Source organism: Strigops habroptila, chromosome 7, assembly GCF_004027225.2.
Source record: "Strigops habroptila isolate Jane chromosome 7, bStrHab1.2.pri, whole genome shotgun sequence".
Lineage (NCBI taxonomy): Eukaryota > Metazoa > Chordata > Aves > Psittaciformes > Psittacidae > Strigops > Strigops habroptila.
The window spans coordinates 26934086-27463746 of record NC_044283.2 but is presented as its reverse complement, the minus strand read 5'-3'; the positions used below and the strand labels follow the sequence as shown (position 1 = coordinate 27463746).

The window sequence follows — 529661 nt, the reverse complement described above, 5'->3', positions numbered from 1 at the left end:
CAAACCTGGACACAAGACTCCAGGTGTGACCTCACCAATACTGAGTTGAGGGGAAGGATCACCTCCATTGACCTGCTGGCAATACTTTTTCTAACAGACCAGGATACCATTCACCTTCTTTGCAGTTTGGACATGTTGCTGACTCACGTTCAACTTGCATCCACCAGGAACCCCAGTTCCTTTTCTGTCAAGCTTGTTTCCAGCTGGGTGGCCCCCAGCATATGCTGGTGCAGGGGGTTGATCCTCCCCAGATGCAGAACTTTGCATTTGTCTTTGCTGAAGCTCATGAGGCTCCTGTCAGTCCATTTCTCCAGGCTGTCGAGGTCCCTCCGGGTGGCAGCACGACCCTCTGGTGTATCAGCCACTCCTCCCAGTTTTGTGTCATCAGCAAACATGCTGAGGGAACACTCTGCCCCATCATCCAGCTCATCAATGAAGTTGAACAGGACTGGACCCAGCACTGACCCCTGGGGTACAGTGCTAGTTACTGGCCTCCAACTAGGCTTTGCTGACCACCAGCCTTTGGGTCCAGATCACTGCAGGCACCTCACATAATACTTGAATATTCACACTAGGTTCATCGACATGGTATCTGAGTATCTTCCACAGCTTTAAGATCTTTTACTCCTTACATTTTTTTTCATATCTGCATGTGCAGTTCATTAGCAAATGCAAATTCAGATCTGTCATGGAGTTAGCGACCAGTATTTCATGTTTATCAATCACTTGGAAATAACTTAATTGCTCCTTAGAAAACTGCTGAGCTCAACATACTTAAAATGCTGTGGTGAGACTGAAGTGACTCAGAACACTGGGAAAGGATTTTCTGTTGCCAAGAGGATTCATGATTTATGTTCATTTCCAGACTGCAGTGATTTCATTCACTTGGGTAACACTGAGTGAAACCTTATATGTATGTCTCCACCCTTATGAAGCAATCTTCTGCTCTAACATAAAAAAACCAAAAAGTTTCTAAATTTACTGAGATCTCTCCTGGCAATGCTGGAAGGAAGAAGATTTCGTTGTGCTCAAGAAGCTTTTTAAAAAGATTTCCCTATGCACTTTTTTTACCAGAAAAAAGCACCAAATGTACCTTTCAGAATGCAAAATAATTGAAAAGTGAGCAACTTCCAAACATGTTGGAAGTTTGGAATGCTGTAGTTACATGCATGCTGGAAAAGCTTGTATGTTTTAATCATCTTTTTGGTTAGATTTTAATGCGGATTTGTAACTGAAGGGCGGAGGCAGTGTATACAGAGATTGTAGACCAAATACGGCTATTTTGCAGTGTACAGAAGGTATCCGTCGCCATCTAGTGACACGACGGTGTGCCTGAGTCGGAATCGGGCACTTAAGATGAGCATTCCCAGGGAGAAGGTTGTGCACAAGGGCTCTTGCCAGCCTTTTCCAGAGGAACCGAGGTCAATAGACCTCGGTCACAGCTATGGTGAACGAGGGCTCACTCCTGAGGAGTACCTCCCAGGTCTGTACCACCCAGACATGGTACAAAGGTGTGTGGAGAGTTTGTGGTGGCACAGCTCTTGCCATACCTGTGCTGTGCTGTGCTGTGGGGAGGTAGTACAAGTATGTGCATGCTCTGGCCTCTGTGCTGGCAATTCCCTGCCCAGAGTTTGAGAGCACTAGGCGAGGAACTCCTGCTCATTCCATGGTGGAAGAAATTCCTTGTATTTGGAGGGTGCCATGCAGTAAATCTTACAGTGTAACTGGTTCCAAAACCTACTGATCTTCTCTTCAACATCAGTATTGCTATTTATCACAGTGTCATGATTTTTTTTCATTCTGATTTTTTGTATAGTAATTCAAAAAAATATCTCAAATGAGGCCTGATTTTACCCAACAGTGGTAAAACAACAAATAATGCGTAGGATCGACCAAAACATTCCTGCTTATATTTCTGCTTTTTCTAGTGCCATTCACTCCGTGGTCTCCTGCTGCTCAACTAAACTAGGTAACTCCAGGGAGGAGCTGAGGTAGCCACTGCGGCCTGTCAACAAGGATGAGCAAAAGGAAAGGCCCTGCGGGGAAATTAAAGAAAATTCAAATTCATTTGTTTCCCAGAGCATGTTTCTCAGTGCCTAATTAAGCTCATACCTTCTTGCTGAAGTCCACAAGAAGAACCATCATTAGATTTCCCACTGCGAGAATATTATAGGGTTTGTGAATGAGAGGCAAATTGGAAAAACATTGTTTAGAAACCACAATGGATTACAAGAGCAGGCTGTGCAGGGAGGGTGGGCAAGAGGTCCCCTGGAAGGGGTTGCAGGCAAATGGCCCTCTCGTGGTGGCTCTCAGCGAAGTCAGAGGAAAATACTCTGTTATTGGAATGGCAGGTCACTCCCTATAAGTCTGTGATTTATAGTCAGTGTGAGCACATATTGAGCCAGCATAGTTCAGCCAGATAGCTGTGGAAGGCACCTAGAGTTCCTTTAAGCCAGTGCTCCAGAACTTATCTTATGTATCCTAAAGGGAAAAAATTACAGGAAATAACTCCATTCACAATTAACTGAGAAACCCTTAATACTATGTGTAAAGAGAGAGCCTACAAGGAACAGATAGAATTCTATATAGGCATATTTCTACATGCTAGAAGGCATATAGAAAGGTGAAAATGTCAAAAATCAAGCTTTGGTAGAGGCTGCAAAAGAAATTCAAGCAAATAGTAAAAGCTACTTTGGCCATATAAACAATAGAAAAGAAGTGGATACCTTATAGAACATAGATGTGGTTGCACTTAAAGATAATGTAGGTCCCGCCCCAAACTGCCTGGGTGTTTGGCTCAGCATCAGTAATGGTAATGCCACAGTACACAGAGGCAAACCCAAGGATGTTCATGAGAATGGGTGTGGAAAGAGAAATTGTCATGTGCTAGGTGAAACCAAAGGGCAAAGAGCTCAGCTCTCAAGGAGGCCCAGTAACTGAGGTAATAAAGCCAGTGGTAAAAGTTTTAAGACATGTACTGAAACAGATGGCAATACCAAATAATTAAAAAAAAAAAAAAAAAGTAGTGATCTTAAATGAGAAAATGAATCCACTTCTGAGGATCAATTTTCACTATGATTCTAAGCATATTAGGATGATCTCAATTGCCTACAAGGACTCAACAGTTTGTAAAAGCAATACATGAAAATGAGAGAAATAGTTACCAAAGATAGATTGTGCCAAATTAACTTGGTATTTTTCTTTGCTAAGATGCACAATGATATTAGAGAATGGAATTGCAATAAAGCAAATCCTAATAGATTTCAGAAAAGTCACTGACATGGTGTTATGTGGAAGTCAGTGTGATGATGCAGGAAAATCAGAGGGAAGAAAGCCACTGAAGAGCAACAGCAGTGACTGTACTTACAGGAGACTGCTCAGGCTATAGAGAGATGAGTTGTGTAACTGTGGATTAGGGATTGACTGCATTTATAATTTTTGTTAATGATTATGTCCAAAGAATAGAAACAATTAATGAAATACACTGGCGACAGAAAGAAGATATCTGGCATGCAGAGTAGGACGGAACTGCCATAAAGCAAGGGCTCGATTAACAGAAGTCTGATGCAACAAAGGCAAGGGACTTGGAGACTAGGAAGAATTTCTTCAGTACATGTCCATCAGCTGCTGACAAAAGATGAAGAGAAAGGCCTGTCTGGTTTAGCCAATTGTCTATCACAGGATGTCTAAAGACCATTACAGCAACACCATCATGAAAACTGAAAACACATCTAAAGATCTATATAAGTGCTGCATTTCAAGTAGGTTAGAGGGAAATATGTACACAACCATAGAAGCTGATACCTTATGCAGAGTACTTAGAACAACTCTGTCACAGTGAAACAAGATTAATACGTACTGGATGAAGTTCAGGAAAGAGGACCTTAAAATGGCCAAGGAAATACCAATACTTTCAGTATAGGCCAGAAAGTGTCTTGTTTAGCTCAACCAGATGTAGTTTCAGAGGGTAACAAGGGGAGGGAGTAACTGGGGAGGGAAAACTATGCAAGTCAAAGGATACTACCTTGAGAACAAACAAATATAAACTAGCTACCACTGAGTCTAAACTGATGATAGACTCATCACTACAAGTTCATTAGTAATAATTATTATATAATACTAATTATTATTAGTAATTGTTAATTATTGAGGGGGGTGGAGACAAACAGCTGTCTTCCATCTGGAGTTTGCTACCCTTGTTTGTGGCCTGTGCTTGTGAGTTTGCTGTGGTAACAGAGGTGGGAAGGATTTGAGTTCCTAGTCCCATGTTTTCCAGCTTCCTCCACATTCAAATTGCAGTTCTACGCAGTCTGAACATTCCCAGTACAAGTCATACATTAATGTGCAATACATTGGTGCACATGCTTAACTTTAAACACAGGATTAGTCCCACCTGGTCTTCAGATTTCAGGGGAAAACCTGAACCATGAGTAAAGAGTGATGTGTAATGGAACTTCTCACTTAAATTCAAGCAAGGCAACCCATACAAGCTTAACAGAAGGAAAAGATTTTGCTGCTGTCCTGGTTTCAACTGTAACAGTTATTTTTCGCCTTAGTAGCTGGTGCAATGCTCTGTTTCTAGCAGTGTGGCTTGTTTCCTGCTGTGAATGAAATTCTTATGTTGGTGTTCTTAATGGTGTCAGTTGATTTAAAAATTTAACTCACTATAGCGTAAATACTTCAGTGCATAAAGATAAAATATATGTACTATAACAAAAAACTGACCTCAATTTACTCCCTATTAAATCAGTGGGAATTAAAAGCTTGCAGCATCAGGATCCCTCAGGTCTGTTTGTAATTCAGGTAAGTTGCAAGCTTACAGATTCAGCATTGGCTTTGTTAATGCATGTGATAATTATGAGTGTGCCAGTATGTATAATGTGTTGCAGGTGTCCACTGACATATATACTTTTATATATATTTAATACACATATTTTAATATATATATATATTTGACTTCAATCAAAATGCTAAACTGAGGTATTATAGTCAGTAACATAGCAACAGAAATATTCTACCTCATTGCCAGGTAGAATATAAAATTTATAATCCTTTCAAACAGTGATATTCCTCTACCAAAATTGAAATAAAGGAATAATATCTGAACATGTAGATACCGTGATGGAAAATCCCTTTACTGAGAGCTTGACAATAACAAACTCAACACAACATGTACATTTTAGTAGAAGCTACCTTCTGTATGAACCCTTTTCTGTAAATATCCTTGGCCCCTTGTAGTATTGTACTTTGTACACACGCAATTTAACTGATTTTATCATTTGCCACTTGAAACAAACTTTGGAGTGTGCCAGTGAGCTGTGACCTTCTAAATGTCTTTGTGGCTTGGTGGAAAGGCTGAGTCACTCATTGTGGGGGATTGTGGAGGATGGAAACTCAAAAGAATAGATGGGACAGATTCAGCCCAGGTGTGGCTGCAGTGAGTGGTGCTCTAGAGCTAAATCTGAACCAAGATTAGGCTTCCTCCAGGGGAAGGAAGCTGCCTTGGGCTAAGGCACCTGTGCTAACAGTCTTGCCCCTATCACATCCAAGCTCCCATGTTAGGGTGTGGTAGGATGCTGGTGTGGCATCTGGTGCAGTAAGACACATTTTGCACTGCCTTTATTAACAGGTCTGAGCCTGTTCCAGTGCTACACAATTCTTTAAGAACAGAAAGCCTTACATAAAAGCTAAGCTATATTCAGACTTCAAAAGATGTGCCAAAATGACAAAAGTCAACCCTTGGTGGAAAGTACAGAGTAGAGAGAAAATTCAAAGGCTTCTTATTTTTAACCAAGAATGTAGCAGTTTGTCTCAATTTCCCAGCTCAAACAATGTGGCAGGCTGGCGAGAGTGAGATATTTTCTATGGGCTCAGTTCCTACTATTGTTTACAAGCCAAATGTGAAGCTAGATAGTAATGGGTCAGCCCACTCGTAGTCATGGCACAGGCATCTCTTACTAGTGACATGCCTGTGTATTAGAACAAAGAAACACGTGAAGGCAAGGGACTTACAGTCTTCTTCATTTCTCATAAGCATTTTGGCAAGAAAATTTTGAGAAAAACGTAAGGGTTTCTCCAGAGAATTTTATAATAATTTTTAAAAAATGCTTTTAGTGCTCATCACAATTGATTTTTTTCCCAAGAGTTAAGCATCTAAGCAGTGATAGCTAAATAGTTCTCTGAAAATACTGGATTTATGACAGAATCCAATGAAGCATAAGGGGGGTACTAGTTTGGCAAGAGTAGGATTATTGTCTGTTGTTCATATTGTGTTGTTTCTGCAGTTCAAAGTGATGAACCAAACTGTTTAAACTTGTCTTTCAATATTCAATCGTGTGTGTGTGCATGCATGCATGTGCCTATGTCTCTGTGGTTATACATGCGCATACATACACACATACATCTGTTAAGCACTATATTTGCAGACCCATGTTGGATCTGAAAAGCTATTAGAAAGCTGGTCTTCAAACAGAACAAGATCAAGCTTAGTCTTGAATTAAAGGAGATTGCAAGAAAGCAGGAATGAAGCATGAAGTAGAAATGCCCTCTTTATATCATTTGAGGCTCCCTAACTGCCCCTATACTTCAATGTTAAGATTGTTTAGGAACAGCGAAGGCGTAGAATTGCTTTCAGGAAGACCATAGCTGTGGACATGACATTGCAAAGGATGCAACATTCATCACCACTCAGCTTTGCTCACAGCAATGGAATTCGTGGGTGTTAAACTAGACCGAAAAAAAAAAAAAAGCTATATTTTAACTGGTAAATATTACTTGGAAAGGGAACATCGGTTAAATAAAACCTTCTAACATGAAGTTACTAGTTCTCTAATAACAAAACAAATACTATTTGCTGCAACTCTTTTGAAAGTATATAACATTAATGGCTGCCAATGAAGATGGGAAAAGTAGTTTTTAGGGTGGGTGCAGGATGTCGAGTTCATTGTAGAATAAATTCAGGTAGGTAATTATCACAGTGGATTTACTCTGGATTGTCATTAATGGGGTGCCAGCCTGATAAATCAAGGTCATGTGGCAAAATGCTTGGACTGAAGACTGCTATCATACTACTGATTGCTTTTCTTGGAGTAGTCTTACAAAGTCAACCAGATGCATAATATATTTCATTCTCTGGTTTGCAATTGTGTTAGGGAATCCCAAATACACTAAAGCTCCATAGGCAAAGCCACAGTCTGACCTATGTGTAAATTCAAAACAATTTTACTGGGAATGTATATACATTTTGGTGTGTTTTGGCGTGATATATATATACATGGTATATACGGTTTTGGCGTGATAACCTTCTAATAAAAGTGGTTCAGCATCTTCTTCTAACAAAATCAGCATAACATGGTTATGCTGTAGTAACACAATCATACAAACATCTTATAAATGGACGGATAATCTTGTCTCCCGAGGAAGAAAAGCTATGTTTACACTTTTGCTTTGTGTTCTAAGCCTACACAGAGTCTCGCATGAGACTTTATGTGAAAGCTAAAATTACACATTGACCACCTCCTTTTCAGTAGTATATTCTAGCTAAACAGACCACATCCTGACACATCTCCTTTCAGTGCTTTTTCTATCAATTTGGTGTAACTTCACGCTAAAGTCAGCTGTGAAATTCCAGTTTTGTTGAGCTCAGAATCTGTTCACTGTAGCATCCATGCCCATTGATTACATTTTGCCCTGACACCTGTATTTGAAGGCTAAACTTGCTTTTGGATCCTAAGAGTTGCCTCTTCAAGCAGGATTGCTGTCTGGTTAGCAGCTGCACATGTGGCTTCTAAACCACACGTGGTGCTACCACCGTGTCTGAGGCTGCCCTGTGGTGTCACCTAGCCACCATTTTTGTTTGGGGCACCTGTGGGCAGCTGCAGGGTGCAGACAGCCCACACTGCCTTCACACCACTCATAAGCTGGCAGGGCAGTAGTTTTCAGGTCTAAGGCTCCTTAGAGATAAGATGCTACTGAATGAAGTGTGGCCCTTCTAGGCTACCTCCTGTGGGTCCTCTGAGAAGTATCTAGAGGCCCAGGGATCAAAAGCTGAAAACCGTCAGAGCTAAGCTACCCAGCACCCTAGTCCACATCCTTGCCTTTTTAGATAGCTATTCTTTGTACTAGCAAGTAATTTCAATGTGCTCCCCAGTGCTACTGTGCTGACGCTGTATGTGAGGTACAATCTGCAAATAAATGAAGACTTTACATTCACTTCCAGATTATATACACACATTGCTTCCTGTCATCTTATTACATGAGCACATCAAGCCATGACTCAAACCAGGCTGCACTGTACTGAAGGTAGGGACCTGTTTTTAATAACTAACTCCCTGGGGTATAGTAAGTTACACTGGAGTGTTATACAGTAACAGAGAGAAAGCAGAAAGAATGAATTGGCAAATGTTTTTGGTTATATGTTTTTACTAAACATTGTGGTCAAGCAGGCCCATCACTTATTAATGAAGTTTTTAATTCAGCCTGATATACATGTCTTTTACCTTTTAGTTCTTAAATCACTAACTGTTTTAATGTTTCTTCTAGAGTCTTGTGAATTTTACTTGTAGTATATCAATCACCTGAATGTTCAATAATGTACCTTCCCAGTTTCTTTTTCCTATGTGGAATTAGAATTCATTGCTTTATCACTCCTGCCTAGACTGTGGATATGAAAATCCCAAATCTTGGGTGGCATAACTGTGCATTCCGAAGGAAAATCTGGCATCAACTGACAACAGTTAGCACTGAAAGGATAAAAAGTCATCATGGTGAAAATCATCTGGAATCCACAAGAAGGTTAATCCCAGCTGGATCAGTGGGGATTATCATCATGGTAGGTCATGGCCCTCCCCAGAGTCCCAGCAGAGGCAGCTGAGACCTCCCACTTGGAGAAGCTGGCTGCCTAGTCCAGAAGACCTGCCCACAGCAAGTGTGAGAAGAGAAATGAACAGAGGAAATGCTCAGTGACTGAACTCCCACAAGCCTCTGAGCAATGAAAAGGGCTGAATAGGGGAAGAGTGTTTAACAGGCACAAAAAGGAAACAGAGGAAGAGCCTTGCTGTGACCAGGGGACTGGCAGATATGCTTCCTTCTGACCAGAAAGATTGCAGAGAAGAGGCTTTTTGGACTTAAAGAACCAAGTGTCTCCAAAGACAGAACAGACATGGACCATGAGATGATGAAGCATAAATAGGTGAATAACTGCTGGAAAAGGTGGTCTATCAAAGTTGCTGTCCAACTTGTATATTTTTCTTTCTCTCTTCTATTTAACAAGAGTGAAGGCATGCAGACCATGAGAAGCCAAAATTGTGCAGCAGAAATCCAAATGCACGCTGCTGCCCTGCTCACTAAGCCATGAGAAGCTACATGGAATGATGGGCAATGCTTTTTCCCTAGGCTTTTGGAGAACTTTCCCAAAGTTTTTCCCAAAGCTTTTGAGAGCATTTGAGCCTCTCCTCAATGCATGTGCTCAACATATATCTAAGGGAGAGTTTCTCAAAGGCTGCTAAGCACATCCTCCTCTTTCACCACCCAGCCTTTGCAGAGCTCTTTTCCTTGCTCTCACCACTGCCATCCAGCCCAGTGCAGTTACAATTCTACGCAAGCACAGCTAGTCAGAGCCGAGCCTTCAGGCAGTGACCAACCCTCTTCAGTCCCTCAGAAGCATAACCCTGCCCTCAGAAGCAGTGTCACCCTGAAGTTGCTTTGATCCCACTGTCTTGCTGATGTCTTTGTCTGCCATTGGGGTAGAAGAAGGTGGGAAGGGAAGAGAGAACATTTTTAGGACTGAGAACTGGCAAGCTTAATAAGGCTTGCAAAAAAACCTTGTGATCCACACCTCCACCAAAAATGCTTTGTTGGTTGACTGATCGATATCAAGTGGTTAACTCCTGGTCAGTAGTTGTAGGAAGGGGATACCTTCAGCACAGCAATAGCCACGTGCTTTGGACCGTGGAGGTGTGCTCTGCTGTCCCTTTGCTGCTGCTGCTGCAGCAATGTAGCTGCTGCTGGTCAAGCCGCATTGCAGCATAACCACTCTCTGTGAGATGACACTTCTTTCTGGAGCTCAGAAATGGCACCTTATGGGGTAAAGCTATTTCAAGTCCTTCCTCAAACAACTGTTCAGTTTTATTGTCCTTTCCTCCTGCCACAGCAGCAGCAGAGTGGGGAAAGCTGCAGCTGCTTTTGCTTGAAAAATGGAGCAGAAGTTGCCTGCTTTGCAAAACTGACCTAATCATGGGTAATGACGGCTGTGTGGACACCTGAGTGTGTGCTACTACAAATGAGGGGATGGAGTGGAGGAAGGGTGGTGAGGGTAGGTTGGTGGGACAAGTCATCATGAAGTGGCTGCATGGAGACTGCTCATGTGTTCACAGTGGAGATGCCCTATGCAGTAGGGATGCAGCCCTGTGACTCCCAGTAGTGGGCTCAGCAGTATTGTGACAGGCATGGGAGACTTGGCAACAGTGCCAAAAGCGCAAGTTGGAGGAAATCCCCCAAGTGAAAACAAAGACTTTGTAACTCATTTCCTCCAAGCTGAACAGAAAGACATCTGTGTTGATCCAGCTATTACACACTAGTCACAACAAAACAATTTGCTTGCAAGCAGCACTGACCCTGCTTGCTTTCTCTAGACTGACATTTAGAAACATGAGAGATGTATTTCCACTGAACTTTACAAGCTCTTTTTCTCTCAAAGAGGTTTTGCAGGTTGACAGTTTCTGTAGGTAAGGTTTTGCTAAGAGAAGGAGATAAAGAACAGAGCCAGCACATCACACTACAGCTGAGCCAGACATCTCACTACAGACCCTTAAGTTCAACATGGACTCCTGATGGGTGCAAAAAGACACCTTCATTTATTCCAAATGTAGATGAGTGTCCGAGCTCTGGGGTGGCTTGATGTGACCATTACACACGGTTAAGCATGAGGAAGACACTGCAACCCTGAGGGCCACCTGGACATGAGCAGATCTGGATGGACATTATACAGGAACAGCCTCAGGTTGTCCAGCCTGCTCAGGACAAGGAGCACCAAAACCACCCCTTCCCCATACCCCTGTGAGTGCTCAGTCTTCACCGCGGTTTGGAACGAGAAACACCTGAACCAAAGCAGTGGTTACACCCAGTTTAAAGCCAGCTGGTGCCAAGCCCTGGGGTGCAGCCAGATCTTGGAAAAGAGTTTACATCCTGCTCCGAGTTGTATAATGTGCCTTTTCTTTTGCTTCACCGACGCGTTTCCCGGCAGCTCTTGCCAGGTCTGTTTGGTGTGGGTCACCCTTCTCCTTCAGCTCTTCACCTGCCCCGAGCACAGAGGGCGCCCAGAACCCTGCTGCCGCCCCGCGGCGGGACGGGACGGGGCGGGGCGGGGCGGGGCGGGGCGGAAGGGGGCGGGGGCAGGGACGGGACGGGGCGGGGAGGGAGCGGAGCGGGCTCCGCACTGCGGCCGCCCCGCTGTTTCTTCCATTGCTGCCCCGCGGGGAGCTGTGCTCGGCGGGCGGCGGGTGGAGGAAGCGGAGGTTCCGCGACCGCCGCCTCCCCGGACTGGAGCGGGGCACTGCGCTGCCTTCCTGCCTCCCCCCGCGCCGCCGGCAGCCGAGACACCCAGGTAAGGCAGAGCCGGGGCTGGTATGCAGCGGGGCCGTCCCCGCGAACGGAGCGGGAGGAGTTCATGTCACCGCGCGGCCAGCTGGGGCTGCCCCGAGCGCAGCAGCCGCGCCGGGCTCCCGCTGTGTGGCTCCCGGTGGGAGCCGGCAGGGCTGGTGGAGCGCACCCTGTAGCAGCCGCTGTCTGCAGTCTCATGGGTGCGCGACACCCCAAGAGTCGAGGCGTTCCTTCCTCGGTGTGTGACAGGCGGGTTTGTAAGCGGGAGCTATGACAAAAGGCGCATTTTAAGCCTTTGCTTAAAACTGCCGTAACTTGTGTAATACAAGGGGTTGTAGCCCAGACTGACAAATACATTTTAAAGCAAACATTTCCTTGTTGATGCGACTTTCTTCTTGAGTCTTTCCTTATATCCGTGTAGCTGCTGTGCTTTATTGAGACTGTTCCACCTTGTCTCAAGGCACAATTTGCCTTGTGTGTGAGTTTAGTCCTGGTAATAATCCCCCTGCTATCTGTTCCACAGGGTGTTTATCCTTTCTTGTTGGTGAGTACTCTCGTGTAGCTTGGTGCTGGGACATAGTGTAACTGAAGCTCATGTAGTGGGTGACTAGAGTTGCATGGTCCTTTTCCACAGGCTTCCCTTTTGCGTCCCTATAAGTTGGAACTGATAATTATTTGAGCTGTAAACTGAGCTGTTAGTGTAGGCATGGCCATGAGCTCTCTGCTTGGGATGACAGATGAGTACCTTACTGTGACACACGCTAATCTGAAATACTTAGTGGTGTTTTATGAGTCAAGTAAGTGAGTTTGTAGTTTTCATAGATGGAAAAACAGACCGTAGCAGAAATGCAGATAAAAAGGTGTCTTGCAGGTACTTGCTTCTGGAGCATTTGTTTTCATTTTAGAGTAAATGTTGTTCCCTCAGAGGGGTTTTGCACATACTCCTCTTTCCTTTCAGTGCACGAGCTGTGCTGCTTGGCTCACATCACCTGCAGAAGAGCCCCTTTAGGCATCCTGGTCTTGTTTCCTGGGTACTGCTCTTGTAGGTGGGGAGGGAGCTCCCGGGCAGGATGCTCCTGGTGGCCTTTTGATGGTTATGGTTTGTAAGGCAGGAGAGAACCTATTTGGTCTCAGAGGCTCCTCATGATGGGTCTCTCGTTTTTATTTTGTGTTTTATTTATTGAGAAATAATACATTTTTATTCTGCATTTAGTTCTCAGTGAAAGGGTGCTTTACATGTTCAGCTAAATTTCTAAATGAACATTACAAGCATTTTGAACCACATGATTTCTGCGTGAGCTTGCCTGCTGAAACCACTGAGAGTGGAGCAGTGGGGTTATATTTGGCACCTGGTTACTCCCCCTTATTTATTTAATAGGAGAATCTCATAGGTGTGAAAACCAAACCCAAAGATTTGGAATTCATGAAGTTAAAACATACTGCCAGTTAGACCTCCATCCTGAAGTAATGCTAGTTCTTAGCTGTCAGACCTGACTTTGTTAGCACTTCAAAGTTTGTAGGAGTACCACTGCCGGGTTTTGGGATGTTAACGTAGAATTTTTACCATCTCAAGTCTCTTAAAACCACTGTGAGGCAGCTAGAATTATGTGCTAAGTAAAGTTTCATTTTAATTCTTAGCTGTGGGCTGAGTATTGTGGATGTGGCATTGCAATGTATCCAGTAACCTGGCTGCCTGCCTACAATGGCTAAAAAGAGAGAAAAATAAAATAGAGCTGATAACAATATCAGCTCTGTATTGTTTCATCTTGCCCTGAAACAACATTGTATTCAGAAATGCCGTGATAGTGTGGTATCCTGTAATTAAAGTTAAAATAACTGGGGAGTGATTACTTTCACAGTAATTGCTTGGAAGCATCAAGAAAAGTCTTCCCCTCTACCAAGTGTAATTGCAGCCTGTTGTAGATTTAATTGCCTCTGTGTTGTGTCAGCTTATAAACTGGATACACAAGATAAGGTGCATAATGGTGTAAGTTTCATACAAATATTTATATCTCAAATATGCAAAACATTTTCTGTTTCTTAGACAATAGAAGTCCGTGCTTCCTGCTGTTGATGCAAAGATCATGGAAAAACTGTCTTTAGCCCCTGTTAACCATTGACCTCTAAGATGTTTTTCTACTTGTTTTGACTTTTTTCAGTAACCTGTTACCTTTTCACTGCTGAACTTGGAACTGTGCTTTAAAAAAAGGCAAGTTTGCATATGCCTAAGAATCAGTTGTAGCATTCTGCAATCACTCTTCTACAGAAATAGGATAAGAAAAATACCAGTATAAAAATCAAAAGATATGGAAAGCAGTACTCGGACAGAGTGGGGTAAAGGTTGGCTTGGAGAAGGAGGCTTGAGGTGGTGGGTCTTTTATAGTTCAAAGAACATATGTGCTTCTGAAGGACATCTGTCATATTTCTCGATTTGTGGTACGGTTATTTTTATTATTACGTAGCTGCATCTATTTGTACAGAATTACCAATACCTTGGCTAAAAAGTAACAGTAATGGTCAGTCAGTGGTTGCACCGTGGAAGTTAGAGTGATGTTGTTCATTAAATGACCTGCTAGTACCCATAGCTTCCTCTGTTACACAAAATGCGAGGGAAGGACTCCTGTTACACTGACTTCAGCCTGACAGATCTTCTCACTGCATTGGCCTAGTTTACCTGTTTTCCTGGCCAGGGCCTTATGCTAGCGCTAGGCATTAGAGATATCGCTGATAGAATGGTGCACAACTCTTCAGAAACCAGTGAAATTGCACCTGCATTTTAACAAATGGTCAGTCAGGTCTCAAGAAACATATTTTTGTTAATGGAGAGTGTTCCTTCTAAAGGCAACTCCCCAGTTTCCTCTGCTGGCCCTCAGGCAGAGGAGCATTCTGCTCTCCTGCTTCTGATTGTGTTTTCTAAGTGTATCTTCTGAAGGAAAAAGCATTAGGAAAGAAAGCAGTGTGTAGGTGAGGGAAGCCAGTGTTCCCTCATAGGACTCATAATACCCTTTGTCTGGTGTGGCAGAAGGGGAACTGGGGAGTGGAGGCTTGTGATTGACCGCTGCCCCTTGGCCATTACAGCTCCGGCAGTTTTCAGTCATCTGTCCCAGCTCAGCCACACAGACAATGATTCAGAGTCAGGGAAAATACCATGTGAGATAAAACCGTGAAAACAGATTGACTTCTTTTTACATGTGGTGAGATGTGTCTCACTGTAGGAGGTGCTTTGCAAGGAGGAGAGCAGGTTTTTATATTTCTCCTGGGAGTAGGTGTGTCCATCATGGGCAGGGTTTACCCTTCTTAGGTAAAGACCTAGGAGAAGTCTTTGGTTTTGACAATACCCAAACATTTAGGAGGAAAATGACATTGCTGAGAAGGTGCAACTTGGTTGGATGACTCTGTCCTGTATTCTGGGCAGTTCAGTAAAGCTGGTGCCTAGCTTGGTGTTGTCCAGCCTTTGTACTGTGGGCAGGAGAGATGGTTTTGCGGAGCTTGCCGCAGAGAGAAGAGTTTCTCTGGGAGAGCCTGAGGCTGGCCGATGGCTGAGGTGTGAGACCTGTTACCCATCTGCTAAGGGCAGCAACGGGATTCAGCTCTTGGTGGGAAGGAGAAGTGTTTGGCCACATTTGTAGGCACAGCCCCTTTTCTGAGGCAAAGCAACAGGCTACTGGGCTGCCCTGTTTCAGCTGTTAAGGTAAAAATCCTATGTGAAAAATCCTATGTGACATTGAACAAAAGCAGGAAAAAGGGAAAAAAAAAATAATAAATTGCAATGTGCTGAGGTATGTGGTACCTGGGCAAACACTTTCTTCGCACTCCTTTTCCTCATTCATGTTTCTCTTATCAGCAGATGTGTGAATGGGTACCGCTTTGTCACATGTAGGGTATAACTTCATGTATACTCAAGTAGGTCACAGCTGAGTTTCCTGTCAGGAGGCATTTTGTTCAGCCCTGTGCCTATTACAAGCTGGCATCTGATTAAATCATAAGAACACTTGTTCTTGCTTCCACTTGAACGTGGGGTAGAAAACCCTGGCTTTAGGTGGCACAGGGAATGGGGTTCTTCCTCCCGAACCAGAGCCCGGGCAGGACACTGGGCCATGCCCTGCAGGAAAAAACACTATCCCCTTTACATTAGACTGGGACCAGTTCCAGACCATTTATGCTTATTAAATAAAAAAAAAGACCTTCTCCCCTTTTGTGGATCTCTTGAACATGAATATCCCTTTTCTGGATGTCATTACTTTTCTGGCTCTCTTGAACTGAAAGTAACTCTGAAAGTCAGTGTGAAGCAGGCACTCCACATGAAAACTGGGGACCTAGCCGTAAAGGAGTATCTTATCTTACCTTTGCAGTCTCTTAACTTTACTCATTGTAATTTTGACCTCAATGGGACTGGATTGTGGCAGCCCAACTTCTGGTGATGGCCCTTCAGTAATATCCTTATACCTCACCATAAATAATCAGAGTGGAGTAAGATAGTATAAAGCATTAATGACTATTGCATGATGTCTCAAAGAAAGTTTAAGCTGAATGCTGTTTCTTAAGATGATAAATGCCTTGTGACACCTGACAGGTGCTCTTATTCCCTGTGTAGCTTGCAACAGTTGAAATACCTCAACATCTGAGAACTGACGTCAAGGAGAACAGAGAGAACAAGCTGCTTTGCTAGAGATTCTTACTACCTTGCAGGAGTGAGAGGAAAGGGAAAGCACAAGACCACAGCACTGCCTCAGTTGTGTTTATTTTCAGATTCAGTGAGATTTTTTTTCTCTGAATTAATACTCATATTTTGACATTTGACAAAGTCCTTTGGTATTCCTTGTTGCTTAGGCTGTGCTGTAAGTGAAGAAGAAATTCTTCAAGGTCATAGCCTGGAGTTTTAGTCCTGTATGTGGAGACTTTATTAGTAAGTGGCTGAAATGCAAGTAAAAGCTTACCAATTTAACAGAGCTCTACAAATAATTCTAGGGAATAACTTGGTGTGCTCTGCCTCAATAACTTCAGGAAAATAGGTCTCACTCTTCCAAGTGTCTTTCCAGACAGTACTCAGCAGCGTGGATTCTACTTAAGTCTTTGCTTTTTAATTTTTAATCCCTATCATAACATATATGTGGTTCAAGCACAGAGTAAAACAGAAACTGAAAGGCTTTGTTAGCTGATTAAAGAAAATAAAAGCTGCTGTAAGTACAGTCCTTCAAGTGGTATGTCAGCTAAACCTACACACAGTGTGAGAACATGAAATTGGGTCTGGTAGCATTACTTCTACAATTTTGAGTGCAGTCAAGTGGTAATTCTGTGACCAAGAGTCATGTTGTGCCATCTCGGTGAAGTGAGGACATGGTATGATGAGGAGGGCATTTTGATTTTCTTTTTTTGTGAAATTTTCCATGTAACCTATCCAACATAACAGGGTAAGAGAGTCTGGGATCAGAAGATAAGAACGCTGACCTTGCTAACGCCACCACTTTGGTATGTGTAGCCCTGAATTGCCAGATGTGGGAACAGTAGTACGAGTTCTCGAACGAAATGTAGATGGTCATTCATTTTCGGACCAGTCTCTTGTGCTTTCTTTGTAGCAGAGGGGATGTATCCTGGTGAAAATGATGCAGGGGAAACTTGACGAACAGGAACTTGCAGTATTTCCTGTCCCCCACTTGCTGCCTTGGGTTTTTCCTCATACACAGGAGGCAGTTCTGACTTGGAATGTTAGACATATTGCGCTCTCTGTATGATAGAGTTTTGGGGCTAGTCAGTCATTCAGTAGGAGAAAAAAGCAACAAAGTGGCATTATAATACTCCCTGAAAATAAAGACTTTGAGGGGCAATAGATTAGTCAACACAGGAGTTGCAGCCAGTAGTTAATAATCTGAGTCAACTTCACAGCTTTGTCTTCAGGTGAAATTCCCCTATTTTACTGAAGTATTTCTTCGTGTGTAGCTTCCACATAGTCTAACAGGTGCTTGCTTCTGTCCCTGTTTAAAACCAGTCATTAATATAAGTGTATATTTTTCTTATTAATGTACTTATTAATGAATGTGTTTAAACATGGTGCAGTTTCATAGAATAGAATCGTAAGGGTTGGAAAGGACCTTAAGATCATCTAGTTCCAACCCCCCTGCCATGGGCAGGGACACCTTGCCCTAAACCATGTGGCTCAAGGCTCTGTCCAACCTGGCCTTGAACACTGCCAGGGATGAAGCATCCACAACCTCCCTGGGCAACCCATTCCAGTGCTTCACCACCCTCACTGTAAAGAACTTCTTCCTTATATCTAATCTAAACTTCCTCTGTTTAAGTTTGAACCCATTACCCCTTGTCCTACCACTACAGTCCCTAAGGAAGAGTCCCTCCCCAGCATCCTTGTAGACCCCCTTCAGATACTGGAAGGCTGCTATGAGGTCACCACGCAGCCTTTTCTTCTCCAGGCTGAACAGCCCCAACTTCCTCAGCCTGTCTTCATATGGGAGGTGCTCCAGCCCTCTTATCATCCTCGTGGCCCTCCTCTGGACTCTCTCCAACAGCTCCATGTCCTTTTTATGTTGAGGACACCAGAACTGTACGCAGTACTCCAAGTGGGGTCTCACAAGAGCAGAGTAGAGGGGCAGGATCACCTCCTTCGACCTGCTGGTCACGCTTCTTTTGATGCAGCCCAGGATACGGTTGGCTTTCTGGGCTGCAAGTGCACACTGCCGGCTCATGTTAAGCTTTTCGTCAACCAACAGCCCCAAGTCCTTTTCTGCAGGGCTGCTCTGAATCTCTTCTCTGCCCAGCCTGTAGCAGTGCCTGGGGTTGCCCCGACCCAGGCAATATTTCTGGTATATTTGGTTTGAATTAAGCAGTTATTATAATGGAGGAAAAAAAAGGCACATTCTGTAAACTTTTAGTATATATTGCTAGCATCTTACCACACAGCATATGGTTACCTGGGTTATGTCTTTTGCATACCTAATTTTTTTAAAAGCCTAATACTGGTGTACAGATGTCGGAATTGCTCCTGGTGGAGAGTACAGGGCATGCAGGAGCCATGCTTAATCTCTTTGCTCACAAACCTGTTTAACCGTTGCCTCAGATAACCTAACTAGTCAGTGAAACATCAATATTACAGCTTTTTGCTAAGATATTCTTCATAGACCATCTGAAGAGCAACTAAAGGCTAACTAAAAAGAGGATATGATTTTATTAAGCTTATTCCCTTTGAGAGGGAGAACAGTGGGGCTGTTAGCAGCTGTTTCTATGGAGCAGACATAAACTTGGCTCATGCCTACTCCCCTTGAATGACCTAGAAGGGTGGATGCTTGATAAAAGATGAAAAGAAGGTCATGATTTTAGCAATGTGGAGAGTAGACTGTGGTCTTCAACAACTCAGGAAAACAGTAGCAGTACATCCCTGGAGCTGGTTCAGGGCCATCTCATCTGGCTCTGTTAAATTGGTGTTAATATTAAATAAGAACAATACAGCAGGCATCGCTTCTTTCTAACCTAGTGCTTATCCAGATGTAGGTTTCTCTCGCGCAAACCACATGCCTGAGAGTCCCCCAAATTCCCTGAAAGCTAACTACTTTTTTGCAAGTTTTCCCTGACCTCAGGATTGCTTACAGCTTCTCCCAACCATATGCTTGTTTTATGACCATGTGATCTTTAGCTGGGATGTAGCCAATTTGTTACAGATGGGCCTGGACTACTTTTTCCACAAGTCATCCCTTTGCACTGAGGCTAAAGGATGTGTGTATAGCTGTCATTTTGTAGATACTAAAGCACTCAGCTGGCTTTTATGTTGCAGGTGCTACAAGTTTTATCCATTTTGGGGAAGCAATATAGTTTCTGTATTGCCGTGAAGGGGGAAAAAAGAGTATCTTGAGGAGCACTGCAGAAGTGATAAAAGGATACCTGAGTTCTGATGAGACTCTTCCATCCGACTAAAGAATACTTGATTGGAATGATGGAAATAATCTTAGAAGACAGATAAGGAGCTAGAGCCTGCTATAAATTTGGGATATGGCAAGATTACTGAAAAAGTAAAGAGTTCTTTTACATTATTCATGAATAAAATGTAAGTGCAAAAAGCAGGTGACAAGTTGCTCAGTATATAGGTTGCTTCCGTAGCAATAAACAGCAGATACATAGCTGGTGTTTGCAGGGCGTCCTAAAACCAAATACTGTTTTGATTGAATTCAATTTTGAGGCACTTCTCCCAATCATAGAATGGTTTGGGTTGGAAGGGACCTTAAAGATGATCTAGTTCCAACCCCCTGACCATGGGCAGGGACACTGTCCTTTAAACCAGGTTGCTCAAATAAGCTCATCTGACTAATAGTACTGCTGGCTGGCACATTGCAAGGGTGAATTGCTACCTTTTTAAGTAGCTGGGAGATCATTACATGTGTTCTAGCAGGGCTGCTATGGACTGCATAGTCTGAGCTTTTGTAACTAAAGGTTGGGTTTTGAAGATGAATTTCAAACCCTGTGCATCCATATCACTGGATTTCCTCCAGGCATTGAGGAAATTTATAAGTGCTTCATGACCCACTGTATTTCTACATATGTAAGGCATATCAGGTCATTGAAGGGTAGCCTGAGACAGAGAGTGGTTGAAGTGAAATCATAGTTGATGCCTGCTTCTCCTTCATGTGAGATGTACCTACGGACCACTTCTACATAAGTCTTGAGAGACACGGAGAATATATTTTTAATTCATAAAGCCTTCATCAAATTTAAAACCAATCTAGTTCATAACATTCTTTGAAAACTGTATGTGAACCCAGGAATGAGTGACTCCAGATGTTCATCCTTAGGCTCATCTGTGGTTTTTTCCATGGAGTTCGGGTGAGAAAAGCTAGCAACAAGCTGGCTAGGATCACAGGCAGGTGCAGCAGAATCTGCACCGGAATGAGTAATTCCAGAGTAGTGTTTAGTGGTGCAAGTGCCAGGTAGTGCTGGTACTGCTTTACTGCCATCAGGAGCGAAGCCAGGATTTCTGTGGCTTCAGCTGTGCTGTATAGATGTACATGGCAGTCCTTCAGTGTGGAGAACAGACAGCTTCCTTAGGAGTTATTTCAGGTTTGCTTATTGCTGGCAAAATACGTTTAAGCCAGAAAAACTTTCCTTCAGCCACTGGTTGAGTTTTCTTGGTAGCTTTTAAGATGATCACACATAATGATCTAGAAGGCTGGTTGTTGCTTTTAGGTATGGAAATATTATTGTTGGTTCTAGCTCCAGAATGAATGGGCTTGGGAACCAGAGGAGAGGTGGTCCTAAGTGGTTAATAGGTGACTTATTTCTACCATTCTCCACTTTAAAAGGTATGTCAGCCCAATGGTACAAAACAAAACCATGCTCATGTTCAAGTTGGTGCAAAGTTAGGTTCATTGTATTGATATCAGTTACTTGGCATGTATGCTGACAGAACAGAAAGAGTTAACTTTTAGTTAACTTTTAATAGTTGGAGAAGAAGTAGTTGTTTAGGGGAAAAGTTCATCTAAGTGTTTAGAAAGAGAAGTAACTGAGGAAATATTAGTCATTCGCTGTGCATAAAGCAAGTCATAATTTGTATGTATTACAGTATTTTGGTTGCACAATGTCAAAAGAGTGTCTTGAATACTGAAATAAATTGACTTTATTTTTCTGTAATATGTCGTGTACTCACCTGAGATTGTATAACATTTAAAAAAACTCAAATTGTGAAGAAAGGGAATTAAACTGACTCCTTTGCTGGCATTAAGAAGAAGGGTTGCTTCAGGCACTGTTGACCTGTCTTCGTTTTTTTAAACTTTCTTCCCCATAGATTTTATTTGCTTTTCTTAGATTTTCAGGTTTGTGTACAATAGCAGTTGACATTCTACTTAATGGTGAGCTTTAAGATTCCTAAATAGAATTACGTTCAACCTCTGATTTAACAGAATGTTTTACCAACCTTCTAAATCTCCAGCTTCCTGGAGAAGTAGGAAAAGCTTTTGAGAAGCATTGCCCATTTCTTTTGCCAGTCTCCTCTTTGTCTGTTTCTTTAGTAAGTGGGTGTTACTGTTTCTCTTCCCTTCTTGTCAGCAGGGGACTTTTAGGAACAAGGCTGAGGCAGCAACTCTGCTCTACTGAATGTCTGCCCAGCACTGCAGGGCCAGGGAGGGACTGGTGGAGTAGCCTCAGTCTATGTAGAAGTGAAATAAATAGACTCTGCACTCTCTGAGCTTCTGCTCCTCCAAACCAATGCCATGATGATTTGGAGATAGTTCTTCCATTTTCCTCTCTTAACATTACTTTGAAGATACTTTCCAGAACTGTGAGGACTGTATCCTTTCGAAGGTACATACACAGGTAAGAAGGACCAATATACCACCTACCTCCTCCTAGTTCCAACCCTAATCTTCGCTTTTAGTTCATGCTTATTCTCTTCTTCTCTGTCAGCTGAGGACCAGTTATATCTGTGCAAGTAAACCAAACTAATATTCTTCACCAGAACTTTATACTGCATAAGTAAAGAAACAAATCTCTTTATGCTCTGCCTTATTGGGCCAGCTGCAGTCAAAACTCCTTGCAGCATCTTGAAGTCCAGGTGATGCCACCACACCGGGTAAGAGCTACTGTGTGTCAGGAGAAAAAAAAAGTTTACCATTTTCACCACACTTTGTGTGGTATTTAGAAATAAAAATAAACCTGAGCAACAAAGTTCAGACCCGGGAAAACCTGCTACCTCCCTTCTAAGGGTTAATATCAAATATCAGTACATAAAAATGTTAGTCAGGCTTGGATTTGGTCCTTGCATGAGCAATGTGGATTAGGCATCATGGAAATGGCAACGTGTGCCATACCAGGCAACATATATAGTTAACAACAGCATCCTTAGTCAGCTGTTTAAATTCATCACTGTGATAGCACTGCTTCCCTCATTCAAAAATTGGAAATCTACTCTCAGAAAGAAGTCTTTAAAAAGAAAGTGAAGTTGCTTTATTTATTACCTTCTCTAATTTTAATTTTTTTTTGCTTGACTCAAATGTGTGATAATTAAAATATACCTATTTTTCTCGCATGTGATTTTGGTGGCTGTTGCAGGAGGTTTTGTCAGAAGGCCCAGCTGGGGATAAATTTATCTTGTAAAAGTTTGGTCTGCCTATGTGCTAAGGTCACGCAATATGTAAAGATCTCACCTGGAAGCTGTGTGAATGCAGTTAACCTTGCTGATAGACAGGATGTTTTAGTTTGTCAGACAACATATGGCTTCTGGTGAGCCCAAACCCAGATTCTCAGTGGAAGAGGTCAGTTCTGTCTGCAGAAGATTTGAAATTGGGTTTCTTCTGTGGGAAGCACTGTTCGGTTGTGGCAGGCCACTTTGAAAGCTTTTAAAAAAACGAGGTAACTTTGGATGCTACTAGCATTATTATGGAAATAATAGCAACAATTAACTGCTGTATGTGGGTTGAAGAGAGGGTAATGCCACATTATGTATGTGGTTACAGAAGTATCTAAAATTCTCAGGCCTAAAAAGACTAGACTGGCAGAGTATTTGAGATTCTCTTGCTGTTGAAGGGTTTCTGCATGTGGTTTTGCGTACACTTTTGATTACCTTTCCCATGAATATGATGAATTACAGCTACCCTCTATATGTGCATACACGTGTAAAGACCTTTTCCCCCTGACAACATAAACCATCAGTTTTTCATGTCATATTCTTAATCTGTGTGAAAAAAGGGGGTGGATGAAGGTAGAGGTTAAACTTTATATAGATGATGGTGAAGAACAACAAGGACTTTTCACAAATGTTGAAAGAGTGACGGAAACACAGGCTTGGAGATGTTAAAGCCATACCAACATCACTTTGCAGGCACTAAATACGGTAGGGGAACAAGTTCATGTTCAGGAAGATTTGCAACATTTCAGCAGTGGGTTTTGCTTATCTTTAGTAGCAAAATGAAGATGACTTTCTAGTCCTTGATGAAATCGCAAGATGAACTCATAATACCTTGTGACTAACAAAACAAATATGGGAAGTTGGGGACAGCATACAGTGGAAGAGTTGACTATCTGCTCTGTCCCCAGTATTATTTCTTGAGACAGTGACACATTCAAAAGCTTTTTATCTTTAGAAAGGACAGGTGGCTGAGCATGCAGAAGGTCAGTAAGCTGAGAAAACGTTTGGTTTGTGCTCCTTTAACTGATGTTTCAAAGTCTTCTTTTGTGCCTTGCTTTCCTGTGTCCCAAACTAAGTTTCAGCTGTATTTTCTTCCAGCAGAGAACATTATACATGCTAGAGAGGTTTTTGATCTGAATAAACTGAAGGCAGAATAGTCAGTGCAAGTTTACAGGTAGTGCACAGCTTTTATGTGGAACAAATAAGAAACACTACAAATAGTCAGCTGTAGAGGAATGAATAAAAATACAAGAAGTTATTGAGGACAGCGAAAATTGATCAGTCCATCCTTTGTGTGGTATCCCATAGTGTTCCTAACTCAAAGTTAGCGGTAAATCATTGAAATTAAAAAATGCCCATGTCAACATGTTTTCTACATCACAGATGGTAATAATGTAATTTTTGTTTCATAAAGTGGAGGTTCCTTTCTTGAAAAAGTATTCATGAGGGAATTGAAGAAGGTGCACTATAAAGCTGTGAAAGGCTAACTAGATAACTTAGTCATTGAGTTGTACTGCTTACAGGGGGTCACAATAGAGAGCAATAGCTGAGTTTACAAATAATTTGCAGACATGCACACGTCATTCTCCTAAATCTGAACTCCTCATTGTAAGGAGAAAGAAACTCTTTTGCTGCTTTTACCATTTTTTACCAGCTGTTCTGTACACTTTGGCTCTAGTTCTATTTTGTGATGGTTGGTAAGTCGATGGTCCAGTTTGGTGTGACAAACCACCTTGATGCCAGCTGACCCCGTCAAAGAGGGACCATAATTTTTTCAGTATTGTTTACTTCATTTATCCCACCTACCAAAGGTGTTATGCCAAAAAGAGACAGATGCTTGTGTGTTGTAAAATGTAGTGAGCCTGTTTCTGAGGAATTTTGTAAAACCTGTGGTGGCTGCAATGAAATTCTCCTCCTGTGTGTGTGTATGTGAGTATCTTGCAGTTGAACAAAGGATATTTTGCAACATCACATGCTTATCTCGGAATCTTCAGTCAAAGTTGTCACCGAGTTACTCCTTAGTCTGTTTACTTTTTAACCTAAACTTCATGCAGGCAAATCTGAATTTTATTTTCAAAGGGTCTGATTATGTATCAAATTAGCCAGTTATCCTTTGGCTTACTTTCAAACAGAGACTAAGCTGTTGCAAACCTTTGGGTATAACTTTGAAATCTATTCAAAAGTAGCCCACCCAATTGCATTTCTCAGTTTAAAAAACCCAATGTAATTTTCATATGATAGGAGTAGTTTCTGAGGCTGCTGTTTAAAAAAAAAAAAAAAAAAAAAAAAAAAAAAAAGAATAGAAGGAAATCCAAGTATTTTTTTTACTCCTCCTTTTTTCTGGCATATGATACATTTCAGATGTTATTACAGTATTTTTTCCTCTCAATTATAATTTAAAATATGACAGATTATGCTAAAGCATATTTATTTGTATGTCTGTGAAATTTACCATTTGAACAGGGATTAGTAACAGTTCTCTTTTATTCAGTTGTATTTTAATTTTTGGAGTTTGGGTCTGCAACCTTAGAAGTGGGGCAAAAAGCCTTTTCTACCATATGAAACATGAGCAGATTTTGCAATCCTTGCCTGCACTGAGTAGTAATTATTCAAATAAGCCTGTGCTGGATACTCATGTAAGTAACTACTCACATGTAATTCAGTTTGTTGTTTCATGGTAAAGCAACCATGTTTTCCTTCAGCAGAAAACCAGGATAAGGAGTTCTCCTTTTATTCTTCCTTCTGCACTGTTTCTGCATTCTACCCAGAGCTGCAGTGTGCTGCCTTTTCGCTTAACCCACTACAGCTGTTTTCAGGGACACATTATGAACTTGATCAGCAAATTGCTATGAATTAGTTAAAAAAAGGAGAAAAAAAATATTCTGGAAGAGTTAGACTTGAGTCAAGTACACAGATGGTACCTTGAATTCTAAAATTGACATTTTGATTTCTTTTTTAAATTGAGTTAGTGAATATTACATAATTTGAATTAATATAATGCACTAGGTGTTATGTTTTTAATATTAAATATGCAGACTTGGAATTGCTACCAATTTGGATTGATGGGCCCAAAATCTGAAAAAGAGCAGTTGTGCAGGATGCATGATGAAACCCAAGTCAGAAACCTGAGGATGCTGATTTCTTAGAGGGACTCTGTCTTGAATGGTTGCCCATCACCTTAGCTTTAAGACTTTGCACTGAAGAACCCAGATTCTTAGGTAAATGTTACCGTGACTAAGGAGGTGTCAAGACTTGGAAGACAGAGTTCCAGCTTGATTTTGTCTTTTTCAGCCACAGACAAATGTTTTCTATTGGTGTTCATTTTATGACTGTTGCATATAAGCGTGTTTTTTCAGAATGCCTATTTTTTATTTCTTAACCACTCCATGACTACGTGTGATGTAAAAAGTGAAAATGCATTTGGATCAGAGAAGCCCTGATCAGACTGGGATGCACTTTCCCTTCTCTACTCACTAGAACTTCCACTGGGACTTCCATATATTTACTGTTCGAATGTTCATGTGCTTAATGACCGGTTTATGGTGACTAATTGTTTCAATAAACAAATACAATCCAGGAGCTGGGAGTGAGAACCAGGAGATATATGGGTAGTGTTGCAACTGCTGGAGTTACCTCATCACTTAGTGCCTCACTTTTCCCCAGTGAAAACTGGGAAAGGTGGCTTGCATAAGAAGCTTTGTTTACAAGTAAAAACTTACTTTGTACATGTTGACCAATATTGACATAGTAGGTTTATCTTAACAGTTGTTTTCGTTTGTTTTGAGGAAGGTGTGTGGTGACTTCATGCCATGCAGGGGAATTATTTGTATGATGTGCAGATGGATAGTGCAAGCTGATGCAGACTTTTTGATACTTGAAGGTGAGAATGTTTTCCCACCTTAAAGAAAGATGAGAATCTGTAACTCTTATTTTGGGATAAATCATAATTCTGTCATAATTCTGAGTACTCGGCATCTCTGCAAATTAGATCATATTTGTTACTGTGTAACTAAGCTTGGCAGGGAACCAGGCAAGTCCTCGGCAGGAGTGATGATCTGAAAAGTTTAGATGGGTGGCAGCATGAACCTCCCACCGCTATTTATAACAAGATAACAATGTGTCATGCAAACAGCCTCCTGCTCTGAGTGATTGTCTGGGAACAGTGGAATGTTCGGGGGGGGGGGAGGAAGGGAAAAGTGCGGAAAACTTCTAAAGCTGTACTGAAGAAAAAGTAGTGGTGTATGGGTTTGGTAGGAGGTGAGGGTGGCTGTTATAGGTGCTTCTCAATGAAATAATACTGCAATTTTGGGAAAGGAACTTTCAGAATAATAGGTGAAGGTTCAGTTATCCTGAGCCTTATTTATGGAAATAGGAATGTGGTTAGAGCCACTGGCTTGGAAAAAACCCCAAACAAATACAACAGGTTTCTGTGACCGAATGCAAATTCAAAGTCTGATCTTCTGACCTGGGAAACTGGTTCTAATCTGCAGAGATCTCCATAGCAGAGATAATTCAGTGTAGCAACAAGGTGCAGACATGGACCAATTACATTATTGATGGCTTTATTTTTTAATGCTGATTTTTGTCAAAAGGATTTTTGTTTTGTTTCTTGTATAATGTTAATGTGACAAAAGAGGGCTGTTAGGGAAATGAAATATTTTAGCATTATCAGCATTGAGATTTGAAATCATAGTTAATTTTGAATCCTTCTCATGCTCTCTAACGTAGCAATCTTGGGATCTCTGAGATCATAGTTTCTAAGACGGGAAATAATTATGTTTTTCTGAACTGCCAACAGAGACTTTATAGTATGGAGAACAGAAGGATTGTTTTGAGAGGGAGAGCCTGTGATGGCAAGTTAATACTGACTTTTAATTCAATTAAATACTGACTCAAAATTCACTTTAATACAATGTTTGCATTTTCAGTTCATGGTAGTACCCTTTCCTCTGCAATTACCTTTAAGATTGCCAATTTATTTTTAGAAGTGCAATAAAACAGAATCAAACAGCTTCAGTAATAAAAAAATGAACTGGAAACATTTACTAATTAAAAATATCTATCTTCCCAGAAATGGAGTGTGACAGATAAACAGCAAAATGTATACATGTATGTGCATCAGAGGAAGACAAAAACCAAAAAGAGATTATTCACAATAATCACCATTTTCAATCCTATTATAGTCTTTTAATTATGCATCCTAACCTGGTCTCATTTTGTAGTTCTGTGTAGTCAACAGACTAATTTTTTAGCATATGCAGAGATATACCTTGAAAAGAAAAGAATATTTTTAAATCAGTGAACAACTGCATCCAGCTGTGTGAAATGGCAGGAGTGTGGGATGTGAAAGCTCATTTGGCCAAAACAGGGAGATAAACACAGTATCAGGACTAGACTGGAGAGCAAAGAGTGTCACTTCATGTACTGCCACAGCAAATAATGACATGTTTAGGCACAAAGCAGAAGGAAAGGCACTAAAGTGAATTTGTTTACATTTAATTTTCTTTAAATTTTACTTTTGTAAGGTAGTGTTGCGTGGAGGCCTGCGGTTTTTCTAACTTCTCTGCACAATGCTGTGTAATGCAGTTGTTTTGTCCATGCTGAAGTTGTGTTGCCTACATTTGCCCAGTGAATTTGGGAATATTTTAAGTAGTAATTAGGTGCATAAATTAATCCCTGTGAGAAATGAAAAGTGTTTGGGTTTTATTGTTGTTATTTTTTGTTTGTTTGTTTGGTGTTTTTTTGTTTGGGTTTTGGTTTTTGGTTTTTTGTTTTTTAATAGGTTGGAGGGAAATTTCCTGGTGGTACAGAGATCATAGAATAGTTTGAGTTGGAAGGGACCGTCAAAGGTCATCTAGTCCCACCCCCCGACAATGAGCAGGGACATCTTCAACTATAATAGGTTGCTCAGAACCACATCCAGCCTGGCTTGGAATCTCTCTAGGGATGGTGCATCTGCCACCTCTCTGGGCAACCTGTTCCAGGTATGCAGTGATTATCTAGGGCTTTGGCTTGGGTTATGCCCCCATCCACTCCACACATACACACTCTTGAGAAGATAGTTGTAGTCACTGGTGCTTCAGCAGTTGCTGCTGTTCCTTCTTCAAGCTATGGCTTCAGTCTACAGCTGTGCTGCTCTAGCCTGAGCTGTGGTACAGGTCTGTGCCAGCAGCATGTCCCAGCTTTGGAGCACTGCTTGAGGTGGGGGCTGGCAGGTCTAGCAGAAAGAGAGCAAGGGGAAAGGTGATGGGAAAAAGGTTTCTGGAAGAGCTTCCACATCACTTCTCCCACATCTTTCATTCCTGTCTCTGTGCCACCTCATGCAGGCAGCCATCTGTGCTGCATGATGAAACGTCTAGTTGGATCCCTTCCCTATGCCCTGCTTTCCAGCCCAACAGGAGGAACACTTGCACCCACACAAGGCAGAGTAGCAGAGCGGCAGTGAACATATGAGTAGGAGGTCAGCTGTGTTTAAGCTGGCATCATTGCAAAGAACAGAGATTGCCTGACAATGTCTTTGGCAGGACGCTGGAGCCAGATTTGCAAGCAAAGTAACTGTGGGTGCATTTATTTTATGTACTCCTGTCTGTCCTACAGGTATGAATCACGGTGTAAAACTTTAAAGCAGCTTGATGTTACTCAGCAACCAGAACCGTCAGAAGTAAGTTACTTAGATTGTCGATGGTCAGCATGAAGTCTTTCTAAATAGAAGGTGGAGGACATATACTAGCACTTTCTGAAAAATAAACTTTAATTCTCTGTTTTCAAATTGACATCTTCTAAACAACTACATCTGAAAATTTTCATTAATATATTTGGAGTGAATTTTCAAAATTGCTTTTACTCTGTTCAATTTTGTATATGGAACTGTGTTGCAAATAGCATTTGTATATGCACAGACCTTAACATTTAAAACTTTGAGACATGGTAGGACTTAGTGATGAGGAGTTGTACACTGCTGTTTGCCCAGAGAACACATCAGACTTCTCACCTGTATTTTCTGTGATGTAGGCTGCAGTGTCCCTTACTTCATGCCAGTCAGGTGCAGCTTTTGGCTTCCTGGGAATGTGCCAGTGCAGCCCTCAGCTGGGCAAAGCCTGAGTTTTCTTGTCTGATAATTAATTTCTGTAAACTTCCAACTGCTTAGGGTCAGCTCCAGCTTTCTGTATATTCAAGTAGTTTCATTTATAACTAGAAGCTCTTTTTACTACAGAAATCTCCAGCTCTGTGATCCTCCAAAGATATCGTAATGATTTATTCCTCTCGTCTTCACAGGAACTGATATTCAATGGCTAGAAACAGAGCTGACAAGTGGCTGAAATGAATACGACTACTATCCTACAAGAGATTTTGATTAAAAGATCACAGCAGAAGAAGAGGACTTCTCCCTTAAACTACAAAGAGAGGCTTTTTGTACTTACAAAGTCTATGCTAACATACTACGAAGGTCGAGCGGAGGTAGGAGACACAGATTTATACTGTAGAGTGACTTTTGTTCCTTTTTGGTTTTGTATGCTATTGGCTTTTTGCCTACTGTGTATCATAGTCAGGAGCAGATGGGTGGAATGGCCATGGGTCGCAATGAACATGAGCTACAATTTCTTTTTCCTCTTATTTATAATGCAGATTGACAGATGTGTATATGACTTACCTGGTAGTCAATGTCATAGAATCATAGAATAGTTAGGGTTGGAATGTCAACTGGTTCGTAATCAGAGCAGTATATAGCCAGGATGCCAGAAATAAGATTAAACAGCTTTTATAGCTGGTCATCAAAACTAATTGCTTTCTTTTTGCAGAGACATAAGAGATCACAAAGTGGGAAAAAGGTAGAAAAACTTAAAATTGTAGTTGCTTGTGGCTATGTTTACTGTGAAGGCCATTATTTTCACATCTAGGAATTAACTGAATTCAAACAGGAGAGTATTTGATAGGAGCTGTGCATTGCAGAACAAGGCACTAGAGATGAGATCCATTAGAGTGGGTCATGCAACCTAGTGACTGAAATGAAGCTGGAAGCAGTTTATCTTTGACAGCTCAAGCAGCTTGTCCCTGTTACCACTTCCTGTTAAGTTCAGTTACACCAGAAGTCAATAGCATAAACTAGCAAATCCTCAGACCAGCATGTTTTTCAAATGAGCTCCAGACTGGGTCTCATCAAGATCACCTGCCAGCAGAGTGCCCTGTCAGATCTTTAGTGATGAGGTGGGATTTTCCACTTAACTGAGGCTAGTTTCCAGATTTGTCATGATGCTGAAGGGGATTAAAATGGCCACAGCAAAGCCGTTCCACAAATAAAACTTAATGGAGACAGCTCTGCAACCTCCTGTGTCTGTTGTCTTGCCTCTGGTAAAAGAAGGGTGTATGGGAGAGGTAATGCTTGCTAAGTATGGTTCTCTGCCAGACCTTGCTCTTGCAGCAGAATCGAGCTCACTTACCATGCACCAAGACCACAGCAGTCGGCTGTAGCTGCTGTTCTCTGAATATAGCTTGGACACAGTCAGGGATTAAGAACAAGGTCACAGACTGGCTGAGGTTGAAAGGCATCTCTGGAAGTCATCTAGTCCAACCCTCTGCTCAAAAAGGGCCATCTAGAGCTAGTTGCCCAGGACCACAGAGGGCTTTTGAGTATCTCCAAGGGTGGAGACTCCACAACCTCCCTGGGCAACCTGTGCCAGTGCTCAGTCACCCTCACAGTCAAAAGTGCTTCCTGATGTTCAGGGCGAGTGTCCTGTGTTTCCCTTTGTGCCCACTGCCCCTTCTCTTGTCACTGGTCACCACTGACAATAGCATAGTCCTTACGCCCTCCCTTCAGGCATTTATATGTATTAATAAGATTTCCCCTGTACATACACCAGTCTAAACAGTCACATCTCTCAGCCTTTCCTCATAGGAGAGGTGGTTTCTTCATCATCTTTGTGGCCTTTCATTGGACTCTCCAGTAGTCCCAGGTCTCTCTTTTACTTGGTAGTCCACCTCACTAGTGCTGAGCAGAGGGGAAGGATCACCACTCTCAGCCTGCTGGCAATGCTTTGTCTAACACAGACCAGGATACCATTCACCTTCTATGTGGCAAGGGTAGGTTGCTTCTTCAACTTGTGTCCACCAGGAACCCCATTTTCTGTCAAGCTGCTTTCCAGCCGGGTGGCCCCCAGCATATGCTGGTGCAGGGGGTTGATCCTCCCCAGATTCAGAACTTTGTCTTTGCTGTAGTTCATGAAGCTCACATCAGTCCATTTCTCCAGCCTGTCGAGGTCCCTCTGGATGGCAGCACGACCCTCTGGTGTATCAGCCACTCCGCCCAGTTTCGTGTTATCAGCAAACATGCTGAGGGTACACTCTGCCCCATCATCCAGGTTATAATGATGATGTTGAACAGGACTGGACCCAGCATTGACTCCTGGAGTAAGCGCTAGTTACTGGCCTCCAGCTAGACTTTGTGGCACTGACCACCAGCCTTTGTGTCCAGCTGTTCAACCAGTTTCCAGTCCACCTCAGAATATGAATTTGTGTATTTTTACTGACCGTGGAGTTAAAATATGTATTTATTTTAGAATGCTGGAGGTTTGGGGTTTTTTTTCGGTTTCGGTTTCCTTTAATGCTTTTCACCCCCAGAAAATAAACAGGTGGGGGCTAAGAAGGCATCTGAAACATGTCTGGCATGCTTATTCTGTGTCACTTTACATTCAGGTCAAATAGAAATGTAACAAACAGGTTTTGCAAGTCTACTTGTCAGCATTTAAGAAGTTACTGCTTCCACCTTACCTGCAGGGAAAGATAAAGCTGGAAGGGGAAATGTCCTCTGGCTAAAATATTCTTCCAGGAGATTAAGTGGTTTATCTGTCTGAGGGGGGGCTTAAAATATCAGTTTTATTAGCACTGAGATGGGGCAATGCTGCCCATAGTACGTTTACTTCTTAAAGTGTTCCAGCCTAAGGTAAGGACAGTTGGAGTGAAAATACACATTACACCTATGCTAGCCCAGCAGTTTGCTGCTGAAACAGGCGGGTCTGTCTCTTCCGTGTCCTAGCCTTGTGGGCCTCTGCATCCACTTACATTGGTTCTGGCACTTGGAGTCCATACTGTTCCAAAAAAAAAAACTTGCTAATCAGCAGAAAGATCGGGTTTTGTTTTGGCTGGATTAGTGTTCTGCTGGAATAGCAAGCTATGTAGCTTGATGCAGGATCTAACAAGCACTGGAGCCGGTGCCAGGTGGTGGAGGAGGAGGACAGGATGCTCTGACTGTTGACAGCAGAAGGTTGTTAGAGTGGCTCCAACCTCAAACTCTTCTCATGTTCACTGTTCCTCCCGCTTCAGATTCTTTTAAACATTAATCAGCATTCTAGATTATTAACAATATTGTCTGAAAATAATGAGTTTTGGTCTTAGGGGGGCACACTGCATATTTCTGCCAGCAATACTGGGTTACTATTTGGAAAAAAAAAGTACTGTGTGACTAAGATCTCTGTGACACAGATGTAGTTATTCCTTTGTGTCACTGGGCAACTGAAATGGAAAAAGTTTGGGGGTTTTATCAGTTATTTGGTTATTATTTGGTTGGCTGGTTTTTTTTTTTAAGCAAGTGATGGTGGCTGTGAGTTTGTATTTGCAGTAAGACAGTTGTCTATTCTAGATAAAGTAATTTATATAAAAAGAAAAATTATTAGGGATTAAAATAATTCTGGCCCCTTTGGATAGTTGGTTTATTGCTGAAATAACTATGACTACTGTGTATGTTGATTGAATTTAAATATGTGACAGATGAAAGGATAGGCATGGACTGATCTTATTTCAGGTTTGGCGATATTTAAAGTCCAGATTGGTAAGATAAGCATGGAAATCCCAAGCCAAGCGATCCCACACCCTCATATTAACCACATAACTGCAGTGGTAGCAGTCTGCCAAGGGCGGCTGAGTTCTGCTCCTCTAAGCAAGTGTATGATTCCCAGTGTGGTTGTTGGCCAAACTGGAGTCTTGTCGTCTTGTGGTTTTTTTCCATTTTAGCTTCAATGGGAATGCCATAGAGAGAGTTCAAGAAGAACACAGGGCTTGTGATCACGTGAACAGTCATGCCTCTTCTTTTTAAAAACAAGGTTAAATTAAATCTCGTTAACCAGATTAGTCAGTTCTCAAAGTGTGGGCAAGTCAGGATTGTAAATAAGGCAACAGAATTAGATACTTGGTATGTCTGGTGACAGAAGTGGAACATTTATAACAACAGAAAGCAGTCAACCATAGAAAGTGTTGTTCTTGTAATATCTGCTGAGAGATGTAATTGACCCTGCACTGTGCAGCTGGTGGTGGGGGATCACTTGCTCTTTGTCCAGAAACTGCACATTGTAGAAGTCCTTTTCTCTATATTTTTTCTGTCCTGTCTTGACAAAGTGCCATATACTTACTTGGAGCATTAAACAATTATCTCATAAACATGACTACCAGCAACAGAATAAAATCTTGTTTAAACTTGCTTATAACCTGTTTAAATATTTTTATATGTGCTTTCAAGCAGCTCAGGCACCCTGTCATGGTGCAGAGTGCCTACACCAAAGTTGGTGCTGCACTGCTGCCATGAGAAGGAGAAACGTAGCTTCTTCACTTAGAAATATTGCTGGACTGTACGTCATGGAGGAGGTGTGCGATCTGCCAAAGCAGCATACTACAGAAGCAGTAAGGAGGCTCAATTTTAAGACTGGTTTCAAAGCATAGAAATTTCAGGAAGGAGAGTCCTGGTTTAGGTCACCTGTGCAAAGTTCTATAATTATGAGTAATGTCACTGGAAACTTATTTTGTGTGGGAAGCCAATAGGACCTTGGATTTTATGAGGAAACTCTAGCATGAAATATTTCATTAGGAAACTTCTTTCCAATTTTGTGTGGTTTGAAAGCTCAGCATGCTCAGGTACGCTTCTGTTCATTTTTCTGAACTATTTTCTTCTAAGAAATAAAAAGAATATTAATCTATAGGAAATTAATAAGCAAAGTTAAGCAATTTTGAAGTAAACCTGCTTGTCTGAAAATCAAATGTTTAATGCAGTAATAATAATAAAAATACCCAACTCACTTGGAGTGGTTTTTTGTATTTTTGACCAGCAAAAATTTAGCTAAAATTTTAGTATGACTTTTTCCAAATTACTGATTTTTATCCTGGAAGGAGCACAGGTTTGAAATCCAACGAGGAAATACCTAGGGCCATGTATATGTGAAGTTACATTTGGCCATTTTCTGTCAAAAGTGGCCTTGTATCTTGCATAGTCAACTTAAAATGCTCTGGAGTTTATTTTCAAACACATGGTGCATTCATGCATTTAGCTGACTCTGTTTTGGAAAAACAAACCTTAGTGTTTATCTAGGAGTCCACCTTATCACTGAAATTGGAAATACTTCAGTAAATGTCAGCTGAGCAGTTGTAATGGAAAGGAATACTCACTTTACAGCTCTACCAGTATGACTGGTGTCCCATGGTGCAAGTGCCACACACGCTCCTTTTGCAGAGTGGTTTAGCACTTCTGTTCAGCATCTCTTACTCCTCTTGGGTTAGCCAACAGGACAAACCACACAGAAATAGCATTCAAGCTACTGCAACCACCAGAGTGGTCCACCAGGTATTGGTTTATCTTGTTCTTGTGTGGCACTAACTTTTACTCTTGTGAATTCTTTCTCGATGCATAGTCAGATGTCTCTGAACTGGGAGGAGATACTAGGGCAGTCTGGCACTGACTGGAACAGGCTTACTGCTGTGTTGCAGAATAGCTCTGATAGCAGGTAATGTACTTCACACAGGTTTCAGTTAGCTCATGCTGACAGAGCATTTCACCTGAACTAAAAAATGTCATCAGACTAGAGGGTTTTTGCTCTAGATGGCATTTTAGGCAAGGGAAATTCTTTGAGATGAAGGCAAGATAATAAATGTAGGTGTTAAAGTGCTTCTCATCACTGGAGTACTTGAAAGGAGCTAGTTTGCGCAAGTGAGATGTCCTGTTAGGTTGTTGGTTTGAAAAATTCCACATTGATGTTTCTCATGAACGTGGGGCTCCTACAAAGCTAGCGCAGATCTGGTCATAATTGTATAAATTGTTGTCAATGTGTGGACTGTTAGCATCCTCCTATCTGTTGGAACTGTGGAATGTTCCCTTTCACTGTGGTATTTCTCTCTTTGTCTTAATTTTCTTAACAGAGACACTCCTTAGAAAGCGTGCTGATGTGTGTGGTTTGGTTACTGTCCTCCCACACACGGCACAGCACGCTCCCATAAACCTTTCCAGCCCACAGCAGCTTGAACTGACCTGGAGTATGAAGCTGACTTGTAAGCTTATGAACGTGAAATTGCTTTAAGTTTTAGCATCTTTATTGTTTGCTTACGTTCACTGTATTGATCATCATTTACAGCAATAAATGGTTTATATTGGTTGTTGCGTTTTCAAAAGGTATAGGCCTAATCCTGATCCTCATGGTTACCCTGCATATGCTTGGGTGAATGGGGGTCTGGAGTGTTAGAGGGAGGACAAAATGGGGGGGAGAGTCTGTGCTGCGATACCTGTTAGCTCTGGAGGAGCCTCTCAGGGGATATTGGGGTAAGCACAGCACTTGCCTATTTATTAGTATGCCATTTGCTTCTACAAAGGCAGCAAAAAAATAGCCCCAGAGCGAAAATGTTTAAGAGTTTTAATTGGAAGGATGCTTTTGTGGAGTCAAGTAGAAGGCACTTTCCCATGAGCTGATCTTGGGAGGTGCAGAGTGCTCTTGTCTTCACTGGCAGTAGTGGTATTTGCCATCAGGATCAGACTTGTGTGAAAACGGTCTTGCGTAAACAGAAGAACTGTTAGAACTAACAAAACCCAACCAGGATATAGATGAAAAAAGCAGAATAAAAACTTGAGTTTTCTTGCGGGTTGCAAATTTTGAAAGTGTCTTCCTAAGGAAAAAAGGTTCTTCTGCAAGAGTTCTATTCAGTTCTTATAATTTGAATAGAGGGGCGACAGAAGCTACTGAAATTACCGTGGTGATATTTTAAGGAAGGAAAAATAACTTTAAAAACTCTGGGGCCTACTCTAAAGCTGCAAGTTTCAGGGTAAAATTGTGTAGCTTCTTTGCAACACTAATCTTGTGCAAATACTTCCTTTGGAGCATAACAACATCATAGAGTTCCAAAAAGCTATGCTAGTTACTTTTCTTTTTCAACAGAAGATTAATGTGTATGGATTCTGCTGTTGTTTATTCATATAGCTTATGAAACGAGTAGATCGGCAGAGCCTTTTTTGTTCAAAGTCATAGGGAGCAATGATAGGGCTTTCTTAAAATACTTGCACATTTGCACAATAACTTTATCTGGCTAGACCTGGAAGACGACAGTGAGTTGGCTGCTGTTTCTCCTCTAGGAAATCAAAGTGGATATATACTTCTACATGGATCATGTAGAAGTCCGTAGCCGTAGTTACGGGGACATAGCATCACAATTGTGTCTGTAAGAGAGGTTATGGCTTTAGGTAGATAGATTCCATGCCACACTCCCGCCCCCCCCCGCCCCCCAGCTCTTACTGTTTAAGAATTTTCAATGGAATTAAACACACATACCCTTTCCCCCTCCCCCCCAGCACTGTCAAAAAAGAATAAGTATTTTGAAGTGCAGTCAGGATAGATGGATTGTTTAAAACACAGAGATGCTTTTGTATATATTTTTATATATATGAAATTAAAGATGTAGTAATTAACTTGCAACAGTGATTTTTGGCATAAGTTATATCACTGAGCAAGTACAATGATGTATTTACAAGTTATCCTGCCTAGAATGATGCCTGTCACATCAATCTGGATAGAAAATATTGTTTGTACCTCTTATGAGAAACTGAAGAGTAAAAATACATGCAGGAATAGAGGGTTTTTCAAACTTCAAGATTTATACTTAAATGCTAACTCAGAATATGAATATCCACCTTTTCTAATTGTGTAATACCTCTATAATGGCTACAGCCGTTGTTTCTATAGATTAGCTGCATTAATAGTTAATTCTAACTTCTTTGTATTTGATTACATAGAATTCAAGACAGAATTAGCAAATGACTTGGTAATCTGCAGATGACTGACCAATGGATACTCTTCAGGTTATAATTTGTCAAGCAAACTTAGACATCTTTGTTGATATAACACCACCAGCATTGTTATTCTTATAGGAATAACTGCAGTCTTATTCCTAGATACAGATCTCTCTGCTCAGCTAGAGTAATGGAATTGTGAGAGATCCACCTCTGATGAGAAAAAGCAAGACTGAGCTTCCTACATTGCTCTAAGTAAATACACAGTGTAAAAACTACATAAGCTGTGTTGTATTTATATTGATTTAATTATTTTGTGATAGCTGCAAGTCCCTCCTCTTCCCCCCCAACCCCCCATCCTGTAGCAGTGTATGTTTAGAGCAAAACCCCAGCACTTCTGAGGAGCTGCTTATGAAAGCACAAAATGCACCAACGAGTAAGTAGAGACATGTTGCAAAGCATTGATGAGATGCTACAATAGCCAGGAAAAGTTTTACGGCGGATTAATTGCCTATACCTCTTCTGTATGGTAGTCTGGGAAGAGGAGGGTTGATCTAGGTCTGTAGCTAGCCACTGCTCAGAGCCAATATAGTAAGGAATCAGTTTTGGTTTAGGTAGATCAAACAATAGGAATTAATTGTCCAAAATTCAGCTGCATATAAAGCTGGTCAGCATTTTGAGCTATTGAAGTGGTTGAAAGAGAAGACCCTGTTCTGTAGCAAAGCCCTAGAAGCCTTGTGGGAGGAGCAAAAATTAGTCAGGAGTAAAGCAGCTGAGACATTCTATAAGGAAAAATCTCACAGAGAGGGTCTGGTTAGAAAGTCTACTAAAAAGCAGTAGATGTTGTCATTGGCGACCATGATGCTCCATCCTTTCTGGCTGGTTTGTTCCTGTTCTTCTCCTCCTCCCAGCTTCAGGAACATAATTTCTTAAAATATTTTATTTTTAGATGGCAATAAGCACAGCTGGGGAAATTTTGAGTGGGTGCAAGTGAGAGCTGTTCAAATTGGAGAAATAAAGCTGTGCATGTGAATGGAGGCAGCTTAATAGATGCTCACTTGAAAAGAGCAGTCAAAGAAATTTAAATTATAAACGAAGTTGGATATGTTGCAGAAATTATTCCCTGTTCTTTATAACACGTACCAAAAGAAAAGCTTGATGTGAAATGAGGATCTGCCGTAATTATCTTTCTAGAAGAATTTTCATGTTTGAGATGGAGCAAAGTAGACATAGTTGAAGTTGAAAAGTGTATTAAAAATAATTGCGATTCTGGAAGGCTAGAGAAGGCCTAGTTTTAAAAGAGTGCAAAGAAGCTGAGAAACTGTAAGCTATGAAGATAATTTCCAGAAAGTGCTAGAAAAAATCCCAGGCTTGTTGAAAGTACCTGGAAGATACCCAAATTGAACATCAGCCAACAAAAATTTGTCAAGAACAAAAATTTGCCAAACAAACAAAAAACCAAAACCCAACAACAACAAAAAATAATCTCAGACTTACCTATGTTATCTATGTTCTTTCCGCCACAAGGTAACAAGGTTTGTGGGTAGCAGAGAAGTGGCAGATATCCTGTGTTTTCATTCCAGTAAGAGTTTTTTGACATTGCTGTTTGTGACATTTTCAGGTGTTGGTGTTAGAAATGACCTATATAAACCTTTTGTAAATCTGATTGCAGAACATATGGGAAACTGGTACAGTGTGCAGGAGGCATTGGTGGCTTGTTTTCAGATTGAAAGACTGTCTTCAATGGCATGTCCTGTCCTGCATTTCAGTGTTTTAACTACTGATACTGTTGCTGAAATAGAAGCTTGTTGAATTCTCAGGTGACATAAAACTTGAAGGAGCTGCAAGCATTTTGGAAAAGAAGTCTAGAGATCAAAATGGTATATTGGGATTAGGTGTGTGGTGGGTTTAGTTGTTAGTTTTGGTTTTGTTTGGTTTTTTTTTTTTTTTTATTTTGTAGAATATGATTCCAGGTGGACAAGTGCAAAAGCTAAAAGTTTAGGCAGGAATGCTGAAATGTTCAAATATGGAATAGGAGTAAGCAGCTAAGCATCAGGCTGTCCCCAGCAGGACCTGGGTGACAGGATAGTGAATCATAAGCTGGATATGCATTAATAATGCCTTGTTGATGTGAAAAAGGCAAATGTTACATTAGGATGAAAAAATGGGACTCTGAATCCTTACAATCTGGTGATAAGGCATCATCTGCAGTGTGGCATCTGGTTTAGGATAGTAAGTTTCAAGGAAGATGTGGACCTGCCTGCAAGATTTGGGGCTGGAAGGATGAGGTTCCCAAAAGCCTGGACTATGGTGAAGGGCTGGGTGACCAGCAAGTGTTTAAAGTGGAGAGATGGATTGCTGATGGACAGGAATCTTCAAAGAGTTAAAAATCCTCAGCTTTGTAGTTGTAGACTCCATCATCTGAACCTTGAAAGAGTAGGTAAAGCAGCTGGTACCTTGGCTTGGTGACTGCTCAGGTCCTGTACTGGGGCTCTGGTCACTTGCCTGTGGATTTGGGGCTCTCCCTTCTTGGCTTGAGTTGTCAAGAGTCTAGTGTTCAGACAGCACGAGGGATGGCTGAATGAAAGGTGTCACTCATCCTGCGGACAGTGTGATGGCCCGGAGAGGGGAGAAAACAGTGCAGAAATGCTAAACTGGGTTGGGCAGCCTTGGAATTTTTACAGAAAACGTGGAAGAGGAGATGTGTTTGAAAGAGCCTGAAGCTATGTGTCAGTTATTTTGGAAGCTGAAGGGTTGTAGGTGATTTAGGGCCTGATATGGATGGAGGCCAGCTGATCTGTTTTGTGTCCTTTATTCTTACTTATTTTGCTGCCTTATGTGATGTATCATAACTGTAATTGTGTACATTTGACTGACTGCCTCTCAATTGCAGGCGAAAAGTAAATTACAGATAATGTGGTGTAGTCATGGTTTGGAAGATGCGTGAGTGGTACTATGGAGAGTTTCTTTTTATGCTCTTTGGTCTCTCCAGTGCTGATGGTTGACATCTGTGGAGCAGCCAGGCTATGCTAAAAGATTCTTGGTTTTCTATTTTGCAGGATGGAGTTTAAAACTTTCTCCTTCTCACTTCTGTTTGTATTCACTTTTCCCCTTGAAATTCTTCCCAAGAGCCAGATCTTGGATCAGATCAGACTAGATCAGAATAGTAATCACCTCTTGCTTTTTATCTTGATTCTAGCCATTTTGGAAAGGTGAAAGAAATGCTTGATACTTTCTTTCCTTAGAATAATAATTTTAAAAAATTGAAAGGAGGCAGGGCATTCTCCAGCTTATCTGACACACTGGAAAATAAGGGAATGGAAAATATGGTCATCTGATGCCCAGCTGCAGTAATTATATTTGCATAATCAGTAATTGCTTGACTGAAAATGGTTCAAGAGGGGGAACTGCAGCAATATCAGTGCTGCTTGTTGCAAAATGGCAATGCTATTTAAAAAACAGAACAAAACCGAAAGTGAAAACGTGCTTACATTTGGCTCAGGAGCATATTCTACCAAAGGAGTTCTCTACAGGGGATATTGGATTAGCCAGGCCTTTCTGAGGCTTTAAATTGCAGAGCACCTCCATAAAAGGAGATGTCACTAACGCTGAGACCTTCTATACTTTTGAGAATGCAAGTTCCATTGGTCACATGCTGATGACTTCAAGATTTCCTACATGGGGATAAGCATAGGAGAAAGAAATAGCATGAACAGTAAAGAGAGAGACAGACAGCATGGAAAGACAAGATCTAGGTATTTCTTGTCAGCCAGGCTGTCTTCTACATGCTTTTATTGAGGTGGTTTTTCTGAATGGAAAAAAAATATTGTTTAACCCCCCCCAAACCCCACTTTTCTGAGGATAAGCAGAACAATATTTTCATCAGCAAAGAGGAAAAACACTGAAGAAATTTTACCTGATAGTTGGAATATGGGTTTCTTAAGCCGTAAAGCAACTATATTCAGTAGAGGAGTAATTCCAAGTAGTGAGAGGACGAGCTGTTTGATTGTATACTTATCTAACACTTACATACTTCTTGTCTTCCTGTATTCTAAGATTATTCTTTTTTTAAGAAATTGTGTAATCATCTATTTGTTCTGTATCTGACAATGTAGGTCTAGTGTTGTAACTTCTTGATATTACTGCCTTCTATGTTAAATAATAGGAATAGCTTATTATTTTTGCATTGGATGGAAACAAGACTTCCTGCCTGGACTGGCTATCCTCATTGTGAGTAAGGAGCAAGGTTTCTAAAATGGTAAATCAAGTTTTTTAAGCATTGGAAAGTATGAAATACATGTGGCATTTTGTATTTTGAGAAGCTTTGTACAGTAGTTTCTGTATAGTCATTTTCAGAATGACTTTATTTTCAGCAAGCAGATACATTAAAAAAACAAACAAAAAACCCCACAAAACAACAAAACCCAACCTTTAGCATGACTTTGAAGTACATATTTTTATCTGTTATCCTTATTGGCATATTGCATTTTTATGCTTTTATTGCTGTTCAAACAATGTTTCCTTCTACAGGCCTCCCTCTGGAGGCATTTTATCTTCAGAAAAGGGTGGACCAGCTTTAATAGGCGCCCTGGGTTCACTGGCCTATGATTTTTTTCCAAATCATCTGTGTATACTTGTGTCCAGCTCGGAAAGCATCAATGAATGTGCTGATGAAATACTACTAGTTCTGCAGTGAATCTAACCTTTTTCTATTAGGCATCTTCCATCTCCAAAAACAACCACGAAAAATGTTCCTCTGCCTCCTATGGTTTGACATATTAGTCATAATTAGTCATTGTACTAATTTTGTCTCTTTGTAGCAGAGGTCATTTGTTGGAAAGAGTGGTTATGGGTGGATTTCCCATGGCTGGCTCGTGCCTGCACCTGTTTTTCCCAACTCCTTCAGGGCTTGAGCTCTTCCTTGATTCTGCATTTCATATATGCTGTATGCCTGGGTCTAGAGCAAGCCGTTTGGCTTGTAGAATAAATGGAACACAGTGGTGGTGTGCAAGAACTCCTCTTATAAAGGGAAATAATTTAAGTAGGGAGGAGAGAGGAATTACAGTGGTCTTTTTAGTATTTTTCTTGAGTCATTCCTGCTCCTGCACCCTATGGTTTAATAGTGAGAAATGCTGAGCTAAAACCCAGCTGCACACGTGACAGTTTGAAGGCTGCTGGCTGTTAACAACTGTTGCTTCTGATGCAATCTGAAATATGTCTGGAGCAATACATTTGTATGTAACTTCTTAATCTGTAAAATATCCAAAAATAAAAGAATCCTCTCTGACATTACGATGAATTTGCTGGATTGAGTTGTAAAGAGGGTCAAATTTGAGTTGGCTTAATTTAGCATCTCAGGGTGAAGCAAACTAAGCCACATTTAACAATGAAAGTGTACAAAGGGACAACTTAGGAAATGCGATTGCTAGGATGACATGCTGTATATCAGGAGGTTTGCTTTATTATTTTTTTTTTCCCAAAAAAATGTTAGTTGTTTATCGTGCTGGATTCCTGTCCTTTGTTCTCCTGGCAGATATATCCTTCTTCTCAGTGAGCACTCACTGAATGTCAGAATTAGCTTGAAAATCCTGAGTTTTGGAGAAGAGATTCAGAGAAAGTAATAAAGCGTGTTCCTCTAAGGAATTTCTGTCATTCTGGATAAAAACCCCAATGCATATAATCTCTCTGTCCCACAACCTCAGTTAAACAGCAGATGGGATCCAAGTAATATATGAGTACTCTACTGGACACAGAAATCTGGGTAGATAAGTTACAGCAGTGGCAAATGTTTCTTCTTCTTTGTATGTTGTGCAGGAAAAAAAAAGATCTGGAGAGGTTTCTTCAACACAGTTATGTTGAGGGTTGAATTCTGTGCTTCATGAAAAAGCCCATCTTGTTTGTATCTTTCTCTTCTGCCTTGGCTAATCTGGCAGTCCTGAAGCTGCCAGCCCTGCCACACAGGGGCAGGGAGAGAGAAGCAGTACCTGCTACTGCACCAAGTGTTGCAGACTTCAGTAACTCAATTTTAGGCATTTGCATGAAGGTATGTTTTATTTTAGGAAGTCAATGTACAAGTAAGTGGATACCATAAAATAAACGGAAGACTTAAAGTGGTTTTTGATCAAAAAATCCAAGGTTGCCTACTTGGTGCAAATTATTTTTCAGCATAACATGATACAGCTTTGTAATGCAGCTCATTAAGATGCCTAATTTTTTTTCTTGCCACCCGTTTCCTCCCCCCCCTTAAAAAAGATCCTTTTTTGTGCTGCTTTTTTTGTGAGGGGGTGGCTTTTTCTGTTGTTAAGTAAGTTACAGCTTTATCTGAACTTAGTTCCTGACACTCTTCCTGATGCCAACCATGACATGCATGAATTCTTTGTTTTCTGTGCCTGTTTTCATAGCAATATACATAAGAGACAGAGTGATAAATGTACTTTAAATGCTGATGAAACTTGTGTGTTTTCCATGGGTAGTAACTATTGTGTTTCTAGGGTGGTGGAATCATGACACCTATATTTGTTCTGCTTCTGTTTGTAAGACTGTGTTTTCAGCTGCTTGCGATTGTGCCAGACGTCTGCTATTTGGGTTGAAATTTCCATCCTGAGGAGAGAAGAGGGCAACCAAGTTAGGACTGGAGTATCTTAAGTTATTCACCAATTACTACTTATTTCCGCACTGTGCGAAAAGTGTCCATCTTTCATAAGCTGTAGTCTGGACTGGGTGTGTTCTATGTGCTTGGCGAGTCAAAATGTTTGACCTGGATTAGTTCAGGTCTAGCCATGAGCTGCTGCCTATTTTGTTTTGTTCTGGATTCTAGTAGGAAGTTCCTCTCCTATTAGAGAGTTGGTTCTCCCAAAAGTGAGAGGGTGGCCCTATACAGTCTCTGTAGATCCATCGCAATTTTGTGCTGAGAATTGAATCTTTCAGGTGTTTCCCTTTGCAATGTAGTACAGAATATTGTAAATTTCTGTGCTGGGCTTTCATTTTTAGCCTCTGTGGCTTCAGGTAAAGGAAAATGGTTTTGATCAATTCCTTCAGAACAGAAAATTCCCTAAAAAGGTCTGCTTGTGTGCAGGCTTCACTGCCATTACCTGTTGCTTTCACATCTAGAGTAAAGCCCAGTGCACTCTAACTCCAGTTATTGGCTGTCCTTCCAAGGAGTTTCCTCTCTAGTATTGAACTACACAGTATTTCCATTCAGTGTTCGTGTGGGCAGCACCTGCTGAGCACCATGGGGACTCCTTGCCTTCTTTAAAATCTGCATAGTTATTAATTTAGGTGAGCCAAACCTTCTCAGAAGTCTGTGCTCTTGACCTTGCTTTTTCTGGGTTTCTGTTAGCCTTGGTCAAAGAAGTTCCCTCAATGCGGACACCAGCTTGGCCCAGGGATGGGTTTCACCCCACCTTCTGCTTCCTGCATCTGCAGGAACTTGTATTGCCTGTGCAGCATCCCAGTTTCTCTGGAAACATGGCAAAACATGGCAAAATGGTGGAAGGACTTCAGCAACAGAGTGAAGGGAGCGCATGAGATGATGCATTGGAACCTATTTCCTTCACCAGCTTTAATCATAATTTAAAATCAGCAAAGGGGAAGCCTTCTTTCATCTGTACTCAAGTTCTTTTTTGTAAAGAAGAGTAGATTAAACCTGTGATTACAACTGATTGGAAACTTTCTATAGAAAGAAGTGGTATTTCTTACTAAGCAATTTGACTGTACTCTGCACTTTCACCAGTGTAGATCTTTATTCTCTTTCTCTCTTCCTCCCCTTCTCCCCCCATATATTTTTCAATTAATTTCTACAGTTAAAGTAACATCAATATCATGATTGTAAAAGAAAGCAAGAAGTACCTGCAGGAAAAGAAAAAAAAAAGATAAATGGGTTATATTTTACATCATGTTTTGCTTTTTCTCTTACAGAAAAAGTACAGAAAAGGATCTGTGGATATTTCAAGGATTAAATGTGTAGAAGTTGTAAAAAGTGATGGTATTATTCCCTGTCAAAATAAATATCCATTTCAGGTATGTTCCTTTAATATAAAATAGATAAATTGCAGTGCTTTTGTCAGCAGCACCAAGGCATTTGAATATAACCTGCTTGAAATTACTGCCACTTTGAAATACTGAGCCCGTTCTCTGGCACGGTGGTTCAGGCTCAATGATTAAAACCCATCCCCAGCAAGCTCTACTCCCTCTGCAGTACTCCTTGGGAGTTGTGCCCCACACACTTGGTCTTTTTCCCCCACACTCTCTGCTTGGGTTTTGACTGGAAAGTGCTTTTGTCTGGTCTTCCTCCACAATGGGTTAGCTGGCATCCTGTTTTCCCTGTCACCATTCTTCTACATTAAATTACCATTAAATTATATAGGAATAAGAAAAATCAAGATAAAACTTGTGGCATTTTCTTCCGTTGTGAACTGAATGGATATAAACACAGAAAACAAAGCGCTTAGAGGAGAGAAAAACTGTATTGAGAGTCTGATGCTGTGTCTGCTTACGATTGAGGGAACAGTCAGAGGGAGGGTGAATTCTGCTGCCAGAGAGGCGACTCTGGCCCCTTTCTCTCAGGGCAATACTTGCTTCCCACCAATACAAGCAATGAAGAAATAAAAGGCAAAAATCACCGCAGAGCAGTACAGAATAACAAGAAGTTACAAAATGGCCAGGAACAAAGGATGTCTGATTATGAAATAGCTTTAGCAATAAAATTGAACTGTTTCTAGAAAACACATGGTGAAGAATGAACAAAGTAAAGTGTGAAGCAAACATTTTAAGGAATTCTCTCAAAATAATATACCATTACAAAATACTTATTCTACTGAAAGCATCATATAAGAATAGTAAACCCTAATAACCTTTTTCCAGTTTCTTCATTTTGTGCCCAAGGACACTAATTTTGCCAAATGTACCAGTCATTTGTTCTGTTTCCTGCAGAATAAATAAATACTACCAGATTAATGTATTTTGATTATTGCTTTCCCCTCCTACAGGTTGTATATGATGCTAATACGCTTTATATTTTTGCACCAAGTGCACAAAGCCGGGATCAGTGGGTGAGGAACCTGAAAGAAGGTAATGTAAAATGCTCATACTTAACATCTGACATACATAGATACCTTACTTGAGCGGTCTGGCTGGGTTGGAGTTACCTTGGTGCCATGTTTTGGATTCATAGCCAAAACAATGTTGAAAACACACCAGTGTTCTAGTTGGTGCTGAGCAGTGCTTGCACAGCCTGGAGGCTTTGCTCTTTTGCCTCTCTGGCCATGCAATGAGTAGGCTGGGAGGGGACACAGCCAGGACAGAGGACCTGGACTGACCAAAGGGATGTTCCAGGACATGTAACCTTGTGCTCAGCAATAAAAACTGGGGTAGAGGAAGAGGGGGGTTGGGGTTTTTTGGCATCTATGTTGGCCATTGTTCAGAGACTGATTGGGCATTGATCTGCTTGTGGGAGATGGTGAATGATTGCTTTTACATTACTTGGGGTTTTTTTTCTCCTTTCTTTTGGTTATTAAACTGTCTCTATCTCAAGCCACAAGTTTTTTCCTCTTCGTCTTTATATTGTCTTCCCTGCTGGGTGGGGGAAGTGGGTGAGAGGCTGTGTGGGTGCTCAGCTGGTGGCCAGTGTCAACACACAACAAGCTAGAAAAATAAAATTGTAGAGCTTCTGTTGCATATATCCACTGGTTTTTATTTATTTATTGGGCCAGCTAATCGTTTGCATACACAGTGTATGATAACTGGTACTGGGAGTATCAAACACCCAGACTGATTTAATTTGGTTTTTGAAGTCCAGAATTTGACACTTTGCCTTTGCACAATGTATAAATCATCAAAAAGGCTATCCAAGCTGGTTAATGGCATCACTCAAAAGTTTTATTTGGATGTAGATAGACAACATTGAGGCCCTTAAACTGATGTAAAATGTCAGGAGGCATCTCCATTGAGATGCAGTCTGATAAGTGCTATCACAGTGAGTAAGGATAATTTTTTTTCCAAGAGCCTCTTAATGCTTTCTGCCACCATCAAATGCTCACATTAATTGAAGGTGCTCTGTAAAGTAATAAGAAATAATTTCTGGGCTGGGGACCACAGGGCAAGGAATAACCTCTGTAACTCATCCAGAATGGGGGAAATGAGCCTTTCAGACCAAACTCAAGCATTGTGTCGTGGAATAGCCATAAATGTCAGCTGTCTTTCCCCTCAGAACATTATTTGTAGAGGAAATTGAGTCATTTGAAGCAGTAATAAAAACAAAAGGGGCAGGCAGAGCCCTCAGGGCCTTCACAGCTGCCTGACTGGTTTGCACAGTGCAGGTGGTTGCATGGGTCTCCTTTCATGGATGTATCAAACCCCTGCTGAGATGGCTGGTTTAGGCAGGGAGTATAGCACTCTTTTCTGCCATTAAGTCATGTGTTATCCTAAAAATGTCATCTGCTATCATTGTATGACCTCCATGTAAACTTCCAAGAAGGTCTAGAAAAGAAGCAATGCTAAAGTAAGGACAAGGGAAGATTATGCCTCATTTCAAAGATACTGTAATATTTATTAAGAATAGTCCTCTTGCCATTTCGTTTGTGGCTTTTTTTATCTTTCAATATATGCTCTTTTTATTCTTGCAGAAATAAAGAACAACAGCAATATAATGATAAAATATCATCCCAAATTCTGGACAGAGGGAATTTATCAGTGCTGCAGGCAGACGGAAAAACTAGCACCCGGCTGTGAAAAATACAATCTTTTTGAAAACAGTAAGTACATATGTTTTCATGTGAAGTTGTTTTGGCATATTTTTCTGCGTTTTTATATGATCCCATCACCACACCTGTATGCCCTAAGTATTAGGCAAATTTACAGAGCAGAGTGAATCACTAATACTGTGCCTCAAGTAAAACAAACGTAAACTATCCTTGCAAAAATGTTTATAGAAAACTGAAAGGATTAATTGAGGTTGCTGAATTTCACTTGGTTTGTTTTTCTAATGTGAAACTTATTTGACAAAATGTTTACCTCGGACTGAGGATAAAACCTGATGATGAAAAAGATTGAGCTAGAAATCCTTGTCAGCTCCTCAGTTGTAATAAATAACTTGCACATACTCATGTAAAAGAATAACAATTGTGTTACTACATGGTGTTGCTACTCAGTGTTACTACACCAGTGTAAAAATGATACAAGAAGGCTTAATGTATTTACAGACTGATGACTGAATTTTCTTAGAGGTTTGTAAATGTCCATATGCTGAACCTTGATGCGCCTGTGGAAGTCATGGTTCATGCATTTTTCAGCACCCAAATCAAAGTTCGGCTTGTTCAGCAGCGGATGCTGTAGCATGTAGCGTGACCCTCACTGGCAGTATTGTCCTACATAAGGATAAAGTAATTATTCAGTCCTAATTTAAGGAAAATTCCATAATAGGAAAAGAAGTTGAGCCATTGCTTACCTCCCAGTGAAATCAGCGATGCCCAGATGATTTCCTGTGTCAGCAGCTTAAATGGCAATGATGCAGACCTGTGGATTTAGTTGCATTAAAAGACTCAAAGAATAAACAGTGGCTCATGGCTGGCCTTATTCAGCAAGACATAAAATATGACATATAGGTTAACGTCTTAAGTGTGGAGAGAAAAAGCAGCGCAGGAGAAAAAAATTCTTTTGGATCTGAGAGAAGTAATAAAAATATAGATACAACTTTTATGCCTTATTTAGCAAAGCAAGGATCAGGAGAGTATTATTTTTAGAAGAGCAGATGTATAGACCTTTAGATTATCATGGTGACAAGAACACTGCTTCCTTTTTATATACCTTTTTTTATCTCTATTTCTTTTTTATTTCTCATATATTTCTGCATCTGAGGGTTGGTTCAGGGATCTCTGTGTGGAACATTCTGGGGTGGCACAGACATTGCAAAATATGTGGTAAATGTAGCCTGCTGGCTGATTTAAGATGTTTTCTCAAGAATATTTAATCAGTGTTTTCCCAAAGCTTAATTGGAAGTTTATTTGCTTTCTGACTTACTAAGCTATCCTGAAGGCTAGATAAGTTATTAAAACCTTATCTGAAATTTACACCTTTTTTTTTTTTTTTTTTTTTTTTTTTTATTTATAGCTAAATGGACAAATCCTTTCCTGTGCTTTGTTTCTAGGTGTGATGAGATTGCCCTCTCCAGTGCCAGAAAAAAGCATGGTAGGTAGAATCTTCAAAATGTTGACTAGATAATTGCTGCTTTTTGAGATGGTGTTTAAATTTCCCGAGATTCTTTCCATATCCTGGAGCGAAGGTCTATTTCTGCATATGTCAATGGGCATCATGTTCCATCTCAGGGCGGAAAAATTCCCACTGAAATTTAGCTGCACCTATTAGCTGTACCTGTACTGCTGGTAGGAGAGGTGGTCAAAAAGCAAATGCCAGCTGGTGTTGCCCTTCACTGGCAGCTGTGGGGCTTCAGCGTGAGGCAGCCCCATGGATGGCACCCAGGTGATTGTCTGCTGGTTTGCACTGGTTTGATGGTAGGGGTGTTGGAGTGGAATAATGGAGCCAAGTGAGATGATAACAGTGTTGGGTTGTTTTCAGCGAAGGCCTCCACCACCTGTTCCTCCAGAAGAAAATGGGAATGAAGAGGAGGAGATAGTGGTAGCAATATATGACTTTGAGCCTACAGAACATCATGATTTAAGATTAGAGAAAGGTGAAGAATATACAGTGATTGAGAAGAATGACCTTCACTGGTGGAAGGCAAGAGACAAATATGGGTAAACATAAGTTCCTTATTTTTCATTATGGAGTTTATAAGGCTATTTCCACGTTGTAGTTTTTGTTGGCACGTAGTCAATATAGAACAGTATTATACCCCACTTGAGACCCCAGCCCTGAAATCTCATTCATATCTTTATTCCCACATAGAAACCAATTTAAAATAGTGTGGTTCTTGAAAGATTAGAGGGCCTGTGTGCAAAGGCTATTGCAGACCTGAAAGCTTTTCCCATTATATTTCCTGTCAGGCTTTATGGTTTCCCACGTAAAGCATTAGCCAGCCTGCAAAACCTTGCTAGGCTAGGATAGTACTCTCACTTCCCAGCGGAACGGCTCATTAGGGAGCAATATGGTTAACACTCAGCTCAGCAGGCTCCAACTTCCAGACTTGTATAATCATCATCTTATTTAATAGCTGGATCATTAGAGGAATCTTTAAATGAGTTGATAGAGAGTTATAGTGAGATGCCTTAATTACTACAACTTTACATTCCCTAGATTAAGATTTTTTTCCTGTGGTTTTAAAGGTGGAAGCTTCAATATTTATCAGGTCCCTGTTACATGTTAGGGGTAATTGCAAGTTACCAGGCTGTGGCAGGCTCCAAACATATTCCCAGTGACTGACGGGGACTTTTAGGCACAGAAGTGACAGAGCAGCAGAGAGTTACTCTCTTTCACCTCTTTTGCTAAGTTTTCTTGGACACTTCTGCTGCCTCTAGGAACACTGAAAGTTAATGTGGAAATGTTGATGCAGAGAATTAGTTTCTGTATAATCAGCAGTAGAGTGGGTGGATCAGTAATGAATTACAGCAAGAGACCTCTGCACGTCATGCGATTTTATATGTTTTCACTCAGATTATATATATATTTATTTTATTTATTTATTTTTAGAAAACAAGGATATATTCCAAGCAACTATGTAACAGGAAAGAAGTCCAATAATCTTGATCAATATGAGTAAGTGAATACTTGAATTAAAATCTGGAAGATCGTAAAATGGAATCTGTGCTTTAAGAATGACAATGTATTTTTGAAGTTTTGAAAGCAATTATTTACATACGACAGCAATTTTCTCAGATACAAAACTTAACTATTTGAAATGGGCATATGTATTTGTTCTGATTCTTCTCACTGATTTTGCTGTGATTTGTAATGTAGAGACAAGTGAGATGGCCATCAGGCATGTAGGTTTTGGGCTATCACTGTTAAAGTGAAAAAAAACCTCTCCTAATTCTCTGATAGACAAAGGGAAACTTCAAACGAAATTTAACCATTAAATGTGCTGAATGTTGGGTTTTTTTTATATTAAAGTGATATGTTAAGCCCAAGTGTGTGGCAGTAAGATAGTAGAGTAGAAAACAGTGGAAATCATTCAAAGAAAACATAACATATCAGAGATTTTGGAAGGCAGTTCCAGTTTTCAAGGAAAGGTATCACTTGGTGCATTTTAAGACTCAGTGTATGTGTGCATATAACTTATCAGTTATAAAAAATAGCTTTTTTTAAAAAAATGCTTTTTCCAGTTGATGTTTAATTATGGCGTAGTTATTAATTTAACACTGTAGTCTCCAAGTCTGTTCTTGATATTCAAATTTCAGTACAGCGTAGATTGTTGTGCCTGAGAGCTTAGAACGTATTTCATGACTTAGATAAAATGAAAATGGAGCCGTGAGGAAATAATAATTAAAACCAGTTTACAAACCCACATTAGTAGCTCCAAAACTCTACTCTCATCCATGTATGGCTCCTACTGCTGTGTTTTGATAGAAGTTAGAATTTCATCTGGGATTTTGCCCCTCAGCTTTACTAGAGGGAATTCCTTGTTCTTTGTTGCTTTCTCATCTTAGAGGCTCTGGCTAAGAGCCCTGCCCTGCTCTGGGCTGAGCTGCAGGGCTGGCAGAAAGGGAAGGGAGGAAGGAAGGAAGGAAGGAAGGAAGGAAGGAAGGAACGAACTGGGTTGCCTTTTCTGGTCCAGCCACTTTGTGCTTACCACCTTGAGACTGTAATTCTAAGTCACTGCACAGTCCAGGGGGCATTACTGCAGGTTATCTACCAACTGCAAGAAACCACTAGCTCTGGAAGAGCAGAACTTGATTAGAGTGCTGTGCCACTTCCCTGCTTGGTTACCACCGTGACAGCATAGCCCAAAACCATTGCGTCACACCATTTGCAAGCAGTGTTTGTTTTTCCTTTTTATATTATTCGCTGCAGCTGGCTGAAACGTCAGTGCTTCTGTGGCTGCTTTAACCTGCCCATACAGCACAGAGCTCAGGGATGTCCAGCTGTGACATTTAATTCACTTTTGACCTTCTCTTAGGTAGGTGGTTGTCCCTGAAGAACCAGAACCATGAAGTTATTGAATGTAGTAGGAGTCTAGCAGGCAGCTCTGCAAGTGGCTCAACTGGTGTGCAGGCAGCTGCTTCCCTGAGGCTGCCAGCCTGCCCTTGGGCTGCTGTTCAGAGCAACTACTGCCATCAGTCTGCATGGGTTTGAGAAGTTCTTGCCAATTACCTGAGCTTTATTGCCTTCTTTGGGCTCTCACTGGATTTGTTTCAGGGCATTTTTATGGGATAACTGCACAGTGTAATAGAGACTGATCCTTTTGCACATTAACAAAGGAACAAAGTTCAGTTCTAGACCTTCACTTATCATAAAACTATTGAATCTGTTGCTTTGTAATACTTTGCTTCGAGCATTTTGGGTAAATCATGCACCTTAAGAAGTTTTGGTTACTGATGTTGCGTTTCAGGTGGTACAGCAGAAACCTGAACAGAAGCAAAGCAGAGCAGCTCCTCAGAAACGAGGTGAGCTCAACAGCCTTGCATGAAATTCACAATAAAGTGGCTTCTCTTATTAAAGCAGAGGCTTATTTTGGCATGTGCAAATCACAGAATGAGTTGAAGAGACATGCAGCTTAACACCACTTGTACAAAACTGCCTGTGCTTGCATTTTAGGATAAAGAAGGTGGTTTTGTGGTGAGAGACTCAAGTCAGCCTGGCCTGTATACAGTTTCCCTTTATACAAAATTTGGAGGGTGAGTTTCTGTGGCTGCTCTGTGCACCTTATCTTGTCTGAATCCATTTGCATCTGTATTCAAATCCATGGGCTGGGGGTAAAGCCCTGGAGAGAGCTCAATAAAGAAACAAGGGCTGCTGTGATAGAAATGATGGGTAACTAGAATGAACTTCATTCCACGATTAGATCATGTTGGGTTTAATCCAATGTAGACCTGAACCTCCACCCAAAGAAGGTCTTGCTCTCCCACCCTGTACGGTCTCTTCCTTCCTGCCAGCCCACGTGTTTGCATTGGCATGTGGTGAGCTTGATCAGGGAGCTTGCTGGGCTGAAAATGAACCTTTTCCAGGTTAATGTTCAACTTTGAGCACTGAGATGAAGGCGAGTCACCAGAGCTTGGGATCTTTGATATTCAGCTGTTCCTGAAGCATGTGTCATTGGGCACCCATGCTGGCCCTTGTGGTTTCCTGTTCCTAGTCAATGCGCTTCTCTTAAATTCTCAACAAATAGCATTGTGTTGTTGCTAATTGTTGTTATTGTTGTTGCTGTTTTTCCAGAGAAGGTTCATCTGGAATAAGACACTACCACATAAAAGAAACAGTGACGTCACCAAAGCAGTACTACCTCGCAGAAAAACATCTCTTTAACTCCATTCCAGAAATAATTGATTATCATAAACATAACGCAGCAGGTAATGACTTGGATTTTTTTTCTGTCGCTTAGGGTTGACTTGAAAAGGAGTGTGAGATGTTTTAGGTTTTTAATGGAATAAAACCCTAAAACTGGTTTTTATAGATACTTCTTTGTCAGGAAGGTCATGGGACACTGCATTTTCACACTTTTTTCAATATAGGCAGTAATTTGAAAGGTTTCGTGTGTGTGTGTGTGTGTATAAATAAATGTATAAGTATGTTACTGTCCCCAGAGTAACAGAAGAATAGCTGTATCAAGTCAAGGAAAAATCATTCATTTAGCTCCATGTAGTGTCTCTATCAGCTGCCAGTAATCCACAGCAGATGGAAAGGGATGGTACTTCCCTAGAATATGCTCCACTGATACGTGCTGCTGATCACCACTGCTTAGAATCATCTAACCTTCCCACTTCCCAAATAGATGAGGAGAACAGTAATGTAGTGTTCAGGAAATCAGTAGAGATGAGTCTTTGTAAAGGTTAGACTCTTCAGATCTATAGCTGATGGCTGATGCTGGTGTCCATCTGCTGTACGATGGGATGGGAAGAATTTAGGAATCAGGTTCAAGGCACAGATACTAATAGAGTATATTTTTTTTCAAGTCCAATCTGTACATAAATTTCCTTTATGAGCTGTGGTTTCCAGATGTTTGTATCAAATTCGGATCACCCAGCATTTCCTGTTGATATTCTGGGAAAAAACCCCTCTCATAGCAACTTTGAATAGTCAACATAATAGCAGAAAATATGGCCAAAGCTGTATATAATAAGCTTATTGTTAATCAGTGTTGAACTTTGCAGTGAGCAAGGGGCTGATTCGCTGCCTAGTGCTATTTCAGAAGTTAATTCTTGAATTGTCATTGAATCTCAGGTCTCGTTACCAGGCTGCGTTACCCAGTGACCCCAAAGAAGACGACAGCACCAACAACGGCAGGATTCAGCTATGGTAATGGCATGTTATATTCATCTACATGTATATTTTTCTAATGATTTTCTGTATGTTAGGATGCTACAGTACTTTCTAAAAATTTTTAAAGACTTTTGTACTGTGATTGTCTATGCTACTTCACATGGGTCCAAGTTGTACCTCTGAGACCCTTGCAAAGAGGATTGGCATGCCAAGGCATCATGGCTGGTGGTAGGCATGTGGTGCCAAGGGCACAAGTGAGGAGAGGCAGAACATGTCACTGGTGCTTCACAGGAATTTAGCATCTTCCCCCATGCTTTTTATGGGCACATTGAGCTCTGCCTTTGGCTCCTTCGTAAGTCTTCAGACTTCTGACTCAACCTTGGCCCTTTGATCTTTGTGGAGGGGTTACTTTTTTCTATACATAAATTTGGAATAACCTGTTTTAAGCATGGCCCATCAGGTGATGTGAGCAGCTTCTATGCATTAGCGCAACTTTCTATGATGGCAGCTTGTTGAAGTCAAGTCTAATAATACCAGTACGTAATTACTGGCCTCAGGAAGACTTGAGTTTTGCCTTCTGTGTTGGTCAGAAGCTGCTTAAAGGTCATGTCTACCTAGAAGTTTGTTTGATTTTTTGAAGTATAGAAGTGTTTAGTTTTCAAGTTAATTCTAGACATTTTCTCCCTAAATTCCCTAGTTTGCTAGTAATCCAGTTTCCCTTTCTTCTTTCTTATCACCTACCAGTTCAGTAGGTTCCTTAATACAGGAGTCATGGGCTGTCATTTGTTTTGTTTTACAGAAAAATGGGAAATTAATCCCTCAGAACTGACGTTCATGAGAGAACTGGGGAGCGGTCTGTTTGGTGTGGTGCGCCTGGGGAAGTGGAGGGCACAGTATAAAGTGGCCATCAAAGCAATTCGGGAAGGTGCGATGTATGAAGAGGATTTCATTGAAGAAGCTAAAGTAATGATGTGAGTTGTGTGCTTGGCACTTCTATTTGCAGTTCTAGGCTTCTGATACCATATACTGATTATAAATAAAACACTTTGGGCAGGTGATATTCTTGCAGTTTTGTGGGGTGGAGAACTGGGTGGAGGAAATAATGTCAACATGATCTCAATCTTTTCAGGAAGCTAACGCATCCTAAATTAGTTCAGCTGTATGGCGTGTGCACGCAACAGAGACCTATTTACATCGTGACAGAGTTCATGGAGCACGGCTGCCTTCTCAATTACCTGAGGAAAAAACGGGGAGTTTTGAGTAAAGACGTCCTGCTCACTATGTGCCAAGATGTATGTGAGGGAATGGAGTACCTGGAGAGAAACAGCTTTATCCACAGAGACCTGGTAACATCCCATTAGGCAGTACAATCCTTTGAAATTTTTATTTTTGAACTTTGCCATTCCTTTTTTGAAACAGCCTGTTTGTAAATAACTGCTTTTGTTCTTGCAGAAATCTATATGTAGTTGAAGTTGGCTCTTCAGAATCTAATCAAGTCTCTAAAACTGCTGTGTACAGACAATGATAAGAGGTTTCTTTCTCCCAAGAAAATGGAATAAATTCTCTTTGAAATTTTTCTAAACAGTTAATGGCTATTTCCACTGATATAATAGCATATCTCTGTTATGTATAGGTACCATTTTCACCACTCATGAATCCCTTGATGATAATTTTTTCTGGTGATATTTTTACAAAATGGTTTAGTTGTCAAAACAGTACTATCACCTTTTATGATGAGAATACAGCATTGAACTTGGTAAAATAATGAACTTGCTAAGCAATGAGGACAAAGTCCTTATTAGACTGTTGTAATTTGTCTGCAAGAGACTGCAAGTTTTTCATCCAACTCTAATGATTCCACTTGCAGGCTGCCAGGAACTGCTTGGTGAGTGACTCAGGAGTGGTCAAAGTATCAGATTTTGGAATGACAAGGTATGGCTGGATGTGTGCAAACACACTTGTGGGGGTTTGGGAAATGTACTTAGCCATGAGGCAACACATGCCCAGCAAAATTACATGCAAAAGTTACCTTTTTTGACCTCCCTAAGGAGCATCCTTTGGTCACATTTTCCAAGTGCCTTTAAAGCCCGTTTGTTCTATTGTCATGTGTCAATTTCCTTACTAATTTTAATTCTTGAAAATCAAGACTATGTCAGTTTGTTCTCTACGAGAAATAAGTGTGTCTAGTGCTTACCATGGAGAGGCCTGGCTTTGAACTCACTCCATGGTCTGATTGGTCTTCTATTAGCAACTTTCTATTAGCATCTGTGAAAATCTTACAAATATTAATCTTGTAGTGATGCAGAAAGCGTATTAGAGCTTGTTTCTTGGACAGCAGAGCTCATGCTGCAGTGATAAGAGTTGTTAATCTGTATTTTGGTAAAAAAATGATAGAAAAAGGCTGCTTGATGAGTTTGGTGTCCTCTTGGGGTAGACGGTTCAGAGTTGCATCTTGCTAGCCAAAGTGCTGGGAGGTGCTGAGACCTAGTGAGGGGTTAATTTTCTGCCCTTGGTAGCACCACAGGGTGCTGCATCAGGGATGAGGCAGGGAGTGGGGAGCAGTGCTTACAAAGAAGGTGTTGGTCACCATGGTTTGAGCATGCTCAAAGAAGCTTCTGGGCTTCTGCCACCTTTCTGTGCTACTGAGTTTGCATGTCCTCTGACATCTGAATTCAGACTAGCCAGTGAGAAGCAGAGCAAGAAATTAATGCTTTTGCATCATTTTCTCTTGTAATACAGACATTCAACTTGCAGGTGGCCTGTGTTGTATAGCTAATAATCAAGAGGGAAGACTCTGAGATCATAAGAAAAATGAACTGGGTCTTGACTGAAACCTTAGTCCTGCCCCAGAGAAGCTATTTTTGTTGTGGGATGGAAACAGTCATGGCCAGTAGGTGGCAATAGGAGCTTCTAATATCCAAATCTAAATAACAATTTGCAGGCTTGGAGGCCGACTGAAGGATATTTATTTATTTATTTATTTCCTCAGGTATGTCCTTGATGATCAATATACAAGTTCCTCAGGGGCTAAATTTCCTGTGAAATGGTGCCCCCCAGAAGTCTTTAATTACAGCCGATTCAGCAGCAAATCAGATGTGTGGTCATTCGGTAAGACATTCATCATTGAAAGAAAGCACTATTTTTACATTTTATCAGTAGCAGTTAAGCTCCAGTTATTGGGAAGAATTCAGGCAGCTGAGAAGAAGCTCAGAGAAACCCTTTGCCATGGTTTTATGCTTGCATGAAGTTCCGCAGAGACCTTTAGAACTGTTATTTATTAAAATCCATGCTGCTAGAATAAGATTTTTTTTTTTTCAGTGATGATACATGTGAACACTTTCTAGATTATGTATTTCAAACTATTTATCTATTAGAAATCCTGAGCCCTGAGCTCAAAACAAACATATATTTTTAAGAAGTTATTTACTTATTGCCTTACTTTTTATTTTCCTTTTTTTAGGTGTTTTAATGTGGGAAGTATTTACAGAAGGAAAAATGCCCTTTGAAAAAAGCTCCAACTATGAAGTAGTAACAATGGTTAGCCAAGGACATCGTTTGTATCGGCCTAAACTAGCCTGTAAGCAGGTGTATGAAATTATGATGATGTGCTGGCAGGAGGTACATACTTCTTATTTGTCTTTGAATTGGAAAAGGATCAATCTAACAAGAAAAATTAATCTCTATTGCAGCATTCTGATGGTGTTCATGCTCGCTCAGCTATTCATGTGTATGTTGATAAGACAAAGATCTTCTCCTGGTTTGCAACTGAACTAGAGCTGCAATAAGAAAAACAAGGAAATTCATATGAAATAAATGGACTGTCAGGTTAAGTGTGCAAAGGCATTTAGTAACAAAATGAAATAATTGCTAAATCTGTGCTAGTCATGATTATACCTGCATATGAATGCCGCTAGCAAAAAAATTCAGTCAGAACAGCCCAGAGTTGGTGAATCTGATTTTATATTGCTTTAGTTTATTAATCATTACAGATACATGCCAGAATGACTGAAAATATTTTCAAAGGAATACTTCGTTACTTGATCATAAATTATATAGGAAATAGACAGACTTGCAGTTGACTCTAAATACAAATCCCCAAATTTATAAAGAAAGATAAATATATACTGTACTGTTAATCCTCCTAACCCAGAATGATACTCACTGTACAGTTTTCAGAGGTCAGAGGGGCAGCAAAACGAAATTTAATACTTGATCAACTAAATCAGTATAAAATAATTTTTGTGGTATTAAAGCAAAGGGTGTCTAAGGATAGGTGCATTTGATGAGGTGCCTTTACTTTTGAGAGAGCAGTCGAGGAAACCAAGAATGGAAAGAGCTACATGATTTATTTCTAGTTAGTCTTTGTCAGAGGGGTGCTGGGGAAAAACTGCTCTTTTCCTGTAGTAAAGATGACATAGTGTCTGACGCTTGTCTTCTCCTCAAAGGTGCTGAAACAGAGAGCAATTAGTCATCAAACCAACTGGCGAAGATCTCAAACTTACAAACCAGTTAGTTTATGCAGCAAAAATTATGTTAAAACCAACAGTGCCCCTGGAGGGCCACGGAATAACAATATCTGTAGTTCAAAAAAGATATTCACAGGAGACAGGAAACTACAGATCATCAGATTAATTTTTTTTTTTTTTTTTTTTTTTGTACTTGGTAACCAGCTTGAAATGGCCATTAAAATGGAATAATAAATTATTTGAAAGATAATGATAAGTTATTAATAATCTTTGAATATTAAAATGTATTTATAGGACTTGTATGAACATAGAATCATGGAATCATAGAATGGTTTGGGTTGGAAAAGATCTTAAGATCATCTAGTTCCAACCCCCCTGCCATGGGCAGGGACACCTCACACTAGACCATGTTGCCCAAGGCTCTGTCCAACCTGGCCTTGAACACTACCAGGGGTGGAGCATTTACCGCTTCTTTGGACAACCTGTTCCAGTGCCTCACCACCTTCACAGTAAAGAACTTCTTCCTTATATCTAACCTGAACTTACCGTGTTTAAATTTCAACCAATTACCCCTTGTCCTATTGCTACAGTCCCTGAGGAAGAGTCCCTCTCCAGCATCCTTGTAGGCCCCCTTCAGACACTGGAAGGCTGCTATGAGGTCTCCATGCAGCCTTCTCTTCTCCAGGCTGAACAGCCCCAACTTTCTCAGCCTGTCTTCATACGGGAGGTGCTCCAGCCCCTTTAACATCCTTATGACCCTCCTCTGGACTTGCTCCAATAGCTCCATGTCCTTCTTATGTTAAGGACACCAGAACTGCACACAGTACTCCAAGTGGGGTCTCATGAGAGCAGAGTAGAGGGGCAGGAGCACCTCCTTTGACCTGCTGGTCACGCTTCTTTTGATGCAGCCCAGGATACAGTTGGTTTCTGGGCTGTGAGTGCACACTGAAGCCGGCTCGTGTTCAGTTTCTCATCAACCAACACCCCCAAGTCCTTTTCTGCAGGGCTGCTCTGAATCTCTTCTCTGCCCAACCTGTAGCTGTGCCTGGGATCGCCCTGACTCAGGTGTAGGACCTTGCACTTGTCTTGGTTGAACTTCATGAGGTTGGCATTGGCCACCTTTCAAGCGTGTCAAAGTCCCTCTGGATGGCATCCCTTCCCTCCATCATGTCAACCAAACCACACAGCCTAGTGTCATTGGCAGTCTAAATCTAAATCTAAAGTAGTCATCACAGGGGAGAGAAAGAATCTTTGTGAATCACAAACAGGATACAAGTAATGGCAATATGTCAATCTTTGTCGTAAAATATTATTAACTAGGTACATCCGTCCTCATTTAACAAACTTATTAATGTAGAGGGAAGTGAATACTGAGGCTGCAAAATTCAGCAGGTGATACAAACCTAAAGATGTTGATAAATGGAGGAAAAGTGCAAGTTACCTGGATATTCAGAAAATAAATGAACTGTTTCAGCAAGGTCAGCAAAGAGACTAAGTCAGTGTATTGCTGTAATTAAACAAAACAAACAGGATGTTATAACAAATAAGGAACTCTATGGAAAATGAAGTAGATGAAGGATGCTGTTGTGTAAGTTTATTACACAGTTTCATTTCAGAGTCAAAAAAAGAATGTTGAAGTAAAAGAGGCTTCAGAGAATGACACTCAAAATCCTTAGGAGCACGAACAGCTTGCATGGTGAAAGACTGGAGCAATTCATTGGGGGAGGTGGGTATAGGGAAGAAAAATGCAAAAGTATTGCCCTATGCAAAATGATGAATTATGTGAAGAGTGCAGACCAGCAACACTTACTTATGCTTTTTCAAAGCATAAAAAAAAAAGGTGACACTTACTGAGATAGTGACACATCTATAATCCACACAAGGAAATATTTTTGCGTGTCACATTTAGTGAACAGTAAATTAATTGCCACAGAATGATATGAAGACCAATAATTTAGCAAAATCAACACAATTTTATTGCTTTGTGATCACAGTTGTGCATGCTTTTTATTTTCAGAAACCAGAAGGACGCCCAACTTTTGAAGAGTTGCTTCACACGATCATTGACATTGCAGAGGGTGAAGATGCTTTCTGAAAAAATACAGCGGCAGCACAAGTACAGGAAAGCAGCTACTTTCCAGAGATGTGGCTTCACCATTTCTTTCTGAAAGCTTGATCTTGTCTGCTGCTGAGTGCTGCTGAATAGTGTGGAGAACCTCCAACATCTGATCTACTCCAGTACAATGAGAGTTTTTTACGTGATGTTGGGAAATAAGCAAAGTATCTTCAGCAATAGTAGCAGTCTCTGAATTTTCTCTGGGAAGCCAGCATAGCTGGGAAGTTGAGCTCTTTATGGAGGAAGAGAGAGAATGTGGCCAAAGCCCAGGAGCCTAATTTGCATTTAGTGGGTTGGGTTTGTGTACATACAGTCCACGTTTCTGAGTTTCTCTTTACACAGGCAGTAGTATTAATAGTGATTTGCATGCTTAAAAATTGAAAGTATCTATAAATGGCTATTTACTGACATTGAAATGTTTCCAGAGATTCTCCAGAAATGTTTTTCTCAGTTGATGGGTGGCTTATGTCACATCAAGAACACAAAATGTGCCTCTTTCATTTGCACAGTAGGTTGTTAAAAGCATAGTCTTCAGTTTAGTCTAACACTCAAAAGAACTTTGCTCCAGAATGGAGCTGTGATGTGCCTCACGCCATTCTAGGCTGTTTGGTTAACCAGAGACCTCCCATGGTTAGTCGTCTTGTTACTAATGAAAAATAAGTCCAAGATTCAGCACAACTGGCTGTCAGTGTACCATAATACCTTGTTTTACATTAATTATAAAATAATTTACATGCTGTATGTATTGTAAATATATAAATTCCATGCCTTTATTTATGTAAAGTGTGTTTTTTCTCTTGAAATTTTCAAGCACAAGTTTGTCCTACCTTCATTAACATACGAACTATATACGTGAGGTTGTAAATGAAAGAAAGTAAACTCTCAACTGTATTTAAGAAGGGCTCTTCTTTCTGTCTGCCATGTACATACAGTGGTCTTTCTGTTCTTAACAGAAAATGTCATACTACACGTGTATATAAATAAAATGAATGTTTGGAACCAACTAATGTGCTGCCAATCATTTGCTGTTAGTGCATCATAAGCCAAACTCATTGTTCATGTGAATATGGTGTTGGGATAGTCTGTTTATATCTATGTGTATACACACTCTATATTAAATACATATGTAGTAGTACGAGTATATATTTAAATTAATTTGGTCGTGATGAAGTGTTCAGTGCAGAAATGCCTGAACTCTCTGTAGAAGTTACATGCCCTGTTCCGTCTGCTGGAGGCTAATGCTTCTACAGTCTTGCTGAAGCCTGCTTCAATTAATCTAAGTTTGTACCAGGGGATATGAGGAGTAGTTGCACTTCAATTTTGCTGCAGCCATCTCCTGAGTAGGTTTATTACATATATTCTTTTTCTTTTGTTAGTTGTGCTGTTGTGCCATGTGTAATAGAAATAGATTGCACAAAACCATGTTTTGAGGGGTTTTTTGGTTTTCTTGTGCAAGTAGGCAGAGAGAAGCATGGTGAAGTTTGCTTGCAGTCAAATTATTAAAGGTAACTAGAGTTAGCTTAATACATTCCATCAGAATTGCACTTGAGTATTTCTATAGTCAGTTTTGGAAATTTGGAGAACCAAATGCAGTGACTTACATCTGCTGTATTTCCAACCCCCCCCCCCTTTTTTTAAAAAGTGATACTTAGCCCTACTGATTTACAGTTTAATAACTTCATTTTGTAAAATGTGCTGAACACCAGAAAGCAGACACTTTTTTCACATTCTAGTCTGGAGCTCTTTTTTTTTTTTCTCAAATAAAAGATAAGTAGGCGGGGTCAAGCAGTATTTGTGGTTTACCATGTTTTATATCAGAGCGAGAAGCTCAGGGCTGTCTTACTGGCACAGCTGGTGAAGAGAGGTTTGCATTTTCATTTGAATATAAGTGGACAACCAAACATGATTCTTTCTACCTGTAAGTAAACTGGGCCATGTATTTTGTTTTTTGCAGTTTTGTTTCGTGTAACAGCAGTGTACTTAGCAAGTAAGCTTTTTAAATACTCCCATAAAAGTACCAACCGGCTTTCTCTTTGCTGCTCAGGTGATCTCTGTTCAGACTTCTTGTCTTTCAGAATTATTGCACAAATATGAATCTATTGTATGATACTTTTACATACAGAGAGGGAGAGAGTCCTATGTACTGTCCTTAAAAGCCTGTACAGCATAGACATAAAATGTTTGGTAGAACTAGAGCTGTCTTTTCTCCAGAGCAGAATAAGCTCACAGGGAGGACAGTAAGCCTTAGCTTAGACATGGAAAAATCTGAAAGCTTGTTTTTTCAAGTATGTTTAGAAGCAAACTATAGTATGGCTTTCTAGTACATTATTGTTTTTCCTAGTGCTGTTGAAAACTGACAGACGTACAAGATTAGGAAGCATACGATGTATTACAGTAAAGATCTGGGCTTTATTGGTGAAGCTGAGTTTGCAGTGTTGAACACAGTCAACTTGCTGCCCCACTGCAAGAGCAAGAACTTCTTGCAAAAACACTCTAGAAGACTGCGAATCTTAGACATGGACTACAGTGCTTTCAAAATTAGTAGTGCCTTGAGAAAAGGTGAATCGGAAAACAAAATCAAGCCAAGAAACCTATGAAATAATAAAATGAGAAAATGCAAATTATTAAAATTAATTTTGAACAACTTGCTTTTAACTTTGGTATTATTTCCCCAAGGCTGCAAATTAGAGTGAGTTAAAACTGAAGATAGGAGGAAGATTGCACATGTAAAGGTGTGTGAATTGGCCACCTATACAGACAAACTTATCAAACGAAAGCTTGTTGCTGGGTGTTGTGGAACTGTATCAGGCCAGTTATTGTCAGCAGTGGACCATCTCAAAGGACTTGAGTGTTTTCGCTATGTTGTCTTTGTTTTTGTGGGACTATCTTTCAGCTTCTCAAGCAAATGGCTGTTCTTGACAGCTAAACAATCTTTTGCTTCTTCCTCTAGCATCCCATCTGCTCCGTTGTACACAGATAAATTTGTTTTCAGGCCTTAAGTTGGTTATCAAAATGTCAGTTGCAAATTTTTAGGCTGAGTATTCATCAGGCTAGCTTGAACACGTATTTCCTAGTATTTCCACTTCATCCACATGCTTCTCTTCCCCTGATCTCTTGTTTCAAAACTGTGCATGATAAAAGGTCTGATTTTTGGACATCATACTTAACTAGGGCCTTGTGCTAGTGTTGGGATTCATATTTGTTAACCTGTAACCAGGGAGATAACATGACACTGTTTTAAAAACAAGTGTCTTCCTCCTAATATAGTCATTTCCAGAAAGACAGACATGAGCAGTGAAATGGACTGGTTTTTGTTCCTGTGTTAACTTATTTGTAGAATTGGCTGAACTCTGTCTGAGGTTGCAAGCTTTCATCAGAAATTGGAGAAATTATATTCTCCATGCAGCTGAAGAAGGAAGATTTGTTAAATTCTAGATTCAGCAGCTCAAATACTCATGTTGTTTGATTTAAACCTAGGTTATAAGCTACTAACTTTAATTGCATCATGATTACTTACCCTGGGGATCAAAGTGAAACGTGTAGCTTATGTTTTGATAGAACTCAGGGAAACGTGGCCTGAAAGGTTTAGTGGGGCTGTGGATGCTGGAGAAACCTACCTTTTTGTGGATTTTAAAGAATCAAGATATGAATTTTTGTGAAAATCTTTTGTTAGGTAGGAATCAGAAAAGCGGGACTTGAAAATAACCACAGGTCCGTAAGTACTTTATTTTAATGGACTTCAAAAGGATTTTACTGTTAAAAATTATGGAACAGTTCTTTCTGTTCGCCTGTATTTCTTTCCTGTGTCCTGTCCAAATGGTCTATTATTCATAACGTGGTAAATCTTATTGGTGTCTCTGTTCTCTTCGAGATACAGAATCCAAAATGCGATTTCCTTGCTGTAGCACAAATTTCACTGATACCATCACTGATTAATTTTTAATTCATGAACTCTTCAGTGTGGTTACTTGAATTAGGGTCAAGGCCTGCTAATACTGTATGTGAATCTAACACCCTTTGACAAATCCAGAGTGTTTTGCTTAAGAAAAGGTCCTTGGTCCAAAATTGAAGGAAATCAGATAGAATAGTTCCATTTATTTCAGTCCTTAGAGTTAGGGTGTAGCAGAAAGGAAAATCAAGAAGCAATATTTAAACCAACAAGTAAATTCTAAGAATCTATTTTCAATTATTTATTTGCACTTTAAAATATTGTGGGTTTTGTATTAAAATACAAATTAATATTATTATTTCTTAGCTCATCTGATGGCTGTTGAATAGAAGAAAAGAGAAAGGAAGGAAGAGCCCAAGTCACAGGAAGGGTGTGTGTAGCTGCGAGAGGCTTCAGGCAGGAAATGCAGGTTTCCTGTAGCGCTGCAGTGAGCATTACTGTGGCACCTGGAGTCAGCCCTCCGTGTAGGCATCTTCCTCGGCTGCTAGAAGAAGGTCAAGATGCAAGCCAGTTTAATCAAATTATTCATTCAGTGTATCAAAGCTTTCACTATTTGTAGCATTGGCCAAATCTTTCTGAAACAGCATCACAGAGCAGCTTTGGGTCTTTCTGTAGTGACTATGTATTTAATATTGGGATATTTTTAAAAGCATCACACATGTTTGTTTATTGCTCCTTCCTTTTAGCACAGTAAAGTGGGGGTCAAACATGAAAAGTGTCCATTAATGGAGCAAGTCTCAAATTCACTGAAGGCAGAAAGGATTCCTGAGCTTACGCTATACATTTATTCAAATTGCTGGACTCATAAAGAAAAGCAAGATAGAATTACATATCCATAACACTGGTCTGAACTTTCATGGTAACAGCCACATCTTTAAATTCTTATTAGAAGACCATTTTAGCATTACATTGAAACTCTGCAGTGCTGCTTTTAATATTTCTGCTAAGTGTTCTATCAGGAGAGCAAATTATCTAGTGAGAAATAAGATAGACTAGATGGTTTAATTGGAAGAAACAGACAAGCTTTCAAATGTCATATTCTTTTCACCATTCGTCATATTCCAGATCACTAACTACTTTATAAACATCAATTAAACTTCCTGGCACTGGCTCAAGTAAAAGAAACCCAAGAATTTTTTCATTCTTGAACAGTGAACATGGTGTTCACTGTTTATGAAACAGTTTTAAATAAGTGAGGAACAGTTCAATGTACCCTGGAAAATCATGCAGCAAATAAATTGCATTGTCCATACATTTTTAGCCTTGTTTCTTTAAAGAAAAATGTCAGTGTCAGCTGGCTTAGGTGTTTGTAATTGCTACGTTTTGCATAGCCATCAGTGGAAACTTTTATCAAACAGTTGATAGTGTCTTCTGATTACTATAGGCTCACCAGCTTCCCACACACTAGATGTAACAGTCTAAGGGAGATTGCCCCACGACTCTCAAGATAAATAGTCTAACCAAAACCCTCATGAGACAGGTCTCTTCCTCTTCCAACTATGAACTAGTTTTGGTCTTATCATTCTGGTATTTGACATTCTCCTTCCTTTTATTAGCACAAAATTTGCTAATTTATGTACCTTGATAGAGAAAATAACTACGTTTTCATCATGTAGTAAGGTTGCTTACTACAATGCATACTTGCAGCACACTTGGCTGAAACACCAGGAGCAGGCATTGGCAAAAATTCTCACCGGACACCACAACGGGCATCCAATTTATTCCAGACTGGTCTAGGTCATTAGGATCAAAAAGCCAAACACACAATTGAGGGAAAACCAAATAAAGTGGAAGGGACTGGTGGGACCCTACAAAGAAATACCATGTGAAATACAAAGCAGCAAAATGCTGAGATGTTGGGATATTTCATACAACTTCTGGGGGCTCTTCTCATACTCTGACCTCTGTGCCAGAGAAAAATAGGACATACTGGAGTGGGATATAAAGTTTATTTTCTGTTGTGCAGCTGCATATGAGGAGAGCCTTGCCTATACATGCCTGGTTCTCATGCTTCCTAGGAGACTGTACACAGCACCTGAGAGCCCAAGCCCATCCCCCTGGTGCTGCTGCCCTCCCCCCCACCCACCAGTGATGCAGGACAGAGAAGATGGTTCAGGGAGCCGACCCAGCAGAGAGGGATTCTCTGCCATTTTAGCATCCCATCTTGGTCAGTTGGAGATGAGATGAACAACAGTACAGAGGGAAAGGGCACAGGACCGTAGCTGCCACAGCTAGGCTCAAACTGCTGTGGGAACACAAACTGGGGAAAGTAGGTCTCAGCCTGAGTAGAAATGTACTACAGTGGATGTCAGCCATTTATTTGCCTCCTTTGAATCTTCTTAATGCCTTCTGACCTATTTAATACCATACCCACTCTGCTCCTCATACAAGATATGTTGGATTGATTTTTCTCTAAATGTATGATGTATGTGATGATGTGTCCAGTGGATTTTTCTCAGGATTATCAACCACTTGGCACATAAGTGTAAAGCACATCTTTTGTTGGCACTCTGAGCCTGGGCTAATGCATATATTATACTGATAGCTGCAACAGAAATGGGAAAAAACTTAGTAATTCAAAGAACTGAATGTAATGTGTCTCCTTTAATCAACCTCACAATAAGAAAAAGCTTGTCATGCATGTTTGGTTTTGTATTTAGCTTGAATGCTCTAAAAATTATTTCAGTACTGAAAGGGACAGTTCTCCACCTCCTTTCCCTGATGATGTTCTCATCCCCTTCACTGTACTGGTTAGAGCTTATATGGGCTGGTGTGATCAGTCAGATCAATACTGGTCTGGCTGACTAGGTCTCTTACCTTTTCTGATTTAGTGAGCTGATTTAACTCATCACATGGCCTCATAATTGTGAAGGCATTGTAAGGGAGACAGTGGGAACAGATAAGTAGGGTGGGTAGGAAGGCTCTGCTGTCTTCAGTGGCTGCAAATTCAGCCTTAATGATTTGCTAGGTATTTCACAGCAAGACAGAGCTAATAATGGGGCTAACCACATACCATAGTCCTTAAGACTGTAAGTTTTGTAAAAAAACAAAAACAAAAAAACAAACCAACAAAAACCCAGGAAAACTTCAAATGTGGAAAATGTTCTTGTTCACAGATCACACCATCCAGTCTGTTTTCTGCTGCTGCTGCTGCTGCACAGTACAAAAAAGGTATGTGAAATGCTTTAGCTTTTCAGCAACCAGGATGATAAAAATACCTACGCATAAAGAATTTCTTAAAAATTCCTCTGTTTTCAGTAGAACTGCTAATTATACTGAACTTTAAAGACACTCTACCCTGCATATCCCTAATGAAGGCATATATGTCCATGAATATTTTTATGTGAACATTTATAGACACGTGTTCACACAAATGCTTCATGTTTTTCAAAATCAGAGCAATGAGAACAAAAATGAACCTGGACCCTGATAATGGCCTGGTGACCCAGTACTCAGCCTCACAACCAGACGTTTCCTATGCATCTACTTGGAAGTGCAGGGTAAGTAACATTTTGGCAGGTGAAAATAGAGAATTGAGGTGATGTGCCATATGGTGGCTTAGCACCAGAACAAGCAGACCAGTAACTAACTCTTGAGCATGTAAGGTTCTTTGTTGCATAGAAATTATAGAGTAAAGGTATCTGATGATTCGTACTGATGTAAATACAGGGTCACAGTGATGTTTCTTAAGCAAGCTGCCACAGACAAGGTGGTTCCTTCTCTTGCTTTTGGGTTTGGGTGATGGAGATGGGAGAAGTGGGACGTCCCTGTTGGGCAGATGTAAGATCACCTTGCTCAGCTGGCATGTGAAATATCCGCCTCAGTTTTACTAAATCTAAATTGAATTAAGCTGAGTTTTCCAAGCAAAACTAAATGCAAAGCTAGAACCTAACGTGGTGCAAAAGAAAAATATGATGTTCATGCTGATTTGCTAAGAAAGTCTACAATGTCGTCTGTATTAATTCTCTAGATAAATGACCCAATTTCCAGACATTGTAACTCCACTGATTTCAATGCTGTTCTGCTTTTACACCAACTGAGGAGCTGTCCTAGCATTCATACCATGTAGAAGTCACCCAGTTAGGTAGATGGCTTGTTTAGTTTATTAATAACCAGACTTTCCATTGTCATTTTGGCTTCTACACCAAACTACTCAAACGTAAGTCTTGTTTTACGAGTGATGAGGTGATAGGGCTTTACAAGGGGAAGTAATAACCATAGCGAGCCCTTTTAGTTACTGAGACAGTATAATAGCAGGGGAATTAAGCAAGCAATAGTTGGGAGAAAAGAATAATTGAGAAAGATACTTCTTTTTCACTAGCGTAAGAGGCAATTGCAGTTAAAAAAAAAGCCGTTACCTCCTCTACCTGCTGAGTCCTTGGAAGACTACACAGAAAAACCCAGGGTTATTGCACTCTATGACTTTTTTGCTAGAGGACGCTCAGATTTGCCGCTCAAGAAGTCAGAAGAATACATTATCCTTGAACAGTATGACCCCCACTGGTGGAAGGCAAGAGACAAACATGGGTAAGAGAGTGGATATCTATTTCAATTTCCCTACAAAGGAAGAAGAAAACTTAAAACACTTCCTGCAAAAGCAAGAAGATAGAATGAGACGTGTGATAGTTTGGGGGCAGGTTTTAACACGTTCAGCTATGTATGAGGCACATGGATTGACCAGGCAGACTTTCAGCAATGTTTGGTGCCCCAGAAATGGGTAGGGAATCTAGAATCTGTTGGGAATTCAGAGTAAAGTCCTAGACTCAGTAATTTCCTGAGCAACATAAGGGCATTTGAGGACCATGTGAATCACTGGGCTCTGAGCCATGTGCAAATCCAGCTTTCCATAATTCAAGTGCTTTACAATGCAGTGTATATATATAAACACTTCTTAAAGACCAGAGAGATTATTAAGACACGTGCCTAAAACAAAATCCCTGATCCAAAATTCCTGGATGCTTTAGAGAGCCAGATAACTTCAGTTAGGATCCTTTCCATGTTTATGTTTGTTTCATGTCATTCCCGTTTCTCCTTTGCACGCTTTTCAGCGTATCCTGTGCTATGATGTTGGGAATACTACTCTCAGCACCTGTCCTAGGTGACTAGGTGACTTTTTCCTTTCAGTAGCCATCCACAGTTGTGGGGCAGAAAGTTTGTGCCTAGGATGAAAGGACTCAGACTTCAATTCCCATGCTGGGATTCTGTGTCTAACAGCATAGCCAATAGCATAAGGAACGTTTGTAATTTAACAAAAGGAAAATGTATATCTTAAGCCTATTAATGTTTTAGACCATACCGTAACATTATCCCCCAATATCTTGTTTCAGAAATGAAGGTCTAATTCCCAGCAACTATGTTACTGAGAACAAGAAAAGTAATTTAGAAACATATGAGTGAGTACCCTTAAAAATGATATTTATGCTTTCTTTTCTAAAAATGGATTGCAGCAATATATTTTAGTGCTTGATCCCTCAATCTTTATTAGACATGAACAGGCGTTTATCAAAAGCTTTTTTTGGTTACAAAACATTACTCTTAGAATGAATTAACGATTTTGATTTGGAACTATTTGCTCAGAGAGTGTAATGTGAAGTTACAAACACTGAGCAGTTCAGTAACATTCATTTTCATAAATCATAATGTCAGAATACAGATGTTTACTATTTCTGTAGGCTCGCTACATAATGTTTCTATATTCTGATCTTTCTGTTGTGAACATGTAATTAATTGACTAGAAGAAAATTCCAGTTATTTCAACCTCATTTACTGGAGAGAAGAGTAAAATTCTGCAAAATTCTAGAGAAGAGAGGCTTGATGCAGCATCCAGGACTGTAAATTTCATCACGGATTGGCGTAACTATTTCCTAGGCTTTCTTTTGTTTGAGCTCATATTTAATCACAGTGAATGGAGAAAAAAGTTGTCACATTTACAATGGTCTCATAAGGTCATTCCAAATTAAGAGATATTTATATACAACAATAGTTCTGTTCAGGTTTTTGGACTGGGAGTAGTGGAGCTATTAAGATGGATTATTTTTGTGAAACAGAGCAAACGTTCATTTTTATTGGCTGAGATTATCTTCTTGTTGCAGGTGGTATTGCAAATACATAAACAGAAGCCAGGCAGAACTTCTTTTGCGCCAGAAGGTAACTGAGCTTATACAGAGAGCTAACGATATCTAGAAAGATCTATCAGCAGAAGCATCAAGAGCATTACCACAGTCAAATCCAAATCTGCTTGATGTGCAGTAAGAGAGAAAGTACTTTAAAATAAAAAGGCTTTCTGGGTTAAGTATATGGTGCAGATTACCCAGACTTCACAGAGATTTAAGTTGTAGCCCCAGCAAATTCTGTGTAGATTTTCCATGCTAGATAAATTGAATTACATGCAGTTTACTGTGCTTGTCTTTTGTATGAAATATTGAAGACTGAAATTCATGTAGTAAGTAAATTAGTGAGGTTAGCAGAGCTTAAAAAACCCCTTGTGTCCATTTTGCCTTCTACTCCCTATCGGTTACCAAAGTGCCTAACTAGTTAAACTCCTTAGGACTTTGTTCAAGGACTAACACAGGGCTTAGACAAAACAGACCAGAGAAGAACATCTCAGATAGAATTGTTTCACAGTATTACAGATTTTTTTAATAAATCAAGGTATTTTCACTAGTTCACACTGAAAAGTATAATTCAAATTATTTTTTAATAATTTATTTAAATTATTTAACCTTATTCACCTAAATTATTTAATAATTCACCTAAATTAAATAATATAATTATTTAATTGCCTGGCACTTACTATTTTCCCTTGGATAATTTTGTTCTGCTATGTACCTCCTATGTTCAATTCCCATTGTCCACTGCTTTATTCCACTCCCAAATAGTCATAAGTATTCCACAGAATTTGGTAATCAGCTGCAAGTCCTATCTCAAGGGAGGATTATTCATGCTCAAAAGCAGAAAATAACTCTACTTGGATTACTTTTCAGTCCAAAGAAGGTGCATTTGTTGTTAGAGATTCAAGCCAACAGGGACTTCTTACGCTGTCCATGTATTCACGGGCTAAAGGGTGAGTTGCTCTGAATGGTTAAAATTTGAATCAAGAGGTGGTGGAAGAGTTTCCCCAAACTTGTTAGGATAAGTGGGCAGGTTGGACACGCAGTGCACAGCAGCAGAGAACCACTGGGGTGCTGTTCATGCAGAGTTAATTACCCTATGTGCAGAAAAGATGACAGTGGGCAGTGGCTCTGGGAGTCAGGGTGCAAATGTCCTGCCAAGACAAGATTAACTGCACTCATTGAAATCCTCAAATAATCTGCTGTGAAAGCCGTGCACCCCAACCACATAATGCAGGCAATAAGACCTTACATTTGCATCTTCCTGCCTCTTTTTCTACATGAAGCATCACGAATACCACACCACACTGCCGCAGCCTTTGGCTGCTGCACTGAACTGCTTCTGTTCTCCACAGGCTCTGTGCACTGTAAATTCATCCCAGACTCTGCTGTCCCCAAACTTCTGGGTTTTTTCCTAAAATAACCTCACGTCCTCACTGTGCAGTCTTACTTCTTCTTTTGCCAGAGGACTGCCAAAGGACTCGGGGGGGGGGGGGGGAGATAAAAATATATGTATACGTATATATATATGTATATATGAATATGTTTTTAACTTTTGGGGGGAAACTCAGGTAATGAGTATATTAATTTTAAAAGCTTAGATTCAAATAAGTACTGAATTGGGAGGAACACTATGGCTATTTCTTGTGGATGCAACAATACAGGGGTAAATACTTGTGCAATAAAAATCATTGTGCAATATCTCACAAAGCTGGGAGAGAGATCATTGAAGGAGGCTTTGGGGTTTTTTTCCTGAAAGTGTCCCAGATACACACAGCCATTTTAAGTCAGGAATTCTACCCCAAGTTTTCAGATTTTTCTGTGCTTTTTTTCAAAGTGAATTTTAATCAGATTTATAGTATAAATTATTGTTACTGAAAATTATAATCCTTTGTTGATTTCAGAAGTCATAGCGAAGATATTCGACATTATCAAATTAAGAAAAACCACTTGGGACAATATTATGTAGCCGAAAAATATCTCTTTTCATCTGTTCCTGAACTCATAGAGTATCATCAACACAATGCTGCAGGTAATGCATACAAGCTGATAAGGTTTTACAACTGATGATTTGAAGCTCCTCAGGACTTTGAGAGATTGGAAATCACTCTTCTTCTGACACTTTCCTTATAAAAAGAGACCCAAGTTTTTCTGTTGCTAATTAATACAGATAAGCCATGATCCTTTCTGCCAAAGTCATAGCTGTGGTGTGCACATACCATGGGGGAAGTGAAACTACCAAACTCATCTACATGTATTAAACGAATTTTACAAAGCTAGAAGCCTAATCTATTTACCTGCTCTGTATTCTCTTGGTTCATATTTGACTGAGCGGGACTTGTCTGAAATTCGATCATAATTCTTGACTTGTCTGCAACAAGCACTTGCATGTATGCAAGCAGGAGTTAAACTGTGCATCACCAGGGAGAATTCAACTGATTTAAGCAAAAACCCAACCCCACCCCAGCAATAATTAAAGGCAGAATTAGGGAGCACAAGGACTCTAACACTGCTTTGCAGCCTACCAGAGTTACCACCTCTAATTGTTGGCTGATGGCAGCCTTTTAACATTAAAAAATACCCTTTATCTTGGTTCTGCCCATCATTTCAATACAATATAAAATGTTTTTACCCTAAATGAGTGGAGATGGGAAAGCACATAGAGATTCCTTGCACTAGTGCGGAAGGAAGATATGGGAATAGTCACAGCCTTTTGCTGGATGGAAGAGGATTGTAGGAAGCACGTGAAGCAGAAAAGGACCTGAAAGTAACACTGGGAAGAATGAATGAACGCAGGGAGTCCTTGGTGAGTCCACTGGTACTGTTGGCTCATGAGTTCAAAGAAAATGAATGACAGACACAAAAATATTTCTTGCAATGGGGAAACAATCCTGAGAAATCTTGCTGGAAGAGACCACTTAAGTGGCTGATATAGTATTGTAGTACTCATTTATTCAAGATCACTAGAATCAGACAAACAAGCAAGAGTATCAGTTGTATGAAGGTATAGATATTTTTGTAGCCAGGGCCCTACTGAATAGTCTTCCTCCATTTCTTCTCACTGTAGTGTTTTATCCAAACAAGCTGTAAGGAAAAGTAACCTCAATAAATGTACATCAGATTCCAAATATTTTTGTTTGAGAAGAAGTACGATACAGTGTACTTTAAAATGGAGTAATTGGTCATCAGAATATTGTTGCTTTGTCCCCTACAGGTCTTATCACTCGTCTTCGACATCCAGTTGGATCAGCTGGATGCTTTTCACCAGCAACAGCAGGACAGAATTATGGTAAATATTTTATCTTCTTTTGGTGGAGATTTAGATATTTGCCTAGGCAAGAATTTAGATTGCATTCACCTAGCTAATAATTAAGTCATATCTGTGAAATTTCCTGGTAACAGGAAACACGTAAACAGCTGTGTATTCACCAGAAATGGACACTCATTTCCTCATAAGGTGTCAGTACCAAATGAGACAACTGAAATGAGTAGTCCTGTTCGGTGACTGTTGTGCTTCTGTTACAACCACCACTGCATTTCAGAGCTATCTGGACTTTTCTAAGCAGGCCTAAGACTCAAGTATACATTTTAATAGCTTTTCAAAGGCTATTTGATTTATTTAAATGCTTAGGAAATTGAAATTCATATTATTTATGAGGACTTTCATTGTAAGCTCTGCAAGTTTTAGAAATAAGAACAAAGTCTTATATAAAATTATAATAAACAAGCAATAAATGCCAGTTTTGTATATATAGCTCAGGCATTTCATACCATCTGACTCATAATAGGAACCTCCAAAACTGAGTGCCTTTCATGTTCCCATGAATCTCAAGGCTTAATATTTCTGAAGGGTGAAACTATTGTGGTTATTACAATAGGGGCATCCAGTAACTACTTCTGTAGCTATACTACCCATCCAGAACTGGTTCAGTTAAAAACGTCACATAGGATAATGCTAAAAAAGTTCTTGTATGTAATCAAAGCTGAACACTTGGCTTATCTTCAAGCCTCTGACATTCCTACATTAAGCAATTTAAACACTAATCACATTTTACAAGCTGTAAAGTAACATTCATATATAAACGCATGTGGAAGTTTTCAGATTATTTAAAACTCATGCTAGAGCCAATGAACAATTGTGATGTTTCGTTGTGTGCATTAACTGCAAATAGCAAGGCATGTCTCCTGCAGCATGGTTCAGGAAAGATGGCCTGATTATTGTAACATATTGCATTGCTTTTATAGAGGAGTGGGAGTTAAACCCATCCGAACTGAAGTTCATGAAAGAGCTTGGGCGTGGGCAGTTCGGAGTCGTTCAGCTTGGTAAATGGAAAGCAACCATCAAGGTTGCCATCAAGACAATCAATGAAGGAGCAATGTCTGAAGATGATTTCATCGAGGAGGCCAAAGTGATGATGTGAGTACAAAAGCTATTATATCTGGCAGCTGACATTGAGATGATCAATAATGGTGGATGTGCAGGTGTCGTGATTTAAGCCCAGCTGGCAACTAAGCCCCACACAGCTGTTTGGTCATTCCCCTGCCCTAGTGGGATGGAGGAGAGAATCAGAAGAGTAAAAGAGAAAACTCATGAGTTGAGATGAAGACAGTTTAATAGGGAAAGCAAAAGCCACGCATGCAAGCAAAGCAAAGAATTCATTCACCACTTCCCATCGCAGGCAAGTGTTCAGACATCTCCAGGACAGGAGGGCTCCGTGATGAGTAACAGTTACTCAGGAAGACAAACACCATCGCTCTGAACATTCTCCCACCTCCTCCTTCTTCCCTCAGTTTTTTATGCTGAGCATGATGACATATTGTATGGAAGATCCCTGTGGTCAGCTGGGGTCAGCTGTCCCAACTTCTTGTGCACCCCGAGCCTACTCGCTGTGGTGTGTGGGGTGAGGAGCAGAAAATGCCTTGTCCCTATGTAAGCACTGCTCAGCAGTAACTAAAACATCACTGTGTTATCAATGCTGTTTCCAGCACAAATCCAAAACACAGCCCCATACCAGCTACTAAGAAGAAAATTAACTCCATCCCAGCCAAAACCAGCACAGCAGGACAGAAAGGCTGATATAAAGGTCTGAATTGTACTGACGCAGATGTTCACAGTGCCGGTTGCCAGACGCTTTTGTTAGAGCATGCAGTGCTTTGTGCTGTGGAGCTCAATGGGGAGTGAATGTAATGGCAAATAAATGTACTTCTAATACTATTGTTTCATCTATAATTCAGCGCTTCTAGGACCACTGGCAGAGTTCATACCTAACTAAAGCTTTTGAGAAACTATATTACCATTTCTCCTAATTTTGCAAATTAGGGAAGTATTCAGACCAGGTCTTGGCACAGCCTGGAAGAGAAGAACCGTTGCAGCATCACATCCCCTGCCTGGAAGCCAGGCACACCTAGACCTTTCCATTTCACATCATCCAAAGCAAGCTTTGCATTCACTGCATTTATGTAACTAGTGAACAATTATGAATTCAAAGAATTAACTTTTTGGAGGAAATTGTATGCAGGAATGTGTTAGTGAGTGGGACAGCTCTGAGGCCAGTTGAATTGAATACTGTTTATCAAGCACTGCAAGTATTTTTCAGAACCATCATGAGAATCAAAGGTCTAGTTACCTGCCAAGGATAAATGCTAGACTGTCTAAAATTCACTTTTAAACAGGAAACTCTCCCACCCGAAGCTGGTCCAGCTTTACGGAGTGTGCACACATCGCAAGCCTCTCTACGTTGTGACTGAGTTCATGGAAAATGGCTGCCTGCTCAATTACCTCCGGCAAAGACGAGGGAAACTTGGCAGAGACATGCTGCTGAGCATGTGCCAGGATGTCTGTGAAGGGATGGAATACCTGGAAAGAAATAGTTTTATTCACCGTGATTTAGTAAGTGCAACAGGTTTTCTGAGGTTCTTGACAAATATCGGCAGTACAGAATGTGCCACTGCATTTGGTGGGACACTGATGTGACCTCTAAGACTTCTAGGATTTAACAAGCCAGCGGTGTTTTCCTGGCTAACCAAAACCTTTCAGCTGTTCTTTTGTCCATGGACAGCTGGAAAAATGACTTGAGAGATCAGAGAAAATTAGGGTATTAGCATGGAGCAGGCTGTTGTTAGGACATCCCAATGCAAGAGTATTATGCAGTGATCACAACACAACCAAAATCACAGCAGTACAAAAGGTCAGCAACAATGAGGATTTTTCTTTTTTGACAAAATCTTTTTCTATCTGTGTTTTTTTCTGCTCCCTGCTACCTCACCTTGATGCTGGGACGTATGGGTGGCTTTTCTACCCTACCCCTCGTAGACAGGGAATCATAAGAGAAGAGCTTGTTTCTTTACTCTCTGCTTTCTTTTCAATGCTGTCATTTGGATGCAGAGAGGAAATCTTCCTGTGCTCCTCCCTAGCTGCCTAAAGAAATAGAAAATCTTGAAAATTTCCAAGGAGTTCCTAATTTCTGTATTGAAAAAGTCACAAAACAGTTTTTAAAAGCTCACATTGAGTGTCCTAATGCTAGTGTCCAGGAAAATATCACCTTGGATAACTAGACTCTGCAGCCTAAAATTTATTTTACTGTGCAAAAATATTGCAACTCATACTACAAGCATTTAAGCAGATTATATGCTATGTACATATAACTACACAGTAGTGAAATATGTTCGCTGACTCAGAGCCTGAAATTCACTTATATTTTTGAGCAAGACACTCATCTCCTTTCAGAGTATAAACAGTATAAGCTGAAACAAAAGTAGTCATCTGATGTATTTGTCTTAAAATGCTTTAGCACACATTTCAGATATGTTTTTCTCATTTTTCCCAGGCTGCAAGAAACTGTTTAGTCAGTGCGGAGCACATCGTTAAAGTATCTGACTTTGGCATGGCGAGGTATGAGGCTATTGACTCAGGCTTCATGAGTACCTGTTCTCAGTCAGCTGCTTGTTTTGCTGATTTGGGGAATCCCACTGTGGTCAATTTTTGAATTTTGGTGAAAATTATAATGTCGTTAAGCTGTTGCACTGTAAACCCAACATAGCGTCTTCCTCTTGCTATTGCTGAGTTTAAGACAGGCAAACAAAGTGCCAGATAAACTTCAGAAGTATTTATGGACAGAGAAATGCCCATGGTGCACAGGGCTGCTAGAAACAGGTTCTCCAACTTTTCTCAGCACTGGGGAGGACAGAAGGTCCCTAGGGACAGATCTGGGTGCTGGTGCTGACCTGTAGAGGCTGCCGTGTTGAGTAGATCAGGCAGGAGGCAGGCAGGACCAGCAAGATGGGCAGGAAGTGTGATATGTGCTGCTCTAGCAGGGAAGTGGTTTTTCTGCTTTATGAGAGGACCAGCCAAAAAGGGGAAAGACAGCACGACACACTCTTACAAGCACACAATGGAGTAACTTAGCTTTGCCCTTACAGGCTTCCCTCACAGGATGTGCTATATTTTACAGCTGAGCTGACTGAACGAATGACTGCTACCCAAAGGGGTTGTCTCACTCTTTCCTTCTTTCCCTTTGCAAGCCCTGCACAAAGCTCTCCACTTCTGTGTTTTACTGGCTGGTTTTTGTTCTGGATTAGTAGACTGAATTGGCTCACTTTGGAGGCAGATAATCTTGATAATCAGGCAGTGGGTAGCTCTGAGCAGGATGTGGTGGTGACATTCACCTTGTGCTGCTTACCTTCCCCTTTGGTTTTGCCTCCTATTTCTAACCTAAGGTTACAACACCCTAGCAGTTCATAACTAAATACTTGATTTCTGTCAATGTGATCTCCTTTAAAAGGGGCTTTAAAAGATGCCAATGCATTATGTCTTCCATGAGAACAAATGTGTAGCGCACATCTGCTGTCTGCTCAGGAACATTAATACTGAGAAACTGTGCATACTAGCCTTTTAAAAAGCTGCCCTATAAATGCCTGTATTAGGCACTTCTTATCTGGGAGGTCAGCTCCTATAAGTTTGTGCAAAGAATCATAGAATCATAGAATACCAGTTTGAAAAGCACCTTACAGATCATCTGGTCCAACCTTTCTAGGCAAGACATGACCTAGATTAGATGTCTCACCACGCTGTCCAGCTGTGTCAAATGTTGGAGAGTCGACCACTTCCTTGGGGAGGTTATTCCAATGGCTAATGGCTCTCATTGTGGTCACCAGGGACAAACAGGGTCTAGGGCAAAGGAAATTACTTTTCCAGTGCACCAGAGCTGTTGCCTTGTATGTGATGAATGTTTCTTTCTGTGATGCTTCTGTAACAATGTGCCAGGTATTACATCTGTGAGGTTTGGTAGTGATGAAATGTAGTCCTCTACCAGTACTGTTTGGGTGCAACAAGTAGTGTTACAGTGATAGCATTTACTTGATTTTAAATTGACACTGTAATTTTATGAGATTATAAGCCATCTATGGAGATGTCACTGGAATTGCTTGCACTTCAACTATCATTCAACCATGTGCTGTCTCCTGTTATTTTTTAGGTATGTCATTGATGATGAATATATCAGCTCTTCAGGTGCCAAGTTTCCAGTCAAATGGTCATCTCCTGAAGTCTTTCATTTCAAAAAATACAGCAGCAAATCAGATGTCTGGTCATTTGGTGAGTTGACTAGGTGAATGTACAACATACCGTGCTTCCCTAAAACTACTGATGTGATTTATGAAAGTGTAACTTCTTACTCATGCTTCCAATCTTAAGCTTTAGTTATTCCCATTTTTCAAGTCTTGCCTATATTGGACAAGTATGTTTCTCAATGGAAAGGCTCTATGCCTAAAAATTAGATTCTGACTGAAATGTGCATTCTTGTTAAGTCCCCATTAGCCAAAATGTATATTCATCTCAGTTTCATGGACCACCCTTGGCTGACTTAAAAGAGAGCAGGATTATATTAGTTGAAAATGGTTTTAGTTGCTCTCTTCATTCAGTTCAGGTTGCCCATATTTTCAGGCATTTTTCAATACACAAAAAATCAAGAGTGGTTTTTGTTCTTCTGGTGTTGTTAAATAGCTTGTGGGTTTGGGGTTTTTGTTTTGTCCTAAATATTTTGGTTCACTTCTAGGTGTACTGATGTGGGAAGTTTTCACAGAAGGCAAAATGCCTTTTGAAAGTAAGTCAAATTCTGAAGTCGTCCGTGAGATTTCTCAGGGTCACCGACTTTATCGACCACACTTGGCATCACATGCCGTGTACAGAGTCATGTACAGCTGCTGGCATGAGGTTTGTTGCCCTTTTTTCCTGTGGTATTACTTTATTACTAATTTGTAATGTGGGTCTAAAAGCAATCTTAAAAAAATGGGGCATTAAATCCTTATTTCACATCTGTGGCATCCTTAGTATCTCTTCCTGTGTTTTCACAAATCACACCTAGGCTTACAAGCCTCTATTTCTTTTGACTGTTGCATCTAATAGACATGAAGCACATCATCAGTACAATTGGTCTAGACCACCCCTTGTTTTGAATATGCCACAATCATCTTGCTTCTCTGCTGCATCAAATGTAATACCTTTTCCACACCTCTTTATCATGCTTTGCTTTTTCTAGCTCTGGTATAAATGATAAGCTTAATACATTCATACACAAAGTGAGCATGCCCACTAAATGTGGATTTTAAACCCCACTTTTCAGGTGTACATCAGTACCCTGTACATCACTACAGCTCCCAGACTGTGCCTCCTTCACCCTCTCCACTCTGATTTAGTATTTGATGTTCTGTCTCCAGTTCTCCAGCACCTATTTCTTTCTATATTGGTATCAAAACACTGATCTCATCAACTTCTCTATCAGAGCAGTCCTTTAAGGTCCCTCCTCCTCTAGTGTCTACCGGACATCTTTAATTAAAATCTTTAAAATCTTTAATTTTAAATAAAAAGCACTTTCAGAAAAGCTTTGTGTGCAATGCTTTCATGTAAACAGGCAGGCGTACACTTAGAGTAGCCAAGGAACCTTGTTGCTATCATTATCTACTTTATTCTCTCTCTCCTTTCTTGCCCATCTTTTAGCTCTATATAAAATTTGTAGACCTTGAGTAAAAAAAGCTTAAGAGGCTGAAATCTAAACTGCATCTAACTTGCAAGCAATCAAACTGCAAACATGAATGCCAGCCAGCAGAGGATGGGGAAGAAGTTCTCTCTTCTGTCTGCCATTAGCCAGGGCTTTGTTCCATGCTGAGCTTCAGTACATCAAATGATAAAGCAGAGACGACCCTTTTGCAACAACCCAGGAAACATTCCTGAGTATCTTGGTTTCCTGAGAGGTAGGGCTTTCCAGTGACCTGTTGCAGGGGTGAAGTCCTAAAGGAATTCTGGTCCAGAACTGATATAAATATAAAGAAATTTTAGGAATGCTTGGAAAAGTGGCTGTGCTCATGCTGCTGGTATCCTGAAGGAGAGATGATTTTTTTCCCCTCAAATCATAAACTTGATCTTTTCTTCTGTATTAATAAAAGAAAATGTAATTTTTAAGTGGTAGCCCATATGTGCTTGTAACCATCTTCTAAAGTCTGATACTATAATTGCGCAATCTGCTAATATAAATTTATCCTATGCTTTTCTTTTCAGAAACCTGAAGGACGTCCTCCTTTTGCAGAGTTAAGAGAGACCCTCACAGATATAAGAGAGATGAGATAATCAGAGATTTTACACCCATATATTTACTGAAAGGCTAGCATTAAGCATGTCAATAATGTATCTGGTACAGAAAACATCAGCCTTTTACAGCAGTCTCTACCTAAATCACCAGCATCCTATATATTGAAGTAGCTGTTTGGGCTTGGCCTTAGTTTTTACTTATTTGAGAGATATCTCAGGAGACTGGTTCGGGACTCTCAAGGCTTTGTTTTCATGATCACAGAGAAAAACCTCCTGTCTGAAAGAAGTAACCAAGCTAACTCACCTTATAGGCCTTTTTATTTATTCTTTTGGACAGAGCTACACTAATTCCTGTAACAAATTATTTGGTACTTTATATGACTCCTGCGCTAGGGAATACTGATTGGCAGCAGAAAAAGGGATGGAAGAACCTTTGATAAAGCTCTAGCTAGGTCGTGGTTAAAGGCAAGCCCTTTCACGCTGCAAAGCATCCAGCACTGAAGAAATAGAGCAGTGTTTCAGAGGGGGCAGCAAGCTAACTGACCAACTGCCAGAGCAGCATCCACGTGTGTGCCCATACCCACTGCTGAAGATAAAGGCAGGCAAAGGGAGCACAGGAAGCAGTCATCATTTAGCAGCTCCCACGACACATCTGAGCAGCTGGAAAGATGGAGCATCCCTGAAGCATTTCAAGGTGTCTTCTCTACCAATTCTGTATAAAAGGAGGAGAGTAAGGATTATTTTATCCAAATCTCTCCCACAGTTTTCCAGTAGTGTCTCCTATTCCTTGCCTGCTGCTGCCTACTCACATACCCACGCTTGCCTTAGTCCTTCCCTTGCAAGTGCCCAGAATGGTTAAGAGACAAGTTAAAGCTGGAACCTGACAGTAAAATGCTTTGAATTAGTCTAGCTCAGATGGATTCTGTGATACCTGACGTGGACAATGTCTGTAACCCTACTTCTCCATTATTAATCACTTTTAATTTTAAATCTTAATTGTGGTCGATAAAAATATAGAGAAGAAAAGGCAGATGAAGTTCATAATTGTTTAATATAAAATAGTCAGACCATTACAAATAAATAGGTTCTTCAAAATGTGATTGAATTTTTAATTATTTATAGGCAAATACATCATAATATTTAGTTTTATAGTACTTTGTAGACAAAATATGTAAAACACTAGCTAAAAAATGACCGAGTTCTGCACCATTTAATTTTTCATGTCCAAATTAAAAAAATAACTGTAACAACAAAATGAACTATATCAAACATCCTAAATTTTGAATTTCCAGAAGATGATGGCATTTCTTGGTCAAATTCACTCCTGGCATTAATCATTCATCTTTACTGCAATAGTATTATGACAGGTATCATCCTTTGGGAAAGGAAGTTGTTATTCCTGTTGTTTGAACAATTGGGAGAACCTTCAAACACACTTCTAAGGCATTTCTACTTTGAGCGAAGCATGATATACCTATTGTTTCATATAACAGAAAAATTGCCACCAACTGATGTCACTGTTTACTCTTATAAGCGACTTATTTACGAGCATTCAATTCCTTATCAGGCTTATGACTAAATACAGATCTATACAACACAGTACAAACAACAAGCTCACCACAATTTATGCCCAGGCCACAGAAGTACAAGGCTTTTCAGCAGATGATACACTACAACTGCAAAACTCTAATCGTTTCTGCCATATAAAAGTACATGGAGAATTTGAATAATGTATGAGGCATCTTTTTTAATAGCTCTTGTACAACTGGTTTTGCCACATGTATTGCTACAAGTTAATATGTAATACACTACGGTATTGTGCAGTAAAAAGCAGCTTCATTAGGTTTATGTACCCAAAACACCCCTCTCATGCTCGTTTCACTGAGTTGTCCCATGGTGAATATGCATCCATCCTTGAAATGTCTTGGTCTAATACACACTTGTCTGTCAGGCTTCAGCTTCTCAATATCTAATCTTTCTGTAGGCTGCTTTATGAAAATTATGAGTAGTCTGTTATTACCGCTCTGATGCAGATAAATTTAACAGCTGCTATCATCAGGCTGACAGTAAATAAATGAAAAAGCACTGGAACACGCTTCAGAGTCAGTGAAACCAGTGCTCAACCTGCTTAATCAGCAACAAGAAAGGTCTACAGAGCAAAGGTCAGGTATCTACAGAGTTATTTACTTACCAGAACAGCTACACCCATGGCTGAAGACTAAGTAGGCCACCTTAGCCCTCATGGTGTCTCTGCGCTTAACTCAAACTCTAACTACATTCAAAAAGACAAAAACGAAAAGTGCTTATGCAGGTGAACAGTGAATGCCACCCATGTCATGGACCATAAAGAGGCATGTGTGGGCAAACAGATGCCTGTTGCCTGTTTAAAAGAGAGACCTGGAAGAGCAGCAAAGGTTTGAAGGAGACACTGTAACACCTTCATTGGCCAAAGGCTGCCTGCTTGCTCAGCATTTGTAAAATTCAGCTGATGGTTCCTGATCAAACATCAGAACACTTGCAGCAAGTCGGTATTGTGGATGGGTGGAAAAAAGGCAGAATTCCCAGTTTCTGTGTGCCAGCCACTTAAGGTAACTCTCTTTTCTATTAAAAAAAAAAAACCCCAACCCAAAACAAACAAAAAAAAACCCTCAAAACACCCAAAAGAAAAAGCAAACAAAGAAAAAAAAAAAAAACCAAACACCCACATTGTTGACAAGCTGGAATGTATTTTCAGAAAGTGAAATGACTTCTCTTGTCAAAAGCACACCTGACGGGCAATGCAAATCATCCACTTGTGCGTACAGGTCTGGTGACATTTATCTCCCGTGCCATTTGGTTTTCAGACCAACTTTCAGCCTCCCCAGATTTCACAAATAGGGAGGCCCTGCAGGCACGCTAACATGCATCATCACCACCACTCCTCCCTCATGTACCACCAGCCTGGCTCCCACTGCCAGGAAGGAGTCAGCTATGGAAAATCTGCTCTACTAAAAGAGTATAATCTAACATACTTGCCAGTTTTATTTTGCTGGAATTTAAACAGCAAGAGAATGGCGCTTGCTGGAAGTATATAATTCCCCATATGGCTCCAGGATGCAAACATGATGAGTAAAGAATGTTGAATGAGTAAAGAAGTTGAAGTTTTGAATCAGTACTTTTGGGGATGAAGATTTTTTATAGCATGGATGTTTTAGGTGTGGCTGGGAAGGTAGTTTCTACAGAAAATAATAACACATGTACTTCCTTTTAAACTCCCAGATTATTTAACCTATCCAAGTCTTCTTGACCTGCCTACATTTAGTCAGTGCAGCTATGTAATGAATTTAGTTGCCCATTAATTTGTCCTGAGGTACATTGTAATGAATAGCTGCCAAGATATGTTTTCTATCAGCATTTAAAGCCATAATTTGGTTAGCAATATATTGCCTCTGAGGTTTTCTTAGTTCTAGTTCTTAACCATTCGCCCTACTTTCCAAAACACTTCAGATTACTTTAGATAATACCCTTCATTTAATTGCCTGGAAAACCTGACAGAAAGTGGAAGCAAGGACAGGTAGCCTGGGAGGAATACAGAGAAATTGTCTGAACAACCAGGGATCAGGTTAGGAAAGCTAAAGTCCTTGGATGGATGGTCACACTCAAAGAGTTGTGCTCAAGGGCTTGATGTCCAAGCGGAGACCAGTAACAAATGGTGTTCCTCAGGGGTCTGTATTGTGACCAGCGCTGTTTAACATCTTTGTCAATGACATGGACAGTGGAATTGAGTGCACCCTCAGCAAGTTTGCCAAGGACACCAACCTGTGCAATGCAGTTGACATGCTGGAGGGAAGGCATGCCATCCAGAGGGACCTTGACAAGCTTGAGAGGTGGGCCTGTGCCAAACTTGCTGAAGCTCAACAATGCCAAGTGCAAGGCACTACACCTGGGTCGGGGCAATCCCAGGTTGGGCAAAGAGACTCAGAGCAGCCCTGCGGAGAAGGACTTAGGGGTGCTGGTGGCCGAGAAGCTCAACATGAGCTGGCTTCAGTGTGCACTCACAGCCCAGAAACCAACCGTATCCTGGGCTGCATCAAATGGAGTGTGACAAGCAGGTCGAAGGAGGTGATCGTGCCCCTCTACTCTGCTCTCGGGAGACCGCACCTGGAATACTGCGTTCAATTCTGGAGTCCCCAACTTCAGAGTGATGCAGACCTGCTGGAGGGAGTCCAGAGGAGGCCATGAATATGATCAGAGGCTGGAGCACCTCTCCGATGAAGACAGACTGAGATTGTTGGGCTTGTTCAGACTGGAGAAGAGAAGGCTCTTAGAGCAGCCTTCCAGTACCTAAAGGAGGCTACAAGAAATCTGAAGAAGGACTTTCTACAAGGGCAGGTAGGGATAGGACAAGGGGGAAGGGCTTTAAACTGAAAGAGGGTAGGTTTAGCTTAGATGTAAGGAAGAAGTTTTTTTACTGTGAGGGTGGTGAGACACAGGAACAGGTTGCCCAAAGAAGTGGTAAATGCCCCATGCCTGACAGTGTTCAAGGCCAGGTTGGACAGGGCTTTGAGCCACTTGGTGTAGTGGAAGGTGTCCCTGCTCATGGCAGGTGGGTTGGAACTAGATGAGCTTTAAGGTCCCTTCTAAGCCAAACCATTCAGTGATTCTATGACATCAGCCAGACTTTCTTCCTCTAGAATCCACTTACATGTGCATAGGACCAGCTGCTAAAATCAAGATTATTCTCTTTGGATGTATCAGATATATAGTGTTTAAATGTTTACCAGAAACATGAATTACACTCCTTTTTATCCCTTGTTTTAAAAACATGAATCATTTTAGTACGTAATCCATGAATAATTTATTACAAGAGAAACGTTATCATAATTTCACTATAAAGTTACTCCAAATTAATGACTAAATGTAAACTTTTTCAAAAATAACATCTCTTATAGGAAATTTTTTTATACAAAAGGATAATCAATAATTTACTTCTTAACATGATAGACTTCCTGTACACCATGAGAAATAAGCATTAGCTTGGTTTTCTGACATTGCAAGAAAATAACTATTTTCCTAGTATATTTTGTGTATGTATAAAAGCAGATACACAGGACCAGTAGAAAATACAGAAATTTTGCTTGGTACAAGTTGATGACTGCCAGGAACTGTTACAAAAAAAGCCCAGACTTGGTATAAAAAGAGACCAGACTCTTCCCAAAGAATTACTACATACCTTAAAAAAATGCCAACACACATCCATTCAAGAATTGGACTGGTTGCTTTTTTGTACAAATAACCCATTCGGCCACGCCACAGTGATGACTATATAAGCAAATAGAGGTGCTGTGAGCTATGCAGATGAGCTATGCGGACTTCTTTTTCTGTTTTCAGGGTTAATCAATATTTTCTTCAGTTATTCTTTAAATTATAGGAGAATTTCACAGTGAAAAGTAATGTAAGTTTTTGTTAGAAGGCAAATTGAAAAGAAAACTCGATCTTTAGTCTTTTTATTATTTGTATTACCTATTTTTAACTATAAAGATTTTGTAGCTTGACTCTGGCCAATAATGCCAAAGTATCCTCTACATTAACTAAGAAGTAATGAAAACCCATTTTATAGATTTTCTTTGAAGCCTTTTTAACACATGCATTTTATCAGCAAAGAATTGCTGCAACTCTCATCACCTGGGAAGCTGAAAAAAAGCTGTATACATTGTCGTTATGTTTTAAAGGCAAGTACATTTGTTGCGAAAATGTCCCTATTGCTGGGGTAACATTGCTGCCACCTCCTGCACTGTTGAATGTACTTCTCAAATTAGGCAATCACAGCTGATAACCTGAATATCCATTGCTTAACTACATCTTCTGGTCTTCTTTTTACATCGGCAAGATTACCTCCAATATTTTATAAAGTACTGTGAGCAGAAGAACCAGACACGCTTTTCAGTCTCGCATTTTTCAGATATGCTCTTCATTGTAAAAATGAGGGTTTAGAAATAGGTGCAGGTGATTTGATACAGTTTCTACCTCTTCCTATAGGTACGTCAAACTACAAACCTAGCCAAGTGAGAAAACAAAAAAGGAGCTTGGAGTTTAACTTTAAGCTAGTATGCATAGCATTACTTTCCAGTTTTTGGTAGCTTCTAAGGCATCATTAAAAATAATTAACAAATGAGATGTTTCATGAATGTCTTTCAAAAAGGAAGTACTGAAACTCTGCACAACACAAACATAGATGAGATTATCAGCAGCAACTCTTGTTCTTAGAGCTAAAGTATGAGCTTTCTTTTGCGGAACATTCGCTATCAATCTAAAGTGTCTGCTTTTACTATGCTCTTTGAACATTAGAGACTATACAGGCTGCTTCATGAGGAGGTTCTGCTTGGCATATAGATGTCAGCTGATTAAAATCAGTTTTTAATTGCTGAAATGCTAGCATCCTCTGGCAAATGTTCTGGACTCAAAATCCAAGAATTGGAAATACTACCTTTCTGATGAGCTCATCATGACCCACACATCTGACTGCTGAAGCTACTTTCTTGCTCACAAAGTGGCAACAAAGCACATTGTAATGAGTAAACCATGGACTGTGTAAGTTGGGTTTTGTGAGGTAAAGATCAGTGACCACAACTGAGGATCATACTGTGGTAAAGATACTAACCTTCAAGGCCTACAGTGGATTAATAGCTAAAATATGTAATAGAAGAGAATACTTGTTTTTAAAAAAGATGAGAAGGCCAAACTAAACCAAAAGATGTTTTGATGTTTCTCACCCCTCATTTATAGCCCTTCCTTTACCCAGTATTTTTAGAAATAGGGCATGGATTCGAAAATGGATTTTGCTTTTATAATGGAATATAAAATAACAAACAAGACTGATTTGCTATTAAGAATGAGAAAAAAATATGAAAAGCTTAAATGGGTTTTGATTAATAGATGGCAGTATTAGGAAGAAGTATGTAAACAAGGGAAGTCCCTTCTTAAGCCTCAAAGTAGTGTAAAATAGACTGGAAATATTTAATTGCACATTTTGGTTTTCTTCCTCTTATTCTTCAATCTTATGTTTTTTTCTTAAGCCAATAGAAACTGTTTTCAGGTCTCTAATGAATTTGCTTTTTCTTAAAATGAAACTTGGCTATAGTTTTGAAATAAAAAGGTATTCAGGGATTTCCAAACCATTCAGGATTCCTGAAGTAGAAGGGCTAAAACTTTGCTGGTAAAAAATGGATTTTGAAGGAGGCTAGTTACCGAGAACCATATTTCATCAATTTTTTTGGTGACGTCTATTCAAGGTTCATTGATAGGTGATCAAAAGTGAAAAAATCTTGCATAAAATTGTATAATCAAAGCTGAAAGAGTTAAACACTGTTTTCTTCATATTGTACCTCCAATGAATATTCTTCATGTAGAATATCTACAAGTTTGCTTGGCAATAAAGTACAAAAATATAAAGAAAGCCTGAAATATTAAGGCCATAGCAGAGTGCTTGTCACTTCAGCACAGATTATCTTTTATCATGATGGGAAAATTGCACTTTGTAAACATAGATTACAAAGACCATCCTTTTCTGATAAAATTCTCCAATAGGAGATGCTGCACAAAAAAAAGGACAAGGTTTTTCATTGCCTAATATACAATCACCATCAGGTTTCTGTCACGTTAATTACTGAACATTTGTATTCATTACTACCAACAGTGGGCACACAGAGGAGTGGCCCACACTTAAGTGGCCTTACAGATGGTTTTCCAGAGGATTGTAGAAAAGAGCAGCATTCCGGTAGACACAGGTGGGCTGAGTCTGCAATTCATGATACTTTAATGATGAACACTGCTAGAGAGTTTCATTGGCTGAATAAAATGTTGTCCTCTTCATATGCCAAAGCAGGGTCTTCCATGCTCTCCAGTAAGGTGTGACAGGTTTCGTTCTCTCGGTGTGGTAATGATGGTTCTTTGGCAACAGTGGACATCAACTGACTCCAGCTGATGTTAGTATTTTTGAAGGCATGCAGTAGAAAAATGCCAATGAGGATAGTGCAGAAACCACTCAGGGTTCCAATGATATCACCCAGGTCCATACTACTCCACTCCTTGAACAGGATGATGGAGCATGTCACAACCGTTGTGGTGAAACACACATAATAAATAGGTGTCACTAAAGATGTATTGAACACATCCAATGCTTTGTTGAGATAGTTGATCTGAGTGCTGACTGAAAGCACTAAGACACTCACCAAAATGTAAACCAATGGATGCCGATAAACTGGCTTCTGCTCCAGCATTTGTTTAATGGCAATGCCCAGGCCTTTCACAGACGAGACAGAGAAGGCACCAATGAGTGAGCAAATTAAAATGTAGATCAGGATATTTGTCTGGCCTCTCTTTGGAGCCACGATAAAAATCAGCATGAGGGCAACAACTGTTAGTAGAACAGCAAATGTAACAAATGCTGTAAGAAAGAGCAAAGGGAAGAAGAGTAATGTGTATGAGAGAAAATACCAGACTACGTCCAAGCACACGCTAAATTTATTCAGCATCCTGAACACTTCTCTATGAACTGTAGCACACGTTCACTGCAATTGCATACAGACCTGGATCTTGCAGCTTTCTTTCCATCTCATCTAGTGAGGTGACCTCCTCCTCTTCGGGGGCATGAATAACCATGACTGTTGACCCCAGAATGCTCAGTACGCAGCCCAGCTTTCCATGAATATTCAGCTTCTCATTTAAAAAACAGGATGACAATACAGCACTGTTCAGCAAAACACAAATAAAAGGTTCAGCTCCAACAGCCACGTGAGACATTCAAAATCTGTTTGTGCAACGTAAGAGTAGTTCAAAACCTCTTCTGAATTTGGATATTTGGGAAACCAGCCTGAAACAATAAAATTTTAAGGAGTTTTGCAAGAAGGTTGATCGGGATCCAGAAGGTCAGGTTTTAGGAGGGTTAACTACCCTCCCCTCCAGATTGTTAAGGGTCCAAATTGCTCAAGGAACTTCTCATTACTGATTGTCTGAGTAAGGGGTATGCACTCTCACACACCTCCTAATAACGGGAACTGTTATTTTCTTCCAAAAATAGTTTAAAGCACTTGAACTGCCATTAGAACCAATGCACTCACGTTTTGGAAACTTCCTGATCTGTCCCCAGCCTCTCCCACCCAGGCATTATTTCTGCCTGGTTTGCCAGGACTCCCCTAAAAACACAGAGAAGGCACACCTCCTCCTTTGAAGAGGACTGACCCCAGGCTCTCCAACGTGTTCAAGATTTAACCTAAGGATAGTAACATGGCCCAGATGAGGCCACCTCACAGGGCACATGATTAGCCAGCTAGAGCACAACTTTACGGACAGACACAGGCTTAACGGTGTGTGGTTGTGCTCACAAATTGTTTTTCGACCCACTGATCAAATTAAAGCCATTTTTTCACACAAGGGTAGCAAGCTCACTGACACAAAGTTCTCATGACCTCTCTGTTTAGTGAAAACTGGAAAGATTGCTACCCACATCAAAGAAGAGGGGTGCTAAACTCGGGCTGTTTTGCAAAGCAGCCGCCAGGCAGCCAGTTAGTCTGCATCTACCTACGCACTCATCCCAGCACATCTATAAATGATGAAGTTACACAGGTTTTGCTATGACAGAATGGCTGCATTTTTAGCAGTTAAATTACTGTAAGCTTCTCTAAAAAAAAACCCAAGTCAAAACAAAAAATCATGGCCCAGGTTAGTTTTAAACACAATGTTTCATCTAAGTATACTCAGGTCCTAACAATTAGTTTTACATTTAAAATGCAATAAATCCATTTCTCTAATAACTTATTTCCCAGAAAATTTGTTGTACGCATAATTCATGTCTTTTCTGCTTCTGTGCTAGCCATATTAATGTATGTGCTTAAACATCTGGAAGTTATTTGTTTCTTCATACATAGCAAATAATGATTGTTTGAACAGTACTCATATTTCAAAAGAACCACAGATTTTAACTGCTGATATTAAACGAGCTAAGATTTTCTTTGCCTGCTTTCCAGAAGGACTTGGAAAAGACCAAACAAACCCAAAATGTTTACTAAGTGTGCCTTAATATGAAATTATGCTCCTATAAAAGAGAAATGGTTTTGAAAACATTTTAGTGGGGAAACACTGTATTTTCTCATAAAGTACCATTGCAACTGAAGAACAGGATATGACTTTTTAAGAAAGCTTCAGTTCTCTAGGAAGAGATAAATTGCAGCTTTCTACCACTGTGCATCAGCAGCATACCCAGTACACAGTGGTAAGAAATAGTTTATAATATAGGTGGAAGGCTGTTGGGAAAGCATATAGTGGTCTTTTTGGAACAAGACTTCTCACCCCTCTACCCAGAAAATTCAGTTCTAAATAATCAAGGGATCTTTCCACCAATGAACAAAAAGCGCTTTTTTGTTCATATATTGCTTTTCAGTTTTCCTATTAAAATTCTCTACTTTCAGCCAAAGACAGTATTTTTCCCTCACACAGCGAATGGTTCATTTGTCAAGGTTTGCTTCCAGTTTGTACTAACCTTATGAGAACGCTCAGCGCACCCAAGGGAGTAACTAAGGTTGCAGGTGCAAAGGCATAGGCAGCAAAGTTTACAGCTTCTCCTAATCCCACTGCAGAAGAAAGAACATTTGGATCAGGTTGAAGGGTAGGGATAAAAGGCATAATATTATAAATATTTCGTATGATAGCAAATACAAACCAAAATCTTTTTCCACACTATATATGCAAATTTTCCTTTCCAAATTATCTGCATAACCTCCTCTGGACATAATACAGGCTGAAGAAAGTTAAATACTTTTCCCCTGAGTACTCTTAGAAGCTGGACAGTTTCAATCCCATTGCTTTTGATGGGATATTAAAGAAAAGGTTGTTATTCTGCGAAGAGCTACAAAGAGCAAACACAGATTTGAGAGATGGGATATCAGAACAGCTTCTATCATAGAGGTGATTGCAAAGACATTTCTTTTAAGTGAAAAGAGTGAAAAATCAGGGAATAAATCTATTTAAAACAATCTGCTTTATGTATCATTTACACATAGGTTGAGAGAAGTGACTTACTTGATAGCAATCCTGCCCACCAAAGCCATTCCTTTAAGTAAGAATATCCGCCTTGGCCTGAAAGCAGAAAAATAATCTCATTCTCGAAGAAAGAGAACACCTTATCATAACAAACAAAACTACAGCTTCACATTTCCATCTAGTCCTAGAAAGTACAGAAAGAGCATGTCATCTGGATGTGACATGAAGAATATTTTGATTTTGACTGACATTTTCATTAATCACTTTACTGCTTTGTGAATTGGACTTCTGAAAAATTATATTTCACTAAATATATACGGAGGGAAAGTTCCAAGTAGAAGTAAAATGTTCATGAAGATTGTTTGTGAGCTAAGAAATGCTTCAAAGTGCTTTCCCAGGTCAGAGCCAATATATTCATACACAGTCAGCTGCAGTTTGACTCTGCTTATACTTTAAATTGAGAGAAATTAGAAAGAAAAATGACACTGCATGCATTCATTTTTTTTTTTCACATAAAATATAAGTATGTTAAATATGCAGTTTTTTCAAAAAACAAGTACCAGTTTTTTCAAATAACTAAATTCTCTGGAACAGTACATTACAATAAACACAATAAGCAAAAGGAAAACTGCTAATGCTATACATTTAAATCCATACAAAGGGAATTTTGAGATTAGTTCAATAGGCCTTTTTCTAGCTCTTCATCTGTTGACTGATAAAAGAATAGTTGTACTAACTGTAGAAACTTTTGTAACAAGTACCCTTTCTAGAGCTTTCCACAAAACCTAAACCTAGTTATCATCTTAAGACTTTCAAATGTCTCAAATGAGAAGGAAAAATACGATGGAAAAAAGAGAAAGGCGTTTTGAAGGGTAAGATGAATGGAGACTTCTATGTGGTATCTAACTGCAGTCAGGGAGGAAATAACACTAAATTTAATACCCACTATTGCTCTCATAGTTCTAGGAGTTCTGAAATCCCAGTCCCTGTAATCACACACAGATAAATAATACTGCATCTCCATCCGTAGCCAAGACAGGACTTCTGATCACCGTTAAAGTATGTCAGCTTTCAACTACAACAGATTTAAACATGTGACCTGTGACTCAAACCTTGATTTTGCCAAATTATAAGAGGCGTTTGTGTTCCAGGAGGAGCAAGGCAACACCATCGCTTACCAGCTCGGGGGACTCCTTTGTCTGCCAGTTTCAGAAGTCCTTTCTTCTTCAGTATGAAACTAGAACCAATAAAGGTACTGGAGCCTATTGCCAGAGCCAAGCCAATGTAGAGACGATATCTGCTTCCAGCAAGCATGGAAATGTATTGGTTTGTTTCATTAACAGTCCCGTCCATAGAGGTGAGGAGAGAAGAATGTGATTCAGACACGTTGATGATCTGGCACCATGCTAGGCAGGAGTTATGACAAGCAAGAGAGAGCACAGCACCTGGGAGGAGAAAAAAGAAGGACAAGTGATCCATGAGCCAGGTACAGCTCTGGAGGAGTCCCATCCTCGCTCTGCTCGCTCCTTTCCATGTCTTCCCTGATCACTTGTGATTTCTGACCATTCAAATAACTCACAAAACACAGATAACATACACAATGCTGCCCCAGGCCATTACCCACTTTGGTAATTCACAGGTACCTACATTACTTTTTATATATATTTCCACTACATTGGCTCAGTCAAGCAATTAGAGTAATACCAAGGAATGCAACAACAGAATATTATCTTTGATGTAAAATTCAACTTAAAATCTTAAAAGCTAACCTGAAACCTCAAGATGAAAGGGTTCTTTCGTGTTGTGCAGAGACTACATCCCCAAAATGCAAACATACAGCCAAATCCATGATTTCAGACTTCGCCTGCTAGAGTAAGCCTGCTGTTATTCCAGGCTTCTGCAGCTTTTACATTTGTAGCTGAGGTTTGGAAACAACAAATAAAAAAGAGAAGGACAATCTATATAGGGAGCAAACTCTTGCTGCATATGAGTGCTAATGCTTTTCATTATAATTCAGTGTCTACTGGGTGAGACAGATCTTCTTTAACCACTCGTAAAATTTTGAGGTGGAGGCCTCGTTACACCTCACAACCATTTTCACCTAACCTCAACAACCCCTAGCTGGAGGAAGACCACAGTCTGCAACGGACAGTCCCCCTGGCTATCCCTGCCACACAACTGCAGAGCTGGCTGATCCTTAGCTAAGGCTGAAGCTACACACACTCAGCCAGCAAAGCCTGACCAGCATCAATACAATGACAGCCTGTGGGAATGACATCATTGCAATCAGCCTAGACATGTTTTTTAAAGGAAGAAGAGGTATTGCATTTCCAAGAATAAAAGGAGTCATTGTTTTGCGTGAGGAAGCAGGGGACAGGCAGCAATGCTGCAACAGGGCTTACAGCATCCTAGGCTCGTGCTTCACAGTTTCTCACAGTAAACTGCATCATGAAAACAGCGTGGATCAGACAACCTAGTCTGGAACAACCTTTTTGGAGAGAAAGGTTTTATTGGGAAGACCTGTTAACATATGAAACAGCTGATGCAGAAGTACAAAAGCTCAGTCCATTGTGATTCATACAAAGTGTTGGATGCAACAATTAATTTTGCTTTCCATGTTTCCCCTGTAATTAAAATGACACATGAAAGATTCATCCTGCTGAGTGACACCATCAGTAATATACTCACTTCTTTCTTTCAACTGAAAAAACACTTAGAGACTTGGTAGAAAAGGATGTGTCTCTGTGTCTGTTCATACTTAAACTCTGGAAATATGAATATTCTGACTTCATTGAACAATTATAAGCAGCCTTGGATAATTCATGTAATACTGTTTAGGAAGGAGTATTTAAAATACCGAGAGTATTAAAACCAGTATGAAATTTGACAGCATATCTTCATTTGCAGCTGACAATGCTGATATTAATAATGGGAGATAATACCCTTTATGAGTAAAGAACTAGAACAAGTATCTGCTCCCAGTTTTCCTGTGCCATACTGCACAACAAACATACTAAAGGAAGTTAACATTCGATTTTCAGGCTGCGCAGTCACATTTCCTTGTTTGCTAAGAGAGTTTCTATATAAACAGGAGTTGGTTTGTATTGCCAGACTTTGCAAAAATGGTCCCACAAGATCGGTACATCCATATCCTGCAGCCGAAGACTAAAATCTTAAAGAATTTAACATCTACATGAAATTACTTTTGCATAGGATGTAGGGTAGAAGTATTCTGCCATCTTGTTATTACTAGAAGCTGCAGTTGGATAATGTAAAAGAAATGGAATTTGCATCTGAAAGTATTTTCAAATCCTAAAATATTAGCAATGCCTTACAAGAAGAAAATTTTGCATATACTTAATTTTTTACATAATCATTAAAGATTAAATTAGAAAGAAAATTACAGAGAAGTCCTTTAAGCATAGATGTTTTTCTTAGCTAACATGTATCAGGGCCAGACAAAAAAAATGGAGAGGTTGCAGTGAATTAAATCCCTTAGTTCTCAATACCTTATAATGATGCTAAACTGGACTGGTGATGGTTGTACCACCACCACTCAGCTACTACAGGCTTTATGTGAGAAGCAGCGCAATTATTTTCTTTAATTAAAAGAAAGCATGAAACAAAAAACTCCTGGTAATTATGGTCTTTTAGCTACCTGTAGTGGTAGGTGGTAAGGCAGCTTTCTATCAGCATGTTGGGTTTCTACAGTGAAGAAAATAACACTCTTCTCCCTTTTTTTGTGAATGGTGTACTTTCATTTAGCTGGAGGGGAATGGCAGGCTTATTCCCTTCCATATGACACTACTACTACTTTTTTGACTGACTTTTAAGTTTTTCATTCCCCAGCAGACTTTATGACACCGAATAATGAAAATTTAATCATGCCATCTGTAGTAAGTCACTCAGTGACTGCCACTGGATGTTTCTCTCCTTTCTGAAATACAGTCTTTGCTCACATTTACAGAGAGAGGGTGGCTCTTCCGCCTGTTCTGTCTGCCAGCTGAGAAGTGTCATTCTGAATGGTTGTGATCTCTGTTTATTGTGCTGAGAAGCCTTCTCTAGTTCTAAAAAGCGTGTCTTTTGTTCCACTTGCATGTTAAGTGGTATGTCACTCCACTGATCAAAGAACCACCTGAGAGCTGGGAAGAGGTGGCTGATCCAGGAATTACTATTACTTTATTGCCCACTGTAAACAATCTGAAGATACCTGGAAACACTGAGGAAGGTGACAAATCTCTGAGGCCACCTGGCTTGCTCAGCACACAGTTTCTGTAGCTAAGCTAGTTTCACCTCCCACTTCCAATGTCGACAAACATGAACCGGTCAGCAAAACCCCTCCTTGCAGAAATAAACTCTCCCAGCTCTGACTCAAGCCTGATAGCAACAGGAAGCCAGCCTGAGTTCAGGCAGCCACTGTTGTAACTTCTGAAGTGTTTTTATGATTCTGAAAATTATATTTCTCATTTTCAGAATCAAACACCTTATTTTCTCAGACACCTAAATAGTCTCTGAGTCGGACGCATTGTCCAGCCTGATACTACATGCTTTTTGTAGCAAGTTTAACTTGCTGTTGTTCTGCAGTCCTGCAAAAGCCCAGGACTAACGTACCCTGTGGTTTGCTAGTGAGAGCCAGCTTGGCTTATATCTTGCTACTGAAGATACTAGTCCTAAGTCATCTGGAAAATTATTTGCTTGTAATTTGACATGTAATTTGACCATTTTATTGCACTCAGGAGTCAGCTCACACCTGGTAGGCACATGAAAAGCCTTTCTCGATCACCCAGGAAATACCAAGCCCAGTTTCCCCAAGGCCCAGCTACTGGGGCTGAAAGTGGGTGTATGGAGAAGCAGCAAGGATTTGTTCCCCGGCAAGCCTTCATTCACAAAAATGCACAAAGGATGCTGAGAGGAGGGTCTAGACACAAGCCTTGGGAGAAGCAGAGCAGGAGCCTCCCCAGCACCAGCAGCACCACACTCATAGAACCATAGAATCCTAGGATGGTTCAGGTTGGAAAGTACCTTAAGATCATCCAGCTCCAACACCCTGCCATGGGCAGGGACACCTCCCATACACCAGGTTGCTCAAAGCTCTGTCCAACCTGGCCTTGAACACTGCCAGGGATGGGGCAGCCACAGCTCCTCTGGGCAACCTGTACCAGCGCCTCAGCACCCTCACAGTAAAGACAACAACAGTGATGTCACGGCGAGCAGTGTTACGCAGGAGCCGTGACTGCCGCTCCCGTGGTGCGGGCGCAGGACAGCGAGGAGCTCCGCCGGGCACCGCTCCCCCATGGCCACCCGCAGCCCCGCGTCCCCAGCACGCCCTCCCCCAGCGCCGCGCCCCCCCGCACACCCCGCGCCCCCGTGTCCCGCAGCGCGCCCGCGCAGGCACTGACCCGTGCGGCAAGCCGGGCGGGCGGGCAGCGCCTCTCCCTGCCCCATGGCTGCGGGGCGCCCCGTCCGCGGGCTCCGCAGCGGCGCGGGCGGCGGCGGCGGCGGCTCCGCCCGCCCGAGCCCGGGCCGCACCTGGGCGCGCCCCGCTCCCCGCCCCGCGGCCCCCGGCGCGGCAGCCGGAGGTGGGGGTGGCATCCCCGGCGCGCCTGTGGGCGCGTCTAGGCGGGACACGGGCACGCAGGGCTGCGGGAGTGACTCCGAATGGGCTTTGGTTTGTATAAAGCCTCGTAAGGTCCCAGCTCTCATCTGGGGACTTCCGCAACCCCACCTGAATGCTGAATCCAAAGGAACGCGCTCTATCCTGGGGTATTGAGTCAGTACTTGAGTCTACTGGAAGTTTCTATGGATTTAATTTTCCTCCCCTTCACATCTGGGAGAAGAGGTGAGCAGTTGTAGCGTGCAGCCCCATCCGTGTGCAATGGGCTGCCTGCTCTAGCCTTGACTGCTGACCCTGCAGGCAGGCAGGGGGACCCTTGGCCAGTTTGGCCCAGCTCTGCAGAACCCTGAGATAGCTCCCTGTCGTTGAACAGGCTCCACGGTGTCAAACAATTATCTTTATTACCCAATCAATAGTTTCAAGGTAGAAGTCTAAGCCCTTGTTTTTAGCATGCTTAAGTGAAATACACGTACAAAATATATAGCTTAATAAACCCAGTAAACTTCCTGGGATAGTATGAGGACCTTTGGCACACACAAGAGCGTCCCAAACTGAAGTCAAACTGAGCTGCAGATCTAACACACCTCCACATTGCACCACAGGGCCAAGCTGTCTTGGGGTTAGCAGAGCTGTAACCATGCTTTGCAGTGCAGCGCCTAAATTAATCATTTTTGTTTCTGAAAAGTTTTAGCTCTGGTGCAGACTGGTGAAATATGCTGACAGTGTCAGCAGAATAACTTTGAGTTTCCCTGCCATAGGCATCCTTGACTTTGCAGTCCTGGGGTTAAACCAAGAGCTCTTGCTGACCTTCTGGTCAGGGCTTCACTGCCATGTAGTACCCAGAAAACCAGTACAGAGAGACAACACAGTTAACACTTCTGCAGGTCTGCCTCTGTAAGACCAACTTGTTTAGCAGACATGGGCATCAAAGTATTTTTAATTAATGAATAAAATATTAATGAAAGATAGAGATTGGTAGACAGCTGGCTGAATATGAGCATTGGAACAGGCTGCCTGGGGAACTGGTGGAGTCACCATCATCCCTGGAGGTGTTTAAAAGACATGTATATGTGGTGCTTAGGGACATGGTTTAGTGGTGGACTGGGCAGTGCTAGGTTAATGGTTGGGCTCAATGATCTTAAGGGTCTTTTCCAACCTAAATGACTCTATACACGTACTTGTTTCTTGGTTGAAAATCTTTATCTTGTACTTCATGTTTCTAAATCTGCAATAAACTGTGAAAACATTATGAAACTCTTCTTTCTCTGAAAAAAAAATATGAAATCACAAAAACCTTGTAGCTAACAATCCAAGTCAACGGACCAACATAAAGAACGTGCAAGCTATAATATAATTACAGAAAGGAGTGGGTATACTTCATGTGTACTTTATTGATGAATAGTACTTTGCATACTCAACTCGTTTTAAAGAACTTTGAGACAATGCTAGGAAAAATAAAACTACATAAAAGTAATTTATCAACATTGATATCTTTTTCTTTAATTTGGATGATATGTACAGGACGAATGGGAAAGAAAATAAAGACTTGATATACAGTCTTACCATCTGACTGTAAGACAAAAGGATGCTAGTTTACCATTCAAAACAGCAGCTCTGACTGGTTTTGAGCAATGTCTGAATCATCAGCTAATGCAAATCAGCACAGCTCCACTTATTTCAGGAGAGCCATGCCAGCTACGGCTAAGCACAGATCATCCTTTTTGTGTATGAAGTAACAATATGCATGTACTAACAGTCATAGCAATTTTGTGACAGTTCCCATTTCTCCAAAAAAGAAATAAGGATGTTATGAAACCCTGCTATACCTATTTTCTTATTGTAGTATTTTTTTTTCCACCAAATGTATGGAAAATGCAAGAGATATGTTATAATTCTGTTACTCGTGCAATGAATGAAAGATCTGCTGAAATTGACTGTTAAGCAAGCACTGACTTTAGTTGTTGGTTTTCAACAACAGAAGCACTGAATACCTAGCCAACTTTATATTTTTACATTGATATATAGAATAGTAATTGGAAACCACATTTTTATGCCTTAATAAAACCCATCTTGCCTCTGTGATAGCCATGAATGACTTAAAGTTTGTGTGACTTCTTGGCTTTGTAATAAATTCTTTAATTTGGGGGAGATTTTTTCTTCTCGTATATATATACATTGAGTTCTTTGTATCTTATGCAGTATTTAATAATATAATTTTAAATACCAACGAGGATGACAACAGGTTTCACCACAGTGAGAAAAACTTCACCATGCAGCTAGTGCACACGCAGACATGAAGAAAGATCTATCATTTTATTATTTAGGAAAGGCGCTTACGGCATTCTGAAGTCCTGTCACCATTGCTTGGCTTCCCTGTTCTGCATTACTCTGCCTGCAGTCCCTGTTACCTGACAGGGTCTAAACATGAACTCCATTCAATAGGACAGCTACAGATGGGTTTATTACCTGTGCTGGCATGCAGCCACACAAAAATTACTGAGCTAGATTTGAGAGTGCAGCTCTGACCGTGGGAACTCCACCTGCCCCAAATGCTGGTGATTTCGTGTAGACCTGCAGTAGCAACTGAGATAAAAAGGGGTGCCTTTAGATTACAGTTCATTATTATTAGACTGCTGTACTCTCTATGAAGAGATCAATCCTAAACATTTTGCCTTAAAAATGCCCAGATAGTGCCACCTTAACTCCTACTTTACTTCGATGAATGAAGGACAAGCAAGGCTAGATATATCAAACCTATTTTAACTACGGTGCATTTTCTACCACTGTTATCAGTGACAATATCATGTATTGATGAATTTCTTTTTAGTAGAATTAATCTCAGTTGAAACACCTTTGTATGCATAAACATTTTAGCACCATTATTGTGTGCAACCAACTCAGATTTCCTATGTTATTTTAGCTTGAAATAAAATTCTGCTAAACAGAAATCCTAACTGTTCAGAACTATTGGCACTCCAGCAGGGTCACCACAATTATTCTTTATTCCCAATTATATTATTGAATGAAGTTCCAGTTTTTTTCCAGAGAGTTTTCTGGTGCGCCAGTCCCCCTGTTCCTTGTAGGTTCCAGGTTAGGAGGAGAAGAGACATCTGAAGCTACCCCAATCTGGGTAGTACAAGGACAGCCTCATTGCCAGTTCAGCTCAGGACACACAGGTAACTGCTGGTCATGGCCAGACACAGCAGTTGTCCTGCCCATGGGCACTTCAGAAGTGCTAATCCCTGTTCAGAGTAGTCATGCAAAAACTAGGGTCTGGACTTGGAAGATGCTGGTTAAACGCTTTGACATAGTCTTTTAGCACACCGCGTGATGCTGTACTGTGTGCCTGATAGCACTCATGACCAGAGAAGGCTTGAAGTTTATCCAGTCTGTCTGATTCCAGCCTTGGCTGCATATGGGAAACTAGCACACCAACACACATCTTGAATTGCTTCTACTTCTTCCCTCTCCATCAAGCACCCATTTTACAATACAGACATAGTGTTCCCCCTAATTCAGTACTTATTTGAATCTGAGCTTTTAAAATTAATACGCTCATTACCTGAGTTAAATACATATTCATATATAGTGTGATATTTTTTGTACAGCTTCACATTTCCATCTAGTCCTATAAAGTAAAGGAAGAGCATGTTATCTGGATGTGATATGAAGAATATTTTGATTTTGACATTTTCATTAATCACTTTACTGCTTTGTGAATTGGACTTCTGAAAAATTATATTTCACTGAATATACATGGAGGAAAAGTTCCAAGCAAAAGTAAAATGTCCATGAAGATTGTTGGTGAGCTTAAGAAATGCTTCAAAGTGCTTTCCCAGGTCAGATCCATTTTACAATAAAGTAAAAATACAGTACCACCTACTGGTGGAGATACTGTTTGCACTGATGGTTTTCCAGTCACCAGGCCTCATCGGGGCCGATTGCACTTCATGACACTAAATTCCCTGTAACACCAGTCTACACAAAAGCCAGAAGCTCTGGAGCCTTCCCAGCTACAGCACTTCCGACATGGCATTCACTGCAGAAATCGCATCAGCACTAGAAAAGACAGAATAGTTTGCAGAAAATAAGCCTGTCAAAACTGTCGCCCCAATCCAAACACTCATCTGTGTACACAGCTACAACACAGTAAGCTGAAAGGCAATGTTGAAACATTAAAACCTGCTTATTTATAAATAAATACGTATGTATAATGTATCTGGTGGTTTTGTTATGGGTGTCTGAAACTAAAGGTACCTTTAATAGGATTGAGAAGAATTACAGATGATGACAAAGCAAGATACAGAAATAGATTAAAGTTGGCCTAGTAAACAATAATCCACTAGGGCAGTCATTCTCCCATCAGTCAAGGTTACTCCACTGAAATATGGAATGACAGGAAAAACATCCGTGAAAAAGATATTGATGCTAAACTAATGTAATTATCAGTGAAGTCAATGGCAACTATGTAACTGCCTTTTAAAGAAGGGCAGAATTAAGACTGCTGTGTTGAGCTCACACAGAATTTGTCCGGCAAACTTCTTGCAAGTAAGTGAGATCCTGGCCACTGTCAGACAAGGAACTGGTTCCGGCCCAGTAGGACTTGTCTTCCTCTGTTTGAGAACTCCTTTGAAAAAATTCCTAGTAAATCAAATAACAAAAAATAACTTGAGTTGCTTTACAGGCTGGTTTATTTTAAAGGAAAACTGACTGTTCTCCACCAGAGTCAAGAGGTGTATCATCTCCTTTATAGTTCATACTGGGTTGAGAGACACAACATAGACTTGCCTGGCTTGGTTGGTCATCTAAAGCTTTCGGACAAAGGTATCCACCAAATCCAGGAGTTTAAGACTGCAAACCAGGCAAAAATCCATGAGAGTGACAGAAGTAAAACTGATTTTGATTCAATACAAGCTGGATGCAGTGACCTTCCAAGCTTCCTTCCATATCTGTGATTCTAGGATGGAAGCTGTATTTCAGCCCTTCAAAGACAACAGTGAAACCATATGCCAGGATTTAGATTATTCACTTCTTTGTCTATTTGTTATGTTGGATACCTTAGTGTACATTTGTATACCTGGCTTCCACTGGGTATAATGTTCTGCATTTCCTCATTGCCCATTACTTTATGTTTCAAATGTGTATTTTATTTCCTAGAAAATTAACTGACTGTCTTCAAGGTTGGAAAGTTGTAGCAGCAGATGTGTCTAATTTGTTTCTCTGGTTAGGAGGCTGACCTGTGATACTGAACATCACTTTGGGTTTGTGATTAAATCCACGTGTCAATCCACTTATGAATGACCACGCAGTCACCTGGGATGCAAGATTTAAGTTGGTTCATATGAATACTAATGACATTGCTTTTGGTTACCTAAACAAACGTGTCTTGATCCTTGGGTCCCAGGGACTGGACTGCTTTCCTGGATTCTGCCTGTTGTGAATCAAAGATAAAAAAATACTTCAGTAATTTTAGCTATGTCTCAGTTGTGACAAAAATACGATTTGAAATTTGAACATTCACTCCTTTTGCTGCTTGAAATTTTTAGTTACTGGATTTCATCCTCAGCATTGCATTTTTTATTTTTTTTTTAATTCCAAAATGGGCCATGTAAAACCTGCAAGATTAAAAAATCAGTCACTCAAGCTCCTGAGAACTTAATTTTCCTCATTCTTACGTTATCCAGAAGTGAAATGAGAAAGCTGAGGTATGCAAATACCTGAACATCTTCTCTTTCAAAATACACTAGGATCCTCTCAGGGGCCTTTTTGATTGTGTGGCCAGACAGATGAACCCTTGCACATTTCTAATGCAGGAGGACTACAGCTACTTTGCAAACCATTTTGCAAAGTCATAATCCATACCAAACTTGAAGATTAGTGCAGTGTCTTAAAACTTGTTCTGCATGGCATTTTCCACTAAATACATATTCACAATTCATGGGCTTTTTAAAGCATCAAAATAGTAATGTAAAAGTTATGTTAAATTACTTAAGAACTTTCAGTAGTTTTAAGATGGTATTTCCTGTTGTTCATAAATATGATAAATGCATTAAAATAAACAGAAAATTTCCATTTATGGTGTTTTATCTATTCTAGTAAAGGCCTGTTATTACAATAAAAAAGCATCTGCAATATTAAGAAAATGGGCCAGCAAACAATACTGAATATATAGTCATTTACAACAATTTTTTTTTTTTTTTTTTAGTTTTAAGACAGTTTAAGACAGAGTGTGTTTAAATATTTGTCACTTTTTGTGCATGTTGATAGGGCTAGTAAGCTTCTGCTCCAGTGAGAGATAATACTGACTGCCACTGTCACTTTCATCTCCCTCTAAATCTCAAAATCCATCACTAGGTCGAGGAAATCTTCCTCTAATAGCCATGTCCTTCCTTGGAATAATTGAGAGAACTGCACATGGGACTGGCTATTTGAGAAATCCATCAATAAGGGATTTATTTATGAAATGTTGATTATATATAGCTTTTCGTGGTGGCTCTGCTTATGTAGTAAGGAAACTCGGCTGATTTAAAGGACTGAAATTGCTGTTAGAAGCAAGAGATTACATTCCCAAGGTAAGTATGCACACTGATGAAGCTGCTTATTGCAGAACTGCTAAGGACACTTTGCATGTTAGGAAGAGAGATTTTGCTGTAACACACTGCAGATTTTAATGTTAATTAAGATTTTTTGCTGCTTTTTGTGAAGAAAAATGTAGTTCTTTATATGGTGCAAAATGTTGTTCTTGGATATCCTTATTAAAAGCATTTTCTCTCCAGAAATCTTACAGATTTATTTCTCTTACTTCTGTAAGAAGTAAGAAAGTGAGAAATAGCTAAGATAAAAGAGAGGAAGAGATGGAAGCTGATCTTCCATTCACTACAGCCCTGTAAAAGGATAATACTGCTTTCATTTTTTGCAGCCCTAAAGATTTTCATGTATAGTAATTAATATAATTTGGTTTTAGGTCATAATGTTTGAAAACTCAGTTGTTTGTCATAGTAGTCACATTTAAAAATCCAAGATAGTAAAAACGAACTGTGTGTGATGATATAATGAAAACAATATGTTAAAAATCTAAAATACCTCTAAAGCAAGCATTTATTTTTATAACCTTTCAAACTTACTATCTAAATATGATAATGTGAAAATGAGCATTGAACTATTACAATAAAAGCAGTGTAACAATGTAAGAAAAACGTGTGACTACAGAATAGGAAACACGGTAGTGATCCAATTTAGAAAAAGAAAATCCGAAATGTTGTTTGAAAACCTTCTATAATAGAATTCAAAAATGCATTAAGGTGAGTTCTGGACCCACTGAGTTTAACAGGACATTTTGTACTGTTCTCAGTGTCAGGGTTTTGTCACACAAAGGCTGTAACAAGGTAACCGCAGTCCCCAAACCAGCAGCAAATACTGTGTATGCTGCATCAGGCACATGCCGCATTCACATTTCTCTGTCTTAGACTCAAGAATTTCTAAACTCTTCACAATTTGCTTTGAGACTAACGGAATTTGAAGATATTCTTGTGCTGCATATCCTGACTGACTGACAAGGGAAACAGCCTGGTGCAGCAGTCACCTGAGCCTGACATTAAGATTTAGTATTTTGAGAACCACAGGGTAGTAAATACTTCCAATTTCTGTTCCACTTGATGCTTGCAGTGCCTCAGTAAAATGGAGTCTCCAGGCCTGCCCCAAATGGCATCTCCTCTTTCCCAGCAAGTCTTAAACGGACAGCTAAAAAGACAGCCTCCACAGCTCCATCAGCCTAACACAAAGCATCCCACTGTTATTCCACTTGCAACAGACACAGACGGAGCCAGGAGAATCTGTTTGCAAAAACGCACAGAAACTCCTCTTTGCCTGAAGAACAGGACAATGTAGAGGATAAAGTTTCTTTTCCCTAGCCTCCAGGCTACATACTCTGGATGGGTGTGGATTTTTGGACATGTCCTGTTTTACCATACTTCTCATCATCTTTAACGTCTAGTACCTCTGCAAATCACTGTGTCTGGATAGCACAAAGTCAAAGATTTTTTTAAGGGCTTTTTTTTTTTTTTTTTTTTCTCTTGAAACTAAAGACTCAAAGAGCAAAGATAAACATGAAAAATGAGTGCTTATGTAGAAATAATGGTACTGGGAGTCCTAATGTGAACTAACTGGTTTAGAGCCTACTCTGCTGGAGGAATGATTTCCCTTGAGATTAATGCATTTAATTTGTCTGGTGCTGAGTGATTGGAAGTGGCTGGATGCAGCTTTATTTTGCACCATTATTCATGAGCTCTGCAGACTCCAGTGTGTCTCTGTGGAGGATATGGCCTAAAGCAGGATGGAATTTTGTGTACCAGCATTAGCAAAGCTTTCAGAACACCTGTAAGCAGATATAAAGCTGCTTAATTCAACCTGCCATACTTTAAGTCTCCACACTTTCAAACACAGTTTATCCTTTGTGTAAGTCTGTGGAAACCCTGTTACAGCTTTTAGACTCCTGGTGAATCTAACCTAGTGTTTACTGTCTTATAAATTTAGAATCTTTTTATGCAACATTTTAAACCTGCTCCTTGCTCTTAAGCATTTAAAGACTAGCAATTCTGGAGTACATTTAGGCCTATTTGTGGAAAAACACATCTTCAATCTTTATCTTTCTGTTTTGTAGAATGTTGTATAGTATCACAGAATCATAGAATGGTTTGGTTTGGAAGGGACCTTAAAGATCATCTAGTTCCAACTCCCCTGCCATGGGGAGGGATACCTTCCACTAGATGAGGTTGCTCAAAGCCCCATCCCACCTGGCTTTGAACACTGCCAGGGTGGGGACATCCATCATTCATAACAGATGGCTGCTGGATGACTGCTGGAAACATGGGTTTCCTCTCCTATTCCTGTATAGGAATATTTTTGGTTTCATTGACTAATAAGGAAAAGTCAGGTAAGTCTGGCAGTAATGTGGCAGCTGTATCATCCTGCTTCTCTTTTGCAGTGTGCTTGACCACAGAATGTAAGTACCTTCTTTAAGGCTGATTCATTCTATGGCGTTTGACTTCACTTATCAGTGGTACAGCCACTCATTTGACAGTTTGTGGGTTACATACATCCTATACTCTGATTTCACATGCAGAGGGATATTGTTACTACAATAGATAGCATCTGTTTTATGATCCTATCTAAATGGCCCTCTCAAGAGCAAATCACACTTGTAGACACAATTCATGCCTACAGAGTTGACAGTCTCATTGATGACAACATATAACTGACAAAACTGTAAGAAGAGTACTGAAAAGGGAGAACAGAATTTAATTACTCCATTGATGGAAAGACTTTGCATTAGAATGTACTACATTAGTTATGTACTCTACAACATTTTCAAGTTTGGAATATTGAGATGAACAAACCAGGCATAAACAGCCACTAGCATTTCTCTTTAGGTGTTCATATAGTATGTGCTTTATGAGTAAGGAGACTCTACTACACAAGTCAACTTCCTAGTTACAGAATGTACTCTTTCCTCTCAAGAGTATAACTCTCAGGTATCAGATATACTGAGGTTTGTTTGGACATAAAACCAGTGGATGTTTCCTAGTCTGGTTTTCAGGATGTCACCTCTGCATTAATCTGTTTATCCATCTTGATACAGTAAGTGTTGAACTTCTGGTTCAAAATCAAATGAAATGGCAGTAAATGTTTCAAACACAGTTGTTTAAATATTTTCAAAGTATGTGATCAAGCTAAGGAGAAAGACTTAAATGAATGCTTCCTCTAAGAGAAAGATGTGTTTCACATTCTCTTTAGCAGTAGTTGCTTCAATACACTGAAGCACACAGTGCCCTTTCTTGTCTTTTGGGAATGTTATGGGAGAAAGAAAATCGAAAATACTGTTGCTGGATTTGGGGGAAGCAAGGATATAAAGGATTCATCTATAAGAAAAAAGTGGCTTGTTACTTTTACTAGTTGTGAAATTACTTGATTCTTTATTTTTTAAATCAGTCTTCTTCAATTACCCAAGGTAAGGCAAACTTCACCATGAGGGTAGGAGTGATTGAGACCCATCGCTCCCATACAATCATTCCCAGTGTGGTAGTGCAAGACACCAGTGAGGATGCTGGATTGATGGACAAAAGGGAAAACAGGTATGTTAAATGTACTATTTTGTGTCTGTTCGGGTTTTATTCTGTGGTAATTTGCATAGGATTAACTAAGCACAGGAACTTGCCATTATCCAATTTTCTTCACCCTCTAAGATTTTAAGATTGTGATATATTACTTATCGTAAATATTTAAGAGATTAAAATCTGGGCTCTTTCAATTTCCTTACATACCTTACCCATGATTAAAATGGTTTGAAATAGTCTGTGACAATATTGATTAAATGTGGGTTTTTTGTATTTCAGCAGATATCATATAACTGTATTGTTTTGCTATTCCCCAGGCAACGCTATCTACCCAGTGCATTTGCACAGTACAATATTAACAACAATAGTAATAAAGGCGAGTAAGTATCTTTGCCATTTCATAAAATGAGAGTACTGCAATATTGTTTGTTTAAGGAGCAATGAAGAAGATATTGATATATATATGATTTTTTTGTAAACAGTTATGACATTCAAGTAATCCCCAAAGAGACTGCATGTACATTTTAACTTCATGCACATCAGTTATGATCATAATTCTCAATACTAAAGTTATTGGTATTACATCTATTAATTTAAAATAAAAGTAGTGCTACGTGAATACAATAAGCAAAACAGTTTTGAAGGCCAAACACCTAAGTATAATGTTATCCTTACTGAATTCAGATGACTCTAATAAATAGATGTGGAAGCAAGGGGTATGTGCATTCCATGACCCTATCATATTTTTCTTTTCCTTAGGGAGGAGAAGAAAAAGAAAAAAGAAAAGAAAAGGTAAGACAAAGAGTAATACTACTACTATTTCTAAGATATTTAATCTCTTCCCAAATATGTTTTAACTTAGTCTGTAACAACTGAAAATGTAAATCTATTTCTTAGCAAGTCAGAAAGAAAAAAGGATGGAGAAACACAAAAGAACAAGGACAAAAAGGAGAAAAACAAAAAAAAAGATAAGTCCAAGAACAAAGAAAATAAAGAGTAAGTATTTTTCATTTCAGTCCTCCTGTTAGTCTAATAAAATTGCTTTTTATGTAAAATCAAATCCGTTCATGCACATCCTGTGAACAAGGTGAATTCACTCTAGTGAATGAGTGTACAGACTCCTATTCTCCCTAGAGTAGAGCTGTTTTGATTTAACTTTATATGTGGACAACAGAAATACGCATGCATGGAATTGATCTGAAAAAAAAAAAAAATCAAGAAATTCTCTTTTGTATTGTGATTATCAAATATTTTTTGGATAATACCCTGAAGCAAAAGATGTACCAGCGTAAAGCAATTTCTTCCACACATAAGGGTATCTATATCAATTAAACTCTTGCTTTATCTTTTGTTTGGTAAATTCATAATTTTCTGGCCAAGGAAAAGAAACTTAAAATAATGCAGTAGGAACTTGTGTTGTATGATTTCATGTTCTTTGGTTTCTTTATGTAAACTATGCCGATTTTTCATCTCTCTCAGAGCTAGACTTTTTCCAATGAGAAAGTCATGATTTTTCTCACTTCTTTAAACATTAGTAGGCACATAATCCTTTTATTTTTTGAAAGATGATCAAATCAATTATCAGACAAGACAGTTAACTGGGTAGGAAACCAATATAAGTAATTTTGAAAGATTGAAATTACATACGTCACTGTAAACTGAAGTGTGACTGTCAAGATGATTTTGCTTAGCTAAATTTAGGTTCTAAAGCTTGCATCCCAAGTCACAGCAGCTTCATGTTCTCCATGTATTCATGCAAGGAAGCTTAAATTTAATAAAGACTGTTTATTTTACAACAACAATTTCTGGAATGCTTCATTCCTCAAAAATTGTTATGTGTATTTTAAGTCTCACATTACATTTCCTTTTTTTTCCCTTACTATCACTTAGGGTGAAGAAAGAGATTTTCATTATTGATCCAGCAGGAAATATGTATTACAATTGGTTGTTTTGCATCACAATGCCTGTCATGTACAACTGGACCATGATTATTGCTAGGTGATGTACTCCTTTGATGACTATATAAAACTTCTGGCAAATCGTAATATCCCTAAATAGATTAAAAAATATTTTACCCATCAATGATTTCATGCAAGTATTTAATTTTCATGTCATGTGAATTTACTCTTGTCTTTTCCTATTCAGAGCCTGTTTTGATGAGCTTCAGCATGACTACTTAGCGGTATGGTTTATTATTGATTATGTTTCTGATGTCATCTATATTGCTGACATGTTCGTACGGACAAGAACAGGTAAGTATACTCAATGATTAATTATTCCTCTTCACATATTTATGCCAGGTGGGTTCAAATATTCAGAATACTACTACTCTTACTATCTGGGTACCCTTGAGGAGGTGTGATAGTGAAAAAGATATTGAGAGACATCTCTGAAAGATGATGCCTGTAGTCTGTGACCTGTAAAAATAGGAGAAACTCTGATGTATTTCTCAAAGAATACATAAAGCCTGAGGTAAGCTAGGCATGAGGTAAGCTACGTACAAGCTCTTCTGCCTGCAGCTGCCTCAATAAGACAAAATTAACATGTGATGAAGCCAAGTGAGAATCAAGGGTTCTGAAAAATTAGCACCTAAATCTGGATTCTGTATTTAAGGAGATTCAAGTATTTTCTTGATTTACAAGACCACTCTGCAAACAAGACAGCCAATTAACTTCAGCTGCAACTGTTTCTTTTAAAATCTTATCCTACATCCAGAGCTACTGAGTAGATATACTCAATATGGAACTGAAATTCCCATGTTCAAATTCTTTCCCTGTAGAGTTTTTTGGAGGGTTGGGTTTTTCTTTTTCAGATGTTCACCACAATGGAAAAGTGGAGGGTAAAAATCAGTGCTAGAAATTATTAACTTTCAAAACTATAGTTTAGCTCAAGCTGAACCATATAGCACTAAATTGAATATTTGGAAATAAGAAATTGTTTATTAAAAAGTAAGAGGAGTTATGTACCATCTGAAATTTGTACCCAAAGTATTTTTTGAAGTAGATTTGGATTGACATTAAACACAACACAGTTGAAGTTGTAACATTTTTTATTACTTACAATTTGATCTTAGGTTACCTGGAGCAAGGTCTTCTGGTGAAAGAAGAACAAAAGCTTCGAGAGAAATATAAGGCATCTTTTCAATTCAAATTAGATTTTCTGTCAGTCATACCAACCGACATCTTATACTTTAAGTTAGGACTGAATTACCCAGAATTAAGAATAAATAGGCTACTCAGAGTAGCTCGGATGTTTGAATTCTTCCAGCGAACAGAAACAAGGACAAACTACCCAAATATCTTCAGGATCTCTAACCTTGTCATGTACATTGTGATTATTATTCACTGGAATGCCTGTGTGTACTACTCAATCTCAAAAGCCATTGGATTTGGAGCTGACACATGGGTCTACCCCAACACCTCTGATCCTGAATTTGCCCGTCTGATTAGAAAGTACGTTTACAGTCTCTACTGGTCAACGCTGACCCTGACTACTATCGGTGAAACACCCCCTCCTGTACAAGATTCTGAGTATTTCTTTGTGGTTGTCGACTTCTTGGTTGGAGTATTGATTTTTGCTACCATTGTCGGTAATGTGGGCTCCATGATCTCCAACATGAATGCTGCCAGGGCAGAGTTTCAAGCAAGGATTGATGCTATCAAGCAGTATATGCACTTTCGGAATGTGAGTAAAGACATGGAAAAAAGAGTTATAAAGTGGTTTGACTACCTGTGGACAAACAAAAAGGCTGTGGATGAAAGGGAAGTCTTGAAGTATCTGCCAGATAAACTAAGAGCAGAGATTGCAATCAATGTTCACCTGGAAACACTAAAAAAAGTTCGGATTTTTGCAGACTGTGAAGCTGGTCTGTTGGTTGAACTGGTTTTGAAACTCCAGCCACAGGTATACAGTCCTGGAGATTATATTTGCAGAAAAGGAGATATTGGGCGAGAGATGTACATTATCAAAGAAGGCAAGCTGGCAGTAGTTGCTGATGATGGAATTACCCAATTTGTGGTCCTAAGTGATGGCAGCTATTTTGGAGAAATCAGCATTCTTAATATCAAAGGTAGCAAAGCTGGCAACCAAAGAACAGCCAATATTAAAAGTATTGGATACTCTGACTTGTTTTGTCTGTCTAAAGACGATCTCATGGAGGCTTTAACAGAGTACCCAGATGCAAAGGCTATGCTGGAAGAAAAAGGAAAGCAAATCCTAATGAAAGATGGGTTGCTGGACATTGACATTGCAAATTTAGGAAGTGATCCTAAAGATCTGGAAGAGAAGATCACCTACATGGAAGGTGCGATGGACAGGTTACAAACAAAGTTTGCCAGGTTGTTGGCTGAGTACGATGCTGCACAACAGAAACTGAAAAAAAGACTTACACAAATCGAGAAAATACTGAAGCCAGTTATAGAGCAAGAATTTGCAGACTTGGATCTGCAAGAAGCAGATCCACCCACAGAGAAGCCTGGATTGTCAAAAGCAGAATAAAACACTGGAGGTTGCCAATAAGACTTAGGGTCAAATCCTGCATGGGGCTGAATACTTTCATTTCTAGTCTTTATAGCACCTGACTGTTAATTAGGAAAAAATATTTTTTGAGGTAATGTCACTAATTTCCTACAAACAGCACATATTTGGAGGGTTTTGGGAAGAAAAAGAAGAATTGAGAACGAGAATGTAAGGTAACACTTTGGTATCGCATGAACAGGTAGTATTATTTCCTAATGCGTTATGTACACTTTATGTAACTGCTCTCCAGCAAATGCATTCAATCTATGTACAGTCATATCCTGGCAATATTGTAAGTTTTGCTGACTATTTTAAAATAATTTCTTTATGTCTACTTATGGAAAGAAGGAAAAGTTTGCTAACTACTACGTAATTTGAAGTCAGTATAAGCATGAACTATGATATGAAATTTGTGTATAAACAAACACATTTTAATATGTATTGACATAAGATGAATTAAGTATGGGACATACGAGTACTGAACGGTATAAGATTTGGAAATGATTTCTTGAAATGTAAGTGGGCAGTTTTAAATGGTCCTTTTTTTGGGATAATATATGCAAAGGCTGGAATAGAAAGGAGAGAAAATATAACTTCTTGTAAGCATCGGTATGAAAAATATGGGTGGCTCAAAATCTAGCTGTTCCTTCCACAATAATAACAAATCCATAATACTGAAGGCTGTTTCCTGTAATCATATGGCTGCTGAACATGGACTATCAAGTTTTTAAGATCTATGCTTAAAAACTTTTATGTCTCTAGCGTAGCAGTTGTGGACACTGGCAGAGTGCAAGGGGCAGACATGACAGAAAGAGGCCAAACTCTCCCTATGTCTTCTGTAGCTGCTGTGGGGAAAGAACATGACTAAATAGGTAATTTTTTCTATTTATAGGCTATTTCTTTCTTCATAACTACTACTAACATAGTAAAATATACTGTTTCATATGCCAGATCGGTTTTCAACTGCTTTAAAAGCATTATGTCCTAGGATTTTTTTCCCTGGTTTATGTATTTTTTCAGTGGCAGAAATTGGCTTTCTTAGTTGTGGTCTCAGCTGGCTATTTTCAGTTGGGCATTTTCAGTAGACTTTGATCATAGCCACTTAATGTTGGAAAAGTTTGATGACAGGGAGTGAAGAAAGTATTGCAAGGGATAATTCTGTGTTTAGGGCAATTTGGTTATCCTGGGCAACTGGACTGCCACTTTTAATAAATACATATGTAAATGTTACTATTATATATAAGTATACTGTACTTGATAATATCTCTATACTTTCATTCTTCTCCTTAATAACATGGAGATATTATAAATTGGAATTTTGGTACAGTGAATTCTTTGCCATCATTTCATTAAAGACTCTACCTGTGCACACCAGAATAATTGCTATGCTGGCATTTAACTGTACTGTGAATGTTGGAGTTTGCAATAAGCATTCTTCCAGTTCAGGTCTTGAACATAATTTGCAATCTGTATGGCAGCAGCATAATTTGCAATCTGTATGGCAGCCGTAGGGCTGTGTCATATTTCACTAGGCACTTAGGAAGCACTTTTCTCCTCTGTTGAAGTTTAAGACTTTGTATTAGAGAAATATGTGATAAGTTTTAACTAAAAAAGGCAGAGATCTACTGTTCATATTTTTTCTTTTATTGATCCTTCAGTCTAACATGAATTGTAATCACTAGCTGCCTCTTTCTTGAGAATAAAAATTATTCTAAACACCTCAAAATAAAACAGAAAACCAGAATTGAGCTCCAGTAGTTTACTTACTATTTTCAGACTCTTTATGATAGGAAATCTTTTATTACTTAACTTGCATAAGCATATATTTGCTGAAAAAAAACCCCACGCCACCAACCCTCCCCCCCCAAACCCTGCTAAATGCAGTTTCCTCCTAGCACAAGGCAGAAGTGCTTTATAAGTGTTATATTTATATTTGTATTTATTATTTATGTTCTATAAAATTTTAAGTATTTCAACTTGCCCCTACTTGTCAGATCTCTTCAAGGAGGCACACAGGTACCTCAATATATATCTTCGTGTAGTAAAACCTGGATATGCTTCAGTGGGGTTTCTACACATGCTTTGTGGCTGATTTTAACTCTCATGCTCTGAAGAAGGGCTGTGACCAAAACACGTGCAGGAGCGGCACCCTGCAGACATAGGTGCCAGAAATTTACTCTGGAGACAAGGAGGCTTAGGGGAGACCTCACTGCTCTCTACAACCACCTGAAAGGATGCTGTAGTGAGGTGGGGGTCTGTCTCTTCTCCCAAGTAACAAGTGATAGGACAAGAGTAAATGGACTGAAGTTGTGCCAGGGGAGGCTTAGAGTGGATATTAAATTCTTCACCAGAAGGGTTGTCAAGCATTGGAACAGGCTGCCCAGGGAGGTGGTGGAGTCACCATCGCTGGAGGTATTTAAAACATACACAGATGTGCTTAGAGACATGGTTTAGCAGTGGGCTTGGCAGCGCTGGGCTGGACTCGATCTTAAAGGTCTTTTCCAACCTAAACAATTCAGTGACAGACAGCTGAAGCCATTGCTTCTGCGGCCAGAGAAGCAAGCAAAGAGAAACCCAAACACCAGACAAGAGAGGCCGGCAGCCCGGGCGCTACCGCACACGCACCGGTCACCCGCCGCGCCCTGAGAGCCGCCCGCCCAGGCGACTCCGAGCTCCGGCCCGGGAAGGCCTGCGGCCGCGTGGCACCCCTCGGCACGCTGGGTGTTGGAGTCCCCCCGCCCCGGCCGCGCGGTGCACGCTGGGAGTTGTAGTCACGGTGCCGCGGCGCTCACGGGGTCCGTACCGCCTCTGCTGCCGCACCCGCACGGAGGGGCTGGGCTGCAGAGCTCGCCTCGGGGCGGCTTCAGCCGCGGGTGTGCGGAGGGCTCGGCTTCCCTCCGCCCTCCCTCGCTCACTGGAGGGGGAGAGATGGAGGCGCCCTGGCGGCAGGGCGGCCGGGGCCGCGGCCGTGCCAGGCCCGGGGACGGGTTCGCTGCCCGTGCAGGGGCGGCTGCCCGGTCCCCGGTCCCCAGAGCCCGTGGCGGTGCCTGCGCTACGGCCGCGGGGAGTAGCGGTGAGGCGGCCAGCGGTGAGTGTCGTGTCCTCTCCCTTACCCGCGTCCGCCTGGGGGTTGTGGGGCGCCGGGCTGGGGAGCGGCTGTGGCCCGGAGCCCAGACGGGCCTCGGGAGCCCCCGCGGATGCCCAGGTCGGGGCTCTCCCCGGCGTCGTGCGGGGGGCGCTCGTGTGGCCGGCAGGCCCGGCCCCGCTCCTTGCCGCTCGGCGGCAGCGAGCCGGTGTTCGCCATGTGCTGCCACTGCCTGGGGGCACCGCCGGGGGAAACGCGGGGCCCGGGCAGCGGCGGGGACGTGTCCTCCCCGCGTGCAGGGTTAGGGCCCTTCTTGCTGAAGAGCAAGTGTAAAGTAATAGATGGAGCAGCTGTTTTTCAGTGCGGTTGGAAATACTCGGGAGAGTGCTGCCCACTAGGGACAACCATAAGGTACTCTGGTCAGTGACAGACACAGTGCCCCGGTGCGGGAGCAGCCCGGGCTGCGTTGTGCGCGGGCGTGGTGTGAGTGCGGGTTAGTACTTCGCGGGTGGAGAAGTGCCAAATAGTGAGCTCTTTTAAGTGGCATCGCAGTTTCTTAAAGACAACCCTAAAACTAGACTTGACGTAACCCCTGTAAATGTATTGAGTGCAGTAGTCTAATACGGAAAACTAAGAGGTACTCAAGTCCTGTGATCTTCTGAAGACCTTTATATCTCTGTGATAGGTTATCTTAAAGGCACTTTGGTTTATTATGAACTCTGTTAAGTTACATATTTTTTTCTTCATGTGAGAATCTTCCTCTATGTCACATGCAGTATCTTCAGCAAAAGCTAGTAATACCCTGTCACTTTTAATGTTACCATCTGCAAAGTACTGTGAACCCACTATTGCATTAAAGACTTGTTGGGTGGAGGAAGATCAATAACAGTAATAATTTAAAAAATCCCAAATGCTGGGAGAGGTACCTGTAGGCAAATTATAACAATTGCTTTTGTCAAGAATTGCCTGGGGCCTTTTTTGTGTGTGTGTTTGTTTGCGGAGGTTTTTTTTTGTTTCTTCAGGTTTTTTTTCTTCCTCATACTATGAAAGCTGTGTCTGTGTGAGATGTGTGTTGTGGGGTTTTTTAAGTATCCCTTTCATAAAGCAGCATTATAGATGCATATATTCTAGTCTGTCTGGTTGGATTTGTCAGCAGTAATTGACAGGTAATAATTCCTCCTGTGAATTTTATGGATAATGCACATTAAAGAAGAAAATACAATTTATCTCTTCTTGTGTGGTATTGAAAATGCAGCAACTTAGTGCTCTTAAAAGCCTAAAATCATCAAACTCTTGAAAGAAAAGGACAGTTGAAAGCATGTAGACCTGAATGTGGTGTCATGATTATCTGTCATGGTATTAATCTGTTCTCTTAATAGAATTATCTTCACAGAAGAAATTTGATGAAATTAAGAAAGCTAATCAGGCTGCAGCAAAAAAGCTAGTCGAAGACCAGTTTAGCTCCTCATCTGAAGAGGATGATGAAGATGCTGAAGTAAAACAAGGAAAGATTTTGGCCAAAACATTTACCATTTACACCAGTCAAACTGGTAAATTTTTTTCATTTATTGACTTTTCTTTCAGTATGAAAACATAAACAATACTGTATTATTGGCTGTATATTAAAATTTTTCCATAATTGGAGGGGAAGCACTTTATTCTGATGTCTTGTATTAAAAGTACTTGTTCCCAGCAATGCATGCTGGCAGTACTTCTTGCCTTCTTATGCAGAATCAATGGGATAGTTTTGAAACTGTCGTAAGTACTTCTAATAATGTAGTTTTTTGATAGTATATGACTGGCTTCTGTTCAGAGAAAAAAAATACATTTTTACAGCAGTCTCAACATGTATAGAATAGCAGATCAAACATTACTGATTGCTTTAAAAATCTTTGTACATTAAAGATGGAGATGCAAGTGAACTGGAACGTACAAGACAGTACGTGAATGAAGCTTTTCAGTCAGGGGCTATGACATGTCTGATCTGCATTGCCTCAGTTAAAAGGAACCAAGCTGTAAGTATTTTTCAGTAGTCTTTTAGAATAAAGCAGATAAAACTGTCTGAATAACTTGTGTTTAATTATATTACTAAGGTGATTCTTGGGATTGATGTTTTTAAATTGGTAGAGTACTGAATGCAACATTCAGCATCTTTGGATTTTTCAAACGTGTGAAGAAATATGTGCTTAAATATATATAGCTTGTAATCAGAATGTGGATGTTTTGACATATGTTTGTTATCCCAATGTAGAATAGTTATTTTTAAATTACAGAGAGTAGCAGATGAAAAAAGCGAAGTGCTTGAAGGCTGATATTTGCAATGATATCTTCAGTAAGCTAGGTTGTAGCAAACACCAAGGCAAGAAATGGGAAGCTAGGAAAAACTATTGCTGGATTTATAGCAGGGGACCCGAGATAAACTTTGCTGCTCCAAATGCTAATCAGGTGAAAGAGAATGGCGGCACATCTGAGAAGACTTATTTAATATAGCTACATTTTTCATGGCAGAGATTTCAGGACAAATTTTTTTCACTTTTATTGTTATATGTCAACGTCCCTTTGATGTTCAGAGGCTCAACCCTGTTCCTGTTAGTTACTTGAATCAAATATGTTTGCAGCTATATGTTTGACATTAAAAAAAAAATAAATTGAGAAAATCTTTAACTTCTTATGCTAGATGTTCATGGACTACAAGTATCCAATGAAAATGTAGTAATTAACTTCTTTTTTTTAAGAAAGCAATACAATGTTTTGTATGAATTTTAAACATACTTAATCTGTATTTCTTCAGACCTTAACATATACGTTTAACTTGATTTCTAAGTTCTGTGTCTCTTGAGAGTTAATCTCATCTCAGCAGAAGTGAGCTGATTTTGTAATTAAGTGGTTTGTTAGTTAGCTTGAATCTATAACATTTCAGTCAAGTGTGTGTGTTTTCTTAATGTCTCCTGTTTAGCTTTAGTTTTGGGGAGTTAGTTATTGTACTTTTACAAACTTACGTCATTGCCTTTGTCCTCTATAAGTTATGGAGAAATTCTGCTTGTTTTCACAATATAATTTATACTGTGAAATATACATAACAATGTCATAAGTTATTCAAAGATAAAGAAATGAAACTGAATTTTTCTGTTGCATTCCTCTTACCAAATATCAATATGTGAAAAGTTCCCAAGTCGTAAAACTGCATTTTTGTTATTTAAATAGCTTTTCAGCAGCAGGCTGATATGGAAGGGTGGTGATTTCACTCTAGAACTGACAAAGAGGTACACTGGGAACAACAACTTAAATGCTTAGTGATGGATGCAGGATACTGGCAAAATCAACTCTCTCTGAAGCAGATTTGCTTTTAATTCTGTTCCATTTTATACCTCTCTTGCTCTTTGAACAAAAGATACTAGGCTGAAAGCCACGCTTCCAATCAGATCTTATTTTTACCAGCATTGTATATAAATCCCAAAGTTTGAAAGAGGGAAAAAATCTTGTTAGTACTTCTGCTACCAAGATGTTTAGAGACCTAGAGTATGGGACAGGAAGAGCTGAGCTTGTTTAGTCTGGCAGAGAGGAGGCTGAGGGATGTTGCCCAAGGATGTTGTGAATGCTCCATCCCTGGCAGTGTTCAAGGCCAGGCTGGATGGAGTCTTGGGTGACATGGTTTAGTGTGTGGTGTCCCTGCCCGTGGCAGGGAGGTTGGAACGAGATGATCTTAAGGTCCTTTCCAGCCCAAACTATTCTGTGATTCTATGATACAGTTGCAGCCTCTGTTTAGTTGGAGTTGTGAAGGTGGCTAGAGCCAAAGTCATCTTTGTGGTGACAGGAGTGTAATAAGGGACAGTGGTGCAAAGTGGGGCTTGGGAGGTGCAGACTGGGTGCTAGGAAGGCAGCGTGACATTTGGAGTAAGTTGCCCAGGATGATGGTTGGTTGGGGAATCCCCATCCTTCAGGATTTTCCAACTGTGCTAGGCAAAGCTGTGGGTAAGCTGAGTTAAGTTGGCAATAGCCCTGCTTTGGGCACGAGGTTGTGCTACATGATCACCAACAGTGTGTTTAAATCAATATTTCTATGATCGTATGAGTCTTTTGGGCTCCGTATGCCTAGGCAAGAATTTCCTACAGGAGCAGGAAAACAGATTATAGATATGAATCAGTAACAGTAAAACTACCTGTATTAATCTAACAATAGGTATAATCTATCTTTGGAAACCCATTTTTTAAATGGAAAAATAGCAGTCTTGTCTTTGTTTAGATACTGCAGATGTTCATCAACAGAAACAGAAAGAATATAAAGCAATTGACACTTATATCTGCTCTTTAGGTCTGGAGCTGTTGTGGATGCTTTTGTATATTTCACCTGGTGTGTATCCAGAAGTGGGCCAAGGACAGCCTGTTCCTTGTGTCTTCTGTGACAGATGATGATTTTGGGAAGAAAGATTATCCCTGGCCATGGTGAGCTCTTCCTGGTACACTTGAAAAGATACTTCCCTTAGACTGACTTTGCTTTTTTTTTAATTATTTTTAAGTTTTCATTAACATGATTCAGGAATATTTCACAGACATATTAAAAACCTGCTGCATCAAATTTGTTTCTGAGAAGATAACTTATTTCGCATGTATCTCAGCTTCTAATATTTGTTTCTGAATTGCTTTCCATATTTGTCTGTTATTTTTAAAGTTGGCACTGTGAAGTAAATAAATAAACCAAACAAAAACAAAAAAACCCCAACAGTTCTAAAATAGGAAGGTTTAGACATTTATTATTTTTTTAGTCTCTGTATAACTCAAGCACTAAAGCCAATCTTGCAGTTTTATGTGGGATTGTATAAAGAAGAAGGTAGTATTGTTGCTGCATGAATAATGAAGTTTGCTTTTTCAGTAGTTTTGTGTCTGAAAGTTCGGTCAAGGTTTCTCTGTCCATGTTCGTTCTATGCTTTATTTGTCCACTTACTTTCATGTGGAAACTTGTAATATCTGAGACAGAGTCCTCTGTCATATTGGTTGCAAATGCTTGGTGGATTCAAAAGCTCTGTTAATGTGGGATCTCAGAGAACAGGAAAAAGGTATAAGATTGTTGGCTGGCAGTGTGTCAAGTTGATAACGCCTATTTTGCTACAATTCTACTACTAGCTTTGTGTTTAAGCAAAATGTTTATAATGAAAACAGTTTCAAGCAAATGGTATTTTATTTAACTTTTAAGCACATGATAAAACTGTGCAGTCGCTATGGATAAATGCTGTATGGCCTGTAATGTATTCTATAGGGGCAAATTGACATTCTATTTGATAAAAATGAGTACATAGGCCTTTCAAAGCTTCTATTCTTCTCTGAGGAGGAGCTCCTTGTCTGTTGTCCTTTCCTACTGTAGTCAGAAAGGGGAGGGACTTTGTTTCTTCTTCCTTGTGTTGCCTCCCTTGTCCATGGCTTCCACCAGAAAGCCTTTAAAACCTGTGGCACTAACAAGTTCTAGATTTTGGGAATCTATCTACTTTTAGGAATAGTGTATTTTTTACTAAGTGACACCTTCAAGGATAACAAATAAAGGTGTGCATCTTATGATATCTAAGATGCTGAACTGGTACAATCTGAAATCTTTTAAATAAAATTTTAAATATTATGCATAGCTCAGTTATCATCATTAGCTCTTGTTTTACATAGCTTGTAAATTGCCACTGGTAAAACCCTGGGGTTTAATCTTTTTTTTTTTTTTTTCTTTTGATTGGTTCCATTTAAGTAGGTTAACTCTTTGTTACATACATTCTTTTGGTATTACTTGACGTAAAAATTGTTTTGTATGCTTGCTATGCTGATTTTGATTTTTTTTTTAATGTAAATTCTTAGAGAAAAAGGGTTGCAGTGATATGACAATTCCTGAGACATTCTAATGAATGTATTGTAAAATCTGACATGTAGCAAGACCCTTATTGTATATGACAAATTTAGTTATGTTGTTATTGGTTACATTAGTTGTAAAAATGTTAATTAGTAGCCTGGTAACAATCTTGGGAAACTGAAATGATAAAAACTGCTTTTCTTTTAAAAAAATTCTTAAAAAAATTGCTTTTCTTTTTACTCCCTTTTCCCCTTGTTGTAGTCCAAAATGTAGGTTTGAATACAAACGATCTGAAACTCCCAGTAGGTATTACTGTTACTGTGGAAAAGTGGAGAATCCAACACTGGACCCATGGCTGGTACCTCACTCCTGTGGTCAGATATGTGAGAGGGAATTCAAACCTCCTTGTGGTCATAAATGTTTGCTGCTTTGTCATCCAGGTAAATCCATTGAGTCTCTTGGTTATGTGACCTGTATTTCTGTAGCTATTACATAGTTTTATGTGAGATCTGCTAACTACATTTAAAATTCCCAGAGTAAACCAGATGCATTCAAGGCTGCATTTACTGAATAGCCATTAGTGAGGTGTTCTTTTTCCTGTACTTAGGACCCTGTCCACCTTGCCCAAAGATGGTCACAACAACCTGTCACTGTAAGAAAGCTAAACCAGTGCCCCAAAGGTGCAGTGCCAAGGAATGGTCGTGTCGCCTGCTGTGTGGACGAACATTGCTGTGTGGACAGCACACCTGCGAGAATCCCTGTCATGCAGGTAGACCTGCCCTCTTAAACTCCAGAGAAGTAGTTGTTTGAATTGTTAAGATACGTCATTCTTTTGCAATTCCTACTCTCAATGTCACTTTGCAATTACACACAGGAGATTGTCAGCCTTGTCCACGAGTCAGTAAACAACGGTGCATCTGTGGAAGACAGACAGGAGAGAGACTTTGTGCAAGTCCTCAGTGGCAGTGTGATCAGGTGTGTTGAAGCTGTCCTTTTAAGCTTATTTCTCATCTTTATGTAAAATTTTGTTACTCAGTGTATTGAGGATTGGAAAAACTCATTCAGTAAGAAAATAAAGTTCATTTTTTAGATTTTGACAGTGAAGCCAGAAATGTAGCAGCATTGTTTGAGAATGGATCTGCTTGGTGGCCAGATTAATTTCTGACAGTAGTTTAAATGTCGCTGTTCTAGAATTGTGCTTGTAGCACTGAATTTGACCTTGTATATTCTGTTTTCTTGTATTTGAGGGTGAAATTTCAGTTGCTGTCTCGAAAAATAAGCATGAAACCGCAGCTTTGTAGAGTTTCATGCTTCTAGTTACCGTAACAGAATGAAAGCTTTGATTCATTCTTTGAAGTGTATTTACAACTCATTCTTAGGACCAAGGCTATGGATTCACAGACAAAAAAATAATTTAAAAAAGAAATTAAGTGGCAGGGGTGAGGTTGCACGAGGAGATACTTGGTCATTACAATCCCAGTAAGAAAGGCACTCAGCCTCTGTAAAGTATCAATTAAAATGCAATTTATTTCAGCTAATGCTGTAGGGAGAGGGAGTATAATATAAATACTAGTATGGGAACTGGGAACCCTAAGCTGTTTAGCATTGACTGGGCATCTGATCCACATGGAGCATGCAATGCAGACCCCATCTGTAGAATGGATTACCCCATTTTGGTCATTGGAGCTATTGTAGGATTTTGTTAGAAGAAAGCAACTCTGTCATTTCTGCTGTCAGAAGGGATGTTCAGATGAGAACTTCTTGCTGCACTTTTTAGATAAGGATGAGGACATGCAGATGGTATAATCTCTGCTAACAAGTGGGAGCTGCCTCCAATCTCCCTTTGCTCCAAGAAGTTTATCCTGTGGCCAAGGAAAATGTGCAGCACAACACAGGCCTGAAGGCCAAGCTATATGTGCAGCACAGCACAGGCATGGGACTACTCAGGTTAACTGTTGTGTGAACGACTAACTCGTCAGTATACAGTGGTCTTCCAGTCAGGGTCACTTCAGAGGTGATCAGTTTTATTTGATGAACTCAGGGAATATAAGATTTGTTAACAAAATTAAGAAAAAGGCATCTCTCACCCCTAGTTTTTCCCCTTGGGTTGTGTTGTCTTGGTATGTAATTTTGTTACGTTGCATTCACTTGATTTCTCTGAGTTTTCCAGGTGTGTGGGAAACGTTTGCCTTGTGGTAATCATACATGTGAACAAGTTTGTCATGCTGGTCCCTGTGGAGACTGTCCTCGTTCTGGAAAAAGGTCCTGTCCTTGTGGAAAATCAAGTGAGCTGCTCTTTTATTTTTATTTTTATATATTTGTTTTCCTTCTCCTTTAAAAAGTCAAAATAAGAAAACAAAAGTCATGCGGTCTTCGGCAGTGAGTAGTTTAAATTAATTGTGCAGGGCATGATTCATAAAAAGTTTTTACGAAGAGTGAACTCTGACAGCTTTGATTAACTCTTTTGCTTAATTCTTTCAAAGCTTTATTTAGTACCACGGGTTTAATTGATGATGTGAATAATTGGGTAATTCTAGAGAAGCTTTTAAAAAAAAGTGAGAGAATCGGCATTTGAACTCATACTACACAGTGCATTTTTTTTTTCTAAATATTTTGGCTTTTTTTTCTAAATGTTTGCTTGTACTTCTCTCTCTTCATCTAGAGTTTACATTGCCTTGTACAGAAGATGTGCCCACCTGCGGCGATAGTTGTGACAAAGTTCTGGAATGTGGCATCCATAAGTGTTCGCAGCGCTGTCATCGAGGTCCCTGTGAAATATGCAGACAGGTTAGTTTTACCCTAACAGGTTCACATTTTGCTGGGGTTTTTAAACAGTATATGCCTGGAACAATGCAAGTCTCCTGAGGAAAATGAAATCATGTCTATCACAAAGTCTATGACTTTCTGTTCATTAAAAGCAACACTTTTTTTTTTTTCCTTACTCCCCTCCTGCCCCAACACAATTCTGAATTAATAGTTCAGTTTTATGTATCTGAATTAAGGCATGGATAAGGTTTTTATTGTTTTGGCTTGGATTTTTTGGGTGGGTTTTTTTTTTCTATTAATCATGGTCTATTAGTAGGAAAATACTATTTTATTGTGCTCTAAGTAACTATGGAGCTTCTGTGGTCTGGCCTATAAAGCTGTTGCGCTCTCTGCTCTCGGTTGTCTCTTCCTGAGCCAGCTTTGCTACAAAGTCTATGGTGAATGTAGTTAGCCCATGATAGCTGGGGTAAAGGTTAGATAAAACTGGTCACCTACTTCTTAAATTATTTGTATACACAATGGATGAATCTATTTTAATATGCAGGAAAGGTACTTTTTTGTATTTTTTTCTGCATTTATGCTTGTCATCTTGCACTACGCACTTGAGTAGTTCTCTTGAAGTGGCTTTCCCCTCAGTGAGACCAAAGCCACAGTGAGGTGCTGTCTAGAGCACAGTGTTGGCAATACTGACACAAGGTCCCCAAGTAGTTATTTCACAGAGAGGTTATCTGCTCAGAGCAGTTGATATACTTCCTGTTGTGATAAAGCATTGTAATGTTTTGTTCCCATGAAATTTTCTTTACAGCTGGTAGAAGACCAGGTTTTTTTGGTTTAAAATACCCTGCTTTTTCCCCTTATCTTGCTGCCCAGGAAGTTGAAAAACAGTGCCGCTGTGGGAAGCACACTAAACGCATGCCATGTCATAAGCCATATCTGTGTGAAACAAAGTGTACTAAAATTCGTGATTGCCAAAAGCACCAATGTAGGAGAAAGGTAAGTGTCCAGAGATGATCTTTCTCAAATGTATTGTTTAGGTAACTTTGTTTTTCTTTAGATACAGTATTTTATATTATGTATAAAGCACATCAATCTGTTGTTCCACCTCATGTTATTGTATAGAGAAAAGAGGTTTCTTCAACATCATTCAAATTAGTTTGCAGTGTACCAGAATCCTGAACAGCTTGTCACCAGGGAAAACTGAGTGGCCTCAAAAACTGAGAGGGGATTTTGACAACTTCCCTGTTCCAGAAGGCAGTTTTACTTTCAGATACTGTTACCGTAGAAGTCAGTCAGAGAAACAATCAAGACTCAATTTGGAGTTTTAGAGAGCAGGCATTCTTTATTGCAGTGCTGGGCGCACATACCAATCATTTTGCAAAGGTGAGCGTGCTTGTCACTTGCTGACAGCAGCTATATATTTAGCATACTCATGCATATTCATAGCTTTTACAGGAACTGATTATAATATTTGCATTCTAATTAAGCATGTGCTTTCTTGCTGGGTGGGGGTCTCTGGTGGTCGCCTCTTCCTCCCTGTGTTTACTGAATGATCTTGCACATGCTCACAAGGACCTAGTGCTGAGTTAGCAGTTGGTATGTTCTTGCTTCTGTTCTCTTCCAGTCTTGCTCCATGTTGGGCGCCACTCTGCTATCTTGAAGGCTGGCATCCTTGGTCTTACTGTTTCCTTAGTTGTTATCAATCCTGTGATATTCCTTCCCCTGTCAGCCGAACATTGCTTTCTCTCTACGTGTTATCAAGTTACAACAGTTTGCTGTATTCTACTATGTTAAAGACGTGCACACTATTGTTAGTTTAAGCCTACAATTTAAGCCTACAATACTTCAGTAGTTACTGATGCTTTATGCATTCTGGAGTAGTTAAATCAATTTATTTCATTATGTTGTAGGAAGAGCTGGGAATCTCTCATAACTTCGTAAGGGACATACTCTAATTTTTAACAACCCAGTATTCCACAGCAGCTTCTAACATGCATTGCTGCAAGCAGCAGTGGTCTGACAATTTGGAATTTGAGTTTTGTTTCCCTTCTCATTTGAAATCATAGGGGTGATTGATAGCTCAGATCCATCTTTTCAGTTTATTGATTCAAGAAGGCCTGAAAGTTGTCTGCTAAGTGTTAATTAAGACATTACAGAAGTTGGACTTCTTACCACAAAGAGGCATGAAAAAGTACAGGTTTATTCTTAGATATTTTTGAGTGGTAGCATTATTATTACTACAGTGAATTTACTTTATGTGAATAGGCAACAGAAGAAGTAAATGCAATCTTGACATCTTCAATTTATGCTAAAAAATCCAGGTTTCTCTTCCTAGTTGCCATCCTTCCTTATAGAGTTTGGAAGATGGGTACCTTTCAAGTTAATAGAAAAGATGGGGTTTTCTGCTGGCATTCACCAAATGATGATGGTGATGGTGGTGTGATGTGTTCTTCCACATTACTATTTTGTATAAGAACAGAAAGTAGATAACTGATCCTGAAGTTATTTGACCTTTGCTACAAAGTTAAAAGGTGTTTAGCAACATTTTTGTGCCAGCGTCAATACAGTATAAAGGGGAAGAAATCGTAGAGTAATGGGGCAAGCTGTTGGATATCCTACATGTAATTTTTTTAAATTATTTTGGATGAAAGTATTATAAGAATTTGAACTTTTAAAATGTTTTTATGCTTTTTAGAAGCCCTCTGCCTTTTTAGTGTGTTGCAATGATGATTTCAAATGTGTGTTTTCTGATATTTTATAATTTGAATTGTTTAAAACAACTTTGCAGATGGCCTCTCTTCTTTACCTGCCAAGAATTTGAGGAGACTTGATTAAATTGCATGAAATTTTTTTTAAGAAGTATTGAAAAAGTGAGATAGGAGAAGGCAGCGAATTTGTACCAGAAATAATACAAGTTTTCAGTTACATAAAGTATATTTATTTTCTTGACTAGTGCTGTTCTGGAAACTGTCCACCTTGTGATCAAGTCTGCGGGCGGACTCTAGGCTGCAGAAATCACAAATGTCCTTCAGGCTGCCACAGAGGTAAGAATAAGTGAAGGATCCCCATAGTGATGGAATGTTGTTTATTTTTGCCACACTTCATCCTTACATGACTCCATGTGGTGCTTAATGAGTTCTCTCCCTTGTTTCATGTGGGCTTTTTGTGGGGGCAGTGTGTTTGAAAGGTTTTTAGTGCTGGTTAAAGCTTATGGACTTACATAATGACAACCTAAGGTTTTACCTGGTAATTTTGCTTAGCATTGTTCCTCTGAAAATGTTCTGTCCCCTTTCCAGCTGCTTAATTCAAAATCCATAGCTTGACTTTTTCCCAAATAATTCTATTCACTGAATATGCATAACAAAGTCCAGCTACGTATAGAAATGAGTGTGCTGGTCGAGTCTGCATGCTTTTTAAAAAATCCTAGAATAAAACATGATACAAGTGGGCTTAAAATAAAATAATAATAATAAGTTGATGGAATTTAAATGTATGTCAGTATCTTACTGGTAAAAGAGAAAATGAGAACTTGTTACTGACTATATGAAGGATAACAAGAAAGTTTACTTCTGCATCCAGTGACCTTAGTTAAAAAGATGCTGAAAACAGTCAAAATTAGCTGGCAGTTTTTATCCTGGCCAATTGCTTTGACATTCACTTGATAGGGGATTAAATTGGAATGACTGAAAAAGCGGCTGCCCTCTCAGCAATTTTCTCCACAGAGGCTGCTGCCCTGCTGAAACAGCAGCTGAGTAGCCTGTGTAATTTCCATTGGTATTCTGAGCTATATAAGTTGCAACAACTCAGGAAATAATTCACAACTTGTTCAGCCAATCTTACTTTTGAGGCAGCAATTCTTAAGAGCACAGGGCTGGTAAATGTGGTAGTTGTCCCAGTCAGCCCGCTATTAAATCTGTCACTGCAAACTAGTAGTTTGTTTTTGCCTCTGTTAACTGGGCCCCTTCTCTTCTTTCCCTTGCCTTCTTCTCCCTTCCCCCAAAATCCTGGAAATACATGTTGGGGTTTTTTGTACCCCAACAGTTCGAAGAAAACTGGTAGCATTGTTTTTCTGCATTAGCTTGGTTGGTAACAAAATCATAGAATATACTTTAAAGTGTATGTAATATATCAAAACAGTACAATTGTCAATATTTAGGTGCCAAAAGTTGAATCTAATGAAGCTAGTAAGTAAGATATCAGACGGTAAATTTAGAAAATAACCTCTGTGTGCTTTAACAAATTAGTCTAGTACAATCTGTAATATCTTGTCAGAATGTTTGAAAATATTCCAGAGGAAAGCAATGATTTTCATTTCAGAAGATTTTTGTTCCCATGTTTTTCCTTATACACCAGTATTTTAAGAGCTGTGATTTGATTGATTGATGATTTCATCTTTAGTATGTCATACTAGGTTAGGTTAACTTTGCAATGAGCTGCTGGGTCTTGGTGACCACTGATTTTAAAGGAAATAGTATTCCTCCTAGAAAAGAACTTGCTAGATCAGGTGCTTTAAAAGTTACTTGATCTCAGTATTATTAGAGGTTGCTGATAATAAGCACTTGGCGTTTAGCAGGGTTCCCTGTAAAATGGTAACTTAACCTATTCTGTTCATGATTTGATTTTTACCTATCTTTTTAATTAAGTAATCATGCTTGCTGAAATTTACAATGTGTTGCCAGGGAATAGAAACATTTTGTTTCCTACAAGCATTGTATCTAACACTTGATTTGAGAACAGTGTGCACTCACTTTAACTTTAAGCTTATATGTGATCTCTGCCCTTTCATCTTTTTGAGAATGTAGACAGTTGTCTTCGTTAATAAAATATTTAAGTAAATTGTACACATATTGGCCACTCTGGGCAGTACAGCTTTAGACCTCCAATTTAGTTTTTAAAAGTAGCTGTGCTGATAATGTATTATAATTTAATTTACTTTGCAATATAGAGACCGTATCCTTCCATCCTTTTCTTCAGCAGCCTTTTGTCATTGAGACATCTGCTTCTCAGATCCTGCTAACAAGTCAGAATTGCTTAAAAAGTTGTGCTGTTGTTAACGCTTTCAAAGCATTGCTTTCTGTACTGTCTCAGATTAGTAAGCCAAAATCTCATGTCTAAATTTGCTTTTTTAGAAGATACATATTCTTACTGTTAGTTACTCAATAATAAAACTTAGCAGTTAGTACTTCATGAAGAAATAGTGTGGGAGAGCTATAAATTAAAACATTTCACAGATTTTTACAGATCTCTAAAAAATCTGTAGTAGGTTAGTAGCAAGAGGAACTTTATAAAGGAGGGCAGGATCTTTTCAAAAAAGCATTAATTGTACACATGCTGAACATTTCTTTAATATTGTACAAAATCTGCAAAACTTTATTGTACCAGTTTTTCAATGTCTCTCTTTTATCTTTTGAATATAGATGAAAGATGACATGTCTTCATATGTTTATAAGGCTGAAATATAAATAGCAAATATTTAAGTGTTGCATGATCCAAATGGCTGGGCTTTAATAATTCTGACTTCTTTTTAAAATGTGAGAGAGGGATTGTTTATAACTTCATACCAGTCAACATCTGTAGAATAACCTAGATTATTACTGTTCTGTAAGAATGGTGAAATTCTCTTGCCCAGGAGGGAATTGAAAGCAGTCAGAAATAAAAAATTAACAGCCATCTATTATTTAGATCAAACAGAATAGGCCAATTATACCATGTGCATATTCAGAGGTAAGTCGGTTACCATTTTTTATAATCAGTAGTTTATTCAGATTATCATATTACTAATGTATTTATTTTTAGGTAGCTGTAATCCATGTCCAGAGACTGTAGATGTGAAATGCAATTGTGGAAAAACTGTCATTAAAGTGCCCTGTGGCAGAGAGCGCACCATCAAACCTCCCAAATGCAAACAGCTGTGCAGGTCAGTATAGAAAGTGTGTGTGTTTCCAGTTCTTCAGTGTCCTGAAAGAAAACAGTAAATTATAACATTAAATGGCAAAAATTATTCCTTTAGTTGATTACAGATATTACTTCTCAGTCTTCTGTATTCTCGACTATGCAGATGGAGGTTAGCAGTAATCCTTCCTATCAGACACCTCTTTGATGCTGTGATTTCATGAGCAGCTTGCTGCTGTCAGGGGTGAGGTTCTGTCCCACCAAGCACTTCTAACTCTGTAGTCCCACTCACTTCTTCAAGTCATCTCTGGTACATTTTGAAGTACCTCCGTGAGATGGTTTGCCTAGAAAACTTGGCTAGCAAAAGGGAAAAGAATACTTTCTTCTGGGGTGTAGCAAGATTACTTACCGCAGAGTAGAAGTAGGGTTGAAATAGCTATTTGAATAGGCAAACCCAACGTTGATTTTAACTTAATTTAGAACTGCCGTATAATTTTACTGTAATATCAACCACTGCTGAAGGTGATAAGTAAATTAATTTTAAAAACAATAACTTGTTCGTCTCAATTCTTTTTATTTTGAGCTTAATTGTCCAGTGTCTGTAACTTTGTATTTCTTGCTGTCGTATTGATTGATTCTTGGATTTACTTCAGTCGACCACCTACCTGTCACCACCCTACCCAGGAGAAACACTACTGTCACTTTGGTCGGTGTCCTCCATGTCGTCAGTCTTGCCAAAAAACATTGACGTGTGGCCATTTGTGCCCTGTTTCCTGTCATGATGAAGCACTTGTGAAGCAAACTGGTTCAGTAAGTAAACAGTGAAAAATGATGTGTTATTTGTGCTCTAAAGCATGAGCAACAGTTGTTTGACCTTAATCTTATGTTTGAGGCTATTGGAGTGCAGAGTAAATAAATAATTAAGCACAGAGGTACGCATACTGCTTAACTGGGAAACTAAGTGATTCCAGCTCCTTTGTTGCAATCTAATTGATTTTGTAATATATATAATTGAATGTGGAGTTTTCAGCAATTATAGTTACTCAAGAACTGATTTTTGTTAAGAGTTGTGTTACAAGTGTTAATTTCAAATGTAAGCAATTACTTTAAACATAAGAGCAAAAAATCAATTTTAACTCTCTTCTAAATGATGAAAATCTGCATGAGTTACAAGCGAGACATTGGCATCAATAAACATGATGTATGCACTGCATGATGATAATTGAACTTGTTTAGTAATTTAATATTTCTATATTTTTACTTCTATTAAGCACTTAGAATTGTTTTGCTGGGTGGTTTTTTTTTTTTGTTTGGCTTTATGTTTGATTTTTAGCTGCAGGACCACAGGCCTTTGTTTTCCTATCCTTAACCATGCTAAGGATGAAATTATAATTTCATAGGCAAAATTATAATTTTGTGTATGTAGATTTGTTGGAACTGGGATTTCTTCAGATGACAGGTTTATTTATGGTCAAGCAGATAGTTCCATTTGTGTTTTGTATTCAACTACTGTTGTCTTTTGCTCTCAGCATCAGTCTGCAGGTCCTTGGGAGCAGCCATCTGAGCCAGCTTTTATTCAAACTGCATTGCCATGCCCTCCCTGTGAGGTTCCTATACCAGTGTAAGTATCAGAAAGAAGACAAATAAAAGAAAGTTTTTGTATGGAAAGATATTTTTCTCTTTTTATACTGTTGTAGAGGCGGACAAGAAAATAACCGTATTTTCCTCTTCAGATGCAAAAAGCCTATGTGAATGCCATTCTCATAAAACTGGGAGCACTGGTGGTTGTTTAATAGACATTCCTGTAGCATGTGCTCACTGTATGAAGGGACTGATAGCATCCAGCCAGTTTTTCATGCATCTAGTAGTTCATCTGACACCGTTACATCTCAACTTGAATGCAAAGTTGCTATGGTAAATCTCATCCATAGATTTACTAGTTACATGGCAGAAGGCAGTCAGGCTGAGTGAACAGTTTCCCCTTGCAGAGGACCAGAAACATTCTACAATGGCATGCAGAGGTCCTAGAAGCCAAATTAGCTTGGATATAGGAAGATTACCTTGGAAAGCTAATTCGGCTGTGTAGAATGAAGAACAGGCTCCTGAGTAAATGTACGAACTAGATAGTTCTAGTTCTGACCCAAAGGAGAATATATTTGGAAGCAATTCAGGCAATTTTCTAAAATAAAAATTATTAAATTTATATACAACTATAATTAATCTGCACATGAAACACTGTTTAGGGATTGCCATCATGCAGTAATCCAAACACCTTTTGAGAACGATAAGGCATTGATTTGCATAGATAGATGCTTTTCTCTTAGTTTGCACTTTTTAAAAATAGATTGCATTATTTTTGTGTGAAAAGCACTGTCACTGTTTTAAGTCTCTTATTAAAGATATACGTGTTTCGTAAATCTCTGATTTTTCTCTCTTCAACAGGGAGTGTCTTGGGCAGCATGAGGTGAGTCACAGAAACGGCCTTTTAAAAGGGAATATGAGGGATATCTCTGTCAGTTTGCAAAAAAAGTCTTAAAGAGAAATACATGCTTTTTTAATATTTTAAAACCAATGAAGTACCTTATCACAAGGGCTTACATATGAGACGGTATTTTAGTTGCTTTTTGGAGAACATGTAACTACTTGACTTTTTGAGCTCTTGGACAGAAATTTAAACTCGAGATTTATGAAGTTCTTTGTGTATTCTTGCAGTTTTTAAATAGTTTAAGTAGTGGTGTTTTTTTTTTTTTTTTTGAGAGCTCTTTTCATTCTATACTTCTGTTTGGGGGTTTTCTCTTCATTCTGTAGTTATTATTCTCTCCCTGTAATGCACTTCCCTCAGTTCTAGAAACTGCTGTGTTTATTTTAAAAGGATAAGGAATGTAGCGTGGTAAAGGAAAATTCTCATGTGACTTGGACCTAAGCATGCATGGATGAAATCAGACCATGTAGTGTAAACTTCTTTAATGTTGCTTATTAGGTTGTCTTGTTGGTGTGCAGCCTTCTCCAGTTTTGCATGAAGGCATTGTCTATTTTGGCTTACATAAGAAGAAAATCTAAGTGACACTTGAAGCTAAATATCATCATTATTCACAGTAATTTCTAAAAGCTATGAAATTTAATACCAACTCAATTTTTCTCTGTTTTTAAAACATGACTGTTAAACTAATCTTTAAAAAAATCCCTAGTGCTATTATCGCTTTGTCTACTAGTAAGTCTGTCATAAAATCACTATCAAAGTGTAGCTAATAGTACTGTAACAAACCTAATTGCATTTAAGCTAGTAAAAATTCTAGAAAACAGTAAACACTTAAAAATATTTAAAGACACCCTCCCCTTTTTTATTTGACCTTCTTTAATATCTCTTTGTATGTGTTGCAATGGTGGCTCAATTGTGTGGTGGCAACATCTACAGATGCTGTTAACAGAGTGTATGTATCCATAGTCTGTTTGTACAGCACATTTATTAATCCAGCAAAGCTGTGAATACAGCTTCCATAGAGCTATTTTGCACCTTGCTGGTTGCTAAAGGAGAATGTGCACTCAAAATGGATGACAAGAGCAAGCATGCCTATTTGTTGTTGGAACAGCTGGGGTTTGGGTTTTTTTTTCCATGGTAAAACTTGCAGGTGTATCGGCCAGTGTTTTATCAAGTCAGTGACATGTTTTGTGACAGGACATAATCGAATCTCACCCTAACTCCCATGAATTTGTGTATAAACAAAATATAGGCTGTGGTCAGTTGACCCAATATATAAATTACTCTACACAATGTTACTGGTTTGGGTACTTTTCAGTTGTATGTTGTTGTGAAGTTTATGTCCCTCCCCATAATAGAGGACAGTATGGTGGTTCTTATTAGAGAAAATGGCTCCAGTTACTACATATTTATAACTACTTATTTCAGAATTAAAAAAAAAAAGGTCCCTTCTCAGTTGCATGCTAGTCTTAGCAGGATCAATCAATGGGTTTGGGTCATGTTTTCTTTATGGTTTAGTATAGAAAATAAGGAAAAATCCCTTAGTCTATGCCTAACTTTAGTTATTTAAATGTATTGATGCTATATGATATTCTAGATTAAATGCTCCTTCTCTTGGCCACAAGAGTGCAGTGCTTCCTTCCTGCTGAAGTTTAGCAGTTTCTGGCATAGAATTAAGTGTGCTAATATTTGAGATTTTGCGGGCAGTCAACAGAAAGAATTATTTGTTAATGTGTGTGTGAGGGAGTGTTTACAGTGTATATTATGTGCATTGTACCTTTTTATGTTGTTCTGAGATCTCTGAAACAAAAAAAAATCTTTGTCTATTCAGTGTTTTACAGCTACATTGGCTTTTACAAGTGATCTTGCCTCAAACTAATTTACTTTTGTTAATAGGAGAAAACACTTGTATATATTTATGAACACTTCCCTCCTATAGTAGGTTCCAGCCCCTGAGGGGGTTTTCACTGGGAAATGTGAACTTTTCACAAGTGATGAAAGTAGTAATTTTCTCAAGCAAGGTTTTGCTGTGAAGAGGGGCTGATTGCTGTACTATGTTACTACTTATATTGGACTGTTGTTATATCTCATATAACGGAGGAGGTATAAAAGTAAGACCTAGGAACGAAACAAGTTATAAAGTCACCTTGTATTTTACCAGGATGTCTGCAGGTGATGAGTAGAAGAGAGAATAAAAGCAAATCCTTCATGACTTTTATAAGTAGCAATTTTACTGTGTTTATATTTTTACTTGAACAGTGATTTTAATTGTGTAGGCATTAGAGCTGGTTGTTTTGTTGGGATCTTTGTGTTTTGTTGGGTTTTGTTGGTTTTCTGGTTTTTTTGGTTTGTGGGTTTTTTTTAATTTCAGTTTGGCATTTAGTTTATTTTTAGGGGATTGATTTAATTTGAGCTCTTACATGTCTTTGGGTATTTAGAACAAGCAATTTATCACTTGAAACAGCAGACTTAAAACCACTTTTCAGATTATATAATTGTATAAAATCTGTGTTCAGTAGAAGTATGATTCTACATGATGTTTAACTTAAAATAAGGTTTCTTTTAGCTACAGTGTACAGCCACCTCTTAAATGATTTTTCTGTGTAAGTTTTGGATGTTTTTACATATATTTAGAAAAATTAGTAATTATTCATTCTTGGATTTGTAGGTGCATAAAAGTAGCTCTCAATTTTGTTTCAGGTTGTCAGTCAGAAAAATCACCTATCATCAACAGTTGCTGCCATCCCAAAATGAAAACTTGATGTTTTACTTTGAACTACTACAAGCATTGGCATTTCATAGCAGTAGCATACGTGTGCTCTTTTAAAATTGTAAGAGCTAAAGTTTATGTTCAAAATCTGGTTTTATGGGAAAACATTAATTAAATCCCATACAAGGTAAATGAAGACAAACAGGGAAATCTTAACTGGAGATGGTATTAGTTCATCTGCTGTATTTAATTATCTTGTAGTTGCTTCATTTCATTAACGTTGTAGGGGAAGGGAAATGTTCTGGTTTTGTTTCCTTGATGACTATTTTGAGTATCCTGTAATATCAGTCTTGCTGTTCCCTGGCACATAGAACTCTTTCTTCTTGGTTTTTCCTTTTTTTTGAGGCGTGGTGGTGGGTGGGATTTGTTTGTTTGGGGGTTTTTGGGTAGGAATTTGGTGCTGGTTTATAGGTTTTTGCTAAGTTTTTTTATTTTAGTGTTTCATTTATAGGAGGAAGACCATTACTCTGTCTCTAGGTAAAATATTATGTAAAACTTGATGAGATTAATCTTTATGGCTAAATACCTTACAGATGTTTCCAAAATTACCCTGCCCCACTGTGCTTTATTTTTATTTTCATATTCTGGTTGATGTATCTGTTTGTTGCGTTTAAGCATCTGGGAGGTGTGCTGGAAAGCTTCCGAAAGTTTTCTTGTCCTTCTTTCTTGCCTGCCTTTCCTTACCCTGTAGAAGACCTGTGTTCTGAAGATGATGCCTCCTTATTTAATTTCTTTTTCCAGTCAGATTTTATAAAATACGTCTAGCTGTCATCTGCATTTTTGTTACTCGTCAGCTCATCAGCCTCCTGGAGCTTGTGGCTTCTGTGATATTTGTCTCTGTAGGAAGAGTAGTGACCTCCATTTAGCCATTTCAGAAATGCATTCCAAAACCTTTTTTCTGCAGTTAAGGCTGTAGATTTGGAAGAGAGAGAGAAAAGGAAGGGGTACAGTGCAAATCTGTTCTGTCAGCCTAAGCTGTAATGCAAAATCACACCCTTAGTCTAGTCACAGTGAGTTATGTCACGTTAGCCTGTTGTGTAATAACATCATAAATAATTTCTGGTCTTGTCTGTAAAATTATCATGATAGAAATTTTTTTTTTTTTTACAGCATCACGAAAATGATTTTTTTCATATGAATATTATGTAATGGTTGGAAAATGGGAACAGCGAGTTTCCTCTACTACTCGTGATATGGAGGGACTTGTTCAACTTTAGGGAAGTAACCTAGTTAACCAAGTTAGGAGTTTTCACTCTGTTTCAGTAGCAATGAAGATTAAAGGCTTCTAAATAGATACTCCAAATAGTACTGCAAAGCTCTGTTAACTGGAACGTTAACCTCAAATTAAAAAGTACAAATATATCATAACACATAAATCCTAGTCCTGTCATAGAGCCATTTCTTCTTCCCCTGCCCACTCCGGGAGTCATATTTGATATAGTCGGTATTTGGCTTATAGAATTCCTTGCTTTCAGGTTGTTTTCTGTTTATAGAATTGTAAAATGTTTTGGGTTTATGATGACCATAACACAATTAGCTCTGTGAAAGCCCTGTGTGTGTATATATGTGTATCTCACATGGTACACATGTGCCGTGTGTGTGTGTGTGTATATATATATAGTCAATAGAAATGTATTTTTTTTATATTTATTTTTAACTTCTAGGTTAGTCCATTACCATGTCACTCAGCAAATCCCTACTCATGTAAAAGGTTTTGTGGGCAGCTTCTGGCTTGTCAGAATCATACCTGTATGAAAGAATGTCATCACGTTACTAAATTGAACAGTAGTGCAGATGGAAAGAAGGTAGGTTAGTTTCCTTTTTGCTTTTGTTTTTGTGTGTTTTATAAATTGTTTTCAGTTTTAACTGGAAAATAAATAAGCTGGAAGGCACAGGATCTATTCCAGATTCCAGTGGGAGACTTGCCTGTGTTCTGTTCCCATTGGTGCTGTGACATACAGCTAATCTGTACTTCTTTAGACTATAAAACTGAGACGATATTATATATTTTGCTAATGCTACACCTCTTTTGGTTTATGTTGACATACATTACTTTGTTTTCACCAAAACCTTATTTAACGCCCTTGACGAGTCTTTCTAAAGTTGTTTTTTTGACTGTCAAGATTAATCAAATGACCGATAATGCCTATAGACAAAAGCAATCTACTGGGGAAACTGTTTACTGAGGAGAGCTTTAAATGGTCTGAGGAGGCTAGCAAATCTTTAGAAGAGCAGTTTGAAAATGTTGCAGAATAGTGAAGACTTAAAGCACTGGGGTGATATATTCATGTTTATCAGTGTCTACTAGGAAGTGTCATTTATGCAATTGAGATGATATAGATGTTAGTTGCTGAAGATAATGTGAAACAAGAAAAAGAAGTAAGTTCAAAGCTGAAAATTGTTTTAGTTTTGAGCATTCAAAAAGCATATAGATTGTGGTTTGAGAGAGTCATGGTTTGGAGGAAAAGAGCTTTTTAAGTTTTTAAAGCATTACTTGAAGAAAAAGTTGCAAGTCTCTAGGCACTTAGAAAACTGAGCAAGCATTCAGTTAGGTACACAACAAATGTTGTATTTTAACTTACTGTTATATTTTTAACTTAAATAGGATGATATCCCTGTGGAATCCAATCCTAGAAGTAGTATTGTCATCTAATAACTGTATATATTGTAGATATATGATTGTGGAACTTCTGTCTGAGGAGTATGAGCCGTTAGTGCAATTGTGGAACAATAATCTGCAGCCATAGAGTGACATCAGTAAATACTGAGAGTGACAGTTGTTTAAGCATCTCGAGTTACGAGAGGCTGTCTGCCCACTGCTTCGGTTAAAACAATTAAAATGTGAATGGGCCAGAATTATTCCTAGCTCCATTTGAATGAGACAATACGGTCTCAGAAAACTGGAGGCTGTGTACATTTGAAGTATGGGTAAATCTAATGTCTCAATTTTCTTTGACTTTTTTATAAACTGAAGTTGGTTTTGACCTTTAGAGCTTTTGTTCTGTTGTTTTGGTAGACTAAATTGCAGCTGTAGTCAGAAAAGGGCTGATTAAAATTCTTGCTTGTATGTCTGAGTAGTGATTTTTGTGTCTGGAATTTAGGTTTGCTCTGCATGTTAGAAAATGTTGCAGAAAAGCCAGTTGTTTGCTTTTACCTACTGTTAAATCTTATATCACATTTTTCTAGTTGCTTTCAGTTGCTATTGTCTTAGATGTGAACTTTTGGGGGTTAGGTTTCGTAAATGCTCATTGTACAAAGGTTCATTTTTAAATGTCAGCAAAAATTATTCAACTGTGGAAGCAGAAGAAAAGGCGACTGGAAGAAAATGGAGGGAAACTATTAAAAACTTAAATTCTTATGCCCTTATTTTGAACAGCATAAAGTGAAATGTTGGCATGGAATTAGTCCTTCTGGGGAAGCCTGGTGTAGCTTCATTCTTGGATAAATTGTCTATACTTACGTGAAACCGAGCTTTTAAATGTGGTGGTGGGCCTTAAACACTGTGCTGCGTAGGTTCAGTTGATAAATCATCATGATCGATCCATCTGTGTGTATATGATTGCAGACTGGGGTTGTGGAAAAGTTAAGATAAGAATACGAATAGAAATTGAGCTTGATTTACTGTGCTGTTGTTCACCATATCACGTATCACCTGGAATGTGGATGACACCACAGCTCTTGTACACTTCGTGTAGTGTATGAAGCAGAAGCAACACCTCAGCAGCTCCAAGCTGCTATATACCTAAACTAATACTATATAGAAGATTATATAAAATATCATACCCCTACGGAAACGGGATGCATTAAAGCTTGCCTCTTAAAAGCAAGCAAACAAATCTCCCCACCCCGGTATTACAGAGCAGTGCGTCATGACTAAAGTATTACAATGACATGGTGGGTGGGAAAAGTTAGTTCTGAACATGAAATTACTTCTAACAATTTGCCATAGAGAATTAACAGGCTTAATGGCAATTTTCCAAAGCACTAATATTAAAAGGTCCTTTTATGCCCAAGAAGCAAAATGGAACTCTGACTGACACACACTGGCATTTCTGCTTTTCCTTTAAAAGTATATTTTAATAATTATTTTTGCTTGAGGAATATCTTACCGAATAGCTGTATCCCCTTAGCAAAAACACTCCAACTCTTTCTGCTTTATAAAAGCTCGTTAATGGCAGCTAGCAAACAAATGTTTGGCACTTCCTTTAGTACTTCTTCCCTTTAATTTTGTTAGGCAGGTCCAGAATGTTCGCAGTGTGAAGAGGAATGCACCAAGCCTCGGCCACCTGGCTGCCCTCACCGATGTGTTTTGCCCTGTCACCCTGGGGATTGCCCATCATGTCTTCAGATGCTTAAAATAAAGTGCCACTGCAAACTATCAATACTGTATATTGAATGCTTGTAAGTGTCAGAACTGCATCTAACTTTTCATTTGAATGAAACCACATGAAATGTCTGGGGATGGGAGATACACTTATGGCAAGTTATAAAATTTCTGCTTAGAGTTATAATTTGTAATATGATGAGTCTTTTTCTATTTAAAATTTGTCAGGGTTTTATTTGGTGTTACTGCTATAATTATAAATGCATAGAGTCTCATGAGCAGAACTATTTTTATAATGTTTTCTAATATTTTGAATTATGCAAATATATAGTAATCTACAGAATGTTTGATCTATATGTGGTTCTTTTACAGTATATAAAGAATTTTATAACAAGAATTAGAATTAATGCAGTTAGTGTACAAGGTCTTTACAACTGATGCCCTTCAAACTCCAGTTGTTTTAAGTGGAAAATGTGTTAGTAATCATTTGTACTCCTTTTTAATCATGTGTATGGCTAGAGGGTAAGCTAGGCTTTATTGAGACTTGTGGATTTAAGCATTATCCTCTGCATATTGCTCTGAAAACATTCATCCCATGCATGTATGTTCTTCTTTGTGCATTTTCTTTAAAGTACCTCAAATCCTCTAAATACATGTGGAATGTGAAATGGTGTAGTTTATATTAGTCCCACAGGATGTGGACAAATGAAACCACCTTCCTCTACAGTGAGGTATACTTTAAAAATGCCCCTAATCATATTGACTTTTGTTGGTTTTAATTTGGAATGTATCACGAATATGTCTTGTCTTTTACAGAAAACTAACAAGTGCTGATTTAAAAGAAAAGGAACTTCTTATTTCCTGCAAAAATCAATGTCCAAAAGAGGTAAGCCATATTAACAAAGAAACACTTGATTTGATGGGTGTGTGGAATTTTGTAATACAGTTTCATAGGCCAAACAAGCTAGAGAAGCTTAGTCTAAATGAATATGCTACGTGATAGATGCGAAGGTGGTTGGTGTACTCGAGAGGACAGTTATTAATGTCTTGCTGTCAAATTAGAAGGCTATGTTGAATGATCAGAGATTTGTCTCCAAGGCATTAATGGCTTGAATGTTTTAAGCATGCAGATGAGGTTGAATGTGGAAGAGTATGTCCGTCCTATAACGTGGTTAAAAACTGGTCTTGAATTTATATCTTCAAAATAATGGGATGCTGTTTGATTACAAAAAATACTGAGAATTTTGCTTGCAATTGTTCTTGTCTGAATGCAGGTCTAGTAATCCCTGTCTGTGCAGCAGTTTGGGGAGGGCAAATTTTATAACAAGTGAGATGAGTTTATAATGCCCTGCTGCGTTAAATATATGTGAAGTAGCATGAAATAGACAAGCCAGGTAATTTTTCTACTATATCTGGCTATATCTAAAGGGTTGCTGTAAAAGAGAAGAATAATATCCTTACTGCATGATGCTTAGACTGTGAACCAGTGTATATAGGCATCAGTAAAGAAGATTCATGTTAAATACAGCTTCTGAGTAATAAAGCTTGTTGAACCGGAAAGGAACTGGTTGGAAAAGCTACCAAATTTTCGTCAGTAAGAACTTAAACATGTTTCAGGATTTGTCTTATAGCATTATTATCCATGACCGTATGTGAGGGATGGGTGAAATGACTGCTTCCTTGTCTCTCTCAGTACTATTGTCATATGCTGCTTGCATGCTTTCAGAAATCCATGCATCACTCATTATCGTGTGTTTGTTCTTTAGTTGTGGCCAGAGCGGTAGCTGTTTCTTCATTTCGCACTGCAGGGTTAGAAAATTTATGAAGTGGAAAACAAGAAATAATCAGGAATATTTTTGGAAAATGTTTCCACTGCTAAACTTCTCAGAATTTCTGAGAAATAAAGATGTTTGTACTGAAGAAAATATCCCATAATCACTTACTGTTTTGCTGTTCTGGTTTGGCCTTTTACTGTGTAGCTGAGTCTCTTTGTCTCATGTAATATTTAGCTGGCACTCATAATTTGATTCAACCCATTTGTCTTCCCTGATTCCACTCAGTTCCCTTATGCAGGTTTACCTATGACGTCCTCTAGTCTGAGATTTCTGTCTTATTACTTCATTCATCTCTTGTGGTTCTGAATTCTGCCTTAACCTAATAAATGCAGCCTCAAAGCTTTTCTTTTGGTTCATTATTTTCCAGAGTCAGAAGCATCGAATTTGAATCTTTGCCTTTATTAGAAAACTTTGTTTTGAGCAAATGCAAAAATTCACAGGATTCCTGCTTGTTTCTGTCAGACAAGATTGTGTTAACCCCAACAGGAAGGCTGTGCTGTGTACCTACTCGTATCCTCTGCTTTTTGCCCTTGTAGTTGCCTTTCTGATGATTTTTTTTCCGTAAATGAATATGCCCGTCACCATTTTCTCATCTGGATGTCTGAAAGCTGTCTTCTGGCAGGGGAACACTTTTAGATATCATTTCATTGTCCATTTACCTCTTAATTTTGTCCTTTCGTTTATCTTTCTGTTACTTTGAGTTAATTTGCTCCAAGACTTTTTCCTCTTTATTTTCAAGACTTCTTATAATCTCTTAACATAAACTATGTGTTCCTGTACTTGAGCTACTCTTCAACGATTTTCCCCTCCCCCCCCTGTATCTCATCTTTGTCTTTGATTTATGTAACTGTTGTGATTTTTCTGGACATATTCCCAAGACTCAGTCTGGGATTTTAAATCCACCTACTAGTGCTCCTGAATTCCAGCTTGCAGTTCAGAATTGCTCTGTTCCACAGATGTCTTTTTTACTTAATTCAGTGGGATGTGAAAGAAAGCTTAGGACAACAGTTTTATAAAGCTTCTATTTAACTCTAAAATTCTCATTCCTATAGATACCTTGAAAAATGAGGTTTTATGCAGCTTCTGCTATTCAGAGAATCTTTGTAGTATAATTAATGATGTAAAAATACATGCTCTTCCCTTCCTATGATTCTAGCTCTAGTTCTCACTGGGTTTTATGAAATATAAAAGTATTAGTACAGTCCCGCTTCAGGTAGTTCATATATTGATGGTTTTAACTTCCCCCCCCCCAAAATTTGTTGCCACTTCTGTGAATACTGACCAGTGCTGGGGATATTTTATCTCTTTTAAAAATACACAATATTTGTTTGCAACTTTGGGAAAATTCAGTAGCTGTATCATTATAGAAATTGTACTGATAGTTCTCTCTTAAAGGAATCATTGATAAACACAATTCGAAGGAGCAGCCTTATCAGACATCACCCTGCCACTACCACCACCACCTCTCCTCAGCAAATATAAATCAAGTCCGTTGAGGGGACTTAAGACAAGAACTTGCAGATAACTTGGCCAAAAGATGGATAAATTTACAAATATGTGTCCCCACAACTAAATGTGAAATGTTTTGTGTGTAGTCCTGACCGCCTCGAGTAAGTTTCAAATTAGCGTTCTATGGGAGTTTTCCTATTCAGTGTCAGAAGCTGACCTTGGGTCATTAGCAGAGCTCAGTGAAGTTGCTGTTGGCTAAAAATTAGTATGCAGTGTCACTCCACCAAACTTAGCATAGTGCAACTTGGGTTCAGTGGAATACAGTATTTTACCGAACGCTTAGTTTTGATGTGTTTTTCCTTTTGGTTAATGGACATCGTGGTAGACAGTATATTACCATATTTGAATTTCAGGTAGCATGGTACATTTGGGGATTATGAAAATCAATTACATTGTCTCATACCTTGAAAAAAATACAATAGAAACTTGAAAGGCTTGAAAGGTTTCATGGTTTTGTTTTAGCTAGAGTATAAAACACCAAAAATTACTTCTAGTATAATACAGTACAGCTCACATTTCCTTTCCGCTTCAGGGGAAGCAAAGTCTTTGATATTGCCACAGCTGTTAGATGAGATGCTTTCATTAAAAGCCCTTTCTCTTGCTTGGCAGCAAAACCAAAATATCCTGTTGAAGGAAATTTAAGTTTTTTTTAATCAGGGGTGATTAAATTCTTATGATCATCTTTGCAGATGTTTTGGGGCAGTTCTTACATAGAAGTTTTAACAGTCTATCTATTAGCTTTCATCTTTTATGTATTCATATCAGTATTTATGGATGTGTTTAAAACTTTATTCTGTGTAATTAATATTTTTTTGACAAAATAACCATACAGTGTACTTCTGTGCACTTTTCTACTGTCTTGATGTGAAATATGGGTCATGATTGTGATAAATTCACTTTAACGTGATAGTGCAGTATCATGTCATAAATGTTAAGAGCATGCATATCTTTAAGAAGTGAAATTAATGACGCATTCTGGATTAAATTCTGTAAACATATCCTGAAAATGAACGTGGGTTGCAAAAATTTAATTTTAAAAGGCAGATGCACAGCTTTGGTCCGTAAAGAGAGGGTTTTCCTCAGTGTCTGGCTTAAGCAGTGGAGATTTTCATAAGACCTCTGGCAGCAGGGCCACCCTTTAAACTGAAGTGTCTGCCCCTTTGTTTAGAAGTGATAAATAAATCTTTGTACATAGTTTTTGGGATTGCTGCTCAAAAGTGCTGTTTTCTTTATTAACAGGTTATTTTCTTTATTACCAGATGTTTATTAGCAGGTTGTGTCTATTGCCTTCTGGTGGAAATCAGTTAAGCCTCTATAAATGTTGATAGGTTTTATCATCATCAGACATAATGTCAAGATCTAAATGCATTGCCTATGGGGAAAATACTTGTAGGATTGTTTGTTTGTTTGTTTTCAGGGCTGTGGATTAAATGCCTTTCTTTTCAAGGCCTTGCCATGCCAAACATAAAGCCTGTTCATTTTGGTCTTTAATCTAAAGACAAGAGATCTTATATGGTGAAAAAAGATCTAAAGGGATTTCTGGTTTAGTGCCAAGGAGCTCATCATGGACACTTAAGCAAAAAATCCTTTCCCACTACATTATTAATCGAGCAGAAACAGCGGTAGCATTGTTTTTGTTTTCTGAGATCAGAAAACTCATTTCACTGCTCCTCTTGATTTTTCTTTTTTTTTAATGTTGGTTTTGCATCAGAGGGAGTAAAAAGAAAGTTACCCTACCTGCTTCATTCTTGTCCTGCATGCCTGTGGATGTGAACCGTATAGCTCTATACGGGGAACTAAATGTGTAAATTTGGGTTTCAGTATTGGATTAAGCATATCTCTGTGCTGTGCAAATTCTGCTGCACTGGTAAGGATTTCACTGCAGCTGCACGTGGAGGTTGAGGTGAGGGCTGCTGTCTTGAATTTGCAGCTCTGACATGACAGTTATAAGACTGTTTGTTTAGGCTTTCACACTGTTAATGGAAATGTACTTAATTAATATTGAAGAGTAAACTGGAAGTAACAGTTCTAGCTGTGGATCGTTCGGGCCAGCATGTAGTGACTTGCAGGTGAGACTAGATTGTGTTATTGCGTATGATGCTCTTAGGTAGGGAGCCAGGAGAAGGGCTGTCTTACTGCGCAGAGGTCGCGCGGTAGCAAATTGGTTTTGCAAAGGTCGCAGTCACTAGTGAGCAGACTTAGCCATTAGGCTCTGTGTTCTGGCTGATAGTCTGACCTCAGTAGCATACAAGGCTTAAAGACAAGTTTCTTTCTCCCTTCATCTTCTCAAAATGCAAAATAGATTTGCTGATGCTTGTTTGTGCCTGAACAAACCTAAATTATTTCTTTGACCAATTTATATTTTTTCCCCCTAGATAAAGCAAATAGATTAAATCTGCTACGTAAGGCTTCAGCAGAGTAATTGAATCAGTGCTTTGCTGAATATCTAGAAACTTACTGAATATCTAGTTCTGACACAAAAGAGGGTTAATACAAGGATGAAGGTGGGCTAAAGGAAACAACTGCTTTCATTTATTATTATTAAAAAAACCCAACAAAACCCCCGACCCAAAAGAACAGCAACAAAACTAAATGAAAAGTTGGAGCAAGAGATGTTAGCAATAAGGAGATTTTCCCAAAGACGGGATAGATGCCTGACCTTACATTGTTTTCAGTAATGACTGTGGCTCCAAAAAACATTGGAATTTTGTGATAAAAATCTGTAGACTGTTGTCAAGACATGACAATAGCATGTCATGTACTGACAAATGCATCTGCAGAACATGTATTTGGGGCATGTTACTAGATACAGGAAAAACCATTAAGACCATCCATGTCAATAAGCTCCTGGGAAACAGCAGAAATGCTTATTGTTACAGCATGATTAGCTGCAGGGAAATGCAAATGAGAGCTGAAGATGTATTGGGGAAGATAGTCTATTAAGAATGAGGTGCAATTGAGGCATTGTACAAAGTCCTTCCTGCTGAGATGTCATTTGGAATATTGCATGCAGTTCTGGCTACTGCATTCAAGAAACATTGAGTTATGCTGGTTGAAATTAAGTGAAGGGAATACTATGGGAATAAAGAGCCTTTTATGAAAGGACAGTAGAGGAATGTTTCAATGTGAGGATAAGAACTAAGGGGTTTAGCTAGAGTAAATGTAGAAAATTCAAAAAAAGCTCTTGCATCTTGTAGTGGGCTCCTGGAACAGTCTCCTTAGTGAAACAATAGAAAGGGGAAGAATGGGGGATTGTCTTCCTGGTAAGATTTCATCCAGTCCTAGAGGGATCATAGGAGGTGCCTGCCGTTAGGGGGACTGGACTTCAGGACTGAACATGGTGACTTAGAAGTTCTTTCTAGTCCAGTGTGAAATGTTCTGAAACAGTGACTAAAAAACCAAGCCTAAACAGCAAAGTATCAGTCACTGTAATAATGGTTCGTGACTGGCATGGACATGAAAATCTGTATGTCTGTTATGTAATTTTTAGTTAGAAAACTCTGCATTCTGTTTGGGTATGTGTTTCATGCCAGCTCCAGTGGACTTCTGAGGATCCAAATTTGCTAGTCAACAAGAAGAGTATACACATGGGGTTTATAATTATCTTAAGCATCCTCATTTTTATGGATAAAGTCATGTAGTATGTATACATTTTCAATTCTTAGTAACTATGAAAAAATGTTTCTTGCAGCATTTTCCAAGTTGTGTTAATCCCTCGATGACAGTTAAGAGGTGAAATCTCACATTTAATAAAGATCACCATCCAGTGCCATTTTAAATAGTTTGGGGATTTAAAGCTACTTCTAAATTGATTAGCTGTCTTATGTGAGATGCCACCTTCAGTTATTAACAATACTGGGTTATGCAATTGAAAATGAGACATCATTATTGCTAAGATTTCTTATGGGCATGTGTATGAGCAAGGGGTTTTTCCAGTCAAGTTCTTAATAGTAACTGACAAAATTTGTTTGCTTTCTTGCAATTTTTTAGCTGTACAACACTGGGAGCACTGCTACATTCCTAACAGTCAGTCAGCATATTTAAATTAGTATCTTAATTCTTAACACAGTGATTGAATGATAATATTTCATTATAAATGTTAAAAATTGCCCTGGCAATAAAAAGGTATCTCTGAGATGGCAGAAATCTGATCATCTGACAAATGCAGAAATTTGGGGTTTTGTGAAATTATTTTGGACATAAGAATATTGGTGACCTGTATTTGACTTTTTCATAGTTCAGAAGATTCTTGCATGCAAAATTTGCTTTTGTGGTATTTTTGCTTCTGATTCTTCCCTCTTTTGTTGACTCTGTCTGATCTACAGGTTGCTACAGTACACTTAATTTCAGTTTTCAGTTTCTTTTTACCTTATCTACTCACATTTCCCCAACGTATAGCTAACTAGGGTAATTGTTGTAAGAATTGCTGTGGAGATGACTGTGCCTGAAACATTCGAAAGGAGGAATTGGTTTTTAATCAAGCTGTGCCAATAAAAGATGAATCATTCTGCAGGAACTGAAATACGGTAAATAACGAGCAAACATTTGCCAAAAACAACAACAACAAAGTAGTTCACAAGTGGAAAACCTGATAAACTGAGTGAGTTTTCTGTTAAGCTGCTATGTCTGAAATAAAACCAATTCATAGATTCTTTGTAATTTTACTATCTTTTATTGGTGTGGGGTTTTTGTTTGTGTGTTTTGTTCTTTATAGTTGCCCTGTGGTCACCGGTGTAAAGAGGTTTGCCATTCAGGTAGCTGTCCTCTGAACTGCAGCCAGAAGGTTAAACTCCGATGTCTCTGCAAGAGACTGAAAAAGGTACATTTCTAAGTCACACTTTTAAGAATTATGTATTTTCTTTGCATGTTCCTGGACTTGCGTGGATGGATTGGCTCTGGTGCAGGTTAGAGTAGGTCCAGTTGTTCTAGTAGAGCAATTCATATCAGCTGAAGATCTGGGTTGCAATATCAAAAGATTGACTGGAAAACACAAGATCCTGTTAGTTCTAAACTATGTTCGCTGCATGACTTAAAATAGCTTGATCTTCAAGCACACTTAAATTTTTGTAGCTTCATTGGGAGAATAGTCAGATGACCTGGAGTGATTTGAGAATAAAAAATAAATTTTTTTGAGTATATTGGGGAAGTTTATAATTACATGAGTTGGAAAAAGCACAGATGATGTGCATCCCTAACTAATGTCATTGGTTATGGTTCTTTGCAAACCTAGAAGCAAGTACAGACGTCAGCAATCCTTAGCTTCTAACAAAGATAAGGGACAAAGTAATGTAGCAAGTATATTATAGCTATATGGTATTGTGAGGGGAAGAATAGAAATTTGTCTTGGCAAATAATAATGACTTAATGAAAAATAATTATGTGGCTTCATTAAAAGGTGCTTAAATTATTTTTCTGGACCCTGTTAACTTCTGAGCCTCCCAAACAGGCTGCAGTTCCCCAGAGTTCTCAGCTTCTCTGAGAAGTGTCTTGTGCAACCAGGAGTCTTGCAGGTGGGGTGTTCAGCACGAGCAAGGATGATATGTACAGAACAAGTGCTTCAGATTGTACAGATTTTACAGTCTCTGCTTACAGATAACCACCTTTTTTTCCCTTCAATATTAGGGGGAGGAAGTGTGAGTGAGAATTATTTCCCTCCCCCTCCCATGACCACACCTTGCCCTGTAATCTCAACCAGTTAAGAGCATGTAAGGGAAATTACTGAGGCTCTGAATGCTAGCTCTTTCTGCCAGAGTTCAGAAGGTTATCTTACTTTGTCTTGGGCAAACAAGTGGGAAAAGAGAAGAGAGGAGAAATTGAACTGGAATATTTGATTTATTCTTGCTTTCAGCTTATTTTACCAGAAAGAAGGAGAAAAGGACAATTTAATACAGAATTACAGGTTCAAATAACATTTTCATCATTAGCTTTATTTTCTGTGCAACCAGTATTTTATTAAATTAGAATGTTTTATAATTATTTTCATAAAGAAATGAACATTATAACTAAAGACTTTATATAGGGAAATGATTATAAAAGACTCAAATTATACTTAACAGGAAATACAGTGCAGCAAGATACAAGAAGGCCGAGTTTCACTGGAATGCGATGCATTATGCAAGGAAATGAAACGGAAGGCATCTGAGGTAATGTATCTGTTGTAGCTGTCATTTCCTCTCAGTGCCTTAAGAAAAGTAGGGGAAAAAGAACACAGAATTATTTTTCAAGGCAATACCAGCAAAAAATACAGCATAAGTAGATGTGCAGTTCAATAGCAGCTGCTTTTTCAGACTTGGGTTTGGCTTAGTGGGGAGAATTATAGTGTTTGTAGACAATGTTAACTCAGTGAAATTCTATCTTAAAACAATACTGTTATTTAATTTGTTAGAACTTGTTTTTTCCTCTTCCATTGAGAACAAGTGATGATCAGTGATAAAACCGTTATTGCTGATTGATGATTGCTGTAGGATTTGGGCCAGGCCACTTCACATGGCATTGTTAGATCTGCTCTTTCCAGGGCAGATTTTTACAGCCCTTGAGTGCTCAACTTGTCTAGCATGAAGAGTGTAATCCTGTCACACTGTATTAGTTATCCTGGACCAGAAGAATGGGGAGTTTTCAGCAATTGCAGTATATTTTTTAGCCTGCTGTAGATGTGCTCTCTCCCTAGTTCTGCCGTTTTATGAAGTAAAGAAATTGCTGCATGCTGTCACCCAGAGGCACAGAATATCTGTGTCTGGAGGAAGTCTGTTAAAAACTGCAGCCATTTACAAAAATAGTTCAGTTTTGATAGTTGCAAAATAACCATCAGTTTCTAAAAACATAGTGTGTTAACTCTTAATGAAACTCTCCATGTACAGCACCTAGTGAGTATGGACTTCTGAAGAACTGTGTAGTCTTTCAGTGTACATTTTGTTAAAGAAATAGTTCTAGAAATGTTTTTCCAAACTGTGATATAATAGCTAAGCTTCCCTCTACCTATGTGTATGATACCTATGTATCTTATACAAATATGACCACACCAATGTAAAAAGGAGCTATTTTGTTCCTTTTTTTTTCTACATTTGTGGGTCACTCTCTTTTGGAGCTGAAATTCTGCCATTAGATGGCAGTGAAACGCCAGGATGCTAGTTGTGCAGTCTTTATACGCCAGACTTTCCCATTTCAGATGTGCATGGCTGAGAAGCTCTTTTCTAGAGAGAGACTGCCATGGTCTCTAGATTCATGAAATTCTCAATAATGCTTTTATTTGATACATGGTTTAGGAATTAAAAAATATGCCTGAAAACCTTCGGATAGGACTATTCTATTGACACTGTCCTCAGTGCACACTGTTTGAGGTACAGTATGCTAAAGCATGGGCTAATGTGCTTTCTCCTTAGTCATCAAAAGCTCTTGAATTGCAAATTGTTTGGAACAAATTCCACCTGCACAAACTGTATTTATTAAATTATTGTCATTATTAGTATGCAGATCCTCAAGTTATGAGGATCAAGACTGTGTTTCATTTCAAGTTATTAATCAGATTTTTACATTTAACTTTTATAGGATAGTGATTCATGGCTGCAATGCTAACGGCCCAATAGATACATACAAGAAGGCAGACACATATATTTCCCCAGTATACTCTTCCTTTTGCTACTGTTACTGTGACTATGGGAATTTTAGAGGTTGAGCTGGTGTCTTTCTGTTTAATGGCCTTTGGATTTATCTCCTGTTAGCGTGCCTAATTGTTTTTTCAGTTGACATAAACTTTTGGCATCTACAGATGTCCTGTAGCACTGAATTTCTAGATTTAGCCAAATACTCCATGGAGTATACTACTTCCCTCTGTTTTGAACCAGCCTTCTGGTAATGTCATTTTATGCCCTTGCCTTTGTATTATGAAAAATAAGTATCGGTGGTTTACCCCTCTTTGGCATCTTCCCACTCTTCAGGAATGTGTGCCTTGTTAGTCACCTGATGAAGCCTAGCTATGCATCAATTTAGATGGAAGCCACTCCATCCTGTTTTCTTTTGCATGTGTTCAGGCTTTACATTCTTTTGTTGTTGCAGGACCACAACTGAATGGAGGAGCTAAGATTTAAGTGCATCATGTGTTTACGTATTGACATTTTTTTCTGTACTATTCTTAATGATTTCTAGCATTTAACTTGCTTTCTTGAACACTACAAAACATTTCTATAGAATTATCAATTGTAATTCCCGTGATTTCTTTTCATATGACTATCTGATGGTGGAGCATTTTTAATTACATTTGGTTTGCTTTACACCAAGAGCTTTAAAGCAGTTTGGTTATGCATTTTCCAATATGTGTTATATTAGGTAAAAATATTGAGGTTTCCTTTTGCTCTACTAGTCAGGGAATATTTAAAGTACTTGGAATGAAATATGTGTGTGTAGATTATATACATTTATACATATATATGAATTATCTGTATGTGTAAAGTACTGAATTGGGGTAAAGTTGCTGAAAACAGAATAAGTGTCTTCAGGAGGTTTTTTTGATTGTTAGTGAACAATTATTCTTTTTAGGTTTTATATTTGTTGCTTCAGCTTGCCAAGTTAAAGTCAGAAGTTCAATTTATAACCTTGTAGCATCCGTTATATGTTCCATGTTTTCCAAATGTGAGATGCAGCAACTTTTTCTAAGAATTTTTTGTAATCTCAGTAAGAGCTCACTTGATGGAGGTTTTGCTCACTTTTGCCAAGAAAATTCCATAGGAGTAATTATGACTCTGTAAGAAAGTAGTTTTAGCTGCTGTTTACAACAGATGCTTATCAATTTATATGTCTGGACAGATAAAAGAGGCAGAAGCCAAAGCTGCTATTGAAGAAGAGAAACGACGACAACAGGTATCAACCTTTCTTCTTCCTCCCCCACTTCCTCCCCACCTTATTCTTGTTAGTAAATCATTTAATTTACATGCAGCTAAAGATGTGTAGTTTTTAATGTGATATGCACAGTTATTCCTGTCAGCTGTTACCTTGCTCCAAGATGTGTGCTGTGAATTACAATGGGTAAGAGCCCACGTGTTTTCCCAAACAATTTTCATAATTTTATGCAAAATGCTAATGAATCAGTTTAATCTTGCACTACTGTAACTGTGTATAGTTTATTTTTAAAATACTAAGTACTGCTGATTTTAATTAAACGCTTTAGAATGCATAAAGCGCACAGAATTGCTGAATAGCCTCCGTAGAGATTTAAATGTCAGGTGAAGCTTCCCCCCTTCCTTCCATTATGAAAGAATGAGGAAGCCTAAATGTGTCTTCATCCTTCATGGTCTCTGGGGGGCCGTGAAGGGGAGCGGAAGGTGTATATACTGTAATTGCTGTTGTTGGTGAGCATATGTTGTCAGCATTGTAATCCAAGAAACTTCTGTGAGCTAGAAATGCAAAGTTGCTGGTGTTTGTATTGCACTGATAGTGTTTTCATGCATTCCAGGGGGCATCTAGTTACTAATGATTTCTACTTCAAAATCACTTAACTTACAGCCCCTCTAGTAAAGTCTCAGTAATGCGGCTTGTCTGTAACTGTGGCAGGTTCACTCCACCAGTACAGCGTGCAACATTATTTTTGTCTTGATTCTTCAGCAGTGATTGCTTCTCTCTGTAGTTGCTTTCTGCTTGTATGTTCACTGAAGTCTCACAGTTACAGTCATGGTTACAGTCCAGCAGTACATGTCTTGTGATGGATGAAGCTTCAGGGATAGGAGTCTGTTAAAAGGTTGATTAAGAGTGATATAGCACAATAGCGAACAGTAGGACCACAACAGTAAAAAATAGGACAAACTTGATAAAAAAAACCATAAGACAAAAGTAACTAATAAATAGGCTCCAATATTGCACACAAGTACTAACCTCAGCTACTGCAGCCTTTTATCTAAAATTGATTCCCTTCCAGTTTCATCTTGTAATCTGCCATCTGGTGATGCGAATTGGAGGACATCACTATCATAGGGTGTTGGGTCACACTGAGAGTATAGATTTATTGAGTATAATCCCTTCTGACAAAAGTTTGCATCTTGTACCACCTTCCTGATCTCATTAGCACATTTTTATATACACAGCTTATCTGTTAGTTACAGCTTCTTGAGACCTCTGTTGATTAATACTTCATTAACTCTTCTATATACAAACTAGGTAGTGCTCTAGTAAGTCGGCATGTTTATGTGTTGGTATTTGCTATATTTGGTAGCAGCTTCTGCTAATGTGATTTACAGCTGGAATCATTTGTTTCCTAGTGGAAAGGAGACGGCTTGGTTAGGCTTCTCGTCATGGCCCTAGCAGCCAAACTTTCTGCTTCTAATTCAGAGGCACCCCGTGAGGCCAGGGTTTTCACAATTGCTAGAGGTGGAAAAAAGATCAGTGCTTTGCTATGTAACAGTTCAGACCAGTCTCTCTCTCTCTGTTCCACTCTAGTGCAAAATATTAGGTTCAATTTGTGAGCTAGCTGGTAATAGTCAAGTTTCAAATCTGGAAGTCAAGGCCTCAAACCTGACTTCGAATCTAATGAGTTGTAAGAAAGATTTTTTTGTTTCCTTTTTTCCTTAGAAAGAAAAAAAATTAGCAGCTCCTTAGAGGCTACAGAAGTCAAGTATGTCCCTTGCCTTGAGCTTGTTTAGCTAGAAAAATTAAGGTAGTTTGAAGACTGGGCACGACCATTACTTTATTGTTCAGAGATCATTGAAGAGACACATTGGGAATGATGACAGTTACATAAAATCCGTAGGTAGCTTTTCAAGGATAGTGATGTCTTCTTTTCTCGTATTCTGTGCCCACAAACCTTTTTTCATTCTGTGTTTTATTTTTTATGATGTATCTATTTTTAGCTGGATTTTTGTAAAGATCACTAGGAAAGCAATTCAGTACTTGTTATATAATTGTTTGTTATATAATTGTTTGAGGCCTATATTTTAATTCAGGTTACTGCAATTGATGAAGCACTCTGCTTTTAAAACTTAGAGATCACAAGTATATAATAACTATAGAAGCCCACAGTTTTATTTAGCATCTATGTAAGATGAAATACTGCCATATTATCTATAAAACCTTAAGAACTCTGCACTTCCTCCAGATTTTGGATTTTGAAAAACTGTTCCATTGAAACACTTTGCTTTTCTGAAGGAGGATTAGCCAGTTGAAAGTAATCTTGGTTCAAATAGCAGGGTGTCGAACTTTGTCTGAACTTTTCCTCCATATCGACATAAAAGTGCCAACAATTTCTGCCTTTATTAGGTACAAAAGAATAGACATCAAAATGGGTCCCTTTCTCCTGCTAACAGTGGTATCTGGCGCAAGAAGGGAAGTAAGATCTGCTTTGTGAAAATCTGACAACTATTTGCTGTCAGTGGAAGAATACCAGACATCAGGCAATCCTGAATTCCAAAGGAAAATTATATTTACTGGACTACTTCTCTGTCCATTTTCCAAAACAGTCTTATTCTTGTTTCTTTAATGCACCTACCGTATTGTCTTAGTCTCTCTCTTCCTGTCAGCACTGCAGTAGTAGTCATGTAGATTTATATCCTCTCATGGCCAGGCTTTGTCTCTGTTTACTGTCCACGTTTCTTCTGCTTCAGCTTAATCTTGTGCCTTTTGCCCAGCCAGTCCTGGCTTTCTACACTCTGCTGCTCCCATCTCCCTTTTTCCTTCCAGTTCATCTAGTTTCTCTGCTCCCTAGCTCCTTGGCCCATGTTTTCTTTAGTAGCTGACAACTTTACCTAAAATCCAGATAATTGTCAGACCTTTTCTGGTTTGAGTCTCTCTCCTTCAGAGCATCTTTTCTGATTTTCATAGCAATTAGATGTCTCTTCATTGGAGTCTCACCACAGTCTTACACTCTTTGTTCCAGATTGCCTAATTCCAGTTTTATTTCAGCATTGTACCCTAAAATGAGTTTTGTCAGTATTGTCTTGATACCCTTTTAAAAGGTGTCCCGGTTTTGGCTGGGATAGAGTTAATTTTCTTCCTAGTAGCCTCTCAGATGGGGCTCTGAGCAATGAAAAGCAGTCGTTCATGCAGTAGTCCTTGGGCCAGTCCAGACCGGGCGAGATGTGAAAAATGTGCTTTACACCACAGCTGGGGAGAATGGTCCTACCTGGAGCTCCACGCCACTGCCCAGAACACTATCCTGGGCTTTGAGAAACAAGTCTTGTGGCGACACAGCACCCCAGAGAGAATTGAGTCAGACAATGGGACTCATTTGAGGAAGAACCTTATAGACACTTGGGCCAAAGAGCATGGCATTGAGTGGGTATATCACATCCCCTACCATGCACCAGCCTCTGGGAAAATCGAACGGTACAATGGGCTGTTAAAAACTACACTGAGAGCAATGGGTGGTGGGACTTTCAAACACTGGGATACACATTTACCAAAAGCCACCTGGTTGGTCAACACTAGGGGATCTGCCAGCAGGGCTGGCCCAGCCCAATCAGAACTTTTACGTACCGTAGAGGGGGATAAAGTTCCTGTGGTGCACATAAAGAATTTGCTGGGGAAGACAGTCTGGGTTATTCCTGCTTCAGGTAAAGGCAAACCCACTCGTGGGGTTGCTTTTGCTCAAGGACCTGGGCGCTCTTGATGCGGGAGGATGGGGAAAGTCTGGTGTGTAACTCAAGAGGATTTGATTGTGGGTAAGAATAACCAGTGATTTGAATTGTATGATGTTAATTACTATATAGCACTGTCTGTTATCCCTTCTGTGGTGGCTATATGCCATATCAAGGGTATGACAGTAAAAATCACCCACATTAATGAAGAATGAACTTTGATGAAACCAGACAAGTGCAGTTGTGATGGAACCAAAATTGGCTTCAGCATGCAACAGTCCAACACCACACACCATCTTTTCTGCTCTGAAAAACTGTTATGACAGATGGAGCCCAAAATCACAGACTAAATGAACTCAGTGGACTTTTATAGGGATGGTACATAGACTGAGAGAATGTTAACTGTGCATGTATGTATCAAAGGACAGGAAAGGTGACGGTGGTTAACTGGGATGTATTGGAAAGTGTGAGACCTGGCATGATGTGAGTGGTATGGAATAAAGGGTGGACTATCTTGGTTTCAGCTGGGATAGAGTTAATTTTCTTCCTAGTAGCTGGTGTAGTGCCTGTTTCAGCTTCAGTCTGAGAACAATGCTGGTGACAACACACCGATGTTTTAGTTGTTGCTAAGTAATGCTTACCCTGATCAAGGACTTTTCAGTCTCATGCTCTGCCAGGGAGGAGGGGCACAAGAAGCTGGAAGGAAGCAGAGACAGGACACCTGACCCAAACTAGCCAAAAGGGGTATTCCATACCACAGCACGTCATGCCCAGTATATAAGCTGGGGGGAGTTACCTGGAAAGGCAGATTGCTGCTCCGGTCAGGCTGCGTATCGGTTGGTTGGTGGTGAGCAATTGTATTGTGCATCACTTGGTTTTCTTGGGTTTTATTCCTCTTTCTCTCTTTGTTATCTCCCTTTACATTACTATTAATATTGTTATTTGTAGCAGTAGTATATTTGACTTTATTTCAATTGTTAAACTGTTCTTATCTCAACCCACAGGTGTTACCTTTTTCTGATTCTCCTCCCCATCCCACCAAGCCCAGTACTTAGCTGCCAGCTGGGCTTAAGTCACGATAAAGGGTGTGGAGGGAGTTGAGGAACAGGGATCAGAGGATCCTACTGTTCCTTCCAGGCATCACCCTGAAATTGCTGTTCTGGGTGGAAGCTTGGCATTTTTCTGATTTTTCCAGTTGTTTTGCATCATTTTTGGGCCTAAGGGCATGTGCTTTCTTTTGAAGGATGCTATAGACCTACTGCTGTCATACATGAGTGACTAGGTGTTAAGTTACAACACTTCACAAGTGGCATATTTTTGTGCATGTCTAAGATTATAGCTATTAATCTAAAATCTAGCTGAGCATACAAAATATAAATAAGTGGGAGAAAGAGGAGAAATTTTATTTATTTATATTTTTATTAATTTATTTTTAGTAGCATATCCTTCTTATGGGGGGGAGGTCTTTGAAGATTTCCGCCTATGCTTTCAGATATGTAATTGTAATAGCTTAAATATGAGTGCTTTTTTAATGTAAAATAATGTATTGTTAACACATTTCATGGAAATAACAGTCTCTTTTTGGCTTAAAATATTCAGTTTGAGTTAAGGATCTAATGTAAAACTTCAGTTGGTTGCATTTTGGCAATGTTTTTTATGGGAAAATAAACAGTGGTTGAATACTTGGAAGCAAAGTGCTTTGTATCCATGGGGTTAGTGCTAGCATCTCATCTGTAAGAGATGTGTAAGTTGTGTAACTTCCATTGACAGTCATTATTATAAAGTGGTTTTGGGGAATGGTATTTAAATTCTGCATACTACTTAATTTTTTAATTATGACACGAATGGTAACTGCTTCTGGTTTTCTTCATCTAGGCTGAACTGGAAGCTTTTGAAAACAGATTAAAAGGGCGAAGAAAGAATAAGAGAAGAAAGGATGAAGTAGAAGTTGAACAGTCACCATGGCAGAAATACAAGAACCTCATTATGCTGCCGATGTTTGGAGTTGCTGTTGTGATGGTTGCATGGCTCATGGTCTACAACGACTGAAACAACCAATTCAATATTTAATATACCTCAGTTGGGCTTTAGGGTAGCTATTAATCCTAGAATGTTAGTCTATGTGTAACAGAACTTAATATGCATAGATTATGTATGTACACTATTTGCCAAGTGCAGAGGAGGGAGGAAATGTCACCTTTGTGTTATATTCACAGCACAAAACTGAAATCAGACACTGAAAGTAATAGTAGATTTTAGCCTACACTGAAGTGCTGATGTAGTTTGTCTGACTGAGATCCATTAACATCTCTTCTATTTATATATTGGGTTATTTTTCTCTGTCTCCATTTCATAATATTAAAAATAGGTTAGTATAAAATGCTTTATTGAATATTTGTTTCTTGTAAAAATCAATATAGTGGTTTATTGAAGATTAGTATTCTTATGCTAGTCTTTATGTTGTATCACACAATAATTTTTGTGCTTCAGGTCAGTCTTAATTATAACGACTAATGGGGAACTTTAGATCACTTAGGCTTGAGTATTCTGGGGCCTCATGCCAGAACTTTGTTCAAAGAAAGGAAATGGGAACTGTCTTTCAAGTCAACTGTATCACAAACACTAAAATGGGCTCCCTTATGGACTGTGGGGTTTGGTTTTTGGTTGTGTCATGCCCACCCCCCACCACTGTCCTTATTTCCTTATAATCAAACAACAAACAAAAAATTGAAAACTTCATTTAGTGGAGAGGTGCATATGCTGAACATGGGTGTGAAGTAGTTTCAGGGTACAGGGGTGCATTCTCATCACTACCCCCATCACCAACAGCAAAGAAACGATTTGAAATCGAACTTCTTGAGAATCACTTGACTAGTTGTATAGATAAATACCACATTTGGATGTTTGCATAGGTGTGTAAAACTGTAATTGACTAGTGTAACAACATGATTATGTGTCATTCTGAAGCCATCTGGATGGTGCTTGATAATATATAAACTATCTGGCTAATCTTTTAAATGTTCAAGTATTTTCTTACTGACAGTTTAGAATACCTCGCTTTGGGCTATCAGTGTTGGTTGGTAGAACCGAAAGGTTTTCACAGCTTCAAGAGTGTTAGAGAAGCTACATTGCCTCAGCTGAGGCACTGCAAGTTAAATTGGGGGTGGGGAGGAGAGGAGATCAGAAAATGGAATTTTTAAACCTCTGATGGAAATTGTATGCTGAGACTTGGGCATTGTGGTTAACTGGAAACTGCTTACCAGGTCCTGTGAAAGCTGAGGTACAAAGACAAAGGGAATTAGGCTGCCCTTGTAATTTCGTTGTAAATCTTGCAAAAACAGTGGGACTGTTTGTGGGAATGAGTAGAGAAGATTGCAGCTTGCTCGAAAGCTTGATTTGGGCCCACTTGAAAAGGGACCTGCTATTAATTTGAGCTGATACCCAATTGTAATTGTGGTTCGGGGGGGAGGGGGGTGTGGAGATAGAAAAGCTGCAAAAGGCAGTAGCTTTTAGATTGACAAAATGGGGGGAAAATCAGTTTCTTTTCAATTTTTCACCTAAGTTTGGTGAAAGAGGAAAGAGGTGAGGAAAACTTGACAATATGTAGCATGGATTAGTGCTATTTGATATTCATGGGGTTTTTTTAATTGACTTTTTAGAAATGGGTATTATTTCTGTCATGATGTGTCAGGCCATTAGTATGTAAAGTTGTAGAATTAATTGAAATTACAATCGCAGTTGCATCTCTGTTGAATTCTCTTATGTTCTAGGATAAAGAATAAACTGTTTTCCTTACTGTTACTTTAACTCTTTTCTGCAACATTAATGCCTGAAAGATAATTCCATATCTAACTCCTTTTTCTATTTACTGCTAGCTTTTTCTTTAAAAGCAGTCCAGTGGAAAGTTTATCTTTGCCTCTACAGCAAAGAGAAGAAATCTCCCTCTACAGAGCTATAAAACTGAACTGCACTTGAGTTATACATTTGAAGTAGCTCTTAGTGTTCTTTTCTGCATATTCTGCAGTATTTGTGTGAAATATTGGAGAGAAGACTTGCTTCTCATTGATCATCTTTATTGTAGTAAGAAAGCACACCAGTCTTTAAAAATTCATCCCATTCATACAAATGTGTGTATGAGTAGGCATGTTCCCTTAAAGGATTTGTATCTCCTGAACCTCCCACATGTGAGACATACTTATTTTTGAAATGTTATTCAAAACAATTCTGTATATCTTCTCCAGCCATCTGAGTCATCTGCACTCTGTTGGTCTGCCTGCTGAACCAGATATTTGTTTCTTGGCATACAAAAAATGTGGGGGTTCAAGCAATCTGCAGCTTAATAAATCACTGATTTCGGTTCTCTAAATTACTTTTACAGTTAGTATTTTGCCTTTTTTGGTTGGAGCTGCATGTTGCAAGCATGTCAACCTTTGGAAGTAAAAGGTACAGATAAAATCACCTGTTATTCAGTGTTGAGCAAATATTTTGAATGTTAACATTTCATACAAACAATGCATCTTGATAAGCAAAACAAATGATATAATCTGACCTGCTGTGGAAGGGAAACTGTTGAGAGGGAAACCTGATGGTTTAATGGTTGGACTTGATGAGCTTGAAGGTCCTTTCCAACCTAAATGATTCTATGATGAGGATACTTAACATGCAGAATATTCAGCTATGTGTAAAATGAAAAAACTGGGGGGGCTTTTCCTGATCCTGAACATATTCTGGTGAGCATTCATCTTTCTGCTGGATCGAGGTGCGTACAGGTTGTAAATATGTTTTGGAATGGAACCTCCTTGGACAAGTTTGTTCCCTGTAACAATGACAAAGCCATTGTGTGTGTTAATTTAATGTAAAAACCAAGTCAGACAATAAAGGCATCAAAACCAAGTTGGAAATTTGTTTGTTCTTGAAGACTGGTATAGTAAAGCAGCAGACTTCTGGGTAACGATGACCGACATAACTGCAGCGGAAGTTTCAGGCACGTTTCTCTGGCAGTGATAGCTCTTAATGCTCGGGTTAATGCTGGAACTACATGATCATATCCCTTCATGTTACTGCACTGACAAAATTGCAAAATTGGTTGGGGAAGTAGATTAAGATGAAACAAATGGGAATGGACTTAGTAGATGAATTTTTTGGCCTCATATGGGGAAATATAGCTGATTTATTAGACATTTGCCCTGACTTTAGCTTGTAGAGAAGGAAGTGTTACTATGCAGATAGCACCAAAATTTGTTCATAAAAGCTTCTGTGCTTGATTGTGGCTTTAAAGCACTGAACTCGGAGTTTATAATCTCAGGAGTTCTGGCTCCAAAGCATATCTGCTGCGTGCCAGCTTTTCTGAGTGATGAGTCTGCGTATTGTGGGGTTAGAACTCAGAGATACTTGGTCTGAAGGATGTTCCGGTGCCAGGGAGTGGAAGCTTGATGTGTGGTAACTGCTTTCTGGTGCATGCCTTAGGGTAGAGTGTGGACAGCCCATGGGGGACCCTGTCCTCATTCTCATTCAGTTCAGATATCCCTCTTCTGCTTTGATTGCAGTTGTTACGTATGGGCACTTAAGTCACTCCTTTTTCTTGCTTCATGAATGTAAATTTGCATTTGTGTCTGCCCTTATCATTCAATTAAATCAATCACTCTAGAGAATCACAAAACAAAGGTATTGTACCACTCTGTTCTAACTAGGAAGGGAAATGCAAAGTAAAAAATCAAATGAAGTCAAATTAATTGGAAGATAGTGAGACATGCTTGCTCCTTTCCACTAATGGTTACATGTTAATAAATTATTTGGACTCTGCATTAAAATGTTTATATGCCATGCTACCAGAGAACAAGTTTCTGGTATGGATAGTGCAGCAATATGAGCTCTGGGACGTGTTAAAGTCAGTCACAAGGTAGGTTACATGGCAGCTGTCTGACAGTCAGTCATACTCTAAGGGAACTGTGGCTTAATTCAACCAAGTATTATTTAATTTAAATAATTGTTTTTCATGCAGGGATTTCCATAAAATTGCCAGCAATAACAGAGCTCAGCTGAGGCTTTGTGTGCTGTACACTGTGGCTGACTCTTGTAGTTGGGGCAACTGCAATCTGAATGGCTCCCCCAGTGGGGAAATTAGTGTGAAGTTAGAAGTCAAGATTGGCTTGGGGGTTGGAATTGACGGTTCTACTGCTGAAGAGAAGACAACCTTCATCCAGGGCCAAGCTGGCTTTGCTGTCTGAGCCATGTACTGCCTCTCTTGGCTTTCAGTTTTCAGTTGTTCTTACTGTAATTTTTGACACGATTAACTAATCTCTGGAAAATACCTTAATAACTAAGGTATTATGGTTTGATTCCTCTTTTTATCAGCATTACAGCACAGTAGTTGTTGGTTTACATTAAGGAATTTGAAGATTTGCATAAATGCTCTTGCTTCTGCCTCTTCCCATGCTTTTCCTATTGTTTGTGCAGTTCTTTTTAAAACAAAACCACTGCTTTCCTCCAGCAGGGACCTTGCTGGGTTGGGTAAAAAAGGCAGGGCTGAATTACCAGGAGGAGGAGTTACTTACGTACAGTGGCACTCCAGGAGCACAGAGCCCCCAGCCTCTGCCTCTTAAAAGTCTGCACACAAACAGAACATGACAGGACCCAAATCTGAAGGTATGGAAATAAAGATAGCTGGAAAAAAGCTTGGAAGAAGTGTTTGTCATAGACATATATAAAAAAACTCTGTAGACAAGGGGTATCATCCTCACTGATAGCTGAGAGTGGTGGCCAGGAGCCATATTCATGTCACATTTGTGGGGTATTTTCTGACTCACATTTTAAAATTTCAGAAGCATTAAACTATGCACAGTAAAAACCAGAAGCCTTTCTGTTTTACAAATGTCATTGCAGAACCTGGTTGTGGTGCCAGTGACAGCTCTCTAGGGCTCCTGGAAGAGCCCTGAACTGCTTCTCTTCCAACCAACAACTGTGCTTATCCTGCCGACTGGAGCATTCTTGGTGATGTGCACCGAGCCGGGCTTCAGTCAGACTGGACATCTTTGGGTGCAGATTCAGCGAAGAGCAGACAAATGCAGCAAAATGCAGTTTTAAAAGCCGGGGGCTCGTGGGGTGGGGCATTTGCTCTGTCATTCTTGACTCCGAGCGGCACTTGTCTCTTGGCGTTAGAGCTTTGCTTCACAAGGTCTGAAACACCTTTCCCCGCTCCGGCGCTGGGGTCGGTCGCGGCCAGGACCGAAGGGGTGGGGGGGGCAGGTGCAGCGGCCCCGCCCGCCGCTGTCCTCCGGCGCTGCGCTTCCTCGCACGGGAGGGACGGGGCGCGATGGGCTTGGCCCGGGGGGGCCGAACGGGAGCCTTTAACCCTCCGCTTCTGCCGTGCTGGAGGCAGCCCCGGCGCCTCTTTCATCCCTCTTCGTGCAGGTGGGGAGGATCGGCTGAGGCAAGGCAAGCACGGTGCTACACAGGAAAGCGTTGCATCCCTGTAGCCGTGAAACTTTCTATCGCTGGGGTGCAACGAAAGCCTTTGCGTGACCGTAACGCTTTAGCGCATCCAGAGGGAGAAGCCCTGCTCCCGGGAACCGGGAATGGGTGGACTCGCCGTCCCCGCTCTGAACTCGCGCTCCAGCTCGGCGGGCCGGGAACGTGCCAGGTCCGTGCGCTGGGCTGGCTTCGGGTCGCCGCAGCCGCAAGTGCGCATATGGGCGGGCCGGGGCTCGCTGCTCGCCGGCAGCGCGGCAGGGACAGTCCCAGCCCCGGCGGGCCAAAGGAAGGGTGCGAGGGGCGAGCCCCACGGGTCTCTGCCCCGCGCGTCGTCCGTGGCTGAGGCTGGTCTTGGCACCTGAAGCCCTTCATAGGGTGATTGGACGCCCTTTATCGGGGGGGAGGGTCAAAGGCTGTGCCCCCTCATCCGCTCTCCCTGCGGGGATGGCTAAAGGGCGAAATTAGCAAGTGGGCTGTCTCTCAGCTTGTCCCCAAGGGGTAGAGCCTTGTGTGCAAAAGGGGTGGGGATGTGGCGGCTTTCTCGCGGAGGTTTATTATTATTGGGTGGAGGAGGGGGGAGGGGGAGTCTGCCGAGCACACAAAATGCGGAGCCCCCCCGCCCCGCAAGTGTGTCTGTGCGGGAAGCGGGCGGCCGCGGCTCCTCAAAGACAGAGGTAGAGACGGGTTAGGGGGCGGCCACAGTGCAGAGGGCTCAGTGGCAGCGAGAGCATGCTCTCCATGCAACAGTTCCCTGCCCTGCCTGCGGAGGAGGAGCGCTACCGGCAGGTCCTCGCCGCCAACCGGGTAAGTCGAGCCCGCGGGTGCTCCCTACGCGCGTGGGGCCGCCGGGGGGTCGCGGGTCCGGCGGCTGGCGAGGGCGGCTGGCTCCGGCGACCCCGCGGTGGGGTGGGGGACATCGCGCACAGGGCGCAGCCCCGCTGGGTGCCAGGGTGGCGGACGGGAGGCGGGGAGCGCGGTCGGGGGTCGGGCGGGCAACCCCCGTACGCTGCGCAGAGCCTGCGCTGCTGCCGCGGGACTGAGCGGCAGGTTGATCGGGCAGGCGGAGAAGGGGCGAGCCCTGCGCCCTGCTGTAGCGCGAGTGGGCCGGCGGCTCGCAGGTACGGACGGTGCCGAGGCCCCAGGCGGCGCGGCCTGGGGGGCAAGTGACCGCCCGCGCCCAACCTGCCGCGGTGGAGCCGTCCCGGGGCGCTCCCGTGTGGAAACCTGTGCGGCTGTGCGGGAGGAGCGCCGCGGACGGCCGAGCTCAGAGGCGCAGGGTGTAGGTGAGTCGCAGTTAACAACCGGTCGCTGTCAGCGTTTCGCGAAGAGCTTATCAGCGCCCTCGCCCCAGTTCTCTCACGAAGTCAGCAAAGATCAGCGGGGCTGGTGTGCCTGTTAGTGCTCTGGCGCTGAAAAGAGCGGAGGGGAGTTGCGTCGATCCCGACAGCAACAGGTCCGGCCACGATTTGCAGGAGCAAAGTTTGAGCTCGACCTCCGGCAGGACGGCCGTGGCAGCCCCACCGGGGCCGAAGCGCCGTGACCTCGTCCCCAGCGCGGTGGCTGCTCCCCGGCAGCAGCGAGGTCTCGGCTTTATCTTCACGTAGGATGCACGCTGCGGGCGGGTTGGAGGGCTGTCCGGCGGATGGTACTGTTGGCCGCCACCACTCACGGGAGGTCACAGAGCGGGTGGTTAACCCTTGCACGGGATAGCGCGGGTGTTACCAGTCTCCCAGCACACGCTCTGTCTGCCCTGATCTCCTCTACCCGGGGAGCAGGTGCCTGCCCGGTGTCCCCACCGTCAGAGGGGAAGCACGGCGGGGGCCGCAGGCGCTCCCTGCGGCGGTGCCGGCGTGGAGCTCCGCGGCCCCGGGCCGGCTGTCCCCGCTGCGCCCGCGGGCACGGCCGGAGCGGCGGTGGGCGCTCAGGGATGCTGCTGGGCTCGGTGCGTGGCTCCGGGGGAGAGGGCGGCGGAGCTTCCCGCGCCGTCACACCGGTCCGAAATGTCGCAGCAGCGAGTTTCACAAGTTTGTAAATACGGCAGCACACTCTAGCAGAACCGTTGCTCCACTTGATTTAAAATGCAGCCTCCTTGGATGCGTTTCATGGCAGACGACTTAATTAATTAACCTTTATTTTAAATTATTAGCAGTCTGGCTGAAATGGTGAAACTCTTAAGCGAAATCAAGAGCTTTTAATGCATTCACGGGGTCTCCTGGGAAGGTTTAGCTTTCAGCAGTAAAAATGTGGGAATGGATTTTTCCATATGGCCACTTACACCCTTCCTGTGCTCCTAAAAGATCGACCTGTCAGCAGAACTAAACCGTAATTCTTCAGTCTTGTTTCTGTAATGGATGCCTTAGCTGGAGATCTCTGTTCTAAGGTTCTCGGGCACTGTGACACAGCACTGGATTGGCGCACCACTGAGGTGATCCAGACAACAATACAGGAGTAACACAAGGAATTCTAGAACCACTCTGCTTAGTGTCTCTGTAAAACCTGGTGACATCTCCCGAGTGTCTTGGACATTGAGGTTCCATAGGAAGCTGGGGGCTCCTTGGGGGGTGGAGCAGGAGAATCCCCAGCAATGTCCAAAGCTCCTTTAGAAAGGAAATGCTCCCGACTTCCTTTGCATCCTACATCAGCTGTTTCTGGAGTGCCTGACAGCCAGGTTTTTCTGCCAGTGAGGAAGCCCGGCCCTTCAGCCTTGTATGGAATTGTCACTCAGCATGTGTTTTCAAGGAAGGCGCGGTACTCGTTCTCCTGAGGAGGCTCTCAGGGTGGTGAGCCAGGCACCACAGCTTGTGCTCTGTTGGTGTCTGATGGGACTGTCAGGGCAAAACAGGGTTTTTCCTCCATCTTTTGGAGTGGGGACTATAAAACACTGAAGAAAGTGTTCATGTCCTCTCCAGATATTTTTGCTGGCTCTTTACTGTGTGCCTGTGGTAGATAACTTGAGTGTACAGTGAATCAAATATATATGATGTTTTGAAATGTGTCACAATTGGAAGTGTTCTGTAAAATGTGCAATGCACACAAGGCAATTTAATGTATTTGCATTACCATTTAGCTCTTAATTATGTATTAGATGATGCCTGCAGATCCATATGAAAGCCAGGACTGTTAGCAGTGCCAGTAACTATTTAAAAAGGCTTACTTGAATGTAGTAGCTGCTTTTTTTTGTTGTTTTTTTGCTAAGCTGATATACATGTTTAGGTCTTAGCGCTCTGCTCCCTCGAGGAACATCACTGTCCTGCCGTTACACAAAGTCCATGTATTGCCAGACACATAATTTCTTGTCATTGCTTGCATGGCCAGACGAGGAGCGTGGGCAGAGGCTGAGGTGGATAAGCACCCAGACAGAAATCTCATTTACCAGCAGGGGAACAAGAGGACAGGGGAACCTTCCAAGAAAAGGCGGAACAGACAAGGGAATGTTGGGATGGTTGCACCTGGTGAGGAAACCCGCTGGCTGCTGCTCTCACTGCTACTCAACTGTTCCAGCCAACAAATACTGATCTCTCAGTAAGCTGCTATACAGAAATGGGAAGATGGTGCTGCCATCATTGTGGCCTAGTGGCTGTTTGGGCTCTGTGAGTCTTTGCCACACTGAGGCCACCCCAATACAGCAGGCATAATATGAGCACTACAGGCACTTCCTTAAGAGGTGAGAGCCCCGCCTGGACCAGGAGGTCATGGATACCAGGTCACCTGCTTCCAGGTAGAACAGCATGTGCCGTGAGGCAGTTAAACACAATGGCACCATCTCCTGCTGCGATAAGGTTTTAAAAGACATAGGCTACTGCTACATTGCGTGGGAAGAGTCGAATCCTGTCAGTGTGTTGGGTATCCTTGGCCAGCACTGATAAGGCCAGATGAATGTCCTGTTTCTGAGTGCCAGTCAGGATTTGGCAGGGGGAGATGTCAGGCTGCTTGCAGCAGGGCAGTTCTAGACTTGCACAGGCAGCCTAGGCCTGTCAGTATGTGGCAGCCTGACACCTCCTGAGTTTTAAGCACCTTCAGGATGAAGCAGCTAAGCAGCAGCGCTTGAGGGGGGCAGTGTGATTACAGTTTGAAAGGCTGATGTTTCTATTCTCTCAGTTTCTTTCCCTACCAAAAGGAAATGGACCTCATAAATGGCAGGCTGGGTATGTACAGTTCTTCAGCACGAGGGAAGAAAGGTGGATGGTGGATGCCACTCCTCATGAAGTGGCAGATGTCGCAGTGGGACAAGGAAAAGTTAAATCCTCCTTAGGAAAGGTCTTCACACACAGAACAACCTCTGAAGACAGTGGCAAGACAAGCTCCAGCTTGACTGCCCTCACTCCCTCTGTACTTTTAATTCTAGTTAACCCTCCAGGGTCAATTTTTGTCATCTGAGGGTGTGCATTTTCATCTGGAACTGTCCTGAGCTTCAGCCAGGGTGCGAGGGCATAAAAGTCCCCATCCACTTGCTGGGATCCATAACTGGGGTAGTTAGTACGTGGGTCAGGTGAGTCCTCACTTCCCGACAGGCTGCATGAGGAAAAATGGGGAGGAAAGAGGGAAGGAAGAGCACCCGGGCTTTGCCTAGGTGCCCGGCCTCCTTGGCTCGCTGCCGCTGTGTCCTCCGGCCGGCCCGGGCTGCCCCTCTCCCCAGGCCAGCAGCGGCCGGGGCGCGGCGCTTGGCGTTTTCCCGCCGCAGCCGCCTTGCCCGGCTGTGCTGAGGGACGGCCGGACGGGCGCAGGGGGGGCTTGTCCGTAGGTGCCTCTCCCGATGCGCAGCCGCGCCACAGGAGAATATGATGCCGCTCTCATCCCTTCCGTCTGCCCCCCGCCCCTCTATAAATAACTGCTGCTGGGCTGACCCGTCAGATTCCCGCGGCAGAGCGGGTCCCCTGACCCGGGCCGCCTGCAGTGGAAAGTCTGAATGCAGAAAATACCGTAGTAAAAATAGAGCCGCCGGGTAGCCCCTCCGGCGGGTCCTAGCGCCGGGCCCGGTGTCTCTCGGTGCCGCACCGGCCCCGACGCTGACCGCTCCCCTCACGCTAACGGCTCCCGCCGTGGCTGAGGCCTGGCCGCATCCAGATCGATGTGCGCTTTAATAGCCTAATGGTGAACCGTTTCCTCCTTTCTTAAATGTCAGATGGAAGCATAATTCATTCCTGCCGTTCCGCTATGGAACAGATAGCTCCCTTCCAAGCAGGGTTTTTCATTTCCGCTTGTCTTTCTAATCGGCAAACACGAAAGAGTTAGGGAGAGTGGTTTAATATCCTAAATGTAAAAACAATAATGAGACAACAATCAAGCAAGACCTTGCCGTTTCAAAAAGAGATGAGAATCTTGCTGCCTCTGAAATCTGAATTAGATTCTATCCTGTGCCTACCTTGTGTGGAAGACTGCTCCCCTAAAGGGATAGATTCTCCTCAGCTGTGATTTTAAGCCGCTATAATTTAAAACAATGCTTGTAATTGTTTAAGTATGCATATGCTATTACTTTTGGTTGTTTTACCTGTGAAATCTGAATATCTGGAGGTTAAAGGCAGCAATAGGTACCAGAAAGTGGTGTTTGACTGCTGCTCTGCCTTCTGCTGGTGCCGCCATATTGTGGTTCCTGACCCTCAGGGCCGGCTGGAGCATCGCCTGCTCTAGTGGGGTGGCCTCAGCTCGCAGCCAAGCCCCCACACAGCTGCCCGCTCACCCCACTCCATCCTGTGAGATGCAGGAGAAGGTAGGAAGAATGAGAGTGAGAAAGCTCCTGGGTCAAGGTAAAGGTTGGGAGATTGCTTACCAGTTAATGTTGTAGAGGAAATGAGTTTATTATTTATAAATAATATAAATATTTAATTACTGATTCAAACACTGTGAAACAAAAATAAAAGAAAGGAGCAAGCATTAAAACACTTGGGAAAAACACCTCTCCTCCAGTATTCCCAGGCTCAACCTTGCTTTCCTTCCATCTTGTCATTGCCGCAGAAGCACTCTGGCCCTTCAGTGAGGCAATGAGTTGCGCAGGGGAGGACTGTGGTTCTCTGCTGCTTCTTCCTTCTCAGTCTTCCTCTACTCTGGTGTGGATCCTCCATGGGCTGCAGTCCCTTTGGGAATATCTACTTCACCGTGGAGCACCCATTTCTCCTCTGACATTGGAGGAGAAACTGTTTCTCTCTCTTTTCCTGCTTCTCTGCCTACACAGTGTTTTTTTGCCCTTTCTTAAATACATCTTCACAGAGGCACCACCAATTTGGCTGATGGGCTCAGCTGTGTCCTGTGCTGCGAAGCCAGCTGGAACTGGCCATGGACAGCCCCTGGTCTCTTCTCATGGAGGCCATGCCTGCAGTCCCCCTAATGCCAGCAGCTTGCCACCTACACCCAGCACAGATGTCTGTGTAATCAGGGACAGAATTATCTAGAGGTGGTGGCCACCTCATCGTAGCATCAGCTTGGGAAAGTATGTTTGCTCACAGCTGACCTCTCTGGTTGTCTGCTCTCCTGTCCCTCTTCCTTGATCCCCAGATCCTGAAGGGATGAAATTAATCCAACCATCCTTCAGTTCCTTTTCATCATTTCCGTCGTCAGAGTAGAGCCCCTGCAGCATCTGCTTCTTCGTGTGCCACTCAGCTTATAATTATCTATTTTTTTTTTGTGTTGCTGCCAGCATAAGGTAGTTTTTAGTGCATTGCCCAGTAGAAAATGAAAAGAGGCTGAAAATCAGATGTTGCCAGTGCTGCTTTGGAATAGTGAAGTTTATGCTTTGATTATTCAAGCCCTGCCCCTTGTTGCAAAGCATGTTTCCCACAACAATATGCATTCTGTGGGACCCCAGCCTTAGCTCTTTTTTTTTCTTTTTTTCCTTTCTTTCTTTTTTTTTCAGAGAGGGCACAGAAATTGAGGCCATTTTAAAACCTTTTCCTTGTAGAATAGCCCATGGGGGACAGCTCCTATAAACCTGTGGGAAAGAAGACTGCCAGGTGGTCTGATTGCAGGTGCTCCTGTAAGCTACTGCTCTTGCTGAATTCCAAGGCTCACTTTTTCTTGCAAAAGAAGCATTTTCTATATTGAGCATTTAAGTCATCTGCACCCAGTCCTTAGGGGAAAGGAAGTGAAGGTAGACATGAGTTTTCCTCTTTGAGACTGCATCAGACTGCATCTATTCCACGTCATGTGTTGTAGTTCAGAGAGAGTTCAAGATCAATGCTCAGTGGATGATGTTTGTGATTTGGGTCCTGCTGGTCAGTGGTTGTCAAAGTCTGTCTTTCCCTTCTGCTCTTCCTCAAACCAGTTCTGCCATATAAAGAACCTAGTGTTTTAAAAACAAGGGTGCTAGAATCTTCCACGTCTGCTCTGCCTGATACCAGAGAGATTTAACTTAACAGTGATTTAACAGTAATAGTAATTGCCCGGAGCAGTTGCCATTGCTTGTCACCTCAAGAGCTCCTAGTTTCCAAATAGCCTATACTGTCACATCAGGGAGCATTTCCCAGGAAAAGAGAGCATTTTTTACCCTTGCTGCTTCTGAATGAAGGAGTAAGAAATCACTTACATGTGCCTTGCATTGTTCATCTCATTAGATTTCAGAAAGCAGTCAGGGCATTCCCTTGGAAGTAAAACCCCTGGTAGCATTGAGAAGCTTTCCATCCTGGGTCTGTCAGACCTACACCTTTGCATTCAATAAGACAGCATATATCTGTAATATACAGTTATGTCTACTCTGGACTTCCATGGGCCAATGATGCGACACAGAGATTTCTTCATTTCTCCTGCTTCCAGTGTCAGATCTGCTGGGAGGATTATTTTGCCTATGTTAGAGTTGTCCCAGAATGAATGGGATCTGCAGATTATTATTTTTGCCTTCACAGTGTTCAGGGACAGACATTGCTGAGAGACAGCTTATTGTTTGAAAATGCTAGTTCTGTGCATGTACAAATATTGTCCAAATGGATAATGTATCTGAAAGAGGATCAGGGACTGTAGAGTCAGTAGCTATTTAAATAATTTGCTGTGGATGTGGGCAAGGCTGGATGAGAAGTCTGAAATGATGATTTGATGTGTTTAGAAGTTATTAACAATTCTCCTTCTCCCTATGAAGTCAGAGTACATGTAGTAGTGTTGATAGTGCTCTGGAAGGGCTAAGAACCCAGATGGTTTCCATTTGCTTTTTCCTCATGATAGATAGGATAATTATGTGACTTTTGGATATTTCCAAAAAAAATTTGAATGGGAGGAAAACTGGCATCTGTTCTAGGGAGGACAACTATATCAAGTAATCCTAGCTATAAATACAGTAGGATTTTTCTTTACAAACTAATTTGCCAAATTCTTATTGTTTCAGTGACTTAGGTGCAAATTTTTATCCTACAAATCCTTATGTGATCCGTAAACCTTTGATACTATATCATAGTCAAACACATACACCAATGTCAGTGCCATCTTAACCCACTTAATATTGAGTTTTCTGTATCAGCTCATTTCATAACTTTGACAATAATGAATAGGTTTAATGTCTAGTCACCTCTTCAGTTATTTCTGACAGGATATCCTGGTAGTTTCAAAAAATATCCTCCTTTTTTCTCCTACTGAAGCAAATGTTCAAAGATGACATATTTCTGAACAAAGAGATATCCTACTGGAAAATGAATGAGTCACCTCTACATTTTATGGGTAGTAGGTTATAGACCTGTGAGACATTGTGTAAGTCCATTTTCATCTTTGGGAAGAGGACAAATAAATATCCAGCTATGTTGAACAGATGAAGCTTTGCTGTGACTCTAAGTAATGTCCTTTTCTTTGATAAATATTCCTGCTGCTCCTATCTTGGGTCCAAAAGTTAGTATCTTTTTGTTTATAATTCATAAAAAAGTCAGTAAAGTTAACAGTACACATTCAAATCCAAAGTTTTAATTTCTTCTAGGAAGACATCTATAGTGTAAGAATAATCTATACGTTAAAAAAAAAAAGAAATGCATGAAACATAAGGAGACAAATGGTTCTGAGAAGATTCTTGCCATTTGTTCAGGTTGCGTTCCTGTTTAGCATTCAGTTCATGTCACTGAAAGTCTCTGGTTTTAAATAGGTTAAGTAGTCATATAACCAGTAATGTGCATGGCACATATGATGTACTGGTCACCTTCAAGTTCAGAAGGCTAAACCTACGGATCAGGCATGAACAGAGATAAAAAAATACATGCCACATTATGAGGTCTGGTTCCCTGTGCAGGATGTGGCTTCTGGTGGCGTTTCTACACAGGCAATAATTGATACACTGAATGGGATCCACAGCGCAGCCAAGATTTCTTTTTCTCCATTCTAGTTTTCCAGGCTTGAGGCTGCTTTTAAGAGGAGGTTTTCCTCTGACTGTATCCCTTCATACCCTCAAAATGGTTTTGTTCAAAATCTTTTTATTGTCACAAATTAGGCCAATAAGTTGTTTTGGTTTTTTTTTCCCCTAAACTCTATTTTTTCAGGGTTTCCAATTTTGCTTTCTGGTGCTAATGGCTCTTGTGCAGGCATCTGCTTATTGAATTCCCAGCAAAGCAGGAACCTGAAGCAAGTATTATATGTTACTCCCTTGCCTGTTGAGTTGTGAATCTCAGCAGTGTATAGACAGAGACTTGCCATCACTACTCTACTGCTTAGTAAACCTCAATGCAGTGAACATCTGGGTAGTCAGGATGGCATTAGAGTGGTCTCTGGGTGTTTTCAGAAAAGCAGCATGGCACTGTTGAAACTTTCATTAGTAGGTCTTACAAGCCCTAGATACTTAAACAAAACTAAGTAACCCCAAAGCTTTCAAACACTGAGACACACTCTATTCTGCAAAACACCTGGTTAGTCAACACTAGGGGATCTGCCAACAGGGCTGGCCCAGCCCAATCAGAACTTTTACGTACTGTAGAGGGGCATAAAGTTCCTGTGGTGCACATAAAGAATTTGTTGGGAAGACAGTCTGGGTTATTCCTGCTTCAGGTAAAGGCAAACCCACTTGTGAGATTGTTTTCGCTCAGGGACCTGGATGTATTTGGTGGAAGATGAGGGTGTGTACCTCAAGGAAATTTAATTATTTTGAGTGAAAACAGCCAATGAACTCAATTAGATGCTGTTGCCTGCTGTATAACACTTCTATAGCCCATCAGCTAGATGCCCATCTCTGCCACTCTGGGCTTTGAAAAGAAGATATGTGCTGTCATGATCATCAGCAGAGAATAAAGTCATGGGAAAAGCCTGCAGCAGCAGCGGGAGTCTCCCAGAACTGTCATCAGGTCACCATCGACTGACCCTGACTTCCCTCTGATCATCACCCCAACAAAGAATGAACTTTGATGAAATCAGATGAGCTCAGCAGTGACCAGACGAGTTCAGTGGTGTCGTCAGCAGGCAACAATACAACACTACATCTCTCCTGTCCTGGAAGGCTGTGACGACAGATGGAGCCTGACATGGACTGAATGAACTCAGTGAACTTTATAGGGATGGTCCATGGACTAAGGAATGACATCTGTCTCTGTGTGTGTGTGTATATATATATCTCTGAGGCAAAAAGCGATGGTATATTGAAAATGTGGGATCTGAGCATGACATGAATGGTATGGAATAAGCGGTGGACACTGCCCTGGTTTCAGCTGTAACAGTTATTATTCTCCTTCCTAATAGCTGGTGCAATGCTGCATTTTGGCTTTAGTCTGAGAACAATGTTGATAACACACCAGTGTTTTAGTTGTTGCTAAGTAATGCTTACCTTTGTCAAGGACTTTTCAGTCTCTCATGCTCTGCCAGTGAGGAGGGGCACAAGAAGCTGGGAGATCGCTGTTCGGGTCGGGCTGGGTATCGGTCGGCAGGTGGTGAGCAGTTGCATTGTGCATCTCTTGGGTTTATTGTTTTGTTTTTTCCTTTCCCTTTTTAGTTTCATATTCTCTCTCCTTGTTATTTCCGTTATCATTATTTGTGGCAGTAGTAGTGGTTTTGTATTATACCTTAGTTACTGGACTGTTCTTATCTCAACCCGTGGGAGTTACATTCTTTCGATTCTCCTCCCCATTCTGCCCAGAGGGGTGGGGGGAAGGGGAGAGTGAGCGAGTGGCTGCATGATGCTGAGTTAGCAGCTGGGCTTAAACCATGGCAGCTTATGAGGAATGGCAACATCACACATCTGTGCTACCAGCTGCTAATAATAAAGAAGAGAGAGCTTAGAATTGTAGTAAGTTTGCCATCAGGTGAAATATTTCTTAATGGTAACACCAGTGGCAACACAACATTCATCTGTCATCGCAGATAAAACCAGACTTGGAACTCAGTTTGTCAGTGGCTCTGATAGCTGGTTGTACCTCAGCTAAAAAGTTCAAAGCAACAGTGGGTTATGTCTGAGAGGTCTGCAGTTATGCTTTTTTGGACAGCACTGTAGGCATACTGCAAAGGAGATCCAGCTTGGCAGGCAGCAGTGCAAGGTCTCAAACACATGGATAACTGGAACACCATTGTTGCATTTGGATTTTTTCTCAGCAAACTTAGTGCTGCCTCTGTCTCAAACTGAAGCTGGAGCAGCGTCAGAACTGCGTTGCCACAGATCTGGGTGAGACATACCTGACTCTCACCGTGTCCCTTCTGAGCTTCTCCAGTGTATCTCCACAATTTCCTAGTTCCAAAGTTGTCTCAGTGGCTGACAAAGCTGCTGAAATTAGTTGTCAGGAGTTCAGACCCCCAAATTTGTGTGAAAGAATTAAAGAATACCACATCAACATTCATTAGTCTGAATTGGTGACTTCCATTGAGACCTGGTTTGGAATTTTACTACACTGTGTCTCGTGCTGGATTAATGCTTGAAAGGTCACCTGAACAGAAAGTGGCCAGTGGGTCTCTGTGGTAGTCTGAAAGACAACAAAATCGCCTTACTTCATACATTGTGTTTTCTGTACACAAAAGAAACATCACTGGCACAGTTACAGCTTATTTACTTCAAGTGAAAACATTAGGTCAGGAAGGTTAAATGTGTTTCAGGTTTTTGCTTCAGCCAAAAGATTCTGGCTGGAAATGGCATCTAGCACCAAGTATTTCTTTTGGAGAGGTGTGCCCATCTTTATCTGACATGTCCCTTACTGGATCACTGTATTTCAGATTGGTATGATGGCTCAGTATATTTGTATTTCAGCAGTTAAAATAGGGCTAAATCAGAGTATTTTATTTCATGAATGGGAAAGGAGGTCTCATCATCAAAATGAACTTTGAATGAATTGTGTCAGCAATTTGTAATTTGTCTGAGGAAGTGGAATTTCCTGGGAGAAATTACAGGATTACAGTGAACTTGAACTATCAGAAAAACTAGTGCATTTCATTGTGCAACTAACAATTCATGTGATGCTTCTCATGTTTGCTGCCTTGCTGTATGAAAAGATTTTTGTTTTGTTTGTTTGTTGTTTTGTTGGGTTTTTTTAATCCCTAAATTGCACTATTTCCTTTCAGAATAACTGTGGCGCTTTTGTTCTTAAATTCATGTACACTGGAATTTGGATATTACTTGTATTTGCAGACAAAAGCTGTTTAGTATCCAATTTCTTAAGCTGCCTTAGCATTCATTCATTAGTTGGTCCATTTCAGTTTGGCTCTCTGATTCCTGTAACACTGAAAATGAAAGATTATACAAAACCTTGTTGCCAGTGACTTTTTGCCTGTTCCCGTTTTTAGTCTGTGATTTTGCCTGTACCTTTGGAGGATTCATCTTACACTTTTTACTTGTTATAGTGACTGATAAAGCATGGTGTTATATTTTTTGGATGATAAAGTAGTCAAACAGAAGCACATTGCTGACTTCCAAATTTTCATGTGAATAGGACAGAACTGATAAAAAATTTAGAACATTTGCAGCTTCTGTTACTCGCTCTCAGGCATTTGAATATTGTGTAACTGGGAAGCATCTTCCCTTACAGGGAAAGGAAAGCTTTAATGCCTGGTATGGTCATTGTGAATCCAATATCTACACTTTTAAGACCAGCATTATGAAAGCTGATAAAATTACAGGAGCTGACAACAGAGCACTGCTTCAGCATGAGAGGAGGAACAATATCCAGGATATGGAAACTGCAGGTAGTTTTCGTAATTTAACATACTTTCTATACACAAGCTATTGCTTGGCTCAGCGGCCAAGATTCTTTAATGGCACTATGAGAACTTCTACAAAGCCACCTGTTTACTGCCCTCTAATGACATTCTTTCTGCATTTCGTGGTAGTAGTTTCTTGTCTTCTTCCTACTTCTTTCCAACATATACACTATGTAGTACTTTGGTGTATGGCTTGTTCAAGATATTTTGATGCTTCTGATCCAGCAATTGTTTTCTACATTTCTTTGTAGAAACCCATCATGCATAGGAGATACTGACAGCAGGCTGTTGGCCCTAATGGTATTTCTTTACTGGGAGAAAATCTGTTAGCTTTGTGGTGACAGCAGCAGGAGATATTTTTGTCAAGTGCTTATACCATGGTTCAGGCTGTTTTATAGACTAGTAACTTAGATACTTTTTGTGTCTAAAAGGAAAATTGTATGCTACCGTAGGCTTTTCACCCATAAATCTTAATGTAATCTGTCATTTCTGTGCTTTAATTTGACAGGTATGTTATTAAAATGACACCCATGAGATCACATTCTCCCCACATCTTGCACAAGATAAGCTATGAATTTTGGTCTAATGAATTTTTAGTCTTTCTGTAGTCAGATGGGACTGTATTTTTTTTCCCATTTTTTTTCTGCCTCTGTGGTTTCACAAAAGCAACTATGAGCAGTTGAATCCAGCAGTCCTAGATAGGGCTAGGATTTTTAGAAATTCTGTGCTGAAATTAGCTCAGTGTTACTTCATGGTGTATTTCCTTTATTGCAGTCATTACTGAAAGAATGGCACTCAGATAAGCACTGAGTTTAGGCATTTTATTAGGGACAGAATTTTTTAGCTGTTAGGAGAAATTAGCAGATGTTTTTGAGCATCCTGTACTCTGACTATAATCTTGTTCAATATAGGATGTGATTGTAAATGACTTACTGCCTTAAAAACCAAACACTGACATTTTGTAACTATGGTGCACGCAGTATTTAATTCGAAAAAGTCTTTTTTAAATTGATTTTTCTAAAAATAGTGGTACAAAGGGAACTTGCACCAGTATTCTTCAAGTACTGAGAATATGGTTTGGTTCAGTGCTGTACTAAATCTGTTTTATGCCAAAATCTCCAGCATTTAGGCTTGGTTTCTTTCAGTCTGCCCTCAAGGATTCTGCTTCGAAGTCTTTTTGCCCTTCCCTTAGAAAGGGACATAAGTGTGTATCTACAAGGCGCCTCAGTCTTACAGACTTGGAGAACGATTCAGAGAAACTCTTGACTACAGAGAGAGTTGAAGGAAGTGGTTTCTTATCTTGGCCACTAACCTGTGGAAGTGAGCCAGTGAATAAGCATGTAGCACCCTTACCTCCTTCTAGGAGGTCCATTTTTTCCTGAAGATTCCATTATTTATGCCTCAAATCCATTATTTACTATAATTGAGAGGACAGAGCATGTCTGAAGTTTATGCAGATATCATTGGCATACTAGAGCACTTAAAACTGGTGCATATATTCTTTGTGTATTACAATATTTGGTGGCAAGAGGAAAAGTAGCAGTATCAGGGAGTATATAAGTATATATAACACATTTATTTTTATAGGACATTTCATTAAATTCTCATTAATGATATAGGAACCATTAGCACTACCTCTAGTTTTATTTCATATTCACCACAGAAACCAATGGAAAAAAACTCATGTAGATGTTCAACTGATGGAAAACTGGCAAAACTGGAAAAATTAAGTTTATGTTTGCTGAGTCAGTGATGGTAATTTTAAAAAGGTTTAGTGTTTTTCATGAGGTCTTTTCCTGTAGAAGGGAAAAATAAAACGTGCTGTTTAGTTGCCTATAAATATTTACTTTGCTATTATACAAAACTAGCAATTCGTGGTGTTTAGAGAAGCATGTCTTCCACAGTCCAACATTCTTTTCTTGAGCAGTCACTGAAAGCGAATTTGGATACAACAGTCCCTTTTAAAATCTGTGGTAGTAAGTTGTCAGTGCAAAAATTTAGTGTTATTGTTGCATTCAGGAGTTAACAAGAAGGAAAATGGTTGTAGTTTTCCTTTAGTATGAGCTTTTGCCTAAAGTAGCTAGTATCCACAGTGCCAATAGACTTGACTTAAGAAAAAAATTCTTGTAGAAACAGAGGAACATGAGAAGATTGCTCTTTTCATTGGCACACATGTAACGTTTCTCCTAGGTTAACTCTGAGGCATCTGTACAACAGTGGTGGTAACTCTGCTCTCAGTTACACACTTGTGCTTGGCTTGAGTAAGATCTCACGTGCCTCCAAACCATCCAGTATCACCTGCTCTTCACAAGAAGAGTCAAAACCACTGATAACGAATACTATTTCTGTGTCTTTTCTCAGTACTTTGAGAATACAATTTCGTTGTTTATTGGTAACAGAAGTGGTTTTTTTTCCTAAAAACGAAAAGTTGAACTCTTTGTGGATTCACGGGTCAGCATTTACCTTGTATTATACTGGGTAGAGTTGGGCACTTTTGCCTGGGGTTTGCAAGAGGTGCATCTTGATTTGGAATCGTTCCTTTAGGAAAAGGAGCTGGATCTTATGTTTGTTTGTTGTGAAGAAATAAAGAGTCAACTCCTGAGTGCCCTAATCATTGGGCTGTGTGGCAATGGTCCTGCTCCCTATTACCAGGCCCAGCAGAATTGTATTTTTTTACAGAATATCGTGACTTCAAGGGATAGTGTGCACTGATTCAAGAGGAGTCTAGGTTTGGGTGGCTGAAGAGGGAATTGAACGTAACAGCCACATTTCCTGTGGGAGCACTGTAACCACTGCACTGTTAGAAAGGGCGATTTTATGCCTTCTTTTTTTTTTCTTTGGCTGTGCTTTGAAAAGCAGCTATGGCAGCTGTGTTTGAGAGATCTGTATTCAGGACAGATCTGTGTTATTCCTCTGTTACCTGCACTCAGACCTCCCAAGGGGACCTAATACAGGCTGTGCAAACTAAGGTCATGGAATTCAGGGAAGCCTGCCATGAGTAGCTGCTAAGCTGCTGTGTTCCAGCATGACCACAAGCAAAACTTCAGGCAGGCTTTGAAGACTTTAACATGAAAATGTAGGCAAGTGTGGACTGCAGGAAGTTACATACTCAAGCTGGGATTATCTAAATGTTGCTTTAGGCGACTTTTAGGAATCTAAATCCTTATTTTTATCTGTGCCTGGATATTTGAGGTGTTACTTGCTGGTAAAGGCAGTAATTTAGCTGAAATATCCCTAAATCTTGGGATGTTTGCAACTTCTGAATAAGCTGTTGACTAAGAGAAACACTTCTGACAACCAAATAACTCTCTCCAACATTCTTTATATTTCCCTTGAGGTGGGAAATGGTGATGATAATTTTACAGACCTTGTCAACTCACCCAAGCTGTACCTTTTCAATATACAGAGCTACCACTCTTACTGCTCTCACACCAAGCTGTCTGTTTCAGATGTTCAAATAACTCCATCATCTTGAAGCTGAGCATCAACTTACATCCTGCTTGCTAGATAAGCCCAGTAGTAGGATGGTGTTGAGACTGAATCACTGGAATAGGAAGAAGTTTATCAAGTGAGATACTGCTAGCACCTCACACCATGTTGGTACCGTATGCATTTGCAATGTTACCTGGTCTTTACTTTGAACGGTAGAAGTAGCAAAAAAAGTCGTATGGGACACTGCAGTGGGTATGGCCCAAGGAGGTCAGATAACATGTGCTGCTTAGCAGTATTAGAAAAGGTACATACAACTGCACAAATGCAGTTTCCTTAACTTCTGTCTATACAGTGCCTGCAATGTCTAGTAACCGGGGTTTTCAGAAACAGATAATAATTCTAATATTATCAGCAAGGAAGGTTTCCTTACAAATAGTCTTTGTGGCATGCTGGAAGGAGAGACATTGTGGAATGATGGAATTTAATGCTAAAAATCCCACTTATGCCTGCAGTCTTATCAGTCAAGGCAGTGAGGGTGTGTGTGGGGTATAAATCTAGTCTCTGTGCAGCAATTCCTTAAGAAATAATTCAACTTCCATTTGTAGCTGTTGGTCTGGTAACCTGTTCTTCACAGAAAGGCACTTGCAGCAGAGCCAGTCAAAGGGATAACCCACAGAGACTGGCATTTACAAGACTAATAATATGTATGTTGTAGACCTCGATCTCTTGAGGTTTTTTGGGGAAAGGCTGTCAGGGTAATGGATGCATTTACACTCTCGTGTCCTGTCACAACCACCTTCAGTGTGATTGACCTTCCTGACAAAGAGGATAAGCTATTAGTCATCCTTTGGGAAGACATTGTCTGCAATTAATAATCCTATCATTCAATTTCACCTTATCATAGGGAAAATATAATTATTTTTAGTCGATTTTGAATAAAGTTGTATTAACTTCATAACATAAGTTTCAATCTTGCTATTAAATATTCATTTGGAATGTTGTTTTTGTTTCTGTTTAAAAAGTATGACATTTTTCCAGTACATGAGGTCACAGTCTTAATGGAGTTACATTTTACATATATGTATGCGTCTGTGTGTGTTAAATACATGTCTAGGCTTTTGCAAAGGTTTGAATTTTTGTACTTTGTGTAGGTCAATTGAATTCAGAAAAGAATTTTTCTCCATTATTCTAAATTCCATTTATAGAACAGAAAATATTAGTTGCAAACTCTACAGAATACTGTGATAAGTTGTAATTTTGCAAAGTACTTAAAAAATGAGATAGCATTATTGTGCATAAGTGGAACAGTCCTTATCACTTCTGTTGTCACTTAAAACAAATATTACAACAGTTCCTTGATTTCTTAATAAAAGAAAAGTGAGAACGTGGAACTCTTGAATAATTAGCAGTGGTTTATTTTTAATTATAAAACAAGCTGCATTTAGCCTTATGTTTGAATTTATTATGTATTTTATTTTTTTTTTCAATGAAACGCCTATCCAACTTCTAGTTCATCAGAAATGTTCCGGAATTTCAATGAAGTTGTAAGTCTGTGGGTATTGGGTGAACTAAACTAAATTCTATGGATTACACTAGGTTGTCCACCAAAAAGTGTTTGCATACAACTTTTAATTAAGAATCTAAAAGCCATTTATAACACATATTTAAATCATATAGCTGTTCTGTGTAATGGGGAGGATTGCTATTGAGGAGTTACTAACGGACACCAGAATGATAGAACTGTGCTCTTTTGTTTTTCAGGTCTTAGGAGCAGATGAAGATAATATGGGGGATGGTTGCTCTCAGAAACTGGCTTCTGCCAAGTTTCTTCGACTTTTACTCCTAATACTGATTCCGTGCATTTGTGCCCTTATCCTTTTGTTGGTGATCCTGCTTACCTTTGTAGGTGAGTGCTAATTGAGTAAATTGACACATTTTTAATTAGGGAGACTAGAACTGAGACTCCCAAGTGCTAATGTAATTGTGGATATTAAAGATATATCTTAGCACATCTACCTAACTAAGCTACCTAGTGACTTAATGTTTCTGTAGAGAAATAAATATGCTATTTAGATTTATATATTTAAAATGTATTCAAGGTGATGAAGAAGAAACCTTTTCTGAATTTCTCAAAGTGGATTTTTGAGGAGCATGCTTCCTTGAGTTTGTAGTATGTAGGTGGTTTTCAGCAGTCATTTTACAAGTACAAAAAGATATTTATGTTAGAACTTTAGATCACTGTCAGTGGAATTGAATATTTATCACTTTATGTTACACACTGATGTGCAAATCAGATTTTTATTTTCAGGTGAAAGTTAGTTTATAAATAGACACAAATCTTTCTGAACAGCCTACAAAATATTACTGTTTAAGGGAAAAAATGCTCATTTCTTCTGGATATGAAATATGTATCAAGGCAGAACCCCAAGTATATTTTGTGGAAGCTTGTTCCAGAGAAATTAGATTCATAATGGCTTAGTCTGTTAACTAACTCTGTGTCTGTTACAGAAGTGACAGGTAATAATTTATTAGAATTTTTTTTTAAAAAGCCTTCCCTTTGTTACCTTTAGAGAAGCTGACATATCTTGTCATGAAATTGCTTCAACTACAACATGAGCAAGACAGTAATGCTAGGTTAAAGCATTAATTCTTCAGACAAAAAAAAAAAAAAAAATCATCTGCTTTCAGTGCTGAGGGCTGCTGGGATTTTTACATTTACTTTTTTGTTAATGACAATTTTTTCTAGTTGAGCTTCTTTAAGTGATTCAGAAGCACATCTATAAAAAGTGGGGTAATATATGAGCTATATAGATATAAATCTATTTTCCTATTTTAAACCGCCAACAGTGCACATCATCCAGTCAAACAGTTAGCAAGCACAGGAAGAAACGAAACATGTCTCAGTATCACCTTCAGCACTGTCAAAATCAAGACAACTTAAATCTGTTTTGTCAATTCAGCCTGTAAAGGATTTGCAACAAGACGTTGTAGGCCTGTTCTTTTCATTTAGCTTAAATTAGGGAAGTAAAAAAAAAACCCCAAAGCTAGTCAATGTTATGATTGACAAGTAAGTCTTGGGATGTATCTTTAAACTAAGAACAGTCTGAAGTGGATTAAGATCAAGTAAGTCTGTCAATTAGGAAATATGATGCCATTCTATTTACTTTCCTTATGTTCAGCATCCCATTTGTATCCCTCTTATCTTCTGCCCTAGATTTTCATTCTTTGGTGAGAAAGCAGATAAAAAAGCAGGTGTATTTACGTCAGCTCTGCTCCATCTCCTCCTGAGGCATGTATCGACATAGTACTCATTAAAATGTATGAAATCCTCTGGGGAAATGGGACCTGGTCTGATCCTACTTACACAGCAAAAATCAGGACTGTCTCCTCTTAAGTCAATGTTATTACTGTAGGGTGAAGAATAAGACATGGTGGTATTACCCAAGTCTAAAACTGGCAAAGTTCCCTTCAGCATCTTTTGAATTAGTACGATTATAATTTAGCATTCTTCTCAGCAGCTTTCTTTTTATGTGTATTGATAGCCTAGAAACAAATATATTGATGACTGGAATTAAATGAACAAATTTTGTGGGCAATATAATATAGTCTGCTCTATTTATTGAGAATATAGTAGTTGATATGCATTTCATTTCAGATCAATAATAACTGAATTCTGTTACAGTCTAATATTGGTATGATGAATTACTGTAAGAAATGAGTTGACAGTCCTGGAGTCTGGACTAGGTTATCTGGGGGTTGGGCTAGACGACCTCTAGAGGTCTCTTCCAACACTAATAATTCTCTGATTCTGTGACTGGCTAACACAACTTATTCTATATATAGGAAATTCGGTTCTTATTTTTCATGAAACGGAGGAGTTCAAGTTTGTGGTTGTCATTCTAGTATCTTTCACTGGTGCTTAGAACATAAATAGATAGATTCAGTATATCATTTAGAACCTTATGAACTTTTTGCTTTGTTTTGTTACTTTGGTAACAAACTCAACAGAAAATTAGGCCTTTTCTATTTTACAAAAAAGTATTTTGTTTTCCATGGTAAATATGTAAGTAATTATTCTTTTCCTTCTGTAATATTTTTTAATTAAATGAAGCACATACATACACACAAAAAAGTGTTCATATGCCTTAGAACTTTCCTATTCACTTTCCTTACATCTGTTTTATTGCCTGCACATCACTGCAAGCTCTGATTTGAAGAAATTGAGAAGTTGGTATGGGTGGAAGGAGACAGAGCAGTAGAGTTATGTTGTAGTCATAGAGAGTATCCTACTCGAGGTGTGTCATGGGGGCCTGCTTTCACAATATGTCATTAATCAACCTTTCAAAAATTATTTACCATCAGAAGTATTCAAGATGCAAAGCCCTTGAAAAAAGTTATTTTGTTAGAGCTGTGTACAAAGAAAGGACAAAGCAAATTATCAGTAGAGACACACATTATTTTGACTAAAGATACAAGACACGGTTCATAGAAGAAAATACCAAGGTGAGTTTTTTAGCTTTGATTTCTCTTAAGTAATTACACTCCGGCTTTGCATACTCTTCTGTCTCTCACCAGGAGTATAGCATGTGTATCAACCTATAGAAGAAAACTTTGTAATGAATGAATGCTGTTTCACCCATTGAAGTAGAGGCAGTACCAGCTGCTAAGAAGAAAGTCTAGCCTACAGCCTATAGAGCATGAACGTGACCATACTAATTTGCTGATTGCCTGTGTTATATCAGAGGACAGGAAGGCTTATGAACGGTGCTTCCTTTGGACTACTGAGGACCTAACATGCGAGACCTTGACCATGAAGATCTAACTTAGCAATATAAATTTGAAGGAGGGGGAAAGGCTAGATTATACATGACTGAAATTACTGATGCCTTTCAATTTCATCTGGCCCCTATGGACATCAAGAACCTTCTAACAAGACTGATAATTTTTTATTTTTTTACTGGAGATTAAATCTGGTATAGTAAGTTTTCATCACTTTCCAGATAAACAAACAATAACTGAATCCATGGTTTGAATAGCTAAATCTTTCTTTAAAATGGAGACATCTAAGATCACCTTCAACTTGTCTTAGAGTCTGTACTCTATGTCCCAGTTTGCTTACACTGAAAAACAATCCTGAAGTAATGAATAGTGTGCAAACATTACAACAGTGAAAATTAGCATGTTTGTAAGAATGAAAAACCTTAGGCATTTTCATTCTTTCCCTTGCAGAAAGGAATTGTTCTAAACCACTGGAAACAATGTTCTTAAAAAGTCCTTCACCAATGGTGAGCATTATATCAAATTAAATCTTTTCTGAATGCACCCTAATTGCTTACCATTGCAGTTATTTATCTGGGAAAACGAAATGTTTCATACTTACAGTTCCATAAAGGAAAAATCAATTATATTTATTTAATAGTGATAAATGCACTCCATGGTAGATGTCCCATTCCTCCCATTCTTTCACATCAGTATCCTCAACTCACGTTTACGTGGTCTTCCACCACTTCCTGTTAACAGCCATCCCCAACTAATGCTTTGTCTTTTGTTTTCTGTAGAATTCAGAACAAGCCTTGTGACATACATAAGGAATGGTTTAATGTATGTCAGATTTTTGCAGTCCAGATGTCATTTTTGGGCTACTGAGAAGAGAACACAAGGATGTTTATTATCCTTGTGTAAGTATGAACCAGCCTGGGCAGTTCTCAAATCATTCTGTTGTTTGGGAAATCTGTAGCAAGATTCTGTCCACCTGAATGATGCTGTCACTGTTTTTGCATGTCACTGGTTGAACAATGATCATTACTGTTAAATTATCTGAGATCTGTATTCTCCTTTCCCTTCCCCTCCTGAGAACACAGAAGGAGCTGTGTCTTCTTCACAGAATAAATATCAAGAAAAGTACATTATAGTAAAATTGCTAGGCTTAGCTTTATGGCTGTTGGACATTCATAACGTAATACACATATGTCAAGATTCCTGCATCAATTTGGGAACTCAACTATACTGGCCCATAAGGAATTTTTTACCACAAAGAGGAAGTTACAGTCACAGGGAGTTATATTCTAGAATAAAAGGATATTGATCTCTGAATCATTTGGAGTTGCTGGTAGTTCTCCAAGTCACATTGAGCCTTGAGGCATGTGACACGTCCTCAAAATCTAAAGTGACTTGCAGCATGGAGATCCAAAAGTTGTAACTGTGAAAGCAACATGAAATATAAACAATTCCATGTCAGTCACTGGCAATATTTACTGTAGGACAGGTATCTAAGTTTAGGAGTTTAACACTAACATATATTTAAGCCATTTGGTCCTGGGAGTTTTTCTGATGGAAGATGGTAATCATCAGCTAAATGATCTGCCGATTCTTTAATTTGATCTTGCCAACACTGGTATAGTATGGAGAATCTCCAAAGGACTGTATGCCAGGGCAGCCTATATGTCAGTCACCATGACTGAAGCATGGATTCTGGCATGGCATAACTGGTTACCAAGGAGCACATGGCTATTTCTTCATTAGTCAGTGCAAAATGATGAACACATGCACAGAGTTCAGGATTGGTTTCTGAATTGCAATACAGCCATTATGTGTATGTTGCATTTAATTTCTTAGGTTAAGAAAAGCTTCATAAAAATTTCTAGTTACATCGTGCTCAAGAGACAGGATTAAAGAAAGACACCAGATAAGATTTTGTATTAGACTGCAGTGTTATGAGTGTAACTGTGAACTTTCAGGCAGCAACAGCTGTTAAAAAGAAAGGTAACTACTGTCTTCCCCTCCAGCACTTTAGTATGATCCAGATATTTTTGCTGCTGCAACTTTGTTACCTGAAAGCCAGAAGCTGATGAAAAGCAAAATCTCTCCTTTCTGCACATCACCTTAGGAGCCTGGCTTTGTTCTGCAGCTTCTTTAAAAGATGCCTTCCACAAAGTTTATTTTGAGTTCTATTTGATGTGGGAACTGATTCATTCCTTGTGTAAGTAAGTCACCTGTTAGGTTGGAAAAAAAAAATTAATTAAAACTGACCTCATTTTGGCCCTTTGGGCAGCTGGTAAACAGTTTAAGGTAATGTCTTGACAGGAGGAGCAGGATATAGTCTATGACTATAGCAGCTCTACTGATGTGCAGTGGTTTGGTATGCTATGGGATCTTCATATTGTCAGTGATGTGCCCACTTCTTCAGAGTGCATGGTGATAGGGACAGACTCTGCAAAAGAAATCACAGTGGGTGTGTACTGTATAGTAGTGAAACAATGTTTTATTACATGTGCAACCACCTCATTCATTACACATACTTGGTAGGCTGCTTTGCTCTGTTTCATTAGCTTCTTACATAAACTTGGTCTTTGGGAGATTTCCTGCTGTGAACTGCTAAAAATCACCCACAGTGTACGCTGCCAAAATCTCAATTTAATAGCTTGAACAGTGTGACTATTTCTTAGATCTCATAACCATCCGTTTCAGATCTTTAAATAAAACATTAATTCCCCAGTAGTGAACAGCAACTTGAAAATGATCAGTAAAACTGTTGGCAAAGCATCGCTTTGAACTGAATGGGCCCGGTGCCAATTCCTTGTTTTTGTACCAAACACAGCGAAGGCTAGCATGCTCTGTATTTCTGACATTTGGATATGTCCAGCTGTAGCTGGAGACAAATCCAGAATAGTTACAGCTATTTCTCAACTAATTCACTACCTGGCATATGATTTACTTAACTACCTGGCATATGATTTACAGTCTACAGCTCTATATGAACTCAAATCTGAATAATAGTTGGATATAGTGTGCATGTATATAGGAATAAAATGCATGTTCTGTGTGTGTTGTATGGCTGTTAGCAGACATTGATAGAGAGTAATTCAGTCCTCATTACTCAAGAGATTAAAAAAGAGTTGATTGTTTTAAAGCATCGTACTGTTTTCTTAGGTGTCTTGCAATTTAAATAGTTCCTTTAGGGTTTTTTGATGATGAAAAATCTCCAGGAAGCTTAATTTAAGGTTGAAGATTTACAGTAATATTTTTAAGAGGGAAAAGGGTAAGAATCGAAGTGTATGGAAGCCTAACTCAGAGTGGACTCTATAGCTGGAATTAGGTGCTTGAATTCCCTACCATGCCTTGGGAAGATGAGAGGAAGGGAAGATGAGAGTGGGCAGAGAATAGACTCCAGTGGGTAACTTCAATATTTTCCATAACAGTATTTATTAGTCCATTCTATTGAACCAAAAAGTTTTTAAAAACTTATTTCAAGAGTTTACCTGTATTGCTTGCTATTCTGCTGAGTGATACATAAATAGCTAATAATTTTTCTTTAATTTAAAATCATTATTCATGGCTCTTTGGGACCAGTGTTTTCCAGGCTTTTTCTATTTCTGTGTTGAGGAGAAAAGACGAGCCTAGGGAGTAGGAGAGAAAATTAATCCGCTCAGTTATTCTTGAGTTATGGAAGAAAATTATGCATTTTTCCAAGGGAGGGGAAAAAAGGAAAAAAAAAAGCTCATTTTAACTTTTTGAAAACTACAGAAAAAAACTACTGAAGTTTGAAACTTGAAACAAAGTAGTCTTCTGAATCATTCAAAATGATTCAGATTCAAAGCTATATTTGGAATCAAAGCATCCAAGTAAAGCTACAAATGAGCACAATATCTGACCGTGATCAGTCACAATCATATTACTACTGGTCCCCATTTGTGAAAAAATAGCATATTCATTCTTCCCATGTGGCCTGACCAAAGAACTCAAAGAAAAAGAAATTGCTGCTGAAATAGTTTGCAGGTGGGAGATGTTTAGTTGCTTCAGTAAAACACATGCAGTAAATTCCTCAAAATCCTAATGAATTATGAACATTTGCTGGTGGAAAACCAGAAACCTTAACATGTATATATATATAAAGTTCCCCTGGGTTCTTCCAGTAGGAGTTAGACATAAAGATTTATTTTGCTCACAGTTAGTGACACTGGAGCCAAAACAATCCAGGCTGGATAAACGAGGATATGGTAAATCTCAAATAGTAATTCTTTCATTGAACCCCATTATGTTTTAGGAATCTTCTGAGTTTTGTTTTTTTTTTTTTTGCTGGTTCCAGTTGCTTTAATAAAAGTTACTCAATGAAAAAGAAAATGTGAAGAATTGCCCACTCTAGTTCTCTTATTCTTCTCACTTATAAAGCTTTTCAACCCAAAGTCACTTCAGACTGTAAATGGAGGTTGGGTTCTTCTGGCATTTTTAGTTATTTGTAGCTGTGATTAATAAAGGTTTCCTCCTGCCCAGTCCTTGAATTTCAGGCCAGTCAGCTGATTTAGTCTAGTTGCAGAGTGCATGAAGGGGTGAGAAGAGGAATTCAGTAACAACAGTGGAAAGGGGCTTAGAGTATCTGAGTGGGTATGGACTGCGTATGGTGCCTGGAGTTGCCAGAGCAGGGGGTTTGGCTAGGGAGAGTCTAGAATGATGGTGGGTGAATGATGCCTGACTGAGAGGTCATCATGCCATTTTGGTAAACTCAATAACTAAACTGAAAACAAAATTCAGGAGAGAGGGTTGTGAGTGTTGTGTGGACTCAGGAGTCATCTGTACCAATCAGCTAATGAAGGATCTTTACACATAAGAGTGAAAAGAAAAATCTGTGCCATTTGTCGTAAGTTCAGATGGTTTGTAGAGAACAACAGGAGGTGAATTCTTGCTAACGGGCTTCAGGTGTGACTACCTTTTTGGCTTGAGGGGCTGTAGCTATTAGTAGGGGTGAGAGGGAAGAAAAGGAGCTGAAAGGATAAGCAGAAAACTTTCCACATGGAGCTCAGCTGGAGTAAGTAGTTTTTTAGGCCTTTTCTTTGGAATTTGGGTAAGGAAAAGCTGCGCTATGAGTCTCCCATTGTTGAAAGGACAAATCTTCAGTCCCTTGTTTTTACCGTATTGTCTTGAAACAATGTGAGATGAATGCTTAAATATCACTGTTAGGAACAGACAACAAGAAAAGCTGTTAAAATTATCAATTGTTGCCAGGGTATGTAGAAACAGTTGGGAGATTTTATGTTTTTGAGGGTTTCCTTTCAATTTCCTGTGATCAGATCTGCCTGAACTGTCTTTATTATGGTTGCTAAACTTTCACATGACTAGCTATTGGCAAAAATCACTTCTGCTATTTAACAAAGATTTCTTATATTGTGATAAAGTGGTGCTTTTCTTCTAACATTAAATATGACTTTAATATATTTGGTTAAAAAAAGTTAATATATTTAGTTTTTGTTATAGGTAACGTATATGTCATATACGTTTGAGATGCCTTCTTTTTTATTTGGACTAATTAAATATTTCAGTAATAGTTAGAGGTTAAAAGTGCATTCTATTGAATGCCCTGATGCAATCTCCTTAGTGTTACGCAGCTGTTTTGATTCGTGAACTATGATTACTTGCAGCTGTTCAATACATACAATTAAGCAAAGTCTCTGTGATAAAATAAATGAACAACAATAAAAAAATACTGCAAATGCCTAAAATTTTGGATACAACTGTATGTTTAAAATCTGGTGTCAGAGAAAAATGACGGAGTAGTCATGGACCTATATTTAGCAGTGGAAGTTAAATTACATAATCCTGTGTAGAGAGAACATTTTAAAAGTTAGTGAACATAAAATATGTTAAAAATGTGTTGGTTCTCTTGAAGCTTCAGAATTAGCTTTCCAAAGATGGCGGTACTATGAAACCAAAAAAATTTACACTCTATAACTGTAAACATGCAGGAGTTCAGTGACCTACTACAATTAAGTAATTTTTAGTTCACGGAAGTACTTGTTTCTCTGTATGTTTCTCTGTTTACCCAACAGAAGCCATAGCTTTTGTTTTGATGTGCTATTTTTATTTTGTTGCTACATAAAAATCTTTAGTTCACTTTAATTTTAACACTGAAATAAATATTGCTTTTTAAATTTGTGCCATTATATTTATTATTACCTTTCCAAAACAAATTGGTAACACATGTCCTTCCAGGTGATGGTAATTCTGGTGCTTTTTTTTCCTTTCTTCCAGGTGTGTTAGAAAAAACATGCTTTTATTCAAATGGAAGCGAGGTCCTCACAGTTAATGGTGACATTGAAACATCTGGTGATCTTTTGCCAAACATGGCTGAAAACAGTTCCAAGACTGATCCCACAATGGATCTCAGCACACAGCCTTCTTCCTGGACCACCATGCCTTTATCCCACATTGACCAAATGAACAAGAACTCAAATATATTTAGGGAGACTTTCCAGGAAAATACTTCTGCTCTTGCAGCTCAAGCCACAGTGCTCAATCCTCAACCTACATATGATGCTGCTTTGGCAGGGGGTTCTGAAGACAGCACCCGGCCCTTTGCCGCTGTGGAGGAGGCAACTTTGTGGTCTACAGATGCATCCTTTAACAACACTAAGGGGATGACCAGTCTCCCAGTATTAAGTCCTACCCTTCCATCCGTGTCACAAAAAATGGATGAGAAAAAAAGTAAGTTTATGTTTTATTTGGCTCTGTAATTCTGACTCAAAAAATACAGAACATACTGTTGACATGCTTCGTAGTGTGTTCCCATGAGTTCTAAGGAATGTGTCCCTTCTGGTAATTTATTTTGTCATGCACATTCCATGTTGCAAGCAACTGGTTTCTTATCAGAACATTTGATCGACCCTGTTGAGGAAGATGCAGTAAATTCAGGTATGAATACTTACAATATGTTCTTCCATTGGTGTAGTTATGCATGCGTACCAAGGCTGAAATGAGTCATGGTAGATAGCTTTCAGTTTGTGGACTGAATTTTCTATGTGTTTTTTAAATTAGGTATGTGACAAGTACCTTCCTGAACTTGAGATGTAATTGCAGTTATAACTTTTTCGATGTTAATGGCTAAATTCTTTTCTAATTTGAAGGAGTTTCTCTACGTAGCAATGAAGTTCCAGAGGTGTTTCTGAGGATTATAACCGAAATGTGTAGAGAGAATAAGAGAATAATAAGTAACTGTGATCAGTTTGGTGTTTTTGTTTTGCTTGGGGTTTTGTTTTTTTTTTTTTTTTCAGTTTTGTTTCGTTTGGGGTTGTTTTTTGACTATGAAAGTAGGTGCATTTCATTAGTGCCCTGGTAGTTCTATTGATTCATCAGGTAGTGAAAGGTTCCCTGATATAGTTTTGCAAACAACTGAAATATTGGGGTACCATGTTAAAATGAATTTGTTTTTCTTAAACTGCATATAATTTCTTTGCTCTTGATCCTACCAGAACACAAAGAAGAACTTATTCCAGGTCATAGAGTGATCAGGAATAGATGGGAGAGCCACTGACCTAGAAGTGGCGCACCCTAGTAAATGTACTTTTTAAGTTTCTGTAAAATGATAATGAGGAGATGGTATCTGACAGTGGTGATCACTTCTGCAAGGCCACTGAATTACATGTTATTTTGAGGAGCAGGTCTGTGTGTCTTTCCTCTGTGTTCAGTTAAGTTGTAAGACCTGATACTAGTTATGAGATTTTTTTTCACTCTGCTTTTTATTATTGGTTTTGTTTGTTTTTTTTAGCATTCTCCCTTCAGGAGTTTGTCCCCACCTATCCCATCATCAAACAGGCAGATAAAAGTTGGTAAACAGCTGTTACATCTCTTTCTTGTTCTTCCTGGACTGAAGTAAAAGTAGGAAAAACCTTTGAATAAGACCTTATTTTTTAAAAAAACTTCCTGGTACACAGAAGAGATTTCTCTTTGAGGGCATTTCAGTGATATTTTTTTACTCAAAAATTAGCTTTCAAAAATAATACCTTACTAGGAATCAGTGACTTGTCGGTATTTTCTCTGTCATGTAGGCCGTAGTGGCTCCACAAGCTTTTTGTAGTTTCTGTTTGCTAAATGATTTTTCATATACAGATTTCTCTTATTTCCCCCCCTACACCCCAAACTCAGAATGAGTGTATATAAATGCACACTTGTATCCTAGTAGTGATTGATTTTTTTTTTTTTTTTTTTTTTTTCCTCTTTTAGTAACTTGGTTTACTATCACCATGCCAAGGAACAGCGTAAAACTGTAGTGTGCTCCTACACTACAGATACTTCCAACCCATGGAGTTTTCCATAATTACTGTAGCAAAGGACGCCTCAAACTTAGTGGCATGATGTTTGATGTTGAACAAAATTGTAGGGCAATATTCTGCCTGTTTTTCTTAGCTAGGTCGTATTTGATGTGTTGTGGTGTCTAACTGTTCCTATTCTAGAAGATTGTGTCTTTGCATTGCAGTCTTAGTAACTAGGTAGATACAGTATAGATACTGTGTCAGATTATGTATTTGCATTAATCTCCCTAATCATCATATCTGAGATACCTGGAATTCCAGGAAGTATAGCTGAAACAGTGTAAAACTTTTTTTTTTTCTCCTTATCATGTTGGAGTGAACTCTTTTGAGATGGATATAATACGCACATGTGTGTATGGGAGGTAATATCTTTCCCTCCCATGTTGATGTAGGAACAGTGCTACAGTGGCTCAGGACAACCTTAGGTCTGGATTTCTAAACTTTCAAATAGTTGGGCTTTGGTATTATATAAAAAGGCACTTGTAGCCTGTGAAGAAATTGGTAAGTATGTGCTCTATTCTGGTCAGTGCAGTTCATTCCAACAGTAGTACGACTGCATGTATATTTAGTAGGCATGACTACTTGAGATTCTGCTGTGAAGTAGTTTGTGTAAAGAGAAAAGGACAAAAGATTTGCAAAGACAAATTTGACATACCGAAGGTTTCTTTAAAAAAACCCAAACCAAACAAACAAAAAGCAAGTTAAAACCTCCATTCCAAAATGAGATGCTTCAAGTTTGGTTTTTCTTCCCCTGTGAGAGACATCAGGAGCTAGTATGTTACTAATCATAACCTCAGTCTTTGATTCCACTTTCAAGTGTTTTGCTTCCCTGTACTCATGTAGACCTTGCCTTAATTCTGTGTGCAGATACATTTAAAAAAAAACAAAAAACAAACCAAAACCCAAAATATTTTGGAGATCCAGAAGAATTTGGTCTCAGAATAGCTGTGTTCCCATGGCTGTGCAAGGCATGGAGGACTGGAAAGCACCGGAATTTGACTAGTACACAGGGCTCCTCACTCTGTTGTTTGTCCTGGCCTTTGCAAATCAACTCCTTGCACACTCATCATCAGTCTCTTTGATCTTTCCCACTAAGCTTTGCTTCTTGGAGAGAACTCTGAGGTAACAGAGAACATGGTCTGGTGTCCACAGGAAGTTTTTATGTGTTCTGATGTGGAGGGAGATGGGGAATAACTGGGAGATGAGATAAAGAGAAGTTTTGGAATAGTGAGATTGGAATAGCTTTTTAGAATAAGAAGGATTTTTTTTGGACAAGTAAAGCCTAATGACCACATGGGAATGGTGGTAGTAGATCAAATTAAGTCTCTTCCTTAGTGTCTGGATCCAACTGCAACCATTAGCATATACCTAAAGAGTAAACAAGGGCTAGCATACAGAGACACTTCAACATTATATAGTAGCAGATTCCAGCTATCCTCAGTGAGTCCTGATGAACATTTTCCCGTGAACTTATGTAACCACTTCTGAACCCATGTAAAATGGTTTGAGCTTTTAAGGTGTATCTTAGAAGGAAATTAATCTCTGAATGAAGTGTTAGGCTGATGTTCCATCATCAACGCACACTAGCAGATCATCCATCAGTACAAGTTTCATCTGGTTCAAATATGGGGAGGTGAATGCATTTCTGCTGATTTAGTGAGCATGCATAACTTGGACTTTATGCTGGTTTTGTGCAGGGTGTTAAAAGACAAATGATATGTCATACAACATAGAGACTGCCAGTGCAAAACAAACCAGTCAAAATTCTCTTGACGCATTTCAGTTGGCATTCATGTAGCTGTAATGTTTTTGGTCTGGTGTTAGTATCCCTAGTACTGAATTTGCTTTACAGGTGAACCACAGCTTCAATAAAAAACATTAGAACACATTAACAAGAGAAATGATAAACATTCTGACCATATGGTATTCACTCTAGACTTTAAAATAATACAAGTAAGACATTGCTGAGTTACTAACTGGAGAGGAATGAAATTTGGCACATATGACATCAATTATTTAAAAGTCCTTGAAGCAGAAGGAAGTTCTTTGGCAGAAATTCTAGTACAGAATAGATTAATGGGTAAATGGAAATGCGTGATACAGTAAGGAAGAGATGAAGAAGTTTATTTTCATCTTACAAGGGGAAGCGATGCCTCACAACTCTGTTAAGAGAGTTCTTTGAAGGAGTCATTGAAAATGCTGGTTAGTACAACATACTTGGTTTTTCAGAATGTGGTTAACCAGGGTCTTCACTGAGAAGGCTTAAAGCCATTCTTCTCACAGGCTAATTGCTTATTAAAAGACAAAAGACAAAAAATAAGAATGAATGGTTAAGCTTTCCAGTCAAGAAGATTGCTGGAGTCTTACAGGGTTTTCTGATCTGGAAAAATAGTGAATACTCAACAACCTACCTGCTAATACAAAATTAGCTGTTTTAAAATGGATAGCTGGGAATCACATAAAGGTCTCATAATGGAGGGAGTGACTGATAAAATGTTTAGATGTCAGTGCCAATAGGCGCGAAAGAATGCTGGAGAGTGGGGAGGAACCCTGACTTTATGTAGTACAATGCTGGACTCTCAGCTAGCTTTGCCACCAAAGAATCAAAGACCTGATGGCTTGCTGTGACAGCAGTCTGGCTCCATGACTGTCAAGAAGGCAAAGAGCGTGTTAGGTGTTGTCCTGAACTCTGCAAAGAATAAACCAGAAAATCTCATTATATCAGTGTCTAAGTTCAGAAAGATAATAGCAGAATTGCGAAAGGCACATAGCAGGCAACCAGACTCATGGAGGCATGGAATTGCTTAGTGAGGAGGCACTAATAAGAGGAAGACAATGTTTTCCTTCTGGAAAACAGCTGGCAGAGGAGTGAGTGGTTGTGGCAGGTACTCATACCATTTTGGGTGTCCTGGTGAAATGGAACAGGGAACAATTAGTCGCTTGGTTTCGTTGTGTCAGTAGGTGCTTTTTGTTTGGTTTTTGGTGTTTTTGCTTGTTTTGATTTGGTGGGGTTTTTTTTTTTGTTATTGGTTATCGGACAGTATGTTAACACAAAAAAGAGACAATGTGGAACTCATTGCTGTGGGATGATGAGAAAACCAGAAAGTATGAAAATGCTCAGAGATCTTGATGAGGGGTTGGTCTGTTGTGGCCTTTTAAATGCAATAGTCCAGTGGCAGCCTCTGACTTGTGAAAACTCAAGATTTTAGGTTGCCGAAAGTTGTTATCTTCCTAGGTGGTTGTTCCTTATATTTGCCCTAAATTCTTAGACTTTTTTTCTTGAACATATAATGCTGGCCCCTACCAAAGGCCAGCTTCTGAGATAAATGTATCCTCCCTGTTGGAAAGCAAGCGAAGGAATATGTTTCTCGCTTTGAGGGATTTGAGTTTGCGTGACTTCATGTTGAAGTGTTTCCTGAAGGCATGGGCCGTGGTCCTAAGTCACTACGATGGTTCATGGGAGAGTTTTCTGATAGCAAAAACATCAGGAAGGGAGTCTTAGGTGAACCAATAGGTTCAGTAGTGTATATTCACAGAATTAAGAAATGTGCAGTAATAGTCTGGTCATCTGTCAATCAGTGCTTAACAGGAAAAGGACATGTACTAAATTATATTAAATAATAGAGGATGTTTTTTCAAGATAAATATCAGTACAATTTTATTGGTACTTTTTCTGTCTTTGAAACCAAACTAGTCTTCAGTTAAGCAGTGAAGTGGGAGACTGACCAGGGGAGTGTATGAGGCTGAGTGGGATGTTTTCATTTCAAATGAAGCAGACTCCCTCTTTGTAATACTGCTGATTTGAGGAGACAGGAAGAAGGAGACAGACTGAGGGCTGACATTCTTCCTAGAAAAACATCCTGTAAACTAATGGAATATGCACTGGGACAAGAGGTATTGGTATCTGATTTTCTTTCACTCACTGCTGTGTATGCATGTGTATATTTAATATCCCTTTTCTTTTGTGCCAAGTCTCTCATACTTCTCTCCAAGCAGACAGTCCAATAACCCCCCTGCCATTTCACAAAGAAAGTTTCAGTGCAGATCTGTGACAGTGTTCCAACCTTAATATGAAAAGAAACATGACCGAGCTTTATCGTCTTCTGCTGTACCTTTCTGCACTTGGCATCATCCAGGGGAGTGCAGGGACAGCATTGGGCCTATAGACTTTTCATTGGGAAAGAACTGAGTAAGGAGCAAGGTAGATAGACATAAGGCATGTGGGTTTTTTTCCAGCTGTGGGTTATTCTGAATGTACTCGACAGAGTGCTAGAAAAGGCACGCATCCTGAATGAACATGGGTTTAATTCCTGTTCATCTCCTCCCCGCATCAGAGGACTTGTTAAATGTTTCAAAAAGCATAGGATTTATGTTTGCTTGTTTTGTCCTTATTTTAATAAATAGCAAATATTATGCGGAGGACCCTTGGATCTTTTCATATTTCATGTGCATCTTTGAAACAGAGCAGTTGAATTTATTTGCAATCCCTTGCTCTGCCTAGAAGTTATTCCAATCTTCTCTGTCATTTAGCTATGTTTAATTCAAAAATGAAATAATCTTTTTGTCTCTACCCAGCATTTCTTACTTTGTATTTGGTGTTCTGCCACTACTAGAATCTGCGAAGACTAGTCTGGCCTAGTTTTCTGTTTAGTAGAAAACAGCAGTATGAGAACCACTGTGGGGATCGCTGGATGGGATATGTTGCAAATCCATGTATCTTTACTCTTTGGCCTTTCAGCAGTGTGGTTTACTTTAGAGTGGGAGATTCCCTCTTTGGAAGTAATTACAAAGTCAGCTTTGTTCTAGTCTTTAAATGTTGTGTGTGTGCTTCTGGGGTTATGCATGCGTGTACCTTTAAAACATTAATGAACAGAAGGATTTTCAGCTTTACGCCTTTTATACATCCATTATGTTTTTTTACATCTTGTTGCTTGTAGTTTAAACAGATGTTTGTTGTCAAAATTGAACCATGAACTGACCAAGAAGCTAAGCAAGATGTCATATGCTTAGCCTCGCATGAAGCTTTCAAGGACAGGAACAATGAAACAAGGCATGTCTAAAGATAATTGGCTGAGAATTTCAGCCACTGACTTACTTTCCAGACCCATCAGCTTGTCTGAAACTATTAAATTATTCATGTGGTTATGTCAGCAAAAAGATGATGTTAATACATGTTTTGTTCTATATTGTGATGGATCACTTTGTTTCCAAAGGTACATCTTACATCTGGTAGCAACATGTGATTTTTTTACGTTTGATTAAAGTTATCTGTCTGCTTTATGCTTCTGCATGGTCTGTAATGGATTATAATAGAGTGCAGCCAGGTGTGGGTATAGAGCCATCATTAATATAAAATGGTAAGATAGAAACTTTTGTCCAAAACCTGGAAGGTCAAAGTATTGGTACAATATTTTTTTGTATTCATATGAAATTCAAGAATAACATAATGAGTACCATGATTTGAAATCATTACAGGGATGGGAATTTGAAAAAGTGATAAATACAGTTAAAAATTAATTTAGCTACTAATCCATGCATAAAATCTGTCTTTCTCACCTTTATTATTAGTGGTAATTAAAAAAAAACCCTAATGATACTTTATAGTGAAATAAAATAGCAGAAATTCAAAATAGAAATGAGGAGAAGCTTTTTCAGTGAATGGATAGTGCAGCACTAGAACCCATTGCTCACAGTGGCTCTGGGATCCCTATCCTTAGGTGTTTCTAAGGCTTGGCCAAAGTCATGGGTGACACTGTGCTGGTGGCAATCTCACTTGGAGCAGCAAGTTGGCTAGAGACCTCCAGATGACTCTTTCATCCAGTATTTCTATGATTATAAGGTATAAAAAAATTATTTGCACTTAGGGAGTAAACCATGAGCATTTTGCATGGTTGAAAAAAGTTTAACATTTTACTTTGTCTAACAGTATTTGAGATAATTTTGTCTTAAGTTTCATGGGGAAACATAAGTGTTGTCTCTAACATCGGCAATTAAACAATAAGCTGTAGGAGAGCATTAAAGGAACCTTTCTGTATTCATTAATGGAATTATGTGAAAGAAATAAATGGGCTTTCCATTTGGGGAAGAGCAATTGAAGTATGAGGATTTAAAAAATCTCAGTTTGCACAAGCAACTTAGAAGTATCACTCGTAAGACTTAAATGCAAACTGAACGGACATACAGTTACAACCTATATCTATGCTGACTATGTTGAGTATCTCGACTATTGTCTTTTACAAAGCACTGTGGTTTTTTTTTTTGTTTGGTTTTGTTTTGTACCTAACAGAATTGGTGCATATTTAACTGTTATCAATCAAGCTAGCAGTCATTTTCACTTATTGAAGACACATTTGTTAACCCCCCCAACACAATAACAACCAACCAAAACCATCTGGATGCCTGCCTGTGTTCTGTGGAAGCTACCATTTTTCTATTGCATTGTGGATTTTTGTTTGTTTGTTTTTACAAAGCCTATCAAGAGTACAAAAGTCATGCACATGTTTCAAAACAATAGTGGAATCCTGTCCAACCTAATATGCTATGGAAAATAGTCTCCAAGGATAACTGTAATTCTAAAATCTATTTCATTTTGTACCTTTTATTTAATGATAGGTTCTTAGAATATGTCTCCAATTTCAATTAAGAATCCTGTAATTAGGAAATGACTAATCAAAATACCAGATGTGGAGTATAGGCCAGCTCACACCTCATGGGGTGTAGGTGTTCAGCCTCAGCTTTAGCTGATGAGCTTACCTGCTCTCAGCTGTACCTGCCTAAGGATTAAAGAAGCACCTTGGTGAAAGAAGTGGCACTCCAAAAAATGAGGTTGCTTGATGAAGAGTCTTGCCTTTGGTCAGGAGAATAACTGAGATAGAATTTATGACTGCATTAAACTCTGAGCAAGAAGTGTCTGGTGCAGACCGGATGTGGTGTTCCACTGTACAGCAGCTGGTACAGATTGCATTAAAAAAATTATCATAACACTTCAACTCTGTTCTAAAATAAGAGTTATATTTCCCTCATGGCTAATCCCCAGTCTGTGACCTGGGAGATAATGAATTGTTTTTCTCTCTACTGCAGGTGGTCAGTAGCCTTATCACCCCTCCTTTTGGTGCCTGTGGAGCACAGGGGTAGCTGAGAATCATTCATTCCTTCCAAATTGTACAATTCATTAGCTGAACACAGTTAAATGCAGAAGAATTGTTCTCAGCTAGTCTTGGAGCCCAACTTCTGTTTCAGATCTGCAGATGGGGTTTGCTGTACAAAAGCTTGTTTTCCTCTTTCCCGCATAGTGATGCTGAGAAGGTGTCCCCATTCGCTTTGCTCGGAGCCAAACAGTGCTGTATGCTTCTTTTTATGCACTGGTGTTTGCTGTCTCCTCAATGAGCAAACTCAGCTCTAACACTGGCTACGGCAGCTCTTGGCTGGTTTGGCACTAAAGTTGTTTTAAAGGAAATGGCAAGCGCACATGATTGAGAGGAAGCAGTATTTTGCCATTGCATCAGTTCAATTGTCTTGTGAAATGTTTTTCTGACTCCATCAGTTGACTGAAGAAAAGTCATGACCTTCTGTTAGAAGCTTACTCTGACAGTAACTTGTTTGTATCTTGAGGCTACCATGGCTGTTACTGAAGCATGAGAGCCTGCAGTAGGCATGAGCGTGTCAAATGTCTACCCGCATGTAAATGTAACAGACTTAGTACTACTCCTCTTGGGGTTATGTCATTGTACTGTATTGAAGCTGTATAAAGACACTTCTGTTAAGCCTTTCTTTAGTGATCAAGACATAACATTTCATGGGTAAAGTGCTTCTGAATAAACCAGATTTCTGAAAATCGTCATGACCATTTATGCCCATAATCAACTAAAATAAAAGCTATCAGTGCTTTTACTCAAGTGCTGCTTAATTCTTGTTTCCATTTTGCAGTGTACCGTAGAGGATGTCAGTTCTAGCAAAGGAAAAGATGTTTTTTTCACAGATTGAAGGGAAGCTTCTTTTTACATTGTTTTTCCATCCCATCATAATTTTTGCATTTTGGTACGGGAGGTATTGCTGTTTGTAAATGCTTACTTTTACACTGGCTACAGACGCAGTGTTTACCAGAAATTTATTGACTCTGGTAGCAATCTTGAGAAATATTTGTCAGCTCCTTAAGGACATTTTGGTCTTGTCAGGAGAGACTACATTAGAAATGGGGGCCCTGCTGTCAACAGTTTGTAATATTGCACTTTCACAACAGTGAGGAATTGAGTATTCCCATTGTCTTTTCCTTCACTTCCTGAGTGTTTAATGGGTGCTTGGAGGTATAAGCTTTCTATTTCTATGGTGCAACTAAATAGTTTGTCAGTTGCAAAGGAAATGAGAAGTGTCATGGAAGTGATGATTCTATCACTGATGAACTTGTTCCTATGCTAGTTGGGAATTAATCTGTTTTGGTTTTCGCAGTTCTAGAAAGGCAAAAGCTTCTTTTTAGATCAAATCAGTGTGGATGTTACAAAATTTGTGGAATTTTCTTTTATGCGAAATTTGGTTTTCAAAACGCTTTAGATGGCTCAAAGCAAAAGGCTTTGAATGCCAAACTGGAGTTAACCATAGGTTAGTTCTTATAAAAACAAGTTCTTATAAAACAAAAGATGTGCTGAACAAGCTTATTTAGCTTGACTTTGATTTTGATTTTCAGAGGCAACAGGAATTTAAAGTGTATGTTACCAATTGTGGTTGTGGCATATTTAGCATTTTTTAATGGAGTCCAGCCCAACACAATTACTTAACAACACAAACTTACATGCAAGTAAGTCTTCCTTCAGCTGTTTAAAAAGGAGTCTTCTCATTTTGAGCAAAAGATCTTATAAACCTAGTTGCTTTAAAGATACCTTGAACTGTCCCAGCCCTTGAATGATGTACGTATTTCGTAACTATAAATAGGATGAGCCATCTTGTTCTGTCTTTTTCTGTGCTGTTGTATCATACACATTAAAGCTTTGGTACATTTCAGCACAGATACGGAGGATTTACTTACCTACCAGTGACAAAAAAGTCTTTAAGTTATCTAGCACTTTGTACTATGTAATTTCTGGGTAATAATTAGTTTTACATATTCATTCTACTTAACATAGAAAACCCAAACCCTTTTATTCTCAAAGTAGGTATTTAAGCTAACTGGGTAATGTTGCTGTGGATTGGCCTTGGCTGGCTGTAGATGCCCACCCAGACACTTTCTCACTGCCCTTCCTCAACAGGACAGAGGGAGAAAATGAGATGAAAGAGTGCATGGGCTGAGGTAAAGATAGGGAGATCGCTTACCAATTACCATCACAAGCAAAACAGACTCGACTTGGGGAAAATTAATTGCGTGTTGTATTGCCATTTAAAAATAGAGTTGGATAGTGAGCAACAACGACAAAAACTAAAAGCCCTTCCCTCCACTCCATCCTCCTTCCCAGACTCCACTCCATTCCCCACTCCTCTACCTCCTCCCCGCTGTGAACAGCACAGGGGGGATGGGATTGAGATCAGTCCATAAAAATTCCTTTCTACTGCTTCTTCCTCCTCCTGTTCAGTGCCTTTCAGATCTGCATGTCTCATTTTGGATATCCAATGAGAGAGGTTAAATCTTGATATTTCAGTCTCAAATATTCAGTTTAGTGCTTTGCAATATATAGGCAAATAAATTTAGGAACATTCTTTTTATTTGTAATGTTTTCGTTAACATACACGATTTTGAACTGATTATAAAGCAAATGCTATCCTCTCATTTAGACAGATTTAGTTTTGGAAGGATGACTAGGTACCCTGGTTACAGCAACTCTTTAGCATGTTATTTAGGTAAAAATGCATATGCAGTATTTGTATTCTAAATTTTTCAGCATTCCAAGAGGGAAAATATGGAACTGAGAAGTAAGCGTCATAAAAGTGTAATGGTTATTTAGGCCTAAGGTAACAGTTTAACATGCACGCACACCAGTTACAATACATTTTAAAATAGGTACAAATGATTTCTTTCTGAATAGTGTACACCTTCATAAGTATTTTTAAAATTCTTGTGTAAGCAGTTGTTACAAATCTTATATAAAGCATAAGCCTTTAAGTGTAGAAAAATTGGATGAAATCCAAGTGGAAAAAATAACAAACACCAGCAAGGTGGGATGTGTTCAAAGGAAAATTGCACTTATTATAATTGCACTCATTATTGAAAGGTGGTATGCACTCATCAGTAATGATTGTTATGCCTTGGATAGGGGATAAAATATATGAACAGGGACATACAAGCTTTATCTGAAAACACAAGATTGTAGAAATTACAGAATGAAGCTAACATTGTAGTACAGTAACTGAAGGGAAGGTAAAGATGGAAAATGAAAGAAAATTTAATTACATGGGAGGTTAAGTCATAAAAAGTAATTTCCACTGCATCCAGAATAACAGACATTCTGGGGAGAGGACAGCAGGGGTCTCCAACTGATGACAAGAATCATTCAGATGCTGAGGAGCTTGAAATAGTTGGAGAAATTAAATGCATTGTCTTGCTATTTACAATGGCAAATTTAGGACAGATGTCTAAAAGACAAGCATTTTCAGGAGTCTTGAAGGAGGAAGCAGAAAAAGAAATTAAAAAAAAATAAAAATCTTTAACTGGCTGATTTAAAACCAAAGCCAAGTGGACTGGATCCAACCCGAGAGTATAAAGAAAACTGACTTAGTTTGACTGGTGTATTTTGAGCAGTATGGCCAAACTGTCTGTGAAGTTTCTTTATTAATTGCAAGCTATCATTCAAAATCTGTCCTGATGCAAACAGCTGCAGAATAGCCAACAGAGTACTTTTTGGAAGAACTGAGAATTTTATACTGAAGGAAATTGTACAAATTATCCAGAGATGTTGATCAGACTTGAAAAGAATTGAAAATTTCAGGTTTTCTTAAAGCTTTATCTTTCCACAGCTTGATTTTTAGTTTTCTGTCCATGTTACACCTTCCTCCAGTTTATACTCTTATATTCAATGTAGCCTGACACAGACGTTCATCAGGATTTTATCCTATAGTAAGAACTATCTGAAGGACCTGATTCTGTTACTGCATCTTTGGTGTGTCCCAGTCTCTTCCTTGCTGCTATCTAGCCTGCCATGCAGAAGGGTGATCTACAGTTTCGCCTTCTCTTGTGTTTCCTCTCGCAACTCACTGAATTTTTTCCACATGACTCTGAGTCCAGTGTCTCTATTTAAGTTCTGCTTGGTTGACATGGGGTTTATCTTTGCTGTCACGGGCACCTTTATGCGGCGAGAAGCACATAAAAATTATCCAAATACGATGTGGCTAAGTGGAACCTGGGCTAGATAAAGGAATGATTTAAAAAGACAGAACAACAATGCATGAGTCGAAACTAAATCTCCTTTGTGGAATTGTTTCAGTGCTTTCAATTATTCTTTCATGTTACTTGAGTTTGCAAAGAAAGAACATTTTTATTAGACTATGGTGTGTTGCCCTTAGCAGGCTGCCAGATATCCACCCAGCTACTCCCTCATGTCAAGAGGACAGTGAGGGGAGAAAAGAAGATCAAAAATCTCTTGGGTTGAGTGAAAGACAAGGAGATCACTTACCAATTGTCATCAGGTACAAGACAGACTTGACTTGGGGAAAATTAATTGCACGTATTACCAATTAAAAATAGAATTGGATGGTGAGAAACAAATGCAAGAAGTAAAACATCTTCCCCTCACCCCAACCTTCTCAAGCTCAACTTCACTCCTTCGTTCCCCACTCCTCTACCTCCTCCCTCCTGTGAGTAGCCAGGAGGATGGGGAATGGGGTTGTGGTCAGTCCATAACAGTTCCTCTCTGCTGCTGCTTCTTCCTCACACTTTCCCCAGCCTCAGTGTTGAGTCCCTTCTAGGGCAACTTTTCTAGGAGTAAAATGTGGAAAAAAATGAGTGGAAGGGCCTGAGAATGTGTTTAGAAGGGGACAGTCAGTGTACACGCTTGGCAGTCAAGCTGTCCCTCACGTCAGGACATGGAGCCTGCCCTGATTTGGGGAAATCATATTTTCAAGCTACCATTAATGTGACAAATTTGCAGACTATGCTTTTGTTGTGAAATAGCTGATTTTAAATCCTCATACTTGAACTGAGGAGAAAAGAGTTCGTAGAGTTGCCTGCTGGGTGGATTCTGAAGGATAGGTCCTAGTTCCTCGTGTTTATTGGAGTGTGTCAGAAGAAAATCACTTATGGGGTGCTTTTCCAAAGTTATGGAGAAAACATCTGAAATGCAGTATCAAATGTTCAGTCCCAAGTGGACTGTACATGAGAAATTCGTAGCTGGAGGGAGGCCAAGGAAATCTGTCCATCTTCTGTTTTAATCGAAATAAAAAATGTACTAAGATGTCATAGCAAATTAAAAGAGGTATTAACATTTTTGAAGATAGTAATGAGTTTTGGAAAGAAGTTTTGCTGAAAAGACAAGGTGCTAGGAATGCCGTGCTCCTTTGACCTGGAGCTGAAGTCCATGACAATTCAGATAGTCAATGGCAACAGGACAGAGGAGGTAAAAAAGGCATTCTGTACCTTCATATGACTCACATGCGAGATTGTGAAATCAAGCAGAATCACAAGATTCTTTTAAGGTCAGGAGAACGTGGCAACTAGGGATTGGAAAAAAATTCATTTGCTGAAGGTTATTTCCACATTAAGAAGTCTGCAAATTGCCACTGTAGGCAAGTTAGACAACTTTCTAAGTTAGAATGAAGGAGTTGGTTTGGTTTTGCTCTTTTTAATGGAATTCCTAGAAATTTTTAAGACATTTTAGGATTAAAGATGAGATTTCATTCCATGTTGGTAGAGTGTGATATACACAAATCTCTCAGTTTAGATGAATGTCAGAAATAACCCATATAATTAGGAGCCATGCTGTTCTGAGCAACAGCTTTTTTCACATGTTGTTCTTCCCATTCACTGCTCCAACCCCCCAGCTATTGCCAAGACTAGTTTATGGGCCTTATATTCCTCGTATTTAATGAATCTTTACTGGAGAAAAGGAGTAAGTTGAGGCTTTTCTATGTATACTTGGCATTTACCATCTTCACTGGCCTGTTTCCTGCTTGGTTTGAAAAATGTTTAGTACTAGTATGTTATACCACCAGTCAGATTAGTATTCTGGCACTGAAGGGCCACATAGTTCCTGAAATATATTCAACCTGTACATATAGAGCAGAATTTAGCAATTTGGTAGAATAGTTATGCATTTTGAGGTTTACTGCAGTCTTTTATTATATCCGTGGCAGTTTTTGAGTGTAATTATTCAGATTTTCTGTTTATTTTGGGGAAAAAAATACCATTATTCTTACTGAAATATATTTTTACATTTTATCTTTTTTTAAAACTAAATAACTACTCACAAAATAAGCAGTTCCTTTTGCTTATTTTTCTCCTACTTGCCTTGCACTAAGTACTGTATCTGTATCCGTGTTTGCCTGTGTAAAGAACCATTTGGCACTGAGCAGACTTGCCTGTCTGAAAGGTATGTTCTGTCTGTCCCAAGCTATTTGGTTTGATGCAAGAATTAATGGAGGGGCTTGTTTTGTGCAAATGATTGGAATAGGGAATCTTTGAGTTTTCTGCTTTTCTTGGTTTAGGTAAATCAACCTTTCTCTGAGATAATGTGTTACTCAAAGCATGACCGACTTTTGCAGTTGTGTGGAACTTGAGAGGTCCTGGGCAAAGCAGTAAGGATATGTTTGCCTGCTGCTGGGTAGAGGTCTGTAGGCATCTTTGGGGAGGGCTGGTTCTCCTAAAGGATCAGATAGCTCTGGGGAGCTGTAGCCCTTCTTTGTCAGGGTTGTGCGGATTTTGAAAGGTCTAAAGGAGCCTACACACATGCCATGGCAGGGACTATTTTGCAATTGTGCCTCAGGAGATACGTGATGATTTTGTGAATCATTTTTTTGAAATTCAGCTTGTGTAAGCCCTATGTACCCTCTTTTCCTCCCCATCCCCCAGTTTAGGATAACTTGATTTATTTAAATAATTTTAGTGTGAAATTTTTGTGAGTGCGGGAGACCCAGAATTTTGTGTGGGTATCTTATTTCCTTATCACAACAGTTACTGAAAATGTAGTCACAGCATCAGCAAAATAATGTAGGCAAGAGATAACTATGGAGAGGTTAGGAGTTTAAAGAATTTCTGCTCTAAAAGCCTCAATGTTTTTAATCTTTAAATCAGGACTTTTGTATTTTCTTGTTAAACTTTCCTCTGCAATAAAAGCGTTAAAAAAAAAATATATATATATCTTTGCAGTACAAATAAATGGCAATGAGTTTGTTCAAGTACAAAATATAATGCAAAAAATGGAGGGAGACTTCGCATTTTAATAACAGGTCAAGATACTGTGCAAAAGTCAACGTTAAAGAGATGGCATCTTTTAAAAGAAAACTTTGTGATTCTGAAGTGAATTTCCTTCCCTTCACTCCATCTTTTTTCTTCTACTTTCCTCTGGAAACCTATTCTAGTATCACCAGTCTCACAGCCCAACAGGTAGATCTGATGATCATCCTGATGATATTTTTCAAAAATACCTGTACAACTTAAGAGCAGAATTGTGCTGAAAATCATTGGCATGAGGTACTAACTCATAGTCACTTTTGAAAACTGCACTCTTTGGGTTTGAAAGCTCTCTTAATTTGGAGGCTCACCACTCTTTTGCTGATCTCCTAGCATTTACTTTTAATTCTAAATGAAGAATCTGTCACTGAATTATATGGAAGAATGTGATTCCTGGATGAGCAGATCCATTAGTCACTGTGGTGTGGGAGTGAGATGAGATCGTAGCAGAAAATGGGTGCTGCTGTTGTTGAGGTTTCTTGTTGGCAGTGCTGGGAGGCAGTGGAATCTTAACATGGAGACTTGTGGACATAGTTTGAGCTTGATTAAAATGAGGAGAGAGACTTGCTATTATTTTAGTGGTGCAAGGTTAAATTCCTTAGTTTCTGTTGAGATTTTGGGAGAGGGAGAAGACAAAGAGGAGGAACTTTGAGTTTACTTATCAGATACTGAAAAAAATAGGGATTATTTTTTACCATGTCTAGGTAAAATTTGAAAACCACCTTTTATTGTCTATCCCTTCAAAGATATTGCAGCTTGGAAAAGCCCTAATGAATTTTTTCTTCATTATGCTTTACTTTCCTTACTCTTATGTGAGGTTGTATTAGTCCATAGATATCAGAATTTGCCACTAGTGCATTTAGGCAGTGATGATTGTGTCTAGACTAAAAGGCGAGGAAAGACAGACCTGCTGAACCCTTGTAAGTGACCCACACAATTGTTGGAAGAAGCCATTCAAAAAATGTCTGATGATGGAAAGAATCTACCCCATTTGGTGCTACCTATGTCTGGTTTGCTCAAATAGTAATAGGAATGCTAAGGCTTGAATGTGCTCAAGAGTTTTCAGCCTTCAGAAGAGTTGGGATGGTCATTTAGCATGTGTTTTACAGCATGATTAGTGGCGGAGTCTGGTCTTGCAAATGAACTGGCGTCCCTGCTTACTGTAGACTGTGGATATGCTCAGAGTGTAAAAAAAATGCCGCTGGAGCCTGACTAGAGAGCCTGGAAAGGCCTTCATAGAGTAGGGAGCTGTCATAAATATTAGATTTTAATAGTTTGTTCTTGATGATAATTCTGAATTTGCTGTATGGCTTGTGAAACTCACTCTTAAGAACTTTGTGCAGTAAGTTAGCCTGCTGACTGTACTGAGATGAGAGAGCCTACTGCACATGGCATTAACAGAGAAAGGTTGCTTTGGTAGGTCAAGAGTGGGACAACAGTTTAGGACAGATGTTGGTGTTCAACCTGTAAAATCAGATAATTTTATGTTGGAAGAATAGACAAGAAAGACTGCGGAGGTAAAATCATCACCTTGGTGGAAAAACAGGTAAGCAAGCTGATGATTTTTGGCAGGAAAGCCAGCTGTAAAGCAAAATGGTAGCAAAACCAGAAACTTTATGGGAGCACTGAAATCAGAGCAGCTGATTACCCTTAATTTTTTTTGTATGACGTCCATTCTTAGTTTCAGACAAATTTCTCTGCATCCAGGCTATTCTTATGGTGTGTTCATCCAATCTGTGTCAAAGAAATTTGTTTTGTGTTACTTCTAGTGCAGTTTTGTAGAGAGTCAGGATTGTGAAAATATCTAAGTTTATTTTGTTTTCCAAATTTCTCCAGATTCTTTTTTTTTTTTCTTAGATACTTATTTTTGGACAGTATTATATCATCATTATGGAATGTAATCTTATCTGTGAGGTACAGGCATTGGTTATACAGTATATGTAATGACTAGTTAATTCAATATGTGCTTTTAACCAGCTATTAATTGGTGATACTTTTGTTCTAAATATATTGTTTTGATTTCACAGGTGCCTGCATAAATATCACCAACAGCCAGTGCCAAATGCTGCCATATAACTACACCACTATAACTTCAGTTCTTTCCATTGTCAAAAGTATTGAAATGGAAAAGTTCCTGAAGTTCTTCAGTTATCTCAGTCGTCTCAGCTGCTATCAACACATCATGCTGTTTGGCTGTAGTCTTGCTCTTCCTGAATGCATCAGTGACGGTGATGACAGGTATTTGGGAATGAAAATCAATCAGTGACTAGAGCCAATTGTGGTAAAATACTCTCTGTCTAATCAGACAAGGGAAGATCCAAACTAAGCCTATGATGTTCTCATTACAAAACTCCTGTCTGTCAGAGCTATTCACAGCATTTCTTCCATGATAAACCAACTGCAATAGAGTTCTTTTAGAAAAAATACTGCCACTATATGGAATAAAACTGCAGTATTAGGGAAGTCAGGCCTGTTTTCTTAAAAAAAGGCTGTCCTGAATTCTTGTACTTCATTTCTCCAATATGGATGAGTCAAAATTGAATGCTTTGTAACAACACTGTATATTTATAGCATTGGCATAAAGTGTGGTGGCCGTTAGTTAAATTAAACTTCAAATTTTTTTAGTCTTTTCTTTCAGAAAAGTTAATACTAAAAATATGTTTTATGATATTAGATTAGTAGGATGTATTCAGAGTGACGTAAACTGTTTTGGAAGCTTAAGCATGTCTTTCTGCATTTATGTAATTACACAGCATTACTATCGTGTATGCACTTTTTTCATTGAGCTTGATTTTGGAAAAGGATCAGAAAGTTTAACAGTGCTAAAGTCAAAATATGGCACAAAAAAGAAAAAAGGGAATTCTTTAATATGTACATGATCTGGTGTTTCTGGAGGGGAAAAGAGAGACGGTAGATTTCTTTCTCCTTATTGCCAATTTCTCCACTGTGAAATTCAGCGGAAAGGAATAAGGCAATTGAATAAGTGATTCAATTAACATAACTAGAACCAAGATGCTGGAAGCTGTGCAGTTTAGAAGAGACGCCATGCTTATGAAAAATGTTCTATGAGATGAAGTAAGCAGGACTAAAATACAGTTGCCAGTGAGAAGGACAGTCCCACTCCAGGCAATATATTTCTGCCATTCCACCGGAGGGTAGCGGTGAAATGAGACGGACCATTAGTCTGGCTGAGCTGTTTAATCCAAATACACCTGTGTGCGTATCTTTGTTAGCCTACCAAAAACTATTTTCAGTTTTAATTCAGTGCATGATTAATTATAGGCCCCCTGCTCTGATTCAGTATTAAAATAGTTCCAGTTAAAGAATCTGGTAGCATACAGCCTTAAGCTACCTGCTGTTTCTAGAAATTGTAGAACAAAATAAGAAAAGTGGGTTCAAGTAATAAATTGATGCATTTGAATATTCAGCAACAGAACAGACCATTTCTCTTTTGCTTCACTTATTTGGTCTTGTTTGGAATTTGTATCATAAACCTTTTGCGAGGGAGTGGCGTGTGTCAAAAGTGCAAAGGCTCATAAATCAATCAAATAAAGTTGTGACGGGATAAGAATTTTACCTTTCCTTTTGCATTTCTTTCCTGAAGAAATTTTCTTGCAGGGCTTACATTACGACAACTACCTTGCTAATTTAAAAAGGATAGAAGTTAAACTAATGTTTGGAACATTCAGGTTTTTGCTCTGGTTTTGAGTGGCAACCAAAATAATTTGAGATTCAGGAGTCAGGGTTTTTCTTTGTATGTGTTGTTTTTTGTCACCCCCGTCCCACCAACAGTAACCTTGTTCCATTAGTTTTTAATGTCAAAGCTGGAACTGAGTTTCCCTGTCCTGGTTTAATGTTCTGGAAGTCACAATGCCTCCCTCAATTCTTATTTCACAATCCTTTTTTTGTGGAAACTGTTCTGGTCCCTGCAGGCTGATCGGGAAGAAAGTCCAAAGTGAGACTGTAAATGATGCAGGATTATGTTAGAATCTGATTTCACTTTAACTGTATGTCTCCAGAGTGTGTCATGGGGGATGCTGAAAATGTAGACTGAGTAGTAACCACTGAAAGAACCGTAAGGGTGGATTGATGAAGTGCTGGTTTGTTAAATCTAGTTTGCTAAACCTGAGTTGTCCTAGTTTAACTTCTGCTTTCTTCTTTAAAGAGAACACATTTTTCTGTAGGCAACTGAGTGATTTTCGTGATTACTGTTTTTCTTGCAGCATCCAATTATTGCAGGCAAAGAGATGTATTTCAAAGCCAAGAATAATAATTTTTCAGAAGTATCATATCTGCAAAAAGTAGTTATTGAACACCTTCCTCCTCTTTGCTCTCCCTCCCCAAGCTGAGTGAGATCTGGAAAAAACTCTTTGTTGGTATGAAAAGCTCTTGGTTACTTCATATGTGTTGAGTGCAGATATGAAAGTGGAAGAGACACGCCTGTTTTAGACAGTAGGGGAATCTGAATCTGCGAGGTAGAACATACTGAAGGAGAAGCAGAAGAGCCACTGTGGAAGGACTCTGATGTTAATGAATGGGGGTATGTCTATATGCTGTAGCCCTTTTTCGGGACTGTGGTTGTTTTTAACATACAGTATCACAAAATGTACACCAGTATGGAGAACAGCTGTTACTGACATTGTCACTAGTTCCTCCAATTACAGCTGTTTCATTCTAATTGCCAGTGCATCTCTGATCATAATTTTTCATCTGTTGATACTACTTTGGTTTATAGAGAAATTATTTCAAATTTATCTGAAGTACAATTTGGCAAATGCTGCTTACACGGTAAAATAAAAATGAAACTTGTGATGCTCAGATGTCTGTTCTTAAGTATTGTCAAGAGCATCTGTGTTGGCAGCTGCAGCCATGGGAACAGTAATTATAACAATGCGTTACAAGAAGGAAAGTTACAAATGCTAATCCTTGGCATCCAGTGTGTTGTTATTAAATAGCTTTGCTCTGATATTTAAACTTGTGTCTGTTTCACATTTATCTTGTATGTGTTTATAAACACTGTATTTATTAACACTTGAAAGAGATTACATTTCTAGGCAGAGCGTCTTCGGTGTTTGTGTAACACCAAGTGTAGTTAGGTACTGGGATTTCTGAATGTTGCCACAATACTGTTGCTCTTAAAAATTGTTCTTCTCTATCTTACTGCAATGGAAAACATGGGTGGCAGTAAAAATATATTAATTTTAAAAGTTATATTTAATTCTAGCAACTGGATGTACACTCAGGTAGCCCTGCTCTTTTAAGAAATTATGCAACAGTACCTTTAAAATACAATTTTCAATAAATGTAAAGTCTGAAAATACAACTCTGTTTTCAGAATAAAACCTCTGCGAGAATGGAACATGGAAAGTTGAAGTACAGTGAGACTTTTTGCTTGCTTATTATTACTTGCTCATAATTTGGATGGTAAGAGACTTTTTTTTAAAGGCAGCATGAAACTACTTCCTCCTCGGGTGAATGGGTGAGATCTTTCCAATATGGCTTCAAAATCAGATTTTGAAAACTTGACTTAACACTGAATACTGTCACATTAATAGCTAGGGAAGCCAAGACTGAGCAAGAAATTTGCAGCAGAGCAGAGAACTGAGCCTGTAACACTTGTATCCTGTATCTTTAGGTACAACATTATTTTTCCTCTTGATTAAAGTCTGCAAATTCATTTCACTTGTTAACATTCATTCATTTTACTTGTGATCTTACACACTCAGTGTAAGAGGAAAAAAATCTGCTATAATTTGACTTTTTGCTTTTTTGCCTTCCTCCCACCCCCACACCCCAATTAATTCTAAAGGAGAAAATATTATCATGGAGGGAAAATGCTTTCTTTGATTTTCAGGCTCTTTCTTACAAAGGAGTTTGTAATGTTAATGTCTGTATGTAACAAATATTTTTGTTGTGTTGTAATACCTATGCCACACACGCCAGTAGCCAGGTAAAGACTTGCAGAAAGCTAAAAGGGTCAGAATTAGGGCTACATGGTATGTTGGGGGTAGGGGAAATTAACTACTGGAAATTAGGTTAATAGGAAAAAGATTCTAAGCAGCTGTGAATACTTTGTATGCAGTCAAATATCCTTTGATATTTGTTATGACTCAAATGGCTCTGTTATGACTCATAATGGCAAATTCAATTTTGTGTTTTGTTTCATTTTTGTTTTTTTCTTTTGTCTTTATTTTCTGTAATTTTATAAAAGGGAAGAAAATAAAATGTTTCATTTTCATTATGGACAGAAATTAGAATGAAATATTGGGTCCAAAACCAAATCCAGAAATACATATGTATCTTTTATTGTAAACTGACAACAGTTTAAAACAAATTTGGGGTGAGGTGCAAGGAAGAAGAAGAAAAGTTCTTTCAAGTCATGTTAGAATATGGAAAAGAATCACTCTTTATAGACTGAGGGATATCTGTTTGTCATGTTTTATATGACCCATGAATGAGATCAGTGATGTGGCTATTTCCCTTTTCCTGCTTTTGTGAGCTGCACTCTAAGCTTATCCATGTTCTTTATTTCTCCTGTTTACAGTATTTTTTACAGTAAAGTAGAAATGAATTTTTATTTTTCTTTTGCCACAGTGCACATTTAGATTTTTTTTTTTTAAACAATAAGACATTATATAAAAACTGTTTTTTAGAGTTAATTGGGGGTTTTGAAATGTTTGGGAGAAGAAGTTGATGGAGTCACATAGATGTCTTTACATAGCTAATGAGAATTTTTATTTTAAGATTTTGAACAGGAAGCTGTCAGCATACATTTAAATCAATATCTATTATGCAAATTCCATAATGGCTTTAACTGTGCATGAATGATGAATGAATATGTATGAGTTTGGGTACGCAATCCTCCAATGGCATGTTTTAGTCTTGTTTTAATCTATCTAATTTTGGTGTCAAAAGCAGGTAAATATGCCAGGACAAAATAGCAGCCATTAAGAACTCTGGGTGAACAGTCAATGATATGGCTGCTACACTATCCTTTTATAATGCACCTGCGTGAAGATGTCAAATTATAGTTGCACAGAGAACTTTGCCATTCTGCAGCTTGTAAGAAATGTTTAAATTTTACACACATGTGAAGTTACAGTTTCAGAGTAATTTTTGAAGTAACTGTATTGAGAAACCTTCCTGGAAGGACATTTAGAATCCCCTGTCATAGGATACTATCTGTGGTGGCTTCATTAGAATTGTCACTCCCCAATTAAAAAAGTTAAGCTACAGCATTGGTGATGATCACTTAGCTATCTTCTGAGGAAGAAGGTGGGATGATTTTCTCCCACCCCGCCACTGCCTTGTCCTTTTATGTTGTTCTTATGATTCCACCCAGTGTATTCCTTGCCATGAACCAAGCACATGGGGTGGAGGCTGTTTTCAAATGCTTATATAGTGGCTATCAGTTGTTTTTTGGCTTTGCAGTCTGGCTTTTTACACCCTGTGGAAGTTGCTTCATCCTTTAATATGCTCACATTTTGATGGTGCCTCTTTAGGCCAAGCAAGTTAATATGACTCAAAGAGGCTATTCCAGCTGGAGTTTTGGCAATGGTTGTCTGTCAAGAAGATCCATCTATTCTGTTCATCAGCCTTGAAACAGAAAGTCATAAACTTCAGCTTTTTAATCATGAATAAAGCAGAGGTGATGTTCAGTGGACGAAGTGCTTTATATCTAGAATGTTTGAAATCACATGTTTTGTTTTTTTTAAATGTTGCCGTATCTTGGCTTCAGGCCCTTAGGAATCCATTAGACTGATTATGTACAGAAAATACACTGTTGTAAAATCTATCTGTGAAGATGGAGTTGAGTCATAATACAGCCTTCAGCTTTTAAGTCTAGTTGTGGTTCATGTGAGCACGATTGTGATTTGAACCACACAATGTCAGACATCCAGCTAATGAAAAACAGGTATAGTCAAATGCTGTCAAAAGTGAACACAAAAGTTTGAGAGGAAGGTAGTGTGACAAAGTTGTGAATGCTTGCTGACACAAATAGTGTGCTCTGTCACTGTTCCTCGGTTTTTTTGTCTTTTGTTGTTGACTTAAAGCATTCAGCAAAGGAAATTGATATAATTGTTATTGTTTAACAGACAATGAGGAACACATAGGGTGTGTGTAACTGGAGAAAGCCCAGATCAGCAGAGCAAATGAATATTTTTTTTCTTTCATCGTGCCGTTTGTAACAGTCAATATGCCTTCCCATACCTGTAATTTCACCACTAGTTGTAATAATCGTAGTTGCATAGTCTAATTTTTTTCAGAAATAAAACATTGAGGATAGAATTGCTAATGGCAGTCAACACACCATGAGAAACATTTAAGTAAAGTGTTTTCTGCACAATGTAAATGATAATTTTCAGCTCCAGTCTACCCTCAAATTGATAATGCACTAATTCAAGGTGAAATAGAACTGAATTACAACAACGAGAAAGTGAAATAGTTGTAATTCACAGGGTAGAGATTCAAAGTAGCAAAAAATACCTGTAAGCGTGCAATACCTGTAAAATAGCACTAAAAAGTTCCTGTGTACTTTTGGAAATATTTATGTACAACAACAGGTGTCATAAGAAGGTCATGATTGAAACCACATTTCAGTGAATGTGCTGAACATGCCTAAATCCGTTTCCCAATTAAATGGACAGGGAATCAAATCGGAGATAGTTCAATCAGAAAACTGAATAAATAACAAATAGGTACGTATGAACAAAGAAAATCTACAATATGAAGATTCAGAAAGTGATGGAATATTTGCATGGAGAAAGTAATTAGAGGAAAAAAAATCCTCACATGCCAACTCCGGCTCTGAGGAAAAATAATTGTTCAAGAAACAAAACTTTATTTCTGCTGTTCTAAGACTAGAACATGTTCTTTATGAGATACAAGTGAGATGTTAAGAAACAGCTGGTTTACATCTGATTTCAAAGAAAGGAATGCTCACATATTTCTAAAACATTGGCATTGACCATCTTGCCAAGAAACAAAGGAAGAAACTTGAAGAAATAGCATTCAGGAAGTAGCATTTCTGAAGATCTCTCTTTTTCTTCCTCTGTGCAGGCTGCATTACTCATGAATAATTTCATACTTCAGGAGTTATTAGTATTGTGTAACTATTACTTAAAAGGCAGGAAAAAAGTTTCTAATAAGAAGATTATACTTTGCATTGTCCCTCAGAACTCAGACCTTGAAGTCAGCATGTCATAGCCAGCACCTTAGGAGCCATTACTACTTGGTCCAAGCTGCGACAGCATGAAGGTAACAAATATAAAGTTTGTTTTTTCCAAGGAGTGCTAGGGAAAGTATAGGCAATGTTGTGGCATTGGTCAAAATGTCTGTATTTAAGGTTGATTAACATGTTTTCATATAGACCCTTTCTTGAGATATCTGTAATTATTTGGGGGGGGGGGAGCACAATTTAAAATTTTTTATGTCTGGGCAAAAACAAAAAGAAAAAAATGGGTGGCTTGTGAAAATGTGTTCCTGTAATCACCAATAGTTCCTCATATCTCCAAGTATTTGAGCAATGGAACTTGAAATTTGCCAGGGAGGTTGCTCTAATAAGTGGTAACCTCTTCATCATGGCTGTTGGAAGCTAGGAAGATAAGTGAAGTACACGAGAAAATGTGTTTATGTTAAGGGAACTTCTGTTTGTAAAATTTATTTACCTGTGTATATACCTACAGAAATTAATCCCCAAATTTTGGCTTACATGTGTCTGAGGAATCATAGTCTGTGAAAGCTTCTCTGTCGATGTTACAGCTCTGCTGGTGTGAGTTGGCCTAAGAAAGACTGTCCCAACAGCGGGGAGTGGCACAGGAGCTAGGTACAGGCCCGTACATAAAAAGGCCTGAAATTAAGTCTCTGACGCCAAACTCTTTTACAGTAATGTGCCAGTAGATGGCAGATGCAGTGTAGGGGAAGGGCAGGCCAGGGACAAAATACAGAGAAAGCAGGGCAAAGATGTTAGATGCTGGAGAGAATGTGTTTTCCCCATCAGAAAACTGTCCTTTCCCCGCTGACAAATAAAGGCTGTTTACAATTACTGGTATGTGTAATCTGTAAAGAAGTCAATGTACAGAAGGAAGGGATTGCTTAAGGAATGAATTAAAAACAAAAAAAAAAGTTAGAAAAGTGATACAGAGGTACAGGCAATGGCATTCTACATTGGCCAGAATGATGTCTGTGGTCCAGTGGGTGCGAACTAACTGTTTACCATAGCAGGCAACCTCAAACTTGCATGCATTGTTTCACCCTTTCCACTGTTCTAATGCGTTAACCACAAAAACTTTTCCAAATCACAAAAAAAATCTTTCAAAGTGTGCATTTTGGGAAGAATTATGGATAGACCAGAGCTAAAGGTTATCAAGCAGAGAAACATGTTTGAGAATGATCTGGGCATGGGAATGTTCCTTTGAAAACGTATTTCACAATGCTGCTCAGAGAAGTTAAGGGAAGGAGGCATAAAAGAAAATCAGGAGGACTGGTTGTTTTATGAATGTGTATTTTACTGATTGATTGCCTCCAGCCCTGTTGTAACAGTTTGTTGTGTGTGTTATCTATTAGAAGCTATGATTTCTGGTTTCTAGGTTGGTATGTTACCTAGGGATCACAGGTCATCCTCCTACACGTGCAATATGTTACTACTTATTAACAAATACTGATCATTTGAGTAATTAAAATAATTGTTTGCAACAAATCGTAAAACAGACATGGCTTTTTGTTAATGTTTGGAAATCTAATGTGTCTACTGGAAAAACACACTTTGTTTTTACAAAATGGGATTTATTTAATTTAATAAATTGCGATAATTATAGGACAGGAGCTGACAGTAAAAGTTTGCCTTTTCACAAACAAGGAGCATTAACTGGTAGAAAACTATCAGACTTATGCACTTGGACTCAAAACCAGAAACGTATAGATGAGGGAACATTTTATCTTACTAAAGCAAAACTCCTCTAGTAGATATGAGTACACTGTCTGGTGCAGAATTTAATAAAAGGTTTTTGAACAGTGGTTAAAGGATTCTCCACTAATTCATATGCTTTTCAGCTCATTTTTAGCCACTTTTAATGCTCAGCTTTCAAAAATAACTTTTAAACCACCTGCAGTTAAAAACTAATCAGAGTTCAGTTAGTGAGACATACTAACCTTTTATAAGTTTGTTTCTCCAGTGAGAAGTTACTATCGTCCCAATGGAGACCGTAGCAGTAAACACCATACTGAGCAGGACAGGCAAGTTGGTATCACTGGATCTTGCAGGTGGGAAAGGATCTTTGGAGCTCTTCTAGTCCATCCCCTTGCTCAGGTCAGGGCCAGCTTTAAAGATGGATGAGATTGCTCACAACTGTTTCCAGTTGAACTTTGAGTATCTCTGAGGGTGGATATTCCACAGCCTCTCTGGAGAACATGTTCCAGATAACTGTTTCATGGTAGATTTTAAGTTTGTACAATTTGGTAGTGCTGCTGAAAGAATCAGTCTTATCCTATTTCCCTGCTTGTTATTCCCCAGCTCAGCAGTGCCCTTCCAGCAAGAGTTTGTTCAGCTCCATGACAGATCAGGAAACTGATCTGAATTAAATTGGGAGTGACTGATCTGATTCATTGTATAACAGCATGAAGCATCATGTTGGCACAAAAAGAGGTGGGGAGAGGTTTGGAAGCCAGGCTGAGGAGGGGTAGGACAGCTGCTTTCTTTTGATGGCATCCGCTCCTGCCAGCATGAAGTGTTTATGAAATAACTTTGTGAGGAAGCAGCGTGATAATGGATTGAAATGAATTTGCACTTGACAAGAAGGACCCTAGAGTGTAAAAAGTTATAGGAGTCTGATTCTTTAGGATTCCTGGCAAGATGTGGCACAGAAAGTTTTAACTTAGGCTGATTCTTGAGGCCTTCCTTTTAACTGTGCTCTGAAGTGCACAGGGAGGCATGAGTTCTGGAAAGCTACGTGTAATTCAGGGTACCGATCACAGTGATCTGTGGAAATGGGAGGCTGTCCTTTAGGCACAATGTTGTTTTGGGTGCTTTTATTATGCTGATCATGCAAATAGTTATGTGCTATGTATGATTTACTGTTATTCCAGAATTTCTGTAGCAGAAGTATTCTGTTGGAGTAACTTTGTCTGATTCAGAGGACTTCCATTTCACTGTGACAGCTTGTCTTTGCCAAGTGCAAATTTTGTTTGCCAACATCTAAAGACCTTGTAGCCTGGATTTTCAGACATATTAGGAGCTTCATTTTCGTAAGAGATATTTTTATAGAGTAAATTAAATCAACAGTGTTTTCAGCATTTGCATGATGAATATCAGGTGAGAATTTTCAGGAACTTCATTTAGGAGAAGTTTTGGCAGATGGTACAAGATTGTAAAAATGGCTCGTAATCGTAGCAATATTTTAAATAACATTTATTTAAATGGTTTCCTGGCTGAACTATAGCTCTAATGAATTCATTTACTACATCTTTCCCATTTTCACTGGCATGCTTGAATCAAGTGATGGGATCAGTAAGAGAAATCTGGAAGATCCTCTCTGCTGACTGTGGCTGTCATACAAAGCACATTAAATCACTTTGCTAGCTTTTTTTTGTGGTAATAATTTCAATGCTATATGGCAAAATTTATGTAGCACTTTGCTAAGTGTGGTAGAACAGATAAAGTGTTTTGCTATACATTATAACCTATACATTAGGTATTGTAAAATCATCTGCGACTTATGGTGCTGTCATATCTAGAAAGTGACCGCAGAATCAGAGTGGATTTCTGAACTTCTGGTGCTTGCTTATTCCAGATAGAAATGACTCCTTATTTTGGTCAAAATAATTTATCTAGTTTTTTGCCTACAAAATAATTGATTAAACTGATTAAAAATTCTAACCTGCATTGTAGAGGCTGTATGTGCCCATCCTTACAGATATCAGCTGAGTTTGGCCACATTGTCCAAAAAGCATTGCTGACCTGAAAGAGATGTTAAATTCAACAGCAGCTTATGTAGAAGATGCTAAATTCAACAGCAGCAGGTATAGAAGATGTGAAATTCAACAGCAGCTGCTGCCACCTTTACTCATTTCAGGATGGATAAGAGTAATCTTTTTAATCTAATAGTATCTTTTGGTTTTGTTCCCAGTTCCACTGTCACTGGAATCAGGAATTTATATTTCCTTCCTCTGTCTGACAAGCCTTTGGAGTTCCATGTGAGCTCTTTGTTAAGTATGGTTCTCTTGGATATCAGTGATCTGTTCTAAGACTTTTGCAAGTGCCCAGCAATTCAGTCAATCAATAGTAGTCCTTACCTCTGGGGAAATGAGCTCCTGCTGCTGCCTTTTGCTGGGATCACCTCTGAGACCTTTTTATTCCTTTAAGATGTAAAATATTTCTCAGCCTTTGGGTCCTATATTGTCCTTTTACAGGTTAATTATGCATCTTTGTACTTACAGGAACCTACTTCAGGAAAACAGTACATGCATATGGGCTAAAAACAAGGTGGGAAGTCAGGAACATGTGCAGCTAGCTCTGCATTCATTACTACAAAGCATTGCATGGAGTTGAGGCGCCTTTCTTAGATGTTGCTATATGGATTCAATATAATTTGGTCAAGTGAAATAACCACAAAAATCTAAAATAATCTGGCTTTCTTTTCAGATTTTATTACTATGTAAAGCAGCAAATTTCTGGTTTAAACTCATATCTGGAGACAAAATAGAAAAAAAGTATATTCTTTCAAAATAACTTGCAAAATAAGGATGAAAACTGAACAATGGAAGATGGAAGTACTTTATTTTCTAGATTATGTGAAATTGAAACCTTAAACAGCCCATTTATTTACAAATCCATGAATCAAAAAGTAATATTGAGAGTTTTATGAGCTTGCCTCGTATGGCTCTATTCAGTGACTCTGAATATGCTGCTCTGCATGTTGGCATGCTATGTTAGGATACAGAGGAATTTTTCACAAGAACAATCACTCTAAAAATCTGTAATCTTGGCTGTGAGTGTTTGCTCTCCTGTAGAAACTTCTGTGACATTTATATTCTGTGGAAGTCCCTATCGTTAGAAAATCCTGAAAAATATTGATGACAATTGGAACTAACTGGTTGGCATGTCAGCTTGTCACTTCAACTTGTTTTATTTCAGGACTGTAGAAACATAGAGGGTAAACTCAGTTTTCTTCTTCCCATAACTTTTTCATGTTTCCTGGGTTTTTCAGTTTGTCATGTGTGTTCTGTCCCTGTGTTGTCTGTCATTTCCCCCCTCCCCAGCAGTCTCTCACAACTGTTTTACTGTTCCTTTATTCTGCCTCAGACCTTGGATCTATCAGCATTGTTAGCCTGTGTGCCTATAAATGATAAGTGAATTACCCCACAGTGCTTTATAGCATGGCTGTAGTATGATTCGTATTTCCTCTTGTAGCCATGCCCGTTTAAACTTCTCTTTAAACAGATCTGGCTGAAAAAATAATCCAGCCAAATACCCTAGGGTTAACTTGGCTCAATACCTGGATACAGCTTACTGTATGACCACAGAAACAGTTATCCTGGAACAACTGAAGGGATGGATCTGGGGAAAGAACAGTAATGAGGACCAGCAGTAGCTGAAAATGTTCATCAGTCTGCCTTCAGCCAGGTTGTCTACTGAACTGCAAATGCGACCTCTAGCCAGAGCAAGTGCGGTTAACAGCTGTGTGTTCTAAGAGTGATTTTCATGCTGTATTTTCAGCTCTGGCATACCAACTTTGTTTATAACCTTCTGCAAGTCATTCACACTTTGTCATTTTAATCTGTAAAATTGCAGAAATTAATTTCTCAATAGGGCATGGCTATGGCAGTGCTTTTATCAGTGGAGAATGCTACTGTCAGGACACAAAGAAATGACACAGAAAATAATGAGCACTAGATATATTATAGAATTATAGAATAGAATAGGTAGCATGGAGAGTCTCTGCAGGATGGTTAGTTGTATATATTATTTAATGCTTTTGTCAGCTTTAGTGATTTCTACCTTTCCCTCTCCTGACATCTGACTCCTCCTTTGCCTGTATTCATTTGGAGGGAACACTTCAGTTGTCAGATGAGAAAAAAGAATACTTTTTTTTGGTCACATTACTTTTCAGCTGAATCAGCTACTCGACCTGTCTTACTATACAGCCTACTAACAACTGTTGCAAAACTGGGAGCAGCACAGAAACGGATCTAGACATTTAGAAGAAAGAGCTGCATATGCTGCTGCTAACAAGAGCTATGCCCAAGCTGAAATAACTGAAGTATGAACTTTTAAATGTGGGAAAGCAACCACAGAGTTAAAAATGTCACATATCTGTTCTTTCATCAAACTCCATATCCTGAAGAACGGAATTGCACCCTAGTATGTAATAACCTGCTTCTGTGCCTGCCACTGGTGCCAAATAAATTATGGTAAGGTGGCCATAGACCTGCCAGTTTATTTTTGAAATGGTTGATCTCTAAGTAGCTGTAAATAAGACTAATCAAGATGGAGATTTTTAATCATCTTTCATCCTTCAGTAGATTAAGCAATATGTCCATACTAAACTTGATCATTATCCAGAAATAATTTAAGGAGCACACATGACCGAACATTGAAACTGGGCCAAATGTTGTAGTAATTGCTGGATAATCTTATGTTTTCTGGTTTGTCAGAGTTTCTTTAGAGACTGCAAGGTCTGCTTGGATTATTTAATCACTATGCAGTTGCTTTTTAGAAGTCTAGTAATTTCTAAATTACTACTGTTCTGTGTATATATCTGTGGTGAGTTGACTGGCTGGAGGTCAGGTGCCCACCAAAGCTGCTCTATCACTCCCCTTGGCTGGATAGGGGACAGAAAATATAACAAAAAGCTTGGAAATTGAGATAAGGGCAGGGAAAGATCACATACCAATTACCATCATGGACAAAACAAACTTGCCTTGGGGAAAATTAATTTATTACCAATCAAATCAGAGCAGGATAATGAGAAAATAAAAACCAAATCTTAAAACACCTTCCCCACCCTCCCTTCTTCCAAGGCTTAACTTTACTCCCAATTTTTTCGATCTCCTACCCTGTGAGCAGCGCAGGGTGACGGGGAATGGGGTTGTGGTCAGTTCTGCTGCTCTGTCCTCCTTGGGGGGAGGACTCCTCACACTCTTCCCCTGCTTCAGCGTGGGGTCCCTCCCATGGGAGACAGTTCTCCGTGAACTTCTCCAACGTGAGTTCTTACCACACGCTGCAGTTCTTCACAAGCTGCCCCAACGTGGGTCCTCCCACAGGGTCACAAGTCCTGCCAGCAAACCTGCTCCAGGTCAGAAAGCTTACCCAGGCAAAAACATGAAAAGTTTATTTCCAAGTTAATGATTTTTTTAATAAGCTCATGAAAGTGTTTGCCAAAGTCAGAGAGAGTAGGTCTGCACAATGGTGGCGAAGAAGGAGAGGATGGAGAATCAAGCTTTCTCCTGTGTGGTGTCACTACATCATTATATATGTTTAACTGTTGATGAAATCTCGGCTTCAGCTTGCATGCAGTTGAACTGGAAACTGTTCTGAGCTTGATTTGGGCTTAAGTTTAACCTGAAAGCCAGAGTTGACCTCACTTTCAATGAATAATGAAGACTTGGTACCGTTTTCGTGTAACTTCGTAGAACATAAAATTATTCAGAAGTGTTTATTATTACTTTTTACTTTTCTAAAAAAGTTTTCACAATCTACAAGAGTAATAATCTTTATATTTTTGTTCTCTGTCTCTTTTCTCCAGTCAAGGTCTCTTGCCCTGCAGGACATTTTGTGAGGAAGCAAAAGAAGGCTGTGAACCAGTCCTTGGTATGGTAAATGCTTCTTGGCCAGAGTTCCTGAAGTGCTCCCAATTCCAAAACAAAACTGAAAATGACACGACTACAAGGATATGCTTCTCACCACACCAAGAAAAAGGAAAGCAGTGTATGTTTCCGTTCATAATGATTACGCCATGTTCATGAGTTTCTATTTAATAATGTATTTTTATTGTGTAGGAAAAGCTCTGGGATGAAATTATTATTTCTAGTTCTGTTACTATGCTCCTTCACATTACTGTGATAATGTCTGGTTGTCAGCTGGTTATAGTTTTGCTGTGCTTTAATTTTTTTAGGCTTGCTTTTTTTTTTTTTTTCAGACATATTGATTTGAGGCTTTTTTGGTTTGCATCAAAAGTTGTGAGCTGTTTCAAGGAAAAAAAGTAGGAGAAAAGTAATGTGCCCTTTAAAAATGTTCTGCTGGCTTTTTCTTTGCTAAGCTCTAGTAAATATAGGATTGTTGAGCAGGAACCTTATAGACAGGCCAAATTTCAAGTGTGTTCCTTTTTCCTTGCTATAAAAAGGAGCCCAGAGCTGTTTGAGAGGTAAACTTTTCAAAAACTGTGGTTTATATACATCCACTCACAGAATCATTTAGGTTGGAAAAGACCCTGAAGATCTAGTCCAACTTTTAACCCAGCACTGCCAAGTTCACCATTAAACCATGTCCCTAGGCACATCTACATGTCTCTTAAATACCTCCAGGGGTGGTGACTGAACCACGTCACTGGGCAGGCTGTTCAATTCTTGACAACCCTTTCATCAGTGAAGAAATTTTTCCTAATATCCAACCTAAACTTCCCCTGGTGCAGCTTGAGGCTGTTTCCTCTTGTCCTGTCGCTTGTTACTTGGGAGAAAAGACAGACCCCCACCTCACTACAACCTCCTTTCAGGTAGTTGTAGAGAGCAGTGAGGTCTCCCCTGAGCCTTCTCCAGGCTAAACAACCCCAGTTCCCTCAGCTGTTCCTCATGAGACTTGTTCTCCAGACCTTCACCAGCTTCATTGTTCTTCTCTGGACACAGTCCAGCACCTCAATGTCTCTTGTAGTGGGGGCTCAGAACTGAACACAGTACTTGAGGTGCGGCCTTACCAGTGCCAAGTACAGGTGATGATGACTGTCCTGGCTCTGCTGGCCGCAACATTGCTGATACAGGCCAGGATGCTGTTTGCCGCCTTGGCTGCTTGGGCACAGGATGAACATTATAGGAATTAGGAGTACAATAATTTTGTCTTCATGACAGGTTCAAATGACAAATAAAGAAGCTGTAGCATAAATACGTAAGTATGGTAAGGGGTTGTACATTGGACAATGAGAGTGACTAGCAGTGAGCAGTGAGTGACTAGCATATCGTTAATTGAGCATGCTGATACTGGGCACAGAATAATTCTGAAAGAGCAACAGGATATTAGAAACCTGAGTTTCATGCATGTATGGTACACCGACTGAATGCGAGGTATGATATAAATGCGGCTGTTAAATTCTGACAGATTACAGCTGGCCAAAGTGTTCAAAAGCCCCACCAGATCTAGAGAGCTGAACTCTTAGATCAAGCTAGAAGAGATTGCTGAGTTCTGAAACTTTCAAGTTTCAGGATATCTTCTAGCTAAAATCATATATTTAATACTCCTAGAGAAGAAGTTTGTTAGATTAGTGCCTGGTTGATGATTCTTCCATAATCTGTATGACAGGATTTGTTTCTCTCTGGTAGTGAACTGCATAAATTACAGAGAAGTACACAGTGGAAGCTTGCTATTTCTCACTAGGGGAAAATAGTCTAGAGCCAGTTGTGACATTCACTGCTCGTACTTGGCAGACTGTGGAGACCCAGACTGTTTATTGGCAGTTTTGACATCCTGTTGTATAAAACAAAAGGCATTTAACATTCATTTTTTCATTAACTATTGTGCATGATGCTTGTATATGAATAGTTTTCATGTAGAATCATAAGCTGTAGATAATATTTCTACTTCTTTTATTTAAAAGAATGGTTTAAAAGAATGATTCCTTTATGACTGACAAATGTGAGAGTCCGGGTTCACAAGGCTGTTTTTCTTACAGAGATAAATTATGCTATAGTTGAGTATTTCTGCAGCTTGTATATTTGAAAAAAATTACTTCTCTGAACACAGTAGAACCAAAACAGCAGGGGTCGGTTCACTGTTCCAACCCCTTTTTACCTAGTGCTCAGCCCAAAGTGCTCTTCACACTCTTCTCAGGGCTCAGTTCTTGGAAATTTCAAGAGTGTGTTCTTGGCATATAGCTGCTTGTGTCTCAACTTTGTGATTTCTTTTGGGGATAATGCCTCCGCATTACATGCAGTGAAGTCCTCCCTGCCCGCATATGCCTTGCATATAATTTGTTTCGTTTGATGATATGATTATCTTTTTAGGGCTGTCCTGGGTTCAGCTGTAACAGTTACTTTTCTCCGTCTTAGTAGCTGATGCAGTGCTGTGTTTTTGGCTTTAGTCTGGGAACAATGCGGATAACACACCAATGCTTTTAGTTGGGCTTTAGTTGGATAAGGGCTTTAGTTATTTCTTTATCAAAAATAAGGTCTGGCTGCTGCACCTGCTTGTTTTAGCACAGTACCACTAAATCAAAAATAAATCTTTTCTCTTGATTATTTTTGTCCAGTTGTAACTAAATACGATAAATCTGTAACTAAATACAGAAATCTTCCACATTTTCTGGAATGAAAATTATCACTCCTCAAAATAATCCGTGAACTTCACATGCCTTTCCAAGCTCTGTTGGAGAATCATAGAATAACAGGTTGGAAGGGACCTCAAGGATCATCTGGTCCAACCTTCCTAGGCAATGCATGACCTAGACTAGATGTCCCAGTGCCCTGTCCAGCTGAATCTTAAAAGTGTCCAGCGCTGGGAAGTCACCACTTCCCTGAAGAGATTATTCCAATGGCTGATGGTTCTCGTTTTGAAAAATTTTCCTCTTGTGTCCAGTCAGAATGTCTGCAGGAGTAACTCATCTTTTCCATGTGACTCCTTGTAATGTGTGCTTGAGTAATGTTCTAGTTAGATTCCAGAGCATTTATCCTGGGGACAATTACTATCTTTCCTAAAAAATGTTAGAATTAGTTAGGATTTGGATTATCTAGTCACTTGTTCACATGTGACTGCAGGTATTTATCTCTTTGTGTAGATTTTTCCTCCAAAGGCACTGCAAATCAAGTGCACATTACCGCTATGGAGAAACTATTTTGACATGCATTCCTGATGTAACCACAGATGTACTGAATGTACTGGAAAATCGAAGCCATGTGCCATTCTAGTAAAACCATCTGAGTGTAGAAAATGAGCCACAGAGAAAAAGGTGCAGTTTCGTTAACAGGGCTGCATCAGTCAGGTTGATATCCTTTCACATGTGACAAGAGAATACCCAGTAGGTGAGAAAATCAGCTACTCTGAACATAGTTTTAGGACTCCATCTGTTGAGATTTGATAGATGGTTGAACTGGTTTCACAGTTCCAATGAGTTGTGAGCATGTAAGGGAGTGAGGAAGAAGCATCATCAGTCATTCATTCCACGTGTATCCAATAATGTGTTTTAGGGGGGATGAATCTCAGAAACCTTTCTGGGGGCTGCTGTGCATACCCATACTCAGAAATATTTCAGCTCTGTTTTTTGGTTGGTTTTTTTCTTTTTTTCCGTTCACCTGTCACTACTGTGACAGTTATTTTATTGTGACAGTTCTGTTATTTTATTTGCTTTGACCAGCCAGCATAGCTGATTCTGTTAAAGCTGTGGACAAAAAAAGCACAGTAGCTCGAATGAGAAGCAGTGCAACACAATGAGCTGACTTACATTAAGATGGAGCTCTCAGAGCCCTGAAATTATTTTTCAGTTGATTTCAATCCTACAGTGAATATAGTGCTGTATATCTATATATGGTAAAACTGTGGAAACAACAGTGTGGAACTATCAGACAATATTCACTTTTGTATTATTATTGAAGAGGCATTATGAATGTCTGTTTCCATTAAAAAGTAATGCACAAGAGGCCTGAACTGCACTTCATGAGATTTGTAATAAATTACAGATTTCACCTCCTCCACGCTCAGGAGCCATGCATCCCAACAAAGAGGAACTCAGGTAAAAACTCCAGGAGCCCTGTGTGGATGAACAAGATGTTCCTGGACAAACTCAAACACAAAAAGGAGGCCTACAGAGGGTGGAAGAAAGGATTGGTAGCCTGGGAGAAATACAGAGAAATTGAACAGCCAGGGGTCAGGTTAGGGAAGCTAAAGCCCTGACAGTATTAAATCTGGCTGGGGATGTCAAGGGCAACGAGAAAAACTTCTGTGGGTAGATTGGGGATAAAATGAAGACAAGGGAAAATGTGAGCCCCCTCTGTAAGGAAACAGGAGACCTGGTCACCCAGGACATGGAGAAGACCGAGGTACTCAGTGGCTTTTCTGCGTTTGGTCTTCACTGGCAAGAGCTCCAGCCACACTGCCCAAGTTGCAGAAGGCAAAGGCAGGGAGAATGAACAACCACCCGCTGTAGGAGATCAGGTTTGAGATCGTCTCAGGAACCTGAAGGTACACAAGTCCATAGGACCTGATGAGATGCATCCGCAGGTCCTATAGGAACTGGCAGATGATTTGCCAAGCTGTTATCCCTCATATTTGAGAAGTTGTGGCAGTCTGGTGAAGCTCCCACTGACTGGAAAAGGGGAAAAGTAATCCCCATTTTTAAAAAGGGGAAAAATGAAGACATGGGGAACTACAGGCCAGTGAGTCTCACCTCAGAGCCCAGCAAGATAATGGAGCAGATCCTCCTGGAAACTATGCTAAGATACATAGAAAATAAAGAGGTTATTGGTGACAGCCAACATGGCTTCACTAAGGGCAAATTGTGCCTGACAAATTTGGTGGCCTTCTATGACAGGGTGACAGCATCGGTGGATAAGGGAAGAGCCACTGATGTCATCTACCGGGACTTATGCAAGGCATTTGACACTGTCCTGTGCAGCATCCTTGTCTCTAGACCGGAGGGGCATGAATTTGACAGGTAGACCACTTGGTGGATAACAAATTGGCTAGATGGTCACGCTTGAAGAATTGTGGTCAATGTGCCCTTGCATTCACTTAATGCAGTGGAAAGAACAGAGAGCTTATCTGTGTATGTGAACATTGATACTGATCAGCTTCAAAACCAGAAATAGTGGAGTAATTTTTTGCAGGAGACAAAATCTTTTCCAGAACTGTGGTTGTGGTTGGTGTGAGGAAACAAGAGTTGAAAAATGTATTTCCCCAAGCACTCATTCTTAACGAGTAACTCTGCATTATATTTTATTATGTCCCTTAATTTTGTGTTTCCTCCCATTCTGCTTCCCTCACTCTTTATCTCTGCCTGCCTTCTGATTCTTTGCCTATTTCTTTTCCAGCTTGGAGTTTCCCATGTGGCCTTTTAAGGACCCTTAACTCCAGTGGAAGTTAAAGGTCTTTTGTGTTCTTTCTCCCACAGGGTATTGCATCATGAGGAAACAGAGAAATGGACAGTTTCCTGGGGGAAAGGAGTTGCCAACTTTCCCAATTCTCTGATTGTGATCCTAGTATGAGAACTTTTTAGAATTGACAGCTACAAGATGCATACACTGTACCACAGAGTACGTAGGGTACAGGGAACAGGTGATGAAAATTTGCAGGCAAGAGAATACAGGAATTCTTCCATGTCCCACTGTGCTATTGTGGCTGTGTTGAATCACATGAAAAGTCCCATCTATCTCGTAATGCTGTCTCCAGAAACTGCTAAAATCAGCTGCCAAGTGAAGAATAGAACAGGGCAAGACTATGTCGCAATACTTTTCCAAAATACTCCTGCCTTTTCCATCTGAGAGTCAAAGACTTGCTGTAATTTGTGACCAACCATAGATCTTTCTTCTGTTAACGTGTCCTTTTGTTTCATGGATCTATGTATATTTTAGCATCCATAGTATTCTGTTACAAAGTGTTACACCTTATCTGTGCACTGTATGAAGAGTACCACCTTTTGGTTGTTCTAAAGACAATTTTGTTTGATACCTCCTAGTTCTTTCATAGTGTTAGTGATTGTCTTCTCTTCACTTAAAAAAAATTAGTAGCGCTTTTCATGGTCATTTTCAGAGATGTGCCGTGCTTTATTTGTTGCTATACCTTGAAATGCGACCAGAAGTCAATCTTGAGGATGGTAGAATAATACGTTTATTTCAGTCTGTGCTATCTGGGGCTTTCCAGGGACCTGGCTGCATAATCTTCTGTAGATGGCATTCCAGTAATCTAGCTGGGGAGTACAGCACGTAAGTGGCCTTGGCCCCTTGCAGGCACTTTTGATAGTGCACCAGACGTGGGTAAAATAAAGCGCGTTTTGCCACTGGTCGTGTTTAGACAGGGATTTCGGAAACTTTTACGGATTGTAGACCCCTCCGGGGAAGATCTAAAACAAGCAAGTTTCTCTGTCAGCAAGGATTGCTTCCATTTCCTTTGGATTCCTTTTAACTAACATTGTTTCTTCTTCAGGAGTTTGGGGGTGTGGATATTTTCATGATTATATTAATAAATATGTGAAATATTGACACAGGTATCAATAATTAACATTCCCGAGCACATTGTAATAACATCTTTGACATTTTTAATAATTTCAGCAATTTTGAATGGAATGGTCTATAAGTTCTTTACTTCAGACTTCTATTTCAGGCTTATTTCTTCTGCTGCTGCTGTTTTGTTTCAAACAGTCCCAGCATTTCTGAGTAGGCAGCTGTTTGCCTGTAGTCAATAAAGTCTTATAAATGCTTGCATTTCTAAATCTTCTAGGTGTCAGGTCAAATATTGAAATTCAACACTCAACAAAAGTGCTTGTTTTACAGCATATGATAAAGCTTTTACAACTTCCATTAAAATCTCATCTTTGGAGGTGTGACCAAATTGTCAAGCTTCTGAAAACTTCTTGCACAAGCTTGATAGAAAGCAGAGATTACCTTCATTGGAGTCACTGTTCACAGTGTGTGCGCTCTCCTTGCACAGAACACTGCACTGACTGGACCAAACATATCCAGTCATCACTTGGTAGAATCCTGCAAGAAGTGAGTTTAATTTTTCTTAAAATTCCTTCTGATTTCTGCTGTGTGCTAAAACTGAGAGAAGGAAAAACTCATTTAATTCTTCCTCTTGTTTGCATATAACACACAAGATAAATAGAAAGATGCTCACTTTAAGAAGAAATGGAGAAGTAGATTGTGATGGAAATCAGAATGGACACAAGCAGAATAGGATAGAGATGTATTAGGAAAGGAGAGTCAGAATGATCTATAAGTGCTTGAACACACTTTTTTTCACAGCCCAGAAATGAATATGGCATTCTGGAATCTTCGCTCTTCTGATCTGTGGGAAAAATGATCAGATACAATACTCTTCCTGTTTTTTACCTTTGTTCTTCCAGGCCAAGTTGGCATATTTAGGTAGAAGGTAGAAGTCTCCTACTGTTGCTGTCTTAGTACCAGTGAAGATCTGTACCGATGAAGATCTGTAAATAAATCAAGATGGTTCCTTTAATGGTTCTTTTTGATCTATTTATGCTGTTTTCTTTTCCAGACATGCAGGAAATTGTATAAAAGCCTGAGTTAGAAGAATGTGAGATTTCCAAGTCAGTTAAAAGTTGCCTTTCCATTCTCAAAGAGCCTTTCTTGTATGATGAATTACAATCTTCTGATTGTACAATCTTCTGATTATGTTTTCATATTCTATTTTTAACTGACATCGTTGTCTGTTGGATAAACGCTGGTCTAGGGGGAGCTAGAGCCCATACTGAGGAAGGCTATTTTTTCTAGGGCCTCCTGTAGGGCTTACTGATTGAAGCAGTTGGAAAATGCCATACCTAAGACGGGGAACTGAAGAAACAAAAATATCAGCTCATAGTAAAGAAAACATAATGTTATATTACAGAATGAGATTCTTTCACTGTCACTATTGCAGAGAACGTGTGTAATGTTGAGCAAGGCACTGGAATAAAAATTTTCTCAACTGTTCTTTGCATGCTTTCAGTTAACTGGACACTTCATTTGTATTGCTGGGATTTATTCGCGATTGAAATGTGCTCTTGCAGCTACAAGTAAAGGTAACAGGAGCTGTTCTTTGAACATGTAAAATAGGCCAGAGTCTTTACGCTCCAGGAAAAAAGACTATTACACCTGTTAAATCTGCCCTTGGGACTAAAGAAGCAGCCCTTAATGTGCCTACGAAAAATATAATAATTTCTGGTCACAATCATCCTTTCAGTATAGCAGTGTGATATTCTTCACAATTTACAGAATCTCTTGGTGACTGATGCTGTGATTTACCACTGAGCACTGGATATGCCTAAACATGCAGAGTGTGTTTTTCGAAAGTGACAAATAGCTCCAGTTTGCACTGACCACATGTGCAATTAATTATTCAGATTTCCAATTTTACTTGTGGTCCTAGCGTAGCAGTCCTTTCTGTTGCACTGTGGCAGTGGATACACATACACTCTCTCAGCACCTTCATTTTCACTCCTAAGTTTTGGCAGCAGGGGATTATTTTTCAACACATTTATGTGCTTTTCTAAGCCTGAGATACTATTTTATCATCCCAAGAAACAGAAATCTTAGTCAACTGACACATCCTTGTATGAAAAATGTGTTTGTAGCAGAGCTGGCCCCAGACACAGCAAAGTGATGATCTGGGTCTGGGATCTAATCGGAGAACCTAGTCAGGAGATAGGGCCAGAGACAGGACTAGTGACAAGGTTCCAATGTGGCTCCAAGCCCACTTAGGAACCAGGGCCAAAGTTAGGGCTGCAGGCCAGCTACAGTGTATATATGAGAGATCTATCCAGGAGCTGGAGCTGGATATAAGGCTGTGTCTACAGTAGTGCTCAGGCAGGGCTTGAGTGAGAGAGTTGGTGGAGGCCCTAGGTGAGGGGGTTGTTCAAAGCCATTCAGGGCTTATTGGTGCACTCATTTTTCTGACTGTCACCATTTTTACAATCCTATTCTTCTGAAGACATATAAAATGACATTACTTGTATGCTCTGGGTTACTTCACAACAGGCTGTTTTGTTGATAGAGATTAAAAAGAACTTTCCCTCCTTTTGTAAGGGAAATGTTGGCTTCAGAAAGGGGAGTTAAAATAGAAAGTTAGCAGTGTGTTAGTTTAGGACTGATCTTTCACTTAAGCTGTTTTTGTTTGCTCAAGAATGTGCTTAATCAACACATTATTGTGAATAATACTTCACTGTAAAGGAGAAGTCCTTATACTAGGAATTCTACTGAATACAGCACCAAGTAAAATGTTGGCACAAACATCGTCATAGTCATTGACTTATTAATAATGGCTTCATCTGAAATTTATGGAGTGTGTTACCTTTGTGCTATCATTTACTGCAGTGCCAAACTGAGGTCATACAAGCTAATGCTACTAAAAATTCTATAATTACATATTTGGTTATTTTTCCTAAATTTTAAACTGTATTCTGCATGAATATGCATGTTGGTAGACATGTTATGAGGAATACACAATTATGATGAGAATACTCAATATCTAGTTTTTGGTTTTGACATGTAGATTATAATTATACTTTCCAGACTTTGTTAAGCCTCAGGTTCAGAGAATAAAGGGAGGAAAAATATGAACTGAATTCTCCTATAGGAATAGGAAAATGCAAATTTAGGCATTTTAAAATGAAAAAATTGGAGTTATGTTGTGGTCAGGTGCAAAATTACTTTAATGGAGGAAGCGATTCTATAATGGCTGCTGAAACTGATGGTTTTTCATGCCTGCGATTTGCATTGTAGTCAAGTTTGAAAGCTACAATTAGAAATCTTTATTGTCCTTGGAATACTTGGATACAAAGTTTGAATTACAATGGAATTTCTATGAGTAGAATTTTGAACTTCCGTGAGATTTTGTTGTTTGAACTTGCTGTTTTCACACATGGATACATTTACTAACTTTACGTTGGCAAAGTGATGGGATTTTTTTCCTCCATCTCTAAAAGCTATTTCTCATTTCAGATATGTATGCTTAGAGTAAATTTTTATTTTTTTCCCCTGGTCTTTTACAAGACGTGAAACTCTGTTTTGTTCAGCTTTGTTGAGTAGCCTGACAGTTAGCTCTGGCTTTTGGAAAAAACCAAACCAAAACAAAACAAACCCAAACAAAACCGACAACCAGTTTCTGTACTGAATATTTGCTTTTCTACTTGACATCTTTACTTTGCATCCCCATGTAATGTCTATATGCTTTACAGGGATTTTTCTCAGCCAATGTTTTTGGTTTGTTTTTTTTTTTAAGTAAAGACTTGGAAGTTTGGTCTATATTGCAAGGACTAAGGTGTAAACAAATTAACAGTGGTCTGCATCTCTATATTTTAAGTGCCTTGAAGGACTTGAATGGGAAGGCTCTATGAGTTCCCTCCCTCTGAACATAATGGCACTACAAGTCGTCTCCAGTGGGATACCTGAAGCTCTAGGGGAAGTTGTCTCTTTAGGTATCTCAATTTCCCATCTATCTGATAGCAATAATGACTGTCTTCTGGTGTTCAGAGAGTTATAAGAATGAGGAATCCTGTACCTCTAGAAAGATGTCTGTGCTATGACACTGTTAGGTCTCAACCTGGTAAACTTTTGCCAAAACACTTAGGTTGGGAAGATCCATCTATTGTAATTTTAGTTGGATACTTAATCTGTTGCATCTATTTAATTAAAAAAAAAAAACCCCAAAACCAAAACCCAGAGCTTCTTTAATCTCATCCTGTGGTCACTTTTTAACAGTTACTCTGTACAGCAGCTTTTTAGAGGTAATGGTAGATTGAACCTCACTGATTAACACAGCCTAAATACCTACTTTTGAAATATCAAAAATTATATGAAAATGCCAGTTTGCACTTGCTTGAATTTCATTAATTTGGGGTTTGTTTCTGAAGAGCATTGATTAAGACTCATTGTTCTAGCCATCTTTCATTTCTGCTTATTTCTGCTTACCCTGAAAAGCTTAACATGCATTCTTTATTTTCTTCTCTTCTGCAGCACTGTGTGGAGGAGAGGAGAGTTTCTTGTGTGCCAGTGGAATCTGCATCCCAGGGAAACTGCAGTGTAATGGCTACAATGACTGTGATGATTGGAGTGATGAGGTCCATTGCAGTAAGTTTGTTAAACCTTGCGGTGTTCCACTGAAGCACTGAATTCCTTCAGGGAAACTTAAAAGCTGTTTCTCTTGGTACAGAATGGGGCTTTGCGTAGTATTTGAGCATATTGGTATTCGGACTCTCAGTTGCCATCGAATGTGTTTGCCTTTGCTCACTCTGGTCACAGCATGTATTTTTGATCTATCAAATTTTATGCCTGGAAGGAGATTCTAAGATTTCTGCAAAAAGCCATGAGAAAATTAGGGAGTATTTGAGCTTTTTTTTTTGCCTTTTTTTTTTTTTAATGGATCAGTAACGTGTATCAGAAGAGCACTTCTGATAATAAACTGAAGACTGTCAGTTGTATCTTTTTCCTAGTCCTTGGCATTGATTTTAGAGCAGATGCAAAACCACCTGTTTAGAAAATTATTTTGGTCTCAACCCTCGATGTGGTTTATTTAAATAAATCCCACTATACAGTGCAGTAGAAAAGAAAAATAAAAATATATGCTTAATAACTCAATTTCTTATTTATTTCTCTGTGGTAGTGTGTATCTTTAGAGCTCCTATGTGTTTTTCTGTGTTGACAAAAACATCCTTGGACTACTTACACCTTTGGAAAAGCTCAGCAAATGTACAGTAGGAAAACAATGAAAAGGAAAAAAAAGAGAAAAAAGGAAAATGTGGAACAATGACTGAATAGGGACTATAGTAGGACATGATGCCACAAAACAGTGCTGTGCGTTCAGACTTCGGAAAATGTGAGACCTGGGGTTGAGTTCCAGACTCTGCAGTTTGGACTGGTCCCAAAAGATTTGTTCGTATTGGTGATTTAAGAGCCTGGGCATTCCAAGACTCACAAATCTGCTTTTGAGGAAGTTGCTGATAGATTTTATCTGGGATACTCCAAGGAATAAGTGATGGCTGCAATTTCCTCCTAGTCTCAATGTGAATAAGGCTAGAGCTTGCTTTATCTTTAATAGCCTACAATTTTTTTAATGGAGGTTGATATAATTTTGGTTACACAAAATATATGTTATCTTTTTATTTGAATTTTTCCTGTCAAGTTTTTAATGCAAGCTAAAACATTAAAAAATACCTATGAGACTATGTCTCTTGAGTTCCATTAGAAATGGGAAAAGAAGAAATTAGTAATATAACAATAAAAATATTACAAGCATTATAAATTTCATGAGTTAAGATTACTTATAAAAGAAAGCCTGTGTGTTAAATGATACAGGGTTTATAGGCAGAGGATGTCTTTTATTAGCATTTGGTGAGAGGGGGTAGAGGTCAAGTAAGACCTTCTTGAATTACACAGCAGAAATAGCAGAACTGAATTTCATGCTTGCCTGAAATCTTGTCTGATAAAAGATGCTGTGTTTACAGCAGTCCTTGCCCCTCTCAAATTCTTAGGTCACTTTACAGAATAGTTTGGGTTGGATTGGAAGGGGCCTTTAAGGGTCATCTAGTCCGCCCCCCTGCAATAAACAGGAATGTCTTCAACTAGATCAGGTTGCCCAGAACCACATTCAACCTGAACTTGAATGTCTCCAGGGATGGCACATCTACCACCTCTCTGGGCAACCTGTTCCAGTGTTTTACAACCTTCATCATAAAAAATTGGGGGGTTGGACTAGATGACCTTTGAAGATTCCTTCCAACCCTAAGTGTTCTATGATTCTATGCTCTGGTTGCAGCACTCCTGGTCACTTGTGCTCCCTAGGCTGCTTTTTTATAGGTGTGGGGTTGGCCGTGCTTTATCTGGCAATGCTCAGGCATCGGTTAGCGTCTCCTGCGAGAGCTGCTGGCTCCTGATGGGTCTCTCTGCTCCCTTGGTGTTTCTTTGCCTCAGGAAATGTCCCTGTGTGCCAAGATCTATCACTCCACTGTGGGTCAGGCCAGCTCTGGAGCAGCTCACGTCAGCAACTGACTACAATTAGAGGAACATTTGTACCAAAACTCACTAAGGCATGGAAATACACCATTAAGACACTCAGGACAACATCCTTGCTGTTACAGTGTACTAGTTATTTTTGTTGCCAAGTAATAATCCTAAAATGTTTTTGGCACAGTAGTGTTTTATTTCTGGTTTAAGTTAAACACACGTTTAAAGGTGCAGTATTTTGGGATATTTGGTTTGGTTTTCATTATCTTGCCTCTTCAGAACGCTACAAAGAAGAGACTTTTGGGCAACCTGACAGTTCATATCCCCTTTTCTGACAAAGGGCACAGCCACGTGGGAAGGCAGCTATGTTCTTGGTCTCACTGGAATTAAGAGGTTTCTTCTTCTATTGAGGAAAGAAAAAGCACAATTACTATACTTCCATTAATGAAAAATAAATGGCAAAAATTACTATTAACCCTAAAAATATATTTTCTTCAGGTCCAGCCAGTATATGCAAGTTATAAGTGTATGAGTAGTTTAAAGAGTCTGCCATCTCTGGCAGTGTTCAAGGTCAGGTTGGACAGGTCCTTGAGCAACCTGGTCTAGTGGAAGTTATCTCTGCCCATGGCAGGGGGTTGAAGCTGGATGATCTTAAGATCCTTTCCAGCCCAAACCATTCCATGATTCCTATAAGAATCATGACAAATAACTGAAGGTTATAATTTTATAATGAATACATAATTAATTTTATTAAATTATTATTTTTTTAATTCTTAAAACACTAATCCTTCAATCAAAGTATTGGCCATCAAATTTAATTCTGATCCTAGGCTCATTTGTAAGGTGTTTCAGTTCAGTTTGAAGATAATTCAGTAGTAACTTTAATAGTGACTGGCATTTCCATAATAATGAGAATATTCAGTACTCCACAGAATGTAGTCGCTATTCACCATTTAATTATTAAACATTTGGCAATATTTGAGAAAGAAAATAGAATTTTGAATTTTTAGGCTTTGTTCTATTTTGTATAAATCAAATTGTGACTGCTAGTGCTTACACATAGCTTGCCAGTGTTTAATGTGACCCAGAACAACACACAGAAAAGTTGTTCCCTTCTTAAGTCCAAACTGTATTTGCTCATAGGAAAGTTTTATCTAGCGTGGAATGAAATTTATTTTCAAATTTTGTTGTTAACCGTGAAGATGGGGGAAATGGAGCATATGAAACAAAAGCAGCAGATTTAGCTTAGAGTAAACAGCATGAATACATCGAAGAGGATAACTAGGTATAAACATATGGCTCACTTCTAGACTAATTTCTGCCGCATTGGTTGCTGGGAGCTGTTTTGTCTGCGTGAGAATGGTAAACAAAGACTGTGGGTAATATAGATGAAGAAAAATATTTGGACTCTGTGTTCTAGCAAACAAACTTAGGGAGCAGTAGGTAGTTTAAGACCAAAAATTACACTGAAGGCAGGTATTTCTGCTGCTTGAGTCTTGTGGAGAGACCACATGAGACTCTTCTTTTTGGTCAGTACCGTGAGGAGAATCTTCTTGTTACAGTTACTTTCCAATGAGATTAAAAGGTTCTTAAACTTAAAAGGCCAAGCTTTATTAGAATGTAAAAGAAAAAAATAACCCTTTAAGAGGGAAAAAAAGAAAACCCTTTACAAAAGAAAACTGAATGAAACCTGAAAAGGCAGAAGAGAAATGAAAAGGATTTGCAGACAAAACTGCCTTTACAGACTATGGTCTTGAAGGTTGGGTCTTTGGGCTTGGTTTCAGTCAACTCAGGAACTTTCTTTTTCTCAGCATATTTGGTTCTGGTTTTTTTTGCCTCGGTAAGTTGCTTTATCACAGTGGAGCCCTGTCCGTGTGTTTGTTTCCTGTTCTTTCCGGCTTTGTTTCAGTCTCTGATGTGCTTTAGGTTTACTTGTTGAAGTCTTGCTCTGCCTCCTCTACTTTGTAAATGCTGTAACATAATATAGAATTGCATGCAAACAGGTAAGTTTTTCAGGGATGACAATAATGGTGCTGATAATTTGGGGGGCAGAAATAGATTTCTCTCAGCTGCACACTGTATTTGCGTTACAATAATTCAGTCTGATATATGTTAATGAGATGGGTTGAAAACTGAGGTGGATTGAAAACTGGATGAATGGTTGGGCCCAGAGGGTGCCAATCAGATGCATGAAGTCTGTTTGAAGGCCAGTAACTAGCAACATTCCCAGGGTTGATACCCAGAGAGCTTGTGGAAACTCCGTCTGTGGAGATACTCAAAAGCCATCTGGACACAGTCCTAGATAACTGGCTCTAGGTGGCCCTGCTTGAGCAGACCAGGTGCCCTGCAGAGGTGCAGGGCGCCTAACCTCAACTGTTCTGTGATTCTGAGAATGAAATTAGTCCTCAGTTTGTAGGCAGTGGCACTTAAAGCTTCAGAAAGCTAGGAGACAGTGTAATTTTTAATCTAGATAGTTAAAGCACTTTATAGAATTTCAAAACAGGATACATAAAAGTGTAACAAATTGTATCTTTTTAAGGGTATTTGATGGATTTAGGTTCAAAAGACTGATACTTGCCAGTGTAATTGGTTGCATTAAAAAGAAGCGTAGTGTCTTTTAAAAACAGTATCTAGAAGAATGTTTCTAAAGTGTGCTTTACAATTTCAATTGAAACATTCTTGTTTGTTTCAATTTCAATTTAAACATTTTGTATTTGTGACCTAAGCATAAGTAACTATTACATTTCCTGATATGAGAAAAGGGAAGGTGAAACTGCTGCTAAATAATTCCAGTAAGATTTTGAACTTTACAAATTGCAATATAATATGTACAACAGTCTGGTATAAATTATTTAACTTCATGCTTTTCTTGAAATCAAACCATTCAAATTAATCATTATAAGAAATGAATGTGACAAAACTTAATGGGTAACCTTGCTAAGAAGAAAGGCCATATGTATCCTAAAAAACTTATTTCACTCATTTGCACTCAATCTCGTTGGTTTAATTGTCTCACCCCTAGTGCACACACAAGTCGTCTGGCAAGAATCACTTGTCTGACAGTGACAACCACTAGGCTTTTGTGTCCTCATAATGTCTAGGTTTCTTTTTGGTTGGCAGCAGTGGTTTGTTCTGAAGACAAACATTTTACAGTCCTAAGGAATGAGCATTTTTTGAAAAAAAGAGGCTTACATTTTTTTTTTTTTTTTTTCCTGCTTTCCTTGTGTTTCCAGAGTTGATCTTTGGATTGACTGCATCCTCAGTCAGTTTACAGATGACACCAAATTGGGTGGGAGTGTTGATCTGCTTGAGGGTAGGAAGGCTCCACAGAGGGATCTGGACTGATGGGCTGAATTGATGGGCTAAGGCCAGTTGTGTAAAATTCCACAAGGCTACATGCTGGGTCCTGCACTTGGGTTACAACAACCCCATGCAGTGCTACAGGCTGGGGAAAGCTGCCTGGTGGAAAAAGACCTGGGGGTGTTGGTCAACAGCCAGCTGAACATGAGCCAGCTTGTGCCCAGGCAGCAAGACCAATGGCATCCTGGCCTGTATCAGCAATAGTGTGGCCAGCAGGGCCAGGGCAGTGATCATCCCCCTGTACTCGGCACTGGTGAGGCTGCACCTCGAATCCCGTGTTCAGTTCTGAACTGCTCACTACAAGAGAGACATTGAGGTGCTGGAGTGGGTCCAGAGAAGGGCAATGGAGCTGGTGAAGAGTCTGAAGAACAAATCTTATGAGAAATGGCAGAGGGAACTGGGGTTGTTTAGCCTGGAGAAGAGAAGGCTCAGGGGGGACCTTATAGCTCTCTACAACTACCTGAAAGGAGGTTGTAGTGAGGTGGGGGTCGGTCTCTTCTCCCAGGTAACAAGCAATAGGACAAGAAGAAACAGCCTCAAGTTGTGCCAGGGGAGATTTAGATTGGATATTAGGAAAACTTTCTTCACCAGAAGGGTTGTCAAGCATTGGAACATGCTGCCGAGGGAAGTGATTGTGTCACCATACGTGGGGGTATTTATAAGACATGTGGATGTGGTGCTTAGGGATGTGATTTAGTGGTGGACTTGGCAGTGCTAGGTTAATGGTTGTACTCGATGATCTTAAGGATCTTTTCCAACCTAAATGATTCTATTTGGATTCTTCTTTCTTTATCTTATGTCAGGTGGTTATTCATCTTCTTGCTGCATGATTATTAAATGAAGTCGCACTTACAGTGCTCTGTAGCAATTAACATATAGCATTCCTTTAAATCTTGTTCTGCTCTTGCTTCTGACACCTTTATGCACACATATATTTCTTTCCTATTTAATAGTGAGGTTAATATTTTTTTAAATCCATCTCTAAGTTTCTTCCACCATTTTTGCTAAAGAAAAGACATCTGCAGTAATAGCAGAGGAGCTTGCTTGTCTGCTGCTTCAGTGTCAATTCCATAACCTGGTGGGTGCAATGCTGTGATCATCTCCTAAAATGACAGGATGAGGTGACGAGATGAAGTCCATTCACCTCAGTATCATTGGTCTTAAATGCACTACTCAATCAGGTTTGGTTCATATTTCGAGATTAAGAAAATGTAAATGTATCCAGAGGCATTCTCCTGGGATGCCTAGGTTCCTATCGAAGCTTCCCTCATCTGCAGTCCCAAAATACAGGACTTCTTATACTTGTTTTAGATATTACTAGATGGGAGAGATGTCCTTGGTTTTTAGTTATGAGATGACATACATTAGGGATGGAGTTGTTTGTCCCTGTACAGGTGACTTTATCTGAGCTAAATGTCTAAACTGGCTGTATGGAAAACCAGCCGAGGGAAACTTCTGATGCATTATTTGTCTTATTTGAAGCAGATAATTTAGATGGCCTGTGTGCTTTAGAAACCAAATGATGTAGATGTCTAAAGTTACATAAGTGAATCTTACAGCTGTGCCTCCTTAGTTTTAATGTTGAAAATTATATGCATTATGAAATATAGAAGTCTCTGGTTTTAATCTTTTGTATATTAATAATTATTGCTAGAATCTCCTTTCAGGATTCTGCATCAAGAAGCTGATCACATGATGCGGTCTCTTCTTTTCCTGGCTCTTGACTTGCATTTTTCTCTTCTTCCCTTTGATGGGCCTAAGAAGTATGCAGGTAATAGTTAGGCTTTAGAAGAATCCATCCCTCTTTTTGAAAGTATAGTTGATTTTACTTAGCTGTATCACTACTTTCACAGCTGCAGCCGAAAACTGGTGTTTAGGATTTCACCACGTTGCTTGTACCATTTAGTCTGTGACTTTGTGCAACGTAGGTTACCAGCTGAGGAATCAGAATTCAGCTCAGCCAACTATCACATGGGAATCTGGGCAGGAAAGAAGCTGTAACAATGATGTACAAATGCATAAACTGTCAGTGCCAAAACTTGGATCTGTCAGAAGGATCCTGATGAACAAGTTTTACATGTAATGTACCAAATGCAACAGGCTCTCTTACGTCCCGCTGGCTGCACTTAGATGCACACTTACTTATGCATACGCTTGCTTCCTCTTCCTTCCTGTGTGACTTTCTCAATCATACTTCTCTTTCACCAAGGGTGAACAAGATGAAGACCATTTTGGTAATAAAATACAAATGAAACTGTTTATACACATGGGCCACTGCATGCCACACCCCAGGGTAGAGCATCTTGTTGAATTAAGGTCTTATTTACTCCTTGAAGTGGCACAAAATGTACACTGAGTCTGCACATATGTCTTTAAACATACGTCTTTAAAATTTAAAATCTTTACATCTTTTAATGTAAAATCATGAGTGTTGGGCTGAGGTGATTTATGGTCAGAAGGACATGTGATGCAATAGTGAAGTGGTGAAAACAGGGTATGCATGAGTAGAGATCGAAGGATTGCAGTATGCAAAGGTTTGACCAGGCTTTATTTGTGTTTTGTGGAGTATACAGTAGGAATTTGTATTTAATTGTATGAAAACTGAGCTTGTACCATCATTGTCTTTCATGAATGGCAGCTGCAATGTGCCCATTTTATTCTGATGGAAGTAACTAGCTACCCCATACTATATATTATGGCCAATATCGTGAAGAAAATGTATGTTAAGACTGTTAGATTTTCATCAAGTGAATCTCACTTCCTTGCAAGGAAGTTTATATTCTTTTTGTTTACCCTGTCAGTGTGGGCAGGAGAGCTGCCGTACCCTAAAGGACACTGTGCAGCTGCAGAGGTATGAATGTAAACAGGAATGAGGGTATGGATGGAAATTAAACAATAAACTTACCCAGAGGTAAGCACTCACCTAGGAGGTGGAACACTTGGCTGACATTGATCTAGAGGGATAGAAACACCACTGCACTTTCTGAGAGAATGCTGCACCTTGCAGTGTGTAATATACTTAGAAGGACACCCGTCTTTCAAAGTGGGACCACTGTGCAATCATTAACACAAGAGTCACGTACCAAGAGAAGAAAAGCAAGTGGCAGCATGATTCTATTGTTTAATGGTGGAGCATCTCAGCTGAGGGGAAAGACTTGTGCCTTGTTCCACTGCCTGCTCTTGGAGCTCTTTCTGTATCTTTTCCAGGAAAGAGCTCATTTAAAAATGACCGCTTACCTCAGTAAGAAAGGGCACAAAGAACTGCATTGGTTCCAGTGGCATAGCTTCAAAAGGAAGGAGGAGTGGTCCAGGTACCTGCTCTATATCCTGGTATTCTCCCTGGAAAAGCCAGGTGTGAAGAAAAAGCCTAGAGTTAAAAAGTTATTACTAATGGGACCAGACACTGCCAACCCTATTTTCTCTTCTCCTCCCTTTCCTAACTGCTACAAAGTGGATTCCGTGTTTCTACCAAACATTCTGGATATTCTTACAGAATATTTATCAGGGCTTTACTGAAGGCCTCAGCCATGGAAAGAAAGGCTAAACCCACCTAGGGCTGACAGTGCGAAGAAATCCTTGATAAGACAGCATCAGGCCAAATTCTGCATAAAACTTATTTGAAACTATTGGAAAATCAATGGCAGGCTCAAAAGCAGGGTCTGGGGATCTCGATTGTGCTGATAGAAGCTTCAGCTTCACCTATTAGCTGCATCAGGTTCTCAAGACTGTCCTAGTAATGTAGCTGATGAAACCCACAACATTACTCAAGAACTGCATGTATATGAATTTAGTTAAACATTTTGGTCCATATGTGTAACCAGAGTGCTTTCTCCTCATGGTATTGATCAAAAAAGCAATTGGTAATAAAAATGTCTAAAAATTGCTTTTCATCTTTCTTGTTCTTCCATATTAGATTCTAACAAACTCATGCACATTGGGTATTAATGCATACCTGTAAATTGGGGGGTATCTTTAGCTAATTTTATCTAGTCACTACATTCATAGTTTATATGAATGTTCCAAAGTCATGTTAACATTTTACAAAAATTTGTTTTGTAGACTGCAGTGATGATGTGTTTCGTTGCGACACTGGAAAATGCCTAAATTACACGTTTGTTTGTGATGGATATGATGACTGTGGAGACCTTAGCGATGAACAAAACTGTGGTAAATGAAAGTTTTATGCTTTTATAAAGTCTTTAAGATACCAGTATTGCCTAAGCCAGCAATCTGTTTCCTTAAACTGTTGAAAGAGTAATATACCCTGCTATTATTCTCTTCGGGCAAAGTAAAAACAGCTTACAAATTTTATACGCAATTTGTAAAGGTTTAAAGGAGAGTTGTGGGTCAATCAAAATTTTGAAGGTAGTGATATTTTGAAGAAATACTCCATTTCACAATTTGTTTTAAACTAATTCAAAATGTTATGTTTGCTTTCTTGCTAACTTGGCTGAATTTAACTGAGATTGAAGCAAACTGTAGGAGCCTACACACTGGTGATGCCAACTGTTTTACAGCTGAACTGTTTTTACATAAGCTTCAGAATGAACTTGCGTATTTTGATGATCAAATTATGTTTCTTTCAAATTCCGCTTTCAGTCAACTTTTTATGTTCTGCCTCCTTACATTTGTCCTTCTACCTACACTCGAATTTCATAGGGAAAAGATGAAGTTTTGCCATAAAGAAGAATAATTATCACATGTAAATATTGCAAAACTGAAAGCCTTAGTTTTTTTAACTTTTGCTCCTGGTGCTGCACGTAAGAAAAATTAAGTGCTCTAAAATGAGCGTTTGAAATTTAAAATATTATTTCTCACTTTTTCTCTCTTGCTTTTCTAAGGAAAAGCACAGGGAACTTCAAAACTAAAAATCAATGCACATTTTTTTCTGATAGTTTTTTTATGTTTCTTCTCCAAATTAAACGTACTCTAAGACTCCAAGATCTTTCCCTACTTTTTGTCAGTTCTGGTTGTTCCTTTTTTTTTTTTTTTTTTTAGTTTTGTTGTTGTTGCTTGGTTTGATTTTGTTTGGATTTTTTTCCAAAATTTATCTTTGATTAAAGACTTTCTGAACGTTTATCTAACTCCTACCATTGCTATCTTGAGATAGGGTTTTTTTTCTATAGAAAATTTAAGATCTAACTTTTTGCAGAGGTTATAAGTGGGTCTCATATCAGGCTGTCTACACTCCCTATTTATTTTGGTGTAAAGTTAGACTGCTTAAGAGAATGCTTTTATTTGTGGAAGCACTTGGGTAGGAAAAGTAAGATGAAGATTGGAATAGTTTCTTTGTAGATCATTCTTATGAAAAATTGTGAGTGTGTGCAAAAAAAGTTTCTGATTAAGTGCCAAATATGGCAAATGAAACTTTTTTTTTTTTTTTTTTACTTCATAGTTAGAAGATAAATGTAGGAATGATTTTCCCTGATGGCAACTGAAAATGTTGGCTAACTGAATGGTATTTCATGAAATGGGAATACAGATCTTTTAATCTGCTTAACAAATCTTAGAAATGTGTTCATTTGCAAATTGAAATAACTGTGCATCTGAGAGGAGTGAGTACATCACTATCTATATAGGCAATAGAATTCAGAACATATGTAACTACATCTGCAAAAAAATATCCAGGAACAGAAAAATGTCTTATTGTATTTTACAACTTCAGAATGGCTCACTGGCAAGAATGATTAGCTTATAGGCATAGAACAATTGATCAGAATCACAAAATACACAAATTGTAACTTATCATCCTTTTTTTCTTTGTCCTCACATTTGCATTTTAATTAGATTGTAATCCAGTGACACATCATCAATGTGGAGATGGGAGATGTATAACTGCTGATTGGGTATGTGATGGTGACCATGACTGTATAGACAAATCAGATGAAATCAATTGCTGTAAGTTCCTTTAATTTCAAAATCAGTTTTTTATTTCTTTAAAAATAAAAATAATGTAAAATAAGTAGTATACTTACTTATTACTTGTAAGGCATAACTACAAGTTTATTTGATTCCCGAAGTTCACACTTGACGTATGTTCCTGCTGGAGGACAGCTGCAGCAAATTAAACATTTGTTGCCATTGTTGAGAAGTACCAGCATTGCCTTGCATTTCAGCTGCTTATTAGTTACAGAATTACCTTTTTGTTTATTGTAATGTTCCCATTAAAGAATACGAATGAATGTATATAATCTCTTTAAACTATAGGCATTCTGAGTTTGTGACAGGTTTCTCATGTGTCTGTATGTAACCTATCACAGCTTGTCTGAGTTTGGACTTCTGTCTGCTCCAATGATAATGGTATATATCTGCAAAACAACTGCCCTAGAATCTTGCCGAGGTTGCAAAATCAAGCCTTGGGGAACTAGCACATGTTTTAGTGTGATTAAAATTCTTATAAGACTTATGCTTATACTGCTTTGATTCTTGCTGCCATTTGGTGCTTGACCTTGCAACCACTATCCTAGAATTTTCCCTGAAGCCTAAAGACCTGAATAAAGGAATGTAAGTAAGTGGGCAAAGAAAAGATGACAATTTTTAAATGAGTAAAAATGATGCTTTTGTTGGTTGGTTGTAGCTGTAAGCTATTGAAAGCACAGCCTACATACAGTGGAAAATGTCATCTAGTGACCTAAGCAGTGTTATTGGCTCCTCCTGAAATAACTTCAAGATAAAGTTCAAAAATAATAAAGAACTTCATTAACCTAAGTTAACCAGTGTATCATCATTTTTTTCTCTCTAGCATGCCATAGTCAGGGTCTGGTGGAGTGCAGAAATGGGCAGTGCATTCCTAGTGCATTCCAGTGTGATGGAGATAATGACTGTAAAGATGGAAGTGATGAAGAAAACTGCAGTGAAAGTAAGGATATCCCTCATTTTACTCTTCTTACTGAACCTACCATTGACTGCTTTGTTCTGAAGTGTCTTTAGCTAAAGCTGTCTGACCTTTGCTTTCATTGCCTTTCAAAGAACACTTGCTAACATTGGTTGGTGTCTGCTTTCACACAGAAATTTGTAAGCAGAGTTTTATTAGTCCTTAAATATATAAAAAGTTAAGGAAATGGAGGTGATATTTAGTATAAGTTTTGGTTATCTGACATGATGAGCTTTTACTTGAAATAAATTGATATATATTCACATTGTCTGCAGCAATTAGCAGCTATTATCACAGGAATTGATGCCATTTGAGAAAGAATTTTCTCGTGAAAATTGTTTTTTCATCAGGGAATGATGAAAAATCAGGGAAAGGTTGTTTTCCAAAGTAAATTAATGATTTAGTGTGACTAAGGGAAAATATATGAAAAAGTAAGTTTTCACAGCTATTTAATAGCTGTCTCATGATGGATTATATGAAAGAAAAGGAAACCAGGCATTTTCTTGAGCCCCAGAACATGTTTTCCCAAAGACTTGTGTCCTGTGGTACATTTTGACACTCAAACAGAAATTTTGTCATGTTGCGATGGTTTCAGTATTTGAGGGTATTTTTCACATGTAGTTCTCTTGTTCATGGTAATGTAGGTTCAGATAGCAGCCTTTCCTTTGATGTGAGAATTATTAATGACATTCTCTTTCAAATTTTATTTTTTAAGAAATTAGTCAGCTTTATTTAGAAAACCCTGGTGTTGTCAGATGTAGTGGTAGTAAGACAACCTATTCAAAAGTTATTAGAGTAGAACAGATCTGTTATCATATGATAAATACACAGCTGGTTCTGTGATCCCTTCAAAAGAGAGGGTAGAGTGTGTTTATAGAAATTCAGCATTGACTATGCTCAGATCAAAAGAATCTACATTGCAGCAAAAGGAATTTTAAAGAGTTGAGAAACTCTTCCATTGTGGGATAAGAAGGGGTTGGGGCAAACTTAAAAAAATAATTTTAATGTAATTATTTGTAATAGTTTTAGAATTTAAGAAGTTTTCCGTGTTTTTCAAGTTCAATTTTGCAATCAGCTGCACCTGTAAAATAAGACAGTTAATTGCTACAGCAAAAGAAAGTACCTCCATTGCTTCAATATATATGAAGGGAAGTAAATCCACATGACTACATCATCAGTTCTTTGGGACAAGGCTGTTTTCAAGATCATTGAAACAAGATGTTTCTTCAGCACTTTCTGTACACCAATATAAGGATGCCATGACTGAACAATTAACATTCGTTGACAGTAATGCAGTACAAACACTAAGCAGTAGTTGCAATAACCCATTTTAAAGAGGATGAGATGATGAAATCCAAACTGTTCGGTCTCTGTGTACAGAATAGTAAATTAAATGATTGCTTTTGCCAAAGTCACATTGACGAGAGAGTTTAATGGTTTGGAAAGGAGCTATCACCTCTACGAGACAGAGAGAAGTCCAGTGATTTGTCCATAAAACTAACTACCCAGGTAATATGTTCAGAAATGTTTTGATGAAGTGCTGGTTTTAGTTGCTCTGAATTCCGTTTTTAGGACCATAGCCTTTTAGGGTTTCTTGTTGTTGTTTGTGTTTCAACCAGCCAAAGAAGGACAATGGCACTTCAGCTCTGATGACCTTTCTTCAGGATGATTTTTATTGTCCACCAAAACAATCATAAAATGAGAAGCAGATCAACTGAATGGCACTGAAGAATAATTCCCAGAAAATACTCTCTTTCATCTAGAACCTATTGTTCCCTTTGAAATCTGATTTATATGTCTTTTCATACTTTGCCACAGAATCGTGGTAAATGGCTTTCAGAGATCCATACTTCTCAATCAGAAATTGGGATATAAATTCTTATTTTAAGTATAGGGGTAAAGAAAAGTGACATCTGGTCACTCCTGCACACCTTTCTTCCTTACAACACTTCATTGCTGCATTTGAAATGCTGTGGGGTACTTAATTATATAAAGGAAATAATTGTAATGTAAACTCTGTATTTTCTCATTGCTACACTCCAGCCATTTTTATTAGTCTGGTAAATACTTAGAATAGTAAATTTCTGTTTTCCTCAGGTCAAACCCTCTGTCAGGAGGGAGACCAGAGATGTACTTCCTGTCCTGATCCCTGTGGAACTTCTCTCTGTGAGATGAGAAACAGCCAGGCAAACTGCAGTAAGTAGGTCCCATGCTTCACACTGTCACTGTTTTAGGGTGGTTTAGAGTATAATGAGGGTGCACAGTAGGACACAGTAAATAATACTTTACACATGTGCATTAGATAGTAAATTAATGGTTAAGTATTGTCAAGGCAAAGTTTAAACAAAAGTTCCATCATAACTCTTGATTATTAATGTACTTAGAGATCCTCATAACATTTGACATTGAGATATTTTCCCTTCTGTGAATTTTTAATATGTTCTTAATAGCTATTTACAGTTGTGCTTCTTAACATTTGATGACATTCAGTGTTTACATGAAGTAACAACATAGTATAAGTGTAAAGCAGAAGCTACTGGTTTAATTTCAAAATACAAGAAAACATGGTGCTGTGTTTAGTACTCTGGAGAACTTCTAGCCCTTTTATGAAGGAATAATTTTGATATTCAAACTGGCAAAACTAGTTATTCTTCTGACCAATACATATTGTATGATACATGATATAAAGCAGTCTCCCAGTGATATTCCTCACTGGAAACTGAGGCTAAAAAGTCATTGATCTTTTCTGTGTGTCTTGTCACTAGTTCCCCTGCCCCAATGAGCAGCAGACCCACATTTTTTTTATGTTTCCTTTTGCTGCCAATATTCTTACAAGAGTACTGCTTCTTGCCCTTTACATTGTCTGGTAGTTTCAACTCTAGCTGAGCTTTGGCTTTTCTAACTCCATTCTTGTATGCTTGAAAAAATTTCTCTATGTTCCACTTCAGTGCTGTATCCACTCTTATGTCTTGTGTGTATTTTTTTGTGTTTGAGCTTGGTCAGGAGATCCATGTTCAGCCAAGGTGGCCTTATGGCGCACTTTCTTATAGAATCATAGAATCATTTTGACTTGCTTTGCATTGGAATGGACTCCTATGCTCTGAGGAGGCTGCAGGTATCAGCACGAGCGTAACTCTGTAAGCACCAGGGTCTGCAATCAGGAGGCATCCTCAGCTCTCAAGAAGGGTTCATCTGCCTCCTCTTTTTGCTAAAGGTAGTCTGCAGCAGATGCCTATCATGTACATCACCTGTGTAGGTCTGGCCTTTAATCCATAATCAAACTATTCAGGTGAGAAGGAACCTTCTAAGGTGATTGGAGTAGTAGGTGTTGGGTTTTTTTACTTTCTGTTGTGAACCAAATCATCATTCTCCCCCAAGAAATATTTAGAAAGGGTTATGAAATGGGAAGGAAAGTATCCAAATAACACCAAGTATCCAAAAAACCGCTTTATTTTTTAAAAATTTGTATTAAAATTTTAATTTTTAAAATAATGATTTTTTTTGTTGAAATCTCAGACATCTTCATTGAATTATCTCAGTCATTTTCTCGTCTGTGTCTTGCAATTCATCGTTGGATATTATCTCCCATGAGAGGTTATCCCTCTCCTGGCGAAAAGGAAGCAATATATCTTGGGATACATACACTAAAAAAATGAGAAATGAAACGTGAGATATCACAACAGATCAAATTACTTTGGTTGTTGGCCACATCTGCAGTTTCTGCTGAAATCCTTTGAAACTGTAGGTATGTGGCATCTCCAGAGAAAACAGTTCTTCAAGTAATTTTTTCTTATCTTTGGAGAGACTTGAAGGGCATATTTTCCTGATCTTTTAAGGTCAGAATACACAAGTATTGATTGAGATATAATTGGTGACTTGAATAACTTCACTTTAGCTAGTCACGAATTTAAATGGGCGTGATAAGATTGATTCTCTGTGGGCTGAATGCTCATGGGAGTGAAGGATGTTTAGTCCCAGATCTCTCTGCCTGCAGGAGAAGCATCAGCTTTAGTAGCCTCAGCCTTTAAGAACAGGTGTTGCTTCTCAGTTTCTCCATGTGAAGATCAGCTTTTTTATTTCAGCATTACTGACATTGCCACAAAGCTATGGTTTGCCCAGGAATGGGGTTTCCATATTTCTATTTATTGTTTCAAAGTTTTACTCATAATGCTTCCAAAAGTTAACAGGTGTTACACTAAACCCTGGTTTATATGTTTAAAATGATAGTAACTTTACATTTACTCGGGTCAAAAAAAGACGGTATTTTGTAATTTTATTTATTTTTAAATATTTACAGCTTAAACTGCTTAGTAAAGACCACATAAAATGTAGCTGATATACTGTGACAGAAACAACATTGGATTCACAGCTGATGGCTGTGTAGTCACCAGTTGCCCGTAAGACAGGTCCTCTGTTTGGGTGGCAAACAAGGCACCAGCAGCAGCCTTACCCAACAAGTATAAAAATACATAAATACCCACAGCAGCCTCTGGTTCTTACCTACTCAGGGAGCAGTTCTCTCTTAAGCAAATTACCTTTCATAACAAGCAGCTACAGTCCTGTAAAAGGCAACAGTCTTTCAAGCAATGTGACTCACTTCAGTTGCTCTCAAAATAAGGGAGAGCTGAAAGTGTACTTTCTTTCTTGGACTCATCTTCCTTGTGCATAAATCAGTATGAGAATTACTGTGGTCCAGAACAATTTGTCCTGTAGTCCAAAATCTTTTTCTGAAAAATGCAAATTTTTGTATCCCATTGTATGTATTGGAAAGTAATTTTGGAAAATGTTTGAGTGGCTGGGACTATGTTACAAGACAGTGAAAAACCTTTTTTGATGTGTGGTATTTGAGTTCTAAAACAATGTTCCTATTCGGTGTCATAAGAAACCCAAGAGCTTTTTAGTGAAGATGCTTCCTTGTCATATTATGGGCAACACTCCTTAGTTCTCAACAGGAGTAACGCATAATCTGAATTAGATTTGCAGATCATCTCTCTCCCATTCTGGTCCAGTGAATATTTAATTGTTTATACACAATGGAACAGCAAGAGAATTTGGGAGAGGTTTTTCTTGCATAACTTCTGGAAGTAATATTGTCTTTTTTCATGTTATTTTTGCTGTTTGTATTTTGACCAGAATTATTTCATCTTTGGTAAGACATGAGAATTCCCATAGAAAACTTCAGTGTTGACAAAGCAGTATTTTCTCACCCAAATAACACTTTGGTTGGAAAATTCCGAAGCATAGGCCACATTTCACAATATTGATTAAACTGTATATTCTGCATGCGTGATAATGTCTGATCAGTTTAGGCTGGCATTATAACGCAGTAACGATATATTTAGGATAACAGAACAAATATCTGAATGGAGAGTGTAAAGACGACAGAGGCAGGCTATTTTGTTTTTTGGTACTCTGTGACAGGACCGAAGGCAATGGGCACAAACTGAAACATGGGAGCGTAAGGATAACTGAATATAAGGAAACACTTGTTTTACTGCCAGGGTGATTGAACACAGGTTGCCTGGAAGAGGTTGTGGAGACTCCCTAGTCAGTCAGAAGCTTTTTGGGCATGATTCTGCACAACCTGCTCTAGGTGGCCCTGTCTGAGCAGGGGGGTTGGACCAGGTGACCTCCAGAGATCCCTTCCAACCTCAGCCCTTCTACAATTCTGTGAAATACCCCATTCACTTCTGTTACTATGTTTGGAACTAACTTCTGTATAGTAGGTAGAGCAAGTTAATGGTAAATACATGAAGATATTAAACCCAGGCATAATTTGATGGTTTATGGGTTTTTTTTTTGGTTGTGGGGTTTTTTTTTGGGGGGGGAGTTTTGGTGGGGTTTTTTTGGGTGGGTTTTTTTTTTTGTGTGTGTGTGTGTGTGTGGATTTGTTTGGTTTTTTCTGGGTTTTGGGTTTGTTTGGGGTTTTTTTTTAAGTTTGTTTTTTTTTTTAGTGTGAGGTTTTTTTTTTTTTGGTTTGTTTGTTTTGTTTTGGGGGTTTTTTTTTGGTGTTTTTTTTTTTTTTTCCTTTAGGATAAGATGCAATGAATTTTATTGCTTGTTCCCTACTCATTAGCTTGTGCTTATATGTACCGTAAATAAGGGAGCAGCAAGATAAACTGTAGGACAGACATCAGAAGGAAAGACTAACATTTGGGTTACCTGAATTCAGTCAGATGTTCCCCTGGAGTGTATGTTCTGTTTGTTACTCTGCTTGTGAATTGTAGGGAATTGGGTGTAAGAGTCAAAAGTTACTATTTTCAAACCTACAATGACGTATTCGCACATAATGCGATAGAAACTTTCTAAACGCAGTGTGAAAATTGTAATCATATTGAAAACATGTAGAAAGAAAACTTTTTTAGAAAGTTTTACATGTTTTTTGGAAGACATGTAAATAGAAAACTATCCTACAGACGCCTTTCAGGCTAGATTTTCTCCTAGAATTCACCTAAACCCTTATAAATATGAGGCATAACAAACGAGAGAATGATACATGTGCATTTCTGTCCTTTAGTATTGAATGTTATGGTATACAAACAAAACATTGCATGTACTTTGGGGTTCATTTACTCAGGTTTCATCATGAAATACTGATGAGCATGTAATATTCTGTACACATCAAGAAAAGATGCTTACTGTGGAAAAATCAAAAGACAAAGCCAAACTGGTCTGGGCAACTGAAGTGGGGGAGCACAGGGGAGAGTTCATAAGGAAAAGGAAATTGCAGTAGTGAGACAAGGATCATTGTAGTCTTTGAACCTTGTATACCCCAAAGCTGGGACTAAGTGGTTTGAGATGACAGAAGTATGGGCAGTATGCAAGGGTTTAACAGAGGGGAAAAGTTGTGTGTAAAATGAGCTCCATGATCTTCAGATCAGAGATAAATACTAAAAGAGGTTATAACAGGGAATGTCAGTCCAAGAATGACTGGACAGTTCTGCTGATCAGCTGAATAACTGACTGTTGGATCCAGCTATAGAATCAGTTGCCACAACTGGTTGGTGGACAATATTAATCATGTTAAGATACGTTTGCTTTCAGAACAGGCAAATATTTGCAGTCTTTTGGTAACAAATGACTTTTGAGTAGTATACTTTTTCATGGAAACTTTTCTGTTGTGGTGGAAAATTAAAAAGTAACTGTTTCTGACTGCCGGCTTGAGAAGAAACACAAAAGCTATGCAATATTTTAAATCCAAAATACTTGGTCAGTTTAATATGTGTTGTGATGAACTCCCTAAAAGCTGAATGACTTCTGCATATAGCTATAGTCAGTGTGATCATATGGGCTTGTAGCTTTTGCAGTTATTTTGTTCTTTCTTATCATTCTCTTTATTATCAATTACGCCTTATCTGAATTAAATGATTAGCATGTAGGTTGTCTCTTAGTCAGTGTTTGTGCAATACATAATTGTCCTCATTCTTCCTCCAGATCTTGGGATGCAAAAAATAAAGTAAAAAACCTGCCTTTTGCTTTCTATACAGAGAAATTGTGGAGTTTCTGTCATTAGAGTTTTTTCAAGACCCAACTAAGCAAAGCTTTGAGAAACCTGATCAGTCCTCAGAGCTGACAAAGCTTTGAGCAGGACATTGGACTAGAGACCTCCTGAGATCCTTTCCAACCCAAAGTATCATATAATCCCAGTCTTCTTAATTTTGACAGTTGCCCTGCCAGTATGAGTTGTGTTATAGGTGCATTGCTGTACAGTATAGGAACTCTTGAAAATCATCAGAAACTTGATAAATCAACTTGATAAAAACAGATAAATCTGTTTTTAAAGACTGGTTTATTGTAACACGTTAAAGTTAAGAAGTTACTCAGGAAGTTAATGCATATTGATAAGGGAATGTAAGTCTCTGAATAGGTTATTAAGTAGGCAGAGGTCAAACCCACCTTTCTTTACTTATATGGGGTCTTGAGCTTGGAAACTTGTAGTTTCTCAAGCCTTCGTGGAAATTCCCTGACTGATAAATTTGATAAATTATTTCTTCTGTATTTCATTTCATCTCACACCATTTGTGTTTCTTTTTTTTTTGTTGTTGTTTGTTTTTTTGTTTTGTTTTCTTTCTGTGAAAGGTCAGTGCGAACCAATTACTCTGGAACTCTGTATGAACTTGCCTTACAACTATACTTATTACCCAAACTACCTGGGACACAGGACGCAGAAGGAAGCTTCTATCAGCTGGGAGTCTTCTCTTTTCCCAGCCTTGGTTCAGACCAACTGCTACAAGTACCTTATGTTTTTTGCCTGTACAATCTTAGTACCAAAATGTGACCCCTATACAAATCAGCGGATCCCACCTTGCAGGTACTATACTATACTTCATTTAATTCTTGACTGACATTGTCTGTCATATTAGTCTTTCCCAATTTTCTGTTACCATTCAGAATGCCGGAAATTTTGGTTTGGAATTCCATAGCAAAAGGTAGAAAACCATATTTTAAAAGGTCATTAAATTCAGTTCATTACATGTATGTATTAACGATTTGTGATTAGTATCTGAAGTACTCAAAACAAGGAGAGGAATAGCAGTTCAATAATTTTCAAAATGTATATATTGAACAGAACAGACTTTCATTTGGAAGGGACCTACAACAATCATCTAGTCCAACTCCCTGACCAATTCAGGGCTCACCAAGTTAAAGCATGTTATTAAGGGCATTGTCCAAAAGCCTCTTAAACACTGACAGGCCTGGGGCATCAACTGCTTCTCTAGGAAGCCTGTTCCAGTGTTTGACAACCCTCTCTGTAAAAAAAATGCTTCCTAACCTCCATTGTAAGCCTCCCCTGGTGCAGCTTTGAACCATCCCCAAGTGTCCTGTCACTGGATGCCAGGGAGAAGAGGTCAGCACCTCCCTCTCCGCTTCCTCTCCTCAGGAAACTGTAGAGAGCAATGAGGTTGCTCTTCTGCCTTCTTTTTTCCAAACTAGACGAGACCAAAGTCCTTAGCTCCTCCTCATAGGACATTCCTTCCAGCCCTTTCACCAGCTTTGCTGCCCTCCTTTGGACACATGCAAGGACCTTCACATCCTTCTTAAATTGTGCGTTCCAGAACTTCACACAGCACTCAAGGTGAGGCCATACAATGCTGAATACAAGTGGGATAATGACCTCTTTTGACCGGCTGGTTATACAGTGTTTGATGCACCACAGGGTGCAGTTTGCCCTCTTGGCTGCCAGGGAACACTGCTGAATTGTATCAAGCCTGTTGCTGACCAGCACCACCAGATCTCTTTCTGCAGGGCCGCTCTCCAGCCACTCCTTGCCCAATTTATACTTGTGCCTGGCGTTACTCTATCCTAGGTGCAGAATATGGCATTTGATCTTGTTAAATTTCATCCTATTAATCATTGCTCAATAGTGAAATCTATCTAGAGCCCTCTGCAAGACCCCTCATCCGTCAAGAGTGTCAATGGCACTTCCCAGTTTGGTATCATCAGCAAACTTGTTGATGGTACATTCACCTCCTGCATCCAAGCCGTTGATAAATACATTGAGCAGAACTGGCCCTAGAACTGAACCATGAGGAATGCTGCTGGTGACCAGTCACCAGCCAGATGTAGCCCCATTCACTACAACCTTTTGAGTTCTGCCCTTCAGCTAGTAGTTCACCCAGCACACTGTGAACCTGCCCACCACACAGTTGGACAACATGTCCAGAAGGATACTGTGAGCTTTGTACAAAGTATTTTCCATTTCTGTGTTTGATTAGAATTGCACCACTATAAAGAGTATTTAAACATAGAATCAATTAATTTAATTTGGAACATCAGCATTTGTAATAGTTCCTTTAATTACTATATCACTTCAACTATGCAAAGCCCTTTCCAAATACCATTAACAAAACTTGAAATTTTAATGAATGCTTACCTTTCTGAATTAGAGGAGTACTGCATTGTTCTGAATTATAGACTAACTTAGGCTTTCTACTTGTCAGATTAACTTTTCTACCATTCTCATCAGTAAACATCATTGTACTTTTCAGGATTATGCCTCTATCTGTTCAAAAGAGACTATGTTCTGTAAATCTTGTTGCTTTGGTAGCAGCAGTTGTTGCAGATTAGGAGAGCTAATAAACCTGATCAGAAGGCAGAGCTCTTTGAGCTACTGGCTGTTAAAGCCTTCTCATACTGTATTTCTGTATCTTTTAATGGGCCTACCTTGATGATATTGATCTATTAACATCTACTGCCTTGAAAGAAAATTGCATTGCAATTTGCAATACATGTCCTAAGATTTCCTACCATGTGAAATTGTTGACAAATAGCTAACATTACTTTATCTAGTGATGTGGTTCTCAATGCAAGTTAAGTCACAGGGAAATTTACCCAGATATTTTTTAATTCTCACATAGGGACCTAAGAGGAAAGTTAGAATATTGCATATATGCAAAGTTACAGAGTGGTTTGTGTAAGCTGTTTCAGGCTTGCTTGTTTGAGGTTATTTTTTTCCTTTTTTTTCTTTAAGAAAGCAGCATAATAAATAGAACTAAATCTGGCCAGGGACATTAAAGGTGGCAAAAAGAAAAACTTCTGTAGGTACATTGAGGATAAAATGAAGACAAGGGAAAATGTGGGCCCCCTCCATAAGGAAGCAGGAGACCCAGAACATGGAGAGGACCGAGGTACTCAGTGGCTTTTCTGCATTTGGTATTCTCTGGCAAGTGCTCCAGCCACACTGCTCAAGTCACAAAAGGCAAAGGCAGGGACTGAGAGAAGGAACAACCGCCTGCTGTAGGAGAAGATCAGGTTTGAGATCATCTCAGGAACCCGAAGGTACGCAGGTCCATGGGACCTGATGCATCCGCAGGTCCTGTAGGAACTGGCAGATGATTTGCCAAGCTGTTATCCATCATATTTGAGAAGCTGTGGCAGTCTGGTGAAGTTCTCACTGACTGGAAAAGGGGAAAAATAATCCCCATTTTTAAAAAGGTGGAAAAATGAAGACGTGGGGAGCTACAGGCCAGTGAGTCTCACCTCGGAATCCAGCAAGATGATGGAGCAGATCCTCCTGGAAACTATGCTAAGATACATGGAAAATAAGGAGGTTATTGGTGCCAGCCAACATGGCTTCACTAAGGGCAAATTGTGCCTGACAAATTTGGTGGCCTTCTATGGCAGGGTGACAGCATCGGTGGATAAGGGAAGAGCCACTGATGTCATCTACCTGGACTTCTGCAAGGCACTATCCTGCACAGTATCCTTGTCTCTAGACTTGGAGGGGCATGGATTTGATGGTTGGACCACTCAGTGGATAAGGAATTGTCTGGATGGTCATACTCAAAAAGTTGTGGCCAACGGCTCAATGTCCACGTGGAGGCCAATGATAAATGGTGATCCTCAGGGATTGGTATTAGGACCAGCGCTGTTCAGCATCTTTGTCGGCGACATGGACAGTGGGATTGAGTGCGTCCTCAGGAAGTTTGCCTATAACATCAAGCTGTGTGGTGCCGTCAACAAACTGGAGAGAAGGGATGCCATCCAGAGGGACCTTTACTGGTGCAAACCTCATGAAGTTCAAAAAGGCCAAGTGCAAGGTCCTGGTCGACTTGCCTGGGTCAGGGCAATCCCAAGCACAACTACAGGTTGGGCAGAGAATGAATTCAGAGCAATCCTGAGGAGAAAGACTTGGGGGTGTTGATGGACGAGAAGCTCAACATGAGCCACCTTCAGTGTGCACTTGCAATCCAGAAACCAACCGTATCCTGGGCTGCATCAAAAGGAGTGTGACCAGCAGGTTGAGGGAGGTGATTCTGCCCCTCTACTCTGCTCTTATGAGACCCCACCTGAGTACCATATGAAGTTCTGGTGTCCTCAACCTAAGAAGGATGTGGATCTGTTGGAGTGAATCCAGAGAAGGACCACAAAGAGATCAGAGGCTGGAGCACCTCTCCTATGAGGACAGGCTGAGAGAGTTAGGCTTGTTCAGCCTGGAGAAGAGAAGGCTCTAGGGACCCTTTATAGCAGCCTTCCAGTACCTAAAGGGGGCCTTCAAGAAGGGTGGAGAGGGACTTTTTATAAGAGCAAGTAGGATAAGATTTAAGGTCCCTTCCAATCCAGATCATTCTATGATTGTATGAAAATTTGGCTAGCTTATTCTAATGTACAGGGATAAAAGATAAATTATAGGCTCTTCAGCAACTGCATACCTGGTAACAGATTTTAGGAAGTATCACAATATAGTTGAATAGTTTTCAAATTGAAGGTATTAAACAGACAAAGAGAAACTTGTAGAAACCATAGAATAATTTAGTTTGAAGGTGACCTCTGGAAGTCATCTGGTCAACTTCCTCCTCAAAACAGGGTAACATCATATTTAGGTCAGACTGAATATGCAAGATAAAATTTTACATCCCAGGATTCAAAGCTCTACTTCTGTAACTGTTTTCAGGTTTTGCTTTTATGTTAGATCCCAAGTAGAGAGTGATTTTATCAGGAAGGGATACCTTGGATGGCTCCACTGAGATCTGTAGTATTTGCTTTACAATAACATTTTAGGAAGAATTTCAGACACAGATATAATGTAAAAACGTTAAAATATTTTAGAAATGAAAACACATATAGCCTCATACCAATAAACTTGAGTTAATTGCTAAATGTAAAACAGATATGTAGAAAAAATTATATACGTTTTATATATCAATATAAATAAAAGTTTATCAGTGTCCCTTATTTTGGGAGCAGTAAATGCCTTCCTAGTAATGTTCACCTACAACGACATGGAGATTACGCTATCTGTGTATTTAAGGAGTCTCCAGCTGACTTCGGTGTTGTTTCAAAACTGTGACAGATGCGTATGAAGAATAATCTTGGTCAAATCTCATGTCCCTTATGTGTTGGCATCAATTTAGGCATCCCCATTATTGTACTTGAATTGGGAGAGTCAAAAGATGCTTTAACTAACTGCTAAATATGCTCAATGTTCTTTAGAAAAGTGCTAGATCGAATTCCGTTGCAGAAAATTACACATTTCTATGCTACATGTTTTTGCTAACCTTGAATTTATTTCTGGTACCAGGAAGGGGGATATTTCTCTGCTTTGTGATCTGTACTCTGGTTAACTGTTAACTCATTAGGTTAATTCGTAGACAGTACCACAGATGAGATTTGACTGAGAACTAAATGAAGAAGTCTGTTACCAAGGTATTCTGAAAGCCCAGCTGAGACTCGCTATGGGAATGGGGGAAGGATTGGGGGGCAGAGGGGGGAAGTACCAATTGCTCTTCCAATTTTCCTAGATTTATTGCAATAGAATCATGTTATTGTTGTTGGGTTTTTACCATAGGTAAATAAAAGATTCTATCATTCAGAAAGCTGAGGTTATAAAGTGGTGTGAGTAAAACTTTTTGATATTCAGGAAGATCTAAAAGGAAAGAATCTGTAACTATAGCATGGTTAACCATTGTCAATCCAGTCATCCATTCCTTCCAGCTACTCAACTCAATGGTGAATTGTTTGGTGCAAGAAAAAAATTGACTGTTTTTCATGAAATCCCCCAAAACAAATTTGAGAAGATTAATACTGTATTGTTTTCTCAAAAGAGCATAGAATAATTGATCCTAAATGGATCTTTTTCCCTGGTTTTGTTCACTGTATTTCTTCAAGCTTATTGCAGGAAAAAAAATCCAAAAGTGGTCCATTGGTCAAAAGATCCAAGGAAAATGGGTGGAATAAAATGCCTTCCATGAAAGGAGAGTCTGTTTCCAAAAGAAAGATCTGGAAAAATTAATCAAACTAAAAAAAAGGCAAATTTAAAATTACATAAAGGAAACAAAAAAAAAAAAAAAAAAAAAGGCTGGGATCCTACTTTTGGTTATTTTTTAATGCATAAGAAGAAAGGAGAAATGTCTTTGAAATGGTAGGAGAAAGTCCAAATGATTATTGGTTTGGAAAATACGATCAAAAAGGTGCAGTTAAATGAGTTGTTGAGTCTAGAAACAAGAGAAGGCTTGGGGAGACATCATAGCTTTCAAATAGATGAAAATGAGTTTCTGTGAGAAAATAAGTTGTTCACCATGTTCACTGAGGTTAATCAGGAAGCAATGGATTTAAAGTATGTCAGGAGAGCTATGGGTCAGAGATAAGGAAAATGATAGATACCTGTGTATGAGAATGAGTGATGAGGTAGTATATGAAATCTTGCCAACTGAAGAGTTTTTAAGAACAGCTTAGATGCATACCTGTTAAGCATGATGCATGTTTTTGTTTGGAGGAAGATGAAAAGGATGTTGAGGTTCCTAATCCTATACTGCCTACTTAATATTCCACAAAAATAAAAATTAAAAAAAAAAAAGGAAGTTGAAACAAACAGGGAATAAAAATACCACAGATAAATGACTACTGTATTGAAACATCAGCTATGATTCCAGGCAAAAGTAGTTGCTAAATATTTTAAATAATGTTTAAAATAATAGGGCATTTTTCTATCATGCATTTTCTCTTTGTACTTTTGAAACATTTGACATTGGCTGTTTTGAGAGACAGGATATTAATCTAGATGAACTGAACTAATTTTGTGGAGTCAGCAGCAGGAGTTCTATATTCATGCCTTTTTCCAGCTGTGGTACAAGCTTCTATTGCTCTGACAGCACCCTAAGACTAGGTTGATCTGTGCTTTGGTTTTCCCCAGACTTCTAATTTTATTGAATTCCCTGGGGAGTTCTTTGCTCTTTTGTTTGCAGGTTTAAATATTTTGTCCTTCTGAAACCACTTGGTTTCTGAGGTAGCACCATCAGAAGAGGTACCATTTCACTAGTATGGAATGTATTTAGCTTTTTTCTTGAAGGAGAGCAGTTAATGATTCTTAAAAAAAGTTATCTGCCTTCCCTTACAGAGGAGAGGATGTTTGTAATTATTTATATTTGCCTGTTATAACTCAGGTAATAGTCTGCATACGGTAACTTAATTTTTCAACAGTAGCAACATATCTTTTGATATTGGGGTTTTTTTTAATTTAAAGAAATCTGATAAACTGATTTTTTGTTGATCTTCATCTTTAACTTTGGCTAGGATTATTAACTTCCAATAACTGGGAACTTCTAAAACTTTCACTCAGTTACTTTGTGCTATTCCACTTTGTCTCCTCAGGACTTTATGCGTACAGTCTAAGGAACGCTGTGAGTCTGTGCTTGGGATTGTAGGTCTGCAGTGGCCAGAAGATACTGACTGCACTCAGTTTCCAGATGAGAACTCAGACAATGAAACTTGTCTAACACCAGATGAAGGTGTAGAAGGTAACTCCTATAAACACATAGAGGAGAAAATTAAAGATTTAATTAGATTCCCCAAGCCACTGATTTTTTTCCATACCTCTTCTTTAAATTATGGTATTTAAACTGTGGAAATTATTCCAAACCAGGTTTCATGGAATTTGGATATTTAACAATTTGCAGACCAGAGAAAGTTCTCATAAGAAATCTGTTTGAAGGGAGGATCAAATACCCTCAATCTGTGGAAGTCAGTGTTTGAGATTTGTTATTAACACCACACCTAGTGCTTGTTTGTGTTTATACTTCACTTTTTTACGTATTTGTTGTAATAATGCTTTTCTAACTAGGAGGCAGACTCTTGGCAATCTTAAAAAGCTGAGCCCCATGACAGCTCCAGAAGGATACTGTAATGTTAATGTCTTTGCCAGCTATTCTTTGCTCTTGTTTTTCCTTTGGGGAAAGTTTTGTAGAATTGTTCCAACCCAGCTTCAGTAGCAACTGACGAATTTTGGGGTTTGCATTCAACCATAATACTAATCATTGTGGGTGAGTGCAAACATGAAACAAAAGGATGAAATTGCCTTAAATGCTTCTAGATATTCTTTGTATGTATGAAAAGAAAAGCTGTGCAGTTTTTCCTTCTGCAGTTGTCATCAGATGTGAGATCTGTGGGGATTCTGAGATGTCTTTTCTATTTATTTCCAAAATGACAGTAAAATAGCTGGGAACGTAGTGAGATGGTGTGTGGTACAGTGCCTGCATGTCGTGGGTTCAGCTTTAGCAGTCATTTTTCTCCTTCTTAGTAGCTGGTGCAGTGCTGTGTTTTCAACTTCAATCTGAGAACAACGCTGGTAACACACCGATGTTTTTAGTTCTTGCTAAGTAATGTTTACTTAGCAAGTAAACATTAAATAATAAAAAATACTGGCTGCCGATAACTCAGAACCACGCAGCCGCTTGCTCACTCCCCCTCTTCTTACTCCCCCTGCTCCCGGAGGGATGGGGTGGAGAATTGGAAGAATGTAACTCCCACGGGTTGAGATAAGAGCAGTCCAGTAACTAACGTATAATACAAAACCACTACTGCTACCACCAATAATAATAATGGTAAGGGAAATAACAAGGGGAGAGGATACAATTGCTCATCACCCGCCAGCCGATACCCAGCCCAACCTGAGCAGCGATCTCTGCCTTCCGGGTAACTCCTCCAAGTTTATATATTGGGCATGACGTGCTGTGGTATGGAATACCCCTTTGGCCAGTTTGGGTCAGGTGTCCTGTCTCTGCTTCCTCCCGGCTTCCCCTCCTCCCTGGCAGAGCATGAGACTGAGAAAGTCCTTGATCAGAGTAAACATTGCTTAGCAACAACTAAAAACATCGGTGTTATCAGCGTTGTTCCCAGGCTGGAAGTCAAAAACACAGCACTGCACTAGCTACTAAGGAGGAGAAAAATTACTTCTACAGCTGAACCCAGGGCACTGCAATATGCTGATACTGTTCAGTTCTCACTCTTCTCTTACTCACTTAAATGGTGATGATGGTCTTTCAACAGCCTTGATCTTGCTCAGAGAAAACAATGGGTAAAAAGCTGCTTGGTCTACAGTTCTTTTAGTTAAGATGTAGTGCTGTGAATATAGCAAAGGAATCATGAAAAAACAGCGAGGCATATATAGTAGTCAGTACTATTTCTTCAAGCAAAGTCCGTTTGCATAGATATCACTGTGAGGATTTTATAAAGATGTGTAATACCATAGTAATGAAATCCTCTGTTGTGGCACTTTTGAGAGACAAGGAGATAACTTCCCTCCACAGCATCGAGCTGACTGAAAGGAATTATCCATTATTGCACAGCACTGTGTAGGAAAGGAAAAGTAAGATTGTGGCACAATTAAAGAAAAATGATGTGATTTAATTTTCTTGGGTACCAAATGTCTTTTAACTTTCCTCTCTGTGTTATTAGATCATTTGGCTTTGAAATATAACACAGAATGGTTATATTTTAAATATACTACTGCATACGGGATGAGTGTGTTCCATTTCTTGAGACAAATTCTGGTCACTTACAAAAATCTCACTTTAATTAGAGGGACTCTAATTAGGGACTGGTGAGCTGATTCCCTGCTTATTGGTTATTTTGGCACTGAAATACATATTTCTGGAAAATAAATAAATAAAATAAAAGGATGTGGGTAGTAGTCTTTTAGAAACAGTGTAACTCATTAAGGGGTCTTACCAGAGGTTTTTGGAGTTTACTTACTGCTAGAACTGTATTTTGATTCATTCAGACTCCCACTGACTACTAGTGTTGGCTAGAAATTCTTCCTGGAAAGTTTAGAATCTTAACTAAATATTTCTGAAAAAAAAAACCAACCCCAAACCAAACCAAAACAGAGGTAATAAAAGAAATCAACTCATGAGAGCAATTAAAATGTTTATGATTACAAAATCTAAGTGATTTTTCAACTTAAGCTTTAATTGACAGAGTTATTACGAGCTGAATTGCTTAACTTCCAGTCCATGCTGAATCTAAGAACACTGCTGGCCAAGACAGTATGCATTGTCAATGTAGTTATTTTCATAATGAATTATTCTTAAATGTTAACAGTATAGTTCACATGCCTTTTACTATTAGATTATTATTTTCTAAGGCTCCTGAGTTCATTGATATTTTTGGTAAAATTCTTTATTGAATCATAAAATTTACCCAAGGAACTGCATGGTATTAAATATCTGGGGGATTTTGCAGTAAGGAAAAAGAAAAGGAACATGTGATGGAGGTTGTACATCAAAGTCAGTGACATGTATATTGTGAAAAATAGAGTGGGTTTTTCAAAACTCACTTCTATCTAAATAAAGCTTTCTCAAAATGGTACTCTATAAGCTGAGGCAGAAGCAATGGTTAATTTAATGTATATTTACAGGTGGTTTTATTAATTGCCAGTGTATGTATATCTGTATCTATACCTATTTGTCCTGGGGATCTCTCATACACATTTCAACACATCAGATTATCTATTTCTTGTTGTGCTTCAGACAAGACCACGATTGTGAGAAAAGTAGCTACAAGATCCATGCCCACAATCAAAACATTGTATACCAATTATTTGACAAAGCTTTGAAATTTGACAGAGGGTAGCATGTGAGGGAGAGCTCTGCAAAATATTGCTTTGCCCCACACAGAGTGAGTCTTGCCTGCTACATGGTTCTAGTTTAGTATTGCACAAACTTTCTATTCCTGTCTTTTACCCTTCTGAAACAGACACAGTGATAAATAAGTAAGTACCCATGTGATGATTTATCTTGGAGTTTATGGACTCTTGTTTCTCCCTGTTTTTTGTCATTGACAGAATGCTCACCCAGTCACTTTAAGTGCCGTTCTGGGAGGTGTGTCCTGGCATCCAGAAGATGTGATGGTCAAGCTGACTGTGAGGATGACAGTGATGAGGATGGCTGTGGTAAATAAATTTGATGAGTTGGATCTTTTAAATGAAGAGTACTTGCAGCATTGGAAGATGAATTTTATTGTCCCTTCAGTTATTTGACAGTTCAGAGGATAAGCCCTTTTTTCTGTAAGAAAAATCGTTTTTGAAAGTGCGGGGTGGGTTTTTTTGTTTGAGGTTCTTTTGTTTGTTTCTTTGGGGTTTTTTAAGACTAGTGGCAGTACAAATACTTTAGCAAGCATCCTTCTTGATTAATGTCAACACAATTTACGATATTTGATCGTTTAGGTTCTGCCAACCATATTCCAGGATGTTTGAGTATTCCTTTAGTAATCAAGATAAAAAATGCTGCAGATTTAATTCTTTTGTTATTGCTGGAGGTTCTACTGAACTAAGATGTGGCTTCCTGGCAGATTAAATTTTGAAATCATAAATATAATTTTAAATTTATACACAGTAATGTTCTCATTATTATGTGTTAACAAAATATTTGTGTTGCTGAAGTGGATTCTGTACTGCGAGAGTCAAGAATTACATGTTTTTTTCAGATTGGTCAAGCTCACGCTGTAGGTGCAAGGATAAAGTGGCAACCACAAAGTTTATTCTCCAGCGTATTTCTGAGTTTACTTATGATGGAGATGCTTTTGACTTTTAATTCAAGTGGATGTATTGCACTCGTGAATAACAAACAAATCTCCTGGTCATTATTTATGCTTGTATATGCTGGCAGGATTGTTTTAAGAAGGAAGTTCATACTATGTCTTCATGTGACTAAGGTGTAGCCTCAATACAGTTCTGCATGCTGGCCTGGCATTCCTAGGGACCAAGAGAATACTTATAAATCACTAAGGATTTAGACAAGAGGTGTGAATATGATTAAATGATTGGAAAACATTCCAACAGAGTGCACAACCTGTTGTTTGTTTTATTTTTAAACAGAAAGCAGGTTAAGATGAAAGCACAGTTTATGTGAGCAACAAAACCACGGCAATAAAAGACCTTCTACTCAGCTGCACAAAAATAAAATCAGATCCAACACCTGAAAGCTGAAGTGAGGCTAAAATTCAAGCTTGACAGCTCTATAAAATGCTTAGTTTTAAAAAAAGTATCTTGTTTTTATGATTGGAGTAACCAAGGGGTTCCTTATTACTAAGGTACAATGTATTCTCAATATCTGTGAGTTTTCAGATCAAACTTGTATTCTGTCTCCTCTTTTTTCCCCATTCTTCTCTCCATACAAAAAGAAAGCAAAAAGGAAAAACAAAAAGCATGCTCACTGAAACAAGATTTAATATTAGGTTGTTCCCTTGTTTGGGTTATAAAGGAAAGGCAGAGCTGATGATCACAGTGATCAGAGTTTTTCATCTCTTTACCTTTGAATCGTCTCAGTTGTCCTCCCTGCCAAATATTATTTGTTGCTACCTGTTCTTAACTCCTTAGAACAGTAATTGCTATGTGTATTTTAGGATAATTTTATTCTCCTAGGCATTAACATATGAAATATTGTTCTAATATATAACATTAATTTTTCGAGTGGATCTCTCCCTGTCTCTATAGTCTAGACAGAATGTCACTTGCAATCAGCAGAATTCTTATCAGTTTCTATAAATATAGAGGACTGTATCTGCTAGGCAATTACCGCTGTCAGAGTGACAGTACATTGACCAGGGGTAACATTCTTACTGAAGAACAGAATGTCCTTGTAGAGCTCTAGAAGTAACTGTCTCAGACTCATTCATATTCCACCTGTACAGGGAAAAATCAAAAATTGATGATCTTTCCATGTGTAAATGGCTAGCTCACATTTTATTAGATTTATCCTCTGAAATTGGTTTTATATCATTAAATGTCAGCCAGTATTGAAACTGAAACCCATGTATTTGAAGTGCCTTAAATCACAGGCGTGGAAAAAACTTCACAGTGCGAGCAGGAATAGGCTAGTAAAGACTAATTACAGCTCTTGGAGGCTCAAGCTACTCTGGCCAAAACCGTAAGGTAGAACAGTCCAAAGGGTCTTAATTATTATTGTCTTAATGGCAATAATAATTGCATGGGGAATATATATGTGAATAACAAATGGTAACTTGCTTCATATTTTGAAGAATGAAGGTTAGATCATATGTGAATTCCTGTCTCTTGCCAAAACATATGTTTCGGGAGGGGGTAATGTAGATACGGACAAGTTTTCCTACCTCAATTTTCACTTCCATTTCATTGTCATTAAATTAAAAATATATGTCACAAAAATATTAAGAGAAGAAATATAAATACACCAAAGGGTGGATAGCTTCTACCAAAACCCTAGTATATTTGAACACTGAATTCAGTAAATAGGGATCTTTTCCTAAGGAATTGTCTCTATATTTGCTTATGTTGTACTCAAAGATGAATTTTGGAGAGTCATGGTACACTTCGCAGTGTAACATGGTAATGCGTGATGAAGGGGAAAAGTAAACATGTATTTAATTAATGGTAAACACTGCTAATTATATATTTTTGAGCTTTTTTATTGTATTTTCATATGAAGTTCCTAACACGACTGACATGCTTTGTTCTTTATTAGAGTTAAGGTTTTGTTTGGTTTCAATTAATTCTTCATTAATAGTTATCACAAATTTTGTCAGGAAGGAGACCTGGAAATGGTGATATCCAAGAAAGTTCTTTGATCATGTGGGCTTAATTTATTTAAACTTACTAAATATCAAGGCTATTTATTTCTCTGGGCTGTAGTGTTTATTTACATGGGGTTTTGAATCTAAACAAAATCAAGCACTCCACACATCCAGTTCCAGTATCCACTCCATACATCCAGTATGAAACATGGGTAGGTTTTCCCAGTATCATATGAGGTAATAGTGATTCTCAGGTTCACATCTGTAAATTACTCACTTCTTGGAAACAATGTATCTGTTTAGCAATTGACCTGCTGATGTGCTGCTGTAGTTCCAAGTCCAGGCAAACAGAGGTGCTGCTTCAAATGCAGTCTTGTGAGTTTATACCTCTGCTTATTTGCATGTGGGGACGTCAGGGCTGTCACCTGAATGAGAGCATGGATTAAAAAGAAAACTGGTATTATCATCTACAGAACAAGCCAAACAAGGCAGTCAAACCATCTGTTTTAGTCAGCAGAGCACATTGTTTTTATGGCTTCCTATAAAACCAGAATGTCGGATGTGCAGGACATTAGCATGTCAAAGTATTGAAACTGATATCACAGTGAAGTGCTTTATTAGTTGATGACAATAAATAGTGAAATAAACCAAGAGAAACCACTTTTCTAAAATGTACCTTGGGCCATTCTTAATTTCCTTTAGCTGACTAGTAGGATTTTACTGTCAAACCACTTTGACACAGTTTTGTAAGTATTCCTCTTGAAATCAGGCTGGTTAGCAGGATTTTGTAGAGACAATAATGTGGTGTGTTCCCTGTGTAATAATGAACCTTTTTGAAGATTCATACGGCCATTGGGTCTTTCTAATCTTTTCAAACTGGTTTGGTCTCAGATAATGGAACCAGGAAAACTTTTATGGCCAGTAGTTTAAAGAAAACTCTACAGACTTCAGGATTAGAAAAGTTTATATATTACTAGTACATCTATTTTGAGAGTAGCGGTGTATGGGTTTTGAGCTAATTGAGCTAATGCCTAAACCATTACTTACAGATATGTGTAGCATAATATAATTATTTTAAAAGCACGAAGTATTACGAAGTGTTATACAATTTATACCCATTTATCAAGTGTGCACTGTGATAATATTATTTCAATATCTTTATTAATAACTATTCTTGGTACCTTTTAAAATTTATATGGGAAGTGAAAATATTTTGGGTGTTTCAGGATTGTTAAGGAAGAAGAAAACAGTGGATTTGATATTCCATGCAAGTGTTTCAAAACTGTGCTTCTCTGCCTCTAGGTTGTACAGAAAGGGGTCTTTGGGAGTGTCCTTTGAAGAAGCTGTGCATCAAACACACTATGATCTGTGATGGTTTCCCAGACTGCCCTGACATGATGGATGAAAAGAACTGCTGTAAGGGCTTATGCAGTTTGTTAGTCCCTTAAGGGACTGATCACATTTTGGGGATATTTAGGTGCAAAATAAATGAAAGTAAAAAGGTTTTCTACCAACAGAAAGGCTTAGTCATTCCCTCAGTTTCCTTTTCAGTTTTTCTATGGCACCAAGGTATCCCTTTCCTCATCTGCGTCATCTGTTGTTCATATCCTTGGATCCTTTGTGTCTCCTTGGTCACTTTGGTCCTCTCTTTCTTTCTCCCTCTCTCTCCTCTTTCTTGCATCTTTGTGCTTTTCTTTATTCCTTGTAACTTGACTCCTTTCCCCAACTTTTTTCAACTTTGTTTCATGTAGGTATAGCTGCTCACTGCTTTTTTCCTTGATTTCCACTTGATTTTTGTTCTGATCTGTTGTTCAGTAAATTTTATATGTCTCCCTGCTTTGATTTCTCTTCTGCTTGATATTTCTCAGATTCTGTCTCCCCACTTGGCTCCACAGGACAGAATCTTGGCTTCTACAACCCAAACCATGATAAATATCAGATATACAAAATTTAGATGGTACACCGATGGTGTGAGCATACTGTCGATGTGCACAATGTAAGTTAGCTCAAAGTGCTGACAGTGTGCAGTAGGCCCCCTGGTCCCCTGTGGGAGCTGCCCTGTGTTCTGTTTCTGTTACGCAGCTGACCAGTGGGGTGGGAGGAGGTGGAAGACCTGCATACGGCAGCTGCTTTGCAGGCTCCTACCCTGCCTGTGAAGCTGGGAGTTGAAGCTGTGGGATGTTAGCTTCACTTTCATGATTATATTAGTGGTACACTGAATTCTCTTCTTTTGAGGAAACCTGATGTGTGGGCATGTTCTCAGGACAAGGAACTAGAAGAGACATACTGGGTGATGCTCAGCCTGCACGACAGAGAAGAGACTCTTGGTAAACTTGGTTGAAAGTTGAAATTTTAGTTCTCTGGGCAACCCCAGTATTTCAGCATTTTTGCTGAGACTGTAGGATATAATTGTACAATTTAAAAAGAAGTGGCTTCCAAGTCTCTGGAGTTCTGTTGGCAGGGACAAGATGGTAGGCACATTTTATGTGCTATGCGGAGCATATGAATATATTTGTCAAAACAACTGCCAGCCTGCATTTATCCCTAGATCTAAGGTAGGGAAGAGGCAGCTCACAGAACATTTCTTTATCTGCTTTTTATTGTGAAGGTTATACCATTTGACTTCCTAGCAGTCTGTGTACTGTAATCTAAACAAAGGAAGGTGGTATTAAAGTGATTTGCTCATGATCACATATTAAGATCATGGCAGAGAAAAGATTCTACGAGGGCTTATGTTAAGCTAGTCTATAATTATCAGGCTGTGTTTCCTCTCTGCTTTTGTGTCAGGCCTTCAATATTCCAACATGGCGGAAGTTTCCTCAGGTGAGGGCTTCCAGCTTTTGAAATATGCTTTCTCTGGGAGGCAGATTTAGAGAGCTTTGCACACTAGTTCTGCACACTTTGTTCCAGAGCCAGGCACATCACTGATGTCAGAGTAGGCAGCACCGCCTGCTCTCTCTGTATGGTTTTCACTGTGAAGTATATTTTTTGCACTAGCGTTGCAAATAAATCCTTGGTTTGTATGGCAGTATAGATGCTATAGAAGCTCTTGTGGTTCCTGCACGGGAAAGAGACTCAGGAAATCCCTGTCTAAGGCTGCCAGCTGACAACCAGCTGTGAACTGGAACATGTCTATCTGTACAGCAGTTTCCCATCTCTAAAGTGGCGATAAAAATAATTCCATTATTTTAAATAGCAAAAGAGGATCCAAAAGTGAATATAGATTTGCTGTGGATGAAAGGCAATACATATGCATTGAAGTAAAATATTTTATCAAGAACAGAACATGAAGAAATAAACAGATTTGGAGCAGTCTCCTCAAAAGCATGGAACACAGTATTTTCACTTAAAGCTTCTGAGAGGCTTAGACAGTTTTCATATGACAAGACCACAAGTGATACAAAGTAATCACAAATCTTGCAATTTCCAGACACTCTTCCTTCCCTTTGAGTTGTCATGCTCTCCACCATTGTGTGGGAGCAACCACCTTCTGCCTCAGTGATCTGTCCTGAATTTTGTTGCAAATCTGTCTCACTGTCTTGCTCCATAAATCTGACCTGCGCCTACCTTCACCCTCCTTCTCATTCTTTCAGTCTCAGTGTGAACTTCACATTGATGATTTATTTTTCAGTGTGAAACATGTTTTTGTCCTTGCAGCATTTTGTGAAGAGAGTGAACTTGAATGTGCCAACCATGAATGTGTGCCACGTGAACTCTGGTGCGATGGGCAAGCAGACTGCAGTGACAGCTCAGATGAATGGGACTGTGGTAAGTTTCCACCATGGTGCACTCTGCCTGGAAGCAATGTTTGGGTGATGGTAGTACTCGCTGGTGATTTGATTTAGAATACAATTGCAGTGGTGGAGAGATGCTCCCTTAATTGCCAGAGGGAGACTGAGTTGAGGTTGGGAAAGCATGAAAGAAAGTGGACAAAAGAGAAAGGAAAGGCTCGGTGTGAAGTGTCGCAGTGCAAAGATACAAGAAAAATGACTTAGCAGGGAACTTCTAGAATCTGTATCTCGTGTGTAAAATTGGAAAAGTGTTGTGGATAGAAGAGAGAGTAGGAGAACGTTCAGATGTAGAATTCATTTGGGCAAAACTTCTAAGCCCTGATTCGCTACTTGTGAAAATCACTGTGAAATTCCCACTGACTGGAATGGTGCAGGTTCAGAGCTTATGAGGAGAAGATAGTCCTACTAGGTCCCCTTTGCACTGGCTAAAGACCCGCAGAGTGATGTAACCTGCTATTGTTATCTGTATTTAGATTAGGCCTCACGCTTTTATGTGGTGTTAAAGTAGTACTCTCAAAGTATTATTCTTTAAATAAAAATGAAGGTGGATTTCAAAAAAAATTGCACTGAGAAGAAGCAGGTTGGAAAGTGGCAGTATGTCCTCCTGAGGTTTCACTGAGCTAACATGTATTTCTGTACATGACAGTAGTTTATATTACTAAGTTTTAAGATGGTTTGTATGTAATTTTAAATACAGGAAAAATGTGTACTGTGGCTTACAGAAGCAAATATTTTGTTCTCAAATTGAAGTAGGTTTTATAAATATTTTAAAACATGTAACATTGTGTGAACATTAACCAACAACAGCATTTAATAAATCGTATGCAACAGAGAAGAACTGTTCAGAAATGCATATTTGAAAATGAGTAATTTAGGATTAGTGCCTACCTTTTTCATGTGGAGAGAAGCAGAGCACCTTCAGCATATTGGAAAAATGTATAACGACTGGCTGTGTTAAGATTGGTACTATCAAAGCAAAAGTCAGAGCAACAGTTAAACTAAAACCAGCGTGCATGTGGGGAAGAAATGCACAACCCAACCTCTTTTAAGGCATCCTAGAAAGGGAGGGATGTAAACTTCAATTTTGGGTCATTTTAAGAAGCTTTTTGTGTGTAATAAAAGCAGTTTGCATGCTTTTATAAGCAGATTAACAGAGAAGCAATGGTCATGATCTTTCTTGTAAACAGTAATTGTTTTTTCTTTCTCTAATTACACCCACGTATTGTTACAGCAGGAATAGTGCATATTACTGAGAGTCAAATGGTGGTATCACCCTTATGTCAAGCAGCATTCACCCCACAACTGATTTTAGTGATTTCAGTTGGACTATTTGTGGGGTAATACACCATTTAACAAGATAAAGGCTATCAGAAACCCATGTGAACCTGTGCTGGTGAGTCAACAGTATTCTGGTTTATTCTAATCCTCAAGATGCTTTTGTTGTTTAGTGGCTCATGCTGTTCAGTGTTAGCAAGGTTCTGATAGCCATGATTGCCTTGATTTTAAATCACATAGCTATTGCACATATAAAATCAGCAAAAGTGCCAGCATCTTGGAGAACTCTTTTAGATGTAGTTGTATGTTTTCAGTATGCCATTTATAAAACTGTGTGAAATAATAGTGAAGTTGTTGTTCTTTTTCTTTGCAGTTACCCTGTCTAAAAACATGAATTCCTTGATGTTCCTGACCATTCACAGGTCAGCTGCTGCTAACCATGTTTGTGCTGATGAGTGGCAAGAAAATTTAAGCCAACTGGCCTGCAATCAGATGGGTTTAGGGTAAGGTCAGTAGTTTGTAGCATTGATGAATTTCTTAGGGCAATCAGAGCACTGGAGTTAGATGTAAATGATTGTTGATCACTGCAATGCTATACCTAGTGTGGAAATGGTTTATAGAGGAAAGAGATAAAGAGATTTTGTGAAGTAAGTCAGGAACAAAAGCTCACTGCAATCTAGGCACTTTCACCAGTATATAAACATTACATGATAGTTATTAAAAGAGCATGTTGAAAAGATAATGATGTCTTGCCAAACGTTGATATCTGAATTTGCAGTTATTGCTGAGGCTCAGAATTGTTTGGCAATGTGATACTCTGTGTCTTCCTAAAGAATGAAAGCAGGCTTGTCTTAGGAAACACAGGAAAATTCCTCTGCATCCATTTGGACTCTGTGAGCTAGGCAAGCAGATACATTTAACTTGGGTATCTTTGAAAAATGAATTGTTAAAGATAGAGCTCTCTGTGTGGAACTGAGAAAAAAAATAACCTTTATGCATCTTTCTTGTTGCAGGCACACTAAAGTAATAGCTGTTTTATGGAATAGTTGATGCAAAATATAACTGTGGGATAAAGCCCAAGTGCTCTGATATCCAAAGCTCTCTTCTACTAGGGAAGACAGACTGATGGTATAGAAGATATCTTTTATCAGTGTCTGATTCCCAAACTGTCTGCCTTTTACCACTACATATACTGACATGCAATCTTGTTCTTTGTACCTGTGTCAAAACCACAGAAGGATAATGACCCTGGATTATAGTGTCTGCACTTGACCTGCCCTGTATTGCCTTGCACTGCATGAATGCTTGACATCAGTTCTAACACATGCCCTGAATCCAAGACCAGCTGTACTGAATGGACTGCCTGCCATTCTAACACACAACAATTCTGCACTCCTTTAGCTAGTTTAGTATATCTAAGTAATATTGACATTATCTTTATGCTTTAACTTATATAACATCCTAATAAGCTTAAACTCCTTTGATACCTTAAAAAATAGTTATTGCTTTTACAGCTACTTTGTTGCCTAAGAACAAACTGACGATCTTAACATTAAAAATATTTTTCTTCTTAATATTTCAGTCTCATAGTCCTAACATAAAATTCACTTAACTTTCTTGTAATGCTTGCTGCTAGGAAAGTGAAAAAGGTATTAAATTATCACAAGGCCTCCAATTCCTTCCTTTTTTCAGAGGTGTGCCTAGGCTGAAATTAGCATGAGTAGGAACATGATATATCAAAATTGAGACTTCTTAGTGCCTTAGACCAGGAATTACAGGGAATGGTAGCATATGGTATTTTTATTTTCTGTAAAAGACTATTTTTCATAACCGTGTCTGGCGTTTTCCCAAATGACAACACCCAATCACTGTATAATGTGGAAATGTTTAAAATATGAAAGCAATGTGTTTCTAACAGCTTGTAGATATTTTTTAATTCAGCCTAAATTAATCTGAAAAAAAATGAAGAGAATTAAATAACAGTGGTTAAAACTAGGTTAATTCAGCTGATAGTGGTAATACCTTTTACAGAGTATCAGTCTATCTGGGAGGTATAAGCATTGTGTCTGAAGCAACATCAAACGTAATGCTGCTCTGCCTATTTCATGAAATTCAAACTATTTTCCTGGCTGTTGTTCAATTCTAATTCCACAGATGATGTGTTTCTCCAGTGTTTCACAGCACAACACATGCAATGTTTTGTGTGATGCAACATCACAGAAAACCATAGAAGTTTTAAGCGTTGTCTGAAAGGCTTTGGCGTAATGGTAGCTGTTGGTTGAGTCATGCAATATGTGTTCTTAGCAGTTCTTATGTTTTCCTCTAGTGCAAAAAGAATGTCAGAAATGAAGTAAACTTTTGTTTATAATGCTGAAAGCTTAATGGGAGCTCTTTGTTCAAGTCTTAGTTTTCTTAGTTTATGGCCAGAGGAGGCAACCAGATCACTTGATATGGCTGCCTGTTCATCTCAGGGCAGAAAATTTTGTACAGAGACCTCTAATTGAGTCCCAAATTTAAATACAGTAAAGTATCTGGCAATGAGGCTTCCTGCTAACACAAGTAGAGAACTGAACAGCAATCACCATCAGCGTCTCAGGTCAAGGATTAGCTATATCCTGGTGTGTGCTGCAGAGGTTATGCTGTTGGATGGGCATATTGTGCAGGTTCAGAACATTATGTTAAAAGACTGTAGATTTGTTGTGGTGTGTGGTTGAGGAAAACTATTTTCATATACTCTGAAGTCCCCATTTTTTGTTGATGGAATGGTTATCATAAAACCATGGTCTGCTAAGATCTGAAATTTGACAAAACCAGCAGAGTTGTTCTGTTACTCTATGGCAATGTAGTGGAATGTAGTTCCTGAATACTATGAAATAACAAATGTAACAGTGATAAGCTTCATCAGTTTGTACTCAGCAGAGTACAGAGGAATTTTAGGTCATCTTGTTCTGGTCTAGCATAAAGTCACAGCTGTTCACAGTTACTTGTTATAACTTGGTAGCTATGCTACCTCCTCCTGCTGTTGCTGCTCCCTTTCTCGGAGGCTGTGGCACTGGTGATCCACTGAAACAGGTAGCTCCTTTTCCTTCTATCCTGTGCCAGAGCCCCTACTGGGTGTGTATTTGTGGATGGGAAAGGCCAATCTCTTGTTGCTGCTTGGCCTTTTGTCTTTCCTAATACTTTCCACACTTTCTTTGGTACACAGTCCTTTAATAATATTTGCCAACTAAGCAGCCGAGCTGCTAGACCAATAATCTTTTGTTCTCACGTTAACTATTATGCTAATTACTTTCTAATTCTACAACAGAAATAATGGAAATTCAGTTTAATGTCTTATTTGCTTAAAAACATTACAGAAACAAAAATTGGAATATTTCTGTCCTACCCACATTAGAAATTTGAACTTCTGAATTTAACCTACTTTATTTCCTCCAAGAATAAAAATGACATTTACTAAATCAAATTCCATGCCAAGATGAAGTATTTGAACTCATCAGTTCAATCTGGATTTCTAGACCCACTCAACTGAATGTAAAAGGTGGTTGGCTTACCTTGAATACGTACACAATGTCCATGGCTGCAGTGTGTTCTATTAAATCTTTAGAGGGTTTAGTAAAACAGCAAATTCTTCAGATTACATTTATTTTTTTGAGAACAGCAAATAACTCTTATCAAATAAAATTTACTGAAAATAGCATTACAAGCTGTGCAACCGTAAACCAGTATTAAATTACATATACTTTAATCAGTGTATTAGAGTTATGTACATATATAATTTAAAATATAATTATTTGGATAAGGCTTTTTTCAAAGAAATTTCAACCTAGTAATTTCTTGCAAGTTGTAACAATTGCTTCAAATACTCATTAAGTATATGTTCACTCACCTCATGTAACACTTTGTAGCTCCATGACTGGATAGTTTTTATTTCTTTAAGTAAAAAGATAATTATTATTAGTGATTTAATATCTCCAACAACCTTGGAGCTGTCTGAATGTGCTCCTGGGCAACTGGATGTAGGTGGCCCTGCTTGACCAAGAGACGTTAGACCAGATGACCTCCAAAGGTCCCTTTCAACCTCAACCATTCTGTTAGTGACTAAAAATAGAAAGATACATGAATACTGCCAACTAAAGAAATGTTCTTATTGTAATGGTTGATCACAAGTCCTTTTTCAAACTATTTTACATCACAGCTTGTACAAAAGGCATTATGAATCCCTTTTTTTTTCTTTTCCAAAAGGGTCTTCCAAATCAAATTTACTCAGTGTAACACTAAACAGATATTAAATCTGTCAGTCCTGAAAATCCATTCTGGAATCAGCAAGCTGAAATGTTTTTTTCAGGCTAATGTGTTATGACCAGAACAACTATGGGAACACTTCTTAGTGAATAATAATTCTCTAAAGAATCATAGAATCATAGATTCATAGAATAGTAAGGGTTGGAAAGGACCTTAAGGTCATCTAGTTCCAACCCCCCTGCCATGGGCAGGGACACCTCGCACTAAACCATGTGGTCCAAGGCTCTGTCCAACCTGGCCTTGAACACCGCCAGCGATGGAGCATCCATGACCTCCCTGGGCAACCCATTCCAGTGCCTCACCACCCTCACTGTAAAGAACTTCTTCCTTATATCTAATCTAAACTTCCCCTGTTTAAGTTTGAGAAAAAGGAAAAGGAAAATGTTGAACAAAAATAACAGCAGATTTTATTCAAATTCAGTTAGTGGTTTCAGCAGGGAAAAAATTGTGAGAAGTCAAGTTATTTTGTTCTGAACTTTTTAAAATTAAACACTTCACATTTTATTTCAAAGCAAAATGTGCCCATCTTTTTAAAATTAACAACTAATTAACTTTAAATGAAGGATTTACGTTTAATTTGAAGTTGAATTAAGACTTTCTGCTGATAAAATCTGTATTTTATTTGAAGTTTTCAATTTAGGTGGCCCAAAATGTTCTTTCTATAAGTTTGGTGAGTTGAATCTTATAGCTTACAGAGACTCAAATGACAGAGTGTGGTGGTTTAACCCCAGCCAGCAACTAAGCCCAAGTAAGTGAGCAGCCACTCATTCCCCCCACAGTGGGATGGGGGAGAGGATCAGAAAAGTAAAAGTGAGAAAACTGTTGAGTTGAGATAAGACAGTTTAATAGGGAAAGCAAAAGCCATGTGTGCAAGCAAAGCAAAATAAGGAATTCTCTACTTCCCATTGGCAGGCAGGTGTTCAGCCATCTCCAGGACAGCAGAGCTCCATCATGTGTAATGGTTACTTGGGAAGACAAATGCCATCACTCTGAATGTCCTCCCACCTCCTCCTTCTTCCCCCAGCTTTATAAGCTGAGAATGATGCCATATGGTATGGAATATCCCTGTGGTCAGTTGGGGTCAGCTGTCCCAACTTCTTGTGCACCCCGAGCCTACTCGCTATGGGGCGGGGTGAGGAGCTGAAAAAGCCTTCAGGCTGTGTGAGCGCTGCTCATCAGTAGCTAAAACATCCCTGTGTTATCAACACTGTTTCCAGCACAAATCCAAAACACAGCCCCATACCAGCTACCATGAAGAAAATTAACTCCATCCCAGTCAAAACCAGCACACGGTGAAAAAGCAAGCAAATATTTTTTTTTTCAGCATAATAACATATTAACCCATTCTTGATAGAGTTGAGTAGTCTATCAGTTAGGACATAAGACAGCAGACATTTTGAAACCTGGAAATATCACACTAATTACCTGCTTTCCGCCAAAATTGTAAAGAACTATTTAATCATACATGTTTTAATTTTGTGTCAGCACTCTGAATTTTTTTAATTTCCATTTTCTATGTCTCCGTATGTCTTCATATTAAGATTTCAGACTTCTCTGATTTCAGTCCTGTTAAAATCAAGGTTTTGATCTTTTACTCCATATTCTATGGCACAGCCATGGCTTCATAGAATTCTGCTCAAGACCAAGAAACATATCAAACAGTAAGTTAAGTACAGACAGGAAAAAGATGCTGTTCCAGCTCTGAAATAGGCCTGATTTGTTTTATATTAGTGCCCATACACACATTATTCATTACTTCCTGGCAGAACACAAGGCTTCCTTTTTGAAGCCTGCTGTCAGATGAGGCTTAAAACAATCGAATTACAGAAGCTGTACAGAGGAATATTACTGTTACCATGAAGGGAGAAAGAATCCAGTTTATGGATTATACTTTATTCTGAACTTGCAATTTAATGCATGCAAGAGAGTTTTCCACAGTGGAACAAGGAGAATGAGGTATTAAAAAAAACCATTGCTGTACATAAGTATCCCAAATTATGTTAGTTTTAATGGTGAACAGAAAACTAACTTCATAACCTAAAACTAGTCCCTCCCTTCTATTTTGGTCTTTTTGGTTTTGGTGGGGTTTTTTTTCATTATGGTTTAGTATGCAAGTCATAATGCTCCTTGTGTTTTGCTATAAACTATGCTATAATCTTTGAATGTTGTGCACAGCGATCAGCAGATAGCAGGCTAGAATGCTTTTAGAACTATTTCTTTAATATTTCTATTGTACGACTTGTGTAATGAAATTACCCTAAACATTACTTTGCCCTATTGTGAGCACATTTGTAATGTAGAAGACAAACTGGGTTTTTGTTTGGTTTTTTTTTTTTTAATTCTAAAAATCCCCTTATTAAACACACATAAGGGAATCCTTAGCTTGAAATTAAATGTATTAAAGGAATATTCTAATTTTAAAATTGAAATTTGCAAAGTTACTAAAAATCTAAGTTAGAATTTCCCATTTGGGTAGACGTAAGTGCTGCAGCAAATGAAAATATCTTGCCTTTCTGATTTTATATGAGTGACTGATTTTGTAGAATCATTGAGTAACTTCTTTTGAAATTGACTTAGACTAAAGGAAATGTCTTAGATTAAAGAGATTAGATATGTTAGAATTATATATGGCCTTTGATTTCCGCTAGCTCTAGCAGCAACACTAACTTGGCTGAGACAGAAGCTGTACAGTGACCTGAAACTGGAAGTGGAATTCCAGAGAGAGCAGAGATGTAGTTCAACCTTACAGTTTCTAAGATGGCAAAGACTTAAGAATTAGGGCTAGAGTAAGAAAATAATAGGTTGTACACTGCTCTTCAAAGTAGCTACTTTTGCTGAAATTTGTCCAAGAGCTTTTAAGATCTGTGGCTATGGCAGATCTCCATTATGGCTGCCAATAATTTATGATAGCCAGTAGTTTTGAGAATTTGTGGAGAATGGCTACATAAGGCTGATAACTGTTAGGTATGCCATATTTTATTAAAAAGGGAAAAAGAAGATGCAGAGATTTACAAACTAGTTGCCTAGTTTCAGTTATCAACTAATGATTACAGAAGTATAAGGTCTTAATGACAATATATTTATCAATAACAGTCATATCAGATTCCCTTAATTTATTCCTTGAAAAGGCAGAGGCCTCAAGGATAGGGAATAAACAGTAGATGTGATATATTTTTCACATTCGCACTATGTGAAAGGAGTATTGACATAAGTAAGGAGATATGAACAAAGATGAAATGATATGAGACTGTTGATTTGTTTTCAAACCATAAAGATGTATCGGTGGAAGGCTTGACACATTCCAGTGGATCTGGGGTGATATTCAGTGTTGTCAGGAGTCGTTCAGATGGTAGAGTGGATAATTTCTCATTCAGCATCAAGATGCGAGGATCTGAAAGCATTTTGGAGGACACGATTAGAGATCAAAAATTTTTTGACAGACTGGAGAAATGGCCTGAATTAACCAGGAGTGTTTATGTGTTACCCCTCTGGTGTGTTCAGCTTGTGTTAGATTTTGACTAGATGGGGAGAGTTCAGAATAGGTCAGCAGGAATGACCAGAGACCTAGAAAGCATGGTCCATGAAGAAAAGTTGAAAACTCTGGGTGGTCAGTCAGGGGCAGGAGGTATAGGAGCCTTCAAATATGTAAAAGATTGCTGCAAAGATGTAAGGAATAAACTGTTCTCCATTTCCAAAGGAAATAAGAGAGAAATAATGAGCTTAAATAACAGGTAGGAAGATACAAAAACAAACACCAGGAAAAAAATTGCTGACTCTAAATTCTGGAATATATTGCCTGGAAATGCTGAGAATTCTCTCCATCATTAGAGATTTTTACAAATAGGGCAGACAAATACCTGTCAGGGAGAATTTAGATATAGTTGATCTCATTTTGGATTAGAGGAATGGATCAGATGGCCTCCTAGAGTTCTTTCATCTGAATTTTCTGATAGCGAACTGTTTTGGTTAACTGCTGAGTGAAAGAAAGCCTTGTGGAAGGATTTTTTTTCATAGGTCCTAGTCCCATTTCATTCTTGAAAATAGTGCAGAGGACTTAATAAAAATTTAGGTGAAAAACAAGTTTGTCTTTTACTGCTAAAGTTGGTATTTCTGTCACATCAAATGTGTGTGTGGGGGGAATGATAAAACATTGCTGTTGATTGTGTGTCTATTGTAAACTTACTGAACTATGACACTTTTGATATGATCTTGGAGAAGTCCATAGACTGAGATGACAGGCACCTTAAAGTGCATTCATTGAGTATTATGTTTGAGTGGTTTGAACTCAGGAGCTCTATCGTAGTTCTTCTGGGTATAAAGATTTTCTGCACATATTTAATATGACACATATGAGACAACTAAATTTATGTGGTCTATTCAATAATAGATTCTCATAATCCCATTGGTTTTAAAATAATATTTCAGTATTCAAATGGTTCCATCCAAGTAGCACCATGAGATGTTACAAAGTCATGTGAATTCAGGTAGGATTTGTAATTTATCTTGAAAGCATGGTGAAAGACCTCATCTAAAGATGATCACTCATAAGGCGTGCATTATTGTTACTGTGGCATGAATGTCTTATGTTTGCAGATATAACTAATAAACTTAAGTGATATAGATATTTCAGTGACTGTACTGTAGTGTTAAAAGATGCTCTTATGTACAAAAAACCTCTTTAAGTAACTGTTAGCTTTTTTAAACATTAAGCTCTTCAGCATAGGTACGGGTCACTACAGTTTATTTGTACTGTGAAACAGAATCATAAAGTCTCCATTGTAACAGACATCTGGAGAACATCTAGTCCATCTCCCACTTGAAGCAGGACTGTTGGCAAAATGAGATAGGCTTAACCACTGCTGAGTTTAGCCAAGTCTTGAAAACCTTGGTGGATTGAGATTCCACAGTCTCTCTGTCCAGGGCTACTCCACCTTCCTAACAAAAAAGTATTTATTTTTCATCTGCTAAGAATCTCCAGAGTTGCAACTCTAAACCATTTCCCTTTGTTTTACCATGCAGCACTACTGAGAAAAGCTTGATTCCACCAACTTTTAACTTATCTTCAAGTAGCTGCAGAGCTTTCTGAAAGTGTTTCATAAAAAAGGTTCTTTATTTTGCTTGCCTGAAATCATGAAAGATATTACATATGACCACACACATGACTTATGCAGAATGACTTCATTTAGGTCAACCTTGTCAGGCCACTAAAAAAGAAAAATAAATGGCAAGAGAGCTAATTTTGAACTCAAAGATGTAGATTTGATACCTCAGTTAGCCCCTATAGCCTTGTAATTGGAGTCTGTAAGAAACTCAGTAAAGCAAAATATTCTTACGAAGAAATTATACACCATGAGTTGATGTGGCTCTGCCCATTGGAAGATCCTTCTTCCCTTTTCTTTAGAGTGTGTCCACAGAAGAAATTGTGTGCTACAGCTCCAGGAGGGGCCGAGTAGAACCTGCTGCATTTCTGGAGCACAGGGTCTAGCTAAAATGAGTGCCCGTTACTCTTATCTCCCTCCTTTTCTCTGAGTGCTTTACAGTCCCTGGTGTAATATATGCACCTGGCATAGCAGCCCCTTCCTGGATGCTGTAAGTCTCAGACTCAGAAGCTCATACCAGCCCAAGTCCTTCTCCTCTAAGATATTTAGCTTGTGTTCTCTCATTCTCTATCAACTCCCAGGATGCTCTGGTCTCTCTACAGATGGTAGCTATTGTCTCCAGCTTTCTTCAGCTAGAAGTGAGACTTTTAGGTCCCTTTTATTCTGCCTGTTGCTAATTAGAAGTGATGGCCCTTGCCTATTTGAAAGAAAACCATGAATAAAAATCATCAAGGGGGGAATGCTGTATAAATGTTTACAGAAGGCATTCTAAAAAACATAAATTAGCTACGGGTTTTAAGTGTATTACATCAAGCTGTGACCACCAAGGAAAAAAGGCGTAGCCATAATTTTACTAAGTACAATAGCTTGTATTAATAATTATAAAATCTCATACAGGGTTAAGTGTCTTGTACGTTGTTGCCCTGGTTCAGAAGTACATGTCTGCTTAATGATGATTATAGCACCACATGCTGTAATTCGGAACTGCAGGTTTCAGCAAAATAATCGTGTATTTGGGATAATATAGAATTTGGATCCATCAGACGGCATAACATTTGCAATTTTTTGCACGTTTTTGAGTTACACATTTTGTAGATCAGGCACAGTTTAGAGCTACATGAAATATCACTGTACACAGTTATGAAATGGTGAACATAATTGTTCCCAGATGATCATAAGGCAGAATGTCATCTTCAGAAAAAAAGGTTTGTGTATGTTTGATGGGGAGAGAGTGGGAAATAAGCAAATGATGGAAATGAAGAAAGGAGAGTTTTATGTGTTTGCTATAAGCAGGCACTGAGGAAGAAAGTGCTGCTCTTTTTGCAGGAAACAGCTTTCTCTGAATGAGAAAAAAATGCAGTCTTTAAAAATGCTTGTTATTATCTGCCTGCACGTTCTCGGTAGTAGAGCATGGAATAATTTGTGTTTAATATGCCCAGAGAAGGTTCTGAAAAATAAGTCATGTTACAGGCAGGATCTTGGGCTGTGACCTCAGAGCCTAGTCAATTCTGCCAGCCCTGTTGGAAACATTTCCATGTGGTTGCACTGACAACTTTAGCATAAACCAGAATTCTTTGATCATTGTTAATTTATGCAGTCAAGTGAGTAAAGGTTGCTGCACTTTTGTAAATATTTAAAAAGAAATACAGTTAAGACTGAAATCGGACTTAAAAACAAGCTAATAACCTGCCTGCCATTCCTAGGTACTGCTGTGAGAGATTGGGTTCAGAGGCAAGTGTTAGGACACATCTCAGTTTTTCTGAACCTTTCTCATTCTCTTTTTGATGAACTAGGATTTAGAATTTGGCCTTTGACCAGTGTTCAGAACAGCAGTCCTTGAAAGTCCTTATCATTGACAGGGATTGATGGCTAATCATGGACAGTTCTAATCTGGAAAGTTGCGTGACTTGTAAAGCCATTTAAAAAATACTCTTTTTTCCTTTTAGCAATTGAGATTTACTAAAACAGCAGTTTCTTCAGTGGCTTGAGTCTATCAGGCAATAACTAAACTGAAGAAGTGGATATATGAAAACATTTCCTGGTGAAGCATTCTAACTTTCTTTCATATTCCTGTTAATTTGCTGTAGACGGATAGATTTGACATTGTCACCCGTGATTTGTTCTGTTTCGCAAAGCAGACAGCTTGGACTTAGAGATACTGTCAAGTATTATTAACAAGACCCAGACTGCTCTAGACTATTAAATTTTAATGGATTTGTGAAGATAGGAATGTAAGAAAGTATGAATATACATATAAAGATGTATTTTTTTCTTTTCTGAAGGCAAGAAGCTGTAGAAACATTATGTCAGTGTATGCATTACAGTAAAGGCTCTTGCTGTTTCTGATTCCAGTTCTGGTTCTCGTCAAAAAATACATCATTAAGTGACAGTAATGTGTTGGCTGGCCTGGCTTCTTGGGGTGGTTTCGTTCTCCTAATTATGACTCTGCCACACATAGCTTTGACATAACATTCAGCTATCTTTAGAGTAAACTCCACCTTCATCACTGTAACATAGAAGCCTACTGGAAGGTTTATGAATGTCTTTCATTTGTTTCAGGGGACCATCCAAAACAGAAATTGTCATAGAGAATGAGGAAATACAGCATCAAAAATGGCTGAATCTGCACTCGGACTGGAAGAATAAAAATGCATCCACTTTACATGCTCTTCTAGCGAATGGGTAAGTAATAGGTAAATGAGATTGGCTTCACTGGTGTGGGTAATCCCTTTGACAAGCTCTTTTCTTCCCAAGGTATCTGTGTATAAATCCCAGCACATAATTATGTGAGTTGTTAAGATTACACTCTGTAACGATTTTAGTGTCTACCACAACTCCTCAGAGTCTACTTTGTGACTCCTCAGGGGCCCATTCTGCTAGACTAACAGCATTTGAGTGACATAAAGATGATGCCTTTGAAGCACCTGGACTAGACAGCTTCATTAAATCCCTGCTGACCAGTAAGTACTGGAATTTCTTCCAGTAAGCAAAGCCTGCAGCAACATCTTACCATCCTCTGCAGACCATGTAGTCTGGATTCATGCATTGGGAGTGACCACAGCTTTTTCAGCAGAAGTTATATCCACTTACAATAGGTTTCCTTAGCAACCCCTCTGACTTCAGACAGTGATAAATTCCTTTTAATTAACTTGACTAAACAGGTAGTTGGTAATGAGAAGCCAGGATCTCATTTGGTTGAGACATTCATGGTTGTGACTTTGAGACCGAAGAGCCAACGAACTTAACATCCAGGACAAAATGGGGAGAGTCACCTAATCCCCATCTGCAACTGCATTCTTCAGAAAGCAGATTCATTGTTTCCCTATTCCCTTTCAAATGCCTAGGAGATTTCAGAACATCCTTCTTCCATAGAAAATCCTACTGTTTCATGAGAAAAGACTATCTTGGCTAAATGCAGAGGTACAACATGTGTGAAGACACAAATGTGAGGATTACACTTTTGGTTTGCTTGGCTCCATTATTTTCTGTAGTGAAACTTTTCTGTAATAGCAAAATACTAAAAAGATTGTGTCTGCAAGTGCCTACTTTTGCTTTCCTACAACTCAGCTTTGTACTTGTTCTGTTTTACGTTAGTATTTTCTCCATTCATTTAAATCCCTTTTTATTTCTTCATCTAGAAGGCGGCCATTACAGGATGGTGCCTGATACTTGAAAATCTTCTCTTTAACTGCTTTCCTTTCTTACTGTCTCTTTCCACTAGCCTAATGGTATCTAAATGCTTTTCTCCAGGGTAATGCAAGAATAAACACCTTGGCAAACGCAAAGGCAGGTCCACAGTCATAGTCTGTTTGGTCACCAAAGTACAAAGCAGAAATTTAGAAATTTCAAGGTACTTTGCCGTATTTGAGAGTGGTCTGCTAGGAAGTACGTGTGAAGGGATGGATTTGGAGCCTCTGAGTTACAGTATCTAGTAGCAGAAGATCTAGTTTCACCCGAAGTACAAGTTAAAGGAATAAAAAACATCAGTAATGAGGATTATTGATAAAGCTATTAAGAGATACTAAAGTAGTATGTAGGAAGGTAGTATGTTCCAGTCTCCTTGAATCCAGAAAATGGGTAACACAAAGTGAGAAGCTAAGGCCTTGCATGAAGAGTGAGGCTGGTTTTGGTTTGGCTGCATCAGGCATCCTGCCTAGATGTGTCTCACTGGCTATGCCTGCGCTGCAGATCAGGTGCACCTCATACTGATCTCCCCATCATCCCCGTGGAGGAGCTGCAGGCCTACCTCACTTCTCATGTCCCTGGCTTGCTTTCTAGTATAAAGCAGGTTGTGCAGAGGACAATATGTGTTTAGTCTCTTCCCAACATGAAGCCAGGACAAGCCCAGGAGCTGCAGTTCAGGTATATTCGTCTGGATCAACTTCAGCATGTAAACTATCTGTGCTGCGGAGTATGTTGTATGTTTATACGAGCTGTCAGGTGCCTGGGCTACTGGGAACTTGGGAAGAACTAACAAATGCACCGCTGGTTTCGTAATGTCTTGATAAGAGGGAATGGCATAGTGAAGGCTATGCATACATATAAGATTGAAGTTTTCTCCTTTAGAGCTGGCTATTTGATAAGTCAAAAAAATGAGTATGAAACATGAGTACATATTATATTCTGTATATTTTTTATGGGGTGCAAATGCTCCTCAAAATTGTGCACAGAATTTTCTTCCCTGAAATAGGTTGTCTAGCTCTAGAAACAGAATTTTATGTTTTGTGTTTTCAGGAACAGAAAGTAGACTGATTTGCACAGTATATGACTGGGGCATTTGCAATGTAAGGGACAGAGGTCTGGTCAAATCACAGATTCAAGCTCATCTGATGAGCTTTTGGCACTCTTCTTGTGCCCACATTAGTACCTATGACTTAAAATCAAATGCAGCCCTTTATAGGTGGTTGCAATTTTAAAGATACTGCCTACCTACTGAGATTAGAGCCTTCAATGAATTACCTGGGGAACAGCTAATGAGGGTATCCAGTCTAATTAGCTCTGCGTCTGCCTCGGAAAGGCACGTATATGGTAGGAATGGAACTGGTGGAAACTAATAGGCAGTCAACTGAGCAACAGTGCTCACTGTTTTACAAGGATCTCCCTTCCTTTGATGAGGAATACCTTCTTTCCTCACTCCTCTGAAAAAAGTCTTAACAGCAACGATCACTTTTGTTGTTGTAATACTTACTTTTTGCAAACTTCCTGTTTTTTTTTTTCCAAACTGCCTGAATGTTTAGGGCATGAAAGATCATATGTTATCAAAGGTATTTCAGAGACAATTCTATCCTTCAGCTGTAAGGAAGAGGAGAAGGGCAATTCCTGTGCTTTCAGATGCCATAAGTTAAGACTTGACAGACTGCACATCCCAGCTGAGGTCAGAGCTGGGTCAGTGCCCGGAGAGCAAGGCAGTCTGCAAAGTATGTAGCACCCACTCACGGAATGCATTGTAAAGCTGAACTAATACTTTACATTACCTCCAGGAAGACACTGGAAACCACAGATGATCTGGCGTAAGAAGATCTTCATGTTTCTTTTTACAGTTTGTGTACAGTTTTTCACAGCTGGTTCACACCACCAAGTACAATACCTGTGCTGATGTTCGAATTGCCAAAAATTACATTCATTGAGATTTCCGCCATGTTTTTGTTTTAATATTTAGGCAGATGTGTCGAAGCAGAAGCAAAGTGGCTCTCTTCTGCACAAAAGCAGGTAAGAGAAGAAGTGCATATAATACAAAGACGTTTTCCAAGATGTGCTAAATTACTTTAACAAATGCAAATGTTTAGTGTAGATTCATTCTGAAATTTGACTAGACTTCTGCAACATCCAATTTTGCATTGGTTTCTCCCCCACCCTACTCTATTCAGTTTCATCAGCTTTTCTTCTTCTTTGACTACAAGGCTATGTATTGCAGTCCTGCTCCCACAAAATGAATTTTGTCAGCAGTGAGGTTCCAAAAATTACTTTCATAAAACTTCCTGCTGAGTGGTTAGCAGGCTATCTGCCTGAGAGCTGAAGCTGTGATCTGTTTTGTGTGAAGCTCAAGGGGATAGAAGAATCTGAAGCAGAAAACTGGAGACCAAGTCTGTAGATGCAGCAGATCATGCAAGTTTAAAGGGTTTGAAAATGCAGAAATTCTTCATCTTCAGTGAAATCCTGTCCTACAGACAAGGACAGCTTTGTTAAGAACACTTAAATTCTGAATTAGTTTGACGCAAGGAAAATTAATCACAAAGCATGACCTAAATTTGGGAAACTAATCAAAACATTTACTACTCTGATCAGAAAAAGCCCCAACCCTTATATGAGCCTGTAAAAGGTGTTTACTTCTGACATATGTTGCTTTAAGTACATTTAAAACCCATTGCCCTCTGAAGTTAAGTGAACACAGTAAGAGTTACAGGTTACTAATAACCATTGCTCCAATTTATTTCTTCACCACTAAGTTCCTGCGGATATGTGCAGTGGCAGCATATCCTCCCCTGGGAGGCTGATTGCAGAAACGGGTGGTGTTCTTTTGATCTCTAAATCAGACCTAGTATAAACAGGATAAATAATGTCTGCCATCTTACAAATCCAGAATATAAAGTGAAACAAAAGTGGAGAGCTATTTCAGAAAAGTAACTGTCTGGCAGATGGGAATCTGGTATAATTTCCAGTAGAAGTGGCTTGTAGAGTAGAACGAACGGAATACTGGAATGTCTTCAAATTTTCAAATCTCCTCCCTTAGTAATTTCCATAGGCCAAGCAAGATTGCTGCCATGTAGCTGAGTAAACAGTGTGATATTCACTTGACACCTGGCTTAAGAAAAGCCTTATTCTTGCTGAGCAGATTTTCCAGAATCAGTTCTCATGGCTAGTACAAAGTAGCCCAGACATGTTGCTAGCTGACAGAATGACAAGGACATAAGCCCAGGACACCTTCCTGAGGGCAGCCTGGTAACCCCTGACAGAAAGGAAGTCAGGATCTCAAGCTTAGCTTGATTAATATTTCAGGCTGAGCTGGTCAAATTAGTATCAGGAGAGAAAATCCTTTGATATAAAGGAAGGATAAAAATGGCTCAGTGTGTTTGACAGAAAGCTGGAGAGGGACTTTCCACAAGGGCGTGTAGTGATAGGACAAGGGGGAATGGCTTTAAATTGTCAGAGGGTAGATTTAAATTAGATATTACGAAGAAATTCTTCCCTGTGAAGGGTGGTCAGGTGCTGGCACAGGTTGCCCAGAGAAGCTGTGGCTGCCCCATCCCTGGCAGTGTTCAAGGCCAGGTTGGACAGGGCTTGGAGCAACCTGGTCTAGTGGAAGGTGTCCCTGCCCATGGCAGCGGGGTTGGAACTGGATGATCTTGAAGGTCTCTTCCAACCCAAACCATTCTGTGATTCTATGATATTATTGTGTGGTTGTTCATGGTTTGATGATCTCTGTTATTCAGTCTAATTTCATGACAATATAATTCCGTCCACATTTCCCTTGTAGAAGGTCTTGTACATGCTGCCTTTGTGATTACAATGGTAACTTTGTGGTAACTCCCTTCTGCATCTGTTCCTCACTAGACTGTGGCCGTCGCCCAGCTGCTCGCATGAACAAGAGGATCCTTGGTGGTAGGACCAGTCGCCCAGGCCGATGGCCATGGCAATGCTCCCTGCAGAGTGAGCCAAGCGGACACATATGTGGCTGTGTTTTGATTGCAAAGAGATGGGTCTTGACAGTAGCACACTGCTTTGAAGGGTGAGAGGGCTCAGAGAGTTTTACTGTTCATATAAATTTGTACCTATGAATTACCAAGTCCTCCCTCCTCTACCAAACACACTGGGGGTAGATAGTGACCTTTGCAGAATGGCAAATCAGGCAAATCACAGAGGCCTGGTTTTAGGAGATTAAAAAAAGAAAGTAAATGCTATAAACCAGCAGCAGCTTAAGTTTTCACGTGCTTTATTATTCATTGCTGGCGTCTCTACTAATGAAAGCTAAATGAAGATTTCCTGACTTTCAGCAGGAAACAGGAAAATGAGGAACAACACATTAATCCTATAGATCTCATACAACTGCCGTAGATTAAGAAAGTAATTCTGGACACCAGCATAGAAATTACCCTGGAAAAGTGCTGAGGCCACTAGTAAGAATAGAAACTGAGTATTTACTTACAGTGCAAGTGACATATTGACGTCATTGCCTTTTCTAATTATAAAGACTCCACTCCTTTATTAGGGGTGCTATCATCAAAAAGTCAGTATTAACTACTACTCGGTGCCTTCTGGTATCTGAGGCCCTATGGTGGATGGACAGTCTGGAGTGCAGAGGAAGATTACATGTTTTAGGAATTGCCTTGGTCATTGACACCTTTTTGGTGCTAACAAACATTTCTTTTTAACCAACTACAGATTTCGGGGGTAAGTTTATTACCTCCTTTCTTTTGTCTTGTACACAAGTTTTTTAATGGGGTTTCTAAAGATAACTGAAATGTGTATTTTCTGCTGTAGTTAGCAAGTACTTCTCTGCTAGGTGGTTGTCATCAGTGCTTTAAACTGGTATTTGCCCATTGGAAATTATTTTAGACTACAGTAAACACCTTTCTTCCTCTTCAAGCCAGTAGAAATTCTGTGGTAAGCAAGTATCTCTTGATTGATATTTCTTTAAAACATGAGTCATCCCCTTTTCAGTAATGATTTAGATTCTGTCTTTTTATTTCTGAAACACTGAGTTCTTTGGTATTTGTTACCCCTCATTTAGGGCTATATAATATCTATGTGAGCTCAGTGTTGCATGTTAAAGGTCTCTTTCACATTTGTGTTCCAAATGCCTTAAAGTACCAAGATGTTCTGGTTTAATAATTATTTGAGGAGTTCTATCAACTTTTTTCTCTTCTGCCTCTCCAAATAAATTTGAGGCTATGTTCCCAGTGGCCTGCAAGTTCTGCATTTGTATAGCTTGATACTGCAACAGCAAGATCATTCTTGATGTCATGAAGCTTTCTTGATATAAAGTATTTAAATATTTACCAAACCAACCAAGTAAGCCAACAGTTAAAACAGATTTTAAAGTGCTCCAGTACTTCAGACAAAATGCTTCATTTTGTGAAGCATTTTATGAAGTTCATGTGAGGTTTGGGATACAAAGTATGAGAAGCATGTAACTATGCAGCAGAAAGTATTAATGCAAATAGTCATAAATACTTGTAGAGGGCATAAATGGAAAGAGCTACATTAAACATTGTGTCCTTTGCTAGTTTATTAGTACAGTCCCCAGAGTTTTGTCAAGATTGACTTGAAATGCATTACACCAAAGCATTCAAGACATTAAGGTCTTTCACTTGACTGTAGGACAATATCTTCTAGCTGTGACTGCTCATTGCTCTGAGCAGTGCTTCTTTTACAGTGTTCATAAACTGTATTCACAGTAGCATGTGAATATTCTTAGCACTTAATCTTGGAACTTTATGGAAAACCAAACTGATCATGATGGTGAAATGATCATTATAGTCTGAAATTTTCACGCAACTCTTAAGATAAAAATACCCTTTTTAGCAGCCAAATCTCTTAAAAATTATCGAAATTACAGTCCTCCTGAGTACTGTGAAAAAGCTGAATTTTTGCATGCTTTGATTTACACTGCTTTGATGAAGCTTTGATCTTGTCAAAGGTGCTTAGTTACATGGAACTGTCTTTCATCGGGTGTGAAAAATGCTGACTTTTTGGGGGGTTTTAGAATCACAGACTAATTAGGAACCCATGACTTATCCTGTGACCAGTTACGATCAAGAGATTACACCTCCAAAGCCTTTAATAAAGTCTACGTTTTTCTTGTGTATCAAAACAGACACTCGTTCAGACTTCCCACTTGTATCATATGCATCATTTTTTGGTGACCTTGTATGTTTAGAAAAAAGTCTTAAGAGTTGTAAGAGTCAAAGCAGCCTTTGATTTAAGGCACAGGAAGTATGCTTGGCACAGATTGAATGCTCAGTAAATAAGGGACTTTTCCCATGGCTATCATGAAAGATGTAATTTTTGTAATAGCGTTGCTTCTTCTTTGAGATTCCTTTGGGATTCTAGCGAGACTCATGGCTGTCAGCAGCTCACTATGAACAATGTTGTCACCCCAGAGAAACTTGTACATGCTCACCAGTGAGTATGGGAGCACCTAAGACTTGGGCAGGCTCCAAGGGATGATTTTGAGAGCCTTTGGCATGCAATACACCAACTAATTGGTGGTTACATGTCTTCTGAAGGTATGAGCTTTAATTTGTTTGCTAACAGACAGGAAGGAAATGGAAAGCATTGCCTTTTGTTGCTCAGATTTTAGCTGTAAGTAATGATGCCTAAGGATTTGTTTTTTCTTGTAGCATTTTATGTATAATTGTTTACAAAGTGCCATCTGCACAATGTCAGGGAGAAAAAATTCTTGGGTATTTTAGTTTAAAAGAATGCTCATTTGATTGAAATTCCCTATGATTGGGTTTGGTTTTTTTTTTCAAAGGAGAGAAAATGCAGCTGTTTGGAAAGTAGTGTTTGGGATTAGCAATCTTGATCACCCATCAGTCTTCATGCAGACCCGACTAGTGAAGACCATCATCCTCCATCCACGCTACAACAGAGCAGTGGTAGACTATGATATCAGCATTGTGGAACTAGATGAGGACATCAACGAGACAAGCTATGTAAGACCTGTCTGTTTGCCCAGCAAGGACCAACTGGTTCGGCCAGATACCTACTGCTACATCACAGGCTGGGGACACATGGGCAACAAAAGTAAGAAAGATGAATATTTCTGGGACTCTTGGAAAAACATGTTAACCTTCTACTGAGTTAATCAAATACGCAATCCCATTAGGAAGCTTTACCCATTTATACTATTACTGGGCCTTATCAAATACTAGGGAACTGTAACTACTCATGAAGGGATCTAGCTGTGACTAGAGCCTAGCTTTTTCAAATCAGCAGCCTGAAGTTATGCTCTTTAATCCTTACTTAGACAAGTGGATTGATTTTAAAACACACTGAGGCTCTAGAAACTCCTATCAAGAAAGTCACCTGAATTGGTTATTTTACTGGTTTAGGTTGTATTCAGAACTGTACTGAGAAGGTATCAGATATTCAGGAGGGGGGAGGACGTTCTCAGTTCAGTGAAAGTGGAAGGCACTGGAAACACTGGCATACAGACTGAATGAACATCTTGAATCGACAGGCATAATCACAAGTGCTGGTTTTGTCTCTCCAAACAGAACATGAGTGTGTTTTCTTGTTCTGTGCCCACTGCAATCCTCGGGTCCCATGACAAGAACAGCTTAGTTATCACAGAATCACAGAATGGTTTGGGTTGGAAAGGACCTTAAAGATCATCTAGTTCCAACCCCCCTGCGAAGGGCAGGGACATGTTCCCCTAGACCAGGTTGCTCATTTAGACAAAATGGTTCTGCATGCATCATGTATAAATGATCCTGGATGGAGCACTATTAATGCTCTAGCTATTATGTTTCTCTCTTCACCACCTTCACCTTCTAGCAGTTCTACCCATCTAAAATTAGATGGCTACACAGCATTTAGTACTTCATGCCCAAAGTGGAACAATTTTCCTTACAATTTGAGCTTTGTCAGCTGTTTACACCAGGAAGAAGTCCTTTATTGTCTCCTGAATGCCCTAAAATAATACCAATAACCTTTGAATTCTGATGTACTAAGTCAAATTTACCCAAACATAACTCAAATATCTCAAAGAGCCACCGTAACTAAGTACTTGTGTGTTTGTGTGGGTATAGTTAGAATAGAATCATAGAATAGTAAGGGTTGGAAAGGACCTAAAAGATCATCTAGTTCCAACCCCTCTGCCATGGGCAGGGACACCTTGCCCTAAACCACGTGGTCCAAGGCTCTGTCCAACCTGGCCTTGAACACCGCCAGGGATGGAGCATCCACAACCTCCCTGGGCAACCCATTCCAGTGCTTCACCACCCTCACTGTAAAGAACTTCTTCCTTATATCTAATCTAAACTTCCCCTGTTTAAGTTTGAAGCCATTACCCCTTGTCCTACCACTACAGTCCCTAAGGAAGAGTCCCTCCCCAGCATCCTTGTAGACCCCCTTCAGATACTGGAAGGCTGCTATGAGGTCTCCACGCAGCCTTCTCTTCTCCAGGCTGAACAGCCCCAACTCTCTCAGCCTGTCTTCATACGGGAAGTGCTCCAGCCCCCTTATCATCCTCGTGGCCCTCCTCTGGACTCGCTCCAACAGCTCCATGTCCTTTTTATGTTGAGGACACCAGAACTGTACGCAGTACTCCAAGTGAGGTCTCACAAGAGCAGAGTAGAGGGGCAGGATCACCTCCTTCGACCTGCTGGTCACGCTTCTTTTGATGCAGCCCAGGATATGGTTGGCTTTCTGGGCTGCAAGCGCACCCTGCTGGCTCATGTTAAGCTTCTCGTCAATCAACACCCCCAAGTCCTTTTCTGCAGGGCTGCTCTGAATCTCTTCTCTGCCCAACCTGTAGCAGTGCCTGGGATTGCCCTGACCCAGGTGTAGGACCTTACACTTGGCTTGGTTAAACTTCATAACGTTGGCATCGGCCCACCTCACAAGCATGTCAAGGTCCCTCTGGATGGCATCCCTTCCTTCCAGTGTATCAACCGAACCACACAGCTTGGTGTCATCAGCAAACTTTCTGAGGGCGCACTCCATCCCACTGTCCATGTCATCGACAAAGATGTTGAACAGGACCGGTCCCAACACCGATCCCTGAGGGACACCACTCGTTACAGGTTTCCAACTGGACATCGAGCCATTTACCACAACTCTTTGCGTGCGGCCATCGAGCCAGTTTTTTATCCACCGAGTGGTCCCTCTATCAAATTGATGTCTCTCCAATTGAGAGACAAGGACGTTGTGCGGGACAGTGCCGAACGCTTTGCACAAGTCCAGGTAGATGACGTCAACTGCTCTGCCCCTGTCCATCAGTTCTGTGGCTCCATCATAGAAGGCCACCAAATTGGTCAGGCAGGATTTCCCCTTAGTGAAGCCACGTTGGCTGTCACCAACCACCTCGTTGTTTTTCATGTGCCTTAGGATGTTTTCCAGGAGAAACTGTTCCAAGATTTTGCCAGGCACAGAGGTGAGACTGACTGGTCTGTAGTTCCCCGGGTCTTCCACCTTCCCTTTCTTGAAAATGGGGGTTATATTACCCTTCTTCCAGTCATCGGGAACTTCACCTGACTGCCAGGATTTTTCGAATATGATGGACAGTGGTTTAGCAACTTCATTCGCCAGCTCCTTCAGGACCCGTGGATGGATTTCATCAGGTCCCATGGACTTGTGCACGTTAAGGTTCTTAAGATGGTCTCGAACCTGATCCTCTCCTACAGTGGGCCTAAGGTCTTCATTTTCACACTCCCTGCATTTGCTTTCCAAGACTTTCATGGTGTGGTCAGAGCATTTGCTGGTGAAGATGGAGGCAAAGAAGTCATTAAGAACCTCAGCCTTCTCCAAATCCATGGTAGCCAGTTCTCCTGATAGCTTCCGGAGAGGCCCCACATTGTCCCTAGCCTGTCTTTTATTTGCTACGTATCTATAGAATCCTTTCCTGTTATCTTTTACATCCCTTGCCAAATTTAATTCTAGCTGGGCCTTAGCTTTCCTAACCTGGTCCCTAGCTTCCCGGGCAATGCTCCTATATTCTTCCCAGGCCGCCTGTCCTCGCTTCCACCTTCTATAAGCTTCTTTTTCCCCCTCTAAGTTTCCTCAGCAGCTCCTTGTCCATCCATGGAGGTCTCCTGGCCCTCCTGCTGCACTTTCTTCTAGTCGGGATGCAACACTCTTGAGCACGTAGCAGGTGATCCTTGAATATCGACCAGCAGTCTTGGGCCCCCCTGCCCTCTAGGACTATATCCCATGAAACCTTACTAAGGAGGTTCCTGAAGAGTCCAAAGTCTGCTTTCTTGAAGTCCAGGGCAGTGAGCTTGCTGCATGCTCTTCTCACTGTCCTGAGGATCTCAAACTCAACCATCTATCTCGTGATCACTACAGCCAAGGCTGCCCTGGAGCATCACATTTCCAACCAGTCCCTCCCTGTTGGTGAGCACGAGGTCAAGCATGGCACCTGTCCTCGTCGGCTCCTCTATTGCTTTAAAGAGGAAGTTGTCTTCCACACAATTAAGGAACCTCCTGGATTGCTTGTGCTGGGCCGTACCGTCCCTCCAACAGATGTCAGGATGGTTGAAGTCCCCCATGAGGACAAGGGCCTGCGAGTGTGAGGCTGCTCCTATCTGTCTGTAGAGCGCTTCATCCACAGAGCCCTCTTGATCAGGCGGCCTGTAACAGATCCCCACCGTAATGTCCCCCATTGCTGTTTTCCCTTTGATCCTGACCCACAAACACTCTGTTACCTCATCACCCATCCCCAGACAGAGTTCCATACTCTTTAGCCTATCACTGACATAGATAGCAACGCCCCCTCCCCATCTGCCTGGCCTGTCTTTTCTAAACAGCCTGTAACCTTCCATTCCGACACTCCAGTCATAGGAGCCATCCCACCATGTTTCTGTGATACCAATGACATCATATTCCCATAGCCTTGCACACATCTCTAATTCCTCTTGCTTGTTCCCCATACTACGGGCATTTGTATAGAGGCACCTTAGCCGAGCTCCAAATGCAGCCGACTCAATGGCTGGGGTAGCTGGAACATCTCTACATCGCTCCAAGCACTTATTACAGGTGCTGGCAACTGACCAGGAATGTTGGGATGGATCAATGCTCCCCTCCCCCAACACATCTAGTTTAAAGCTTTCTTGACCAGCCTGGCAAGCCTCCTACCAAAACAGCTCTTCCCCTTTGTCAGACCAGCTCCACCAGCCTCCAGTAATCTGGCCTCCCAAATGGAGCCCCATGTTCTAAATAGCCAAACCCCTGACTATGGCACCACCATTCTAACCATTTATTAACCTGCGAAACGCGCCTAGCGCCTAGCGTTTTTTAAGGTCCTCCCCTTTGTCCTGGAGAATCGATGAAAAAACTATCTGAGCTCCAGAGCCCCTAACCACCTCTCCCAGGGCTCTGTAGTCCTTCTTAATGTTCTCCAGGCTACTGCTATCTATACCTCTAGCATCCACATGGACCACTAGAAGGGGGTAACAGTCAGCAGGACTTACTAGAGCAGGCAGCCTCTCAGCAACATCCCTGATCCGAGCCCCCGGCAGGCAACACACCTCCCTCGAGACTGGATCAGGCCGGCAGATGGGTGCCTCTGTGCCTTTCAAAGTAGAGTCCCCTACTACTATGACCCTCCACTTTTTCCTGGAGGCACCAGTAGTGATCCTCTTTACTGGTGCATCAGCAGGATGCTCATTAGGTGTGGTGGGTGCTTTCTCATTAGCCCCCTGCAGAACTGCGAAGCGGTTCTGGGTGGGGACATCAGATTTAGGAGGAAGCCCCTTGTCATTAATTGTCCTCTTCCACCTTTTTTTGTTAGTTTTTCTCGTGACTAATTCCCAGCTTCCTGGGTTGCTGCCCTCCTTCTTTCCTATGTGAGCAATGCTGGACGTTTGCGGCCCCTGCACAGTTTGGGCCTGGAGCAAGCAGCCCAGCTTCCACTCAGCTTCCCTGGCATCTTTTAGCTCACCAACAGCCTCCCGCAGCTCAGCCACCTGCTGCAGGAGGACCTCCACCAGGGCGCACCGAGTGCAGCCCTGTCCATTGTGCACCCTCGCCTCAAGAGACCAGTCGAGGCACTTTCTACACTCCGAGGTCTGCGCCGCAGCCTCCCCTCTCATCGGCTCTGTCTGGGTGCCTACGCTGGCCACCGCCGGGGCAGAGCTCCCAGAGCCGGCCCTGGTCCTGAGGCGAGTGCTCACCATCCCGCTCGCCCTGCCTGCGCCAACTGCCGCGCCACGCCCTGACTGACGTGCCACGCCCTGTTTGCCCGCCCTGTTCGCCGCGCTCCCTGGGATGGGTTTTTACCCGCTGGGGGCTGGTGCCGTCACTCCTGGCACCGCCCCCTGTGAGTCAGCTGCTCGCGTCAGCTGAGCTGCCGGCTCCTGGGCAAGTCCTGTCGAGAGCTTGAGGCTCCCTCGGTCGCTCTTGCCGCTCCGAACTGAGGCTCCTGGACGCTGTGCTTCCCCCCGCTCCGGTGTTAAAGGCGTCCTCTCTGGAGATACTCACCTCGGCAATTATAAAATAATATCAATAAAATAATAATATAATAATTATAAAATAATATCAATAACCTTTGAATTCTGATGTACTAAGTCAAATTTACCCAAACATAACTCAAATATCTCAAAGAGCCACCGTAACTAAGTACTTGTCTGTTTGCGTGGGTATTGTTTAATGCTTAATTCTGTTTTCCAGTGCCTTTCAAGCTTCAAGAAGGAGAGGTTCGCGTCATTTCCTTAGAACAATGCCAGTCATACTTTGACACAAAAACCATCACCAGCAGGATGCTGTGTGCTGGCTACGAGTCTGGCACTGTGGACTCTTGCATGGTAGGAGAAACTTGAAGCCAAAAAATTGCTTTTAGAAATCAAAGTACTGTGATGTTTACTAGGTACAGCATATGTTAGCTACTACAGGAATGACAACCACCTATTAACAGATTTTAACCCAACTTTCATTATTATTGGTGTAGTAGTCAACTTCGATTTATGATAATGAAATGCTGCTTGAAGACTCTTGAAGGTTTATCTGTGTTCCTTAACTATTATACTAATATTTTATTTTATTTTTATTTTATTTTAATGAGGTAAAAATTACTTTTGCAGGTAATTTTTTGTACAAATAGAACAGGGAATAAATACCGGTATCTCTGTGTGCTGCTGGTAACACATAAGTCATAGAACCATAGAATAATTAGGGTTGGAAAGGACCTTAAGATCATCTAGTTCCAACTCCCCTGCTATAGGCAGGGATGCCTCACATTAGACCATATTGCCCAAAACTCTGTCCAGCAGAGCAGCCAGTTTTTTCAGCTGAGGTACTTACTAAAGGCAAATCGCTGTAGGAACTGAGACAGCTTTAACCATGACTGCTGGCCACGTGTAGCCTCTGTAGACTTTATTTTTCTTTCACGTTGCAGGGTGACAGCGGAGGACCACTTGTGTGTGAGCAACCTGCAGGGCGCTGGACTTTGTTTGGTTTAACATCTTGGGGCTCTGTCTGCTTTTCCAAAGTTTTGGGACCTGGAGTTTACAGTAATGTGTCACATTTTATTGAGTGGATTGAAAGACAAATATACATCCACACCTTTCTGCTAAACTAACTCCAGATGGTAGGAATTGTGCTGACAGACAAAAGAAAAACAGGAATCAGCACTTCAACACTGAAGATTTTGCAGTCTAGAAACTCATGAAACAGAGTTTCAAGCTCTATCTATTCTTGTTGTGGAACTGTGGGATACGCAGTGTATGTTAATGGTAAACCCTCTGCTGGTGAATATACTCTGGGGTAGAATTAATAATCCTTTTGACTTCTCTTTTAACTGTGTTGTGGTGCTATTCCAAACACAGTAAAAGGCTTAAGAGAAAAGAATCAGCCACTTTCTGCCTTTCAGCTATCCAAACTAATCAGTAGCACAGACTAGAAAAATCTTTTTAAATAACGTATTTTAATACTATTACAGTAGTAGCATATGCATTTTCACTCACTTGTCATGATGAATGAACTCTGTGCATTCAGATGGAACACTTATCCACAAGGGCCACACCGGGCATGGCCACACCACATGCTGGAGGGTGTGGAAGAGGTTGACAAGTTTGTGCATCCATGTGGCACAGGCACATCAAGGTACACATGCCAGTCTCCACAGATGCGTAGCTATGTTTTCCTGGTGTGCCTGAGCTAAGGCATTCTGTCCCTCAGGGCAGCTAACGTGCACAGGCGTAACCCTGCACCATCCTGATGCACAGCTGCTGTTCCCAGAGCCAGCCCGGACATCTGTGTGGGGCAACGGAGGGACCAGTATGCCAACAGACCTGTAACTACTGCTTGAGGCACCTGAGACCACAGCTCAGCTCTTCAGACTCTTTGGACAGTTTCTATCACTTAATTTTCTGAAGCTTCCAATGCCTTGACATGTCCAGGAACCACCCATGTCTTGACAGCACGACACCCATTAGCACATTTGTCAGACCTGTGCCCTCCTGGTTTTTCCTCCATTTTGTATCGTGTGTTCAGCCTATAAGGCAGGCATTGGCCATCTCCAGCCCTTTAAAAACATAACAGAGTTGGCAATGCCCCTACAATGGTTTCCCCTCCCACAGTAAGCTAGTTTGAACACTTGGTTCAATATGGGGAATGCAGCTTTAAATGCAGCAAAAGATGCAGCGTGAGCAGTACCCCAGGTACTGGGAAACCAGGTATTTTTTGATAGGTCTCTTCTAGTATCTTGCATTGAAAGTTTTTGCTTAGCAAGACTAAACAATTGGAAGAAAAGGGCAGAAAGAAATCTGAATGACAGAAGACTTGGATTGCAGCTTCTGGTCAAATGAATATTAGAAATACATTAAACAAAGTACATCAGCTCACATGCTTGGCAGCCAGTAACGGAGCACTCTGCGGTAGTGTGCCTTGACTCCAAGAGAGTCTGGTTCAAAAACGTTTTAATGGAGCTTGGCGCCTCTTCATAGTGCTAGTGAGGAAGTGTGTCTTACCCTCTGCTGTAGGTGCTGTCCTGCACAGTGCTCAGTTTTTGGGAGACCAGAGCAGGAGGAGTCAGGACCCTGAGGATTACAGGATGAATTCCACCGGGAGCAACACGTTTAAAATCTGTGTTTTCAGTGCTGTGCCCGGCCCCCTGTGAATCCTGGCTAAGGCATGTAACCACCCTCTCTGCTACCTCTGGTACACCCCCATGACAACATGGTGGGAACTTGTCAATACCGTGACTGACGTATGTGGAAACACGCATTAAAAGAGCTCAGTAACAGGCATTTCAGGTACTATTAATCATGTTACAACTAAGCGACACAGATCTATCTTCTCCTTTAACATGCTTAAATGTTAGACATACTAGACAGTATTAATAGTCAATAATTATGTTATGGATTCTGAACCTCTGTTTAAGTGACTATTGTATCACTGTTTCATGCTCAGAAAGAAAACCCTTCTAGGCTTAGCTAGGTTTGGGTTTGGGTCTTTTTTTAATACATAAAGGATTTTGTTTTTACTATGACATACAAATGCTCTTCTTCCCCAGCTGTAAATGAGAGAAGGAAGCTATGACCATGTTTTTCCAATGCAAGTAGATTACAGATGAAACAGGTTATTGATGCCCTTGCCTCAAGGGTATGGAAGCTGTAGCTCTCAGTCCCCACTTTAGCTTTCCTCTGGGGCAGGACCTCTGCAGCTGTAGGGCAGCATAGATCAAAGTCCCAGAGCCAGTTACCGAGAGATAGCAGAGGAGGTGCGCAGAGGCTGTCAGAGCCAGCCCGCCCATCCATCCGTCTGATGTGTCTGGTGACAGGTTTCAGCAGGGTCTGTTTTCCAGGAAACAAAGAGGTGCTTCTGTGAAATGGACAGCCCAGCCTGGCAGCTCTCCACCAGATGATGTGGTTAGCAGCTTCTAATTCTGTAAAGCACTGAATACATCTCATCATTTCACATAGACATGAGTGCTACCAAATGATAATGTGTAATTACACATTTTTATTGACTGGGTTTGGCCTGCCACCAGTTTCCAAGCAGTCCCTCCCAGGAAATGAGGGAGAGTCCTGCTTACACCTATGGTCCAGCCCCCTCCTGTAAGGGATCAGTCTGAAGACCCATCCCAAATGGCTTTAGGAGGGAGCAGTTGGGTCTTGTCCTTCCCCACAACTGTCTCTGACACAACATTCCATGTAAAGAAGAAATTTGTAATTTTATAAATGTATTTTTATACTGCTTTTTTTATGTGTGCACACAAAATAGGCAAACATAGCCCTCCTGCTGTACCCAGCCCTTTCTTGTGTGCTGACTTGACGGCTATCATCACAACTATGCTGTTTCTCTTTTAAGTGTAGCCTCACTCTAAGGTAACAATTGTTGGCTTTACTTCTACCACAGCAATGTCACACAGTCAAGCAGATGTGGTTTTTTTCTAGCTGTACTAATAAAAATCTACAGTAATTTTCCAAAAACCTTCTCTGTTGAAAGTGTGTTTTAATCTCAAGAGAGAGACTCAACAACCATATGGAGGTGTGAAGTTAGTGACAACTTTAGCAATAGTGCCTAAAAATAGTCTTTAAAAGTTATTTGTATGCCCTTATCTAGCTTTTTTAAGAAGCCCTTGCAGCCCTATTGGCACTGCAACTTGTGGAGATTCTGGCACTACCACCACTATACCACTTCTAGTTTCTTCTGCATGTATGCTTCTAATACAAAACATTACCAAGAACACTGCTGCCAACAACTACTCTGGACTGAAAAATCTAACATAAAACTAAAGCTGCAGTCAAATTTCTCTGAACACATTTTGTTCTATGGCTTTCCTCAGGAATATAATTAGTTTGAAATAACCATCTCCTTTTAACTGGGATCCAGCATTTCCAGGGCACATGCTGAAATCAAAATACTAGGCATGTAGAAACTTAAAATAGTTAAAATTTGCCTTTTCACTGCAGTCAACAGTAAGCTATCCAGGACCAGGAGGGTAAGAGTAACATAACCAGAATCAGCCAGGAACAAAGAATACAAAACCCGTACTGAAATTCAGCTATGAGAACATTCTTAACACCTTCACAGTCAGAACTTGGCCACTGGTCTCTGCAGAGAGCAGGGCTGGGCTGGCCTGTGGCAGGGCCAGGACCAGCAGGAGCAGTGGCTGTTCCACACTGGCTGGTCCTCAGCTCCGTGCTCGGCCCTTGGGGCTGAGGGGAAAAACATAGTTTGGGTTAAACATTCAGCTCCATGTTCACCTCAGGTACAGACCAAAGCTCACTGTGCTGCAAAAACACACTTGCTCTATAAAGGTGGTGGCTTCCCACCACCTGCAAATGGTGTGGCTGCTGTGAAAAAAAAGATAGTAAAAAATCATTCTGTAAATCAAATACTGCACATCAAAAAATGAGTCAAAGCTGCTCTAGGTGTAGCTACAAAGTTTGGCAGAGTTGAAGGTGGTTGTTTTGGTTTGTTTTAAGCTGAAAATCAAAAGTGTAAATGCTTTACTTTCACGTCTGGAAGGCACCTGTGAGATGATCTTAAAAAGCCTGTTTTCAAAATGGAAAAGTCAGGTCATGCTGTACTGAAGTGCAGAAGCCAGCAGGAGAGCCTGATGTCTTCAGTGCTAAAAAGAAATAAAGGAAACAACATTCAGCTGCTGAGAAGCAAAGGAAGAGTGATCTGCCTGCACCCTTCATTTGGCACTTTGGATATGGTCAGTTAACATTGTGAAGCTTTTATTAAAGACTCACTACCCTCATCTCCCCTTCAGTGAAAAACAGCAAGTGAACACAGCAGACAGCCCTAAGAGATTTCTGCTGTTTGTCCACACACGAAAAAAAACCCTGGAAAAAAAGATTGGGCTTTACACAACAGATAATGTCAGCACTTAGACTGCTTGTCAAAGTCCTCTAAAAGAACACAGCCTATAGCAGACAATTTTAAGCAACACACAACATCAGTGAAACAACACACACAGAAAAAATAGAGAATGTGTGCATGCTACCTTGTACCACTTCAAGTGGTACCACAGTACTTACTTACAATATCTCAGCACAGAAGAACTTTTAAAAGGACCTGAAGTTTCAAGGCAACCCGCAGTGTCTGGCACGTTTGACACCCAGATGAAATCGTCCTTCATCAATTCCAGAACCCATCCCAAAAGCTCCACAACGTCAAGCAGTGAGCAGGGGGGTGACTAGGCTTGTAGAAACCACAGAATACCAATCCAAGTGTCTTAAAGGCATCATGCAGCCAGCCCCATGTCCAACAGGTGACTGCCACTCATGTTTCTTGGGGCAGGTATTTTGATGCTATGGCTTACAGTCACAGAGGATTCTGGAAGATGGTACTTGCAATGCTTACAGCTTTTGTGGGACACGCATGCAACCTCCTGAGGCTAAACGATCAGCTACCTGCCAAATCCACTGGTAGGTTCTGCTCCTGCAGCAGAACCAGTCACAGGCCAGTGTTGTCCCCCAAACTCCTTTTTACAGTGACAGGAGGGGGAGATGTGGAGCCCCACACTCCCTCAGCTCACTGCAAGTCCCAGAGCTCATCCTTGAGAGCTCAGTGTACCTCAGTCACAGACTTGTAGAACCATAGAACAAAATAACCTGTTCTCTGTGGCCACAGGTGAAGGAAGCCCATAGATTTAAGGCACAGAAGAAACATGCAGGTGAGGCAACAAAAACAAAACCAGTATTTGACTTTGAGGGCAGGAGAGCACTGGCCTGGCGTGCTTCTCTGGAGCTCTTTACAACAGCAGAACATCTGCTGGGAACAGTAACGGTAGAGCTGAGCCTGTGTGGGGCTGTGGAGCAGAGCAGATGACTTCACTGAGTCTGTGTCTGCACGATTCTGCCCTTGTACCATCTAATCTCCCTGCACAACCTGCTGGCCGTTTTGCATCTTCCTCTTGGACACCTCACAAGTCCCCGTGGCTTGCAGAGGAAGCCAAGATGTTTCACTCAGGACACCTGGAGCCCACTCCTGGCATGGTGCCCCCACAGCAAGAAGGAGGCTATAGACAAACATCTGAAAATCATAACTGCAGATCGACATGCTCCACACGATCTCTTAGGATTTGAATATCTGCCATCACTTCAAAGGTCCCCACTAACCTTCTGCTACATGTTACAAAAAATATTTTGTCATGTTGAACCAAATTAAATAAAAAAAAAATATATATCTGCAGAAATGGCTGTCATCACTGGCTCCTTTCACTGTTTTTCTTCTACAAGCTAAACAAAAGGGTATTTTTCTGTTCACTAACTCTAGGGATGGAGTGAGCCCTAATTACACTCTACCTTTTGAAAACAGAACCATTTTCAACTTTCGGTAACATGTGGTGACCTTCATTTGAATGAACTTAGCATGCCCCCAGTATCTGCCCTGTATAGCAGCAGCTGTCTCAGACCTCACAGCGTTTGTTTAAATTCTTTCAGAGATCTTAAAAGATGTGGAATATGTAACGTTGATCATTGAGATGGAAAGCTCATGGTTCAACTAAAAAGCAGAGCCCTTGCCCCAAACATAGTGCCTAAAAATAAACACACAAATCTTGGCAGTTTAAAACCAAAAAGTTTTAAAATGAAACACAACCCAAAAATGGGCTCAGTACTAAGAATTCATTAGCAGCTATAGTTTGAGGAAACTGTTTATTTCAACAGGTGCTAGTAGATATAAACAATTTCCTAAGTTCCTCCATAAATTTGCCATGTAACTTTTTAGGGAGGGAGTAATAAGGAGGCAATATGTTAGTCTGGAATCCAGACTCCACATGCACCTCAGCCAGCTCTTGTGCAGTGTGCAGAGCAGTGGGAACCAGTAAGGGCAGGACATCTCCAAAAGAGATGAACAACAGAGCTCAAATTGGGGACATGTAATGGGTTGTACCTTCTTCCTAACAGCCTCTAGAGATACTTCAGCTGTGTATTATAAAAGCCTGGAGGAATGTAAAAACACCTGAGAGTGAAAAAGAGTAATGTCTTCAGCTAGAAGCTGCTATTTCTAGAAGACCTGAAAGCAGACTGGAGCTACCCACTGCTGGCAGACAATTGAGCAGTGTGGGCATGAGGCAGAGTTTAGAGGAAAGTCAGGCAACCAGCATCTGAGCTGGATGAGGCGGAAAAGAAGTCTAGTCAGTGGCAAATGACATGAAACTGCACAGGGAGGTAAAAGGAGGGATGCAGCAGGAGTATGAACTGCTACGGACAACAAAAGGCCACACTAGGATTTGGGTTTTTTTGTGGAAGAGGAAGGTGAGGGAGGCGCATGACACATATGCCTCATCTGGGCTGCTCTTCTGATGGTTAAAATCATGTTTGGGCAGCACTGAGATGGCCTGTACAATAGCCTGGAGAACAAACTGGACCTCAATGGTTAAAACGATTTCTGTATACACATACTGCAGGAGACTTTCAACAAGCCAACCGGTAACTCTACATCCCAGCCCTTCTGTTTACATCATACATACATAAAGCGGTGAGTCCCAGGAATGCTAGGATTGCAGGCTAGCAGTGTAAGGAAGCAGGCTGGCCTACCTGCAAATCCGTGTAACATCCTGTCCGTAACACCACGAGGTATTGTGTAATGTTGCATACAAGAAATAAGCAGTATGCAAAGTCTATTGAGTGAAAAAATATAAAAAGCAACCCAGCCACTTAGATCTTCAACATCTTAATAAATTATAGAAAATCTTCATAAACAAAAAAGCTTTTAAGGAAATGTGTGCATCATCTACTTTGGCTGAAGAAAACAAAACCACAATGTAGCATAAATCAGCAGTTATTACTCTTGGGTTTTAAAACAGTTAGCATTTGAACTTTGTAAAATACACTGAAGCATCTTCTTCACACAAAAGAATTCAAACCTGCTTTATGCTACAGAAATGGCACTGCTGCCCCCTTCAGAAGCACACACAGAGACTTTGGCACATGAGTTACTACCACCAAATGAGTCTGAATTAATTTCTTTTGATGAATTCAGAAATTCCGGCTTTTCAGAGTTCAAGCCATTTGTGTTCCCGGACTCATCCTGATGTCTGATAAGAAGGAGGTGTCCTCTACTAACCCATCTCTTGAACAGGCCTGTAAAGGTGTTTTAGATGTTGGCAAAACACTGGCAATGCTTTCTTCCTCTGATGCAGAACCTGTGGCTGAGCTGGAAGACCCAGAAGTAGCCTGGAACTCCACTCTACAGTTTACAACGCAGTCATCTCTCCATCTCTTAATTGCTTCCCTCTGCTCCTCTGGGGTCAGTCTGTCAAGGTGCTTGGCTCTCAACACCGGAGATGGAAACAATGTTCCTTGGAGAACTCTCAGCAAATATCTACAAAATAAACACAGTTTCGAATAAACTGTTTAGAAGCACACTCCAAACAGTTTCCAGCAACACTAAAGAAAACCAAACACTGTTCAAGCAACTATGAGGCTGCAGCAGCCTCTGGAACAGTTTTAGCAGGTGCTGTTTTGTGAACATAAAGTATGAGGCCAGAAACTGCACCAGAACACATTTGAAAAGCGGCATGTTTATAGACAGGTACTGATCTCAGGTGCTTCCATTGTTCTGTCCTGAACACTGTTCTTCTACAGACCAGTTACTGCAGCACTGTGCACGTGCAACTTCAGTGAAGGGCTGGGGTCCCAACTACGCTGGAAGTGTAGCTTTCTGCATACAGTGTCAGGCCCCAGGAAAAAAGGCACCAAATTCATGCTTCCAATATAGCACTAATAGCCCTGGGAAGAGTAGGCAAAGCATCATTCTAGAATTCTTATCTTTTGCAGGAGCCAAAGGAATCACCAGAAGCAAGAATGAACATGAAGGTGAAAGCCTAAGAAACAAAAAGTACCACATGCAGTAAGAGAAATATGGAGTACCAATGATGTTCCAGAATTAAACTCTAGGAATACTTCATATTAGAACTGACTTAGTTGATTGGGCAAAGGTTTTAATCACAGATTTTTGCAGTGAATTTTCAGTCAAGAGGGTGTCCAACATCTGTCTCTTTGTAGGAGAACTGCTGCTTAAACTCCAGTGAAAGCTCCTATCTCACTTCCCCAGTCTAGAAGATGTAGGGCACCCGGTAGTGTCACAGTTCCCACCAAGTGGGGAGGGATACCCTTACAAAGGGTTTTATCAGAAATAAGCAAGGAAAAACATGTATGTGTGAAAGCAGTGGCTCCATACTTCTACTTTAAATCGCTGAAGTAGAAAAGCTGGAGTTAGCCACAACAGCTATAAGTCTTCTGAGGTGTTGGCACAGGGAGAGTACAAATTACTCAGAGAGTTTCACTGGTAAGTCTGAATACTTTGGATATAATTAACCACGAAAAACACCATCTTCTTCAAAATCGAACACCTACCTGTACATTGGAAGCAGCCACCAAGCTGAAGGCTTTCTCCTACCTAAGCTCTCTACACCCTTACCATAAGGTCCTAGGACAGCATTTACCTATTTGCCTTGTAAGGGAGATGTGTGTGAAAGAAAAGGCTCTACGGTCACCACCTGACATGGTCTGTCCTTCTACTGAACTGAAGCGTGAAGCAAAGCTATCTGCCATGATCTCCCCTGAGTGCGGCAAAACCCTGGCTGACATGCTTAAGACACGGAGCAGGACATTTTCAAAGGGGACTCAAATATTTGGTGGCTACTGCAGGCACCTACAGCCACAGCTCTGCCAGCTTTCCTGCCAGTGGCACTGACAACACATGCAGCCTGTACTGCAGCACTTGATCCAGAAAGTGTGCTCAGACTGTGCCTAACGATATAAAATGATGTCAAGTGAGGAGGAAACTGCAGTTATTCTCCCCAACAGTTCTCTCAGTATCTGTCTGTGCAACTCAGTTTCAAATCCCATTCTTTCTGAAATTATGAGAGGAACAGAAACAGGCATAACACAGAAGAATGAATAAATCAGCACTGGAGGCACTCTGCTAATAGGCTGCAGACTTGAGTTCATGTTCATGAAGTGAAAGGAAGATGGCTGCGAAACAGAGCGACTAAACAGAGCTAGACCAAGAGTTTGATGAAGTCTCTCTCACTGGTTTTCCTACACTCTGTTGTTTGCTGTTGTCTCGCTTGGGTGTCTCCCTGCTCAGTGTGCTGGTGTCTGGGACCTCCACCCAGTGCTCCTACCTTTGTAACTCAGAGTTACAACTTCAGTGAGGCAAAACACTTAAGCATTAGGCACAATAAAAGCACAATCCAGGACCCCTTGTGAATCTAGGCAGCATCTTTCCACCCCACAAAGAAGCCTGTACATGCATTCTTTGTTGTAAATATCCTTACATATATTCATGACATGAATTTCAAACAATATAGTTTCACAAATAAACACAGACTAAGCACAGTACTTCTATGTATAGTAGATGGTCAACTTTGATCACTAATTTAATTGATTTGTATATAAACTATATAATTTATACATTTGGGGACTGTAGTGATAGGACAAGGGGTAATGGGTTTACACTTAAATAGTTCAGGTTAGATATAAGGAAGAAGTTCTTTACTGTGAGGGTGGTGAGGCACTGGAATGGGTTGCCCAAAGAAGTGATAAATGCTCCATCCCTGGCAGTGTTCAAGGCCAGGTTGGACAGAGCCTTGAGCAACATGGTCTAGCGTGACGCGCCCCTGCCCATGGCAGAGGGGTTGGAACCAGATGATCTTAAGGTCCTTTCCAACCCTAAACCATTCCATGATTCTATAACTCTGTGGTTAGAGATTCCTGCTTTTTTCCTCCAAACACAATCTTTAATATAATATAAATAATCTAATATAAATCACAAGAATTTTTTATTTACTGAAATTTACTTTCAGAACATGTCACCTAAAGAGGTAGCCTCATATGGCTTGGTCAAGTTATGAAATTTTCTTCATTTTGGGGGTGAGGAGGAAGACCTCTAGCCAGAGAGATTTATAGCATCACTGACTCAAAGAAAACTAATTTTGTTAACGGCAATCTGCAATTATAAAACAGAAACGCACCTTGGTAGCAGAGCAACACAAGTAGTCAAGAGGCAAACTAAGTAAAATACTGGGTCTGTCATATGCTTTTCCATGATCCAGTAAGGATTTGATGATGGACTGTGAGTTTTGCAGGTTGCCCCAAAGGCCAGAGTGAAGACAAAGTAAAACAGGATGCTGCCAACTATAACTACTGTATGTATCCAAGTCTGCAATTCAGAAAAGGAAAGAAATTAGATTTAAACTGCAAACAGGAAGACCTGTAACGTATGTTAGTATGTACCCATGCATACATGAACAAGCACACATTCTTCCTCCAAGGATACTGCTTAATGTAAGAGAGAATAGATCTGTTCAGGTAATATTCCTAATTTTATTCAAAACAGTCCAGGAAGAATGGAGCCTTCTTCCTACAGCATATCTGTGACCCAGCCATTTAAGTTTTTTTAATTCTATTAGATACATAGCTTTTGATTCTTTTGGGAAAGACATTTTTTGTGCCATCTGCCTTAGATGACAACCTCATCCACCGGCAGCAGAGAAAGCCTTCTCCAGCAAACGGAGGTGAGAGCTTCACATGACGCCATCCTTCTATATCTTGCTTGAGACACTGATTAGTTCTACGTTTGAGTTTTCTGTAATTTTATACCTAAACTGCTATAATAGTTCCTATGGAACCAACACTGTCATTGGTCTGACAACTTGCCAATATTCAAAAATGCCAAATAAAACTCATTTAAGTACTGGTTTTCTATTCTATTTCTAGTGGATACACTCATGCTACCCAAATAGTCTCAATAAAGACATTTTATCACTGCTGCCATGCTCCCAAAAGAACAATGGAAAGACTGAATCCAAACTTGAAATTTCATCCATTCTGAAACAATCCTAAAATATATATATATTAAAAAAAGCCCTACAGAGAGAGAAAAAATAAAACCCATTAATCTATATCCTAAATATTAATGGACTGTAAATATTATGGTATTTTCTTTAAAATTATGCAAAAAAGCCAAGTATTACCCTTGTTAGGGCTGTAAATTTAGCCAAGCTAAGGTAGATGCTTCAGCTTGCACAGACTTAATTAAAAACTGGAATAGCATTTCTGTAGTGTATCGGTTCTCTAGTTCTTCTACCAAAACACACCTTTGACTTGTTTATCCTGGCTACAGAGCAGATCAGTTCAAAGCATTCAGTATTAACAGTTCACACTGAGATGCAAGCTTTGGGAACTAATGAAGGCTCAGCAGACCACTGGCTGCTTTTACCATTTGCAAAACTGACACCTCCAAAATCACTGTACCCTAACAAGGCAGGATCCTTTCACTATTTACAGATAATTCTGAGGCCAAATTTTGTTAATTTTAGTCATATGAGTAATTCTATTGGCTCCAATGGCAGATGCATTAGGAGAGCTCACATGGTCACATATATGCAATGTTTGGTTTAGGTTTTGGCACTTCTATAGTTATTCTGCTTTGTATATGAAGCTCTTTCTTCTGCTTAGTTTTAATGAAAGCTGTATGCACATTCTCTGTTAGGAATATACTCTTTTGGAAACAAAGTACTCACCACAGATTTGCATTCAATGAGAAGGTGAAACAGTATTATGAAGAGCGCTGCTGTGTTTATAGGGTTTCCAAAAGAAAAAATGTCTATGTCTGAGCCATAGTAAGTCTGTAAAGGAAGACAGTGGTCAGCATAATACATTCTTTACATATAGTCCTAATACATAAAGTGGCATGAATACTTTCAATACCACACAATCATAGAATGGTTTGGGTTGGAAAAGACCTTAAGGATCATCTAGTTCCAACCCCCCTGACATGGGCAGGGACACCTCCCACTATACCAGGTTGCTCAAAGCCCTGTCCAACCTGGCCTTGGACACTTCTAGGGATGGAGTAGGCACAGCTGCTCTGGGCAACCTGTGCCAGTGTCTCACCACTCTCACAAGGAAGAATTTTTTCCTAATGTCTAACTTAAATCTCCCCTTTGTCAGCAGTTCAGCTCAGTTCCAATGATGATCCTGTTAGTACACAGTTATATATGAAGAAGTAAAATCAAACACTTAGTTTTATTCTCTAATTTGTCTGGGGTTTTAGTATGTCAAAATGGATAAATGTGTTTCATATCCAACACTTACAAAGTAAGGCACAAAAAAGCAAACAATACTTTGGTAAAAAGCATCCAGCAAGGTTATCCAGAATGTTGAAGGCAAGTAAGCCTGTAAGAAAAACAGATAATGGCAAATAAACAAATTGAACAAACTGCTGCATCCTTAATTAGCATTAATTTGGATCTGGGGAAAGATTATCTTCAGAAGTAATTCCAGCTAGTTTCTCAGTGAAGAGGAATCTTCTGTGTTATGGCAATAAGAATAAAGATCTCACTCCACACAAGTAGCTAACTGTTAGTATTTAAATCAACAGCCAGATCCAGAAGCTGATCTTAGAGCTGTTTCTGCCAGAACAGACCTACCACAGCCTTTACCTGAGTACTAAGGCAGGTAGGACAGGGTACACTGAATTACCCTAGCAGCTTACTATCATTGAACACCAAATCCCACTTTCTTCTATCTTTACCCCTTTTTCAGTACACGTGCTTCTGCCTCTTAATTTGTGCTGGCTTACTCCTCTGTACAGATTGGACTCCTCTGAGCTAACCTGACTCACTGGAATGTGAGAAACCAATTCGCTTTTCTGCTGGAATAACACATTGCTGTTTTGGTGAGCTAAAGCCTCGGAGATCTGATGGGACAATCAAGCTGGCACAAGGAATGTAGTTTAACTATGTGGGTGAAAACAGGGAATGGGAAGAAAAGAAGGGAGAAGAGGAGAAAGAACGAGCCTTCCTCACTTAGTGGCAGCAAACTGCTATGACAGCTCAACTGCTTATAAAACCACCGTTGCATCTGCCCTGGCTCAGATAAATCCCATTCCTTCAGGACCCAAATTGACACACATAGGTGAGCAGCCTAGTCACCCAGGACTTCCTCTTCAATTAGCGGAGAGAGATGGGCTTCTCCAAAAAGCAATTCAGCTCTTTCAAGAACTGAACTGCTCTCTGGAGGTGGTGTGGGAAACTTACCTTATTTGCCTGTCAGGGAAGTGCTTTAAAGTACTGAACACAAATCCAAGTTACTGTCCATTTTTATAGCTTGTACAGATCTGTGCACTTGTGATATCATGGTGCAATATTGTGATACTACATCTTTTAAAGCATTTCTGTCTTCTATACTGCACTTGATTTTCTATATTGCACTTAATAAAAGCAATTATTTTACTGTGCTTCCATGCAAGAAGTGATATGATATACTACTTAACAAGTCCAACCACAGAGCAAGGCAATGATGGACAAAACAGAAAAACTCTGATAAAAGTTAAGGGAAAAAAAAGGGGGGGGGGAACTTGTATAATGCAGTAATTGTGATTATGCTACCTCAAAACCTTCAGCTTAGCCCACTGTACATATCCCGAAGACAAAACCAAAGGGCCAAATCCTGAGGCCTTGTAACCTTTACTTAGTCAAAACCTTCTCTGATTGATTGACAAAGCACAGATTTGCTTCAGCTGCTCTACAGGGACTCAGATTTGTACCAGAAGACTACTTAGTTTAGCAAAAATATCATAAACCAAGCAACATAAACCACTTAAGGATATGCAAAACGAAGTGTAAAGGTCCACAAACAAACAGAACAAATTGGCCCCTCACCGTATATCTTTTTCTCCCTTCTAAACCAGATCTAGACTTTTGTCAGATTATACAGATGAAACTGCATGTCATAGCTCATTTTTTTAGTAGCATTTGTTAGACTAGTACAGAACAGCACAGCACATTTCACTTGGAAGAGCCCTACAACTGCCTGACCACTTCAGAAATGACCAACTTAAGGCATGTTATTAAGGGCATTGTCCAAATGCCTCTTAAATACTAACAGGCCTGGGACATCGACCACCCCTCTAGAAAGCCTGTTTCTGTGTTTGAGCACTCCCTCTGTAAAGAAATGCTTCCTAATGACAAGTCTGTCACTGAAAAGCTATGATTGTAAAGTAAATGGTGAGTTTTAGGTGACTCATACGCTCAAGTGTTTCCTCTCTCTGCGTTACCATTATTTATTCTGTCTCAGGCTCAGTATGCCACTGCTTTCAATTGTTATAATAAAAATACGATTTTAATTAAGATTTTGTTGCAGTTTAACCCCAGCTGGCAACTAAGCCCCACACAGCCGCTTGCTCATTCCCCCCCCAGTGGGATGAGGAGGGAATCAGAAGAACAAAAGTGAGAAAACTCCTGAGTCGAGATAAAGACAGTTTTAATAGGGAAAGCAAAGGCCACACGTGAGCAAAGCACCCCAAGGAATTCATTCACCACTTCCCGTGGGCAGGCAGGTGTTCAGCCATCTCCAGCAAATCAGGGCTGCATCATGAGTAACAGTTACTTTGGAGGACAAACACCATCACTCTGAGTGTGTGTGTGTGTCCTTTCCTTCCTCCCCCAGCTTTACATGCTGAGCATGATGCTATATGATAAGGGATATCCCTGTGGTCAGTGGGGGTCAGCTGCCTCGGCTATGTCCCCCCTCCCAACTTCTTGTGCACCCCCAGCCTCATTACTGTGGCAGGTGGGACCTTTAAACAACAGTGAAAAAAGATGGATCTAGTGCCCTTATCTTTGAAAGTAAGCCCAGATGCTCAGAAGAAATGCATTTTCAGGAAGAATGTTGACAGCTGAGACAGTGATTTAATTGAACAAGCTGGTAACCATGTTTATCTAGTACAATGCTCCCCCTAAAGTCCTTAATTTCTCTTATCATCAAATATTTGATAAGATTAGGTGTATATGGCTGACAAAAGCCTACAAAAACTTTTGAAAAAACAGGTTTTGTTTTATTTGCACAAGCCTGGATGCTTTTCTAATGGAGAAAGTGGTTTTAAACTTCATGTTTGCCTGATGTGAACCATGAAGGAAAGACAGACAGAAATGGCTCAGATGCTGACTATTCCAATTTGCTTCAGACCAAGCATTCTTTAACCTACCACAGATTTCTGGCTCATCATGTACAGTTGTGGGAGCTGCAGAAGTACCTCTGCAGACACATCTTTGTCCAAGACACCATAAATGATAGGCGGCACCGACGTAAAAAGGAGATTGAAAAGAATCAAGATCCAGTAGTCAGTCATTGATGTGCCTGAAAACCCACAGAAGAACTGGTACCAGAACAGGAGGTTCACATAGGCCTGGAAAGTCAAAGATGGCATGATAAAATGTTACCCATAGACAAGGGGTTTAAAAGCCAGGAAGAAAACAGGCAGATCCTTTCCACAGTACTCTGTGGAAACAGAATTATAAATGCTGTGGAGTTCATGCCAATCCTACACTTCAAGATTATATTTGACTAGACATTTCAAACTTGTCACAGCTTTACGTTTCAAACTTGCACATGAGTTGTTTAAATAGTCACGCTACCACTACATTAGTAATGCCCATTACCCGCTGTTTAATCAGATAACTTGAGTAGGAAATTCAATCCAAGGAATAACTGTCTCTGGTCTCTGCAGACACAAATTGGAAAATGAAATTGTTTGATGCTTTTTGAAACTGTTCACAATAGAAAAATAAAAAAGAATATAAAGCCCCACTAAACCCTTCAGTGGTCTCACATATGCAAAATGTGATTTCCCTGGGATGGGACTACTACGTACCACATTCTTGTAGAAGAAGTAAAGCACCATGTTGGTAAGTCTGGTGTAACACCAGTGACCATGGACAAGCAGCAGCTTCCTGAGGTGTCTGAACTGAGAGACTGCAAAGTCACTTGCCATCACAGCCTGCAATGCACATAAAGGAAAGGATATATCATTTCCAAGATGTTAAAGATAAGCTTCAGGTACTGCCAAATGAGCAACTTACCTGCTGATGTAAAGTCTTCTTTTATGATTTTTTTTTTATACATAGTGCTTACAGTCTTAGCCTCACTCAGACCTGAGTCCCTTCATACAACGTTTTACACTAATACAAACTGCTCAGCCCAACAACATGGGCAGGAACATGACTGTCTTTATTACTACCACACAACTGCGCAGAAATCATTGATGCTTAGGCTGCTTGTTTCCTGGCAGGACACAAGTAATAGGGAGTTTGTTGATACTCAGCAAGCTCTGTTGTTTGGAGTTTGAATCCTTGAAGCATTCAGCTGCCGAGCACTCCTGGAAGAGTGCTAAGGCTTGGGTGTGAGCTCAGGCTGCAAACTCTTGCCCGTGTTCAGTAATGGGCTGTGGAGCCACTGGGCCTCCAGCATAAACTCTGAATCAATTTAAAATGGAATCTGATGTCATTTGCAGATGTCTTTGTATACACTACCTGCATGCCTTCTTGGCCCGATATTCCCACACCAGTGTCAGCCACCTGGATCATACTGACATCATTGGCACCATCACCTACAGAGAAAAGAAGAAAAAACTAAACTCTCTTACTTGGAATGCAACCTGGAGGCAGCTTTGCTGGCTACTGCATATGGGGGTGGCAGAAAAAGACAAATATACAAGACCACAGAGAGTAGAGAAAAACATTTTTATGGCCAACAGTGCAGCCTAGGGAAAACCCTACAAAAAGCAGGGTAAGTGGAAGACTAGACTGAAATGAGCTATATTCTCCAAAATGGATTTTAGCTGTTCATTTTGTTAGAATGTAGCTGGTATGCTGGAACAGAAAATATGGGTGTTTAAAATCTCAGCCAGTCATCTCCCCTCTCCCTCCCTGTTCTGAGGGGTTGTGATAGAGAATGTCAAGAAAAAAACCCTTATTTACTCCTTTGGACATGTTACATAACACTGTGCAGGACTGCTGCTGTTCTTGTTGCTTTAGGTTACCATGAGAAATTTATGGACTAAATTTGCTATTTCGGAATACAAATATAATCTTACATCAGAGACAACTATGATTCAAAGGATTATCCTTTGTAAAGTAAATTTTGTGACAGACATTAACAAAAAAAACAAAAAAAAGGGGGGAGAGAAGAAACTGGCTTCTACTTTTCAGAGAAAAGAAGATAACCACAGGACTCACCTACAGCTAATGTCATTGCCTTTAGCTTACTTCGCACCAGTCTGACCAGGACACTCTTCTGCAGTGGTGTCGCTCTGCAGCAGACTACAGCCCGACATTTTTCTGTGAGTTCCAAGAAAACATTCTGTAGGCTGCCATGAAGGACATGCTCCAAAGTCCTTCCATCAATAACGAGGCCTGCACTGAACCCTGGAGATTGGGTGGAGAGACTTGCAGAGACATTCCCAAGTTTCTGACTGGGTTGTTTTTTACAAGTATTCTTCTGGATGCCTTCTAAAATTTTGCTCATCACCAAGGCACAAGCATCCTAATCAAAGACAAGAGTAAGGCAACTTATTAAAATACTGTTTGTGTTCTGGCTCCCTTTTCAATTTATGAAATACATATGGAGAAAAAGTCAGATGCTGCCCTTGTGCAGCATTTCACTTGAATACAGAAAGGCTCAGACATGAGGCTGAAGAACTCTTTAAAATCACAAAGGATGCAGTCTGTTGTTAATAGAAGGGCCCGTGATTTAACTTTGTTAAGTAGGTTGTATTGGGTATTGTACTAGAAGGGAAAAAACTGAAGCAAATCAGAAAACGTTCATAAGACTAGCAGAAAAAAGAAAAATATTAAGGATTCTGTAAAATAAATGCAGCTTTGATAGAAGACTTTTGCTCTCTACACTTCTTTTGTCCAGCATGCAAAGCCAGAAGTGCATTTCAAATCAGATTATAGGTGAGCTGCAATGAATTACTGAAGAACTGGCCTTGTGGAATCAATATAAGATGCCCAAAAGATTCTTGGTATCAATATATGTAATGCGCATGCTATATAGAAGAAAATACGTGTTCTTAAATCTTCTCATTATTTTTCTTTGAAATGCAACGGTATTGAATACTGTCTATTTTTTATTTCAAAGCCTAGTTAGAGGGAGGATGAGCACTTCTGCAGAAAGGTCTCAGTTCTCACTGTTAAGTAAGATACTCATTCCCCTGTAGGAAAAAAGGAAGAAAAAAGTGTTAGCAAAAATCAAACCCCAAGCTTTCCTCTAATGCAACTGGACTAAAAATCCTTTCTTTTTCACTTTATTTTCCCTGCAGTTACCACTTGCCACACTATCTTTTATGGCAGATACAAACTGAATTTCTAAAGTAACATATAAACAGAGAAAAAAAAAAATATGAAAGGTCTCAGAAGAATCCTCCACTCCTTTAGAGAAGTCTCAGATTTCATGTCTCTGCTCTGAGACGCGACATTTCATATGTTGGATTACCAGTTACAGCTAGTAACTTCTCTCTTAAGAACCCTCGAATTGATAAAAATCAAGATTTGAAAAACTACTGGTTATAAGCATCCACGAGAGGACACAACAATCAAATAGGATTAAAATTGCCTCCCAAAACAGCAGCAGTTTTAACCACTCTTTATCAATGACTGAATTACTGGGTGGTGGGGAGAAGGCAGCTTTTTCTCTGATAAAATTGTTGGCAGATTAGTTTTCTTGAATGGTTTACAATGTAGTTTCATGAGACAATTCTTTGAACATTCATGCAAGACAAGCAGGGCTGAGGAAATATTTTACACAAAGCACCATAAAACTTAATACAATAGAATTTACATGACCATAATTCTTACATTGCTAATATGCAGCAACTCACAGCCATCTGAAATCTCTAGTAACATAGAACAGTAGAATCATTTAGGTTGGAAAAAACCTTTAAGATCATTCAGTCCAATCGTTAACCCAGCACTGCCAAGTCCACCACTAAACCATGTCCCTAAGCACCACATCTACATGTCTTTTAAATACCTCCAGGGATAGTGTCTCAGCCACATCCCTGGGCAGCCTATTCCAATGCTTGACCAACCAAGTGAAGCAACTTTTCCTAATATCCAAACTAGACCTCCCCTGATGCAACTTGAGGCCATGTCAACTCTCTAACCCACCACAAAAAGAAATGAAGCAGTTTATTCAATTAAAATAATTAAGCATAATTTAGGGACTGTATACAAAGAAACCAATGATACGTACATATAAAGGATTTAATATTTTACCTGCAAGGAAGCAAACTGCCAGTTTTCCAGTATTTTCATCTTCCAGGAAATCATGCTGTCTTCAGTTGGTTGGGAAAGCGGAGGACATTTTATTTTTCTGTACTGCCTTGTGATACAGCCTGGCTGAATTTTTCAGTGGAGAAAAAAAAAAAACCCAACACATAACATGAAGAAAAGTGTAACTTTCCGTTCACCTTATTCTGTGACTTGAGAGTGAAGATTCTGTCATCTGGTTCCAGCAGTTTACAAGCATAGGCAATGTTGACAGCTGTCTCTCTCTTGTCACCTGTCAGCATCCATATTTTTATTCCCGCTTTCCGCAAGGCTTGTATTGTGTCTGGAACACCCTCCTGCAGGCGATCTTCAATGCCAGTGGCACCTTAATTTAGACAAAGATGAGTGCTACTGTATTTCCAAAACCAAGTACTGCAAGAGTGACAGAAGATGGTTCTCCACGTGTATCCACATCCCGAAATAGATACCCTACTGGGATATGCTTGGGAATTTCTCCCTTCCACATCTTTCTGTGCCAGAGCTCATCACATGCGAGACTGTTGACACACACCCTGGTTATAGCCTCGGGGACCTCCAACTCTTCAGAAGACCCTTTTAAGCCAACTTGTCTCATTCTCACAATTGTTACATCCCCTAGTGGTTGTGAGACACAGACTCCCAGGCTTCTTATGACAAATATATGCTATTATTCTCAGTCCCTCCCACCCCAGACTACCCCAAACCTTCTTTCATGTATCAGCTCAATCCTTCCTATCTCAAGGCCCACTTCTCTTCCTTATCCTCAAGTCTGCCCCCCAAGCCGAATTCTGTATACCTCTTGTCCCATGCCCTCACCTTTTCCACACCAAAATCCCCTCCTTTTATGGCATGTTTTTGCACACTGCTGCAAAGACCTTACATTCATCATCAGGTTTCCACACTCATGGCTGCAGTACCTGCTGTCACAGGTCCTTTCAATTCATAGTACTAAGCTCTGTGTTTGCCCTTCCTTCTGCCTGCACTGCCAACCTTGACATGTTCTCCCACAGGGAGGAAACGCCTGCTTTAACACACAACCATCAGAGGTTAAAGAAAGACTTTCAACAAAAAAATACAGAGACTTTAAGAGAGATATCCTTTTCTCTGATGTGCACAGCAGGCAGACCTGTGTCCCTGAAACCAGCTTAACAAAATCTTCTGTTCTGGTAAAAATGAGGTAACACAACATCAGCATAGAACAGAACCAACTCTGAAAAGCTGCAGTGCCAGTGATTTACTATGGTACAGGGCATTTTCATCGCTTTTTCACAACACAAATGGTACTAAATCATAACCAGAAGACATGGGTTGTCTTGTGGGATTCTCAGGCTAAGAGAGTTTCTCAGAAAGAAACTTCAGACAGCTGCAGCTAGGTTCATTCTGAAAGACAAACAATAAAAAAATTCAAAGCAAAATTTTCCCTCCTAGCATGTTTCTAGTGTGGGCCTGTAGCCAGCAATTTGAATACAAAGCACTGTCATATGGGGATGGATAAGAGCCAAAAGGTCAACCAAATTTCTCATGCTATAGCAATTTTTTCCTTAAGTAGCTGCCAACACTGCACAGAGCTCATGGCCCCTGGTCACTGGGAAGACAAAAACCTCCAGGTCCTTGCTCTGTGCTCTGCCTGTATTTTGATGCAAGGAAACAAAAGTGACAGAAGAGAAGATGCTGGGATCTATTTGACGCAAACTGCTTTGAGAGACACTGTCAGGCATTGAGGGAAGAAAGAAAAATGTTCTTTCAACTTGGGCAGTCTATACGCTTAACTCTCCCCTCCTTTTAGTACTAAGGCATTTATGGCATTTGCACTGAGCAGACGTAGCACAGAATGAAGGGAGTAACACCTTTCTACACAATAAAATCTGTCTCTCTTCAGCTTGTAGCATGAGGTGCCTTTACCATCACGGTCAGTCAGTCAGATCTTTGCATTTTGTTTTCCAAATGTTATTTGGTGGGCAGTCCTGTGGAGCTATTATCCCATACTGCCTGCAGTTTACCTTTTACACATCTATACCAAACGTTTTTCATTTCGTCTTGGCCTCCCCATTTCTGCACAGCTGAATGACCACCAGAGGAATGGTTCCTGAAAAAGCATGCCTGACTTCTTATCTCCATGTTATTACAGGAGGACACAGCACAAGCATACCCACTGCGCCAAAAATGCAACAGTGATGGAAAACATGGCCAGAAGTGGGATCCCTGTGTATGTTTACCCAGGCAGGCCTTTGATTTGTTACTATCACTTCTTGTGCTTATTATGATGACACTTAAAAAACCTGGTGAGCACAAAAAAGAAAACAAATTAAAAAAAAAGGACAATTAGTAAAATTTCACTCTTGACAAACAACAGAACACTTGCTGTCTTCAGTGTTTTTTACAACTAGTACAAAGTTACCAGCAAGATTTATGGAAATTCAGGAATGACAATAAATTCTAGGCCTGTAGAAAGCTATGTGTTACACAAACTTGTAACATGTAGTAAATTAATTCCAAGTAAATTCCAATTATGAATACCATAAGCAGTTTCCTGGGAGTTACAGCATTCTCTACCTACCGAGCAAAGTTAGTTCGGTCTCAAGCCTGATGGCAGATTCAAGCAGCAGCTCCTCCCTGTTGTCAATACTGGTTTCTGCTAAAAAATGGTGATTTAACCATTCTGCATATTCTGCATCACTCATCGCCTACAGAGGGAGAGAAAACATATAGCATGTATCTATACTGTGTTTTCGAAGGCACCTTGGTGTCCTCACAGTTACTTTGCTGTCGTAAATGCCCCATCACGTTCATGGATTTAGTACAATGTCCATAGTGTCAGATTACTTTGCCGGGCTTTACAAACCAGGTTACTCACTGGCACCCTGCAGGTTCCTGGAGCTGCCCGACAGATTTCCATTTAGACGGAAGGCAGGCCAACAAGCATAGTATACTCGCCATGCTGCTCTTTAATTGCACCTTTGACACAGCCATAGAATCACTGTATAGCTGTGTACAATTTGATGACTGTACAGCTACACAGCAAGTACTTTCACTTTGCATAAGGCTTTGTAAAGAGGTTTCTTACCTGTTTCAATCCCCATCGAATTTTACTTCTGAGCAGCTTTGAATTTAAAATGGAATCTCAAAACATCACCCAAGTTTTGCATCCTGAGCTTATAACACTGCAAACTGTTTGTGAAACCAAATAAACTAGGTCTGACTTTATTTGTTTTCTGTGTCTGGAATTCCAAGCCGGGCAAGTTTCACTCAGGACTCTGGAATTAAAACCAGACTATTTGACAACCCCCATCTTAGAATTAAGCTCTTAAGCTGCTTGGCATCCTAAGCTGACAGACAACAACTATGGCAAGCTAACAGAAGTCAGGAATTTATTTGGGTCAACTTACAAATGCCTCCTAAAAGAACATAAGGATAAACAAAATGTAGCAATGGAAGCATCTGTTTAGAAAGTGTCTGTTCCACTGGACCACTCAGATTGGTCACAGACATTCGTAAAAATATGTATTAAAAGGATTACCTTCTTAGCAATACACAGAGTGCGCAGTCCTCTCCTGGCATAGTCATCCAAATGCTTCTGAGTTCTCTCTTTAATCTTCTTTTGTTCCATTTCTGAATTATTAGTATCTACTATCACACAAAAAACAAAGTAAGCAACTTAAATATGCATTCTTAGGCTAAATTTAGCAGAAAATTTTGAAGGTCTAAATAAGTTTTTAAAATATCAAAATATTACCAGGCTTCATTTTACTTGTGAAAGTATCTTCATGTTTGCATGATGTACTGTGGCTGTATCTATAGAGAGCATCTGGCACCAGCAGTGAGCGGGAACCTATCTGGTACTGATACATCTCTGGATGCCAGCAGTATAACAAAAGGTTTTTCTAAAGTAAGATAATTTTCTAAAATGAACTGGGTCACAGGCACCCAAACAGCTTTACTGTCACTGGTCTAGTGGGAGGGAGCTAAAAGGGCAGTCACAGAAAAGCATTTTTAAAAATAACTGTTAAGGGGTGGGCTATTCAGACAGGCATTCAACTCACCTAACTTCAGACACGTAGAAGTTAGGTTCCAAGCTTACCTTGAGAATCTAAGTAAGGAAAAGCACCTCAAAACATAAAATTACCCCTAGTAAGATGACAGATTTTGGAGGTACCAGTTCTGCCCCATGGCCTACAGAGGCTTTTTGTCTGGACTTTAGAAAGCTAATGTTGGTTGAGTTAAAATCCACCCCTGGAACTGGAAATACCCCTCTTCCTTACTGAGATCAGCCAGCCACAGAACATACAAACCAAACTCCTTTCTGCAGAAAGCAAGCCTTTAAAAATAATTCCTTATATTACTTTCCAAACCATAAAAAACCCCAAAACACCTGGAACATCTTGTAAACTTAAGTATATTTAGGTATTTATTTCTAACATACACAGATAATGCTTTCTCTTTACTGCCTTCAGTTAAAAATCAATGACTGTTCATTAGTGTATGAACAAATCAGTTAGTGCTTAAACATGGTGCATCCCTCCAGTGGCCCATTCAAACAACGTTTACCCCCTAAAAAAGGGCCCATCAGGAGGCACCACACATTTATAGATATCATTATTACACCTAGAAACACAGAAATAGTCAGTAATCAAAGGAAAAAAACCTCAAAAAGCACTGATTGGTGACATCTGCTACTGAAACCTCTCTCGAACAGCTCAGAAACACTAACATAGGCAAAGACTAGGAAGTATCTCACTCTAATAAACACCTCTTGCTGTGTAGCAGATGTCACCTATTCAAGCAGGTGGCCTTTGTAACTGGAAATACTTCAGACCCCTCCAAAGGATCTGCTTAGACATGACTAAATCCTTCGAATAAGAGCTGCTTCTCTCTTAGTTTCCACACCAGCATACCAGTCATATCTAGGTGACAAGCAATACTACCTTTCTGGGTTCGCTATAAGGAACTATTCACAGAAAATAGTTCTGCTTGGTTACTTGTCTCTCATGAATCTGGCCATGTGTTCAACTGTGCTGAAGAATGATAAAGGTGAGAAAAGAATTAGAAGTTCTCTACATACCTTCAGATGCAGTTCTCAATAAATCCATCATGACTGAGTCTGCACCTTTTGTGTACACCACCACTTTGTTGGAGACTGGATGCCGAACCACCACTGACATCCTTTTCCGCACTGAATCAAAAGGCAGGATATGCAAAAGCTGAAACGTTAAAGATCCCAGACCTGCGAAGTCCACAGTTACTTGATCTGGAGACCTAGACTGTAAAATACATCTATAAGCCCTAGCAGCATGAACTAAGGCAGCTTCATCTGGACTCTCAGCTTCATAACAAAGTTTAGGTAAGGGAGACAATTCAATAGATGATGTAGCACTGTTGCGTTCACAGCCAGCAGCTACATTCACCATATCTAGTTCTTGAGGCACTTGGGAATTCTCTGGGCTGTCCGCATTGTGAGGCTCAGCAGCCCTTTGAGCAGTTCCATCCAAAGCAGGTGAAGCCATTTTCACTCTGAAAATAGATAGTTTGCTCACAAAACTACTGGGGCTTTCAGATGATGACTCTTTCACACTTGGAAGTGGGGAAGAACTTAGTCTTCGGACTGACAACCTCTGGAACATCTGCCTGATTTCCTCAAGTGATTTAATTGGCATCCTACCCAGCGAAGACAGTCTCATCTGGAACAAACAGTTAGAGAAAGCATTTATGTTAAATTCTTTGTATTTTACTAAATTGAAGAAGGACAGCTTACAAACCATGTATGTTTCTTAATGAATGTAGTATTTTAAAATTTACCATGAGTTTGATTGCTTGTATTAAAGATGGCCAGCTCAATTAAACATATAACCATATAAACATATAACCAATTAAACATATAACATATAACCACATGAGTTCACTAAACAGCTTCTGGAAGAGCTTCATTATTCAAACCAAAAGTATTGTAAAATACTTCAGGTCTGAAAACCATATGCATTCAAAGTCTGACTCATGACTCTTCTTTAAAACTGTTTCAGTAATGAAAACATTAGTATGACACAACTTTTAAAACTTGTGGCAAATGGAACTAAACACTTTAATTCTTGTTCTGAATTAGCAAGGTATTTGTGAAGAATAAAGCAACTCTATACCTCCTACAGTAACTAGCTAAAAAAAATACAATACCTCATATCGATACTTCTTTAATGTCTGAATTTAAAACAAAAGACAGTTCCTTTCTCATAAATGTTATAAAACAATTGGTTTATTGTTTCTCAGAACAGTCAGGCAGCCAATAGCTTAGAAACAAGAAACAAGGCACGCAAGTTTGTTATTTAATTCTTGTTACTGGGTAAGAGTTAAGAATGAATTGTCATCAGGAAGCATGTTCTCCTTTGCCACTGAAAAGCATAAAGCAAGGACAGACTCTGGCTTCAGTTCTACCACAGCTGCACACAAGTTGTAATGTGTCTGCATTCAGCATCATGGAAATAGAGACTAGGAACATCTTTTCATTGCCTCTTCCTAAGGCAACACTGAAAACTTATGCTGCCTTGATCTCTTCCATGTCATTTTGCATGAACTCAGAAACCTCATGCTACATTGCCCCTCCTGACCTACCTACTAGTGACCTGGAGATCATCTCCCCTGCAAGCAAGTCATCCAGAAATATGATTCTCAAAAAAACAAGAATCTTGCCTGTATTTTTTTCTATATCACCTTTAAGGAGTGACTGATTAGTAACTATGAACACAGGTGCCCCATCCACACATGGACCTGTAGGCTGCCTGCTATGCTTTCTGGGAATGCCTGGAAGCACACTAAACTACCACTCTCATTTATACATAGGAGGATACCTTTATACTCCACAGGATACCTTTTGGGAACATCTCTAGCAATGGTTGCATGTTCACTGCCTAGATGGACACCAAAATCAAAGTCAATGAATGGACATCACCAGTGGATGGGGGGACAGAAAATCAAAGCTAAACTTGGGAATTATCCTGCTGCAACACAGTCAAAATTGGTAAAAGATGGGCTTATGAAAATCCCATCCCGCGGGGGGGGGGGGGGGGGTGGGGTGGGGGGAAGGATTTGAAAAAGATATTAGTATCTTTAAAAAAATGTTAGGCTGTGTGCTCTGAAAACAACAGGTCTCAGGAATACTTACACACACTCCAGACCATTAAACCAGGACAGTCTAGCAAAGGCACTGTACACTCAAAGTGGCATACATACACTTCATGCCATACAGCAAAGCATTTTTTCTTCAGATTATTACATATATGAAACTTGACCTTCCATACTTTTGCTGAAACTCTATTTGAATAGTCAGGGAATGGGTAAGACCATTCTCAATTTCAATATTCTGGGAGCCTTCTGAGATTATTTTTATCTTTCAGCCAATAATAACCTATTTGTAAAGGTAACCTGAATGTTAGGGTACTTTTAAAGGAACCTGTGCACATATCTAGAAAAACATAACTAGAATATAGAAAAAAACACAACTTCAATTTAATCTCAAAATTTGTGTTGTAGAAGTTATGAACTGTCTATACACAGAAGCAAAAATATTGAAGCCAAGTTCTTCTGCTGAAAAATGCTACCAGCATTATATTACACATTAACTCATTGCACTTTGTGGGTTTACAGTAATTCCCATCTTTGTAAGAGGACACACCAACAGAGGAGAAAAGGGTAATTTTTTAAATGTCAGTTAATTGTTTTTTCCTTTTGCAATCAAACCAAAGGGAGCTCATTTCTTTACAAATATAACCAAATAGCCAAAAATAAGACCTTGTTACCTTCTGACGTGGCTGATTGGGGACTGAAACTACCACAGTATTACAGATTGCCAGAGCAAGAAAGAAGTCAGTGATGTACATTGTCTCCAGAGATAACTTGCTGCTAGCTTCTGACTGATCATAGGAATGAGAAGAAATTTGACTGAACTTCTTCAGCAGTTGTGCGTCTGGTACAACATCCGTTTCCTATTGATGAAATGAACAAAACTGTCCATTAGGTTGTAAGTTTAATCTCAGTCTCTGGAGGTTAAACTAGTCACAGATGAAATAAAGTAACACTATGGTGTCTTCATGGCTTTCTGTCAGCCCATTAAAAATGGTAAACTTCATGCCCAGACAGGTAAACAATAAAGCCATAGTTCACAGACACTTCAAATGAGATTAAGTATGATGAATGCTAATTAGACATCTTCAGGTAGAGAAGCTGAGTTTTTACCTCTACAACCTCCAATAAGTATTGGTCATCCAGATATTTCCCATTAAAACCAGAAAATGCTAGAAACCTCTTAAAACAAATTAAAAACTGTTATTAAGATGAAGCTGGTCATTTTAGCTGGAGTGATCATGGACTCACAGCAGCAAGAACTAAAGCATACACCTTCATGACCCAACAAACACCTGTGCAAATAGGATGCTGCCAAGCAATCATGGGAGGCTCTGGTTTTGATCAAGAGGAAAAGGATTTTTCAAATGGTAAAAAGATATTCCTTCATGAGTTACGGCAGAAATTTAGCATCGAAACCTACAGCTTTTACTTACAATGGGACTGCTGAAAGCAACATGTCCTGAAGGGGGAACATCACCTGCTCCATCTTCCCTTCCTAATGCAGAATGACTACCAGACAACAAATTCAAAGACTTTCTGTTCAAAGGTTCATTCACAGCTCTGCAGTCCTGCCCCCGCCATTTTGACATATGCATCGAAGAGCCACACTGATGATAAGCTGAATCCTCATCATCTGAATCCACCTCTTGATAGGATTCCAGCCTTCTTGCTATGGAAAGGGAAACAAAATTATTGTTCCATGAGCAGGAAGAAACTTGTCTAAAACACTGCTTGGAGGTTCAGGAAACAAATTTTTAAAGTAAGAATTTAGTATACAGTTATTTATGGAAAACAAAACCCATAATAAATCACCAAGCTGACTTTCTGTTTGAGACACTGCACTTCAAGAGTCACACTTCCAGATTCTAGAGTGAATCCAGAAGCAGGAGCAAGAATGATCAGGGTTCTAGAAAACACAATCTGCACAGAAACACTAAAATAAGCTGGAGTTACAGAGCCTCCAGAAGGGCACGCTGATGGGAGCCAAATAATAGTCTTCAAGTACATGAAGGGCAACTGCACAGAGAAAAGTAAATAGCCTGGTTTTTATGCACGCTGTGGATAATAATGGCCCTAGATCGTAACAGACTCAGGCCAGGTGTCAGCAAAACTCTGTCAGAGAAGATGTGACAGACAGACTAGAACAGAATGGCTGAGAAAGCACTGAACTGGACTTCACTGGAGGTTCTGAAGAAACAAACAAATAAAAAATTCATAAAGAATGATAGCAACAACTCTGCCTTAGCCCAGAGAAATGGGACCAGATTACCTCTTGATAAGTTTTTTGACTTAATTATTTGATCATGGATCAGGATTGTATGCTGGCGGTTTGGTAAGTACAGCTTCTAGCAGGAACTCACTGAAACAATCGTTTCTGTATTAGACACCCCCTCACACACACACATTTTCTGAGTATTTTATTGAAAAGAAGGTTTAAATAATAAAACTTCATATTGACATCTCTAACACCTTTACACCAAAGATATAAATGCAGTTCTGTGCCTCACAAATCTAGCTAGGGAGATCAGTGGTGTAAAGAACCTCTGCAGCAAATGGAAACATTGCCTATGCTATCATGTGCTTGTTAAGAACATACTCAAGTGTTTGCACTGGAGTTCTGGGACAGTGTTGGACGACATTCAAGAGGTTGCAATCTCAATCCAGACAGCACTGGATCACTGTATGGTATTCAGCTTTCAAGTTTTTACCTGTCACTGTGAAAACCGCATGCAATGAACATAAACTAGTGGTTCAATGCCTGCATCCACAGACAGCATGGAAAAACTGTTCTGAGAGGTGTGCATTGCCTACATATTTCATTAAAGTGTGAATACAAACAATGGCATCTTAGGAAAAAACCAGTATTAACATACAGACATCTGCAACAACACTAATTCCCTATTTTTTTCTTCTTTAAATTGGCAGCTACTTTACAGGAAAGAAGTGAACAGTGCGATATAATTCTCTTTTATACAAATGGGAAACCTATTCACAGTTGCGTCTCCAGCTCTGGTGCTCAGAATGAGATGGAAATAAGTTTATTACGTCACTCGTGAGTCCTTTTCCTCCCAGCCAAAGCACAGGAGCTCACCTATGTTCAGGAAACGAGCTATTGGGTTTTCTAGCCTGTTAAGTTCTCTTTATTTCCTGCTTTATTCTGTTTCTGGAACATAAATGAAAGCCTCCTGTCCCTCATCCTGCTATTCTGATGAGTTCAGGAAAGCAGGGAGACCAGAGCTTACACCTTCCTTGGCAGGCCATCTCCCTGATGTCAACATGAATTTAATAACACATTTCTGTTATTAAAAAGATAGGTGGGAATGTAACAAACTGGCTCTCCACAACTACCAAATACAATATCCCACACATGGTATTGATACCTTTTAGCAGAAAGCAGCAACAGTGACTTAGTACATGTTTGTAGAGGCAGATTTGAACAACACATGCCCATTCTGCTTTCTTCCCAGGCTGTCGAGAAGCCTGCATGCTCTGTCTAAAGTAACATTTGTGGACCTCTTAATAACAGCACACTGCTCTGCTGTCATGGTCCAAGAGGCACATGTTACATTACACAGAACTGCCTGGGGCACCTATTTTAAGGGTTATGCTGAATCACAGTCATTGCTGCTGTGTGCTTCCCTCATGTGCACTGCTTTACCCTGGGCAATACAGATATCAATACACAAATATATATAAAGACTAAGTGGCTTGTATGCAAAAGACTGTACTGTCTTGCAGTGCAACTCTGACTATACGTAGCAGGAGCCTTGCAAATAGTAGCTCTATGCAACCGGACAAATGTTAAACAGAACTGAAATACAGGACTTCCAACATTTTTCAAACTGATTTTCAGGGCTCACATAATTTCTAGATTGTTAGAAAGAAGCACATGCTCACCCTCCAGGTAAAACACAGGGCTCTGAAAACATATTCTACTTTTTCTTTAAGTTGTTCATTCACCAAGTTCAAAACTCAAAAATATTTCTCCTCACTTTACTGTTGTCATCCTTCCCAGTATAATTATGTGAAGCCAAATAAGCACCTGGACTGGCACACCTTAAGATTTTCAAAATATGTGCAGAAATTACTGTAAAAATGCTGTGTAACCATCTGCAACACAATAGAAGGGCTGAACTGATTCATGCTGTGGCCAGCAGGGTGTGCCTTTTGCTCGCAGTTGTGAACAGCTCTATCTGGCAGCAAAACCACCAAAACCCCAAGGGGGAGTTTAATACAGAGCTGTGCTGCATGTGGCCGCTGTCAGCACCTCACCTTTGATCTCATATGGAATACCTGCACTGCCCACCAGCAAAATAGCAAATGTCCGCAGCCACTGTACTTACATACAGTAACAGCAATAAGAACTTTGTGGTTTTATCTAATTAATAAAACAGATAATGGAATCAAAGACTTCATGTCACTCTGCCCAATTTTCTCTTTTGCCTGGAGTTCTATCTTCTCCGGGATATTAGAAAGCTTTAAGTGGGCTCTCATGAAAGGTACATTGAAAGATGCTACACTATTAGACAGTGAGGCTACAACTATTCTGAAACACTGCTTGTTGGCTTTTTGGCTAAGAATAAACAGGTGTGTGAGATGTAAGTAAGAATACAACAGTCATTATTTTTGATGGAGGTATTTAATGCACACATGTACACACATGTGCTTGACTTGTACTTAAACGTTACTGTTAAAGCTCTAATTTTTTACGTAGTTTATTTGGGTTACTGTATCCTAAAGGACAACAGTATGTTAAATTGGAGCCTTAAGACAGACTACATAAAGGTGCTGTGGCAGCCAGCAGATGTCTGAACCCTAAAATGCTAGGTAAGCATTGGCACTCTAGTCAACAAAGAAAAAAAAAAAAAGGAGGGAAAGACTAGATGGGTATTTTCCAATGTTCTGGGTTCTGAATATTGCAGGGAGAGAAGCAAAACACAGTAGGCACGACTTCTTCCACAGTGAGTAAAGAATGTTTTGTTTGTGGTATCAAATACATTGAAACTTAACTAGCTGTAAATCAACACCTTACAGCCAGCCTTCAAGTCTTTTAATACACTATATATGAAGGGATCTAAATAGCAGGAAAAGACGTGTGGCTATTAGTAGGATCAGTCTGAATTCTTATCTTCTGTGAGTGTGTAATGCCACAGAAACCTCATGAAGCCCACTGGACCCTATCAAAACTTTCAGCTTCTAAGAAGAGAAAAATGACTCATTGTGAACACGTTTAGTGTCTTACCATTTTCCTCATGGCAATACTCCTGTCCTGCAATGCTGCATCTCCGAAAAACCATTTTATTTTCAGTGAGGGTTCCAGTCTTGTCAGAGAAGATATACTGAATCTGGCCAAGGTCTTCAGCAATATTCAGTGCTCGACACTGAATTGTTGAGTCTGTTTTCTCATGGTAAAAATCAATGTCATTCTGTATTAAATAAATTTGTCCCAATTTGACAATTTCAATTGAAACATAGAGAGAAATTGGGATCAAGACCTACCAAAACAAAATACGGGGATTAAATAAAACCAAACTCTTTGGCGAGTTACAAACATGAAGTAGCTCTACTGAAGCTGAAGAGTTACATCAAGGATATGAATGAGATCAGAATATGACCAACAAGCAGTTACCTGTAATAAGATGATCATCGTCCAGAACATATTGAACCCTGCTAATGCTGGAGGAATCGATTTCCCATCTGGCTCAGGTATCGTAAAAAAAGGTACTTCCGAATACCTACTTAACCAAATTCCATGTCCTTGAAAATGAGAACAAGATAAAGTGAGTCAGTTGTATGTAAACTGTATTACAGCTCAGGGTCATAGTGTTAGGTGTTATACTCTGAAGTTCTTGCTACATTTTTAAAATACCGTTTTATCTCTTGATTTTTTCCTCATCAGGAACCCCATTAAAATTAAGTAATGTACATCTGAATAAATACTTTACATGCATTTCTATCATCAGAACATCTATACAGCATATCTCAGAACTAAAGGAATACTAACTACACTTGATAAACACTCTTTTTTTCCTGCAGAAAAACCTCTGACAATTAATTGTATTATCCTTGCTTGTCCAGCTTTTAGTTAACATGTGAACGCATCATCGTTATTAAGTGTAGTCTGAGGAAGTTTTTTTAGACATGTTTTAAACACCTTTTTGATTTGTCATAGAAGTTAGTCTGTTTAGATTTACTCAAGTTCACTATGTAATCTCTCCCTAGAGTACTAAGTCCTTACAACTCAAGTCACACTAGGCCTCTCTCCACAATGCTGTACATGCATCTCATGTTACCTGAAAAATCCTAAAAGAAAGTAGGAGTTTTGCAGAGCAATGAGTGAAAGAAAAGACAAATCAACCAGAGAAAGGAGACATCAATTGGAGGAGCAGGTTCCAGACTTACAAACTCACACGAGGAACATACCTCTTGACCACACTCCAGATTAAACATGACAACATGAACTAAAACCCGGCAGCATCCCCAGCTGCTAGAGAATTATGCTTGGATAACAGCAGCTTCTGAGGTGCGCTGTTAAAATGAATCAGCCCCAAAATAAACATCAAGCATTATAGGCTGTGAGAAGAAAATAGGAGTTTGCTGATTCTTACTTACCTATTGCACCAGTTAAACACATAAAGATTAGAAGCACAACACACCAAAGAATATCAGTGTTCACTTTTCTTTCCAATTTACTGCGCTTGTAATGAGGGCCACTGTTATTCAGCATGGCTTTGGTTTCATGACCTGTAACCACAACACAGGTTGAAATTTTCTAATAGCAGGTATCGGAACCACAAGTTCTCTGCATTTCTAAAGGTCTGAGAAACGAGACATTTCTATAAACCAATATTTGAACAGAGATTGTAAATATGAGCAAACTAACTGCTCCTACAATATATGAATTCTGTCCTAAAGAAAAGTGAACAAGCTAAACCAAAATCTGCCATGTACATGTTAACTTTTATACTGTCTATAATATTCCTTCCTATAGAAATTATCTCGTTTTTGATATTTTCTACATTATATATAATATTTTCTACAAAATCCTGCACCTGTATTACAACTGTCTGGATTCATCTTATTGATTAGTTTTAAAACCCTACCCTTTAATACAGAACAAGGAAGAAGAGCACTAGCTTCAGTTTTGGACCAGGAAAAAAATTCTAAGCAAGCCACTCATCTGCATGTCCATTTCAAAATCTGGGTTTACCATTGCAACTAACAATTGAGGACAAGGGCCTGTTCACATACAACAGAGCTGCCCTTCCATGAATAATCAGATGTATCAGTTCTTTACATCGTTAAAATTAAAAAAAACTTAATCCAGATATGCATTCCTAATATTTCTAGCTAAAGCTGCCTTTAGCTGGACTCAAGCTTTCACGCTCCTAATTCCTACATGTATGATACAGTGCCTTAGGACACGTAACTCTTTTCTTGTTTGCAAGGCAGTCTGTGAAAGCCAGCGGGGTTCACTAACCTGCATACACCACTATGCCTACAACAGCTTCTGTGTTTCTCACTGTGCATCCTCGGAGCAGTAGGTTTTCCTTGCTCAGGCCCACTCGATCCTTGTTTGAATGCTCACTGAAAAAAAAAAAAAAGTCCATTATTTCAGCTCTAGCAATTACCACTCAGGCTTTGCAAAACCATTAGGGAGCAGATTTCCTAGAGAAGCTTCTAAACTCTGACAGCCATTCTGACATTTCCAATTGGACTTTTCAAAAGAATAGGGTAACATGCATGCAGATCACCTTTGAAAATCCAGGCATGTAGGCACTCTATTAAAATTTTCTTGTTAAAAAAAAAGCACTCTTATTAAAACTTTACAAGCATAAGTATGCAATATTATTGAAAAGAGCTCAAAACAAACACTGGAAGTCCAAAAGCCTAAGACTTCTATTTGGATTCCCAACATCAGAAAAAAATTGAACAATATAAAATCCCATTTTAAATATACTGTGAGCATCACTACTCCTGTGGCATACTTTCAGTAAAGGTAGGCCCACTCTTTGTCAAAGTGCTTCCTCGGAGACTAAGATTTATATATGAGATTTATATGTATTTATTTTTCTTTTCATTTTTCTAATGTGTCAATGTCCACAGGGAACAATATAGACATTATAACTCTCAAAACCTGAAAATAAGTCACCCCATGAAATAGCATTTTGTTTTCTTACTGTCTACAGAAAAACATAAACCTGTAAGAAGAAAAGACATGGATAGGCACATTGGTCAAAAGGAGTTTGATCAAGTCACTGATGGCTACACAAAACAAAGCAGAGCAGGAGAGGAAGCCAGTCCTTCCCATTTCCATTTCTGAGCAATGCAGCTAGTACAATCAGGCCATGGTCCAGACCAAATACTGCAGATACCACATGTAATTAAGAGCAGATTTGAAACAGCTATTTCAAATATGGACTATACAGTTCCAAACCAGCCTGAACTAAGATGCTGAAAATATCCAATACAAAATAAAAAGCACTAGTGGGCTTGCCCAGTTCACAATCTGCTGCTCAGAAAGCCCTTCTGGAGCTCTGTCTGTTGGGCTGCACTCAGAAATGTAGAGGTGCAAGCTGACATATTGTCATTATTTTTTAAAGCAAACATTACAAGCTCTCTGAAAATTAGTAAGAGCACCAAAGCAAATGACAATAGTTTAAAGAGCCACCAAGTCTACTTACACAAAGCCTCGGAAGCAACTGAGGTCATTGTTAGGACTTTCACACTCTATTCTACTGGAGAATTTTTCTGGATCAATTTCAGAGACCTAAAGCCATCGGAAAAAACCCAAACAAACAGAGAACTCAGACAAAATGTGATGGAACTTAAAAACCTTATAAATTCATATGAATTTAACTATTTAACAATTTAGCTCTGAAACTGTAAGTTTCAAAGTGTTGTGGATGCTCTGCTTGTTACCCGGCATAAATCAGACTTACACAGCATGGAAGGACTTATTACTAAATATCAAACCCTGGGAAGTATCAGTTGAATTGCTGATATTTTGAGAACACTGGAGAGGAGAAAATGGGTGGAAGGACGAGGGAAAAGGAAAAAAAAAAAAAAGCAAGAACATCTGAAATGCACACATTTCCCATAGGGGTCTTTTCATGACAAGGAAAAAAAAGAGACACTGTTTTCTCTGCAACCAGAAATTCTTCCAAACAGCCATTGCCATTGTTCCCGATACCATGACCAGGATGCTATCTGGGGTAATGCCTCTTACACAGCACTGCCAGCCTTACTCAGCCTGAGTTTATAAGGACAAAGCCTCTGGCTGAAACTCAGCTGGCAGGGCACTACGGGTCTGCGAAGCTGCCCATGGCTCTACATTCAGAAACCATGCAGTCCTGACAAGAAGACTTTACAAGGATTTTTTTTTTTTTATTATTTTTTTTAATTTGAGGACAAAAATTAACATTCTTGAATGCTAAAGGAATTGTCACTTTTTTTGGACAATATGACTCTTCCTAGCATTTTGGTGCAACTTTTCTGGAAACAGAGAAAACACTCTCTTTCTTGAGTGAGACTGAAATCAGACCTCATAGCAGGAGCTGGTATGATATCACGGCCACCTCACTATGATGTAAGCCTGAAGAACCATTTGAATTTTGCCTTACATAATGATATGTATATACAGAAAAATCAAACAGTCTTTTCTGCCTTACTGTTACTAAATCAAGAAAGAAAAAAATGCACGTTACTGTAAGGGGATAAGAAAGAGCTTTGTTTATGGATATCACATCACACCTTCAGTTTTACCGTAGCTGCTAAGCAACAGGGTAGTCTTAATGCTCACAAGGTGGTACTCCTCACTTCCTCACCACTGCTGACAATTCAGGGGCAGTTCAGGTAATTTTATCTCCAGAGGACTAAACAGTCTGTTATTATGGACAACACAAAGGCTCCATGCTGTTGTTTTCAGCATGATGTTTCAGCAGCAGGACTCAGTACCAGGTGTGCTGAGGGTTGCAGAAATGCCGGGATTCTTTGTTCTTCTGATATCACCTTGTTTCTGCCAGCCTTCAGCATTTTGTCTGCTAGGTATAACGCTAAGTGCTTTATGGAGATAAAAATATGTCTGCAACATGAAAAAACAGTGAAAGAGAGAAGATAGTATGTGCTTCTCTCTCTAGGTCTTTATACAGCACAGAACTCCCTTCTAAGAAATTGAACCCATGACATGAGATGCACCCATAAACTATTTCTTGACTCTACCTGCATAGTTATTTTTACTAGCTAGCATTACTTGAAATAGATCTCTCTTTCTCTGGGTTAAGGGAACATGAAGATTTGCTCTAGAATAACTCAAGCAACAAATCAGAACTGTTTTACCTAGTTATTCTGTTTTCAGATGGGGGTTGCTGAGCTATCAAGAATTTGGCAATCTAGAGGGCTGTGTGGTTTGTTGAGTTTTTTTTGAGTTGACTATCTGTCATGTCAACTTTCTTACACCACTACAAAGGCACAATTAATCACCTGCTCTGAATATCCTCTCACCACCTGCCTCTGCTTTAGATTAGTTTCTCCATCGAGGCCTGCCGTTTCAATGTAGCAGATCCCATCCAGGTCACTGGAATATAACAGCACCATGTCAGCGGGAATGATTTCATTACGTGAAAGCCGGATGAAGTCCCCAACATTGACATTCTTCCAGCATTCATCTATGTATTTCTTCTCCTTCCTGAAATACATACAGAAACAGTAATTTTTTTTACAAATGCATAAAGAGGAAGCTCAAACGCACTGTAACTAGAAAATTATTCTAATAGTTGATTTATGCTTCCAAGTCATTAAAAAAAGAAAAAAACCCTCTTCTGAGGCAGTCTATTAGCTAAAGGTGAATATAAATTACAAAGAATCAGCTCTGGGGTCCAAGCCCTGTTTTTCTGCGAATTACACTCCAGATGCCCTCTCAGAATTATTTTAGCCCTATTTAAAATTCAGCCCACTTGCTTCCTGTATTTTCATTCATTATTCCAAGAAAGCAAAGAGTGTTTTCAGGATTTCTCTCCAGGTCACCACTTTTTCTTGCAATTATGCAACTAAAAACAGCAAATCTTTTTCCCTTCTGATAATGCCTTTCAAAAATGTCTGTCTTACAAGATGATGAATGTCTACCAGTAAGCCAAGAATATTCAGCAAGCAGTTCACTGATGCTCTGAATATAAACACTTGTATTTACAGGCTTTTAAAGTATCTTTTCCATTGATTTTGAACATAAGGTACCAAGACTTTATAATACTCAAGAAGCTCAGTGAAAGCTCAGGCCTGCCAAGTGAGTTGAAATTCTTTATTAATTAGAAGTATCCAGGCATAACATGCGTAACTTTGAACTCTTTTCAACTTTCCCTTTATAGCTGCTGTTCTGTCCTCAGCTGAGATGAAGAATCTTCCTTTTATACAATCACAGCAGTTTACTGCAAACACAATGAGGGTTAGAGTGGTGAACAGGATGCAAGGTAACAAGCAACAAGGAATGCTTGATGAACTGGAGGCATGAAGTAGTAGGCTACTGCAATACGGGTGATGAAACACACCTACAGTTGCTGTTACAAATACTGCACAGGTCTGGATGCAGTGCATGTTTGTACAAATTATTACTGCCCTCAGTGACTGCCTGTCTTTTTTGCCTTGCACAGTCTAACCCTAGAGCTATGTTCAAAGAGAGAAGCATGTACTCTGCACAATCTTCGTGTCTCAGTCATCCAGATTGGGGTATAGTCTGGGTTGTGCTAGGCCTGTCTTGCATGTTGTGCTTCCTTCCCTGGATCTCATTCTAAGCTGGCTGAGAAGCACATTCACACTGAGAAGTTGGGAAGTACACCTGGCTTCTACGGTGTAGATAAGCAAAGAAGCTTCACAACATGGATGTTGTGTATAGAATGGCACATATCTAGTAGCTTTAATCAAAGTGCTAGCTATCTAAAATGCTTCTATTAAATACTGAAATAGAAATAGACATTTCTAATGACAAAAAAAAAAAATCAGAAAAATATTCCCTCTATCAAGCTTTGCAGCCACACCTTTCAGACCTGCATTATCTGACAGTACTCTTTTGAAAATGCTTGCCTACAAACAGAAGGCACAAAGCCTGCACAATTAATCAGTGTACTGATGACAATTTCTCCAGTAAAGATAAGGGGGAGGTGGTTATGTTACTGAACAGTTAAGTCCAAACAAATCAAAACCAGGAAGCAACAAAAGCTGACATAAAACGAAAGTGATATAAGGCACATCTGTTTTCTCCTTCAGATGCACATTCCCCAGATTTCCACACAGATGGAAAACTGGCATAATGGAAAGCATGTAAAACTTAAAGCTACAGCCATGTCTATCAGAAGATGGATGGACTGAAAAAAAAAACCAGTGCAGGAATTAACTTAGTTAACTTTTCACACCAGTACATTTTCTTGAAATTAAAGAAATAGATTGAGGGTATAAAAAAAAAAACAAACCACCAACAAAAAACCCCAACCAACTAAAGAAAACCAAACTAACAAAAAGACTTGAAGGAAAAATTTCTAAAGTAAATTAATAAAACCCAACTAATAATAGATGTAAACAGGAAAAGGGAAGTAAGATTTGCTGAAACAGGATGCGACTCTCAGATACTGAAGATACGACGTTAGCTTTGATAGTTGCAAAGGTGCTAACAAGGAAATGTATTTGGGAGACTTAGCGAGCTGAAAACTAGTGATTTTTAAGAACTACTCCTCAGGTACTAAAAACTACATCAGCATAACTTTTTATGTAGGCCAATTTACCCTGCTATGAAGGCCAAGTGAGTCCCTTTAGCGCACAACACGAACTGGAGCAGAATACCCTGGTCATTCCAAAACAGCACGCTTTTACCTCACCCTCCAAAGAGGACGGAAAGGATTTGAGAACCCAGGAGGGTGGTGGGAGAAAATTATTTCCACAGCCAGTTTGTATCTAGAAGAGTTAAGAGGAAGGATGGAAACGGAAAGGTAAGCAAGGCAAAATAACCTCATAAGCAAAGAAAACAATGGCATCACTGTATTATACAAATATAGCAAGACAAAAATACCACGTTGAAATGTTGTCAATTTCTGCCACTGACTTCTACAAGAATTTTTCAAAATTAATTGGAATTTGCAAAACCACAGAAATATTTGGAAATTAAAGGTTTTGTGACAAAGCAACCCTTAGATTTATCCTTGAAGTAATTATATACTGGAGATTAAAAAAAAAAAAGGAGGGGAGAAAAGGACTGGTATTGTCACATCCCCATATTTTTTCTAACTACCAGGTATTTATTGAAAAATTATGAAAACTTACTTGTCTGTGCTGCCAGTGTTAAGACAAGCCCTCAGGAGACAGCAAATATTTCTCTTTTAAATAAACTACCTATTTAATAACTGTGGTACTGAAAGTATACGATGCTTCTTTTTAATTGATGCACCTGCAGCTACATGCAAGGCTTGGAATGAAACAGAAATGTATTTGAGAGGTCTGCAGGAGAGGAAATAAGAGAATAAAAATGTATCAGCCAGCCAAGTTATCTGTCCTGCTGCTGATGCAGCAAATGGATTATGCACATATTCTTTATTCAGTTCAGCACGAAGTCAGACAAAAATTTTAACTGTCTTTAGTAGTAGGTCAGTGGAGGAATAAGTGGATTTTTCCATCATAATCACCTCACCACATTTCCACTGAAATGACACAAACTACTATTTTAACAGATGCTGAAACAGAAGTGCCTACATACTTTGTGCTTCATGGCTATTTTAATAAGATCCTACTACTCTTAACTTGTTCAAAATGCATGAGGACTGATAACTAAGTATTTAACATCCTACCAACAATTAAAAACTAAATTAAATTGCACATTAGCACATATTATTTATTGATGTTTTATTAGTCCACAAGGGAGAGATGAGCAGGAAAAAACAACTCCAAACATTTTAAGCAACATTATCTTATCACATTTTCAAGACAGAAATAAGCTTTCCTGGAAAAATCAGCACAAAGAAACTAGCATCCAGTTGCTCAGACAGAATTATCAAGGCACCAAGACTGGCACATTTTGTCAGGGACAACAGAGCACAGTGCAACAAGTTTCTGCTATGGACACTACTTTGTATAAAAGCAAGCCTCACAAGAGCTCAAATTCAGGATGACTGGCCTAATAATAATGCATATTGTCTTCAGATACCAAGAGGTGGCCTTCCAGCTTTCGAGCATGACAACTACTACTTGGTTGAGATAGCAAGAAAAGCCATTATGTCGGGCACTTGTCTCAGCAGCCATGTAGGTATCAGTATCTAATGTGAAAGTAAAATTACACAGACAGTATGTACAATGTATACAACTTCTCCGGATGAACAAATGCACAGTAAAAAAAACCCTGGAAATTGTATTCAACATTAGCTAGTTCATCATGTTTACAACTGATATGACTATGCTTGATTTAACACATGCACTGGAAAAGTCAGTACAATTTCGAAGAGATTCTTGTTAAACAAGTTAAAAAATTCTGAATCCTAATGTGAGATTAATGGAAGTCTAAGATAAATCAGCTTACATGTAGTGAACGATCATTTTTGTACCAATAAGATTTAATCATCCTGAACCATGCCTCCAAACTTATTTTTAAAACCAGACTATACTATATAAAATAATTCATGATAACAAAATTAAAGAGGAAAAAAAAAAGTTACAAAACCTAAATATTTATAGGCACAAGAAGGAATTTTTACAGATGACTAATATGGCCACTGATGATTACACATTTTTGGTGATGGGGAACGAATCAAGCCAGAAGAGAAGATCAGAAATTATTTCTGCTCATTGACATTGCTGTGTGATTGCAAGTAACACAAAGTTTTCAGGGATATAGATATTGAATGCTTCAGCTTTCTGACTATGAATTCTTTCAGGATACATGGCTATTTATAGCAGAAATAATCCAGCTTCTTCTTTAAGCCTTCTCTGCAGACATGAAAAAGAAAGAAAATGTTTATCTTCCCTAATAGCCCAATTATTTGTTTCAAGCTCAAACTTTTACAGGTTGAATAGAACAATTCTGGGAAAGCTACTATATTTATTCATGTTTGCAGAACAAAAAGCTGTTTGTTCTTCCTTTGATGACATAAAATGACAGCCCGGACTTTTTCCATGGTTATGAGCTAGCTCTTAAATACCAGTAGAGTATGGCAAATGCCAGAAAGATGGAAATTTCATCTTCTGATTAATACCACAATATATTTAACGGTTACATAGTACCAGATTGCAAACCTGTTGCATGGGCCAATTAAGGCCATGTCTACACTACAGAGTTTAGGTTTGGGCATAACCAGCTAGCACATTAAGATTTTAGAAAAGTTTATTTTCCATGTATTGCTTTCACTAGGAAAAAGTGTGTCTTTTATGAAAAAAGGAAGCTTTAAATGTGGTTTGGCACTACAGCAACTACTGTCTGTTATTGGTTGGACCTTACTGAATTTGTTAAAGCGTCTAATTGCCAATCAATCCTCTCCTACAGGTGAGGTTACAAGAACACAAGAAAAGTGAGGCTTCTCAAAATAGCTGTTTCCCTACATGACCACAGAGCATGCAAGAAAGAAAAAGGGTCTGCTATACTTCCTTTATTTTTGTATTTTACGGGCTTTGAATGAGTCTCAGGATATCCTCTTATGAAAGATATAAAAGCAATGATGTGGGTAGCACTGATGAACACTAAAGTAAGTTTTTTGTCAGTTAATTTAGAATATGATCAGTTTGTGTTCCTGTCTTTTTATTTCCATGCTGCTTACAGCGATTGCAGAGGAATTAAAAATACACCTTTCAAAACAAATGCTATATACAACAATGCTTAACTAGTTGAACTATCATGGTTAATACAGTACAAACTCATGCATGAACACTTGCCTCAACCAAAGAATTTTTTTCAGCAAATTTTACACTAATTTGATATCTATTTAGCAAAACTCATGATCAAAACTCAACTAGACTAGTTCCTCAGCAACCTGATTTAATTAGACCTGCTCTGACTAGGGAGTTGGACTAGATGACCTCTAGAGACCCCTTCCTACTAAAATTATTCTATGATTCTATGAAAGATTTATCATCAACTTTTTCACATATAATCAAATAACAGCAATGAACCAGAAAGACTGTTGCCTCTTACCTGCTGTATACTTTGGTTAGTAAGTTGTTTATCTGTTTATCCATTTTGTACTTTGAGTAATCTTCCAGACCATCTTTTATTGCAATAATTGTCAGAACTGCTACTAGAGGTAGCATTGTAATTTCTTTTTGGAAGGCTTCCACCAGAGGAACCCAATTCAGAACAACTAGAAATAGGAAATATAAATTGGCAACTCTGAAACAAAAAGAAAATATAGGAGTTAGCTGTGCTAGCAGTCGTCCTTATTTTCCAACTCCATGCTATACAGACACCTAAGTTAGCAGGGCTTTATCTTTTCTTCAGCCCAAATGTAATTTAAGAACTAAGAACTAAGAACTCTCTTCACTCTCTGGTCAAGAGATTACTTAGCTGCACAGTTGCTTAATATGCATGATCAAAAGATGCAGAAAAGAAGAATTTTACCGTATTTTCAAACCTGTCCTCCAGGCTTGTGCCTTCTAGTTATACTTTGGTGAACTTGCACTCTTTCACATTTCCAGGTCTTTTAATTTTATCATCTCCAGGGGGAGATAACATGTTTTTTAAAAAGGAGCCATCCTACAACCTCCCTGGATGACTTTACAGATCCGCAGTCCTTCAAGCAGGAGGAGGAGGAAAAAAACTGGCAACAGAGAAAGGCATGAGGAAAGGGAGAAATACATTTGCAGGAAATGAGCTGAAAATCCTACTGCTGACTCCTATGTGGCAGTGCTCCAAGAGTAAGGAACATTTCAATAACCCGAAAAACAAAATTAACAGAAATTACATAAGCTACAGAGAAAAGAATCAGCCCAACACTGATGATACTCAAGAGACTTGGCCAAATAACACAGATCTCTTCAGGAGTGACAGGCAGGTCAGAAGGAAGAATAATTTTTGAATACCTGCCTATAAAGCAATACATTTAAGTAGATTCCACTTCAGAAGAATTACCACAATGAAAAAGGAGTTCATTACCTGTGAAATTGTTCAAACAAATTCCGTGGTAAAAAATTCAATAACGTGTACTTAGTAGTCCGTATTTTGTTATTCATGTACAGTTTTGATACTTTTTCATACTCTTCCTTAAAATGTCCCAAACAGGGTATTACTATCCTATGTTTGCCAGTGGCTTTTGATGATTGATAGCACTTGTCACTTGAATTGCTGGGGCTGCTACCTTCTCTGCCCTCTGTAGATATGAGTCGCTGCCAACGGTATCTGGCCCAGCGGATGGGATCTGCCATTGTGCCTGGAATGCTTTACAATCCAAGGAGTGTCCTCTATCTAGAAACACATTAAAAGACAGCAAGTTACATGATAATTCTGTAAAGGCTTTTCTACTAAAAAGGCACAGTTACAGTTTTGAACAAGCCTAGGAAAAACGTCCTTTACATATTTTGATTTAAAAAACCCCAAACAGACAGTTAATAGGTTATGTGAGGTCAGGAACCCCTGCTTCAAAGGTTGAATTTATCTGAATTTCATCCACCCTTTCAGGATCTTAGCGTTTGATTACTCTGTTTAAAATGCACAGTATTTTTGTAATAGCACCTCCTGCAACCAGCCCACCCACCGGTTTCTTGTGCTGCAGTATGGTGAAGAAAGTAGATAAGCTGCTAATTCTGCAGAGAACAGCATTTCTGAAGGAATCCTTATCTCAGACACTGCAATCCTTGCTGATGGTTAACCACCTTTATTAAACTCAGAAGTCAACAATATAACAACAGGCATCTTAGTACAGTCTTAGGCATGAAGCAAGGAATTGCCAGTGAAAGGCATTAAGTAGTATGGAAAAAAACCCCTCCCTTTATTGAATTAGAAACAGGTCTGAGAATTTTTACCAGCAGATAGAGGATGAATAAACTTCATGCCAATGCTTCTCCTCTTCTCCTTCACCTTAGCTAAGCGCCAGCAATCCACCCAGGAATTTGTTTTCCTAAAGAAAGCTGAAGTTCATAGGTAGAGGTGATACTCACTTTATCAAACCACCTAATGCAGTCAGAAAAGGACAAGGACTTTTACACACACAAACTACGCTTTAACAGAAGCTCAAAATATCTATTTTTTACAACTTACAAGTTTTTACAAATAACAGTTGCCACATTTCTTATACTACTTCTTCCATAGAACAGCTCATCTTATATTTGTTTAAAACTGTAACTTGGGTGATTCCCAAATCATCAGTACAGCTACTTCTCACTGCAGATTACTTTCCTTCCATCTGGGATCTTACTATCTGCATACATTATAGCAAAATTTTTGACTATAATGTTCTTCCTAAATTCCCCCACAAAAGCTGCCTCTAACACTTGCTTGGTCTTTCTGAACGAAATCTCTTTACTACAGATTACCTTAGTAAAGACTACCTGATTAGTCATCAAACTACTCCTGATTTTGGCTTCAATCAAGTCAGACTTCTATTCAAGTGTATCTCTGAAGTGACAAATGCCACTCTGCTACTCAAATTCCACCAAAATGTTGCTTTAAAAAGTAAATTTTCAAACTATCAAATTGACATTATCATATCTTCTCTTACATACATCTTCCTTGATTTTTCCTTTCTTCTATCAATTACAGAAATCTTGAAACATGGGCACAGTGTCCTCAGCAGGTCCTTTAGCAGTGACCTAGTATTAATATATCTACACCAACCCACTCTGTCCTTAAAACAAAGATTCTGCAAACTTCCTAAAAAGCCTGGTCCAATGTGTCACTACCCTTTTGCTTAGAAAGCTTTCCCTTAATGTCTAACTGGTCCCTTCCTCTGACCAAATTAAGATGGTAGATTTTTGTCCTATCATAATTAGATATGGATAGTTATTGCCTGTTACAATCTTAATGTCTTGGAAGACTGTCACCACATACAAGAAACTTTTGTTGTTCTTTAGAAACTATGATCTGCATGTGAAGGAAGAAGAGGAACAAGGAGAGAAAACCAAACCTCTATACAGCACCTCCTTCTCAGCATCCCCCAGCGGTTCCCACATGAATTACTGTTTTCCCAAGGCCCTTCTGTAGTGCTTCCCCTGGTGATATAAGGGATCAGTCTGAGAAAAAGAGACTTTCTTATTCTCAGTGCTAAACCTTGTGGTTCCAGGAACCATAACCAGGCTACCAAAGGCAAGCAACTGCTGCACAGAAAGGCAGATAAGTCTGGGACTTCTCACAGAGAAACAAGGAGGAGGTTGTGAAGATTTTCCAAAATATATGGCATTCCCTTTATTTTCACAGAATGTGGCATCTTCATGTCTTTGTCCCCTCTAACCATACTGCCTGGGGTACAGTACCGAAAGGGACTGCCCTCTGAATAGAGGCTACTATCCCATTTTAACCAGGGTCAGTCTTTCCTCCAGAGATACAAACTCTGACGTTGAGAAGCAGCTATTTCACAACGATAAACTACTTTTAAGGTATTGCTACCATATAGTAGCAACCTGACATATGAATCTGAATCTGTACACACATGAATGAGATGCTTCAATTCTTTTGCACTGAGTCTGAGAACAAGTCTAAAGCTCGGAAGGTAGCCAGGTCTTAAAAAATGTTTAGGGACTGCAGAATGTGCTGCTAATGGAGTCCATACTTGGCTATGCAGAGCTCTTCAATACACCCGGAGCTCCTAAAAACCAAACCAACCCATTTACATGAGTCAGGACCGAAGCAAAGAACAAAGATCTGAATATTAGAGCATTTAAAAAGCTAACTGGCTGAAATGAGGTACTTTCTTGTTTTGCAATAACAAATTTTAGCAGTTGAGCTCTTAAAAAAAACAACCCCTAAATTTCTAGATTTTTGATTACATCCTTAAGATTTAACCATTTTGAGGAAACAACACTTCTCTAACTGTCTCGACTGTGACAAATCAGTAATTTCACAAACAGATCTTACGCAATAAGAGGCCTTTTTAAAGAATGGTTTGCTTTAATTAACAATATGCTGGATTATCAGGGAGAGTTTTAACATGATTTCTTCTTTGTCCTGTTAAATTTATCCCTTTCCAGCTTCCATCTTTAGCATGAATCATAAAGGGTGTGTCAATTACCCACACTTTTGCTTGAAACGATAATTCTTTTCCCAAGAGCAGTAAATTGACATACCTCTACATGCTGTTACAATGTGCATTATCCTTGTAGAAAACTTAATGAAGTAAACACCCCAAAATATTTCAAGATGCCATGAGCCGCATACTTGAAAGCAGGTTTGACTTGTAGAGAAAATCATGTTCGTTTTCGTAAGACCACCAAACAAACATCTGATACTGGTGACTTCTGTGACCAGAAGCAGCAGCAGAAGTAAGGAAACTTTCTCAAAGCAAACTCCAAGGGCTAATGGGAATGCAAAGGCTTTAAATGGTAGATCCTGTTCATCCAGTGAAAATTATGTAGCCAAAATAACCTACACAGCTAAATCAACTTTAAAAGCTTAAGAATTACATTATCAGTAACATGCAAATAAAGGTGGGAAGAGAGAGCTAAGAATCAGGAAAAACAAAAGAGAAAACCTGACAAATTTCAAGACTTTCTAAATTCTAACTCTTTATGGTTTCATAATCTATCATCTATTACTTTTTGTAGCATTTGATACCTGGTGTCCACTTTCTATACAAAAAAAAAAAAAAGGGCATGGAACGTGGGGAGAGTACTGGACATTTTAACATGACAGCATATTAAGACAGAATTCCTCACCACTGGAGCTGAAGATTTAAACTGCATAAGCAGTGTTGCTGAAGAGCAATCACCCCTCACTGCATACACATCCCCGACTCCTGACACAGCTCCAAAACCTCTGCCCCACCCTTCCTCAGCCTCCATCAGAGAATCGGATCTTAAAAAGGAACAGGAAGCATCGGGTTCAGTTGGGTGCACTGCATATTTCTGCCATTAGCCCCAGCATTTTATTGTAACAACTTTTAAGAAAACTCTGATGGTGGCTGTATGGACAAGAAATAACTAACATAAAACCACTGCAACTGCACTGTATTGAAAATGCTTTATGAGAAGCAACAAGTGATCTGCTATGGTCAAAAAGGTGAATCAGACAATTAAGCAGCATCTTGGGAAGAAAATATGTAGTCTGCCACAACGCCCTCTGACTCACCTGGGATTTGACTGAGCTACCATTTGAAAAAGATTTTTTTTTTTTTTGTTTTAATCATTTGCATTTCCATTTTAGAATAGAATTTTATGAGGTTGCAAACTTTAGAAACCTGGTTTTGCATTTTCTTTCATCTTTTGAGAATTTTTCTTCTTCCTCATTAAACTTGGATCATAAGGTAATGAGCACCTTTTCTTTGGTGGGATTCATCAACTTCATGCTAGGTATTGTAAAGCATGAAGTCGCCAAAGATCAAATAAATTTTAAGCAATTTTTCTATGAAATCCCTTCTCTTAAAACATTATTTGACTCTCTTGCCATGTCATTTTTCACAGTAAATTCTTGAGTTCTCCAGCTTACATGAATTCAAAGTAATAAAAAACAGCAGATGTTTCTTTAAATACTGGAAAACACCCACAAGATGAGTTACTTTGAAGCAGTATTTTAAAGATTTAAAAAAAACAACAACCCAACAACAAAACACTTTACGTTCAAAAAACCCCCAAGAATAATGTTCATGTATGTGAATACAGGAAGCCTAAATGATTACATGCTAAGTTTTGAGGACAGCACCACACTAGCTAGACTGTTCTCATTTTGCATTACACACTCAAGTGAATACTACTTCATCTTGTTAGATGGCAATAGCTGATATAGAGATAACCCAGATGTTTTACATGCAAAAACTCAAGGTCCTTTAGCAACCTCACTAATGTCACATGATCATGATGAAATGTGGAAGGGAATTATTTGACACTGGACATATTTGACTTCTCTTTACCTCAGTTCCCTCATGTACTCGAATTCTTTCAACTTCTTATAAAGCACTTTGAGATAGGGAAAACTGCAAGGACTAGATATGGTTAACGTGCAATAGCTGGTTGTCAAATCTTTGTAAAAGCAAGGCACAGCAGTGTCATTTTTAACACAGGACAGTTCAACACTGTACACTATCCATGTTTGAACATCCTATATCACAATTAAAAAAACCCTTTAATAACTCTCTGCTAGTGGCAATGCTAGGAAAACTCCTAGGTTAAACAGTCTACACTGAAAGAAGGGCCTTTTATCATAAAGACCAGTATAAGCATTCTCTCTTATGTACATTTCATGTCCAAAAGTCTTTTTCTTTTCCCATCACTTGCCTGTCATTGGCTCTTGTAAACTTTGCGAGCTTCCAATTCTCTGAAGTATCACCTTCACATCTGCATGCAAGCCTTTGCTCCTAGCTTTCCTGCAGGGAGATGTAGCTGACTTAAAATTCCTTAGTTCCAGTCATATTATTCAGTAGCTTTTGGTACTATTCAGTAGCCTTCAGTAGTCTTTCTCGAGACTGTCTGCAAAACAGATGTGTAGATAATTTAGCCAATGTTTATACTGCTCTGGAACTCCACCTTACTATTATGTTGTGGTCATTTGCTCACATGTCATGTGAAGTGCCCTACCATTTACCCCAGCTTCTCTTGACCACTTCCTCCCTTCTGACAACATCCTTCTCTTTTCCTGTGATCTCCAAATAGTTAGTCCTCAAGAATGTTCCTCAGACCTTTGGCACATGCACATGTATGGTGTGTGTTTCTACCCTGTTCCTGTTCAGAACAGCCTTTGGACACAATCTGCAGGAAGCCTTCTGTGTCATCTGGGCTGTTACCAGTAGAAAGTAATAACTCAATTCTTGGCAAACAGAAATGCAATCAATTAAATTGCATTATCTTACTTGAAAAAATGTCTACAGCACCTAAACCAGAAGCAATTCAAACCATGCATCTCTCCAGCAATGCCCCTTTTCTTAGCTCTCTTCCTGAATATTTCAGGATATTCTGCAGGTCTGAGGTTCTGGGGCAACCAGGGAAGATAAAAAATGCTAACCCAAATGGAGGTGATGCTACATCAAGCTATAAAAGAGGAGACTCTCCCTGATCCACACAAAGTCACATTTAAACCTCTTAGCAAGCGTTACTGCACAGGCTTACTAGCACTTGCATTGCTACATTACAAGTGGAGTACATATTGTCAGAACTATCCAGGCTAAATGCTAAAAATGCCTCTTAATCATTTTTGAAAACTCAGAAGCTATTAGACAATGAAGAAGCTTAAGGGAGCCATGGCCTAAAGATTAATTAGCACTCTGAAGAACAAATACTTCTTGTCTCCTAAGGTTGACTACTTTCTCTGTAACATGCAATTTCACAAGTTTATAACATGTCTTTGCAAGCCAATATGAAATCTGCAGAGACACCCTAATATGCTAAATAGATCTGGATAAGAGACTTGTGCTGCCAATTTATGGAACAAACAGCCAAAAACCTGCAGGAATCAAAACTTCAATTCTAAAACAGATATGTGGTTATTTGCAACCACGTAGTATGAGTTATATTCACAAAGGGGGTGTTAAGAACTCTTGGATTAAAAGTGGAAGGCAGATGTTATTATAAAAAGCAAAGTACTATGACAATATTTTCCCATGCACTCCTACCTACAAAGTCTGATTTAGCATGGGCAAGGCTGAAAACCTGAAAGCCTTGAAATGCTTCATCTTGGAAATTTCCTGGTTGTGAATACATTAAGCCAGCCACGGGCAGCTCTTTGCAACTAAAGAACAATCAGCAGGATGCATTTAAACCCAGGAAGTGTCAAGGTCCTGACACAAGGTCAATCCCAAGTTAATTTAATAATAAACCATACATGCAGTAGTATTGGTTAATGTGCTACAGTGTGGGAGCAGTACATAAAAGCACTCAATCTTCTCCACCTTGGGTAAAGCTATTTTAGATATCAATCAGATGCTGCATCTACAGACACAACTGAACCATACACCACCAAATTTTAGGTTTAAAACTCACATGAATCATGTATTTCTGCTACAGGTAACCAGTTTCAAAACAAAAGTGAAGACTTCTGGAGAGCTATGGTTTGTGCAGACATTTTACATCCTCCATTCATCAGAAAAGTTCTGCTTTATGCCCCGTTCTCATGCGCCACATCAGTCTTTCAAAACTGTAAACTAAAACCTTCCAGGCCGTCTTATACTTTTATGATCATCTTTTCTCACAAGTATATCTTTAGCTTATGGTCATGCAGCATTTAATAACTGCAGAGGCTTTGATACGTGTGGAACTCACATTAATTTCACAATAAGACTAAGGTGTGGGCCATGTGAAAAAATTTATACTGGTGTTCATATGACACAACAGGATGCAATTATTTTTGTAGTCAGTGTATGCTCCCTAAGTTACAGTAAACCGTTTTAAAGGAAATGGATCCATATTGGCAGTATTACTGGGTTTTAACTACGCTGATTTCTTTAAAGGGACAAAACTCTGCTGTGCAGACAAGGTCTAGGTTACTCATTGAAATTTACACTGAAAGTTCCTGTTACAGCAAGAAACTGCACTTGAGTTCCTAGAATACTAGGTCCTATTCTTCTGGTTTTCAAAGGCACCTACGTTATCACCTAGCTCTTCAAGAGTTCCAGAAACTCCCAAGGTGTCCAGAGAGGTTTTCAGGCTTAATGCTCTAGGGTTCTTCAAAGGCTTTGAGAAATGAGGTTATACATATGGTGACATAAAGAGCACAACTCCAATCAAAAAAACCCAACCCTCCACAGTTTATTTTAAATGTACTAGAATTTAAATGTACTATATTTTAAATGTACTAGATCTGATTTTATCTTAAATACTTTCTGGTTTTAAACAGCCTTCTCAACCAACACTGGAAGCCAGAAGTGTCGATGCTACACATGTGGGCATGAGCTACTTAATATCTAGATAACTAACAGCCACAGAAGTACAAATTCCCATGAAGGTCTTCAAGTACTGTGCAGAATTAGACAGCCCATGTCAAGGCCTGTAACTGTGCAGCTTCACTGTTTTTTAGCAAAACAGATTAAAGCTTTCTTAAGCATACTGCAATCATACCTACCAAAAGTATATCTTAAATATGAACAATTTACATACAGCCTTCTGATTTTTAAGAAGCTGAAACAACAGCGACAACAGATGTCAGATACCTGCATATTTCAAAGCAATGGTAATGCTATAGCACCTCGATTGTCAATGCTGTTGTGCTGATGCACATATTTCTACTCTAGCTACAGCAACAACTGCTGTGCATAAGCGCAGCTCCTGCTTTCTACCAGTAAAGCAACTTCCTCACATGCAGTCCAGCTGCATGCTGTTTTGGAACGTAAGCTATGCATCACGTTTTAATTTGGTACTTCAAGATTTTCAGCAGGAGATCCCTTCAGAGAGGCAGTTCTGATGGTCAGATTCAAGCTATGCAGGTGTCTAGTTTTCATTTCAGCCTCATAAAATCCTTTGTGACACTTCTATTTATTTTAGTATTGCTCTTTCTGTCCTTGCCCTTCTCAATCATCTTCATGCTCCCTATCTTTTTAGTTCTCTTCCTGTACTGTTTATTATACTCAGATCTAAAATTATGCTCAGATCTTGCAGACTTCACTCAATATTTCATAACACTGATTTCAACTCCTATCCAACATGTGAATTGTGCATTGTCTCTACACTTAGATATATGAATGTATTTTCATTTTATTAACCTGACAGCAGAAATCATGCTGGTATTTACATCCATTTTAAACAGCATTATCAGCATATATTGATGGCTTCTGGCTTTATACAGACAAGACAGAGCTTTTGTGGTTTCTGTAATGTCTCTTAAGTTAGGTGTGATACAGGTGGTCATCAGCCACAACACTGTTCAACAGAATTCAAGACATCAGTGAACATAATTTTCTGACACTGAGTGAATTTTCGACAGAACTGACTCTTCTATAACCTCAGGAACACAATCAGGTATTTGTCATGAAGCAATAAAACTTGTGTACTGCTTGGGGATATTTTGACAGGAATAACCCATGAATCCACTTTAACCATTAGAGAGTTTCTGCACTACTACAGAACGTGCCTCTGAGAAGATATTTCAGGCCTGAGAGAAGTATCCTATGGCAAATCCGGGCTCGACTACAAATGCAACCTTAAAAATTGTAATTATTAAAAATGAAGCCAAAATATAGAGGTGCCTAGGCAGGGAAAACACTCCCGCCCCCTCCCCCCCCCCCCAAAAAAAAAGCACAGCAGGGGTTAAGAATGCTCAAATTCTGACCCTAGTAACCTCAAAACTGTTTGAGACACTAAAGAAGCAGTGTTGATAGTAGCTGAACTGAATTAAAAGCTAACACTGAAAGGAGTTGCTCTTATGTCTCCTACCTCCTGCTCCTGGCTTTGTCCCAGCCTTCATAATTAATCTCGTACATACTGAACGTGGTTCAACTCACTGATCTGCAAGGCCTTTTACTAACTCAAAAGACAATAACATTGATTTCCTGATTCAGTTTGCAGCTGTGAAAGTACTCACGTTGGCACAGGAAGGTGGGACAGGAATATCAGATTAGAGTGAGTGTCTCTGAGTACTTATGTAGAACACTCAGTCCTGATTTTGGTCTAGTTTTAATGAGAAATATGTATCAGCTGTCACTATTGCCTTTGAAATCCAGATCACCAACAGTAGTGGCGATTAACAGAATATCAGATTAGAGTGAGTGTCTCTGAGTACTTATGTAGAACACTCAGTCCTGATTTTGGTCTAGTTTTAATGAGAAATATGTATCAGCTGTCACTATTGCCTTTGAAATCCAGATCACCAACAGTAGTGGCGATTAACAGAAGAATGTGATCCTTGTCTGTCAGTCCTAGCTTTTGATGCTATGAGTAGTAACTGCCCACAGTAAAGATTCAGCCTAAAACAATGGCTCCAGACCAGCTTTTGGGGCATGCAAAGGGGTTAAGAGAATTAAATTTTACTCTGACCTTGGGGAAAGCATTTAATGCCTCTCTTCTCATCTTAGTTTCAGCTGAGATACAGTTAATTTTCTTCCTAGTGCTGTGTTTTGGATTTAGTATGAGAATAATGTTGATAACACCACCGATGTTTTAGTTGTTGCTAAGTAGCACTTACGCCGATCATGGACTTTTCAGTCTCATGCTCTGCCAGGGAGGAAGGGCACAAGAAGCCTGGAGCAAGCAGAGACAGGACACCTGACCTGAACTAGCCAAAGAGGTATTCCATACCACAGCACGTCATGCCCAGTATATAAACTGGGGAGAATTACCTGGAAGGCCAGACTCTTGCGTGGGTCGGGCTGGGTATTGATCAGTGGGTGGTGAGCAACTGTATTGTGCATCACTTGTTTTTCTTGGGTTTTATTCCTCTCTCTCCTTTTCTTTTTCATTACAATTATTACTATTTTACTTTAATTAACCTGTTTGTATATCAATCCACAGGTATTACATTTTTCCAATTCTCCTCCCCATCCCAGTGCAGGGAGTGAGCAGATAGCTGCCTGGTACTTAGCTGCTGGCTGGGGTTAAACCATGTCACTGTTGCAATCCATCACTTTGAAAACAGGGATAATGACAATTTTGTTCTCTCTTGATGATGATATGAAGATAGATGTTTTTTAAATAAGAGATTTCTCAATATTATGGTCATTGGCAAGACATGAATACCCTATTACTTTAATATGAAAATACTAGTAATTTTGATATTAAAAATACATTTTACTTCAGTAGCTGTACTTCTGAAAGAAAAATAATTTCCTTTTAGGAATTTTGATTTTTCTTTCCCATCCTTGCAAAGATTTTTTCATCACTAAGCCCAGTAATTATTACTGTGGCCTAATCACGTAACTGACCATGTGCACCATGCACCCCTCCTACCTTTCTTGAAGCTCCAGGCATTTCCCTGAGACTTATGTCTCAGGGAAATAAGTCTACTTCCCTGCCGTAAACCTGTAAATACGTAAAATCTTACACCCTTTCCCTCAATAACTGCTATGAACTATTAAAACAAAGTCTTTCGTTGCTGGACTCAAGATCTTACTTACCTTTTCTTTCTGATCTACTTCCAGAGCAGCTTAGTCAATGAGATTAAGATACACAGGGGTGGCCCAAGGGACATTTAAAAACATAACAGCACAAACCACCCTCTTCCACTGCCCACGACGGCCGCGGTACTACAGAGCTCCAGCCGCCGAGAGGACGGACGCGAAGCCGCCGCCGGGTTTTCTGGGGGCGTTTCGGCCTCCGCAGCGCTTGGCCGGACCAGCCCCCTGATGACTTCAAAACGCCACCGTGGTGAGCAAGAGGGGGCCTCCGTCCACGTCCGGAGGTGAGAATGGGCAGGTTGGCGACACGACCTTGCCCTTGCGCGCCGAGGACCGCCCGCTCCAAGCTCCCCTCAGGCCGAGGGGCGGCACCTCCCCGGCAGCACTGCCCCGGCCGCCGGCTCCGCTGAGGCGCCGCGCGCAGCCTCGCACCCTGCGGGGCGGCACTGCCGCCGCGCCTCGGCTCCGTCCCGGGCGATGGGGGCTCCGGGCTGCCCGTGCACTCGAGGCCGCCTGCGACCTTCCCGTCAGCCGCAGGCAGCCCCGTTTTCCTGCCGGCTCATTTGTCCCCACGGCCGTACGGCGACGCGAGTGGCTCCGCCACAGCCTCCTCGCGAGTGCGATCCTCCACGCCCGGTGCTTCCACGTTTCCCGCCCGTCAGGTCTCGACCCAGGAGCCCGGCACTGGTGTCCCCCCACCCCACTCAGCCGCGCACTCGGCCCCGCAGGCAACCTGCCTGCCTGACTTCCCGCGCGGCCCGGCGGGCTTACCGGTGGCACCACGCACATCCCACGGCAATGGCTGCGACCCCCGCCGCTCCCGCCTGGCCTCCACAGCCGCGCCGCGCCGCGCCGCGCCGCGCCGCCCCGCCCCGCCTGTGCTGCCCGGCCGCCCGTTTTGCGCCGCGCCCCTCCGCCGCCCCGGCCCGCCTCCGCCTTCTTTCTCAGTTCCCCGGTGTTGCTCTGATTCCTCCGTACCTCGCCTTGCCCTTGCCGTCCTCTTGCCCCTCTTCTCGGCGCTCCCGCTCGGGTCTTTTTCTCCTGGGGAGTGGCTGAGGCAGGAGCCGCCGGGCCGGGCTGCGCGGAGGACCCTTCCAGAAGCCCGCGGTCCCGGGTGAGGGCGGGGAAGTTGTGCTCGCTGCTGTAAGGGCCAGGCCTTTGGTTGGCTCTTCGGGAGGTGAGGTCAGGTACTGCTAAGGAAGCCCTTTCCCCTAGCGGGGGGCAAACGGCGGACTGCGGACAGGCAGGGGGCCCTCATGGCCAGGCATCAGCAGTCGTGCGCCCGTTCTTCTTCGGGCAAGCTCAGGAGCTGGGTTTTCAAAGCGAAAAATGAACAGAGCTGCTTTTACAATCTCTGTCGACCGCAGCACTTGCCCATCGAAAGGCTAGTTATTGTTTAAAGGCACTTTTTTTTTCTTTTCCTTGAGGCCTCAGCAGATGGAGGCTGTGGCAGGAGTGCGGCTGTGACAGAACCTGACACTCTTTGACAGCTTGTCAGGGAAATTGATGTTCTTGGTATTTTGCCAGGACAGTCTGGCACTGAAGGTGGCTCGGCCTGTCTAAACATCAAGTTTTCTAGCCACTGGGCTAATCAAGGTTAGCAAACAGTCTCTCTTGTTTTCTAGGAACTAAGCCTCAGGCTATTGAGAAACTGCCCAAATTATCTTAAACAAATCGCTGCCATCGGGAACCTCAGAGAGTTGCTTCATCAATACCCTTTTTAAAGCCTCATGCTGTCATTTTTACTCATGCTGCCTTCCAGAGCACTGTTGAAGGCTGCTCATTACAATTAAATTGGGTGGAATTTTACACGAAAGTGAGAGGATTCCTACTCCAAGACCATCTTCTGTTGAAAAAGAAAAACAAAACCCCCAAGCAAAACATAAACAGAAAAAGTTACTTGCAGGCCTCTTGGTCCCTATTGACATGGACTGGAGTTACCAGTACTTGTCCAGTATCAACAAGTTCCTAACAGGTTACTGGGAGGGCTGTGCTGAGCTGTGGTAGTTGCTTGCACTCTCCTTCCTGTGTGTATGGCCTTGTTTTCTTCTGTTGTCCTGCATTTTAGCATGCCCTGCACCCCTGACCACACACTGAAAACACTTTGGTTATGTTTCAGTGAACAGCAGCTAATGGTCTGTTCTTTTAAGTGCCTGTATGGCTAGCAAGAATTTTGAAACATATTGGTGGAATAAAAATACACCTACTTGAAGGAAGTCTATAACTGCTGCCTTGAAATTATGTAGGTTTATTCTTCTGGGCAGGAAAAGATACGGAGTTCTTCTGTTTCTTTGCAGGATCTACCACCTTTGCTGGCTCAGGTGCTGTGGGAAAGAGGATGCAGAGCAAGCTGCTGCAAGACACAAGGTGGTAATAGGCCAGCCAGAAAAGTTACTTTAATGTTTCATAGGTTAACATACTGATTTATTGGAACTTCCAGCTTAGCAGAGGTGTTTGGGAAAAAGAGAACATCGCACAGCTTTCAACAAAATAGTTACCTCTTCTGTTATCACATCAGAGGTATAAATAATTTGTATGCAGAGTCCCACATTTCCTATTTTTTATGCGTGTTGGTCCATTCTATAAGCTTGCAATTAAAGAAGACATAATTTCGCTTGTTTGCCCAGCAGTAACAGTTGCCTTGATTAGGGCTGCACAGCAGTGTGCTGCAAAAATACCCAACCAAACCGCAAATGAGCTGGCTTGGCTACCAGAAAGAGCATAGCTGCCTTAGCGTAGCACCCTGTGCAGTTTATTAGATGTCTTGAAGCAGGGTATATGAGCTTTTTGGAGAGGTAGGTCTGATTGGGTGGGTGGGAGGCTTTACTGGTGCCTGCTTGGCCATTACACATACATATTTTCACTTTTATCCTTTTGTACTGCTGTCCAGTAGTACAAATGGTCTTGATCCCAAGCATGCAAAGCAACCATCCAGCCTGTCTAAAGTATAATTAAACTGTCGTCTACCGAGTATCCTATAGAAGAGTAACTACAAAGAAGATAGTCAACAGAGATAATGCTTGATTGAGAAATCTCACTGATAGCTTTCCTGTGCGGAGGTAAGAACACTCAGTGTCATGCACAAGTATATATCCTTTTTTTGCCAAAGAGGTTTGCAGGTGTCTTGCATATTATCTCCTGAACCACCACATGAAAAGGGTACCTGAACTATGGGTACGTGAGAGACATTGATGAGCACAGTTGGAGAGCTCTTTGGTCTTCTGTGTTCTTCAAACCCTCAATCTGTTCATGGCTGCAGTAACTCTGCAAGTACAAGCATGAGCAGCTCTTCCAGCTATCCTCGTATTGGCACTGATTGGGACAGATGAAAGAGAGGAACTTGTATCATGGGAACTGTCAACTAAACATGTTGGCAGACTGAAAACTTTCCCACAAACACCTGGAAGGAAGAGGGAAATTTGTCATAGCATGCCATGAAACATTTCCTAGAGTACCTCAAGTTAATGAAATGCTAAGGACCTGGGTATGATTCCCCAGACATTCCAGTGTCAAGTCCGCATAAATAGCAGTGCCAGAGGGGAATTGGGTTTGTAGACATAGATGATTATCATTATTGCACTGTGAATGCTCCTGAATCAGCTTAGCAAGTAAAGGTGCATTCATATCAGGTCAGTGAAGTACCTGTGTACAGGTAAATAGTGATATACTATGATATACACTCTGCTTTAAATATCTTTGAAGATGTGGTAGCTTATTAGTCATAATTTATAGCCAGAAAGGGACTTGATTATCACCCAGTAATTTGATTGCCTTTTTCCTCCTTAGCTGTGCAGTAAACCCAAATAATTTAACTGTAGCAGAGATTTCACCAAAACCCTTAAATATTAAATTACATTATGTTATTGTTTAAAAGATCATTGGCTAAATGATACTTTTAGAGTCCTAACCAATGTTATATGTGAAACCCCAATATTTTGCCAGTGCAAATTAAAGCTATCTGTTGTGCATATGCACTGAGGTAGTCTCTTACAAGATCCTCACATATGTTTCCTGACAGGACTCCAGTCTGACCGAGTTTACAGGATGATGGATGCACAGTGAATGAGGCAGCTGTTTGTTTGTTCTAGTCTGTGTGTGGCTATAACCTTTACCATACACCGTCTACATCTGTTTCGCTTTCCTCGTGAGGCAATTGTGTTCATCACTTGACTCAGCATTTTATAAATGTTCATTAATTTTCCTTCACAGCTTCCTGTGAGACCAGAAGGTATTACTACTTCCATGTTACAAATAAAAAAAATAAAACAAGAGAGAATAAACACCACAATGTGAAAGTGTTTGCTAGTGATTCTGAGACTACCTGCTCAGTTTGAAAGATCTAACGTTTCTTTTTCTGTTTTTACAGCACAAGATATATTCTGTGTATATTACGTACATTTGGCAAATCTTGAGAGAGGTAGAGTAGGTAGGTAAATCTTATCATGAGAACTTTCCTGAAAGGCACCTTCTGGGTCATTAAATCTATTCCCTTGTTATTGCAAGCATGCCATGTAATCTGGTTCGTAAGTTGATTGAGCTTTATCTTAAAAGTAATAATTAAGTCTTTTGCTCATATTACTATATTAGAAAACTGTTCCAGAGTATGGTTGCTGTGGGGGTTAAAAATTAGCTTCTAAACTCAATCTCATACCCATTTGCTCTTATACTAGCAGTGACCACTGTTTTAATAGTTTAAAGACTTCTTTTTGTTCCTGGTGTTTATCCATCCACCTTTGTTTTGCTAAAGTAAACCAGATAAGAATGAATGATATCAAACCAAATGAAGGCTAACTAAATTCTGAATGAAAGTGTCCAGTCAAAGATATAGTGCAGTTCAACAAATCCCTTCAGTTAATGTTGGATAACTTGCCATGACATAGCTTCTGTGGACAGGTTTTAAGGGAACAACTGTAGAATCATAGAATCATAGAATTGTAAGGGTTGGAAAGGACCTTAAGATCATCTAGTTCCAACCCCTCTGCCATGGGCAGGGACACCTTGCCCTAAACCATGTGGCTCAAGGCTCTGTCCAGCCTGGCCTTGAACACCGCCAGGGATGGAGCATCCACAACCTCCCTGGGCAACCCATTCCAGTGCTTCACCACCCTCACTGTAAAGAACTTCTTCCTTATATCTAATCTAAACTTCCTCTGTTTAAGTTTGAAGCCATTACCCCTTGTCCTACCACTACAGTCCCTAAGGAAGAGTCCCTCCCCAGCATCCTTGTAGACCCCCTTCAGATACTGGAAGGCTGCTATGAGGTCACCACGCAGCCTTCTCTTCTCCAGGCTGAACAGCCCCAACTTTCTCAGCCTGTCTTCATATGGGAGGTGCTCCAGCCCTCTTATCATCTTCGTGGCCCTCCTCTGGACTCGCTCCAACAGCTCCATGTCCTTTTTATGTTGAGGACACCAGAACTGTACGCAGTACTCCAAGTGGGGTCTCACAAGAGCAGAGTAGAGGGGCAGGATCACCTCCTTCGACCTGCTGGTCACGCTTCTTTTGATGCAGCCCAGGATATGGTTGGCTTTCTGGGCTGCAAGCGTACACTGCCGGCTCATGTTAAGCTTCTCGTCAACCACCACCCCCAAGTCCTTTTCTGCAGGGCTGCTCTGAATCTCTTCTCTGCCCAGCCTGTAGCAGTGCCTGGGGTTGCCCCGACCCAGATGTAGGACCTTGCACTTGGCTTGGTTAAACTTCATAAGGTTGGCATCAGCCCACCTCACAAGCGTGTCAAGGTCCCTCTGGATGGCATCCCTTCCCTCCAGCGTATCAACCGAACCACACAGCTTGGTGTCATCGGCAAACTTGCTGAGGGCGCACTCAATCCCACTGTCCATGTCACCGACAAAGATGTTGAACAGGACCGGTCCCAACACCGATCCCTGAGGGACACCACTCGTTACAGGTTTCCAACTGGACATCGAGCCATTTACCACAACTCTTTGCGTGCGGCCATCGAGCCAGTTTTTTATCCACCGAGTGGTCCATCTATCAAATTGATGTCTCTCCAATTTAGAGACAAGGATGTCATGTGGGACAGTGTCGAATGCTTTGCACAAGTCCAGGTAGATGACATCAACTGCTCTGCCGCTGTCCATCAGTTCCGTGGCTCCATCATAGAAGGCCACCAAATTGGTCAGGCAGGATTTCCCCTTAGTGAAGCCATGTTGGCTGTCACCAACCACCTCGTTGTTTTTCATGTGCCTTAGCATGTTTTCCAGGAGAAACTGTTCCAAGATTTTGCCAGGCACAGAGGTGAGACTGACTGGTCTGTAGTTCCCCGGGTCTTCCACCTTCCCCTTCTTGAAAATGGGGGTTATATTACCCTTCTTCCAGTCATCGGGAACTTCACCTGACTGCCAGGATTTTTTGAATATGATGGACAGTGGCTTAGCAACTTCATTCGATAGCTCCCTCAGGACCCGTGGGTGGATTTCATCAGGTCCCATGGACTTGTGCACGTTCAGGTTCTTAAGATGGTCTCGAACCTGATCCTCTCCTACAGTGGGCCTAAGGTCTTCGTTCTCACAGTCCCTGCATTTGCTTTCCAAGACTTGGGTTGTGTGGTCAGAGCATTTGCTGGTGAAGACTGAGGCAAAGAAGTCATTAAGAACCTCAGCCTTCTCCAAATCCATGGTAGCCAGTTCTCCTGATAGCTTCTGGAGAGGGCCTACATTGTCCCTAGTCTGTCTTTTATTTGCTACGTATCTATAGAATCCTTTCCTGTTATCTTTTACATTCCTTGCCAAACTTAATTCTAGCTGGGCCTTAGCTTTCCTAACCTGGTCCCTAGCTTCTCGGGCAATGCTCCTGTATTCTGCCCAGGCCACCTGTCCTTGCTTCCACCTTCTATAAGCTTCTTTTTTCCCTCTAAGTTTCCTCAGCAGCTCCTTGTCCATCCATGGAGGTCTCCTGGCCCTCCTGCTGCACTTTCTTCTAGTCGGGATGCAACACTCTTGAGCACGTAGCAGGTGATCCTTGAATACCAACCAGCAGTCTTGGGCCCCCCTGCCCTCTAGGACTGCATCCCATGAAACCTTACTAAGGAGGTTCCTGAAGAGGCCAAAGTCTGCTTTCTTGAAGTCCAGGGCAGTGAGCTTGCTGCACGCTCTTCTCACCGTCCTGAGGATCTCAAACTCAACCATCTTGTGATCACTAGAGCCAAGGCTGCCCTGGAGCGTTACATTTCCAACCAGTCCCTCCCTGTTGGTGAGCACAAGGTCCAGCATGGCACATCTCCTCGTCGGCTCCTCTACTGCTTGAAAGAGGAAGTTGTCTTCCACACAATTGAGGAACCTCCTGGATTGCTTGTGCCGGGCCGTACCGTCCCTCCAACAGATGTCAGGATGGTTGAAGTCCCCCATGAGGACCAGGGCCTGCGAGCGTGAGGCTGCTCCTATCTGTCTGTAGAGCGCTTCATCCACTCATGCAATCCTCATGCTTTGCCTGTGGTTTATACCATTACATTTAGCCAATTGTAGAATGCCAGGAATCAGGAAGCTTGTATTATATCCCCATTCTGGAGGGCAGTTAGTAGCAGTCAGTAGCCGTTATAATTATTGATATAGCATTTACTGATATACCACTCACTGTGTTTTGTCCATCGTGTATTAGGAACTTCCATCCTGAAAGTCACTAAGATAATGGGACTTTCTGTTGTTCTAGGGACTTTCATTCTGTGGCCTAATCTGCAGAAAGTAACTATTAACTGGAATTAAACAAAGAATATGAAAGAGCAGTTTTAAGGGGCTCTAATTACCAGGACAAGCAGAAAATCATCTTAAATGAGACATCATCATCTTACTGCAGCTCTCCTAATGGAGCAGGAATTTACTACCTATCTTGACATTAAGACTTTCTAGACTAAGGAAGCTGACTTGGTTATCTATATTGAGACTCTAGCCTCTATCAACCCAAGTTCACTACTCTGCTGAACTAACATGGGCCCATTGAATAAGAAGAAACAAAACTATAACTCTAAAGAAGAGCAACACCATCTGCTATTTCTGGGATGATGGGAAAGTGCGTATGGTTGGAAAGTAGCACTAGCCAAGAGGAATTTCACATAGGCAGCTTTGATGCGCTTGGATAAATTGCTTTATCCCTTCTTCTTCTGTTTACTGTGGTGTGGCAATTTCCCATGGCTAATCTTCAGCCTTATCTTATCTACAGCTGTAAACTTGTTATTAGCTTGTTTACACTGCTACAGTTTTATTGTGCATCAGAACACTTTTGATGCATGCTTATGATATGTACTTCTGTGTCTTCCTTTCCATTATATATATAAGCAGGTTGACTTGTTGATTTTATCTGGTTCATAAAACAACTTTAATTCTGCATCTTTTTTTAACCAAACCACTTTATTGGCTAATAAAATGAGCTGAGTCAGTGATATCAAATAAGCTATTTTGTAAATGTTGCTTTTTTCTCTCTTTGGTTGGAGGAACTTGCTGTCTGGATTGTAATTTTTCTCAAGGCTTCCTCCCTCCCCCCCCCTTTTCCTTTACAGTTTTTCTAACTCATAATTTCTGCTGAACAGATGACTTCAACTTGCCAAACAAAATTTGTCACTTTTTTAACATAGTTGCTTATGTCCCATCTACTACAGCCATTTCTTTAACAAATAAAAATAATCCAGTAGATGGATATGAAGATGCCACTTGGACTTTCAATTCTCATAGGTATTTTCCATAAGGGAAAATCCACGGCTGTTTTTTCGTATGATGGTTAATCTAATTTTAGGAAACCTAGTATCAGATCAAAAGTGTACTAACTGACTCCACTTTCCTGAGTTGGATAGGTAGGATTTATTCTTTAATAGGAGTCTAGGAACATCTTCAGTGAAGTCTGTTTGATTGCTATTTTCCATGGAAAAGAGAAGAGCAGAAGTAGAAGGTAGATGTGAAAAGCTGCTGCTTATATGTTATTTAGAGACCCCAAAGAATTCCAGGATTTCTGGGCAGCATGATATGCTGCCAAATGACACAGACTGACAAGACTGAGAAAGACTTGTAAATCCCAAGGCCATGTGCCTTGAGAGCAAGTTGGCTGTATTTATCCTGGAAGAGATTTAGTGGTAAAAATGCACTGCTGTGCCATACTGGCAAAGGTACTCTTAACATGGACATAGCTGTATCAACAAACAATGCTTTTTTTTAGTCTGTTAAAATTACCTTCCCTTTATATGCCCTTGTTTGAAACAACCTCTGTCAGAAAAAAAACCAGAGTTTTGCCAGAGTAACTATTTGACCAACGGCTGTTTTCATTACCTTAAAGTATTATGTGATAAAAATAAAATCTGTAGTAGCTATCATAGTAGCTCTCAACTCAAAGTAATTTAATAAATACAGTCCATGAATTCCTTGTGTGAACAATGGGAGATGTACCTACTAGCGTGTTTACTATTTTAGGAATACTTTCTCCCCACTGCTATTATGACATGTGGTGCAACTTGCTATACAGCATATTCCAGTGTCTGATAATTGTTGTTTACTAGCAGGGCTAAAAGTCACCATAGTCTACCCACAGGGCATTTTCTTTTATCTTTTATGATGTCCAAAAAATTTTGCAAAGCACCAACATACTCTTATCATTTATTATTAATATTAAAATATTAAAGTTAGGCTTAGAGAAGGGGAGGAATATTTCGTTTATGGTTTTACTGCATCTGCCATAAAAGGGATTATTAATTTTCTGTTGTTGTTGTCTTTTTGCTTTCCAGCCATTACAATCATCCGACCTGCACATGGTGAGTAAAATTCCAGCCCTGATGTGTACCTGGTATTCAGTTTACCTAGAACTCTTAAGCATGAAGAAAGGAATAGAAATGTAGAGCAATAGAAATGGTAACAATAGATTTTTCCTTATAAAATGGTAGCAATATATCAGGTGAAAATAAACTCTCTGCATGTTCCCTTAGCACAGGATGAAATAATGAAGCTGAATTGTAGGAAAGGAGAGTTGGGAGAATATTCATAGAGACTCTGTAGGATGGGAGACGGAGGCTCCTCCCACTCCTGTTGAAGAAGCTCCTGCAAAGGAGTGTGTCTTGGGGCGGGAGAGGAAAGACAGACTAAGTCTGTGCCTGCCCAGCTGACAGGAGATGGTGGTCAGCGATCCTCATGAGCATACAGTCCCAGTTACTGACTCCAGTTTGTCTTGAGTTACGAGCTGTTACTTTTGTGGGCATATGGCTCAAGCCAACTACAGGCTCCTTGGCCTGTACAGTAGGTCAGTCTTCCAGTCCAGGCTATTCCCCTGCCTCTGTCCTGCAGAGTACTGGGTGCGATACCAGCTCCTGGCCTTTCCACTATCTCATCTAGGCAGGTGTCAAGATGTATATAGTACAGATATTTAAAAATCCCTATAATATGAACTTATTTAGAATAATATAAACAAGATTTTTCCCCTCTGGTGCTTCAAAATATGCTCAGAGAGCCTCTGCCAATAGCAGTTCCTCACTGAAATTCCTGCAGTGTGGCAGAGCTCTTTTGAATGATCTCTTTAGCATGTTCTTGTCTGTGAAAGGCAGTACACAGTTCGGTATGTAAATTGTGTGTCTCTAAGGTGATGTTGAACCACGAGCATGTCCCTCACTGCTATTGCTAGGTCTTCAGTGCAATCTGCTGGAAGGACAGAACTGCTACAGAAAGCAACAAGATGATTTTGAAATTTCAGAGTGAGAAATCAAGAACATTTAACGAAATCCTTGTTACATCTCTTTACTAGAAAAAGGTAGAGAAGATAAAGACAAGTATAAAGCTATGGACATAGACTGTATCCACTGTGTATGATATACTGTATTCTTCATGTCTCATAAAGTGAATACCTGAGTATTTTATTTACAGAACAGGGGAGGGAAGAACCAAAACTTGTCATGCTTTTATATGCTTAAATTTTACAAGTAAAATTATTTAGGAAACTGATTTCTTGTTCAGGAAATAGCTGATAAAGTATGTTCTGCACATCAGTGTCATGTTATTCATCCAGCCTCATTTAGTATAAACCTCACTGGCTGCTCAGAGTGTAAAAATTAAGTAGGCATACATTATTTTTGATCTCCTTCAGCTGTAGCGTATCACTATGAGCATGTTTGTATGTAAGCTTCTACAAAAGCTTTCAAGATTCCTGGTTTCACAATTAAAGTGTTTCACTGGTTGATACTCATGTCAAGCTGTAATTTCAGCACCAATTTCATTTCATCTAAGTGTGGGCTGCCAGAAGAGGTAGTTTTGTCTTCCCCCTTGGACTCAGCAACAAAGGTCTCTTCTGACAGAAGTGGTGCTCTGTTCCAGCCTGGCTGAAATCTACCCCATGAGAAAAAAAAAATTGTGCAAAAATATCAATTAGTTTTCAGTCGTATCAGTTGCAGTTTCATCCTGCAGCCCAGGCACCCTAGTGCTGGAGTGAGGGATGGTGAGAGGAAGCAGAGCTGGCAACAGGGATTAGAGGACCAGTGGGACCTCCCTTTTCCATGGCAACCTGCATTTAGCTCACCATAATCTGAACTGCAACCTCATGTTTCATCTGCATTTAAAAAACCCACTTACTGCTCCCTCCATGTTGGTAAAATACACAGTTATCTATTATTTATATTGACATGCCAATTTTATAGTTCCTTGGAGGAACAGAGTTATACTGGTACTCAGCTGCTCTCCTCAACTGCATATATTCAGAGCAATGTAAAACACCTTTATGCTACTATAATATTAAGAACCTCTGATTATTAAATTACTTCCCAGTTGTTAATTATTGGTATTCTTCCAAAACCACGGACAAGAAAAGGATTCCTTTTAAAACTGGTTTAATTACTGCAGTTTAATTTGTGGGTTATCTGTAAAAGCAAGCAAGACCCTCCCTAAGTCAGCAGCAATGTGAAGAATATAGTGCGAAGTTCGCTCCACATTTCTCTCTCATAAAGCTGCTGCTTTTCTTGCTGTCCTGGAGTCCCTTGCCTACTTACTTAACTGTTGTACAAGCTTCCCTCCATGTCTCTCATTTTGCGGTTATTTGGCAGCTTAGCTTCGGAGGGGTGAAGTGGCTTATTGCTGCTGTAGTGCAGAAGCATGAAGAGCAGGTATTTTTAAGACCTAAAACTTGATGGTGGATCCAAACAATGCAAGGCCAAACAAACTCTGAACTGCTAAAGGCTAGCTTTGTATGTCCTACGACTTTGTAGTTGTACATGGGCTCTATAACACTGGTTTAGCTCACTCAGCCGTGCTTTCCTTGCAGTCTGATTTTACTTTTCATATATCAGTAGGCTGAATCCAAAGTATTATTTTAAACTACACATCTATGAAAAATGAAACTCTTTTTGTTCTTCAGACCTGCAAAAATTAAGCTGCTTTGAAAGTGTTCACTGAGATTGTGTCAGAGAGAATGTGTTCCTCTTTTACTACCTTGTATTTCTCACTTGTTTGATCCTTTTGAACTGAGTGGAACACTCGCTACCTTTCTCCTTATTCCCTCTAATTAATTTATTTCCGAGTCTGGATTTTCTTTACATTTCTCCTGTTGTTTCTGGGTCTGTTTTGTTTGGAGCAGAAGCTCCCCCTGGTGCTCTATTTTGTAGTGTGCAACATAGTACGATCAAAAGAAACTGGATAGGCTTCCAGGTATCTAACAAAGCTAATTCTAGTGAAATACAGGAAATTATTTCTGATAATCATATAAAGTAATTTTTATTTGCATTTTCAACTATTCCGAATTTAACAGTAGCTTCATGTAATTTCTCCATAATAAAATTTAATACATTTTTTAGAAGCCTTTATTAAAAACCTAATCTACTAACAGTAGCAAACCCTGAGAGAAATTGGGTGGATCTGAAAGTTTACATTCAGTAAACCACGAAGTCACTTGTTTTCCCCACTGTTTCTTCTCCAAAACTCCCCCACACCACACCGTTCTTACATACCATACCCGTCTTTGGAGAACATGTGCTGCAAACTGACTTATCCACACTGGGGTTTCCTTCAGATCTTATATCCACCAGTAGAGACTTGTAGCTGCCTTCATATTCTTATGTCACAATCTTCTACTTACATACACATAACTGCCTGTGTATTGCCTGTGGATTTCAGTGAAATAAGATCTGCCTACAGGTATATCAGTTTCTGTGCACTTTTGTGTCTTGTTGGAACTTGAATTTATACCAGTTTTCTCATACAAGTTGTCAGGGCATCTCTCCTTCTTTACATTCACGTTCAGTTCAAGTTAAGGCATGGCAAGGTTATAGCTAATGCTAAAACCTCTTCTATAAGCTTCCTCCGCAGGCTGGTTAGCACTGAACCCCCTCTTTGGGAAAGGAGAAAAAAGAAGTGAGTTGTTCATGGTAGACACCACGCCAGCGGCATGGACTTCTGTAGCTAGCATTTCTCCTAACGTTCTCATTTCATTTGATATTAGAGAATGTGTCACCTACTGTAAGCCTTGAACTTTCTCCCCTGACACCAGTTGGAAAGTTACCCTGTTGAGAACGAAAAGAATTTTGGAGGTTTCGACTGCATTCGCCATCTGACTGCAGGTTGCACAGAACAGCGATTACCCTCACAAACCCGCCGGGTGACCTCCACGGCGCCAGGACTGGGACTCGAACCTGCGACCTAAGGCGGAGGAGGACGAGGTTTGCCCGTGCACAAACGCGCCGCCGCCGAAGAGAAGGAGGAAGCGCGTGCTTGCGGGCCGGTCACGTGCCCCGCGTGGGGCGTTCCGGGAAGGGCCGGGAGATGCTGCGGCAGCTGGAGAAGCTCCCGCCGGGACGGGCCCTCGAGGTGGGCTCCCCGCGACCCCGGGCGGGCCCTGGCGCCTCTGAGGCAGGAGGAGCCGCGGCCGCCGTGCCGATCAGCAGCGCGCCCTGCTCCCCGGCCGGTAGGGCGGCTGCTTTCCGTTAAGTCGGGGCCCTCGGGCCGTTGCCGCCGTGAAGCGAACTTGGGAAGAGGGTGGGGCGCGGCGGGAGCAGGCGCGTGCACCCCGGTAGCGGCCTCCCGGGCTGCGGAGGGTGGTGGTCGCCGCGGGGCCGCTCTCCGGCGCCTGTGAGGGAGGCTGGGCCCGCAGAGCGGGGCCGCTTCTCCACTGCGCCTCGAGGCCGCCACCGCACTGAGCGCCCGCGGCGGCCTCTCAAAGCGAAACCGAAAGTACAGGCTCGGAGCGCGCCGGGCATGCAGCCAGCGGGTGTTTCTGCGCTCGCTTTGCCGTTAGGTGATTGGAAATACGCTTGAGCTCATCCCAGCGCAAGGCTTCCGCCGTCCGAGCGCAGGCGCTGAGGGGTATGGCCTGCGTGCGGGCGCTCCGGCTGCTGCAGTGGGGCTCCGGCCGTTTCTAGTCGCTGAAGTAGCGAGCTGGCTGGGTTTGCCTCTCTATGGTGCTCAAGGGAGAATTACTACAGCAGGCCAAGAAAATAGGCCTGTAGAAGAGCCGCAGTGCTAGAGGACAGTGGTTTTGGAGACTAGGGAGATCCGCAGGCACAGGCTTAAAGCTCAGCGCTTTTGAGTTGTGCTTTGTATCCCAACAGCCCCGGTTGGGAGGTGACTGAGGTACCCTTTCGTGTGGCATCCCTGCTGCTCAGCAGTACGTTATAGTTGTACACAAAATTACTAAGTCCAGGGTCAATCTGAATCACGTTGTGATTTCTGTGGTCAAACCTTGTGAAGGAAGGACAGTTCATATTCTGGGATAACCTGTTTATGACTCTAGAATGTGTACTGGCTGCGCTCAGGTATTGAGACAATACCCAGAGAAGGGAGGGGTGATAAGCGAATTGCCTGATCAGTCTCGTATCTGGTGTACGTTATCTGTGATAAAATTATGTTCTTAAGTAATGTATCGCATTGTTTCAGTTCCTTCATAAAACAGTTGATGGCATATGTGGCCGTGCATATCCTCGATACCAGGATTATGGCAGTATTTGGAGCTTGTCGGAGTGGATGGAGGTTTTAGAAGAAACCGTGACATATTTCAAAACTGCAGTTGGCAAAAACATATCTGATGAAGAGGTAAGGGCTCATAATCGATTGGGCTTGACCTTGAGAGACAGAATGAATACTGGAGTGATTAGTCTTGTAGTTTATTTAGTCCTAAGGTATTTTTGTTGTGTAGCATTTGAATAGTAGCAGACTAAGCCTAAATAGGTAGGTGAGCTGCCTTTAGAGATACACTGCAAATACTTAAAAGAAAAAAAAAAATTGACACTGATTTCTCAAGTGCCACCAAATCTGTTTTTCTTAAAATCTATAACCTGTCATTACTGTTCATATTGATTGTATGTAAATAATCATAAAAAAATCCAGACTGTGAATGGAGCACCATGTGGGACAGGGACTATTCAGGGCATTCCAGTGTGTATAAACTTTGGAAAAACTTGTTCCATTATCAAAAATCTTAATTCCCATCTTTTGCATGTTGTGCTCACTTTGGCTACCTGATAGTAGCTAGATCAAAGAAAAATACTTGTGTAGCCATAGCAAAATCTGTACATAATTATGTCTTTTCCAGTTAAGCTAATGTATTTTGTCTCCACTGTGATTTTTCAGAAACTTTCAGAGCTAAACATGCATGGTTTGTGTGTGTGATTTTTGTTTTGTTTTGGTTTTAGGATGGCATCTAAGAAGGCTTCTAAAGCCTCCGTTCTTTGGTCTTTCTTAATGTAAATGACAAGAAAATAACTTTTTTGTTTATACCTTGCTGTGGTAAATACTAACTCTTACCTATCAAACACAGAGAGCAGTCATTGAGGAGATTATAAGGAAGATGAGAATATGAAGTCCAATATAACAGCTATTTGGGTAGACACTTGCGTATCTACAGAGCACAGCTATTGTGGATGGTACATGTTATTTCTGTGGTTCATGGTTTAAGTAATCACAATTTTTATTTTTGTAGGCTGCTCAGCAGATAAATGAATTAAATTCAAACTATCAAGAAGCAATCACAAAATGTCTAAAAGGCAGAAAGGAAGAAATCAGGAATGCGCTAGTGGAAAGAGTAAATGCAATCTCTTCTGCTCAGCTGCAGGATTTTGACTGGCAGTTAAAGGTGAGAGCATTGCCTTGATGTTGTTTGTTTGAAAGAAGTGTTCCGGAAGGAAGTAAATGTTGATACAGACCCCTTAGGCCTGCTCATTCTGGAGAATGGTTAAATTTTTATAGGTATCAGAAAAACATATTCATGGTAACACATCAAAGACTTGCCTGAAATTTGTATAAACCGTAAAAGTAAAATTCCTCCCCCCTTCTTTTAAAGCTGCAATACCAATCTCTTTCCTAAAAGGAAAGTGAGCGTTTTTCGGGAACACCTGAAAGTTTTGGTTTTGTGGCCTGAATAGACAGTATTTTTACTCAAAGGAAGAAGAAATATTTGTTTAATGTCAAGAGTAGTGCACTGGTTCAGGATGTGCTTCCCTGGCTTTTTTTCAGATTTTTAGATTCCTGCAATAAACAATTCGTTTGAAATTATTTATCATTAGACTTACTTCGATAATAAGCCAATGATGACTGTGTTGCCTACAGTTTGGGTTTATGAAGACAGCTGCTTTAAATTAAACTCTGTCAAAGACTTAACAACATTACATGCTGTTTATATTTTTAGTTAGTCCATGAGAGCTGTTAAACACATTTGTAGAGCTGTTAAACGATTTCCCATTTCAACAAGAGTGTTAAACAATTTCTGCAGGAAACAGCTTTGGAAATCAAAGAGCAATGCCCACAATAGACAACATTTTGCAAGAGGAAATATGGCATTGTAGTGTGCTTCAGATGAACTGTTACTAGGGGATTGTTCTCTTACTAGCTGCATTTAGTGCTGACAGAAATAGAGACTAGACTTATGTGAATTTTTGGGGGTTTTTTTGTGGTTTCGCTTACCTTTGTCTTCTGAAAGATTTTTTTAATTAAATTTGTATTTTGTGATGCAGATTTCTGGTACATCTGCACTATTCATTTTGCATTAAATCACTGGGGATGTCTTTTAGCTTGCCATAGTTGAATCCTTCCAAGGACATTGTCTCATTGTGTCCTCTGCTGTACCACGTTTCTGATCTCAAATAAATAAGATGGATTGTGTAGAATATCTACTGTATAATCAACATCTTTGATTTTAATATATTTAATAAGCCTTATTTACACTAGAGTGAGTATGGTAGTAAACAAAAAAGAAAGCACTATTGGTATGTAATCCTCTTCATCAGTGCTTGTCCAATAGAATATCTGGCAGTGTTTTATCAGCTGTAGAGAGAGTTGAAAAATGCACAAAGGTGTCCTCTTTCTCCCAGCTGCCCCTTCTGTAAGATTCTGCTTACTTGTTGATTACCAGAACTATTTGAAATACAGTGACTTCAGAATTCATATACTTCATTTCTAAAGAGCCATGATCAAATATATCCTCTCTTTTCACCTAGAATGCAAAAATATAGCAGCCCAGTACTTTTAACAAATTGTTTTGTCAAATGTATTGCTATGAAGAGGCGGTTTACTATTTCAGTATATTGTTGGTATTAATAAACAATCAAAAATCCCAGTGAGGAGAAAACCACAAAACCAAAACCTGCAGACATGACTTGTGAGAAGTTAATTTTGTCATGCTGACGTTTGTTCTGGTAGTACACATTCAATATAAAGTGCAGATGTGATGCTATGAAAGACTGAAAACTTAATGATTTCACCTTACATGTTGTTATTGTTGTTGTTTCATCAATCTGCATAGCTTGCTCTCTCCAGTGATAAGATCTCCGTGCTGCAGATGCCACTTCTCAATCTTGATTTGGATGTGAGAGAAAATGGTGAAATTAAACCAGTTTCTATAGAGATGAATAAGGAGGAGTTGCAAAACCTAATAAACACTCTGGAAGCTGCTAATAAGGTAGCTTTTACTGATACTGTCATTTGTTCCTGACTTCTCATGTACTGAGTTTAACTGAAATTCGTAGAATTATAGAATAGTTTGAGTTGAAAGGGACCTTTAATGGTCATCTAGTCCAGTCCCTCTGCAGTGAGCAAGGACATCTTCAACTAGATCAGGTGGCTCAGAGCCCTGTCCAACTGACCGTGAATATTTCCAGGGATGGGATGATGCCTCCTGTAGCTGGAATAAACAGGCTTTGTCAATAGGCTTCCCTTGATCAGGTGGCGTGTAGTAGATACCAACCACATTGTTTGTTCTGGGTATCTTGATAAAAACCCAATCTAAGTCATTCATTGGCAAAATGATAGAGTTACAGAAAGCCTTATATAAGGAAGACTATCTTGGGTAGACTTCAGGGGTTATTTACCACAGTTGACTGTAGATTTATTTTTTTTTTAAAGATGTAATTAGAATCCTGATAAGCATCATAGACTCTTCAGAACACCATTAAAAAGTCTTGTGAGAGTAGGAGGAGAAGCAAATAAAATGAAAAATGTCAGATGAGAGTTGATTTTTGAAAGATTGGAGAGAACTCCAGAGTCCCCTTAGCTTCACAAAATTTCAGTGGTTGGGAATGTATATGGGAGAGTTGTTTGGTTCAAACTGAGTGCTTTAATTTCCATGGCATGGTAAATCAGGAGAAAAGTTAAAAAGATTCCAGTACAGTAACCCAAGAAGAAAAATAATTTGAAACTTTATTTTGGAGTGTCTCAGATTTCTGAATAGAAAAGAGTAAGAGAAGTGATCAAGTGAAGAAAAATTGTTGGGGGAAATGTCATCTGACTTGCACCCTGGTGGTAACTGAATCTTGGAGTCCCTCCTTGTTCATTTACCTTTCAGTATTAATTCTGGCTCTGTTAAAAAGGAAAGTTGGGGTGTTTTTAAATCTGAAAATGTCTTAAATATTTATTGTCTGTTATCTGAGAGATGGAACTCTCTGCCATGTTGCAGGATGGATGTGGAAGTGTTGTATCAACATGTTTTAGAAATTAGCAGCTTCTAGTTGCTTCATGACATTTAGCAAGTAAGGGGTTTCTTCAGATGTTTTATGTAATGTTGTAATGCTGTAGCTGGAATTTGTAGACCAACATTTAGAAAAAAAAATCTTTGTCAGTATATAACAACTGAAAATAATAGTTTTATAGATCATAAAACTAAGTTACAGTAGCACTGTTAATATTTTGAATTACAAAAGACGCTAAAATTACATCTATCAGTTGCTTTAATGAGACTGATATGAGACCTCTGAATAACTGCACAGTTCCCAGTGAGATAAATGCATCAGTCCAGGTACAGGTGGTGGTCTTGTGGAATGAGAGCTAACAGCTTGCTTTCCCCTGGATTTTTTTCCTCCAAAACTAAACAAAACTGGTAGCTTATCGTGAACTCTGCACTATGCAACAGAGATTCTTCTGGGACGGGCTTCAGTTTCCACATGCCTTTTGTTCTGCTTGAAGGTCTGTATGGAAGCTGTGGGATGTTGTCATCTCCTTGCTTAGTTTTATGTGCATACAAGGAGGAATTCACTCTAGGAATGGTCTCTCAGTTCTACTTTGCGTGGAAGGAATCTCAGTGGACCTGGAAATTACCATTCTGCTTTTTGATTACAGGTTGCTGAGGAATGATTTGCATGCATTAAATGCTAAAGAAAATTGTTGAAAGTGAGGCTTATATGTGAGATTGTAAAGGATAGCTGAGAGAGGGATGGTGTGTTTTCCAGAGGAAAGACATGTTTATACAGTTGAGTATCATACTGTAACAGAAAGCACAAAGCTGTATTTCCTAGACTACTTAAGTTCTGGTCTCATCCAACTTTAATCTTATTTCTTCTTTTTGAAGGTTGTCTTGCAACTGAAATGATGGAATTCAAGTCATTGACAGTATCTGGTGGTGATGGCTCCCCGATTGACTTTAGGGGGGAAAAAAAAATGTTCTCTGCAAAGCCAGAAGTTGTTGATACTGTAAAATACTGAAGTGAGAAGGCTGTTATGACTTGTGCCCAAATAAACAATAATCTTTTGATAAAAATAATAGAATCTTGTATCTGTTTGACCACAAATAGAAAAATCCAATGTACAGTTGCTTTTAGTACTAAAGATGTATAGAACTATGCAAAAACATCACTTACCTTGTGCCATGTACAGGTGCCTGGTAAAACCAAGGCTTACTTACATAATATGTTATCCTTATCTAAGGTGCCATGATAATGAAGAACATAATGGAGTACTTGTAGCATTAATGTGTTTATACTTGTAAATAGTAAATAAACACTTGATTTTGTGTGAATAATTGCAGTGAAGTTGTTTCTTGATTTATTAATCATGAAACTGAATCTTTGTAGATGCTGGGAAAAATCAGCTTTACAAACAAAAGCGGTATAGAATCACAGATTAGTTGAGATCAGAAGGGACCTCTGGAGGTCATCTTGTCCAACTCCCCTGCTCAGGCAGGGTCACCTAGAGCAGGCTGCACAAGACTGTGTCCAGGTGGCTTTTGATAATCTCTCAAGGATGGAGGCACCACAAAATCTCTAGGCAACCTGTTCAGTGCTCAGAAGTTCTGTACAAAGCAGTGGGGGCTTTACTCTAAAGTTTGGGGTTTAGTTTTTTTTTTATTATCTTAGTTGATGGTTTTTCACTTAAATTATAGAATCATAGAATCATAGAATCATAGAATCGTAAGGGTTGGAAAGGACCTTAAGATCATCTAGTTCCAACCCCCCTGCCATGGGCAGGGACACCTTGCCCTAAACCACGTGGTTCAAGGCTCTGTCCAACCTGGCCTTGAACACTGCCAGGGATGGAGCATCCACAACCTCCCTGGGCAACCCATTCCAGTGCTTCACCACCCTCACTGTAAAGAACTTCTTCCTTATATCTAGTCTAAACTTCCCCTGTTTAAGTTTGAAGCCATTACCCCTTGTCCTACCACTACAGTCCCTAAGGAAGAGTCTCTCCCCAGCATCCTTGTAGACCCCCTTCAGATACTGGAAGGCTGCTATGAGGTCTCCACGCAGCCTTCTCTTCTCCAGGCTGAACAGCCCCAACTCTCTCAGCCTGTCTTCATATGGGAGGTGCTCCAGCCCTCTTATCATCCTCGTGGCCCTCCTCTGGACTCGCTCCAACAGCTCCATGTCCTTTTTGTGTTGAGGACACCAGAACTGTACACAGTACTCCAAGTGAGGTCTCACCAGAGCAGAGTAGAGGGGCAGGATCACCTCCTTCGACCTGCTGGTCACGCTGCTTTTGATGCAGCCCAGGATACGGTTGGCTTTCTGGGCTGCAAGCGCACACTGCTGACTCATGTTAAGCTTCTCGTCAACCAACACCCCCAAGTCCTTCTCTGCAGGGCTGCTCTGAATCTCTTCTCTGCCCAGCCTGTAGCAGTGCCTGGGATTGCCCTGACCCAGGTGTAGGACCTTACACTTGGCTTGGTTAAACTTCATAAGGTTGGCATCAGCCCACCTCACAAGTGTGTCAAGGTCCCTCTGGATGGCATCCCTTCCCTCCAGCCTATCAACCGAACCACACAGCTTGGTGTCGTCGGCAAACTTGCTGAGGGCGCACTCAATCCCACTGTCCATGTCGCCGACAAAGATGTTGAACAGGACCGGTCCCAACACCGATCCCTGAGGGACACCACTCATTACAGGTTTCCAACGGGACATCGAGCCATTTACCACAACTCTTTGCGTGCGGCCATCGAGCCAGTTTTTTATCCACCGAGTGGTCCATCTATCAAATTGATGTCTCTCCAATTTAGAGACAAGGATGTCGTGCGGGACAGTGTCAAACGCTTTGCAGAAGTCCAGGTAGATGACGTCAACTGCTCTGCTGCTGTCCATCAGTTCTGTGGCTCCATCATAGAAGGCCACCAAATTGGTCAGGCAGGATCTCCCCTTAGTGAAGCCATGTTGGCTGTCACCAACCACCTCGTTGTTTTTCATGTGCCTTAGGATGTTTTCCAGGAGAAACTGTTCCAAGATTTTGCCAGGCACAGAGGTGAGACTGACTGGTCTGTAGTTCCCCGGGTCTTCCACCTTCCCTTTCTTGAAAATGGGGGTTATATTACCCTTCTAGTCATCGGGAACTTCACCTGACTGCCAGGATTTTTCGAATATGATGGACAGTGGCTTAGCAACTTCATTCACCAGCTCCTTCAGGACCCGTGGATGGATTTCATCAGGTCCCATGGACTTGTGCACGTTCAGGTTCTTAAGATGGTCTCGAACCTGATCCTCTCCTACAGTGGGCCTAAGGTCTTCGTTCTCACAGTCCCTGCATTTGCTTTCCAAGACTTGGGTTGTGTGGTCAGAGCATTTGCTGGTGAAGACTGAGGCAAAGAAGTCATTAAGAACCTCAGCCTTCTCCAAATCCATGGTAGCCAGTTCTCCTGATAGCTTCTGGAGAGGGCCTACATTGTCCCTAGTCTGTCTTTTATTTGCTACGTATCTATAGAATCCTTTCCTGTTATCTTTTACATTCCTTGCCAAACTTAATTCTAGCTGGGCCTTAGCTTTCCTAACCTGGTCCCTAGCTTCCCGGGCAATGCTCCTATATTCTTCCCAGGCCGCCTGTCCTCACTTCCACCTTCTATAAGCTTCTTTTTTCCCTCTAAGTTTCCTCAGTTAATGTTTTCAAAAAGGGGGGCAGTGTTGGAGAGGAGCTGGCCTATGTAAACTCTAAAAAGGATATTCCCAGCCTACTTAATACAGCAGATAACTGGTAAATTCTAGTCTAAACTTTTCTGAAACCAGATTGAGTTTTGGTTGTAGTATGTAACAAAAATTAGAAGCTGTAACACTAGAGAAAAATACACCAGAAATCTTATGGTTTCTACTATTTGTTGAACCATTATTGCATATGTAAAGAGCAAATTATCTGTAATGCTTACATAAGTATTAATTATGCTTCTCATCAAGTGTAAAATATATGCTTCATGTATGTGTATTTTATGCGTGCCTTGTATATATGTAAAAAAGGCAAAGTATTGATGACTTGCCTTCTTCGTTGTTCAAAAATCAGGGTCTTGAGTTCCTTCCACTGTATTTTGTTGTGCCATAGGTTTTCATGTAAGCCAAGTATAAAATATGTCCCTACAAAAAATTGGACTTCAGAGAAGAGGAGGACAAGAAGCTTTCTTGTAGAAAGGCATCTATGAAAAGGATTTTAACAGGCTTCAGGGATAGGAAACCTAAATACATGTTTCTAATATTAAAACTAGGACAGAAGTTTTGTGGGTCAGAACATTGTAAAAAAATATGTGTGTGTATAAAATATAGTCTGTTTCCATTTTATTTCATACTGGTATGCTTAGTGAGATATGCATGTTGTTCAGTGGCAGCAATTCAAGAAAGATCAGAAAAAGTAGAGAAGCTAGTAAAGAGTCATAAGAATGGAAGACTGGAAAATGCCTTGCACTGAAAGGACCGCAATCTCTTTAACAGAGATTGATCATCATCTTAAATATACATAAGCCACTGAAATTTGATAATGGATCTGATAACAGGTAAAGACCTTACATAAGTGGTACCAAATTCAAGCTAAAAAATTCAGGTTGGAATTGATATTTGTTTAGCTTTATAAAAATTCTGGAAAGAGTTACTGCCGGTTGTCCAGTGGTCTGTTCAGGAGCATGCTAGTTTTTAATTGTGAGTGTAAGGAATGAAATGATCGGGTCTGTTTATTCATAGGTATAATTTGTCTTGATGCTACTTTTCCCTTTCCTCTAGGTCTAGTCACTTTATAGAAGATGTTCAACCCTTCACATTGTCTATGTTTGGGAATTTTACTCAAAGGTAGTCTTCATATATCTTAGCTCCCATGGGAGTCCAATGTAGAGAAGGCTCTGGCTATTTTTTGCATCAGGTCAGTCAGTTAATTTAGCTAATACAGTAATGAAGGCACTGGAAGGTGTGGGGATTTTTCTAACTGGGAACTATTACAGGTCCACAGAGACTGCTTTGGTGGCAGATTGTCTTCGGGGAAGGATTCCCAGCATTATAGACATTAAATAACTTTTTTTTTTTCCCCCAATCTCCCATATTCCTGTTGATACTGATTTAAATGGGAGCCAGAACAAGCATTGGCATGAACTGCTGTTAACTGCCTTAGTAAAACCCAATCCTGAATTCTTATGCCAGTCTTGTACAGCTCGCTCTTGAAATCATCATTTGCTGGCTTTGATTTGTAAAGCTGCTGTTAGCTGCAGCACACAATATTCAAAGTTAGTTGCCTCCGAAAATCTAAAAAAATCAGGTAATATGTTGTCAGCTAGATTAAACCAGCAAATGATGATTCAGAGATGGGAACAAGGAAACCAAGTATGTTCTCAGACGCAAAGAAAGTTGCTGATGCTCTCACTGAAATGCATAATCTACCAAAGGAACCATCTTTCTGAACATTTTTGGCAGTGTGATTGGTATTTTATACTTCTGTCTGAGACTTTACAGATAGCCAGTGATGTGTTAAAAGACATTATTGGTCAGAGACCATCTCTGGAGAGATTTTGTGCTTCTGCTGTCATTTTAGGTCCTTGTTGGTAATGATACGTGAATGCAATTGTATTTTGCTAAGAATAAAAATGTAAAAGAATGACTACCAGGCCATTTCTTAGATTAGTACCAGCACAAGACAAGAGGTGACGTTTTTATAACACTTGGAAACTCAAAATTGCTTACAAAATTATAAAGGAGCAGACAATATAATTAGAGTTCACTCTGCACTCCAAGACCCTAAGTAGACCAAAGTTACCTGGTCTTCCTCTAAGAAATGCCAGATTTCTCATTTGACTCTTAATTCTTTCACCCTGTGCATATACATTTTGTTATTATTACATGCTGAAATTCAATATTCTGTGATCTCCTGCCTTCTTTGGGATACAGGATGGTTGCCCATGGGAGTAGGAAGAAATTTACTTGTACAATCACAGATGTGGGGGGTTTATGCTTTGTAATGCAGAAAAAACATTTAAAAATATTTTTGTACACAACAGGTACAACACAGCCCTTTTTTTGACTAATACTTCCAAGGCAGTGTTAAGAATGTATCCTCAGTACATGGGAATTCACGAGGCGGGGCGGAGGTTCATCAGTGATGGGAAACAAGCAGCTGGTGGAACGTGGCCCCAGCCCTGGATGATTTTCCTTGTGATTTTATCTCAAGAAATCCTCCACTTGAAGTACAAGGGGCTGAAACTTTTTGTATAAGAGTGAACAAGGCAAAACAGCAGGCAACTCCAAAGTGGCAACTTCTGTGCTGTTCGGTGGTAGCATAAAGCACAGCAATGTTGTCAGAAATATTCCTGTGATATTTAAAATATTATTTCTTGTGACTAATGGGGTTCATCAAGTCTCTTTCTGCCATAGAAGAGGATTGGATTAACATGAGCTCTGTCCTCTGCTCAGCTAGCTGCTTTGTTGAAACTTGTAAGAATGTAGCATCTCGTAGATCTTTACTGTTCTGTTATCTTTTGGTTGAAATTGCCAAGGGATTCAAGTATTGTTGGGAGAAAATGTCCACACTAGGACAGTAGAAGCTCATATCCTTTGGAAACCTAGCTGAAAAGGACCTCTAGTGCAAATTGCATGAGGCAGCTGCACAGATTGTAACCGGATTTAGTAAAAATCTCATTAGGACCTTATCTATGTTGTCATGAAGTCTGGTTCCTAAGGGCAGGCAAACTACTAAAGTGCAACAGTGACAGAGCTTAGCATTACTGTGTATTTCACCTTTCTTGCTAAAAGCCAGCCAAATCGCTCCAATGTATTAATGGAAAGAGGTTTTGTTTCTTTAGTACTCACTAATTTCTAGCTCCAGATGGCAATGTACATGGGTAATCCATAAATAGACACATTTTTCCATCCTGTGCCTCTAATAACCACTGCCTTTTCCTTGCTGCCAAGCTATTGCTCTCAAGTGAGAAATGTTTTCTTCTGCTTTTTTTTCTAAAAGTAGTTGAAAGAGGGATTATGTGCTAGTTATGGTTATATACCCTGTTCAGAAGTTTTGGTTTTAATTCCCTCTTGAGGCTTTGAAAGAATGTTTAGTTTCAAGCCAATGTGTCTTGCAAGCTTGTATGCCAAATTCTGTTTTCTTTACACGAGTTAGTGGTTAAATGTGCAGATAGATAGGAGCTCAGCAGGGTACTGGAGATGCTGGCTCTGGGCTAAGATATTGCCAACCTGCATTAAGGGGCTCTTACCTCTGTACGTGGTGGAGTTATTAGCCCCTGCTGCAAAACTTCATGCCAAGAGCTGGCAGCTGTTTCCTCGCTCTCGATGCACCCAGGCCTTGGTGTGTGCCATTCAAAACTGGCAGCAGGGCTGAGGTTTGTATTGGTGGCATGTGTTGAAGGACTCTTGATGCATAGGGGTAGATCCTGCTATTTTAGAACATGCTGTTCTTCATGGAGTTCTGCATTTGCAGTGCTCTAGGTTGATTAATGGCCCTTCCTCTGCTCCATACCCCCCCCTTTTTTTTTCTTTTTTTTTTTTTTTTTTTTTGCTTGGAATGGTACAATGGAACTGCTTTTAGCCCTCCTGCCTAACATCTGTGAAGGAAGTGGCTGGGTGACCCATAAGCTAAAAGCTATGTGTATGCAGATGCTAGGAGTCTACTTCACCGCTCCACTGAACTTTGGATGAGACTGGGACTTTCGAGCCCACAGGAAAACTGATAGTCTCAAGGACCCCCCTAGATTACCAATGTCAAATGCCTGTTTTGCAGCCTTATATTTTTTTTGGAATCATAGAATCATAGAATGGTTAGGGTTGGAAGTGACCTTATAATGAGCAAATTAAACCCTTTCTTGTCTGGCGATTTATCATTACAGGCTGTTTCTGCAGAAGTCTGCTGCACAAAGGGCAGGGGTGGCAGGTCCCGATCTGTTAGGAGGTTCAGGTCTTGCAGGATGTGATGAATATTAACATGTAGGAGTGTTTCATTTATTATTATGTTCTGTTTAAAAAGTTGTAGTGTCAGCTGGATAAGGTCATCAGTTGACTTTGATGGTAGGCAATGAGGAGCTGATGAAGAAGCTTCCCACATCACCTGTCTGTATTCCCTATTAACTCCTAACTTTGTGTATTGCTGCCTACTGTCCTCATCAGTGTTTCTTTCCGTACCAGCTGGCATTGATAACAATCACCTTGATACTTACATAGACTCTGTTGGCTTGTATATCTTGACTTTCCTAAAAGTATGAAACACTTTCAATATGAAATAAGATTTAACTGTTAATAGTTCTGTTTCAATAAAATGCTATGTTAGGCAACATAGTGTAAACTCTGTTAGGAAAAAATTGGCAATAGAGAAAGGGATTTGGTACAGGTAGGAGGTTACTGACCTATTGTTTCTCAGTTGCATGGGCTTTGCTAATACTTTGCCTGTGGCTCCTTGGCTGGAGTTGTGTCAGGTGATAAGCAGGTGAGTTGGGAGAGGCAGCTTCTCAAGAGCAGTGCACCCAGCATCACCAGCATGCTGTAAAGCTCAGCCATATCTCTTGTTCCTCAGCAATGTAAGGAAATTTGTAGGAAATGGTATGCAGAAATCTCAGATCTGTTCCCAGACATCTGCCGACTTCTGGGAGAATGTGTTGCAATTGCCAGCGGCAGGAAAAGTGGCCACTCTTGCCCTGTGGTATCCCTCAGTAGTTGCTTCCAGGAATTAACACATTTGCTGTTTACTTTTTAATGGAAAGTTACAGATGACACAATTGTTCTTATCAATTTTGACTTTGCTACTTTGTGGAAATAACAAAATTCCAGTTAGATCCAATCAGCTGATTCCTTAGTTGGAAACTCTGTGCGATTTGTCTCTGCTACTCTTTCTTTCTTTCTTTTGAAGATGCTCACTTCTCTGAAAATATGAATTAACTCCTCCTTGAGTGATACTTCTCAGACAGTATGGAAATTCTTCCCAAAGTAACTATTAACTTTGAAATGACGCATGATGTAATAATTATAATCCTTCATGCAGTTATTTTCCCAGACTTCTATACACTAAATACTGAAAGACTGTGACGTAACTACTACTTTCAGTTGTTTTACTGTGTTGTTTGGAAGCATACTGCTGTAGGCTGCCAATATGTGGTAAGAAGTACAGTAGGACTAATTTTTAATCTATTTTAAAAAAATAGATGAAAGTGGGTACAGAAAGGTCATGAGTGATGTGCAAACTCTTTGTAGACATTGAGGTGTAGCACTTTGACTGAATATGCTCTTTAAGAAAAGATGTGTACTATTCTGATCTGAATGTGATGAGGCTGGATTTGGGTTCTGGGTTGTTATTGGTTTTTAAAGCTTAAATCTAGAAGTATTCAATAGCTGGGTATCTTGTCTTGAACGTGTAACATTATGGCTACCGCAGTTCTTCAGAGTTAATGAAATCAAGAAAGAAAAGAAACAAGTTTAATTATATTAGTCTATGGTAATGTTATGGCATAAATTAGTGTACATAATACAGCCAGTAAACAACATTGAAAAGAATAAATGTGATGGGAAAGACCATTCTGGACCATTTGTCTATCAAGTTAACATCAGTCAAATCAGGGATTTTGACTTTGATCTGGGACGCCCTCCTTCGTAAGCGTCCTTTCTTATGAAGCCTCTGCCTGTCCAGAGCACTCCTACTGTAGAGGTCTCTGCTGGAAGTAGCTCTTCTGTACTGCAGGTTGGCACTGTCGTATGTGTACATGGTGGCGTGGCTGCCACGGAGGCTTGTGGACACGTCTGAACTGCTGATGTCATTTCGTATTTCAAGTGGGTTAAGCAGCATGCTTCCGTGGGAATCAACCTGTGTCAAGGAAGGAATGTGAATTAGATAAGTTCCTCAGCCAGCCCAAGGTGATTCCCGGGCTGACAGGTACCTTCTGGCTCTACTGCTGAGGTGCTCCTGGGGCTGTAGTGACAGTTGTGTCTTGTACAGCGTTGACAAAGGTGAAAAGATACTGAATACGCTTTCCTAACTAGTGTGATATTAGCTATTAAGCGTGTAAGTACCTTCCGTCCTGACCTGGTTCCTTGGTCTGGGACCTTTAAATTCAGCTAGTTATCTCATCCCCTGTAAAGTAAGACTTTTCTAATTTTATCTTTAAGTTAGATCATGGTCTTTATGAAATACTGATTTTTAATGTCTTGTGACCTGAAGCTTTCAAATACTCAAGGTGAAAATGAAATGTTGCTGTGTCTGCCCATTTTATACAGATCTATACAGTTTTAGTGCTGTAGGTTAGTTTCAAAACCTGCTTTGTAACAATGGGTTTATCATGTGAAGAATATGTAGGTACATGTGCATTTTATCAGTTATTGTAAAATGCTTCTGATGAGAATTAATTTTGGAACATCACCATACTACAGAGATGAAAATCACTACTCGCAACAGCACATCATTAACTTGCCCATGTGCAGATAGAATAATCCATTTTACTCAATAAAACCTTATATTCGGTTGAATTTTTCTATGTCGGTACCAGAAGCAGTTGTTTCAAATATGTTTATCACTTGCTTCATTTGTGCTGTTAGTTAGGGCAGTGTTTTAAGTGCCTAAGCAAAGAACTGAAAACTGCAACCAGTCTATACATGTCCAGTACAAACAATGATATATGTATATAAAAAATATTTTAATATCATTGCATTTTTTTATGTATGAATGTAATTAACTATTAATGGCTTCGTTACTACAAAACGTTTACCTTTTCACTTATCTTTAGTTTTCTGCTTGTTTGTAGTAAAACCTCTTTTGGAAAGTGTCTTTGGTGTTTCCAGGATGACTCCTGATTTCTCCAGTAAAGACTTCCTAGAGGTTTCAAATTCCCAGATATTTAAATGTCCACTGTAGCTCATATGAGGGAAATACACATTAGGACACAGACTTTTTAAATGAAACTTCAAAGACTTTGACTTGAGACTTGAGTATTAAAATTGGTGGTTGTAAACTGTAGTGTTGGACCTACTCCAAGTATATAACAATCTATGCCATGTCTGTCTGGCAATGCCTTTATACCAAGAAAAAAGAAAATTACTTATTGTCTTACTTGTCTTACTTATTGTCTTGCTTACAATGGCTAGTGAAGCACCAGTGATATGCAATGCTTTGTTCACGCTCTGAGCTTTACATTTATAGCAAGACATAGCAGAGCTAGGAAATGATATAATAATCTACAGCAGGTTTGAAGTATGTTCAAGAAAAACTCCAAGCAGAGCACGCGGGGAAATCCATTCTCTGGGGATTGCTGCAGAGGAAAGTTGGAAGCCAGAGAAGCCTTGGTTCCACCTGGCAGCATTGAAGATGTTCCTTCCCATTGCCAGAAGGAGAAAATGTTGTGTGATGACTGCTGGTGTATTTGCACTGTGCCAGACTAAGCACTTACTAACTGAAAACAAAGAAGTGAAGGGGCTATTTGTACAAAAGCCACCCAGGAGAACTGTGGGAGGGGGGGAAAAAGTCTTCTAAATGGAGTAATAAATCACCACAGATAGAAAATGCACTAGACTGGTTTAGCAACTGATTCTATGTATGTTGAAATAAGCATTCACTGGGGACCTCCCTTTTCCCACCACTGTTTTGGTAGGAAAAGCTTGCATACTCTGGGTTAGAGAGGCCAGCTGGTCATAAAGCAGCATGGTGTTTGCAAACTTTACTTGAAATGCGGGCTACCAAGTTTATACTTTTTAGCTCAAGACTTCAAATTTAAGCAGAAGGAAGATCTAAGCTAGGGTTTCCTACTCTCCAGAGGACTGCCATAACTATGCGACTGTTCATTACTCCCAAGTTCTGACATTCTCTGTGGAAAAAGCAACGATCTCCATGTAAAAAGAGATATTTAATCCTCAGAAGTTTTGGTAGGTAGATGTTTGGTTTTTTTCCCAGTTTTTTTCCCAGCTATTTGAGCTGTCTTGGATTATATAACCTAATGTTTAAGCTAATTGACTTTAGTGTTATACTAGTAGTAACAGCAGTGCAAGCATCATTAAACAGTTATTATGGGTTCTCTTTTGTGAAGACAACTCATAACTGCCTACAATCTAAATTCATGGGGATGTTTCTTAAACTAATATGCCTTGACAGTTTATTATAAGCCAAGCAGTGTATGAATTCTCACTATAAGTGTTATGAATGAACCTGGTATATCTTAAAATTAGTTTTATTTAAATCATTTTAGGCAGGATGATTTGTATACATCGTGAAGCAATCCAATCTTTGAATTGCAGTCATTGCAATTCAGAGCAAAGAACCTTACACTGATCTTGAATAAAGTAGCTCAGAGAAATATAAAAGCTCTTCTTATGTACCTGGGTCAAATTCTCTGCTTCTGCAATATGAAATTGGACTCATAGTTCATTTCCCATGTTATTAAAAACCTTTTCAGAATTTATTGAAGTTCACTCCAAAATATTGTTAAAACTTGTGCAGCTGAGGTTTTGTTACTGAAGCATAAGAATTCTAACAGTTCCCATATCTGGAATCTGGAAAATGTACAAATTGTTAAGGGATACCCAAAAGAGACTTGTTATTAGTTTTGTTTATGTTAATGCTAGAATGAATAAACAGTAATTATGCACACAGTAAAAATGTCTGAAAATCTTTTTGCCCTTACTTAATATGAGCTTACTTGGGGCTTGCTGTTGGTTCTGTGCATCAGGAACAGCCAGCAGGCTTTATTTAACTCATTCCACTCCATGTCACAGTAATGAGGCTCTTTCCCCACATCAGATATAGACTGCAGTTCTACATGGTCTTTGACACATTTGTGTTGGATGGCACGACAGAAAAAAGGGGATGGAAGAGGCAAGACTCTCTCTACTCATTTCCTGCCCTCCCTAGCTGTCTTTCTGCTTGGGAATAGGGTACCTCAGTCCCGCTCATAGGTAGGAAAGATGAGCCACATCAAGCCGAGAGTATTTTTTCCTTGCTCAGATACAATGCATTTATTCTATCAAATACCACCTTATTGTTCTTTAACTGGAATGCCCTAAATTTTATTACATAAAATGACTATTGCTCAGATGAAAACAGGGTTTCTTGTTTAACAGATATTCTGAGACTAAATGTGGGTTTGCGTGAATGTATACACTTTGCCTTGTTCGTACAATGCATAAGTTTTTCCTGAAGTTGTAGAAAGCTGAAGAATTGGTTTGGGTTTTTTTTTCTGTCTTTTGAACATACCATGAAGAATATGTGAGGAGGATGTTAAAGCATCTAAAGCTGACATGCTAGTCATCTGCTATAATTACCATAGTTCAAATATTCTTCAGATGCATGGATGTGGTGATGCTTCTTCTAATGACGTTTATAGCTCTATTGAGTTTGTAGATTTTTAATTCTTCATTTTCACTGAACCTACCTAAAGCCTAAATCAGCACAGATATTAATCTTCATCAGTGATGGGAAAGCTTTGATGTGTGCTCAGGAAACATCATAAAAAGTAATAATAATCTGGTTTGTATGTTTACTTAGAAAATGCAATTCCTGCTTAGGAGCATCGAATGATATTGTAAGTGCAAAATAAAGTAATAAAAAACCCCTAACTCGACAGTCCTGTGTTGACCACCCAGCTCTAGGGTAAAAGCATGGTGGCATTCCTTGAAGAGAGTGGGTCCCAAATATTTAGTGCTGTCTGGAATGAGTTTTTACCTATCTACTTTCTACTTTTTTCACCTTAGCTGGTGGAAGATAAAAGGTAAGAACTTTTCTTGTGTCTCAATACAAAAGCATCCTTTCTTTCTCTTAATATGAAAGATTCAGGGCCATGTGTCGTGGTTTGAGCCCAGCCGGTAACTCGGAACCACGCAGCCGCTCGCTCACTCCCCCCCCTTCTTCCTCCCCCCGCTCCCAGAGGGATGGGGAAGAGAATTGGAAGGATGTAACTCCCGCGGGTTGAGATAAGAGCAGTCCAGTAACTAATGTATAATACAAAACCACTACTGCTACCACCAATAATAATAATGATAAGGGAAATAACAAGTGGAGAGGATACAATTGCTCACCACCCGCCGACCAATACCCAGCCCAACCTGAGCAGTGATCTGGGCCTTCTGGGTAACTCCCCCCGGTTTATATACTGGGCATGACGTGCTGTGGTATGGAATACCCCTTTGGCCAGTTTGGATCAGGTGTCCAGTCTCTGCTTCCTCCCGGCTTCCCCTCCTCCCTTGCAGAGCATGAGACTAGAAAGTCCTTGGTTGGAATAAACATTACTTAGCAACAACTAAAAACATCAGTGTTATCAGCGTTATTCCCAGGCTGGAAGTCAAAAACACAGCACTGCACTAGCTACTAAGAAGGAGAAAAATGACTGCTATAGCTGAACCCAGGACACCATGTTACTCGTATAAGCTGTCTTCTTGGAGCAAATGCGGTAGTGTTATCATGATCTGATCTGCAAAGAAACAGGTTATGCTCAGCAGGGATATACTTATTCAGATGTGGATTTACTTTAAGGTTGAGCTGGTTGTGTGCTTATGGGCTCATACCTTTTTCTTCTTTCAGTAGGAGAAAACAGTAGTAGCCACCATATTGGAAGATCGCATTTTTTCCTTGGAGCCGGTGGCTGGTCTCTGGCTTTCCATCCCAGGTGTTTTGTGGTTCACAAAAGGTTCAAAAGAAGGTGTGATGCTTTGCAGAACTGAGAGAGAAGAGACTATCCATCATCTGTCTTGTGTTGCCATTTATGAACCCCTTGATGGCTCAGCCTCTTTCCCATTCACATTATGATTGCATCCTACCTCTTTCTCATCCTTAAGAGACATCTTCTGTGTAATGATTATTCACATTATAATTGTCTGGGGAAACAGAAGCAGTTGTATACATAGACTGTCAAAATATTTTATTGCTGGGTAGTTTCCTCAGTGGCATCTAGCTTTGACAAATGGACAAGGAGATATAAACAGTCTATGCTTTATTCAGAGAAACAGAAAGCTTGTTTACTACAAATTAATTTTTTTTCATATTAAAAATTAATGGCATAAATTTTGAAACTGGAGAGGCTTGATTTCCACCTTCTTCAGACTGTAGAACAGCCACATATGAAACAGCAGTATGGTTTCCTTTTCCACCTGGTCATCTCTATACTGAGTGTTGCTCGCGTCTGAGGCTTTTGTTATCTGATGAAAGAGTTTGAACTCTTTTAGTCATGCGAGTTGTATGTCAGATGGCAACAAGAAATATCTTCACCTGGCACAGGGAGAGGAAGCACTGTTACATATCTTCTATTGATTATAGGTCCCTGTAAGGATAAGTAGTATGGATCAAGAGTAAAAGGAAAAAGTTACCCTATAGCTGTATATACTTACAGCTGTACTTCCTTTGTGCTCCAAAAAATCTTTCCTCTGTTCCAGTACAGATATCATAATACCGGTGAAAATTCTCAAAACATGAAGGAGAGGGGCCAGGAGCTGTCTTTGTTAGAGATCTCATGACCTTACAATGTCCCACTGCTCTGGTCACGTGCATTCTTCCTGCTGAAGACAGAAATATAGCTGTTGGACATCTGTGTTTCCATGCTGAGTAAAATGAATGCTCACTAGGTCCCACATCAATGTTATCTTCAGTGGGATAACAAAATCCATTGATATCCATTCACATGTGTGTGTGTGTGTGTATGTGAATATATATGTGTATCTGAATTCACAAACCTGCACTGTACAGGGAAAAAGCAGTTCACTTAAAGCATTCACAGTCTCAGAATGGAATTTCAGTCTAAAGTGTGAACCCTTACAAATCGTCATACAAAGCATGTATGCCTTCTGTTTTTTGTCAGAAAAATGCTGGTGTATGCATGTGGTGCTCTGAAAAGTTCCAAATGGTTGTAAATACTTTCCATCCCATTCTGAGTACTGGTCTCAGCATAATCTTTGTTGGTGTAACATTTAGACAAAAGTTTTTGGTCATGAGTTAGGACATTTTGTTAGTTAAAAAAAAGTCTCCAATTATGTAGGAAAAAGAGCTTACCTGCACGCTTATCCTTTACATTTTCTCATCCTTAGTTCTGTGCACTAGGGCCCGGGTAGCCAAGGCTGACCTCTGAAGAAGTGTTGCTTCCCTCTTCATCATGAATCCTTGCTGTGCTTCTTCTCACCTAGGCTGGGTTACCTCCGGAGCTGTTGAGGTGGCTGGTTAGAATTTGTGTGTTTTGCTGTTTTTTCCCGTTCCTTAACTTCCACAGAAATGGATAGATGGTGTCTGCACACAACAACCCATAACAGGGTGGCTTATCTCCTCTGCTCTGTGGAGAACAATATTTTGTGGGACCTTGGAGACTACTGCAAGCCTGGACTGAATTCATGCACCCACTGTAATAAAGCATCTCCTACACATTGGGACAGGAGGCTAATGCAGGAAAGGACTTTTAATGGGCTCATGAGTTCACTGAGACTGAGGACATGAGGACTCTTAATGATGCGTAGTTGTAGTGGTGTGGCTGCTGGGACACAAAGAGCACAAGTCTATAATTAATAAAATATCAGAGTTTCTGAAATGTGCTTCCTGGCATGTATGTGAAATTGCAACCATCCGTCAAGCTAAAGTCTTACCTTTAGTCAGAGTTTTATGTATCAGTCTCATTCTTCGAGCTGAACACAAGGTCCAATATAGTTTTGTCCAAATGTTACCACCTCAGGCCACAACAGTAGAGGAGTTTATACAACAGCCTGGGTAAGATCTCATTAATACTTGGATGTAATATATTGTAAGAAAAGCAGAGAACAGAAGAAAATTTTGAGCTCATTAGGGGATGTATTTTCCTCTGAGTCAGACTGGGTGAAATACACCTGAGGGAGGTGTTTATTTCTGAAAAACTGGGAAAAAATGGAGTAGGTTTATAAAAGTTTGCAAGTGCTCAGTGATGTACTGGTAAATTTTCCTAGTTAAAAAAAAGTGTCCATAATATTACTTCCTTGAGCTTGTCTGGCTTGCGTTTTCATAGCAGGTAGTTGTGGCCTGCTTGAATTTAGCCTGAGGGAAAAATCCTGACATCTGTGAAAACTGTTAGAACCTAGCAGCATCCTCCTTATGTTCCTGGAAGCTCAGTGGTGTGGGCTTCAATCAAGACTCACTGAAGCAACCCTGTCCGTCTTTGTTTTCTACTTTTGGTGAAGTTTCCATGTGTAAAGAGGAGCTATATAATAAACACTTCTTCTATACCACCTTCTACAGCAAAGAAATATATGGTTGAAATGGTAAATATGTAACTTTTTTGTACCCCTTGTATTTGTCCTGTGCTGCAAATAAATGCTTGTTGTGAATATTCATTTGCATTTTCTGTAGTTTCTTACTCTGTTTTCAATTGAAGGTGGAATAAACCATATGTTGGTGTAATCTCCTTAAAATACCGTTTTCCTCTAGACAATCTTAAACGCTTTTACATATGTATTTAAATTACATCCATCTCTATCATCATACACATCAACATTGTCAGAACAGAAATAACATTTCAAAAATGAGCTTAAATATTTTACCTGGACTCTATTTGTTTCCAGTCTGCCTTTCTTGCCTGTAGCACGTCCTGCCCTGCCTACTGCCTTTTTCTGACGTTGAGGTCCTTTCCCAAAGAATATGTAGTTTACAAAGGCATATTCCAGCAAGGCCAGGAACACAAACACAAAGCATCCCATCAGGTAAATATCTATTGCTTTGACGTAGGGAATCTTTGGCAAGGTCTCCCTGAGGTGGGTGCTGATGGTGGTCATGGTCAGCACAGTTGTGATTCCTGTCAAAGGAGGAAAAAGACGTTGACTATCAAGAGTGGGAAGGAGATTTGAGTGTGAAAGTAATGTTGGCTGTAATGGCAGCATTGCCCAGCTACTGTGCGCTTCTCATGCTCTTCTCAGGCTTAATTATGTGATCAGATTCTTAACAGCCAAGGGAATGTGTTTTGCATGACTGGAAATGAAGATATCCTTGCTGGCCTGCTGATAGCACCTTCCTTGGCTTTCCATGCAATGGAGGGTGAATGAAATAGCCTTCAAAAACCCAAGCTATCTTGGTATATCTTGCCTGAATTTTTACAATAACTGTGCTATGGAATGTGGTATTAGCTGACCTAGACAGCAAAGATTTGATCACTGTTCTTTCTATGCGACGAAATGCTTCTCACTTTACTTAAAGCAGCAGCCCTGCTTGACCCCATAGGGTGGCTTGCATTGTTCTGGGGAACCTGAATAAGTATCTAGCTTTTGACTGAAAATAGAGGATTGAAAGGAGAAAGGGAAGCTTTATGATAAAGTGATGGTCTTTGATGAAGAGAAAGTGATGTATATGTTTGTTTCAAAGCAGCTCTTCCTGTTAAAGAGGTGCTTTCAAGTAAAGTAAATTATTTCCACCTCACTCTTATCCACCACTGCATGATTCTTTCTATTATTTTTTTAATGTGCTTTGTTTTAGCTGGAAAAAAATATTTAGTCTGCTTTAATCACATCATTAATGCATCTGGATAGTAGCTGTAGGCACAAGTGGCTTTCTGGCATTAGCATTTGAAAAGCCTATCTGCCTTAAAGTGCAGATAATGGCAGAAGATCTTGGTTATGGAAAGTTGTAGGAAGAAATATGGTACAGGAAAGGACCAACTATGTAGGTAAACCAGGCTTATTTGGTGTAAGCTGGTGTGTCTCCACTCATGTCAGTAGGATTTTGTCTATTCATTCCAGCCACACATTTAGCCTGAGAGGACACTTTTTAACATCAGTGAAATGTTGATGCAGCACAGCATAGATATCCTTAGATACCTGAATTAGACCTTTATGCTTCAGTTTGGAAGCAAGATACTTTTTGGCCTGATCCGAAGACCATCATGGCAACTGGAAGTCAGTCAGGATCCCAACCTAACTACAGAGCTAGAACTTCAGTTGTAGGGAAGGTGACACCTGCCTACCTTCCTGACAATGAAGACCCTGTGCTGCATGTGTAAGATCACAATCAATGCTGGTGCTTTCAGCTGTTTGGATTTGGTGCTACTGTATTCAAAGACAGAAAGTATCTATGTAGTTCAGTGATTTTGAAGTTACCTAGAGCAACTCTGGCTGCAGAGGCATCGTAATTGATCCAAAAAGATACCCACGACAGAATTGTAATGAGTGTGGAAGGCATATAGGTTTGCAAAATGAAGTATCCAATATTTCTTTTAAGCCGGAAGCTCAGTGATAATCGAGGATACGCTCCTGAAAGAAAGAAGTCATAAAATGACTAATGCCTAACAAAAGTTAGACACTGATATTTCTGGGCTGAGGAAGAGGGGGAAACTTTTTTAACTAGCCGGTTCTTACCTGTTGTAAATTCCACCCTCTTTGATACCATCTTGTAATCAACGATAGAAAATTGTGGGAGCTCAATGTTATTAACTCCTGTTACTGCTGACTCTCCTCCATTCCAGTAAAATTCAATATCATCAGTAGTGTATCCATCTGCAACAGAGGCACAATTCGATTATTGATTTTTGTTTTTGTTTTATTACTTGGCTTAAATAGTTGCAGTTAAAGTGGAAGGAGCTGATGTTAATCAGGAATTCAGCCTGCTGTTTGTGACGTTTCTGCTGTACAGAAACCACATAGCCTCCTCTGTACTCTGGGGAAGCTTCTATGTGTGGAAAGGCAAAAGATAGAAAACAAGGACAGAATATAAGGTTAAAAGTAAACTTTTAGCTAGCTCTAATACTACTACTTTTCATTCAGGCTTGAGTTGCTCAGTTTACCAACAAACAGGTATAACATCAACTAAACTTTTAAAGTCTCTAGAAGGAGCTCTGGCAGTAAAACCAGGTTCAGTTCCCAGCTTTGCATTTGATTCCTATGCACACCGTGACAAAATACAGAGTTTGGAGCCAGTGGAGACAAAGACGATTCTAGAAGAACTCAGGTGCCTGTACTAATACCTGACAATGTCTGTCAGAGCTGTAGGTGCCCTTTTGATATTCATGCAGCATTTTATATTTTAATTAGACCATGGCATCACTGATCTTCTGTTATTACAGAACTATTTCCTACTGACTTCAAAACTAGCACCTTTCTTTTTCCTTTCCTCAGTGACGTTTATAATTTCATTATCATATATCATCATATTTATCACGTAATTAAAAATTAATTTGCCATTCTACCACTGGCAATGTTAACATTACTGTTACCATTTTCAAAAACTTAGATTAAACTCAAGAATAACTGAGTTTCCAAACAACCCCAAACCCTCACAACTGATGATGCTTTTGAACTAATACTTAAACTGATTCAAATATATTGCATTTTACTACCTTCTCCAGATATCTACCAAAGGAGAGAACAGCATCTCATCCACTTTTGCACTTTTCCTTCAGATGTTAGATTTATTCAGGTTTAAATCATATAATACAGATCAAATATAAACATGTTTTTGAACCCAAAGCTTTAGAAAACTTGGCAGTAGTTTTGCCAGCTGAACCAACCATTAGAAGCCTCTACAGAGTTGGGAACTTATCCTTTCTTATGCACCAATAATGCAGTTTCTAGGAAGGGAAATTAGTCTTGAGATGTCTTTGCCTATGATAATGCCTGGTAACATCCTCATCTCTGGAAGGCTGACCACATGCAGAACAGCTCCGTAGTTTCCTTGGTGGCAACCAGAGAAGCTTTTAAAACTTGCTGCCAGGCTCAAGAGACTGCTTGGAAAGTCTGCAGTTATTGAACAGCTATCTTTCTTTTGATGCAAACACACAGGGATGGGCTGACCAGGGTTAACTGTTCGCATAGCTTATTTGTGAGCTGCTCAGTGCCATGGTTTGTTAACTATCAGAATTGCTCCCAAAACTGTGGTAACCTGTTTAATATGGATCACTACTGTTTGCTTAAAACTGTGCTTCCCATTACTTATGCTGATTGTTTGAAATGAACCATCCCAGGGCTGTCACACAGGGCTCTCTGCATGGCTGGTTTTCATTCCTTCCAGGTAGAAGCCAAAAGCTTTTCACTGCAAAAGGTCAAGGTAGCTGCTTGGTAGTGGGATTTCAGCAGCTGTTTTAAAGGCATCACACACAAACCACAGGGCCAACATGAGCTACATGTAGGCTGTAATGCAGAATGATTGAAGGAAGGAATGAAGACTGCTAAGTCTGTTTAAAGGGCCAAGACTAAGATTGTCAGGGAAGTGTTAACTTCATTTTCTTGCAAATCTGTATTATAAAACATCTCTCTTGAATCTTGTATCTTTCTAAAAAAGACAAAGTAAACCACAGGAAGTGGTAAGCCATCATCTCATACTGAAAGGGTATTGATTATGTGTAGGCACACAGATCCTTTCTACGCAAGGTAACACTCGTAGCTATTTTGTCTTTAGGGGCTAGAATAAAAAAGGTGTAGCACTACCTAGATGCTGCACAGATACTTGCTATATTGACTTGCAGATGCTGACTTTATTTGCTGTCTCTTTAGGCAGCCCCTGCCATCCTCTCTGCAGTACCTCTGCCTTCTTTACAAAAGAGGGAGTGGTTTGAGCACCTTATTGCAGATAAAATTCCCTTCCCCAAAGGTGAGTTGTTGTAGATTTAGTTGTTAAAACCACAGTGGTACCAAATAAACACCTGGGATATCACAGGGCAGATTTCAAAAAGAAAACAGGCACACCTTCCTACAGAAGGGTTGCAGCATGTGATTGGTGCAGTGTGTGGTCATGCTGGACCTTCACAAAAGCTGATTATGGGAGTTCTGTAATGTAGGCAAATGTGCTTTTCACTAGTCTTGGAAAGGTTTCTATGACTTTGGCTACTAAATAAAAAGTAGAATTACAAGGTTATAAAAGCAAGCGGAAGATTTCAGCTAATGACAAGCCACCACAGCTGGCAGGCCATGCCTTTAACCTTTACAAGTTTAAAAAAGACTTCCAAATATAACAAAAAATAGATCTAGTGTGAGCTACCACTGTTTCTAATATGCTGATTTGTTATTTGAATTTACTCCAGTTAAAGCTGGGGGAAATGATGAGAAAGGGACAGTGATGTTTTTCAAGCAGGAGCATTCACTTTATTAGCTCTCTTTTTAGAAGAGTAATTGAGATGGAATATCTTCATGTGATTTTGTATAGAGAGAACCTCAGGACAATCACGAGTTCCTTGACAGTCATTGTAATAACTCTGCCAGACACTAACAAGGTGCAAACTTTTCCCAGGCAGTCTGTTTCCTGCTGGCATACCATTTTTGTTGTGTGCTGCCCTTCGTTATATGCTTTACACTTCGCTGTAGGTGTGTGAGAGGTGTTGGTTTCACATCTGACAGTGACTTACAGGTGCAGGGCTTGGAGGCCCTGCTGTTCCAAAGGTGTTGATGTTGCCTTTTGCTTTCCAAACTAGCACACTTGAGAGGAAGGCAGTGGCTGCAGTTTAAAGACTGGAACTGATCTCAGCTCTGCACAGAGTTAGCAGAGGACAGATCACTTCTTCTTTCTGAAGTGAACAGTGCCTTCAAGTGAGGAGTGACAGTGATATAAATGAAGACACATTCAGTGTAAGAGCAGCACTAGCTTCTGGCCAGCAGGCGATGATAAACCCTTGTTTCTGGCAGCGTATGCCGTAACATTTACAATGGAAGAAAAGCTATTTCTGTGATAGAGAAAGTGGGTCTGGTCTGTGCAATGGCCAGTGCTAACATGCTGATTTGTCGCCTGAACTTATCTGTACTGTACCCAGGTATTCCCTCGACAGGTTTTTTTCCATGTAATCCTTTTCCCTCTACATACATACCCATGTCATTACTTTAAGGGAATGCCTCTGCTGTTGTGACAGAGGTAGCAGTACCTGCAACTGGGCGGTGATATCTGAACACAGATTTCATAGAAGTCATATACTGGGAACCTGAAATATTCCTAAAATGTTCATAACAGCTGTCAGGAGTGGTTGCAACTTCAACTGCAAAGTCTAGAATGCAAGTAGTAATAGCATTTAACTGATTTAACAACACGAGTTAATATGGTTCAATCATTCCCGCTCCCTAAAAACCACCCTGTCCGAGTGGGAGTCGCCTGTGGCCGAGCTCCAGAGCCACTCCCAGCGCCCGCACCGGTGGCTCCGAGGGAGCACGGAGGGAGGTGTTAGCCCCCCCAACCCCGCCTGTCACTGTCCCCCCCTCGGCGGCCACCGGGGGGCCCCCGCGCTCCGCCGCCGGCCTGGGCTCGATCGCTGCCCGCCGCCTCTCCTTGGGACTTCGGCCCGAGGCTTGCCTGGCCCGAAACGTGCCACTGCAACTGGGTTCCGCCTCTCGCCGAATCTGGCCAGGACAGCGATTAGCACGGATTAACGGGGAGCTGGGATTCGGGCGGGGTGGGGGGGTGGGGGGCAGGTGGGTGGTGTTGAGGGAAGGGGGGTGGTGGTGGTGGGCGCCGAGCCGCTCGGTGTAAACGGCGGAGTTTAATAGCTGGGCTTCATGCGGAGGGTGCGTCGGGATTTTTAAATGCTCAATACTTCTAGAGCAAACGTGGCCTGATTTCTGGGCTGGCATCGCTACCAGTCTAGCTCACTTAATCAGATAATTTTCCCAGCACTTCTGTGTGTGATTTTATTAACCTAAATAACAAGTGATTGCTAAGATTTATTTATTTATTTATTTTAATTAATAAAGTCCCATGAAAATTATTTTATTTATTTAAGCCGTTGTTTGCTTGGTAGATTCTTTTCCATCTTCAAAAACATTGGGCTGTGGCCAGTGGTAAGAGGTTCAACAAGGCAAAGTACCAGCTCTGCATTTGGCCCACAACAACCCCATGCAACGCTACAGGCTTGGGCAAGAGTGGCTGGAAAGCTGCTCAGCAGAAGAGGACCTGGGAGTGCTGATTGACGGAGCTGAACATGAGCCAGCTTGTTCCCAGGCAGCCAAGAAGGCCAACGGCATCCTGGCCTGTATCAGCAATAGCGTGGCCAGCAGGGCCAGGGCAGTGATCATCCCCCTGTACCGGGCACTGGTGAGGACACATCTCAAATCCTGTGTTCAGTTCTGGGCCCCTCACTACAAGAAAGACATTGAGGTGCTGGAGTGTGTCTAGAAAAGGGCAACAAAGCTGGTGAAGGGTCTGAGAACAAGTCTGATGAGGAACAGCTGAGGGAACTGGAGTTGTTTAGTCTGGAGAAGAGAAGGCTCAGGGGGGACCTGAAAGGAGGTAGTAGTGAGCTGCATGTCAGTCTCTTCTCCCAAGTAACAAGTGGTAGGACAAGAGGTAACAGCCTCAAGCTGTTCCAGGGGAGATTTAGGTTGGATATTAGGAAAAATTTCTTCACAGAGAGGGTGGTCAGCCATTGGAACAGGCTGCCCAGGGAAGTGGTGGAATCACCGTCCCTGGAAGTGTTCAAAAACCATGTAGATGAGGCCCTCAGTGACATGGTTTACTGGTGGTCTTGGCAGTCCTGGGGTAATGGTTGGACTTGATAATCTTAAAGGTCTTTTCCAACCTAATTGATTCTATGATTCTAAAATAGGTTTAATTTCCCAGCTTGAGATATTAAACTGCTTCCTGGAAAATAATGTCTAGAAATGATAATACAGCCCTTGATGTGCCAACACTTCTTTTTTTCTTTTCCTTCTAGACCAGCAGCTGAGAGTTTAAGTGAGAACACATGCAGAAATACCACATTTTTATAAAGTAACTAGATTCAGGCATGGCAAGAAATAGGTTATGTATAAATCTTGCTGTTCCCAGAAAACAGATATTTTAGAAATGTTGCTGACATTGTGCTTTAGCTGAGGTTAACAGTGCATTAGATGTGAATGTCACCAGGCTGTTTTCTTTTTCACTGCAGCACTCACCATCTCAAACACCTCTGGGTTAAATAAAGATCTGTATTACATTCACTTAACAAGAAAAGTCATGGTTCTACTACTATTACCAAATTCCTCAGAGAAGGCCAAATGAAGCCCCATTTTTCTTCTGATTCTCCAGGGTAGGCAGCTCCAAAACACCCAGTAGCAGGGTCTCTGCCTTAGGGATCTGGGTCTAAATAGGGCATTTCAAAAGAATATTTCCACTCTGTGTGCCCCAAATCATTTGGCCTTGTGTAAGGACATGAGGCTAGAAACCAACCTTTTCCCATTACTGCTGGATCATCCCTTTCCTAACAACTTAGTCTTCATTGCTAAGTGGATTCTTACAATATCATTTTTCTTGTTTCACACAGTTCCTGTGGCTGTATTCAAACAGGAAGATAAAGCATTTCCTCCACACATGACCAAAGGGGTCCATGCAGTGGTAAATCTATAGTACTATTTCAACTTAAACCCAAAACGTGAATCGGGCACTGCAGATCAGAAGATGTTTTGGAAAGCAATGTCACTAGTTAATATTAAGGTGACAGAATTGCTTGAAAAGTCTCCCTGCCTCCTGTGTTCAAGTGGGTGTTTGTATTTCTAAGTTACTTTTGTTTTCACTGAGAAATACTTTCTATAGCCAGATGGCAAATTGTAACTGGGGGTATGAGTCAGAATTAGCCTAAGCTATACTGACCCAAATGACGACTTGGTTAGACCGCTGGAGTACTACAAACTGTCAGTTATTTAAGAAGGTTTCTCAAATAAAAATAAATTAAACATATGGGGCAATCTGTTTTATCCTAGTTGAGGACATCACTTCCTATCCACTAGAAGCAGAAAATAAATGTTATTACAACATAAAGTCACTCTTGCAACATACTAATCTTGTTCAGAGAGTGAATTATAACCTTACTGTGCAAACAGCTTCAATATTGGTGCATTGTTACTTATTATAATTTTTTGCCCTTTAACTTTTTAAATCTCATTTGCCAGTGAGACTTGATAGAAGGTTGAAAGTCCTTTGGGAAAGGAATTGTTTGGTTTTGCTTAATATCTCTTTAATGGCTAACACAGCAGGACTCCTCAGTATCACCGTAGTCTCAATAGATGGAAATGTTGAAATGTTTCTGTATAAGTAGTCAGACTTGTACTGAAAATACCTTGCTGGTTTATTTGTCTCCTTCTACTGGATTATGCCAGTGATGTCAAGGGACCTAATGAGCCTAAAATAAATATAACACAGTGCACAATCAGAAATGCACATTGATATATTTTATCTTGTATAGCTTGCAGCTCTTATAAAGCATACTGATATTTTATTTTTTTTTCCTGTTCAGTAGTAGGAGTTTCATTCTCATTACCTAGACAAAAAATAAAAAACCACAACAAAACCCCCCCAAAAACCAAACTAAGGAATTATTAGGAAAGGAAAGGAAGGCAAATGCAAAATTATTTGTTTGCATTTTCATATGCTTTACAATTAATGGCTATTTCTTGACTTTTATATGCAGTTTTCTTTCTTTCTCCAAAATAGCTGTACTAAGTAGGCTCCGTAGAAGGGCCACAGAGATAAAGGATTAAAGATAGGCTTGCTTCCATTGAAGGAAGGACTGACTGAGTCATGATTCTTCAGCCTGGAGGTAAGGTGGCTGAGGGAATGTTATGATGGAAGTCTTGAAGGTCCTACGTTACCATAGTGAGCTTGAACAGGACATGATTTAGTCACAATCCCTCATGCTTCCAGAGCATGGAGGCAACAAATCGTATGTCTAGTGGCTAGTTTGAAAGAAATAAAAGGGAATACAATGTGCAGCTAAACTGCAGAATTCATTGCACAAGGTGATGTATGCAAGAATTTTATGCTTGTTCAGAAGCGTAAATCTGTGTATGTAGTATCTTATATTCACAGAATAAAAATCTATCCAGATTATTAAACGTAGTGATACTATTTCTGACTTGAGGTAGCAAAGTGCAGAACACTTACTGGAGGAGTTTACTCGGGAAATAGCAGCATGTATATCCTACGCTTTGTTCTGGTTTCACACTATGTGCTTCTGGCCACTGTGAGAGACAAGATGATGGGTGAGATAGACGTCTGATCTCAGATCACCAGTTAAGGGTCTGACACATTCCACTGCACCCTGATTTGGCCATCTCTTGTCTTTCACCTTTACAACTCATATTTTTATTTCATCATCGGAGTGACGATTTTTAGCGTGATGTTGAGAGCTTCTGGCTCTACCCATCTTTGTGTAATTCATGTAAATTAAATTGGAATTAGAAAATCTTGTTCATGCCCTCACATTTTGTGTAGTACTAAGCAACCTGGCTTTAGCAACTCAGTGGCGAGCAGTGCCAATGATTTTAACTTTGGACTCGAGACATTTTCATGGCCTGTTCTCTCAAAATTGATAGCAATGATACTGCTTTTTTAACTTTTTAACAAACCAAGTGTTCAGTGTGTGCTCCCGACTGGTGTCTTCTTGTGTAAACTAGATTCTTACGAAATTGGAACATGTGTACAAGATGCACAGCTGCTAGTAACAGACCAGCCCTGATAAGTACAGCCATCATACATCAATTTCTATAGACCTGTAGCTAGTTTCTCATTACCTAATTTGGGTGGCTCTGAAGCATGAAGTTTTAAAATGGTACTTTAGTTACTTTAGTTACAACTGCTGAGGATCTATTTGTTGAACTGCTTCTATATTTCTTGCTTCCATGCTTGAATCCTCTTCTCTTGTGGGGTTAAAACCAGCAAAGTTCTGAAGTGACACCATCATGGTTTTGTCTAAAGACTAGTCAACATCACTCAGGGCAGAGGCTATGCATGAGGAGATTAACCCCAATAGTTCCTTGCCTTGCATCCAGGTTCTCTGGTTGCTGGTACTAGACTGTCCTTGAGAATTCAGAGCTGGGAGCAGAGGGGTTGTTTCTTTCCAGTAGCAAGTGTCAGAACCCCCAATCTTCTCTTGCTTTCATTCTGAGATGCCCTTTTTCTGAATCTCTTTTGAGCTTTCTTCTTTTCCCTTTCTCTTCCTCCTGAATGGACACTTACACTGGATACCAGCTATATCTCCATCTTTCCAAGCAGAAAGTTGAACCAAAGTTCCTGACCCTTTCTGGAGAGGTTTGCTTGCTTTTCCCCCACTCTTTATCTTCTACCCTTCATTCTGTTTTGATGAGGAGGGAAAAGCACCAATTTTCAGGAGCAGCAAAATGCAGACCACAAGCTGTTTCTACTCCAATTGTGGCAGCACAGGCTGGGAGTGCCTGACTCAGGGTAAGAGACCTCCATGTGTCAAGAACTGACCTCTACTGGAAGCCCAGTGTTGCAGTCCCTCACTTTGCTAACTCAAAGGACTTCCACACCTTCACATGATCCAGACCAAGGTAACTTGCCTGAGTGCTGTCAGGAGCACGTTTTATGTACAGTTTATAAGTCTGATGTAAATCACTCTTTTCACCCCTCAGTTTCCTCCTCCTTCTTTCTCATCTGGAGGTGCCGTACAATAGATGGCTATCCCAGTCTGAGACATAATCCTGGATGTTTTTTCTGACTTGAGTTGCTTTACAAAGTTAAAAAGATAACAACACTATTTATAAGCACATTATGTAAACATCAGCAACAGAGGTCCAGATGCTTAGCATTCAATTAATTTAGTTCAGGCAATATTGTATAGTGTATAGTTTTGTCTGCTCGTATTGTAAACACATCTTGCCCTTGAGCACTTATTTCATTTCACTAATTAAGATCTACTTCTAAGTGCTCTCATTCTGTTGCCAGGCAGACTCCCCCAGTTTTAGATACAGCTGTTGTACTTGGTGAAAAAGGCTTTTGAAATCCAGGTCCATCTGGTTTGTGCTCCAGCCTGTCAGGCCAAAACCTGCTCTCATTTAAAGCAATAAGGTCTCTGCTTTCAACAGGACTCAGCCTGCAGATGAATCAGGACATTATGTATTTTTTACTTATACTGGTATGACTTATGGAAGTACACCTTATACTTCTATGTAATATTATGTTCCCTTGTTTGAGATGTTCCCTTTTAGAATTTTAATTACTTAATTCAGGCGTGTAAATTTTTCCAGGTAAATATGGAGACAACTACAGAGCCACTATACTTGGGCTTTTTAGAAAAACAATGAGAATGAGGTTTTAATGGTGGTGTCACTCACCGTTCTGACTGTTTAAGTAGCAGAATTTTCAATTCATGAACAACTGTAGAAAGATTTAAAGTTATATTGAGCTACATAAACATTTTAATTTGGACAAATTAAGGATAATTGAATGAAAAAAGTACTTTTCTAAACAAAATTAATTTTGAACTAAAATACCAACAATTTTGACTTTTGAAAGTGAAATATTGACTCTTTTTAGAAAATATATTTTACAATGCACATGTATTGTGCATACATTACACGTTTTCTGCATGAATATTTTGCCAGAATTGTTACATATTACTGAATCAGTTTATTTCACTAGGGAAAAACCTTGCCTGAAAAATACCATGTTGTCATTTATGACATAGTTACAAGGCCATGAAAGGCCCCCTTAATAATTCTACTTCATGTTAATGTTGCCCCAGGTCAGGCAAGTCTTTCCATGTTGAGACTTGAGGCATTATATTTTGTTTATTTGTATTACTGCAGTGTCAAGGAGCTATAGGTATAGCTCAAGACCTAAAGTAGATAGGCAGTGAACAGAGAATTTCTCAAGATTTATGATATCTGTAAACTCAGATGCTTTTGGTGCAAGGCTTCATTCTCACAAATTGAAGTTAATCCGTGACTACCAAAATCTTCCTATTTGTTCTGGTCTTTGTTTTATACAGTAATTCACACCTTGTCAGAAGACAAGTAAATACATAAACTGCACTTATGGCTGTAACATCCTAGGACAACTGCATCATCTCAAAACATAATATGCCAACTCTTTCAGAAATGTGATATGACCAGGTGCAGAGATTACTTTTCCTGCTGTTCTGTCTGCAGAAATGCATACTCATTTAAGAGCACAGCTGTTTCCAGAGAAATCAGCCTCTCCTCTGAAAGCACCCTGGTTTTTGAAAAGGAAGCCCAGCTTTTCTTTTTGCTGTTTCCCTGGCCTGGGGGATATCAGAGGCTGAAGGCTGAGACCTGGTGAGGCTGTACTGGGAAACGACTCGGCCCCAGCTTTCCTGTCCCTTGTGGTCACCAGGGGACAGCCTGAGCTCTGTAGTGGTACCTCTGAGGCTACTGAGATGGCACTAAAATGAGAAGAGTAGTCGGTGAGAATAACTCTGCATTCCTCTGTGTGCAAGAGAAAAGTGCTTAAGGTGTACCTGACAGGTGACTTGGCTAATTTCATCTGTTCAAGTGTCAAGTATTTGCTGTTAAAATCTATGCATCCATATAGAGACAAGCTATCCATCTTTTTGAAATTAAAAAGAGAAACTCATATAGACTATACTATCAGCATCTGAGTAATTTCTAAATTCGTATGCAGTGTAAAAATACATTGTGAAAGTAAAATAACTGGTTTATAGTCCTCTGGGGAAAGAAATCTTTCCAAAGTGTGGAAACAGAGCAGCAGCTGTGGCTTAACGCTAGTGTACTGTGAAGAATGAATTATTTTAGCTTAGTGACTGACTTAGAATATGAGTGGTAAGGAACGACTTAAACTGGGCCAAAAATACATTTTAAATTTTGTTGTGAAAAAAAAAAAAGAAACATACTTGGCTAATTTCTCAGTTTCAATATCAACAAGCTATTTGTGAATCTGCCTCTCAGAGTATCTGAAAACTTGCTCAGCTTTACATCTCTGTGCTAGCCTTTCTGTCCCTGTGATGTTTAAATCTGCTGCTGTGGATGCTCATGCTGTAACTTTAAAGCCACTCCTGTTTTGCAGCCAGCATGTTCTGTGCAGCTCAGAAGGATGGCATTTCAGCTATGTCAGAAGTTAACGTGCATCTACGGATTGCTGTGTGCTTGCAGAGTCTCCAGGGGTGATGCTTCTGAGAGTGAATTTGCAGTGCTACAAGCTCAGTGTGTGTATTCTGCTTAGGCTATATGGAGTGACCTAGGATGTATTATCTGAATGGCTTTAGAAATGATTAAAGTGTGTTTCAAACTGCAAAATGTGTGTGGCCGAGAGAGCAGTTACTTTGCTGTCCCAATGAGCAGTATATGGGATCACACCAGCAGGCTATGGATGCTGATCTTCATTCCTGTCCTTGCTGGGATGTTTCCTATGATGCTGTCTTTCTTGTTCTATGAGTGTGCTCTGATTACATGTGCTTTCCTGTTTTTCTGGTGTTAATTATTTTTTGCTAGGGCTTGTGGGAGCTAGCTGCTTAAATATGGCATTTGATCCACTGTGGAGCCCTTGTGAAATCAGGCATTTTATGCATGTCATAGAGCAGGCAGCAATGAGAGTGCAGAAGGCATGGATGGAGATCCACCTGCACACTGGTGAATTGTGCAAGCTGTGAACTGGATGAAATGGTAAGAACCTTGTATTGCATAACTGGTAAAACTGGCAGATTAAGTCAAAATGAGCAGGCAGGAACTTTTCTGCCTTTTGCATTCAGGTTGTTAATGATTTCAGAAAGATCCCACTGTTTGAGTGATCTGAGTTTTGGAACAGATACCTCGCTGTCTCTCTTCATAGTCCATCAAGTTTGACAGAAATTTAAGGCTGAGTATGTGTTTTAGAGCAGTTAAAGGAATTGGCTGAAAGCAGAAGAGAGCTCTTATTCCCAGTGCTACCCTGTAATAACCAGAGACAACTCAAAGCACAGAAAACGAGGTTCCCCTCACCCTGGGTTTGCAGGACCTGTGGGAAATGACACGTGCTGGGACATGAGTTTACGGCTGACATGTCTCCTGAGGGAGCAGGGGGAGGCTGACAGGTGGGTGAGTCAGAGAAGCTCTTCATTTGCAGATATGGCAGAGCTTAAGCAACTGAGAGGGGTGAGAGCTGCCTTCATTAGATACATCAGAAAGATGGTACCTCTTAAAAAAGGCATAGAGTCGAGTGTCCTTCCAGCCTTTTCTTTACCTGGAAGGGGCCTTAAAACTGGTTTTTAGAATACTCTGAGTGATGCGCTCCTTAGGGAGGAGAGAAATTATGCTTTCTGGAAGCAATATGATATGCTTGGTGAGAAGAAGCAGGATGACACCAGATGCCCTTTTAGTGGTTTTGGATACTTAGGGAAAAGACACGAGTGGATCTAGTTTAAAGCTCCTGCTGCCTCAGATACCAGCACAGTCATAATCATTAGTGAATTTTTATTGTCAGGCATGAATAAATTACTAGATATCTGGTGCCTGCAGACAGGAAAAGAAAAAGCTGTCTGGGAAAGCTTGGATTTTAGACAGGTTTTTCATCCCTAAAAAAATAGCCCTTTTTGTTTGAAGTGTAGGTTCTTACATCCTCAGTAGTTCAAATGCAATCATACCCTGGATCAATGCAATCTTGTCTCAAGCAGGGAGCTGTGATAAATCTGTTCAAATCTCATTCTGTCAGACCACTCTGTGCTAACAGAGGTGATAATGAATGTTTAGGTATGAACACAGTTGTTGTCATTTCTGGCAACAAACTATGTAGAGGTTCAAGTGGAGTATTTTATTGGTTCACTGTAATATCACCTTAAGTTGGTTGCACTTTCATCAAAGCATTACATACATTTATTGCTAGGTCTATTTCTATTTGAAGCAGGCACAGACATAAAACCAATGGAGTCAAGGCAGAATTGCCATTTTCTATACTGTAGCTGACTAACTAAATCTTCCTCTTTTCCCCATCTCACCCTGTTCAGGTTTCCTTTGGTTTGTTCAGCTCACCCACACAAGTGAAGTGGTTTCTAAGAGTGCTGTTGGCAAGGCTAACGCATGGTTCAGTGTTGCAGTGTTGATCTCTGAATCATGCTGCAGCATTACAGTTGTCATAGAGATGCAGATTTTTGAGACCAAAGGGACAGTTCTGATAATCCGCTCAGACCTGTTTTAAAACACATAGTAGCTTGCCAATAAGTAAATAACTTTGCCAAATTGGAGCTCAGCCTGGCCCTCCCTCTCCTGTGACAGTGAAACACATTTTGCTTAAGTTTGGGGGTTGATGGAAGAGAAACCCCAAATGGGGATTTAATTTATTGTCAGAGTGGTGCTGTCAAAACATTTTTTTTTCCTCTGAGTAAAAGCCAGGTGTAAACTTAGTCCACAAGGTCATGCCGTGATTGTGATACTGGTGACTTCAAAGGGACAAAGAGTATTAGAGTAATAACAGTATCTCATCTTCTAGATGGTGTGGTGAGATCAGCACTTGTATTTGTAATGAAGAATGCTAGAGTGGGACAGCTGTGTGCAGTCAGAAGTCTCTGACAGACAAATACTGGGTGATTTAGCTGTAGCAGTTTGGTGCTACTGTCCCTGGTTGTTTGCCTCCTCCTCCTGTCTGCTCCTTTCTCAGCTCAGATGTGTGTCTGCATCTCACCCATGCCGGTCCAGAGCCTGCCACAGCTGCTGCCAGGGACAGCGGGCTTGTGCCAAGGCACTGGGTTGTGAATTGCCATAGCAGTTGTATCCCTTGCAGAGGCTACCTGGTACAGCAGAACTAACAGCTGGGGGATTTAATATCTTAAATTGCCAAACTGACATCCATCAGAGCTCACATGAGAATGCCAAGCAATCTGGGTAACCTCCAGCCAAGTATTAAGTCTTCTCTGTCCCAGTATATGCTAATCTGTGAGAAATGCATTTTTACAGATCCCAGCTCTGCTGATGAAGCAGTTCTGGTTATAAAATCCCTTGATTTTATACACAGAAGTTTCCAGTGGCTACCATGGTATTAGACACTGAAATAGGTGTAAAGCCTCTGATATGGTCTCCCCATTTGCCACTGCAGAATTTGGAATAAGGTGAACTGCTTGAGCAAAGCTGTGAAAATGCATGTGAAGGAACATGTGCAACCAAAATTCTGTCCTTCTCCTAAATGTATACATTTCTCTGGTTGTCAGCAGTGCATACATAGCTTCTGCAGTCAGGTAGGATAGGTTCAGGAAAGCTGGAAATGTAATTTTTTTAATGAAAATAATCTGCTGGCTCAGTATAGGCATATATTATCCCTGCATTGGCTGCTCTGCTGGAGAAGTTTGATGATAGGGCAGCATTTAATTCTCTGTGCTCTTTTCCCATTCCTGTGTAGCACAGTTGTTTTGCTGCTATTTGCAGTACCTTAAATTACTCACTGGTAAGTATTATTAAGGAACAATTCTTAGAACTTTAGATTTTCAGGGATTTTCTTTGGCTAATTTCCACAGCATCCCTAAGAGGTGTAATGGCTCACTGCCTTTCTGTTCACAGCAGTGCTACGTTCATCTGTTCTTTGAGTAGCTTAAGAGCAATTCACCTGTGGGACTGCCTGGTGCCTTTGAAGCATGCACTTTCTGCAGTAGGAATAAGTTTCCCTTAAAACCACTGGGGAACTCAAAGAGAGGGCCAGGTTTTGTGTGTTACAGTATTGGAGTGCTCTGGCACTGCTACAGAGCTGCGCAGTTGTGGATGCACTAGGAAGAACTGAGCTTTTGGAGGGGAAAATGTCTCTCCAGCTTGCTTGGTTTAGAGGTGGGAAACCACCCTGGAACAGGGAGAGGACTCGCTCAGATGTCACCTTCCTGCCACCCTTTAGCGATGAAGGGGATCCTGCAGCTCTCACCCTGAGGGGGAGCTAGGGAGGGAGAGTGGGCTGTGTTTGCAGCAGCTTTCTGAGCTCACATCTGTGCATTGTCCAGCCAGAGGCTGACCCTGGGTAAATAAGCGAGACTGAATTGAGGAAGCAGACAGGGCTTCAAAGACAAGAAGAAAGGATGGTGCAGCATGCAATACTTATGAATCCAAGTGTAAAATCTGTTAACCAACATGCTTTCCAAAGGATGCTATCCAGGGAACCACTCAGCAGCCCTAGTGCCTTGTGGGATTAGAAGAATATAAAGCTCATAAAGTTAATTTTTTTTTTAGGGAAGCTTAACAATGGTGTGAAAAATACATGATCCATCTTGGCCATGGTCTAGTGTGTCAGCATTGGTTTAACTGTTTGGCTTTTGCTTGCTATTTCTATTGCACAATCACACTGCTTGTGATTGCACCTGCAGGTGTGCACCTCCATGCTAGCCATGCATTTACATCTGTAGGAGAGTGGAGATGAGTTTAATAACTACTCCTGTTTAAATGCAGGATAGCTATTTTACATGCCCATACAGATCTTTGACTTGTTTTATTATTCACCCTTTGTCTTTTGCTCACATTCCAAATTGTGTGCATTTTCTACAAGCATTGAACACTCCTCATAATCATGTATCTTCATTTCTGAGCCAATTTACTGTGTTTCTGCTGATCAGATCTAATTTAAAGGGTGGGCTGAGGAAAGGGCCATCCACTTGGAACAAGCGTTTCAAACAACTAATAAAAAAGCAGGTAGAGAAAATTCTCAGCGTGAGTTCTGGTGCTTTAATTGACAAAAATGGAGCCGTGCCAGTTTTCACTATCTGAAGATCAGACCTGTTACTTCTATGTCTAGGTAGCAAGTTAGCATATTTGTGCTTTTGGAAAATCATTCAGTTGCTAGTAGAACTGATCTAAATACTCATGAGTAGTACTGCACTCTGCCAATTTTGGCCTCTTGGCAAACTGTGAATAAATATTTTATTGATTTCTTTGGATTGGCTCAATAAATGTTAATATATCAACATATATATCTTTGGAGACATGAATTATTCATAGCAAGTGTTCAAAAGATCTGAAAAGCAATTTTCTTTTGGGGATGTGTGACTGGCTACATGGGTGACATTGTGTTCTCTCATCCCTGATTGTGTTAGCATTTTAATTGCTTATTCTGTCAGATGCTAATTTTGATTCTTGATGAGGTCTGAGTGGTATTACTAAGTCCATTCTCATTGAGCATTCATCCCTACAAAGCTTCGTTTATGGATAAAGAGGTATGAGCTAGACAAGTGTCAGTCTGGTTTCATTATTTGGGCTGCTAGCTGATAAATGCTCATGTATTTTGATCAGCTTTAGTCATGACTGGGCTGGAGACTTCAAATTAGCTATCTCCCAGCAAATAAATTCAGGTATGAATTCAGTATGAAGGCAACTTCAGTATGAAGTCTCCCATTTTGATTGCTGTGGTACTGTATGTATATTAATTTCTTCTGCTGATTGGATAGAAGTTACTGAAGAAGTGTGTTATGCACTTTTATTTTGAAAATCAAGATATGACTCATTCTCCAAATGCATCTATTGCACATCTTAATAAATTTAAGCCAGAAGATGAGACAAGCAGCAACAGGCAACATCAAGAAAACTGTTTTGTGCCAAAAAAGTCAGGGAACTGCAAAGCCCAAGGGTGAATATGACAACCATGCAGCTTAAGGAGTGGCTCTGTAAGTCCTGTGAAGTGGTGGACTATAAGACTCTGAAAGAGTTTTGCACTAGTAGAAAGTAACTGGGGAGATCAGTATTGTGATGGGCAGCACTGGAAAGGGAAGTTACGATTGCCTACTGCCTCTGCTTCTCGGGAATGAGAAGAAAATGTGTTCATACACAGGGGTGTGGGTTTGGAGTGCTTCAGTCAACTCAGAGCAATGTGGATATGGACAGGCTAACTGAAAGCAGGTGCACAGGGAAAGTTAATGCATGTTGGCCTAACAAAAATATTCATTACATGTACATTGACTTGGCCCAGCTTGCCATGCTACTGCTTCTGTGGAGGGGGTTTAATACGGTGCATAACCAGTATGTCCTTCCAGAGGCTTCCTTGTGCATGTTGGACAGTGAACAGAGAATAAGCTATTGTGGTGACTCAGGACTGCAGCTATTGAAGTGCTTCACAGGGAACCCTGACAACACTGTCTCCCTGCTTCTCTTTCTGAGACGTCTGCCTGCAGTGCCAAAACACTAGGATTTTAAAAATAAAACCCATCATTTTTGAATCTCTAAAGAAATAAATGGGCAGGTTCTGTTCAGGCAATGTTCTCTAATAAAAATAATTTTCATTAAGCCTACTGTGAATGTTTACTTGATTGAAATCTTTTGCTGGTGGAATAAAAGGTTTGTTGTTCTCAACCTAGCAAAGAATCTCTAAAATCGCTATAAAATGACATCCCAGGAAAAGGACCAAAAGCAAATAATTCTTGGGAAAACATTTCAAGTTTCTTACCAAAGAATTTTAAATCTAAATGAAAAGCTGGAGCTCCACTGACTTATATTAAGGCCGATATTGGTTATGCACTTACAACAAAACAAAATACTTCATTATGGAAAGTAATTTTGAAGGTATGCTTTAAATAAGACATCCTTCTGCTGCCATCAAGTAGAAATTATAAACAAGTATGAACATTGGGCTGAGAGTCCATCTTGTCTCTCATCAGTGCTCCAGACTGACTGTATGCTTTTTTCGGTACCTGATAATCACCACCTCACAGATAAGTTGAGATATATTACATTTATGTATGTACAAGTGATGAAAACCTCTGCACTCCAGAATAAACTGAATTTTTTTCCAGCTACATTTTCTAAGATTCAAAGTGACTTTGTCTTTGGCTTAGACTTGCTTATTTTGTATTTGTGTTACAATGTTATTAAATGTCTTATACATGAATATTCTACTGTTTTGACACTGTGAAGATGTTTTTGTCAAATCTAAGCAACTGAAGACTAATGGAATCCTTTCGAAAATTGATGCTGTGAGGTTTTGGGGAATTTAACCTCTTTTCAATCCACAGCAAAGTCTTATGAGTTTCTGCAGAGTAAAAACTGTACTTACCAGACTTGTGAGAACTTTCAGTTCCTTGAATGGGATGTGCTACAAACAATGAAAACATGACTTTTGTTGATAATATAAGTATTAGGAAATTATTTTGGTTAATCCTGGATCAGCTTGTTTCTCTGTTTATTTAACACTTCAAACTATCCATCAAAGCAGAGGTTCAAATGCTAATTTTTTTTTCTCTCTTCAGTAAATCGAACCAAACCTCTGTATTTGGGGAAATCTGTTAATCCTTCCTCATACTTTAGAGAGAAGTATTATTACAAAAAAAGATTGTTTAACTCTATCAGTGCAACAGTTGTAGCGGGCAAAATGGAAATTCTTAGAAAAGTGATGCATTATTTTGCCTTGGACTCTATGTAGTCTTCACCAGATTGTTCAGACAGTGCTCTGTGGTCAGTGGCAGCAGCTGGTTTGAACAATGACACAATAAAAAACCTTTTCAAAAGCTTTGATAGGCATTTCACTAAATGCTAGTATTATAAAAGATATAAAGTCTATGTTAATGACACCTTGATCCTGCACTCATGGAAGACGATGACAAAGCTCTCACTGACCGTGGTGCTCTCACTGACCATGGTGCTTGAAGGATCAAGTTGTTTACTTTTATAACCTCCAGGAGTTTTGGTAAGAGCAATTGATCAATCCTGCCACCACTATGTGGGGTAGTTGTTAATTTTGATGTTAAATATGAATGCACTGAGGTGAAGTAATTAATTCAGGTTCTGTGGTGATTATGCACTGAAGATGGACAGTGCTCTGTTGCTGTCCTCTGATCTAATCATCAAGAAATACTCTTCTCCCTTCCTTGACAAAAGATTTTGAAAGACATCTTGCAATCTTGGATCAACCAGTATTACGAAGTAAAGATATTTTGGCTTATGTATTATGGAAATATATTGGGTATGTTCAGCATGCAAGCTCACTGGACACACAGTATTTGAACAACTTGTTCCTGTTTTGCCGAAACTGTGAATGTCTTTCAATCCACAGCTGTCATTTGGCCAACCCTCTCCCTCCAGTAACTTACAACTTTCAATTTCTAGTGTGCAATTTTGTTCATCCAGAGGATATCTGCGTAGATCCATCATGCAAGCAGCTGTTGTTGTGATCCTGAAAGAGGAGGGTGAAAAAAAAAATGAGATTTGAAACCACCTTTTACTTATTCGAGAAGGCCAAATTTTCTATGGTGGCTTTTCTGTTTGTTTGAATACAGCACAGTTATGCACATGGATTCCTGGCACACAGGCTTTAAATAGCTTGTAAAACATGATTAAATAATTTATACAGCACTATATACTGGTTACAGTATAAAGAGTCAGGGTATATGCTGAATACCGTAGAGCAGAATTTTGACGGAAAACTTTATGTGCAAAAGTGTTCGGTGTTTTGAAGAACATTTAGGGAAATTTCTACTTGGACATTTTATTTTTAATGTTCTTAATTCAGAAATCTTCAAGCTGTTTTGCTAAATATTTTATTTATAACTAGGACTGCTGGTAGCCTTCTTTGTTCATTTTGTTGTCACCTACTGCTGTTTTAATTTTGTTTGATAGGTAGGTGCATTTTCATTCATGCTGTAGAAATATTGGTAATATCTGATTGATTATTTTCATGGTTTCATAAACAGTTTATCATTAACTGTGATAATTGAACATTATCTCTTAAAAATGGCAGGATGCTATCAAACACTTGTGAAATATGATATTATATGGTGGTTACTTAATGAATATTGAGAGTAGCTACCATGTAGGCTGGATCTTCCAGATCTTTGCTCCTTCTAGAGGGCATGTGAGCTGATATTTGGTCCCTGAAGATATTCTTCATAGCCTAAGCCTTTTTACAAGATAGTTCCTCTCCTTCTGTTACATTGTAAATCACAGAGCATCCAAGCAAATACTTGCTGGTAAGCCTGTAACCCCTGGGAGAAAGTTTAAGTGACTAGGTGAGGACAGGTGACAAATTATAGATTCTTTTAAAGATCCGATTAAGAAAGACACTCACAGTGGTGCTTTCAAACTCAAAACAGTGTGTTATCACCTGCATTTGCCTTTTTTTTTGGTGATAGATGTGTTCTTAAATCCTTACAAAACTTCTGAACTTGTGATTGGGCAAACTTGGCTTGTAATTTTATTGGTCTCTCTCCCCCCATCAATTCCTACTTCAGAAAGGCAGATAACCTATTTTCTTGATCTGGATTTGGTCCTGTTTCTCCAGTTCCATGTCAATTAATGCCACAGGAATGCATTTATAAATTTTACTTTTGATGTGCTATAAGCCAAGCACACTTACATCTGCATTGGCATCATAATGCTTGCTGTCACAGAACTGACATAATTAAAAGAAAAAAAAAAAAAAGCCACATGCTTCATTACTGTGACATTCTTCACATTATCCTAGGTCTCCAAAATCCATCTCTCTACCTGCGTATAAGGAGCATTTAGCAAGTCCATGCAACTACTCTAGAATACTGTAAAGTACCATGGAAATGGTATATTTATGCTTTTCCTTAGGCTGATTTGCATGTGTCTTAACAGGTTTTGCATTTGTCATAGAAAAGGTTGGGGGCTTCAGCAGAGGTAGGACCTCACTTAATTTAGCCATGCACCAAATATACCTTACTGAGAAGTACTGAGAAAATGTGCAGTAATCATTTGTCGGATGCCTACTTAGGAATGCTTAAGATCACACATAACATCATACTAACATTAGTCACAGTTAAATGCTCTTAAATGAAGGTTTCATAGAGCAGCATTTTGTTCCCAATTAATAAGTTGGCCTTTATGGTAATTTAGTTCATCTATATCAACCAGATTTACTCGAGTGTATCCAGAAGTAGAAGCTGACATAATGTTTCCTAGACCACAGAGTTACAGTGGCCAGCTATTTCCTAAAAGCTAGCATATCTGTACTGCTGACTTCTGCAGTTTTGCATATCCCACATAAGCTACATAAGAAATAGTAATTTGTTACACTTTATAACATCAGTGCAAATTATTTGTGCAGCAGTGAATTACGCAATTGTTGCATACCTGAGATCTAAATATTCTACATAACTATTTTTTCCTGTAATTCTGATAACTGTATTGTCTTCTCTCTATTTGTGCAGTTTTTGGTGCACTGGTTGTTTTGGTGTGTCTGATCACTACTATAATCTAAGAACAAAAATGAATGTATGTGTGACTAAGACACTGCATTGCTAGTTGAGGTCTGGAAGTAAGTATTTGGAATATGCAGAAGCAAGATAATAAACCTCTAGTATTGATTTCTGGTTGCAGTAAGTGATCCAAATCTGCCTAGGTTGTCGATTGGTAATTTTTCATCCTTCATCCTTGTTAAATCACTCCTTGTCTCTATGCTACAAGGAAAGTTAAAACAGAAGCACTTGATCTATGTTCTCTGCTTCCCTCAGCTCTGTTTTGCATTCGCTATAGGGCCTGTAAGGCAGTCCCTGTACTTCCGAGCCAGTCGACGCACTTTGGGGAAAGTCAAAGGTGGTGGCAGTGAGCAGCTTTCCACCTCATGACTCTTTTAACCCCTTAGCAGCAGTGCTGAATGCTACTGTGGCTCTCTGCTGCAATAGTAAGCAGTTGCTTTCAGGGAAGATGGGAATGACAGGGTTTTAGCTGAAGTTTGCAGAGATGAGAGCTGCACAACATGAGATGGGAAAGACAACTGGTGACTACTGTCTAGCAGGCAGTGGAGGGTGGCTGTCAAAAAGCTTGAAGTTTGTGGCTTCCAGCAGCAGGAGAAAGGATCCTGCTTCACTTGTAGACCCACAACTTTGGAAGCGGTACAGTGTCCCGGGCAGGGCGATGACGAGCAACATTTGCCCAAGGATTTTTCTAGAGCCAGCTGAGCCTGACCTGTGACCAGTGTGAACGGGAAAAGGCAGGCGGAAGGGGAAGGAGTCACCAACCTACTAACACAGTGTGGTGCCTCCTAAAGCTGGAGGCGCCTAAACTTTATTGGGAATCTTAGTCTTTCTTGAAAACAGCTACTTGTAATTGCAATAGGAGTGCTTCAGGATCCATCAACATTCATTACCTGTAGTTCATAAATCTGCCTTTCAAGCATTTCTTTCTCCCTCATGATAGATCTCAGCTGTGTAAAATTTTTAATGGCGTTATGCTCTGGATAACCACAAAAGTTGTTTAAGGACATAAAGTAAACTCAGGTTGTTGTCTCAATTGAAAAAATAAAAAAATCAGGTCTTTTATTAGAAATAGAATAAAATCCCAAACCTGTTACTGGCTGCACTGTCTCAGTGGAGAAAATAACTGGTGGCTTGCACATGCACCAGGAGCTTAAAAATGAAGACATTCAAATGCCGAATACATCAAAGGCTTTAATGGCAGGAAGGGGAATGCAATAGTCTGAAGATAGGGCAAAGCTGCAATAAATCCGTGTTCAGGAGGATTAGTCCTGAAAGTCCCTGGGCACAAGCAGCTTGTGGAAATGGTGAAATATCATGAGGCTCTGTAAAAGTTTAAGTGGAGGACTAATCTGACACTTGAAGCAGAGCTATATATATCTCAGAGTAGGATATGCTTCTTCCAGGCTTTCCATTCTTAAAATATGTTTTAAGTTCCAGTGTTGCAGCTAATCTGTTTTGTTTGTACAGTGTCTTTTATCCTGTGATCCTTACATTCCTTAGATTTTTTTGAATCTAATATATAATTTACAAAAATTTAAAAAAAATTAAACAAATGTTAAAAAAGGGATTATGCAAAGAAGACAAGCAGTTTGGTGGAAATATATCATTATGGTACTTAATTTGCTCCATGTCAGTACTCAGACATACTGGAATGGAGTGAAGTCTGCATTGCTAACAGGCAAGACAACTAACATTTGCAAAAAAGCAAAATTAACTGGTTTTGGTTTTTGGTTTTTTGTTTTATTTGGCTTGGAGTTCAAGTTATCTGATCCACTGCTTAGCTTCCATTTTGATGTCTGGCTCTCTGAATACTGTATTCTTACTGTATAGTCAAGTTATTTTTAGCCAAATATTATATGAAAGAAAATGTTGATGTCCAGTATATACAAAACTGACTTCCTTAGGTAATACTGTCAAAGGTTTTCCCGCAGGGCAGCAGGTCTTGTAGGAATGAATGGTGAAGAATATTTTGGGTTAAGTCATCAGTGAGCAGTTAAAGTAAGTTCAGAATGAATGTGGGAAGTGGAGTTATGGTTCAGTACTGAGAGCATTTCATCAAAATGCTGTCAAAAAGCTGTGCCTCAATTCTTGAAGTAGAAATAGAAGCAATGTTTAAGACGGCAATGACAACTAAATGTGGAGATGATCAGAGCTAAACAATGCAAATTCTGTTGTGAAATGTTTCCTTCATTTGGAGGACAGGTATAAAATTTTAATATGTTCATTCTTTTTTCTCTCAGTCAACAGAGCATAAATTATAAATGTATATGAAGTTTTGAAATGGGATGTACTTTGTTTTTTGTTCTTAAAGCAAAATAAAATCTTCAAATCAAATAAAGAATAACCATGCTTCTCTTAACCACTGCAGGGCTGGAACTCTAATACACACTGGAAGTAGATTTACATATCCCAGGTAAAACCCTGATTTTATGAAATCAGTGTTAATTTAACTTCAGTGGTATCAGGGAACTTAATCCCATAGCAACTGTTTGACATCAGAACTCAGTCCCATGGTGTAATTTGCATAATTTTTCTGGAACTTGGAAGAACCTTGATGTTTAAGATTTAATGGGATGTCTTGTAGGGAGAGTTATTGAAGGAATAGAGGAAGGCAGAAAAAATGCACACTTGAAGGCAGAAAAAAAATGTTCATTTAATCGGCAAATTTGTTTTCTCTGTCCATGCCATGATAAGGTTTACAGTTGTCAGGCCTGTTAACACTGTAAATTTCCAAGCAAAGCCTGAGTGCTTGACTCTGGAAGAAAATGTCAGCTCTGAACCTGCAAACATGCTCAACTTGTAGTGCTTGAAAGAGACGACTTACAGGATGTACATTTGAGCATTAGCATTATTTGAGTTGGTAGTGTGTATATTATATGTCTTATATAATGTATACTTGGGAAATCTATGTTCGACAGTCTGTGTATTGCTTGTCTGGTCAAATCCTATTACAAAGAAGTTACAAGTGTTAGTAAAATTGGGAAGGGCCAATAGGTGAATAAATAATAACATTTTCACAGATCTCATTAGAAGTTGAGAGAAAAATGGAATATTGGGTCCTAAGCCAGATACAGTAAAAAATTTAGATACTTAGTTTTAGATATGAGTACATTAGCATGTGGAAAACAATTTATTTTGGATTGGAAATTACTATAATTTTTTTTAGATTGGAAATTATTATTATTTGGCTATTAAAATTCTATTTTGGCTATTTTTAAAATTTGGTTATTTTTTGGCTTTTTTTTTTAATGTGGTTTTTTTTTATATCTTTGGCTCTAGGGAGGCAAACTGTCAACTCCTACGTCGCTGCTGTGGACTACCTATTTTCGATAACACTCAAGTTCATAAGGAAAGCTTTTGTATGGATTTAGGTTAGCAAGTACAACACACATTTCCCTTTAATCTTGCTCAGAGAAACAGTAGAGTTGCATAAACATGAAAAAATAAAAAGTGTCTTGAGGAAGAATACAGAGAAATATAATGTTCAAAGAGATAAAGCTGTGAGCAGCTGAGAACAGGGTCTTACTCAAGAAGGGCCCAACAACCTCTATTATATTGGGTAAAGTGACCCATTCTACTTAAGTCACAAAGATGAGGACAGGAAAAATGTGTCAGGTTGGTTTAACATGGATCATTTCATCAATTAGGCTCACTCCTGAGCCCCAAAGATGGCACAACCTCTGAAGAGAGTATTGATGATGAAGAACTGATGAAGGCAGTGCTCACACACAATGAATTTTGTCATGTTTTTCCATTGTCAGTGTTATGCACCAGCAAATTGCCAAGGTCAACCCATTGCTGATAAGCTGCTTGAGCTTTGTTTCAGACAGAAGTCCTGGAAGAGCCAAAATACTATTATTAAATAATCTTTCTTGTTGATTGTGGTACTACAGCCTAATCCTGTGGGGTATGCTCAGTATGTCTTAGGCAAGGACAAGCCACTGATTTAATGCACAGTGTAACATCCATCTCAGAGAAAGAATGATTTGCAAGTGTGTTTTTATATGTCCAAGCAGTTACCAGGTCTGATGCAGGGGATTCAGAGCAGCCCTGCAGAGAAGGACTTGGGGGTGTTGGTTGACGAGAAGCTTAACATGAGCCGGCAGGGTGCGCTTGCAGCCCAGAAAGCCAACCGTATCCTGGGCTGCATCAAAAGAAGCGTGACCAGCAGGTCGAAGGAGGTGATCCTGCCCCTCTACTCTGCTCTGGTGAGACCTCACTTGGAGTACTGTGTACAGTTCTGGTGTCCTCAACATAAAAAGGACATGGAGCTGTTGGAGCGAGTCCAGAGGAGGGCCACGAGGATGATAAGAGGGCTGGAGCACCTCCCATATGAAGACAGGCTGAGAGAGTTGGGGCTGTTCAGCCTGGAGAAGAGAAGGCTGCGTGGTGACCTCATAGCAGCCTTCCAGTATCTGAAGGGGGTCTACAAGGATGCTGGGGAGGGACTCTTCCTTAGGGACTGTAGTGGTAGGACAAGGGGTAATGGCTTCAAACTTAAACAGGGGAAGTTTAGATTAGATATAAGGAAGAAGTTCTTTACAGTGAGGGTGGTGAAGCACTGGAATGGGTTGCCCAGGGAGGTTGTGGATGCTCCATCCCTGGCGGTGTTCAAGGCCAGGTTGGACAGAGCCTTGGACCACGTGGTTTAGGGCAAGGTGTCCCTGCCCATGGCAGGGGGGTTGGAACTAGATGATCTTAAGGTCCTTTCCAACCCTTACGATTCTATGATTCTATGATTCTATGATTCTATGTTGGCTTCCAGTAAGCAGGTGCCTAGTCTTGCAATTTCAGTTTGCTTCAATTAATATTCTTTAACATAACCCAGGCACTAGTTTCTTACATTGCTTTTGCGCCTAGAAAGCTGTGCAGTGAACAGTGTCTTTTTCACTTAATAAACATCATGAGTTCTCTAAGAATACCTGTAGTTTGGTGGTGAGAGGAAGGTAATGCAGGAAATCAGAAATAATCTTAAACTCTTCCCAAGATACCTGCCCTTATTCAGTGTTGGGGACAAGATAACAGGCTAATGGGTCTTAGGTCTGGCCTTTTGTCAGAGTTTTTAATGTTCTGACCTGTGACCAATTTAACAACTTAAGTGGAGGCCTATCCCTCATCACTTTGTAGTCCATTTCAGGCTATTTGCCATTGCCCGAATCCCTTTTTTCCAACTCACCCAGCATATTCATATGAATAGCCTGCATGTACAATAAATGAGTTTGGGGTAGCGCTTCTCAGGGAAGCAAGGTCTAACTTCCTTCACATGATCTAATACACTCTAAAAAATGGGTGGAAATAGTCCAAACTTCTACAGGAATTACAGTAGTACCAAGTAAGATTGATTGCAAAAGAGGAACGTGTATCCATATTTCACTCCTCTATGCCCAGGAAATGTTTTCTGTTCTGAGTATTTGATTTAGTCTCTTGTACTTGTGGACATATGGTGGCACTGCTGGGTCTTTAGAGATCTAGTTATATGAGTGGTCCCGCTGAGTTACACATGACCTGAAATTTTGTCAGTAGATTGTGGGATCCACAGGCTAAGGCAAGTAGAAGTGGGTGCAGTGCATTGTAACATCTTTAGTGTGTATGGTAATAAGTATTTTTAAAAGCCTGAATCACTGGATCATGTAGACAGAGAGATGACATGTGGATATATCTGAAATATCTGAAAAAAAAAAAAAAGTAATAAAAATTCCTTAGTTCTTTTTTAGATATACACAGTGGCAAGACGTGCAAAATTAAAAAGGAGAGCTCTTGGACTTGTGCATTGTAGATTCATTTATGCCTTTGTAAGCAAGCTTAAGATGGTGTCAGACTGAGTCACTGGCATTTTGTGCTGAGTTGGAGCAGGTGTAAATAACTAGTGCATGCTACAAAGCACAAGAGCTGCAGCACTGTATCTTTATCTCTGGCAATTCGAGCCGTTCAGCGTGAGCAAACTATTAAAAACTACACTATGAGATTCAGCTTTGTGCTACCATCTATTCAAGTGTAAATATTCTTTTGCTGAATATTTACTGAACTGACTGAACTGACTTTGAATTTGAAACCTGTTATCCATCTGCTGTTCATTCTTTTTTACCCTCTTACAGGTTGTATTTACTGTATTTGTTATTTTTATTTATTTTGGTTTATAACGGTGAAGGTCTGTTTGTTGGAAAAGATCACTTCTGTTCTTCCTTTAAGGATCCCAGGTTCAATAATTTCTTGAAGCAGTTTGAAGCTTATGGGTTTTCTGGCGAGGGCTTTCAGCTGTATTGCCTTATGATTATGGTGCTGTGTGCTGCCTAAGAACTGCCTGGATACTTACCAGCAATGCCACCCTGAGCCCAGTGGCTGCTGCATGCTGGTCGGTGCAGGTGTGCCAGGCTATGGCATGTTAAGTGTCAAGGTGAGAACCTAATGGGGAGGATTCATGACACTCCTTCACTGTCTGCATTATGTTCATTTCTAGTTTATTCAGTGATCCCCATTGAAATCTATCACTACGCTGTCATGCTCAGCGTATTTTAAAATTTGATTTGGGCTAGCAGCTGGTGATATGAAGGTAAGTTGTTGAGTCAGTAAAAGAAAGCTGAATATATTAAAACCACTAGCTTAACGGATATTGGGATATTGAGGGGTTGGACTAGATGACATTTGAAGGTCCCTTCCAACCCAAACTATTCTATGATTCTATGATTTTATATTCATCCCTGACCATGAGAGGGTTCACAATGAACCCGATCTTTGAAGGTAGAGACCTGCAAAGTGCCTAACACTGCAAAGCATAACCTAACACAATAACATCCACTTGTAAAGATCTAGAAATAAAAAAAAAAAATAAAAAAAAAAATCATTAAAATGTTATAATGTAACTTCTTAAATATTAGCAAAAAGCTCTCTTTCTTTGGTGCTTGTAAGCCAAATTTCAGTGCAATGAGAATTTTTACTGCACAGCTATGAACCCATGAAAATAAATTTCATAATATAGATCCAAAGAGAACTATAACTATACCAGGGCAAACAAGATACTTCAACAAAAAGTGCCTGAGAGCTGGAGCTGAAATTTACTGCAAAAAGTAATTTAGCTTGACAGTGCAAGTATGTTGCAAGCCAAAAGAAAAAGCAAGTGAGCTCGATGGGAAGTGCTTAGCATAAAGGAAGATCCAAGAGGGGTGTAAAGGCAGATAACTGGGTTTTAAAATTTAAAAAATGGTGCTAAATTTGTAACTCTTTCAGCATCTCTATACAAACCTTCTAAAAGTGACAAAATGCAGGAAGACTGATGTTACTACTGAAATTTCTAAATGCAAGTAATATCCACAGACTGAAATATCCTACTCAGAAGGGAATAGAGGTTTGTTAGATGGTAACAGTGATGTTAGTGTCATTTGATATCTTCATCTTTTGAGTTGTTTGTTTTGTTATTGTTTATTCCAAAATAAACCCAAACCAGACACCAAGCTACATATTGTGTGTGCATGAAAGACATGCACATGTTCAGATGTCTCCCCCTTCTTTGGAAGAAGAGGAATCTAGGCAGTATCATCCATGCACAGGCTGGTTTGTAATTGGAAGACTTTGGGATGTGCTTTGTCAGAATGAAGAACAGATTGTTTCTGGGATCAGACATACTTCATATTGATCCATCACTATCCGTCTTCCTTGTAACCAAGGAAGATCTTCCTGGATTTTGGAAGCAGGGGTAAGGCTGGAACAGAGTGCTGTCATTTCCCTATAGGTGCTGTGTGACTCTTCAGGAACCGGGGTTTCTCATGTAGCTACTACATGTCAACATTGCCCATATCAGTGTATCTCAAACAGAAGCCTGCAGCCACGGGAAGGAAGCAAAGATCAGACCAATTTCTTGCTTTCATATTTCTTGCCTTCTTTTGATGCCTAGCCTGTTGGATTTTCCAAGATGGGGGAGTCTGCTCCTTTTCCAGCAGTTGTAGCTTTACCTATGCACTGGAAAAATGGGCCAAAACAGTGGCTTCAGTATAAAAAAACTTGGTGAGAGACATAGAGGTCTAGCCAGTTTAGATGAAGAGAATTGTTTTGAGCATTATATGTCCTCTGACTCTGTTATGCTGTTACTATTAGTAAATGCACAGGTTGTCTGACCTTACTGTTGGTTCACACCACCTGTGTGGACCAGCAGAAAGGGCAGAGCTCTGAGAGAGTAACTGGGAGCACCTGGAGGGGGGGTTGGGGTGTATTCTTGCCTCTTTCTGTTGGTTGTGTCTGGCTCTTCTCCTGGAACCCAGACCTAAGAAGGGAGCTGACTTACAAAAATACGGCAGAGAAGGTAGGTAAGAGCTGAATTTCTGTGGTTTTTGTGGAAACAGGTGCCTGACCAGCCCAAGTGCCTAGTTGGGATATTAAATGTTAGGCTCTTTGCTAATGGTAGATGAGCCCTGTTTTAGCAACAAGGAAGAAGAATATAATAACTAATCAATTACAGAGAAATTTAACTTGAGATTTTTAGGTCTCGGTGGTTCTATGTTGTTTAAAACTACAGTCCCTGCTTCTAGGAGAGTGCAGCAGAGAAGGAAAGCAGGATTTTCTATAGGGGGTCCTGTGGAGAAAAGAAGGAAAAGTAAGAGGCAGGAGGAACCCTGATGCAAAGGAAAAGAGGCTTCCACTTGAATCTGTGGTTAGTTTTATGGTCACGTTTCTTTATAATGGGCTCACCTACAAAATCTATTAACGGCATGTATCACCTAGGAAAGATTGCAATAGCAGCAGGAAATGGCTTCTTAGAATATGGCATTGAAATACTTCATGTTTGTAACTGACTGTAAGATCTAATACTCACTAAAATATGACTTTACCAATTACAGAGAAAATCTTAAATTATCAAGCCTTTACAGACCATTCAAGCAATTCTTATTATAAAGTGTGATTGATTTCTGAAGGTTTTTCTCAGGTCTCTTGTATTTAATGTTTTCCCATGTTCTCCCATCCTGGCCAGAGAGTAAGCACACCTCATTTGTTCCAGATAGGTAGTAGAATGTGAAAGCTAATAATTCCAGTCAGCAAAGCTGGCAGCATAATTATGTCTTGAAACATATGTTGTGAGGAAATGTGAGTGCATCTGAAGCTGAGCTTCTGTGGTTAATCTACCATGTGCAGTGACTAATTTTAGTGGAGAACTGAAAGTAAAATGAAAGTCTTGCACTAGGACTTTAATGAGAGGATCTTTGCCAAAATATTGATTCTGTCGGCAGAGTGAAGCATGAACAAAGAAATTAGGTTGCCTTTTTGCACACCCATGACTTGAGAGGAACGCTGATGTGATTTTTGTGTAGGAAACTGATTGATGATCATGCCCTGTCACTGGATCCTAATTGGAAAACAAGATGAATCGGAGAAGAAATGAATGTTTTCGTAGCATGAGGCACAAGATTGATTCTATGACAGTGAATCAGTTTAAGGCGTGTATTACTTCAAAGAGATTTCTAGTTACAACATCTTATTAATTCCCATAACTTTTTGAATGAGCATAAATTAATTATAACACTGAAATAAACTGCAAACAGTAGGGTGTTCCTGTTGTTCCAATACAGCTTTTCTGTAGTACTTATGCCTTATTTTTCTTCGTGAATTGTGCTGTTGAGCCAGTTAAACATAGGAATAAAAGTTGTACCCTGTCATTCATTTTAATTGGAAAACAAGATTTGGGACACAGTGGGAAAGGAAGGATCTTTGGGTCATTGTTTGTACTACTGCAACTACTGCCTCATAATATTTCTTTCATAACCTGATCAACATGTTTCTTAAAATACTTGGGAATATTGGGGCAAACTATTAAATACCAAGTTTTTTGGGAACCACATTTTTCTGATAGTTAACCCTCTGATTTGCAGTCTGAATTGATTTATGGCTGGTGTGTACTCCTTTGCCTTTGAGATAGTATTGTCCTGTGGCTTAAACAGCGCTTTTCCCCAATGTTTTTCCCCTTTCTGGAGAAGTACATCTCTCATCAGTACTACTTCTGCTGGGTGAAAAAAATTTCTCTATCCTTGTTGAGTAGACGCATGTCCTTTCCTAGCTGCATCAGCACTAGATGAAGAGGTTACCGTCTTCTAATTTATCCCCATTCCCTGAAAATTAAAATCCATTATTATCTACCAGCAGAGGTACTGATGTGGAAACACCTTGAATAGTCTTTGTGAATCTGTTTTTGTTGGCTGGTAGTTAAATTGGGTAAGGTGGTAACTAGCTCATAGTGACCGAAATAGATATGGAAGTGTTCACCAAAGTAATCTTAGTCAGCATCTGTGAGAGAGCTGTAATCTCTAGCAGAGAAATGGTGATGAGAGTAGACTGGGAGAGGTCTTAAACCAGCACAGTATAGTTTAGGAGAGAATATAAGCGTGTATATGTGGACTTGTCTGTGTGAATTTAATTTGAGCTTGTCCTTTTCACCCAGTTCAGCTGGGCTTGCATAAGACAGAGCATGTTGACAAGCGCCAGAGAGTGAGAAGCTTAATTATACTTAGAGCATTTAGTTTCTCCTGACTGCCAGCACTGATGAGTCATATGCATATTTCTTTGAAAAGAAAATTGGGTTTGTGCCAATGAGATATTTTTGTCCTAAAAGATCTGTTAACTAGACCCAATATTGATAATTTTGAACTGGTGTAGTATGGATATTTTGTATTTGAATGTGGTGGTGGGGGGGAGGGAATATTTTATCTGGTTTTGTCTTTCAGTAGTGGTAGTTGTTTTACAAGGTGGGTAGCAGTTATGTATGCCAGAAATCTTTCACGGGAAAGAAACAGGTACAAAAATTGTAAGCAGTTCTAGAGCAGTATATATATATTTGCTTGTTTAACTCTTTGTATTTTAATAGGAGAGAGATCAACTTGCTCCATTGATGCTTTTGCTTAATTTATTTGGTTTTAGACTTCATTTATATTAAAAATGAAACTTCTTTTTAATTGTAAATAATGAGACTTAGTGCTCTCTTATATTTCACTGAATGCTGTGAGCACCAGTAATCCAGCAGACTGATATGTAGTTGTATAGCATCTTAAATGCACAACATCTGTCACTGCTCCTCTGTAACCTGAACATCCCTCATAAACAGAGCACATGGCTTGTTATAAGCAGTGTTATTTCATGAACTAAATATATATTTCATAATTTAATGTGTATGTCCTATAGATAATATACTTCTATAAATGCTTTCCCCATATCTTGGAAGACCATATTTTGTCTGTTTGCTTTTTTCTCTAATTATTTAAATTTTATTTTTATGCCAAAGCATGCACATTACTTTTAAAAGTTCCGTAAGAGGATTGTCTGGTCACCCAAGTTAGGTACTCAAATCCACTAGCTATTCTAATTTCTCCTTGGAGCAACACATTTTTCAAATGGATGCAATACAGGAGACTCAGAGAGGCGGACCTGTTTAAGTAGGAGAGTAAAAGCTCCAACTAAGTACTTAAAGTTCAGGTTGCTCACTCCATGCCTTAACATGCAGCATAGACATAGTCTTTGATAGTTAGCAGTTTTATAGGGCTGGCAGGTTGTAATTAAGACTGTGCTAATTTGTATCTGCAATTCAAGAAGAGGTATGAATGGGATCTCATGATACCTTACATAGTCATTTTGGCTGTAGAGCTGCGTTTAGGGTACTCATATAGAAAGGCTAGACAACAATTGATTTTTCACTAAAATAACGAATGTTAGCTGTGTTCTGGATGGTGGTGCAAATGCTTTTGGCAAGATGCATTTCACATGCACTTGTGAAATGTGAGGAAGCTGGATGTTCTATGAATATGGGGACGTATTAGCTGTTGGTTCTTCCAGCAGAGATCATAAAAGCCTTGATAAAAGAAACAAAATGAGCAATTTTGCAAATCAAAGCCATTAGCTGAATGAGGGCAAGACTTGGCTTCCTCAGCTCCTTAGACGTCAGGACAGATAAATATTATGTACTTCTGAGCGTTTCCTTGCTGAGGCTCTGCTGCTGACCTATGGCAGGCCTTCTTATCACCTTTTTCCTCCTACCTCAATAAGCTTTATTGTTCTGCAAGCTTGGAGTCTGCAGGCTTTTGTTCTCTCCAAGAAACACATCTGCATTTATTTCTACAAACAGTTGACATATAATTTCTCACAGTCATTATCTGTTGTGCCTGTTTCTTCCATCTTTAGCTTCAAGAGCACAGTATTACTCTGTTTAATGCTTCTGTGCCTTTATTTATGCAGTGCTCATGAGGACAGAATAAGCAAAAATCTCCTTAAATGACAGAGATGTTTTTTACCATAATGTTAAAATACTGAATTGAGATTGAAGCTTATACAAACAGATAGACTTATTTTCTGCTCAAGTTGTCTGACTCATTAAGGAGAATTTTCAGATAAAATCAGGTTATTTAGGATGTTTAATTCTCACTTCGGGTTGTTTTGTCTCAACCTTTTTGTGTTGCATGGCTTCGTGGAGCCCCAAGAGGTGGTTGGGTAATTTTACTTGGTGTTTGTTTTTTTCCCTTCTGGAACAAAAGTGAAATAGAGTAAGATGCTGCTGCTTGACTCCTGTATTGTATTTTCTTCTGGATTTCATAGTTCAGAAGATTTTTCTTGGAATGTTTTAATGATGGAAGCCATAATAAATTACGTGGGCATTTTTTTCATCAAGATGCTAATGAAAATGTTGAAAGCGTGAAAGACATCATGCCAACCTGTAATGTTTTGAAACTCTTATCCTTCCACTTTCCATCATCTATAAAATTTTTGCTAGTATTCTCATGTTTAGTAGCTAAATAATGTGTTATTGCTAAAGCTTAGTGTTTGGGTAAGCTTAAAGAAAAGGTGCTCTAATAATCTACAGCTTCGATGACTGCTTAGTGGATTATCATAAACTCTAGATTTTCAAAGGGCAAGATGGCTTACTTCAGGGATCAGCGGTTCCTCTCTTACCCCCAGCAGATCCAGATGCAAAATAAATATGTAATTTATAGGGGAAAAAAATTACACTCTGGGTTTATTCCCTTTATTTTTCTGTTGTTTCAAAATCATCTGAGTGTGAGTTCCGTGGGTGGACAGGCTTAATGCTGCTTGCCCTTTTTTTGCCTTCTCCTATGGGCTGTAAATGGTTCATTTTAGGAGCTATCACACTGTATTCAAATTCCATACTGGTTGCCCAGTGATTTCATAGAATGATTTCTTTTCCTTGAATGGACACCTTATTTTTGTATTGAAGGAAGGAGCCGAGAACCTTTCCAGGAGAGGCATCCAAAAATGGGTTTGGAAATGTTGTATTTTAAACTTTATATATTGCTGCTTCTACTAGTTTAATACATTTTCTTGGGTCTAATTTAAGGCTCTTTTAGAAGGAGGAATATTTACATATAGATTTTACTTTTTGTTACATTTACACAAAATCAGTGCATGCCTGGCATAGTGGGAAGAACTATGATAAGTTTTTTTTTTTTTCCTTTGATCTATCAACTCCTTTTGCTATGGCCAGGGCTGTCTCTTTGAGTATGCTAATAATACCTTGCTAATACTGATAAAATTTAATACAGGTGACTGAGTATGGCAGAAGATTGAGTTATTCCCTATGTGAGTGAAAATTCATGGACAGTGCTGTGCGATATTCAGGCAGCTTTACTTATAATCTTGTGGGTGTGTAGACCTTTGAATTTTTTTCAAGAAAATGCTTTGATATTTTCACTGGATTCTTTAAAATAAACTTGACATTTTGCCATTAAGAAATAATAGAAAAAAAGGAATTAGAAATGGAATAAAAGATCACTAGTGAATAAAAGCTCATATATATATCAAACAGCCATCAGCTCAGTGCTCATAAAAGATAGAAACTCTCATTGCCGTTGAGAAAATACTTCCAGTGAAACAGGCACTCCACCACTGGCATCTCAATCTTGAGCTTATAAGGAGACCTACAAAACGTCCTCAAAGATGTATCTGGAAACTAAGCTTTATGGCTGTACCATTCATAATGGGAAGAGTGAAATGATACAGGTACAAAATACTTGTGAAAAAAGCTGCTGTTTATAACCCCAGGTAGTTTAATTGCACAGAGCTCTGAACCTAGTTCAAGTCTGTACTTGGTGGAACAGAGGAGGTAACAACTGCAGTATGGGTTAAATATTTTACATGGGTTTTGTCAGGAAAGACCATACCGATGGATCTGTGAGTTCAGAGCAATTGTTCTAACATGTACTTTACCTGAAATTCTTTGCTTTGGTTTGACCTAAAGGGGAGCTTTTGTGCCTGAAATTTTGTCTATTTTTTGCAGTTAAATCAGGTGGTGCAATAAAAATACTATTCTTCCATAAAAGAGATTAACTTTGGCATTTTTCTTTTCCTGCACTCCTGAAAGTGTTTTAGTAAGTTTTGGCTTGGTTTTGTTCTGACCTGGCTGTTGCTGCTTGTTGGGGTTGTTTTTGTTAAGCAAACTGTATAAATCTAATTTTGTTTACGGCATCTTTAATAATAGCCACACAGATCATCTGTTGGTTTAGAACCTTTATATCTAGCACACAGGCTGTCTGCTTGAATCTTCATACATTTCCCAGAATTAGGAATATTTAAAAATATTTTAAGAATTTAACTAATGCCAAGCATTTGTTATGCAGAGGAAAATTATTTTTCTTCCGTGTAGTGATTTTCTTATGAGAAATTAAGCATTCAGTCACTTTAATGTTGATAATATACCATATGTAGAGTAATTACTGAAACACCTGTGACGTACCTTCAAAGCAAATCTCTTCTCTTTGCTTCTTTTCTAAAGGCAGTCCCAGCAGGGGGCTCCCAGGTAACACTGAGAAATCTTTACTGCTCAATGCACACCAATTGCCCACTCTTGGATGATAGCTGTGTACTTTAAAACTTGCTAGAATTTGAGATTAATTACTATTTAGAGTCTTTATTTTTTTAAAGGAATGTGTTTAAGGAATATTTTAGTTGCTAAAATCTTTTGTCTCATCTTAATGTTTCAGTAGAAATTGCTATTCCTTGGATCCAAAGGTAGATGGCGAAAAGCTGAATGTTTTTGCCTTGGATCTTTCACAAATCTGGCTGATACACGTCTTGTGCCAATTATCACCATCTGACATCCCAGAGAGAGCTTGAAATCATTATGCATTTTAGTCATCTTCTGCAACTGGGTTAAGTGTATACTCTGTATCAACAGGAGGCAGCATTAATTGTATTAAGAGCAGAATTATCAGTCTCATGTGATAAAATAATTTTAAAAATGAAAAATTCATATACCATGCTAGAATCCTGCCAAAAAAATATACTAACCAGCTATAAAATTAGTGCTTTTATATTTTTACAGTGAAAAAACAGTTGGAAAGAAGTCAGCCATTAGCCAACTGTATTTCAAATGAATCCAGCTGGGGTCAATGGAATATTTCTTAGGAAAGAATTTCACAATTTTTTTATTCTTTCCTCCCATTCCCTCCCCCGTTTTTTAAAATATGCAGCTAGAGATTCATCAAAAGTATTTCTCCAGAAACATTTCTACATTTCTTCAGGTAATATCTCTTGTAGAATAGCTTATGAACTAATAAAACGCAAATAGAGGTTTGGGGTTTGGTTTGTTATTTTTTTAATTGGACTCCACAGGTGTGTTCCACAGACACTGTCTGGCAAAAGAAAATAATGGGACATGGGTTAACACATTACTTGAACTAAATCCTTACCAATAAAATAAACCTGTGCAACCTTTTTCTTTCAGTCCCTTGATCAGAACATACTAAAACTAATAAATACAACATTGAGGAAATATAGGTGATGTATGTGGAAAACTGTTAGGCCTTTTAAAAACTCTTAAGTATTATCTCTCATTTTACTGAAGAACAGATATCCATAAGAGATATGGTCTTTCCTTTACAAAAATGTTTATCATAAAACCAGAGAGCAAGTTTAAAACATCCCACATCAGCTAATAAAATCAAAAATATTAAGAATTCTACACCAGATTTACTTTCTGGGTTCTTCATTTACACAAATACATTAGGAACAGGATTGGAGGTAGATTTATGTTTCAAATATAACCACTTGATCACACTGTCTTATGTAGTTTACAAATCCATCTATCTAAGGATTATGAAAAATGCTGCAGTTGCAGTCTCTTGTGACCACTCTCTCAGAGGTGGCTAGAGTGGCTCTGCTAAAAAAGACATCAGACAGTTAAAATTCCCAGGCCTGAGAAGGGCCAAGGGGTCTAAATGTTTCCAAATTTCTTCTGCCTGTGCCATGATTCATGGGAGATGTCAGCTTACCCTTTGTATGTAACTTACCTTCTCAGATAAACTTTTCTGTCTGATCTATAGAAATTCTGATAATATAAGAGTATGTATATATATCTTTTTGGAAGATGTATGGACCAAGCCTATTGTTATGCACATGGCTTTGAAAAATTCATTTTTTCATGCATGTGAAAAACTTGGTACTTTTCATGTGTGGAAAATAAAGTTTTGCAAAAAGTAAGTTCAAATAATTTGTACATATTTTGATTTGTCTTTAACTGTCTTTTCAAAGAGAAGTGCAAACTCTTACTGACCTGACTCTCGGAAGGATCTGTGTGTGGGTTTTTTTTGTTTGGGTATATGTGTTGTGTTTGGTTGTTTTGGGGTTTTTTTGTGTGTTTTTGTTGGCGTGTGTTTCTTTTCTCTTTTTGTTTTGTTTTGTTTGTGTATTTGTAATCCAATCTAATGTGTCATCCAAAACTACAAAAATTGTATTTGAAGTACCTACCTTCTTATGTCTGCTCAGGTTGACTTCTAAGTCTAACATAAAGAAGTCAGACCTGCAGTTCAAGGTGGGATTGTATTACCAATGCTATAGCAATACTTCGTAATCTTGCCTTATTAACGGCCTTATGAATGAAAACATTATAGTTGTCACACATCTTGCCTCTTAAAATTAGGTCATTTTGGCCTGGCAGTTATGAGAACATGTATGTTGATATACAGCAAAGGTGCCAAATAAAGGAATGTACTATTGTATTTTATGGAGTAATTAATTTTACATTTTATTATACTCAAGGGCTTGGCTATTTTCTAGATTGCAGCTACTTCTAAAGTAGGCCAATGATATTTCAGAAGAAAGGCTAATCCTCTTTTTAAGCGGAGATATTTGTAGAAGAGTGAGGGTTAAGGAGAAAATACATTGCTTGAAAACATTTTCTTTTAAATGCATGATTATTTGCATCTTAGCATTGTACTCAAACCCCAGTTCTTAATCTGTTTTAAAATTACTTAAGACCAGTAATAATTATTCTCAACATGCTCAAAATTAATAGTGTGCAAATTGGAAATCTGCAGCAAAGTACAAATTTAATTACTGTCCTTTTTAATTTTTTATTATTAGACAGAAATGGGTTTGCTTTTTATTAAATGTCTTTTAATGAACTTCAAAACCTGGAAAACACACATACTGTGGTATGTACCAAACATGCTGATACGAAATGTACTAAAAGGTACTTTATTAATCTCTGTCATTATACTTTTTTTCATTAATTTCTGTCTCCCAGTGTGTTTGAGGCAACTATAAGTAATAGAATCATTTAAACACACTAAAGATGAGCTTTGGTGTGAAAGGAGTGGTTTGTTTGGTTTTTTTGTTTGTTTTTTTTTTTTATTTTTTTACTATGTATTTATTTTTAAAAGGCAATTATATTTAGAAGTGCAATTTTGGTACAGATGAGGTTGACAGTTGCAGAGTTGTAATTCTGTTGGAAGACACTTCCGCTTCTGATATGAAAGGGAGGACTTGCTCAGGTTTCGTAGGCAGAACATAGTCTGTATAATAGAGAAGAAACTAATCCAAAACCAATTTAAACCAAGACAGTAAGAGATGATGTGCTCCATAGAAAACATGTAATCCATACTTTGCAGTGTCCTTCAATTTTAAAATTAAATGTTTTGTTAAATGTTGCCTGATCTTTTGTATTGTTCTCTGGATAGTATTCGTGTGGTTAAGTAGTATTTTAACAATATTAATATATTTAAATAGGTGACATAATTTCAATAATCTGAGTTTGATCTAGAATCTGCTTAATTAAGTGGTCTTTGAATAAAGCCTAGTGGGCTTTGCTCTACAAAATGCTTATAATTCAGTTCTTCAAAGTGCTGTTTTTGATAGCCATAACCAATTGCAGCATCTAAAGCTTGTGTTTAAATTTAAGCCCATGGAGCCATTTCTTGTGACTCTTCCAGACTGCTTATGTACTTAGCTACTGATTACAAAAGCCACTGCTCGCATATTTAAAGCTGAGTCCATGTTAAGTACTTGTGTGTTTGTTGGGGTATGTTTATGCATTCACTATAGGACTCATTCAACCTGAAGTATTTCCCCACCTTCTGTAGGTTATTTTCACATAAAAAAAGTCCTGTGTGACAATGGAATAAAAAATAAGTTGGCAGGAATTGAAGGAAAAAGTTCCAAGTCAAATATAGGGAATTATCTGACAATTCAGTAGAGGTTTATGAATAGTTGCTCTCCACAGAGCTGAGTGTTTCTGCCAAGAGGTAGGGGAGTTTTGCTGTGTGTGCCACTGGAGGGATTTCGGTTTGCATACTGCCAGTGATGAGGAGAGCATCTCTTTCTGGGATGGGCAGCTGGTGGCTTCTCCCTGGCTGTTTGAGGTCATTCATATTAAATGAAGAGAGCAAGGCTGTCTCTGAGTTACACCTAGGATGTCTTGCCCTACCCTGGCAGCCAGAAGAGGACCCTACCTGTTTGGTTTTAAGGTTTCAGTCTTCCTTTTCCACTTGTGCTATTTATTAACTACCAATTTACCACTTCATTTTGTCAAGCCTGGGATGCTCTGTTTTGTGCTTGACACTGAATAAAACCTCAGTATTTCAGAAGCAGTACTTTTTTTATTTGCACACAGAGGCCCATAAGCAGTTGCAGGATTTCTGGTTTACCTGCAGTAGTAAAGGTCTGCAGAAATGATGCCCCATACATTTAAGGGCTGTACTCACTTAAATTTTCTCAGTTTTGGCTGTGTGCTTTCAGTTATAAATTACTACAATGATCTTAGTCTTGGGTATTCTTCATCAAATGGTGTTAAAGAAATGATAAAACCCCTTGTTGATTGGTATGTTACATTGTGTGTAACAAATGTGTGAGTAAAGTAGTAGTGAGGTTGCATTTCACTACGTATGGCACTACATGGACTTAGCAAAAAGGTTACAAATCCATCCACTCCAGAATGAGGAGGTGCCTGAACTGAGGTTGTCTCTGATTTCCAGCTGTGGTGTTAAGCAGTGAAGTACACAGCAGTCTCCAGGGATGGGTATAGAGCAAGTTGGTATGTAGTTTTCCATTAGTGCCCAACTTAAATACTAGAGAAGTAAAACAATGACGAATTGAGCTTCATGTAGCAAATGGACTAAGTGTGCTGGTCTCCCACTGATTTATCATCCTTAAAATCCTGTAGCACTCTGTCCTTTCCAATCTTAGTACATCAGGTAGAGGAATAAGAAACAGCAGGCTGGGCATGAAGAGCCCTTGGAGGAGCTGGAGGAGGCAGGTCTGGGGAGAAATGTTCACACCTGGAGAGGACACTGCAGCTAAGCTGACAGGGAGTGTAAACATGGGTTTCAACATCTATGCCAGAGGAAAGTTTGACTGGACCTGAAAAAATGTTTCTGAAATGCAACAGACCCAGTGGGGAAGTAAAGCTTTCTGCTGCTTCTGCTGTGTTGCCTGCTATTAGCAAGTTAGACGGCTGCAGGGGACACCAAGCCTGGGAAGGAGACAACCATTAAAACCAATAAATCACAGAGTACTTTCTAGTTGGACTAGAGTACTGCAGTGTTGTTTGTCACGAAATTAAGAGTGGCTAGGTTAAATTTTCTTTATTTTTGCTATTTTCTGTTTGGTGCCTGAATATAAATACACTTCTCTGTAATCCGTAAAACAAAGCAAGCAAAATTAATTTCTGCAGGTTTCTCTTCTGTTCCACACTTTTCCCCCCAGCTAGAGCATATAATTGTTCTTCAGTTAATTTTCTCACTCATTCAGTAAAATGAGTGATGTCGAGAGTGTCTCACTCACTGGTGCTCCTTCACTGTTCTTGCATAGAGTTATGAGAAAGACTACACCTGTACTGCCTCCTTGGGCTTTCAGCATTATTTAGACAAGCACATCCCTCAGCTTTTGTGTGAAAAATAAGCTATATCTTGGTACGCTAGTGCCTGCTTGAGTGCTGCTGTGCCTCATGCAGTAAATTGCAGAATGTTGCTGTATTGACATTATATATTTCTTTCTTTCTTTTCTCAGGATGTATTATACCAACCAGATTGTCATCTCTGTCAACTTAACTGCGATGTGTGGGAAATGACATGAGATGGACTGTGTCAAATTAACCAGTTTTGCACATGGTAAGAAAAATGCATTTTAACTTAATATCTGGCAACACCAGATATTAAGGGTGCTGCAGGAGTCAGGTAAAAACAGATGTTCTCTGTTTTGACTTCATAAACATGCAGGCTGGAGGAGTCCTTGATCCAGCATGAGAGAGCAGAAATGACCTTCGTTTTTTTTTTTTTTTCCCCCTCTGGTAACTGCTAAGGGTAAGAAATAGCTCTTTCTCTACAGCTACTGAAGCCTGGTTAATAAATGCAGCTGTATTTTGGCCACACATACCGTCTTCCATGCACAGACTGTTGTCACCAATTGCTTTCTCCCTATGAATTAAGGTACTGGTCATCGCTCACTCATCCAAGAAGGGCTTAAAGGAGGATCTGAGGAACTACAGGCCTGTCAGTCTGACCTTGGTGCTGGGGAAGCTTATGGAGCAGATCACCTTGAGTGCCGTCACACGGCACGTACAGGACTGGTCAGCGTGGGTTTTTTAAAGGCAGGTCCTGCTTGACTAATCTAATCTCCTTCTATGACAAGGTGACCTGCTTAGTAGATGAGGGAAAGGCCGTGGATGTTGTCTACCTAGACTTTAGTAAAGCCTTTGACACTGTTTCCCATAGCATCCTCCAGGAGAAACTGCCTGCTCATGGTGTGTTCTTCACTGGGTAAAAACTGGCTGGCTGGCAGAACCCAAAGGGTGGTGGTGAATGAAGTTCAATCAGCTGGCAGCTGGTCACAAGTGGTGCTGCCCAGGGCTCAGTACTGGGGCTAGTTCTGTTTAATATCTTTATCAGTGATCTGGATGAGAGGACCAAGTGCACCCTCACTCAGTTTGCAGTTGACACCAAACTGGGCAGGAGTGTTGATCTGCTGGAGTGTAGGAAGGCTCTGCAGAGGGATCTGGACAGGCTGGATTGATGAGCCAAGGCCAATTGTATGAGGTACAACAAGGCTCAGTGCAGGGTCCTACACTTAGGTCACAACAACCCCATTCTTCACTGAAAAGGTTGTTAGGCATTGGAACAGATGCCTAGAGGTGTGGCTGAGCCACCATCACTGGAGGTATTGAAAAAGATGTGCAGGTGTGCAGATGTGGTGCTTAAGGACATGGTTTAGTGGAGGACTGGGCAGTGCTGGGTTAGTAGTTGGACTCGATGATCTTAAGGGTCTTTTCCAACCTAAATGATTCTATAATCTCTTTGCACCAGCCATGTCATGCCCAAGGACTAGGCTACAGAGCAGGAAGAGGAGATGACAGTAGGATTGACAGAGGGCTACAGAAGCCACAGACAATTCAAACAGTCTGCAAACAGCAGCAGGGACTAAAAGGAAATTCCGTCTGCCTCAGGATCAATTTGCTGTATCCTCTTTATCTACTTTTTTCCTTCTGATTAAACAAGTGGTTGTAGCAGTGCATCTCCTGTGACTAGAGACCATGCTGGCTGCCCATCAGGAATGATTGCTTGTTTAAGCATAGTCTGTTGGGGAAAAAGTTTACAGTAGGCCCAGTGTGACCTGTGGCAGGCTGAACTAGCATCCACAATGCACACTTGAAGTGCTGCCTTCATCCGTACCTCTTGTTAGCTGTACACTGAGGAATGTATTCATTTCCCTGTGAATCCTGAAAACTGACCCTCAAAGACTCAAATTTTTGGGGATGTAGAAGAAATGGCAAATATTTGATTGACTTATTTTTACAAAGTTCTTGTATACCTTCAGGTTTCAAAAACATAAAGGAAGTCCCAAATTGGTTCTTCCAGCTTTAATACTGCAGTCTAGTTCATATATAACCACATATGAAAATACTAAGTAGGAAAAGTAGTGTCTTCTGTGTCAGTTGTGATTTAATGTCTTGCTCCTCCTTGGATTTTTTACTCCAGAATGACACTACTACTACTTTTTTTTTTTTTTTTTTTTTTTTTTTAAGATGCCTGCTGCTACATCTTTTGGTATTGATACATGGAAGAAATAGCTTCTTGTATCATTTTCGAAACTACTCTATCCTTGATAAAAGCATGCTTTATAAGTTGTTCTGTATTTGTCTGTAGAGTGAAACAAAACGTAGCTTTATATTTCAGTCAGATGAGATGATTTTTTATCACTTAGAATGACTGCAGTCCTTTTTATATATTTTTTTTTTTTTTTTTTTTTCCTTCTGGATCTGTTTAGTAACACAGGTGAGGACAATCTTTTAAGTACCAGTGTAAGTAGGCTGCTTGTTGCCATGATGGGATGTCCTCATAAGGACCCAATACCTGGCTCTTTAATAAAATCCATTAGGGTGTTTGGAGGAAACCCAAAACTTTGTAGCCCCAAATCATGGCAATACAAAACCAATCCACAAAGCAGTGAATTTTCACTGCACTAAAAGATGTAAGCTGGTGGCTATCATATTCCTTTATTAACACTCAGATGTATCGCTGAAATAGAGTCAAGAAGGGAAGTTTACACTCAAATTTACTTTTAAGATTATATTTAAAACCAAAGCATTCAGCATTTAAATGTAGCTTTTCTTGTATTCTACCTTTAGGGTATGCTAGATTGGCTTCTGTGGATATTGTATGAATAACTATTTAGTAAATCCAACGTTGCATGGCTCAGTTCATGTTTTTGAATTGGTTTGAGGTGGATGGATGTGTCTGACAATGTTTATGCTACAGAATACCTTCTTTATGTAAGTGATGAAATAAGTCCTTATGTTGAAGGCAAAGATCATTCTTCCTCCTGTCTCCTTGCACTTACAGTGCCCAGCAAAGTGGCATCCTCTGCTGCAGGGGTGTAAAAATGTGTGGTCTCACAAAACCCAAAAGTTTTCCGTGCTCCAAACCAGATCTTCACTCCTTGTCACGATATTGCTCCCTGCCTTGAAATAAATAAACACCTGCTCTGATGAAAGATGGGTTTGTGTGTGAACATCAGAAGGGAGAGAAATCTATATACAGGTATCACTGAAGGTATGTTGCACTTCTTAACGACTAATCATTTTGAAGGATATGCTTCTTTCACCAAAATCAGATGAATTTCTGCTGATGTTATCATGACATTGCCTCAAAATAAACAGAACAGACACCTAAGAAGCAACAACATGTCATTGCTCTGATAGTGAAATGCTCAGAAGAATTAAGACATGGCAGAAAAATACTGGGAAAGGATGATTTAAATCAGAACTTCCATTCTCGACATCATGACATAAGAATTTTAATAGGGAATTCAGTACAGTAAATTATTAAAGTTTCCTTAAATATCTTAAAGACATTACACGTCTAGCATCTTACCTGGGAAAGAGGGGCAAAAGACAAGCAAAAGAAACGGCAACATGTGTTGGTTTGAGAATCTAGATCTTTGGGAGATATTTCTAGAGAATCTTACCTGAAAAAGCAATGAAAGCAATGAGGCATTAGAAATGCTGCTAGTGCCAAAAGGATTATAGCTAATGGGATCTGGTGACTTATTAAAAATGGGGGAAAAAATAACGAAGAATCCAGTATTCTACCAGCTGTACTGGGACCAAACTAGAGCTGTCTCAGGCACCAGCCTCACAGCGCCACAGGTTTGCATATTGACTTGAAGAGATTTTTTTTATTTCTCTCAGGAAGCAGGTGGCTACACCACAAAATAATAATAGCTGTCCTGGTTTTGGCTGGGGTAGTTAATTTTCTTCCCTAGTAGCTGGTACAGTGCTGTGTTTCAGCTTTAGTCTGAGAATAATGTTGATAACACACTGATGTTTTATTTGTTGCTAAGTAGTGCGTGCTCTAAGTCAAAGAGTTTTTAAGTTTCTCATGCTGTGCCAGTGAGGAAGGAGGTGAACAAGAAGCTTGGAGGGAGCAGAGCCAGCACAGCTGACCCCCACTGACCATAGGAATATTCCATACCATAGAGCATCATGCTCAGCATATAAAACTGGGGGGAAGAAGAAAAGAAGGGTGGACATTTGGAGATGGCATTTGTCTTCCCAACTGTTACACGCGATGGAGCCCTGCTTTCCTTGAAATGGGAAGTGGTGAATTAATTCCTTGTTTTGATTTGCTTGCATCCACAGCTTTTGCTTTCCCTATTAAACTCCTTTAACCCAGGAGTTATCTCACTTTTACCCTGTCAATTCTCTGCCCCATCCCACTGGGTGGGTGTGTGAGTGCGTGGCTGAGTGGAACTCAGTTGCTGGCTGGGGTTAAACCGCAACAGGTCTATAATACTTAACAGCGACACTCAATTTTCCTGGCATATTTGAAATGGAGTTCAGTGGAAATATGAACGTGGAGTTAAATATGTTTATGTGTGTTTAGTTGCTTGGGCAATAGGATGACAGAGTTACTCAGTAATGCTATGAATTATTCACTACTGTGAATAATTAAGACAAGTAGCATTTGCAGTAAGAGACAACAGCAATGCACAATTTTAGAAGGCAGAAGGTTTAGGAGTATTCTGTGTCTGCACAAGTTTATGCACACATCATTCTTTAAACTGCGTGGGTACAGTAGCTGAAAGTTATTGGAAAAAATAACTGAAGGGACTGGTTATTTCATCACAGAAATATTATGATGGAGACATTCTGAAGTGTGATAATGCTTTGTTATATGATCTAAAACCAGTCCAGCATATTCAGTGCAAGTTTCCCTTGTTTATTCATCTGTAAAGCCAGAAGATTAACCTTGGTTTATTTTCTTCAACTCTGAAACTGAACATCGCACTAATGCCAAACTGCCGAGTGCATGGATACAAGCAAAGTAGGTTATTTAGAGCTGCTGTGATTGTTTCAATTTGCGTTTAAAGAAGCCAGTAAAATTTCATATCTGAGCCTGAAAGGAAGCATTAACTCTGGAATGAAAATAGAAAAATGTCTGGGGAATTAGAGACATGGGGGAAAGCAAGCATTTAAATCATCCTTGAGAGATGGTTTAAGGCCCTGCCTATTTTGCTGAGAACTCACACACTGTTCTGCAGCATAATTGGTGTTGTCTGTCTTGCTCAAGTCGTGCCAGGTCAATGCTCTGTCTTCAGTACTAAAAGCGAAAAAGAGATGTTTGGTGATGCTATCTTCGTGCTCTCTGCTACATAGAGGCTAAACACAAGCTAATCTGTTGCAAAGTTTCTTCTTTGCTTGTGAGACTAAGATTGGAGCCATTCTCAAATTTCTAACAGGCAAAGCAGAATTTTACCTAAAAACATTTTCTGCAGTGTTTTCTCGTGTTTTATTTCTTATGAGCTGTGTCATCTGGTACACAAAGAAATTGCTCTTTGTATGATCTAAAGGTAATCTGTAGAGTGGCAGAAGCACATTTATTACTGTGAGGAAAGTGACCACTGATAGATGCAAAATTAGTGCAATAATTGTGGTCTGTTGTATGAAACCTGTTTCAGTGTCTCTTAACTTCATTCTTTCTTCTGCTTGTTTGTTATCTTTGTCTTTGTAGTACTAGACTGCAAGTGTGTGTAATATAGATTGCACTCTATTTTAGTGTGGTTTTTTTTTTGTTTGTTTGTTTGGGTTTTGGTTTTGTTTGGTTTTCCTGCTGAAAGCAGTGAGGTATTGGATGGGGTATTAAGTTGAAGAGCTGCAGCTGTTGCAGAGTTGCATGGCTGCTGCTTATCCATTCAAATGTGAATGGTTTTTTTATGAACTAGCAGCCTCGTTATGTGAAGGTGACCATCTTTGCTGTTGCACTGGAGGTTTGCCTGACCACCTCTGAGAGGCAGAACAGAGGCATTATGCTTGGGCAAGGTCGCAGCTTCTCAGCCAGGCTGGTGCTTTGTTGATGAAACACATGAGAGGACCTGCAGCAGATTCACCAGATGTGTCCCAGCTTCTTTTGCTACTTTTTCAAAAGACAGTTATTAATAAGAAATGTATGGCATGTGTGTGGAAGCACGTGTGTGACGTACATTTCTAGGTGTAGTTTATATTGCTTACAACTGCTTGCGTGGGACTACTTGGCTCTAATGCACGTTGTTGCCACTATGCAAATCCTGGAATGTAAATAAGTTTAGTTCCTGGCCTTAAGAAAAAATTATTTTTTTGAAGTTCTAAAACTTCTCAAGCCAAAAAGTCCTCTAATGATAACTGCCCTGCTAAGTTGATTTTCAGGAGTCAGTTTGATTGAAAGGAACTATAGGAGGTCTGAAGGCAGTGGGAAAGATGTATTTTTCAAATGTTTGTTTTAGCAGATGACAATGACAGCCTGTAGTATATCAGCTATTTCCTCATTGGTTCCTTGTTTTATTTTTCAAAACTGAAGTAGCAGTTTTTCTTCACCAGAACAGATCTGGCTGTATCAAAATCCCTGTGTGGCCACTGATAGTAATTTATCCACTACCAGCGAATCTGACAAGTTCAAAAGAAAGCAGGATGAACCAAAATAATAATTTCTAAATTATTTTTTGTTTCTTGTCAAGCTTGAGTTTATGGGTTGGAAGGCTTTGAGTGCATGAGTAGTGTTGTGTTATAAAAGTTATGTTTTTATAGGCCAAGAGGTCATTTCAAAGTTCTGTTTTCAGTAACCTCTGAGTTATCTTTCCCTAAACTTTTTTTTCATTTTGAGTTGCTGCAGCAGTTTTGTTTTTTTTTTTTCAATCCTATTTTAGGTACGATTTTGAGGTATTTCACTTAGGTTTTCTGCTTTATGATTTTTTTTCTGATTAACTGAAGTATACTTTCAGGTTTATATTCTCTGGACATTATTTTCATTGTTGACAGTGATCAAGGGTTGTTATAGACAGACAATGTTGGTTTTTTGTTTTGTTGGTTTTTTTTCTAAACAAAAATACCATAACTTTTTAAAATTAATGCAAGGCCTACTCAGGCTCTGCAGCAATCTCAACATAACAAATAACTTGGTTCAGTTTTAATTTTACACTTCTGGATCTTATCATTAGATTGTGCCTGTCCAGATATTAGAATATATTTTTGTCTACAGGGATGAATATAGGTTGTATGAAGAAGCAGTTGTGGCATGAAGAGGCAGTGATAAACCAAGGCAGATTAAAGAAAACCTGTACCCAGGCATATAGATAACCTTTAAATAATTCGGGTAAACTCACAAATGCCTTCTTTTTATTCCCTACCAAATGTTGGTTGCATTTCTTCAGATGACTCCTAGTTTTACTTTTTATATTGTTCTAAACAACTGCTGGAGAAATTCAGAAGGAAGGAATGTTTCTGTAGGCTGTGATCAAGTACCAGGTGAGAACCATAACAAAGAACTCATCAGTAGTGCTAACACGCTCAAAAGAGCTGAAAGAAAGAGAGGCTTTGGGCTTTGTTAGTTATTAAAGGTAGTTTTGATGCCCTGCAGAAAATTCTTGAGTGTATTGAGACAGTCTGGATAGAGTATGTGCTGGCTCATTAAGCTGCACTGAGAAACCAGGAAAAAGGAGAGGAGAGTAGCATTGGTACTACCTGCACTTTACCAATCATGACTTGAATTCTGCCAGGACAGCCGCATAAGTGATTAAAAAACCCAACATACCGTAAGCTGTAAAGGACTGTTCCATCTGGATGGAGTCGAATCATTCGGTTTTTCACTGTCACCCCATGGACAAATGACTTCTTGTCATTTTGGAAATACGTGTCCGGCACCCAGAGCTGGTCAACCACTCTGCTGTCCAGAGTTAGGTTCAAAGGTATTCCAGAGTAAGAGAGTCTTTTATCCCTTCAGGACTGCTGGAAGTACATGGTCAGGGTGTAGTCCTAAGCAAGAAACAAGAACAACTTTTTGTATTTTGCATACTGACTAGCTTAACAGAAGTTTATGTTTAGGTAACACTTGGTAACTAAGTATCAGTAGCAATAGAAAGTTTAAGGGTTATTCCGATATTGTTGTCATTAACCATGACTAATTCTTGGCCCGTTCGTGTTAATGTCAAACTTTGCACTATTGCCAATTGGAGACTGTCACAGGCTTTCAAGATCTCTTGAGCCAGAGGGAGTATATGGTACATTTGGGTCTTCAGTCTGTGGATCACACTTGCATCATTGTGGGTGTTTGGTTTTTAGTTTTATTTGAAAAGAGCAGGGTGTATTTGACCTCTGCCAAATACCATTGTATGCACTGAGGACTTTCTTTTGATGTTTCCTCCCTTCATCCTGAAAGTTTCCTCATAGAATCCAGAAAGGCCAGCAGTTCCTAGACCTCCCAAGGCAGAGCAAATCAGACCTCAAAAAATGTGTAATGGACAGCTTCCCATTCTGCATCTGCTGGAGCTGCCAGATGTAATGACCTTAGATAGCCAGGCACATCTCACCTGAGCCTGGGAAACATGGTGTTCTCTGTCCTTAGCAATCAGATATTACCACATAGAAAATGAAGCTCTTCTCTTGACTATCACTCTGTGGCTTAGGTAAAATATAATTTGTGCAGTCCTTCATCTTTCACTTAGTCTGAAAAGAAATTTTTCTAAAAGGCTTCTGGCCTGATTTACTATCTTGTGTCTGTCTTTCTGGGAATTCAGTGATTTTTAGAGGTAGTCAGTTTTTTAAAGTGGAAAAGCCCATGTACTTTGTAGCTGATGGACTTTTTAAAAGCTGACTGGAACGTGTGTAGACTATTAGTTTTCTCTTCCCCATGTCATCTCACAGCCTTCTTTTCAAATGGCACGTCATTTTGTCACACATTTTTTACAGTAGAAGTGCAGCAAAATTACAGATCTTATTGAAAAAATTAGTTAGGGCTAAGATTTTCTTTTTATGTGAGAGAAAGCCTTGCATCAGTCATCCTCAAAAATCCTAGCCTGGACTATAATTTGTGAAGAAATAGAGAGCATAAAAGCTGCCTGATGTGATTTGCTTTCTTCATCTTCAGTGGCTTCTGAAGACTTGATCATTGCCATGAAATCAAAGCAGAGTTGTTACCTTTCAAAAAGACTTTCTGTCTGAAATGTTGCATCTGGCAGTTATAAACTATACACTTATTGGTAAAAGAAGTTAATGAAAATACTTTTCTTCCCTGCCCTGGACCTACAGTAGTTGTTTTGCATGGAGGAAATGCCATGACTTGATGATCAGTGGTCACATACAATAGGACAACTATGTCCATTATAGAACTGATTTGCAAGGTTTTCATAGATGCACCATTTTCCAGGCCTGCAAGAAGATAGTTACGAACAACAGAGCCAAGAGGTGGTATGCCAAAGACATAAGCTTTTGTTGGTGTGTTTTTTTCCTGACCCAAGTAACTAGGAGGAGATCAGGACAGCTTCTTTTGCTTTTCAGACCATGCTGCTGAAGCTTGGAACTTCAAAGTGATGCAGTGGGGTATATTCTGAGCTCTGCTGAATAGGTGATTTATAATTTAAATGGCAGTGAGGAGAATCATGAACCCAAGGAGGCAATGTACAATTTGAATGTACAATTTGAATGGAGTTGGGTTAGAAGCAGGAATTTAGAAATTAAATCCCTGTCCTTTATTCCTCTTACGCATATACAGACTTGGAGACCAGATGGGATTGGATGAGAAAAAATAAAAATTGAGACCAAACCAAACTAACACTGTTCTGCAGTTTTCATATGTTGTATCTGTTTCCTAGCTTGCCTTATTTCAAGCAACTTCAGATAGAAAAGCTTTCATACATGGCTGATACAAGTTAAATCCTTAGTGCTTTACTTGGTATCCTTTACGTCATCCACCTGATTCAGCAGAGCCTATGCTGTCTGCTGCACAGATGGAATAGAAATTCCAATTATATATAATTATCTTTTTTCCTTCCTGCTTTCTTTCATATTTTCACTAGGTCTTACAGCTGCTTTTGTAGAACTGTCATGCTGCCCAGGAAAAAAGCTAACAATTGACAGTGGTGCCTATGTGATGGTTCTCAAAGATTAGCCAAGATAAGCTACAAGAGATCTTAGAGGATGTGATCAGGTGAAAGAAAAAGAAATTCTGTATGTTGTCTATGGCTACTAGAAGAAAATGAGTTGCTATTTTTAGCATTGTAGTTTGCATAAGAAATTTTACTTCTTCCAGTTGTGCTATATACAGAACACTGCTATTGGTAACACTATGGTAAAGACACCTCCTTCCTTGCAATTGTGCTATACTATGTAGAAGTATGTGGCAAACCAACAAGTGTGATGGGGAGAAAAAATCTGAGCTTCATTCTGAAGGAATCTTAGTGTTTCTTAACTCAGAAAATGATCTATTTTCTCCCATTCCCCAGAACATGGGGGTGTTACTCATCCAGTATTTTAATGAGGCAAATGAAGAGTATGTCATGATTATGAGAGTCCTTGTTGCTGTAAATTCTTATTTTAAAAAGCATAGTTAAAGGTTATTTTAATGAAACCCAAATGTATATAAGCTATAATAATCCAAATGTTATAGTTACACATTTTTATAATTTTTTTAAAGGAGTACAGCCTTACCTTTCTTATATTTCACCAGTGAAGAACGAAATGCCAGCAAACCATATGGTAGTCTCATAGTGGAGGGTTTTGTACTATTTTTTTTATATTTTACAGTGGTGTGAGTGAAGATGTAATGATTACTTGCCTTCAATCCTGTAAAATTTGCTGGGGATTTTGTAGTTTCAAGCTCTAGAGTGTGTGAATAATTTCTGAATCTTTTGATTATTGGCTACAGAATATTTTTAGCTTTTTATGGCAGCTTTCCAAGGCCTCAAGCATCAGTCTAGATATGAAAAAAAAAATCAGACCATTGTACTTAAGAATTTCTAACCATGAGTTTAAAAGATCTGGGCCTAGTGTAAAACTAACAAAGAGAATCTGTTTCTGCAGGTAACTGTTCTTTTAAAAACATCTCACTTTTTCCCGTGGTATTTTTTTTTTTTTTTTTTTTTTTTTTTTTTTTTTTAGAAGTACTCTGGACTGTACTTCCTATAATAAAAGAAAAAGCTGTAATGCTACTGAAAAATCATGGTATTTCAGTAGATTTAATCGAGCTGTCTAGGTTTAACACAAGTGCCTCCCTGCTTTTCCAGAGCATAGTCAACCTTCCTAGTGGTAGATGTCTGAGCACTACTGATAAAGTTGGTTTTGTGTGTATTGATTTCCTGCCCCCCCCCCCCCCCCCTTTTTGTTTTTCCTTTTTAAAGTGATGGATTCTGATTTGTTAGTGTGAGATGCTGGGTTTTTTTTCCCTTCTTAGTAATTGTGCAAATTTCTTACACATTTCCAGTTTGATACAAAATATAAGTGAGCATATATACACAGTATATAAGCCGACCCGTGTACCAGTGTTGTAATAGGGTGCATTAGGTTGTGAAGACAAACACATGCTAGTCCTAGGTAAGAGAGATTCTGTGAAAATGTGAGTACGAGAAACCAGCTTATTATTACTCAACATGGCAAATTATTTCTTAATCTGAATTTAAGCAGCCTCATAAATAAATATTGGTACCAAGCTTCACAGTTTACTTGAGTAATATAAATGTCTTGTCGTAAAGAAAAGGAATGGAGCACTGATGCACATTGTACTTGAAGTTAGAACAATTTGTAGTTCCAGAAAGTAATAGACTGGAGAGTTCCCACACAATATTAAGTTTCACTTTTATTTCTATTTTTTTATTCCCTGATCTTTTTTGTGCAACATGTATAGGTGATGTAAGGGTAGTAAAAGACTTCCCCCCCCTTCCCCCCCCCCCCAAAAAAAAAAAGAAAAAAATCTCTGTAGCTCTCTGAAAACAGTAGAGATGCATTAGAATAGCTAAATAACTTGGACTTGCTGGTAATTTCCACTGTGTGGTTTACAAGTTCAACACAGCAGAATATAAAGTGGAATACTTCTGTTATATTATAATCTAACCTTCCAGGATACACAGAACTGGTACTTCACAACGCTTATCAGTTGAACTATGGGCTCTGATGGAATAAAACATAAGTTTACATATCTGCTGTACCGGCAGTTGCAATTCTAGGCATACATGTTTTAAGCGGAAAATAGGCAATATTTTAACTTGCAATGTCCAGCTTTGTGATCTAAAAGACCTTCTGTGTTTTTCCTCTTTCCAGGGTGGCCTCAATCTAAGTTCTGCTATCGTTTCATGTATTGAAAACAATTTAGCACATTGTGATATATTTAAGTAATAACCGAATGTCAAAGAACACTCCAAAAGTCTTACCACCTAAAAATTAACAATACGTATGCAGATATTAGCCAGTTAGTAAATGGAAGAGCATTTTGTGACTATTTAACTGTTTTAGGTCAACTCAATGTCAAATGTTAGATCTCTAGATGAGTTTGTACATGAAGGCACTGTGCAGCAAAACAAATAGGTGAAATATAGCATACTTCTAATAGACATACGTCTAATAGACAACAGTCATACTTCTAATAGACAACAGTGTATATTGATAGTTGTGGGATGCATACTGTATACCCAAATGATCTTAAATTAAAATTATATCCTTGGGAACCATCCAATAATCAAATATGTGCCAGCATTGCAGAAAATGAGATGCAATGCAATTCAAATAGAGTATAACTTAATCAAGACGAACATAACTGAAATTGCAATTTAAAATTAAATATGGAGTGAATACTAATATCAACTGTAATAAGGCCATCAATGTAGAACAGCAATATATGTAAATCCTGCTGTGACCGCAAGCTGTTATTAATTGGGGAAGATTATTTTCTGTGTTTATCTGATACTAACAAGAATGGGAAAGGTAGAGTTTTGAGACAGTGGTAAATGCTGAATTTGGAAATTGTAAAAATGCATACTGATTCCTATGTTGTAAGCATGCTAATACATCAGAAGAAGCTGTTAGCATTTGTTTAGCAACAGTTAGCTGTCCTATCTTTGGTACTTGTAGGGAAGATCTGTACCTTCACCTGCAAAAGAGCCATTTTAAGATAAGAGAATGCAATTGACGATGTGATTTTTTTGAGTGTGAGATTGTGTTTTTTGGTGTTTATTGGGGTTTTTTTGCTTGGTTGGTTGTTTGTGGCTTGTGGGGTTTTATTTTTGGTGGCTTTTGTTTTTGGGTTTTGTTTTTGTTTTGGGATCTTTTTTGGGTGGTTTTTTTTTGGTTGTTTTTTCTTTTTTTTTTTTTAATTGTTTATAATTTCCCATGTATAGTTGATGCTCAATTTGAGATACTGAACAGAAATTTGAAGAAAACATTGTAACAGAAATTAAGGAGGAACAAAATAGTGGTTCTATTTATGCTCTTCTCTAAAAAAGTCAAGGCAACTACATCTCTTTATTAGGTCTGCAGTCCAGCCAGGCAAGGAAGCCGTGGAGTTAGGGATGTGCACACTAGTGCATTGATTGTATTTGCCTTCCTTTCTAAGGGTATAGTTGAGTGTTCATTTTGGTTTTGTTTTCAGTGAAGACTGATGCAGTGTATGTTATCCAGTTCCCCTCTTTTGTGCAAAGTAGTGGCAGGAGGAGGGACTCAAATTATTCAGTGCACTGGCCTGGTTCACAGGAGGCTGTGATTTTCATGAACTACATTTCTGTCAGGGGAAACAGAATTTTCCTACAGCAAGCTTTAGTTTTGCAGAAATCATGTTTTCTGCCAGTAAATTGCAAATAATTTGTGGATGTGAGATTTCTGTATGAGCAAAAGTTGTGCAAGGTATTATTATTTTATTTGATCCAGTTGGTAGCTGTAGTTGCTATTGAAGTGCCTTGCATTTCTGTTTTTGAAATGTGCTGACAATTCTCGAGAGAAATGTTTCATAAACCTTGCTGGCATTTATAACCTCACAATTATGTGGCATCACAGTTGTGTCTTACAGCAAGAAGCAGAGATCTGGCAAGAGTCTGCGTAGCTGTAATGATGATGCTCTTTATTGCTCAAAGCACAGCCAGGAACAAGATTAGACTATTATAAGAGTAGCGTTTTGGAAATGAAGGCACTCATCATTACTGTATTGGGATCTAATATTACTCTCTGCAGTCAAGGCAGAAGTCCCCTTAACTGCAATGGGATTAGAATTACATCCAATGTCTTCAATCATTACTGAAAAAGCAAACCAAAAGGCACAACATTTCTCGGTTACAACAGCAAACTATGTATTTTGTTGCATCTTGTTTGGTGTTTTAGTAAAAATGTTTAGAAGAAGTATTTAGTACTGCTTCTGACATTTAAATGGGTTACAATAATTTTGTTTCATTGGCTTGGTGTTATTTAACACAGAGGTGGGTAAAATCCCAATTTTATCTTGTGTTTTATCTTCAACTTTGCCTCTTTTTGAGAGAAGAAGAGTAAAGACTTCTGTGCTTTGGATCAGTATCGCATTGTCTTGCCCTCTGCTTTTTTTCGCCCCTCTCATCTGAGCTTTGCTAACCTGTAAGATCTCCATGTACCACTTGTTCTTTGTATAGGAAGAAAAGAGATGATATTGCTAAATACTAACGTACTAAATACTAACATGGATTGCTTTGATTAGGAGTGGTCTTACTTTACTTAGCAGGAAAGTAAGGTAGCAGGTAAGGTAGCCTTATGGGTGTGGTGTTGTTATCCTCACTGCATGCTGGAATCAGAACGTGTTCATGGTATGATCCATATTCCATAAAAGATCTATGAACTGCTTTTTGTACCTGTAGGAAACAAGAATGATATATATTCCCATGCTATTCTATTCTGCTTTTGAAGCTGGTTATCTTTTCCGTATAGAGAGTAATACTGCCATGAAGATGCTTGAGGGGAAGAGTGGCGAACAGGGTAAAATATGGCACGTGTTTAAGTAAGATGACATTGTAAGGAATGTTGGAGTAAACAAATACAAGTGTACTGGCATGTAGGGTAACTGTGTGTATATTTTTTTTACAGGCAGTAAGTAAGTATCCTTTATATTTTGGCTCCAGAGAGAGCACCTGGGGTTGATTAAAGAACAACTGAAGAGAAAACAAAGGAACAGAAAAGCTTCTCACTGGCAAGTAGCACCACAGACTAACATACGTTAATCCATGTCTAGATATGTCTTTTAAGAGCAAATGTAGACAGCAATGAGACAAACATGTTTTCTCTTTAGACATTTCTCTCTGTGAAGCAGCTGAAAGCAAGTTTTTGCCAAAAAACCCAACCAAACCCAAGTTGTCCAGGTATTAGCAGCTGTAGTGCAAAGGTATTCTAGGTATTATATGATGCTTTGTGCCGAAGTCAAAGATGTTCTAGGATTCTTCTCTTGTGATTCGTGCAAAAACTTGCCTGTTCATATGCAGGTATGAAAGGGAATGGTGGGATGACACTTACGGACTGTGACAGTGTGCCCAAGTAGTGCTGTTCTCATGTTCTCTGCAAAGCATGTGGAGCAAGCACTCCAAGGAAAAGAAACTTCAGGCTTTAACTTATGTTTCAAAACACTTCAATCTTGAACTGGAAGCACCAAGACACAGGACTGGGACTGGGCATTTGGGAGGAAACTACTTCCCGGGTTCTTGTATGGTCTACATGGAGATGGCTCCTTACTGACTAGAGGACTGAATCCTAATGAGGTGGCCATAGATCAGGTCTGAGGGTCTACCATATTGAATGTGATGTGAGGAAAAAAGCAAACTAAGAAAAAAGACACATTGGAAGGATGCAGCACTTGAAAGTTCCTGTAAAGGCAAAACATTGTGGAACAATGGACAAATAAACCACGTTTCCCTTGCAACCTATAAGCAAGATAATTGGAAAGCAGCCTTATTGCTAACAATGGTCCTTTCTGAAGCACTTGATTACTTCTTTTTTTTAACTTCGTAATTCCCAGCTAGCTCAGCAGGGGTGAACTTTGAGACCATTACAAAGTGCACTGAATGTCTAAGGAGAACAATACAGTGCTAAGATCTCGGAAGAATTCCTCATGATGTCAGTGCACAGTGCTGTAGGTGAAGCTGAACCAGTTGTTAGCTTAGGAGCAGATGGGAGAGGTTTGCTGAATTTTGTCTTGAATGCTACTGTGTAAGTGATAACAGTACCAGGAATCTAGTAAGCACTGGACAGAAAGTTGAAGAGAACATAGGCACAAGAATGTCAGCAATGTAAAAATGAACTGGAGTTGCAGGACAAGCTAGCTGAGCATGTACAGTAAAAGAAAGAGGCCCACAACCCTTAATTATGTGTTGTGCAGGGACTTACGTTAAGCAAAGCTTATGAGTTAGAAATCGGTAGTGAAGACAGCAAACTATGGCTAGAGTTGGTTCCAGAAGATGCTCAAAAATGTGGAAGGGAAGTTACATATATATTCACATGAAGTGGGGCTAACTTTGTAATTAGAGTTACTGATTTTTATTATTTTTTCATGCCTTAACATACATATATATGTAATATATTTTTTAACAATTTACCACCAATTAGGTAGGAGCTATTTCTATTTCTGTGGGTCTGGTGATTGAGATCTATTTGATTCCTTCTGCCTAGTTTTCAGTTGTCACTCCACTGCATCAATTTTCTTTGTTTTTGAAAGAAGCAAATGGAGGTTGACGTGACATGCAGTGAGTCAGTGGCTCTCCCTGGAACAGAAATAGTAATCATTTAGCTGCAAGATCTTTAGACTGGTATATACCTTACTGAGGGTGCTTTTAATTTTGTGGTTTGGTGTGGGTTTTGTTGGTTGCTTTTTTGCTTTGTATGTAACTACTGTTTCAGGTTTTAGGGTTTGGGGTTTTTTGTTTGGATGTTTTGGGTGATGTTTGTGGTTTTGTGTTGGTTTTTGTGTTGGGTGTTTTTTTTTTTTCTCCCCTGAATTGCTCAGGACTACTTTGTTCCATTGTTCATGATGCTTATGCTTGAATTGCGTTATGTAAAATGGTGATGATAATGAAGACTGTTATGTGGCTGGAGATATTTTTCCCACATTGGTGTTTTTGTTGACTGCTTTACATAATTCTAATCCATAAATCATAAGGTCAAGCTGTCTCCCTCATACTTCCAAGTGAAGGACAGTAACGTTTTGTGCTGTATCTGGAAACTAGGGATAGAGCAGCATCATGACATTTCTGCTTTATAATGTCTCTCAAACTGGAATAATTTTACACTTGGAGCTGATAAAACTAAGGGTATAAGTGACACTGTCTTAGTATGATAAAACATGCTGGTTGGAAGGTCCTCTGGGAGTTTCCAGTCCAGTCTCCTGCTTGAAGCAGGACTATCACCAACCCTGTCTTGAGTCAGACACCACTTTCTCTGGCAAAGCTTGAAAGGCCCTCAAGGATGGAAATTCCCCAGACACTATGGTCAGCCTCTTCCATTGCTGCACTGCCCTTTTGTTGAAAAAGTCTTTCTTGGCATCCACCCTGAACCTCCCGAGTAGTTGTTGTCCTTCATTGTATCATATGCCATTACTGAGGGTGGTTTGACTGCCATCTTCGCTTCAGGCAGTTGTAGGCTACAATGGGTTTTTCCCCTGCCTCTTCTTTTTGCCAGATTAAGCAAAGCAAGCTCCCTTGTCTCTCCTGATAGGTTACACGCTCTAGGCCCTGGACTTGTTGATCTCTCTCCACTGGACCATTTCCAGTTTCTCAGTATCCCTCTTGAAGAGGGGGAGGAAAGAAATGGGGGACACTGTTTTAAGTGCAGCTTTACCATTACAGAATATAAGAGGGCAATAACTTCCCTCTGTGCTGACCACACACCTGCCAGTGTAGGTTAGCATGAAGTTTAAATATGATGAGAGTGCACATGGTGGCTTGAATTCAGCTGCTGCTTAAAACAACCTGCTCCAGCACTTCAATGTCTTTCTTTCAGTGAGGGACCCAGTACTGAACACAGTATTCGAGATGTGGCCTCACCAGTGCCAAGTACAGGGGGATGATCCCTGCCCTGGCCCTGCTGGCCACGCTATTGCTGATACAGGCCAGGATGCTGTTGGCCACCTGGGCACACTGCTGCTTCATATTCAACCAGCTGTTAATCAGCATCCCCAGGTCCTTTTCCACTAAATTCTACTGTCCTAAATCCCAGAGTCCTAACTCTGCTGCTCACCTTTCTAGCTATCCTCCAGATCCTGAACTCTGTCATCTTGTGGTCACTGCAAACCAAGCATGCTGTAAATACTTGCTTTGCATCTGGATATTTCTGCAAAAGGCAGCTTGAGAAAAAGCTTCCCCATGTGAATTCTCATGAGCTGCATAATTTAAATATTAAGCTGCTTACATGACAATCTAACATCATAGTTGATGAGTTTACAACATCGATGCAAATTTTCTGTGGAAAGCTTGCTTTTGAGGGGAATCAGTTTACCTTGAGATGCACGTATCATTGAGTCTAAATCCTCAGACCAGAAACCATGGTATTTTTAGAATGTTGATAACAAAGGACCCCATTTTATTTTTATCCCTCTATTACCATAACCAATTGTATAATTGAGTTGGCCGATTTAAAATGATTGATTAGAACCCTACAAACCCAGTGCCATTACCAGTTTCATAAGAATACACATTTCAAAACATTTTATAGTATATGTAGGCGTTCTATGGGAGAGGAAAAAAAACCAAGCAAGAGCAGATAATAACTCATCAGTCAGTTTGAAGGCATGTGAATAATAATCCTGAGGACCAACTGAGATGTGGAAGACCAGGCTTTCTTTCCTACAAAATATGTAACAAGGGAGACTATAAACATAGTGATTATTTGGAGAACCAAGTAGCTTAGTGCAGAAAGTTGAGATTGGCACCAATATACTGAAAATCTGGGAAAGTATGTTCTTGCAAATGACATTTTAAATTAAGCAATCCCACAAATTGGTTTTCTATAATGCTTACAGCAATAAAACCTCTCTCTAGGACTGAAGTTTCAGAAGGCTTTCACCTCACTGAAGTCCAAGACAGCTACTACTTCCATTCCTTCCTGTGTGCCAGCACACATTTGAATTAATAGGAAGTGGAGGGAATCAATCCAGGTTAGAAATGAACCCTGCCCGTTACTATTTTGGTGTGGTAGTTTTGTACGTAGATGAATTCTCTGATCCCGTCCCCACCACGTCTATCCAAGCTGGGGCAGGAAAGGATAGAAAGGTGTCCTGGGTTCAGCTATAGCAGTCATTTTTCTCCTGCTTAGTAGCTGGTGCAGTGCTGTGTTTTTTAACTTTCAGCCTGGGAACAACGCTGATAACACTGATGTTTTTAGTTGTTGTTAAGTAATGTTTATTCCAACCAAGGACTTTCTCAGTCTCATGCTTTGCCAGGGAGGAGGGGAAGCCGGGCGGAAGCAGAGACAGGACACCTGACCCAAACTAGCCAAAGGGGTATTCCATACCACAGCACGTCATGCCCAGTATATAAACCGGGGGGAGTTACCCGGAAGGCCCAGATCACTGCTCGGGTCGGGCTGGGTATCAGTCGGCGGGTGGTGAGCAATTGTATCCTCTCCCCTTGTTATTTCACTAATCGTTATTATCATTGGTGGTAGCAGTAGTGGTTTTGTGTTATACCTTAGTTGCGGGACTGCTCTTATCTCAACCCGTGGGAGTTGCATTCTTCCCATTCTCCTCCCCATCCCTCCGGGAGCGGGGGGAGGAAGAAGTGGGGGGGGGAGTGAGCGAGCGGCTGTGTGGTTCTGAGTTACTGGCTGGGCTCAAACCACGACAGTTCTTTTTGGCGCCCAACGTGGGGCACGAAAGGTTGAGATAACGACAGATCTGACCAGAGTGTGTTTAATCATATTTGTGATAAGCATTCATTGTTACTACTCGTCACAATGGTGATTATTTGGCTCTCAGACGTGTTGCGCTTGATCTCAGAGTTTCAGCATGTTGTACCTTACTTACAGCCACTATTTGCTGTTTTAGCGTTTATCGGCTGGGGGGCCTGGGCTAAGGTTCTTGTTTCACTGTACTTCATGGTAATGACTTGTAATACAATAGACTCATTGATCATGAAACTGGTCTGGTTTGTGCTTCCAGCGTGGCCATCACCACTATACATTGGGAGGTATATAATGAAATATTTTAGCAATTGCATATCTTTTTTTTTCTCCTCGGGGGGTAAACTTACAAAGGAAGCATTCTCTTTCACCCCCCGTTCCCCCACCAGCCTATTTGCAACAGCAATTGAGAGTTCTGAAGGTTTTAGATGGCCTTTGAGTACCCTTGAAACCTGCCTGCTGATTGTGCTGGGGATCAGCATGTTGGCAAACATACGGAGTGTGTTTTACCCACGGCCATCCCGTCGTAGGAACATCCTATTTCGTTTAATGTCAAAAATTCAGCAGTATCAGGTTCGAATCTGGTCTAGGGTTAGACGACGATATAGGAGGACCACCAGGAGATTTTCCCTGAGGCTGGACAGTTATGAGTGGCAGGGTGTGTGGGATAGTATGGGCAAGTACCTAGGCCAGTGGGCCCCTCCAGTGCTTTGGAACTTCACCACTGAACAAGTGCAACATCCGGAAAAACTAGTAAAACACTTAAACGAGGTGTGCTGTCGTCCTGGTTATACCAGAGAGGGACAAATTTTGGCAACGTGCTGGGGCTTGGCCTATGCCTACAGAGCCCTGCTCAACACTATCCAGCACCTTCAAAGGGAAAAAAATGGCTCTGGATCTGATGGCAAAGCAACAGACAACGCAGCTATGCCAACTACAAGCACAGCAGCTACTCAGACCCTGACCACAACAGTCAACACAGCTACTCCAAGTACAGCAGCTACATCAACCCCAGTGACAAGCACAACAGCTACTCAAACCCTGACCACAACAGACAACGCAACTACTCCAACTTCAAATACAGCAGTTACACCAACCCCAGTGACAAGCACAACAGCTACTCAAACCCCGACAGCAACAGACAATGTGGCTACTCCAAGCACCACAGCTACACCAACCCCAGTGACATGCACAGTAGCTATTCAAACCCCGACAGCAACAGACAATATGGCTACTCCAAGCACTGCAGCTACACCAACCCCAGTGACAAGCACAGTAGCTACTCAAACCCCGACAGCAACAGATAATGCAGCTGTTGGTGTTACTCAACTCCCAAGCACAACAGCTGCACCAACCCCAGCAATAGACATTGCAACCACTCCAATCCTAGTGGCAGACACTGCAGCCACTCCAACCACAGTGACAAACACTGCAGCTAAACCAAATGTCCAGCTTGTGACAATGTCTGTTGCCCCTGTAAGCAAAAGCAAACGAAAGGCACAAAGAGCAACCCGCGAAGCGAAGAAAGATGAAGACCCAGTGCCATTACTATATGCAACAGCACCTGAACAAGAGTTACTACTACGTGGGTCAGAGGAAGAGGAAGAAGAAGAAGAGGTCACTTCTCGACCCCGGACCTCAACCGAACTACGGAATATGCGAAAAGATTTCACCCGTCTTCCAGGGGAGCACATTGTCACCTGGTTGCTCCGGTGCTGGGACAATGGGGCCGACGGTCATGAACTAGAAGGTAGGGAAGCCAAGCAGCTGGGATCACTTGCTAAGGAAGGAGGAATTGACAAAGCAATTGCAAGAGAGAAGCGAGCCCTCAGTCTTTGGAGGCGGCTCCTGGCAGCTGTGAAGGAAAGGTTTCCCTACAAAGACGATATTACGAATCGCTCAGCCAACTGGACCACGATAGAGAAAGGCATCCAGTCCCTGAGGGAATCAGCCATTATAGAGATGATCTATCGTAGGCCGGATTCCAGGAACACATCCGTAGACCCAGATGAAGTCGAATGTACACGACCCATGTGGCGGAAACTTACACGGAGTGCGCCATCATCATATGCCCACACATTGGCATCAATGACCTGGAATGACGGAGTATCACCAACAGTGGATTGCCTGATTCGTCAACTCCGAGAGTTCGAAGACAATCTCACCCCTTCCATCATTTCAGCTGTGGAAAAACTGTCCCAGGAGTTCAAACAATTGAGAGACGATTTATCCGATCTATCCAGCTCTCCACGCGTACCAACCCATGTCTCAGCTATTAACAGAAGGCGCCCTACTGCTCGAGAAAGAAAATATACGAGGTACACGCCACGGGCCACCCTATGGTTTTACCTGCGGGATCATGGAGAAGACATGAGAAAGTGGGATGGAAAACCTACTTCAGCTCTGGAGCAACGGGTGCGTGAACTGAAGAGGAGAACAATGGTCAAGGATGATCCTCCCAGGAAAGCTGCTGCTCCAGTCTCTGGCGAGCAGTTTCCCAGATGGAGCGAAAGAGCTGATTTTACTCCAGCTCCTGTGATAAGGAATACTAATCCCTTTCTACAAGACAGAAGTGGAGAATTTTGTGATCACTATTAGAGGGGCCCTGCCTCCAGCCAGGTGGAGGAGAGGGATAATCGGGTTTACTGGACTGTGTGGATCAGATGGCCTGGCACATCAGTCCCACAGAAGTATAAGGCTCTAGTAGATACCGGTGCACAGTGTACTCTGATGCCATCAAGCTATCAAGGGGTGAAACCCATTTCTATTTCTGGAGTGACAGGAGGATCCCAAGCGTTAACTATGCTGGAAGCTGAAATCAGCCTGACTGGGAGGAAGTGGCAAAAGCACCCCATTGTAACTGGTCCAGGGGCTCCATGCATCCTTGGCATAGACTATCTCAGGAGAGGGTATTTCAAAGACCCAAAAGGGTATAGATGGGCTTTTGGTATCGCTGCCTTGGAGACAGAGGAAATTAAGCAGCTGTCCACCTTACCCGGTCTCTCAGAGGATCCTTCTGTTGTGGGGTTGCTGAAGGTCGAAGAACAACAAGTGCCAATTGCGACCACAACAGTGCACCGGCGGCAATATCGCACCAACCGAGACTCCTTGATTCCCATCCATAAGCTGATCCGCAGACTGGAGAGCCAAGGAGTGATCAGCAGGACCCGCTCACCCTTTAATAGCCCCATATGGCCAGTGCAAAAGTCTAATGGAGAGTGGAGATTAACAGTAGACTATCGTGGCCTGAACGAAGTCACACCACCATTGAGTGCTGCCGTACCGGACATGTTAGAACTTCAGTATGAACTGGAGTCAAAGGCAGCCAAGTGGTATGCCACAATTGACATTGCCAATGCATTTTTCTCAATCCCTTTGGCAGCAGAATGCAGGCCACAGTTTGCTTTCACTTGGAGGGGCGTCCAGTACACTTGGAACCGACTGCCCCAGGGGTGGAAACACAGCCCTACCATCTGCCATGGATTGATCCAGACTGCACTGGAACAGGGGCAAGCTCCAGAACACCTGCAATACATTGATGACATTATCGTGTGGGGTGATACAGCGGAAGAAGTTTTTGAGAAAGGGAGGAAAATAATCCAAATCCTGCTGAAGGCCGGTTTTGCCATAAAACGGAATAAGGTCAAGGGACCTGCACAGGAGATTCAATTTTTGGGAATAAAATGGCAAGATGGACGCCGCCAGATCCCCACAGACGTGATCAACAAGATAACAGCAATGTCTCCACCAACTAACAAGAAAGAAACACAAGCTTTCTTAGGTGTTGTGGGGTTCTGGAGAATGCACATCCCAAATTACAGTCTGATTGTAAGCCCTCTCTACCACGTGACCCGGAAGAAGAATGATTTCAAATGGGGCCCTGAGCAACAACAAGCCTTTGAACAAATTAAACGAGAAATAGTTCATGCAGTAGCCCTTGGACCAGTCCGGGCCGGGCCAGATGTGAAAAATGTGCTCTATACCGCAGCTGGGGAGAATGGTCCTACCTGGAGCCTCTGGCAGAAAGCTCCAGGGGAGACTCGAGGTCGACTCCTTGGCTTTTGGAGTCGGGGATATAAAGGATCCGAGGCCAGCTATACTCCCACTGAAAAAGAGATACTGGCAGCCTATGAAGGGGTTCGAGCTGCCTCAGAAGTGATTGGAACTGAAGCGCAGCTCCTCCTGGCACCCCGGTTGCCTGTGCTGGGTTGGATGTTCAAAGGCAGGGTCTCCTCTACACATCATGCAACTGATGCTACATGGAGCAAGTGGGCCGCACTAATTACACAACGAGCTCGAATAGGAAATCCCAGTCGTCCAGGAATTCTAGAAGTCATCATGGACTGGCCAGAGGGCAAAGATTTTGGGATGTCACCAGAAGAGGAGGTGACGCGTGCTGAAGAGGCCCCACCATATAATGAACTGTCAGAGAGTGAAAAGCAATATGCCTTGTTTACTGATGGGTCCTGCCGTATTGTGGGAAAGCATCGGAGATGGAAGGCAGCTGTGTGGAGTCCCCTGCGACAAGTTGCAGAAACTGCTGAGGGAGAGGGTGAATCGAGTCAATTTGCAGAGGTGAAAGCCATCCAGCTGGCCTTGGACATTGCTGAACGAGAAAAATGGCCAGTACTTTATCTCTATACTGACTCATGGATGGTGGCAAATGCCCTGTGGGGGTGGTTGCAGCAATGGAAGCAGAGCAACTGGCAACGCAGAAGTAAACCCATCTGGGCTGCTGCATTGTGGCAAGATATCGCTGCTCGGGTGCAGAACCTGGTGGTGAAGGTACGCCACGTAGATGCTCATGTACCCAAGAGTCGGGCCACTGAGGAACACCAGAATAACCAGCAAGTGGATAAAGCTGCTAAGATTAAAGTGGCTCAGATGGACTTGGATTGGCAACATAAGGGTGAATTATTTTTAGCCCGGTGGGCCCATGACACCTCAGGCCATCAAGGCAGAGATGCAACATATAGATGGGCTCGTGATCGAGGGGTGGACTTAACGATGGACACTATTGCCCAGGTTATTCACGAATGTGAAACATGTGCTGCAATTAAGCAAGCCAAGCGGTTAAAGCCTCTCTGGTATGGAGGACGATGGCTGAAGTACAAATATGGGGAGGCCTGGCAGATTGACTATATCACACTCCCACCAACCCGCCAGGGCAAGCGCTATGTGCTTACCATGGTGGAAGCAACCACCGTCTGGATGGAAACATACGCTGTGTCCCATGCCACTGCCCGGAACACTATCCTGGGCCTTGAGAAACAAGTCTTGTGGCGACACGGCACCCCAGAGAGAATTGAGTCAGACAATGGGACTCATTTCCGGAACAACCTCATAGACACTTGGGCCAAAGAGCATGGCATTGAGTGGGTATACCACATCCCCTACCATGCACCAGCCTCTGGGAAAATCGAACGGTACAATGGGCTGTTAAAAACTACACTGAGAGCAATGGGTGGTGGGACTTTCAAACACTGGGATACACATTTACCAAAAGCCACCTGGTTGGTCAACAGTAGGGGATCTGCCAACAGGGCTGGCCCAGCCCAATCAGAACTTTTACGTACTGTAGAGGGGGATAAAGTTCCTGTGGTGCACATAAAGAATTTGTTGGGGAAGACAGTCTGGGTTATTCCTGCTTCAGGTAAAGGCAAACCCACTCGTGGGGTTGCTTTTGCTCAGGGACCTGGATATACTTGGTGGGTAATGCGGGAAGATGGGGAAGTCCGATGTGTACCTCAAGGGGATTTGATTTTGGGGGAAAACAGCCAATGAACTCAATTGTACGCTGTTGCCTGCTCTATAACACTTTTATAGCCCACCAGCTAGATATCTTCAGGTCACCAGCCATTGACCCTGACTTCCCTCCGATCATCACCTCAACAAAGAATGAATTTTGAGGAAACCAGATGAGCTCAGCAGTGACCAGATGAGTTTGGCGGTGTCATCAGCAGGCAACAACCCAACGCTATGTACCGTCCCTCCCGCCCTGAAAGACTATTACAAGAGATGGAACCTGACATCATGGACTGGATGAGTTCAGCAATTTTACAGGGATTGGTCCATGGACTAGAGAATGATATCTTTCTCTGTGTGTGGGTGTGGGTGTATATATATGTGTATATATGGGACAGGGGTGATGGTGTGCTGAGAGATGTGGGATCTGAGCATGACGTGAATGGTATGGAATAAGGGGTGGATACTGTCCTGGGTTCAGCTATAGCAGTCATTTTTCTCCTGCTTAGTAGCTGGTGCAGTGCTGTGTTTTTTAACTTTCAGCCTGGGAACAACGCTGATAACACTGATGTTTTTAGTTGTTGTTAAGTAATGTTTATTCCAACCAAGGACTTTCTCAGTCTCATGCTTTGCCAGGGAGGAGGGGAAGCCGGGCGGAAGCAGAGACAGGACACCTGACCCAAACTAGCCAAAGGGGTATTCCATACCACAGCACGTCATGCCCAGTATATAAACCGGGGGGAGTTACCCGGAAGGCCCAGATCACTGCTCGGGTCGGGCTGGGTATCAGTCGGCGGGTGGTGAGCAATTGTATCCTCTCCCCTTGTTATTTCACTAATCGTTATTATCATTGGTGGTAGCAGTAGTGGTTTTGTGTTATACCTTAGTTGCGGGACTGCTCTTATCTCAACCCGTGGGAGTTGCATTCTTCCCATTCTCCTCCCCATCCCTCCGGGAGCGGGGGGAGGAAGAAGTGGGGGGGGGAGTGAGCGAGCGGCTGTGTGGTTCTGAGTTACTGGCTGGGCTCAAACCACGACAAAAGGAAAAACTTAAGGATTTCTGGAAGATCATAGAGCACGCCTACCACCGTTCTTGACCAATGCAAGTGCCATTGCATTTTTCATATTTGCTAGTCAGGAGAGGCCAGGATGAACCAGAATGAGTTTGCAGTGTGGTGCCATTCATGGGGTACAGCAGAGACCTGGTTTATCAGGTGTGTAAAACTGTTCTACAGCTTCAGGTCAGAGTGACAAGAAGCAGCTCGGATCTATTGCTGGGACTGCACCAACACTTGTCAAATGACAGTGGCACCCAAGTGTGTTGGTGTCTAGTGGCCTACCTGCTATCTTACATTGGCTGTGTAAGTTTATTAGTGTTCTCACAGCATTGAGATATTACAAGAGCTCAGCAGCCACTCAGCTGTTTCAGTATTATCTTGCCTTTCTTTGCTCTTGTTTATTAACTGGGGGGAAAAACTCCCAAAAATAGCATCCAAAACATTTGAGAAGGCGAGGAAAGCCAATATGACCGTTCAGCTTTTCCTTGCTTGCTGTAGCCTACTACTGAATGCTGAGGCACTGTTGTGAAGCTTGGTGACCTCAGAAGAGCAGACTGGAAGCCTTACTGAGAGAAGTGTGGTGTTGGTTTGTTGGGGTTCCCCCCCACCCCCCACCTTTTAAAATATTTGTTTTCTTGGTCCATCCCAAGATGTTGGCAGAAGTACATGTAGCAGTGCTCTTGCACACCACTTCTGTTGATGTTCTTTAGGGGCAGCTGTGTCACAGTATGAAGTGCGAAGTTAAAACAATATCACATGGGCCTATATGTGATGATCAATGACACAGAACGTATAGGTTGGTGTGTCTTTTATTTATTGTGGTTGACATGACATAGACTAGAGGGGCTATTGAGGGCTGAGGGATCTTAAATCCATGGGTTTTGTTGGCCCCGCAATGTTCTCTTCTGGGGCTTTAATTTCTGGAGTCATTGCAGTGTCTTAACCATATCAGCTAAAAGTCCTCATGAATTTTTTTTAATTTATAAACAAGCAAACAACTGCTTGTTACTGGTAAGCTTTTACTGCTTTGTGAATCAGACAATTTCCACCCCATAGAGGTATGGAAATTCAGTGTCTTTTCAGGAGTGAAACACGCATTTCGAATTGTGCCTGTGCATTTATTCCTTCTTCTAAAAATATAGCCACTTTTCTTTTTCCTTAATACCTCCATTGAGTAGAACGACTCATTTTCCACTAAAACCTACTTATATTTAATCAAAAATGTTCCCCATGCTGCTGGCCAAACTATGTGAAGCCTAGGTCTGTGCAACTATTGTTTAAAGCTAAAAATACGTTTTCCCAACTGTGGCTTTTTATAGGACTTCTTGGCTTATTACAGAGGCAATGGAAGGCACTGGTGTCAGAGGTGTGTGAAGTGTGGAGGTCTAGAAGGCTTGGCTTTTCTGAAAATAGCACTGATAAGTGAGGTGTTTGTGGACATGAATGGAAACCAGTGTCAGTGAAGGAGCACTTCTGGCAGAGGAGTAAATTACAGGACAGATGTAGCTCTTCTCCTGCCACCTACAAAGATGGCAAGGCAGGGATGACAATAAGAAACTGAACTGTGGCAGGAGACTAGCTGTTTGGAAGTTTTGGTGTATGACAGAGGCGACTAATGCCATTGTTCATGGCATGAGTGCAACGATGGAGATGATGGGGGGAGGTTTTTCTTTGTGGTAATGGTGGTCGGTTTCACTAGTCTTCAGTATGATTAAATGGTTCTGCCTGGTCACTTCTAATCAGGGATAAGGCCCTTACAGGTGATGTGATGATCCAGCACAAAGTAGGATGCAGCCCCATGCCATGCAGCAACTTTGAAGCAATATGGCAAATAGCTTCAGTTAAGGTTCCTGATTCTATGGTGTGGATGTAGTAAAGTATGGCTTTATTGGAATGAACCTTTTCCATATATTGCCTGTTATTTGCCTTACCCAGTTACATAAATGTTGATTAAATACATACAGAATTAGTGGGTTTGCATCAGTAGATGCTGAATGCTTAGAGAGAACCATTCTGGGTAGTCACAGGACTTTCCAGAAGCATTGGTTGTATCTGAGTGGAAGTTTAGTTTCTCATTTATTTATAGCAGGAATGGCTTTTGTATCTGTTATAGTAATAAACTTACTGAAGTACCAAATAATTTATCTTCCTGCTTGCTTTCAGCTGATTACAAATCTCTAGGTACCTCAGGATAATATGAGCATCTGTTCCCTGGAGATTGACTCTTCACAGACAATCATCATAAAGCAAATAAATGGAGTGGAGAATGGTACTTAGGAAATAACTAGGGACAGCTCTGCCTCTCTCTGTTAACTCTCACCCTAGTAGTTCATTCCTTTCACCAGATTGGCTTTCTGGCATACCCTACAGCAAACTTGCCAGATGCAGTAATCCATTTTCTTCAAACAGAAAATCAGATAGTGACTCTGGGACTTGAGCAGCTTGCTTTAGCAATTTGCGTTAGCAGATCATCAGAAATGGATATCCTGCCTCCTTTCCCAGCTACTCTGAACCCCGCGGGACCAGGAGTAGGTCTCACTCCACCACTTAACAGTGTTCCTAGGGAGAGAGATCTCTTGTTATTTCTCGTAGATTAAAATGAGTGAAATTGATTATTTTCCCGGTACGCTTTTCAGTTTGCTGTTTTTAATGATAGAAGTGAGGCTGACACCTAATTTTCATGCATTAAAACAGGCTTAGGAAACTGTGTTGTAAATAAATCTTGGGAGGAATATAAACTAGCATGGTTCAGGGTAAAATAACTTCCCTCTTGTGGGTCAGAACGAAAATAATGCTGTGGGGAAATTATTCCACTTCTGTGTACTGGAGGATTCTTGTGTCTATGTAATATTTGATGTTGGTCATCACTGGAGATAAGAGTCTAAATGGAACTCAAGTCTTTAGCAGCATGTTCTAAGGCAGCCAGATGAATGTTAACTCTTGGGTCTCTCCTGGATTACAGATGTGATAAAACAGGCAAACATATGTCTGTATCTAGCAGTAAAATAGCTGTAAATTCAAGAGCACTCTGTACCTCCTGCAAGAAACATGAGTATAGTTAATTTGGCATATGTCTTACTAAGAATATGTAGGGGGCAGGATGGGAGAAGAGCTTGGTTTTGGCTGTAGCAAAATGAAATTTTGTAGGCTTAGTGAAGTATTATATGATGCTTGCTGTAAGGGTAGCTGCTGCAGTTTTGTGGCATGGATAATACTCTTCTGACTTAAGTCTTATCTCAGGGGGGCAGTTAAGAAAGCTTAATCCCTGCCCAGCACTTGCTTTTTTTATCATATACCCTCTCCTGTATCACCAGCCTGATGTTTGAGAAAAGCTTTTCTGTGATGGGGAATCTGTTAGGTGGAAGATAAGTGCTCTGTGTGGGAAGACTGCTTTTATTTCTCCTTTTTTGTATTTACAGGAACAATTCTAGTTCTTCAATCCTTAGGTTTTTTTAACTGTATTCATTCTTCAAATTCTATGTCCAAAGATTGCTTGTCATAAACATACTTATTTTCTACAACATCAACATAGGTTCAGCAGTAGGTGTCAGTTCAATACTCTCTCCAAACCTTTTCCTTCTCCATTTCATGGCAAGTGGAAGTCTAGCAGCTGAAGGGGAAATCACTATGGTTACAGCACCCGGTCCTAGAAATGAGTCCAAGATTTAAGTCTTCCTGTTTGTAGCAAAATAAATATATTCGAGACACCCCCGGACATTCAGGATCGTGTTTGCAAGTGTTAAAACAGACATTGACAGTTTTTGATAATTCCATTGCAACGCTTTGCTTGCAAGACAGTGGTCTGCTATTATATATGGGTTGCCTTCATAAGAAGTGAAAGAATACACACTAGTTTAACACACAGCTCAAAGCATGTTGAGTTTTTAAAGTCAGAAATCTAAGATTTAATCACCACCTGGCTAGCGGTCTGTGTCAACACTGTCAGCCAAAAAAAGTCATCGAAGCTCAGTTCCTTCCCAGCTGCAAATATTACCAAGGCATCATAGAATCACAGAATCATAGGATAGTTAGGGTTGGAAAAGGCCTTAAGATCATCCAGTTCCAACCTCCCTGCCATGGGCAGGGACACCACACGCTAAACCATATCACCCAAGACTCCGTCCAACCTGGCCTCCTTCAGATACTGGAAGGCTGCTATGAGGTCTCCATGCAGCTTTCTCTTCTCCAGGCTGAACAGCCCCAACTTTCTCAGCTTGTCTTCATAAGGGGGGTGGTCCAGCTCCCTGATCCTCATGGCCCATCTCTGGACTTGCTCCAACAGCTCCATGTCCTTCTTATGTTAGGAGCCCCAGAACTGCACACAGTACTCCAAGTGGGGTCTCCTGAGAGCAAAGGGGCAGGATCACCTCCTTCATCCTGCTGGTCATGCTTCTTTTGATGCAGCCCAGGATACGGTTGGTTTCTGGGCTGCGAGTGCACACTGAAGCCAGCTCATGTTCAGTTTCTCATCAGCCAACACCCCTTCTCCGCAGGGCTGCTCTGAATTGGCCATTATTAGGGATTGAGAGCTATGAACATTATGAAATACCAGAGTTTCAGAAACCTACAGCAGATGACTTTATAGTCCAGGTGGTTGGTATTTCCTATGTTGAGGGGTCTCATCCTGGTTAGTAACTAATTACAATCCAATTGCTTACGGATGGTGGAAAATTGCTGATTTACCACAGTTCTCTCTATTAGACAGGTATGCATCCATAAACCCGATTAACAACCCAAGACCAGAATTGTGCAGGGAGATTTGCTGAGATGTCCAGCCATTCTATAACATCAAGTGTACAAGTTGACTTCAACAGGGTGGCTTGTGTGTGCAAAGTTAGATTTGGGCATAAATTTCTCACCGAACTGAAGTCTGAATGCAGATCTGTGCTTGATCTTCAGCTGTTTTAATCTACTGAACCTCTTTGGGGCTGGAAACTACACTGATTTTTATTGGTGCTGCCATGATCAGTAATTCACTTACTGTTGTGTCTTATTTCAAATGCTTATTTCATGTTCGCACTGAAATGGAAGCTGTTTAGAGGAACAGAGTTGCTTGGGTGCTGTTAGAGCAGTACTGGGGGTTCTGTTCACGGCCAAGCCTAATGAGGAAAAATCTAAACAAATAATGCTTTTACACTGGCAAATATCTCTTCTGGCTATGGCTCAAGCATAGGAGTTAATCTGGATGGGGAATATCTAATGTGGACCATTTTGGACTTCAGGTCAATACATGTTTGTATAGGGTTGTCTTTATGCTTAATGGATGGGAAAAGGTGTCTTAGAGTTCCCCAGAAAATGAATTTCAAACATGAGTATAATAACTAGTGCAGATCAAGTGACTCTGTATCATAAAATGTGACAATGTGTTTCTTTATTGCATTCTCAGAATGGAACTACTTGCTAATCTTGAAGGGCTCATTATCCTGTAATATCTGTTCTCTAGATTTTTTTTTTTTTAATGAAATGGAGAATGAGAATTTTTAATCAAATCTTTGAGCAAATCCCATTCCTAATGTTTTTCTATGTTACAGTTGTCAGCAGCACACCACATTTTCCCAAAGATGTATGGTTGGTTTTTTTTTTTTTTACTTTTGATACTAAGTTTTTGAGTCTGTGGAAATTGCAGTCTTATAATGTTTTACTGTAAGTAATCTTTTCCATTTAATGACTCATAATTATGCTTGTTTGCTTTTTTCCTTTTTCCCCGAATCTATTAAATATAATACTGGATGTAGAAATTTCTCCAGAGGGCAAGACTTTGAACATTATAACTGTAAGTCAACTGTATCTCAAACAACTAGTACATATTTACCATCGTATTTTTTGTTTGTTAGTTTGGGGTTTTGTTTTGTTGTATGAACTTAGGAGCCAGCTGCTGCTATCATTTTTAGGTTGAGGATATTGAAAGGATACATTGTTTTAGATGAAGCTTAATTTGTATATGACGCCTGAGATGAGTAATTGCTAACTTTTTTTTCTTTTCCTCCTGGAGACTTTTGCTTTGTTTTGCTCAGAGGAACCTTAAGAATGGTTAATTGGTTTTTTTTCTTTTTGTAATACCTCAAGGAACAGATGTAAAAAACAGCTGGTGATGCAATAAAATGCAATGTGTGCTCAGCAACAGTAGATCATGTCATTTCTTATTTATTCTCTGATAACTGATTTCCTAGATAAAAGAAATGTTGTGGATGTCAACTATCTGATGTTCATCAGAACATCTTTGATTGCATGATTTAATTTGGAGAAGATGGAAATCAGCGCAAGAACAGCGTCATGGTTTAACCCCGGCTGGCAACTAAGCCCCGCAGAGCTGCAGACTTGCTAGAGCAGGATGTTGGGGGGAGAGAATTTGAAAGCATCAGAAGGAAGAATGGGGTGTTCAGGGTTTGTTGTGTTCAGTTAGGGTTTTTTTTTTTTGGTTGGTTGTTTTGGTTTTTTTTTTGGCTTTTATTTTTAAGGTCAGCAGACAAATGAAAAAGCAAAAATAATTTTGGATCACCCAAACCTAAACCCTTCCATTTTCTTGCTGAAATGAAAATTCCTCTAAAATGTTTTTAAGCAAATGACACCTCATTTTTTTTTTTTTTAACATCTTAATCATAAGTATAGATGAATATACTTTGAATTTTAGTCTTAAAAATCAATATATTAGGCTGTCGATGCAACATATTTTATGCTAGAAAGATTGAGGGTCTCATAAGTGTGAGAAGAATTCATAATTTTTAAAAATGTTTCCATTCTGAGAGACCTTCCCAGAGTTCCACCTAAATGATTCAAAGCATGTGGGTGTTCAGTCTCTTTCTAAGCTATACCTGCAGGTTTTATATATGAATAACAGAATTGTGCAGGTTGGAGGAAACCTCAAACCTTCAGCTCACAGAATGTCCAGCTAGATCAGGTTTCTTGGAGCCTATTCCAGTTGAGTTTTGAATATGTCCAAGGATGGAAACTCCACAATCTCCCTGGCCAACCTGTTATGGTGCTTCATCACCCCCACAGGAAAAATCTTTATCCTTACATTCAGCCAGAATTTCTCACGTCTCAATGTGTGTCCCTCATCTCTCATCCTGTCCCCAGGACCTGTGTAAGTTAAATACCAAAAGCTCATACTTATGTACTGAATTGAAAATTGCATTATAGCTGATTGTTAAAGATATTACATAACGATATTGACGTTTAATTTTTTCTTATATAGTCATGTTTGATGTTTTAACATTCTTTTTTGAACAGGAAATTTCTCAGCATTTAAATCATGTTAAAGTAGAATGATGTGGAGTGGGTAAAAACCCATCCCAAGGAGCGCGAGCGACCAGGAGCGTGGCGAGTCAGTCGGGCGAGCGGGCAGCGAGGGGGATGGTGAGCACTCGCCTCAGGACCAGGGCCCGCTCTGGGAGCTCTGCCCCAGTGGTGGCCAGCGTAGGCACCCAGACAGAGTCGATGAGCGGGGAGGCTGCGGCGCAGACCTCGGAGTGTAGAGTGTGCCTCGACTGGTCTCTTGAGCCGAGGGTGCACAATGGACAAGGCTGCACTCGGTGCGCCCTGGTGGAGGTCCTCCTGCAGCAGGTGGCTGAGCTGCGGGAGGCTGTTGGAGAGCTAAAAGATGCCAGGGAAGCTGAGAGGAAGCTGGGCTGCTTGCTCCAGGCCCAAACTGTGCAGGGGCTGCAAACGTCCAGCATTGCTCATATAGGAAAGAAGGAGGGCAGCAACCCAGGAAGCTGGGAATTAGTTACAAGAAAAACTAAGAAAAAAAGGCGGAAGAGGACAATTAATGACAAGGGGCTTCCTCCTAAATCTGATGTCCCCACCCAGAACCGCTTCGCAGTTCTGCAGGGGGCTAATGAGAAAGCACCCACCACACCTAATGAGCATCCTGCTGATGCACCAGTAAAGAGGATCACTACTGGTGCCTCCAGGAAAAAGTGGAGGGTCATAGTAGTAGGGGACTCTACTTTGAAAGGCACAGAGGCACCCATCTGCCGGCCTGATCCAGTCTCGAGGGAGGTGTGTTGCCTGCCAGGGGCTCGGATCAGGGATATTGCTGAGAGGCTGCCTGCTCTAGTAAGTCCTGCTTGACTATTACCCCCTTCTAGTGGTCCATGTGGGTGCTAGAGATACAGATAGCAGTAGCCTGGAGAACATTAAGAAGGACTACAGAGCCCTGGGAGAGGTGGTTAGGGGCTCTGGAGCTCAGATAGTTTTTTTTCATTGATTCTCCAGGACAAAGGGGAGGACCTTAAAAAAGCTAGGCATATTTGGCAGGTTAATAAATGGTTAGAATGGTGGTGCCATAGTCAGGGGTTTGGCTATTTAGAACATGGGGCTCCATTTGGGAGGCCAGATCTACTGGAGGCTGGTGGAGCTGGTCTGACAAAGAGGAAGAGCTGTTTTGGTAGGAGGCTTGCCAGGTTGGTCAAGAAAGCTTTAAACTAGATGTGTTGGGGGAGGGGAGCATTGATCCATCCCAACACTCCTGGTCAGTTGCCAGCACCTGTAATAAGTGCTTGGAGCGATGTAGAGATGTTCCAGCTGCCCCAGCCATTGAGTTGGCTGCATTTGGAGCTCAGCTAAGGTGCCTCTATACAAATGCCCGTAGTATGGGGAACAAGCAAGAGGAATTAGAGATGTGTGCAAGGCTACGGGAATATGATGTCATTGGTATCACAGAAACATGGTGGGATGGCTCCTATGACTGGAGTGTCGGAATGGAAGGTTACAGGCTGTTTAGAAAAGACAGGCCAGGCAGACGGGGAGGGGGCGTTGCTATGTCAGTGATAGGCTAAAGAGTATGGAACTCTGAGGACAGGTGATGAGGTAACAGAGTGTTTGTGGGTCAGGATCAAAGGGAAAACAGCAATGGGGGACATTACGGTGGGGATCTGTTACAGGCCGCCTGATCAAGAGGGCTCTATGGATGAAGCACTCTACAGACAGATAGGAGCAGCCTCACACTCGCAGGCCCTTGTCCTCATGGGGGACTTCAACCATCCTGATATCTGTTGCAGGGACGGTACGGCCCGGCACAAGCAATCCAGGAGGTTCCTCGATTGTGTGGAAGACAACTTCCTCTTTCAAGCAATAGAGGAGCCGACGAGGACAGGTGCCATGCTTGACCTCGTGCTCACCAACAGGGAGGGACTGGTTGGAAATGTGATGCTCCAGGGCAGCCTTGGCTGTAGTGATCACAAGATGGTTGAGTTTGAGATCCTCAGGACAGTGAGAAGAGCATGCAGCAAGCTCACTGCCCTGGACTTCAAGAAAGCAGACTTTAGCCTCTTCAGGAACCTCCTTAGTAAGGTTTCATGGGATACAGACCTAGAGGGCAGGGGGGCCCAAGACTGCTGGTCGATATTCAAGGATCACCTGCTACATGCTCAAGAGTGTTGCATCTCGACTAGAAGAAAGTGCAGCAGGAGGGCCAGGAGACCTCCATGGATGGACAAGGAGCTGCTGAGGAAACTTAGAGGGGGAAAAAGAAGCTTATAGAAGGTGGAAGCGAGGACAGGCGGCCTGGGAAGAATATAGGAGCATTGCCCGGGAAGCTAGGGACCAGGTTAGGAAAGCTAAGGCCCAGCTAGAATTAAATTTGGCAAGGGATGTAAAAGATAACAGGAAAGGATTCCATAGATACGTAGCAAATAAAAGACAGACTAGGGACAACATGGGCCCTCTCTGGAAGCTATCAGGAGAACTGGCTACCATGGATTTGGAGAAGGCTGAGTTTTTTAATGACTTCTTTGCCTCCATCTTCACCAGCAAATGCTCTGACCACACCATGAAAGTCTTGGAAAGCAAATGCAGGGAGTGTGAAAATGAAGACCTTAGGCCCACTGTAGGAGAGGATCAGGTTCGAGACCATCTTAAGAACCTTAACGTGCACAAGTCCATGGGACCTGATGAAATCCATCCACGGGTCCTGAAGGAGCTGGCAAATGAAGTTGCTAAGCCACTGTCCATTATATTCAAAAAATCCTGGCAGTCAGGTGAAGTTCCCGATGACTGGAAGAAGGGTAATATAACCCCCATTTTCAAGAAGGGGAAGGTGGAAGACCCAGGAAACTACAGACCAGTCAGTCTCACCTCTGTGCCTGGCAGAATCTTGGAACAGTTTCTCCTGGAAAACATGCTAAGGCACATGAAAAACAATGAGGTGGTTGGTGACAGCCAACGTGGCTTCACTAAGGGGAAATACTGCCTGACCAATTTGGTGGCCTTCTATGATGGAGCCACGGAACTGATAGACGGGGCAGAGCAGTTGACGTCATCTACCTGGACTTGTGCAAAGCGTTCGGCACTGTCCCGCACAACATCCTTGTCTCTAAATTGGAGAGACATCAATTTGATAGATGGACCACTCGGTGGATAAAAAACTGGCTCGATGGCCGCACGCAAAGAGTTGTGGTAAATGGCTCGATGTCCAGTTGGAAACCTGTAACGAGTGGTGTCCCTCAGGGATCGGTGTTGGGACCGGTCCTGTTCAACATCTTTGTCGGCGACATGGACAGTGGGATGGAGTGCGCCCTCAGGAAGTTTGCCGATGACACCAAGCTGTGTGGTTCGGTTGATACACCGGAAGGAAGGGATGCCATCCAGAGGGACCTTGGCACGCTTGTGAGGTGGGCTGATGCCAACCTTATGAAGTTTAACCAAGCCAAGTGTAAGGTCCTACACCTGGGTCAGGGCAATCCCAGGCACTGCTACAGGTTGGGCAGAGAAGAGATTCAGAGCAGCCCTGCAGAGAAGGACTTGGGGGTGTTGATTGACGAGAAGCTTAACATGAGCCAGCAGGGTGCGCTTGCAGCCCAGAAAGCCAACCGTATCCTGGGCTGCATCAAAAGAAGCACGACCAGCAGGTCAAAGGAGGTGATCCTGCCCCTCTACTCTGCTCTGGTGAGACCTCACTTGGAGTACTGTGTACAGTTCTGGTGTCCTCAACATAAAAAGGACATGGAGCTGTTGGAGCGAGTCCAGAGGAGGGCCACGAGGATAATAAGAGGGCTGGAGCACCTCTCCGATGTAGACAGGCTGAGAGAGTTGGGGCTGTTCAGCCTGGAGAAGAGAAGGGTGCGTGGAGACCTCATAGCAGCCTTCCAGTATCTGAAGGGGGTCTACAAGGATGCTGGGGAGGGACTCTTCCTTAGGGACTGTAGTGGTAGGACAAGGGGTAATGGCTTCAAACTTAAACAGGGGAAGTTTAGACTAGATATAAGGAAGAAGTTCTTTACAGTGAGGGTGGTGAAGCACTGGAATGGGTTGCCCAGGGAGGTTGTGGATGCTCCATCCCTGGCGATGTTCAAGGCCAGGCTGGACAGAGCCTTGGACCACATGGTTTAGGGCAAGGTGTCCCTGCCCATGGCAGGGGGGTTGGAACTAGATGATCTTAAGGTCCTTTCCAACCCTTACTATTCTATGATTCTATGATATGTGACTGTAAGACAACCTATGGTTAAAAGCTTCAAGTCTTGTAATTATCTCTAACATTTCTTTTGTTCCACTGAGTTTATACTTGAAATTTTGAGTAAAATGCTTAGCTTTAAATATGTACACCAGAGGGCTTTTGTAATTTCCCAAGTCTTCTTCACCTACGGGTGAAGGGAAAGTTCTCACAGATATGGGTTGGGTCAGTGATTTTAAGCTCTCAGCTGGCAGGGATCACCTGTCATCCATTCATGTGAAGGTAACCCAGAAAATTATTCTCATGCACAAAAGATATTTTTCTGAGGTAATCCCCTGCATTATTTTCATACAATCATAGAAAGATTTGGGTTGGAAGGGACCTTAGAGCTCATCCAGTTCCAACCACCTGCCATGGGCATAGACACCTTCCCCTAGACCAGGTTGCTCAAGCCCCATCCAACCTGGCCTTGAACACTGCCAGGGATGGGGCAGCCACAGCTTCTCTGGGCAACTTGTTCCAGTCCCTCACCACACTCATAGTGAAGAACTTCTTCTTAATGTCTAATCTAAATTTCCCCTCTGTCAGTTTACCTTGTAATGTTCTAGTAATAGCATATGTGTACTTCTTTTTCTCCTTAAGGTGTGCTGGGAAATAATACTGAGGATTAATTTTTTTTAACCATGAAATGCTATCATGTCTCAGCAGACGAATGACAGGAATAGAGCTCACAAGGGATTAATTTAGAATATTTTACTGTGATTAAGTTCTTGAGAAAATAATAGTGAAAGCTTTGAGTAACAGCTATTAAAAGTCAGATATATTTTAATTTGTTTTAGATTCTTGTCATATTCCCAAGTGTGAAGAAAATTGGGGGGAGGAAAAGCAGGTAGAGGAGGGGAACGAAGGAAGGAGGGAAAAACATCCTTTGCTAGTATGCTTCTGGCAAAGAAATGTTTGGATTCAAGTTTCATACCTGCTTTCTTACTGTGATCTGAGAATTTTGTTTAACTGGTGTTTGCAAATAGTATTTCTTTCTGGCCAGTGTTTAGGTATCTACCACAGAAATAAAAGTGTAGCTCAAATAAGTCTGTAGGAATGCTTCAGTGTATATCCTGGTGTAAGAACTGACTTCCAGCTAAGCATTTCATAATCATCTGCAAGCTTAGATAGGGGAAGATCTGACATTTGATTTTGGAATACTGGCTCATTTCCCTTTCTTTTCCCTGTGTAAGCTGTATCATATTTCTTTAATAAAGAAGACACATTTCCCTAGTAGATGACACTCTGATATTATGATAAAGGATCACCATAGAAACTACAGAGACTAAGATAGTGTTTACATTACTTTTTCATCTGTTTGCAAATATTCTTTAATATCAATTTTTACTTTGATGTGGCTGTTTTGTGTGACTACGACTAATAAGATACCTTCTATTCAAGCCTAGCTCTCTCCATCTCCTGAGCATATACTGCAAAACCACTAAAAGAATCAGAGTAAAATTGGAATCCATACAAATTCTCAATGCAGTGCATCCTGCCTCTTGAATTTGTCTACAAACACTGCTTTGGTTAGGTCAGTGGGCAGCTTAGCTTTTGCACAGGCTTATACAGCTTCTACAATTAGATTGCAAACAAAGGCTACAGAAGAGTTTGTTGGTTAAGGCTATACAACATTTGTATGGGGATAAAGAGAGAAAACTCAAATTAAATTGGAAGTAAAACTGCCCGTGGAGATGCTGGGAAAGAGGAAGATTGTATTGCAGAAAAAAGGGAAGATCTGACTTCAGTCCTGGGAAAATCTGGAAGAAGAAATTAATGGAGAAACATCAGCAGACTTATTGTAAAATTAGGAAGGTGTCAGCATCTTACAAGAATTATTTCTGAGTCTCTTGATTTTTATACGTTGTTGGTTTAAGATAGTGAATTGCTCTGTTAGAGCTTTGCAAGCTCTGATATGCACTCCAGGGACACTCACATGAACACACATTTTGATCTACTGAACTTCGACACTAGTTTCCTCAAGTACTTTCTGTAACTTTTTTATTACACTCTGCTGTCTGGAGGAATATTCAGCCTTGATTTAGAACAAAGCATTTGTCTGCTGACACTCAATCATAAGCCCCTGAGCAAGCTGTTCCTTTGTTTCCTTAACTGAATTTAGACTCAGTGGGACCTGTGTCCAGGCCCTTTTCTTGACACGTGTTACTATTTCTGATGAGTGAGTAACTAAATATCTTTATGAACTTTGCCATGCCCAACAGAATTGGGCTAGAGAGCTCTGTCTTATCCACTCTGTGAAGGTCTGCAAACATCTGAAATTCATGGGGAAGATCTATGTAACATAGCCAGCAGTAAAACCAGAAAATTATTAGTATGAGAAACTTAACATGGGATTCACACAGTTCCTTAAGCAGTGTACTAGCTTTCCACAGAAAAAGTGGTAAGGACAGGTGGTGACTGCCTTTGGAAATCGATGCTACTTTCTGACAAATACGTTAATTTATAATGGCTGGTGGTATCAGCTGTAGGCAACCTTCCTGATCTAATAAAGACAACTCTTATATCTCACAGATGCCAAAATCTAAATTTGGTTTTTGATGCCAGACTGGATCAATGTTTTAATTAAGGGAACCTATAATCCTTCCTTTAGCTGCCGCTTTCAACTGTGTGTGGCTGTACGTAGCTCTTTGTTCTACAGTAAGGGGGTAATTTTGAAAATGCTTGCTGAGAGATGCAAATAAGTCTACTTTTGCAGATATTAGCGGACAATCCAACTCTAAATCCTGCGATTATGCAAGTTAGTCACTTGATCATTTGTGTCCTGGAAAGCGGGGTGAGGAATGGGGTGCCTGTGCCCCTCAGGTGGGTCTGTGCAACTCTGCTGATGATGGTGGTTTCACTGCACGTCTGTGATCTGTTGGTGTGCTATTGGAAAGGTTACTCCGTGAAAAGTCCTTGGCACAGGAACATGACCTCAGCTTGTTTTGCTAGCCTTCTAGCACACCCCAAAGTATGTCTCCTCTTACTCATGGTAAGGGGAGTGGCTTCGGGCTTGGACTTCATTTTTGTGAGTAGTCTTGAGTATTTTTGCATGTTTTGATCAACAGAGGATGGGCAAACATATCTATATTTGATGAATACCATAAATAATGGAAGCAGATTATTTGAACTGAACAGCTTTGTGGTTTCCTGGAGGAAATGCGTTACTGTTTTCATGTTTTTTTAGGTCCTTGTATGGCATTTGAGGAGTCTAAATCACATATTTGTTTCGTAATGTTTCAGAGCTTTGGGTAAGGGTTCTACTTTTCTCTGACAACACACAAATTATTTTGTGGGTAATGTTTTCTTTGGCTTATGACTGGACTTCTTACATAACAATATTAAAAGTAGTAAATGTTGACTTTTTGTTGTGCGTTTGCTGCTTTCAGATCTGCCACATTTACTCTTCCTCTTCTGCCATTTCTAGCTGAATACAATTAACAAATCTTGCTCTAGATCTGTACCACATTTTTCTTCCAGTTGCTCTTGCTGAGTTTATACCAAGCTATTTCTTGGTGTGCTCCTTCAGGGACTTCTTGGTCGGCTGTCTGGGAGCTGCAGAAGTATGGGAATTGCTCCTTCACTTTGTTTGATCCTAATGGATGCTGGGGTGGTGCTGGGCACGAAATGCTTTCTGAGACTCGGGAACAGGAATATGCACTTTTTCTAGAACTTTAAATAGAAAACCATCTGGTGTTGATACTGATCATTACAGAAGTAGTTGTAATTTATTTTTTTTTATATTAAAGTTTAATAAGTATAATAAGACTTATTATGGTGAACTGTTTTTTTCATTTGCATTCAGTACATTACCAGCTTGATTTATTGTCCTTAGTTTGCATTTAATTAATATCACCTTCTGGCACTGGTAGGACAAATTGCCTCTTCAACTACATGGTATGAGAATTCTGTGTTTTTGGGTTTTCTTGTCTCACGTATATTTTCAACAACCCACCAAAGGAAAGGCAAGTTTTGGTCACTTGCTTGTCTACAGTCTGATTAAAACCCTGTATCTATGTAGGTGGGGAAAGCAGGCCTGAAATAAGAGAGTTATGTATCTGAGATGAAGCATGCCTTTAAGAAACAGCTAGGCCATAGACAAGTAAGTAGAAGCCTTGGCTGTTACTGAGTCCCTGTAAGAACAATGTTTACTGCATCTGTAGAAGATTCAGCATATTAACTCTACATGTTGTTTCTGGTCCAAGGACTGGTGTAGAAGGGCAATTTTATTATCTCTCTATGGTTCCTTACAACTCCAGGAGAGCTGGGAGAAATGACTGTTAATCTACAGGTGGTCCTTTCCCCATCACTCATGAGAATTGCCCTTCCACATGCCTGTAGTAGTGACAGGCACTATGTGGCCCTTCTTGGGAAACTAAGACATAAGGGCATCAGTAACTTGTGTTAGCACATGTATGCCTCATCTTGTAGTAAGTTATTCTTCATAACACATGTCTACTAGAAGGAAAATTAGACTCGCCAAGGACTTCATTAGTAAGGTTTCCATGAGTACTAACTGATTTAGGGGATGTTTCACTTATGTTTATCTTGTGCTGTCCCAACTCCCGGTAGCTTCATTGAAAGTATGAACTTCAACCCTTTAATGAACAAGTACGCAAATTAGGAGGAGTTTTGAAAGAACCAGCTATAAAACCTCATGATGAAGTCTAAAAGGACTTCATGGCACTGTAAGACTTTTACAACAGCCTTATGTAAATAGGTCATCTGCCCCTCTGAGTGGTGGCAGATGTTAAAACAACTGTTTTGTAACTGAACTCTGCTCTGCACCAAAAGCTGTCTACAGAGATTTGAGTCAAATCCCTGTGATAACTGTCTTTGGAATGGGCTCATAACCATTGTGCTAAGGACATGGTGAAATAATGTTAAAAAAAAATAGGAAATTATAAAGATGCACAAAAATTAAATTGGTACACATGCGAATGAACACTTAATTTGGCTGTTTTGCAGAATATGATGTTGCTAATCATTTGATTAGCATATAACCGAGACAGGCATTTTTAGTTTAGATTCAGCCCAGTTATACTGAGGTTATTATTTCTTTCTATACGGGATGTTTTTCAGAACAAAACTCTCTGGGCAATCACATCAAGAATGTGACATGATACCGACCATCTCTTCTGGGGTAAAGTCTCTAAGGCTTCTGTGGTTTGGAAAGAGAAAGCAGAAAAATAATCCCTCAAAAATGTCCTGATGGAGATTTGTTTTCTCTAAGTGTCTTTTCATTGACATACTATGGGGCTTCATGCAGACTTTTACTACGGTATCAACTATTTTTGCCTTAACTCCATGGATGATTCTACAATTACACTGAGGACTTTAAAAGCCAGATGCAGACTCAGATACTTGCCAGGTGCTGAAAGAGTCCTCAAGAGCAGATCTGTGGGTTCTAGCACTTTTGAAAAATCATGCATTTATTTCAATAGATAACAGAACATGTGAGAATCTGAAGTTGTTTCATTGTGACTTTAAAAATTCTTTCAAATTTTTAGCAAGAAATAAGTCTCCATTTAAGCTCCCTTGTTTTATTTTATATAATCACTGCATGTAATTTAATTTGGGAATTGGCCTAAAAAAGGGCGACTCAGCCACAGTAATTAGATAGACGTGCTGAGAGCAGTCAGTGGTGCCAGGGTGTTGTCTTGTGTCAGAACATGCGGCAAGATGTATCCAGGAAAACAAACTCTAAACAGTCTCTTCAGGTGACCCTCTGCTGCCTGGGTGTTTTGGTTTCCATAAGCTTAGCATTGTAGCTCCCTAGCACAGAGGCTGAGCTCTGTTAAGACTAAAGAATAGGTGCAACAGAGAACTGGGGAGAGAGGATCAAATGAGCTTGTGGAGAACCTATAGACAGACATCCTCTGTACCTTCTTACTTAGCTATCTTATTAAGTCCTGTGAGGCCAGTGGAGTGATGATGGAGGGCTCCTGATTGGGAGCTGTGGATCTGGTAGCTGCCTCTCATTGCTGTACTAAGGTAGCCTTGAAACTAAATTGCCTGCCCATTTCACCTTACCTCTTGGGCAGCCCTTAGAGCCCATTTCTGAAACAATCTGCTTACCATTTTTTGGGATGTGCACAGGCCTTTAGTTTGTGCTCAAGTGTGTACACACCTGCTGATGATCATTTCATATACTAAAGGCTTGATTCAGCTTCCTTCTTTCAAGCTGTCAGAGAGATTTGGTGTGACATATACCACCTGAACTTTCAAAATGATCGGGAGCATCTTGTGCATCAGTCATTTAAAGGACCACAGGCATGAGATGACAACTTTACAGCCCAGTGATAGCATTTGAATAATAGCAGAATTTTGGGCACCTGCTTATGAAAGTATTGGTACCTATTGGCTCACTTTAGGAAATTTCTTGAATTATTCAGCTAAAGGTAGGCTACTAGTTATATTTCCTTGAAATGCCATCCTTTTGGTAATTTATTATTTCTCAAAACTACTTTTTCCTAGCTTTAGGTGTGTGTCTTTGCACTGGTCCTGCAATATTTTGGAAGTTTTTATTGTTTACCCTTATTTTTAAGAAGTTAATATACACTGAGTCCTCCTAACAAGTTCAGACAAAAAGCCCTGAAGTATTGTATATGAGAGGATTAGTTCAAAAAGAGGTTGAAATAGGTGACTAGTGTTTCCCACTATTGGTCTTTAGGGGATGTCATTTCTCTGATGGTAATCCGTTGTGCCTATTGTCGATGTGATGTGTTGAAAATATTCTTTGAGTATAATGATTAATTCTTACAGTGCTTCTTTATCTCCTCCTTTATTGGTCAGTCCACATATTTTTGTGCAACATGGTGAGCACTTCTTCCTCCTAAGTCTGATATTTTTCTTCTATTTGAGGTTTTCTCATTCTCTGCCTGAGTTGCCTCATAAAGGCAGACTGGAGGCACTGGCACAGGTGAATATTTGTGTCCAGGCTAAGGGGCCGTCTGTTGAAAGATTCAGTGAGCTCCTTAGAAAATGAGCTGTCAAACAGTTCATCTGGAGAGAGCCCGAGAGGCTGTGACAGAGCAATACCATGTGATAACTGTGAAATTTGACAAGTGAGGGCTACTTAAGTTGGTGGCCTTTGAACTCCAGGATAGTGATCTTGGACTCATGAGTTCAAGCTGCACAGGGTGTAAAATAAATGGGATCTGTGGTCACCAACTTCATTAAAATCCGCCCATTAAAATCCAACCTTATTTTTGTGCTTCCTATATTAGTGCTGTTGCCAAGTAATAAAAACTCAATTCCTTGTGTTATGAAAATCATTCTAGCCCTAAAATGCTGTCAGGATTTTCAAAAATATTGTTTACTGGCAGCTGTATCCACCATGCCATGCTTTGCTGTTGTATTTTGTATGTGCTATTTAGCCATACCAGAGTTTTCTTTGCCATTTTACTTATTTATAATTTTATGATTCCTTTCATGCTATCAGTGGCTTGTTTTGCAAGACATAGGGTAGCCTTAATATAGATTTACTGCTGCTAAAATATGTCATGAGAATAATCAGATTAACTGTACAGGTGACAGGTAAGGCTGATCAATCTGTCATCCTCTACCATAAGCAGTTTCAGAAATTAATTATTTTTATTTTCTGAACAACCTTCATAAGCCATCTGTACCTGGTATCTTCAGACACTAAAAATCCAGACCTTCAAGCTATATGCTAAGCTCTGAAGGGAGGAAAAGAAGGGGGGGGTGAAGGGTGGGTTTTTACAACAGACTATTCAAAACAGGTGCTATTACACATTTTGAATATCTTCTTGCAACTCAATAAGCTGTTAGAATCGAGTAGTGGAAACTTACAGTATTGGTGCAAGAGGATTGTGCTGAGCTCATACCAAGTTATTTCTCATGTTTCTTTTTGGTCTTAACTTTTCTATGCCTCAGTTCACTCACCTCTAAAATAATATATCTTGGCTATTTCACATGGCTATTCTGAGGTTTAATTAATTGCAATCTTTAACGAACTATAGTTATCATATTATGATATATAAGATGTCACACTATAATTGGTGTAAGAAATGAAATGTCCAAATAGCTATATGTGAGAAGGGATATGTCTCTTGAAGGTGCTTTTACCTTTCTTTGCAGCAGTAATTTGAAAAGCAGAAAGGACTAGAAATGAAAAAATAAATCAGTATAATGTTTCCCTTGCTGCTAATTTTGCAAGACTTGTTTCAAGTGGGAATGTGTAGACTTTGCAAACCAGAGATAAAGCAGAAGACTGCACAGCATCCTTAGCCTAGAAATGAGGGACTGGGACTGAAATATTGAAGGCATCCTGCTAATCTACCACCTACTATGATGTACCTGAATACACTATGATATAGCTGAATCCTTTGGAAAGCTATAGCCCTCGGTACTAGAAATGGTGTCTTTGTAGCCGCTATCTTTTCTGAAATGTGCGTGTTTTGGGATTTTTTTTTGTTTGTTTATTTTTTTTAGTTCTTCAGTTCTTCTTCAAACTCTATCTGTCATTGCCTGGAGATCTGCAAGCATGTGGCTTCTCTGAAGGCTCACAGGGTTTTAGTACATTTCTGCTTGGATTTCTGGTAGGCTTGCAATCTCAAGTGATTTTTTTGGATTGCTTTCATCCTTTAAAGTAGTTTGGATATAGCAGCTACTCTCAATTAGTATCTATTACTTAAAACACTCCCTGCAGCTACTCTACAGTAGGGAATTAACATTTGGTTAAGAAATTTGCAATTCCTTAATGTAAATCACAGAAGGAAATATATATATACGTAAATAAAGTGCGTTTTGATACCTCATGGTGTCACCATTTTGCTTGAATTGATGAATGCCCTTATAGAAGGAGGAGGTTTTGGCAAAGGTCTGAAAAGCCTGGATGCTCATTGTTCCATGAGGCCAACACAAACAATGTGCCAGGAATCCTAAAAATGTATACGTAACATATTGTACTGTAACAAAAGGAAAACATAGACAAGGATGTTGAAAGACTGTGACCAGGTAGACCCCCTGAATGACAACTACATCATTATTTTTGTGGGCTTTCTTCAGCTACCCTATAGCTAAGGGGGGTAGTCTATGCTTTGCTCTCAGATTGGCATAGAAGGAATTGGAAACATGGGAATAAGCACAAGGGGAGAGCAGTAGATGTTGTCTACCTGGACTTCAGTAAGACTTTTGACATTCTTCCTTAAGATCCAAATAGAGAAGGTGATGAAGTATTGGATGAGGAGACAGTGAGATGGACTGAAAAATGGCTGTATGGCAGGGCCCAGAGGGTTGTGGTCAGCAGTGAAGAGTCTAGTTGGAGGCCAGTAACTAGCACTGTACCTTACGGGCCGATGCTCAGTCCTGTCCTGTTGAACATCTTCACTGATGACCTGGATGATGGGGCAGAGTGTACCCTCAGCACGTTTACTGGTGGCACCAAACCGGGAGGAGTGCCAGATACACCAAAGGATCGTGCTACCATCCAGAGGGACCTTGACAGGCTGGAGAAATGGACTGACAGCAACCCCATTAACTTCTGTGAGGACAAGTGTGAAGACCTGCACCTGGGGAGGATGAACCCCTGCACCAGTATAAACTGGGGGTACTCACCTGGATAGCAGGTTGGTAGAATAGGACATGGGTGTCCTGGTGGACACCAAGTTGAACATAAACCAGCAATGTGTCCTTGGTGCAAAGAAGGCAAACAGTATCTTAGGCTGTGTTTAGACAAAGTATTGCCAGCAGGTTGAGGGAGGTGATCCTTCCCCTCTCCTCAGCGCTAGTGAGGCCATACCTGGAGTCCTGTGTCCTTTTCTGGGCTCTTCAGTAGAAGACGTACATAGTGCTACTGAAGAGAGTTCAGCTAAAGGGCCACAAAGATGATGGACAGGGCATCTCTCCTGTGAGGAAAGGCCATGACAGCTGAGACTGTTTAGCTGGGAGAAGAGAAGGCTCAGGGGGATCTCATCCATGTATGTAAATATCTGAAGACATGGTGCAAAGAGGATGGAGATAGGCTCTTTTCAGTGGTGCCCAGTGACAGGACAAGAGTCAATGGCTACAAACTGAAACACAGGAGGTTCCTCAAGAACATCAAGAAACACATTTTTACTGTGAGAGTGACTGATCACTGGTACAGGTTGCCAAGAGAGGTCATGGAGACCTTTCATCCTTGGAGAGAGATGCTAATGAGCAGAGAGGTTAGGCCGGATAACCTCCAGAGGTGCCTTCCAACCCCAACGATTCTGTTATTTTTATCAGTGTATAGTCTATTAGTAGTCTGCAGTTTGTAGGTGGTTTAAGTCCTGGATGTTTGTGCAGCCACATTGTCTACTGAGGAGAATTTGGCCTTTCAGACTTATGTAATCACCCTTCACCAATACATGTTTATGCAGTAGATGGAGCCATTTACTGAGATCATCCAAAAGTTGAATTAGGTTTGAATGGGTTTATCTAAACTGTACTGCTTCACACATTCTGCGAGCATGCTGCATTAGCTGCTTTCTGCCTTATTGCCCTATAAAGCTCTAAATGTTTTGGGACTTGGTTGTTGGAGAGAATCGGCTTTCCACATCTGCTACCTCTGCTGCTACCTCTGCTGCTGCAATTAGTGTTAATGTGTGAACTAACAACCAGTTTTAAAAGAGAAGGGATAAAGCAGAAACATCTTGTGAACAGTAATAATCCATACACCTTTTTCCTTCATATCACAGCATGCTGGGAAGCGATAAATGCACACAAATGAACAAGAATGTGACCTGCTCTGGGGACTTCATGCTCACATAGGATATCAAGAGGAGTCTATTGTAAGCAAGGGAAATTTCAGGCATGCATTCTTCAGAACTGGAAAATCTTGAAATCTTATTTTGCAAGTGTTTTTGTTTGTTTAACTTCAGTGAAATTTCTACCTGTGAGACTTGTCTTCCTCTCTGTCCCCTCCCCGCCCCAGACATACTTTTGCACTTTATGAAGACTTTAGTTCAAAATTTCAGTGGCAGAGACATTCACTGAAGGGGATACACTGGGCATGTGGGAAGCTTAACTAGCCAAGGCAGCTCCTAGAGTTCCAAACTCTTTGCTTTGACCTCTCTGGTTCGGGAAAAATGATGGATGGCAATCTGCATAGTAATTTTGTTTCTGGTATTGATGTCTGTTGAAAATAATGCTCTGTTGTGGTGCCTTGTAACACAGGCTGTTAAAAATAAGCATTTATGTATGCGTCTAGAAAGCCTTTAGGTGATTCATTCTGAAGTGGATTCGATACAGAGACGAACAGCTCCAAACAGTAGTATGATATGAATTAAACTCATAGTGAAAGGGAGCTTAATTAGATTTTTCTATTTACTTAAAAATCATAGACATCAGGTTTATTTCAAACCAGTTTAAAAATAATGAAATGAGTGGCATTTTTTTTTTCCATGTGGAATATATTAGTACACAAGGCAGATGATTTATATTCTGAAGTGTTGGGTTTGTGGTGCTTTCTAGCAAGGTTAATGGGTAAAGATCTGTGGTAATAAAGAACTGTACCGAGTAGTCTGACATTGAAACGAGTACAAGGAAGAATAAATCTAGTACTAATCAAGCAAGTCATATCAAAGTGATGTTACTTAATCACCTGTTGTGTAATGAGAACAGTCTAGAGATGCCAGTAGTGGTCACTGAAGAAGGCGCTAATGTGTAACAGTAGGAAATATGGGAATTTTCTTTTGGATTTAAAATGTCAGCAAAATAGTTTTCAAAAGAGAAATGGAGAATTGCAAAGTACAGTGTGCAGCTGTGTTAAGTGAAATATCTGGTTACATACAGGTTATTTCAAGACCAGTGTCTCAAATAGCTCACAGCTGAACCTGACCCAAGAGTGGCAGATGACAGACCATGTAATACAATAATGAGAAAAGAGCACTATGGCAGCAGTGAGAATCACAAGAAATCTGCAGCTGTGATGGATATAAGAGAAGTCCCTGTTCTGTTTGAACTCTTCCTTTTGCCTCCAATATCACCCCTGAGAAAGCTTCAGATAGAAAAATCTGTTAAGTGTATTTTTATCAGTTAAGACAGGAGCCTTTGTAGTTAGAAGGAACAGATTCATGCACCCCCAGAGACAGGAGATTGCTAAACCATGTAACGACAGCTTTTAAAAATACTGCATTTTGTCTAGGAGGCAAAGGTGTGGTTGGTGTGGAAACGGTTGGTGGACAGACGACCAAGGTATTGATCACTGGAATGGGGGAATGTGCCTATGCCGGTTAGTGGTGGTACAATAATGCAGTGAAAGAATAACTCAGCATGTCCTGAAAGACTTTGACGGGGTGCTGCTGGTTGTAAAGATTTAACATCCAAGGAAGCTGCATTTGGTAAAGTTGAAAACTCACATGTACTCTGAAGAACTGGAAAGATCCCATGGTAAAGAGAGTATTTATGAAAGTCTGGGTGTGTTGTGAAAGATGCTGAAATTAACTGCACTGAAAAGGGAATTTGCAGGGGGAAGGGGCTAGCCAGTCCCTGAATCCATTTCATGCCTGAAAGAAGTTGAACTTCGCAAAAATTTCATGGAAATATTATGGTTTAGTAGCGCTCAGATGTGCCACTGCCTTGCTATGTAGCTATTATGAAGAAATTTTAATAAACCAGGTTCCCAAAGAGCAAACACCACTGGCAGTAGAATGCGATGAATTATCTGAGCAGGACAATCCTGGTTGAGTTGCAAGGCTCTGCCTTAAGAGGTTCAGGTACAGCATGTCCTGGGTGGAGGAGTGCTTCTGTGAAGGGCTTACTGTACAGCCTGTCCTAAAATCATGGCACCTAATGACTGTGAAGCTTTTATCTTGGTGAAAATCAAGTCTCTGGCCTACTTGAAGAGTGTCTGTAAGATGAACAAGGGAGGTTTCATATGCATTAGAATTGCAGCACTTGTTGCAAAGGGTGTACAGTAACTTTGAAAATCTTTGCTGGCCTTTAGAGAATCTTTAATGTGGAGCCATTACTGCTAGATAGTACAACAAATGCTTAGGGCAATACACTGAAAAATACCAGTGGAAAATTAAGGTGGTTATTTTGCTTCCAAAAAGCTATGTTTTTGAGAATAGTTGGCTTCTGGCTGAACAGAATTTATTAAGCTAATAACTCTTCTGGCTGGAACGTATTGAAACTGCCACAAGCAGGATGCTGACACCAGTGTCAAGCAGTCCGGGATCACTCTAAGCATCAACCTGAGTTACTGCTTAGTTTCCCACAATAATGGATCTGACCGAAGATATGTGGCCTGAGAGAACTCTCTGCATAGTAAGGTGGGGCTATTTCTTTTCCTCTGTCTCTTGCAGCCTGGTTTTCGTGGCTTTTGCCTGCCCTGCTATAGAATAAAGCATTACAGTGAAAAATGGGGCAGCTGAGCTGTTCCTTCAGAGACCTTGTTTCAACCCTGGACATAAAGGCACTGGGAGCTCCTGTAGCAGCTCACTCCCCAGAGGGTGACTTTTTGGCCTTGAAATTCTAACTTGGGAAGACAATGATACATTATGTATTGCTTACTCTACTCTTAAAAACAACAGGAAGGACAAAATGCCACGATGAAATGAAGCAAGGGAATGGGTAAACCATGTTAACATGCTTAGGAAAAAAATAAAGCCCAAGAAAAGCCATTGTCAGTGTCAGAGTTCCTTGTCTGTCATAGTCAATCATACAAACTTCAGTGATGTTATGTCTGCAGCAGATGTTTTTTATTATTTATGATGGGCAGAGGGGAATTTGCCTTTTATCTGTTTTGGTGCTACCATCTTTTTTCCCCTAAGCTGTTTCAGATCTTCTGAGAACTCTGTTGCAGAGTCTTTTCTCACATGGTCCATAAACTTCAAAGTTACTTTCCTGTATCTGCTGTAATGCTTATTTCGACTGGGAACTGACACCAGACAGAACGTATACATTGAATGCAAGATTGTATGTCATGTCTTCTCTTAAGGAAGTTGGGCAGCTTTCTGCTGTAAAATTTCCTTCCTGATCTTACAGAAAGAGTAGGCATTCAGAAACAGGTTGTGATTTCCCAGAAATGTGAAGAGCTGTGTTTGGTGTAAGAGTGATGGATCAGGCAGACTATTAGAAAGCTGGCAAAGGAAACATTCTGTAAATCAGAGCGATCAGCTCAAATCTGTTTTTATCTTAAGCCCTGTATACACTGAAATTTTGAGCAAGGACATTAGGCTGCAGCATTGCATCATGAGAACAGATCATCACCACTCAGCAGTTGTAGGGACAAGACACTGTTACCTAGCAACTTCTCAGAGCTGTCTTTTATAAATCCATCCTGTCATGGATGTCATGTATACACGGTTGGTCTTTACAAATTTTGCACTGGGTAGTACTGCAAATATATCTTCTGAGCAGTAGTATCCTTGGCAGGTATTAAATCACAACAGCCCAGGTTATTCTTGCCCTACCTGCTTGCACAGCAAGGCAAGGGCAGTGGATTAGTTCTTTGTGTTAAGTTACCAACCTGCTTGGATTCTGAGATGGAGAAGCATCTGTGGGAGCTGTTACTCAACCTCCCTCCCTCTTTCTTGTACAGATTGAGAAAGAATGGACAATGATCTGTATATATTCCCATGCCTCTAAGCTGCTTTCCATCTTTTGTTGCAAGAGATGTTTATGAGCTGCAACTTCATTGTCTTAAGGTGAAGAACCTCTACTCAGGCTCAATAGCAAAATTAGTAAGTAGAGATAATCTCAATTTTGGACAAATGCTGCCTTCCTATACCTCTATACAGTTCTCAGACATGGGATTTGATTCTGGATAGAGATGTGTATGCTGTAGTACTGTAAAAAGGGAGTTGGACACGAGGGTGGTGAGACATTGGAACAGGTTGCCCAAAGAAGTGGTAAATGCTCCATCTCTGGCACTGTTCAAGGCCAGGCTGGACAGAGCCTTGGGCAACCTGGTCTAGTGTGAGGCGTCCCTGCCCATGGCAGGGGGTTGGAACTAGATGATCTTAAGGTCCTTTCCAACCCAAACTATTCTATGATTATCCTAAATATTATATGGAAAAAAATACTGTGCTGATTCCTGCATTACCATTTTTAATTGCTTTCCATTCATTCTATTATAAGCAGATGGAGCGTGGCATCTCTTGCTTCAGTAAATAGTTACTTCAATTTGATGTAGTATGAGCTGGCCTCTTGGGTTCTGTTATAGTACAAGTAGTTCTACAAGCTAAGCTTTCGCTATAGAAGCTGACAGACATTACATTCGAAAAGAAGATGCCATTAAAAAAAGAATTTCACATTTTGAAGTCACCAACTGTGGCAGTAAAATATTCTGGTCTGCGAGTTGCTCATGCTTAAGTGACTTGATATTAACTGGAACTTGTAAACTAAGTACCAGAGACGCTGAGAAGACTGAGGTCCTATTCTGTCTTTTTTTGTGGGTTCTCAGCATTTTTTCTATGAGAGAAAATTTCACTGGAAATTGTCACCTTCTGTAAGAAGGTTGTATGGAGAGGGTGATACACAGGCCTGTCACAATAGCAGTGAATTCTACCTTAAACATGTTTTGTGATGAAGAATTGTAATCTTTTTACAGCAATGACTGTAAGGACAGGAAAGATATACTAATAGCGCATTTTGCAGGCTGCCCCTTGACTGAGAAGTTTCAAACAAACCAGTACTCTTTGAGTTGCATACAAATCAATATTTTTTACTCCATATCATGAGAGGCAACTATTATGTTGTCCTTCCCAAAACAGATGACCTGGACAGTTACGGTAGTTGCCTTTCTTGGTTCCATGCAGACTTTAGCCCATGTTTCAAGCAGCTCAAGCTACGGAAGCTAGTAAAAGGGATTTCAAACCTATTTTGACAAGTACATGTTGTATTCTTTTTCTCCCAATTTTACCAATGGGATTATTCTGAGTATATTGGCTCTGAGTACAGATGTTGCTGTTTTATTTGAGTAGGATACTGGTGGATAATTACCCTGACAATGCAATAAGTATCTCACTTCAAGGAAAATGATTTCTGTTCTGTTGTCTTCTTTTAGCTGTCTTGTCTTTGTGTCAAGATCTTGATAAACTCAAGAAACAGTCTGAAAAAGTGGGACGTGATTCAGTGAAAGATGCATTCAAATTCTTGCCTGTACACAACAGGAATATTGAATGTGAAAATACGGGACAGGGAATAGATAACAGCTCTGAACAGAAGGATCTGTGGTTCACAAAATGAATGTGGGCTAATGTCAGTCTGCTGCAGAAAGAAAAAAGTCTTATGCTATAGTAGGATGTGTAAAGAGAAAGAGAACCTGCAACATTTTGTATTTAGTATAGTATAGAGAAGACACAGGGGGGATGTGGTATCAGTCAAATCAAACACATGAAAGGCTGCTGTTAAGGCAGGTTAAGTCAAGACATGATGGGCTTAAACTGCAGTGAGATAGATTTCAGTAAGGGGAAAACTTTCCTGATACTAAGGATATGTTTTTGTGGGGTTGTTTTTCTTTTTTTTTGGTTTTGTTTTTGGTTTTGTTTGTTTGTTTGTTTTGCATTTGTTGCTTCAGGGTGTTACAGGGAATCAGTCACTGGCAGTTTCTAAGTGAAGGGAAATACTAGGCCAATGTGCGGTACAGGCACTTCACCACCACTAACCCTGACTTGGAGCATCCAAAGAAATAAATTACGTGACCTTCTTAGGCTCCTCTGGGATTGTGCCAATATGCATAGCAGCATTATCTCATTACCAGGGTAGTACTCGATAAGAAGCAGGAAGAAAGTTAATGTATTTTTTTGAACACTTTTATTTTATTTTACAATTACCCAAATATCTATCCATGCCAATTCCTGTCATCCCAGCATTAAAAGCTTACAATAACGTACGAAGAAAGTGTCCTAAATAAACACAGAGTGATCTCCACTATCCAAATCAGCCTCTGTTACCAGAGTTGCAGGGCCATCCTTAGCTGATATCTTGTTTTTGGGGTCGTCTCACCCCCTCCTCCCCCTTTAGTCTCTCTGTGTGGAAAACTGTGAATTCCTTCAGCCCCTTTACTATGACACACAGTCTTTCAATCTGGCCATGGCAGGTGATAAACTGTCAAGACCACTCATTTTGAATTGTGTACCCAGGACGATGGGGAACTGACAGAAAACTGCTTTTTCATACAGGCTGGATTCCCACACACTTTTCTTTTGGCTCACTTCTTTCCTTTATCCAAATATTGAGTCTTGTGATCTAAAGTCTTTGAGTCAGAGCTTCCACCTACTGTTTGATTAATGTCTTGCATGTGCGTTTTTGCTCTGTGTGAAGGCGGCTGTGGTCTCTCTTTGGTACTTTCTCCCTTGCCGTTCACTTGATCGCAGTACCTAAGACAGCAGATCAGTTTAATTGCAAAAATTTCAGGTCAAGTACTTGGCAAGAAATGAGTAGAGCACTTCTGGAAACGGCCCTGAATGGCAGAGTTTGATTAATTGATTGTCTGATTTCCAGTTAAACATTTAATAAATCTTATCTTTTATGCAATGTTATGCACAATATGTGGCATATGAAAGCAGCCAGCTGGTTAAGTTGCACACTATGCTATTCAGCATACCGGCCAGCCAGCCAGTGTGCAAATGAAGCAAGATGCCAAGCTGTCTGTGAGGATGGGACATCACAGGGGAAAAGAACGACATGGTAGAAAAGGAAGGTAGAGGGGTCATAGCAATGATGGAAGAGAAAGGAAGTGTTCAAGTAGCTGGGGAGGGGGCTAAAGCCATTGCTTATCAGTTGAAGCCTTTAAATATTGAACCCACATGTTTTGAGTTGGATACACCTGGTTTACCATCTGATTTTTTTTTTTAGTGCATCATATATCAACTGTTGTTGCTCCACATGAAGACAGAGGCTGGAGCCAAGATAAAACAATTTGGTCAGAGTGACCTGTGTATTAGCTAAGGGTTAGATCACAACATATGATCATCTTGGGGAGGATTAATTAATTAGAAATGCTTCTTTTGGCCCAGTGAACTATACTGAAAGAGAGCAAAAACTTTAAAAAGTGACTCAGAAACACTAATCACTGAGGATCTTGACAGAAAAAGGAGAGAGACCTGTCAGAGGTATGGACCTAAAGAAGATTCTGGGAACAGTATTAGTTCTAGTCAAATCCATGATGAAGCCCTACGTAACATAAAAGAAAACAAGCTCAGAGCAAATGGTGTGTTTCTTACATGGAACTTTTATTGTTCTCTCTTTAGAAACTGCTTCATTCATTGATCGAACTATTTTAAAGAAACCCGTTGTGATAACAAATACACACACAGTCTATTCAGTTCAGCTAGAGACCTGACTTGGGGAATTGGGCTTTTTCCAGCAGAAATGGACATACCTCCCTGTTTTGAAGCTTTATCAACAAAAATGAACTGCTACCACTTGCACCAGTAACATTTACTTAAGTATAGAGAGCACTAAGGTGCATTTTTACCTATCAAATATAATGCCATTAGTATAATCCCTTTTTGAATGATATAAGCAATTTTATTTTTTTTTTTACATAAAGTTGTAGTTTCTGCTTTTTTGTAATTTTTTAAGCCATGCCATGGTGGGTCTCTTAACTGCGACCATTCCTTCAAATTTCAGCCCCATAAGCTTTGAGTGATGAAGTTTTCTTCAGCTGACAGTAATTTTAATTTGAAATGCACAGAGATTTATTTTTTCTGTACTCAGCAGCACAAGTCTGACAGCACCAGGTGCCCTTAAGACTTAGTGCTTCTATGACTTAATTACACAAATGAAGTCTACAAATTAAGCATGACAACATCTGAGCGGGATTTGTTACATCTTCCTTTGACTCTGTTTTCATGCTTGAGAAACCAAGTGCATGGGAAGCACTCCCTGCATCAAGGGCAGAGAGGAGCCACGTTGTGCTCCTGTCTATCCCCCGGCTGCAGTGATGGGGCCCCAGGGACTTCAGGCCCTGGGATCAAATGCCCCCTCCCATCACAAGGATGGGTCTGGCTGGGCACACTGAGGCTGGGGCTGTAAGGAGGGATGTGAGAGATGGGGTATAAATGGAAGAGAGATAATAAAGAAGCTAATAATGAATAGCAATATTTTAAATGGGGTGAGGGCTGGGGAATTTGGGAGCAGTGTTTATGAATTGTTCTGTCCTCCTCTTTTTCCCTAACCCTTTCAGAAAACAGTTCACTGAAATCTGAAGTAGGCTCCATGATGCTGTAATGAACTGATGTCTATTGAAAATGATCTGCTTGGTAACAGTTCTGTGATCACTGTAGTAAAACTGGTAATTATTTCATTGGCTTTTATATGCATGACTCCAGCATTTCACAGTTAGCATCAGCACACATGAGGAAAAACCCTTGAAGGTCGTTCACCTTTCTACTCTCTTTATACCACCTCTGTTCTTACAGTAACTGTTCTAAAGTTCATGTCCATTTTAATTACAATCAGATGAACATGTTCTAAACTCCCCAAGAAAGATGGCGTTAGTGATGCTTTATTGATGTGCACAAGGAAGCATGAAATTATCTGAAATACATAACACTTATTTCTTTCCAAGAGGTTTTAATTGCTTTACATTCTTATATAAGTGGGACCACTCTGCATGTGGGTGTGTGTTTAAATGCACATCAGTGTGTTTCTGTCACGTCATTTCAAGGTGACAAGTGTGGAACTGGAGAGGATCTCCAAATAGGCTTTTCTACAGTCATGCACATTGCTTTAAGTTGGGAGTGGGGAAAAATGTCACTTTTGAGACTGACTGAATTACCTTGGCTTGTTGAGACACTTTGTTGTTGATTCTTGATTTCATTTTCTTTCCCTTGCTCATTATTTCATGTAAATCAACCCCCCCTTTACTAAATCACTTTTTATTTTACATGAACTGTCATTTCACTTGCAGTAGGAGAACCTTTCATCACAACTTTGACAGACATCTTATGCATCTTAGAATGCAGATGAATTGATCGATGACCTGCTGGGCAGGCGTGTCTTTCTTCCTCTGATGACAGTATAAGTGATCTTTAGATTACTGATTTGGACCAGATTCCTGACATCTAAGGGGCTGTGCTTTGGCCTGAAAATTTCAAACAAGACTCACAGTCGGCGAGTAGCTTAGTTTATATATCTTCCGACTTCATAATTTCCCTTTGATAATCTGAAAGGGTTTTGTCAGGTAGCAGAAAAATGAAAAACAGCTTATTTAAAAAATAAAACTAGTTTTAAATCATTACTAGCTGCAGCAAATTCTTTTTTTGAAACCAACCCTAACACTGCAGTGAGATGCTGCTTTCCTGGCATAGCAGACAGCAGGATCAGTTCATGCTCTTGATTCTCTTGCAACCTTCTCTTTAGGAGACTGAAGTTATCCTTCTAGGATTTGAGAGTATTTGTACAGGCTTCTTGTTCCTTCAGGGCTAACCTTTATACCAGTCAAAAACAGTGTGTGAGAAGACCTCTGGAGTTAGAGGGTAGGCTGTAGGGAAATTTAAGCATAGGAAATTTAAGCATATATGATACATAACTGCTCCTTGGTCTTTTGTGTTTAGCACAGTGAAGTCATGTCTTGCTAATTATGGAGGAAACGTTTGATACAGCAAACAGATTCTCCTTGTGGCAACGCATGCTGTGTCAAGATCTGTAGCCTTCTGCTGTGAAAAGTACATGGAAGATGCAGCATGAGCTGTTTTGCATCTGCCCACGTTAGAGTTGGCTGCAGGTTTTGTATCAGTGCAAACACAAATATTACTGCCTTGAGGAGAAGATAAAATAACTTCCGCATTTTGACAAAATTCAGTTTCACAGCCACAAGAGTGTGGCTCTGTCAGGAACCATCAACTTATGTGGGCTGGAAGCAAGGGCTGAAGGAGCTCCCTTTACTGATGCCGTGTCCATGTACTCAGTTGTATCTAAAGCTGCTGCTTCTCTTGCTGATACTGAGCTCGTGTGGTTAGCCCTTGTCCTGCTGCCTGTAGGAAGGTGAGAAGGTGGCCAGTTGCCTCTCCCTCCCACCATTCTGCCCACCAAGGCAGCTTTACCTGTGCAGCCTTTCCCTTCAGCATGAGCACTGGGATGCAGTTGTGTGTTGCAAGAGGCACTCGCATTCAGAGGTGCGTGAGGAGAGGGCACCTGAATGAGCTGCCCTGAGGAGACAGCCTGAACCTGGCACAGAGCTGGGGTCACTGCCATGAGACCTACAGGATTTAACTCCTGTGCTTACCCCTACAGATTTGCTGTGTCCAGCAGTCATTTACTTGAGGTAACCTCTTACTTTGCTTGTGCCTTCACCACTGCTGTCTACAGCCCCCTAAACTCTCTTTTAACCTATACTGCCTGGGAACTACAAGCTACTAGGGAGTAACAGCTTTTCTCCCATACCTTGCAGCAGCAGTTGGGAATCATTTGCTGATACAGTTTCTAAGGAATCCTGACCTCGTGGGAGCTGCTAACTTACTGCTTTCCACCCTTTTTTAGCACGTGCAGCCACAAAGGTGCAGGATGCTGCATGTGCTTCAGCCTCTAATTCCCAGTACAGTCAGCTCGTTCAGAGTTGCTGAGTGTGTATTTCAGCTAGAATTACAGATGCTGCGTATTTCGATAATGAATCTGCTACAAGACTGGAGAAAGGTAACAAATTTGTTACTGCCAGACACATTCCTGTTTACATTCCTGGTGGCTACTGCTGTATTGCCGTTAGGTTCTCGCACTTTTGTTTGAGAAAGGACTTCATATTAACAGATTTGTTATCTGAAAAACAAAGCCTGTCTGTGCACATTTGGTACAGAGGGATTTCAGCTACCAAACCAATCTTGTTATCAGGTTTCTTTTCTCTTTCAAGAGGGTTTAAAACTTCACTGTAGGGATTCCTGATGAGTAATATATTGTTATATATTTTTTTAAAGAAATCTTTATTATTTAGCTTCTTTGTTACTGTTGCCTCTGTTGAAAATGTGGCCATGTAAACGCTTTGTACTGAAAATTAGTAATACAGGTACGTGCATAGACCTACCTAAGATTTCTAGAGAGGGGAAGAAGCGTCAGCCCAGTCCTTGTTCCTTGGTGAGGTAAAGACAGACCTTTTAAATTTTGAGTTTTCATACATTGCTATTTTCTAATTTTGCTGTATTTCTGCTTAACTCCTGGGGAAAGAGAATTCCCACTAGAGCTGCACAGGCAAATACTTTTGTCTGAAAATAGTGCGTATATAATATCAGGCATTTAGTAGGGTAGGGCTGGACTCCAGATAGGTTTCCTCTCATGTTTTCTTACTCAAAAACATGCACATCTGCTACAGGAGCAACTTAGCCTCACACCAGGGTGACTTTGTTCAGACCACTCCTCAAGGAGGTGTGAAATTGGTTACACTGGAACAGGGAAACTGTAATTTGCACAACTGCTCAAGCCCATAGGCAGCCAAGTGAAAGGGAAACAGTACTGTGCCTTCCTCGTCTTGGATGCTGACAATGTGAGCATTCAGAGTGAGGAAGACGACTTCTATCTGGCTAGGTTAGACTGATCTCTGCTTTGTGAGCTGACCTCATGCTTTAACTTGGTGCATGTGTGTCTTGCTGCAGGTCTTGGTATGGGCAACTTAAACTGCTTCTGACCCATGGCTGTTCTGAAACAGAAATGGTGCAGCTGTATTTATGGATGCCAAGCCCAAATTAATCATCCCTACTGAGTCTGGACTAATTATTTTGGGCACAGTGCTGCAAGATCCGGCTTCCCTGCTTCTAGATTCAAACCAGTATCTTCAAGTTATGAAAAGGCAAGCCTGGAAGGGTATTAGCTTGATGATGAGCTTATGGCTCATCCTGTGATGGAGTATCATCTTGGACATCTCACATTCTCCATGTACAATGCAAAGCATGTAATTCAGGAGTGCAGGCGCCATTCACCTACTCAATTGCACCATTGCAAATTAGACAGAGCTGCTATTCAAATTTGGTCTCACAAAATAGACTGGAGAACAAGGCTCTAAATTTAGCCTGTTTAGAATGACACACCACTGAGTATTCCCATCTATTTTCAAAGATGCAATAAAACAGCATGGCACTACTAGTAAATGTCATTAGCTCTTTGAATTAATAGAATTACTGCTGGCAGCCAACAGTAATAGATTAGAGCAATTCTAATCTACTACATTAGAGTAATTCTTGGCAATGTGAACATAATGAATCTGAGGTGTTTACAATACAACCATCCAACTAAAACTTGGAATATAAATTTCAGCCTCTAATCACCTCCTTTTTTTTTTTTTGCCTCTTTTCTCTTTATTCAAAGCAGTATGAAATTATTTTTCATTCAGTCATAAAATTTCTGTTTAAAGTCTTTAATGGTTTCCAAAGATGCAGTTGAATGGTTAATATGATTAATTAAAATAAAAAATCCTTCTCAACACAGGACATTTTTGAGCTTTAAGAAATTTACCTGAAATCACTATTTTGGGAGACAGACAGATCAATACCTTAAGTCATGCCATTGTAACTGGGCTATGAATTTTAAAGGACTGATCCTGTTCTATAGCTTCTTTAGAAGCCTTTTCAGTAAAAGAAAAACTGTGTCCCAAGCTTATCAAGTAGTTTACTCATTTTTTCCCAGTGTTTAATAGCTGTATTGATAAAACAGCATCATCACAACAGCATCAGCACTATGTAAGCCCTCAAAATGCTACAGTATTTTGTTACTCAGAGCTTACGCCTGATCCCAATTTCTCTGTTGCTGGTGTAACGCCCTGGTGTAAGCGGAGTTATTGTTGATTTATGTGAAAGAATTAAGTCTTGCTGAGGTTTTTACCACTGGAATGGGTTTGGGAATGGGATTAGGGTTCCTTCTGTTTGTGACAGTTTTTGCTGTTGCTACCCTCTGTCTGGGCTATAGTCCAAACACTATGTGAGTGAGAGAGACTCTGAAATGGTTGAGAAGACAGTGTGCTTCCATTCCTCACCTATTTGTGCTAAACTCTGAATTATTTTTAAATATCACACTGAACAGAGAAGAGAGCAGTTACTTCTACCTGCCCCCAAAGCAATGCTGGCAAAACATGAGCAAATGCTCCTTGTCACCTTTTAACATATGAGTTCACCTTTGTGAATAATCCCATCTTTGATTATTAAAGGTATTAAAAGATGCTGACGGCCCTAATGTAGAAGAGCACCTGTGTGCTGCTTGCCAGAAGAATTGATGTAGGTGGATTACATGTTATCAGAAGATCTGTACAGATGCTCTTTTCCCAATGGCAAATTCATGGGCAATAACCAATTTCCTTGGATATGAACACAAAGTGAATGTTGAACCTAATGGCTGCACTCTGGAATGATTACTGACACGTGATATCCTGCATGGCAAAGGAGAACCACCAGTCACAGGTGAACATCCCTAAGACTGTGATGTGTCTGAAGAACCTGACAGATGGCTCCCTCAACACAGCGGTGAAAACCAGGCTTCTTTTTTATGGAAAGCTGAATGTCTCCATATAATCTTAAAAACGTGCATCCCCTAAGATGGGCACCATTTTATTTATTTATTTCATTTCCTTGGTGAGCTATGTATGTTTGTTTGTCAAATACATCATCTTGATGTCCCTGAATAACTGACGTTAGAGCAATATTTATGCATTTAGTGGACTACTGAAGAGTAAAAAACATTCCTTGTGTTTCTTCTTTACAACTAACCTTCCAATACCATTGTAATAGAGAGGCAGAGTTTTTTGTAAGCAGAGAAAAAGGAGTGGAGGAAACTCTCTACTGTTCGACAACAATGTAAAAGGGCGAAGAAATAGAAATATGGCAATGTAGAGATAGGGAGGCCCTGTGTTTCTGAAATGAGCAAACTTACACAGATGATAAGCAATTCTGAATCTCTTTCATGCCCTTCCCTGCAGGTTTTCATCATTATACTATCTTCTGTATTTTCTAATATTCTGAAGCAACCAAATAATAGTCTACACAGGGAGAACTTGCTAGAGGAAATGACCCATTGAAAGGTAAATGCAAGACAACAGTGTGACTAAATGTTTTACCAACAGATCTTGCCCTTCTCTGCCTACATTGGGCAGCTTTTCCTTGGTTTAATCCAGGAAGGATTTTTACTTTGTTATTGCTTCCAGTTGGTTTCATTCCAGAGTGAATGGTGAATGGAAAAAAAAATAAAAAACAGTTGTCTCTGCAGTCATCCATAGAAGCAAATGATATCACTGGTTTGACAAATGTGCCAGACTCAATAAAAACAGAAAACCTACTTTTTCCTTATCATTCTGTAATTGGTTTACAGATTCCATAAACTTTAGAGAAAAGACAAAACATTCAGAGACTTGAAGGCTCCATAAGAATTATGTATTTTTTTGCTAATGTGTGTAAGTCCAGTGAATATTGTTAACTTAATTCTCTTAGGCTTATAATCAACAGAAGAAAATTTGTATGGAAAAATGTTTCTTTGTAGGCATTTTCCTTCATAAACTAATCCTCTTAACCATTTTTTTTCCCCAACTGTTTGAACAGAAATGAATTCTCAAGTGATTAGTAACTTGAATTATGAGCCAAGAAACTCCTCCATTACCTGAAAATATTCAAAGAAAATCAGTCATCTAACAAAACATAAACGGAGGTAGAAATATGCCACACAGAGCAATAAATAGTTCTCTGTGACTCTTACTAATTAGGTAACTCTGCTTTTAAAAATGAAATCAGAGCTGTTCATATTGGAACACTGCTGGATCTTCAGCAAAAGGAAATGATACAGCTAGATAAAATATAACTGCAACTCTACAGCTGATTTAAGAATTGAATTAGGCTATCTAGACTCTCAAAACCCATCTTTCCTTTCTAATCCTGGTTCAAGGAAGAACAATACTGACTTTTATAAGATCCCTAACAACCTCACATATAATACAATCCTATAATGGTTTGATTGGAAGGGATGTTAAAGATCATCTAGTTTCAACCCCCCTCCATGGGCAGGGACACCTTTCACTAGACCAGGTTGCTCAAAGCCCTGTCTAACCTGGCCTTGAACACTTCCGGGGATGGGGCATCCACAACTTCTCTGAGCAACCTGTGCTAGCGTCTCACCACCCTCACAGTCAAGAATTTTTTCCTAATATCTAACCTAAACCTATCCTCTTTCAGCTTAATATGGTGTCCTTGATTGCTGTCCTGTGCAGTTTCTTATTCTGACCTAATATTTCTCTGACTGACTCATCATTCTGTCTAAGCAAATGTTTAAAAAATATGGCCAGCTATTCTTAGCTCTTTGGGCAGTGATTTTTTTCAAGACCTTTTTTCATGGCTTGTGTTGATTGGGGAACTCTGTGCAATACACTCTCAGTTCTCCTGCTGCTGGTCAACTTGTGTTCTTACAGTTCTATTCTATTGCAAACAGCTCTTGCGAGAGGCAAAGGATAGATTCACGGGTTTTGGAGTATTTTTTGCTACAGATTTTCATACACTGACAATTTGTCAGCAGGAAATTCCAAGTGAAGAAGGCTCCAGAGGTTCCCACAATAGAACCACTAATAGCCATTTCAAACCATGGGATGCCATGCTAAAGAAACAATGGCTGCCACAGGTACAGGAAGACTGGTATATAAAACCTGCAAGATAAATCTTGGATTTCCACACTGCATTACTTCATCATTTGCTATTTAGTCCACAGTGGGAATCCATTGGTTTTTGCCATGAAATGCTGCAAAGGGAGACAAAAGCTGAATCCTAGTATTTTGCTTAGATACAAACTGAATCACAGTACTTTGATTAGTGTCACTTTTTTTTTTTTTTAATCTTGTGTCTCTATGTAGAAACAGTAGCAAAGCTAAGAGTAAATTTTGTAACACTGCTTAATATCATGCTCAGTTGTTGCTACTGTCTGGTTTACAAAACAATGAGTTGGAACTGTCTGTTTATAAAACATTTTCTAGAGCAAGAAGGCTCTTAAGAGTTGTGAATTTATTTCAGTTCCAGAGCTAACACCTGTTCACAATCATGGTGGCGCACTACAGGGTTGATTTTCATCTTTGGGACAGTTTCTGTGAGTTTTGCTTTTGCCATATCTATTTAGTAATAGAGAATAAACTGACGCTTTAGATTATCCCATTCCATTCCCCAGTCCACAGAATAACCTAAGCCTTTTGTTGACCTTTCATGTTGCTGCTCACCACTAAATAAATAAATGAATTTATGAAGCATTTTTCGGTATGGTCTTTTCCTCACCATAATTCTGCCAAACTCCTGGCTATGCAGCTACCTGAGCTGAACACCTCAGTACTAGTTTTTGAAACACCAGTTCTGGCTTTCTATCATTTGCTGACACAGCAAGAGGTGGGAGCCATGGGACAGTGGAGTGCTCTCTTTTGAAAGGGAAATTTTCTTGGCCACCCTTTCCCATTCAGCTAAACATAGTAAAACATTTCATAAAGTAAAAACAACTTGAAGTGACGAAAGAAAACTATTAGAATTAATTTTTTTAACAGAAGTTGATCCTGCACTTTGTATTCCTCTTTAGATTATATTGTGCCTACAGATGTCCAGATAATAGAGATTTAATTTGTTAACAGAGATGGATGAACAAGTCATTGTTTTGTATTTAGTTTTTAACATTGCATCTTCTGAGAGATTTCTTTGCTCAGAAACCATCTTTCACTTCAATGAAAAATGTAGTTCATTTTTTAAACTTTGATTTTACTATGACAGATTGTATACAATACACTGTCTAGTATTCATATTCCATTCTGGCCCGCTCTAGGTACATTATCATCATATTTATGTAAATATGATATGTTAAATATGTTTTCTGTTGATCATTTCTGAGATACATTTTGCTGATCCTCTGATATGCTGTCATCATTTGACTCTGTGAATGCAATTGTCAATAAGACTGACTGGATGGATAAAAACTACAAAGAAACTGAGAAATTAATTGCCCATGTCTGCCATCAAGGTATTGTATCACCCCTTGATAAGGCGAGAAACATATTCTTGCTTGATGCTTATAATCCACTTTAGAGAAACATACCAGCCACCCTCAGAAAACTCAGAAATATGCTGGAGAGAAGACTGTTTTGTTTTGGTTTAAGCACTGTTTTTGATCTGGGTCTAAGCTATGCCTTGCTGTCTGGACTAAAGGCTCACTTATCGTTTGCTTTTCTTGACTCCAGCACCATTTTAAAATGTCATAATTTTCTCCCTGGAACTAGCTAAAAATGACTGAATGCCATCCAAAGCAACTCTCAAAGCGCAGGCCAATTTCATGAAGTCCATAACTAAATTCCAGCTGGGCACCTTCCTACTATCTGCCAGAAGTCTCCCTTCTCATCTGCCATGCAGGTGCTTGGTTTGCTCACCTCCATGATAATGAATCAGACACCCAGTGAACCCTCAGCTTGCTGCCCCATCATGTATATCTCATGTGTCAGAAGATTCTGAATCTGAAAAAAAAATCATTTGGTGATTGCCTACTGCTGCATATTCAATGGAAAATCCAACCCTGGGAAAATGATCTGGATTGAAGACATTAGAAAATGTGCATTTACTTATTTTCTTATAGCATACTTTCATTCAGTCTTGCATGAAAATTCATTTGTGGCACTAATATGGAAAGCAATACAGAAGTTGCCTATCTACTAGAAGTCATACTGTGGGAAATATACCGCCTCTCCAGGAATTTGTTTGTTTCAGGTCTGTAATAATGCCCAGGCTGAGTGGTCAAAGCCCTGTATCTCAGGCCTTATCTCAACGACTGGTTGAAAACTTGCCTCAGAGGAAGTATCTAGGAACTTGATGAGAAATAATTTATGCTAACAAAGCATCTTGTGTGATAAAGCATCTTGAAGCTGTTTACTCCTAGCTCCTTCACAGAAGAATTTAGTATAAATCATTTACTGCTCTTCCCTTAAGTTGGTGGTGTTCAACAGCTATTTAGGGCATAACTTTGCAAGGTGTAGAGTATCCTGGGGGTAACACAAGGCTCAGTTATTGATGGGATGTATCAGTGTTTCCACAAGTGACCTCTGTGAGAAGGCTTACTTGATATGGGGCTATCTGTGCCGTGACACAACCAGGAAGTTAAGTGAATGCAGAAAGTCCTGTATTAAAATAAACATTTAGGTAAGATTGCATAGGTGTAGATAAGACTGATTAGATGTAAAACCAGGCAAGATCATGGACTTAATAAAAGATAATACAGTATAAAAAACCAGTAGGGCTGGTGCTGTAAGGAACAAAAATTACAGGGAAGTGAAGAGGTTTGGGAATAATACTCTGAATTACAATTACTTCCCATCCAGCAACTTAAAGATGCTTTGTTCTGGAATGAATATACATGCAGAAGCTGGCCTCTGAAAATACAATCTGTTTGCTTGTCCTCTTTCATCTAGACTGATTCAGTGATTTCAGACTAATTCCTGCCAGTTTGTAACTGTTGGTGAGCAGGGGTTCTGATCCAACATCAACATGTAGTGAAAAGTATCACCCAAATTGGACTACTCATAATGCAAAGCATGACGTTACTCTTCAGTAGTTTTCTCAGCAACATGTGCGAAAATAGACCTAGGAAGCAGCAAGGTAGGCAAGCATGCATTTCCAGGCTCCTTATGGTGGATCCTTACACAGGCTGGTACCTGGAATGACATATGATCTGCTCTTTCATTAACCTGAAAATAAGTTAAACGGCCATTGAGTTTAAGGGTATTATACAAGAGAAAACGTTGAGCGGGAAAAAAAAAAAGGATTATGGAATGTAAAACAAAAGACACAAAATGACTTTTCTTTATATGAAAGGGAAGTGTGATATAAAGTCATAAAGTGAACATAGGAGAAACAATGTATCGGAGACAAGGGGAACACCCTGACTAAGACGTGGAAGGACTGCTCAGAAATGATCTGATTTTTGTTCCTGGAGTCTTTCAGACTAGCTTGACGTAAGCATAAAAGATACACAACACAGGATAGGATTGTCCTCACTTAAATGGATAAACTAGGTAAGGTAACTCCTCTCATTTCATGCTGATTTCTACATTGTCCTCTTAACATACGTAGCAGTTTTTGTAATGGATCTAAATATCCTGTCCTTGCTTAGGTCTTGTTACTCATGCAGTATTTTTATATAGCTATAACACCAGTTTACCCAGTTATCCTGGGACTTCCTGCCAAGTGCATGAAAATTTTCAGTTGACACACACCAGCCATATTACTTTCAGTTGCCTTTGACTGGTCTTTATGGTAGAGGCATGGCCAAGAGAGGAGAAATTTTACCCTCTAAACTACACCATAAAGTTTTTAGGTGCCTCTAAATTACTTTGTGCAACTTAATGCACAATGCTTGAAGCAAGAGGCTAAGGATTGTTCCTTAGTTTGAATTTAAGGAGTAATAGATTATAAACCAAGAAGAAGAAAAAGATATCCTTGTCAAGGTCTTCCTACTGCCTAACTTTACCTTTCTAATCTTGGAGAAATATCTGCATAGACTCTGTATGACAGCATTAATGGACAGAGAGAGTAGGATCCTTCAACCAAAGTATTTAGAGATAAACTTTCCTCTCTGGTTCTCTAAGCCACCTGCATTACCTCCCTGGTAAGCAGACTGATAGCACCTGGAGATGTATGACACTACCTCCGTATGATGGTGTGTATATATGGCTCAGCCATATATACAGCACATCAGCAGCATTGTTTTGGAATTGAAGTTCTTCACCTGTTCATCTACCCAGGAACTAAAGCCGCATATCCACTTTCTTGTGCCCCACAGGGATGACTCACTTTAAAAGTGTTGCTCCTAGCATAAGACATAACCAAGAGGCCAAAGGGCTGAAACTCCAATGCAGAGATGCTATGGACAATTATTTTAATTTTTTTAAAAAAGCACACTGGGCATGGTGCTGACAAAGAACCCAGTGAAGTAAGTGTCCATTCAGGAAATGAGAATGGCCAGTCAGGGAAGACTTCTTCTGCTTGATAAGCTGCACACTTCGCATGAAGGCCACGGTTTGTTAGGATGCACTAAAACTCTTTCACAAATACCTAAATTAAAAAGAAATATTTTCCACAGAAGGAAATTTCTATTCATGTTAACTGCCTTGGTAGATATGTGAGACAAAGAACAGAATTTGTGTCAGTCTCTATTGCTTCTTCCTCTCCAAGTACCACCCTTACAATTTCTTGCAGAAGACAATGCAGCCATAGAGCGATACAAGTGAAAATCTGCCCATCTCTTTAATGACTGGCAGAGCCCTCTGCTGTTGCATGTTGTTCTCATGTTCCAAAAACTGAGCAAATAATGATCTAAAATTTAATGAGATTACGTAGCCTATTTACAGAATGGTGTTGTGGTTTAAGCCGAGCCGGTAACTCAGAATCACACAGCCACTCGCTCACTCCCCCATGCATGTTGCTTACCTGTTCTGTTACTCTCAAGAAATAGGCATTTACTGGCATCAGAGAGTAAATAGAAAGAAAAAGTAAGTTTTAATTTTGACATGCCTGATTCTTCTGACAAATGAGTATCACTATTATCTTCTACTGTGAATCCACTCTGCAAACAACATGTTCTTAAATAGTAAAGTGAATGTGTGAGCTAAGTAAATAATGAATACATGAAATTTTCCCAAGCCAGCGCAGAACCATGTGTGTTTTGAAAACTAACGCTGACAAGAGTATACATGATGCTGTGAGATATTCAGAAACTTCCCTTTATTCTTACAGTCACACTATGTTCATCTGGAAACCTACTGTACTGGGCAAAATCTACTGTGCTGATTCAAGTTAAATTCACAGTTGCTTCTTGATATATCACAATATGTCATTCAGTAATCCCACTGAGGAAAATGTAATTACCATGCAACATCTTGTGCTGTCTTGGGATTTCTCACTAGGTAAGCAAGAAATAAAATCTTGTCAGTACTGGAGGAATACTGTTGTAGAGATGTAGGAACAGACCAGCTGGGTCATAAGCCATGATGCTGTGTTGAAATTACTGGTCACAGGGGATATATCCTTTTTTAGCTACAGACTCTACGCCTTTTCTGCCCACCTGAGTGTGCAGAAATTTGCCCACTGTCCAAATGAATACTCATACAATGCATTTAATTCTCATAATATCCCATAACGTAGGAATTGTAACACAGGAGGAACCGAGGGCCAGAGGAATTGCTGTGTGTCTACAGTCACGCAGAAAAAAAAAAAAAAAAGAAAAATTTGTTTAAGGAACAGAAATTGACCCCTTGGTTGCACCTCAGATCTCTTCTGAGACTTGGTTTTTTTATTTCTATAATGCAACAATATAGAACTACTGCAAGAACTTATCTCCTGCTGAATACAGAGTGAAATCTAAGGTTTCTGTACCCACCTCCAAAACACTTTCTGAGACTGCCCCAAGCCAGCTGAATCACTGCTTTGGAATAGGGACTTCCCCTTGGAGGTTTGTTCTGCCACTACAATGAGTGTCATGATTGCTGTGAGGAAGAAGTGCTAACACCCACGTGCTTCCGCAATTCAGCACAAAATTCAAAGCTCCTATTGTGGACCTATTCTGATTTCTTAATTTAAAGACAAATATACAAATAAAATCAAAGGTAGCTGAACACTCATACCCACAGAGCACAAAAGTGATTCATGCTCACTTGTGACTTTTAAAGCTTGTACGTCATTCTGATAACATAGCTGTGGGTGTGAATAATAAAAAAGAAGCTGCATAGGTAGTTGTTCACATTCATTTTGTTTCCACTGAGGCTGGCTCAATGTAGACTAAGGAGACGGAGATCTCAGATTACTGTCAGAAAGACTAACATTTAAACGTTAGGGTAGGATGAATGAATATAGCGGCAAGGAAACTGTAGAAAAGCTTGCAAGGAATACCAAGTTGTCTACAAGCCAAGACTCTGAAATGACAGAGAACATATTCCTGGGAGGATAACAGGCTTCTTGTTCTTTCTCACTTGCTCATTTTTATTTGTTTGCATTTTGCTATTGAAATCTCAAAAGCTTTAGCATAAAAATTCAGCATTTTGAAAAGATTTTCCTTGATGCCTCTGTGCGTTCAGGACAGTTCAGTTTGCCTTGAGTTTACGAATGTTACAGGTAGCATTTTGCAAGAAAATGCACTTACTGCACGAAAGTACAATCAGCTTGAACAAATTTGGTCTGATTCATACTGATGCATCCTCACTGATTTCAGTGGAACCTAACCAGAGGACAATGTGGGTTGAGCACTTTTACGCTCCATGTACTCCAGAAGAGCACTTTGGAGCTGATATTCAGTGGAAGAACAGCTAATAAATGGGAACACCTTCTTCCCTATCTAGGTTTCAAATATGTTTTTCTTCTACAGAATTTGTATGACTCTATGACTCAGGAGCACATGGATATAGCTAGGTATTAGCTGATTAAAGTATTTCAATCAAAGTGTACTGGTTCCAAATGGGGTTTGGCTTACTTTTGCCTAAAGTTTGTCTAGATTCCTGCTCCAGAGTTCTTGAATATTGCAATGTGTTTTAGTGATCACTTCTGTGACTGAAAGGCACGTAAATACTGACTAATAAGTGCAATATTATGCATTATAATCAGTTTATTGGATTCATAATGCTCTAAGTACAGAGCTCCATACTATTTAATCCCTTTCCACAATGTTGTGCTGAACTCTCCATCACTGTAATCATTTGGATGAGAAAAAAATCCACAACAAATAAGGAATGTAGATCTACCTGCTTTAGTTCAAGTTCCCTTCTAGCCCCTCAAACATCCTTGGAAATACAGCAAACCTGAAACTTAGAAAAAATGACTGCACTGTAAAAGGACTGTGTAGTCCTATAAAAACTAATCTAAACCACAGTATTCCTGCTTTAAATATGATAAGAATTAGCCATCTGTCATGACAGCAGCTTGACCTGATGGGCCCTGCAAAGTAGCAGTGAGATCAGTGGGGTCCCTACTGAGCCAGCAGTCCTCTCCTGCGAAGTCAGGTGCTGACGTTGTTCCCTGGAACAACAGGTTGTTGTCAGCAGCTCCCCTTGCGCCTTTTCTCTATGATCTGGAGTGCCACTGTTGCCTGTATTTCTGAATACAAGCTGTGCAAAAGTCATTGAAACCATCAGGTCCTGCAATAAACCCATGTAATAAGCTTGCCTGTATAATACATATCTGAATCATCTGCAGATTAGTATTTAATCTTAAAAAAAAAATAAATTTATTTGCTTCCAATAAGATAGTAGCTTAACAGCTACCCTGCTGCAGGAGGAAAGTAGGTATAAACAGGAGTATTATTACCTTGAGAGAAAAAGTGACTTGTAAACCAATTTAAAAAACAAAATGAAGTCAATTTTCTCTTTCCTTTTGAGAAAGAAAAACAACCTTTAAATTGGACAACTTAATCAGCAGTGTTCCTGGATGGTCCTTTGTTCTGTGTTGCCCTCTGAGAGGAGGAGGCAGTTCAGGAGTTGACCTATCATTTTAATTGCTTCTGGCTTCTGCAGATGTGAAAAGCAAACACCTGACACTGAGGACACTACTGGTGGCTCTGCTGCTCTTTGCCAGTGCTGCACTCACTCTTAATGATGAGATGAAGAATTAGTATTAATACCCCATATTAAGTAATTTATGGTTTGTATTCAACATCTGTTCTTTAACTAACTGGAGTGCTTATAAGTACTTTGAAGGCACTAAACTAAATTAAAAACCATGGTGTTTCATAGTGAGTGGTGTAATGATACTGTACCAATTTCATACTGTTAAAATGGCCAGAGACCAACAGTGATGGTATCATGTTGTTCATGAGAAAAGTCTTGACTCACATTGTTTGCACCTCCTTTTGCCTATTCCTGTTCTAGAGGAGCTAGAGCAGTATTATTTACAAAACATCCATGTTCAAGTGAGAGATTGAGATCAAATCCAGAGGGTGACAGTGGCTGGACTGTTCATTGACCACATTCCCCTATTTTGTCTCTGGCAGCGGTATTTCCCTGGTGATATCTAAAGGGCAGAACAGTTTAAATAGCATTTAGGATTGTAAGTTTCTGGGAAGGGAGCAGTGAAAGATTTGCATTATGGTATATTTTCAGTATTGGCATGATAAAATGTCCATTGGATGAGACTCCAGAATGATGTCTCACTCTAGAATTTTTAGCTTCCTATTTGAAATTGGCTCACTGAATTGATCCAGTGCAAGAACTTCCTCAAAGAGCAACTTGCTTTGTTAGACCATGTCACATTGTTAAGAAGCGCCAGGATGACTGCTGTGAGTTGAACGGTTACTACTTTATTATGTTTGTCTTTATATTTTCCTGAAATACGCTAGTCCTTATAATTCCCTCCTCTGTGCTTACTCTGAGTTTCTACTAGGAATAATTGAAAGAAAAGAACGTGTTACCTGGAATATAAATGTTCCTCAAGATCTCAGAAATTCATATCACCGTTGTGCTTCTGAAAAACAAACTCATTTCTCTTGACAGTGGGGACTGAAAAGATCTATATTCAGGATTCATTTCCCATTGACAGCACAATGACACTGTATTTGCTCCCCATTAGTTTAGGAATCCATGGAGCACTAAACAAGCTGTGAAGTCTGTCATGGTAGATTGATTCCCAGCATGTTAGTGATGTTTTGTAGCTTACTTTTTCCCCCCTAGTTGTTCCTGGTACAGTAGATAAAATAAACCCAGAATTCACAGGTGGCTGTTAATTCCATATGTTGTTTCCTTCACAAGAAACTAGTGACAAAGCTGCACTGCCTGTGAAATGCAATATATATATGAAGCCTCTGAACCGCATCCGTTTCTCTCCTTGACCAGTGTACTGTTTTGAGCAGTGAAGAGTCTGCAAAAAAATTGGTTAAAAAAAGGATAAATCATCATGGAAGGTTGGGAGGGTATCATCCCAGCCTTGGTTATTCTCTCATGTTGGAGAGTAACAACACAGAAAATTATCAGGAAACAATGGTGTAAAACTGATGTAAACTACAGAGCCGGACTGCTCCTGCAAACTGCTGAGTAAACTGTTGAGCTGGTAAAGCTAAATGTACTTCATTTTACTGGTGAGAAACTTCATCCATGAGCATACTCATTGAAACCAACTGGACTATCAGCATCTAGTGTGCTTGGATGAGACCAGAGTCCCCAGCACTTTGTGGGAATTAGTACTGCCTAGAAGGTCCCAAGATACACAGGCATGAACATATCTACCTGCAGCTGACTGCTACTCATGTTACTTCAGCTAAACTTAAGTCTCTTCAGGTTAAAAATATGCTGGGGAATTAATTTCATTCCTCTTTTAACATGATTAAGATCCTGAATAATATTTAGACAGCATGTATCTGTTACAACAGTTTTAACTTTGCTCTCTCTTGTTCTTTCTATAGGCAATTAAAAAAGACATGACTGAAATTCTTCCATCTCAGCCAAATGGATTGACAAATTTTAATGGAGAACATTTATTCCAACCTTTAATTAAAGTTTGGCAGTCTGAAATCATTAATTTTTGCTTTGAAACTATGCACTCTACCATGAACATTTAAAGCTTTACAACTCAATCTTGCTATACAGGGTGGATGTCTGTGTGATAATGCAGCTTTCTAGGAGCTGTCTTTGTGTGTTTTAAATCACCTTTCCTTTGTTCATGACATACCACAAAACATTTAAGGATTTGCCCCAGCAGAAGATGGGGCAAACCTCAGTGTGACACTGCTTTGGCCAAACGCAATCTTTTAATCTTGAGAGGTCATCATGAAGGTTGATAGGCAAGAAATTTAATCTACCTTCTCCAGCCCATGTAAATCTTAATACAGAGCTACTGCCTAAAGGGAAAAAAAAAAAAAATCCAACAAACTGCATTATCTGGTGTTATTAAGTTAGATTATGCAGTGAATGCTACTAAAGATCTCCTTGTGAACATATTTGCAGTAGTTTAGCCTTTGGGGTGGAGATAATTTCATTTTAATACGCTTTCTGGAGTACTCCCAGAGTTACAGACGGTATTGTATATGAGGGAAGAGGAATTCTAGAAGAATGGTAGTGTGTACCTTAAGATCCCGAATTCCTTTTTTAGAAGAAAAAAAGGAATCTCATAGAGCATTAAAGTATAAAATCTTTCTGGTAGCCACCTTGGACTCTTTCATCACCTGCTAGAAGTCCTTATAGTTTTTTTTTTCAGGCTTTACCGATGCTTTAAAATACAGTGCAGTTAAAGCGATGGAAGATGAGATGCCCCAGAGAACTCTTCCAGGCAGCTGCTGTTTAGAATACAGTGATCAATAAAACACATCAGCTGGAGATACTTCTGAATGATGGCAATCTCTGGGTTTGCTTTAACAGTTTCAGCTGTTGTCCCAGAGTACTTGGCATCCTGTGATCAGGAACAAGTCTTTCTGGTGCTAGCTTTGGAGCTTGTTACTGTTCCTCCTCTGAGGCTAGGATCTTTTCCCACTACAGGGAGAACTGGTGGTGTGACTGTTCCGTCTCTTGGTTGCTCAGCTTCAACTCCTAGTCTGTACTGAACTGCAGTTGGTAGAGAATTTATGAACACAGCCTAGAGGAGTTAAGGAATACTTTTCAGGCAGTAAAGTACAAAGTAAAGCTGATTGGGGGGAAAAAAAAAAATCAAAAAGAACAGACCCCCTTCCCCCCTCCAACTAAGTTTTGCAGGCACTTGAAATGTATCCCTTAAACCTCTTTATAAAGAAAAATGCTTAGTTTGGAAGATTCTGATATTCTGTCCTGTCCAGAATCAGAAGTAAAAAGGCAATACAAGAAAATTAAAAAGAAAGCTTTTAATTAAGCCCTTTCCCTGTCACACACATGAAAAGAAACATTTTTCACGTTCCTGGAAGAAATTAAACTTTTATAGATTTATTTTTCTGTTTTTAGAAAGCAGTTAATATTGGGGAATGGGTCTTTTGTGCGAATCATTGACTGTTCCATTATTAAAGAATTATTTGGGACCCTGAATGTTTCAAAAGGTTTGTGCCATTGAACTGTGGGGTTTGTGCATGTTAGAAGACCAGAAGCTGCAAGTTTCCAGTGGTGACAGCGCAGTCAATGTTGTTTGATGCCAGTGCACAAGGCGGCAGTGCTGGGGAAAACCTTGGATTTTCTCACCCAACTAACTGAAAGGCAAATCTCACTACAGGTATGCTCCTTATTTAAGTGAAACCCCAGACACCTCAAACTGGGTGCTAAAGCTTCCACTAAACAGGGGGAAGGTGTCACCCCTCCCATTTCATATGCACCACTGCTTACCACAGTAATACAATTAACTGTAGGCTTCAGGAACCAGACCTGGCTGGAGAAGTGTTTTAGTGCATGATTAAGAAAACATGTGGTCTTTTCCTTTGCAGGTGATCACTCCAGTGAAAGAGATTTTGACAGTTCATCACAGTAATACCATCGTATTTCAGACGTGCAGTTGTTCGGGATTCTTTTCTTGACTCCATGCTTCGAGGAGAGGGTAAGAAGCAACTTACAAAAAAAAAAAGTTAAAAATTAAACTGATTCTATTAATTTTCTGTCCTTTGTCATCTCATGCTATTCTCTTGCTACTCCTGGTACATGTTCTAAACAAATGGGAAGTGTGACCATTTTGTTTATAGTCTGTCTTCAGAAATGTAAACTGTGTAAGTTACACTATGTGGCTGGATTACAGACGTGTCAAGATGGCCGGTGGCGCTGGGTCTAAAATCTGGGCTAAAAGGTAAAGTATGCAAGTCAGAACTGAGCTTATCATAGAATCACAGAATAGTTAGGGTTGGAAAGGACCTTAAGATCATCTAGTTCCAACATCCCTGCCATGGGCAGGGACACCTTGCACTAAACCAGCTCTTGAGACAAGCTGGATATCGAGGGTAAACCACCTGCAGTGGCTAGAAAGGGAAACAACTGAGGGAGTTTGCTTGCCCATATGGAAAACTGTGAGTTTAACATTAGATAAAAGAATCACATCTTTTCTATGAAGGGCATTCATAGCTAGTTTGTTTAAATCTTGAAATCAGTGAAGCATTGTGCCTGTCAGGCTAAAAGGAAAATTTGTACTACAGCATGTATCAACCCTGAAGCTGGTCTCAGTTTAGTTCAACCTTTGAAAAATCAAGATATATCCACTTTCTGGATCATATGAAACAACATTTAAGTTATCGCTTTATCCTTTTTGCCTACCTGTTAATTTTGTTGAAGAGCTGCTGATTCATGAAGTCAATGAGAAATAACCCAAGAGAACATCCAGTAACAGCGATCCAATCATTTAACCTCAAGCTGCCTATTTATACATTCATTCCATGGTTCACTCTTTAACATAATTACTCCTGTTTGGAATAGACAATGATGAAATGATCTGACCTTTATGTTTTACTGCTTGATTAGTTTTTCTGTATTTGCTGGAAAAAAAAAAGTAAAATCAGTTGCTGAACATTCTTATTAATATTCAAGTACTTTTGCATGTTGCTCTTCAGAAGAGTTGCCATGTAACAGAAAAGTACTTCTCCTTTCTTCTGCACTACAGCTAAGCAAATTTTTGTTAATAATAATTGAGTTTTATGTCTTTTCTAAAAATCAGTTTAATCTGTATGAACATCTTCAGGCAAATATATTTAGATCAAGAACCATTTATTATCATTGTGACTACCCTGATCACTTTTATTGCCTCACTGGCTGAGCTGAAGGAGTTTGACTTTTTAGTTCTCCAGGAACCAGACCTAAGATTAAAAAAAATGGACTTGGCTGCTTTGATGCAAAGAGGTACAAGATGGGGTTCATAATGCCAACTTGGTTCCCTAGTGTAGAGTGCTTCCTACATTGAGATTCGCAACAGCCACCGTGCTAAATTCTCAGCCAGGGAAAAAGAACAAGATGACACATGACACTCTGTCTATAAACACATCTTAAACCTCCCTCAGCCTACAAAAAGTGCCTTAAGGTAACCTGCACCCATACATGAAAGTCTATCATTCCTAAAACTGGAGTCCAGTGTATGAGCACTGGCCTGCCAGGATTAATGGGCAAACTTTCAGTGCCTTGGTTCTAAGCCTTACTCAGCCTGAATGTTTAAACCTATAGATTTAACTTCTTTTGACTAAAAACCTATCAGTGTAGGATGCCACAGCCACCTGCCTGGCATCAGCCCTAAAGTAAGTTGAAACTCTTCCATTCCTTTAGGCCCTGGAGGCATCTATATCCTTGCTTTGGATTTATAGGCAAATTTGAAAACTTTCCTGTGCATGTATTTATTCTGTCAAATTTGTCTTGTGTGATTGTCTCGGAACTCTTGAGAGTAGGCACAGTGGACTATCAGTGAATGTTTATTAATGTTAAGGAGAGTTCTGCCTCCTGAATGTGTTAACCAATTATTATTTTATAAAACAGAAAAATTTGGCGATGAAGTCAGACCAGGTTGCTCATGGCTTGATCCAGTCAGGTCTTGCAGACCACCAAGGATGGAGACTGTACAGCCTCCCTGGGCGTCCTGCTTCTCTCCTCTATGCAGTACCTAGATGTCATCTAGCAAGTCCTAAGCAGAGATAATCAGCTTCCTCAACCTACTGGCTGTACTCCTGTTCATGCAGCTCCAGATGCAGATGCTCTTCTTTATTACTATTTATACAACTCCACAAAACTCTAATCCTTTGTTTCAACCTGCAGAGCGGTATTTGCTCAAAGGCTGCTTATTCATTTGGCATGGTTCTGATGTTCAGACTGTTTGGAACAAATTGTGTTGATTTCTGTCTTTTTTTTTTTTTCTTTTTTGAAGGAGATTGAGCAGTTAGACTGGTGAAAAACAGTAAATACAGCAAACCTGTGCAGATCCCAAAAGAAGTAAAACACATCAACACTGTTATATGCAAAATGATTCTGTAAAAGTTCAAACACAAAATGCATGAAGTATCCCTGAAAGACACACTCTGAAGATCAAGAATATTCCTTCTAGAGACCATGTGGTAGGAGAACACAGGTTTGTTCTTCATTTTTTCACACTTACAGAACTGTTCACTACCCAAACTGAACTAAGAAAGATACTCTGAACTAATTCACAGTCAAGCCTTCAGACAAAGAACTGCTTATAAGCCTCTTAAGTAATATATCTGTAAGCTTCCAGTACACCAGAAAATGCATATCTCTTGGATTCAATTTGTAATGTAAGCTAGCGTTTCAGCAGCAAGCCTGGGAGCAGCCCTGAAGCAAGAAAAGAAAGAAAAAAAGAGAAATACTATATTGCTTCCAGGGAAAGTTAAACAGGTGTAGTAGAAAAAGGTGTCTAACAACATAGGCAGTGGAGCTTTAAGCCCTGTGAGAGAATTTTCGCTCTCTAAACCATTAATAATCTGCAGCCATGACAGAGTAAGGGATCAAACATGACACACAGGTCTACTCTGTGCTGAACACATGACTTCATCATTCATCATAAGCTATGGTGTCAAAGATGCACCAGAAGATAATGGCTGTCTCTATGTCCAATTTCTTATATATAATCATATGGGCTAGAAGGATTGAGATAGGCTCTGAGAGGGTGGCATCATGTGAAATGGATGAAAAAAAAATCTATGCAGCTGGCTTGTTTAATTATCAGTTTTCCCAAAAAGACACAGAAAGCGAGTAGTTTAAGCTTATCTAAATTCTTTCTGGCACAAAAAGATGTTATCCAACAGGACGGGATGTTGACAGCATAAAAGAAACTACTTAAGGAGAGATCTTGAGAACCAGGTAGTGACTTTTGAGTAGTAGGCAACAGATGAGATCCTTCTCTGCAAGATTCGTACTTATTTGTGAGATCAGATAAATGTAAGAGCCTTGAGTAAAAGTGACTTGGGGTGCACAGAAGCTAAAGAATTATATATTCTTTCTGTGATTTCTTTACCCTCTTTTTTGCTGGGATACAAAACCTCCAATCTTCTACCATACAAAACACATCTTCATCATCAGCATAAAATCAGTATGGTAGGTCAGGAACAGCGTTCCCATTATAAAATGATGTGCTTTTTTATTTTTGTTTTCTTTCTGGTGTCTCTTTTAACTGCTTTATACAAGGTTCTTTATCATGTGCACTGGTTTTCAAAATTTTAGAACATGTATAGCTATCTTTTGCCTAGTATGAAGGTTTGACCACCTGCTCAGTAGAAGCATGTTAGAGAAAATTGTCATGTACTTCATGTGAATTTTGTTTACAGAGTCCACCTACTGCTCGACTTTTTCCTAGTAGATGTACCAATATGCTATTCGTTTGCCTGCCCTGAAGCTTGACAGTACTTACCATGAATCATGCTATCCATGTTCATTCTTGATGTACAAGTAGCACCTTCTGCTAACCATGTAAAGGTATCAGAGTAAACCAAATAATTCATGTAACAGCAGCTTAATAGTTGTAGCATGGTTCTTAATGAACTCTCCATGTAAATGTCTGATATACTTCTAAAGATACCTGTCATGGATGAAAGTTAGCTGAACAGCCACTAAGACAAAGCAAAGGGTCACCTTGTACCTTTGGAAGGGAATGCTTGCAGTTAGTGTATTAAGAATGTGAAAATCTGACAGCAACAGCTTAAAACTTATGGTATTAGGAAGAAAGTACAGTTAGAACCAGGCAACGGTCATTAGCACTTTTACATTCTACTTCTTCTGCTTGTTTGATGTATGACAAGCTCTTCAGCTTATTACCTGCAAAAATCAATATGACAATGTATCTGATGCCAAATGGGAGAGTTACAATAATGAGTGCTTCAAATAATCCTTCTGTAAAAGTTGCTATGGCCGCTCACTACAGTATCATTGAGCTACCAAGCAGCTATAAAACAATACAGTTTAAAGAGCTGAACAGATGAGGGCCAAGTACTCAGGAGAAATAACAGAAACTTTGACTTCAAGGCTGTGCAAGTCTTGATTCATTTACTAGTAAAGTATTTCACAACATTTAACTGTATTTGAAAAAGCCACTACAACTAGACAAGCTGCATGAGCAGTTATTACCGATGGTGTTCACAGAATTCACAATAGCTCTGTTGTCTATACTTCAACTCTTTACTTGAGGACTGGATTTACTTGGACATACAGATCAGCCTGTTGACTCTAGCAGACAGCCTACATTACAAATTCTCAGCTAATGCACCAAAAGGGTACACCTCCTTCATAGGCTAGGTATATATATATAATACCTGGGTGTTATATATATGGGGGTGTGTGTGTATATATATATATATAATTAATCTTTGCTCTTGTTTAAGCACTGAGACAGGAATCGAAAATTTAATCCTGCCTCTGGGTATCAGGATTTGGAATAGCTGCCTCTGTCATTCTGGAAATAAGGTCTCATGTGCCTGAGGAGAGCTGAGGGATGAGACAACTCCCTCCAATACTGCCAGGGTGAGACTGCCTGAACAGAGCTCTAGTGGAGTCTAACTAGCCTCTCTTGCCAGAAGGAGGTCCCAGTATGAAGGTGGTGCTCTCTCTGCTTACGTTACCAGCTTCCTTCAGCAGCAAAACTGCCCTATAGACAACAGAAGCTATAAACTAGCATCTTTTTGTAAACATTTCTGGCTCTGAAGACACAGAATGGCAGCTCTTACTAAACAAAAATAACCTCAAACCAACAGTTTAAAGCGAAAGGAGAGAAGGTGAATGATTCACAGGTTGCTGCAACACTAAGCATTTCAAGGCTGTGATTCTCATAAAAAATGCTAGAATAAAGCATTATTTTACTAGGTAGAAATATTTTTCTTAAGATGAGATATCAGTCCCCTCATTTCTCCAAAGACAGATGAAATTATTGTTTGTTGTCCAGAAGACTATATAACAGTCTCTAGCAACACGATAAAGACCTTGCAGCAAAGAACACTCTAGACATGGGTATGTACACCTAAGCACCTGCAACATGGGAAAGCTCCTTTCAGACTGATTCAGAAAGGAGACAGTTTTTTCCATTGGCTATACCTGGGAATAGTTGCTTCCTTCCACAGTGAGAGATGTGTCATTTTATGAAATGAAAACATCTTTTTTGACCAGTCTTAGTCAAGCTGCCCCCTTGCAAGTGGAGATCAGCCAAATAATCCATCTAGTGTGTAAATTCCCTTGATTAAAAAACATAAAGTTAAAATTACAGTTTCCCAGGGGCTGTGTAAGCATTGGAATGGAGGCGGGAGTTGCATGCTGGATCCATCAAAGATAAGCAGAACTGCTGTGAGCTGGCCCAGTGCAGTTAATGCCTTGTGACATTGCCACTGGAAACTGTCACATCCATTTTCCCCCCAAATTAACAGTATTTCAGGTGTTGAGACTTTACAAGGTAAGTTCTGGACCTTTCAGAGCAGGTATTTTTGTGGCAATGTTTCCTGTGTTTGGCTTTCGCAAGGTGTACCGCTTTGTAGAAGCAATTCCATTACAGGGTGGTAGAAACTCGTTGGAGTTTGTTCTTTGACTATTCTGACAAGGTCTAATGTTCTGTTTTGTCTGCCTCATCTGCACAGTCCCTACCATGAGCCTCCCTGAAAGTACAATACAGCAACAGGAACTCCAGGAGCTGAAACTTACAAAATGTTGTCCTTCTGGTATTAACACTCTGCAGAGCCTGGTATGCTACAGCAGTGTGACAAATCTCCTTTCCTCCCCATTCTGCTAAGCGTATTCGTATGCAAATATACCAGTTACACACAAACAGGAACTGTGCGTATGTATAACAAACAGAAAAAAAATAAATATGGAAACAATCTGTGATGAGACTGTTTTAATGACAAATAATATAACAAGGGAAAAATCCCCACTCTAGAGTAAATTAATTTAGATGGGCAAATATCACTTCTTTTTGAGTGAAATAAACTGATTGGGATGGAAATGTAAGGTTTCTAGCTTCTTTTAACTAACTTTTAACTAAACAACTGTTCCTCTATGGAAAGACAGCATCTTAGATTTCCATGAGACCAAACATAAGAAAAGTGAGTGAGAGCAAAATGCCCAAGGTGCATTCTTCTTAAACATGATTTTATAAATATTCAAGCTTGTACCTGATTTTTTGTTTTCTTCTGGGAAAAGGCTGTCAAGTGAGGCAAGCATTATACAGACACATTTTTGCTCTTTAAGCTTGCATGTCTATTAGCATTCCTTCCAGCAGCAGAACTGGAATCAAACAGTACATTTTGCACCTGTAGCTAGGAGACTTTTCTGATTTTGACAGCTTAAGTCCTTATGGACTTAATCTGCAATGTTAGGGGTTTTCTTGCTTCTACAAGAAACAGAGTGTTTTCTAGAAGCTCCGTTTTCTTTTCTTTTTGCACCTTTTACTCAACACCACTAGCTCACAAAGTGAAGAGTCTAACTCTCTAAATCATTTAACAGGAAGAAAAGCACATCTGTCCACCTGCTGCAGCAGCTCAAGAAACTAGAGCATTTCTGAAGACAGCTGTTGACTATGCTAAGGGCAAACCACTGCAAACAGCACCCAGAACCTCAGACCTGCAGCAGGTATTTTGATCAGGAAGGCACGGAGCACTTCTGGAGTGCCCATTCAGGCATGCAAACTATATCTCAACCACGCAAGTAACTTTTCCTAGCAATCGCGATGTGCTTGGCTATGTCACGGTATTCGCTGCCGCTCGGTGCTCGCTTCCCCTCTGCAGCCGGTCCCCGCGGGGCTGTGCTGCCAGCAGGGCTGGGCGCACCCACCGGGCCGCTCACCGCCGGGGCGGGGCGGCGCGGCCGGCAGGCGGCGCTGTGGCGCGGGGGGCTCCGCCGCTGCGGGCAGCTCGGCCCGCGGGTCACTCACCATGTTGACTTCTGAGACCACGTCGATGCTGCCGATCTCTATCCGCATGCCCACATCCACGGGCGGACCTGCGGGGGGAGCGGGAGGCGGCGTTAGCCGGCGGGACGCGCCCGGGGGTCCGGGGCGCGGGTCGGGGTAGCGCGGGCGCCTCACCTCCGAAGTCGGGCCGGAGGCGGATGTCGTAGCCCTGGAGCAGCCTGTCCACCGTCTCCTTCACGTAGGACATGTTGCTGGGCCCGTCGGCGCTGCGGGAAGGAGCACAGGCAGGTGAGGGAGGCGGCCGGGCGGCCCCACGCCCGCGCCCCTCCGCGGCCCGGCGGCGCTCACCTGCGCGCCGCGCACGCCACGGCCAGGACCAGAGGCAGCAACAGGGCCCGCGGGCCGTCCCGCCGCGCCGCCGTCGCGCACCCCATACCGGCTCGGGCCGCGCCGCCGCCGCCGCCTCACGCGGGAAGAGCCGCGGACTGCAACTTGGTGCGGAGCGGAGCAACAATTCCCTACAGCACCACGCATGCGCGGAGCGGGGCGCACCTCTGCCTGCCACGGACCGCGTGTGGCGGCACCGGCCGGACCGGGCTCGACCGGTGTGCTGAGGGCAGGGCTGCAGCGGGCGGCGGAGCCCCCGGCGCTGCCGTGGGGGGCTGGCAGAGCCCAGGGCAGCTAGCTGCTGCCGCCGGGGCGCGAACTTCTCCTCAAGCGAAAATAATCGTTGAGGGCACTTCTCCGTGAAAAATCACACTGATGGGCTCTATGTTAACGATAACGTGAAAGGGAATTGGCAAAGCTGAAAGCAATTGCACGTTTTGGTGCAGATAGTGCTCTGTCCAGCTGTGGAGGCTTAAGGGCGCATCCTTCCATCCATCAACCATCCATTCATTAACACACCGACTGGAGTGCTGCTGCCTGAGTAGGTTTGTCGCTGCTGCTGTCCCACGAGTACCTGCTGTGGCACATGCAAGAGATGGCAACAGATTTTTTAGTTGCTGGTTTTTTAACCAAAGTAGTTGGTCTTGCATTTAGAAGGGGACTTTTTTATTTTAAAGACTATGAATTGATGCCCTAGTGTAGCTTGACCTCTTTATGAGCAGTGTTGCCCACTGACTAGTCGGGCCCCTGTGAGCAATTTATGACTTTGCTGGTGCTGCTCTGTTTCCCAGCACAGTAGCTCAGCAGAGGTAACACTTATCCCTTTCAAATTCAATCCATCTCATCAGTGCACTATACAGTCCTGAGTGCAGTGACCTTGGGATATATATTTGATGGTTTTGAGGCTCCTGCGGTGTCATGCAGACTTATTTCTGACCCGACCCTGCTGTAGGGCCTTGCACTTGGCTTGGTTAAGCTTCATAAGGTTGGCATCGGCCCACCTCACAAGCGTGTCAAGGTCCCCTCACAAGGGCATCCCTTCCCTCCAGCGTATCAACCGAACCACACAGCCTGGTGTCGTCAGCAAACTTGCTGAAGGCGCGCTCAATCCCACTGTCCATGTCACCGACAAAGATGTTGAACAAGACAGGTCCCAACACCGATCCCTGAGGGACACCACTCGTTACTGTTTTCCAACTGGACATTGAGCCGTTGACCACAGTTCTTTGTTTGTGGCCATCAAGCCAGTTCTTTATCCACCAAGTGGTCCATCCATCAAATTGATGTCTCTCCAATTGAGAGACAAGGATGTCGTGCGGGACAGTGTCAAACGCTTTGCACAAGTCCAGGTAGATGACATCAGCTGCTCTGCCCCTGTCCATGAGTTCCGTGGCCCCATCATAGGCGGCCACCAAATTGGTCAGGCAGGATTTCCCCTTAGTGAATCCATGTTGCCTGTCACCAACCACCTCGTTGTTTTTCATGTGCCTTAGCATGCTTCCCAGGAGAAACTGCTCCAAGATTTTGCCAGGCACAGAGGCGAGACTGACTGGCCTATAGTTCCCTGGGTCTTCCATTTTCCCCTTCTTGAAATGGGGGTTATATTACCCTTCTTCCAGTCATTGGGAACTTCACATGACTGCCACGATTTTTCAAATATGAAGGACAAAGAAAAAAAAAAAAAAAGCAAGCTCCGGATCCAACTCCCAGTGCCAAAAATCCATTTAATATAAAGTAGTGTTCAATTATAATATGGTGTAGCACTTAAAGAAGCATAGCCATGATAAAGTTACTAGCTTCCTCTGAAGCACTGAATTACAATATTCTGTGGAATGAGAGTCCCTTCGGGGTTTTAGTGGTGTGCAGCATTATATCACGTAGGTAATTCTAGCTTTGTCATAAGCCATGTGAAAGTCAGATATGCCTGTGTGAAAGGGAGAGTGCTGCTTTCTATGGTTTCCCAAAATCTGTCTGAAGGCATAATTGCTGGAGTTTATTCTATATGAATTCTTCATTCTCTGTACATTTCAGGGCAGCTTTAGTTTGGACTATCTGTAGTCCAGTCCCTGGACTGAATGTCCATTGATGGTTTGAATGTTTTCAGGTGAATTTCTGGAGCTTGTCCTCTGATTGGAAGAGGCATGAGCTAAGCCTGCTCTGCAGGTCTCCTGCCATTCAGGATGCTTCAGCCAAACACGTGTACTTCCAGGGAGGGTGAGGATGTTCTCCTCAGCAAACTGGTTCCTCCAAGAGCTCTACCAGCTGAGCTGTCCTGTCTTCTGCAGACCAGTGTCAAGCTTCCTCCACTGAGCGTCCTAAAAATAAGTCTGCCGAGCCATGACTGTTTCCCAAACGTGGCACACTGTGGAAATTCAACTCCATTTTGTTCAGATTGATCACTTGAGACATCTGGGCTCTAAAGTAGGGTCTTGAAACAGCAAGTATTCTGCTGTGTGGAGACAATACTGTAAAGATACCTCAGTTTCCAGCTGGCTTGGAAACAAACAGGTTTATGTCGTTTCGTAATAACCCCACAAAGGAGGAGCTGCATGACATTACACTGCCACAACAGGGGTGGTGAGAAGGTTCCTGTTTGCTCAGTGGGGTGGATGATGGGAATATGTCTGGGACCTGTCTTCTGTTGCTTCTGGGACTGAAAAAGATAACTTATTACCAGCAGGACTTCCACTTTCCCACGTGTTACCAACTGAAATGTTCAGTAGTTTTATCTGAAGTTTAAGAACTTGAAGTTCTGCTTTCTTTGCAGATCTGTTTATAGGAAAATATAGCATGCTTTTTCAGGCCACCAATGCAGAAGAATCTTGTCATAATTTTGATAAAAATACTTCTTGCAACGTGATTCTTGCTTTGGCAGCTCTTTAACAACCTCTTTTACAAAGAACAGGTGGTGTCCAAAATGAGTGACCATGGCAGAAGCAAACTTTCAAAGCCCAGATATTACCACTATTGTGTATAAACATTCTCTAAAAGCTTTTACAGTTGGTGAGACAATTGGTGGTGTGATTCACAAATGTGGTTTGAACTGCAGTTTCTTCTGCAGTCAATAAACTTGAATAAAAATTCAGCACTGTGTATTTCCATCCACTCCAGTGGGGTTTGCTCACTCAGGCTGAATGAAACCTGATGGGTACCCAACAAGGCATCGTGGGATTTGCTGAGCACCCCAGAATTTAGCCACCTAAGCAGATGTGCTGTTTTGTACTTTTGGATATCAGGCTGCTTAATGCCTAAAAACCTAGGAGGTTAATCTGGACAATTTTGTCACTAGTTTGCAATATTTTTAAAGATAACTACTCTCTGTGGTGGCTTCAGTTTTTGCTCTTACTCTCTTTTCGTATGGTTATTTTCTCATATTTCTTGTTCGGTAGTCTCTCTTCTTGAAACCATCGCTAATGATCATGCCAAATTCTTTTCCCACTCATTTCTATGCTGGGTTTAGTATTTATAGGGTGTATGAGATGGGCATACATCTTATTAATAAGATAATAAAAATATTTTTTCTGGGCTGTTTTAGGGATGTCGGACCTTTTGGGTTTGGAATATTTTCGTCTTGATTAAACATATATAAGAACTAGTAAACTGAAACAATTGAAATCCACTGGTTCTACCATAGTAGACATGGCTTTTTTTTTTTTTTCCCCCATATTCTGAGACATGTCAAATGCTTTGTAGAAGCAAGACATATAATACAATCTCAAAGCATGATGCATAAAAACATCCTGGACCAGTTCCATATTAAGTTTTCACCTTCATTATGCATAAACTTTCAGGAGGGAACCCTTTTTTCTTACACAAAGAAATGTTTCCAGTTTATTAAAGATCTTTTTTTCAGTGCTCATTTTCATTTGGAATCAGAAAGTGCACACAGTACAAAGATAATGTCCTGCCCAGACAATGTTGGATGATTAAAAAGAATGCAAGATCACTGAAAAAAACAAGGGAAATTATTTCTGTTTTCCATTGGATAGGATCTCTAGGAAGGAAGACCACAAATTTTAATGAAACTAGGGGGAAAAAATGCAAAAGTGGTGACTGCAAACTTTCTCTAGTGATACTTCATGCCTTCTTGAATGTAGAGTGGGGGAAGGTATGTCTTTGTGATTCTGCTCAGAACAGAGAAGAGGAACTGTATGCCTCAGACTGTGCACTTTCTATGTGGAGGTGATGACTGAAAATGCTGATATTTGTAATACTGACTGCTTCGAGTAATTGGAAATGGCGACTTGCAGACTCAGGATACTCCTAAGTGTCCAACTGGAACTGCAGTTTTCTAGTCAGTGGGGAGAACTATTGTGGGAGCAGGTACTCCAGCCACAGGCTAGGAGCAGGGCTGGTGTTAAGTGTGAGAGCAGCATCATTAATAAGCTAAATTGCATTACAGTGTAACAGTGTGCACAGAAAACAGAACAGGAAACCAGGCTTAGGATCTTTGGATTATTTGTTGTCAGATATCTGGGCCCCACTGGTTTCTTGTCTGTGTGAGTTTTTATACTGCATACACCCCAGGAAATAAAAAAAAGGAGAATTAGGATGGGTATATATTTTTTCTTACTTGGCAAGGAGCAGGTGACAATTTGCAATGAAAAAAAGGAGAATTAGGATGGGTATATATTTTTTCTTACTTGGCAATGAGCAGGTGACAATTTGCAATAACTATACTGATAAGATATATTCAAAATTTTACATCAAATTTTCAATTTTTTAAAAATTAAGATAAATTATTTGGGTTTGAAAACTATGAAATGAAACCTAGGAACTGTGAAATGACTACCTTTGCAGGTAAAAACCAAACTCCGTTAATATTTATACTTGGAAAAAAGGGGCAGGTAAAGAAATAGGTCGCATATTTAGTGATGATGCTATTGTCATTTTATACCTACAGTAATCCCTTGACTCAAATACAGCTTGTGAGCAGTCTTCTTGGGTGGCAGAAAATGGCAAGCTGGAGATACTTATAGTGTGCTTATGGGATTTCAGCACAGTGGGCAAGCTGCAAAAGCGATTGAGAGAGCTGTGGGGTGACACACGGAATGTGTGCTTTATCCTGGGATCTGTAGGCAGCATGATCCTGTCCCCCACTCAGGAGAGCACCTTGTCCTCCCAACCATTTTGCTTTCCATCAGGTCTCTCAGTAAGCCTCCACACCCTCACCCTTCCCCCAGGAAATAAGAAAGGTACACCTTAAAACTCATGCCCTTGTGCCCGATATTTATCCCTCTTTTTTATGCTGTAAATGTCAAGTAAGATCTTAATGCAGGTTCTAATTTCTTTTAAGAGCCTATAAAACACTTAGGACAGTGCTTTTAGAGAATTAACAGTAAATATCAAAACTGTGAGTTGAAGTTATCATCTTTAATAATCAAAGCGAGAATATATGATAAGAGCTGAGGGGTTCTTTTTATCCTATAATATCTACAGCCAGAATAATTTAGTAAGTCTTTAATCGTGTCAGATAAACATCTGTAACACTCATTTGAAATCCCTTTTTGTATCTCCCAGCCTTGTGTCTATACCGCTTATCCAACATTCTTTCTTAACATTACAGAATTTGCTTCCTCTCGAGGCATGTGAGTCCAGCACTGCATAACTAATAAGAGACACCTCCCAGTAGTAGATTTTCTTTGCCCCCCTCCTCACTATCTGCGGGAAGCAACTCTGCTGACCTTCTGAGTTCTTCAACCCAGTTGTGGGAGACTCACAAGCTCCTTCTCCCTCTGATGCTAGCACAAGAGGCTAAAGATTAAGGTCTTTGTGCCAGATTATCAAAAAGGTAATCCTGGCTTCAGAGAACAAACCATCCAGGATAAGTTAGGAAGACATTCTACAAGTGTTGGGATAGACATGAAGAAGGTGAAGGCAGCATTTAGTTTGCATGCATTTGCATAGTATGCGTATTAACTACAAGGATTTTGTAGTCTTACAGGTTGCTGAAAAAAGGAAGGCAGTTGTAGGCAGCACTGCAGAGGCTGCTTTTAAGGAGATATTTAAAGAACAGAGACATGAAGTGTAATATTGTTATGATTCCCATTAAAAGATATTTCAGGTACTTCCTTTTATGCCGTGCCTAACAACTCAGGTTTGTCAGTGCTGGTGGGATGTCAGAAGCAGTATAGAGAGAATTAATACGTGATGTATTATTGTGTAGAAATTGAGCACAAATATACCTTTCCATTGCAAGCAGCTCCCTTGATTTGAACAGTCTGATGCATACCATGGCAAATTATGTATGTATTTACAGGATTGAGACCTTTGCTTCTATGCTTTTTAGACCTGGTTCTGTCTTTATTTGTATGGTTGGTTTTTGGTTTGGGTTTGTTGGTTTTTTTTGTATAAGAAATGAAATACTGTTACTAGAATGGCCCAGAAATGAATTTTTGGATAAATGGAGTTCATTTTCTGCAGCTTTGCCTTTTCATTATTTTCTGAAGCAGCTCGCTGCAAAACCTTACTTAAATTGTCAGGTTAAATAAGTCCTTTTAAAATTAGTGACTAGAGAAATATGAGTAGTATTCTCGTACTCAGAAGTATTTTACCACACTGAGCCACTAGAATGCAATGTGTCTCTGTCCCATTTCAGTGATATGACGCACTCGCTACGTACACTTACGAATCTGCGAGTCAAAGAAGAGCCCAGCTTGTTTGCATCTAGCAACAGAGAAAGAATGGCTGAATTCAGTCACAAAAGCAACTTCTCTGGGGATATTTTCCTATAAGCGTGTTGATCAAAGCGTTCATTTGTCAAGAAGAAGAAGGAAAATACTTACTTGAAATGAACTTTTCTTTGAGAAAAGATAGATTTCTGCATTATTCACTCTCAAATTTCGAATTAAGATACTCCTTTCAAAGCCTTGAGCAACCTGATCTAGCTTTGAGGTTAGTGCAGCTCAGAGCTGGAGTGGAACTTGGCTCTGCAGTTGAGCAGGAGGTAGGCTAGATAACTTCCCCTTCCAATTTCAAGTATTTTGTGATCTTGTTACTCTAAGGGGTGGTAATATATCGCTTTCTGCCTCTACTTATGATTTACAGTTCTTCCATGGAGACTGTAATTTCCAGTAGCCCCTGCTTATATGCTGTGTTACGTTGCTGGGGAGATTGAAGGTCCTAACTAGTTTTTCCTCAAAACTAGTTTTATATTAAAAGTTTTGGGGGTTTGACTTAGGTCTGATTTGGGATGAAAACTGGTGCTAAAGAGGGGCCTCTCCCATTGGCCAGTACTTCCAGTTTTAAAATTACATCAAACTGAAGGTATCCTTAGTGCATTGGAGACGCAGCTTCCAAATCACATATTCCTCAAAGAGCCAAGTTCAGTAAGAAAAAACCCAGACATTTTGGTTGAGATTGGGTAGTACTTGTTTTTTAAGAGGTTATGACTGTATATGGTGTTTTTTTTAGAGGTCGTGCCTCTTTATGGTAAGGCCCTGAAGAGAAAAATCTAGAACAGAGCCAAGAAGGGTCATCACATATAGAAACAGTTCTTTATCCTCTTGTCGTTGCATCTGCCTCGGGAAAGGTAGGCATATTGTATTTCCACTCATTATCAAGGTTGTCTGCTGTCTCCAAGGACAAAGGTGACAAGGAAGAAATTTTGCATTATATTGCAAGAATATGTTTACAAAATATCACTCACATTTAAAAGTTCGTATTAGAAAACCAGCAAAATATAACAATAAAAGCTGCCAGACTGAAAACTTCCAGGCTGATTTCTTTGCTGATGGCAATATCCTCTGGAATTCTGTTGAGTAGATTTACAGCCATGAAAATGACAACATTAGATATGTATCACCATGTATAGTCATACCTATGCTGGGAGAAAACAAGTGGGCATGATTTTAACAAATGCAATAGTCCTACACAACAGCTGCTTGCACACTCCTTTCTTGTCTCAGGAGCACATTTGAAGAGCGAGATGGATGTTTCTTGCTGAAATAAAGAGCACATGTGAATCTCTTCAGCTGGGAGTCACTTTGTCAACAGGGAGGTGTAAGACAACAAGTAATTTTACTTATCTCTTTAGCTGATACAGGGCTGCAGGTCTAAAATCCATGATTTATATATGTTGTGTGGGCTGGCAGCAGTCACTGGAAGCAGTCCATAAACTGAGAAATAGATTGCGCCCTGTCGTTTGTGCTGTTTTTAGCTAGTTGAAGAAGAACCCTAAAATAAAGGCTAAAATAAGTGCAAAGATAAGAATTGTAAGAGAAAGAAATTGAACGCAAAGAAAGATGACTGGTAAATACACGAGATAGAGAGAGAGGTTCCTCAGCCAGATCACAAAACTGGGATGCAACTAGTTTTTTAGCAGGAGATAAGTCAGTATCTCTTGCCACTGCAGTGGCACAGGGGCACAGAGATAGAGATAACTGCTCTGAGAAGAGGCCAGCAGGAGGGATTGTTGAACAGCAGGAGGTATTGGTTTATTCACTGTTAAGGCACTTTGGAAAAGACTGAGCTGTTTGTGGCTGCCTTCAAACCCACCTCAGAGGGCAGAAACATCTTGCCTTCTCTTCTGGGGCAATCAGCAGAACTCAAACGCTCAGGAAGTAGTAAAAGGTGAGATAAAGAATGAGGGAGTATCCCCTTGTTTCCCTCAGCAGTGGCAAGCATTTGTATGGTTAGCAGTATTAGCTTCAGATATTTTCTAATACCAGCTGTGGGCAGAAGTGAAAGAGGTGGAAAGAAGATTTAGTTTCATGGGCAGAAGAGGCCAAAAGAAAAAATATAAAAAATATACTTAATTTTATAATTTGGAAGCATTTCCCTGTCATCTTGTCAAGTGTCTCCTTAAGTGTCTTGTTCCTTGGGTCAGAGGGTTTCTTTCCCTTCACCTAGCACATTAAGGCTTAAATTTTACCTCAGCTTCTGGACATTATCAAGGTTTTAATTTAAAGAAGTCTGCAAAATGTGTTTCAGTATTGTCTCTGTGTTAGACCAGTCTGAGGGGCCAGCCACAAGAGTGGCAGCCAAGTCAAATTCCTGTCCACCCACCTTTGATGAATGCAAAATATTGCATGCCTGCCTGTCATGTGGTGAGGAATTAGAACATAATAGGATAAAAAAAAAAAAACCAAACCACAAAACCACAACAATGAGGCTATAAGAAAACAAAATATTATAAATATAGAGAAAACCCCAACAGAGTAAATCAGGAACTTAGAGTGAAAAATGCTTTCTGGTTCTGATCCAGAATCCTTGGGGTGAGTGTCAGGTTTTTAGTTTACTTCAGTGAGTTTTGAAACAGGACATAAATGACCCTGGTGTCTAAATCATACATAAGTCAGGGTAGATTTGTACTTTACCTTTTTGGGCTGTGAGCTGAAGCATACGGCAGGAAAAAGAGCATGTATTCCTCTGGAGTAATAAGATGGGGAAGACACAGATAGTTTTCCACGAGATAAGACAGAGCACTTGTGAGTGCAGACCTCATCCATCCTGTTAAAACCATTCATCTTGTGAAGTCTGCCTCCTGGAATTGTGTATTTGTCTCTGTAAAATATTCAGCTTCCTTTTTGTTCCCTGGGTTTTCCACCACTCATTTTCACCATCAGCAGTGGAAATCCTTCATTTCTCGTGTCTAAGTGGGCTAAGAGGTCAGGGAGGTGACTATGGAGGCCTGTTCATTAGACAGTGTAAGGAGTGTTTATTTCTCAGATAGCATTAATCTCATATACTCTGATGCCTGTGTCCAGCAGAGAAAGGTTTAGAAAGTTGATTATGTATTAAATATCCAAAATGAGACACAAAATCGACAAAATGTGTAAGCTAACAAGGACATGAGTATTGGTTAAATACTGACCTATCTGATAGTAATTATATACTTTACATTTTTAAGCCACTGTGTGTATTTGAACTAATTCATACCTTCAAATATCCCTGCAGCATATGTAAGTCTCCTCTAAAATTTACAGATCAGGACACAGAGGTCTGGGGATCAAAATTTTAAATGCAGATTTGGGTATTTGACCTCCAGAAGATCTGTGTCACTCTTACATATAAAAGCCTTCATATATGTTCATGCACTTAGTATTAGCTACACTTGTTGAGAAGATTTGACCTAAATGACTTATCCAAAGTCACAGAAATCAGTGGC

The 529661-nt window shown here is 39.9% G+C and overlaps 9 protein-coding genes and 1 long non-coding RNA gene across 28 annotated transcripts; 7 read left to right on the top strand and 3 right to left on the bottom strand.

Annotated features, from left to right (window-relative positions):
* Positions 1 to 11457: 11457 nt before the first annotated feature.
* Positions 11458 to 62697, top strand: TEC (tec protein tyrosine kinase). Of its 2 annotated transcripts, XM_030492095.1 has the most exons (19): positions 11458 to 11602; positions 29315 to 29378; positions 29993 to 30175; positions 45663 to 45764; positions 46733 to 46814; positions 48368 to 48496; positions 49888 to 49928; positions 50316 to 50494; positions 51387 to 51452; positions 53245 to 53299; positions 53451 to 53530; positions 54069 to 54202; positions 55074 to 55148; positions 55912 to 56083; positions 56242 to 56458; positions 56980 to 57044; positions 58102 to 58220; positions 58573 to 58730; positions 61596 to 62697. In XM_030492095.1, the coding sequence occupies exons 3-19, from the start codon at positions 30038 to 30040 to the stop codon at positions 61671 to 61673; spliced, it is 1890 nt and encodes a 629-aa protein (XP_030347955.1). In that variant the 5' UTR covers positions 11458 to 11602; positions 29315 to 29378; positions 29993 to 30037; the 3' UTR covers positions 61674 to 62697. The 2 variants fall into 2 exon arrangements, with proteins under 2 accessions (XP_030347955.1, XP_030347956.1); XM_030492096.1 differs by lacking the exon at positions 29315 to 29378.
* Positions 62698 to 68730: 6033 nt separating this feature from the next.
* Positions 68731 to 83431, top strand: LOC115610872 (tyrosine-protein kinase TXK-like). Its single transcript, XM_030492948.1, has 14 exons — positions 68731 to 68814; positions 69041 to 69143; positions 69965 to 70170; positions 70971 to 71036; positions 71736 to 71790; positions 72627 to 72706; positions 73658 to 73785; positions 74968 to 75042; positions 75999 to 76170; positions 77427 to 77643; positions 78581 to 78645; positions 80228 to 80346; positions 80807 to 80964; positions 82306 to 83431. Exons 1-14 carry the CDS (start codon positions 68735 to 68737, stop codon positions 82372 to 82374), a joined length of 1593 nt encoding a protein of 530 aa, XP_030348808.1. The 5' UTR covers positions 68731 to 68734; the 3' UTR covers positions 82375 to 83431.
* A 6496-nt stretch (positions 83432 to 89927) lies between these two features.
* Positions 89928 to 94885, bottom strand: NIPAL1 (NIPA like domain containing 1). The gene is given in 6 exon segments (XM_030492800.1): positions 89928 to 90760; positions 90903 to 91063; positions 92852 to 92942; positions 93391 to 93447; positions 94530 to 94809; positions 94811 to 94885. Coding segments are annotated over 6 exon segments (1269 nt in total). The 3' UTR covers positions 89928 to 90155.
* Positions 94886 to 108988: 14103 nt separating this feature from the next.
* Positions 108989 to 113574, top strand: CNGA1 (cyclic nucleotide gated channel subunit alpha 1). The gene is made up of 7 exons (XM_030492585.1): positions 108989 to 109100; positions 109391 to 109457; positions 109837 to 109869; positions 109975 to 110073; positions 110968 to 111075; positions 111223 to 111329; positions 112151 to 113574. The coding sequence occupies exons 1-7, from the start codon at positions 108989 to 108991 to the stop codon at positions 113572 to 113574; spliced, it is 1950 nt and encodes a 649-aa protein (XP_030348445.1).
* A 2805-nt stretch (positions 113575 to 116379) lies between these two features.
* On the top strand, positions 116380 to 161523 carry NFXL1 (nuclear transcription factor, X-box binding like 1). Of its 2 annotated transcripts, XM_030491442.1 has the most exons (22): positions 116380 to 116683; positions 118060 to 118230; positions 118586 to 118695; positions 120993 to 121123; positions 122766 to 122944; positions 123112 to 123273; positions 123379 to 123479; positions 124675 to 124789; positions 125167 to 125291; positions 126141 to 126263; positions 128221 to 128311; positions 131064 to 131184; positions 131813 to 131969; positions 132689 to 132780; positions 133602 to 133623; positions 138073 to 138213; positions 140643 to 140809; positions 141549 to 141618; positions 148791 to 148895; positions 150133 to 150219; positions 152876 to 152929; positions 158506 to 161523. In XM_030491442.1, exons 1-22 carry the CDS (start codon positions 116524 to 116526, stop codon positions 158677 to 158679), a joined length of 2658 nt encoding a protein of 885 aa, XP_030347302.1. In that variant the 5' UTR covers positions 116380 to 116523; the 3' UTR covers positions 158680 to 161523. The 2 variants fall into 2 exon arrangements, with proteins under 2 accessions (XP_030347302.1, XP_030347303.1); XM_030491443.1 differs by lacking the exons at positions 148791 to 148895; positions 150133 to 150219; positions 152876 to 152929; positions 158506 to 161523 and adding an exon at positions 145788 to 147010.
* A 3212-nt stretch (positions 161524 to 164735) lies between these two features.
* Positions 164736 to 302125, top strand: CORIN (corin, serine peptidase). Of its 5 annotated transcripts, XM_030491437.1 has the most exons (22): positions 164736 to 164904; positions 182356 to 182500; positions 191617 to 192069; positions 210066 to 210276; positions 224781 to 224962; positions 235900 to 236013; positions 245305 to 245412; positions 247033 to 247143; positions 247988 to 248104; positions 250217 to 250315; positions 256199 to 256430; positions 263210 to 263355; positions 266679 to 266786; positions 270686 to 270799; positions 273041 to 273151; positions 274823 to 274952; positions 286410 to 286532; positions 289510 to 289559; positions 291402 to 291576; positions 294325 to 294596; positions 300183 to 300316; positions 300907 to 302125. In XM_030491437.1, the coding sequence occupies exons 1-22, from the start codon at positions 164830 to 164832 to the stop codon at positions 301087 to 301089; spliced, it is 3393 nt and encodes a 1130-aa protein (XP_030347297.1). In that variant the 5' UTR covers positions 164736 to 164829; the 3' UTR covers positions 301090 to 302125. The 5 variants fall into 5 exon arrangements, with proteins under 5 accessions (XP_030347297.1, XP_030347299.1, XP_030347300.1 ...); XM_030491439.1 differs by lacking the exon at positions 300183 to 300316 and having other exon boundaries at positions 300907 to 300936; XM_030491438.1 differs by lacking the exons at positions 164736 to 164904; positions 182356 to 182500 and adding an exon at positions 186220 to 186272.
* ATP10D (ATPase phospholipid transporting 10D (putative)) lies at positions 301416 to 357192 on the bottom strand. Of its 12 annotated transcripts, XM_030491433.1 has the most exons (24): positions 356793 to 357192; positions 344792 to 345100; positions 344258 to 344456; positions 343835 to 344029; positions 338161 to 338365; positions 336363 to 336448; positions 335159 to 335265; positions 334291 to 334422; positions 333308 to 333435; positions 332921 to 333173; positions 329112 to 329347; positions 328353 to 328538; positions 325631 to 326246; positions 324089 to 324198; positions 323129 to 323255; positions 320733 to 320917; positions 318499 to 318805; positions 317794 to 317870; positions 317136 to 317261; positions 316470 to 316670; positions 313577 to 313657; positions 313003 to 313107; positions 311452 to 311639; positions 308095 to 308795 (listed from the first exon to the last, which is right to left on the bottom strand). In XM_030491433.1, the coding sequence occupies exons 4-24, from the start codon at positions 343948 to 343950 to the stop codon at positions 308474 to 308476; spliced, it is 3894 nt and encodes a 1297-aa protein (XP_030347293.1). In that variant the 5' UTR covers positions 343951 to 344029; positions 344258 to 344456; positions 344792 to 345100; positions 356793 to 357192; the 3' UTR covers positions 308095 to 308473. The 12 variants fall into 12 exon arrangements, 11 of the variants coding, with proteins under 11 accessions (XP_030347284.1, XP_030347289.1, XP_030347293.1 ...); XM_030491424.1 differs by lacking the exons at positions 344258 to 344456; positions 356793 to 357192 and adding an exon at positions 356586 to 356669 and having other exon boundaries at positions 301416 to 308795; XM_030491427.1 differs by lacking the exon at positions 344258 to 344456.
* On the top strand, positions 355875 to 366979 carry LOC115610248. The gene is made up of 5 exons (XR_003992164.1): positions 355875 to 356098; positions 358112 to 358181; positions 360181 to 360240; positions 365539 to 365565; positions 366426 to 366979. It is a non-coding gene; the product is annotated as an uncharacterized LOC115610248 (long non-coding RNA).
* Positions 366980 to 369484: 2505 nt separating this feature from the next.
* COMMD8 (COMM domain containing 8) lies at positions 369485 to 375998 on the top strand. 2 transcript variants are annotated; one of them, XM_030491445.1, is made up of 5 exons: positions 369486 to 369589; positions 370655 to 370810; positions 371697 to 371849; positions 373515 to 373670; positions 375552 to 375998. In XM_030491445.1, the coding sequence occupies exons 1-5, from the start codon at positions 369545 to 369547 to the stop codon at positions 375570 to 375572; spliced, it is 531 nt and encodes a 176-aa protein (XP_030347305.1). In that variant the 5' UTR covers positions 369486 to 369544; the 3' UTR covers positions 375573 to 375998. The 2 variants fall into 2 exon arrangements, with proteins under 2 accessions (XP_030347304.1, XP_030347305.1); XM_030491444.1 differs by lacking the exon at positions 375552 to 375998 and having other exon boundaries at positions 369485 to 369589; positions 373515 to 373718.
* Positions 375999 to 384106: 8108 nt separating this feature from the next.
* Positions 384107 to 519655, bottom strand: GABRB1 (gamma-aminobutyric acid type A receptor subunit beta1). Its single transcript, XM_030492563.1, is given in 9 exon segments — positions 384107 to 384505; positions 392167 to 392417; positions 393712 to 393864; positions 393970 to 394107; positions 413292 to 413374; positions 443231 to 443451; positions 519188 to 519255; positions 519341 to 519432; positions 519515 to 519655. Coding segments are annotated over 9 exon segments (1440 nt in total). The 5' UTR covers positions 519601 to 519655; the 3' UTR covers positions 384107 to 384157.
* Positions 519656 to 529661: the final 10006 nt, after the last annotated feature.

Excerpts from the sequence above, each read along its gene's own strand:
- TEC (XM_030492096.1), top strand. The coding sequence starts at position 30,038 with ATGAATACGACTACTATCCTACAAGAGATTTTGATTAAAAGATCACAG. Across the intron at positions 49,929-50,315 it reads CAGTGCCAGAAAAAAGCATG|CGAAGGCCTCCACCACCTGT; the intron begins GTAGGTAGAATC and ends GGTTGTTTTCAG. Across the intron at positions 50,495-51,386 it reads AAGGCAAGAGACAAATATGG|AAAACAAGGATATATTCCAA; the intron begins GTAAACATAAGT and ends ATTTATTTTTAG.
- LOC115610872 (XM_030492948.1), top strand. The coding sequence starts at position 68,735 with ATGTGGAAAATGTTCTTGTTCACAGATCACACCATCCAGTCTGTTTTC. Across the intron at positions 70,171-70,970 it reads AAGGCAAGAGACAAACATGG|AAATGAAGGTCTAATTCCCA; the intron begins GTAAGAGAGTGG and ends ATCTTGTTTCAG. Across the intron at positions 72,707-73,657 it reads ATGTATTCACGGGCTAAAGG|AAGTCATAGCGAAGATATTC; the intron begins GTGAGTTGCTCT and ends TGTTGATTTCAG.
- CNGA1 (XM_030492585.1), top strand. The coding sequence starts at position 108,989 with ATGAGGGTAGGAGTGATTGAGACCCATCGCTCCCATACAATCATTCCC. Across the intron at positions 109,870-109,974 it reads AAGAAAAAAGAAAAGAAAAG|CAAGTCAGAAAGAAAAAAGG; the intron begins GTAAGACAAAGA and ends TCTATTTCTTAG. Across the intron at positions 110,074-110,967 it reads AAGAACAAAGAAAATAAAGA|GGTGAAGAAAGAGATTTTCA; the intron begins GTAAGTATTTTT and ends ACTATCACTTAG.
- NFXL1 (XM_030491442.1), top strand. The coding sequence starts at position 116,524 with ATGGAGGCGCCCTGGCGGCAGGGCGGCCGGGGCCGCGGCCGTGCCAGG. Across the intron at positions 116,684-118,059 it reads TAGCGGTGAGGCGGCCAGCG|AATTATCTTCACAGAAGAAA; the intron begins GTGAGTGTCGTG and ends TTCTCTTAATAG. Across the intron at positions 131,185-131,812 it reads AAATGCAAACAGCTGTGCAG|TCGACCACCTACCTGTCACC; the intron begins GTCAGTATAGAA and ends GATTTACTTCAG.
- CORIN (XM_030491437.1), top strand. The coding sequence starts at position 164,830 with ATGCTCTCCATGCAACAGTTCCCTGCCCTGCCTGCGGAGGAGGAGCGC. Across the intron at positions 236,014-245,304 it reads GAGTGATGAGGTCCATTGCA|ACTGCAGTGATGATGTGTTT; the intron begins GTAAGTTTGTTA and ends TTTGTTTTGTAG. Across the intron at positions 270,800-273,040 it reads GATGGATGAAAAGAACTGCT|CATTTTGTGAAGAGAGTGAA; the intron begins GTAAGGGCTTAT and ends TTGTCCTTGCAG.
- ATP10D (XM_030491427.1), bottom strand. The coding sequence starts at position 345,060 with ATGGCAGATCCCATCCGCTGGGCCAGATACCGTTGGCAGCGACTCATA. Across the intron at positions 333,174-333,307 it reads CGATGATCATCTTATTACAG|GTCTTGATCCCAATTTCTCT; the intron begins GTAACTGCTTGT and ends TTGTTTTGGTAG. Across the intron at positions 328,539-329,111 it reads TTGCTTTCAGCAGTCCCATT|GAAACGGATGTTGTACCAGA; the intron begins GTAAGTAAAAGC and ends TTTCATCAATAG.
- COMMD8 (XM_030491444.1), top strand. The coding sequence starts at position 369,545 with ATGCTGCGGCAGCTGGAGAAGCTCCCGCCGGGACGGGCCCTCGAG. Across the intron at positions 370,811-371,696 it reads AAAACATATCTGATGAAGAG|GCTGCTCAGCAGATAAATGA; the intron begins GTAAGGGCTCAT and ends TTATTTTTGTAG. Across the intron at positions 371,850-373,514 it reads ATTTTGACTGGCAGTTAAAG|CTTGCTCTCTCCAGTGATAA; the intron begins GTGAGAGCATTG and ends CAATCTGCATAG.